A 576,716-nucleotide genomic window follows, 5' to 3' on the forward strand; every position below is an offset into this window, starting at 1 on the left:
GGAGGTTTTGGTATGTATATCATGATGGATATTCTGCACAGTAGTCCATGTTTTGGCACTCCGGTATATGGCATGGGAAGTGAATAGGAAACATGACAGAATATTGTGTAATAGATGCCCCCTAAAGCATGAAGGCAGAACAGGGAGTGATGGTTGAGATATTTTACGAGTCAGTGGCAGGATGAGAACAACACCGTCAGGCGACCTACAAATCCAACATATACATATACATATCTGAAATCTCTAATGATCATGCCTAACAATAAAATAATAAGAATCTAGTGATACATGAATTAGCGGTATTTATGCTTCCATCTGAATAAGAGGGATCATGTGTAAGGATCCTCGGTATGGTCATAGCCATCCGAATGGAAAGGATCATAAATATGAACCCACGGTATGGTCGCAGCCATCCATCTAGCAGAAACATATATGCAATCATGAATGACTCATAACTCCACGTAAACTTTGATTCTATCAAACAGATCCAGTGTCTTACACTCTGTCTTGACCAAATCAATGTACAAATTATAACATGTGAATAGATGTGTCAAAGTCAAACATGATAGAAAACCACCTGATTATCGGTCAATGATGTAAACCATTAATAGGCACGAAAGAAACCACCAATAATGACAATGGCTCTCAAGGTACAATCAACACAATCCACGAATGTGAATAATGGAACTGAGCAAAGTAGATAAGTAAGATTCGGGATGATAGCAGAAAGTCAAATAGTGTACAGGTGGTAAAGAACTGCAGATAGGAGTTCTCTTGAACATATCGATGACACAACTCTGGAGTTTGCCAGCATTTAACTTAGTATAGGATTAGAGGTCATGATGACGGAATGGTATGATCAAACGAGAGGAAAAATGGATTTCCCAAACCCAAGAAGGCAAGTGATGGAGCAATGATATCCCATACCCAACACGAATAACATATTAGTTTCATGTTCAAGTGCGACATGTTGCCTTTACAAGATACAAAATATGGACACTTCCACTATTTCCCCCACCATTTCTAACGAGTACCGCATATAATTTTTATCGCATTCTTGGAAGGGGTAACATATGCTTGCCATATAAGTTCACCCTTTGGATGAATCCATCATAGTAAGTTTTACGAGCCCTAGGAAGGAGAAACTTTGTCTGGTCCTGGTGACAAGTCTTTCATTGTTTAATTTTTTACAAGTCCAACAGAAGTGAAACTCGACATGTTTTTAATGTTTAGAGAGTTTGAAAGAGAGACAAAAAAGAAAACTCTGTCAAGTCCCTTTTCGTAATTTGTCTCTCAAACCCGAAAAGGTAGAAAGAAATATTCGTGAGAACCTCTTGACCAAGTCAATCAAGGTGTTCCTTTTTCATACAATAGTCTATCTCAGTCTGGAAAAGGGTTAAACTTATACTGAGTAGATGTCATTTCATTTACTTTTAGGAGTTCGAAACGACAAGCACTCGGCAATCTTTTCATTTTTTGAGAGTCAAAAAAGAGCTTAAAGATGACTCAAGGGGGTCACTTTTTCATTTATTTTTTACGAGTATCAAAAAGTGATAAAATAAAACTCATTGAATGAGTCAAAGTAAATCACTGTCATCTAGAATATATGACCTATCACTGCACAAGGAAACACACATTACCAATTTCGAGGAAAAATATCAAAAAATGAGTGAAATATGCCCTAATTTGGTAAAAATATTATTTAAAAACTATAAATAAGGCAAAAAGTAAATAATTTTTACCATTTTACCAAGTTGCACTTGTGGGAGCATTTTTATCTCGAATTTCATGAAAGAAGCACGAGCATTCAGGGACACCATTTGTCGAGTTTCTTGTTACTGTTAATAGATTTGTCCTTCCTCTTCATTTTGGAAGTCATTTTAAGCACTTTCATCCATAGAGTAGGTTGTGATGAGGATTTTTTGAAAATCCACATCGTGGGTGACCAACGTGGGTTTCACCCATCGGGTTTGTGCTTCTCATGTTGAGGCCAATTAGGCACTCGTGCTAGCAGTGCAAAAAAAAAATCTGAAACAAATGCACTAGCGTCGAGGTAAAAAACTTGAAATGAAATCCTTCATGAAAAAATAGTCAATCTTGATTTTTCTCTCCATGGATGCTCATAAAATGTTGTTTTATTGATGTTTTGCAGAAAACCAGTCCAAAATTGGTGATCAAGTGGAAAGATAGGGGTCATGAAGCTGAGGACCACCACACAATGTAGGATGATGATTGTATTGAACCCCTTCAAGCATGTGGATTGCTCAAATTCTTCATGATTCCCTGGATCAAAGCACAACCCAAATTATTGCAACATTTGATCAATTGGTGGGATGTAGATCACCAACTGTTTATGTTTGGGGAACAAGAGCTTGAAATAGAGGTCGCCAACATCTATTTCATTACTAGGTTATCTAGAAAGGGACAATAGGTACAACTATCTGGGTCACGATCTGGAGGAGAGCACACGGACATGCTCATTGTGAGACATTATCTAGGAGCCAAAAATGGGAATAACAGGAAGATTAACATAGCAGCCATCGATAATATTCCATTGCAAACCATCCTACACTCTATGGCCCGAATATTAGGGCGCAAGCATTGCATGAGGCATCAACTTCTCACTTACAGTACGCAATAAAATGCCTAAATCCCACGATATTCAACTGGTGTGAAGGTTTATTTGAATGCATGAAACGTTAATTAACCAAATGCAAGAGGGGAAATCTAAAACAATTTGGTTTCAGATCTATTTTGGTGGCTTTCATCCTGGAACGTGTGCAATTATTTCATTACCAATGGATGGAAGTAGATCTACCAACACCTAGAGATCCACGTTTTCTCAAATGGGGAGAGTTGATGCCACAACATGGGGGTGGTCAATAGATTTCTTTCCCTACAACATTCTTCGGATGGTTGTGTTAGCAACTAATCATTGTCGATGAATGAGCGTATGCTGGGACGGATTTTTGAGGAGATCCAGATCTTCACTTCCTCCAGGGGAATATGGGACCAGAGAGACCTCCAGGGGTTTCTCCAATAGCTAGGAAAGTGGCACACCAAATTGATGATGCTCCCCCATATGTAGAAGGAGCAGAGCCCATCGTTGAGGTTGAATGAAACCCAGAAAGCTTAACCAAGGGAATTCTAAAGTATGCCTCGATCAATGAGGTGTCATTGTGCTATTAGAGGCACACAGTAGGAGTATCCACCAAACTACGTCAATTGTTGTGCCGAGTGATTAGGGATGTCTCGTGCTATCATAAGAACAATAACCAACTTCTAGTTTATTTTCTGCACTATGTAGGCTTGTAAATCCATGTGTCTCGTAACACAAATTTTGTTATTTTGGCGTAGAAAAATCTTTTGCAAACACTTTCTATATATATATATATATATATATATATATAGACACACACACACACACACATATTTTCTTGTTTACCATATTCAATGAGTGATGTTCCATCATTTACAAGTTTCCCAAATGTCTATCTAACACATAGTTAGCCAATGCATCTGTTAATGTGTTCATGCGTCTTGGAATGTGATGATAATTGATAAAATCAAATTCTCGTTCCAATAAACAAACTCACAAATACATTCTCAAAATCAGGGTTTCTAATTGAATATTGTACATTAAGATGTAGTACAATGAGTTGTGAATCAAGTTTTATGATTAACTCCCTAATGCGAAGAGCGATGACTTTTGAAATGTTTTTGATGACCACACTATATTCGGCAATGTTATTAGTCATCCGACCTAAACATATATCTTGAAAATTCACTAACTCACCATTAGGGTCATAGATTTCCCATGCAGTGGAAGATATATTTTGTGTACTACAACAAGCACCATTAGCAAAACCGACATAATGGTTGTATGACATCTGTAAACCAAGTAGAACATGAGGTAAGTAGAGGAAAAGGTTTGCAAAAGCAAACTAACACACTAAAATCACACTTCACACTAATGAAAATACACACTAATGTACAAAAGTATCTTCACGAATGATCACACATAATACTTCTTCAAATAACGCCCGTTTCAGGGCTCAGCCAAAGAATTTACTTCATAATCCACTAACCCGTAGGTGCCTTTTTGTAAAACTTGTTTGACAATGTAAGGCCTATGCCACAATGGGTCGAATTTCCCAGCTCCCAATTTGTCATTGGCTTGATCATAAAGCAAGACTAACTCACCTTCAGCAAAAACATGAGGAGAAACAGTTTTATCGTACTAAGCCTTGACTCGTTTTTTCTGGGCTTTAATTAATAACGTTGCGAAGTGGCGGGTTCCATAGAGCCTTTCGAGGTAAAGTAAACATTCCTCTTCAGGTGAAGTATCTGGGATAATTCGACGATTAGTTTCAATGAAGGAATTTCACATGCAACTAGAAGAGTTTCCTCCAGACCATACACCAACTGAAAGGGTGTGAGTCGAGTGGCAGTCTTAGCCACAATTCAGTAAGCCCAAAGAGCTGAAAATAACATAAGATGCCAATTCAATTTATGCATCCAAATGGTGCATTGAAGCATAGAAACCGGGACTTTGTTGACTTCCTCAACTTGGCCATTGGCCTATGGATAATAAGGGGTTGAGTTGTCGTGATGCAAACCCATCTGAGCAGTAAGCTCCACCATCATGTGGTTTCAGAAATGAGATCCATGATCAGAAATGATGGCTTGAGGGACACCAAATCAAGCTATGACATGTTTTAAAAGAAATTGAGCAACAATTTTACTGTCAGCTTCACATGTGGGATTCACCTCGGCCCATTTAGTAAAGTAATCAACGGAGATGATGATATAACCATCCCCCCCCCTGACCGAGTGAGGGGTACATGTCATGAAATAAATTCCCCATTTAGCAAAGGGTTCAATGGTAATAATTGGGTAGAGTAGTGTGGGAGGGGTGCGTTGTTTACAATTGTAAATTTGGCAAGTGCGACATTTTGGGACTGCTAATATGAAATCTTCAAACATGGATAGCCATAAATAACCGACATGAAGGATTTTTTGAGCAGTAGCATACCTAGACATCTGACCACCACAAGCCCCAAAGTGGTAGTCATTGAGAACTCTCTCAGCTTCTTCAAGTGTCAAACATCGACGAAGGATAGAATCAACACCAAAACAATACAAAGTATCACCAATGATTCGATAGGGTTGGGACTGATGTCGAATGCGACGACGTTTAGAATTAGACAACTCTAATAGAAAAGTTTGGGTCTGGAGATAGACAATAATATCCTCATACCATGGGTCAAGAGTGTTGATGAGAAAGAGAGTCTCATCAGGAATGTACTCATCAAAAGCAGTAGATGTGGTTGCAGAGGGAAGGTCACAAATCAATTCAGCGAAAACCAACGATTTCTTTGATTTGGTTGTAGAAAACTCCAAATCAAACTCTTGAAGGATAACAATTTACTTAAAGTATTCCCCCCCAGAAACTGATGAATTAGAATGTAGGTCATGGGGTTGCAATCAGAAATGATAGTGGTTTTTCATAAAATAATATAGTGGCAAAATCATTGAACAACATGAACAACAGTTAAAGCAAGCTTCTCAACATGGGCATATCAAGTTTTGGTATCAATGAGATTATGGCTTAAGTAGTAGATTACGTGTTCATTTCCATCATCATCATCTTTCCCTAGTACCATGGCAATAGTATTATCGGCTATGGCCAAGTACAATAAGTAATCACGGTGATAGTCGAGGGGATGCAGCAAAGGAGCACTAATGAGAGTGTTCTTTAATGCATCAAAATATTGTTGATCGATTTCATCCCAAATAAGCGGGATCCTCTTTTTCAGCAAACGAGTAAATCCCTTGGCAAGCTCAACGTAGTTAGGTACAAAATGGCGAAGGAAATTAGGTTTTCCTTGCAAAATCTGCAACTGATGCAAATATGATGGAGAGGGTAAGTTTACAATGGCCTCAACTTTGATGGGATAGATCTAGATGCCTTCCTTTGACACTACAAACCATAGGAGATGACCAGATTCATCGCAAAATACACACTTATGCAGATTCAAACGTATATTGTAATGTATGCAACAGATAAAAATCGCTCGTAGGTGGTTAGGATGATCTTTACGCTTAGCAGAATGAGCTGGTAAGTCATCAAGATATGGTTGAACAATGTGTTTGATGTCATTAAAATCATAAGACATCGCTCGTTGGAAGGTAGCACCAACATTTTTCAAACTAAAAGAGAGTTTCTTATAGGCAAAGGCCCCCCATGGGCAAATAAAAGTGGTTTTATGTTGATTAGCGGGAAGAATGTTGATTTGGTTATAGCCAAAAGAACCATCCATAAAAGAAAAAGTCTCACTCCCAGCACATTCATCAATGATTTGATCGATAAAAGGAGTTGGATAATTATCTTTGGGATATGCCCAATTGATGTCATGGTAATCAACACAAACGTGGATAGTCCCTTGTTTTTTAGTCAGGAGGACAATGTTTGAAACCTAATTTGTCAATGGAATGGGGTATATGAAACCAACTTTTAGAAGTTTTCCAACCTATCCCTTAATAGTGGTTGCCTTTCTAGGGTGCACTGGATGAAGTTGTTGACAAACAGGCTGCACATCTAGATAAGTAGGAATTTCTTGCACTACTATACACAGATCAATGCCAGAAATTTATTCGTATGACCAAGAAAAGACATCACGAAATTCCTTAAAAAGGGAAGTGTAAATCTTGATCTCATCGGGAGAACAAGAAACCCTGACATGAATGTTCTCGACGATTCCTAGTTTAACAGAATTTTCGATAAGCATGGCAGCATTGATATTTCCCATGTTCCCTTCATACAAAACTTCATGCACCAAGATGGGAGTTTGAAGTGAATAAGCGTTTAGGAGACAAAGGTATTGAGACACAATGAAATCTCACCAAGACTGGGAAAAAACGAGGAACAATGATGAGCATCATTCCAAGGAGTTTTCTCAAGAGGCATAACCTTGGTGATACTCTCATCAATAGGAAATGTCTCGTTAGAATGATCTAGAGAATCCAAAGAATCAAGCCAAGGACATTGTGAATACACATCTAGATGCATACTAAGAGTAGTATGACTTTCAAAGGCATCCGTTGAAGACAAAACAATAGCTTGGTAAGCTTGTTCTACAGGGATGAGCGGCATAACATCGCTGAAAGAACTAACCTGATTGGCAGATGGAATGGTCCAAGGATCATAAATAGTAGATATCATGTTGACAGAAGTGGCATGACGAGGCAAGAGTGAAAAAAATTCCTATAAGGTAAAAATCTTTAAAAAGACCTCCCCCACACTCTCATAAGGAATGTCAGTATTTCCCACATGTGGCACATTGCCATTCGAAGAACCGGAAGAGAAAAAGGCCAATTGGTCAATGATAATTATCTTTCCTTCATGAGGAAAACGAAGTACGCGGAACAAAGAAGAAACTACTCAAAACATGGCATGAGTCCAACTTCATCCAAGCAGAAGGTTATAATTCAAATTTGCACCCACAACTTCTACTTCCAATTTGACAGTTTTCCCTTCCAGTGTAATTGGAAAACTTGTGAGAATACCATAAGGATGAGATCATCTACCATCAAAGGCTTCTAAGGTGTTTGGATATTGGTTGAGGGGCAGAGAGCCGACAGATTTCTAGGATGAAATAGACATGATGCACGTGGAGGCACCCTCATCGATCACAGTTTGATGAATCGTCTTCCCCTTAATAATAACTTGGATTAAAAAGGAAATTTTATGGGGAAGATGGGGAACATGATTTTCTAGGTCAAGAGTGATCAAATTCAAATCTGTAGGGTAATCCCTCCTATAACAAACAATAATTATTTCCACTGTGTTGTACAAGTTTCGAGAACTTCCAAGGAAAACATCGTCGCAAGTGCTTGAGCCAAGTCTTCAACAATATTTTAATGCTGGGCAACTCAAGCATTCGGACTATAAGATGATTTCCGAAGAACACCTTTGGAAGGTGGCCGGATAATAGGGTCATTAGTGGGTCTCTCAATGTGAAAAGGACCGAAACTGGGTGGAGTATAAGTAGAATATATATCAATGGCTTCTTTCTCCACCATCTGGTTTTGAGAAGTTTGATAACCTTTCGACCGAGTCGCAAAAAAAATAGGCACTGTCCCACTCATGTAAACCTGAGAACCCGAAGAGGTAGAGGATTGTGGTTGTTCTACCAATTAGGTCTGTTGTGATGTAAAAGTCTCTTTCAGCACAACCGGTGTCCCTTGAGTGCCTTTTAACAAGTGATTAACTTCTGCACGACCGGGACACTCCTTGGTATAGTGATCTTCCTCACAAATGAGGCAAGGATATTTAAGCTTAAGTTTGGAGGCATCATCAGCAGATGACTTTGGAGGATCTTGTTTTGGGGTATCAGATTTTGCTTTTCCTTTAACCTTATTTTTACCTTTTGTGTCTTTGTCTTCTGCAGTAGACTGAATTGCATTAACCTCGGAGGTTTTACCAGGATTGGAAGAGGGTTTAGAAGGAGGATTGGATGCAGTATTTGAAACGGATTTTTGCTTTGAAGAAGTTTTATTGGAGTTTGAGACACTGATTCAATAATACCATTGACAGGTTGTATGTCCGGATATTTAGAAGATGTTGGATCCATGGATGGCCTTAGAGCATCAAGAAAGAGATCATATAATGTGCCACATTGGGAATATACCAAATCTAAATATTGGGCACAGGAAATGGTTTGATATTCAATAACACAACCTCCCATTGCTATGTCTACAACAATTTTGTTGGCAAATGATTTGGTAAACCATTTAGTTAACAACTCATTAGGTATTTCAAACTTCATGAGGTGACACCGATGCCTCCATTCATGGATGTGATCAAAGATGTGGGTAGCAGTATCCTGTTTCAAAGATGTAAGAAAATGGGTACCAGTTTCATAACAAACTAGTAACTGGAAGTGAGTAAGGAATGCCATGACCAAATAATTGAAGTCTTGATAGGCACCTCAAAGTAACTCAATGTACCATTTCGCAACAGCACCTGTGAAGGTCCACTGAAAAGATGTAAACGAGCAGAGTTATCAACCTAAGAATTGGATGAACACCATGAGTGGTAAGTCATAACATGGGCTTGGGGGTCTTCTTTAGATTTTCCTTTGAATTTTGGGCAATCGCTAGGGATCTTAGTGTGAACCGGAGGCCAATAAGATGAATGAAGTATTGGATCATTAGTGAGCCTTGACACATCCAGCAGTTCCAACGTGGCTGGAAATGGTAATTGCGAGTTGAAAGGCATGGAAGGCCCTTGATAAGGCTTAGTTTGCATATTCCATCCTTGTTGGTATGGTTTTTTCCCCTAAAGTGGTGGATTTTGACCATAAGGAGCTTGATATTGCCCCCACTGAGGGGTACCTTGATCATACAGTGGATTCTGCCCCCACAAAGGTGGGTTTTGACTAGGGTAATGTTGATACTGACCTGCCATAGACCGTTGAGAACCATAAGGTGGATAAACAATTTGTGCCGCATATGGATTATAAGTTTTGTTGCAACTGTTGGCCATGTTAATAAAATTGTTGGCCCTGCTACTATAGGGGTTAACTCTGTGGCTACAAAGGTTGACCTTGTTGATATAAAGGTTGGTTTTGTTGTTGCAACAACTTTCCTTGCTGCTAAAATGGTTGTTGGTAAGACCCTTGTTGTACATAAGGTCCTTGTTGAATGAAAGGTCATTTTTGTACATAAGGCTGTTGTTGGTAAGTTCCTTGTAGAATCTGTCGAGTTCCGGTTTGGTACTAATAAGTTCCAGCTTGACCAGCTACCCCAAATGAGGGATTTGAACTAGGATTCATCTAAGGGCCCACCTGTTAAGTAAATGGTGGATTCTGAGGCTGTTGAGATCCATACAGAGGGTACAACTACCGGTAGGATATCTAAGCCAAAACGGGTTGTTGATACGGGATCTAGCACGATCCAGATGGAATTGATGATCCACTAGGATTAAGTATACTACCAACATTCTGACTAGCTTCCGTAGTGTGAGTTTGAGTTGCACTCACATAAGGTCCACCTGAAACAGGAGGTACATAAGGTGGAGGTGGTTGCTTCCCCCCGAGCAGTGGAATAGGTGGTGGCACGTATTGTCCACTTAAGGGAGGACCTTGGGAACTTATAGGGACATTGATTGCCCCAATCATTATTATCGGTTGAACAAGAACTAATGAAATTGCAGTTGGTATAGGAATTTGGGAGGCCACATTTGAAACGAAAGGACATGAAGTAGACATAGCGCTCGATGACAAAATGGGATTTTTATATAGTGAAGACACACTTAGAGTACTTGAAACCAATTGGTCCAATGACGTGTAACCAGGTGGAAATATAGACCCATTGCTTTCAAGAGGTGGTGGAGGTGCAACACGTACCACAAATGGATAACCTTCAGGTGGAAATTCATATTTAGAATCATTATCAAAACCAGAAGTATGAGTAGCTAAGACTTCTGGAGAACATTGAGAAGAGGTTGGAAACCCACCTTCTAAAGCCATAGGTGGAAACAGTTGGCAAGGAGGAATCCAAGATGGACGTGGAGATAAATATAAAGAAACACCAGGTTGGTCGTATGGAATATAAGGTTGTTGAGGAGATATCACTAGTGGATCAAAAAGTGGGTTCGGAGGGAATAAAACAAACCTCTATGGACTCTTAGGAGTTTCTAGATCATATTCCTAAGATGGTGATGAGTCTCGAGATGGAGGACAAGAAGCAAGGGGTTTGATGCTCGGGATAATTCCAAGTTCAAGACCTTGGGCTTCAAGTGACTATCAGAACTCATGATGAACTCCTCATGATGACCCTTCAGTATCAAATCATGAAGGGGAAATGTAAGGTGAACGCAGTGGTTCAGCCATGGTGACTTTTCTCAAAATAATAGGAGAAGAGATGATTTCACTGAGGACTTTAAATTTAAAATTTGCAAGGAATTACTCAATATGAGGTCAAGAAATAACTACATGGGTTCGACATTTTATTATGGGCAGTTAAATTTTAGAACTTAAAATAAGAAATAAATAAAATAGGGTGTACTAGGAAAGAGGGTTTACCAAGTATCCATGAACCGTTATATACACCTTAGCCGAAACCTAGGAGTTAACGTACAACAACCGATCTCCCCGAATGTTGTGTTTGGTGTATCACTTTTACAAGGCAACTAACTTGGTTATCTATGGCTAAAAGATAGAAACCTAGTGGGGTCTCCCAATATATACTCGGTGGTATGGGGAGCACAAGTCTGTGTTAGCGTTGTCTAATGCATAAGCTTTCGGTGAGAGTGTTGCCATATACTTGGCATACTAAAGTGCCTCTAATATACTCAAAAGGACTGGAGAACCTTCAATATACTTCATACTAAAATGAGATTTCACCCCCAAGACACAATGCAGGAAGTTAACGATAGTTGATAGGTTTATAGATGTCAGAACACATCTCTAGCCTAAACCTCTAATTGTTTGTGTTAAGTTCCAAATGATCCTTAGGTTAATTTAGTAAATTTTAAAGTTTTCCTTGAATTAGATTTCAATTTTAGGTTCAAACGATGTCACCTAAATCCTAGGATGCAACTATATGAGGAAAAGGAAACCTTTCATTTCAATGAATTCTATACTAATGAGGGAAGAGAGTACAAGCAATAAATGCATCAAACAATATGCCTCCACTAACTTTTCCAAATGCAAAAATGCAAGATAAAAAATAAACTTCACTTTCACTAATGAATATGCAATTTATTGAAAGCAAAAAATGATATCCATTTCACTAAAATTCACTTTTACTTATATGATGCTCTTTGATTTTCAAATGTCTATATGAAACTAAGCTTCAACTTAAAGCAACAATTAATAGTTTATTCCAAAATTCTCCTAAGTGCAACAAGACACTAATAAAAATAACACCAAATCAAAGCACTTCAATGAAATGTCTTTCATTTTCTCTTTCAAATAGACAATAAAAAATGTTCATTCTAGTTTGAAAACCAAACAATGTGATCTATTCTTGACAAACAACAAACATGGATTTCAAATGCTAGATGACCTAATACACATGAAAAAACACTTTGCACAAAACAAAATGAAATCGATGCAAGTCAATGTTTCAAGTGATTTTACCAAATGAACAGACCTAATCACCAACAAACTAGAGACTCAAAGACACTTACAAGTGACAAGAGGCAACCAATTGACCTACAAACCCTAAAATCAATCAAATTGCACTCATATACTTGAAATTTCAAAGAAGCAAAGATTCGCTAAGAAAACAAGGTAATCAACCAAAACATCAACTAAAAGAAGTCATACAGGACAGAACAAGACCTCAAGGGCTCAGGCACACTAGAATTTGATAGAAAAACCCTAATTTTTTCCAATCTCAGGGATCAGCGTGGTTGTTAAGGCCAAACAGGTGCTAAATAGGGGATAAGCATGATTGTTTTAAGAAAAAGCACGTTGGTAGTGCGACTATCATATCAAAAAATGCGCCCATCGAGGAAACAAGAAAAAAAGAAAAAGAATTTCACAAACTTGGCTAGACTGAGAACTCCAAGATAGTAACCAGCGATTGTGAAAACCTAAATCAACCCAAACTAACTGAGAACACGATGGTCGGTCAAATTGATCAAGGGATCAATTGAGAAATGAGGATGAACAGGCTATTTCTTCCCCAACAAAGTTGCCATTTTGTTGTGAAGGAAAATCCTCTCTGCAAACAAAGATGATCCCTCTAGACCAATGAATGGGTCTAGCAACAAACAAGACAATCTACAAGACACTTTCCTAGACTACAATCGAAATTAAAGAAGAGGAAGGAGACTACCTCTTTCTGATGCTATGATGTATTCCTTTGTTGACGATCTTAATCGCTTGCTCCCTTAGGCTCAATCATCATTGTTCATGGTGTTTGAATACATGCACAAGAGATCAAAAACGCAACAAAGCATAAAATGAAACCAACATAATTCAAATTTAATCCACTTAACAGATCAAGGAGAATTAAGATAAATGAAGCATCAATACAAACATTTATGGAAAGTGAACCAATAGTTGTATATATTAAGAAATTAAAAAGGGGAGCATACAATCTATGCCTTGATGTTGAGGCCTTCCTTTGGGTGGATGCCCATGTCCAAGCAAAGACTCTTCAAACACTCCTTCTCCAAGCTAGAAATGGAAAGTATGTAAACATAATCTTAGCATAGGGATGCAGTAATCAATGACCAACCATTTTGGAATGGAAGGGGGTGAATTTATAGGAGGGAGAGGGAGTTAGGACCTCACCAAAGATAGAGGAAGATCCACATCTCAAGGAGGAATCTCATATGGATAAGATCAAAGGGTAATATTGGGAGAATTCGAACACATCCACAATGAACGACATCCAACTTGTCATTCTGGAAGCCTCTAGATCATGAAGCTTCTCCTCCAGTGTGGAAAAATCTGCTAGAAAGAGGCCAGCAAAAGTTTTCCTATGAAAACCTGCACTGGAAGCATGAGTTTCTAACTGAGAAACCTGCCATCAGCATGGGCATGCAGTGGAGCAAAACGCATTGATGCCAGAAATTAGGTTTTAGGGCATTTTTCTCCAAAATGATTTCAGGCTAGCTTTCTTTTGATTCTTCAGAGAGGTTTTGGTCTGTATATCATGATGGATATTCTTCATAGTAGTCGATGTTTTGGCCCTCCAAGATATGGCATGGGAAGTGAACAGGAGACATGACAAAATACTGTGTAACAATAACTACCCCGTGTTGTCTATGGAGCAGATATTACAAACAGTATCAAGATCAGAAATGTTTTCTCTCTTGGATGGATATTCAAGATATAACTAGGTTCTTGTCTCACGGCCTAACAAACTTAAAACAACTTTCTACACAAAATGGCGCACATTCATATTCAAGCAAATGCCAATTTGGGTTGATTAATGCTGGTGCTACATTCCAACGTGTCACGAACATCACATTCTGGGGATTTATTGGACAAAGCCTAGAGGTATATCTTGATGATGTTACATTGTTTTCCAAAAAAAAATCCGATTACATATGCCAATTGAAGAAAATTTTCGAGCGATGTCACAAGTATGGGATATCTCTTAATCCGAAGAAAATTATCTTTGCAGTCTTTGAGGGTAACCTATTGGGACAAATCACCGCTAAGAGTGGGATTAAAGAAGACCTAGAGAGGCTCAAAGAAATTACGCAAATTCCCTTCCCAATGAACAAAAAAGCTATGCAGTCCATTATGGGGAAAATCAATTTCCTTCACGAGTTCATTTCAAATTACATTGAGATTGTTAAAAAAACACAAGAGATGATAAAGAAGGATGTAGTATACATATGGGACAAAAAGGAAAATGACGCATTTTCCCGTATCAAACAAGATATCGCAAAAGCACCTGCATTATACATCCCATATTTCATCAGAGATTTTTTTCTCTACACCTTTGCCTCTAACACTTCTCTTGCCACTATGATCATGTAAAAGGATGAGCAAAATAATGAGCGGCCCATATCTTTTATGAGTGCTAGTCTTCAAGGACCTTAACTTAATTACTTCGCCATTGACAAGAAGGCTTACGCAGTATACAAGGCGTGAAGCACTTTCGGTCCTATCTTTTGAAAAATCATAGTATTATCTTTCTTCACCACCCAATATTCAGATCATTGTTTTTCCAACAAGAGCTCGGTGAGAGCAGAGTGAACTGGATGACTGGTCTATAGGAATATGACTTAGAATTCAAACCAGTCCACAAAATCAAGGGTCATGGTCTATTTCGACTAGCAGTAGAAGTAGCGGACATAAAGGAAGAAGAAGATCTTTCAGGTTAAGATCAAGAAATCAAAATGTACAATGTCAAGTGAGCTTCCCCCACTACTATCATGAAATCTTGGTACACAGATTTGTGCCAATACCTTGAGCATGACACCGTTCCCTCCCATCTATCCACATGACAAAAGTGGGCACTCAGAATCAAAGAATTATCTTACCAACCGGTGGATGGGGTGCTTTTCAGAAAGCAACATAATGGAGTATTTCTCAAGTATTTGGAAGCACATGATTCATAGAATGTACTACATGATCTGCGCGACGGACCAGCCAGGGGACATTTTGCGGGTAACACAACAATGCATAAATTCATGTGTGTCGAATTTTACTAGCCTACATTATCCAGGGATGCTCATGCTTATGGTCGCAAGTGTCTGGTCTGTCAGAGGTGTGTCGGAAGAAACAAGAATCCCACCGCCGCATAATAGCCTATTGCGGTGGAAGAACCTTTTCAACAATGGGGCTTGGATATTATTGGAGAAATCTTTCCGGATTCATCGAAGCAATACCAATATATTTTTACTGCGACAAATCATTTCTTGTGGTGGACAGAAGAAATTCTGCTCAAATAGGGGAATGATCAGGAAGTCATAAATTTCCTTCAACAGAACATCATTTCCAAGTTTGGCATCCCTAATTCACTTGTTTTCGACAATGCAACATACTTTTCATCGCTATACTTTACGATTTTTCATTGGAAAATGGTATTGTATTGAAGAATTCAACTGATTATTATACACAGGGGAATGATCTTGTTGAATCACAAATAAGAACCTAATCTATATCATCAAAAATACCATATTTTCTATGCAGTGAAACTTGCACTTTGCTTTGGTAAATTCTTTATGGGTTGAACGAGTCATGCCAAATCCCTCTCTGAACACCTCCCCTTACTTCCTATTATATGGAAAAGAAGCCATCCTCTTTCCCAACATCTAATTTCCCGCACTCCAACTTTTGCAAGAATCTCAAGGCAAGCCATGCTTATTAGTGCAACGTAGGATGGATACCCTTAATAAATTACAGGAAGAAAGATTGAAAGAAAAATAAATATTTTCACTTGATCATAATCATATCAAGAGGCGGTTTGACAAGAAGTCTATAGGGAATAACAACTTCAGTGTGGGTGAATTAGTCTTGAAGTGGGACAAAGCACACGAGGACAAAGGAAAACACACTAAGTTTCAATCCGCGTGGATTTCGACATTCACTGTCCACAAAAAGCTTGGACAACACACATATCATCTCCAATCACTTGATGGGAAGATTGACTCTCTCCCTTTCAATGGCCAAGACTTAAAACATTACTTTCAATGATGATTTGGGGTTGTGCCCTACACTGTGTACATAGTCTTTTCTTTCTTGATTGTTTAAATTAAGTTTTGTTTTTGTCATGTGAATAAGTGTCGTGCATGAACATGTTTTGGCTTCTTAGTATGTGTGTGGCTGAACTCTAAAGAGTCTTGTGACACTTCAACAGTTGGCTAACCTTCTTTCCATCTTCCTTATGTTGCTTATATATTTTTGCTGAAGAAGTTCCGACGGGAAATATGATCCATCCGTAAGGAGAATTTTGGTCCAACCTTAAACCTATGTCTATTCAAGCAACCTTATGCCCACATTCAGTTTTGTGTTCAGTGTTTGCATGCTTATCCAATCAATAGAAGAGGAGAAAGGGAATAATCTAAATGAGCAAACCTAAATCATAGGTCTCTATATTCTTCTATGAAGGAACAATCTCTTATGCTCTCAATAAGTCGGGATCCCTCTTCTACCTCAAAAATGAATAAATGTCAATGCACAATCCTCTTTAAAATGAATAAATAAAGGCAAAATAAGAGAAAGTCTTTCTGCACACAGAGGTGAAGCAAGCAACTTTGTCGGGGTATTGTTCAGACTTGTTGGGAACAGAGCAATTTTTGTGTTCCTACGTGACTCTTTTGGGGTACTGTCTAGGCCTGTTGGCAGTGGAGCAACACCAGAAATGAAAAATTATACTCTAAAAATCATAATCTCAGAAGCTACAAAACCCTTCCCAACTCGAAACATTGCGATATCACTGAATCTTATGTTGTGTTCAACCAAGAAGGCACAAAGGGGATCATGTCGATTCATGGGGTAAGTGGGAAGACCAAAGTAATTTCCACGATGAATCAATACTCCCTTAAGTACCAAGGCCCTGCATAGAAGAATTCAGTCGAGGCAGAGAAGATGGAATTCTACTAGTGTGTCACCAAGTGTTGTAGTTGCTACAACACCCTCCAAAATTTTGGCTTACACTCAATTTCAGAGCCTTTCTTAGTCTTGCTTATTGTTGTTGCAAACACCGAAAACCATTTCATGAGATTTCTTGAAGTATTTTGCTCCCATTTGTAATTTGGGTTAAATGTCATCTTTCGGCATGATTAGTTGCCGCACAATGTGTAGAAGTGTGTCCTGATGGTTTCAAGGGTCTATATTTGTGTATATAAGTTTTTTTAACTATGTAAACATTTGTCGCACTCATTCACAAGGTTTTGAGAACTGTTGCATAAGTGTCGTCTCCCAAAGTCTATCTTAAGTGTCGTGCTTATCGTAACTGGTCTTACACTGGTCACACGGAGGGAAATGTATTGTTCATGTGTCCTAGGTGATCTATGTTATTGTGTCATCCAGTATTCTAAGTGTGAGATCACAGTCAAAGTCTTATCAGTGTTCACATTAGTTTAATCGGTCTTACACTTAGCCATTTATGAGAAGGATTTCCGATTGAGAAACTTGGCTTCACTCGGCCTCCTTGAACTGCGCACTATGCAGTTTCAGTCCTCTAGCTGTGACCTTCCCCCTGGCACTGCGCGATGCACAGTTCTTTCCTCCCAGGACTCTTGCACTCCACAATTTCTGTGCTCAAGCTCCGACCTTGACCTTCAAAATTGTGCAATCCTTCCTCCCAACCTGACCTTTACTGCACACTACGCAATCACAAGCCTCAAGCTCATTCCCTGAGCCTCTAAACTATTTAATTTCATGGTAGCCATGCCTCCCTTGTCTCCCAGAACTACGCAATGTGTCCTCTCAGTGCTCATCCCCTCAGCCTGCCCCACTAGCTCTTAGAATTGCGTAGTTTTTTCCCTCAGTCTTGCTTGAACTGTGGACTGTGCAGTATAAGAGCTATAGCATCACCCATGGTTGCTTGAATTGTGCAACTGCACAGTCACTGAGCCCTCTCTCCCAACCTGTCACTTGGTTTCGGCTCAGTTAATGGATCAAAATGCACTATCTTAGACTAGGGGGTTTTCAGACTGATGTCGTCTCGTCATGAGTGAATTGCAGATGTAGGTACTCTATCACACCATGGAAAGATGATGAAGAAGGAGATGAAGGAGGGAAGCTTGTTGAAAGACACACTTGTAGCTGAACACACAAGCTAATCAATCGAGAAAAGAAAAAGGGACATTTGTTGGAAATAATACTGAGAGGGGGGGGTTGAATCAGTATTAGCAAGTCAATAATATTTCATTTCTCAATCAGATTCATATATGCTACTTCAGTTAATGAAAATTGCGTGTATATGCAATTGTATTTTAGGCAACTAGCATATACCTTGCAAACTTATAATTTAGCTAATTCATCATATGTTGATATTTAATCTGTGCATTAGAACCATATAAATAGTAACCAGGTGTAGTAACAATAGAGAAGACAATCACACATATGAATTGTTATGAAATCAACTCACAAAAAGATAGAAAAAATAGATGAACGCCTTAGAATTTAGCCTCTTCGAGGGGGCAACCTCCTTTACATTACATAAATGAACAATTCTTTGATGATTCAAATGACAAAACCTCCTTTCTATATATAGGAGTCTAAGGAGTCACAATATAACCCAGCTGACCTAACAATAATAATATAAAGCCACAAAAATAATAATAGAGGGATTCTATGGGGCACAGTAATAACAATATGGGGACAATAGGGGCACAACAATATTAATAAGGGATACAACTACAATAGTAATGGGGTAATCACTAGTATTATAGGGACCTCAACACTTGAGTAGTTTTGGATGCTTTTGTATAAAATTCTCATCCTCCCATGTGGAATCTTCAGCGGATAAGTTCTTCCACTTGATGAGATACTCCGAAATTGATTGATTTCGTAGCTATCGAGTTCTTGTTTCTGTGACTGCTTCTGGTTCCAATATAATTTTTCCTTCCTCGTTAAGTTCTGGCAATATTGTTTGAACTAGGAGCTTGTCGCCTATAACCTTCTTTAAACATGAAACATGGAAAACTGGGTGCACTCGAGAAGATGCAGAAAGCTCCAATTTGTATGCCATAGTACCAATCGTTTGCAATACCTTGTACAAACCATAATACTTTGGTGATAATTTATTATCCTTCTTAGCTTGCTTGAGGGACATTTGTTTATATGGTTGTAGCCGTATGAATACCCAATCACCTGCATCAAAACTGCTGGAAATAATACTGAGAGGGGGGGGGTGAATCAGTATTATTAGATCAGATAAAACTTCTCAATTTCATACTCAGAAACATATACGCCACTTCAGTTAAGTGAACCCGCGTGTACACGCTACTGTGTCTAAAGCAACTAGCGTATATCCAGAAATCTTATGATTCAGTTAGCTTATCTTCAGTAAATGCATCAGAACATTATTAACCATATTAACAGTAAACAGGTGCAGTATAATAGAACAGATCATCACACAAAAGCCACACACATGAACACCATGATATACGGTGGAAACCCAATGTGGCTGAAAACCACCTACTGCAATTTGTCTCTTTCTTCTTTAATAAGAAACTTCTTTTACAATGTACTGGTGCAGTCCTTTACCAGCACGCAGGCTACAACCTGCAGAGGGCTACAACCCTCATAGCTCTTGTACTAGCCGATCCATTTACTAGTACGTAGGTGCCAACCCTACAGAAGGCTACAACCTTTACTCATTTTCCAGCTGCTCCTGGAAGGGAGCTACAACCCCCTGGCTCTTGTACTGGCTGATATGTTTACCAGTACGTAGGTGCCGGCCTACGATCTTCCCGGGACCACATTTCATACATTTTCATACTGGATCCATGAAACTATCACCATTGTAGTACAACCTGCATCATCAATCTCTGAATCACCTAATACTGAATCACTGAAACCCTGTCAACAACAACCAGACAACATAACAACAACCAGATCCAACTCCATATTCAAATATCATACTTCATATTGTACACGCTACTTGGATGAACCCAACCTGCGTGTATACGCTCTTTTACCAAAACCAACCTGCGTACAGATCTGCAAATTCAAGCTTAAAACTCCGCAGCTATATCAGACATCAAAACATACCCAGATCATAATAATAAACATGCGTCAGTAGATCTAGTCTATCCACAGTCAAACCATATGAAGATAATCATTCCAAGCCTTGAGATCTCGTTCCATCATTCATCATCCTCCACATGAGTGAAACCTTGGTTCAGATCACCAACCCATAACCAACACTTGGATCTCACACTTCCTCAGATCTTCATCACTCACACACTCTACATTTGGCCTAATGATCTTTCTCCTTATATAGCTTTAGGCCCTTCACAATACCACGGTCCAAAACCATAGTAACCCAATACCATCAGCTTCAAAACTAGGGATCAACACGTTCGTCGAGACATCAAGGTCCAAAACCATAGGCACAACTTCCAAGGAATAACCGCCGTGGACCAAAGATAAGTTTTCCACATACACGCGCTTTTACTGAAGCCAACCAGCGTGTACACGCGACTTGATATATAGAGAACCTGCGTATACGCGACTTGGTATATAGTGAACCTGCTTGTATACGCGACTTGGGCTTGACGAACCTGCGTGTATGAACTTTCTTGGCATGTTGTACTAAGATCTGTCCTCTGATTAAGTTGCCATCACCTGTACCAACCTCTGAGCACCTGTACCAACCTCTGAGTGAGTTGCCATCAAGGACAACACTTGTATCATAATGCCAACAATCTCCCCCTTTGGACTTGATGGCAACCACCACACCAAGTCACTCTCCCCCTTTGACATCAAGGGCAAAGGGCGGACCAAGATATTCTCTTCTTTGGTATACCTTCTGTTGTCCATACTCCCCCTGAGTACCTGCTGAAATCTCCAAATGTGCTCCCCCTTTGTGTATGCCAAAGTGTACCAATCTATCCCTCCTGCTCTTGCTGAGTTGTGCTGTTCATGCTCCCCTTGACTGTAGGCAAGATCTGCAAAAGATGTTCTTCAAGAAGAACAAAGACTTATACATCATAGAAGACCTTCCTATCACAAAAAGACTCAATACATACATTCATCACCCAACCTAGTGGGGATATACCAATATTGACTCATCCACCTAACCATGTGGAGATACATTAAGAGTTTACTCATGATAAGACATGAACATTACATCATTCATCCCAGGTATAGTGGGGAAACCAACATAGGCCGTTACATGACCTTGACATCATAAAAGAGATACATGGCATAGTGATGAAATATCTAGACCAAGACTTATGAAAACCACCAGTAGCATCATGATCTGTACCATAAGCATCAGCCTGCAATACAGCAAGATGTATCATTTAGCTTCAACAACTTCTAACCATAATGCCAACAATGCATTATTTGAAGTATATGCTCCCCCTGAGCCTGTGCCATAAGTATCAAGACATTTCCAGACATCCTCAGCAGACTGTAACTGTTAACCAATAGAGCATATACTGGACTGGATCACATCAGACCCCTTTTCTGAGTCTGTCCCCACTGCTTTTTCACAAACTGACATATACGCGACTTTGCAGTGTGAAACTCGCGTATATACGCGGCTTTCCTTCATGAAACTTGCGTATGAGAATTAGAACACTGAATTTTTACACCTTCAGCTCCCCCTGAGTCTGTTATGTTTGTGCTGTGCTGAGTACCCTGTGATGTGCCACATCTTTCTGACTGAACTTCCTTCTTCTTCCATATCTTCAGGCATGTTGATGATTTCTTCTTATCATGAGCTTTGTTCCTGCAATCCTTTGCTCTATGTCCAAACTTGTTACATGCATAACATCTTACTTGTTTCATATTCCTCCTATAGCAATCAGCAGCTTTGTGGCCAAACATATTGCAAGAAAAGCAATATCCATTAAAGTACCTTGAATGTGATGATCTTTTTGCATGATGGTCTTGAAACCTTCTTCTTCTACATATGGCTGCAACATGTCCAAGATTATGACATACATAACATTCAACATTATTCATGGGAGGAGTAAAAGATTTTCTTTGAGGAGTCTCTTTCCTTGATTGTTGATGGGGTTGTCCTTTCATCTCCTTGTAGAGCCTTTCAGATTTTGCATTAGAGATTCTTGTCTTACTTTGTGAACCAGATTCACCTTCAATAGACTCATGAAAACCAAGACCGGTTTTGATAGCAGGGGACCTTTGACTACTAAGAATATCATCCAGGATCTTAGTACTATCTTGAAATCGTAATAGTTTATCTTTTTCTTCTAATTTACTTTTCAATATTTTTACCTCAACTTGATGTTGTTCTTCTTTTTCCAGACATTGCTTCTTCAAGGTCTCTTCAGCTTTCCTTCCTTCATCTAGCTGATGCCTTAGTTTGAGGATCTCGTTTTCTTGCTCTTTATTCAGTGCTAGCAGCATTTGTCGAATTCTGGAGGCACATTCCAACTGATCTTCTAATCTGATGATTTCTTCTTTGAGGGCATTCTCCCTTTTGCTAGGTAGATCTTGCTGATCTATGGTTTGATCTGATGCTTCATTTGCTTGTCCATCTTCATTCTGAGGTGATTCAGGATCTGAATTCTTGCTTCCACTCAACGGCAGGTTGTCATTGTTCCTTTGAGATGTTTTCTTCTTCTGACGCGCTTTCTTCCCCATTGTTCTACGAATCTCCTTCAAGCGATCAAGCTTCTCCGAAGGACCTGCTCTGATACCAATTGCTGGAAATAATACTGAGAGGGGGGGGTGAATCAGTATTATCAGATCAGATAAAACTTCTCAATTTCATACTCAGAAACATATACGCCACTTCAGTTAAGTGAACCCGCGTGTACACGCTACTGTGTCTAAAGCAACTAGCGTATATCCAGAAATCTTATGATTCAGTTAGCTTATCTTCAGTAAATGCATCAGAACATTATTAACCATATTAACAGTAAACAGGTGCAGTATAATAGAACAGATCATCACACAAAAGCCACACACATGAACACCATGATATAAGGTGGAAACCCAATGTGGGTGAAAACCACCTGCTGCAATTTGTCTCTTTCTTCTTTAATAAGAAACTTCTTTTACAATGTACTGGTGCAGTCCTTTACCAGCACGCAGGCTACAACCTGCAGAGGGCTACAACCCTCATAGCTCTTGTACTAGCCGATCCATTTACTAGTACGTAGGTGCCAACCCTACAGAAGGCTACAACCTTTACTCGTTTTCCAGCTGCTCCTGGAAGGGAGCTACAACCCCCTGGCTCTTGTACTGGCTGATATGTTTACCAGTACGTAGGTGCCGGCCTACGATCTTCCTGGGACCACGTTTCATACATTTTCATACTGGATCCATGAAACTATCACCATTGTAGTACAACCTGCATCATCAATCTCTGAATCACCCAATACTGAATCACCGAAACCCTGTCAACAACAACCAGATCCAACTCCATCTTCAAATATCATACTTCACATTGTACACGCTACTTGGATGAACCCAACCTGCGTGTATACGCTCTTTTACCAAAACCAACCTGCGTACAGATCTGCAAATTCAAGCTTAAAACTCCGCAGCTATATCAGACATCAAAACATACCCAGATCATAATAATAAACATGCGTCAGTAGATCTAGTCTATCCACAGTCAAACCATATGAAGATAATCATTCCAAGCCTTGAGATCTCATTCCATCATTCATCATCTTCCACATGAGTGAAACCTTGGTTCAGATCACCAACCCATAACCAGCACTTGGATCTCACACTTCCTCAGATCTTCATCACTCACACACTCTACATTTGGCCTAATGATCTTTCTCCTTATATAGCTTTAGGCCCTTCACAATACCACAGTCCAAAACCATAGTAACCCAATACCATCAGCTTCAAAACTAGGGATCAACACGTTCGTCGAGACATCAAGGTCCAAAACCATAGGCACAACTTCCAAGGAATAACCGCCGTGGACCAAAGATAAGTTTTCCACATACACGCGCTTTTACTGAAGCCAACCAGCGTGTACACGTGACTTGATATATAGAGAACCTGCGTATACGCGACTTGGTATATAGTGAACCTGCTTGTATACGCGACTTGGGCTTGACGAACCTGCGTGTATGAACTTTCTTGGCATGCTGTACTAAGATTTGTCCTCTGATTAAGTTGCCATCACCTGTACCAACCTCTGAGCACCTGTACCAACCTCTGAGTGAGTTGCCATCAAGGACAACACTTGTATCATAATGCCAACAAACTTCTTTCACTGCGATGTTGATCTGCCTGTTGTTTCATTCTATTATGTGCCAACACGAGGTTATCCTTTAAGAGTTGGAGGACTTGTTGTTGATGTTCAATGTGATGTTCCACTGCTTGAACCTTAGAATTTTCTCTTAAATATGATGTGATGGATGGTGGCTGATATCCATAAAGTGCCATAAATGGGGTCATTTTTGTTGTTGTATGGAAGGAAGTGTTATACCACCATTCAGCCAGAGGCAGTCGTTTGACCTATTGTGTCTTTTTATTAGATACAAAGCAACGAAGATATCATTCCAAACATTTGTTTACTATCTCAGTTTTCCCATCAGATTGAGGATGATAAGATGAGCTATGATCTAACTGAGTATCAAGACAAGAAAATAATTATGTCCAAAAATTTTCCAGTGAAAATGAGATCTCTAGCACTTACAATAATCTTTGGGTTTCCATGTAGCTTTTGAATTGTTTCCATAAATGCAGTAGAAACTGTAATGGCTTTAAATGGATGTGATAATGCACAAAAGTGTGCATACTTGGTAAGTCTATCAACTACCACCATGATGACACTATTTCCCTCAGACTTGGGTAAACCTGTGATAAAATCCATTGAGACCTCCTCCCAATGTTGGCTTGGAATGGATAAAGGTTGTAATAGACTCGGGGTCTTAATTGTTTCAACTTTATTTTGTTGGCAAACCAAACATTTTGCCACAAACTTTTGAATATCTGATTTAAGGCCATCCCAAAAAAATTCCTTCTTAACCCTGTGGTAAGTTTTTAAAAATCCTAAGTTCCCTCCTAAGGGAGAAGTGTGCAATTCCATAAGAATCTTTTGTTTGAGTTGGCAATTCTTATAGAGGTATAAGCAATCTTTGTACCATAACGAATCATTTTGCCAGCTAAATGTATCAGATGTACATGAATATTTTTGTAACTTTCGAATAAGTGCCCACACTTCTTCATCATTCTTCCATTCCTCCTTTGCTTCATTTATCCAATCTGGTTGGATAATAGAAATGGCGCACAACAATGCTTCCACATCCTCATCCTTTCTTGAGAGTGCATCTACCACCACATTTTGCTTCCCTTTTTTGTAGATGATTTCAAAGTCATAACCCAACATCTTTGTGACCCACTTTTGTTGCTCTTCAGAGGATAATCTTTGTTCTAAAAAGTATTTAAGGCTATCATGATCCGTTTTTACCTTGAAGTGTCTTCCCTTTAGGTAGGGTCGCCATTTCTTAAGTGCATGTAGTATTTCCAACATTTCCTTCTCATAAATAGATTTGTGTAAAAACTTTCCCTTGATTGGACGACTTTCAAAAGCAATGGGTCTCTCATCTTGCATTAAAATAGCACCAATTCCATTTCCTGAAGCATCACATTCTACAATAAAAGTTTTTGTGAAGTCCGATGTAGCTAAGACTAGTGCTTGGCACATTGCCTCTTTAAGATGTTCAAAGGCCTTTGTTGCTTCTGGAGTCCATGAAAATGCATCTTTCTTCGATAATGTTGTTAGAGGTGTTGCTATTCTCCCATAATTCTTAACAAACTTGCGATAATACCCTGTCAACCCGAGAAATCCTTACAGATGCTTTATGGATGTGGGGATTTTCCATTCCTTAATGGCTTTAATTTTGCTAGGGACTACCTTAACTCCTTCATGAGATACAATATGACCTAGATATTCAACCTCTTGTACTCCAAAGAAACATTTGGATCTTTTTGCATATAATTATTTCTCCTCCAATAGTTGTAGCACCCTATCAACATGTTCAACATGATCCTTCCAAGACTTGTTGTACATTAGTATATCGTCAAAAAATACCAACACAAATTTTCTAAGGAAGGGTTTGAAAATGGAATTCATCAAACCTTGAAATGTAGAAGGTGCATTGGTAAGGCCAAAAGGCAAGACCAAAAATTCATAATGACCCTCATGAGTTCTAAATGTTGTTTTCAGAATGTCCTCAATCTTCATTCTGATTTGATGATATCCTGAATGAAGATCCAACTTGGTGAAGTAAATTGATCCATGAAATTCATCCATTAATTCATCAATGACAGGATGGGAAACTTATCTTTAATAGTGATCTTGTTGAGCTCCCTATAATCCGGACACATGCACCATGATCCATCCTTCTTGTGCACCAATACTACTGGAGCAGAGAAAGAACTTTGACTAGGTTGAATTATAACAGCCTCTAGCATTTCTGCAACCATACATTCAATTTCACTCTTTTGGGCATAGGGATATCTGTATGGCCTGATGTGTGGAGGAACACTTCCTGGAATCATATGAATAGCATGATCATGATCACGAATAGGTGGGAGACCTTTGGGACTCTCAAATACCTTGGAATGATTGTCCAAGGCTTTTTGGAGATCTAGAGAAATAGATGATTCCGATGTAGAAACATCTAGCAAACATAATTGCGCAATTACACCTCTTTATTCCTTTTTTAGAAGCTTTGTCATACCGTTAGAGCTGATTATATTTCCCAGTTTCCCTGCAATACCCCTTAATTCAACTTCCTTTCCTTCCGCAAAAAATTTCATGAAAAGTTCTTGAAAATTAAAAGCTATTGTACCCAAGGATTGTAGCCATTGGACTTCTAGTACAACATCAGCACCTCCCATTGGAATGGAAAGCATTGGGCTAGTTAATACATATTCTCCCATGGATAGCTTGATATTATGGCACTTTCCAGAGCAATTTATCATTCCTCCATTTGCAACCATCACTTGACACTCTGGTGCTGGATATAGGAAGCAATTCAATTCTTTTGCTATCTTACAATGAATAAAATTGTGGGTACTTCCTGAATCAATCAACACTATTACCTTTTTCTTCTTGATTTGTCCTTCTATCTTGATGGTTTGAGGAGTGGTAATTCCATCCAATGCATTGCAAGATATGCTCGGATTCATTTCTTCTTTATCTAGGCTTTGTTCTTGGAGTATATCCTCTTCTTTTGACCTTTCTTGCTCCTTTTCTTCTTCCTCTTCACAATCTATGTAGAATAATTTCTTTTCAGCACACTTATGACCTTTAGTGTATTTACTATCACAACTGTAACAAAGCCCTTTTGCTCTTTTTTCTTCCAATTTTTGTGGTGTCAACCTTATAGGTTTTGGAAGACTAGGGGCAAAAACAATTCCATCTTTATAGTTGTGAGTGGTGTGCTTCCTGGTTGCCATAATTTTGCTTTCCATTTTTCTTGCTAACCTGAATGCCTTCTCTAATGAATCAGGTTCCCAAAGGCGAACATCATGTTGGATATTATCCTTTAAAGTCCCTATGAACACATCAATACTATGCTCCTCTGGAATATTTTTTACCCTTATGTTCAATTTTTGGAACTCCTCAATGTGCTCCATTATTGAACCCTTTTGTTTGAGACTTATCAATTGGTTAAAAAAGTGTTGCTTTTTGTATCCTCATAATGTGATGTCAATTCTTCCGTAAAAATTGCCCAAGTGATAATTTGTTTACGAGAGCAAAACCATTGATACCAAAAAAACTGATTTGGTTCCAAATATAAAGTTTCAATACGTACCTTTTGTGTGTTTTGCACATTATTGAGATCGAAAAATTGCTCCATCTGTAATATCCATGTTGCGGGATCCTTGCCATCAAACTTCCTCATATCGATTTTTGGAATATGGTGGTTCTTTGATCCAACGTTAGAGTCTATGAAATCATGATTAACATTTCTTTTGTTCTCATCATGAGTTTCCTTTACTACCCTTTCACCATTAGTGACCATTTCTTGTAGCATCTTATTCAAATTTATCTTCAATTCTTCCATATTATCGTCCATGCCTATCTTCAAATCTTCCATGCTTGTCTTCAAATCTATCTTCAAATAATCCATCTTAGCTCCCACTTCATTCATCTTAGCTTCTACGCCTATCTTTAAACAATCCATCCTTGCTTCTACGCCTTTCTTTAAACCATCCATCTTAGCTTCTACATCTTTCTTTAAACCATCCATCTTAGATTCTTTTACTTTTTGTGCAAGTGACACTTGTTGCACTTGGTCTCGTAATTTTGATATATTATGTTGCATTTATTCCTCTTCTTCATGAGTCATGCTAGAGCTTTCAGGTTGCTTGCTAGGTGTTTTCATTTTCTTTCCTCGGGGCATCAATTACCGATAATAATGATTTACTATGCCCTTCGAATTCTTCAAACTAATTTTTCAAACCAAGCTTATGCAAAAATTTAAAAAAAACTACACACCTTTTTTCACTTTGTAGGAGCTTGATATTGAATCTGATGTATCTATGTAATTTCGGATCATCTAGTTCTGAAATTGTGACCTGCGGTAGCTCTCTGCATCCTATTTTCAATGCCACCAGTCTGATCCAAATAGGATTCTCCAGGGAAGAGTTATGCCAAATCTCCCACAGTGACCTGATTATAGACTAGTTAAGTAGAGCGAACTTGTACGATGTGCCATGAGTCATTGTTTTGACTTTTGGCTTTGAAAAATATACACAAGAAACTAAAATCAGTCCTCTTTCTATACCTTCTTACGAAATTTCAATCCAATGCTCAAAGAGGAAGTTATTACGATTTTCCCCAGTCACCTGTTTGGAATGTAATTCAGGAGTCTGCAAAAAGACCAACTTCCTCAGATCATATCTCCGCAAATGTAGTGTGAAAAGATCTGAAATTTGGACCCGAGGTTCAGTGGGATTTCGTCTCAAATGGGTTTTTTTTTAGCTCCTGAAACATCGCAGAACGAAAGTTATAGCAAAAATGCTACGATGACCTATTTGGAGCAGCGAAACCCTAGAATCCAAAGCTCTCATACCAAATGTTATGAAATCGGCTCACAAAAAGATAGAAAAGATAGATGAACGCCTTAGAATTTAGCCTCTTCGAGGGGGAAACCTCCTTTACATTACATAAATGAACAATTCTTTGATGATTCAAATGACAAAACCTCCTTTCTATATATAGGAGTCTAAGGAGTCACAATATAACCCAGCCGACCTAACAATAATAATATAAAGCCACAAAAATAACAATAAAGGGATTCTATGGGGCACAGTAATAACAATATGGGGACAATAGGGGCACAACAATATTAATAAGGGATACAACTACAATAGTAATGGGGTAATCACTAGTATTATAGGGACCTAACATGAACACAAGATATAAGGTGGAAACCCAATGTGGGTGACAACCACCTGCTGTAATCGTTTTTATCTTCTTTTAATAAGAAACTTCTTTTTACAATTTTTCTATACTGGTGCAGTCTTATACCAGTACGCAGGCTTCTACATGCAAAAAGCTACAACCTTCTCTCGTTCTCCAGCTTCTCCTGGAAGGGAGCTTCAACCCCCTTAGCTCTTGTACTAGCTGATGTGTTTACTAGTACGTAGGTACTAACCTACAAAAGGCTACAACCTTCTCTTTTCTTCCAAGGACCATGTTTCATAAATTTTTAGACTGGATCCATCAATCAAATATCAAATATATCTACATCAACCAATCTCCTTTGCACCAACCAAAACCGAATCACTTCTCAGAATTCTGTAACCAGAATACAGTAACAGTAACCAAACCCAAGCTAGAACCCAGAACACTGCAACAGCCAACAGAAGTAGCTAAAGAATATTTTATTAGGTATACGCTACTTTAATGTGTCGAACCTGCCTACATATGCTATTTTCCCGAAGCAAACCTGCGTATATGCCATTTGGATATGCAGAACTAGCGTGTCTATGCGCTTTTGCTAAAGTGAACCTGCATACAGATCTGTAAATGATGATGTAAACTTTACAACAATTATAGACATCATTTATACCCAAATCATCATATTTACAGATTTACAACATGCGCCAATTATTTAGATAAAAGATCAAAACCACATAAAGATATTTCTCTTCAAGCCTTAAGATCTTGACCCATCAATAGAACTTATCCTTCATCAAGCACTCAGGTTCATCCTTGATTCAGATCCAGCTGTGCACCATAACCCAATAACCTGTATTCTAGATCTTGCTCTTCATTAGATATTCAATTCATGAGTGCCTTTTCCTAATGATCTTCTCCTCCTTTTATAGTCTTAGGCTTACTCAATACCATTACCCAAAACCACTTAGAATCAATACCTTGGACCAAATACCTAGGGTCAACACTTCGGACAAGATAACTTGGACCAATACCATGGATCAAAATACCATGGACCAAATACCACAGACCAAAACTAAGTTTTCAAACATGTATGCACCTTTCACTCCATGAAAGTGCGTGTGTATGCTATATGCACCTTTTGGTCTGCGAACCCGCATGTACACGCGGCTTGGTCAATAGGGAACCTGCGTATACCTCTCTTTCTTCATTCTATGATCTTGAGCTCTGATCTGTCATCTGTGTGAGTTACCATCAAGGACAACACCTGTGTCATAGTGCCAAATTTGTATCATAATGCCAACAATTTCCCCCTTTGGACTTGATGGCAACCCCAAGTCACTCTCCCCCTTTGTCATCAAGGGCAAAGGGTTATGATCCCCCTAAGTACATACTGAATTCTGATATGTTGAAGTGTGTTTTCCATGCTCCCCCTGAATATGAGCAAGGTCTAGAGAAAGATGACTCTATACATACATAAGAAATGACCTTCCTATCACTAAAGACTCATACATACATCCATCTCCCAACCAAGTGGGGATATACCAAGTTTGACTCATCCACCCAACCAAGTGGGTATATACCAATTGTTTATACATGTCAGAACAAGAACATTACATTATCCATCCCATGCATAGTGGAGAAACAAAATAGGTCGTTTCATTACCTTGACAATAAAAGATATACATGACATAGAGACCAAATATCTAAAGACAAGACTATGATAGTTATCAGCAGCATCTGTCAATCACCATCCATACTAGCAACCATGATCTCCCCCTGAACCTGTTCCACCTGAATCAAAAACAACTATGAATTTGTACCAATATCTTCTAAGATAATGCCAACAAGTATTACTATAAGTATATGCTGCCCCTGAACCTGTTCCACCTGAATCAAAAACAACTGTGAATTTGTACCAAGATCTTCTAAGATAATGCCAACAATGCATTACTATAAGTATATGCTCCCCCTGAACCTATGCCATATGATCACTGTCAGACCCATATCAGACTCCTTTCATACACTGTTTTTCTTCAAACCAACATATACGCAACTGTATCCACAACAACCTGCATATGTACACGGATACACTTCATGAAACTCGTGTACAACCATTTTTCTCTGAAATAGATAAATTTTAACAACAAGATGATGCATCAACTACTCCTAGCTTCTATCTGAGATATTCAAATGTCTCTCTGGGCAGTGGTTTGGTGAATATATCAGAAACCTATTCTTTGGAGGGAACATACTCCAATTTGACCTTTTGTTCAAGCACTTGTTCACGTAGAAAATGATATTTGATGGGTATGTGCTTGGTCTTGGAATGCATGACTGGATTCTTTGAAATACTGATTGCACTTGTATTATCACATAGAATGGAGATGGGTGGAATACATGTGATCTGAATGTCTTGCAATGTTTGCATCATCCAAAGGAGTTGTGTGCAGCAAGATGCAGTAGCCACATATTCTGCTTCAGCTGTAGATAATGTAATTGAACTTTGTTTCTTGCTTAACCAAGACATTAATCTAGAACCTGTTAGTGTCGGTCTTGAAAGCCCTCCATCAGTGATCAAAGCTCTTTGCATTTGCATTAGTAGGTGTCCCATCAGTGTCAAAATTTGCATCCCGTTAGGCATGCCATAACCCTGATGGAGGAGCTGGTCTATTCGTATCCCTTTTGGCTTTGCTGGATCAGGTCATATCAGGTCATTGAGTTTGTCAAAATGCTCTTGTTTGGTCTTAATGTCGAAATTCCAGGTCTATGGTTTTGGTCAGTTGTCTTAGCAAGGTTAGCAAGGTCATGTTTATGAGAGTCCTTGACTGACCAGCAAGCTAGAGGGAGGATGGTAAACATGTTCCTTTGAAATTTCCATCATGTATAGCTCTTTTATAACCTTGGATTTAAAAACTCTGTTTTTAAAGCCAAGGTCATGATAATTTTTGTAAAAAGATTAAGTGTCCAAGAAATCTTCAGAAAGGCAGCAACAACCCTGGTCCCCTTGCCACAGTTCTTCAGATGATCTCCCTGCAAAAAGAATCAGGTGAAAACACTCAAAAGGTCAACTTCAGGATAAAGGAAATCAAGAAAATCAGTGTTTTTAAAAAGTGACAAAATAGACTTTATAAAGTGGGTTTTGGATGAAATTTTTTCAAAAGTGAGATTATAAAAGGTAATTCTCCCTCCTTTAACTTTCATTGTGCATTTCGAGCTTCTAAGAGTGATTGTGAGAGAGTGCAAGTCGAAGAAGGCGAAGATACAGTGTTTCGGGCAGTTTCCAGGTGCGCGACCTCTTGGGTGGTGCGCGACCCCTCCAGCAGCTTCCGGCAGTGCAAAATCACAACGGGCGCGACCCGTCGAGCTGTGCGCGACCCCTCCAGGGCTGTGCGCTACCCGTTTAGCTGTTTGCCACCAAACTGCAAACAAATTCCCTCATTCCTCTTCAAACTTGCTAAATCGGTCGAGGTAGGCACTCAATTCATGAATGATGATATGGATGGTGAAAATAATGATGTGTGTCATGGTTTTATCATTTAAATTTGCAAGTGAATGGATTAATATGGCTGTTGCTAATGTTGGTGAAATGCTAGGGTTTATGACTGTTTCAAGTGTTTATTGTCCCATTGATCCCTTCCTTTTTTCCCCTCTTTCATAATAATCATGCTTGCATCTCTGTCCTATTTCATTTGCACATAAAATGTTGCTCTACCCCCATCCCTAAGTTATAAACCCTACCCCTCTCACAAGCACTCAAACCCTAATTTCTTCTACCATACACATGCAAAACTAAAACAAAAAGAAAGATTCATTGTAAAGACATAAGAGAGTCATGTAAATTTAATGTGTTGTGTATTTAAAAGCATGTACAAACCCCTATATATCCTTGACATCCCCTTGTACATGAAATACTTTCCCTTGATGTGAAAATGATGAGTATGTACTCCTTAATGTGCATGTAACCCTTAAAGAATAAAAGAGCAGAATCTGCCTTATAACACACATGAACTCCTCAGTGAATTTGGTGTATGGTGTCCTTATGCCCCTATTGATATCTGTATCCCCTCACATGTTCATTATTATACATGTTTTTTCCCATATGAGATGTTCTTTGCAAATGATTTCCCATGTTTTATGCACATGATTTCCCGATGTTAAACTGTTCCTATATGCATGATAATGTGTAAAGTTTCCCTTGAAAATTCCCTGTTATTATCATATATTTCCATTCCTTGTTCAGAAATTCCCTCCCCTAACATTCCCCTCATGTTTCTCCCCTTGAAACAGCATAGAGTTCAGTATTTTTGCAGGCAGAGGCAGCAGTTCAATTTGTCCTTTAGTTTGCCCACCTTGCTCCAAAACCATGTCAGATACCGGGACTTATGAGCAAGGTGATGACCATTCATCATCAGCAGAGAGTGAGGAACAGAGGAGGCCTCGGAGAGGGGGTAAGGGAGGTCATCATAAGAGGGAGGAGCCTATTTCTTTGGCAGCATTGCAGGCTTGTCCATTGGCACTGAATTGTTTCCGGTACATGTCATGCTATCAGTTTTGTGAGAGGCTTTCACAGATTCAGCACCATAGAGAGTTAGCCCGCTTGTTTGTCCTACACCTCCATAATGGACATGTCACTCTTGCAGGGGTGAATTTCATATTGACACCCGAGGTGATCTAAGAGGCTACAGGTATACCGAATGTGGGTGAGGTGTGGTCGAAGTGCAGACTTCTTGATTTTGTTCACTTTGAGCCCTATGTCCGGTCATCATATGTGGAACAGTTGGCGGGTATTTTCCCATTCAGATTTCTTCGGAGTGAGTATGCCCCTCTCATGAGACTTATCATGCAGTATTTCACCTGTGAGGGCAGATTTTCACGGGTGTATTCATATCACGTTCGCCTATTGATGCATTTCACCCGGGTGAGGATGATGAACCTCTTGACCTTCCTATTTCAGAACATTCAGAGGATGGTACCCATGTTGCAGAGGAAGACCCCGGCCCAGCAGTACAGGAGCCTTTGTCACTATGGTTTGATCCAGCTTATAGTTTCTCATCAGTTGACTCAGCAGGGCATCTCATGGGAGGAGTTCATCTCCCGTGAGTTTTTCACAGTGCCACCTCAGCCACATCAGGAGGTTATTCATGAGGAGGGAGGACCATCTCAGCAGCCTGATGCTCCCATCACTCGACATGTCAGCTCCACTCCCATGGTCACTTACCAGAAAGGCCCAAGGGCCTTATTTGCAGCAGCTAGGCGAGTACTATCTCCACAGCAGGTGGAAGGGGTCTCGCCTTCATCTTCAGAGCAGCGAGTGCTTTCTCCACATCAGGTGGAAGGGGCCTTGTTATCTTCATCAGCACAGATACAGCAGAGGGGCAAAGAGCCCCTGGTTCATGAGGATCCAGTGATCGATCTTGAGGTCAGTTCTCCTAGCCAGGAGGCAAAGGAGATCATTCAGCAGCTCAGGGCCGAGAATGAGACTTTGCAGCGGAGACTTGAGGGTGCTCAGTGGACCATCACATATTTAGAGTAGCGGAACACCCAGCTGGAGGAGGAAAAGGCACTTGATGAGCTATGGAGGATTCATAGTGACCGAGTCCTCAACCGTAGGAGACCCGGTGATCCATTGCCTGCTGATCGGGAGTCCAGGCTTATTCAGGTGAATGCCCATTTGGAGAGGCTGTTGGCGAAGGCCAACCAAGACAAGAGGCTGCTGAGGAACATGAAAAACCACTATTGGGCTAGGATGCATGTTTGTAAAGCAAAGTTGAAAATAGTCCAAAGAAGGTTGACCGAGGCTCTTGGGAGGAAGAAGAAGGCCAACCCACTCCGCATCTTGGCTGAGGCTTCTCTCACCCATCATGACACTCATTAGCCTCATCACAGCACCAAGCACAAAAAATTTTGGAAGTTTTGGCTCATTTTTGGCATTTTTGGGAAATTTACAGGTTTTGGCTTCTCAAGGGGTCTCACCCCCGGTGAGACCCTTTGTCCTCGTAGCTCCGTTTTGCGAAAACTCAGCATTGATGGATTTTTCATGCAAAGTTACACATGCCTATGGATTAGCTTGAGTTTTCATGGTGTTTTGGGTCTCCAAAAGGTCAAAATACAGCCAAATTTTGACTTTCTGCCCCTTTTTTGAGCTGCAGAAGTAGTCTTGGGAGAATTGACTTTTGACTGGGCAAATGACCTCCAAATCCAAAAATTCCGGTTGGGTTGGAAAGTAGACTCAGAGACCTTTCCAACGAGCTATCCTGCACCTCATTCTGACACCGGAAAGGCCTCCAAACAGGGCTTCAAAGTGCGCGACCCCTTGGGAAATTTTTGCCAGATTTGACCAGTTCAGCCCAGAATTTACAGTTCAGCTCCAGTTTGACTTGCTGAGGTCGATGGTGGTCCTTTTGATTGTACTTGTGGCACTTTTTAGATAATTTTACTATTTTTTTACTCTTCTAGAAGTTTTACTCATGTAAAAGAGTAAAATTGACTGTATGAACTGGTTTCCAAGTTTTTAGAGGCAAGTGGTTTTGACTGCCTATTTTGTAGTGCTTAGTTTAGGAGTTGTTCAAACAGCTCCTAGGATGGTGAGCTCGACCCCTAGAGATGGGGAAGAGGTTAGATCATCTATATTATGTACTTTCATGCTCATTTTCATGGTTGGACTCTTGAGGGAGAAACTCCTATTGTATATTTTACTTGTATCTCTGCAATTTGAGGAAAAGGAAGACCAGGGTTTTGCAGACATCATTGGGATTCTTGTGGACTCTTGTGTTGATGGTGTGTTCTCTTATTGTAATTGTAAGTGTGTTTATGTGTTCCATCTCTTTCTTTACTGCAGCTTATTAAACAAATGAAGTGATAAAGTTTGAATTCATGCTTGCCATGCTCAGCTTTCAAATTTGTTTAATGTTTATGTTTTCCACTGTCTAGAGAGGATTCAAAGTCATTGTTTGCCCTCTTTAGCTTCTCTTTTTTCTTCCTTGATCATCCATCTCAGCTAAAGGCATCAGCACAAACTCCTACCTCGCCCCAAAGACCCACCTGCAAAACCTGAGCTCAATCCCCGCACCCTGAATTGCACTCCCTCCAATTGCCACCAAAAACCCCAAAAACTTTAAATCAACCTTTTAATCAGTTTACTAGCCTAATATCAGTGTTACCTTTGATTGGTCATCTCATCCCATTGAAAATTTGCCGAGATAGACCGGAGAGAGCCTTCTCATACCCCGTAGGGCTAGCTACGAGGTGAAATGGTTTGTTGTAGCTTTGAGATTTTCCTTCTCAGCCTGAGGTGAGATTTCAAAAGCTAACATACTGGCGACCATACTGGGGAGAACAAATTGATCTTTTGCTCATTGACGTGTTATTTCATAAGTCTTAGACGGAGCCTGAAGTTACGCCAGGTAGCCTTCGAAAATGCTCTTGTTTTACATCAGCGTTAGTAGATAAACGCTGCTTCAGTCAATCTCCGTGAGCTTGTGAACATAGCGCTTCATTGACATTTTACCCCAGTACATGTATCAAGTTCAGATCTAATTGTTGATAGTGGACAACGATCAGACACTTGAAAGGCTGAAATCATTCACTTGGCGACTCCTTTCACTGAAGAAATCCAACAACCTATGCTTCATGGTGAGTTGACTGCAGGAAGATCAGTAGCTGTGAGATTTTCATGATGGACCTAATTGCAAGAAGATATGCTCCCATGAGCCGAGATCACATTCCAGGTTTTCCGAATAAGATTCCCAAGGTAGATTGGTCAAGGAATCTGCCTATATTTAATGATGATGGTAAGAAGGATGCTGCTCTACATTTGGTTAGATTTCACGTGCATATTCACAAGTTGCAGATTTATTTTCCTGAAGATTGATTGATGAAGATATTCTTGGCCACCCTGGAAGGTGAAGCTCAATCATGGTATGAAAGTTTGCCACCTGCTTGTATTTACTGTTTAAAGGATTTTCATGCTATGTTCATTGAAAGATATAAGGACTCTTATCCATCATTGAATTTAGTTCAAGACTGTTGCAAGCATGCCTATAGTTTTATTGAAAGCCTTGAGAAGTTTTATGAAGATGATAATTTCATGGATGAAGAGATCATGGAAGCCCTGTATGAAAAGCCGTTTCAGCAGCACATAGAAATCTATGAAAGAGAAGAGCTTGTTTCAGATCTGCCCACGGAAGAGGACAGCATGCAGGGAAATCAGGTTTCAATCTTAGAATGTGATGCAGTCAAGTCAGCCATTTCAGATCATGATGACCAAGAATACCTTGTGCCGAATCCTGAAAAGGAGAGTTTTGTTGTTGAGATCATGGACAAAGTTCTTGATCCAAATGTCCTTATGCCATCAGAACAGAGCCTGCATGAGGAGGTAATTCAGCCAGCTCATGAACATCAAGATGAGATCTTTGTTCAAGTAAGTGAAAACTCTTCTTTCAATCATAATTTGGATAGTTTGATTGCCATGTCATATGAAGATGATCAACAATGTTTCCAAGTTTCAGAAGATCAGGACTGTCATTCAGATTTTTCATGTTTTGAAATGTTATTTCAAGAAGACAAGACTTGTTTGAGCAAAGGGAAACAGAAAGTCTTATCTCCTTTGTCTGAAGAGGAGATAGATCAGCTTTTGAAAGGTCATGCTACAACCCAAGCTAAAGCAAATTGGCAGTGTGCACATGGTCACGAAAGTGTTGGTGAAACTTCTTCCTCTTTTGAAAATTATGACAGTCTTGTAATTAATTTTATAGATCAGCAAACAGATAATATTTTCTTTCATGAAGATAATGAGGCTGTCATGCTTGATGATCTTGAGGATTGTTTTCTGTTTGAGAATGACCTAGACCATGAAATTGAGGAATATAAGCTTGAGAGAGACAAGATGTCAATATTTCTCACGGTCAAAGAATTTACAGCCAACACTCATATGGCAGAAGCTTATACTTCTCTGTGCCTTCCTATCAATCAGCAACCCACTGTTCTTTCAGATCAGAATGAAGCGAGTACTTATATTTTTGCAGCTGGACCTCCAAACAAGGTAGTGCTTCAGGATTATCAAGATCCCTTTGGCATTATTCTGCAAGCATTAGAAAAGATAAATGTTGCCTGGTTCATTATCATAAGCTTTGGTTTCAGTGGTTATTTTGAGTTGCCTACAGGTTCATCGTTTCGCCTGCTCGAGATAAGCGAGAGCAGAAATTTGGTATGTAGCCATCTGCTGGATTGGTTACATTGGAAAGCTCATTATACATGATTGTACATATTTCATTAGTATGCAGGTGGTTGTCATCATGATTCCAAATCTTGATGGATTGCTGCCGTTTTTCCAAAAGCTTTGTAAAGTTTTGTTTTAAGTCGGTCATGAGTCATTTGTGTTTGGTCTGTTGAGTGAGTTTTTCAAGTTATTTCAGTGTGCTATCGAGTCGGTTTGAGTCAAGCTTCAGTTAAGTTTCAGTCAGTTTTCAGTCAAGTTTTCATTCAATAAATGTGTCAAAGTTTTGTGTCAAAGGTGTAAATAATGACTCCATTGCCCAATGATAAAGCACTGATCTGCTCTCCCAGAGGTCTGAGGTTCTTGGTACCTCCAAGGAGATACCATCCCCATTGGAGCCAATGTTAGTGTCGGTCTTGAAAGCCCTCCATCAGTGATCAAAGCTCTTTTCATTTGCATTAGTAGGTGTCCCATCAGTGTCAAAATTTGCATCCCGTTAGGCATGCCATAACCCTGATGGAGGAGCTGGTCTATTTGTATCCCTTTTGGCTTTGCTGGATCAGGTCATATCAGGTCATTGAGTTTGTCAAAATGCTCTTGTTTGGTCTTAATGTCGAAATTCCAGGTCTATGGTTTTGGTCAGTTGTCTTAGCAAGGTTATCAAGGTCATGTTTATGAGAGTCCTTGACTGACCAGCAAGCCAGAGGGAGGATGGTAGACATGTTCCTTTGAAATTTCCATCATGTAGAGCTCTTTTATAACCTTGGATTTAAAAACTCTGTTTTTAAAGCCAAGGTCATGATAATTTTTGTAAAAAAGATTAAGTGTCCAAGAAATCTTCAGAAAGGCAGCAACAACCCTGGTCCCCTTGCCACAGTTCTTTAGATGATCTCCCTACAAAAAGAATCAGGTGAAAACACTCAAAAGTTCAACTTCAGGATAAAGGAAATCAAGAAAATCAATGTTTTTAAAAAGTGACAAAATAGACTTTATAAAGTGGGTTTTGGATGAAATTTTTTCAAAAGTGAGATTATAAAAGGTAATTCTCCCTCCTTTAACTTTCATTGTGCATTTCGAGCTTCTAAGAGTGATTGTGAGAGAGTGCAAGTCGAAGAAGGCGAAGATACAGTGTTTCGGGCAGTTTCCAGGTGCGCGACCCGTCCAGGCTCGTGCGCGACCTCTTGGGTGGTGCGCGACCCCTCCAGCAGCTTCCGGCAGTGCAAAATCACAACGGGCGCGACCCGTCGAGCTGTGCGCGACCCCTCCAGGGCTGTGCGCTACCCGTTTAGCTGTTTGCCACCAAACTGCAAACAAATTCCCTCATTCCTCTTCAAACTTGCTAAATCGGTCGAGGTAGGCACTCAATTCATGAATGATGATATGGATGGTGAAAATAATGATGTGTGTCATGGTTTTATCATTAAAATTTGCAAGTGAATGGATTAATATGGCTGTTGCTAATGTTGGTGAAATGCTAGGGTTTATGACTGTTTCAAGTGTTTATTGTCCCATTGATCCCTTCCTTTTTTCCCCTCTTTCATAATAATCATGCTTGCATCTCTGTCCTATTTCATTTGCACATAAAATGTTGCTCTACCCCCATCCCTAAGTTATAAACCCTACCCCTCTCACAAGCACTCAAACCCTAATTTCTTCTACCATACACATGCAAAACTAAAACAAAAAGAAAGATTCATTGTAAAGACATAAGAGAGTCATGTAAATTTAATGTGCTGTGTATTTAAAAGCATGTACAAACCCCTATATATCCTTGACATTCCCTTGTACATGAAATAATTTCCCTTGATGTGAAATTGATGAGTATGTACTCCTTAATGTGCATGTAACCCTTAAAGAATAAAAGAGCAGAATCTGCCTTATAACACACATGAACTCCTCAGTGAATTTGGTGTATGGTGTCCTTATGCCCCTATTGATATCTGTATCCCCTCACATGTTCATTATTATACATGTTTTTTCCCATATGAGATGTTCTTTGCAAATGATTTCCCATGTTTTATGCACATGATTTCCCGATGTTAAACTGTTCCTATATGCATGATAATGTGTAAAGTTTCCCTTGAAAATTCCCTGTTATTATCATATATTTCCATTCCTTGTTCATAAATTCCCTCCCCTAACATTCCCCTCATGTTTCTCCCCTTGAAACAGCATAGAGTTCAGTATTTTTGCAGGCAGAGGCAGCAGTTCAATTTGTCCTTCAGTTTGCCCACCTTGCTCCAAAACCATGTCAGATACCGGGACTTATGAGCAAGGTGATGACCATTCATCATCAGCAGAGAGTGAGGAACAGAGGAGGCCTCGGAGAGGGGGTAAGGGAGGTCATCATAAGAGGGAGGAGCCTATTTCTTTGGCAGCATTGCAGGCTTGTCCATTGGCACTGAATTGTTTCCGGTACATGTCATGCTGTCAGTTTTGTGAGAGGCTTTCACAGATTCAGCACCATAGAGAGTTAGCCCGCTTGTTTGTCCTACACCTCCATAATGGACATGTCACTCTTGCAGGGGTGAATTTCATATTGACACCCGAGGTGATCTCAGAGGCTACAGGTATACCGAATGTGGGTGAGGTGTGGTCGAAGCGCAGACTTCTTGATTTTGTTCACTTTGAGCCCTATGTCCGGTCATCATATGTGGAACAGTTGGCGGGTATTTTCCCATTCAGATTTCTTCGGAGTGAGTATGCCCCTCTCATGAGACTTATCATGCAGTATTTCACCTGTGAGGGCAGATTTTCACGGGTGTATTCATATCACGTTCGCCTATTGATGCATTTCACCCGGGTGAGGATGATGAACCTCCCGACCTTCCTATTTCAGAACATTCAGAGGATGGTACCCATGTTGCAGAGGAAGACCCCGACCCAGCAGTACAGGAGCCTTTGTCACTATGGTTTGATCCAGCTTATAGTTTCTCATCAGTTGACTCAGCAGGGCATCTCATGGGAGGAGTTCATCTCCCGTGAGTTTTTCACAGTGCCACCTCAGCCACATCAGGAGGTTATTCATGAGGAGGGAGGACCATCTCAGCAGCTTGATGCTCCCATCACTCGACATGTCAGCTCCACTCCCATGGTCACTTACCAAAAAGGCCCAAGGGCCTTATTTGCAGCAGCTAGGCAAGTACTATCTCCACAGTAGGTGGAAGGGGTCTCGCCTTCATCTTCAGAGCAGCGAGTGCTTTCTCCACATCAGGTGGAAGGGGCCTTGTTATCTTCATCAGCACAGATACAGCAGAGGGGCAAAGAGACCCTGGTTCATGAGGATCCAGTGATCGATCTTGAGGTCAGTTCTCCTAGCCAGGAGGCAAAGGAGATCATTCAGCAGCTCAGGGCCGAGAATGAGACTTTGCAGCGGAGACTTGAGGGTGCTCAGTGGACCATCACATATTTAGAGCAGCGGAACACCCAGCTGGAGGAGGAAAAGGCACTTGATGAGCTATGGAGGATTCGTAGTGACCGAGTCCTCAACCGTAGGAGACCCGGTGATCCATTGCCTGCTGATCGGGAGTCCAGGCTTATTCAGGTGAATGCCCATTTGGAGAGGCTGTTGGCGAAGTCCAACCAAGACAAGAGGCTGCTAAGGAACATGAAAAACCACTATTGGGCTAGGATGCATGTTTGTAAAGCAAAGTTGACAATAGTCCAAAGAAGGTTGACCGAGGCTCTTGGGAGGAAGAAGAAGGCCAACCCACTCCGCATTTTGGCTGAGGCTTCTCTCACCCATCATGACACTCGTTAGCCTCATCACAGCACCAAGCACAAAAAATTTTGGAAGTTTTGGCTCATTTTTGGCATTTTTGGGAAATTTACAGGTTTTGGCTCCTCAAGGGGTCTCACCCCCGGTGAGACCCTTTGTCCTCGTAGCTCCGTTTTGCGAAAACTCAGCATTGATGGATTTTTCATGCAAAGTTACACATGCCTATGGATTAGCTTGAGTTTTCATGGTGTTTTGGGTCTCCAAAAGGTCAAAATACAGCCAAATTTTGACTTTCTGCCCCTTTTTTGAGCTGCAGAAGTAGTCTTGGGAGAATTGACTTTTGACTGGGCAAATGACCTCCAAATCCAAAAATTTCGGTTGCGTTGGAAAGTAGACTCAGAGACCTTTCCAACAAGCTATCCTAAACCTCATTCTGACACCGGAAAGGCCTCCAAACAGGGCTTCAAAGTGCGCGACCCCTTCAGCTGGATGTGCGCGACCCCTTGGGAAATTTTTGCCAGATTTGACCAGTTCAGCCCAGAATTTACAGTTCAGCTCCAGTTTGACTTGCTGAGGTCGATGGTGGTCCTTTTGATTGTACTTGTGGCACTTTTTAGATACTTTTACTATTGTTTTACTCTTCTAGAAGTTTTCCTCATGTAAAAGAGTAAAATTGACTGTATGAACTGGTTTCCAAGTTTTTAGAGGCAAGTGGTTTTGACTGCCTATTTTGTAGTGCTTAGTTTAGGAGTTGTTCAAACAGCTCCTAGGATGGTGAGCTCGACCCCTAGAGGTGGGGAAGAGGTTAGATCATTTATATTATGTACTTTCATGCTCATTTTCATCGTTGGACTCTTGAGGGAGAAACTCCTATTGTATATTTTACTTGTATCTCTGCAATTTGAGGAAAAGGAAGACCAGGGTTTTGCAGACATCATTGGGATTCTTGTGGACTCTTGTGTTGATGGTGTGTTCTCTTATTGTAATTGTAAGTGTGTTTATGTGTTCCATCTCTTTCTTTACTGCAGCTTATTAAACAAATGAAGTGATAAAGTTTGAATTCATGCTTGCCATGCTCAGCTTTCAAATTTGTTTAATGTTTATGTTTTCCACTGTCTAGAGAGGATTCAAAGTCATTGTTTGCCCTCTTTAGCTTCTCTTTTTTCTTCCTTGATCATCCATCTCAGCTAAAGGCATCAGCACAAACTCCTACCTCGCCCCAAAGACCCACCTGCAAAACCTGAGCTCAATCCCCGCACCCTGAATTGCACTCCCTCCAATTGCCACCAAAAACCCCAAAAACTTTAAATCAACCTTTTAATCAGTTTACTAGCCTAATATCAGTGTTACCTTTGATTGGTCATCTCATCCCATTGAAAATTTGCCGAGATAGACCAGAGAGAGCCTTCTCATACCCCGTAGGGCTAGCTACGAGGTGAAATGGTTTGATGTAGCTTTTAGATTTGCCTTCTCAGCCTGAGGTGAGATTTCAAACGCTAACAGAACCCATATAGAATGCACCACCACTAGTTCTTTTTTTGTCATCCACGCTTCCTGCCCAATCTGCATCTGTATATGCACGAAGTGTTACAATATCTGTATCCCTAGGATACCATAAACCAAATTCTGAGTTCCTTGAAGATATTTGAAGATCCTTTTGACTTCCTGAAGGTGTGATTCCTTTGGATTTGCTTTGAATCTTCCAACTATTCCTACTACATGCATGATGTCTGGTCGGGTACCTGTTAGATAAAGCAAACTGCCAATCATGGATCTTTAGGTTGGTTGATGTACTGTTGTTGATTCATCATTTGAGTTGAGACTGCATCCTGTTACCATGGGGGTACATACTGGTTTAGATTCTTCCATGCCGTATTTCTTCAAGATCTTCTTGAGATAATTGGTTTGTGATAGAAAGATACCATCTTTATTTTTTTGAACTTGTAGGCCAAGAAAATATGTGAGCTCACCAAGCAGGAACATTTCAAATTCTTGTTGCATTAACAAAGCAAAGTTTTGACTCATGGCTTCTTCATTGCTACCGAAAATGATATCATCAACATACACTACAAGTATTAGCAATTTATCATTATCAATCTTTTTATATAGATTGCTATCAGCTGATCCTTTTGAAAAACCTTGTTGATGGAGGTATTTGTCAAGACAATAATACTAAGCCCTTGGAGCTTGTTTTAAACCATAGAGAAATTTTCTGAGTCTGCATACAAGTTTTGGATCATTTCCAAGGATGAATCCGTCTGGTTTCTCAATATATACTTCTTCTTCTAAGTCACCATCAAGAAAGGTAGATTTTACATCCATTTGGTATACTTTGAATTTCTGAAAACTAGAAAGAGAAAGGAACATTCTTATGGCTTCAAGTCTAGCAACAGGTGCAAAAGTCTCTTCAAAATCTATACCTTCTTGTTGAGCATATCCTTTACAAACAAGTCTAGCATTGTTTCTAATAACTTCACCATTTTCATTCAGCTTGTTTTTGAATATCCATTTGGTTCCTATGATATTCTTATCATGAGGTCTAGGAACTAATTCCCAAGTGTTATTCTTTTCAATTTGCTCAAGTTCTTCATTCATGGCCTTGACCCAACATTCATATTTGCATGCTTCATTTACATTTTGAGGTTCAATGGATGAAAGCAATGCTAGATAGCTTGAAGCTTCTGTAAAAGTTCTTCTTGTTTGCACACCTGCCTCTTTCTGTCCCAAAATTTGAGTCTCTAGATGATTTTTCTAAACATATCTAGATGGAGTCGTTTCTTCGGTTGTCATATGTTGTTCTGGTGCTTCATTGGTTTCTTCTTCTTCAGAATTAGTCTGATTTGATGTGGAAGGATAATCCTCATCTTCTCCACAATCTTCAGTTTTTACCTGCTTTGGATTTTTGCCTACTCCATCAACCACAACATCAATACTTTCAATAATTTTCCCATATTTTATTATAACACTTATATCCTTTACTTCGGGAAGAGTAACCAAGGATAATTCCTTCATCTGCTCTGGGTTCAAACTTGCCAAGTTTTTCATCAGTCCTTTTGATGTAACATTTACTTCCAAAAACTTTGAAGTATTTTACAGTAGGAGTCTTACCATACCAATGTTCATGTGGAGTTTAATTGTTATTTACCTGAACATTTGCTTTGTTGAGGATAGTGACGACAGCAAAAGCAGCTTCAACCCAGAAGGTTGCAGGAGTTCCAGACTCATCTTGCATGGCACGAACCATTTGTTGGATAGTTTTGTTCATCCTTTCTACCACTCCATTTTTCTGAGGAGTCCTTACGGTGGAGAATTCTCTTTTTATTCCATGTTCTTCACAAAAGTCGAAGAATTCATCCGAGGTAAATTCCCCTCCTCGATCAGATCTGAGACATTTGATTTTGCGATATGATTCATTTTCAATCAAAGCTTTGAAGGCTTTGAACTTTTCAAATGCTTCATCTTTATGCTTTAGGAGTCCTATCCCACACATTCTGCAAACATCATCAATGAACAATATAAAGTATTCTTCTCCACGAGGTGACTTTTTCCTTGATGGACCACATAAATCAGTATGAACAAGTTCAAGAGGCTTACTCGCTAATCCTTCCTTCTTTGGGAAATGTGCTCTGGCTTTCTTACCAAATTGACATGACTTGCATATTGTATTTTCTAGAATGTTGATATCTGGAAGATCATGAACAACTTGGAATTTGCATGCTTTCCTTATCTGTGGGAAGCTTAGATGCCCCAATATTTTGTGCCATATCCAGTGTTCATCATTTTTGCTTAGATAGCACTGTCGTTGTCCTCCATTGAGTATGTATAAGTTATTTGGAGTTCTTATGCCTTTTATCACGGTTTCTCCTGTATCAAGCTCACAAACAACACATCCATTTGATCGAAATACTACTTCATTTCCTTGATCACACATTTGACTAACACTCAACAGGTTATGCTTTAGACCATCAACATACATAACATTCCCAGCTTTAACCTTTTCTTTTAAGAGAACAGAACCTTTACCTTTTATGACAGCAGGGGTGTCATTTCCAAATGAGACCTTCTTTTCTTTTTCTAAGGCATTGTATGACTAAAGTTTATCTTTATCACCTGTCATGTGTTTCAAGCATCCATTGTCGATATACCACTGATTTTATTGTCCTTTTACATACAAGGCTATACCACATCTTTCTGTTTGTGGTTCTTTCTTTCTCCATATTTTGGGACTCAATTAAGTTTGCTCCTTCTGAGATGTTTCTCGAAATTTACTCCTACATTCAGAATCTTCATGACCGAAGTTGTTACAGATAGAGCATTCTATTTCATTTTCAAGAATCGAAAAGTTAATGTAGGTCATTTTCATGATCCCTGTCACATTCCTTTGATTTCATGCTTCTCTAGTCATGATGGTTTTGTAGGCAACACATTGAGCAGCTTTGTGTCCAAAGTTATGACATGAAAAACATTGGCCATTAAAGAAGTTTATGCGATTATCGAATCTACTGACCTAGTGATTGTAGTTTCCATTGACATTCATTCTTGAATCAAATTGAGTATGATTTACCTGAGGTTGGTTGTAACTTTTGTTCATCCTTGAAGTAGATTGAACCCGATTTACTTGGTGAACTACTTTATGCCTTTGCTAACAATTGTCAAATTGTTCATTGCTCTTTGCTGCATCAAGATAGCTTTTAGTGGAGGTTGATGGCTTCTGTGCTTGAGATGCTTCTTCAATATATCCAAGACCTATCTTTATGAACACTGCACTTTGTTAATTTCATCTAAAGTTTCTGATCCTTTAGCAAATCTGAGATTGAGAGCTTTTGTTTTCTCAATATCTTTCCTTAGACCCACAATTTCACATTCTATTTTTTCATTGTGTTTTTATCTTTCAGCAAGTTGGAATGTCAGAGTATCTATAATCATATTCTTTTCTTCTAAACAGATTTTGAGTTTACAAATTTCTTCATAAAGATTGTCTTCATCTAAAGCATCCAAGAAATCATCATCTTCAAAAGCCATCAGTGTAGGTTTTAACCCCGTACAGAAATTACATGCATACAAATTCTAAAAAACGAAGAAAAATAAACAATGTGAGAGCGTAACACATATACACAGAGATTTCCCACTGGATCCTAAAACTGGGACTACCAGCTTGATTTTTCATTATATTCCTTTCAATGTTACAATACATATTTATACATGCCGAAGCATCCAATACCATGGACCGAAAAATATCGCGTCCAAAACCATGGACCGAAAACCACAGGTAGGTTCGCCCAACCTAATATAGGGTCCAAAAAAAATTTCCCGGGGGGCTGCCCCAGACCCCGTAGAGGGCGGCTACCCATCCCCCTCAAACCCCCCTGTGACCTTCCTGCTACACAATCGATGCAATGAAGGGGGGGCTCTGTCTCCCCTCTAACCTCCTAGTTCACTACGTAGGTTAGTTGTGGAAATAATATAACACAACCCAACATTCTCCCACTTCTTGTTTTCTTTCCACAGGGGGCCACAGGAGAGCTTAGTCATTTTTCTAGCCCTGAAACACCCATTGTTTCTCTACACCATGAGAACTTCTCAGATCTCACAGATTTTGTCAATGCATATGCAATATTCTTCAAAGTGTCCATCTTTACCAACAACACCTTTTTGTCTTCTATCATATCCCTCACAAAGTGATACTGAACATCAATGTGCTTTGTCTTTGAATGATAAGCAGGGTTCTTTGCCAAGAAAATTGCACTTTGGCTATCACAGTCTATCCTTATAGCTCCCTGTACTAACCCCATACTTGAACACAATCTCTGCAACCAAACTGCTTCCTTGCTTGCATGAGTGGTTTCCATGTCTTCTGCCTCTGTAGTTGATAGTGCCACTATAGATTGTTTCTTACTCATCCAACTGACTGCACCTCCAAAGAGGTTAAACACATACCCACTTGTAGATCTTCTCTAATCCAGATCTCCAGCATAGTCTGCATCAACAAAGCCATGAATATCCAACACTCTGTCCAATCCTGGTCTTCCTTGGTAGCACAAACCATAATCACTAGTGCCACGCAAATACCTCAAAACCCACTTCACTGCTATCCAATGCTCCTTCCCTGGTTTTGACATAAACCTGCTCAATACTCCCACTGCATGTATAATGTTTGGTCTAGTATAGACCATTGCATACATCAGGCTACCAACTGCACTTGCATATGAAACACAAGACAAATCCTCTTCCACTTCTTGTCTTGGGACATTGTTCAATAGATAGCTTTACACCTATAGGAATAGGAACCTTCACCGGTTTACTATCATGCATGTTAAACCTCTGCAGTATTGTCTCAACATACTTCCTTTGATTTAACCAAAGCTTCCTCTTCACCCGATCTCTTTTAATTTCCATGCCTAACATATATTTTGCAGCACCAAGATCTTTCATGTCAAATTTGGAGGACAATTGGGTCTTCAAATCCTGGATAATTTATTTGTCATTTCCAACCAACAACATATCATCCACATACAAGACCAAATAAATAACACGGTCACCAATTAATTTAAAATACACACAGTGATTTGCTTTGTTTCTGGTGAAGCCAAGTCCCTATATAAATGTATCAAATTTATGATACCACATCCTTGCTAACTGTTTTAACCCATACAGAGACTTCTTTAACTTGCATACCAGTTCTTTCTTACCCTTCACCGTAAAGCCTTCAGTTGCTTCATGTAGATATCCTCTTCCAGATCCCTGTGAAGAAATGTTGTCTTCACATCCATCTGTTCTACCTCAAAATCAAAAGCAGCAGCAACATATAAAAGTAACCTAATAGAAGTTACCTTGGCAACAGGAGAAAAAATATCACCAAAATCAATTCCTGGCACCTGGGAATAACCTTTTGCTACCAACTGAGCTTTGTATTTATCCACATTTCCTTCTGCATTTGTCTTCTTCTTGAACACCCATTTGCTGCCAATGGGTTTCCTTCTAGCCGGAAACTCCACCAGATCCCAAGCCTCATTTTTGTGCAAAGATGTCGTTTCATCAACCATGGCCTCTTTCCAGAGTTTTCCATCCTCTGAATCTACTACTTCCTTCACAGTTCTGGGATCATCATCAGTAATAGATAAAGCAAAATTTGAACAGAAAGTAGATGGACTATACCTTTCTGGTTGCCTTCTTTCTTGAACTGATCTTCTTACACCTGGAGTTTGTGGCTCTTCATCTTCTGATTCCTCCTCTGCTATAGAGTCTAATTCTTCCTCCTTTAGCTCAAACTCTATCTTCTCAGGTTCCTTTCATTGGACTTCATGTTTAATAACATCTTTCACCTCTCTGAACACCACATCTCGGTTGTACACAACCTTCCTCGTTGTTGGGTTCCAAATCTTATAACCCTTTAAACCATCCTTATACCCAATAAAGATGCACTTTTCAGATTTACTATCCAACTTGGTTCGTTTCTCCTTTAAAACATGTACATATGCATCACATCCAAATAACCTCAGATGTGAAAGAGAGGGTTTCTTACGAGTCCATACTTCTTGTGGAGTCTTATCCTCCAACATTGATGAAGGTGATCTATTGACCAGGTAACATGTTGTCTCCACCACCTTGCCCAGAATTCTTGTCCTAACTCGGCACCACTGAGCATGCTTCTTTCCCTTTCCATCAATGTCTTGTTCATTCTTTCTGCAACTCCATTTTGCTGAGGTGTATATGGAGTAGTCTTCTGTCGTGGTATACCATAGTTCTTACAGAATTCTTCAAATTCCTTACTGCAAAATTCTCCATCGTTATCTGTCTTCAGCAACTTTATCTTCTTCTGTGTCTGGTTTTCCACCAGATCTCTAAATTATTTAAACCTATCAAAGACTTCAAATTTCTTCTTAAGGAAATATATCCATGTATTCCTTGAGAAGTCATCTATAAATGATACATAGTACACAGACTTACCCAGTGATGGAACCTTCACAGGTCCAAACACATCACTATGCACAAGCTCTAATATATGTTTCGCCCTCTTACCACCAGAGGGGAAACTCACCCGATTCTGCTTCCCATATACACAATTTTCACAGAAATCAAAATCCAGAGAGCTATTACTCATACCTTCTACCATACCTTTACCATGAAGTATTCGAAGGCCTTTCTCTCCAATATGTCCAAGCCTTTGATGCCACAACATGGTCTTCTCTCCATAGACCACAAGATTTTCTGCTCCACCTTCAAGAACCACAGAACTATTGCACCCATCAACAACAATGCTACCTTGCAGCTTGTACAGAGTTCCAGTCTGAACTCCCCGCATCAATACGGTGCTCCCTAAACCATCTTGTAGGTATCCTTCTCGAACATTGTTTTTACACCTGCATCATCCATCTTGCTTACAGAAATCAGATTTCTGGCTAATGTGGGAATATGCAGAACACCCGGAAGTGTTCTAACACTTCCACCTTGCAACTTCAACTTTACTTTTCCACGACCAACGATTCTAGCCTTCCTATCATCCCCTAAGAAGACATCACCACCATCGTATTTATCATACTCGTAGAACGACTCTCTATGGGTAGTGAAGTGAAAGGATGCACCTGAGTCAATCAACCATGCCTCATGATCTACATGTGTACTTGAAGAAACCAAGTACACATCCCCACCTTTATCTGAGGTGCTTTTCGCCTCTGCAGAAGGAGCATCATCAGATCCCTTTCCTTTGGATTTAGATTTACAATCCCTTTTGTAGTGCCCTTCCTTTCCGCATTTCCAGCACACCACCTTTACAAGTTTTCCTGGAGATTTAGATCTCCCTCTAGATTTAGGTCTCCCACTCAATGACTTATTTTTGTTTCTATTCTGGGACCATCCTCGTACAGACAAGGCATCACCATTCTATCTCTCCATATTTTTCCATCTCATCTCCTCCGTCAGCAAGGATGAGACTATTTCATCAAACTACAAGGCAGTTGCATTGTTACCTATTACAATAACCAGACTATCCCACGAATCTGGTAGAGAACACAACAAACTAATGCACTTATCCTTATCTGAAATTTTGATATCAACAAATGATAACTGACTTACCATAGTATTAAACGCATTTAGATGCTCTGTCACCGAGTCTCCATCTTTCATCCTCAGGTTATACAGCTTTTTCCGCAGGAATAGTTTATTCACCAGAGACTTAGATTGGTACAAAGTCCCTAACTTGTCCCACAAAGCCTTTGTCGTAGCTTCCCCTAATACATTCAGAAATACTGAATCTGAGACACACAATCGTATTGTGCTCTTTGCCTTCCAATTCAACTTCTTCCATTCTTCATCAGACACTCCCGTTGGTTTAGTACCCGGATTTACCACGATCCACTGATCTTTATCCACCAATAGATCCTCCATCTTGAGTTTCCACAACTCAAAACTCTGACCATTAAATTTCTCGATCTCTATCTTTCCACTGCTTGCCATCTTCTTTCACCACCAAAATCGATCTCGTAGATCTCCCACTAAACAGGGTCTACCACAGGCCCGAGCGAAACCCATCAGTGACAAAGGCGTCCCCTTGAAGCCAAAACAACTCTTATACCAAATGTAGGTTTTAACCCCATACAAAAATCACCTGCATACGAATTAAAAAAACACAAAAAAACAATGCGAGAGCATAACACATAAAACACATATACACAGAGATTTCCCACTGGATCCCAAAACCGAGACTACCAGCTTGATTTTTCATTATATTCCTTTCAATGTTATAATACATATTTATACATGCGGAAGCATCCAATACCATGGACCGAAAACCATCGCATCCAAAACCATGGACCGAATATAACACAACCCAACAATAACACCACCCAACAATCAGAAGTCTATAGTTATTATTATCTTCATCACTATTTGATAAACCATCGCTATCTTCATGCTTATAGTAGCTCTTCTTACTTAAAATTTGTTTCCTATTCCATTTTGCTGATTCCTTACCTTTATCAAGCTTATCTTTATGAGGACATTTGGCAGCAGAGTGACCGACTCTTCCACAAGCAAAAAATTTGAAAGGTAGTTTACCTCTGAATCTTCCAGAACCCCGTTGAAGGTTCTTGACAAAGTTTGCTTATTCCTCTTCTTCTGAAACATGTCCTGATTCATTGAGTTCTTCTCTTCCTAAAGGTTTGAATGCGGCTTCTCTCATGTCTGATGGACCTCCTTTTCTCATTTCGAAAGTAGTTAAGATTCTATGCAGCTGTGTCATAGTGATACTTTGAAGATCCTGCTTTTCTTCTATGGCAAAAACTTTTGATTCAGACTTAATAGACAAGGATCTTAAAACATTTTCAACTAAAGTAACTTCTTTTATCTCTTCACCCAAGTTCTTCATGCAATTAACAATCACATCTATACGTAAGAAGTAATTAGCTATACTTTCATCATTGTGCATTTTGAGAGTTTCATATTGAATTCTCAGAGATTGCAGTTTTGCACGTTTTACCTGATTATCTCCTTCATAGCTTAGAACGATATTGTCCCATATTTCTTTGGCGGTATTGAGCTGTATAACTTTGACAAATTCTGATTGTGACAGACTCCCCAATAATGTATAGACAGCCTTGGCATTGGTTTCATATTTCCTTTTACCTACCGTATCTGTAGGAATTGTTGATGGAAATGTATATCCTCCTTCCACGGTTTCCTAGACATCTATTCCAAGAGATTGAAGATAGTCTGTGGTTCTTACCTTCCAATAGATGAAGTTTCTCCCATCAAAGATTGGTGGTCTAATGGATCCCTCTCTTTCATAGTTACTCATGATGATAGATCTTCCTTCAAGCGATCAAGCTTCTTCTAAAGGACTTGCTTTGATACCAATTGTTGGAAATAATACTAAGAGGTGGGGGGGGTGGGTGAATCAGTATTAGCAAGTCAATAATATTTCATTTCTCAATCAAATTCATGTATGCTACTTTAGTTAATGAAACTTGCATGTATACGCAATTGTATTTAAGGCAACTAGTGTATACCCTACAAACTTATAATTTAGTTCATTCATCATATGTTGATCTTTAATCTGTGCATCAGAACCATATAAACAGTAACAAGGTGCAGTAACAATAGAGCAAACAATCACACATATGAACACAAGATATAAGGTTGAAACCCAATGTGGGTGAAAACCACCTGCTGCAATCGTCTCTATCTTCTTTTAATAAGAAACTTCTTTTTGCAATTTTTCTGTACTGGTGCAGTCTTATACCAGTACGCAGGCTTCTACCTGCAGAAGGCTACAACCTTCTCTCGTTCTCCAGCTTCTCCTGGAAGGGAGCTTCAACCCCCTTAGCTCTTGTACTAGCTGATGTGTTTACTAGTACATAGGTGCTGACCTACAGAAGGCTACAAACTTCTCTTTTATTCCAGGGACCACATTTCATAAAATTTTAGACTAGATCCATCAACAACATCAATCAAACATCAAATATATCTACATCAACCAATCTCCTTTGCACCAACCAAAACTGAATCACTTCTCAAAATGATATAACCAAAATACAGTAACAATAACCAGAACCCAAGCTAGAACCCAGAACACTGCAACAACAAACAGAAGTAGCTAAAGAATATTTTATTATGTATACGCTACTTCAATGTGTCGAACCTGTGTACATACATTGTTTTCCCAAGGCGAGCCTGTGTATACGCCATTTGGATATGCAGAACTAGCGTGTATACACGCCTTTGCTAAAGTGAACCTACGTACAAATCTATAAATGATGATTTAAACTTTACAACAATTCTAGACATCAATTATACCCAGATCATCATATTTACATATTTACAACATGTGCCAGCTATTTAGATAAAATATCAAAACCACACAAAGATACTTCTCTTCAAGCCTTAAGATCTTGACCCGCCAATATAATTTATCCTTCATCAAGCACTTAGGTTCATCCTTGATTCAGATCCAACTATGCACCATAACCCAATAACCTGTATTCTAGATCTTTCTCTTCATTAGATATTCAATTCATGAGTGCCTTTGCCTAATGATCTTCTCCTCCTTTTATAGTCTTAGGCTTACTCAATACCATGGTCCAAAACCACTTAGAATCAATACCTTGGACCAAATACCTAGGGTCAACACTTTGGACAAGATACCTTCGACCAATACCGTGGATCAAAATACCATGGACCAAATACCACTGACCAAAACTAAGTTTTCAAACATGTACGCGCCTTTCATTCCATGAAAGTGCGTGTGTACACTATATGCGCCTTTTGGTCTACGAACCCGTGTTTACACGTGGCTTGGTCAATAGGAACTTGCATATACCTCTCTTTATTCATTCTATGATCCTGAGTTGTGATCTGTCATCTGTGTGAGTTGTCATCAAGGACAACACCTGTGTCATAGTGCCAAATTTGTATCATAATGCCAACTACATTAGTTTGTGATTGCAACTCAAGACTTAAGATCATTAAAGATTCCTTATCACCAAGTCATACTGAGGTGAAAAGAAGCATACACTCATCATTCAGTAGCAGCAGTGGCTTGACATTGCCACATCATCATGTAGTCCATGTCAATAGTGTCATGTTATGTCATGAGTAATCACATGCCACATCTTGTGGATAATTATGTAACATATGTTTCGAAAATGTATTGTAAAGTGAAAGTCCAAAGGACATGTGTGGAATAGAAGAGACATGTAAATTTGAAAAGTCATAGGAAGTCAAACAGTCATGAGGGTACTCAAAGAGCCACAAGGAAGGGGAAGCATTACCCCTTGGTTATATATACCCCCTCATTGTATGAGCAAAATACTTTTCACCTTGGATCCTCCCACAAAGAATTAGAGAGATAAGTTATTTCTTTTGGGGAGCAAGGAGTGGCTCCAATGCTCCACTACTGGAGCTAGTGATATTCATTATAAACATGTGTCTTTGAACTTCTACTTAATAACATAAGCTTTCAACACCAAAATGTTCTTCATGCATGGATTATAAATGTTTGTAAGACTATTTTGTGGATGTTTGTACTTCATGTTTTCTTTCACATGTGCTAAGATAATTGAACTATTTTGGTTGTTTTAGTACTTATCTTATTGAGAATGCATTGTAATGGTTTTTATTGTTGTCCCATATTTGTGGACTATTCCATGGGATATTAGACAAACCTTTCTTCATTTTTCGGTTGTAACGGTTGTCACATCCTCTATGGACTATTATGCTAGATGTTAAATAGATCCTTTCAGTTCATGTGTGTCTCTTCTTGGGTGGTACTACTACCTCTCTCTTAGAGGCTCACTTTTCTCCCCTCTCCACAGTAGAAGAACCTTGACACATTTAAAATTGAACACTCACTAGGCACACCTTCTTGCTTTTCGAAGGCACCATTGCATTCCTATCTCTTGCTGACAGTTAGGGCCAAGGAAAATCTTTAAGGATTTGGCAATCAGACCTTTATACCAAATGTGACTCTTACACCAAACAATGTGAGGTCTAATTGGGACTTCATATCGGGGAGATCCCCTAAATGTTGGCGGGTCCAATGCCGTCAACAGAACCATAGAGAAGATTGGTTGCATTATTAAAAAGTATAATGTTCGTGCCACCTTTAAACTGCTTAACATTATTTGTAGCTTGCTTTGATCGGTCAAAGACCCCGTGGATCCTAAAAACATGAAAGGCGTTTACTTGATCCCATGCTTCTACGAGACACCCTATATTGGAGAAATTGGTTGCTCCATCAATCAACAAATTCAAGAGCACACAACCGAAATCAAACATAATAGGTCATGCTCATATGCTCTAACTGAGCATGCAAAGAAAACTAAACACCACAAATGTATTGAAGAGTCCTAGGTCATTGCCAAGATCGATCACTTCCATCATAAAAAGTTCAAGAAAGCTATCGAAATTGAAAAGCGAGTTAGCAATCTCAATAGGGATAAAGGGTCGAAAATAAGTAGTAGTTGGATTCTTACCTTTCTTCTGTAGTAGTTTAGGTTATCCCCTCCCTTTTCTTCCCTTTCCTTATTTTTTATGACTAACATGAAATTTTTATACATATATAAAATTTATTAAAATCATTAATTAAATTTAACTAACATAGAATTATTAAATTTATTATAAGTAACTCACATATAATTATAAAAATTATTAATTTACATTTTAAATTTACTTTAATAACATATAACATTAGTTAGTAATTTTATTTTATTTTATTTTTTATTTTTTATTTATTTATTTATTTATTTTATTTTATTTATTTATTTATTTATTTATTTTATTTTATTTTATTTTATTATTATTATTTATTTATTTATTTATTATTATTATTATTATTATTATTTTTATTTTTATTTTTTTTCCTGCAGCCTGCTACGTGCACTCACAGGCTCCATTGGCTGCGTTAGGGCTGCGCCTCCTCTACCATGGATGATCTGGGCTCGTCCCAGGCTCCCCCCATCTTCCTTTCGTCCTCCCCTACTACTGAAGATGTCGCCTTCAAGACCCTTCTGGCTTCGATACCAGCCAAGAAAAATCGAATGCTTTGAAGTTTGTAAAAAAACTGGAAAATATATCGGAGGTCTCCCTTCCTCTGGAGGGGCCGATCAAGGTAGCTTTTTCACTGGTGGAGAGGGCCCTGGTAGGATAGTTCACTGGCCTTTGGCCTTCTCCCAAAGCCACGGAAGCCTGGATCTGCAAGAACTGGAGTCCGTTAATCAAGCAAAGGGTTACCTCGTATTTTCTAAGGTGAGGCTATTTTTTGTTCGAGTTTATTTCAAAAGAAGACAAGGATCTAATCTTCAGGAATGGGCCCTATTTTATGGGCCCTCAAGGTCTCTATTTGAACAGATGGACTCCCAATTTTGATCCAGCTGAAGATGTTCCGTCGGCAGTTCCAGTGTGGGTAAGACTTTCGAATCTTCCTGTACATTTCTGGAACTAGGATTCCCTCCAACATATAGGCAATGCGCTAGGCAAATTCATAGATCATGCAAGTACTAAGGATCAATATGACTATGCTAGGATCTGTGTCGAAGTGGATCTAGAAGTGGGGCTGCCGGAGGCTATAAAGATAAATGTAGGGAGTTGGACTCATGTGCAAAAACTTGACTACGAGCAGCTTCCTTTCAAGTGCCGCAAGTGTCAGGAATACAGACACTTTGCCAAGAACTGTACCAAAAATGAAGAGGCGGTGCAAGGTAAGGAAGAAGGATGGAAGTAGGTCAAAATATCAAGGGCTAACTCCAAACCCTGAAACCCTCCCGAAGCTACAAAGGGAAAAGGGCAACAACCTTCTTCTAGTAGTCAAGGAAAACATCCAAAGGCTCAAGAGAATGCGTTCACCCCCTTTCCTCGGCCTCAATTGAAGTGCAAGAAACAAAACAGCAGTAGAAGGAGGAAAATGAGAAAGAGATCCTTGAAAACTCCAGGCAAGGCGAGAGTGCAACAGTAAGCCCTAAGGGAAAGGCTACAGAGATGGAAGAGGAAGAACAAGATTCAGAAGAATCTAAGGGGGAAGAAGAAATAGGTGACTCCCAAACGTTGTCCCGCAGATCGACAAGAGGAAGGAAGTCTGAAAGGGAAAAAAGAGAGCGAGAAACATATAAAGACAAGCTCCAAGGCAGTCAACCAATGTTGGAGAAGCTTCTAGCAAAAACACCAAATATTACAAGAAGTCAGGAACAAGGTCCCAAAGGGGCCACCCAATCTCAGAAAGGTAAATAATGAATATTGTCTCCTGGAATTGCAGGGGGTTGGGGAGCAAGCAAAAAGAAGAAGCTATGTGAAGCTTGATTAGGATAGAAACCCTAGATATCCTACTGATCCAGGAGACTAAATTGGAGGAGAATATTTTCCTCCAAGTAAGCAGGAGTCTTTGGAGAAAATGTGGAGGGCAGGCTGTCTCAGCCCGAGTAACATCGGGAGGGTTGGGAGCTCTCTGGAATGAAGCCAAGCTGGAATTGGTCAATGGAAAGCAAAATACTCACTGGCAGCTTATGCAATTCATAAGCCGAGAAACAAGGGAGACCTTTAGCCTTTTTAATGTTTATGTGCAGGTAAATGCAGGGGAAAAGAAGCAGTGTTGGGACTCAATCAAACTCATGGCTGAGGAAGAAACTCTGGGAAATATTATCATCGCAAGGGATCTGAATATAACTTTAATCTCTTCCCAGAAGATAGGTGGCAACATAGTAAGGGATCCAGCGAGGGAATGGGTGGAGGACATCATGCAAGATTTGGATCTACTCGACATCAAGCCCTTGAAAGGTAAGTATAATTGGTCAAATAAAAGAATGGGTCGTGGCCATATTGCTGCGTGATTAGATAGATTACTTGTTCAAAGTTCCTTTATTCTCCTTGTTTTAGATGCTAGGATGCTCATTCTACCATGCAGAATTTCGGATCACAAACCCATAAGGTTAGAGCTCTCAGCACACAGAAATTTTGGGCCCATACCTTTTCGATTCAGTCCTTTATGGATTAAGAACTCAAACTTTATGGATAAGGTTAAAGAAACCCGGAATCGGCCCATCACTGGGTCTCCTTTCTTTGTATGGGAGGAAAAATTAAGAAGAGTAAAGGTTGTTCTAAAGAGATGGGCTAAAACTCTTCCCAATCTGGCTGATGAAAGGAATATGGCCCAGGACTCCCTCGAGAAGCATCAACTGCAGATGGAAGAGGAGGACCCCTCAGAGGATTCTATAACTAAAGAAGGAAACGTACAGCAAAACTTCCACAAAGGTTGCTTGCAAGAGGAAGAATATTGGAGACAGAAATCCCGTAGTTTGTGGTTGAAAGCGGGAGATAGAAAACCTCCTTCTTCCACAAGCAAGCCCAAGCTAGAAGGTCATTTAACACAATATCTGAAATAAAGGAAGATCTCGTTACCCACAAGGATTTCACAAGTATTAAAGGGGCTGCCTTCTCCCATTTTGAGAATCTTTATAGTGAAGTCGAGGTTATGAGTCAGGACACAAGGTTCTTGGATGTTATCCCCTCCAAGATCTCTTTAAGTATGAATCATCAGTTGGAAGCTAAAGTTTACAAGAAAAGAAATAAAGGCTGCGCTCAATGAAATGGAGCTGGAAAAAGCTCCGGGTTCGGATGGCTTTACAGCCAAATTCATCCAAGTTTGTTGGCAAATAGTGAGGAAGGACCTGCATAGAATGGTTTTAAAATCTCAAAACTTCCAGAAAATTGGAGGCAGCATGAATTCTGCCTTTCTCGCCCTCATCCCAAAGGAGAAGGGAGCCAACACTTTTAACAGGTTTCGTCTGATTTCACTATGCAACATTGGTTACAAGCTCATAACAAAGGTGATTTCCAACAGATTGAAGGCCCTCTTGCCCTCCATTATACCTGAAAATCAAGGGGGGTTCGTTCAGGGTAGGCAGATCGTGGACAACATAATCCTCATGCAAGAGGCTATTCATTCTAGTTTGCAGCGGAAAGAAAAAGGTATGGTGGTCAAGCTGGACCTAGCTAATGCATTTGATCGAGTTCGTCACAATTTCCTCTTTGATGTGATGCACAAGTTTGGGTTTGGTTAGGAGTTTATTAGATGGATCCGAGTTTGCATCTCTGAGCCTTAGATTGCCCCTCTGGTGAATGGAAGAGCAACAGAGTTATTTAAAGCCTCTAGAGGGTTGCGCCATGGCTACCCTCTTTCTCCTCTTCTTTTTGTTTTGCAAGCTTCAGTTCCGAGCTTTTATTTAGAGAAGTGTTAGGTGGATCAAGAGATTATGGGTCTTAGGATTGCTAGAGGTGTCAAGAATATCAATCATGCATTGTTCGCTAAAGATTATCTTCTATTGGGCGTTGCCTCTATATACTCTGCCTCTAGATTTAGGAAAGTGTTGGATGACTTCTATGGTACTTCGGGCAGTAAACTAAATGAAGGGAAATGACATTTCTATGGCTAGAATATCTCCAACAACAATCTCTCCTCAATATCCAAATGTTTGGGCTTCGCTAGCTCTGCTAGTTGGAATTCTTTCATCTATTTGGGCCTTCCTATCTTCCAAAGGAGTCACTCTAGCAAAGATTGGCTCCCAATGGTTGAGAAATTCAAGAATAAAATTCAGTCTTGGGGTTTCTCGCGGTTGAATCTTTCTTGGAAGACAATTCTTATTAAGTCTATTCTGACCAACCTGCCTATCTTCCAATTCTTGGCCATGTTGGCTCCCACTAGCATTCTCAAGAAGATGGAGGAGTGGATTCGAAGGTTTTTTTGGAAGGGCGGCAAGAAAAATGACAGGAAGATCCCCCTAGTCAGTTGGGACAAAGTTTCTAAGCCCCTGCTAGAAGGAGGTCTGAACTTCAAGGACCTAAGGACACAAAATATCACTATGGGGGCTAAGATTCTGTGGAGACAAATAGCCCCGAAACAGGGTTGGGCTCAAAAGGCGCTATGGAAGAAATATTTCGGGGGTTAAAGGTTACGAAGCTTGGATGATCTCACCCCCACCATTAAAGGTTCTCAAATTCACAGGCTTTGCATGCCGGCCTTACCTCTGATACAAAAACATTCCTTTTGGATCCCGGGTAATGGCAAGCGCATAAATATCTGGAACGACAAAATTATGAATGAAGAACCTTTAGGTGGTGTCCAAGAGCTCGTTGAGCTTTGAAGCTGGACATTGAACAGCAACGTCAAAACTTTGTGGGATATTTCTAGTTGGAAGGACAATGCATGGGCAAACTAGAAGAAACCTCAAATGTCGATTGCTCTAGATTAGGCATGGTCATTCCTACTGACTAAGCTGAAAGGAATGAGCCCGATTAATATCAGAAATCAAGATAAAAGAGGTTGGGTCTCTAAAATTGGTTCTTACACAGTTGTGCAAGGCTATGCACAGCTCAAAAAAATTCCCCATGTTCCTTGCTGCCCTGCGACTTGGAGAGGTCTTTGGAGGCAAAAGTGTGTGCCAAAAATCGATTTCTTCAACTGGTTATTGTGTCACAACAACATTCTAATAGATGACAGGCTTAAGAAGAAAGGCTTCCTGGGCCCTTCCAGATGCGCCCTTTGCCTGGAAAACGAGGAAAATGCCTCTCATTTATTGATAGAATGCAAGTTCACCAAAAGTATTTGGGTAGAAGTGATTTCCCCATGGGGATCCACTGTTTCTCTGCCCAACACTATTACCGGCTTCTTTGCCAATTGGACTCACCTCTATCCCAGGAAGTTCCCCAAGAACAATTGGTTCAAGGCAACCTAGCTAGCCTATCCGAAATTCATTTTCTGGCACATTTGGATTGAGCGCAATCACAGAGTTTTTCAAGAGAAAGCATAGAAGGGTAGGCTTGTTTTTCAAAATCCAACGGCCTGCTCAAGGAATCTCTCAGTGAGAAGTTTTCCAAGCTGGAGAATAAAAATCTAAGTCCTCAAGATCTGGCGTGGGGGAGCAAGCTTGGTCTCCAATATTCTGATGATGAGAGATAGCACAACATTAGGAAAGACTGGCAGATCAAGCTTGCTGAGGTCGAATTCCACATGTGGCTCCAAAAGAGCGCAAGCTCCTCCTTGTTTTTTGATGGGGCTGCCAAACGCAATCCGAGGATTGCTAGGGCTGGAGGTGTCATCAGGAATGCAAATGGCAGCATAGAGAATAGGTATGCATGGGGTTTGGGTCACAGTACCAACATGCAAGCAGAGGCCATGGCCCTGTTGCAGGGCCTAAAGCATTTACAGGATCTTGGTATCGAGAAAGCCATTATTTTTGGTGACTCCCAATCCTTTATTTGAATTCTCGTGGATAACACGTCCCCTTGTGACTTTCGGCTAGCAAGAGTGGTTACCAAAATAAGAAAGCTAGTTGGCTCCTTTCTTCAGGTGGACTTTTTCCACGTTCTTTGGAAAAAAATCAAGGAAGCGGATGTGGAAGCTAACAAAGTTGTCCTCCTTCCTGTTGGCATTCGGATAAGAGACAGGGTTGAAGATTGGGATCCAATCCATTAATTCTGTTTCTCATGTTCTATTGTCTTTTACTTCAGCAGTTTTTTTGTATCCATAAGCTTGGGGAAATCCAGGAAATCGACTCGTCTAACGGAGTTAAGAAGATCTAGAACATTAGGGCTAGGGTATTAATTTATCTATGTGTTGAGGATAGCCAGTTCTTGGGCTATCTAAATGTAACCAGCTAGCGAGCTTTGACTTTCTTTTAATACAAAGTATAATCGTTTTCGTTGAAAAAAAAAAAACATTAGTTAGTAATCTAATTTAACTAACATAACCTATGTTAACTAATTATATTTAACTAACATATAATTATTATATTTATTATTTAACTAAAAATAAAATAAAATAAAAATATTTATACATTGTATTTTATTAATATATTATTAATGTCTTAACAATGTATTAGTATTTGGTTATAATATGGATATTAAAATATTTTTTATTAATTTTAATATTTAGCTATTAATATTAATATATTTGGTTAGTATTAATATCTTGAAGATGAACCATCGTTGCTGGTTCGAAACATCGATGGAAAAGAATCCTTATGCGATGGATCCGGAAGAGAATCTAAACAATGATGTAACTCGCAGAAACCTCAAAGACAAGATAGTATTAATATATTAATATTAACATATATTCGTATATTATTAATAATATTATTATTAGATTTTAATAAATTAATAATTATTTGTTTATTTTTTATAATCTTAATTGTTTATTATTTTATTTTTATTATTTATTTATTTATTAATAAATTTTTATTAATTGTTATGATTGACTTTGTATATATTATTATTGATGATGATGATGATGATGATGGTTAACGTCCACTGAGACCAAACTCTGGTCTATTGGACCTAAAGAAACAAATTATTTAGTTTGATTTAAGATTTTATTTCGATGCTCAAAAAGCTTGGAGAGAAGCCTCCCAAGCTCACTATAATTTTGACATCGTAAAAGGCTAGGAAGGTCAGTATTGTGACAAAGATTATGAAACTGAGATCTAATGTTGTTGTACGTGGGGCACTCGAAGAGGAAGTGGTTTTCATCCTCAATGTTCCTATTACCACAGAGATGGCAGGTTCTTTCCGTCCATGGTGTTTTAGGAACTGTCCAACAACCTGTTTCACTATGGAGCTCATGAGAGTTCGTTCTAAACTTTGCTAAATTAATTTTCTTCTTTGAGCTAGCTAAAACAGAGAGATACTTTTGATCTTCTAGGGTGGCATTGATGACTTTCTTATAATAACTCAATTTTCTTTTAGCCGCTAAATCTTTCTCACACCACATTTTTTCTTTGAACTTAGAAGTAACAATATTTTTAATGTTATTAATGTTTTGCAGTGCATCATTCTTGTTGATCTCCCAATGGTTTATCCAGGCCCTCATGTCTTTATACCACCCCCGTTTGAGCCTTAGATGGTTTTGGCTGGAATGTAAAGCTAGCTTGGGAAGTCTATGATCTCCTATGTTACTGAGCTTGTGCTTGTACAACAGAAGCCTAGTCATAGCTAGGCTTTCGATAGGGGAAAGACCTACTTCTATAAGGAGAATAGGTAGGGTGTATTGCTTTTAATTTTCAGGTTATACGTTATAAAGCGCTTTTGGATTTGCTCAATATTTCTCCAGGATTCTCTAGAGATGCTGCAACCCTAAACCTCACATCCATATAAGATAACAGGAGTGACTAAAGTTTCAAAGAGGAACTTCTTTTTATCCCACATTACGAGGTTTGTCGTTTTACAATTATTTTCAAGACCAAAGTAAGCTTTCCACTCCCCACTAATCCTTTTCTCAATGCTATAGTTCCAGTTGAGCTTGTGATGAATATCAATTCCTAGGTACTTGTAAGAATATACTTCCTCCAAGTTATTATTGTCATACATAAAATTAGCGTAGGTGTCCTTCTTGGATTTGATAATCATAACTTTTGTTTTGTCAGTGTTAACAGTCATACCCATGGTAGAGAAGAAATCCTTAAGAAGCCTAAGTTGCTTATCAAGATCAGATGGATACCTTGCGAGGAGAACAATATCGTCGGCATAAAGAAGAAGGATAACGACTAGCCCAGCTAAGATCGTGCCAGCACATCCTGCTTCCTCTAAATAACCTTCAAGCTTGTCAATGTAAATGCCAAATAGGGTAGGGGAGAGAGGGCAACCTTGTTTAACTCCGATATTACACTTAATATCTTTCGACCACCCCTCATTGCTTTCTAGCTTGGCAATTACATTCTCGTATAATCTAATAGCGGCATCTCTCAACTCGAAAGGAACCTTTAGCTCTTCTAATCTATTCCAAAGGTTGTTTCTAAGAACCATATCGAAAGCCTTTCTAAAGTCCACAAAGCAACAAAAGAGATTGGATTTATCATTACGACATTCTTCCACAATGATTCTAAGTGTAACAAGGTGGTCTATTGTTGAGTGATGCCTTCTAAAACCCGCTTGGCCTTTAGCCCGCTTATCTCCACTTTCAAACCATATGCTCAACTTCTTTTCCAAAATACTATCATATAACTTAGCTAAGAGAGGGTTGATCATAATTGTCCGATAATTAGAGGGGTTATTTGTATCTCCACTTTTAAAAATAGGGATAATGAGGCTCTCAGTCCATAACTTAGGGAACCCTTGCTTGACTGCTTGATTGAAAAGCTTGTGGATGTGGGGGATGAGGACTGGGCCTCCAATTTTTAAGATTTTTGCCTGGTAACCTTCATTGTCCTTAGCTTTCCCATTAGCCAGGCGCTTAACCCCAAAATCAATGTCTTCTAGAGAGAATAATTCTTTTGTTGTGGGCAGGGTTTCAACGTTATTCATGATATTTGGAGATTCATAGAGCTTTTTAAGATAGGAATTCCAATCATGTAAAGCAATTTTATTATTATCTTTAGATTTCCTAGTCAGGATTTGCCTCCAAAATTTCTTAGGAGCTACCTTAGAGAGGTGTAAGAGATTCTCTTTTCTTTTACGAATGTACTGCCTCTTTTTTTTTTAGTTAGGGCTTTGTATATTTTTATCTGATCCATTTTAAGAGATTCATCAACAACTTCCTTAATAGCTCTCCTTGCATTTTTACAGTCTTTGTCATACCATGGGTTGGTTTTGCTATTTCTTTTATTATTTGAAACTTCAATTGAGAACTTATTAATAGAATATGAGAGGGTTGTAGTAAAATTATGGTAGAGGTCTTCGATGTTGCCTATGCTAGATAAAGGAAGCAAATTAGTTTTTAATTCTTTTAGAAAGAGATCGTTTTTATTTCTGTCAAATATTAAATTCTTTTGGCTATAAGTATTATTTTCTATGGAATCCCTATGCATGACAAAGTTGAGAGTTATAAGTAAAGGCCTATGATTAGAGTCAGGCTCGTGGTCATTTAAGATGTCAAGATTTATTATTTCGTTGTATAAAGGGAGATCAGAAATAACATAGTCTACCACGCTGCTACCAAGCCCATGGATGCAGGTCATCTGGCTAGAATTGGGCCACTTTTTTAGACCGTTGCAAATTATGAGATCCTGAGCACTACAAAGCTTGACTAGCTCTGACCCAAACAGATTCTCCCCAAGGTCTTCAGAGCTTCTTTTGTACCTACTAGCCAGAGTAGGGTCTTCGTCCAACCAAAGAGGATTAGGGTTTGAATGATTGCTTAGAATAATAGCTTGCTTGTTTGAAGTTCGAGCATTAAAGTCACCTATTAAAAGGATATTACCTTCATTCCTTAGGCTAGAAATATCATTCTCCAAACCAATGTAAGGACTATTTTTATCTAGATTCTTCTTCTTATAGAAGTTAGAATTAATGGGGGGAAAATAACATATTGCTATGTAGGTCTTTTTATTATTAATGTCAGTGATCTATATCCAACTATTGGTTGTAAGGGTCGTTTTTATAAATCCTAGCATTGGGGGAGATGTTCTTTTTAATGTAACAAGCTATTCCCCCAATGCCTCTACGGGAGGATCGCTTGTTCCAGGTAGACCATAGCGTAAAGCCATTTATGTTAGGGACCTTAGATTCTTCGTGCTCCCAAGTTTCAACAAGAAAAATAATATCAACATCATTTGAGATCCAGCTTAGCTTGGGGCCTTTGTTCCATGGAAAGCCCTGGCAGTTCCAAGAAAGAATCCGGAGCATGTTGAATTGCTATTTAGTACTATCTTCTTGGTTTCTATCTTGAATAAAGGCTTTTCTATTTCTGATTATTGTCCATTTTCCTTCCTTTCTAGCTTCTTTTACCTTTTGAACCTCCTTTCTTAATTCCGCTTGATCTTCTGGGATGAGATCTTCATTTATAAATATTCCTGTTCCTTTTAGACTTGAGGTTTTTCTAAGTATGTCATACTTATGATCAGTAGAGCTCACCTTTATTCAGATTATTCTTCCTTTATTTTCAGTGAATTTCCCCAACCTTGTTGCTTCTGTGAGACATGTTGTTTCAATTTGTAATTTATTATGTAGTTCTGTCTTGGCTATGGCTAAAGTATCCTCATTTACCTCCTCTTTTAAACCGAAGATTATAAGGTTCATGGCCCTTTTGTTACGTTCATGGTCTAATTCTATTAATTTGTTCATTTCATCTTTAATTGGTTTAATATCTAATTTATCTACCACATTATTTAGGGTGAGGCGGTTATTAACTTTTTCTACTAGATCTTTAATCATGTCCTTCATTTTAAGGCTCTCTAGAGCATCTCCTTGCTGGGATGTTTAGTTAGTATCTTGGTTTTGTTTTTCTATAACCTGCAACCTAGTCTCTATTACCACCATTTTATTCTCCAATAGTTCTATTTTATTTTCTATTTGTTTTCGGATTGTGTCTTCAAGAGATGCAAATTTATTTGCCAACATGGCTTCTAACTTTGTTTGTAGTTTGACTTCTCTTTCTTCCCTACATTTCTCTACAGATTTTATATACTCATAGAGGCCTTGTAAAGTAATTGTGCTAGGTCTGCCTTTGGTAATCTTTGGTAGCTGTGGTGAAATATTCATACTTGAAAATATATGACCAAATATATATTAGAAAAAGATAAGGAAGGGAAAGTGTGCACCTGATATCAACCCTATCTGTAGATCGCACGTGCCCACAGCAGCCCGCAGACCTGATTGGATCGAAAGATGTCGTCGACGGACCCAAGATCACCAAAGAGACCCTTATTATTTGAATGCAAGCCCCATAACCAAAATCACCGAAGGGCGAGCGAGCCTCAGAACCAAGATCACCGAATGCGTTTATATAAGCGAGCCTCACAACCAAGATTGAATGCGAGGATTTATATATGCGGTTTACGCAATACCAGAGCCTCAGAACCGGAGCGAGGATTATGCGAGCCTTAGGATAGCCGAATGTGTTTAAATATGGGAGATCAAAGCCTCAGAACTAGAGCGAGGGAAGATCATCGATCTTTGGATTTATGGGAGCCTCAAGATCGCCCGAATGCGTTTGAATATGCGAGACCAGAGCCTTCGAACCGAAGGAGGATATAGATCACCGAGGATATTGATCACTGAATGCTTTTAAATATGCGAGACCGAATGAGTTTAAGTATGTGAGACCGGAGCCAGATGATCTGTGTTTAAATATGCGAGCTAGATGACCTGTGTTTATATATGCGAGACTGAATTTTTATTATTTTCTTATAATAAAAATTCCCTTTAGATTATTTAATCTTATAGTTATTAATCATTAATATTATTATATAATAAAAAATTTATGTTGAATTTTTTATCTTATTATATTATTTATTTTGATTATTTATTATTTTATTTTGTTTTTATTTTTATTATTTTATTATTTTTCCTCTAATGATTATTTCATTTGACTTTTCATCGACTCCTTCCTATTCATACAACTTCTTGTATTACATTCTCTTATCAATTTGTCCTGACAAGGAACCACGTGTTAACCTCATAATATGCATGTGATTGATCTGAAAGAGTTATTCTCTAATAATAAAACCCTCAAATCTAAAGAACGGGTTTTCCATTCGGGGTTTTTCCGAGGGTGTTTTGCCCAAAAATATTGTTGTCCATTTTGTGATTGGTTTTCTCAAGTTTCCGCCATTTACTTTTGGTGAAGATTGTAATTGTGTTTTTATTTAGTATTTGTAGTAAAATGTTTTTTCTCAAAATTAAATACATTGGATAATTACTGGTTGATTGTAATAATATATATATATATATATTATATATATATATATATATATATATATATATATATATATATATATATATATATATATATATATATATATATATATATATCGATTTCCACATTGTTGTTGAAGTTGAGGTTGCCTTTTACTGAATGTCAAGTTGTTAAAGTCTGCCAGAGGTGATTTTAGTGTATTCTTTTGTACTTTTTTTATTTTTTTATCCTTGTTTATTTCTAGAGAATGCCAATCCCTAGTCCATCTAGGCCACAGGTCTATATGACAACTTAAAGAGAAGTGACAGCAAAATTATGAGGATTGTAAAGGCTAAGTAAGTGCTAGAACAAGTGTGGTGTCAGGCACAAACTACTAGGTGGGAAGATCTATTTTTGAACATAATAAAGGCATAAATATTTCCAATTGAATAATGAACAACAAAGTGCTAAATTGAATTGAATTGAAGAAGAGAAGCGTTATCATCTATAAAACATGTTGGAGCCTAAGCAGTTGTAAATTGGTGTTTACAGAGGATATGTGACCTCATTTTAAACAAGCATTACAAGTTCTCTCAATTTGGGATTACACATTAATGTTTATGTTCATGCATTGTGTTATTGATGTGGTGAAGTGACTTTTGTTTTAAGTGAAAAGAATGGTCAACTTTAGGTGATATTGATTCCCCAACACCCCCCCATTTCTCACTTCTTAGTATCACTATGCATTTCAACATCACTATCTACCACCTACAAGACCAAAAGACTAATGAAGCAAGCATAATAGACCCAATGAAATACCGAAATCACAAAGCATTAAGGAGGACAATGGCCATCTCACCTAGAGGACCATGCCCAAAATGGCATGGAAATGATTGCCTTCAAAGTGACATTGAAAACGCAATCTTTTGTTTCCCCAACAGAGAGCTTCATCTTGGGAACTCTTACAAATTCCATCTCTGACACTTTTGTCGAGTTTAGCAAATACATTTCCAACATTTCTATTGAATTTAAGAGTTTCCATATATAGGAAGAACTCCTTAATTACAACATACCTTTTCACACTATATTCGGTGCATATATTGACATCATAGCACCTATTCTTGCAGCATGGCTTCAATGGTGTAACAAAGATATAAAATAACATTCAACTAGATCCAATCTAGAATGAACATACCTAATAAACCATAACATTTCAATATAAATGCTTTATGCATTAATTTTCTATGTTTTTCCAAAGGAAATTTGAGAGAGAGAGACATAGAGAGATGACCAAGCTATTAAACGATAAAAAAAAAAAAAAAGGTGCAACAATCTTTTCATTCCCCTTCAAGGCCGCAACATACGATTTATCCCTTTCTTTATGCTCCAATCTTTTAACCTTTATTTTCTCTTATGCATAAATTTAATTAAAGGAAATTGATAGTATTAGATATTTCCTTACATGCCAATATGTTCCACTATTGAAAAGACTCTCTCCTCCCCATCTCTATCATCTAATCAAATTAAATCTTTGTGAGGGGGTTAATAATACACTTTCTTTCTTCAACATGAGTATATCATATCCAATGCCATCAATTACATTTGGATTCTTAGAAAGTTCTCCCTCAAGAAATGGTTACAATGTAAACATTGAAACAAAAACTGTATGGAGTACCCGTTTTTTAAGGTAAAAAAAATCATCGAATTTTGAAAAGTGTTGATTCAGAATACACATTTTTTTCTTGGAGCATATTTTTGACACTTTAAATTTTCTAATGTATTAAGTATGGATAATTTTTTTTAAATGTTGGTGATTTTCATGTAAATTTTGAAAAACATCAACAATTTTTTTTTGTAAGGCATAATTTTAACACTTTAAATTTTCTTATGTCCTAAGGATTTTAATTGTTGATTATTTAACCATTTTTAAGTTGTCTTATTCATCTTCTTATTTTCATCCTAACATGTTTGTTTATTAAAGGTTTTCCAAATATGTGATTTTTGTTTTTCCTTACAAAGTTTTTTTATAATGAATATTTTTCTTTTTATTTTTGTGCAAAATTAAAAAAAAAATAACATTAATATTTTGAAGTTAATATTTTTTATATATTTATAAATCGTTAATTAATATTTCAATACACATAAAATAATTATCACTGAAAGAGAAGATATATATATATATATATATATATATATATGATATATATATATATATATATATGCGTATTCCAAGACATTTTTACTAAAAATGACATGTTAAATAAAAAGAAATTATGAAAAAATTAAATAAAAATATTGGGAAAATAGGAAATTTTATAAAATTTATATAAAATATGATAATATTTGAAGTTTTTTTTTTTTCCAAAAAAAAATATTTCAAATAACTTTTTATGTAAAATAAACAAACAAACAAACAAAAAACCATACAATTTTAAAAAGGACAAAATGAAATTTAAAAAAATATATAAATAAATAAATAAATAATTCCTTTAACACAAAAATAAAAAACATAAAAAAATACCATTAAATAAAAATAAAAATAAAAACACATTAAAATTAAAAATAATAAAAGCATAAAAAACACAATAAAACTATTTATAATAATAATAATAATAAATTGGAAAAAAAAAAAAAACACAATTAAAAAAACACATAAAAATCAATAAAAAAAATTACTTGCAAAATAGTTTAAAAAATGAACTTAAAAAATTAAAAATTTAACAAAGAAACATTAAAATAAATATAAAATGATAAAAAAATCATTAAAAAAAATTTAAAAAAAATTAAAAACAATTAAGAAAATTTGAGAGTGGGTAAAGGAATCAGGGCTCACCCATCCCGAGCCTATTTGGCCACACCCCCGCCCACCTCCACAGCACAATGAGCCCTAGGTAGGGAGATCTAATTCCCAAAATCAGATTTCCCCTGCCCAAGGCCAGTGGAGCCATAATTTTTAATTTATTTATTTATTATTATTATTATTTAATTTTAATGTTTTTTTATATTTTTTAATTGTTTTGTTTTTTCAATGTTTTTTTATTTTTTTTCAATGTTTTTTAATTTTGTTTTAATGTGTTATTTGTTTATTTTAATGTTTTTTATTTTTTTTGTTAGCCTTTTAATTTCTTTTCTTAAATTAAGTTTTTTTGAGACATTTTTTTAAAGTCCATTTTTGTATTTTTTTTTAATACATTTTTTATGATTTTTTTTGTCATATATTTTTATGTTTTAATATATATTTTTATTTACTTATTATTGTTTTTTTTTTCCTTTATTATTTATTTATTATTTTGTTTTATTTTGTTTTTCCTAGGTCTGTGTCAATCCTTAGCAACCCGATCCTATTATGTGTCAATTTGAAAGTTGATTTTAAAATTTTCGTTATAATGGATAGAGTACGCCCCCAAAATTTGTCAATTTCAAGGTTGGTCTTTAAGTTTTCTTTACAATGGGTCAAGTTCGCCTACACTGGGTGTCAATTTGATGGTTGCTTTTTAAATTTTTATTGCAATATGTCAAGTTGTCTTAGACTAATTGTCATACCAGGAGGTAACTCCTCAAAACGAATTGCGTTTATTCATGAAGGTTGCTCATGGCTATATACAAACAAGGAAAGACTCCTAGGCTTCACCTCTGAGTGTCTCTTCATTTTCTTATTCTCCATTAATTACATTATTTACAAATCTTCACCCAATCCCAAAGATTAGGTGACAACATTCCCCACTTTAATCTGAAGGGATGTTGTTTAATCCAAGCATCATTCTGAATCTTTCGAACTTTTCTCTTCCAAACGCTTTGGTGAAGATGTCTGCAATCTGTTCATTAGTGGAACAATGGCATAGATGGATTGTCTTGACCTCAACATGATGTCGAATCAAATGGTATTTTGTATTGATGTGCTTCATTCGATCATGGAACTTTGAGTTCTTGGCCAACTTTATTGCAAAGGTGTTGTCAACCATGAGTGGAGTAGAATGTACATGTTTTACCTGCAAATCTACCATAATTTTCCTGAGCGACACAATTTCTTTTGTTGCCTCAACTGCTACCACATTGTCTGCCTCTATTGTGGAATTCGCTGGAATTGATTGTTTGCGTGATCTCTAGGAGACAGCTCCTGATCCAAGACTCATAGCATAACCTGAAGTAGATACCCCAGTTTCTTTGTCTCCATCGAAGTCTGAATCAGAGTATCCAATCAAGTTGAAGTCACCCACCTGTGTATACTTGAGTCCAAAGTATCGGGTTCCCTTTAAGTACTTTAGAAATCTTTTTGTAGCAGACCAATGTCCCTCACAGGGCTTTTTCATAAACCTGGAGAGGATTCCAACAACAAATGAAATATTCGGTCTGGTAGTAGTTAGGCAGTTGAGACTTCCTACAAGCTATCTATAACTTGTTGCATCCTCAAATTCTTTTCCTTCACTGGATGTGAGCTTTAAGTTTTGTTCCATTGGAGTAGTCAAAGGATTGCACTTGGCCATACCAAACCAGTTTAACAGATCTCCAATATACTTCTTTTGAGAGAGGAATACATACTTCAAATGTTGAGTTACTTCAATACCAAGATAATAGTGAACATAGCCAAAGTCAGTTATTTCAAAACTCAATTCCTTCTTTATGGATGCAATGTAGCTCTTATTGTTCCCTGTCATCAAAATATCATCTACATATACTACAAGATATACAACTATTTTGCTAACTTTATTGACAAACAAAGTTGCATCATCAAGATCATAATGTTTGAAATTGAGTTTCAGAAGATGCTCAGTTAACTTTTCATACCATACTTATGGTGATTTCTTGAGGCCATACAAGGATTTCACAAGTTTGCATACTTTATGTTCATGTCCCTTCACAACAAATCCTTCTGGATGGGACATAAAAACATTTTCTCTTAGATCTCCACTCAAGAAAAAAGTTTTTACATCCATTTGATGGACTTTCCAATCATTCTGAGCTGCAAAGGCAAAGAGTGTCCGGATGGTAGCCCATTTTGTTGTGGGCGAAGAAGTATCCTCATAATCGACCCCTTCCTTCTGTGCAAAACCTTTTGCCACAAGCCTAATTTTGTGCTTGTCAAGTGAGCCACCAGCTTTATACTTGTTCTTGTAGACCCACTTGCAGCCAATTGGTTTGGTTCCCAATGGAGGATCAACCAGCTTCCAATTGTCATTCTTTATCAAGGCTTCATACTCCTTTTGCATCGCTTCTTTCCATTCATCATGAGAAATGGCTTCTTTGAAGGAAGGTGGTTCAAAATCTATAGACAAATTCAGTTCACAATCATAAGAAACATTCATATCAAAAGGTGAGTCAGAATCATCTATATCACTTCCATTTAGCCTGGTTGAATTTCTTGTTCCTCTCTTTCCAACCTCATTAGGATGAACACTTTCAAGTATCTTTGTCAGCCATTTTGGGGGACCTTTCTAAGATGGTCTAGGCTACTCAGTTGAGTAAGTTGGGACTGAATCAAGATTGAGTCTCCCAATTCTGTTAATCACATCACTCAAAGTACCATCAGTGGTTGGAGCTTCATGTGGGGGAGAGTGTTTCAGAAGAAGATTCCACAAATTGATCCAGTATAGGAATCCCCCCTTCAAGATGTGGATCTAATTATCAAATTCTTGAAAGATTTTGCATGTCTGAATCTATCCAAGTGATCAAGTTACTGCTCAACAACATTATTAGCGTTGGAAGAGTTATGAAATATTACACCTCTAGATAAAGCAAACTTCTTATTAACTTCAACATAGATACAATATGCTTTGGAGGCATTTGAATACTCAAAGAAGTTACACTTACGACTCATTGCACCAAGTTTGTTTCTTTGTACTTTTGGTATCAAGGCATAACATGTGGAACCAGAGACTCTGAGATGCTTTACCAAAGGAATGTGGCCATACCACATTTCATAAAGTGTATTGTTTCTAATAGCATTAGATGGAAATCTATTCTTTACATATACAACACATTGAACTGCACCAGCCCAAAACATCAATTTCACATTCTTGAAAAACATCATGGAATGTACCATATTTAAGATTTTCATATTCATTATTTGAAAAGCATCAAATTTCTTCTTCAATCCCAACACATTCTGGTGTTGTCATCAATAAATGTCATCATATATTTATTTCCATTTGCAGAAGGAACATGCATTGGACCGCATAAATCTGAATGAATGAGTTCAAGTTTTCTATGTGCTCTGGAATATGAATCATGAAAACAATGTTTGATATGCTTTCCTAGAATACAAGCATCACATTGGTTAAGTTTCCTAGGAATTGTAGGCAAACTAGTAACACCATTTTTCTTCAACAAGTGAAGGATGCCATAGTTCAAGTATCCAAATATAGCATGTCATAAAATACTTGATGGAAATGTACCTTCATCATAATGAGAACTATATGAGAAATTTTGTGCACGAAAAAGACTACCTTGCAACTTCAGAAGTCTTTCTTCTTCTATCCCCATCATGAAAAGTGAGTAATTTGATGCTTTCGTAACCTCAACCTTGCCATCAAACATATGTGGACCAAGGACAACAATTTTCTCCTCAACCGTGGGAGATATAAAGCATCATGCAGAAGAAAGTCTGGAAGAATAGGTAATTTAAGCATGGTTGTGCCAAACCCTGATGTCTTGAGTTTTGATTTGTCTACAAAGTATACTGCTCCATCAACATTGTCAGTAAATTCTTCAACATTGTCAGTAAATTATTCAAAAAAATATCTTCTAAAAGTCCTGTGGCAAGTTTCTCTTGAATCAAGCAACCAATCATTTTTCCAAGAAGCAAGTGAAGCATTAAACAAGTCTTCTGTTACTCCAATAATACAATGTGCCACAACATAGTGAGCAGATTCAAATGCTTTACATTTCTCTTTGTTATTGGTTTTACCTTTGGCTTGATTTCTTTCCTGCTCAATTTTGCCCCAAGGCAACTTGCATGTGGATGCATCATGTGATCCATCTCTATTGCAACGTATGTAATGAAGATTATATTTTTCTCCTTGAGAGTGTCTGTGTCCCTTGCCTCTAAAATTTCTTCTTCCTCTTCCTCTTAGACCACCTCTTCCTCTGGAAAAAGCTTGACTGTGATTCTTCTCTCTATGTGCAAGACACACAACTTCTTCAGAATACTGAGGAGTTGACTTTTTTCCAAAAGCATTCTCTCTCTCAGTTTCTTCACAAGGGAGTCAAAGGTAATCTCTTTGGGGTTTCCATTTGCTTGGAATGATTCAAGATAATTTGAAAAAGTGGGATAAAGTGCCTTGACAAATGCTAGCAGAGGAATGTTTAGTTTAACATTAGTGACTTTCATATCGTGCATAATAGTTCTTACTTCTGATGCTAGAGCAAGAGGATCATCATTTTGTAATTCAAGACTAAACAAAATCATCAATTGGACAACTTCAAGCTCAAAGTGAGTCATAGAGTTCCTTCAACTTCTGTAAGGCTTCAAAAGCATTTGAAAATGGTGAAATATGGCGACTCGCCTCTTCATTTACAGATGTTGCAATCAAGGCATAGGCTTTGTTGTTCTTGTTTTCCCAGATGGTGAATTCCTTGTCTGAAGTAGGCTTTGTAGGTTCATTATCTCCTTCTCCTACACAAACTCATTGAAAATTTGAGTGTGTTTAATCTTTTGAAACCACTCAGGATAGTTCCCCTTGCTAGTGTGAACCACTCCCACGATAGATATCAATGAATGTATTTTAAAATCTATGTACAGTAAAAAAAAAATATACTCTACTGGAAATATAGTGTGAAATATTTTACTTCTGGTGATAAAAAAAAATTGGTGGTATATGGAGGGTGTAACAAGGATATAAAATAACATTCAACAAGATCCAATCTAGAAAGAACATACCTAATAAACCATAACATTTCAATATAAATGCTTTATGCATTAATTTTCTATGTTTTTCCAAAGGAAATTTGAGAGAGACACACACAGAGAGATGACCAAGCTATTAGACAATTAAAAAAAGGATAGGTGCAACAATTTCTTCATTGCCCTTCAAGGCCGCACCATACGATTTATCCCTTTCTTTATTCTCCAACCTTTTAACCTTTATTTTCTCTTATGCATAAATTTAATTAAAGGAAATTGAGAGTATTAGAGATTTCCTTACATGCCAATATGTTGCACTATTCAATTTGAAAAGACTCTCTCCTCCCCATCTCTAACATCTAATCAAATTAAATCTTCATGAGGGGGTTAATAATACACTTTCTTTCTTCAACATGAGTATATCATATCTAATGCCATCAATTACATTTGGATCCTTAGAAAATTCTCCCTCAAGAAATGGTAACAATGTAAATGTTGAAACGAAAACTGTACGGAGTACTCGTTTTTAAGGTAGAAAAAAATCATTTGATTTTGAAAAGTGTTGATTCAGAATACACATTTTTTTCTTGGAGCATATTTTTGACACTTTAAATTTTCTAATGTATTAAGTGTGGATAATTTTTTTTTTAAATGTTGGTGATTTTCATGTGGATTTTGAAAAACATCAACAATTTTTTTTTGTAAGGCATAATTTTAACACTTTAAATTTTCTTATGTCCTAAGGATTTTACTTGTTGATTATTTAACTATTTTCAAGTTGTCTTATTCATCTTCGTGTTTTCATCCTAACATGTTTGTTTTTTAAAAGTTTTACAAACATATCATTTTTGTTTTACTTTGCAAGGTTTTTTTTTTTTTTTTCAAAGAAAAAATCAGTAACTTTCTATTAATTAAAACGGAGAGTTACATTGTAGTATGTGCAATGAATCCTTCTAGAGGTGTCCCAAAGGACTCGTGTGCTTGAAGCACATAGAGTAGTTGGGCTTGTGTGCATGATACACACAGAGTAGCAGCGCTACCTTGGAGAAATAGAAAAATAAAAAATAAAATAAAAATAAAAATTGATATTAATCTTTTCTCCCTTTCTTTTTTTCCACTTTGTGCCAACCTCCAATGTTGGGGGTGGTTACAATGGAAAGCTTATTTTCACTTGTAGCGGGAGAGTCTTTGTCAGATTCAGATCCTTCATGAGTTTGCTTGATTCCGGTTATTTCCATTCCTATTGGTTGAGTTTCTTGGTGCTGCAATGGGTTGCTGAGGTGTTTCTCCTCGTTAGGTGTGCTATTCTGAGTTTTTTGCTCCTCCATTTCTGCTTTGTATTCTACTGTTTTTGCTTGTTCTGCTTCTTCCTCCAGGGGGTTTGTGTATTGCCATCCTCTTGGCTATTTCTATTGCTTCTTGTTCCATTTGGGTGGTTGTTTGGCTTTTTGACATGCACTGTAGAGGTGTCATGTTTGTGAACACCCACGGCATTTGAAGGCTGTATTTTCATAGTCTAGTTGTTGTGTCCACTGTGTATTATTAAAGTTCAATGTTATGCTTGCTGGTAGTCCTTCACTGAGATCTACCTCGACGCATATCCTGGCAAAAGTAAATATTCCTCTTGTAAGTCTGTCCTTGTCGATTTTAAGGAATTTTCCCAATGTATTTCCTATGGTGATTAATATAGTGTGGTGCCAGAAATGTAGTGGGAGGTTGTGCAACCTGACCCAAACTGGCATCTTTGATACCACCATTGTGTTGGCATCAAAATCTGGAAACCACTGGGTCATAAATAGGCCTACATTTCCCTAGAACCATGGTCCCTTGTTTAGTATATTTTCCCTTTCTAGCATTGTTCTAAATTGGACTATAAAGAATCCTTTCGGGCATAAGTATATTTCACAGTCTCGTGACCAAGCATCATATATCCATTGATGCAGCATATCAAATTTAGGCCAAAACCCATTGAATCTACATATAACTGATTTGGAATAGAGATCTGCGTACAGGATTTTTACCTCATGCATTGCAATGGTAAGCGCAGGGTTCTCATATTTTTGTTCTATGATGTAAGGTCCTGGTAGCTCTAGCAGAGTTGCTGCTTTGGCTTGTGTTTTATCCTTGCCTTTGACTGCGTCCTTAAAATATCCAGTGCTTTTTGAACTTGTTCCAACGCATCCACCCCTTAGACGCAGATTGATCATGATGGTAGAGTCTGTGATGATGTTGTAGTCCTGGAGTGTGTGTTGGTCCTATAGACCGTAGCTTGAGTAGATCAAGTTTTGTCGGTGTGCTGGTATACCAAGGTGGTTCTGGATTTTTAACCTTAGCTCCTGAATCCTCGTCCCCTTCCAGATGCGCCAGCAGATAGTCTTGCCCTCCAGTGTTTTAATGAATATTTGTATCTGATCTTCCTCAGTTGTGGGTGGATTTGTTGGAGAAGGGGCTCGATCTGTTGCCCATGTGCCCTGAGATGGCAGTGGTGTGTATAGCGATGCTCTGTCTGGTTCTTCTTTGGTTGAGTCCTAAGGTCGGTGTAGTGGGAGATTTGTATTGTGCATGCCCATCCAGGTGCCCCATATTTTCATTTGCACTTCTCTGCTTGTCATAAAGGGTTTCCTTCCCTCTGTTATCGCAGGTTCTACTAGCCAATGGTAAATTGTGGAGCTTGGTCTGTGGGCAGCCAGATCTGGTCCACTTCTGAGCCGATCTGCTTTCTGGCTACCCTCTTCATCTTGCCCAAGGTCAGATCCATTAGGAGCATCGTGTTTCAGGTGAGGGGAGGTCCTCCGTGATAGCAGTGGAGGCTGTTCTTTCACAAGGGTTGCATGCTCTGTTATCTTTTTGTACACCACTGCTAAAAAACCGTTGTGGCCAGGACTTGTGACCTGAGAGTTATCCTCGGCCAGCTCTCCACCCTCCTTTTTCTGATATGTGAGTTCTGCGACCTCTTCCAGGTGTTTCTGGTGAGAAGCCCAGAGGGGCACGCCAATCCAATCTGCATCAACCCACCCAGACTGGACTGAGCCATGTCCAATGATGCATTGCATTTCGGGAAAGAAGACGCTCAGGGTGTCGGCGGCCTGGTTGGTTGATGTAGAAACCTTTGCGTGCGCCATCCTTTCGCCTCACTATGTTTGCAAAGTTTTTTATAATGAATATTTTTTTATTTTTTTACAAAAATTAAAAAAAAAGTAATAACATTGATATTTTGAAGTTAATAATTTTTATATATTTATATATTGTTAATTAATATTTCACTACACATAAAATAATTATCACTGAAAAAGAAAAAATAAATAATAAAAATAAATAAATCAATAAATAAATAAAATAAAATAATATATATATATATATATATATATATATATATATTAAAAATGTGTATTTCAAAACATTTTTACTAAAAATGACATGTTAAATAAAAAGAAACTATGAAAAAATTAAATAAAAAATAGGTAAAATAGGAAATTTTATGAAATTTATATAAAAATGATAACATGTGAAATTTTTTTTTTTTCCCAAAAAAAAATGTTCCAAATAATTTTTTATGTAAAAATAAAATAAAACATACAATTTTAAAAAGGACAAAATGGAATTTAAAAAAATATTAAAATAAATAAATAATTCCTTAAACACAAAAATAAAAAACATAAAAAATATCATTAAATAAAAATAAAATTAAAAACACATTAAAATTAAAAATAATAAAAGCATAAAAAAAAACATTAAAACTATTAATAATAATAATAATAATAATAATAAATTGGAAAAAAAAAAAATTAAAAACACATAAAAATCAATAAAAAAAATTAATTAAAAATTAAACTAAAAACCGCATTTAAAAAAATAAAAGTAAAAAATAAATTTTTTAACAAAGAAACATTAAAATAAATATAAACCAAATTAAAAACAATTAAGAAAATTCGAGAGTGGGCAGAGGAATCATGCCTCACCCTCCCCGAGCCTATTTAGCCATGCCCCCACCCACCTCCACAGCACAATGAGACCTCGGTAGGGAGATCTAATTCCCAAAATCGGATTTCCCCCGCCCAAGGCCAGTGGAGCCATAGTTTTTAATTATTTTTTTAATTTTATTGTTTTTTATATTTTTTAATTGTTTTGTTTTTTCAACGTTTTTTTAATTTAATTTTAATGTGTTATTTGTTTATTTTAATGTTTTTTTGTTAGCCTTTTAATTTCTTTTCTTAAATTAAGTGTTTTTGAGACATTTTTTTTAAATCAATTTTTGTATTTTTTTTTACATTTTTTATGTTTTTTTTTTGTCATATATATTTTTTTCTTATTATTGTTTTTCCCCTTATTATTTATTTATTATTTTGTTTTATTTTATTTTTCCTAGGTCCCTGTCGATCCTTACCAACCCAATCCTATTATGTGTCAATTTGAAAGTTGATTTTAAAATTTTCGTTATAATGGATAGAGTACGCCCTCAAAATTTGTCAATTTCAAGGTTGGTCTTTAAGTTTTCATTACAATGGGTCGCATTTGCCTACACTGGGTGTCAATTTGATGGTTGATTTTTAAATTTTTATTGTAATATGTCAAGTTGTCTTAGGCTGAGTGTCAAACCAAAAGGTAACTCCTCAAAACGAATTGTGTTTATTCATAAAAAAAACTCTTGGGCTTCACCTCCCAGTGTATCTTCATTTTCTTATTCTCCATTATTTACTATTTACATTATTTACAAATCTTCACCCAAACCCAAAGATTTGGTTTCAACATTCCCCACTTTAATCTGAAGGGATGTTGCTGAATCCAAGCATCGTTCTGAATCTTTCGAACTTTTCTCTTCCAAATGCTTTGGTGGAGATGTCTGCAATCTATTCATTAATGGAACAATGGCGTAGATGGATTGTCTTGGCCTCAACATGATGTCGAATCAAATGGTATTTTGTATTGATGTGCTTCATTCGATCATGGAACTTTGAGTTCTTGGCCAACTTTATTGCAAAGGTGTTGTCAACCATGAGTGGAGTAGAATGTACATGTTTTACCTGCAAATCTACCATAATTTTCCTGAGCCACACAATTTCTTTTGTTGCCTCAACTACTGCCACATTTTCTGCTTCTGTTGTAGAATCTGCAGGAATTGATTGTTTGTGTGATCTCTAGGAGACAGCTCCTGATCCAAGACTCATAACATAAACTGAAGTAGATACCCCAGTTTCTTTGTCTCCATCGAAGTCCGAATCAGAGTATCCAATCAAGTTGAAGTCACCCACTTGTGTACACTTGAGTCCAAAGTATCGAGTTCCCTTTAAGTACTTTAGAATTCTTTTTGCAGCAGACATATGTCCCTCACAAGACTTTTGCATAACCCTGGAGAGGATTCCAACAGCAAATGAAATATTCGGTATGGTAGTAGTCACGTAGTTGAGACTTCCTACAAGCTGTCTATACATTGTTGCATCCTCAAATTCTTTTCCTTCAGTGGATGTGAGCTTTAAGTTCTGTTCCAATGGAGTAGTCAAAGGATTGCACTCGGCGATACCAAACATGTTTAATAGATCTCCAATGTATTTCTTTTGAGATAGGAATACATACTTCAGATGTTGAGTTACTTTAATACCAAGATAATAGTGAACATAGCACAAGTCAGTTATTTCAAAACCTTTCCTCAATTCCTTCTTTATGGATGCAATGTAGCTCTCATTGTTCCTTGTCATCAAAAGATCATCTACATGTACCATAAGATATACAACTGTTTTTCTAACTTTCTTGACAAACAAAGTTGCATCATCAAGATCATAATGTTTGAAGTTGAGTTTTAGAATATGCTTAGTTAACTTTTCATACCAGACTTGTGGTGCTTTCTTGAGGCCATACAAGGATTTCACAAGTTTGCATCCTTTATGTTCATGTTCCTTCACAACAAATCCTTCTAGATGGGACATAAAAACAATATTGTTTAGATCTCCACTCAAAAAAGAAGTTTTTACATCCATTTGATGGACTTTCCAATCGTTCTGAGCTGCCAAGGCAAAGAGTGTATGGATGGTAGCCCATTTTGCTGTGGGGGAAAAAGTCTCCTCATAATCGACCCCTTCCTTCTGTGCAAAACCTTTTGCCACAAGCCTAACTTTGTGCTTGTCAAGTCAGACACCATCTTTATACTTGTTCTTGTAGACCCACTTACAACCAATTGGTTTGGCTCGCAATGGAGGATCAACCAACTTCCAAGTGTTATTCTTTATCAAGGCATTTTTATTTTTTATGTTTTAATATATATTTTTATTTACTTATTATTGTTTTTTTCCTTTATTATTTATTTATTATTTTGTTTCATTTTATTTTTCCTAGGTCTGTGTCGATCCTTAGCAACCCAATCCTATTATGTGTCAATTTGAAAGTTGATTTTAAAATTTTAGTTATAATGGATAGAGTACGCCCCCAAAATTTGTCAATTTCAAGGCTGGTCTTTAATCTTTCATTATAATGGGTCGAGTTCGCCTACACTGGGTGTCAATTTGATGGTTTATTTTTAAATTTTTGTTGCAATATGTCAAGTTGTCTTAGGCTAAGTGTCAGAGCAAGAGGTAACTCCTCAAAATGAATTGTGTTTATTCATGAAGGTTGCTCATGGTTATATAGAAACAGGGAGACACTCTTTGGCTTTACCTCCTAGTGTCTCTTCATTTTCTTATTCTCCATTATTTACATTATTTACAAATCTTAACCCAATCCCCAAAATTAGGTGTCAACATTCCTCCCCTTTAATCTAAAGGGATGTTGTTTTATCCAAGCATCATTCTAAATCTTTTGAACTTTTCTCTTCCAAACTCTTTGATGAAGATGTCTGCAATCTGTATATTAGTGGAACAATGGCGTAGATGGATTGTCTTGGCCTCAACATGATGTCGAATCAAATGTTATTTTGTATTGATGTGCTTCGTTTGATCATGGAACTTTGAGTTCTTGGACAACTTTATTGCAGAGGTGTTGTCAACCATGAGTGGAGTAGAATGTACTTTTTTTACCTGCAACTCTTCAATAATTTTCCTGAGCCACACAATTTCTTTTGTTGCCTCAACTGCTGCAACATTTTCTGCCTCTGTTGTGGAATCCACTGAATTTGATTGTTTGCATGATCTCTAGGAGACAGCTCCTGATCCAATATTCATAGCATAACTTGAAGTAGATACCCCAATTTCTTTGTCTCCATCGAAGTCTGAATCAGAGTATCCAATCAAGTTCAAGTCACCCACCTATGTATACTTGAGTCCAAAGTATCGAGTTCCCTCTAAGTACTTTAGAACTCTTTTTGCAGCGGACCAATGTCCCTCACAAGGCTTTTGCATAACCCTGGAGAGGATTCCAACAACAAATGAAATATCAGGTCTGGTAGTAGTCATGTAGTTCAGACTTCCTACAAGCTGTCTATACCTTGTTACATCCTGAAATTCTTTTCCTTCAATGGATGTGAGCTTTAAGTTATGTTCCATTGGAGTAGTCAAATGATTGCACTCGGCCATACCAAACCTATCTAACAGATCTCCAATGTACTTCTTTTGAGAGAGGAATACATACTTCGGATGTTGAGTTACTTCAATACCAAGATAATTGTGAACATAGCCCAAGTCAGTTATTTCAAAACCTTTTCTCAATTCCTTCTTTATGGATGCAATGTAGCTCTCATTATTCCCTGTCATCAAAAGATCATCTACATATACTACAAGATATATAGTTGTTTTGCTAACTTTCTTGACAAACAAAGTTGCATCATCAAGATCATAATGTTTGAAGTTGAGTTTCAGAAGATGCTCAGTTAACTTTTCATACCAGACTTCTGGTGCTTTCTTGAGGCAATACAAGGATTTCACAAGTTTGCATACTTTATGTTCATGTCCCTTCACAACAAATCATTTTGGCTGGGACATAAAAACATTTTCTTTTAGATCTCCACTCAAGAAATAAGTTTTTACATCCATTTGATGGACTTTCCAATCGTTCTGAGCTGCCAAGGCAAAAAGTGTCTGGATGGTAGCCCATTTTGTTGTGGGGGAAAGAGTCTCCTCATAATCGACCCCTACCTTCTATGCAAATCCTTTTGCTACAAACCTAACTTTGTGCTTATCAAGTGAGCCACCAGCTTTATACTTGTTCTTGTAGACCCACTTATAGCCAATTGTGATGCAGGAGCACGAGACTTGGAGGGAAAAGACTTCAAACTTATTCCAAAAATACAAAAAAACTTACAAGCAAAAGAGTGGAATCCTTTAGCCATCAATTTCCATGTTTTTCTAGTTAAGCATAAAACTAGAATATAGGATTAAATCATGATGTAATAAGTGTTAAATTAGTTAGTTGTAGTGGAGGTTCTCGAGGAGAATACCTCACAGAACAGATAGGATTAGTTATCGTAGTGGAGATTCTCGAGGAGAATGCCTCGCAGAACAGATAGCAGTAATAAATTTTAGCCTTTGTTTTAGGATCTAGTTGTTAAAACGAACCAGTATATATGTAACTTTTATGCTATTGTAAAGGGATTTTGACCGAGTGGTTTTATCTCATATTGCTTAAGGAAAGAGGAGGATATCTCTGTGTATTGGTCGATTCCGAAGGAATTGTGACCTTCGAAACCCTTTCTATGCATCTGAACACCTGTTTGTTTGTTAAATGTAGTATTTATGCATATCTTTGGCTTTCACGCAATGCTTTCTTTCAAGTCTTTACAACAGTGGTTCGGCCTGGTTTTCCAGTTAATACTTTGATTGAAGTCTATTTGAGTGTGTTTCCTTCATATCGGCATGCTCTGTTTCCAATTTACGCGTCGTTTTAGTCCTGCAAGCTAAATTCTGGTTTACACTCCGAAACAACTAAAAACTTAGTTTGAATATGGAATCCGGACTTGAAATCTTGTTAAGTGTGGCTGATATCCATATCGGATCCGTAAGCATTATCGCATCACAACGCTTCAGTGGAGAGGAACTAGCCTTTTGAACCGCTGAAATCCGATGTTGCGACACATTTGGATCAAAAATATTATAGAGGACGACTTACAATCTATCAGGTCCGCGAAGCGTTATCACATCACAAGTCTTAAGAGGAAGGAGTCTGGCGAGGGAGTGTTGAAACTGCCAATTTCTATCGCTGATAATGCTACAGTGTTATCGCATCGGGAAAAGGCCGATAGCGGAGCGCCGATAGTGTTATTCCATTTCTTATGAAATAAACCCTGCCGATAATGTATTTGTGTGTTAACGCATTCCTTTGGGGGGAAACAGCGTCGATGGTGTTAAATCAAAGTGCTGACAATGTTGTTCCATGTCTCATGGAATAACCTACCGATAGTTTATTTTCATGTATAATTTCATTATGGGCAATTGAACCCGCCGAAGCGTATTATGTAATTCCTATGGAATTACAGCGCCGATAGTGAGAAAAAGGGGCTCTGTTATGAAATTTTTCCCGATAACAAGGGTTGGCCGATTAATTAAAAAGGATTGGTGATAGTGGCCGACAAAGGAAAATTTATAAAAAAGACAGTCTAGAAATAGATGACTGATACTCCAGTTGGGATTGAAGAAGGGATTCAGCGAGAATTAGAGGAAATTGTATCAGGGTTTGAACGTTTGTCCATATCGCCTGCTCCCAGGCCACCATTAGTGGTATCATAGCAACATGTTGACACTGAATTGAATCTCAGAAGTAAGAGAAGGAAATTTAATATGGCTTTCACACTTGGAAGAGGACAAGGACGTGGTAGAAGAGGTCGGCCAGTTGCAAATGCTGAAGTGATGGAAGCTATGCACCAGATGCAGGCTAGATTAGAGGCATTAACAACAGGGAGAAATATAGATGATCGGGATATTAGTGTGTTGAAAAGTGTGCAACAAGAAATGCTTGTTGAGATTGCAACAAGATGATGGAGCTTAGTGAAAAGAGTCGCCTTCACTAAGTGGGCCCGCAGGCTATTTTTGGCGCAAGTCTATTTTTAAACTATGTCTATTTTTAGACATATGGATCATGTCTATGTTTATGGATGATTGATCAAGTTGGGAAAAATAGATGGACTTCTATTTTTTGATGAAAGTGTGAGTGATCACAGTGTGAGTGATCAAAGTCTATTTTTAGACTGGCTGTCAAAAATAGAAAAGTCAAATATTATTATCTCACAATAATATTTGGACTATAAACTTGATCTTATTCTCTTGGAGCACTTCAGTTTGAGCTACAGAGGTGGCACATGCAGCTGTCAGAAGGAAATACGCTTTTCTTATGTGTCAGTTGAGTTGTTGCATGCATGACTTCAGTTAGAACTCAAGTGAGTTGAGTTTAGTGGACTGGAGGTACAGTTGATGGAGTTGTGTTCAGTTTGACTTAGTTAAACTAGTTGTAGTTAGTCTAACTGCAGATAGACTAATGATGAGTTGTTAAACTAATTATTAACTCATAATACAACTAAAGAATACATCAGTTAACTCAGTTGCATGTCAGTGCATGTTCAGTTCAACAGGGACAAGTGGTAGAGAATCAGATTGCTATCAGTTGTGACTATAGTTGTGCATCAGATCTTGCACAATCAAGGGATTGAGTATGCCAATGAGTTTGCTCACGTATTTGGCCCACATTTTAGCCTTTGCTCACGTCCACAAAGAGTGAGTGACTATTTTGCAGGTGAAAAACGAGTTTGGGAAGCTATTCTCATCAGTTCTTGAGCAGTGGAGGCAGGCAAGCAGTGGAATAGATTTGGAGATCAAATCTGAGCTGTATTGTGTGTAACAGGTGGAGATACTTGTGAGAAGTATTATGCTGTGTAATGTTACATGATTCAATCAATATAATATACAGATAGTGTGGGGTTTTTAGCGAGATGCTTTCCCCGGGATACATACTGTGTTTATGAGTTTGATTGATGTTTCTATGTGTGCCTGTGAATGTTTCTGTTTCTGTAAATTGATGATCAACGTAGAGGAGATTATGTATTATACATGTTCCGCTTATAATTGTATGATCAGGATAATCTCTGTGAATATGTGTTAAATTATTCAAAATTTCTACATAGTGAACCTGAGGTTGATGCTGAAGAAGAGGAGAAAACTGTAGCAGTTACTCCTGAGATGAGGTTCTTCCAATCAATGTTGAGATCCATAGCTAGGCCAAAGGCTGAGGTTTCAATATATGAAGGAGGATTAAATCCAGAAGAATTGATAGACTGGATTAATGGCATGGAGAAATTCTTTGATTATGAAGAAACAGAAGATGAGAAGAAAGTAAAGTTTGTTGTCACCAAGCTAAAAGGACATGCAACACTTTGGTGGGATGGAGTGCAGGCAGAAAGAAAGAGTCTTAACAAGCAACCAATCAGAAATTGGAATAGCATGGTAGCAAAGTTAAGAGGTAAGTTTCTACCAAGTAATTATCAGCAAACCTTGTTCAAACAGATGCAGAATCTTAGACAGAGGTCTATGACAATGAGAGAATATATAGAGGAATTCTATAAGGTAAGCATAAGAGCTTGACAAACTCAAGATACAGATGAGAAGGTGGCTAGATATGTGAATGGTTTTATGAGGGACCTTCAAGATGAGATAAGTATACTGTCTCCTAAAACAGTAGAAGAAGCTTATCAGATGGTATTGAAAGCTAAAGAAAAACTCATGAGGAAGCAGTCTGCCAGAGGAAGAGGTACTTTCCAAGGGAAAGGAAGCCAAGGTGGTAGAGGAAGACCTACAACACCTAAAGATGGATCTAGCAACATCTCAAACCAGCATGCATCCACAGGAGGTGATGCAAGTCGCAGAGAGAGGTTTTCTAGAGGAAGAGAAGTAAGATGTTACAAGTGTAACAAACTGGGACACAAAGATTTTGAGTGCCCAGAGAATGTAGGAACAAGTAAGAGGAATGCAATTGTTGCTCAAGTTGAGGAAGAAGCAGAAACAGTGACAGAAGAAGAAAATGTGCTGGAGAGAGGAGAATATTTGGTAGTCAATAAAGTTTTGCTCAAGCCAGCAAAGAAGATAGTTGAACCATCACAAAGAAAGACTTTGTTCAGAACAGTCTGTAAGGTTCAAGGGAAATGTTGTTAGATGATCATTGATAGTGGCAGCACTGATAATTTGGTCTCTACAGAAGTGGTGGAGAAATTGAATTTGAATACAATGAAACATCCAACACCTTACAAGGTGTCATGGTTACAAAAGGGACATTAGACATCAGTGGTTAGTGAATGAACAGTGTCAAGTAGAGTTGCAGTTGGGAAAATATAAGGATAAAATTGTATGTGATGTGATGGCCATGGATGTGTGTTACATATTGCTTGGAAGACCTTGGAAATATGACAGAGGAGCTACGCATGATGGGAAAAGAAACACCTACAAGTTTGGTAAAGATGAAATCAATCATACATTGCTGCCTATGGGAGAAGATGATGCATCAGAAAAGAAGATTGATCCAAAAACTCTATTGCTAGGAGGAAAGGAATACTTACAGCAGATTGAAGAGAATGAGGTAAATTTTGTTGTAATTTGCAAGCCCAAAATAATAATGACTTCTACTAAAGTTTCTGATTTACCCATCGAAATCCAAGAAATGTTGGACAACTATTGTGATATCATTGTTGATGATTTGCCTAATGAGTTACCACCCATTAGAAGAATTAGCCATCATATAGAATTGATTCCTGGAGCAAATCTATCAAACAAAGCAACTTACAGAATGACTCCCACAGTAAATGAAGAGGTTAGAAAGCAAGTTTAGGAACTGCTTGACAAAAGGCTGATCAGAGAGTTTGAGTCCTTGTGCAATACCAACAATGTTGAGTCCAAAGAAAGATGGAGGCTGGAGAATGTGTATTGATTCAAGAGCCATCAATAAAATCACAATCAGGTACAGATTTCCTTTACCTAGAATTGAATATTTGGTGGATTGTTTAAGTGGAGCAAAGTATTTTACAAAACTAGATCAAGAGTGGGTATCATCAGATAAGGATAAGAGAAGGGGATGAGTGGAAAATTGTCTTTAAGACAAATGAAGGATTGTATGAGTGGAGAGTAATGTCTTTTGGGTTGTCAAATGCACCAAGTACATTTATAAGACTCATGAATGAAGTTCTTAAAGATTTTATTGGTAAATTTTTAGTAGTATATCTCGACGATATATTAATTTACAGCAAGTCTAAGGAAGAGCACATGAGACATCTGAATTATGTCTTACAAAGGTTACAACAAGGGAAATTATTGCTGAATTTGAAGAAATTTTCATTCATGAAAGAGGAATTGGTGTATTTGGGTTTTGTTGTTTCTGCTGAAGGATTGAAGATGGATCCAGAAAAGATCAAGGCAATCATGGAGTGGCCTTCACCTAAAACTATCTTTGAGGTAAGAAGTTTTCATGGTCTTGCTAGTTTTTATAGGAAATTCATAAGGAATTTTAGTAAAATCAATGCTCCTATTATTGAGACCATAAAGAAGGATAAACAACCATTTAGATGGACTGCTGAAGCAGAAAAGAATTTTCAGTTGTTGAAGAAGATCACTGAAAAACCTATTTTGGTCTTACCTGATTTTAGTAAACCTTTCCAAGTGAAATGTGATGCTAGTGGAAAAGCTATTGGAAGTGTTTTAAGTCAGGAAGACAAACCTATAGCTTATTTTAGTGAAAAGCTGAATTATTCAAAGAAGAAGTATTCTTCTTATGATAAAGAGTTTTATGCAGTTGTGCAGTCATTGAAGAAGCAGAGACATTATCTAATGTCAAAAGAGTTCATACTTTATTCAGATAACCATGCACTACAATGTATTATGCAGTAGCCAAAGCTTAACCAGAAACATGCTAAATGGGTAGAGTATCTTCTGGGCTCCCATTTTGTCTTGAAGCATATAAATGGCCAATCAAACAAAGTTGCAGATGCTTTAAGTAGGAGAAATACAATACTTTTAGAGAGTCAAATTCAAGTGTTGGGTTTTTATTTTCTTAAAGAATTGTATGAGACAGATTTAGATTTTAGAGAAGCATTTGAAGCTTGTAAGAATCCTGTTTTGATGGATAGGAATAAATGGTTGGATTATTTCTTACAAGATGGACTGTTGTTTAAGAGAAATCAGTTGTGCATACCAAATTGTTCTATGAGGGAGAATTTAATCAACGAGAAACATGGTGGTGGACTTGCAGGACATTTTGGTATAGATAAGACTTATGAACAGTTGAATAGAATTTTATTTCTGGCTGAAAATGAAATCTGAAGTGGAAAAGTATGTGAAAACTTGCAAATTCTGTCAATATGCAAAGAGAAGAAGCCAAAACATAGGTTTGTATGTTCCATTACCAATTCCAGATAGGCCTTGGGATATGGTAAGTATGGATTTTGTTTTGGGTTTACCAAAGACTCAAAGAGGAAATGATTCAACTTTTGTTGTAGTGGACAGATTTTAAAAAAAGGCACATTTTATTCCATGTTATAGAACCAGTGATGCTACTCACATTGCTAATTTGTTTTTCAAGGAGATTGTAAGATTGCATGGGTTGCCTAAGAATATTGTCTCAGACAGGAATTCCAAATTTGTTGGATATTTCTGAAGGACACTATGGAAGAAGTTGGGAACTAAACTGAGTTTCAATTCTGCCTATCATCCACAGACTTATGGACACACTGAAGTTGTGAATAGGAGTTTGGTAATCTTTTAAGGAGTCTTACTGCAAAAAATCCAAAGCAGTGGGATCAAGTGTTGGCACAGGTTGAATATGCATATAATGACTCACCTAACAGGAGTACAGGGCAGAGTCCATTCCATATAGTTTATAAAATGCATCCAAGAGGAGTGTCTGAGTTAAGAAACTTGGGAAAAGATGAGATGAGTAGTGCAGAGGGTGAAGATTTTGCTTCAGAAATGCAAACAATACATGAACAAGTGAAACAACAGCTACAAGATAGCAACATCAAGTACAAAAACATAGTAGACATGAGAAGAAGAGAGGTGAACTTTGAAGTTGGAGATTTGGTTTTAGCACACTTAAGGAAGGAAAGATTTCCAAAGAGGGAGTAGAACAAATTGAAGTTCAAAAAAATTGGACCGTGTAGAGTATTAAGGAAATTTTCTGCAAATGCATATGAAATTGAATTACCCCCTGATGTTGGAATATCTCTAATTTTCAATGTCGCTGATCTGTACAAGTATGAAGGTGAAACAGCGGATGATATAGAAAACGATCAAGAGACACAAGAAATTGACTGGGTAAAACAGTTACCAACAACAAAGGAATTACAACCAGAAAGAGCTTTTGGACAAGAAAGTGTTCAAGAAAACTAGAGGACATGAGTACTTTTAGTATTTGGTCAAATGGAAGGATCAACGAATTGCTGAAGCTACTTGAGTAACAGAAAACACGCTACAAAGTTGGGCAGTTCTATAGAAGAGCTCATGGACAGGAGCCCATGAAGAATTTTGTCCTGAGGAGTCTGATGCAAGAGCATGATACTTTGAGCGAAAAGACTTCAAACTTATTCCAAAAATACAAAAAAATCTACAAGCAAAGGATTGGGATCCTTTAGCCATCAATTTCCATGTTTTTCTAGTTAAGCATAGAACTAGAATATAAGATTAAATCATGATGTAATAAGTGTTAAATTAGTTAGCTGTAGTGGAGATTCTCGAGGAGAATACCTTGCAAAACATATAGGATTAGTTAGCGTAGTGGAGATTCTCGAGGAGAATGCCTCGCAGAATAGATAGCAGTAATAAATTTTAGCCTCTGTTTTAGGATCTGGTTGTTAAAACGACCCAGTATATATGTAACTTTTATGTTATTGTAAGCGAATTTTGATCAAGTGGTTTTATCTCATATTGCTTAAGAAAAGAGGAGGATATCTCTGTGTATTGGTCGATCCTGGAGGCATTGTGACCTTCGAAACCCTTTCTATGCATCTGAACACCTGTTTGTCTGTTAAATCTGGTATTTATGCATATCTTTGGCTTTCATGTAGTGCTTTCTTTTAAGTCTTTACAAGAGTGGTTCGGCTTGGTTTTCCAATTAATACTTTGATTGAAGTTTATTTGAGTGTGTTTCCTTCATATCAACGTGCTCTATTTCCAATTTACGCATCGTTTTAGTCCCGCAAGCTAAATTCTGGTTTACACTAAGAAACGGCGAAAAACTTAGTCCGAATTTGGAATCCGGACTTGAAATCTTGTTAAGTGTGGCTGATATCCATATCGGGTCTGTAAGCACTATCGCATCACAGCGCTTCAGTGGAGAGGAACTGGCCTTTTGAACCACTGAAATCCGATGTTGCGACACATTCGGATCCGAAATATTATAGAGGAGGACTTATAATCTATCGGGACTGCGAAGCATTATCGCATCGCAAGTCTTAAACAGAAGGAGCCTGGCGAGGGAGCGTTGAAACTGCGGATTGCAATCACAGATAATGCTACAGTGTTATCGCATCGAGAAAAAGTCAATAGCGGAGCACCGATAGTATTATTCCATTTCTTATGGAATAAACCCCGCCAATAGTATATTTGCATGTTAACGCATTCAATTGGGGGGGAAACATCGCCAATAGTGTTAAATTGAAGTGTCGACAGTGTTGTTCCATGTCTCGTGGAATAACCTGCCGATATTTTATGCATAATTGCATTATAGGCAATTGAATACACCGATAGCGTATTTTACGCATAATTGCATTATTGCCATTCTAAACCCCGATGATAGTGTATTATGTAATTCCTATGGAACTACAACTCCGATGGTGAGAAAAAGGGGCTCTGTTATGAAATTGTTCTCGATAACAAGGGTTGGCCGATTAATGAAAAAGGATTGGTGATAGTGGTTGAAAAAGGAAAATCTATAAAACAATCAGTCTAAAAATAGATGGCTGATACTCCAGTTGAGATTAAAGAAGGGATTCAACCAAAATTAGAGGAAATTGTATCAGGGTTTGAATGTTTGTCCATATCGCCTGCACCCAGCCCACCAAATTGGTTTGGTTCCCAATGGAGGATCAACCAACTTCCATATGTCATTCTTTATCAAGGCATTTTTTATTTTTTTTATGTTTTAATATATATTTTTATTTACTTATTATTGTTTTTTTCCTTTATTATATTTTACTTTCCTATGTCTGTGTCGATCCTTAGCAACCCAATCCTATTATGTGTCAATTTGAAAGTTGATTTTAAAATTTTTGTTATAATGGATAGAGTACACCCCCAAAATTTGTCAATTTCAAAGTTGGTCTTTAAGCTTTCATTACAATGGCTCAAGTTCCCCTACACTGAGTGTCAATTTGATGGTTGATTTTTAAATTTTTATTGCAATATGTCAAGTTGTCTTAGGTTAAATGTCAAACTAGGAGGTAACTCCTCATAACGAATTGTGTTTGTTCATGAAGGTTGCTCATGGTTATATACAAACAGGGAGTGACTCTTGGGCTTCACCTCCCAATGTCTCTTCATTTTTTTATTCTCCATTATTTACATTATTTACAAATCTTCACCCGATCCCAAATATTAGGTGGCAACATTCCCCCCCTTTAATCTGAAGGGATGTTGTTGAATCCAAGCATCGTTATGAATCTTTCAAACTTTTCTCTTCCAAACGCTTTGGTAAAGATGTCTGAAATATGTTCATTAGTGGAACAATGGCATAGATAGATTGTCTTGGCCTCAACATGATGTCGAATCAGATAGTATTTGGTATTGATGTGCTTTGTTCGATCATGGAACTTTGAGTTCTTGGCCAACTTTATTGCAGAGGTGTTGTCAACCATGAGTGGAGTAGGATGTACTTGTTTTACCTGCAAATCTTCCATAATTTTCCTTAGCCACACAATTTCTTTTGTTGCCTCAACTGCTGCCACATTTTCTGCCTATGTTCTGGAATCTGCTGGAATTGATTGTTTGTGTGATCTCTAGGAGACAGCCTCTGATCCAAGACTCATAGCATAACTTGAAGTAGATACCCTAGTTTCTTTGTCTCCATCGAAGTCTGAATCAGAGTATCCAATCAAGTTGAAGTCACCCAGTTGTGTACACTTGAATCTAAAGTATCGGGTTCCCTAGAAAGTATTCCAACAACAAATGAAATATTCGGTCTAGTAATAGTCAGGTGGTTCAGACTTCCTACAAGTTGTCTATACCTTGTTGCATCCTCAAATTCTTTTCCTTCATGGATGTGAGCTTTAAGTTATGTTCCATTGGAGTAGTCAAAGATTGCACTCCACCATACCAAACCTGTTTAACAGATCTCAATGTACTTCTTTTGAGAGAGGTATACATACTTCGGATGTTGAGTTACTTCAATACCAAGATAATAGTGAACATAGCCCAAGTCAGTTATTTCAAAACCTTTCCTCAATTACTTCTTTATGGATACAATGTAGCTCTCATTGTTCCCTGTCATCAAAAAATCATCTACATATACCACAAGATATACAATTGTTTTGCTAACTTTCTTGACAAACAAAGTTGCATCATCAAGATCATAATGTTTGAAGTTGAGTTTCAGAAGATGCTCAGTTAACTTTTCATACCAGACTTGCGGTGCTTTCTTGAGGCCATACAAGGATTTCACAAGTTTGCATACTTTATGTTCATGTCCCTTCACAACAAATCCTTCTGGCTAGGACATAAAAACATTTTCTTTTAGATCTCCACTCAAGAAAAAAGTTTTTACATCCATTTGATGCACTTTCCAATCGTTTTGAGCTGCAAAGGCAAAGAGTGTCCGGATGGTAGCCCATTTTGCGTTGGGGGCAAACGTCTCCTCATAATCAACTTTTTACCACAAGCCTAACTTTGTGTTTATAAAGTGAGCCACCAGCTTTATATTTGTTCTTGTAGACCCACTTGCAGCCAATTGGTTTGGTTCCCAATGGAGGATCAACTAACTTCCAAGTGTCATTCTTTATCAAGGCATCATACTCCTTTTGCATCGCTTCTTTCCATTCATCGTGAGAAATGGCTTCTTTGAAGGAAGTTGGTTCAAAATTTATAGACAAATTCAATTCACAATCAAAAGAAACATTCATATCAACAAATGAGTCAGAATCATCCATATCATCTCCATTTAGCCTGGCTAAATTTCTTGTTCCTCTCTTTCCAACCTCATCAGGATGAACACTTTCACGTATCTTTGTCAGCGATTTTTGGGGACCTTTCTGAGATGGTCCAGGCTGCTCAGTTGACTAAATTGGGATTGAATCAAGATTGAGTCTCTGAATTTTGTCAATCACATCACTCAACGTACCATCAGTGGTTGGAGCTTCATGTGGGGGAGAGAGTGTTTCAGAAGAAGATTCCACAGATTGATCTAGTATAGGAATCCCCCCTTCAAGATGTAGATCTGATTATCAAATTCTTGAAATGATTTTGCATGTCTGAATCTATCCAAGCGATCACGTTGTTGTTCAACAACATTATCAGCGTTGGAAGATTCAAGAAATATTACATCTCTAGATAAAAAAACTTTTTATTAACTTCACCATAGAGACGATATGCTTTGGAGGCATTTGAATACCCCAAGAAGATACACTTACGACTCCTTGCAGCGAGTTTGTTTCTTTGTACCGTTGGTATCAAGGCATAACATGTGGAACCAAAGACCCTAAGATGCTTTACCAAAGGAATGTGGCCATACCACATTTCATAAAGAGTATTGTTTCTAGTAGCATTAGATGGACATCTATTCTTTACATATACAACACATAGAACTGCATCAGCCCAAAACATCAATTTCACATTCTTGAAAAACATCATGGAACATATCATATTTAAGATTGTCTTATTCATTCTTTCAACTACTTTGTTCAGTTGGGGATTATAAGGCACAATTGTTTGATGTTTGATCCCATGCTAACGAAGATAGTTTTCAAATTCATTTGAAGTGTATTATTTTCCATTATCAGTGTGAATAGAGCCAATATGAGATTGTGCATCATTTTCAATCCATGTATGAAAATTCTTGAATGTTTGAAAAGCATCAAATTTCTTCTTCAATCCCAACACATTCTGGTGTAATCATCAATAAATGTCATCATATATCTATTTCCATTTGTAGAAGGAATAAGCATTGGACCGCATAAATTTGAATGAATGAGTTCAAGTTTTCTATGTGCTCTAGAATGTGAATCATGAAAACACTATTTGATATGCTTTCCTAGAATACAAGCATCACGTTGCTTAAGTTTCCTAGGAATTGTAGGCAAACCAGTAAAACCATTTTTCTTCAACAAGTGAAGGATGTCATAGTTCAAGTGTCCAAATCTAGCATCTCATAAAAAACTTGATGGAAATCTACCTTCATCATAATGAGAACTATATGAGAAATTTTGTGCACGTACAAAGCTACCTTACAACTTCAAAAGTCTTTCTTCTTCTATCCCCATCATGACAAGTGAGTAATTTGATGCTTTCTTGACCTCAACCTTGCCATCAAACATATGTGGACCAAGAACAAGAAGTTTCTCCTCAATTGTGGGAGATATAAAACATCATGCATAAGAAATTCTGGAAGACCAGGTAATTTGAGCATGGTTTTGCCAAACCCTGATGGCTTGAGTTTTGATTTGTCTGCAAAGTATATTGCTCCATCAACATTGTCAGTAAATTCTTCAACATTGTTAGTGAATTCTTCAAAAAAATATCTTCTAAAAGTCATGTGGCAAGTTGCTCTTGAATCAAGCAACCAATCATTTTTCCAAGAAGCAAGTGAAGCATTAAACAAGTCTTCCGTTACTCCAATATTACAATGTGCCACAACATAGTGAGCGGATTCAAATGCTTTACATTTCTTTTTGTTATTGGTTTTACCTTTGGCCTGATTTCTTTCTTGCTCAATTTTGTCCCAAGGAAACTTGCATGTGGATGCATCATGTGATCCATCTCTATTGCGATGTATGTAATGAAGATCATATTTTTCTCTTTGAGAGTGTCTGCGCCCCCTGCCTCTGAAGTTTATTCTTCCTCTTCCTCTGGAAGAATCTTGAGCTTGATTCTTCACTTTATGTGCAAGACACAACTCTTAAGAAAACTGAGTTGTCTTTCTTCCAAAAGCTCTCTCTCTCAGTTTCTTCACAAGGGAGTCAAAGGTAATCTCTTTGAGGTTTCCATTTGCTTGGAATGATTCAAGATAATTTGAATAAGTAGGATAAAGTGCCTTGACAAATGCTATTAGAGGAATGTCTAGTTTAACATTAGTGACTTTGATATCGTGCATAATAGATCTTACTTCTGATGTTAGAGCAAAAGGATCATCATTTTGTAATTCAACACTAAACAAAATCATCAATTGGACAACTTCAAGCTCAGAGTGAACCATAGAATTCCTTCAACTTCTGTAAGGCTTCAGAAGCATTTGAAAATGGTGAAATATGGTGACTCGCCTCTTCATTTACAGATATTGCAATCAAGGCATAGGCCTTGTTGTTCTTGTTTTCCCAAATGGTAAATTTCTTATTTGAAATAGGCTTTGCAATTTCATTATCTCCTTCTCCTACCCAAACTCCTTTCCACAACTCATTGGAAATTTGAGTGTGTTTGAACTTTTGAGATGTTAAAATTAGCAACTATGGCAAAACTTCATGTGGGTCATCTTATTCATGGTTGATAATATTTTTGTTAGATTCCTCTCGTCAAGAGGTGTAGGATTGATATAAAGATCATCTGATTCCAATAAATATTCATGGAGATATGAATTTATTTTGATTATGCAATTATTATCAAGCCGACCTACAACTCATGTAGGCTCAGAAGCCCAACAATCGCATCTATTCAAACACCAACGTTGTGTATAAATATAAGAGGACTTTTCCTCATTTGGACACACTCATCTCATCACATCTCTCTCTCTACTGCGCAGAAATGAGTCTCTTATCTACTGCGCAGAAAAAAGTCTCTCTCTCACACATGTGAAGCCGGAAACTGCCGAAACTGAAGCTGCAACTACAGAAATAAAGATTCACCTGCGTGGACTAGAAGATCTCATCTGAACTGCGCTATAGGTTCATCTGAACCTCCTCTGGAAGCCGTAACTTTTGGTGGTGGAATGAAGTCAATCCGACGGACGATTTGCAAGATATCGACTACCATAGTTTGAAGCCAGAAACTGCCGAAACTGAAGCTGCAATTGCAAAAGTAAAGATTGACCTGCGTGGACTAGAAGATCTCCTCATCTGAACTACGTTGTAGGTTCATCTGAACCTCCTCTGAAAGCCGCAACTTTGGGTGGTGGAATCAAGCTGATCCAACAGTTAGTTTGTGAGATATCCTCTGCCCTAGTTTGATGATGAAGCTGCTAATGCTGATGCCGCTGATCTAAGGTTTGCTACTGTTGATATGAATCAGATTTATTGTACTATTTCTTTCTACTGAATTATTGAAGATAAAAGAAGATTTGATCAAAAGGTTTCCCCAAACATTGTGGGGTTTGTCCCTGGCTAGCCGCCACATCTTGTGTCTCTTGTCTTGGCTTGTTTTCTGTCGATCGTTTAATGTTATATCTGCACTTTACTTTATGTACATGTGATTGCTAATCTGTGGAATATAATAAGAAAAAGAAGTAAACTATTATAAGCATAGAACATACCATAACTTAACATGAGACCACTGTCATTTTTAAAAAATGTTGATCGAAGAATATAACAAAATAAAAAATTAATACCAAAAAAAAAAACTGTTATTACAACATCAACACTTTTCGTTTTCGAACTGTTTTTTATATTCTTTAGCTAGAGTTCTCATTTTCAGTTTACAATTCTAGTTTCAAAGTTTACATTGTTTGGTGTAATTGGTATTGGAAAATGTAATTAGTTTCAGTGTTCATAATTGTCATTGTACTCATGTCATTATGTATATCTTATGTTACAAGAAAAAGGCCAAAAAAAAAAATATTATTTTTTTAGCATGGATTTCATGCTCTATTTTAAAAAGTCATCTAGGTCAAGCATGCATTTCATGCTCCTAAGGTTTATCAAGTCAAAAGAATATTTTTTTCGAGTCAAGAGTCTTTATCATTTGTACAAGACCCTATTGGGCAAGTTGCAACATGTAAGAGAAATTATTTTTGAGTCTAGAAAGCTTAAAAGACCTCCAAGACCAAGTCGGCCATGCCAACAAGAAGTCAGCCTAGGAGAGGCCTAATCGACCACATGAGAAGACTATATCGAATCAATTGTACACACTTTTGCAATTCGATCTAAAGAAAGAATAAATGAAGAAAAGAAGCGAAGGTCTAGGAGAAGGAAGCATTTCAAGATTAATTTGAAAATCTGAATTTTGAAACCAAATTTCTTTCACACGTGCAAGCAATCTAGAGTTTCTACAATTTGTTAGGGGCCAAAATTGCAGGTCCAAATTTTAAACCTGAAGTAAAGGGCCAAAACTATGGTTCGAAGCAAACTGGAGGAAGTTTCACTTTTGTTGACATTGTTGACTAGTGCTTGCTTGAAGAAGGATTTATTAGAGGGCTGACTTGGTGCTTGGAGGAGGTCTTGGCTTTGGTCTTTTAGTCTTGGATTTCTCACTTGATCAGATTCTACAAGAGGAGATTATTTTGGGTTTTCCCCTTGGAGGGGTTTTGCTCTAATTTGGAGCCTATATTTTGTGTCCTCTGTATTTTATGATCTTTATTGTTTATGCTCTTGATAGTTATTTGATGAAGAGAATATAATAAAGAACACAAAGAATCTAACTAATGTTCACAAATAATTATCAAGGATAAGGAGAATTGTTTAAATAGCTGCCCTACTAGATTCTCCAACAATTAGAAGATTCTTAATGGACTTCGTCAATTTTAAATAAAAAAATTAAATGCTTTACTAATTATTATAAGCCAAAACAAAGAAATTATTTCCTTAAAAAGTCCACATGATTTTTAAAATGTAATAAACTTCTCATTTGTTTGCTGGTCAATCAGTTAGAAAAATAAAGTCCAACATAATATCAGCCCCAATCACTAAATTATTAGTTTTGGGCATGAGAGGAGATGGTATATCCCAATGAAAATCAACCCTTGATTTAGAGATGGATGTATGTTAACGATGCATTCTACCAAATCTTCACAAACGTTTTTGAAACATCAGATCGTCAACTTGTATTATAATGGTAGTTGATTATAATTTATCGGTCAGTAATTGCCTAGATAAAGACTTATCAGTCATGAAAAAATCATCTATAAAAGATATAAAAACTAAATAGAAAACAACTAAAGCATATCCCTTCAATGCAATATAAGAGACCTTTCGTACTGTAAAGAATAAAACGCAAACAACATTATAGATCTTGGAAACCTGCTCATCCGAGATAAATTTGGCCTTCAGGCAATAATGCCCTAGAATTCCATGATTTCGGACACGAAATATACAATACAAACATAATGTTTAAAATCAAAGAGTTCAGCACAAGATCAACAAAAAGCTAAAATCTCAACTAACAAATTAGGTATCGGGAGCAGCTGGCATTAGGATGGTCAAGTTGACCCTTCCATAACGATCAACCATTCTAATTTCTTACGTTGAAAACTTGACATCCCTAGGTATGTTTGCTTACATGGCAAAACTTAATCGCCATAACAAACTAACTGAAATACTTCGTATTCATGTAAGTCCAACATACTTGATATATACTCTATTATTTTTGTGTTCCTTAGGCATGTTTGGTTACATGGCAAACTTTACTTTCCATAACAGCTAGCTGAGAGATTTAGTATTCCTGTAAATTCACCATGCCTGTAAGTTCTTTTTGTGTTATCTGGAAACATCAACGACGATTCCATAATATATATTTAATTAAATTTGAACATTTGAACATGATGTTGCGTAAACCCTTTCATGCTATAAGAGTAAGTAATCAAGAGGTATGCAATTCATGCAGCTCTTGCGATGTATTCATCATGGATTGCCTCAGTTGGCTTTTGCGGTCCACTGAAAAGAAAGGGCAACAAAAAGAGTTAGCAATTGCTTTTCATAAAATTTGGTCGGTGCCAAAAATGACCGAACAATAATTCAGTAATCAAGAGATGCCCATTTATCTTCAAGTTGGCAGTTAAATTGAATAGGGTAAACAGAAGCAAATGTGCTGACTTCTATAACATGCAAGCACTTGAATCTCTGAAAATGACTGCAAAGAAACAAGTAACAAATAACGAAAAAGTCATACCTCTTTAAACATTGCAAGATGGATGTAATGCTAGCAAAATTGTGCGGTGGAATTAGGGAGATATATCTATAGTCAAAGGATTTTGAGTGCTTCTAGAATTTGCAACTGACTGCTTCACCCTATGAAGCAAGAGCCAGGCATCGCTTGTTTGACAACCCTCAGTCATTTGGAGAACAATAGGAACCACAGATTGATTGTTTATCTCTACAAGCATTTGCCCCTGTTGAAAACATACAAAGTGAAGATTTTTGAGTTTTAATATTATTCTTCCAGATGAAAATTGATCTCTAATTCTTATTTCACAAAGCCTAATAACTTTACCACAAGTATATTTACAATGATAGATGTCTTCCCTCAAGCTAAAATCATTCTAGGCACTGTTGTATCACTTTGTACAACCATCAACAAATTCTTAAATTATCTAAAACTATATGAACTTAGGGTGCAGAAGAGGATTCAATGGCCTATTCGCTTAGTACTTCAGTAAAGTTAGGTTCTGCCAAAATCCTATCACTCTGCCATCACTTTCCTAGAAGGGGGCGGAATATATGAGCAGGAAAATGAAAGCCAATTGGAAGTCCTAAATATCAACCGCAGAAGTTTTCATAGAAGTCATTCCAAATGCTAATAGACAATTTCATATATTTTAATTAGAAGTAGCAGATATGAACCCATCACATTTAATAAGCATCAGTATCTTCCCTTCAATACATGCTCAAAAATGTGCTAGAGTTGAATATCGAAACAGAGCATCACAATTTCTCTCCAGCTGTATGTTTTGTCATCGATTCCTGTGATGGGGCAACTCTATGAATCCTAAATTTAGTTGAAGCTTATATGCTTTAAACTCTTGTTAAATTACATAGTTATGGACGTTATATAATTTACTTTAATGAATAGGGTAACTGATTGGTGCTTGTGAATGTGTTTGTTTTATATGACCACATATTTGCTCATGTCTTTTTGTACATATTGGTTACGATTTATATTTTCTAACTCAACCATATGCATATTCACTGTTCTTTTGACGAAATGGGCACATGATGAAAGCCCGTAAAATTAAGTCTGAAATATATCATTTACCATTGCTCTATGTTGCATGAAACTTCTAGGAACCCAGCATTTCGGGCCATACCCGTACCTGAAACTCTGAAACTCGGCTGAAACTTGACCAAAACTCGACCATCATGTAATCATCTATGAGAGTTAATATAGACTTGCTTTTCCTTCTAAATAGTCATCATGCGTATTACTCCCTTTTTTCTTGAAAGATAATGTGTTATTCACTTATTTATAACTTTTTTTTTATATATCTATACATATATGACGTTTCAGCTGACATTTCGGCTGACATTTCCATTTTTAGGAGGTGACATTTCTAAACGTACCCATTTTGGAAACTCCAAAACGTTTCGCCTTTTCGTGCAACTTAGCCATTGCTAAATCTAAGATAAGATAATTTTATTACCATCTAAGAAATGACCACAAAAGTAGGTCAATGGTACTAAAACATATACCAAGTGCAGGAGTGTGAAAGCAACTCCTATATCAATACAAGAAAAATGAAACAAACAGAAGTGTCTAGTTAAGCTATAACATAACAGTCTAGTTAAAAGATAGGATAGTACCAGTGCAATGACACAATAGGAAGGCCAAACACTAGAGATCAGATCAGTGTGTGTGTGTGTGTGTGTGAGAGAGAGAGAGAGAGAGGATATCCAGCATTTCTTTATCCTGATGACCAAGGGTGATCAAGATACAGGTTTATTGCCAAAGTTGTCAATCGCTATGAAAGAGTTGATGCACTGGTAGATGATATCCTCCTAGTGACCAAGGGTGAGGGTGTTAGCGTTTAGGGTTACCTCAATGTGTTTACACTTGGGGTGCTTCATGTGATGTGGGGTGTATGGTGCATTGAAGATAGCTTACTCATTATTTGCTATGCCTTGACTTGATGCTTATGCAACACACTTCCTTGGAGCATTGAAAATCTATGTGGCATAGTGACTTTCGTCATGGACTGCACACATGGAAAGTTTGGTTGCTTGCTTGGGAGGACAACTCAGTTGGAGGAGGAGGGTTAGTCCTCTCAAAGGGGTGCATTGGCCCCTACGTAGCATGGGGGTGCTAAGTTACTTGCATGGAGGCTTCTACATGAACTAAGGTCAATTGGGTTGAGGAGTGATCATCTATGTGTGGTGCACCTAGAGTTACACTTGGCACAAGAGGGAACATTGGAGCATTCAAGGTCTTACAAAGAGAAGCTTTGGAAACACCCATCAAGCGTTAAACATGAGGACCTGGATTATTGGATGTGAATGCTTTGAAGTTTCACATGTCACCTAGAGTCTGAGCTCTTTGTTAAATCTCCTAATACCAACCAAAATTTATTTTTACAGGGCAATTATTCATTCTTAACAATTTATTTAATTAACAAAATAAATCCTGAATTACCAAAAAATAAAATCACTGGTATTTTAACATCTAGAAATATATGCAGCAGAAATAAATCAAAGAGATCAATCACACATTGCAATAGAAATAATTCACCCACAACAATTCTCTGTCATTTATTAATCTGGAAAATCAGGGTTTCAACCCACAAAGAATTTACAAAGAAAAATACAGTGACTAGAACCTGCAACTTGGCCCCACTGGAATAATTCAGCCCAAGGAAAATCGGCCAACTGGAAATCGACCTCTAAAGAAATTCGGCTTGAAGAAAATCAGTCCACTTCTCACCAGAAAATCGGCCTCTGAACCTAGCTCTCACTTGGCCTCTACGCACTCACAACTTAGCCCTAGCAAATCGGCCCCCCAGCAACTATGCCTCCTTCTCACTTCAACAATACGGCCTCTCCAATTCCCAGCAAATCAGCCTTTTCCAATTCCCAACAAATCAGCGTCCTCGAAACACCTCGAAATTATCCCTTTATTCTTCTTCCTTCTCCTCACTTGAACTGAGCCTCTCGCTCTAGAGGATTTGCTCTCTTCTCCTTGAGAAAATTGTCTTCCCAGAAATGTTGTAGTTGTCTCTCTCTCTTGTGTTCTTCTATTCTTCACCTCTTTGCTAGGCTTCTTTTATAATCTTCATTAAGCCAAAATCTCTAAAACCCAATTATTAAATCTTCTTTTATAATCTTTATAATTAAAATATTTGTCCTTAGGAAATGACTTAATAGTCCACAATAATTAATTGACTTTAATTATTGTACTTTTCCTAGCTTAGGTTTAGGATGAAGACATAAATCACTTACACCACCAAGAAAGCACCTAAAGAGGCAACAAATCATCTTCCACATGCTAAGACACCAAGCCTATGCAGAAGACCTTCCGGAGCTACCACAAGCTTCAACACTCCCTCCTACCCCTAGCTTATCTCGATACTTCACAAACTTCCCTTTCACTAGAGGTTTAGTGAGAATATCTGCCACCTACTCCTCTGTTGAAATGTATCGCAATTCACTACACCTCTGGACCTTGTCTCTGATGAAGTGATGTTTGATCTCGATGTGCTTGGACCAATCATGAAACACGAGATTCTCAGAGAGCTTAATGCAACTCTAATTAACACAAGGAGCATCGTTGACCCCATCTCCAGATCAAATAGTCTTGCAAGCATATTACGTCATGTACATTGCCTCTACTAAACTAAGTGCCACTGGCTATTGCTCCTTGCTATACGACGAGATCATGGTTGATCGCAAGTTGAAGCAACATCAAGACGTGGATTTCTGTCCACAACACTCCCTACCCAAATAGAATTTGTGTACCCCTGCAAATCCACTCCAACTCTAACATATCTCAGCGCAAAGTCTACCATACCTCAACACATGCTTCGCTACCACCCAATGAACCTGTCTCAACTCCACCATGAACTGGCTAAGTGCGTTCACAACAAAACATCTATGGTCTAGTGTTGACCAGATACATCAAGGAACCTATCAGCGACTTGGACAGTGTGGGATCCACCAACTCGCCTTCAAAAGCACTTGGCTTCTTCAAGATAGTGATCATTAGTGTAAACATAGGTTTGCAATCCTCCATCCTGAACCTCCTCAAGATCTCGACTGCATACTTTCCCTATCCAAGGAAAATCTCTCTTGGCTACTGCCACACCTCCAAACCCCAAAAGTAGTGCATCAAGCCAATGTCCTTCAGCTCGAACTCCGAAGCAAGATTCTCCTTGCACATCCCTTTGAGTTTCTATGATCCTGTCAAGAAGAGATCATCCACATAAAGTACCAAGACGAGTGGCTCGCCATCAACAAGTACATAGTACAAGTCGGAGTGTACCTCACTCTTGGTGAAGCCCAAACCAAGAAGATATCCATGATCCATCGATCCTGACATACAATGTGAATGGAGCATGCTTCAACTCATAAAGGGCCTTGTCCAATCTGCATACATGAGACTCTTTCCCATGCACCTCAAAGCCCTGAGGCTGCTCAATATACACCTCCTCCTCAATCACACTGTTTTGGAAAGAAGTCTTCACATCCATCTGATTTATCCTCCACTTGGTCTCCGAAGCAATGGACATAACTGCTCTAGTGTATGCATATCTAGCGATAGGTGCAAATGTCTCTTTGTGATCCATTCCCTCCTGTTGCGAGAACCGTCTCACCACAAACCTTGCTTTGTACTTCTCAACACTGCCATTAACTACACATTTGATCTTATAAACCCATTGAGAGGTGACCACAGAATTTCCCTTTAATCTTGGCAATATGTCCCACACATCATTCCTCGTGATGGAGCTATACTCCTCCACCAAGGCATCACTCCAAACCTGCTCATCTGCAACCTCCTCAAAAGTGGGAAGCTTGTGCTCATTGACGTTGCTTGATAATACCAAATAACTAGAAAATCTTGTCGATGGTCTGCTCTACCTGAAGGTGATGCTAGGAGCCTCAACATGCTTCTTAGCATCTCTCAAGGTCTATTCGGACCATCTCAACCTCCTCCTAGTAGATCTCGAAGAAATATCTAGCCCATCCTCCAGATCTACGCACCGTTTCCCTACTACTTGTCCTTGTTCAGCCTTAGGATTTTCTCGCTCTCGATCCTATACCCTTGCTGGCTCTTTCTCATGAGACCACCTAAGTGTCCTACCCTCATCAAATCTAACATCCCAACTTAAAATAACTTTCCTCTATCCTAGAATGTAGACTTGGTAGAACTTTGAGACCTCATTGTAGCCCAAAAATATGCCCCTTTCTAATAAGGGCTCTTGTTTAGTCCTCTCCTTTATGGGATTGTGGTCATACACTGGACTACCAAAGATGCGCAAATGGCTCACATCCAATTTCACCCCTATAAACATCTCCTTAGGATTCACGTCGTCCAATATCCTGTGAGGACCCCTATTCTGCACATATATTGTTGTAATGTAGACCTTTTCCCACAAAAACATATGTAATCCTTCATCACAGATCATTTCTCTTACTGCCTCCATTATGGGGTCTTGTTCTTCCTCTTGGAAACTCCATTCTATAGAGGACTGTAAGGTACCATGAGCTCCTTCTTAATCCCTACTACCCTACAAAATTCCTAGGACCCATTGGAGGTATACTCGCCCCCATTACCTTATCTCAACACCTTAATCTTCTTCCAGGTCTAGTTCACCACAAGAGCTTTGAACTCTTGAAACCGATCGAAGACCTCATCCTTGATCTTCAGGAAGTACATCCAAGTTTTTTGTGGAAGAGTCATCTATGAATGTCACAAAATACAAAGACCTTGTGATCAACATCACGAACATAGGACCACAAATGTCTGAGTGCACCAAGTCTAGCACTCCCTTGTCCCTGGTCTCGCTATGAGGATACACGACCTTGTCCTGCTTGGCAAGCGTGCAACCTTTGCACACTCCATCCAGCTCCACCCTGATCTCTGGAAAACCTATAACCATTCTCTACAACATAGTGAGAGCTCTATAGTGTAGGTGTCCCATCCTCCTATGCCATATCTCACTCTGGTTGTCACTCTCATGTATGAGTGTCTTCACTAGTTGTCCTCTCAACAAATAGAAATTCTTCTCCCTCATCCAAATTACTTGCTTCTTGTTGGGATCAGTTCCTTTTGGCCTAACAACCACTTCACATTTAGTAAAGTTGACTTCTACTCTTTTGTCTTCTATGGCCAAAACTAAAAGGAGATTCTTCTCCAAACCCAGTACACAAATACTTCGTTCACCTCCACGATACCACCTGAGTCCATCTGAAACTCAATACTGTTAGTACCTTCTACTGCATACTTGGCCTTATCACCAAGCTCTACATGTATATCCCTAGGCTCCCTAGTCATGTTAGTGAAGATGTCTCGAGATCTCGTCATGTGACGAGATGCTCCATTGTCCACAAACCAAACACCTCTCATGATGGTTCCAGAAAGTCATGACACCAAGGCAAAGCTTTTCTCGAACTTTTCGACCATCTCATCCATCTGTGCAGTGGTTGTCATAGTTATCTTTCCATTTCCATTCGTCTTGTTTAGATATTGACTGGAAAAATGCCTGAACTTGTGACATGCAAAGCACTTGACTTTGCTCATGCCCTCCTTTTAATTCTATGAAGGTCCCCCTCCACTCTAGTTCGGTTTGGCCTTCCACTTGCCCTCCTTTCCTTGTGTAGCAAGACCAAGCTCATCCTTCTCCTTAGTACACTTTCATTGTCCTTCGGTCAGTGAGTTCTGTCAAATCTCCTTCTAGATGAAGTCATACCACAATCGGCTCCAATCAGGAAGTTGTTTCCTAGAAGGGATCCCATCCACAAAGGTGGTCCAATGCTTAATGAAACCCTTCATAGAAACTTTCACCAGCTCTGAATTAATCACATTTTCCCCAACAACTTCAAGCTCACCAAAAGCCTACTAGATCCTTGAGAAGTAAGATGTCCGAGAGGGTAGCCAACACGAGCGAGACAGCGTTAGCAACATATACAAAACATTTTCATTAACATATATGTAGTACAACAAGTGAATGAGTTTAAGTGTTAAACACAAGTTAAAGCAAAATGCATTACAATTGTTCAAGATTAGTCTTACAACAGTTACAACACGTGTGAAAACGTGTTGGCCTGTTAACAGGGTTTTATATTAAGCGAAAGTTCCAAGACACATTGTTACAGCATACATCACCAACCCCATGTGCGGGGCATTGGAGCTTACTCCTCAAAGAAAAGATTACAGACTCTCAAGGCTATGTGGGAGGAGGTGAAAATTCCCTTGCATGTACAAATGAGGGGGTATTTATAGCCAAGGATGAAATTGACCCTTGTGGTTGTTCGATTACCCTCATGATTGTTCGACTTCCATGACTTTTCGACTTTACATGACTCTTTGTACAACAAGTGGGTCTCTTGGACTTCCATGTTACATTACATTGATTGACAGTATGGCCCATAGTAGAGATGTGGACAACATGACTCAACATGACAGTGTTGGTACATTTGTGCTACCGTTGGTGTGCATGTCGAGCTGCAATGTTGTTGGGTGATGGATGTACTCATGGTGTGTCACAGCTTCGCCTCCGTATGGCAAAGTGCGCGGAATCTTTGATGGTCGTTGGTTCACTTGATGTTGCATTTGCACATTGCTCCTTGCTTGTATGTTGGTAAGCTCGACAGGATCGTCCGTTCGTGAAAGGTGCATGTTCGTCTATCCGTCCGTCCATGAGCACATCTTGCATGTTTACTCGTCTGTCTGCCCGTCTGCGAACACATCTTGCATGTTTACTCGTTCCTCTGTCTGTGAACACTTCTTTGCATGATCATCTGTTCGTGAACATATCTCTTTGCATGCATCGTATGTTCATCCGTTGGTGAACCAGTCCTTCTGCATGTGCTCCCTTCATTCATCCCATTTGTCATCGCGCCATGTTAGTTTGTGTACCTGTACGTGCAGTCACTCATGACGAGATGACATCAAATCCAAAAACCTCATAATCTACCATGACACATGATCATTTCAGATGCAGGTGACTGGGAGAGGTAACAAGGTTGCGAGGCGGGATGGAGGCTCCGCGCACTGCTGATGAAAATTACGCAAGAGTCACTGGGTGATGAAGATGGGCAATCCAGATAGGCAGTGACTGTTTGTGAGGTTTGACTCAGCTGGAAGACAAAACTGTGCAGTTTTTTAGAGGAACAGTCCAAGCTGCGAGAAGGCTGGGCAGGCCAAATCTACGCAATTTCCGAAACGAGCGGATAGCGAGAGCTAAGCAACCAAAACTGCGCAATTCCTGGAGGGAACTAGTAGCTAGTTGTCGGGACACTGGCAGCAAAAACTGCGCAACTCCTGAAGGGAACTGGCAATCAGCTGTTGGGTCACTGGCAGCAAAAATTGCGCAATTCCTGAGGGGAACTGGTAGTCAGCTGCTGGAGCATGGTAGCAAAAACTACGCAATTCCTAGAGGTAACTAGCAGTCAACTACCAGAAGCTTCTAGCGGGAAAAACTGCACTGATGTTAGGAGGTTGGCCTGTTGATCACCTCTGCGCAGTTTTTGAGTTGAGCGGACTGCTGGGAAACAGATGACTTGCTCATGAAAACTGTGCAATTTTCTTGGTGAGCAGCCGACCGACTGTCAGGAGGGTTGGCTGGAAAAACTATGCAATTTTCTGAGGGAGACAAGGATGGGCACTGGATGTTTGTCCGACCTGTCTGCGCAATTTTCTCAAGTGAGCGGAGCGGGCAAGGTCTGGATTCTCTGTGAAAATTTTTAGGGGAGTCAGTCCCGGGGTGGCTATCGAGTCAAAGTCTCTTGTTGACCAGCATGAAGGTTGATTGATTTGCTTGCGGGCAGCGTAGCTTGAAATGGCTTGCTTGGTGCTTTTGCGCTGTTCTGGGTGACAATCGATCGAGTTGATGGCGGGGTGATGGTCGGCTGTCAGAGGGGAGTTCAGTTGTCAGAACTTCAACAAAATGACTAAGTGTGTGAATGAGTGAAAGATGCATATGTGATCTTGAAAACACACACTTACATGACTTGACGACGAGACGACTCAAACCATCCAAACACACATGCTCAACATGACTAACCGACGATGTGAGCAACAAGTGCGACACTCGTGATTGATCGTTGATCGATCGTGACGATGCTTGCACGACAATGTATGTCACTCCGTGTGTGAGTGCGATAGATGTTTTCATAGCAAACACAACATGCACACACGAAGCGAAGACCTTGAGCATGACCAGAACATGGTCGCAAGCATGGCTTTGACATCAACATGCAAAAACTTGGGTGAAATGAACAAGCAAGGTGGGTGCAAAGACTCACACGAACTCATAGAGTGAAGCCGAGTGTGTGCAGTCATCAAGTGAAACTACAACAGAAATTTAAAATCAAAACCTGATCTAAGCCATTTTACAAAATGGAATAAGCAATGAATTTGTAATGTTCCTAACTAGGATGACCAGTGATATACAAAGCAATAAACAAATCCAACACCAGAAAACGAGAAACTATCAGCAAACACCCATAAAAACACTACAAATAAGAACCATCTAAGCCATATTATTAATTATTCTAGAAGCAAGTACAATAGTGTTGGAATGGTGCACCTGGGCTTGTCTCAATGGACAAGTGTGACAAAAGCTAGGTGAGTAATCAGCAGCCCATTGGTTGCACAATTGTTGCTCCAAAGATGTTCTGCATTGCCCAAAAACTACGATACCTACTGGAAAGGATGTGCTGGAAACTCCACTTCCCGTGCTCAGAAAATGCTGCAACTTTAGCTCCCGCTTCCTCAACCAAAGCCCACCAAAACCTAGAAAGGGTTTGGCCTAGTTCTAACCCCCAATATTCGACTTCCAAGCACCACGTCCTCCTCCTCACGTTGGAAAGTACAGCCTACTTGCAGCCTAAGTCACCGTGTTCGTGTTCGTGTTCGAGTTCGGCAACCTTGAAATTTGAATAAAGTTTGGCACCTAAAATTTTGCTAATAAAATTTGGCATAAAATTCGACATATAAAATTTGAAATATTATATATGATTTAAATTTAAGCACGCTAAAAAACACATTTAGCCACAGTGCTTCATAAATAAATCATGTAGATTACCCCATAAAAAGAAAAAAATCACCATTAACTTTCACTAAATCCATACAGACAATTACAAATTATCCCACCAACAATACATCAAAATGGAATTATATGCTAATTAACAGAACGATAAATTGGCAAAAATATAATTCTTGTTTTAGTTAGTGAATTCTATTAACTGAACTAGACAAAAATCCATTATTCATCCCGATGATTCAACCCTCTCAATGGGTTGGTTGATAGAAACATTACTTGAAAAGTCTGTCAATTGGATCAAAAACCTTTCTTGCTTTTTCAATAATTCCAAATGCCCAGTGGCCCAAGGGCCTAGTTATCCAACTTCCTGGTGGCTAGTTATCCAACTCCCAAAGGCCCGATTATCTCACCGGTTGGTGGTAGAGTGAGCCAGTGTGGCTATGAGTGAGGTAGATTTTCGCATGTCGCCAAGTTTTAGCCTCAAGTTCACTAGGGTTACCAAACATACCATTTTAATTTTTTTCTAATTATAAATGATGAAAAAATGTCGAACCACAAAACCCTGAAATGAACTTCAACGAATTTTTAGCGAATTTCATCAAATTTGTTTGTTATCGTGTTCGTGTTCGGCATAAAGTTCGTGTTCATGTTCAGCATAAAATTCGTGTTCGTGTTTGGCATAAAGTTCGGTGAACATAAACAAATTTGTTCGAATTGTTTTGAGGTTCGGCAAATTTCGAATTCGAAGGATTAAATTGGCCGAACTCGGCGACTCCATGTTACTTGGGAGCGGGAGCGGGAGCGACCATTTTCAGAAGCTCCCGGTTTGGGAGCGAATCCGGGAGCGATTTTTTAAAAATACATATATTTTTTATATTTTTTAATTTTTGATACATATATGTCAACAAAAACATGTAGAATGATGAATTAGACATAAAAAACATAAAAAAACATAGATTGATCATTGAACCATATCACATCAATCATCTAGAAATTATAATCATCATCAACCATGTCCACAAGTTAGTAAAATACATATTACAACTGCAACATATTGAGTCTTATAAATCATGATTCATCAAATTCAATATTAAAGTTTCAACTTCAAGCTTTTAGAATTGAAAATTCAATAACATTTATCATCATTGATCACCAAAGTTGTACTTGTAAGCTAAGTTTAACCATTACAAGAAGTAATATCGAAGATATTTCTAAGTCCTAACTTCTAACTGTTAACATGATATGAAATGTTAAAAATTTATAAAATGAAACATGAATAATGAATGAAATGAAACAACTTTAGTGTTTCACAAAGCATCATATTCATAATTCACAATCATTACCAATGAGTTATAATTGCCAAGGCCCAACTTCAAACTTCAAATTTTCATTGTCATAGTGATATAATGTTTACAAAAAATATCATTATGATATGAAAGAGTCAAGAGTCAAGAGTCAAGGACTCAAAACTCAACAGTTATGAAAACTAAAGTCTAATAGAAACTAAAAAAGACAAGTAAACTGTAAATCTACATGTGGCCCTTGCCATGAGAGTCTCCAGGAGTATAAGCAGGTCGTGGTGGTCTTCTAGGAGTCTCCCGCACAGACCGACGACCAGAACTAGAACCTCCACGCGAGGGTGTAGATGGAGGTGGCGACAGCAAAGGAACAAGACTCGAACCTCGAGCACTGCTACTGGATGGTGGAGGTGGAGGTGGAGGTGGAGGTGGCATGGCTGCTGCTTCATTTTCATCCCTTACAAGTTCCTCTTCTGGTTCTTCAATATGTACAATGCCATCCTCGAAATTGTCATCCTCTGGGTGATTGTCCCAAATTTTATATGTGGGATCCTCATTAGCCCGATCACAGTAATGACTCAACAACCTCAAGTTGTAGTGCACATAAACCAAGCTTTCTGCTCTGTTTTCATTGAGTCTGTTTCTTTTCACATTATGTATATAGCTGTAGGTGCTCGAACACCTCTCTGCAGAAGAAGAATTTACAACCTGTGAAAGAACTTTTTTTGCCAATTTTGGCAAAAGTCTGTGGCCGCCATATGTTTCCCACCATGTGAGAGATTCAAATTTATCTTTGTCGTCCATTGCATGGAAGTTACCATACAAACCAGTGCCACTGAAGTATCTGCCTATTTCAAGGCGCACAGCTGCACATTCCTCCCTGTCAGGTACCAACTTTTCTAATGCTTCCAAATATCCTTTAGTTACCTCTTGATCTAAATGGGGTTTGGTCCTAACTCCACCCCCTGCTGCAGGTTGGCCCAACCAAGATGTAGAGTAGTATTTTGGCGTAAGGATATACGCCAAGCAATGTAGTGGAAGGTTAAGCCTATTCCACCGTTCACACACACAATCATGAATCAGTTTGTACAAGTTGGGATCTCTATTATGAACAATGTCTTTTATTTCCCCCAACATGGTATCCATTTGCTCATACACCTCGCCAATCACTGGTTTGTCTGTATCTGCAAACCCAATCATGTGATAAATTGGCTTGGTGAAATCCAATACCTGCCTCACACTTGTCCAAAACTGCCCATCAAGAGCGGCCTCCTCCACCATTTCAAAACCTGCCATGTCATCTACATTTGTAGCCCTTTCCTTTAACACCTGCCAATGTGGACTTGATACCATGCTAGCTAATGCCTCTCTTACCTTCAAAAGGCGCCTGAAGGTGAGGTAATAGCTACCAAATCTAGTCCTCGCAATCTTCAGCAACTCCAATCTCGAGTGACTGCGGAAAAGGCCATGGGTATTGCTATGATTTGTAATAAATTTTATCATTTGTTTGCCTTTCTTGTACAAATTACCAATCCATTGGTATTGTTCATTTTTTCTTTTGACAATATCATGCAACAGAAGGTTCAATGTGTGAACCAAACATCCAGACCAAAATATGTTCGGGTATTTATCCTCAATAATTGCTCCCGCTGCCTTACAATTAGGAGCATTATCAGTGATGACTTGGATGACATTGTATGGGCCAATACGCTCAATTGTTTCAAGTAATGCTTTTGCAATGTTGATGGCGGTCTTGAACTTGTCTGAGTAATCATGTGCAGCTAGAAAGATGGGACCACTAACAGACACAGCAAGAACACTTATCAATGGCTTGCCTTTTACATTTGTCCATCCATCAGATACAATGGACACCCCATGGTCAGTCCAAGAACTTGTCATTTTATTCAAAGAATGTGATATTTTTTCTTTTTTCATGATCAAGGCCAACGGTTCTTGCCTTGTCATACCCAGGGCTCTTGTATCCTTTAGGGGCATCATTTATGGCAGAAACCATTTCGTGCCAATAAGGTGAGCGTAGAACATTGAATGGTATCCCACATGCATAGAGAAACCTGTAAACTTTTGAATCCACATCATTCCTACACCCCTCATCAAGGAAATCTGATATGGTTCTACGCCTTAAAGATGATGACCCTGTGCCTCCATGTCCATATCCACTGCCTTGGGAGGATGCTGAAGGAGTTCTTTGTGATTGTGAGCTTGGTTCAAAGAAACCCCTTCATTTTTTTGTTATGTATTGGGCTTCCTCCTCTTCCCTTATGTATTTGGCTCTATCTGCTGTTGACACTGTTGTACAAGTTTTGATTCCTATTTGTTTCTCTCCATCCCATGGCCTTTTCCCACAGAGGTCTCTTCTAGCACGGGTGTATGAACCTGTGTAATCAGTGTTGCAATGGGGGCAATGAAATTTAGTGGTTCCACCCCTTCTCCCTGTTTCAGCCCTGTGAACATATTTCCACAATGGAGTTTGGTCTTGTTTAGTTTTTTGAGGGTCATGTTCACCCTCCTCCAGCTCCTCCTCACTGGGGTTTTCACCCATTTGACTTTCTCCGGCTTCTTCATCCCCCTCTTCAGTTTGGGGCCCCCTCCGTTTCCTACTATCCAGCACCATAATAACCATAAAAGGGACCAGGAAGAGGAAAATGCCAATAAATATAGCCAGGTCCATGGTGTTTGATGTTTGTAGGGTTTTGATTCTTGAATCTGCAAATTAATTTAATTTATTGGGATTAATTAATTTAATTTATTAATTTAATTTAAATACATGATCTTTAAACTCAAACAGCTAAATTAAATTAACTACCTAACCAGCTAAACTAACTAAATTACTAAGTTACTTACCTCTGCAGGCTTGCTCCTCGCTCCTTTGCTCTTGCTCCAGCTCCAAACTCAAGCTCAATGAAGTTAGAATGAATTTTTTTTGGCCCATTGGGCTTATAAAACCAAAAAAAAATTCTAATTTTTTTTTTATTTTCGGGTCCGGCGGATATTTTTTCCGCCGAACCGCTCCCGGCCCGGGTCGAATCGCTCCCGGAGCAATTTTTAATGTCCGGGAGCGATCAGGGAGCGATCGCTCCCTAACAGACCAAGGAGCGCAAATTTTTTTAAGGGAGCACGCTCCCGAAAATCGCTCCCGTCCGGGAGCACGCTCCCGAAAATCGCTCCCGTCCGGGAGCGATTTTGGGAGCGCGCTCCCGCCCGGAGCGCGATTCGGGAGCGGGTTCAAGTCGGGGGGGGGGCCGCTCCCCCGCAACATGGCGGCGACTTAACCTGCAGCTGGCTAGAAATGTCCCCCAAATCACCCCCAAGTGTTGAGATGCTCCCCATTATGGTTTCCCTTACCCGGCCAACTCCAGCTCTACAACTCCTTCCTCCAACTCCCACGTGTGTCCAGTGATGGTTCTCTGCGCAGGCCCAAGTGATTGTAAATCGAACTGCTCCAATGCAGCAATCTCCTGCTCCAAAACTCTCCCAAAAGGTTGATCCTCCATTGTAGCTCCAACGCCCAAACTCCCCCCAACAATTGCTGCCTGGATGAACCCACAAACAACACCTGCATGTTCCACTTCTGCGTCCTCCACATACACGCATTGGCTGAGACAAGGCTGAGTGATGTGACTATGAAACTCCACCGGCTCTCCTCCAAGGTAGTACGAATTGCCTTCCTAGGGTGGCACTCGAAGTCCCCTAAAGAAAAGTTTGAGTCTCCCACCCAGAAAACTCGATGCTAAATAGCTGGTAACCTGGCTAAGAAACTCGAGCAACACAAATGCGCTCGATAGACAAATGATGCCTTCAGTTGGGGAGTTCCACCTCCTTATAAATTTGTGAGCGTTCCTTCCCCAACTGGGCCCCTCTCCCTAGCCATTTGATTTCCCCTCCAAGGCAATTCGAATTGCCCAAGTGCCAAAGTGTGTTTTTCCCCGCGTGGGTGGCCCCCACCCTCCATTAGTGATATAATTCAACCTCTTTTCTCCTGAAGTCCCTAAGTCAAAAATGCAAGGGTTCCTCATTCACCCAAAAATTATGCAAAATTGTGGGAGACTAAACCCTGTTACAAATATATTTGGGAAGGGACATTACAAAATTAAAGGCTAGAGTAAAAAAGAAATCTAAACAAAGACAATATTTTCCTTAGATTTATTTATAAACAAGAAAGGAAAAGGGGATTTTAGGAATTTTGGGAGGTTGAAGGGAGAAGACAAGTGTGCTCTCTATGCATAATAACCTTTAAAAATACATGAGCAACATTTTTACATAAGGATCAAGTGAAAAAACCTTGAGGCTCCCTAGTATGTGTCCTAATAAATCCACTACAGGACCCCACACACTAACCTTAACAAGAAATGACCTCCATGAGATGATTAGTTTGATCTATATGAGAATGGACTCTCTTAAAAAGAGGACTAGGAGGACAAGCCATAACAAACCACAAAGGGTCTAAAGCAACCACCTAGATGAAAAAAGCACTTTAGGCAGATCACTAAGCATCTATGTTGCCAGGAAACGTGGGTGCGGGGACGGGGACGGGGACGGGGATGGCATTTTTGGAAACAGGGTGCGTGGGTTCGTCGGGTAATATAATAATATTAAATTTTAATAATTATATTTTATAAATTATAAATTTATAATTAATAATATATATGAAATTTGAATTTGTATATTTTTTCAACTTTAAACAAGAAAACTTTAATGATAATCATTTAAACATGCACATCATTGAACATTCAACATTGACATTGAAATTTCAAAATTTATCACCAAAAAACTGTTCTTTTGAATCTTTTCTGTGTAACCATGGCACTGTGACAGCTATGTGAGAGAGCTCAAGGCTACTACTAAAACTGAAAATTCAAAATACATACTAGGATAAATGCTAGACTCGGCGATTTTGGTGAAACTTGGGACAGATTTTGTCACACACAGGCTTTAAAATAACTATGCAGCTTAGGTTCATTTGCAAGGATGCCTATCAATGAATTAGGCTGTGGTTGTACAGACCCTTCCTCCTACACAGCCAAGGAGTGTTAGCATTTCTGCCTCCTGCGCTAATTTCAAGACAGCTTCTCTCCTTATTGAAATTGCTCATTCTGGTTGGAGCTTGAGCTTGTAACTTTGCTTTGAATGTTTAGTCTCTCCCATATAAAAACACAATTTTTTCATAGGAGATTCTTCTCAACCTAATAGTGGTCTAGAATTTTCTTGATGTCTAATCATCCACCTGCCCCATGCATGGTGTGCTCTGTGGTAAAGCAATCCCAAAAACAGTGGCGGCCTTACCCTTCCACAAAACACGCTTATCAATCTTTGTTTCCCAATAAAATGCACAGCAGCCATCTGATGGCTTGAGGGATAGTTTGTCTTTGAGTGCGAAGCTCTGCCTGAATATTAATTATCTAAACATAAAACATCTTCGCAGTTTTTAGAGATTACTTGGTGTACAAGTCTGTAGAGACCATATATGATTTAGGCATATTTTCCTAGTTTTAATCTTAACATGATGTTATCAGAATGCTGTGAGAAATTGGCAGATTTTGATACTTAATTTAGCCATTGTCCAAAATAGCCCTTCGCCATTTAACAGCATCAGCTGATTACAGCTTATGGCTGGTCTCAATCCTACTTTCTATTTGACCGAAAATGTCTGAACCTGTATGTGTGCATTTATAGTTTATAATTTGATGGTTATTTGGCTCGGGAATGAATGTTTCATTCCAAATTGATTTACAAGAATTCTTAAAAAACAAGACTTGTAAAAAACTTAAAAAACCAGGTGCGGGTACCCGTGCAACACAGGTTTTGATGGTAAGGACCGTGGAAGAATGTTTCATTCCAAATTGATTTACAAGAATTGATTTAGGGTTTTTTAGGTTTTGTTATAAGTTTTACCTTTGTTATAAGTTATTTTTTAAATTTCAATAATAAAAAAATTATTTGAAAATTAAATTTTTAATATAGTTTTTTTATGAAGAACCCAAAGAACCCGAAGAACCCAAAGAACCCAACCCAAAGAACCCGAAGAACCCAAGAACCCAAGCACCCGAAGAACCCAAGAACCCATTAAAGGAAAAGAACCCAAATTTTTTTTTTGAAGAACCCGGTTCTTCTGGGTTCGTCTGGGAAGAACCCGTACCCGAATCCGGTACTTGGGTGCGGGAACCCGGGACGGGTTCGAGAACCCCACCCACGGGTGCGGGTACCCATGCAACACAGCTAAGCATGGTCTAGTACAATACATAAGATACAATAGTAACACTTCTCTCTCACCATGTAACATAATATGAATGACTGTGATCGCACAGTTGAGCATGAAACGATGAACTCTAACATTATCTCAAGAAAGGCACGAGATTTACTCATATTTTGGAACATATCTAGCAAACAAAATGAGGTATTCCAAACTGAAACTAAGGGGTAACAGATCCCAAAGCTACCCATCTTTTTGTCAAATATGAATCTCATTATTGTGGTCCTAAATAGCAACAATACAAACCATATCCTTGTATGTTAGAATAGTTAACCTTTAGAGTTACTCTGAAAGTGATCACACCATGCTTTAGGGTGCTTAACGCAATGTGGGGTGCATTCTCTATGGATGACCTTGATTGTTCCGTGATGGGCATACACATGAGAGCATTTTTTTCTTATTAATTGTTAGACCTTGTGTGGATGCTTGTGTGTCTTTCTTCCTTGGACCATTGAAGACCTAGATAGCATAATGATATTTTTCATGAAGCACATATGAAGTGGGTGGCTTACTTGGAAGACAACTTGCCTTGCAGGAGGAGCATTGGGCATCTTGGTGCAAGGCATTGAGCCTTAGATGGCATGGGGATGCTTGGATGCTTGCAAGAAGGCTTGTCATTGACTTGAGGATGTCTGGGATGATAGAGTTATCATGTAGGTGGGTGGACCTAAAGGAGCAGATAGTGTAGGAGTGTTGGAGCTTTGAAGGCTTGTGGAGGTAGAGCTTTGTACCTTGCTTGAGCAATGTTCATGCCTTGGAGTCTTTGTTGTCACTCTGGTTGTCACTCTCATGTATGAGTGTCTTCACTAGTTGTTCTCTCAACAAATAGAAATTCTTCTCCCTCATCCAAATTACTTGCTTCTTGTTGGGATCAGTTCCTTTCGGCCTAACAACCACTTCACATTTAGTAAAGTTGACTTCTACTCTTTTGTCTTCTATGGCCAAAACTAAAAGGAGATTCTTCTCCAAACCCAGTACACACAATACTTTGTTCACCTCCATGATACCACCAGAGTCCATCTGAAACTCAATACTCTTAGTACCTTCTACTGCATACTTGGCCTTATCACCAAGCTCTACATGTATATCCCTAGACTCCCTAGTCATGTTAGAGAAGATGTCTCGAGATCTCGTCATGTGACGAGATGCTCCATTGTCCACAAACCAAACACCTCTCATGATGGTTCTAGAAAGTCATGACACCAAGGCAAAGCTTTTCTCGAACTTTTCGACCATCTCATCCATCTGTGCAGTGGTTGTCATAGTTATCTTTCCATTTCCCTTCGTCTTGTTTAGACATTGACTAGCAAAATGCCTGAACTTGTGACATGCAAAGCACTTGACTTTGCTCATGCCCTCCTTTTTATTCTATGAAGGTCCCCCTCCACTCTAGTTCGGTTTGGCCTTCCCCTTGCCCTCCTTTCCTTGTGTAGCAAGACCAAGTTCATCCTTCTCCTTAGTACACTTTCATTGTCCTTTGGTCAGTGAGTTATGTCAAATCTCCTTCTAGATGAAGTCATACCACAATCGGCTACAATCAAGAAGTTGTTTCCTAGAAGGGATCCCATCCACAAAGGTGGTCCAACGCTTAATGAAACCCTTCATAGAAACTTTCACCAGCTCTGAATTAATCACATTTTCCCCAACAACTTCAAGCTCACCACAAGCCTACTAGATCCTTGAGAAGTAAGATGTCCGGGAGGGTAGCCAACACGGGCGAGACAGCGTTAGCAACATATACAAAACATTTTCATTAACATATATGTATTACAACAAGTGAATGAGTTCAAGTGTTAAACACAAGTTAGAGCAACATGCATTACAACTGTTCAAGATCAGTCTTACAACAGTTACAACACGTGTGAAAACGTGTTGGCCTGTTAGCAGGGTTTTATATTAAGCGAAAGTTCCAAGACACATTGTTACAGCATACATCACCAACCCCATGTGCGGGGCATTGGAGCTTACTCCTCAAAGAAAAGATTACAGACTCTCAAGGCTATGTGGGAGGAGGTGAAAATTCCCTTGCATGTACAAACGAGGGGGTATTTATAGCCATGGATGAAACTGACCCTTGTGGTTGTTCGATTACCCTCATGATTGTTCGATTTCCATGACTTTTCGACTTTACATGACTCTTTGTACAACAAGTGGGTCTCTTGGACTTCCACGTTACATTACATTGATTGACAGTATCGCCCATAGTAGAGATGTGGACAACATGACTCAACATGACAGTGCTGGTACATTTGTGCTACCGTTGGTGTGCATGTCGAGCTGCAATGTTGTTGGGTGATGGATGTACTCATGGTGTGTCACAGCTTCGCCTCCGTATGGCAAAGTGCGCGGAATCTTTGATGGTCGTTGGTTCACTTGATGTTGCGTTTGCACGTTGCTCCTTGCTTGTATGTTGGTAAGCTCGACAGGATCGTCCGTTCGTGAAAGGTGCATGTTCATCTATCCGTCCGTCCATGAGCACATCTTGCATGTTTACTCGTCTGTCTGCCCGTCTGCGAACACATCTTGCATGTTTACTTGTTCCTCTGTCTGTGAACACTTCTTTGCATGATCATCTGTTCGTGAACATATCTCTTTGCATGCATCGTATGTTCATCCGTTGGTGAACCTGTCCTTCTGCATGTGCTCCCTTCATTCATCCCATTTGTCATCGCGCCATGTTAGTTTGTGTACCTGTACATGCAATCACTCATGACGAGATGACATCAAATCCAAAAACCTCATAATCTAACATGACACATGATCATTTCAGATGCAGGTGACTGGGAGAGGTAACAAGGTTGCGAGGCGGGATGGAGGCTCCGCGCACTGTTGATGAAAATTACGCAAGAGTCACTGGGTGATAAAGATGGGCAATCCAGATAGGCAGTGACTGTTTGCGAGGTTTGACTCAGCTGGAAGACAAAACTGTGCAGTTTTTTAGAGGAACAGTCCAAGCTACGAGAACGTTGGGCAGGCCAAATCTACGCAATTTCCGAAACGAGCGGATAGCGAGAGCTAAGCAACCAAAACTGCGCAATTCCTGGAGGGAACTAGTAGCTAGTTGTCGGGACACTGGCAGCAAAAACTGCACAACTCCTGAAGGGAACTGGCAATCAGCTGTTGGGTCACTGGCAGCAAAAATTGCGCAATTCCTGAGGGGAACTGGTAGTCAGCTGTCGAAGCTTGGTAACAAAAACTACGCAATTCCTAGAGGGAACTAGCAGTCAACTGCCAGAAGCTTCTAGCGAGAAAAACTGCACTGATGCTGGGAGGTTGGCCTGTTGATCACCTCTGCGCAGTTTTTGAGCTGAACGGACTGCTGGGAAGCAGATGACTTGCTCATGAAAACTGTGCAATTTTCTTAGTGAGCAGTCGACCGACTGTCGGGAGGGTTAGCTGGAAAAAATGCGCAATTTTCTGAGGGAGACAAGGATGGGCACTAGGTGTCTGTCCGACCTGTCTGCGCAATTTTCTCAAGTGAGCGGAGCGGGCAAGGTCTAGATTCTCTGTACAAATTTTTAGGGGAGTCAGTCCCGGGGTGGCTATCGAGTCAAACTCTCTTGTTGACCAGCATGAAGGTTGATTGATTTGCTTGCGGGCAGCGTAGCTTGAAATGGCTTGCTTGGTGCTTTTGCGCTGTTCTGGGTGACAGTCAATCTAGTCGATGGCGGGGCGATGGTTGGTTGTCAGAGGGGAGTTCAGTTGTCAGAACTTCAACAAAATGACTAAGTATGTGAATGAGTGAAAGATGCATATGTGATCTTGAAAACACACACTTACATGACTTGACGACGAGACGACTCAAACCATCCAAACACACATGCTCAACATGACTAACCGACGGTGTGAGCAACAAGTGCGACACTCGTGATTGATCGTTGATCGATCGTGACGATGCTTGCACGACAATGTATGTCACTCCATGTGTGAGTGCGACAGATGGTTTTCATAGCAAACACAACATGCACACACGAAGCGAAGACCTTGAGCATGACCAGAACATGGTCGCAAGCATGGCTTTGACATCAACATGCAAAAACTTGGGTGAAATGAACAAGCAAGGTGGGTGCAAAGACTCACACGAGCTCATAGAGTGAAGCCGAGTGTGTGCAGTCATCAAGTGAAACTACAACAGAAATTTAAGATCAAAACCTGATCCAAGCCATTTTACAAAATCGAATAAGCAATGAATTTGTAATGTTCCTAACTAGGATGACCAGTGATATAAAAAGCAATAAACAAATCCAACACCAGAAAATGAGAAACTATCAGCAAACACCCATAAAAACACTACAAATAAGAACCATCTAAGCCATATTATTAATTATTCTAGAAGCAAGTACAATAGTGTTGGAATGGTGCACCTGGGCTTGTCTCAATGGACAAGCATGACAAAACCTAGGTGAGTAATCAGCAGCCCATTGGTTGCACAATTGTTGCTCCAAAGATGTTCTGCATTGCCCAAAAACTACGATACCTGCTAGAAAGGATGTGCTGGAAACTCCACTTCCCGTGCTCAGAAAATGCTGCAACTTTAGCTCCCGCTTCCTCAACCAAAGCCCACCAAAACCCAGAAAGGGTTTGGCCTAGTTCTAAACCCCAATATTCGACTTCTAAGCACCATGTCCTCCTCCTCACGTTGGAAAGTACGGCCTACTTGCAGCCTAAGTCACCGTGTTCGTGTTCGTGTTCGAGTTCGGCAACCTTGAAATTTGAATAAAGTTTGGCACCTAAAATTTTGCTAATAAAATTTGGCAAAAATTCGACATATAAAATTTGAAATATTATATATGATTTAAATTTAAGCACGCTAAAAAACACATTTAGCCACAATGCTTCACAAATAAATCATTTAGATTACCCCATAAAAAGCAAAAAATCACCATTAACTTTCACTAAATCCATACAGACAATTACAAATTATCCCACCAACAATACATCAAAATGGAATTATATGCTAATTAACAGAACGATAAATTGGCAAAAATATAATTCTTGTTTTAGTTAGTGAATTCTATTAACTGAACTAGACAAAAATCCATTATTCATCCCGATGATTCAACCCTCTCAATGGGTTGGTTGATAGAAACATTACTTGAAAAGTCTGTCAATTGGATAAAAAACCTTTCTTGCTTTTTCAATAATTCCAAATGCCCCAGTGGCCCAGTGGCCTAGTTATCCAACTTCCTGGTGGCTAGTTATCCAACTCCCAAAGGCTCGATTATCTCACCGGTTGGTGGTAGAGTGAGCCAGTGTGACTATGAGTGAGGTAGATTTTTGCATGTCGCCAAGTTTTAGCCTCAAGTTCACTAGGGTTACCAAACATACCATTTTAATTTTTTTCTAATTATAAATGATGAAAAATGTCGAACCACAAAACCCTGAAATGAACTTCAACGAATTTTTGGCGAATCTCATCAAATTTGTTCATTATCGTGTTCGTGTTCGGCATAAAGTTCGTGTTCATGTTCAGCATAAAATTTGTGTTCGTGTTTGGCATAAAGTTCGGCGAACATAAACAAATTTGTTCGAATTGTTTTGAGGTTCGGCAAATTTCGAATTCGAAGGATTAAATTCGCCGAACTCGGCGACTTAACCTGCAGCTGGCTAGAAATGTCCCCCAAATCACCCCCAAGTGTTGAGATGCTCCCCATTATGGTTTCCCTTACCCGACCAACTCCAGCTCTACAACTCCTTCCTCCAACTCCCACGTGTGTCCAGTGATGGTTCTCTGTGCAGGCCCAAGTGATTGTAAATCGAACTGCTCCAATGCAGCAATCTCCTGCTCCAAAACTCTCCCAAAAGGTTGATCCTCCATTGTAGCTCCAACGCCCAAACTCCCCCCAGCAATTGCTGCCTGGATGAACCCACAAACAACACATGCATGTTCCACTTCTGCGTCCTCCACAAACACACATTAGCTGAGACAAGGCTGAGTGATGTGACTATGAAACTCCACCGGCTCTCCTCCAAGGTAGTACGAATTGCCTTCCTAGGGTGGCACTCGAAGTCCCCTAAAGAAAAGTTTGAGTCTCCCACCCGGAAAACTCGATGCTAAACAGCTGGTAACCTGGCTAAGAAACTCGAGCAACACAAATGCACTCGATAGACAAATGATGCCTTCAGTTGGGGAGTTCCACCTCCTTATAAATTTGTGAGCGTTCCTTCCCCAACTGGGCCCCTCTCCCTAGCCATTTGATTTCCCCTCCAAGGCAATTCAAATTGCCCAAGTGCCAAAGTGTGTTTTTCCCCGCGTTGGTGGCCCCCACCCTCCATTAGTGATATAATTCAACCTCTTTTCTCCTAAGTCCCTAAGTCAAAAATGCAAGGGTTCCTCATTCACCCCAAAGTTATACAAAATTGTGGGAGACTAAACCCTGTTACAAATATATTTGGGAAGGGACATTACAGAATTAAAGGTTAGAGTAAAAAAGAAATCTAAACAAAGACAATATTTTCCTTAGATTTATTTATAAACAAGAAAGGAAAAGGGGATTTTAGGAATTTTGGAGGTTGAAGGGAGAAGACAAGTGTGGTCTCTATGCATAATAACCTTTTAAAATACATGAGCAACATTTTTACATAAGGATCAAGTGAAAAAACCTAGAGGCTCCCTAGTATGTGTCCTAATAAATCCACTCCAGGACCCCACACACTAACCTTAACAAGAAATGACCTCCATGAGATGATTAGTTTGATCTATATGAGAATGGACTCTCTTAAAAAGAGGACTAAGAGGACAAGCCATAATAAACCACAAAGTGTCTAAAGTAACCACCTAGATGAAAAAATCACTTTACGCAGATCACTAAGCATGGTCTAGTACAATACATAAGATACAATAGTAACACTTCTCTCTCACCATGTAACATAATATGAATGACCATGATGGCATAGTTGAGCATGAAACGATGAACTCTAACATTATCTCAAGAAAGGCACGAGATTTACTCATATTTTCGAACATATCTAGCAAACAAAATGAGGTATTCTAAACTGAAACTAAGGGGTAACAAATCCCAAAGCTACCCATCTTTTTGTCAAATATGAATCTCATTATTGTGGTCCTAAATAGCAACAATACAAACCATATCCTTGTATGTTAGAATAGTTAACCTTTGGAGTTACTCTGAAAGTGATCACACCATGCTTTTGGGTGCTTAACGCAATGTGGGGTGCATTCTCTATGGATGACCTTGATTGTTCCGTGATGGGCATACACATGAGAGCATTTTTTGCTTATTAATTGTTAGACCTTGTGTGGATGCTTGTGTGTCTTTCTTCCTTGGACCATTGAAGACCTAGATAGCATAATGATATTTTTCATGAAGCACATATGAAGTGGGTGGCTTACTTGGAAGACAACTTGCCTTGCAGGAGGAGCATTGGGCATCTTGGTGCAAGGCATTGAGCCTTAGATGGCATGGGGATGCTTGGATGCTTGCAAGAAGGCTTGTCATTGACTTGAGGATGTCTGGGATAATAGAGTTATCATGTAGGTGGGTGGACCTAAAGGAGCAGATGGTGTAGGAGTGTTGGAGCTTTGAAGGCTTGTGGAGGTAGAGCTTTGTACCTTGCTTGAGCAATTTTCATGCCTTGGAGTCTTTGTTGTCAGCGATCTTCATCTTGGAGCTTGACACGTGTCACTTGGAGAGAGAACGCTTCACATATGTGCTTATCTGCTTGTGGATAGGTTGATTGAAGTGGACTAGGTTCAACATTGTATTATTGACCTCCCTCACCTCCTATATAAATAGAGGGAGGAAATAGTCATTGTGAACACTTGATCTTGTGGATCCAATCATCATTCACTTGTATTAGATATGTGAGCTCTCTCTCTCTCTCTCAGTGAATTATCACACTTTATCTTGTAGCACTACATTTCTTGGAGAAATTCAAATGTAATTATAGGGTTAGGGTTTCACCCTAAACAAACAAGGAAACTAGGGTTCTTGATATACCCTAGAGGGTAAAAGAAATATTGTTCTTGTAGCTCTTGTGAGAGAAGAATAGGGTTTTGGAAACCCTAGTGCCTCTTGTTATGATTTTTTGAAGAGAAGAAGAGGAGACATTTTGCACATTTATGCAATTCAAGTGTAGGAGCCATGGATGATCTTTGATAAACAAACAACTTTGGTTGGGAGTGATTCTTAGCTAGGAGGAGTTTGTGGTAGTGTTAAGGGGGAGCGCCACCCCCCTCGGTCCCACTCCCAAAGTGTGCTCTAGACGGAAGCACTCGGGGAGAAACTTCAGGAGCGCATTCTTGAATCACTTACATTTGGGAGTGACTTTCAAGAGTGAGCTCCCACCAAAAAAAATTCACTCCCTAGCTTTTCTTCTCAAAAAATTAAGACGTTCCAAACGCAAAAAAAATTCAAAGAAACAAAATCTTTTGAGTGGGGCGACCTAATATTCAAGCCTATGGCCCTAGTATTGATATGTAATTCATGGTAATGTTAAACTCTTATTGTTTACATTTTCATCCTTCTACTTAAATTTTTAGCATTACCATGAAATGACTCAGAATGTTTAAGAGTGGTTTCGACCTTATTGGATTTCATATGGAAAAAGTATAATTTTTTATGTCACTCAAAATCCAGCAGACGTATTTGTTTTTCAAGATTTCAGGATTGCAATGTTTCCATTGGATTTTGTGTACTAGGGTATTGAACTCATATTTAATCAAGAGAACCATCCCTCTATATACCTTGATGTTATTTTGAAATCATAATGCATGTAGATTAGGATAGATTTCTCTTGATAATTACTTGTAAATGATGTTGCCTTATTAAATTTTATGTTCTCTTTTTCATCAAGCAATTCCCAAAAATACAAAACATGAAGATCACAAGAGGCAAAGAACACAAATATATAGGCTCCAAGCCAGGGCAAAAACCCCACAAGGGGAAAAACCCAAGAAAATCCTCTTATAGAATCAGATCAAAGTGAGATATCCAAGACCCAAGACCAAGACTAATACTTCCACAAAGACACAAGTCAACCCTCCTTCAATCCTTCTTCCAACAAATCAAAGCCAACAAAGTCAACGCTAGTCAAACATCTAAAATCTGGTCACCCCCTGAAATTTCAGACCTATAATTTCGGACATGCAATACCACATAAGTTGCCTCATAAACTCGCATGTGTAAACAAGAACTAGGGAAGAAAACAAAAAATTCTTTCTCCTTAGACTCCTCTCACTCCTTTTTCTTTTTTGCTAAAATTCTTCCTTCTTGGCACAAAAATCAAAGTAGTGAGTCAGTGCTCCAACGAGGTTGAACTGCTCTCTATATATACACATCAAGCAAGTTGAATAGGTGCCTTTCTAGGCCGACTTGTCCAAGAGAGCCAACTTGTTTTGTGGATAAAAAAATGACTTGTTTTGACTCGAAATAAATATTTTTTCTTTTTCATACAAATAGTCCAAATGGGACTTTGACTCAATCATTTTTCTTTGACTCATGACAAATTTTCTTTTGACTCAAATAACCCTACAAGCATGAAGAACATGCTTTGACTAATGAAAAAAATAATAATAATAATAATAATTTATTTTTCTTCTTTCTGTTTTACATGAAATACAAGCACAATGATAATTATGAAGACCAAGCCTAGTTACATTTTAACCATATTTTAGTGACATTGGTTGTCGAACTCTTCTATCATGACCCTATTAAAAATGTACCCATCACTCAAACAAAATCTTGACTTGACATTCTACCTTTTTTCTATCTTATGTTAATGCTTCGAGTGTGATATTAATGACAAAGATCATGTTGTTGCACAAACTAGCAAACCTACAATATAGGCCAGAGCTAGAGGACACAACATTAATTTGGGACAAAGGCCCAGTGTTACAACATCCTAAGTCCCCTTCTCTTCTCGAATTTTCATCGACAGTGTTAGCACTCTGTAATTCCCTTAAGGGTTGAGGAAAAGGAATCCCAGAGGTAACCACAAACCACTTGTAGGTTAAGGTCCAGTCCCCCTAACCTTGGAGAGGGCTCTCTCACAAGATCAACTATCGATCTAAGAAGACTGATAGGACTTGCATTTTAGACTAGTTATTAAGCTCAAAGGTAGATGATATAGGATTTGATGGAAATGTTGGAAGTGAGGGCCACTGAAGTATAGGATTATAGCACATCAGGGCATGCATGAGCGATCAAGACAACAGAGGCCAAGTAGGCACATATCTCAAATCAATTGTCGATCGTAGTATAGCAAGGAATGAGGGGAATGCATAAATATTCAGTGAAATGTAACAGAGCATAAGGTTATGAATTATGCTACACAACTTATAACCAAATATTTAGAAGAAACATGACAAAGCAATAAAGAATTCTATCATGTATTGAATCCAAAATTATCTTGAGCATACAGGAATGAATTCAAGACAATAGCTTTAGAAATGGATATTAGATTAACACAGAGGAAACATAGACTTGAATCCACACACCACAGGAATCTCTGAAATAGATAACTAAGTATGGTCTAAGCTTTATTAAAATATTTACACACAGTGCCTCTCCTCTCAACAATTCTCCATCATCCACTATTACATTGTAGGTTTAGCCTTTTATATTATTTTCGCCAAGGGCCAGATACATTGCATTTTATCCAGCCAAGTGAATCAAAAGGTGTGATTTATCATTTCTAACAAAAACATCAAGATTCGGGTTAATTACAGGAACAACATCATTTTCATCCTCATCTGCATGTCTTCCTCTGGAAAGTCCCGAACTGCCTGCTATGATGCCAAAAAGCCTGACAAAAATCCCACTGATGCCTTATTGGGTCCTACTAAACAATCAAAACCATAAAACAAGGTAGAGTACAAAATCATGATTGTGGAAGGGATGTAAATGCCTTTGCCTTCGCGCCTTTATGTATTTCTTAGTTTTGTGACCAGAGGCAAAACCCAGACTTATTATATCGGGGCTTTAGTTGTGTGCCGCTTTGAACTGCACAGGGGTATGAAACTCTGTGATATGTCTAGCCCTCAGGGCTTATAGGTGGAAACTCAGGGTGAAAGCCTTTTGATATATTAAAACCTTTGGCTTGAAAGGGGGTCAATTCTTTATATTACTGCGCTGCATGGGACCGTAATATGCAGGCCTAAGTCCTTGTGTCGATAGCTCTCAACTCTTTGAACTCTTTATAACTATGGGCTAGCCCCCACATCGAAACTCCTCTCTCGGCAATTTCTAATCGGCAGTTTCAACTTGGTATGCAACACGCCTCCTCCGATCATCGAACACCGATCATCCTTTCTGCTTAGCACTCGGTCTTTGGTTCCTCACGCCAACCCACGTATCAGAGCCCCCTTTCCCGGTGATTTCCAATCGAAAGCCTCACTTTACACAACACACATCCGTCGATCATCGAATGTCGATACGTGACGTCATCAATGCAATGTCACTGCCACATGTCAGCGTGTGATTGTTGACATGTGTCACCCATTTTTCGCCCCTTCTGACCCTTGAAAATGCCAAATCCACCTACCACGTGCCCACCATACAGCCACGCTGTTGCTGACGTCATCCTCCGCGTGGCCCTCATCGGATCCAATCGCTCACAGTCACGCGTCCTTTATCAGATCCAATCTCTTGCTGACATACATCCACTTTGGGAGGAAAGAGAAAGGATTGGCCTTCTCTGTTTCGATGAACAATTCTTTCATAAGTTTGTTTTGGCCTTCCCCGGCATTTTAACACTGTAGAATTTTTCCCGCAATCCCGGTGATTTCAAAATGTGATCAACCTTCCTCCATTGTGAATCGTCGATTGCCGACCCCGCTAACTACCGACTAACCATAAACCTCTAGGATGTGGGATGCGTGGTACTTGGGACCTATACTTAGGCATTTTCCCTTTGTTTTCTGGTTCTGAAAGGGGAACTTCAAATTGCTATAGCTTTTGATTCTAGGGTCCTTTTGGGAAGTTCTATATACCATTGAAAAGCTAATTATGAGCTCCATCTGATGATTTCACCTCCAAGATCATCTGAGCCAAACATTACAGACAAAAATCCCTCCCAACTTCGGATTGGTTTTTTACCACAAGACTTCAAGGACTGAATGACATCTTTGACAAGTAAATATTTAGGCTATGACATCTAGTGATTCATAGTCTAAATTGACCAAAATGAATACTGAGAAACCAATACCACTGATCCTATTATAGGACTCTAACATCGGCTCCAATGGGAATGGCAGCCTCCCAGTGAGGTGCCAAGAACAAAAAGAAAACTAGTGGCCTAACCGTTGGGCAATGGAGTCAAAACCACAAACCGACTGACAAACTTACATAGTTATAAACTCTAAAAGAAATATGAAAATTTGACAGCACATCATTGAAGTCTTCAAGCCTTCTCCTCGAGCTTCAAACCTCAATGAGAATTGTTTGTTGTTGCCGAGAATATACATATTGTTGAAATTTCTAAGTCTAACCCATTAGAAATCCCTACTGCATCCTCTAGTTTAAATTCTTCTACTTGTTTATTACATTAACAAGTTATTTATAAATATAAATACTGAAAATAAACATAGATGCAGCCTTAACTCATATATAGATCAGCAACTGAAAAATATTGAGACAAACACACAAGGGACACCGTTATTTTTGGACAATTGTGCATAGAAAAACCCAAAGCGGGAAAACCGGTGCAGCAGTTCTGAGGGTTTTATTATTATGCAGATTTCTTGAGTACAACTAGGGTGTCAAAATGGCTCACCCAATAGAGATTGTTACACGGCAGTAATACCTCTTCTTGGAGACAGATATTCAGCTAGTCTGCCCCACGAAAATCTTTCCAACACTTCTCCAAGGCTCTACGTCAGGCCTGCTAGCTTCAGCGTAGCTCCTGAACCCTTCGCGTCAGCCTTCTGACTCTCTGCGTTAGCTCTCTGGCCCTCTGTGTCACCCACGCACGCCCCTCAGCCTCAACGCAATCTCTAGCTGTCTCTACGTGGTTCCTGCTACCTCTGCGTAGCTCTGGGTGCCTCTACGTCAGCCTCTCCAGTCACTGCGCCGAACCTCAGGAACTATCTGTGCCTCTCTGCTATGTACTCACTGCCCCTCGCTGCAACAGATCACTAACTTGATTTCTCAGCAAACCCTGCCCTAGAATATCGAATTGACTGATCAATTTGGTGTATCTCCAACTGACCCTCAAGCCTCCTCTTATACTTTTCCTATTGAGTCTTCAACGGCCGAGATTAAGTCTCCAATCAATGGCTAAGATTAGATTTGGCTTGATACATGTCATTTAGAACCTTCTCACCCAGTTTTATATTAATACCCATTAATATTTTAATTTTCCTAAGTTTAGACTTAGGAACTCCATTAAAAATATTAATTATTTTAATATCTCTCTAATCGGGTGGCATTTCCTCAAACCATTTCTGGGTCTTCAAGATCTCATGTGCTTTAGCCTCTCCACCAATTTTCATGGCTACAGCACATCCGATGCTACCACAAATCAACACTCCCTCTCAGCGAGGAATGTGCTCTAGTAATGCTCCACCACTGAACATCACATTGATCCTTCTGCAACGGTACCTGTGTTGATGTTTAGCCTGCTGCCCAACATCCATTGCACTATTGCTTCCTGTGCTACTACCCATGACACTGCCACTGCCACTGCTACATTTGTACTGCAGCTCCCTCTCAACATGCTGCCCATGTTGCCCATAGCACTGCCACCGCTAACTGCTACACTGCAATTCAGTTACCGAAAAGTAAGTAACTGATCTACCCAAATTCTGACATCCTTGTCAATCTGGAAGCCTCCTCATGTTGAAGCTACCTCTATTGCTATCCTGTGCTCCCTTTGCTGCCTCTGCGCGGCTACAATCACCTATGTGCCTCTCACACTACTGCAACCACCTATGTGCCTCTCGCACTGCTGCAACCCCCACTGCATTGCTACAGACCTCTGCACTCCACCACTACCTTGTCGCATCGCATCTTGCTTCTACTCGACATTTGTCATCCTGCTACTGTCGATAAGGGCTCCTGTAGCCATATATGATCCAAGAGTTTGGGCACCTCAAGGATCCTACCCCTCATCTTCTGTAGTCCTCCTGACTATAGCTCAATGTCACCTTACCTCTTCTCTAGAGGTGCATGAGCACTCATGGCACATTCGTCATCAGTCTCGACTTCTTTTTCCGCCTTAGCCAGAGCTACCTTGGAGTCGGAAGCCTCTCCTTTGTTCTTCTTCCTGGGACATTGAGATGCATAATGACCCAGCTCCCTACAATCGAAGCACTTTACCTTGGAGATGTCCTTCTTCTTCCTCTTCCCTTGTTGTCCAGCAAATGCCAGAGCAGCATCCTCCTCCTCCTCGTCTTTCTTGATTCGACTTCCCTTCCCACTACTTCCCGCCTTGGTCAACCGTCTGATCTCTTCTTGGCGAAGAGCTGCCCACATCTCTTCCCATCTTGGAAGAGTAGCTCTGCCCAAAATGCCTTGGACAAATGTCTCCCACTCCTCAGAGACTGCATTCAGAGCGGTCCTCACCATGAACTCCTGGTCCAGCGTGGACCCTATGGAAGTAAATTGGTCACGAATCTCCTGCAATCTAACGAAGTATAGATCTATCTGCTCCCCCTTCTTCATCTGATACAACGCAACTGATTTTCCAATAGCATCTTCCGTTGCACGGAAGTGCCCTGATACAATGTCATCAAAGTATCCCACATTTCCTTTGTTGTGTTCTTTTCAGCAATATGTGGTACGACATGATCCTTGACCCCATCAAGGATTATCCAGTTTGCCCTCGACATTGCATCCTCATACTTCTCATTATCAACTGGGTCGACCGAGATAGCCACGGTTCTCAAGGTGAAGCCCTTGATGCGATCTCTATCCAAGGCTGCCAGGATCCTGACCTTCCAAATGACAAAGTTGGTAGCCCCGTCCAACCTATCCAGATCCCTCAACCCATTCATTGCCATCTCCACTCCTCTTTTGGACTCCCTCTGAGATTCGACTTCCCTCCTGGAAATCTCCCTCTAAGTCCTAATTTCCCTGCTGGAAATCTTCCCGCCAAATGTCGAACCGCTCCTCTCCAATTCTCTTTGCAATGGCAACTCGGATCTGGATTTCTTGGCTAGAAATCCGTCAAGGTAGTGACTCTCTCTACCTAGGCTTTGTCCCATTAGGTACTATTCTGCTTCGACAGAAACAACACCCCACCAGCTTCCCAATCCACAATTTGCCCACATCTTCCTAGGCCCCAGCAATTGAAGAAACTGAGCCTTCCACCTCTGCGCAATCCCAACAAAGGCTGAATCACTCACCTAGCCAATTGCGTCAAGCCTACTTGGCTGAGTAGGATAACATGGCTCTTCGCGAAACTCTTCTACCTCTCTCTGCCTCTGCGTTGGCCCTCTCTCTGGCTCCAAATGATGACGCAGGCCCTCTGCGTCATTCCCTTGCTGCCTTCTGCTTAACAGCAGCTCTGTCTCTCGAGAGAGCGGCTACTGCTACAAATTTCCGATATCGTTGATGCCTTCAATCCTCCTGTGATCTGCAATGCTCTAATACCATGTTGAAATTTCTAAGTCTAACCCGTTAGAAATCCCTACTGCATCTTCTAGTTTAAATTCTCCTACTTGTTTATTACATTAACAAGTTATTTATAAATATAAATACTGAAAATAAACACAGATGCAGCCTTAACTCATATACAACTCAGCGACTGAAAAATACTGAGACAAACACACAAGGGACGTCGTTATTTTTGGACAATCGTCCCAAGAAAAAACCAATGCAGGAAAACCGATGCAACAATTATGAGGGTTTTATTATTATGCAGATTTCTTGAGTACAACTAGGCTGCCGAAATGGCTCACCCAATAGAGATTGTTACACGGCAGTAATACCTCTTCCCAGAGACAGATATTCAGCTAGTCTTCCCCACGAAAATCCTTCCAACGCTTCTCCAAGGCTCTGTGTCAGCCCTGCTAGCCTCAGCGTAGCTCCTGAATCCTCTGCGTCAGCCTTCTGACTCTCTATGTCAGCTCTTCGACCCTCTGTGTCACCCATGCACGCCCCTAAACCTCTGCGCAGTCTCTCGCTACCTCTGTGTGGCTCTTGCTACCTCTGCGTCAGCCTCTCCAATCACTATGCTAACCCTCAGGCACTATCTCTGCCTCTCTGCTATGTACTCACTGTCCCTCACTGAAACAGATCACTAACTCGATTTCTCAGCAAACCATGCCCTAGAAAATCAAATTGACTGATCAACTTGGTGTATCTCAACTAACCCTCAAGCCTCCTCTTATACTTTTCCTATTGAGTCTTCATTGGTCGCGATTAAGTCTCCAATCAACAGCTAAGATTAGATTTGGCTTGATCCATGTCATTTAGAACCTTCTCACCCAGTTTTATATTATATGCATTAATATTTTAATTTTCTTAAGTTTAGACTTAGGAACCCCATTAAAAATATTAATTATTTTAATATCTCTCTAACCGGGTGGAATTTCCTCAAACCATTTTTGAGTTTTAGAGATCTCATGTGCTTTAGCCTCTCCACCAATTTTCATGGCTAAAGCACATCCAATGCTACCACAAATCAACACATATTAGGTGATCGCCTCCTTCCAATGTAACCTGTCAAGTAAATGGCTACTTGACTGTGTTCTGCTCACAGTTCTCATGAGCAGACATAAGGAGAAAAAGAATGGCAACCCAAAATTCAACTGATCCTGAGAACCAACATTGATAAAGAGTACAAGCTCCCATAACTCCTGCAAGATACTGGCCATGGGATAATAAAACTCTTCTTTTGAGGGCTCCAAGAGACTAGCAAAATAATCCTTAAAAACATAACTAGTTACCTCCACTTGAGCATTTTGTTCATTAATTTTACTCTCTTCAACTGAGGCAACCAGATCCATAGCAATAATATGCACATCTATAGAATCTGGGATAACTTGCTCTTCTTCAACGGATTCTTCAATTTCTGAACCTAGAGGCAGATGTTCAAGTGCAAGAGGCTCTAAAACAACCCCTTCTCTTTCACAATTCTCCTCTTCTTAATCTGACTCGGTCTACTGAATTTCTTCATTAATCTCTATCTGATTAGTTTCATCTTCAACTGCAAAAACTGTTACCTGTTGGGAATCATCAAGAATATCTGGGTAATAAACCTCTTCTGTTTCTTCCTGAGGAAAATACTGTGGGAAATACTGAGAGTGGGGGGGTGAATCAGCATTTTTTTTCAATTGTTATTATTACCAATTTAATTCTTCACAATGGCTTCGACCCTATCTTGTTAAGGCACCAACCTTGGATTTAGGAGCACCATCTCCAAGGACACCAATCCTTCCAATTCTTAGGCACCTACCCCAAGGGCTCCAACCCTATCTTTCAAGATGAATCAGGTCAAAAGATTGTCCTCCCGCTTTGTCTTCAGCTTCCTTCTTCGCTCAGCCTTCGGCTTCTACTACACCTTCTGCATCTGCCAGACCTTCAGCTACTACTGCACCTTCTGCGTCTACCAGACCTTCGGCTACTACTACACCTTTTGCGTCTGCCAGACCTTCGGCTTCCTTTGTTTCTTCCAATTCACGAGTTGTGAACTTTCCTTGTTCTCTATGATAGATGCCTGATACACCTGACTTTTGGCTTCCTTTTTCGCTCGCTCGACCTTTCGACTTCTCGATTTTCAGCGTCCTCTGTCTCCTCAAGTTCACGAGTTGTGAACTATTACTTCTTCTCTCTATTAGATGCCCGAGATCGATTACCTGAAGTGAAGAGTTTCAAGTTGCATGTATGTGAGTTTTGCCAATAACCAAAAGACACGTTCATTGGGAGGAGAGGCCGACTTATGAGTTCGCATATTAAAATTATATCGAAGAGTCTTTCATCCATAGACTTGATTATTCACAAAAACCATATAAGAGATTCTATACCCACAAGGAGGTCCCACATGCCACGTCACTACCTCAATCGCAATCACAACTTTCGGAGGTCTTTTACAGGTCGTGCCCATAACATGGCTGATGGCCGATTGCCCCATCTGGATGCAATATTATATTAAACTGTTTTGATAAACCCGTTGGGTCCACCACTTTATCGTAATTGTAATTTCATAAGACTCCCGCAATTGCAACTTTATGAAAATCCACATTAATAGAGGTCCCCACACGTCATGGCTTTAATCCCTCAATCGCAAACAATTCTTATCGCAATCGGTGTTTCGGCGGTGACAACCCTTATGATTTGCATAACTTCCCCGATACTTGGACGTGATACTACATAAAGGTATATTCTAAGGAGTTATCGGATCCGTGTATTATATCGTAATCGGCATTTTGACATCCCTTTGAAACTTGCGATTATTGCAGATGTGATATTTCATTAAGTCATACTATAATGGTGCAGCGAGTCCGCAATGTTATCGCAATCAGAGGATTTGGATATACATCCCTTATGATTTGCGATATGAACATTCCGATAGGCAAACGCGGTATTTCATTAAGGTGAATTGTAATGGGACCATCGGCCCTGTAACTCATATCGCAATCGGGGGTTCATTACTTCCTCCAATATGGCTCTTACTCTTGGCATATGCGATAGATCTGCATTGTCTTCGCTTGTCGCTCATGTGGTTTCTCTTTACTCCTATCTGATACACTGCAACGATAGCTCTTCTTCCGATAGTTCTTCTATGCTTCGACAACTCTTCTCCGATAGCTCTTCTTTGATGGATTTTGATGAACTCTTCCTGCTTCTGTTGCTTCACGAGTTTGCTCTACTTAGCTTCACACCATTATTTACTATCCAAAATATTGCCATATTGACATCAATGACAACCTAGATCAACAAAGACAACTCAAGCAAGGCTTCTTCAATTTCATCTATCATTACATCTTGATCATAGATGTCAATTCCCATGAGAAGAAACAGATCATCGAATCTTCCACAAAATCTTTCTATCAGCACTATAGAAGGATAAGTTTGTTTAAAATTTGTACAAAACGCTGAATGGAAATCCATCAGAGAACATATACTTGCAACTAGCAAACCTTCATACCATGATCTGGCTTTATCCTCTAAGGTTTCCATAAATATTTTCATCAATGGACCCTCATGAAAATGAACTTCAAGTCTACGTACATGCATGTGGAATTTAATTAAATGCAGAGAAACATCTTCTCCCTTTCCATCTCTGAATATTGGGAGATAGGTTGACTAATTAACAGGAGGCATAGATTTGGAAAACCAGGAATACAAGATCTATCCATGGGAGCATACCTGGTATTCGTTCTTGCAAAACCCATTTTGAAAACAATCACCACTAATTCTACAAATTATTGACCTTTAACTAATGAAGACATTGTGAATGTTTAATCTTCTAGATCCTTTGAAAACAAAATCGCTAGGTGAATGATTCAGCCTTTCTGTGTTTCACTGTTGTCCACCATCAACAATCATATCTGCAACTTTGATAATCTTTCCTGGGGAAAATTAAGAATTTCGTTCGTTCCCTGGCAACGATGCCAAAATGTTACCACTCTATAAATTCCTTAAGGCTGAGGAAAAGGGATCCCAAAGGTAACCACAAACCACTTGTAGGTTAAGGTCTAGTCCCCCTTGTGAAAAATCCTTAACAGGGATCCCTATTGCAGCAACTCATGATATTACTCCTATTTGTTAAATTCTTTTAAACAAATTACTTGCAGTTTCCTACGGCAAATATCATAATACATACATTACAGCGTTCACTTAATTAAATTATATGTGGAAACAAGAGACTGAGCAAGAAAGAAAATACAACACAAATGACGTCGTTGTTTTTGGACAAATGTCCCTGGAAAAACCCAATCCGGCAAAACTGGTGCAGTAGTTCTGAGAGTTTATCATTATTAAGCAGTAGCAAATTTTGAATACCTCTCGGGTTATTCAGTTACAGAGAGAAATATTAGCAGAAAGATTTGTGAGATTACCTCACACAATCATTGAGAAAAACGTTGGTTGATCCGAACACAGGATGAGGCGCCTCTGACAGGCCCTACGCTGCCTCTGCGTAGACCTCACGCAGTCCCTGCGTCAACCCCTCTAGACACTGCACCACCCAGCCAGCTGATCGATTTGCTGCCCAGAGTCACTGCTCTCAGCCTCCCCGTCTCACACCTTGGCTCTCAGCTTCTAAAAATGACCTTGCCCAGCAAAATGTTGGACTCTCTCTCACCCTTTCTGCTACCTTTGCATGGCCCTTCGTGGCCTTGCATCAGCCTCTGCGTGAGAGGTACTAGATCACTCTTTGCTTCTCTCTACTAATCATTCTCTGGCTAAGAAAATCTCTCTCTTTCCGGATGCTATCCCTGCCCCTCAACTACAGGAAATCTACTCGATCAGAAATTCCTCCTGAGAACTTCTCACTTCAGAAATTTGACATCTTGATCTCTTAGTGTGTTTTCCAAATGACCCTTAAGCTCCTTAAATAATCTTCTCGTTGACATTGAACAACACAAATTAAAAGCTAATCAATGGCTAAGATCATTTTAGCATGATCCTTGTCTTCTTCTAGAAGTTACATGCACAATTAGATTAATACCCATTAATATTTTTAATTTCCTAAGTTTAGACTTAGGTCCCATTAAAAAATATTAATTATTTTAATAAAATTGCCTCTAGGTGGAATTTCCCAAAACACTTTATGGGTTCTTTGGAATACATGTGCCCAAACCTCCCTGCAAAATTTGAGGCCTAGAGCACATCAGATGCTACCCCAAATCAACACTCCCTCTTAGCGAGGAATGTGCTCTAGTAATATACGTTGTTGCATACTGCTTTGACTCTGAAGCATCATCCTTTGCGTTGCTAATGTTTGACATGCTGTCCAACAACTACTACGTTGCTACTGTAATTGTACTGTTGCTAACATTGCCACTGCCAACACTGCATCCGTAGTACAGCTCCCTCTCAAGTGCTGCATTTGTATTGTTGCTAGCACTACCACTGCACTGCAAATTGCTGCCGCTATTCCATCAGTAGCGAAAAAAACATCCCAAATTACTGAACTAACTGTGTTAATTATGATACCAAGAAAATGTTGAAGCCTAATTGTTGCTAGTCTATGCGCTGACCCTCTAAATCTACTGCGTTGTTGTTGACCTCTGCTCTGTGCCATTTGCACTACTACCAACTCTGTTCTGCAATGCTCAGACTCTGGTGCTCCTAGCCACTGCAACCGTCTCTCTGACACTCCTTGGCACCATCCGACACTAGTCCATCTTGCTACCACAAAACTGGGCTCCCGTAGCAAGGTATTGATCCAACAGGTGGACTCAAGGATCCTGCCATATATAGCTCTTTCGAACTGTAGCTCCAGATCATCCCACCTCCCTCTTGGAGGTATCTCGGTTGTCATGGCGAACTCCTCCTCCTCGATCTTCGCAGGCGCAACCTTCAGATCGTGTTTCTCATCCTTGTCCTTCTTCTTGAAAGGACATCGTGTAGCGTAGTGACCCATCTCAACACACCTGAAACACTTGATCTTCGAGATGTCCTTCTTACGTCTCCACTACTCCTATTGTGCCTTCAATGCAAGCAATGCATTATCCTCCTCGTCCTTGGGCTTCGACCCACTGTTGCTGCTTCTATCAAGTTTGACCTTGATTAAGTCTCCCCTCAGCGACTCTTGTTTTCAAGTTGCCCACATCTCATCCCAATTCGGCAATGATGCTCTGCCAAGGATACTTTGGACAAAGACTTGCCACTCATCTAAAGACAGAATTGAGGGCCAGTCTAACCAACTTTGAATCTTGAGGTGTTTGCCTCACAGCAGACAATTCATCACAGGTCTCCTTAAGCTTCGTGAGGAATGGATCGACACACTCTCCCTTTTGCATCTGAGTAGATCTCAGCTTTTGCTCCAATACATCTTCCACTGCTTGGAAGATCCCTAATATACCATAGCCAAGGCATCCCACATCTTCTTAGTAATCCCTCTACTAGCGACATGACACACCACCTGATCCTTTACTCCATCAAGGATCATCCTCTTGGCCTTCACCATTTATGATCTGTACTTCTTCAATGGATCTATATCTGTAGGGACAACCACCACGATGTCGGTGTATGCAATGATGGCATGCTCATCTAGAAGGAATGACATTCTAGCCTTCCAGATGACGTAGTTGGATGCTCCATCCAACCTATCCTGATCCCTCAAGCCACTAGTTCTCATTTTTGCCAAAAAAAATAGAAAATTGAATGACCTCCTCTCTCCTCTCTGTTGTTGCTAGGCTATCCTATGCACTCCTGGCTAGAGCTAGTAAAACTGCTACCCCTTGCTGCAGCGAAGCTCTAGAGAATTCGAATTCCTTCACTAGGAATTCTCTGAGGAAGAAATTGCCTCAGCCATGCTTCTCCTCTTTCTTCTGACGATTTTCGCCCAACAAACGGCCTGCAGAAAAATCTACGTACCACCAGCTCTCCTCACGCTGAGGCTTCAACACTGCTCCCTCTGCCCTGGCAAATATTCGATCTGGAAGCCCTTCTCTTCGTCGACTCTCTCAAAGAGAGGCTACCTCGAAATTTCAGCCCTCCTGCTAAGAACTGTGCAAACCCTTTAGAGTTTCGAACTGCTGCCTCTTGCAGGATTTCGATCTCCCTCTTTTGCTTAGCGTTGGGTTCTCTTGCACTAATCCTCTTCTTTCACCTGCAGCTCCAATACCATGAGAAAATTCCTCAACTGGAATCCCTATTGCAAAAACGATGATATTACTCCTATTTCTTAAATTCCTTTGAACAAATTACTTGCAGTTTCCTACGGCAAATATCGTAATACTTAAAGTGCAACCTTCACTTAATTAAATTATATGCGGAAACAAGAGACTGAGCAAGAAAAAAAATAAAACACAAATGACATCGTTGTTTTTGGACAGATGTCTCCGGAAAAACCCAATGCACGAAAAACCAATGCAGCAGTTCTAGGGGTTTATTATTATTAAGCAGTAGCAAATTCTAAATACATCTCTGAATACCTCTCGGGTTATTCAGTTACACAGAGAGAAATACTAGCAGAAAGATTTGTGAGATTACCTCGCATTGTCACTGAGAAAAATCCCAGTTTATTCAGACACTGGATGAGGTACCTCTAGCTGGCCCTACGCTACCTCTACGCAGTCCTCAACAAGTCCTTGCGTCAACACCTCTAGACACTGCATCACCCATCCAACTTATCGATTTGTTGCCCGGATTCACTACTCTCAGCCTCTCGGTCTCACACCCTGGCTCTCGGCTTCTTAAACTGACTTTGCCCAGCAAAATTTTACTCTCTCTCACCCTTTGCGTTGCCTCTATGTGGCCATGCGTCAGCCTCTGCACGAGAGTTGCTAGATCACTCTTTGCCTCTCTCTGCTGATGATTCTTTGGCTGAAAAAATCTCTCTCTCCAAATGCTATCCATGCCCCTCAACTGCAAAAAATCTACTCGATCAGAATTTCCTCCTGAAAACTTCTCACTTCAGAAATTCGATATCTTCATCTCTCAGTGTGTTTTCCAAATGACCCTCAAAATTCCTTAAATAATCTTCTCGATAAAATTCAACGGCCCAAATTAAAAGCTAATCAATGGCAAAGATCATTTTAACTTGATCCTTGTCTTCTTTTAGAAGTTACACCCACAATTAGATTAATACCCATTAACAATTTTAATTTCCTCAGTTTAGACTTAGGGTCCCATTAAAAAATATTAATTATTTTAATAAAATTGTATCTGGGTGGAATTTCCCAAAATGCTTCCTGGATTCTTTGGGATACATGTGCCCAAGCCTCCCTGCAAAATTTCAGGCCTAGAGCACATCCAATGCAACCCCAAACCAGCACCCCTAACCTTGGAGAGGACTCTCTCGCTAGATCAACTACCAATCAAAGAAGACAAATATGTCTTGCATTTTAGACTAGTTATTAATCTCAAAGGTAGATGATATAGGATTTGATGGAAATGTTAGAAGTGAGGGTCACTAAAGTATAGGATTATAGCACATCAGGGCACGCATGAGCCATCAAGACAACAAAAGTAAGGTAGGCACATATCTCAAATCATTTGTCGGTTGTAGTATAGCGAGGAATGAGGGAAACACATAAATATTCAGTTAAATGTAACAGAGCATAAGGTTATGAATTCTGCTACACGACTTATAACCAAATATTTAGAAGAAACATGACAAAGCAATAAAGAATTCTATCATGCATTATATCCACAGTTATCATGAGCATACGGGGATTGAATTAAGGACAACAGCTTCAGAAATGGATATTAGATTAACACAAAGGAAACACAGACTTGAAACCACACACCACAGAAGTCTTTGAAACAGATAACTAAGTATGCTTTGAGCTTTATTAAAATGTTTACATACAATGCCTCTCCTCTCAACAATTCTCCATCATCCAATATTACATTGTAGGTTTAGCCTTTTATATTATTTTGGCCAAGGACCAAATACATTGCATTCTATCTAGCTAAGTGGATCAAAAGGTGCATTTTATCGTTTCTAATAAAAACAGCAAGATTCGGGTTAATTGCAGGAACAACATCATTTTCATCCTCATCTGCCCATTGTCCTCTGGAAAGAACTGAACTGCCTGCTATGATTGCCAAAAATCCTCCTAATGCCTTATTGGGTCCTACCGACCAGTCAAAACCATAAAACAAGGAGTACAAAATCATGGCTATGGAAGGGATGTAAACGCCTTTGCCTTAGCGCCTTTATGTATTTCTTAGTTCTGTGACCAAAGGTGAAACCTAGAATTATTATATTAGAGCTTTAGTTGTGTGTCGCTTTGAATTGCGCGGGGGTATGAAACTCTGCGATATGTCTAGCCCGCAGGGCCTAGGTGGAAACTTGAGGCAAAAGCATTTTGATATATTAAACCCTTTGGCTTGAAAGAGGGTCGACTCTTTATAATATTGTGCTTCATAGGACCATAATATACGGGCCTGCGTCCCTGTGCCGATAGCTCCCGACTCTTTGAACTCTTTATAAACATGGGATAGCCCCCACATTAGAGCTCCTCTCTCGACGGTTTCAACTTGGTACGCAACACGCCTCCTACGATCGCCGAACATCGATCACCCTTTCTACTTAACGCTCGATCCTTTGGTTCTTCATGTGACCATAATCCAACCTTCGTATCGGAGCCCCCTTTCCTAGCGATTTGTAATCAAAGGTTTCACTTTAATACACAACACACATCCGTTGGTCGTCAAATGTCAATACATGACATGATCAATGACATGTCATTGCCACGTGTCAGCCTGTGAGTGGTGACATGTGTCACCCATTTTTGGCCCCTTCTGACCCTTGAAAATGTCGAATCCACTTGCCACGGGTCTATCGTACGACCACATCATTGTTGACATCATCCTCCACGTGGCCCTTATCGGATCCGATCATTGATTGCCATGTGTCCTTTACCGGATCCAATCTCTTGCTGACACGCGTCCACTTTGGGAGGAGAGAGAAAAGGCCCGGCCTTCTCTGTTTCGGTGAACAACTCCCTTGTAAATTTGTTTTGGCCTTTCCCGACATTTTAACACTATAGGATTTTTCCCACAATCCCGACGATTTCGAAATGTTATCGCCCTGCCTCCATTGCGAATCGTCGATTGTCGACCCCACCAATTGCCAACTGACCATAAACCTCCAGGATGCGGGATTTTGAACCTTCGGGATTTAGGATGCGGGGTACTTGGGACCTATACTTAGGCATTTTCCCTCTGTTTTCTGGTTCTAAAAGGGGAATTTCTTCTGGGGTCCTTTTGGGAAGTTCTATATACCATCGGAATGCTAATTCTGAGCTCCATCTGATGATTCCACCTGTAAGATCATTTGAGCCAAACATTACAGACAAAAATCTCTCCCACCTTTAGACTGGTTTTTGACCACAGGACTTCAAGGAATATTTAGGCTATGAAACCTATTGACTTATATGCTAAATGAATCAAAATGAATAGTGAGAAACCAATACCATTGATTCCTATTATAAGACTCTAACAGACAGAAGGAGTCCCAGTGTCCCTCACTTTTGATTGATGTATCTATAATAGATTTCAAAGTGAGGTAAGGATGGCTCATTCAATGGAAAGGTTCAATAAATATGCGAGCTTTGGGAGAAGCTAGGAAGACTTTCCAACAAAAACCCTTGAAAAGATCCTACACAAGACCTATGGTTGAAATATATGACTATATATAGGCACATCCAAGGTCAAGGTAGGAAAATGAAAAGGCTATGAAGGATATGCTACTAAAGTATTCTTGCACTCATTTTGTCAAAGTTCTGAGGAAGCAGAAGTGCCATATTTTCTCAAAAGATCGAGATCATCAGCGATCAGCACTATGTCTCATTGTAAACCCATTTTGCAAATTTTTAATGTAAATGATGCTAGTAAGACCATGAATATATGTAACAACCTAGGTAAGCCTATTATTTTGGTGAAACTTTCAGCCTAGGAGGTTTTTTGTCTCACTGACTTATCTGTGTTTCTAAACACGAATAATCGACAGAGTTTTTCCCTGTAACCTCACCCCAAAGCTAAAAGGTGGAATTTGTCGTCAAAGTCTTGTGTGAGTCCTAGTGTTCTAGTCGAGTCTTATGTAAAAAGTGGTTTGGGAATAATTTAGGCTAATTGGCTAGATTATTTTATTACAAATAGCTTAGTCTACTAAATCATATTGTATCGCAGAATTGGGTATGTATTTTGAGGGTCTAAATCGAGCTAGTGTTCCCCCTTTGAGGGTTGTAAATGTAATTATCTTATGTAAAATTATTTTAGTGCATGGTCCCTCACAATCAAAAACCATGGCTAAAGTATTTGAGGGTGAAAAAAATATCAATCCCCTCAAGTGTCAATTAATTATTTTTTCTGGCAAAAATAAAAATTATCCTAAGCCAAAAAATTAATTAATTTAAGGTCAAAATTAAATTGATGGGGAAATTAATTTCTCCATGTGGAAAAAATTGTGGGTCTTAAAGGAATTAATTTTTTTAGCTCCTCCACCAAGGGAATATTGGATATTTCAATAGAAATTGGACCCTTGGACATGTTGGTTAAGTCAAAGTCAATATTTTTAGGAAATTAGCTCAAAATAATTAATTTTGAGCTAATAAAAAATGGTTTAAACGAGAAATTCGAAAATTTCTCAAAAATAAAAATTCGACAGTGAAGATTTAAAAATTATCAAAGATTTATCAAAGGTTGAGATTAATTTTGTTAGAAAATCAGAAAGACAAATATTTTCTTATTCTTGATAATTATTTGTGATGTTTCTTGTTATTACAATTCTTTATATCTTCTTTCTTTTAGTTCATCAAGCAATTATCAAAGTTGCAGCACATGAAACAATAGACACCAGATGTAGGCACTATGCCAGGGAAAAACCCCCCTCGAGGGGAAAACCCGATCAAGAAATTATTCCTTTCAATAGTGTTCTTTGCGACTCTTCACCCTAGACCAAGACCAAACCTTCCCTCCACAACAAGTCAGTCTTCCAGATCTTCGACCCCTTTCCAACAACTTTGACTAGGCAACAGCTTCCAGCAACAAGCAACTTCTGGTAATAGTGAAACTTGGAAGACTTTGATCTCCCAATCTAGGGCACGGAACAGAGAGAGAGAGACACCAAAATTTCGATTTTCTTCTTCTCCTTAGACTCCACCCAACTCGCACTTCCTTTGGCTTCCCGACAACAGACTTCGCACTTTTCCCAGCTACAAGAGATATCGAACTTCTTGTGAGAGAGTGTGTTCCAAATGAATTCGATGTGCTTGTATTTATAGGCTCCATGTGAGGTCGAATTAGGGTCCTTAGGCCGACTTGATCTCTTCTAGGTCGACTTGGTGTGGAGGATACATAAATCATATTTGACTCAATACTTAACCTTTTTACATTATTCAAAAGCCCAAGGGTCTCTTTAAAAGTACAATGACTCTACTGACTCGGAATAAATCCTAGAAGTCTTCAATGGGGACTTTGACCTAAAACATGGTGACCCAAGCATAAAACCCATGCTTCAATAAGTCACAATAATAATAATAATAATAATTTTCTTTATTCTTTTGACAAGTACATTACAAGATGACTCAAATACATTAAATGAAGACTGAACATAATTACATTTTCCAACAAATTTAACAAGGATCAAGCCAACTAGCCGTTATTTTTCCACTTGGAAGATTTATCCATAAATTAGAGAGTCATTTGTGTCGAAAGCCATCTGATTTTTGACTAAAAAATTTCTGCAAAAAAAGATGATGTAACACTATTGTCTTGCTCGGAAGGTTTATTTGAATCATAATAAAGACTTTAGGGTGAAGTTCATGTTGTTTAGTGTTCATTGATTTATGGTATGTGTTAGGTACGGGCTTTCCTATATTGTGCTTAATTTTTAAGGTTTGTCTTTCATTAGATGGTGATAAAAGCATTCTATTAATAGATTTTGGGTCTATCTTAGGTAATTTGATTCGTCATAAGAATAACAAGCTTTCTTGAAAGAGATATATAGTGTTTGCAAGTTCCCCAGTCCTTAGGCTCCAAGTTCATAAACTATGGGCATGAACCAACCTTGTTTGGACTTCAGATATTTATTGTGGTTTATCTAACTTCACTTAAGGCTTTAGTGTGCATCTAATTTCAAAAGTATTCGTAATGACCTACCATTACAAATAAATGTGAATTATTACCATGCATATGAGGCATGCATATGATAGCTACATATGCATGCATCACCTGCACTGCACTAGTATTCATATTAAATTATAAAAAAATTCCAAGCATAGGATAAAAGACATAATTGTTAAAGATACTAAATATATACCTAACTCGCAAAAATATATTGAAATATGTATTTTATTGTGTGTCGTCATCATAATAGGTAACCATAGAATATTATTCAAAATAAAAGATTAATACTCTATACTATACAAAATTAAAATGGAATATAAATTATATGAATAAATAAAAGGGACAAGTATAAATAAAAGAAATGAACATTTAAAAAAGATATTATGCATGTTATACAAAATTAAAAGAAAGAATATTAGATAAAGCAAACAAAAGGGGAATATAATATGTTATTTTACCTAACCCAACCAAATCATAAAGGCACATTACAATATTAATATTATGGAGGGTGGTTGATATCATACGCACAGGTTCCAAAAGTAACGATAAACCTATCATCTTAAGGGAGACCACCGCCTCTAATTATAAATGCTTTACCCTCCTCACGAAGCCAGCACAAAAGAGAAGCGAACATGCAACCGACTGAAAGTTCGAGAAGAGCCCTCAGGGAAAAATATAAAGGGAACAAAGACGAAGTAAAAGGAGAGGAAAATTTTTGGGAGAAGGAAGAAAGAAATTTTTAACAAAAAGTTACAGACAGTAAAGACTAAGTCTTGGTTGTTCTTAAATTTCTTTGGCACGAGGGCTAGATTGCATCAATTGGGAAGCATTCTGGAATTGAGTACCTAGGTTGTACCCAATTTGGCAATGAGGTTTTCGACTTGTAGTAACCAATGTGAATTTGGAGACACAACATCTCAGGATCTACTTCATACACGAAAACCAGGTAAATGTTTATGCATTAAAATTGATAAATTTCTTGCTTAAATTGTAGTTGGTAAATTTTAGAAGAACTTCGGAATTTAATTTGGAATTATATTTTATTTTGCGCATTACATGAATTTAGGAATTCAATTTGTAAACTTAAATGGGAATATTTTGGTTTAAGCACTACAATATTATTCGTCATTTATCAAGGAAAAACTCCACAAAAGTTTACTTCTCAAAATTCCTTTTCTAAAGCATTGTATATTTGTAAATCTTGTAAATAATTTTGAGAATAAATTTTGTATATTATTTTTCTAATTAAGGTTTTTGGGGTTTTAATATTTTTGTATATATTGGGGTTCTGGGTGTTTCTTATCTCCATTTTTGCAGGTTAAATCAAGTGAAGGAGCTCAAATAGAGCTAAATCTAGGCCCTTTACGGTAAGATCTAGCCTCCAAAATTTTTGCAAGGCCATCCTTCTAAGAATTTGCAGCAAATTTCATATCCGAAGCAAATTTAATTTTTTGAAGCAAGGGTTTTGAGTTTCAGCCCTCCCGGGCCCGAATCCAGCCCCTCCAGAGCCAACGTCCTCCTCCTTCACACAAGCGTCATCCTTTCTTCCCTCTGCGTCTTCTTTTTAGCCCTTTCTAGGGTTGGTCGTGAGCCCTAGAGGCCTCAACCCTCCTTCCTGCCCTTGCTATGGTGACTTTCAGGCCTTTTCAGACTAGCCGTAAGGTTTAGGGCTTTCGACCCCCCTCCTCCTCGTTTTCCCTTGGCCGCAGCCCTAAAGGTCTTACGGTTGCCTCTTTGTGCCGCAAGCCTTAGGGCCTCAAAACCCTATGCCGCAACCACTAAGGGCCTCTTGGCACTCCCTTTAGCCAAGCAGCAGCCCTTCAAGGGTTGCCATAGGCCTCTTTAGGCCATTTAACCCTATTCGTTGGCCTATTTAGGCCTTTTCCCCTTCCTCTTTGTTGAGAAATCTAGGGTATTAATAATAAGGGAATTTATCTTCTTGATAATTGCTTGTAATATACTTTTACTTCTTTAGTTTTAATCTTCTCTTTGTTATATTATTAATGTGTTCCTTTCATCAAGACAATTACCAAATTATAGAAGACAAGAGACACAGTATGTAGGCTTGTCAGCCAGGGCCAAACCTCTCCTTCTTTGAGAGGAAAACCCAACCAAAAAATTATTCTTATAGATCTTCAATTGACGAATACCAAGACCATGACAAAGACCCTTAACACTAGTGTCCTCCCAAGACCCTTGTCACTAGCCTTGATGTTCTGCCTCTTCCCTTTCTCAGCTTCTTCTGCTTTTCTTGGCTTCCTTCTAGACAATCTCGGTCTCTACTTTCTCGGCTACCCTAGAGAATCTTGGTCTCTATTCTTCCTCTCGACTACCCTAGAGAATCTCGATCTCTACTACTCTTTTTTGGCTTCCTTCTGTGAGATCTTATACCCAAACAATGTCACCTTAATGCAACAACACTTTCGACTCTTTCTCTATGCCTTCGAACCTCCTTTCTTTGCATGTGGGAGAGAATATATGCCCAAATCAAATATTCTAGACATATCTATTTCCTTCGCTATCTTTCTCTTGATCTTCGCTCTTTTCTCTAGTCTTCTTCACACTTCTGCTTATCTTTTTCACCAAATTGCTTCTCTAAGTGAGGTCGGATGTCGCTATAGATATACACTGCCTCATGTCCTTTAGGCCGACATCATCTTCTAGGTAACTCCATTCATTGTAGGCCGACTTGAAGAGGGCTAGTGACAAGGTCTTGGAGGAATGCTTTATATAGACAAGTGTGGCTCTATCCAACGTGTAACATGACTTCAAGACATGACAATGACTCTTTTATTTTTTTATGACTAGATAACAAAATATTTTATTTTTCTTCTTTACATCTCTTTACATAAAATTACAATTACGTGCCATTATGAAGACCAAACCTAGTTACACTTTTCAACACTCTTTGACCTCTTCCTAGCCCTACCTTGCCCTAATTGACCCCTGAATTTTTGGGACTGAATAATTGGTGGGTTTTGCAAGAGAAAGTTGCTCAAAATTGGTGATTTCAAGTGCAAAATCATTGGAACTTTTTTTGGCAATTTGGGTAAGTTTATCTACAAGGCCTTGGGCCTAGGGTTTTCTCTCCAAACCAGTGTTGATAATATCGGTATCGGGAAAATATCGGCGAGGGTCCAAAAAATATCTTATCTGCAATATCGGCGAAAATATCGGCAAAATATCGGCAAGCATAAAAAATGCATAATATATTCATTTTTTTCAGATTTTTAAACATATAAAGCAATAACAACATGAAATAAACATATTGGCACATAAATATGAAGAAAACACGGATATATATGATGTCAAATAGAAATGATACATCAAAGGCGATACCAAATCCTGTTGATCCCTGATAATTGTCCATTCAAGGACTCAAATGTGGAGAACCAATACAAAATAACATTACATATATAACAGTATCTCATCATCATGAGTTATATGTAGCACAAAAAATAAAACTAGCAGCTATCTATCTGAAATCACTGCCCTCTCCCCCTTTTACGAGAAAACATGATGGGCTGTTTGCCAGGCCTGCACCTAGTAGTAGGAGGCCCTGACCCTGCCTCTGCACCTAATGTCAAATAATGAGTGCTAGGTATGGGGCTATGCTCTCCTATATCTATAGCAGATGGTGTTGATGCTGATGCTCCCGCAGTGTCCTCCTCCACCTCCTGCTGCTCCTCCTCTAAGTGTTGCTGCTCCTCTGACTCCGAGTCCTCCTCTTGCTGCCCCTTCTCTAATGGATCATCTGCCACTGGCTCTAACCATGAAGGTGACTCCTCCAAGAGGGGCTCCTCAGACTCCACCCTCCACGGAGACAATACATCAATATTGTCTAAGCTAAGTCACATGACACGAGGAGACGAGACACGGAGGGCACGTAAATACGAGTATTCAATACAAAACACAACGACCTGGAAACAAGACACAGGGGACACGTTATATATATATATATATATATATATATATATACCAAAATATAGTTTTTTATCCATATTAAATTGCAGGTTGCAGCTTATCTAATCAAATTAAAATATAATTACTTCTCAAAGTTCATAGTTCACTTTAAAAAAATAAATAGAATCAAAATTTACTATTTAGAAATTAGAATGTGATATGCTTGGTCTTGATTCTTGAATATTCAATGTTCATTGTTCATGTACAACTTACAAGCACATAAGAAAATAACTAAAGTCTAATCCTATTGATTTCCTCTGCCCCTCTTGCGAGAAAATGCCACAACTTTCCCTTTCCCTCTAGATGTAGATGCTGGTGCTGGTGGAGTTGGCAGTGGAGTTTGCTATGCTCTAGAAGCTGAAGAACTAGAAGTAGGAGCTATAGGAGGTAGACCACGTCCTCTACTGGTGGCAGGGGTAGCCCGGGCAGGTGGTGTCACCTGGAAACATTACAATCTCCCAATCCTGAAATCCTAAAAAACTGATAAGTCTGCTGCATTTTGAATGAAATCTAAAATTCTACTTTCTCCATATGAAATCCAATGAGGCTGGAACCACTCTCAAACATCCTGAGTCATTTCATGGTAATGTTAAAAATTTAAGTAAAAGGATGAAAATGAAGATTAAGGAGAATGTCACTTTTACTTTAAGAATTTAACATTACCATGAATAGCATATCAATACTAGGGCCTAGAACGCTCAAACCCTCCTTGGCAGCGACCACATAGCTCTCCCCTTCCTTCTCCAGCAATCAGAAATGAAAATGATATGAAAAAAAACCAAAATCGGATTTTTATAGGCCGTGCATAAATTTTTTACAGTCACCGGGCGATATTTTCGATTGTCGCGCGATATTTTCCAAAATATCGGCGATATTTCGGAAATCGCGCGATATTTTCAAAAGCCGAAAATATCGTGATATTTTGTCGGTGATATATCGGCTCGCCGAAAATATCGCGATATTTCCGAATATCGTCGATATCTCGGCGATATTATCAACACTGCTCCAAACCGCATTCTCTCATTGTTTTACCACAGCTGTAAATTCTGATTTATAACAGTGACTTAAAATCCCTAAAAACACATCTAATTGGTCAAAACATCTTTAAAATTTTATAATAAAATTTTCCTAGAATTTTGGCCACTTGGGCATTGAAGATCTAGCTTAGATCTACTAATTTGCTTTCTGGAAATTTCTGCATGATCACTGAATCAGATTTGATATTTTCTGAACTTTCCATCTTAAAGGGCTAAAAAATTAAATTTTTCACTTTGGCAATCTTATTCCAAGTTTTGGGCATAGTTTGGCACTTGTCGTAGCATCAATAGCTCACTGATTGTCCATTTACTTACTGCTGTAACAACTCATTTCAGATCTGATATTAACTGAATATTGCATCTTAAGTGGGCTAGAATTCACAAGTTTTCATTGGCAAGTCATTATATTACACTTTGGTCATCCTATGGTTCATATCTTTGGCAATTTCCTTGTTTAGAAGTGATATACATGCTGTTTTTTTAATTTCATCATAAGTAGTTCTTTCATGGTTTACTTGTGTCATATTTGTTTATGTTATTAAGCTCTAACAATTGTTTGTCTTGAGTTGAATTTGGGAATTTGTTAACTTGGCACTTAAAACACTCAAACATCTAAATTATAATCTTGTTGATGAATCAAGTTACTGTGGGCATCTGAAATCTAATTCGCATTGTAGCATTGGCATACATAAGATCATCATTGGAATATTTTGAGTAATCGTGATTGGTATCTTGTGTTGGTAATTATTGGTTGATTGATAAGTGGATAAGTATTATAATTTCCTTCAATTGTTATCTCTGATTAAGTATCTTGTGGATTGATCTTGGCACTAAATTAATTGGCACTCTCTTGGTTGTGAGATTTCATATAACTCATTGATAAGTACTCTTGTTGTTAAAGGATTTATCATAGCTTAAAGTACTTGAAAATTAAGTGAATCTCAAACTAAGAATCTCACTCATAATCGTTGCATAAGCGTTCTAGGCTTAACTTGCACTAATAATTTACCTCCAAGCCTAAGCTTGGTTGGTAGACATCTAGGGCAACCATTTCTTATTTAGCTTGAGGGAGTCAACCCTTTCTAGTAGTTAACACAGTGACCTCGCAGTCATCAGAGCCACAGTCTCTACAACACTGGAGGCACTGAGTGGTTGGAACACAGAGGGAGGTATCGTTAATCAAGCCTCTGCTTGCTTTCTATTGGCTTCCGTCCCACAACTTACTCCAAAGACTGATCTCAAAACAGTTAAGGGAAAGGTTCAACTTAGACTAGGCATACAACTTAAAAGTAACCAAGATCCTTGCATTTCACCTAAACCTTAGGACTTACATTTCATATAGGTTAGTTAATCATCTAAGCAACAATTGTCCATCCGGTTACTTGGCTTTGATTCGTAACAAGCAAGAAATTTTGACTCTATAAGGCATTGGTCTCAAATTTTAAATCTAATTGAATCCAAATTTTTACCAAACAGCTAGGCCACTCAATTGTGTCTCCCAAACAAGTTGGTTCCCAACTTATTTTCCATCACCTCATTTCCATAGGGACTAACCCCCATAGCATGTTGTTGGGAGACAGCAAGAACGAAGTGGACGAGGATCAGAGTGACAACCCTCGCCCTAAGGCGTTGTCGTGGTGCCTGTACAATCTGAGCGACAACATTTTTCAGCACCGTTGTCAAGCATATATTTTTCCGTTCTCAGGGTTTACGACAACTTTTCAATCTCCTCATCTTTCCTTTTATCATTTTTCTTCATTCATTGCCCTGCCAAAGCGACAACATTTTTTGGTGTCGTTGTCGGGGATCCATTTCTTGGTACTTGGCATTGACGACATTCTCATTATTGATCTCTCATCCTTTCATTAGCCTGTCAAGTGGCACATTTTTTGGTGTCTTTGTTCATCGTTCTTCATCTTTTCATCACTTTATCTCTCTTCCTATCACTAACCCTTTCATCTTGTTCATTCACACTTTTAGCACTTGGACATTTAGGTTGGTTTCTTGTTTGGGTGGCGACTCCACTTATTCAACCATTCACAAGGGCTCACTCTAGAAGGAATCTTGGTAGCTTGGTTAACCCCGCTCCCGATCCTGAAAAGGTTTTAAGGGATCGGTTAAACAAATTACACTCTAGAGAGCGGTTAATTTTCTCGAATAGGAAGCCCTCCCTGATCTCCATTTGCTCTTCGGCAATCCTCCAAATCAAGAATCCATGGTTGACTTTTACTAGCCTTGCAACTTTACCAACATCCAAGGGTATCCGCACGACCTTCGAAATGAGTCTAATATGAGCAAGCTGCCAATCTTCCAAGGAAATAATGCCATCAACGTTGAGGCTCATATAAAGAAGTTCAACAGCTTCATCCAAAGATTTGCTCATGCTACCACCTATAATCATGAAGATGTCAAAATGAAGTTGTTTGTTCTATCCTTAGAAGATGATGCTCTAGATTGGTTTCATGATAAAGCCGACAATGCCTTTGATTCTTTGAGAGCCCTCCTTGATGCATTCAGGGATAAATATGGGGATAAGAGAGAAGGAAAGTATTTGGTTAAAAAATTCAACACTATTAAGAAAAGAGACAATGAAACAATGGAAGAATTTAACCAAAGATTCAATAAACTTCTAAAGGATATGACTCGTGACTACAAGCCTCCTAACAAGACAGTTTTGGAACAATATTTTGAGGCTTACCACATTGAAACTCAGTATGAGATAAGATGAACGCATCCCAATACTCTAGCTTCTACCCAAAGCACAGCTGAAGAATTGGAAAAAGACAAGAAAGCTTCAGGAAAAAAGAAATCCCAAGTTTTGAAAGAGGTCCAGTCAAGTCTAAGGGGAAAGAAGTTAAAGAAGAAGAGTCAGAATCAGTGAAAGAATTGACCCAATTAATGAGGGAAATGAAGATTGAACATGCAAGACAAATAAGTGAGATGCAAAATCAGTTAATACAGATGGAGAGAATCTGAATGCAGAATATGTCGCCTAGAAATAACAACAATAACATGGGTAACAACAATAGTTCATGGCCAAGAAGGAATCCCCCGAATGATCAAAGGCCTCCTACACCACTTGAGTTTGCTAATATGATTGATGAGTCTGTCCATTTCTGTAGCCCCTGTGAAAGTTTTCATGAAGAGAGTACATGTGCCTTTGCTAAAAGAATCTTCGAGGAAAGTAGAAATCAATAGAATAATAAAAGTGAAGATAACTGCAAGGAAAGTCGATGTGCCGACATAATTTCTTCAACCTTTACCATCAATACCTTCAATGAAGAGAACGACCCCATTACTCAAGCATATGGTGAGAAGCCATCACAGGAACAAATTCTAGAACTTGCTAAAAGTAAGGGTTACACATATCAGAGGAAAGGTAAAGATCAGAATCAAAACAAACAAGTTCCTTCTAAAAGGTATAAGTCTAGATTAAAAGTGGATTGGGCAGCATGTATTAATAACATCAAGATGCAGTTCCATTCTTAGAACTTTTGAAAATCCCATCGTAAAAAGCATCATTCTTCAGGGCTTTAGGCATTGCTCAACAAGAAAAATTTCATACTCAACCTAAAGATGAAGAAATCAAGTTGAAAGATATAAATTGCTATATGACTAACGAAGACCATCAGCCCTTCTTTCTGACATTGGATATTAAAGATCGTCTCCTTCACAATTGCATGCTTGATACCGGTGCATCTACAAATGTTATGAACAAAAAGGTCATGGAACAATTGAACTTAAGAATTTCTAGACCTTACCATAACATTCGCTCAAATGATTCTAGAAAACTTGAAGTCCTTAGTGTAGTTAAAGATCTACAGGTCTCCTTCGCTGATTACCCAAACGACATCATCACCATGGATATAGCAGCAATTGATGCGCCAGACGTATGGGGAATGATCCTTTCTAGAAAGTTTGCAGTTGATTTGGGCGAGTTTATGTTAAAATTGGCAACTAGGGCCAAACTCCATGTGGGTCATCTTATTTATGGCAGCTGATATTTTTCCTTCATTCCTCTCGTCAAGAGGTGTAGGATTTATCTAACGATCGTCCGATTCCAAGAAGTATTTATGGAGATATGAATTTATTTGTATTTACTTGACAAATTGTCAAGGTCGACCAGCAGCTAAATGTGTTGCACACATGCCCAACACATCATACAAGTACACGTGAGGTTGAGTCATTATTCACTAATCTCATCTCAACTCATCTTCTCTCTCCTCATCTCATTGGGCCAACGAAGGAGCAACTTCTCTCACACGTGCAAGAAGAAGGACGCATTTTCTGTTTACGGCAGCGTTCACTGATTTTAGGGCAGCGTTGACTTTTCTAGGGCTACGTTGACCAAGTGCTAGGCAGTTTTGTGAAGCGTTGACCAAGGGCTGACCAGTGCATGTTGTTTGGGTCATTGTTGATAATATCGGTATCGGGAAAATATCGGCGAGGGTCTAGAAAATATCTTATCGGCAAAATATCGGCAAGCATAAAAAATGCATAATATATTCATTTTTTTTCAGATTTTTAAACATATAAAGCAATAACAACATGAAATAAACACATTGGCACATAAATATGAAGAAAACACTGATATATATGATGTCAAATAGAAATGATACATCAAAGGCAATACCAAATCCTGCTAATCCCTGATAATTGTCCATTCAAGCACTCAAATGTGGAGAACCAATACCAAATAACATCACATATATAAAAGTATCTCATCAGCATGAGTTATATGTAGCATAACAAATAAAACTAGCAGCTATCTATCTGAAATCACTGCCCTCTCCCCCTTTTACGGGAAAACATGATGGGCTGTTTGCCAGGCCTGCCCCTAGTAGTAGAAGGCCCTGACCCTGCCTCTGCACCTAATGTCAAATAATGAGTGCTAGGTATGGGGCTATGCTCTCCTATATCTATAGCAGATGGTGTTGATGTTGATGCTCCCGCAGTGTCCTCCTCCTCCTCATGCTCCTCCTCTGAGTCTTGCTGCTCCTCCGACTCCGAGTCCTACTCTTGTTGCCCCTGTTCTAATGGATCATCTGCCACTGGCTCTAACCATGAAGGTGACTCCTCCAAGATGGGCTCCTCAAACTCCACCCTCCACGGAAACAATACATCAATATTGTCTAAGGAAATGGCATCTAGATCCATTGGTGATTCTATTTGCCTCACTCGAAGTCGAATGTTGTAATGCACATACACCAAATCGCTAATGCGTGCGAACTTCAACCTGTAAGAGTGTCAAAAAAAGTAATGAGTCTTGACTCTTGACACTTGAAGGTCATAAATTAAAAATTATAATAAGTGTAATTGCTCAACTGAAGGCTTGAGCTCAAAGTTATACCTGTTGCGCTTTTTTGTGTGTCTTTTCTCAAATACACTCCAGTTGCGCTCACACCCTGAAGAGCTACATGTTTGACTCAAGATTCGTATGGCCAATTTCTGCAAATTTGGTGCCCTTGCACCATAGCTTCGCCACCAAATATCTACAACAAAATAATGAAATAAAAAATTCAAAAACTTAAAACATAATTAAACTTTCAAATAAAAGTTACATAATTGAATTTAAAAAAAATTGAATTATAATTAAGGAAATTCTAATTTGAAAATTCTAATTTCTAATGAGTGATGACTTGTCACTTATGTGGCATGAAGAAGGTCCTTTCCTTAATAGCATCATCAAAGCCAAATAGGCCAACACAATCCCGATAAGACTGTATCTCGCGATTGATTTTGCTACGGATCAAGTACATCCTCTGAATACAGGAATGGAGCCCTTCCATCACCTCGCCATCAAAATCAAAGTTGCATTTATATGAAAATGTGGGGTTGAGGAAGAGTGTTGCTGCATGAATGAGTCGATGAAGCATCCCTGTCCACCGACTATCAATCACATCCCATAACATCATCTGCCTATCAAGGCCAACAGAACCCTTGTCTGCATAATAAGAACGAATGGCCTCTTTGGCCCTATCCATGCCCTCATACAAATAAGCCATTGCAGGCTTCTCCCCATCCACCAATCTGAGAACCTTTACTATAGGTTCACTAACTACACATGCTTCTTCTACTCCATGCCAAAATGTCTCAGAGTACACCATTTTTGCAATGGCTTTCCCGTCCTGTCTCCTGTTGTATCTACAATTGCGCCAATCATCAAACACAAACATTTGCTTCAACTCGAACTGACATCGAAGCAAAGACTGAAGAGTAATAAAGTTTGTGGCAAAACGTGTGATGGCAGGACGTCGCAACTCCTTGTTTCTAGTGAACCTCCCCATGAAGCTAAGAACAAAAGCATGGTTATAAATAAACTTGGGGACGCTCTTAGCCATATCAACCGCCTCCTTGATGAAGGAGAGTTTCCCCATATCCTCAAGCAACAAATAGAGACAATGTGTTGCACACAGAGTCCAGAACAATGTGGGATGCCTCTCCATAAGCATCTTGCCAGTAGACACATAATTAGCTACACTGTCTGTTATGACTTGCACCACATTCTACACACCAATCTCTCGAATGAACCCATCTAACAACTCACATATCGTTGCTGCATCTTTGATATGTTCTGACGCATCCAACGATTTAATAAACATGGTACCTTTAGGACAATGTAACAAGAAATTTAGAAGGGTCCTACCCTTCCTATCTATCCAACCATCAGACATCACTATGCATCCAGTAACTTCCCATGCCTTTTTCAACTCCAACAATCTAGAGTTGATGTCCTGCTTTTCTGCTTGAAGAATTGGCCCCCGCAACTCCTCATATGTGGCACTTTTGTACCCTAGGCCCACAACAGCAATAGCATCACACATTGGCTGCCAAAATGGATTGGTTTTGGTGATGCTGAGAGGTAAGTCGCTCTAGAAAATACACCTCCCTATGACTCTATCTACTTCTTGCTTCTTTTTTTTAACAAGCGATTTTATGCCAGGTTGTGCTCCAGGTCCTGTTCGTGGAACAAAAAATGATGACCTCGCAGTCGCACTAGCAGTAGCAGGTGATGATGTGCCAGCTGTGGAGCCCCTCCCACTACCCCTCAACATCAAAATCAAGAGAAGATATCCCGCAAGATCTACCTGCACGTTCAGCGTTGTTTCTTTCTGCGTCTTCCTCCTTTCTGTCTTTTTCATCAATTGCCTCAAGAGTTTTTTGTATAAGCTCCAGACTAGAAATTGTACAAATCCCAACATCATGTCCACTGAGTCTAGCAAGATGATATTTCAGTCATGTAACCCCACCTGTCATCTTGGTCCCACACAATTTGCATGTAAGATATGCATGATTTGTCCCACCATCAAGGTTCCCATACTCCCAAAATGGGTCCAAGGCTTTTGCCATAGTTGTATTTTGTAGTGGGCTAACTCAAACCTAGGGCACCAAAAAAAAATGGAATTAGTAACTTAATAAGTAATACTAATAACCACATCATTTTACAAAACAGTTTTTTTGCTACATTATTTGCAATTTTGCAATGTGAATTGAAAATTGAAAATTCATTTCATTTGAAATTTCATAAATTCATACATAGAATTTACTTTTAGAAATAGGCAAACGGTAAACCTACCTCACTGTTCACAACTTCACATTGCACAATAAGAAACTAATTTCTAAGGTGAAGAAATTTTATAGAGATGAACCCCTAATATATAATAAAATTAATAAATAGCCTCTGCAACTATGAACTCGAAAAAAATGGAGTTTGCTCTCCAAATATGGAGAAAACTTGAAAACTTAAAAACTTAAAACCCTTGCATTTGCTCATGGAAATGAAAATCTTTTCAAATGGAAAAAAAAAACAAGCAAAATGATAGCAGGAAATAGGCAAGCAAGAACAATCCTAAAACTAACAAAAAATTCATTAAAATAGGGGTTTATTTGAACATACCTGTTAATGGAAGAAATCTTCGTTGTTGATGGCAATAATAGCTATGGAACGCTCAAACCCTCCTTGGCAGTAAGCACATAGCTCTCTCCTTCCTTCTCCAGCAATCAGAAATGAAAATGATTCATAAAAAACCAAAATCCGAATTTTATAACCCGCCCAGCGATTTTCTACTGTCTCCCGGCGATAAATTAAGTCGTTGCGCGATATTTTGTCGAAATATCGGCGATATTTCGTAAATATCGTGATATTTTCGGGAGCCAAAAATATCGCAATACTTTCTCGGCGATATTTCGGCTCATCGAAAATATCGCGATATTTACGAATATCGCCAATATTTCGGCGATATTATCAACACTAGTTTGAGTGTTGCGTTGACCAGCGTTGACTGGTTAGGGCTGACCACAGACTGCTGATCTTTGATTGTTGTTTTGACCGTTGACAAAGGGTTGTTTTGGGCTGCCGAAGTTTGTTGTTGAAGACCTAGTTCTTCAAAGTTGACTAGAAGTCAATCCAAGGTTGTTTGATTAAGTTTGACTTGGCTAATTTAGGGTCTGTTGTTGCTATCATAAAATTACAGATTTATGAATTGTATTTTTTCTCTCTGCTGAACTATTGAAGATTAAAGAAGAATTGATCAAAGGGTTTCCCCGCATTGGGATTTGTCCCTGGCTAGCCACCACATCTTGTGTCTCTTGTCTTGGCTTGTTTTCTGTCGATCTATTAATGTTATATCAGCATTTTACTTTATGTTTATGTGATTGCTAAACAGTGGCTAATAAGAAGAATTGAAGTAAACTACTCTAAGCATAGAACATACCATAAATTAACATGGCATCAAAGCTAAGGTGAAGACAAAGCCCAAGCAAGAGCCTGAGCAAGAGCAATCACCGAAGGTTTTTGAAGCTATCTCAAAAACTTCATGGGATCCCCATCACACTTCCTTGCTGAAGACAAGCTCTGTGAGAAGTCTAAATATCACGGATGGAAGATGTCTCTCGATCTGACATTAGAAGAGCAAGAAGTGTTGGACCGTGTGAGAGGCAGAATCGTTGAGCCTCCATCAAATGCATCTGTTGCTGCTAGGAACAAGTGGACCAGGGGAGAAGTCAAAGCAAAGAAGATCATCCGAGACTCTATCAACAAGCACCTGGTGGCCTATGTCTCCGAGCTGACCACCTCCAAGGAAATCTACAATAGGCTGGTAAGTTTATTTAAATTTAATGATGCAAATCAAGTTTTGTTCCTTAAGAATAAGCTGAAGGAAATTACGAAGGGCAAAGATGAGAGTATGCAAGCATACTTCTTAAGGATCACTAAGATCAAGAATGATCTCCTATCAATTGGGGAAGTCATTCCTGACAGGGAACTGACCATCACAACTCTCGGAGGGCTCCCATCTGAATGGTATATATTCAGAACCACTCTTCTCAACAATAATGTAATTCCTGGATTTGAGAAATTGATGGCAAGATGCATTCAAGAAGAAACAAGGATGGAAGAACAGGAAATGCTTGCACTTAGAGGCAATCTCGCTGCATTCTCCTCTCATGCTAAAAGGACAAACAATTTCAGGGTTAAATATAAAGGAAAGGTCAAATAGAGGGTGGAAGAAACGGAAGATGTTACAATTGCAACAAAATGGGCCACTATGCAAGGGAGTGCCTCGATAAAAAGGACTCACATCATGACGATGATCAAAATCACTCTCAAGGCAATCAAAGGAATGGCAGGTTCAATGGCAAAGGAAAGAGGAATGTCGGAAATCAAGGAAGTGGTCAACCCTCCATGAAGGCAAGAAACTCTAGGTATAAATTTAATGTTGTTAAGAATAAGCAAGGTGAATATTATCTACCAGCGGCCCTCTCTACTACTGCTCCCCCAAACTCGCTGGGAAATTGGCTTATTGATAGTGGTGCCTCAAGGCACTTCACTGGTACAAAGAAGCTCTCTCTAATCTGATAGAGAAGGAGACCAACCTGGAAATTGTTATTGGGGACAACTCAAAATATCCTGTAAAAGGCATAAGGAATGTCACTCTCCAATTGAATCAGCGTAATACAATTCATTTGCAAGAAGTCCTCTATGTACCTGATCTCAAAAAGAACCTAGTGTCCATTTCAGCAATGGAAGACAAACGCTACAAGGTGGCCTTCATCGATGGCAACGTACATGTATGGAAAAAGAATTTTAAAGATGCTTTCACTCTTGAGTTTTGAGTTGATTCATTATATTAGGTTGAAGGAAGTCCGCTGGGTGTCATGTCTTGTGACACATCTCTTCAGTCTAAACTATGGCATCAGAGGTTTGCTCACCTTCATTATAAAGCTCTACCCGATGTGAGACAAACGGTGATAGAGATGCCTGAATTCAAAGTAGAGCAAGAAGGTGTATGTCTGGGATGTGCCAAAGGAAAGCTCAAAAGGGGACCATTCCCCTCAAGCCATAGCAAGACCTCCGATATATCACAGTTGGTTCACTCAGACATATTTGGTATGATGCCTGTGAACTCCTTGGAAGGATATTTATATTACCTCACTTTTATAGATGCTTATTCTCGCAAGACTTGGATATACCTCTTGAAAAAGAAGGATGAAGTGTTCTCATGGTTTCGTCACTTTAAAGCCTTGATTGAGAATCAAACCGAAAAGAAGATCAAGATCTTAAGCGTTGATAATGGGACTAAGTATGAATCCAATGAGTTCCATGAATTTTGCAAAGAGGCTGGCATTAAGAGGGAGACTACAGCACCATATACTCCTGAACAAAATGGTGTGGCAGAAGGGAAGAATCATATGGTTGTGGAAGCTACCCGTGATATGCTCCATGATCAAAGGCTTCCGAAGTTTCTACGGGCCGAAGCTGCGAATACCGCCGTATATATGCAAACCGATGCCCTCATCAAGCATTGGGTTCCAAGACTCCCAAAGAGATGTTCACTGGTAAGAAACCTGACGTATCTCATTTTCGAATTTTTGGAAGTCCTGTATATTTTTGTGTGCCGAAAGAGAAAAGGAATCAATTGGGTGCATCCAGAAAGAAAGGAATCTTCGTGGGCTATAGCGAAAATACTAAGGGCTATAGAATCTATGTGGTTGGTCAAAGCGAAGTCGAGATTAGCCATGATGTCACCTTTGACGAAGATATGGCTCTTAGCAAAGTTGACAATCTTCCTACTCTAAGGGAATCTAAAGACGCTGACACTAGGAAACCGGAGGAAAAGGAAGATGAGACGATGCCCGATGTGGAAGAACCTATGGATCCTATTGATCCCCCTCCGCAAGAGCCTTCCTCTTCTAGGAAGAGGCCTTCATGGCTCAGGGGGACACTTGATGATGCTGAAAGACACATTGCACCCAGAGGGACTTTATGCGAAACTAAGAAGCCGACCAAGTATCAGGGATACTTGACCATCATGAGAACGATCATTCAAAATGAGCCTTCGTCGTTCGCAAAAGTTGTCAAGCATAAAGTATGGAAGGATGCTATGACTGAAGAATATGAGTCCATCATGAAGAACGATGTCTGGAATGTGGTACCCAGACCCCAGGACAAAGCAATTATCACTTTGAAATGGCTTTACAAGATAAAGCATGGCGCTAATGGAAGTGTTGAAACGTATAAGGCTCGTTTTGTCGCTCGTGGCTTCTCCCAGAAAGAAGGTATAGACTATGAGTAGATATTTGCACCTGTTGCCCGATATACCACCATCCGCTCGATCATAGCCCTTGCTGCTTCGCAAGGATGGAACCTATATCAGATGGATGTCAAGACCGCATTCTTGCATGGTTCGATCAAAGAGGAAGTCTGTGTGGAACAACCCAAAGGATTTGAGATTCATGATCGGGAATCTCACGTGTGCGGGTTGAAGAAAGCCCTCTATGGGCTGAAGCAAGCACCTCGAGCATGGTATGAGAGGATCGATAGCTACTTGATGAAGTTGGGATTCACTAGGAGTGAAGCCAAACCTAACCTTTACTTTAAGGTTGAAGATGACAAACCTCTCATACTGGTGTTGTACGTTGACGACCTCTTTCTAACAGGTGCAGAACCTCTCATTCACAAATGTAAGAGGGAATTGGCTTCTGAGTTTGAGATGAAGGACCTAGCACTGATGCACTATTTCCTAGGATTGAAAGTTTGGCAAAAGCCAAGGGAGATTTTCCTATCTCAAGGAAAATATGTGATGAAGATATTGGAGAGATTCGGTATGGTGGACTACAAGCCCGTGACTACCCCGATGGAGCTAGCCTTCAATAAGTTAAGCGGTAGTGCTGCTGGACCTATTTTACAAAATGCTACCGAGTATCGTCAACTCATCGGAGCATTGATGTTCTTGGTGAACTCCCATCCGGATATATGTTTTGCAGTCAACATGTTGAGTCAACGTATGGTTGAGCCTCACCACACACATTGGATTCATGCCAAGAATCTGTTGAGATACCTTTGTGGCACAATCACTCATGGGTTGAGATACACTTCCGGAAATGTGAGATTACATGGATATATCGATGCTAATTGGGCAGGCAGTGTGGTGGACCAAAAGAGCACTTCTAGGTGTTGTTTCTCTTTGGGATCTGCCTCGATATCCTAGATGAGCAAGAAGCAGAAGTCGGTGGCTTTGAGCACCGTTGAGGCAGAGTACATTGCTGCGAGTATGGCCTCTTGTGAGGCGGTCTGGTTACGGAAGCTCATCAGTGCGCTGTTTGGATTTACATTGGATACTACCGTGACCTTGTGTGACAACCAGAGCGGGATTTGTTTATTAAAGAATCCTATATTTCATGATCGCTCCAAGCATATCGATATCAGGTACCACTATATCCAAGATATGGCTCAGCGGGGAGCAATAAGGCTCCAACATATCGGTACAAATGAGCAGGTCACTGACATTTTGACGAAGCCCCTCGGAAAATTCAAATTCTTGACTTTCCGAGAACGACTTGGTGTCGTTGAAAGACCCTCTTATGAGGGTCGTGTATGAGGCATACATTGAGCTCTAGGAGCTCCGGGGGACTTGGGGTACTTCTTGGAGCGACATGCGACCACAGGGGGACTCACCCTCCCCTACTGGTGTGCTATGTACAGGGTGAAAGGTTCAACCTTCCCCTGTGATAACCCGTGGCGACTTTGGGACAAGATGATTAGTTCTCCTATCGAGGCATCCTACCGATGCAGTCTAGGACTCATGGGAAGTACCTCTCATCTAATCAATGAGTAGGGAAATGGGGTTAGGGACCATTAGTAGTACTATTGATGGACACATCATTGTATCCACTGTACTCCCTATGCTAGGATGACCTCCATTGATCTGGGTTCAATGATACTTATCTGGGATTAGTGATAGTGGTATGACACACTCTGAGACTGACTCCAAGTCAGTGGAGGATGGTATGATACATCCTCAATTACTTCTTCTTCTTCATAGTTCAGCAAAGCAAAGCCGAGCAGTGCAGGGCAGCGCATTTGATGGCAGAGATAGTATCCACGGTCAAACAAAGTAGCAAATGGAGTTCTCCCTAGTTGAGGGGAGTGTTAAAATTGGCAACTAGGGCCAAACTCCATGTGGGTCATCTTATTTTGGCAGTTGATATTTTTCCTTTATTCCTCTCGTCGAGAGGTGTAGGATTGATCTAATGATCATTCGATTCCGACAAGTATTTATGGAGATATGAATTTATTTGTATTTACTTGACAAATTATCAAGGTCAAACAACAGCTAAATGTGTGGCACACATGCCCAGCACATCATATAAGTACGAGTGAGGTTGAGTCATTATTCACTATGTTAGAGTCGGTCTAGTAGCCCTCCATCAGCGATAAAAGCTCTTTGCATTTGCATAAGTAGGTGTTTCATCAGTGTCTTGCATTCCATTAGGCATGCCATAACCCTGATGGAGGAGCTGGTGTTTTTGTCCCCCTCTTGGCATTGCTGGATCAAAGTTGTTTCAGTCCTTAGACTCTTTCAAGCTTACTTGTCTTGTCTTGAGGACAAAATTTCTAGGTCTAAGGTTTAGGTCAAATTTATCTTCAAGGTCATGTTTCTGAAGGTCAATAAGTGCCCAGCAAGCCAGAGGGATGATTTTCAAAGTGTTTCTTCGAAAGATTCTATCTTGTGCAGTTAATTTTCACCTAGGATTTAAAAACCCTGTTTTTAAAGCCAAGGTCATTTTTCAAAATTTTGTAAAAAATGGTAAAATTTCAAAAGGCTTCAAAGGACAGCATGTAACCCTGGTTCCCTTGCCAAGATCCCTCAGATGTTATCCCTGCCAAAAGTATCGAGCAAAAGCATCAAATTAGTCAATCTCAGGATAAAAGGAAACCAAAAACATCAAGTTTATAAAGTGTCAAGGAAAAACAGTGTAAAGTGGGTTTGGCATGAAATTAATTCAAATAATGTTATAAAAGTCCCAATCTCCCTCCATCGAGCCTCATTGTGCATCTAAATCATAGAGCAAGTGATTGCAAGAGAGATTGGGCGAAATTTGTGAGCTGGACAGGCGCGCGACCCGTTGAGCGCCCTCCGCCAGTGTAAAATTATAACTGGCGCGACCCCTCAGAGGCGCGCGACCTGTTGGGTGAGGCGCGTGACCCGTCAGCGCCCTCTTTGTAAAATCGCCTGCAAATTCACCAAGGAGCCACAAATCGCCAAACTTCGTAAGGTAGGCCCTTAATCTTAAACAATTCTTGCTTGCCATGGTTAAAGGAAATCATGATTGCATTCTCAAAGGCCTTCATTTGCAAATGAAAAGCTCCACTTTGCTTTGGTTTAAAGTTGTAAAAATGGCTAGGGTTTTATGCTGTTTTAAGGTATTCCCTTGCAAATCATTTTTCCCATTTCCCATGTCATTTTCCTTGACATTCCATGTAAATTTCCCTTGCAAAATTAGTGAAAGGCCGTAAACCCTACCCCTCTTCCCTAAAAAATAAAAAATCAAGCCCTAACCCTACCTCTCATAATACCCATGTAAACAAATTTATATAATGATGCATATGCAATGATTTTGCAATGATTTTTCCCAAAAATCCCAGTTTTATATATTTATTCCCATTTTCCCTTTAAAGTGTCCCTCCCCTAACATTCCCCTCGTGCTCCTTGTCCCCTTGAAACAGCATTTTAATCAGCAGTTTATAAAGCAGAAACAGCAGTACATTTCAGCCATTTTGCCCTGAAACCATGTCAGAAACCGAAACCGACTATGAGCAAAGTGATGACCGTGAGTTAACACCAGAAGTTGAGCCTGCTCCGGAACATGAAGAACCATTATTGGGCGAGAATGCACGTGTGCAAGGCAAAGATGAAGATGTTCCAAAGGCGGTTGGCTAAGGCACAAAAAAGGAGAAAGAGGCCCGATCCCCTCCATATCTTGGTCGAGGCTTCACTGAAGGACCAAGGCACTAAATAGCCTAGCCACAGCACAAATCCCAAGAAATTTTGAGCATTTTTGGTAAATTTTGGTTTTTTCAGGCAATTTACAGGTTTTCTCCATTAACGGGTCTCACCCCCCGCGCGACCCTTCATCCTGGCAACTCCATTTTGCAAAAACTCAGCATTTCCAGTTTTGTCATGAGAAGTTACATATGCTCATCAATGGACTTGAGATTTTATGAAGTTTTGGGCCTCCAGAAAGTCAAAAAGGGAGCAAAAAATGACTTTCTGCCACATTTTTGAGACACAGAAAGCAGTCTTGGGAGATTGCAATTTTGGAGGGGCAAATGACCACTAAATTCAGAAATTCCAATTGGGTTGGAAAGTAGACTCACAGACCTTTCCAACAAGCCTACTCTTGCTCAATTTGGACACCTGGAAGTGCCCCAAAAGTGGTTCCAAATGCACGCGACCTGTCACGCAAATTTCTCCAAATTTCAATGTACAGCTCAGAAAAACGCAGTTTGACCCTGTTTGACTTTTTGGGGTGGATTATTATCCTCTTTGATGTAATTAATGTACTTTTATGACACTTTTACTCTTATGTACCTCTTCTAGAAGATTCATTCATGAAAAAAGTGAAAATTAAATGAATGAATTGGTTTCCTAACTTATAGAGGCAAGTTGTTTTGACTGCCTAGTTTTCAGTGCTTAGTTTAGAATTGGTTGAAACAGCTCCTAGGATAGTGAGCTCGACCCCTAGAGGCAGGGAAAGATGTTAGATGATCTATATTATGTACTCTCTTGCTCATTTTCATGGTTGGACTCTTGAGGGAGAAGCTATCATTGTATTATTCACTGTATCTCTGCAATTTTTGGCTAAGGAAGACCAGGGTTTTGCAGTCCTTTTTGGGATTCTTGTGGTTACATGTATTGATGGTGTGTTTCTCTATGTACTTGTAAGTGTGTTATGTGAATCATTTCCTTTCTTTTCCTTCTGCACATTAAACAAATGAAGTGTTAAAGTAGAATTCATGACTGTCATGCTCTGCTTTTAAGTTTGTTTAATTTCAATGTTTTCTATTGTTTAAGGAGAATTCAAAGTTATTGTTTGCTCTCCTTCGCTCCTCACCTGTCTTTCTCATCCATTCACCTCAATCTAAGGCATCAATACTGTATCCTATCTCGCCCCAAAGAACCCCCTGCAGAAACTGTGTCCTATCCCCGCACCCAAAATTGCCATCCCCTCAATTTGCCCACCAAAAACCCTAAAAATCCCAAATCAACCCTTTTGATCAGTTTACTAGCCTAAAATCAGTGTTACCCTATTGGTTATCTCGCCCATTGAAGATTTTGACCGAGATAGACCGGAGAGAGCCCTCTCCTGCCCCGTAGGGCTAGCTACGAGGCTAAGTGGTTTGATGTTGCCTTGAGGTTTACCTTTCTCAGCCTGAGGTGAAATTTCAAGCGCTAACACACTAATCTCATCTCAACTCATCTTCTCTCTCCTCATCTCATTGGGCCAGCGAAGGAGCAGCTTCTCTCACACGTGCAAGAATGACTTATTTTCTGTTTAGGGCAACATTGACCTTTTCTAGCGCTGCGTTGACCAAGTGCTAGGCTATTTTGTGAAGCGTTGACCAAGGGCTGACCTGCGCACGTTGTTTGGGTTCTGCGTTGCCCAGTGTTGACTGGTTAGGGCTGACCGCAGACTGTTGATCTTTGACTACTGTTTTGACCATTGCCCAAGGGTTATTTTGGGCTACCGAAGTTTGTTGTTGAAGACTGAGTTCCTCAAGGTTGACTAGAGCTCAATCCGGGGTTGTTTGACTAAGTTTGACTTTGTTGATTTAGGGTTTGTTGTTGCTGTCATAAAATTACAGATTTTTGAATTGTACTATCTCTCTGTTGAACTATTGAAGATTAAAGAAGAAATGATCAAAGGGTTTCCTTGCATTGGGATTTGTCCCTGGCTAGCCACCACATCTTGTGTCTCTTGTCTTGGCTTCTTTTCTGTCGATCGATTAATGTTCTATCAACATTTTACTTTATGTTTATGTGATTGCTAAACAGTGGCTAATAAGAAGAATTGAAGTAAACTACTCTAAGCACAGAACATACCATAAATTAACAGTTTATTCAAATGGATCTATCTAACGCCACTATTCCCACAGCAGCAGGTGGTATAGTTAGATTATATAGAGATGTGGAAAGAAGGTATCATGTGGAAGTTCCGAAGAAATTGGAGAATGGTGAAGAAGTTGTACCACAAGGTCGTCCACCATATTTTGAATCGGAGTTTGTCTAGCCAGTATGTCACTTTTCTTCATTCCACCGCCCATCCCCTCCTCCAAGCAGAAAGAGAAGCAGGTTTCAGTTTGACAGAGATATGCAGCACAGTGATGAGCAGTTGCACCATGACCAAAGAGGGTCAAATTTCAGCAAGGGACGTCTGATAACCAGCTTATTGATCTACCAGTGAGCACGTAAATGTCCAAGATTGTGCCACATCGATGACATCTGATGCCATAGGGCATCGTTTGTATAATATCTCTAACCCTACTCCCTTTTATTTTATGTCATTAGATAGTTTTATTTCACACATTTGTGTTATGTCTTCTATATTTCAAATTATAGAGTAGATATTTCTATTCCAACGAGTTTACTATGTATGCATGATGATTTCAATTTTGAATGGATATATATTTGATGGACCACTGTTTCCTTGGATGCAGGATTTTGGGATTCTCACGTTACTTCATGGAAGCAATGTGTCCCCGTATGGAGCCAGATGTTGCACTCATTTTGTCGAAGCTTCGAGGAAGCAGATGTGCCATATTTTTTCAAAGGATCGAGATCATCAGCCATCAGCACTATGTCTCACTGTAAACCCATTTTGCAAATTTTTAATGTGACGCTAGTAAGACAATGAATGTATGTAACAACCTCGGTAAGCCTATTATTTTGGCGAAAGTTTCATCCTAGGAGGTTTCTCGTCTCACTGACTTATCTGTGTTTCTAAACACGGATAATCAACAAAGTTTTTCCCTCTAACCTTATACCCCAAAGCTAGGATAGAATTTGTCATCAAAGTCTTCAATGAGTCCTAGTGTTCTAATCAAGTCTTATGTAAAAGTGGTTTGGGAATAATTTAAGTTAATTGACTAGATTATTTTATTACAAATTACTTGGTCTACTAGATCATATTGTGTCGCAGAATTGGGTATGTATTTTGAGGGTCTAAACCGAGCAGGTGTTCCCCATTTGAGTGTTGTAAATGTAATTATCTTATGTAAAAATATTTTAGTGCATCCCTTACAATAAGAAATCATGGCTAAAGTAATTGAGGCTGAAAAAAATATTAAACCCCTCAAGTGTCAATTAATTATTTTTTCTGGCAAAAATAAAATTAATCCTAAGCCAAAAAATTAATTAATTTAGAGTCAAAATTAAATTGATAGGGAAATTAATTTCTGCAAGTGGAAAATTCGCGGGTCTTAAAGGAATAACCAAGGGAATATTGGATATTTTAAGAAAAATTGTACCCTTGGACCTTGGTGGTTAAGTCATTCAAATTTTTGAGGAAATTAGCTCAAATAATTAATTTGAGCTAATAAAAAATGGTTTAAATGAAAAATTCGAAATTCCTCAAAAGTAAAAATTCAACTATGGAGATTAAAAAATCATCAAGGATTTATCAATGGCCGAGATTAATTTGACAAAGATCAAGCCAAGTACACATTATTTTGCCAGTTGGAGGATTTATCTATAAATTAAAGAGTCATTTGTGTCAAAAGCCATCAGATTTTTAGCTAAAAAATTCTCCCAAAAAGCTAATGTAACATTATTGTCCCATTTATCAAGGAAAAACTCCACAAAATTTTATTTCTCAAATTCTTTTTCTAAAGTATTGTATATTTGTAAATCTTGTGTGAATAAATTTTGTAAATTATTTTTCTAATTAGGATATTTGGGGTTTTAAGATTTTTGGATATATTGGGGTTTTGAGTGTTTCTTATCTCAATTTTTGCAAATTAAATAAAGTGAAAGGAGCTGGAATAGAGCTAGATCTAGCCTCCAAAAAATTTTCATAGCCATCCATTGAAGAATCTGAAGCAAATTTCAAATCTGAAGCAAATTTAATTTTCTGAAGGAAGGGTTTCTAGTTTCATCCCTCCCGGGCCCAAATCCAACTCCCCCAGGGCCAACATTCCTCTTCCTTGACCCCGGCATCATCCTTTCTTCCATCGGCATCATAATTTTAGCCTTTTCTAGAGCTGGTCGTGAGCCCTAGGGGCCTCGAACCTCCTTCCTACTCTTGTGGTGATTTTTGGGCCTTTTAGGCCTAGCCGTAAGGCTTAGGGCCTTCAGCCCCCCTCCATCCCCCCGTTTTCCCTTGGACACAACCCTAAAGGACTTTGCAGCTGCCTCTTTGAGGCCTCCTTTACGGTTTCGGAGGTCTTAAGGCCTCAAAACCCTAGGCCACAACCCCTAAGGGCCTCTTGACCCTCCATTTATTCAAGCAGAAGCCCTTTAGGGCTTGACGCAGGACTATTTAGGCATTTTCCCCTTCCCCTTTGGCCTCTTCCTAGCCCTACCTTGCCCTAATTGACCTCTGAATTTTTGGGACTAAATACTTGGTGGGTTTTGCAGGAGAAAGTTGATCAAAATTGGTGTTTTCAGGTGCAAAATCATTGGAAACTTTTTTGGCATTTTGGGTAAGTTTATCTACAAGGCCTTGGACCTAGGATTTCCTCTTTAAACCCTATTCTATCACTATTTTACCACAATTGTAAATTATTATTTATAACAATAACTTAAAAGCCCCTAAAATACATCTAATTGGTCAAAACATCTTTAAAATTTTAAAATAAAATTCTTCTAGAATTTTGGCCACTTGGGCATTGAAGATCTAGCTTAGATTTGGTAATTTGCTTGTTGGAAATTCTCTGCATAATCACTAAATTGGATCTGATATTTTCCGAACTTTCCACCTTAAAGGGCTAAAAAAATAAATTTTTCAGATTGTCAATCTTATTCCAGGTTGTGGGCATAGTTTGGCACTTGTTGTAGCATCAATAACTCACTAATTGACTACTTTACTTGTTGTTGTAACAAGACATTTCAGACCTGATATTAACTGAATATTGCATCTTAAGTGGGCTAGATTTCACAAGTTTTCATTGGCAAGTCATTAGATTACACGTCGATCATCCTATGGTTCATATGTTTGGCAATTTCCTTGTTTAAAAGTGATATACTTATTGTTGTTTTAATTTCATCATAAGTAGTTCTTTCACAGTTTACTTGTTTCATATTTTTTTATATTGTTAAGCTCTAACAATTGCTTGTCTTAAGTTGAATTTGGGAATTTGTTAACTTGGCACTTAAAACACTCAAACATTTAAGTTCTAATCTTGTTCTTGAATAAGGTCACGGTGGGCATCTGAAATCTAATTGGCATAGGATCATAATTGGAATATCTTGAGTAATCTTGATTGGCATCTTCTGTTGGTAATTATTGCCTCATTGATAAGTGGATAATGTTAGTTTTTGTAGCATCAGATGTGTTCTAGCCAGGAAATTTGGTGGAGCAGCTAGAATGCATGAGATCTCCAAAACCCAAAAATCGTTTTTGGAAATTCCACATAGAAGTGTCTCAATTAGATTATTAACCATTTTTGAAATATTTCCCAAGTCTAAACTTAGGGAATATGGTTAATTAATCAGTATTAATTGAGATAAGACAAGAAAAAACTAAAAACTCACACAAATCGATCCAGAGATGATCCTTGGTTGATTGATAAGTGGATAATGTTAGTTTTTGTAGTATCAAATGTGTTCTAGCCACGAAATTTGGTGGAGCGGCTACAATACATGAGATCTCCAAAACCCAGAAATCGTTTCTAGAAATTCCACATAGAAGTGTCTCAATTAGATTATTAACCATTTTTTAAATATTTCCCAGATCTAAACTTAGGGAATATGGTTAATTAATCAATATTAATTGAGATAAGACGAGAAAAAACTAGAAACTCACACAAATTGATCTAGAGATGATCCTAGCCATCAATTATGTTTTAATCTTGGTCATTGGTGTTTCAACAATGTTGGAAATACTGAGAGGACGGGTGAATCAGTATTCCTTTTCAATTGTTACATTTACCAGTTAGATCACTTATGTATTAAGGGGTTTTCGCAGTGCATTATATTAGACTATCATTTTTTGGGATTTAACTGTGTTAAGTGAGTCATTCATGTATGACCATTTCCATGAACACAAAATGAACAAAAGGAATAAATGCTTTTATTAATGTCATCTTTACAATGAATCAAGTACAATATATATAGGGCTCCAACCCTAGATGAAAACACCGATCATCAATCTCCCAGGCTCCAACCTGTTGCCAAGCACCAACTCGGACTTTTATGAGGCTTCGACCTCTAAGGCACCAACCCTATCTTCTCAAGGCACAAAACTTGCATTTAGAGGCTCCAACCCCTGGGGCACCAACCCTTCTCTGGTACAGGCGCCGACCTGGCTTCTTGAGGACTTCGATCCTCTAAGGCTCCAACCCTATCTTATCCAAAGCACCAACCTTGAGTTTAGGAGCACCAACTCCAAGGACACCAATCCTATATTTTCCAAGCACCAACTTGGACTTTCCAAGGCACCAACCTTGTCAGTTGGAAGGTATCGCCACTGCACTTCATCGTCCCCAAACAAGTTCTTCAAGTCACCTCATGATGTCTCATGCATCATGGTCTCCAATAACGTCTTCTTCAAGATGTCTTCACAAGGTACTTCTAGGATGATACTCCAAGGTTAGTCAAGGTGTCTACAATAGGCAGTCCAAGTTTTGCCCCTGCTCTAAGCCTCTTCAAGGGCTTCTTCAAGAACTTCTCAAAGGAGTCTTCACAATGCTTTGCCCAACAAGAGATTTCTCCACAAGCTATTCAATAGGTACTCCAAGATGTTTTCAAGGTCTCTTCACTATGCTGCACCAAGTCTGCTCCAAAAACTGCACCATCTACACTTCTTCATCAATTCTGCACCAAAGTTTGCACCATGACTTCTGCACTACACCAATATTTCAACACCAGATTATCTCAAGACTACTGGACCAGTGTTGCACCAAGACTTCAACACTAGATTGTGACAATTCTTCTTTACAATTGTCCTTGCACCACACTACACCAGAACATTGTTCAAATTGTTCCAATACTTCTACACAAGGATTTATACACCATACTGCACCAATATTACTGCGCCAAATACTTTTGCGTCACGTTGATCCAATAAAAGGATTTTTCCACCATATCAATATTCCTGTGCCAAATTATCACACTGCTCCAATAGATGCTTCTAGTTTTTCTTCACAGGATGTCATTGTTGTCCAAAGAGATACTGCAGTCAATGAATAGTCCAAGCACTGCAATCACCAATGAATAGCACATTGTATACAGGGGTATGCACCAATGTTTGCAATCATCAAGGAATAGCACACTATATTAGTGAGCATTGGACAGTTCACAAAAGAAAGCTCCACACACCATACTGTCCACTCTGTCCACACTGTCACACTGTATTAATAAATGATGTACTGTAGCCAGGAGTATTACCTCGCTGGAAAGAACACTTCACAGCTTGAAGGTGCAGACCCACAGTCCAAAAATTTATATAAGAACACAGTCCAAATATGTCACTAAAACATAACCACCGTAAATTGTATCCGAGGCTTGTATAGCTAGATGCACACACACAGTTCAAGCCTGCTAAACAATGTTTTGTCCACCGTGTAGAACATATATTGGTATATTACTGCTACAGCAACCAATATAAAAAACAAAGTCCTAAAAAGTTATCCGCTATCATATTCCTTCACTTTACCCTTATCACATTGTTCTTTTGTGTTCTGAACTCTTTTTTTCGGTGCTAGAAAGGGAGGTCTGAGCTCCTATAGGCTATATATTCCCTTCTTCAAGAACTTGAACGGTCATGTCTAATAGAGGCAGGCCGACATGAATTGACATGTTCAGGTCCGCTTATTGACCATAATTATATCCTTAATTTGAAAAATCAACAACTTTCAAACCGCTTGGAGATTTGGCTGAGTAATAGCTCGTTGGAAAGCTAAAAATATGCTTTATAAGATGGTCTAGGAACTAAGTTACCGGATCCGGCAGAGGCAAGAGGAATGTTGCCGGATCCACGGATCTGAAACAGATCCGGATACAATACGCCAAAAATACGGCGAAAATACGTATTTTATAAATATACGGTTCTGGAAACGATGATATGGTTGCAGGATACGGATCCCGCTGGTGGCTGCCGGAAACGGTGATATGGTCGCCGAAAAGTCAGCAAAAAGCAGATATTTTTTAGGTTTCGATTGTCGGTTTAGGTTTAGATATTATTTTTTAACGTGTATATTATAATGTGGTCGCCGTCTATGTCATACCCTGCTCCGCTTTTGTCCGCATTCACCCTTTTTGTCTGCATTCGCAAGTCGGCCCCTCCTGCACAGTGCACACTTTCATTTGTTCTGGGCTCACCGCCGGCCCCTCCAGCACGCCTTTATTTGTCCCGGGCTCACCGCCGGTCCCTCCTGCACGCAGCACGCAGCACTTCTGGTCACGCTGCTGGCCCCTCTGCACGCAGCACCGCGACACTTCTGTTCGCTGGCCCCCCTGCATGCAGCACAGTGACCCTCAGCAGCACACAGCATTGTTCAGCCCTGCACACAGTCGCAGTCAATCAGCACACAGTCGTCGGGTCAATCAGCACACAGTCGCCGGGTTTGGGTTGTCTTCAGTCGCGGTTTCACAAGGTATTTAAATTTTTAATATTCATTAGACTGTGTATTTAATTTAAATTTATGCAGGGGATAATAATAAATATATATTTTGTACCAATGTTTAATATTCATTTTTTGTGATATATAATATATAATATGTACAAATATAAATTTAATTACAAATTTCAAATATGAATTATGTAATATATAATATATAATATATATTATATAGAAATGTCAAATATAAATTTAATTCATTATAATTTATAATATTTACAATATTTACTTTTAGTAATTTATATTAATATTTGCCTATTTAAATTTTAATGTATTTAAATTTAATTTTAATGTATTACTATTTAGGGTGCAATGCTATTTAAATTTAAAATTAATTTTTTTTAATGTATTTACAATTTAATTTTTAATTGTTTATTGATAATTTGATTTAAAATATATTATAATTTGACTTTTATATGCAGTTGCAACTTGCAAGTAACCAATAGTCATAATGGAACCATCACAAGATTCACAACATGAGCATAGTGAAGGGGAAATCATCAAAACAGACCCAAAATCTCCTCTATGGCAGTATGTGGAGATTATTGGAAAAAATCCCGAAGGTGGTTCATTTAAGTGGAAGTGCAATGAATGCCAAGATATAAAAAATGGCTCATATACTAGAGTGAAGGCCCATCTCACCGGTCAAACTAACACACGGGTGCAAGTATTCACCGGGCCAAAAGATGCAAATGGCAAACCTGGCCAAGGTTTGAGTCCTGGAAAAATGAAATTCTATGCATCTTTGCAAGAAGTTTCTGATAGGAAGCTTGCTAAGGGAAAACACCCTCTGCAAAGCTCTACAACTAGGCCTCCATTGCCATCTAAGCCTGTTGCCACATCTAATAAAAGGGCCACTTTAGGCCCTCTTGAAGCGTGTTTCAATAATCAAGGTAGAGACATAGCTGATGAACATGTAGCTCGTTGCATCTATGCAAATGGGCTAGCATTCAATTTGGTGCGTTCCCCTTACTGGCAATAAATGATTAAGGCAGTTAATGAAGCGCCAAAAGGGTACAAAAGCCCTGGATATGAAAAGGTCCGCACTACTTTGTTGGCATCAGAGAGAATCCGTGGATAGACAGCTACAGGCAATCCAGGATACATGGGCAGAAACAAGGGTGTCCATCATTTCTGATGGATGGAGAGACCAAAGAAACCGTCTATTAATTAACGTTGTCGCAGTATGCCCCCAAGCGGCAATGTTTTTGAAGGCTGTTGATTGCAGTGGAATAGAGAAAGATGCATCTCTCATATCCACAATTCTTATTGAGGCAATAGAAAATGTGGGGCCACATAATGTTGTCCAAGTCATTACGAACAACGCACAGGTTTGTAAAGCTGCAAGTTTGATTGTAGAGGGTCGATATGATCACATCTTTTGGACTCCATGTGCAGTACATTCATTGAACCTTATCCTTGCCAAGATTGGTGAGATTGAATGGATTAATGAAATATATGTAGCATCAAAATAAATCCAAATGTTCATAACAAATCATTCAATGTCCCAAGCCATTTATCGGGGTTTTGCAAAGTTGGAGCTACTGAAAGTACTTTTTTTAATCAATACTATTTGTATTAGAAATTCTTATTTTTAATTACAAATTTATATATGGTTTCTTATTTGAGATTTGACTATTTGAAACTTGTAGGTTGCTGAAACTCGTTTTGCCTCCTACACTCTTGTCATAAAGAGACTTGTGGAGGTGAGACAAGCACTACAAGCAATGGTCATTGACCCTCTTTTGGAATCATGGAGGACTTCCACTTCTGATAGAGGGCAAAAAATCAAGTCCATCATTCTTGATGATGCATGGTGGAACAAGGTTCAATATCTTCTACGGTTCACTGAACCAATCTTGACCTTGATCAGGGCATTTGATACAGATACACCTTGCTTGGGTGAAGTTTATGAAAACATTGACAGTATGTTGGAGAGGATAAGAGAAATTATCAGGGCAAGTGAAAATGACCCTTATGAAACATTCTATTATTTAGTGAAGGAAATAGTTACAGAAAGGTGGAACAAAATGACCACGCCATTACACCTTCTCGCATATGCATTGCACCCTAAATACTATCATTCTAAAATTTTGTCTTTACCTGGTAGAACAGCACCAAACAAAGATTCTGAAGTGGTACAAGGATACAAGACAGCCTTGAAGAAAATTTATAGAGATATGGGAGTTGCAATGGAAGTCCGCCAAGAATTTGGAGGGTTTGTTTGTACAGTCTACTGGTAACTTTTGAGATCCAGTAGCTATGGATGATCGAGGAAATCTTGATCCTATTACTTGGTGGGGCTTCCATGGTGGGGATAGCATTCATCTCTCTACTCCAGCCACCAGGTTGTTATCACAGGTTGCTAGTTCCTCATCAGCTGAGAAGAATTGGAGTACATATGGCTTCATCCATTCAGTGAAGCGAAACAGGTTGGGAGCGGCAAAGGCTGAGGACCTTGTTTATGTTCATTCCAACCTCCATCTTCTATCACATGTTGAACCAGAGATCTCTGACTTGAACCTGACACTGAATGCCATGACTTACCTCAACCTACTTGAGGATATTGTTCCACCACCAGTCCAGCCTAATGATGCAACTTCCTACATTCCAGGACCCCCATCATCTATTCATGATGTAGAGTTGCAATATGCAGAAGATATAGATCCATTTGATGATCTGTAAATGTATTTACTATTATCATTTATGATATTATGAATCATGATCCTTTTTGTTACTTTGTATGAGGGACGATGCACCATTTCAATGTTTCAATTTTCATATTTATCATTCAATGTTCTAAAAGTGTTTGATGGTTTCATGGAGTATTTGATTTTTTAGCTCTAAGGTGTTTTTTATTATGTACGTGACATATCCTTGCCGTATCCGGATCCTATATTTTCCTAGTGGATCCGGATCTGTAATCCGAATATTTAGTGTAGGAATCACATTGAGAAAGGAGTGAAAATTAATTTTATTTGTGACTATTCTTAAATTTCCGTGCATAAAATATTTGGAATAGTATGAGGAATGTTTTGGGACAGCGTCGCTTCTCCATTGTTTGCACCAATAATGCCATCATGATAGTATCCAGCGTCATGATGAAGATATAGCATCATGTATTCAATGATAGTGCAATAATATGTCATAGTGCAACCTTCATTAATTTGTCAAAGACACCAAAGTAGTCTTCCAATTATGTCAAAGTGTGGTCATTCTTTTAAAGAGTATGACATTCTCATGTGTATGATTTCATCAATTATAGTCCTCAACTTCAAAGGCTTGTATATTGGCACCTAAGGTCTAGATCACCAATCAAGGCACATGATTGGCACTTAGCAACATTATAGTTAGTTCAAGGACTTATTCGGGCAAGACTTCTTCATTAGTTTCTTGACATCTTCGTGGTTTCAAATCATCTTCAAACAAGAGTTATAACATTGTCATTTGGAACCAGGCATCTCAAGAATATTTGCCATCTCGGCTAGTGCCATATTGACATCAATGACAACCTAGATTAACAAACAGTGGATTATAAGAGAAGGTCGATCTGGTGATGGAGAAAACACTTCTGCAGTTCGATTTTCTTGGCAAATCAATTTCTAGTGAGCAGCAGTAATTGCCAGAGAGCCAAAGATCGAAGCAGGGTCAGTGAGAATCAGAGACCGTGATCCAAAGGAAGTTTTCTAGATACAGAGAGACAGCAACAAGCGATAGAAGTGATCCACGCAGAAGCAGCACAAACACTGCGCAAAAGCTAATGCAGAGCAGTTCGATTTAGCTGAGGAGGAGGTTGATTCAGTTTTTAGAGGCCGGGAATCTCTTCTAGAAGGCCAAAGAGACACTTCCAGCAGCAAAGACAGGTTAGATGGCTTGCTCAGAGGAAGAATCGAGACACAGGTCTGAGAGACATCACAGAGGCAGCAAGACGGGCTCACGCTGGAGTTTGGATGACCAAATTTCTGTAGAATCCAATGTCGGGATTGCTTGTGGGGTGAGAAAATTCTTCTCTCTAATTATTTCTGTCAGATACTTGCTGATTGGATCGCTAGTTGGGCATCCATAGATGTACTCAAATTTTCACTACTGCATAATAAAATAATACCCTCATCTACTGCACCAGTTTTCCCGCATTGGGTTTTTCTGAGGACTTTTGTCCAAAAATAACAATGTTATCTTTATGTGTGTTCTAGTATTTTTTCAGTTCCAGCGCTATTTATTTTCCGGAGTTTTATTTGTGAAGGTTGCAGTGTGATTTATTCAATATTTGTCGTAGCAAACTGCAAATAAATTGTTAAATAAATTAACAATTAGGAGAATAATTTCCAGCTGTTGCAATAGGATTCTAGTTAGTGGAATTTTCACATGGAATTAGAGTGCAGTTGATCAGCCGAAGAGCTCAGAAGTGAAAAGAAGAAATTTCACTCCCCAGTAAGAGAAGCCAGCCGAAATTCCCAAGGGCATGTCATGTCCCTTCTCAAATACATTTGTAACAGGGTGTTGCTACACAATTTTGCACAATTTTGGCTAAGGAAGAGAACCCATCATTTTCGACTTCGGGACTTAGCAGGAAGTTCAACTTTATTTGGCTGCTAGTGGAATGTGGGAGCCACCCACACAAGAATTCAAATTGGGCCATTCGAATGGCTTGGAGGGAAGTCGAATAGGTGAATGAAGGAGCCCACATGAGGCAAGGAAGACCCAAGGAGTCATAAGGAGGAAGAAGCTCTCAATTGGATTCATTCTTACACCTTGCAATCAAAATTACTTGATTGTTCATTATGTTGTTTAGCTGAGTCAATCGGCTGTTTAGCCACGAATCTCTCAAGCAGGAGATTCAACCTCTACTTTGGGGGACCTTCCGTGCCTGCCCTAGAGAGGCAGTTCCTAAGTATTTCAGGAGTCCTGGAGTGTATTACAACACTACCATTCAGCCAGAACAGGGAGTGTGTATTTCTGTCTAGCTGGAGAATACGCAAGGGGAGTTTCGAGCCATCAGTGATCAAGCATTTGTCAGGAGAGCCAGGGGATTGTGAGAGCAACAAAAATCCAGCATTTCTAGTGAGTTTTGGAGCCAGCATCCCAGAAGTTCGAATTATTGGGCTTGGGGACAACGCAGAGGACCAGTCTAGCACTTTCGTGGAGGTAAGGAGTAGGTGTAATAGGCTGAGAGGCCATCCGAGAAGTCAGGGGACTGATAGCAGAGGTCAGCCCAGCACTTTCGGACCATTTCCTGGAGGATTTACAGGCAGATTCCAGTAGGTTGAGTTTTGCAGTTGCAGCTGAAGTTGGGCTCCAAGGGGCTCGAATTTCAGAAGTCTAAACTAGCCAAATTCCTTCATGGGTTTTTTTGGGTTTAGGCCAAGCAGTCCAAGGGTAAAAGCTTATCATTTTTTGTGCACAGGAAGTGGACTTTTCAGCCATTTGAACCTAACAGAAAGGCAGTTTTCTAGCCAGTGAAGTGCAGATTGGTGCAGTAGATGGGCAGCCTTCAGTTCAGCCATTTTCCCACCTAGGTTTGGTCATGCTTGTCCATTGAGACAAGCCCAGGTGCACCATCTTATTTTCCATTGTATTTTGCCGTAAGAAAAATAATAAAATGGGTCGGTAGTTCCTTATTTGCAGCATTTCCATAGGTGGTTAATGTGTATTTCGCTTTTACATATTGTTACATAGTCTATTTGCTTTATATCACTTGTATTCCTATTTAGGATCTTTACAGTGGTATGAAAGCCTAGTCCTTAGCTCAGTTGTGGGTATTGTCTCCTATGAGAGAAGGGGACCAGCAAAACATCACCTATCGAAGGCAGAGGTACCGGAGCAGAGACTAGGGTTCTGGAGATTACTCCAGACAAGGAGGACAGAGGGAAAGTAGTAGTAGAAAGGGAGGACATGATGGAACCCAAGAGCAGGGAAGAGATGACTTTCGACAGCCTCTTGAGGGCCCTAAATGATTTAGCCAAGGGTCAAAAAGATATGCTAGAAGAGATCAAGTAATAGAACAGAGAGATGACCACTCCTAGAGGGTTTCTGTTTGGGGAAACTTTTGGGGCCTCTCAGCCATTCGATCATCCCCCACCAGCAGCGCAGCACCCATAAGCTAGTGGGCCAACTCGTGCCACGTTACCTTCTTTTGTACCAGTGGCACAAATCAAACTTGCAAGGGGTGAAGACCCCATTTACATGGGAGACTATTTCAGAGAGTAGCAGTCTATGGATTCAGACTTTAGGGAAGCCCTATCTTTCAGAGATTTTTGCAAGCTCAAGCAAAGTGAGAAGAACAAGGGTTATGGAGGACAGGGAACCCAAAACTACGAGTTGCAGAGGACCGTAGGGAGGATGTACTTCCCTATTTTCGATGGCACTGCCAAGTGCACAGCTAGGGCTTGGGTTGATAAGATGGAGACATACTTCCAACTCAACCGGATGACAAAATAGGAAGCCAGCGAGTTGGCCACGTTGCACATGGAGGAGGAAGCCCATGACTGGTGGTTTCATTGCTTGGCCACCCTAGGGCATGCCAATGTGGCTTCTTATGAGGACTTCAATAGGAGGATGGTGGAGCGTTTTGACCAAAGAGATCTAGAGGCCCATTTCAGAGAGCTGACCCAACTGCACCAAACAGGCAACCCAGAGCAGTACATCTCAGAGTTTATGCGAGTATCAGTGACGGTTCCGGATCTATCAAAGGCTAGGAGGGTGTACACCTTCAATGAGGGCTTACTTGAGCCCCTACGTGGACTGGTGAAGTCACGTGGACCCTCCACGTTACAGGAAGCAGTTTTGTGCACTAGAGATCTACAGGGGGGCATCCCTAAGACTAGAGCACCTTTTCCTGCACGGACCCCTCTTCTGCAAAAGGGGCATGAGACTAGACCTCCACCTCAGAGGACTACACAAGGGAGGGGCCAGCTAAATCATGAGGCATGAAAGGACCTCAGGAGGAGGAAGTTGTGCTTCACATGCAGGGAGCCTTGGGCACCAGGCCATCGATGCACTGCCAGTAGAGCACACTATATTGAGGTTTTTTCTGATAGTGACTAGGAGGACGAGGTGGAGCAGGATTGTGGTGTGGCAGATGGTGAGAGTCCGGCAGATAGAGGGCCGCCACCACCACCTCCACAAGGAGGGGGATCCCTTGCCCCATCCTGGGGAGTCCTTGCTTCCTTGCTTCGACAGATTGACCAAATATGCCCACTTTTTCATCGTCCGCATCAGATACACGACTGCACAAGTTGCAAAACTATTCTTTCGGGAGATTTGCAAGTTGCATAGGCTCCCCAAGAACATTGTGAGTGACAAGCACAGCAGGGTCATGGGAGGCTTTTGGCAGGAACTCTTCAAATTGGTAAGGACCGAGCTATCTCCTAGCACCAGCTACCATCCTCAAACAGATCGCCAGACCGAGAGGATTAATTAGTGGCTTGAGGGGTACCTCAGGAACTACGTGACCGGTCAGCAGAGGGCTTGGATTCGGTGGTTGCATCTGGGCGAGTACTGTTACAACACCACTCACCACATGTCCATTGGTATGACTCCTTTCTGCACTTTATATGGATATGATGCATTATCTTTTGCTGACATTGTTTCTGGAAATAGTTGGGCCCCAAAGGCCAAAGATTGGGTCCATGAGAGCCAAGACATGCTCAAGGCTCTCAAGGATAACTTGGTGACAACCCAAAATCAGCAGAAGGTGTACGCAGACCGACACAGGACGAAGAGGCATTTCAAGGAGGGGTACTTGGTATACCTCCGGCTGCAGCCTTACAAGCAGTCCACTCTGAAGCAAAAGGGGGGTCGAGAAGCTACAACCATGCTTTTATGGGACCTATCGGGTGATTAGACGAGTTGGGCAGGTGGCCTATGAGCTAGAGCTGCCTCAAGGGAGCAGGATTCACAATGTATTTCATGTCTCATGCCTTAAAAAGGTGATGGGACAACAAGTGACAACAGCAGTTGATTTACCCCCATTGGATGATGAGGGCCACTTGGTTTTGGAACCTGATACCATCTTGGAGTGCAGGGAAAGGAAATTGAGGATCCGGACCATCAGGAAGTTCTTGGTGCATTGGAAGAACTTTCCAGATGAGGATGCCACTTGGGAGGGTGAGCACATTTTGGAGCACCCAACTTTGAGGTTACTTGAGAGAAAGCAACATTTGGGAGGGGAGGATTGTCATGTCCCTTCTCAAATACATTTGTAATAGGATGTTGCTACACAATTTTGCACAATTTTGGCTAAGGAAGAGAACCCATCATTTTCGACTTCGGGACTTAGGAGGCAATTCAACTTTATTTAGCTGCTATTGGAATGTGGGGGCCACCCACATGAGAATTCGGACTGGGCCATTTGAATGGCTCGGAGGAAAGCCAAATAGGTGGATGGAGGGGCCCAAATGAGGCAAGGAAGACCCAAGGAGTTATAAGGAGGAAGAAGCTCTCATTTGGATTCATTCTTACACCTTGCAATCAAAATTACTTGATTGTTCGCTCTGTTATTTAGCTGAGTCAACCAGCTGTTTAGCCACAAATCTCTCAAGCAAGAGATTCAACCTCTACTTCGAGAAACCTTCCATGCCCACCCTAGAGAGGTAGTTCCATAAATATTTCAAGAGTCTCGAGAGTGTGTTACAGCACTACCATTCATCCAGAACGGGGAGTGCATATTTCTAGCTAACTGGAGAATATGCAAAGGGATTTTAGAGCCATTAGTGATCAAGCATTTTCCGGAAGAGTCAGGGGATTGGGAGAGCAGCAAAAAGCCAACATTTCTAGTGAATTTTGGAGCCAGCATCCCAGCAGTTCGAATTGTTGGGCTTGGGGACAACGTAGAGGGCCAGTCCAGAACTTTCGTGGAGCTAAGGAGCAGGTGCCATAGGCCGAGAACCCATCCGGGAAGTCAAGGGATTGATAGCAAAGGTCAGCCCAACACTTTAGGACCATTTCTGAGAGCATTTACAAGTAGATTCCAGTAGGCCGAGTTTTCCAGTTGCAGCTAAAGTTGGGCTCCAAGGGGGTCGAATTTCAGAAGTCTAAACTAGCCAAATTCCTTCGTGGGTTTTTTTGGTTTAGGCCAAGGAGTCTGAGGTTAAAAGATTATAATTTTCTAGGCACATGAAGTGGACCTTTCAACCATTCAAACCTAGCAGAAAGGCATTTTTCTGGGTAGTGCAATGCAAATTGGTGTTGTAGTTGGACAGTGTTCAGTGCAACGATTTTCCCACCTGGGTTTCATCAAGTTTGTCAATTGAGACACAAGCCCAAGTGCACCATCTTATTATCCATTGTATTTTGCCTTCAGAAAAGTAATAAAATGGCTCAGCAATTCCTTATTTGCAACATTTCCATGGGTGTTTAATGTGTATTTCGTTTTTATATTCTGTTGCACAGACTATCTTCTTTATATCACTTGTATTCCTATTTAGGATCATTACATGGCAATGCAATCTTTGACAGAAGCCCGAATTGCTTGATGATTTCTGAGGGGCAGAAAAATTCGATTCTTCCAAATCAAGTGATTCCAGAGGCAAAGGGAGCAGCTCATTTTTCGTTGGGAAGATCTCTAGCTGGAAGCAGAGGGTTACACAACAGTTCGCTAGTGTAAGACCAACGTCGGGGTGGAAGAGAGAATAGCACACACACAGAAAATTTCTCTCAGGAAACTTCTAGTCTCAAGAAGTTCGATTTTCCTTGCAGATTGGCAGTAGTTGTGAGTTGATCTTCTCACTCCAGAAGGGAGTGCAAATGCAAAGCAGCAGTCAAACACAGGGAAAGAGGAAGTTTTCGAAAATTTGTTGAGATGGCCACTGTTAGGCTTCATGGTCAAGATAGGTTGGATGGAGCTTCCAACTATGTCATCCGGAAGGCAAGGATGTACTTCATTCTAGATGAATATGGTCTAAAAGCCTACATTGATAATGTAGTGGTAGTTCCCCAGGGTGCAGATCAACAGAAAGGATACAAGAAGGAGATGGCGCTAGCAAAGCAGTTGATCTTGGATGGAGTCAGGGATCATACAATCTCACATATAGCTGGCAAAGATACTGCCAAACAGATGTGGGATGCTCTCTCCACGTTATACCAGGGAACTTTCGCGCAGCGGAAGATGTTTCTTAAAGAGAAGCGGAGATGCATCTAGAAGCAGAAGGGGCAAGGCATACATCCCTTCCTTACCAAGATTCAGGAGGTCTGGGACTAACTATGAGTTATTGGGGCAACGCGTCAACCCACGGAGCTAGTGCGAATGACACTCAATAGTGTCTCAGAGGAGTGGCAAGTCCTTGTCCAAAGCATATTGGGCAGAGATAAACTACCAGAGTGGGACAGGATGTGGACCGATTTGCAGCAAGAGAGGTTGAGACAAGCTTTGTTAAATAGTTCCACCAGTGGCAGCACTAGCAGCGGATCGAAGACAATGAAGGAAAATGTGGCCCTCGCATCTAAGGGTCCCAATCAGGGGCAGGGGAGCAAAGAAAGAAGAAGGATCTGTCAAATTTCAAGTGATTCAAGTTTGGTGAGCTCGGGCACTACAGTACCTAGTGTCCTCTCCGGAAGAAGGACAAGGACGAGAAGCAGGACCAACATGCAGCTTCAGCAAAGATTGATAGGTTGTCCTCTAGGATGGAGGAAGACTTCGCGATGTTTGCAGATATTTTTCTAGGAGTCAGGTGACAAGATTTGGTGCTATAGCCCCAAAGAGCTACAGAGACAGGAAAGGTCCTAGAGGAGTCCACCTCATGGATCATTACCTAGCTACGAGGGTCCACAGTATTCAGTAGCAGGATGGATCAGTAGCAGTTCATGTAGCCAGAGACTGAGTGACAGTTGCAGAGACTAGTACCAGCCAGATGTTGGGGAGCATAGTGCAGAGTTGGCAGCAGTGCAGTTGGCACAGTGCAGAGTCAGCAGCAGTGCAGATTCCTCAATGATAGTACAAATGCTACTAGCAATCAAAGACTCGGTAGACAGATACATCATACTGAACACAGTTGATCCAGTATTTTGGATGCTTTTCAGTTGCAGATGTTGGAGTTGCAGCAGCAATAAATGAGAGGGAGTTGCAGTGAAGATGCAGTGTTGGCAGCAGTATGGCAATCTCAGCAGCAGCACAGATGCAGCGTATATCAAAGTTGCGCAGTAGTTGGTGAGAAGCAGCATCCAGACATCAGCAACGTGACAGGAGATGATACAGAGACAAGGTGTTGTGGCACAGAGTGCATCACTAGAACAAATTCCTAGCTAAAAGGGAGTGTTACTTTGTGTAGCATCGAATGTGTTCCAGCCACGAAATTCAGTGGAGAGGCTAGAATACATGAGATCTCCAAAACCCATAAATCGTTTCTGGAAATTCCATCTAGAAGTATCTCAATTAGATTATTAACCGTTTTTTAAATATTTTTTAAGTCTAAACTTCGGGAATATGGTTAATTAATCAATATTAATTGAGATAAGGTGAGAATAGTCTAGAAACTCACAGAGAAAATACTGGACAAAAGACTGGTGACCTGATCTCACCCTGTCACTAGAGAATCAATGATTGATCCTTAAGCTCTGGAGGCTCTGCGCCAACTTATGCGTGGCTTTTGCGCATAACTACTTCCCCCTGGAAGCTTCTACGTCACCCCTCTTGGGTATTACGCTGCCTCTCTACTCTAGATCCTCTGCTCACTGAGAAATTGACTTTCTTGCCTCCCAAACTCACACCCTGGCTTCCGACAACTTAACTTCGAATTCCCTTAGCAGAAACTCGACTTCCCCTCTCTGACTGCGCTGTCTCTGCGTCAGCACTGCATAGGCCAGCATCAACCTTCTTCTAGACATCTTTTTCTCCTCTCTCTGCCTTGTACTCTCCGGAAATTCCTTCTCTCGGGTTCTCACTGCCCCAATGCTGCAAGATCTCCTCAATCGATTTTCCTCCTAAGAACTTCTCACCTCATAAAATCGATTTTCTCAATCTCTCTGTGTGTTTTCGAAATGGCCCTCAAGCCCCTTATATCTTCCTGTTGGACAACCAATCGCCTAGATTAAAACATAATCAAAGGCTCAAATCGTTTTGACTTGATCCATTGCTTTTTCTAAGTTTCACCCCTAATTAGATTAATACCCATTAATATTTTAATTTTTCTAAGTTTAGACTTAGGAACCCCATTAGAAAAAATAATTATTTTAATAAAATCACTTACGGGTGGAATTTCCCAAAACGCTTTCTGGGTTCTTTGGAATACCTGTGCCCAAGCCCTCCTGCAAAATTTGAGGCTTAGAGCACATCCGATGATACCTGAAATCAACAGATGTCCCTTACTTGCTCTTCCGCGTTTAGTTCGAACTGTTCTTCTTTTTGTTGTCCAAATTTCAAAGCTTGACTCACTCTCTAATGCGAAGAGCCTTTACATATATTTATAGTGGTTGCCCCCTATAAATAAGCCAACATGTATTTATGAATAGGTGTGTCTCCATAGCTTGAAGCCGACATGAGATCTTTACTTCATCTTGAAGTCGACATGAGGAAGAGAGCTAGTACTTGTTGTTGAGGGTTCTAGAGAATTATACACATTTGACACATGCCCAAGAAGGGCTTCTCCGTACATGACGTTGACTCTTTGACTCTAATGATAAATCCTAAGGCTCTCAATGGGAGCCATCTAGATAAAAACTCTTGCTCATGAAACCCATGAAGCAAGGCATTACAAGAATAAATTTATTCTCTTCTTCTCATCATTTACTAAGATCGTAATTACATGTCATTATGAAGACCGAACCTGGTTACACTTTTCAACAAGAAACAGGGATCTAGAGGAAGTTTTCCAGATCTAGAGAGGCAACAGCAAGTGACAGAAGTGATCCACGCAGAAGCAACGCAGAGACTGCGCAGAAGCTGACGCAGAGGAGTACGATGTAGCTAAGGAGGTCGGAAAAGTCTTTCGGAAGGTCAGAGAATCACTTCCAGCAGCAGAGACAGGCTAGACAGCTTGCTGAGAGGCAGAATCGAGCCACACGAGTGAGAGATAACACAGATCCAGCGCAGAAGAGCTCACGTTAAGGTTTGGACAGCCAAATTTCTGTAGATTCCAGTGTCGAGATTGCTTGTGGGATGAGAGAATTTTATTCTTAATTATTTCTGTCAGGTACTTGTTGATTGGATCGTTAATTAGGCATCTCCATATTTGTACTCAGATTTTCGCTGTTGCATAGTAAAATAAAGCCCTCATCTGTGGCACTGGTTTTCCCGCATTGGGTTTTCCTAGGAACTTTCGTTCAAAAACAATAGTGTTATTTTTATGTGTACTAGTATTTTCTCAGTTCCAACGCTATTTATTTTCGGCAATTTTATTTGTGAAAGTTGCAGTGTGATTTACTTAGTATTTGTTGTAGCAAACTACATATAAATTGTTAAATAAAATTGAAAATAAGGAGAATAATTTCCAGTTGCTAAAATAGGATTCCAGTTAGTGGAATTTTCACAGATAAGTGCTATAATTTCCTTCAATTATTATCTTTGATTAAGTATCTTGTCGATTGATCCATTGTTGGCAATAAGTTAATTGGCACTCTCTTGGTTATGAGATTTCATATAACTCATTGATAAGTACTCTTGTGGTTAAAGGATTTATCATACCTTAAATTAATTGAACATTAACCGAATCTCAAACTAAGAATTCACTCAATCATTGCACAAGCATTCTAAGCTTAACTTGCACTAGTAATTTACCTCCAAGCCTAAGATTGGTTGATAGACTTCTAGGACAACACTTTCTTATTTAGCTTGAGGGATTCAGCACTTTTTAGTAGTTAACACAATGACCTTGCAGTCGTCAGAGCCATAGTCTCTGTAGCGCCGAAGGCACTGGGTGGTTGGAACACAAGGGGAGGTATCGTTAATCAAGCCTTTGTTTGCTTCCCGTTGGCATCCATCCCACAAATTACTCCAAACACTGATCTCAAAACAGTTAAGGGAAAGGTTCAACTTAGACATGGCATATAGCTTAAAAGTAACCAAGATCCTTGCATTTCACCTACACCTTAGGACTCGTATTTCATATAGGTTAGTTAATCATCTAAGCAATAGTTGTCCATCTAGTTACTTGGCTTTAATTTATAACAAGCAAGAAATTTTGACTCCATAAGGCACTGGTGTCAAATTTTAAATCTAATCGAATCCCTAATCTTGCTAAATTTTTACCAAGTAGCTAGGCCACTCAATTGTGTCTCCCGAACAAGTTGGTTCCCATCTTGTTTTCCATCACCTCATTTCCATAGGGACTACCCCCCATACCCTGCTATAGGGAGACAGCTAGAATGAAGTGGGTTGGGATCAAAGTGATAGCCCCTGCCCTGACGTGTTGTCGTGATGTCTATACAATCTGAGCGACAAGTACAAACCTTCAAGAAATTCCTAAGTTGAAGGATAACCCCTAGGGTTCCCACTCGGTGTGATAGCTAGGGCATCAATTTAATCAAAATTCCACAGTCTAAATTCGTTCAAAACTTATCGATGCCTAAGGGAGACACAAAAGAAGAATTATGTCTGGATGAAATCCCAAAATTCCTCCTTGCTAAAATTTCTTACCAGACCTTAGAAAGCATCCTTATCCTGAAAGGGATGAAGAAAAGAGGTAAGAATAAGGTCAGAAGGATGATGTTTCACTGAGTTAATGTGATCACCAAGGATCTAGGATCAGTGCCTAGTAATAGGGAAGATTGTGCTGAGAAATCTAGGGGCAGCAAGTGCAGGGGATTTCTCTACTTTGACCACTGTTTGTTATATATTTTTACTTTGTTAGATTAGCCTTTTCTTTTTCTTGATTATTATTAGTGTTGTCTTCATCAAACAATAACAAACCATAAAGAACAATAAGACAAAGGACACAAGATATAGGTGATCAACCAAGGCCAAATACTCTCCAATCTGAGAGGAAAACCCACAAGAATTCTTCTTCTTATAGAATCTTCAACTGATCAATTCCAAGACCTAGACCTTTGACCAGAAAGTCCTCCAAGACCATGTCAAATCTTGCTTTCTTCTTGTCAAGTCAAACAAAGTCAACCTTGAGTTCTAACTATTGCAGCTTTTCCTTCTTCTTAACTTTCGGCCCTAAAACACCAGACTGCTTCTCTTCCTACAATTCTCAGCCTCCTGTAGCTTCCTGTAATTTTCACACATGTGAGGTAATTAGGGCAATTCTAGCCCTTTTTCTCCTTCGCTTGATTAGGTTTCTTCTCTTCAAAACTTTGGCCTGCAATTTAGACTGTTTTGGCACCAGAATTCGGCCCTTAGTATGACTGAAGTTCGATCTCTATTCTGCGATGGATTCCCTAGCTTCAGCCCGCACGTGTGAGAGTTTTTACCCAAAAACAATCCCCAAAATATACTTCTCCTTCTTCGCTTTGTCTTCTACTTTCTTCGATGCCTTTTGTGCTCTTGGTCGAGTTTCTTATATGTGATGACTACCTCCCAATGTGGTCGACTAGTCTTCCTTATATAGTCTTCTAGTCCTTTCAAAACGGGCTGACTTGTCCCAGCTTCTAGGCAGACTTGTTGCATGCATTTTGACTTGATCTTGGAGGGTCTCTTGACTCTATTTCAACTCAAATAATTTTCTTTTACATTATGTAACTTGCCCAAATGGGTCCTTCATACATCACAATGACCTAATGACTTGTAGACTCAATGACAAGCCCTAGGAACTCACAATGAGAGCTAGACCTAAAAATAAATTTCCTTGAGCATGAAATCCATGCCTCAAGAACAACAATAATAAATTTATTTTTCTCATTACATCAAATACATAAAAATCATGATTACATATGTCATTACAAAGACTGGACCTAGTTACATATTTCAACAGGTTGGAGTCAAAATGATCTTGTTTTGTGAACTTCGCTCTTCAAGGAGACCTAGAAGCAGTGTCCCATGCGCTATTGGAGGTAGCTTCATGGCTAATCTAGAATTTTATACTTCGTTGGGTAGAATTAATGGAGTTTCAAGGATGAAAATGCAATTAATCCCCTAGAAATATTCATTCATTCTTTGTCCAATGAGTAACACATGCACAAATTTCCAATAATTTTCAATGCTTTAAAAAAAATTCCTAATTAGGGCACATTTAATCACCATAAGAGAATTATTCCATGCATTAGACATTCATTACAACAGAAATATAGCATCATATGGCACTTACAAGACAAAGAAGAGTATATCCATCCATTAATTTTCCAAAAAGAAATTCCAAGAGAGATAGCAAAATTCTTCCAAACATCATAAGGTATTTAATCATCCAAAATCATTCCAAAAGTTGCAGGCCAAAAATCCTCTAATGAGGTAGTCGAAAATCCCAAGTGTGATGATACAATGCGAATGAGGCTCTCCTTTATTTATATGAGTCTCTACAAGTTCGAATTAGCCTAATGAGTCCCTAAATTTACTTTAATGTGCAAAATAACAATAACTTTGGTGACAAGCCCACCAAATAGCTCAAATGTGTAAAATAAGCCCTCATAATGAAGTTAAAATGATAAAATAATGGTGCAAAGGGCCATTGGAGGGCTTAATTGAGACCTCAAAGTGACAAAATGAAGAGGAGGGCTCCATGAATGACAATCAAGGGGTGGCCCCTTGATTTCCAAGAAAAACATTAGTGGTAATCCCAAGTGGCTATGGGGCACAAGCAATGGTCTCATGGGTCTCCAAATCGCTCAAGATCATGTCGTTGCTCCATCAATGAAGGTTGGAAGATAACACATGCCCTCCCATGTCTCTCCAGATGAGACAAATCCTCCTTTGGGCCCTGGATCAGCTGCCAAGTGTCAAGTGCAAAAGAGTGGCCGACTAGGCAACGTGATCAAGTGCAACATCATCTTTGTATGGTTGGGGCATGAACAAATAACGTGGTGGTGTCGAAGAAACCCATGGTGTGGCAATCAATGCTCTTCAAGGTTGGAGACCCATGGATCAGCTGCCAAGTGTCAAGTGCAAATGTGTGGCCGACTAGGCAACGTGGTCAAGTGCAACATCATCATTGTATGGTTGGGGCACGAACAAATAATGTGGTGGTGTCGAAAAAACCCATGGTGTGGCAATCAATGCTCTTCAAGGCTGGAGGCCCATGGCTCTCAATGCTCACCCTATAAGTGCCATTATGACCTTCTAGGGGCTTGGATCCTTTATAGGGAGACCAAGTCCAAGATGATGACCCACCTACAATCCTATATAAGATCCAATGTGTCTCCTCACCTTCTAGTACAATAATTCATTAGTATAATCGAGTAAATAAGCTTGCCAATCAAAGGCATAAGTGGGCACTTCATAATGGCATGCCCTTCCAAATGGGCTTCAAACATGTACTAATCCTGCCTTTCTCAACAAGGGAGTTAATGAAGGACCCTATTAGGTGGTTTCAACCTCTAAGGGATTAACAAGTCCATGGTACATCCATCAAAGGGTCGATGTCATGTGAAATAGTGATGGAATGAAGTGGGGAAAGCTCTAAGCCACATGCAATGGTATAAGGGTAGCTATAAGAAAGGAATTTGATACCTTGGGCGTCTAAATGCAGGAGGGAGAAATCATGGTACATGAGTTACCACGAGCTTTGTTTTTCCACCCTTCTTCATATGCCTTTTTATTTTATTGATTTTTCTTCCTTTTACTACTTGGGGCTCCAGGGGATGAGACTGAGAGCATGATGTGTATGATGTAGCAGTGATTACCCCCTTAAGGTTGGGCAGTTCATCACCCACCAGGGGTTGGGACAATCATGGGTTCTGTTAGCGCTTGAGATTTCACCCTAGGCTGAAAAGGTAAATCATCAAGGCTACATCAAACCATTTCACCTCGTAGCTAGCCCTACGAGGTATGAGAAGGCTCTCTCGGGTCAGATTTGATAGATCTTTCAATATGTTTAGGCTGACCAATTAAAAATAAAGATTTTAGGCTAGTAAATTGATAGGGGGTTTGATTTGATGATTTGTGGGGGTTTTGGTGGCAATTGGTGGAAGTGCAATTCAAGGTGCGGGGATTGAGCACAGTTTTCACAGGGGGATCTAAGGGGCAAGGTAGGAATGAGTGCTGATGTCTTAATCTGAGATGGATGATCAGAGATGATAGAGGAGAAGCTAAAGAGGGCAAACACACAATTCGAATCCTCTCTAGACAGTAGAAAACATTAAAATTGAACAAACTAAAAAGCTGAGCATGTCAAAACATGAGTTCAAACTTTACCACTTCATCTGTCCAATTTAGAAGCATAAGAGAGATGTGAAACACATAAACAAACTTACAAGAACATGTAGAGAACACACCATCAACAATCAGATCCACAAGAATCCTCAAAGATGTCTGTAAAACCCTGGCTTTCCTTGCCTTCAATTGCAGAAATAGATGCACAATATACAATAAAGCTTCCTTACACAAGAGTCCAACCTCCAACCTTGAAAAATGAGTAAGAGAAGGCATAATATAGACCATCTAACTCCTTTCCCCACCTCTAGGGGTCGAGCTCAGCTTCCTAGGAGCAGTTTGAACTAATTGTAAACTAAGAACTAGAAAATAGGCAGCCAAACAACTTGCCTCTATTACTTAGCTAACTTATCCATGCATTAATTTTTCACTTTTTACATCATGGAAGCTTCTAGAAGGGTAAAGAGAGATAAAATCTATCAAAGTGCCATGAAAATATTACATTTATCCTTCATCTACAAGTAAAAATAGTCAACCATAGTCAAAACAGCGTTTTTTGACCAAAAAGGTCAATTCTGGCAAATCTGGAAGTTCTGGTCGCGCCCCTTCACAGCTGTTTTTGAGTGGGTTTCACTGGTCCAAATCAGGTGCAAGATGGCTCATTGGAAAGCTTGGCCTGTCTACTTTCCATCCCAAGTGGAATTTCTGAATTTGGTGTTGATTTGACCCCTCAAAAACCATTTCTCCCAAGGTCACTTTCTGCAACTCAAAAAGTGGGCAGAAAGTCATTTTTTTTGATGTATTTTGAGCTTTTGGAGGCTCAAAACTCAAAACCAGGCTTCTCCCAAGCATTGGTAATTTTTCTTTTTGCATGCCCTTTCCAAAAATGCCAAGTTTTCAAAATTCCGAGCAGTCCTCCAAAATGGTCTCACCCGGGGTGAGACCAAACCGTGGGCAAAACCTGTAATTTTACCAAAAATTTCCAAAATGCTCCAAAATTCTCAAAATTTTCACATTTTGATGCTAGATCAAGGCTGATCAGTACCATGATGAGTGAGAGATGCCTCAGCCAAGATGCGGAGTGGATTTGTCCTTTTCTTCTTCTTCGGGGCCTCTGACAGCTTCCTTTGGAGAATTTTCATTTTTGCCTTGCAAACATGTAACCTCTATGATGAACACCTTTGCCACCCTTACGAGGCCTCTGCTGTGTCTCAACCTCTGTAGAAGAAGACCGGTCATCACCTTGCTCATTAGTCTCAGTGGTTGACATGGTGTTATTGAGCAAGGTGGAATAAACAAGTCAAATTGACCGCTGCCCTGCCTGCAAAATGCTGTGAAGTATGCTGTTTTCAAGGGGAAACATCATGAGGGAAATGTTAGGGGAGGGAATTTACATATAGGAAAGGGAAAAATATATACATAAACAGGGAATTCTGAAGAAAAACATCACATAATGCTAAACATGTCATTCCATCTCTCACCATTTGCAAATCAATACTTTATTTAGGGAAACTGTGATTTTTAATCACCAAGGGAAAGGACAATGAAAATCATCATGATGGAGGGGAGGATGTCATAAGCATAGGGGGATAAGGCAGCATCATCTATATACAAGTAACAGGCAGCTCATTTCAATTTGTTTTGAATGTCATTGAGGAGCATACTCTGTTTTTCATAATTTCAAAATGACCATTTGATGCTTTGGGAAACAGGGATTTAGGGTTTCTGATTGTAAGAGGAAGGGAAGGGGTTGTTGTGATCATTTTACAGTGGAAGGGAGAGGGGATTGTATCATAGGAATGAGGGAAAATAGAGGATATTAGGGATTAGGTTTAGGGGGGATAATGGAACCCATCAACAAAGTCTGCTGCCAATCAATTTTTGTAACAGCAATTCATTTAAAACAGAGGCAGCCTTATTTTTTCATTTGCCATGAGTAATTAGGGTTTCACTGTGTGATTTGATCATAGGGAGGGATATTCAATTGCCTAGGGAGTTTAACTGAAGGGACAAGCAATTGAATTAGGGTTTACATAGGGAATTAGGTAGGGGAAAAAACAGAGTTTTGAGGAGGGGAAAAAGATACCATGTTACTGCAAACCCTAACCACAGCAAGTCTGATTTCTTTGATGTCTATGCAAATGAAATTTTGTCATGACCTTATTGAGCTTTGAAGTCTTTGACATATACACGAGATGACCCTTTTCCTTTGTTTTTTCTGAGGCTATGCAAAATGGCAAATTTCACTGTTTTTACAATTTTTTGAGTGCATGCCTTGTCATCACTTTTTTATTTGTTTTTTATAATGTTTCTTTTCATTCTTTTGCTGTACATTTACGTAGGCATTTTGCTGTGTTACTAGTGCTTAGGGTTTGATCATTATACATGGGGAAAAGGTAGGGTTTATAGGGTTTGAAAGGACTAGGGTTTGCAAATGATTTAGGGGTAGGATTTGTATAATTGACTTGCAAATGAGATCAATAAGTTTGACATGTTAACATATGCAATTTGTATGGGGAAATAAAAGGAGGGACAAAGGGAAAAATTTCCTTGAAAAATAACAAATTGTCACACATATTGCTTGCAAAAACAACTATTCATTTAACCTATTTCTTTATGGATTTCTTGCACAAAATTTATGATCATTACCTTCCTTTCCAATCCCAACACCATCATCAAACATGTGAATGAGGCATACCTTAATAACTTGAGAGAATTTGAGGGTGATTTCAGCGTTTGAGTGAGTTTTTAGGGCAAACAGAAGTTCTGGTCGCGCACGGGCTCAGACTGGTCGCGCCCCTGTAACTGGTCGCGCCTGTGTTATTTAACACTGCGCTTTGGCCTCCGTTTGGTCGCGCGCACCCAGGTGGTCGCGCACCTGTCCAGAATGGTCGCGCACCACTTCTAACCTTGGAACTTGCAGAAACTTGCCCGAATTGCCTCCTTTTGCCTCTAACACAAATTTTTTGACTTTCAAATGCACAATAAGAGTGAATTGAGAGGGAAATTAGCTTTTATAGGGTCACTTTAAAAAAAAAATTAACTTTAGAACCCACTTTCTAATGTTTTCAACTTGCTTTTGCTTTTTAACACTGTTTAGAGTCTTTTTGTCCTGAAATGAGCTCTCTTGATGCGTTTGACTCCGTTCTTTTTGCAGGTTGACCGCCTGAGGGACTGTAGTGAAGGAACCAGGGTTATTGCCGGCACTTTTACAAATTTTTGAGAATTTCTTTATTTTTTTCAAATTCCACATGGCCTTGGACTTAAAAACAGGGTTTTTAAATCCAAGGCATAAAATGAACTGTAGCTGAAGAAAATGATAATGAAACATATGTACAAAACTCCTTCCGGCTTGCTGGGCACTTGCTGACCATGACTCATGACCTTGAAAAGATTTTGACTCAAAACCCTAGACCTAAGACCATGGGACCTCAAGACAAAAACAAAAACAAGTATGACTCAATTACATTGTTGTATGACCTGATCCAGCAAAGCCAAGAAGGGAACAAAGACCAGCTCCTCCATTCAGTGTTATGGCATGCCTAGCGGAATGCAAGACTGACACTGATGAGACACCTATAAATGCATATGCAAAGAGTTATTGATCACTGATGGAGGGCTCAAGACCGACACTAACAGGTTCCTTAATGATGCTGGGAGCACTCATAAGGGCCCTAGGAACCACGGTGATGACCATATTGACAAGGGGTAGAACTCATGTTTGGCTTTTGCCCACCTGCTAAATTCTTTTGTCCCGGCCATCTTTTGCATTTTGTGGTACATTTCTTGTTGTATGTGGCCAAATTATGCTTTTATCTTTCTTTTTTAGCTACATCAACCTCTAGGGCATCGTTCCAAGCTCGACCCAAGGTGTGGACAAGGGGAGAGGGATGCTAACACCTTGTGGACCCAGATGGGAAAATATGTGAAAGGGGTTGTAATGAGTGAAGGGAAGTTAGAAATGAAGTGTCTGGAAGTGGGACCACACAACCAAAATCAAGGTTTCCCATGTAGTGCCACTCCTAAAGCTAATAGCTCATAGAAGAGATCCCACAAGACTAGGATCTAGGATTAACTCTCAAGATGACGTAAGGGAGCAAGAGTACAAGTCAAAGTTTGTTCTTTCTGCCGAATCCCCCCACTAATCCATGCCCAAATGTGCCCAAGAAAAGCAAGCATAAACACCGAATTACATAATGAAAAGTGATACCTTCGGGGTTGGAAGGCCTACCTTCGAACATACGATCATAAAAGATGAGGGAGGACACAATGGTTGCCTCAAGTGGTGGAGAATAATGGCACATTGAGCTATTTGGTGGTTGCAAGGGCCTATTGGATGAAGACAAGTCTAGGAGAAAATTTCTCCTATAGTGGTCACCCACTGGTGGTGGGTAACAAATCCCAGGATAGGCAATGATTTTGATGATATATAGGTATTTGTTGTAGCATGATTTTTTTGGATGTTAGAGGCCATCTAGAGCCTATTTGTTGTTGTAATTTTGGTTCAGAGATGGATTGCATTCGATGTTATTTTGGTTATGTGCACCCTTACATGCTATATAAATGAGAACTTGTAATTCGTAGACCTGTGGTTGATGAAGATTATAACTACTAGATGATTGATGTTATATGGTGCAATCCATGTTTTTATACTTTTTATAACTAATTCATCATTCTACATGCTTTTGTTGACATATATGCATCAAAATATATAAAAGTATATATTATATAAAATTTGCTTTTGATTCGCTCCTGACTAGGAAGCTTCTGAAAATTGTCGCTCCCCGCTGCCACTTCCGCTTCGCTCCCCACTTCCACACCCACTTCCAAGCAGCCTTAGTTCGCAGCTAGGCTTTTCATGGTTTTTCTAACTAAGGTTTGGGGAGCTTGAGATTGCACCAACTTGCGATAAGATGTATGTATATGTACTTCATCCCTTATATATATTAATGAAGAGTTTCAACTGTCTGAATATTGTGTACTTGCAGATCTGATTTTCAGTTTGTATTGTCTTCTTGAATAGGGAAATTCCAACACTTGCTCATGCTAGTTTGACATAACGCAGGGCTGAAATGGTTAAGCAATTGAACATATATCTTAAAGATAAAGGGGGCAGATTTACGTCTAATAAAATTATTTCACATCTGTCATATGCATGAAACATTTGCCCCAAGGGCTGCATCATGTTGACATAGGACTACACTTGTTTGGTATCTTTTCTCTTCAGCTGCCTAGTGATTCCAATTGAAGTGAAGTGAATTATTTGCACCTCTTCACTACTATAATTAAATATTTCAAATCAGCCCTAAGGCTGCTAGCTCTCAGGAATTAGATCCAGGAAGCCTCCAACGAGAGGTGAAATTTCTGAATTTCCATTCAAGTCAACAAACAGAAAGTTCAACATGGTACCAGTGTATTTCAGATAGCTTTAGAAGAAGCATTGATAACATCAAAAATAAAATTACTAAACATATGGATAGACATATTACTTAATTAAAAAAATCATTGAACTTTCAAACCCTTAGAAAAATACTAGATACAAAATAACTTCATTGCAAAAGCTAAACTTTCTACATTAAAAACATTGAAGTAATAATATCTCAACCACCAAGCCATCATTAAAAAAATGTAGAATTGATGTAAGACCCTTTCAAACGGGATATTGTTGTTGCAACCCTGCATACCTAGCCACCATATAAAGGAGCATTACAGAAATAGAAACCACCTCAAAATTTTTCAAAAATAGTTGGAATCGCTTCATCTTCTCCTTTATAGTATGCACACTCTGTTGGTCACCACTCATTAGCAAAGCAGTCACCTGCCTAGGAGAGTGGCCAATGATGTTTTGGACTACCTAAATATATCAAGAGAGTCAAATATATATGCCGAATTAGATGTTTATCCATGACTCAATGTGTAACGAACATCCAACAGCAGAAATATTCTAAACATCTTAAACACACCTGATGGTCGATAAGAACCTCTGAAATGAGGCTTCCATCATCCACATAAACAAAAAGGTTGAATTTATCACGTTCCTTAAATTGAAACTCTTTTACTCCAGTCAAGATACACTGCAATACACATGCATATTCACATTAAAATGAGATAAGCATACCACTAGACAACAATAACTCAGCAATTGACTTGCTTTAAAAGAAATATGCAATGTACTGTTTGTTACTTGATTACCACCCCATTGTCAATTTTCAGTCAAATAACCAACAAAATATGCAAAATTGTAGAATTCATGGTCCTGGCCCTGGAACCTACAACTTGTTGTAGCTTTCCATCTTTTCATTCACAAGAATGAATCGTGGGGACACTGTCACTTGGATTTTCCCCCACAAGGTGATATGGTCAAGAATTTCAGCAACAACTTCTATTGACGCTTAACCACAATTTGCAAGATGCTAATATAAGAATGAATGTTACTGTCCAACATTTCTCTTCCAAAACATATGAGATGACTCTTAAGAGCAATGTTGCGAACATCGGCATTGGGGTAAAATCGGCAAGGGTCCAGAAAACCAAAATATCGGGAAATCAGGGAAATATCAGTAAAAAATCAGCAAACATCAGCAAAATTAAGCTACCATAAAAATATCTTTAAAAATCAGCAAACTTCGGCTCGGCCAAAAAATCATGATTTCGAGATAAAATCAAGATATTATCAGGATGTTCGCAACACTGCTTAAGATTCATAAGATTAGCCTCCCTATATTTTCTTATTACTTGTTTTTAATATTTACTTTTTAGCAAAAAATTCAAGCCCAGAAAAATAATTTGTCTTCAGCACATGGAAAACAATTTCCATGTTTGTACCACTGTACGACCAAATTCCTTCATCCCATAAAAAAATTTCCTCACCTTTGTATTCATGAACAAACATGGCCCAGTGATCCTATACAAACCTTGGCTATTACAATTCCGAGATATGTTTTCTTCAGAGAAACTAGCTTTGATACCATGTTAGTTTCTTAATCCAAAACCTGGCATTTAATTCCTAGCATAAAAGCTATTGAATAAACACACAGCTATGTTTCTAATAAAATCTTCAATGGAAGCACAATTACACAACCAATCTCAATCACATATGACACATAGAATCATGCCCAATCATGGTTCTTCATTAATATGTTAGCCTCTCTCACAAAACAATAATAAATCCAAAAATAAATAAATAAATTAAATATTCCAAGTTAGGAATTTGTGCCTAACTCTTGGGTTGTTCCTCTAAGATAGGAGTTAGTTTAGGTAATTCCTATATTGGTGTGTGTCTGGTGAGAAATTATCTCAACCAAAGGAGAAATTATCTCAACCAAAAGTGTCTAAGATAGCACACACTATCTTGAGAACACTAACTCTCATCTATTTATTTGTAACACTATATTCAATTATTTTTAAATGAATGAGAATGAGAGAGAATACGTGAGAAGCATGAGGCTGAAGTTTTTTTCGTCAATATTTTGTGTCTGATTTCTATGTGTGTTTTTCTGTAATCTATTTGAGTTAATTTCATTTTCATTATGTGGTATCAGAGCACACGGTTTTTTCACTTTGGGATTGAGAGACTGTGTATTGGCGCAGAGACAAACTGTGACAGCGTGTTGTGCAGAGCCAGATGCTGATGAATAAAGTTGGAGCTGGGTTATTGAAGCAATAATTGATAAAGTTGATTCTGCAATGTTCAGCAAGAACCGAATCAGCGTTGAAGTAGTGGACCGATTTCCTGAGGCTGAAAAGTACAATGACAGTCATCGATTCCAAGCTGCGTTAGTTCTGGACTGTACGCAGGAATAAACTGTGTGTTAACGATTCTTACCAGTGCGTGTCTCATAAGAAAACTGTAAGTGTTTTCCCTGCGTGGAATCGCTGATTGGTGTGAGTCTGTTCAGTGATTATACATTCGACATTTGGCGCGTTATCTGAAAATAACACGATAAGCTGAGCAGAATCGTTGTGCAAAAAGAAATCGATGTGAATGTTATGGCCATCGATTTTTTTCCTGTGATAATCGATTGAAGTTTGGGTTCTTTGCTGTGATAATCGATATGAATGTTAGGACATCGATTAATTGCCGTGATGGTTGATATGAATGTTGGGTGTTTGCTGTGATGGTCGATTGTTATAGCCATCGATTCTTAAATTCCAATGCAAGTATAAATTGCTGCGTATTTTTCATAATTCATTGCGTTTTCAGTTTTTTATCTGAACCAGCGTTCTCCTAAAGGTATTTGCATTTGATCCAAATCGAGTCTGGCATTTGAACCAGCATCCTCCAGCAATAAGAACTAGAGTTCAAACACCCCTTCAAACATTTTACATTCATTCCAGTGTGTTTGACAGTGTTTTAAAGGTGTTAAGAAGAGCGTTTTGAAATCTGCAAGATCGATTTTGAATAATCGATTATGAATACCCATACCCATACTTATGCGTTTGTTGAGTATGGAATGGACTTGGGTAGCTCAAAAGATGTGAAAGGAAACCCAACAGAGTTCTTTCGCCGAGTTGGTCATGGTGCTTCTTATGGTCTTGGTGTTAAATTGGTTTAATGAGAGCAGAGTATGCAGTAGACCATAATGCAGGGACTGGTTCAGTATTGGTTCGCTTCCGGGAAAGATTCTAAGAGTTAGCAAGCATCCTTGGCATCGAGGTCATGGAATTCATGGAATCTCTGCAGCAGGGGCATATATTACTCTCTCAATTACCATTTTAAGAAAGTTATTGATCTGATATTGCATTTGAACATATAGACCATGTCCATTTCTTTCCTCAAGAGGAACAAAACTAGCCCAAAATTTCCTTGTATTGTCTTTCTTTTCTCCTGAGAGGTATTGCGTGAGTCAGAAGTTGATAATCTCCCCCAACTCCATATTAATAGCGGCCAGAGATCTATTTTCCTAATACTCTGAGGTCTGAATGGAATTATTCCACGTGAATATTTCCAGATTTGAGTTGATTGACTTTGATGTCTTCCTAAGATCCAGTGATGAGGTATTTGCTTGAAGGAAAGCAGTTAGTTTGCACCTTGTTGAGTTTTTATCCCTTTGGAATAGTTAGCGCCAAATATTCATGATTGATGTCTACTAATAAGAGTCTGTTGTAGTTTGATACATTTACTACAACACAGTAGAAAATCCTATCATAAAACGCCTAATTTTAAAGGACAAACAAACGACGGTATGCTCTAGTCATTAATTAGAGATTGACGGTTTACTTCAATCCACCCGTTGTCATGCATTTTTGTTGGGTCCAATTTGGGTAACTAGTGCATAAATGAGAATTGCAACTTTGATTGTAATCTATTGATTCAGTTCGGAGCTTGATTTTCGATCTGGTTTTGGCATTATCATTGCTTTAGATGTACTCAGTGATTAATAAAGATATCATTTTTTTTGGTGTTGATGTGTCCTAGATCCGCCCGAAATTTAATAAGGGGACCTAAGGTACACTATGTGTGCTTGATGGCGCATGTGTTTTATGGATTCATGTTTTTGCTTTTTGATCTGTGTCTAGTTGTGACACATCAATAATTTCATCTAATATCGCATACATAAAGCAAGCACAACACATAGCTGCAAGATCAACACTACAACAAATAATCAAAGTTTTCAACATCGGCATTCTACCTCAACAAACAAAATCACTCAATACAATCAAGTTCATGAATCTGCAAACTCCAGCATTTCAAAGCAAAGTCTACATCACTACAATCAAGTTAATGAATCTGTAAATTTCAACGTTTCAGAGCACAGTCTACATCAACATTATTGAACTTGTAATCAAACTCAAATTACATTGAATTGTAAGGGTGCATTCTCGGTTGAAACCGACACCCAAGTCTTGAATTGAGTCAAATTGAATTCATTGTAATGAGTCATTGAAATCATTGTAAGCTTTTTTGGGTGCATTTTCGACAGTGTTCAACACCCTTCCTTTAAAGCACACTCAAGTGAGTCCACGAGTTTTAACTCTAAATGAAACAAACAACAAGTTCACATCTCCTACAAGCGAGCGTGAGTATTCATTCAAGCAATTTGCGTCAAAACAGTACAAAGTTCAAACCTTCAAGCGAGCCAGAGTGAAGTTCATTACAGCAACCATCAAAGCAACCAAACAAGTTCAACTCTAACACCAATCAAGCAATTTGAGATCGACATCAAGCGAGCGTGGCTATTCCTTCAAGTGAGCGTAAAATCATCAAGTAAGGCAAGTGAGCATTCATGCAAACACGATCGTCATCAAGCAATCGTGAATTCCAAAGTTTAAGCAAGAAATTTCTACAACTCTAGCAAGTGTTCCCAGCAAGTGCAATAAGCAACAAATCAAGTGAGCATGCCATTCAAGTCCCATAGCAAGCGAGTCGGTCATTCCAGTAACAAAATCAAGTGAAACAGTTCAAAGCACGACATCTACGACAAGAGAGCCTGATTTCAAGTGAGCAAGTTTAGATGGCGCAACATATTCAGTTGTTAAACATTCTTCACAATTTGATCATGTCCAGTGATGAAGATAGGGTGCACATCAGCAAAGAAACTCTTGCTGATCTTTCGCGGCATCTACGACAAACACATGAAACCATTGAGTTTCTTCAACTCGAGTCGCAACTTCAAAGGAATGAATTGCAAGAAAAGAGTGATACTTTCAAGTCTTTGAAGCATCCAGATGATAAGTCATTCATCCCAACAACTTCAAGTGTCGAAGTTGTTCCACTTCAAATTTCTTCCAAACCCATCATCAAGCCCTGGGAAGAAATTCAAAATAACAAGAATCGACGAGGCTTAGGATATGTCACTGATGACACCAACTTACATATCCCAAATTATTTCAAGCCAATTAAGTTCGTCAATGCAGGATTTCTTGCACAACACACCTCGGCAGGTTCCGAGAAAGTTGCAGACAAACAGAATTGCACGCAACCTAAAGTTGATGTCCAACTGAAATGTTCTCATTGTCAAAGAACCGGTCATATGGAAGATCAGTGTTTTGATCTCCATCCTTGTCGCCATTGTGGCAAGCCCAATCATTCCTCATAAAAATGTTGCAACCAACAAAAATCAACCAGAATGAAGATATTATGAATGGATCGATCCTTGGGAATGGTCATCCACAGTCAAACGGTTATCTCAGTTCTACAACCGACTACAATCACACATAGTGCAGCCAGCAGTGAACCAATGATGGTACTCTTATGTAGTTGAACGAGGGAGTACAACAGTGAAACTCTCCTACACGAGGGAGTACAACAGTGAAACTCTCCTACACCTGAAGGGGGGGAGTTCAAATATATTTTGGAGAAGATTGTCTCTCCTTTCAGCTGACAAAGGGGGGAAAATGTCAATGAAATTGACAAGTGGTTGTCAGACTGAAAGTCTCGACAACATCAGCGAAGCAGCCAGTGGGCATCTTCATCAGCCAGTGGGCATTTGTCATCAGCAGTGAGCATCAGCAAATTCGCCAGTGGGCGATCGACAGCCAAAGCAGTAGTGAGCAAGCTTTCATCATAGCAAAAGCAACATTGAGTTGTTTTTCGACATATTCAGCCAATGGGCAATCATCATCAGCAAATACGCCAGTGGGCGTTGTGTCAGTGGACACCAGATGCTGTTTTCAAGCACAGGACAGTTGGATCCTTTTGCGGCTTGGCACGTGATGGAGTTGTCAAGCGACATTCAGAGATGAATCAAGCATGCAGCTGATTCATGTTCTCTTCAGATTTGAGTTTTTTCCAGCATCTAGTTTTGGCGGTTTTTTCAGGCAATGTTTTTGAGGATCAACATGAGAACTTGGAAGATGGTTCCTCGTTCTTATTTTGGATTTATCATTGAAGGGGGGAATGTTAGCCTCTCTCACAAAACAATAATAAATCCAAAAATAAATAAATAAATTAAATATTCCAAGTTAGGAATTTGTGCCTAACTCTTGGGTTGTTCCTCTAAGATAGGAGTTAGTTTAGGTAATTCCTATATTGGTGTGTGTCTGGTGAGAAATTATCTCAACCAAAGGAGAAATTATCTCAACCAAAAGTGTCTAAGATAGCACACACTATCTTGAGAACACTATCTCTCATCTATTTATTTGTAACACTATATTCAATTATTTTTAAATGAATGAGAATGAGAGAGAATACGTGAGAAGCATGAGGCTGAAGTTTTTTTCATCAATATTTTGTGTCTGATTTTTATGTGTGTTTTTCTGTAATCTATTTGAGTTAATTTCATTTTCATTATAATAAATTAATCTGAACCTACGGACTCTCGTCCTAGGATAATGGACCTGTTGCCACAAAATTTAGCAAGCCTTGGAGACGAGTACCCTTTAAGGTTATAACTAGACCAAGAGACAACAATGGGGTAGTGGCCCACTATCACCATAACCAAAACCCACTGCTCTTTACGGATTTTCGCTAAAGGGAGGAGTCTCGATATGCGAACATTGAACAAGTAACCTAATATTCCAAGTTCACGGTATAAGGTAACATGGTGAGGGCTTCTACAAGAAAGACACAATATCGGCTCAAGACTCCAATAGGAGGCAATTCGCATTCTTTATAGAGACCTAACGAAGGCAATCTACGACCTAGGGTTTGATAGAATGGCTAAGAGTTGGGAAGGCCCAAGGTCAGGATGCTAAGGAAGGATTTCTAACAATGGTTTTCAACAAGAAGGTGCATGAAACCCTCAAATAAGCCCCTAACTTGAAGCAACACCAAGCTACGGTTTACCCCAGGGTAAACAACTAGGGAAAGAAAATTTATGGACAAAATTGAAGTGAATGTCTACCAAGAAGTTTGATTTTGTGGCAACTAGCTATGCCCTTGGCATTTAGACTCTCCAATCCCAAAAATATCCTTTGCCAAGCCATTCACGCCAAGCCCTAGTTTGGGAGCATGGACTTAAAGGGGCCGAATTGAGTAAAGAGAGAAAGGAGAATAGTTTATGGAGTAAAAGTGTGTTTGATCACCAACAATATATGTCAATGCCTGGCTCCTTGGGAGTATGGAGTCTATGATTTGATTGGATGGCTAATAAGTTGTTAAGGAGGAAGAATAGATGATGCCCTAGCACCAAAAACCCTAACAATTACCTCTACAGTGAATCAAGGAGTCTTATGGGAGAGCTAATCAAAGTTCACCACTACGATATCATTCACATGTTATTCATCAGTTATTTATGCAGTTATGACATCTAGATTCTATCAAATAACTTTTTTAACAATTTAGGGCGCAATAGAAAACCCTAGATGCAATGTATTCCATACATTAGACATAAAGAAAAGATTATTCCAATAAAATGCACACTTACAAGATAATCCATCCAGTGATCCAAGGCAATAGCTCCAAAAGCAAACAAATCAGCTCCAAATATCAAAATGCATTCATAGATCCAAGTTATCAACAAGAAAAGAAGGTTGAATTGCTCAAGTAGGTCGAAATACTCAAGTATGTGATGAAGATATACAAATGAATGATCTCCTCCATTTATATGAGGAGTTTGAATGTCTATTTTAGCCAAAAAGCCACCTAAACATTAAATTATGTCACAATGATTGGGATAGGTCACAGGTCGACCTACTAGCCAAGGCTAAAACATAAAAATCTACCCACACATGTGAGTTGTAAGGGAGAATATGTTGATGTCATCCATGCGTAGGCCCTCCTAGGGCATGCGTTGAGGCTTCTTGGTGCCAAGTTGAGTGTAGAAGCCTTCAAAAATCACCTCCTAAGGGTTGGCCCTTAGGTCTTGTTACCCACCACTAGTGGGTGACACCCCTTGGAGAATTTCTCTCGTAAATATGCCTTGTGCCGGCAGCCAGCAGCCCCTTGCAGCCACCAAATAACTCGATGTGCCACCATTCTCTGCCACCTGACCCAGCTATCATGTGCCCTCGCCCATCTATTATTATTATATGTTTGAAGGTGGGCCTTCCAACCCCGAAGGTATGGCTTTCATTAAGTTGTTTGGTATTTTTTCTTCCTTTTCTTAGACACATTTAGACATGGATTAATGGGGGGATTCAGAGGAAAGAATGGGCTTGGTTTGTACTCTTGTTCCCTAGTCCCAACTTGGTGGTTAATCTTGTATCCTAGTCCTATGGGTTCTCTTCTATTGGCTACTAGCTTTAGGAGTGGCGCTACATGAAAAACCCTGATTTTGGTTGAGTGATCCCATTTCCCAACACCGTATATTTCACTCCCCTGCACTCATTATAACCTTTTTTCACATTTTTCCCATCCAAGTCCACATTTGTCCATTAGGTCCATAAGGAGTTAGCCTCACCTTCCCTTGTTCACGCTTTGGGTCAGGCCTGGAATGATGCCCCAGAGATTGATGTAACTAAAAAGAAAATTATAGGCATAATTCGACCACTTACAATAGGAAATGTACCATAAAATGCAAAAAATGATCGGGACATAAGAATTTAGCACATGGGCAAAAGCTAAGCATGAGCTCTACCCCCTATTATTATGGCCATCATCCTAGTTCCTAAGGCCCCTATGTGTGCCCCCTGCATCATTAAGGAACCAATGATTGTCCCAACCCCTGGTGGACGATGAACTGCCCAACCTTAAGGGGGTAATCCACTGCTTTACCATACACATCATGCTCTCATTCCCTAGAGCCCTGAGCAGTTAAAAGAAAGAAATATCAATAAAACGCAAAAGGCATATGAAGAAGGGTAAAACAAAAATCCTGCGGTAACTCATGCACCACAATTCCTCCTTCCTACATCTATACACCATGTGTGGGCTTCCCTCAATATAGTTTCCCTTGTACCATGGCATGGGGCTTGGAGCCTTCCCTGCTACCCCACTTTGTTCCACTATTATTTCACATGACACCAGCCATTTGATGTATGTACCATGGACTTGTCATTCCCTTGGAGGTTGAAACCACCTAATAGGGTCCTTTATTAACCACCCTCTTGATCTTGGGCACACCTATACATTCTAAAGCCCACTTGGAAGGGCATGCCACTATGAAGTGTCCACTTGGACCCCTGATTTGCAAGCCCATTTACTCAATTGCTCTAATGAATTGTTGTACTAGAAGGTGAGGGGACGCATTGGATCTTATACAGGATTGCAGTTGGTTTTCATCATGGGCATGACACTATGAAGTGTCCACTTGGGCCCCTGATTTGCAAGCTCATTTACTCAATTGCTCTAATGAATTGTTGTATTGGAAGGTGAAGGACGCATTGGATCTTATACAGGATTGCAGTTGGGTTTCATCTTGGGCTTGGCCTCCCTATACAAGATTCAAGCCCTCCAGAGGGTCATGATGGCACTTGTAGGGTGAGTGTTGAGAGTCATGGCCTCCACCACAGCAAAGCATTGGTTTCCATGCCATCGGCTTCTTCAGCACCATGTATTTCTTTTTCATGCCCCAGTCATATAGAGATGATGATGCACTTGGATCATGTTGTCCAGTCGGCCACATATTTGCACCATACACTTGATAGCTAATCCAAAGCCTAGACAGGGTTTTGTCTCACCCGAGGAGACATGGGAGGCCTTGTATCATGATTCTAGCCCTTATTGATGGAGCATCGACTTGTCTGATCCAGTTGGAGACCCATGAGATTTGGGAGCACCACAGATGTTTTGCTTGGAAACCAAGGGGCCACCCCCTTGGTCATTATTATGAGAGCCCTCCTCCTCATCTTGGCACATGGAGGACTTACCTAAGCCTTCCAACGGCCCTTTTGCACCATTATTCTATCATTTCGGCCTCAATAAGAAGGCTTGTCGAGTACTCATGAGCTATTTGATGGGCGTGTCACCAATTGGATTGTTATTTTGCACATTAAAGTTGTTTTTAGGGGCTTATTAGGGTAATTAGACTAAATCGAATCCCTAAAGGCTCATATAAATACAAGTAGAGCCTCATTTGTAGACATCATCACTTGGATTTGGGATATTTCTCTCTAAAGAATTCGGACCTGCAATTCTGGAATGATTTTGGATGAATAAATGCATTTTGATGTGTGGAAAATTTGTGCTCTCTTAGAGATTCTTATTGGCAAGATTGTGGATGGATAAATTCTTCCTTGTCTTCTAAGTGCAATATAATGCTATATTTTTGTTTTAATAGATGTCTAATGCATGGAATTATTTTCTTAGGGTGAAATAGTGTGCCCTAATTAATGCAAATTAGTGGAATCATAGAAACTATTGGAGCTTTTTGCATGTGTTACTCACTGGACAAAGAATGAACAAATGTTCCTCGGTGATAATTTGCATTTGCATCCTTGAAACTCCATAATAATTCCCATCCAAGTGTAAAAGTCTAAAGTTGTTGTGTAGTTGCATCCATAGATCACAAAATTGCTCCTTTAGGCCTCCTTGAAGAGCAAAGTTCCCAAATCTTGATCATTTTCAATCCAATCTTTCCAATAGCTAGGCAATGGTCCTAGATCCTTGGTGATCACATTAGGTCAACGAAATATGATTCTTTCACCTATTTTCTTCCTCTCTTTTTTCGTCCCTCTAAGGATAAGGAGATTTTCTAGGGCTTGGTGCGAAATTTTAGGGAAGAGGAATTTTGGGATTTCGTCTGCACAAATTTCTTCATTTGTGTCTCCTCTAGGCATCCTCCAGTTTTGAACGAATTTTGACAGCGGAATTCAAATAAATTGATGCACTAGCTATCACACCAATTGGGAACCCTTGAAGTTGCTTTTGACTTAGGGACTTCCTAAAGGTTTACACTTTCTATTTCATCATTCAAAACCTTTTCTTTTAACTATAGTTGACCATTGGATGAACCTTTACCTCAGTATATCTCTCAACTCTAGGTCTCTTATAGTATTTCTCTCAAATGGGCTTTTCATGGAAAGTCAGCTTAGCTTCTCGCAAATCTCATACTTTAATTGAATCTTTCCATTCAATATGTCACCCTTGCCTCACTTTCAGTCGTAAAATAGACATATTAATCACAAGTGAGGAATATGGGAAATCTTGATCTTAAGCTCTCATCATTCTTGAACATTCTTGAGCCCAAGGCTTAGACATCCTTCATAGGCCTCTCTTGAAGAGCCTTTCGACTTCCCTTGAAGCATTTGAGCCATTATTTCAGCCTCTCCTCTGAATGGGCCTTAGAAATCACATCATACATTGCCATTGATCTTACTGTTCAAGTGATTTCCCTCATACCAAGACTCCTCCCATCGGTGAAAGTTCGTAAAGAGTAGGGGGCACTTACTAAGGTGATAGTGGGTCTTTGTCCCATTTTTGTCATTTGGCCTAGAAGTTGTCCCTTAAGTACCCCTCTCAGAACCCCTGCTAGATTGTGTGGCAACAGGTCTCTGTCAATACTCCTCTATGGAACCCAATTTTCAACTTGGGGCACAAAAGTGGTTTCATGGGTCTCCAAATGGCCAAAGTGCCAATCTCTGCTCCAACGTTGAGAGCTTCCAAGGTGGTGCTAGCACTCCCATGTCTCATAGGGTGAGACCATCCTCATCTCAGCCCTAAATCAACTGTCATCCCTCACGAAATGCTAAGCCGGCTAGGGGGGCATGTTGGGTCTATTCATTTTTCAAGTGCAATAGATACAAGCACTAATTTTTGAAAACTGATAATTACTTCTAATGATGTAGATATTCTTTTAGCATTTCCAGTTTATCATTAAGCCATTACACTTCAAAAAATCAACCATAAAAGCACAAGGACAGTAGAGATCATAATTCACAAAGAAAACGCAATTTACCATGGGAAAAACCACTTGCAAGAAAAACCTAACAACCTTTTCCCTTAGAAAAATTCTTCAATTCAACAAGAGATACACCTAATTCTGCTAGTAAATATGATGATCAAATTGACAGCAATACAATGGTCAAACTTGGTCAAACTACCCTCTTGTCAAGCCCAGCAAACTCGGCCCTACTTGACCTGCCTAGGTAGAAATTCGCCCTTCCAAAATCTGCCTATAAACTATGCCATTTTTCCCATAATTTCTGCCCTGCTGCCCGAAAACTACTACCCAAAATTTTAACTTGTCGCCCAAAATATGCCCAAAAGGTCGCACGTGCAAAGTCAAAGAGAGAGAAAAGATGCTAAAGATGATATCGTCCTTCTTCGTCCTACTACGTCCTTCTTCTTCTTCACATGGATGCCCAAAATATATCTTGTCATGTGTGAGATCGAGGTGTGTCTTGTAGAGGAGGTCAAATGCCTTAGTTATAGTGTTTTGCCTTGCTTGAATGTGTGAAAATTCTGAAACCCAGAATCCTAATGCGACAACTGATTAAATTTCTTCTATTTGTTAAATGAACTAAACAAATTAATTACTGCATACTACAGTAAATATCGAAACTAATACACTACAGCCTTCACAAATAAAATACTGCGAAAGAAAAATAATGCTCGAAGAATAGATGCACACACACAAATACACAATTAATTTTGGACTAAGTCCCCAGAAAAATCCAACTCAGGAAAATAGGTGCAGCAGCTAAGGGTTTTATTATTATGCAGTAGTAAATCCAAGTACAAAACTATGGGTACCCAAATCTACCAATCCATACAAAGAGATGACTGACAATAAGTCTAGTGAGAAAAATTTCACTCCCACTGCCGATCTGACACTGACCTTGGCTCAAGATGAGCTACTCTCTCTCGCCTCTATGCAGTCCCTATGTCAACATACGCAGTATTGTGTCCCACAACTCGGAATTGTGTCTCTCTCGCTATTTGATCAGCTGTTATCTGGAAGATGGACTCTCCTGGCCTTTGGGCTCCCACTTCGGCTTCTGGCACTGAATCACTGCTTCTCCACAAAAAATTACGGATTCCCCTCTGAAGCACTGCACTGCCTCTTTGTGGCACTCATTGTCTCTCTTCATGCACTTCACCGGACTGGAAAATCTCCCTCCGGCATTACTATCCCTTCCCCTCTCTCACTGCTTCGAGCTCACTAGCTCTCTCTCCGGCAACTCAGCGCTGCTACTCTAGAGTTCGATCTACCAGTAAATTCGAACTGCTAGTGGCTCAAGGTGTGTTCTCCAACCCCCATTGAATTTCTTCTTATAATCTCTCGTTGAGATATCAACGGCCAATATTAAAACATAATCGAAGACTAAGATTAACTAGAACGCAATCCATGTCTTCTTCTAGAGCTCTAGCCTTACTATCCCTTCCCCTCTCTAACTGCTTCGAGCTCACTAGCTCTCTCTCCGGCAACTCAGCGCTGCTACTGTGTAGTTCGATCTGCCAGTAAATTCGAACTGCTAGTGGCTCAAGGTGTGTTCTCCAACCCCCATTGAATTTCTTCTTATAGTCTCTCGTTGAGACATCAATGGCCAAGATTAAAACATAATCGAAGACTAAGATTAACTAGAACGCGATCCATGTCTTCTTCTAGAAGATTCTCACCATCACTTAATTAAAACCCTTTAATGAATCAGATTTCCCAAGTTTTAGACTTAAGAACCATTAAAAACGATTAATTATTTTAATTAAGTCGTCTCTATGTGGAATTTTCAAAAACGATTTATGGGTTTTCGAGAATACATGTATTCTAGCCTCTCCACCAAATTTCGTGGCTAGAACACATCTGACGCTACAAAAACCAACACTCCCTCTTAACGAGGAATGTGTTCTAGCGCTGCAACCCGCTGAAACAACACCTTGTCTCTGCACCATCTCCTGTCACGCCACTGATGTTTGGATGTTGTTGCCCATCCTCTACTGCACAACTCCGATATATGTTGCATCTGTGTTGCTGTTGGCCCTGCTAAATTGCTGCCAACACTCTATCTACCCATGTTGCGGGGGAGCGCCCCCCCCCCCCCTCGAACCTGCTCCTGAAACGCGCTCCGGGCGGGAGCGGCTCGGGAGCGCGCTCCCAAAATCGCTCTCGGACGGGAGCGATTTTCGGGAGCGCGCTCCCTTAAAAAAATTTGCGCTCCCTGGTCTGTTAGGGAGCGACACAGGGAGCGATCGCTCCGACACTCCCGGAGTGATTTTTAATGCCCGGGAGCGATCGGGGAGCGATCGCTCCCCGATCGCTACCGGACATTAAAAATCGCTCCGAGAGCTGTTCGGCGGAAAAAAAATCCGCCGGACCCGAAAAAATAAAAAAATTTAGAAAAAATTTTTGTTTTATAAGCCCAATGGGCCAAAAAAATTCATTATAACTTCATTGAGCAAGGTTTGGAGCTGGAGCAAGAGCAAAGGAGCGAAGAGCAAGTGTTGAGGAGCGAGGAGCAAGTGCCAAGGAGCGAGGAGCAAGCCTGCAGAGGTAAGTAACTTAGTAATCTAGTTAGTTTAGCTGGTTAGGTAGTTAATTTAGTTAATTTAATTTAGTTGTTTGAGTTTAACTGTTTAAAGATCATGTATTTAAATTAAATTAATAAATTAAATTGATTAATCCCAATAAATTAAATTAATTTGCAGATTCAAGAATCAAAACCCTACAAACATCAAACACCATGGACCTGGCGATATTTATTGGCATTTTCCTCTTCCTGGTCCCTTTTATGGTTATTATGGTGCTGGAGAGTAGGAAACAGAGGGGGCCCCAAACTGAAGAGGGGGATGAAGAAGCCGGAGAAAGTCAAATGGGTGAAAACCCCAGTGAGGAGGAGGTGGAGGAGGGTGAACATGACCCTCAAAAAACTAAACAAGACCAAACTCCATTGTGGAAATATGTTCACAGGGCTGAAACAGGGAGAGGGGGTGGAACCACTAAATTTCATTGCCCCCATTGCAACACTGATTACACAGGTTCATACACCCGTGCTAGAAGACACCTCTGCGGGAAAAGGCCATGGGATGGAGAGAAACAAATAGGAATCAAAACTTGTGCAGCGGTGTCAACAGCAGATAGAGCCAAATACATAAGGGAAGAGGAGGAAGCCCAATACAGAACAAAAAGATCAAGGGGTTTCTTTGAACCAAGCTCACAATCACAAAGAACTCCTTCAGCATCCTCCCAAGGCAGTGGATATGGACATGGAGGCACAGGGTCATCATCTTTAAGGCGTAGAACCATATCAGATTTCCTTGATGAGGGGTGTAGGAATGATGTGGATTCAAAAGTTTACAGGTTTCTCTATGCATGTGGGATACCATTCAATGTTCTACGCTCACCTTATTGGCACGAAATGGTTTCTGCCATAAATGATGCCCCTAAAGGATACAAGAGCCCTGGGTATGACAAGGCAAGAACTGTTGGCCTTGATCATGAAAAAGCAAAAATATCACATTCTTTGAATAAAATGACAAGTTCTTGGACTGACAATGGGGTGTCCATTGTATCTGATGGATGGACAAATGTAAAAGGCAAGCCATTGATAAGTGTTCTTGCTGTGTCTGTTAGTGGTCCCATCTTTCTAGCTGCACATGATTACTCAGACAAGTTCAAGACCGCCATCAACATTGCAGAAGCATTACTTGAAACAATTGAGCGTATTGGCCCATACAATGTCATCCAAGTCATCACTGATAATGCTCCTAATTGTAAGGCAGCGGGAGCAATTATTGAGGATAAATACCCGAACATATTTTGGTCTGGATGTTTGGTTCACACATTGAACCTTCTATTGCATGATACTGTCAAAAACAAAAATGAACAATACCAATGGATTGGTAATTTGTACAAGAAAGGAAAACAAATGATAAAATTTATTACAAATCATAGCAATACCCATGGGCTTTTCCGCAGTCACTCGAGATTGGAGTTGCTGAAGATTGCGAGGACTAGATTTGGTAGCTATTACCTCACCTTCAGGCGCCTTTTGAAGGTAAGAGAGGCATTAGCTAGCATGGTATCAAGTCCACATTGGCAGGTGTTAAAGGAAAGGGCTACAAATGTAGCTGACATGGCAGGTTTTGAAATGGTGGAGGAGGCCGCTCTTGATGGGCAGTTTTGGACAAGTGTGAGGCAGGTATTGGATTTCACCAAGCCAATTTATCACATGATTCGGTTTGCAGATACAGACAAACCAGTGATTGGCGAGGTGTATGAGCAAATGGATACCATGTTGGGGGAAATAAAAGACATTGTTCATAATAGAGATCCCAACTTGTACAAACTGATTCATGATTGTGTGTGTGAACGGTGGAATAGGCTTAACCTTCCACTACATTGCTTGGCGTATATCCTTACGCCAAAATACTACTCTACATCTTGGTTGGGCCAACCTGCAGCAGGGGGTGGGGTTAGGACCAAACCCCATTTAGATCAAGAGGTAACTAAAGGATATCTGGAAGCATTAGAAAAGTTGGTACCTGACAGGGAGGAATGTGCAGTTGTGCGCCTTGAAATAGGCAGATACATCAGTGGCATTGGTTTGTATGGTAACTTCCATGCAATGGACGACAAAGATAAATTTGATTCTCTCACATGGTGGGAAACATATGGCGGCCACGGACTTTTGCCAAAATTGGCAAAAAAAGTTCTTTCACAGGTTGTAAATTCTTCTTCTGCAGAGAGGTGTTGGAGCACCTACAGTTATATACATAATGTGAAAAGAAACAGACTCAATGAAAACCGAGCAGAAAGCTTGGTTTATGTGCACTACAGCTTGAGGTTGTTGAGTCATTACTGTGATCGGGCTAATGAGGATCCCACATATAAAATTTGGGACAATCACCCAGAGGATGACAATTTGGAGGATGGCATTGTACATATTGAAGAACTAGAGGAGGAACTTGTAAGGGATGAAAATGAAGCAGCAGCCATGCCACCTCCACCTCCACCTCCACCATCCAGTAGCAGTGCTCGAGGTCCGAGTCTTGTTCCTTTGCTGTCGCCACCTCCATCTACACCCTCGCGTGGAGGTTCTAGTTCTGGTCATCGGTCTGTGCGGGAGACTCCTAGAAGACCACCACGACCTGCTTATACTCCTGGAGACTCTCGTGGCAAGGGCCACATGTAGATTTACAGTTTACTTGTCTTTTTTAGTTTGTATTAGACTTTAGTTTTCATAACTGTTGAGTTTTGAGTCCTTGACTCTTGACTCTTGACTCTTTCATATCATTATGATATTTTTTGTAAACATTATATCACTGTGACAATGAAAATTTGAAGTTTGAAGTTGGGCCTTGGCAATTATAATTCATTGGTAATGATTGTGAATTATGAATATGATGCTTTGTGAAAGACTAAAGTTGTTTCATTTCATCTCATTATTCATGTTTCATTTTATAAATTTTTAACATTTCATATCATGTTAACAGTTAGAAGTTAGGACTTAGAAATATCTTCGATATTACTTCTTGTAATGGTTAAACTTAGCTTACAAGTACAACTTTGGTGATCAATGATCATAAATGTTATTGAATTTTCAATTCTGAAAGCTTGAAGTTGAAACTTTAATATTGAATTTGATGAATCATGATTTATAAGACTCAATATGTTGCAGTTGTAATATGTATTTTACTAACTTGTGGACATGGTTGATGACGATTATAATTTCTAGATGATTGATGTGATATGGTTCAATGATCAACTTATGTTTTTTTATGTTTTTTATGTCTATTTCATCATTCTACATGTTTTTGTTGACATATATGTATCAAAATTTAAAAAATATAAAAAATATATATATTTTTAAAAAATCGCTCCCGGATTCGCTCCCAAACCGGGAGCTTCTAAAAATGTTCGCTCCCGCTCCCACTCCCAAGTAACATTGGTATCTACACTACAACTCCCTCTCCATCTGTTGTTGTTGTTATTGCAACATCTGCAACTGAAAATCATCCAAAATATTGAATCAATTGTGATCAGTATGATGCATCTGTCACTCGAGTCTTGACTGTTGCTAGACTTTGCGTTGTCACTATAGCCTCTGCGCTACTACTGACTTTGCTCTATGCCATCTGCACTGCTGCCAACTCTGCACTGCGCTGCCCAATATCTGATCATTGCTAGCTACTGCATCTGTCACTCTAGTATCTGGCTGCAAAATCTCCACTGATCCATCCTGCTACTACATGTTATCGACTCCCGTAGCAAGGTATTGATTCATGAGGTGGACCTCCTCAAGAATCTTGCCCATCTTGTAGCTCTCTGGGGCTAAAAAATCAAATCACCCCACCTCACTCCTGGAGGTATATCGGTGATCATGGAAAACTCTTCCTCCAATCTGGAGAATAGTCTGTCGATCTCTGCGGATGCAACCTGCTAATCTTGCTTCTCCCCTTTGTCCTCCTTTTTGAAAGGACATTAAGTGTTGTAGTGGCCAAGCTCACCACATCTGAAGCATTTGATCTTGGAAAGGACCTTCTTCCTCCTGTGTTGCTCCTGCTACCCCTTTGATATGAGGGTCACATTCTCTTCTTCCTTCACTTGCTTTGTCCCACTGTTGATGTTGGTACCGCTGATGGTGCTCATCACCAAATCTCGCCTCATCTCCTCCTGCTGCAAATCAGCCCACATTCAATCCTAATTCAGCAACTTGTCTCTGCCCATAATACTCTGGATGAAGATTCGCCATTCTTCGGAAATATTGTTTAGAGCTAACCTCACCAATTTTGTAGGTTGGGGTGCTAACCCTAGTGCAGAAAGTTGGTCCCGAACATCTTAAAGCCTAGTGATGAAGGAGTCTACGTGCTCCCCTTTTTGCATCCTCGTACATCTCAGCTTCTCCTCAAGATACATCTTCCACTGCTCGGAAGATCCCCGGTATAGCGTAGCAAGAGCCTTCCACATCTGGCGGGCAATATCTTTTCTAGCTATGTGCGACATCACGTGATCTCGAACCCCATCGAGAATCAGCCTCTTTGCTTTTTCCATCTCATTTTTGTAGGTCTTTAGCGGATCTACACTTGTGGGTACAACTACCACGTTATCGATGTATGCTTTGAGTTCATATTCACCTAGAAGACAGGAAATTCTTGCCTTCCAGATCACATAGTTGGAGGCTCCCTCCAACCGATCTGGATCTCTCAACCCTGCTGATCCCATCTCTGCAAAAAGTCGAATTCCTCCTCTTCTCCTCTGCGCAGCTGCTCATTGGCTCTACACACTCCCTGCTGGAGTGGGCAAATCTTCTCACAACTACTACTGCTCTACTAGGAAAAATCGAACTTCTGGACTAGAAGTTCCTTGAGAAAAGAGTTCCCTCAATGTATGCTCTTCCTTCCTCCTGATGCTATTTTGCACTAGCAAACTACTGCAAAATAACTACATCCCAACTAAAGATCTGCTCTGCAAGGAAAACACTGCTAAAAATTTATTCTGAGTTGAATCTCTCAGAAAAATAACTTTCTCCTCAAAAATCGACCCTCCTGGCCAAAGGAACTGTGCTGCCTTTGAGGATTTCGAACTGCTGCCTATGCAGAGCTTCGAAAATCCTCTTGCCTTCTGCTACTAAGCTCTCCAGCTTACAATATGTGCTCTGATACCATGTGAAAATTCTGAAACCCAGAATCCTACTGCAGCAACTGATTAAGTTTCTTCTATTTGTTAATTGAATTGAACTAATTATTTACTGCATCCTACGATAAATATCGAAACTAATGCATTGCAACCTTCACAAATAAAATACTGCAGAAGAAAAATAATGTTGGAAGAATAGATGCACACACACAAATACAAAATTATTTTTGGACTAACTTGGGAAAATCGGTGCAGCAACTGAGAGATTTATTATTATGCAATAGTAAATCTAAGTACAAAACTATGGATGCTCAAATCTAGCAATCCATACAGAGAAATGACTGACAATAAGTCTAGTGAGAAAAATCTCACTCCCACTGCCGATCTGGCACTGACCTTGGCTCAACATAAGCTTCTCTCTCCAGACTCTGTGCAGTCCCTACGTCAACCTACGCAGTATTATGTCCCACAACTCGGAATTGTGTCTCTCTCGCTATTTGATCAGCTGTTATCTGGAAGATGGACTCTCCTGGCCTCCGGGCTCCCACTCCGGCTTCTGGCACTGAATCACTGCTTCTCCCCAACAAATTATGGATTCCCCTCTAAAGCACTGTGTTGCCTCGTTGTGGCACTCATTTCCTCTCTTCATGCACTTCACCGGACTGGAAAATCTCCCTCCGGCCTTACTATCCCTTCCCCTCTCTCATTGCTTCGAGCTCACTAGCTCTCTCTCCGACAACTCTGCGCTGCTACTCTGGAATTCAATCTGCCAGTAAATTCGAACTGCTAGTGGCTCAAGGTGTGTTCTCCAACCCCCATTGAATTTCTTCTTATAATCTCTCGTTGAGACATCAACAGCCAACATTAAAACATAATCGATGGCTAAGATTAACTAAAACTCGATCCATGTCTTCTTCTAGAAGATTCTCGCCATGACTTAACTAATACCCTTTAATTAATCAGATTTCTTAAGTTTCAGACTTAGGAACCATTAAAAAACAATTAATTATTTTAATTAAGTCATCTCTAGGTGGAATTTCCAGAAACGATTTATGGGTTTTGGAGAAGACATGTATTCTAGCCTCTCCACCAAATTTTGTAGCTAAAACACATCCGATGCTACAAAAACTAACAGAATGGGTGTCCCTTCACTGGGGCCAACTTGACTTGAAGGAGGGTTGACTTGATGACTTTGGGGCCAAAAATTCAAGATTCTCTTTTCAAATTGACATGAAGAACATGTCTCATATTAATCATTTCAAGGGCTAATCAATAAAATGGCATGAAAAGCATGTCTTACATTTTTCATTATATATTTCAAAAGCCAAAATACTAATAGTGAAGACTGACCATACCTACAAAATTCAACACTCTGTCTTAGCTATGGAGGTATTCATAATGACTATCCAGATGTTCTCTTGTTGACAAAATTCTCTAAGAAAAGGTTATAACAATTCGTTATCAACATCAACATCATTCATCTACTAAAATTCTGGTCAACAACTTGGACACATGGTAAATCAAGAGCATCAACAAGTTACCATAATTCAGGTCGTTACCTCTGACCTATGGTGTATCCTCACCATAATCCTAGTCAATCTTCCTAACACATGGTACATCATGAGCATCAACTAGACACCATAATTTCAGTCCATTTGACACACGGTACACTGACTAATCTTGGTTCACCATCATTCCGGTCAATACCTTTGACACATGGTGAATCTCCAAAGGCCACACTCTACCTAAGTAATTCCAAGCATGACACTAAATGAGCTCACTCACCCTATATGGAGAATTTTGAGCTTGATGTGGAAAGGCACTCACTCAACTAAGTGATCTTGGGCCTCTAGGACAATTCTTCCTAATTTTGGTCAACGAACTTGAACAAGAAGAATGACTATCCTCTACTAGACCATTCTCCCTAATTTCGGTCATACATGAAAAAGGGAGAATGTCTGTCCTTGATGCTATCTCATCATCACTCCCTCTCACTCAAGGAGGTATAAGAAATTTGCTATGGAGAGAGGCTTTGTAAGAATATCAACTATTTGCTCATTAGTAGAGATGTGCTGGAGCTTCACAACTCCCTTCTGCACCATGTCACGAAGAAGTGGTAGTTGATATCAATGTGCTTCGATATGTTATAGGAAACTGGATTCTTTGCAAGCATCACACAGCTTTGATTGTCACAATATATCACGGGCGGTTTCAGCACCTCATCAAATAGTCTTGCGACTAACTTCCAAAGCCACACTACTTCACAACTCACTATATTCACTGCAATATACTCAAACTCGACAATGTTGAGTGCAACAAATGTTTGTTTCTTGCTCATCCAAGAAATCATAACAGAGCCCAATCTAAAGCAAATTCAAGATGTACTATTTTTGTCTTTCACATTCCTTGCCCAATCTAAATTTGTATATCCCTGCAACTATATATCACCATTTGAGACATATCTAAAACCATAATCAATTGTACCACGTAAATACCTCAATACATGCTTTGTTGCAATCCAATATTCATGTCTCAGTTCCACCTGGAACTGGGTTAGGTTGTTCATTGAAAAGCAAATGTCCAAACTAGTATTAACCAAATACATCAACGAGCCAATCAACTTCCAATACATGGATGGATCTACCAAATCTGACTATGAGTCTCTCAACTTCCTCAGATTAGTCACCATGGGAGTTGCCATCAATTTATAGTCCATCATTCCAAACTTCTACAGGATCTTGATAATATACTTTCTTTGACCAAGGAAGATTTCACCAGGTTTTTGCCATACTTCTAACCCCAAATAGTAGTGCATCAACCCAAGATCCTTCATAACAAATTCAGCGACCAACTCCCTCTTACAATGAATAATGACATGCTCTATACCTATTAGAAATAAGTCATCAATATACAACAATAAAACCACAGGTTCATTTTTCACAACCTTGATATACATGGTTGGATTAGCATCACTTTTGGAGAAACCAAGTCTTGTCAGGTAGCCATCAATTCAAGAATATCAGGCTCTAGGTGTCTGGTTAAGTCCTTACAAGCATTTTCTCAATCTGCAAACGTGAGACTCTCTCATGAACCTCAAAACCTTGAGGTTGTTCTATGTATACTTCTTCCTCAATCACACCATTGAGCAAAACAGTGTTGACATCCATTTGATGTAAATTCCATCCCATAGAAGCAGCAATAGAAATAATACATCTAATAGTAGTGTACCGGGTAACTGGAGCAAAAGTCTCATCGTAATCGTCTCACTCTTTCTGAGACAATCCTCTAGCGACAAATCTTACCTTGTACTTGTCAATACTACCATCCACTGCATGCTTAATCTTGTATATCCATTTGGAGTTTACTACTGACTTACCTCCAGGTCTAGGCACAATCTCCCATACATCATTCTTCATAAGAGACTGGTATTCTTCCATCATTGTATCCTTCCAATCTTGTTGGTTAGTTGCCTCCTCATAGTTGGAAGATTCAGAATCAATAAGATTAGTCATCAATGCTACATATCTAGAAAACCTCTTTGGTCTGTTGCTTTCCCTAAAGATGCCACATGGAGTTGCATGTCCTTCTGCTCCTTGCAAGGTAGATCTAAGCCAAGCTAGTCTTTTCTTAATTTCTAGAACAACGACTAGATCCACAGTTCACTAGGCCCTTCTGGCTCTTCTTGATGATATACGGGATATTTTGAAGTATTGGATGGAACTTAAACATCTTCTTTGGGATCTTCACATTCTTCATCATCATCAGAGTCCATGGGAACTTCTTTAGACTTCCAATAGGCAACATCTTCATCAAAGGTAATGTCCCCACTGACTTCAACCTATCAATGTCAAGGAACATAGAATCTATATGCCTTTGATGACTTGTTGTATCCAACAAATATTCCTTTATTTTTGTTGAAATTGTAACTAAGTTCGATCTTCATAATGTATAGTATTGTTGTCACCCAAACTGTACATGCAAGATGCGACAACACTAGGGGCGGGAGTTGTCACTCTAATCCCTGCCCTCTCCATTCTAATTATCTCCCTACAACAAGCTATGGGGGATAGTCCCTATGAAATGTGAAGATGAGAGACTTGTTGGCGACCAAAAAGTCCAAGAGACGTCAAATGGACTAGCAACCTGGTTGAATTTGCAATTTAAATGATTGGATTATATTGTCGTGAAAGACCAGTGCCTTAAATGGAGTGGATTACTTGCTTAGATTATTTACCAAGTTACCGAATGAACAATTGTTGCTTGAGGATGCTCCACTATCCTATATGAAATGCAAATCCTATAATCTAGGTGAGATGCAAAATCTTGGTTAATTTTAGATTATATGCTTATTATAAGTTTTTCCTTTCCCACGACTCTTTTGAAGCTAGTCTCTAGAGTAGGTTGTGAGAGAGAAACCTGGGGGAACCAAGTTGAGGCTTCATTAACGATACCTCCCCTAGAATTCTAACCATCCGATGCCTCTGGCACTACAGAGACTGTGGCACCAATGACTGCAAGGTCACCGTGTTAACCACTAAAGAGTTTCTAGACTCCTCAAGCTGGATGAGAAAGGTGAGCCTATCTTTCTATCGACCAAGCTTATGCTTGGAAGTAAATTTTAGTAATGTAAGAAGCTAATCCTAGAATGTCAGTGCAAGAAATGAGTGCTCTTAAGGTGAGATTATTTAATTATTTAAGTACTTGATTACAATGATCTTCAGTTACCAACAATGAAGTACTTGCACAATAGATGAATTACAATCTCAACCACAAAAGAAAAGTGCTCAAGACTTAACGGTGCCAGAAAATGTGACAAGTAATACCAAAAGATAATTGCTTAAAAGACAAGATCAATGCTACTTGATACAATTAGCAACTTTCAAGATTATAATCAATGAACAACCAATATGCCAATTAAATACAACTAGATTCTCCTATCACACTTGTGATTAAACTTCATTGTGAGATCCACAAGAGATATCCAATTCACCAATGAGCAATGTATCTACTTATCCATAATGATAATAGCAATGAGATCACAATCTCACTTACAGCAATTAGCCAAACTTAGAAAACACTTCATCAACTTGATCAGAGCACTTGTGTGTCAATGCAAGAGTGTAAAAGATGTCAATGGTGCAGAAAGAAATATGGTTCAGCAATAGGAAAATCACCCAAATCTTCACAATCAAATACTTATCCAAGTTCCACAAGATGCAAGGAACAATAGCCAAGTGAAATTAGATGAGCATCAGCAGTTTTAACACCACTGCAAACTTTATATCAAACCCTCAATTAATATGCAAGCTCAATAAATACAAGTGACAGTACAATGATGGAATATGATTGCCAATGAGCTATTATGCCACAGTTATGAAGTTTAATTACCACTATAGGCTAAATGTAGATGGTTGTAGCATAAGAATCAGAGCTGAAATTAATCAAATAGTTCACAAAATCCACTTGTATGCAAATCAATATGACCTCAAAACTGATATTTAGTGTCTTGAGGTTATTTTTCAATGTCTCATGTGATTGATTAATTGATGTAGCCTTAAATTCATAGTGTTTTAGCACTGAATACCACTGCTGTAACAAAATGATTAAGAACTGAAGAACAAAAAGCAAAGAAAATGTGAGGGAAGCTAGCAAACCCTTAGGCCTAATGGTCCAGTTTGGTGACTACTTGTCTTTCAAACGACTTGGGACTTGGGCCAATGACCTGCAACACAAATTGTCAGCTGAAAATAAATGCATCAGCCCTCTTATGACTTGAAACAAGGGCACTAATGGCTGGTTGAGGCCTTGCTTGGCAACTTTGGCTCTTGAAACCTTAGCCCAAGAGGCTAGTTAATCTGCAAAACTAAGTGTTAGCCAAATATTCAAATTTTTTTATTCAAATTACCATAAACCAATGCCAAATAATTTTCAATGATGCCCCAGGCCTGCAACCACAGAAAATTAGTTCAAGAACAGCTGCAAAACCCCACAACTTGGCTGAGATTAAAGTAAAAGCCCACAAAAACCCCAATGAAGGAGAGAAAATGCTAAATAGGGCTAGCAGCTAGGGCTAAATGCCCTCTTAGGCCTGCAGCCTAGGGCATCAAGACCTCCAAACATGTGGCTGCCTGGAAAAACGCCTAAAAGGCCTGCAGCTTAAGCGAGGAGCCCCCTAAAGCCCAGTCACAAGCCCTCCAAGTGTTGCGGCTCAGGGGAAATTGTTAAAATTGGCAACTAGGGCCAAACTCCATGTGGGTCATCTTATTCATGGCTGATAATATTTTTATTAGATTCCTCTCGTCGAGAGGTGCAGGATTAATCTAAAGATCATCCGATTCCGATAAGTATTTGTGGAGATATGAATTTATTTTGATTATGGAATAATTATCAAGCCGACTAGCAACTCATGTAGGCTCAAAAACCCAATAGTCACATCTACTCATCCTCAACACTTGTGTATAAATACAGGAGGCCTTTTCCTCATTTGGACACACTCATCTCATCACATCTCTCTCTCTCTTGCAGAAAACAGGCTCTTCTCCTACTACGCAGAAAGAGACTCTTCTCTCACACGTGTGGAAGGAAGGACGCAGATTTAGGGCTGCAACTGCAGATCGGAAGTTTAACCAGCGTTGACCATCAGTGTCCCTCTCAGAACTGCGTTGTAGGTGAACCTGACTCTCTATGGAAGGCTGCATTTTTTGGTGAAGGAATCACGCCGACCCGATGGTCAGTTTGCAAGATATTGTCTGCCCTAGTTTAGCGTTGATGTAGGGTTTGCTGCTGCTGATGTAAATCAGATTTATGTACTATTTATCTCTGCTGAATTATTGAAGATAAAGGAAGATTTGATCAAAGGGTTTCCCCATATTGGGGTTTGTCCCTGGCTAGCCGCCACATCTTGTGTCTCTTGTCTTGGCTTGTTTTCTATCAATCGTTTAATGTTCTATCTGCACTTTACTTATTGCACATGTGATTGCTAATCTATGGATAATAATAATAATAAAAAAGTAAATTGCTCTAAGCATAGAACATACCATAAATTAACATGGTATCATAGCTGAGGTGAAGACAAAGCCCGAGCAAGGGCAAGAGCAATCACTGAAGAGAAGATTGGCAAGGCTATCCTAAAAGAACTATAAGGTCCTCAACACTCTTCCCTGTCGAAGACAAGCTCCGTGAGAAGTCTGACTATCATGGATGGAATATGTCTCTCAATCTAACCTTAGAAGATCAAGGAGTGTTGTACCATGTGAGAGGCAATATTGTTGAGCCTCCATCAAATGCACCCACTGCTGCCAAGAACAAATGGAAAACCGGTGAAGTCAAAACAAAGAAGATCATCCGGGACTCTATCGACAAGCACTTGGTCGCCTACATCTCCGACCTGAACACCTCCAAGGAAATCTACAATAAATTGGTGAGTTTATCTAAAGTTAATGATGCAAATCAAGTTTTGTTTCTTAGAAATAAGCTAAAGGAAATTAAGAAGGGCAAAGATGAGAGCATGCAAGCATATTTCTTAAGAATCACCAAGATCAAGAACGATCTCCTATATATTGGAGAAATTATTACTGATAGGGAAATGGCACTCTCAACCCTTGGAGGATTACCATCCGAATGGTATGTGTTCAGAACTATTCTTCTCAACAATAACGTAATTCCTGGTTTCAAGGAATTAATGGCAAGATGCATTCAAGAAGAAACAAGGATAGAAGAGCAAGAAATGCCCATGAATAAAGGGCCTCTTGTTGCCTTTTCTTCTCATGCTAAGAAAAGAAATAATTTCGGGATTAAATCAAAAGGAAAGGCTAGACCTAAGGGTGGTAGAAAAAGAAGATGTTACATTTGCGATAAAGCAGATCATAATGCAAGGGAATGCCCTAATAAAAGGAACTCTCACCAGGACGATGATCAAAATCCCTCTCATGGCAATCAAAGGAATGGCAAATCTAATAGCAGAGATAAAAGGAGTGTTGGAAGTCAAGGAAGAGGACAACCATTCAAGAAGGCTAGAAATTCCAGGTATGAATCTAACATTGTTGACAATGAACAGGATGAATATTATCTACCAGCTGCTCTATCTACCTCTGCTCCTCCAGACTCGCTAGGAAATTGGCTTATTGATAGTGGTGCCTCAAGGCACTTCACTGGTTACAAAGAAGTTCCCCATAATCTGATAGAGAAAGAAACTAACCTGGAAATTGACCTTGGAGATAATATGAAATATCTCGTGAAAGGTGTAGGGAATGTCTCTCTTAAATTGAATCAAGGTAATACGATCCACTTACAGGATGTATTATATGTACCTAACCTCAAAAAGAACCTAGTGTCCATCTCGGCAATGGAAGACAAAGGCTACAAGATGACCTTCAGCAATGGCAAGGTATGTGTATGGAAAAACAATGCTAAAGATGCCTTTACTCTTGGGTTTCGTGTTGATTCATTATCTCAGGTCAGTGGAAGTCCGCTAGGTGTCATGTCTTGTGACACATCTCTTCAGTCTGAACTTTGGTATCGGAGGTTTTCCCACCTTCATTATAAAGCTCTACCCAATGTAAGACAAATGGTGACAGGGATGCCCGAATTCCGAGTAGAGAAAGAAGGTGTATGTCCAAGATGTGCCAAAGGAAAGCTCAAAAGGGGAGCATTCCCCTCAAGCCAAAGCAAGACCTCCAATACATTACAAATGATTCACTCAAACATATCTAGTATGATGCCTGTGAACTCCTTGGGAGGATATTCATATTACCTTACTTTTATAGATGACTATTCTTGAAAGACTTCGATATACTTCTTGAAAAAGAAGGATGAAGTGTTCTCTTGGTTTTGACACTTCAAAGCCTTGATCGAGAATCAAACCGAAAAGAAGATCAAGATCTTAAGGACTGAAAATGGGACTAAATATGAATCTAATGAGTTTCATGACTTTTGTAAAGAGGCTGGCATTAAGAGGAAGACTATTACACCATATACTCCTGAACATAATGGTGTGGCAGAAAGGAAGAACCGTACGATTGTGGAAGCTATCCGTGCCATGCTCCATGATCAAAGACTTCCGAAGTTTCTATGGGCCGAAGCTGCAAACAGCGTCGTATATGTACAAAACCGATGCCCTCATCAAGCATTGGGTTCCAAGAGACCTGAACAAATGTTCACTGGTAAGAAACCTAACAGGTATCAGGGATACCTGACCATCATAAGCACGATCATACAAAATAAGCCTTCATCATTCTTAGATGCCGTCAAGCATCAAGTATGGAAGGATGCTATGACTGAAGAATATGAGTCTATTATGCAGAATGATGTCTGGGAAGTAGTTCCCAAACCCCAGGACAAGACAATTGTCACTTCTAAATGGCTTTACAAGATAAAGCATGCAGCAGATGGAAGTTCGGAAAAGTATAAGGCTCGTTTTGTCGCGCGTGGCTTCTCCCATAAAGAATGTATAGACTATGACGAGATATTTGCCACTGTTGCCAGATATACCACCATCCACTCGATCATAGCCCTTGCGGCTTCACAAGGATGGAACCCACATCAGATGGATGTCAAGACTGCGTTCTTGCATGGTTCGATCAAAGAAGAGGTCTACGTGGAGCAACCCGAAGGATTTCAGATTTATGATCGAAAATCTCATGTATGCAAGTTGAAGAAGGCTCTCTATGGGCTGAAGCAAGCACCTCGAGCATGGTATGAGAGGATCGATAGCTACTTGATGAAGCTGGGATTCACTAGGAGTGATGCTGATCTTAACCTTTACTTTAAGGTTGAAGATGACAAACCTCTCATATTGGTGTTGTATGTGGACGACCTCTTCCTAACAGGTGCAAACCCTCTCATTCACAAATGTAAGAGGGAGTTAGCTTTTGAATTTGAAATGAGGGACCTAGGACTAATGCATTATTTCCTAGGACTTGAAGTTTGGCAGAAGCCAAGGGAAACTTTCCTATCTCAAGGAAAATATGTGGTGAAGATTCTGGAAAGATTCGGAATGGTGGACTGCAAGCCCGTAACTACCCCGATGGAGCTTGACTTCAAAAAGTTAAGCAGTAGTGTTCCTGGACCTATTTTACGAAATGCCACAGAGTATCGACAACTCGTCGGAGCATTAATGTTCTTAGTGAACTCCCATCCAGATATATGCTTCGCAATCAACACATTAAGTCAACATATGGTTGAACCTCACCACATACATTGGATTGGTGCCAAGAATCTGTTAAGATATCTTCGTGGCACAATTGCTTATGGGTTGAGATACATTGTCGAAGATGTGAGACTTCTTGGATACATTGATGTTGATTGTGGTGGACCATAAGAGCACTTCCAGGTACTGTTTCTCCTTGGGATCTGCTTCGATATCCTGGATGAACAGGAAGCAGAAGTCGGTGGCTTTGAGCCCCACTGAAGCAGAGTATATTGCTGCTAGCATGGCCTCCTGTGAGGCAATCTGGTTGCGAAAGCTTTTCAGTGAGCTGTTTGGATTTACATTGGATACCACTGTGATCCTATGTGACAACCAGAGTGGGATTCGTTTGTCAGAGAATCTCGTATTTCATGATTGCTCCAAGCATATCGATATCAGGTACCACCATATTCGAGATATGGTGCAGCAAGGAGCAATAACGCTCCAACATATCGGTACAGATGGACAGGTCGCCGACATTCTGAAAAAGCCCCTAGGGAAGGACAAATTCCTGACTTTCCGAGAATGACTTGGTGTTGTTCAAAGACCCTCTGATGAGGGTCCTGTATGATGTATTGAGCTGTGGGAGCTCTGGGGCGCGTGGGGTACTTCTTAGAGCGACATATGACCACAGGGTGACTCACCATCCCCTGGTGGAGTACGTGTACAGTGTAAAAGAATCAAAACTTTCCCTATGACACCCCGTGGCGACTATGTAGCAGGATGATTAGTTCTCCTGTGAGGTCTGGATGATGTGTTCTTCATGACGACTATGCAGCAGGGTGATTAGTTCTCGTATGAGGTCTGGACGATGTGTTCTCCATGACGACTATGTAGCAAGATGATTAGTACTCCTGTGAGGTCTGGATGATGTATTCTCCATGACGATTGTGTAGCAGGATGATTAGTTCTCCTGTGAAGCCTGGATGATGTGTTCTCCATGGCGATTGTGGAACAGGATGATTTGCTCTCCTGTGGGCTAGGATGATTAGTTCTCCGTGGCATCCATTGGACAAGATGATTCGCTCTCTTGTGAACAGGATTGATTAATTCTCCTGTCGATACATCCTACCCATGCAGTCTGGGACTCATGGGAAGTACCTCCCATCTGATCAATGAGCAGGGAAATGAGGATAGGGACCATAGTAGTACCAATGGACGCATCGTGGTATCTACCGTACTCCCTATGCTAGGATGACCTTCATTGATCTGGGATCAATGATAGTGGTCTAGGACCAGTGGTAGGAGTTGTACCCATTATGACACTGACTTCGGGTCGGTTGAGGACTAGTTTGGGACCAGTGGTACACACTCTGAGACTAACTTTGAGTCAGTGGAGGATGGTATGATACATCCTCTATCATTGATCTGGGATCAATGATACTAGTCTGGGACCAGTGGTAGGAGTTTTACCCACTATGACACTGACTTCAGGTCGGTTGAGGTCTGGTCTAGGACCAGTGGTACACACTCTAAGACTAACTTTGAGTCAGTGGAGGATGGTATGATACATCCTCGATCATTTCTTCCTCTTCATAATTCGGACAAAGCAGAACAGAGCAGAGCAGAGCAGGAATCAAGCTGTACAGGGAAGTGCATTTGAAGGAATATGTAGCGACCGACATATGAATTGCAGATGGAGTTCTCCCTAGTTGAGAGGGAGTGTTAAAATTGACAACTAGGGCCAAACTCCATGTGGGTCATCTTATTCATGGCTAATAATATTTTTATTAGATTCCTCTCGTCGAGAGGTGTAGGATTGATCGAAAGATCATCCGATTCCGATAAGTATTTATGGAGATATGAATTTATTTTGATTATGGAATAATTATCAAGCCCACCAGCGACTCATGTAGGCTCATAAACCCAACAGTGGCATCTATTCATCATCAACACTTGTGTATAAATACCGGAGGTCTTTTCCTCATTTGGACACACTCATCTCATCACATCTCTCTCTCTCGCCTATGCAGAAAAGACGCTCTTCTCCTATTGCGCAGAAAGAGACTCTTCTCTCACACGCGTGGAAGGAAGGATGCAGATTTAGGGCTGCAACTGTAGATTAGAAGTTTGACTAGAGTTGACCATCAGTCTCCCTCCCAGAACTGCGTTGTAGGTGAACCTGACTCTCTGTGGAAGGCCGCATTTTTTGGTGAAGGAATCAAGCCGATCCGACGGTCAGTTTGCAAGATATTGTCTGCCCTAGTTTAGGGTTGATCTAGGGTTTATTGCTGCTGATGTAAATCAGATTTATGTACTATTTCTCTCTGCTGAATTATTGAAGATAAAGGAAGATTTGATCAAAGGGTTTCCCCATGTTGGGGTTTGTCCCTAGCTAGCCGCCACATCTTGTGTCTCTTGTCTTAGCTTGTTTTCTGTCAATCATTTAATGTTCTATCTGCACTTTACTTATTGTACATGTGATTGCTAATCTGTGGATAATAATAATAAAAAGAAGTAAACTGCTCTAAGCATAGAACATACCATAAATTAACAGAAATGGCCCTTACAGCCTGCAGCCTAGCCCTAAAGGGCTACCACTAAGGGAAAATCCCCTAAAAGGGTTGCATCAAGGGGAAAAGAGGGGTATTGAGGCCTCCAAGAGGCTGGGCAACTCCCTTAAGGAGAGGTCGAGCCTTCAAAAAGCTTGTGGCTAGGGTAAACAAGGCGGTCGAGGGTCTAAGAAGCCCTCTTGGGTTCACGGCCAAGAGAAAAAAGGTTGGACAGCTAGAACTTAAGGCCAAAAAAAATTTCAAATCCCTGCAAATAAAAAATTCTTCACAAAATCACAACAAAATTGTTCGATGGCTTCCTCTTCAAGCTAGACATTTAGGTTGGAGGTTGGATCTTACCTTCCTAGGCCTAGATCTACCTCAAAACCGCACCAAAACTTTTCTTGATCACTTGAAGTTTACCTGCACAAATGAATCAAAAACGACAAACCCCAAATATATATACCAAAATCCAAAAATAATAAAACCCCAATTGTTGTAAAACAAATAGTTTAGAAATTATTTACAAATATACAATATTTACAAAATTTAAAATTTTTGGAGAAAATAATTTTTTTGGATAAATACCAATAGATGAGTATATTTTCATAAAATAAATATTGGCTAAAAACTCTCCTGCAAAATCAAATACCATATAGAAATCTCAAAGCCTAAACATAGCCATCCTTTCCCCACAGTCTGTGAACTTGGAGCCCAAGGCCTAGCGTACCTGTAAATCTCTATTATATTCTCAAAAAAATTGTTAGATCATATAGTGAATCAGATCACCTAAGATAGGATATATCAATAGAATGTTCTTATTACCGACAAATGAAATGACAATTATTAATCAATTTTTAACTCAAAATAGGATCACACATAGCTAACACATACCACATACCAGTAGAAGAAAAACACCATGAACTGAACCCCAAAATCTTTCTATTATGATACAAAATGTTCCCAGCAGAACAGCAGCTCAATACCAGCGTTACAAAATTTTTACATCATCCAAATATATCACGTAGAAGCAAATGACCTTTATTTATAGACAAATCCCACAAAGTGGGAAATAACGACTAGTTGGATTGATCCCCGTCAAAATAATCTCGACTGTTGAAAATAGCTTGATGATCTTTTAATCTGTACCGTCGAATTTTTACTTTTGAAGAAAAATTCTTTTTCTTCTTCAAACTCACTTTAATTAATCCAAAAATTAATGTTTTAGATTTGACTTTCCTCAAAAATTTGACTTTGACTTAACCACCAAGGTCCAAGAGCTAAATTTTTCTTAAAAGATCTATTTTTGCCTTGGTGGAGGACCTCAAAAAATTGACCTTTACCCACTAATTTTTTTATTATCTTCCACTTGGAGAGATTAATTTCTCTAAAATTATTTTTTTGACTCAAAATTAATTAATTTTCTAGTTTAGAATTTTATTTTATTTTTGCTAGAAAAATAATTAATTGACACTAGAGAGGATTAATAATTTTTTCACCCTCAAATACTTTAGCCATGGTGTCTAAGTATGAGGGACCATGCATTAAAATATTTTTTTTACATCAAGATATTACAATAATTCAACCCTCAAAGGGGTAATACACATTTACACAGACCCTTACGACATTACCCAATTCTGTGACACAATTCGATCTAGTATAGACCAAGTGGTTTGTAATAAAATAATTTAGCCAAATGTGCTTAAATTATTCGCGAACAACCCTTTTACAAAGACTTGATATAACACTAGAACTTACCTAGGACCTTATCAAGAGATTCCACCGTAGAGATTCGATTACCTGTGTTTAGAAACACACATAATTCAGTGAGGCTAAAAGAATTCCTAGGACGAAATCTGTTGCCAAAACCAGAGGCTTACCTAGGTGTTGTTACATAAATAGACTGTCTTACTAGCAGCATTTACAATCTAACTCGCAAAAATTGGGTTTACAATGACAAAATGTGTTGGCCGATGACTTTGAACTTTTGAAAACATATCGTCATGTCTTCGCATTTTTCCTCCTTAGACTTATTGACAAAGTGTGGTCAACAAGTATCATTATGATTTTCAAAAAGAGTCAAAAAGAATTTGTTTAAATCAAAACAAAATTTGTTTTTTATGTCCAATTTGGCCATTGAAAAAGAAAAAAAAAAGTCGTGGAGCATTGGTGCTCCTTCTTGGTGGCATTGAGATCCAGATCGATCTACTAGTAGCAGGTTGAGTCAGAGATGGACATGGCATCCAGGTATTGGAGGATCCAGCCATGTTTCAATAGCTTGGAGGCGTGACGTGGACCAGTGGTTTACATGGGATCCGAGCATTGGGTCTCAGTTGTGTGGGGCCACCAGATTGGTCCATAGATTTGGATTGCATGAGGGCAAGCAATCTTGGGGCGAGAGGACTGTCATGTCCCCATTTTTATTCTTCTTCATAGTACAGCCAGGGTGGATTTCCAGGGCATGAGATGGTCAAGTCAGTGGAGCAATTTTATGTCATCAAGGGTCCCGATGGAGTTTTGAGAAGTTTTTAAGGGATTTTATGGCATTCGCTTGGCATATTCCATCATCCGCACAGTTTTCCTTCCATTCCATTGCATTATAACAACTATCAGAAATCAGCGTTATTATTGGGCATAACTTAATTAATTATGCTCGAGGTGGCATTCCAAGGAGATTAATTGATGGAACACCTCAGTGTAATATCTCGTTGGAACTGGAACGAGAAGATCTAAAGGATAGGATGGTTAGATATGAGTTTCAGTGACTTGAGGAGACATCGTGAGCAATTTACCCATTTCCGCATTAAAAAGAATATTTTAATTGAAATAAAAAAGGGAAAAGTGCTCCATGATTAAAATAATAATAAAATAGAGGGTTCTAGAGGAGTCCATCAAATCTATTAAAGAGGAGGAGGAGACCATTGGAGAACATCTTGGTTTGACATTGTTTCTTATATGTGAGGTTGAGAATCCAATTCTCTACTCCAACGGTAGCCCCAGGACGGAAACCCTCGGGTGATTCAGTGAGAGTGGGAGAGCACCGATCTCTTCCCTTGGTGAATCCATTCAGGGTTCATAGGTTGCAGTGTATTGTTTTTTAGTTGTTGGGAGGGCCATTTGTGGCATTATTGTAGATCAGTTTGAGGCCAAATTATCTCCATTGTATGGGTTGTATGTGCATCTAAAACCCCAATCATCTAATATAATAAAGTTGAGAGTTTTCTTATTTGTTGTGTTGTGAAATTGCAATGCTCTATTTGTTTATTTTTATATGGCAATCCTTTGTTTATGAATCAAATTTGTATCTAGAGATTTTCTATGTTAAAAATTCGAGCTTGTTCCAAATTTTTCTCATGTGGGACATTACAAACGTGGTATGTCTATTGATTAGAGTGGCAGGGTGAGTGTTCAATGGTTTTTAACCCGTAGGGGGTTTTCCACCTAAAAATCTTTGTGTCTATTGTCTCTATCTTTCTCATGTGGAACATTACAAACATGGTATGTCTATCGCTTAGAGTGGCAGGATGGTGCAAGGCAAGTGACTAGAGTCACCTTCAGGTTGGAGCCTGAGAACACTTCAGGGGGGCAGGGTGGTGCTAGGGCAGGTCATAGCCTATAGCAGGGTGTTAGAGCGTCCTTTCAGTGGGAGTTGATAAAGCACAGGGTATTAGAGCGTCCATCCGATTGCAACTAGTGTATAGGGTGTTGAAGCATCCATCAAGTTGGAGCCTGAGATCTAGGGCCTTGGAGCATCCTCCTAGTTGTAGTTGGTAAAATAGGGTGTTGGAGCATCCTACAAGTTGGAGCCTATAAATCAGGGGGTTGGAGCTTCCCTTAGTTGGAAATGAAAAATTGATGTAATTATTTCTTTTAAAGAGAAGAAGACAATTACTAAAAAGCGTTCGACGGTTTTTAACCCGTAGGGGGTTTTCCACCTAAAAATATTTGTGTCTATTGTCTCTGTCTTTCTACATTGTTGTATGGTGTTGTTTACTAGTTTTTATATCTCATACTGAATAATAATAATATTGTTGAAGATTAACTAATGCTCTAAAAAAGAATAATAAGGTGCTAATTGCTAAGAAATATTGATTCACCCCCTTCTCAATATTTCCAACACGAATAATGGAGGTGCTACAAAGGGGCTTGTAATGTGGCATGGAAAGTGTCAAGTATGGTGTATGGGATAATGAACAAGCTATCTCAATCCGAGTTTTCCAAGTATTTCCCCTCCTAAAACCCTAAGGCCTCAATGGAGGTCCAACTAGACAAACGCTAAAGATTAACTCCCCCTAGTAAAGTGGGAGAACAGATATATAGTCAAGATCGGACAATCTTTCAGATCACTACTTTATCCATACTAAATGCCAAAGACAATCAAGTATAAGCACCTGATTGCAAAATGATCAAAAGTACCTTTTGAGTACCAACCCACCTTCATCCAAGAAGAAATGCCAAATGGCAAGCTAAGTCACAGGACACGTCCTCCAAGGTCCCGTGTCCCATATTTTACGTGTCGGACACGAAAACGGCCCTAAAACATGTCAAAAACGTTTTTCATTGTGTCCTGTAAAATGTAAAACGTATTCGTCGGTTTTCATCGTGTCCTGCATATGGAAAACGCGTATTCCGTTGATAGAAAATGTTGCCTGCATCAGCTGCAATTTTTTTTTAAAGAAACAAATAATTTTTGAGTGGGGCAGCTTAATGATTAAGTCTAGGACCTAGTATTGATATGCTATTCATGGTAATGTTAAATTCTTAAAGTAAAAGTGACATTCTCCTTAATCTTCATTTTCATCATTTTACTTAAATTTTTAACATTACCATGAAATGACTCAAGATGTTTGAGAGTGGTTCCGGCCTCATTGGATTTCATATGGAGAAAGTAGAATTTTAGATTTCATTCAAAATGCAACAGACTTATCAGTTTTTCAGGATTTCAGGATTGGGAGATTGTAATGTTTCCAGGTGACACCACCTGCCCGAGCTACCCCTGCCACCAATAGAGGACGTGGTCTACCTCCTATAGCTCCTACTTCTAGTTCTTCAGCTTCTAGAGCATAGCAAACTCCACTACCAACTCCACCAGCACCAGCATCTACATCTAGAGGGAAAGGGAAAGTTTTGGCATTTTCTCGCAAGAGGGGCAGAGGAAATCAATAGGATTAGACTTTAGCTATTTTCTTATGTGCTTGTAAGTTCTACATGAACAATGAACATTGAATATTCAAGAATCAAGACCAAGCATATCACATTCTAATTTCTAAATAGTAAATTTTGATTCTATTTATTTTTTTAAAGTGAACTATAAACTTTGAGAAGTAATTATATTTTAATTTGATTAGATAAGCTGCAACCTGCAATTTAATATGGATAAAAAACTATATTTCGGTATATATATATATATAAAACATGTCCCCCGTGTCCTGTTTCCAGGTCGCTGCGTTTCGTATTGAATACTCGTATTTACGTGTCCAACATGTCTCGTGTCCTCGTGTCATGTGACTTAGATGGCAAGAGATGTGTGGTTGCTGCAGATGGTGGAAGTACATGGCATATCATCATCAAGAAGTGAATGTCAGGGGCTCTTGGCTGGCTAGCTGTCAACTCTAGGAGAAAAATTTTGTCCTATGGGGTTACCCAATTTGGTGGGTAACATAGCCTATTAATTGTCAACTAATATTCATTTATACCTCAATTTATAACACAAGAGGAAAAATGAGAAACAAATTTTGGCATGCTTATAAATGAAATTTATCGAAATTGTTTTTATTAAACATCAAGGCTGTTATGCTGATATGGAAGTGACTAATGAAGATAAGGTCGTTACAAAAGTGTTTGAACAGTTTAATTAAAAACACTGATGTTATATTAAACATGTGGAGCTAAAGATGTCAGAAATTAAATTCACAGGTAAAAAAGATGAATAACACTGAAAGGTCAAACAACGAAAAAGGACGAGAAAGACAACTGAAATTTAAATTTCACTATAAGCATAACAGATAAATGATTGCTGACTGGTATCATTTATATCTGAATCAATATCATAAGGAGAAAATCGGAAAGGAATGTTGGCATGCTTTAAATGGAAATTATCAAAATTGGTTTTGTCGAATATATTGAGGTTGTTTCACTGATATTAAAGGAACTAATGGAGTAAAGGCTCTTACAAGAGATATTTACTAATATAATCCAAATTAAAGACATGGAGCTAATAAGAATTAAAATAATAAAAAATAGTTATAGTTAGCATGTTAAACAGAAGCTGTCAAGCTCTAAACCTAGAGATAATGTAGATAAAGCAATACTGAAAGGTCAAACATTAGGAAAAAGGTCAAGCGAGACAACTGGGACTGAAGTCTCACTATAGGAGAAACAAACACATGATTGCTGGCTAACAAAAATAAAGATGTAGACACGTTCAATTCAAGAAACAATATACAAACCTGAATCCTTCCCTGAACAACGGGTTCCAATTCCTTTCTTGCCTTTAAACATGCCAGATATGTGAAAGGGATTTCACTTTCTTCACTTTGTAGCAGTGGATGGTCTATTTCATCTTCTTCTAAATCAAGCCTATCCAAATTCACAGACATGTCTACAGGTTCATCAGGTTGTCCATTAAATCTGCTGCTTGAAGTAGGTATGTGTTCAATAGGGTGCACTTCATGAGTATCTCCACTTGTGGGAATGACAGTAGCTTCTGCAAAATTTCACGATAGCATGAAGTCACATGCAAATCAATCTTGTGTACGAAACTGTAATTTGATATTGCAAAGTGATATAACCCCACTCTTCATGGACTGGTTATATTCAGACACGCAATGTAATCCAAAATAATAATTGTTAACGAGGGCATTTTGAAATGACAAAAAATAAAAATTTTACAATAGCAGAAATTTAGCAATAACACAAAACAATATGGACATAAATTTGCAGTTAATGTTAGATAATGTTTCTCTGACATTGCACAATGTGCACACTGCATGCTAATAAGAGATAAAAAAGAAGCTAACAAAAAATCCATAGTACACAATTACAGGTTATACCAACCTTTTTGTTTAGATAACAATCAGGCTCTGCTTTGGAGTTCTAACAACTAGAACTTTGAACAATCAAAATGATTATATAAAATTCACAATGGAGGTGGAGACAAACAAATGCACACCATTTCTGGATGTCCTTATCACAGAAAATGATATTGGCTCTCTGTCTCACAAAACCAGTGTTGCGAACATCTCGATAACATCCCGATTTTTATCTCGAAATCACAATTTTTGGCCTAGCCGATGTTTGCCAATTTTTAAAGATACTTTTATGGTATCTTAATTTTGCCGATGTTTGCCGATTTTTTACTGATATTTTCCCGATTTTCCCAATTTTTTGGTTTTCTGAACCCTTAACGATTTTATCCCGATGCCGATGTTTGCAACATTGCACAAAACTCGAGTGACAGATACCTAATGCTAATTCACATCACTATCCTGCAGAAAATGTAGGTGTCACTCTTGTGATTCATGCCATCAGAATCTCTGACAGATCTCATGTGAAGCAAGAACTGGGACACCTCGCCAAAGTCTTCAAAAATAATGGGTTTCATACAGAAAAATTTCAAACAAGTGGTTAGAAAAGCAAAAAGGCCCTACCCTAAACAATGTAATCAGGAGGACAGGACAAAAACCACCCTCCCATACAAAAAAGAAATCACAGATAAACTGGCTAGGGTTGTTATAAAAGGAAATATTCAAGTCACCTTTTGTCCCCGTTACCCACCAAAATAGGTAACCCCTAGGAGAAAGAAATTATCCTATTTTGCACATCCGGCCAGCGAGCAGCCCTCTAAATTAGCTTGATGATGATATGCCAGCTTCTCCACCATTTGCACCAATCATTACCCCCCTCACCATCTAGCATGCCTCTTGATTGAAGGTGGGCTACCAATCAACAAGTACAATGATCATTTTACAATCGGGTGCTTTTACTTAATATTTTGGGCATTTAACAGGGATAAAGCAGTGATCTAGATAATTGACCAATCTTAATTGTAAAATCTATTTTTTCACTTTACCAGGGGGGTTAATCTTTAGCCCTAGTCCAGAGGGACCTCCCTTAAGGCCTTAGGGTTACAGGGGGCACTACTTGGAAAACCTAGATTGAAGTAGCGTGTTCATACTTCCTTTCACCATACTTAGCACTTTCCATGTCATATTACAAGCCCTTTATACCATCTCCATTCTTCAGATCTAACTTGTCATTGGCTCATTGGAATTTGGAACTCTCTTATCCACATCCTTGACTAGGGCCAAAAATCATTGCCTTGAGGTTGATGCAACTAAAAGAATGGAAAAGCATAATATGGCCACAATCAAAGAAAAGTTAAGTCAAAATGCAAAAGATGGTCGCACTAAGTCACAAGACATGGCCCTTAGGGGTCCTGTATCCCATATCCCGCATGTCAGACACGACATGACCCATAAAATGTGTCCAACAAGTTTTTCAATGTGTCCTAAAATCAAGACATGTTTTTCGGCCATGTAAGACATGTGCCCTAATGTGTCCCGACTTTAGGACACGTGTCCCACTAAAATCCCAAAGTAAAGAGCATCATGTCTTGATTTTTTTTTCATTTTTTTGTCAATTTCGTCTCTGTTCGTGAGAGGAATATCGTTGAGCATGCAGTAGGGGGATCAAAGATGCCTATGCTTGGTGGACAACTAATGGGGCATCATGCCCTATTCTACAATAGCTAGCCTTGAGGGTCCTCTCTCAAGTTACTTCATCCTCTTCTTGTGAGAGGAATTGGAGTACATATGGGAATCTATATAGTTTGAAAAAGAGTAGGCATGAGCAATCCAAGACAGAGACAATGGTGTATGTGCACACCAACCTTTGTCTTATTTACAAGCAGAGGTAAGAGTGGTTGAAGAGAAAGATGATGTGGGATTTGTTTCCTGATGATATGGGTTTGGACGACAATATTGGGTTGGCATTTGCCAACATGGATCTTAATGACCCAGTGCTATAGCCAGTCACTTTTGATGATGAACCTCTTGAGAGGTCTACCTCCACTCAAACAAATGCAACAACAGATCTTGCATTGGGCATAGAGGACGAGGATGGCGCAGAGTCAGATGGCAGTGGCAGTGATGGTGATTATGACATCGAGGAGGACCTGGACTATTGATAGAGTCATGACTAGTGAGTCACGAACACTACCACTAGAGAGATATAATATTCCTACCTGTTTTGTATCTACTCTATTTTGTATTTTCCAGTAGCATTCCCTTGGTGTCCATGTAATACATTTTGCTTTTGATGACTTAACGAAAAATCTGCAATTTACGGTTTTAATATCTAAGTTCTACATCTAAATTTCTAGTTTTATTTTATCAATCATGATATTTCTAAATTTCTAGTTTTTTTGTGCTTGAACAATTGTTAATAACATGAACAATGAACATTGAACTGTGAACATCATTGATGTAATAAAATAAAAACCTTACTAGTTATAAAATTGTAAATACTAAATTACTAAATAGATATCATCATGATTCATATATATAAATGTTCTAATTTCTAAAAAATATGGATAAGGCACTATATTTCAGTACTTTTAATATATATATATATATATATAGCGTGTCCCATATGTCCTGTTTCTGGGGTCGTTGCGTCTCGTGTCGAATACTCATATTTGCATGTCCTTCGTGTCTTGTGTCCTCTTGTCATGTGACTTAGTGGTCGAGGCATAAGTTAGCACATGGGCAAAAGCCTAGCATGAGTTCTAACCTCCTCATTAGCCATCACCCAATTCCTGAGCATATGATGCTCATCCTCATTAAAAGGAACCCTTGCATGTCCCAACCCAGTGTTTTTAAAACCGTTTTTAAAAACCGGTTACCGGTCAAACCGGCCGGTTAGCAAGGCTGTCGGTCCGAACCGGCCAAAAAACCCGGTTTGATAGGGCATTTCGCCATTTTTTAGCCCTAACCGGTGAAAACCGGCCGGTTCTGTCCTAAACCGGCCGGTTTTAGGCACGCCCACTGAAACATGCAAAAAAAGGGATTTTGACTGTGGTTTAGGGGTTTTGGGGGGGAAGTAAAGGTGGGATATATTGTTATGAAAGATCCTATAACTGGAATTCAAAGTGATTTGCTACGTATGGAAGGGGCAGAGGTCATTGGAGTCTACCATGGTCTTGTGAATGAAAAGCTTGTTAATTTGGCACACAGGTATCTGAAAGTCCATCCAAAGTGTTCTTGAATGAAGCAGTAGTATTTTTTTTATGTGTAGTTTAGTTTGATAAAGATCCTTAATATTTGTTCTTGCATAACCATTTTACTTTTTTGTATTCGAATGCCTGTATTGGTATTAAGTTATTAACTACTGCACATCTGAGATTTTCTGTCAAAAGTACAACAATTTTCATGCCCCTTTAAATGAATTCTTTCACAGAAGTTGCAAAAAAAAATTCTTCAAAGGGATAGTTGCCAAAGTTATTGAGAGCCTAGCCTTCCTGTAACCTGCATGGAACCCGTTTGGTAAGTGCCTCACATATGTTGGCTGCTTCAGAATATCTTTTAAAGCCTGCTTCTGCCACATCTCTCTGATTATCTCCCAGTGTCAAGGAAGCTGATTGTGCCCCCATTGCACTAAGAAGCTCAAATTTAACCTTGACCTAGGCCATAAATAGCAAGAAAGGATTATGAAATGTGCTCAGGTAGCAGATGACATCGTATGTCTGGTCTGTTGGGCTGTGGTCAATGGTTAAAATGGGGTGTTAAGTTGTTAACACAAATGATCCCGGTTCATACCTTGATGGGCATAGAGCCATAGAACAGAGCATGCTTTGGCTGAATTTGACAGCTCCCCACATTGAACTCGGACTGAGATAATGTGGACATGGGGTTCATAACTCTCCACCGATAATTTTTTCTTTCTTTATCCTTACCAGAAAAATGACAATTTTTTGTTGTTGTTTACATCCAATTTATCACCCCACCCTCCAGCCCATAAGCGAGAGGTATTCCTCATAGCTTATGAAGAGCCTCAATGTCGATTGCCTCACAAATAGTGAACATGTCATCTGCAGGATTTGAACTCTGGTGGGGAAGATAACAGTTTCTTCTCTCAACCACCTGAGTTAGACCTATTTGACAAAAACATGATGTTCTATCTCTGTTGTTTATCCATTTAGACACATTTCCAAAGCTTCAAGTTTCAACAGCTTGGACTTTATAGGCCATTTAGAGCCTCATTTCTTATGTATTTTGCTATTTTGTCGATGATATGTATTGTACTCGGTGCCATTTTGATATATTCACCTTTACATGGTATATAAATGAGCAAACTTTGCATATTTTGTCTCTATTGGCTTGGAATCATGGTTTTACATCTTAAAAATAGTTTTGTTTCATTAAAAATTAATTATTTAATGTATTTTTTTAAAACCGGTTCGTTTAGACCAAACCAGTCCTGGTTAGACCGGTTCCGGTCGGTAAACCGGTTCATTAGGTGGACCGGTCCGGTCACCGGTTCCGGTTTTAAAAACATTGTCCCAACCCTGCTAAGCAATAGACCACCTCATCTTAAGGGGTAAATTAAATGCTATATCATAAACAGCAAGCTTTGATCCTTGAACTATGTATTGTAATATAAAGAATTATCAGAAAGAAGTAAAAGGTGCAACTATTGGAGCTATTTTCTTTCCATTGGAGAAGTTATCTTGGATCTGTTAGTTTTTGTAGAATCGAACAAGTGTTCTAGTCTCGACTTTGGTCAGAGAGGCTTAGAAACACAAGATCTCAAAAACCCAGAAAACGATTCGGGTGAAAATACCCAAAGACAGCTCAATTAAATTAATTTATTGATAATTAAAAAATGCCTAAGTTAAACTTAGGGAAATCGATTAATGAAACGGAACTAATTGAGAAAATTAAGACTGCTCTAGAATCTCACAAGGAATGAGTCTGAGATTATTTTAGCCATTGATGGGGATCTAATCATGGTTGTTGGTTCACCAACCGGAGATTATAAGGGCAAGAGGATGGGGATGGAGAAGACACATCGAGCTAGTGGGTGATCTATGAAGAGCGAAATTCCCAGAGAGCAGAGATTCAGCCGGAAAGAGAATTCGAGCCAGAGATCAGTAGCAAAGGCGTTGGAGCGGCAGCAAAGATTCAGGTGGAGGTTTCCAATGCCAGAAGAGCCAACAGAAAGACATTGAGTTAGTCCACAAGATGTTGCGCAGGGGCTTGTGCAGAGCCTCAAAGGGGAAGTTCGATTCAGCAGAGGAGAAGTCGATTCAGTGGACGTAAACTAGGATAATTTTCCAGAGGGCCGGAGAATCATTTCTAGAGGCAGTAACAGGCAGGATGTCAGCTTCAGAGGCAAATTTGAGGAGTGTGTGTGGCGGACAGCGCAACATCTGCACAGAGGCTTGCGCAAGGGTCTTAGAGAGCCAGTTTTTGTGACCAATTTGTTATAGGATTGCTTGCGGAGAAGCAAAAAATTCCCTTAATAATTTTTCCAGTGATTTCTCAATAGAGGATTATCAATTTGGCATCCATTTATTGTACTCAAATTTTGTTGCTAAAAAATAAGAACAAAACCCTCATCTGTTGCACCAATTTTCCCACAATGAATTTTTCCGGGGACTTTTGTCCAAAAATAAATAGATTCCAGTTGTTGCATTTCATTTTCACAGGATCAATAGTGAATTATACATGCATTTTGTCTTGTAAGTGAACCATGTTCTTGATCCATTTTTTTATCTTATGTCTAATGTATGGAATGCATTGATTGTCTAGGATTTTTCTATTGCGCCATTTATTGTTGATCAATTGTATGGAACCTAGATATCGTCATTTTCTGCATTACTCATGTATGAAATGTGAATGATAATACCCTTGGTGAACCTTTGTAATAGCTCTCCCAAGTAATATTGATCCCTCACAAAGATAATAGTTAGGGTTTTGTGCTACAGCATCAAAATATCCTTAGTCCTTTGCAAAATTTAGCCTATCTATCACACACGTAGACTCCATTATCTCAAGGACTATGCACCAGACTTGTCAATTTGGTGATAAAGCATCATTTTTCATCCATAAATCTGATTTTCGCTCACTTTCTTAATTTGGCCCTCTTTAAGATAAGCGGCCAAGCTAGGGCATGGTGCGAATTAGCCCAAAATGTGACTTTGATGTTGTGGAAGGATTCAACATTAAGGGAAGAATAGGTTGCCTCAAAGTCAACCCTGCTTAGCAACCATTCATTCCATGTTAAACCCTAATTCTCTTGCCCTAGGTAGATTTGCCCTAGGAAAACCCTAGTTTTGTTAAGCTTCAACTTGAGTACTTTTTAAAGGTTTCTTGTACCATTTATTTGTTGTTATTCATTGTTAAAAACCTTTTCTTGGCTTAACAATCCTAGGATATCCCTTTAAGCTTGCTATACCTCAAGCTCTAGGTCAATTGTCTCTTTCCTTGGTCTTACTAGAGGATGTGAGTTCCCTCTCTTAGCTTGATTGAGCTTTGTCCCCTAGAAGAGTCATCCTCTATAAGCTAGTTATCACCTTGTTCCTTGAACCTAGCATATCATCCGTAGGTGACCTTTTAACGAGAAGCCTCCCATTGGTGAAAGTCCATAAAGAGTAGGGGTAGTTGTTGTAGTGATACTAGGCCACGCCTCATTGTTGTCATCTAGTCTAATGCTTGTTTTGTAGCATACCCCTCTACAAGACCTGCTAGATTTTGAGGCAACAAACCCTATTAGGTGTTTCCAACCCCTAAGCACAGGTGGCATTTCCAACGTTAACCCATCAGTCAATAAGTGTTAATGTAGGTAAGTGGCAAAGGAATGGAAGAGCTTCATGGCAAAGTGCCATGGTAAGGGTACCAACTAATGGGAGTCCACATCCTAAGTGTATAGATATAATGGTGGGAGAAATCATGGATGCATGAGTCACCCTACTCAACCAGCTTTTTCCACCCCTTTGGCGTGCCTTTTACTTCTTTTTGCTAATGCTTTATATTCTGATGCACAACTCAAGGATCAAAGCTTGCTCTTTATGATATAGCATTCAATCTACCCCTTAAGATGAATGTTCCAACAAGGCTCTAGGTCGGGGAGATGTGGGTGCGAGGAGACGCACAAGGGGGACGTGTGGGAGTACCTTCAAATTTTAGGGAAATTTCGGGGGGACGCGGAGACGCACAAGGGGGACGTGTGGGAGTACCTTCAAATTTTAGGGAAATTTAGGGGGGACGGGGAGATGTCAGGGTACATAATATTTTTGTTGATTTTTAATGTACCTTAGACAACTAGTTTCCCATGGGTTAGTCTCTACCTAGGGAAAAGTGTCCAAAATAATTATTTTTCTAAGTGTGACTTTATAAAGTGAAAAGTGACTTTAGACATAAAGTACAATGTGGGTATTTTATTTAATGGGTGAGTTAAAAAATAGAAAGTGAGAATTAAATGCACATTTATTCTCATCCCTTGATCTAAATGAATATGAGCCATTAGACCTTAAGATTGCCCAAAAGTCATTTAGGGAAACGAAAGGGGGAAAGAAAAGAGAGACTACATTCATTCTTCATCAACAAATTGGAGAAAGGAGGCTGAGAGCTGGAGAAAAGTTCTAAAGGAGAAATTTGTTGCAGCACGCTGAAGGAGTGATTTTTGGGCAAAGCTAGCCACAGAAATCAAGGCATAGAACACAGAAAAAGGTATAGTACGAACAACATTTAATGTTGTGAGTTGCACGCCATTCAAGAAAAGTTTTTGAAAAAAATGTCCGTACAGTACAGTGTGTATCCGTACAGTACATATTTCAAGGAGTTTTCAAGGAGTTTTGGGCTGAAGAGATAAATTGTATTTTGTTGTTTTGTTTTGTCTACAAATGTATTTTTCCTGAACTTAAAAGATAAATAAATATGAAGAGCTCTCCAATAGGTTTTCCCCAGAGAAGATTGAAGGGGTTTTGCCTGGGTCTAAGTTGACCAAAAATCTGTGTATTTTTATGTGTGTTGTTGGTTTGTTTATGTCCATATTTATTTTCAGCATGTGTTGACAGTCCCATGTGTTTTAATTTGAAAATTTCATTTCCAGAAATCTATATGTTGAATGTATGTTTATGAGAAAGGGCACTTAACTAAATGGGAGTTGTAAAATGAAATTAAAACCGGGTTGGGATAGCAGGAAACTTTTTAGTCATCAATTCCAACATTTTTTTAATATATATATAGAGATAATGAAAGCATAATATATTGATCCACACATAATTGAATTAAATAATGAAATACACTTATCCATATTCATCGTTCATACTAGTAGATGCATCATTCATCCATACACCACGAGCTTCAATAATGAAATACATTGATCCATATTCATCATTCATCATTCTAGAATTTACATTGACACAAAAATTAAATTTATCACACATTATTCTAGAATCTAATTAGTACTAAGCACAATAGACTATAGTAGATACCAATGTTATTGGATCTAAACCAGTGATCAAATCAGAAAACCCTCTGAACCGATAATTGATTGGATTTGGACCGGAACAGTGAAAAAACTAGACCAAAAAAACAGTCGACCAAAAACACCTAAAATATTCAAATTTTAAAGAAAAACATATATATTCATGTGCATTCATATGAATCCAAACCATTTATACACAAATAAGCAAAAGTTCTCATTTATATAGCAAGGGTGCACATAACCAAAATAGTACCGACTACAATCCATCTCTAAAATGAAAATACATAAAAAAAACAGGCTCTAGATGGCCTCTAGCATAAGAAAAAATCATGCTACAACAAATACCTACATATCATCAAAATCATTACCTATATTGGGATCTTTGTTATCAATATCACCCTCTAAGAATTAAAATAAGATAGAAAAAATGTAGCATGTCAAGTCAAGATTTTGTTTGAGTGATGGGTACATTTTTAGTAGGGTCATGATAGAGGAGTTCGACGACTAATGCCACTAACATTAAGGTACATAAAGGGCTTAGTGCTCTTGATTAAATACTATTTCCATACCCTTGTACATGACAAAATCTAATGGAAATGCTACAATCCCCTCGATCCTGAAATCCTAAAAAAACATATATATTCATGTGCATCCATATGAATCCAAACCATTTATACACAAATAAGCAAAAGTTCTCATTTATATAGCAAGGGTGCACATATCCAAAATAGTACCAACTACAATCCATCTCTAAAATGAAAATACATCAAAAAACAGGCTCTAGATGGCCTCTAGCATAAGAAAAAATCATGCTACAACAAATACCTGTGTATCATCAAAATAATTACCTATATTGGGATCATTGTTACCAATATCACCCTCTAAGCATTAAAATAAGATAGAAAAAATGTAGCATGTCAAGTCAAGATTTTGTTTGAGTGATGGGTACATTTTTAGTAGGGTCGTGATAGAAGAGTTCGACAACCAATGCCACTAACATTAAGGTACATAAAGGGCTTAGTTCTCTTGATTAAATACTATTTCCATACCCTTGTACATGACAAAATCTAATGGAAATGCTACAATCCCCTCAATCCTGAAATCCTTAAAAAACGGTTAAGTCTGTTGGATTTTGAGTTAGATCTAAAATTTTACTTTCTCCATATGAAATCCAATGAGGTCAAAACCACTCTCAAACATCCTGAGTTATTTCATGGTAATGTTAAAAATTTAAGTAAAAGGATGAAAATGAAAGATAAAGGAGAATGTCACTTTTACTTCAAGAATTTAACATTACCATGAATTGCATAGCAATAATAGGGCCATAAGCTTGAATATTAGTCTTCCCCACACACAAGTTCTTGAAACTCAAAAAGGGTGCCTCTAGGCATCCCTCCCTCAAAAGGGATGCTTCTGGGCATTCCCCTTTTGAGGGGGTGCACCCAGAAGCACCCCTTTTGGGGAGACACGTCCCCCACACTAGGGAAATGTTTCCCCCTACGTATCCTCATGTATCCCAAAAAGGGGGACATGGGGAAATGTTTCCCTAGGTGTCCCCCCATCCCGGGTACATGGAATGCAAGGGGTGTGTGCACCCCACCTGGGGGATGCGTCCCGTGGAACACTGCAGTTAAGATGATGCAATTTATCACTCATCAGGGTTAGGATATGCAAGGTTTCCTTTTGATGAGAAGAAGCATCAAGTGCTCAAGAACTGGGTGAGGCTAATGAGGGAAGTAGGGCCCATACTACGCTTTTGCCCACATGTTAACTTATGTCTTAGCGATCTTTTCATTCATTGTGGGCATATTATGCATTTCTATTCTTTTAGCCGCTTCAACCTATAAAGTAATATTTTCCAGCCCTATTCAAGGATGTGGATAGAAGAGTGCCAAATCCCAATGAACCAATGACAGTTAAACCCGAAGAATGGACATGGTATCAAGGGCTTGTACTATGATATGGAAAGTGTTAGATGGTATCAAGGGCTTGTACTATGATATGGAAAGTGTTAAGTATGGTAAGAGAGAGAATCAACATGTTATTTCAATCCAAATATTCTAAGTAGTGCCCCTCCTATAACCTTAAGGCCTTAGCGGAAGTCCCAGTGGACTAGAGCTAAAAATTTATCCCCCCAGTAAGGTGAGAGAACAAATTTATACGCAAGATTAGTCAATCATCCAAATCACCCCTTTATCCATACTAAATACCTAAAACATTAAGTAAAAGCACTTGATTGCAAAATGATCAAAGTACCTACTAAGTGGTTTCCCACCTTCATTCAAGAGGAATGTCAAATGGTGAGAGGTGTAGTGACTTGTGTAGGCAGTGGAGGAGTTGGCATACCATCGTCATCAAGGCAATGTGTAAGGTTGTTGGCTATCCAATTTAGGAGAAAACTTTTCTCCTAGGGGGTTACCCATTTTAGTCGATTACAGAATGATTTCAACCAAAAGGAGATTTGGGAGGAATCCAGAACAGGTGGATAACGCAAAGGTGGAGATGAGAAGAACCTTGCTCTTGCTCGATAAACAAAGAAGCGAAAGGGTAAATCCAAGCAAAAGTAGAGTGGAGGGAGAATCCATCAAAGGAGAAGAGAGCCATGAGCAAAGCCAAGTGCTTTGCATGTCACAAGTTCGGTCATTACGTTGTACAATTTCCAAACAAGAAGAAAAGGCAAGGGGAAGACAAAAATAGTTGCATCTGCACAGATGGATGAGTTGGTTGACCAATTCGAGAAGGATTTTGCTTAAATATCTTGTCTTTTTGGCACCATTACAAGATAGTGTTGTTTGTGGACAGTGGAGGATTTCATCACTTGGCGGGATCTCATGATATATTCACCATTATGGCCAAGGAGAATAGAGATCTCCATGTAGAGCTTGGTGACAACACCAGGTATGCAGTTGAGGGCATTAGCAACATACAGTTTCAGCTAGAATCAAGTAGTCTTATAGAGGTGAAAGAGGTAATGTATGTACCTTGACTAGAGAAAAATTTACTCTCAGTTTTGGCCATGTAGGACAAAGCACTTGAGGTCAATTTCACGGGAGGTGAGGTAGTTGTCACGCTAAAAGGGGTTGATCCTAGCATGAGGTGAGTCATAGGCCGCAAGGAGAATACTTTGTATCCGTTGAGAAGAAATTAAATGAAAGCCCTAACACACAGTAGTGACAGCTAGAGTGAGAATTAGCATAGGAGGAAGGGACATTTACACTATAGGGATCTATCATTGTTGTAGGAGATAGTCATTGTTTTTCCGGAGTTCAGTGTAGAGCATGAAAGGATGTGTGCTAGGAAAACAAATCCAGGCAGCATTTCCTAGTAGTGAGATTGGGTCCAAAAGTGTGTTGCATTTGGGGCATTCCAACATCCGTGGTCATATGTCAGTGGAGTCTATCTTGTGGAGTAATTCATTTGTAACATTCATAAATGACTATTCCATGAGGACATGGATTTACTTACTAAAGACCAAGGATGAGGTCTTTAGCTGGTTTCAAGAGTTTGAAGCTCTTGTGGAGAACCAAACCGAGATAAAGATCATGGTACTAAGATCAGACAATGGGGGCACGTATACTTCCAAAGAGTTTAAGGATTTCCGCGAGGTAAGAATCAAGAAAGAGCTATCAGAGACCTACAATCCGCAACAGAATCAAGTGGCAAAGACGAATAGTAGAGGTATAGTCGGAGTAGCCAAGGCCATGACCCATGATTAGGTTATGCCTATGTTCTTCTGGCTGAGGCATGTAATACGGCTGTATACTTGTAGAACAAGAGTCCTCATAGTGTAGTGGAGGACATGACTTCTAAGGAGGCTTTTACAAGAGTGAAATCACAGGTGATTCATCTACACATCTTCGATAATTCAGTATATGAACACATAATGTAAAATAATGAAGAACTTGAAAGATTTGTCGATTTGTTGCAAGATTTGAGTAACAAAAATGGTTAAATTAGAGAGAAATTTACAAAATCAGCAAGATGTTCCCACAAATCAGTGATTATTTCAGCCTAGACATCCCACTCCAAGAAAACCTTTTTCAGCCTAAAAACAAGCCTGAGGCACCTAGAGTTCATGTCCACAAGTCTGGGAATAATTTTGTGGAATACACTTCTTCTACAAACTATTTTAGACCATGCGAATTGCCACATAGTGAAGAGAGTTGTGCAGTTTTTGCACAAATAGTGCACTTATTTTCCCCAAATCAGCTAGAAGAATTCACCAAACAGCCAAAAGATTCATTGAATATATTATCCATGACTCAGCCCAATTGCATCCCACAAATATTCCAAGTTTCCAAACATAACAGGGTGAGTCAACAAAAAAAAATCTTTAAATACTGAACATTGTGATGCATGCAAGAGTAATGTCACCGACCTGTATGGCTCTCCCAAAAAGCCAAATGGTTGTGTCAAATGTTGATAAAGTACAATCTAAAGTTGTAGCCATGGTTGTTGATATCACCAAAACCTATGCCAAGAAAGACAAGGCACAGAACAATCAACAAACGAAGCCTAATGTACCAAAGGGTACTCAACAAGTCACTTCCCCAATCCACAAAGATCCTGTGATCCTCCATAATTCAAATTTTTGCCTCAAAAGTGAATAAGCAAAGATGTTGATTCCTATATCAGTTACTGAATTCATCCACACAGCTAGACAAAAGGCAGTGATCAACATATTTTTGGGTTTATGTGGTTCGATCGATCCATCAAATGATAACCCACAAGGATATCTTGGTATGAATTAAACTGATGAACCCCCACCTTTTTACATTTCCTTACTTGTCATTGGCTTGTTACTTCGTAATTGCATGTTAGATTTGGGTACCTCCATGAATGCCATGACTCTCGAGGTCATGAAAGAATTAAGACTAACAATTTCTAAGCCATATAGGAATGTCCAAGATGTGGACTCACATGAAATGCAAGTATGTGTGGTCATTAAAGACCTTGAATTTTGGATACTAGAATATTCAGATTGGATCTTAACCATGAACATGGTTGTGAATTTGTGATTAATTGTCCTTCAAAATGGAGCATCATATTATCCAAGAAGTGGACAACAATGCAAGAGGTAGCATTCCAATGGACTAGTCATATGCGTTGACATCCCTGTTGCCCCAAACTACATGGTAAGATTGTATAGTGAAAAGAAGATGTTGCAAAATGTTGAAAGCCCGTAGCAACAAGAATGTACTCATGTTGCATAATGTATAAAAATTAGTTATTTGTAATTATTAGTTTGAGGCAAAGGGCATGATCAAAGATCATGACCATTCACCAAGAGGCACCAAAGGTTGTATTTAAGCCAGGGCCTCCTGTTGATTTTTGGTAGCATCGGATGTGCTATAGCCTTGAAGATTGGAGGAAAGGCTAAGGCACATGAGATCTCTAAGACCAAGAAATCGTTTGGGGAAATTCCTCCCAGATGAAGAGATATTAAAATAATTAATATTTTTAATGGGGTTCCTGAGTCTAAACTTAGGAAAACAAAAATATTAATGGGTATTAATAAAGATAAGGGTGAGAAGCTTCTAAAAGATGAGGGTCAAGTCTGTTTTAATCTTAGTCTTTGATTAGAGACTTAATCTTGGCCATTGAATCGTCAACAGGAAAAGTATAAGAGCACGCTTGAGGGTCAGTGGGAAATCCACCAAATTGATCAGTCAATTTGATTATCTGGGGCAGGGTTTGCTGAGAAAACGAGTTAGTGATCTGTTACAACGAGCGACAGTTCGGCAGAAGGCTGTGAATACATAGCAGAGAGGCAAAGATAGTGTCAAAGAGACAGCGAAAGGGCAACTAGAGTTAACGCAGGCAGACGCAGAGCCTAGTAGAACTGACGCTGGGCAGAAAGAGTTGCGCTATGGTGTTTTCGATGAGTAGATTGAGAGCTGAGAAGGATACGTAGAGCCGTGGAGGGTGACGCTATCCTTGGAGGGTGACACAATTCCAGAAGATAGCTTGGAGCAGCGTTCGTTGTCCAGCTAAGGAACAGTCGAAGTTGTTGTGGGACCAATCATCGGTTGCTGATTAGCTGGAATATCTGTCTCTGGAGAAAAGGTACTTCTGCCAAGGAAAATCTCTGAAGGGTGAGCCATTTCTGCCACCCTAGTTGTATTCAGAAAACTGCATAATAATAAAACCCTCATATCTGTTGCACCGATTTTCCTGTATTGGATTTTTTCGAGGATGATTGTCCAAAAATAACGGTGTCCCTTGTGTTGTCTCAGTTTATTTCAATTGTTGATCTGTATATTTGTAAAGGTTGTTAATGTGTTTATTTCGATGTTTATATGATTAAATAACTTGTTAATGTAAAGAACAAGTAGGAGATAATAAACTAGAAATAGCAGTGGGGATTTCTAATGTGTTAAATTCAGAAATTTTCACATGGTATGAAAGCGATTGTAGATCACAGGAGCACTGAAGACGCCAGCAGAAGAAATCTGAAAAATTTCCAACAGAAGCAGTTGTCCCGAGAGACAACGTTGTTCCAGAGCTGAAGCGGCAAGAGAAGAGGTAATGCAATACTTAGAGGGTGACGCAGAAGCTCACGCAAAGCCTACGTCAGCATTTCGAGCCAAGGGAAGGGCCAACGCAGAGGCAGAGTCAGGCAAAAGAGGCTCACTGAGAGCCACATCATCCTGCTTAGTCAGGTAGGATTAATGCAGTTGGCCGGAGGAGCAGATTCAAACTTTGATGGGATTGCGTAGAACCTCAAAGGCTCAGTTTCTTCGGTTGCCGGGGCTTGGGGAGCTGTGGGCAAATTGTGATTTCAGGAGCTGGTGGGATGATGTTTCTATCGATACAAAACAGTGTTTAAGGAGATGGAACCAAGGTAGAGGGAATCACTACCTCGACAGATTTCTAGCCAAGGAATCCAGGTCCGAGTCGCAGATACAAGGACGATTGGAGAGGAGTAGTTCGACAGCTGGCCAGAGGATTTCCAGGAGGGAAATCAAGACTCGGAGGGAGATTTCCAAGGGGGGAGTCAAGACTCAGAGGGAGTTTAGTAGAGGAGTTGAAATGGCAGTGAACAGATTGAGGGATCAGGACAGGTTGGACAAGACTTCCAACATTGTCATCTGGAAGGTCAGGTTCTTCGCAATCTTAGATCGACATGGCATCAAAGAATTTGCCTTGAAAGTCGTGCCTATCCCAATTGACCCAGTTGAGAATAAGAAGTATGCGGAGGCGATGGCGAGGGCAAAGTGCAATTGCAATTGCATATAGATAAAAAGAAAATTTTGAATTATACTCGCCAAATAATAAGTGCATTGCACACTGTTGTGAGAATATATGAACACATAGATCATTAAGTACATGAGACGTTGAATATGTGAGGCAAGTATTTGAGTATCAACATGTAACTCCATAACCCTGTATCTAATAGGCAATAAATCTGCAAGAATGAACACTGCTCCAATGTACATAAACGAATGGAGATGCTGCTTAAACCACTTCCAACGCTGCTTCATCTCAAGTCAATGTTGTTGAAGATATTGTTCAATGCTTGAAGATTCCAATTGATAATAACTTCAATGCAAAACTCAAGGTAACTTATTAAGAAGTAGCCAAAATAATTTTAAAAAAGGTTTTCAAGTTCTGAACAAGAAACATGATATGTCTCTCACTTGAACTATTACAACAACCTCGAACATCAATTTCATCTGCATCATGCATTTTGAAGCCTCCATAGGGGCTCTTTCATCAATAGCATATAAATTTTTTATTTCTTCAACCCAGAGCAGTTTATCCTTCAATGGTTACAAGAGCATTAACATTTTTCTCCAATTCAGAAGGAAGCAATATAGACTACAGTTCATCACATCTCGCATGTTCTAATTATTGATACCATAATATAGGATTGATTGGTTTTTAAATTCAATATTTGACATTTGTTTAAGAAAAATATGCGGTGCTTCATTGATTCTAAGAAACCATTGTGCCCTAGCATTGATATCAACAGAAAATCTAATTGTTGCTCAGTTGAATCTGTAGTCCTCCATTGAGGAGTATCCGAGCAACAAAGCCTAGCAAAGTCGCGTTGTTCCTATCGAAATATGCGAAGAAAGCACGATACATATATATGAACCGTTGTAATTCACATTGATTTGTTTCCCATATTCAACAAAATTATCCAAACACATGGCATCCATGCACTTCACCCTATTCTTGACATTATGGTATACAACACTGGTATTATGAATCTCTGCTAAGCTGAACTCCTTTGGATATTGCATTCAATTGGATATTATGAATCTTAAGATTTTAGATGTGATCGACATTGATAAAGCGCACCATATTATATAATCAATACCATTTACACCATCATCCAAAGAGATAATTGTTACTTTAATCCTTTATCATTAAAATAATACTCCATCTTATATTGAAGATACACTCCATATTTTTGTGATCCAAATTGCTCCAAATTGTTGAGGTTTACGATGACCGCCAAAGCTTTGGACAACACCAACCAAACTCCACGCCATTCTCTGATGTTGTAACATACCCGAGTCTCAGCAAATTTCCTCCACACTTCTACATATCCATATGGGAAGCATGCATTACTGTTATAGAAAGTCTATACAGGATGGTAGTTCCCCTCCTGGACTTCTTGCGAGCTCGCAGCCACACCAGGCAAATTCATTCAAAAAATACCATATAACTAATGATCCAAGGGAATTTAACCAAAAATATATCCATCTTCGACAAAAAATACCTTCACACCAACGATGTCCTTTTTAAGAGTCTATGTACATCATTGTCTCACTTGAAGAGAGCATGATTGAAAACAATTTGTAGGTGTTGAGATGGAGTATACACATCGTTGAGGATATAGATGCAACAACAACGACTGGGGAACTTCATGGTAAAGTCCACATGAAAAATGCTTAGCAACATAACGATGCCTATCAACAATATCCAACCAGAAGGAAACAACCACGCTGGGGTGTTTTGGCACCGTTCTTATGTCATTATAGCAGCATCAAGACCCAACATCAAAATACACATTTCCTTCTTGTCAAACAAACCTTCAAAAGGCATTGAAAAAACTTGGTGAACGTGAGCTCCATCTTGCACAATTGGAGGGAAAGCCAGAGGTTTTGCAAAATTGCAGACCCGAAGGTGTTCTTTTCTACAAAGGCTTGAAATGAATGAATATTGGTTGTACATTATAACAACAACATACATTGTAACGTATAACTCTCGGTCCACGTCCAATCAATGTTTTTAAAACCGGAACCGGTGACCAGACCGGTCCACCTAATGAACCGGTTTACCGACCGGAACCGGTCTAACCAGCACTGGTTTGGTCTAAACGAACCGGTTTTAAAAAATACATTAAATAATTAATTTTTAATGAAACAAAACTATTTTTAAGATGCAAAACCATGATTCCAAACCAATAGAGACAAAATATGCAAAGTTTGCTCATTTATATACCATGTAAAGGTGAATATATCAAAATGGCACCGAGTACAATACATATCATCGACAAAATAGCAAAATACATAAGAAATGAGGCTCTAAATGGCCTATAAAGTCCAAAAACAATGTTGCAAGCTATGAGGCCATTGGCCTACTACAAGTTTACAGTGTACACATGATCAATCATCAAGCTCATCACCACTACTGGCCACAGGATCATCATCAGGAGCTACATATATTACAAACAGAAACTGAAAGCAATTTCAGACAAGGAAAGCTAGGGTTATTTTTATTTTTGGGTTTACATGACAGGTTGATGTTTTTGAAAAATATAAAAATAATAGGCTAGTCTTTCTTGTTTTAAAAGATGGGCTAGGTTATTTATTCCTGATTTAAAGTTAGATTATTATTTTTCTAAGAATTTAAAGAGGGACTATTTTCAAAAAACATAAGAAGAAAAGGAAAAAAGAGAATTCAGTCTTTTTCTCAAGAGAAATTCAATTTCTTTTAGATGAGTACAGACTGTCGTACTATCAGTGGGTGTGCAACTATTAGCAGCTTACCCTGTGGGTGTACAACATACAAAATTTACATGGACCAGCTTCCAGAATCCAGACACTTTACAACTTGGTCTGATGGATATGTTCTGAGAAGAATGGTTGATCCAGTTGGGTACTTATGCCACGAACTTCAAAGAATATTTCATGGAATTTAAGTGGCAAGAAAAGATATGTAAGCTAAATGGATCAGGAACCTTATATCAGAAGATGTGTCCATTGCAACCAGCAAAAAAGGAACATTTCAAAGAAAAGTCAATATATATCAAGACATTGCACTAAGAGACAAAATAGAAGACCTTATAAATATTATAACCACATTAGAAACAAACCTTGCAAATATTCAAACTCAAAATCAGAGGGGGTGACCTTCTACAACCTAAACTGAAAGTACCATGTAGAACAAATCAAGAAGAGGGAATCTCCCAATATTCCCTATTTGAAAGGGAGGCAATTAACATACATAATAGGTAATGATAATAACAAATTCTGATAATATTAAGACTTAATTTACGAAGGGTCGTATCCCTTCGTACTTGTGAATAGCCAATGTCTATATATATTCTGTCACGATTGATTGTAAACAACCATTCAGTCATTATTCAATATATACATTCATAATTAGACACTTCTCATGTTATTTCATAATAGCACACATGTTACTTGTTACAGCTGTTACCTGTTGATGTTATTTCATAGTGAACAAGTTGTCAACAGTCAAAACACCTTTAGTTCGCCCCCAAAACCCCTAAACCACAGTCAAAAAACCGCTTTTTGCATGTTTCAGTGGGCGTGCCTAAAACCGGCCGGTTTAGGACGGAACCGGCCGGTTTGATACAAACCGGCCGGTTCCGTCCTAAACCGGCCGGTTTTCACCGGTTAGGGCTAAAAAATGGCGAAATGCCCAACCCAACCGGGTTTTTTGGCCGGTTCAGACCGGCAGCCTTGCTAACCGACCGGTTTGACCGGTAACAGGTTTTTAAAAACGGTTTTGAAAACACTGCGTCCAATATAATACCACCATTGCATTAACAATAAACTTATTAAACAAGTATGCGGCATTTGGTCATAACGTTTATTCATCGATGATGATGGTCAAGTGGAAAAGTTATATGTGATGTCGTCCAAAATAATGCTTTCTAATAGATCAAACGAACCATACCAAACACGTGGACACACCAGATATTAATACATCAATACGTCGACAAGATTTAGGTTTCCAGTGAGATTAGCATACTTCCTGACTCAGTGTCTCAAGACATCATATTTTGCTCTTACAATAGAGGGATGTGCATCCCTAGTGAAAACTTCAGCATCCAACTTCTCTATATTGTTGAACTTTATAAGTCTATCCGTTAGAAAATTATTCTGTATTCTACTGGTTTATTTCTTCTACATGTTTTAAAAATCGAACAAGTTATTTAATACATTAAAGGCCGAAATAAACACAATACAGTCACAACATCTACAAATCATCAACTGAAAGAAAACAAGCACACAAGTGACACTATTATTTTTGGACAAATGTCCCCAGAAAAACCCAATGCGGGAAAACCGGTGGAGTTATTCTGAGGGTTATATTATTATGCAGTCTATCTGAGTACAACAGGGTGCCTATTCCGGCTCACCCAACAAAGAAAAATACATGGCAGCAATACCTCTATATCCGGAAACAGGTATTCAGAAAACATGTCCCACGAAACCCTCCCCGCACAACTAAAGCTCAACGCTGGCCTTTCTGGCCTCTGCGTCAACCCCAGGACCCTCCGCGTCAGCCCTCTGAGGCACTCTGCAGCCTCTAGGAACCTCTGTGTCACTCCCTCTGCCCTCTGCGTGGATGACGCAGTCTCTCTAGGCTCTACACTGCCTCTGCTGGGCTCTGCATAGCCTGGACTGATTGTTGCTCTCGCTCTCTCTGCTTTTGTGCTGGTCTCCCAATATTGTCCTTGCCTCTTTGCCTCGTACTCACTGCCCCTCGCTGTTGATCACTGATTCAACTTTGCTTAGCAACCCCGCTCTAGCAAAATGAATGACCAATCACTCTGGTGTCTTCTCCAACTAACCTTCAAGCCTCTTCTTATACTTTTCTCGTTGGTCCATCAACAGCCGAGATTAAATCTCTAATCAACGGCTAAGATTAGATTTGGCTTGATCCATGACTTTTGGAACCTTCTAACCCAATTTTATATTAATACCCATTAATATTTTATTTTTCATCAGTTTAGACTTGGGAACTCCATTAAATATATTAATTATTTTAATATCTCCCAAACCGGTTAGAATCTGCCAAAACCATTTCTAGGTCTTGGAGATCTCATGTGCTTTAGCCTCTCTACCAATTTTCATGGCTAGAGCGCATCTGATGCTACCCAAAATCAACATATATGACACCAAATCTTTGTTGCATGCTGCCTTGTCAATACCGAACCTGGCCCAGAGTGACCCGACACCATTCCTGTTCTTCTTCTGCATGCAATCCATTACTCTTGGCAAACCTTTTATGCCTGCGTTCATCATCATCGTCAGCATCCATTGTTGAAGGCTCTTTTATCTACAGCCATGGAATCTCCTTGATCAAGTCCAAGACCATCAATTGGTTTCTCAATAAGATCATCCAAGAGATGTTTCATGAGCACATCTGTAAAGTTTTTATAGAGAACAAAGAGCAATGCCTCATTTTCCTGTAATGCCCTCCTTCTGTGCAGAGATTGCAGTTACCAGCATCATGACCATGATAATTCCAATAGCCAACTTGCTCATCTGAGTTTTGGTTCTAGTTTATGGCACCACTGAATATTGATCTCCATAGTATGAAAGATGTGTAATGTCTGCACGGATAACTTCTTAAACATGGCATTGGTTGAAATAGTACGTTATCTCGTCGCTAATACACACGTTGTCGCCATCTACCGAATGCATCATCAACTTACGCAGGAGCACAACCTGTCGCACAATGATAGTCGCGATATATAATGCTCTATGTAGGTTTGTCCACTAATGATTGTATCTTGGCTTTTATATTCTTGAAAATTTTCATGCTATTTGAATAGAAATGTCAAGGTTTCATTCATCACGCTTTTGTCGATGTAATTGTAAGTTGATGTTCCATTCGAATAAGACCATCCCACTCCAGTACGTGAATCCAAGAAAAATAATATTTTCCATTTTATTCAAGAAATGTGGATTTCTCCTGAATCCAATTCAGCCCCCACCGCCGAGATAAAATGAACCCAACTTCCTAGCATTATTCCCGGTTGGTGCACCATTATATAACGTTGAGTTGTGTGGCATCAACGCATAAATAAATCAATGGTGCTCATGCTGTTTTGCACAATAATTGAATTGGGAAGAAAAATCACGCGGTTTCCATAACAAATGTGAAGAGATTATCAAAATTTACAATGCAAGTAAAATGAGACTGCAAGAAGCCATTCGCTACTTGTTCACAGATAATTTTGATTTTATATTGTATGCATGGAGTGAAATGAGATTGAATTTTCTGTTTCAATCTTTCTTTCGTTGGTTGATGTCCCAGTCTTATCCATACCAATATGTCCATAATACAATGTCATTTTTATCTATCCTCTTTCCATAGCAACAAGCTATATTGCCTATTAATGTAATCAACGCTAATCTCATATTACCTTATGTATTAATGTTGAGAAGTGATAACCATTTTAATGTGACTGCCAATGTGTTAATTTATGTTCGAAACTTGACTATATATTAACCTTTATAGATTACGACAATGCAATTTTTTTATTAACTTTCCACCAGGCGTTATGAAAATGACTTTATGCAAACTGATTTCATTGTAACCTTAATTTAACCATGTCTTTTTGAGTCCAGGTCATTAGGGTTTCATCGATAACTTCATCGATGCAATTTTCTTGCCATCAATAACTAAACGCATGCCCTAATTTTTCATTGTTTTCAATTCTGAAACGTCATATACCAAGATCTGGTCGAAGGCGACAAAATTTAGGGTGTATACTAAGGCTTTGTTAAAGATTTGCAGGGACATAATGATAGTGAACATAACATGACCAAGGAGAAGAGCAGCAGCACAATAACAGTAGAGATGGGGCTAATGGCACCATATATACAACAATCATTAATATATATACGCACATTAAATAAGGTTGCTAGTATATTTGTTGTCAATGTAACGCCAAGCACCATATTCTCGTAACCTCTACTATAAAATAATGCACCTTTATCATCTCTATCTCTCTGGTTCAAGGCTGAACGATGCCACCACACAATACTCTTCTAATAATTCCATAGTGTTGTCATTAGGGTTTCATCGATAACTTCACCAGTTCAATTTTCTTGCCATTAATAACTGAACGCATGCCCTGATTTTTCATTGTTTTCAATTCTGAAACATCATATACCAAGATCTGGTCGAAGGCGACAAAATTTAGGGTGTGTACTAAGGCTTTGTTAAAGATTTGCAGGGACATAATAATAGTGAACATAACATGACCAAGGAGAAGAGCAGCAGCACAATAACAGTAGAGATGGGGCTAATGGCACCATATATACAACAATCATTAATATATACGCACATTAAATAAGGTTACTAGTATATTTGTTGTCAATGTAACACCAAGCACCATATTCTCATAACCTCTAGTATAAAATAATGCACCTTTATCATCTCTATCTCACTGGTTCAAGGCTAAGCGATGCCACCACGCCATACAGTTCTAATAATTCCATAGTGTTGTCCCAATAGTATTATAACTTTCACTGTTATGATAATTCCACTAATTCCATAGTGTTGTCACAATAGTATCATAAAGTTCATTGTTCTGATAATTTCAGTTCTCTGTTTGATCTAGTGCAACAATTTAATGTAGGTAATAACTCCAGCCATTCAACCAATAGACTCCATTCAACGAACCGCAAGTAGAATTCATTCAATGCATATCTGGAAAAAACGTCTCTGCATCCCTGAAACCTCCACTCTGTCCCTATCAACTCTGTCACTAGTGAATCTTGTTGTCAAGTCTGACATTCCTGCTTTACCTGTCACCTCTATTCATAATTATTTCTCTTTAGCGTTACCTTCATGGTTGTTCAATGTATTTTGTTTCTTGATTGGTAATTGTCCATTTTCTCAAAAGAAAACGAGCAGTCATTTTTTATTCCCATTTCAACATCAGCCCGATGCCTATTACCTAGTTCACACTACAGCTTCAGTCTATTGCCTCCAAAAGAAATGGTGAAGACTTATAAGATTTCTTTGTTGCAGCAATTTGGGCATTCACGAGAGTATCAATAGTGGCGGCATCCCTGCACTACTACCTTGCGTGTTTGCAAATTTCTATTGCTCGATGCATATGATTCTCCAATAAACAAGAGAAAAATGTCTAACCAGTTACAACATGAAGTGGTGGACCGCCTAGCCCTGACCAAATAATTATAGTACCCTCTTTCTTCCTGACAGCCATTTGACCTAGTATTGGTGCTAGGAGAGCTTGAGAAAGAAGTGTAACAAATTTACCCCAGCCAAATTTTTAGTTCATACTCATAAACAGTGACCCCTTGCATTTCATCCTTCACTTCGACTCTCATCACAAAAAATCGACTCTTATTATTTTTTTCTCAACTGAAATAGGTTCACCATCAATTCCAAAATGTCGGCATCAGCATCCACAACAAGACTACTGTCCTTGTAATTTATTTCTTTCTAGATGCAGTATTAATATCTCACAAATATATTTGTGATTCAGTGGAAACACTTACTAGTAACCTTTGAATAATTCTTACATCTAAGCTCACTGTGTTTACTACAATGGAAATGAATTATGTGGTATGTATCAAGGTGCAAACTCAAAGCTTATTTCTTCACACATATTGGTCTTAGAATTTGAATGTTCAATGTTCAATTTTTTTGTCTTTTCTATTTTTTCTTTCAAGCCATTTTGAGACTATTCTCCCCCTCAGATGGTGTTGCTCAAGCATTGTCATTAACCATATTATTCATTGCTTTTATGAGCAACTCACCCTATCATTATGACTTCATTATGTCACTGCAGAAATGGGATCCTCCTTTTTCTTCCTCTTCCACACTTTATTGGGTTGCCTTCTACTTTCTGCATTTCTTTTTGATTCAATGTTCGACCTTTGATTGGCTTCCATCATCTGCCTAGAGTTCTTTAGGGTATATAGCAGTTTGCATTCTTTTGCTTTGTGGCCAAGATTTCTACATACATAACATTTTTTGTTGCCAAGAAATGCAAGAAATGGTTTTCTCCTTCTTGAGTTCATGCTTTTCTTTGCGTACAATTTGCATTCAAACACTTTATGTCCAAATTCATGACACATATAACAATAACCATAGAAAGAGTTTATGTACCTGGTTGTTGGTCTTCATATGCCCAAAGGACAAGGCACTAGTCCAAGCCTCTGGTGATCAAACTCGTTTTCTCTCCATAAATTTCCTCTCTTAACTTTTTGTCCCTTAAAGTAGGACAGTTAGGCTACGGCATAGAATGAATTGCATTAGAGAGTGATTTGGTGGATTCCATGATCATAATCACCAAGACTAAGGTCTTATCTCCTAGACCACAAAGTTTGGTGGTCACCTAATTAGCTTTCATCCATAAAATCTCTTGCCCTAGGTGTGCCCTAAGGGGGGAAACCCTAGCTTGTTATTGTCTCAACTTTGGGGACTTCTTTGAGGGTGTACAAAGCTAGTACTTGGTGAAGCAAATCATGAGAAGCCCTTTCTCCTCCTTGCCTTGATCTTGGAAGTGCCTCTATCCATGATTACTTATGAAATCCTAGGTCTTGCACAAGTCTTTACTAGGTCTCTTAAAGGAAGTGAAATACCTTTAGAAGCATCATTCCATCACCTTAAGCTCCCCTTAAGAGGCCCTACATCACCACCTACCACCATGAACCCTAGAATACCTATCCAAGGTGATCATCTATCTTACGGGGACTCCCCCCATCAATGAAAGTCCATTTAGAATAGGGGACAATGGTTGTGGTGACAGTGGGCCATTGTCTCATTGTTAGCACTCAGACTAGCTCTTTGTCTTGTAGGGTTTTCCTCTTCAAGGCCTCCTAGATTTTTTGGGAAAATTTTTGGCATCATTGTTGGGGAAGAACCGAATCTACCTTCCTGGTTTAAATATTTGAAGAGGTGATTCCATTGACAAAAATATAGATCCTCTTATGGCGACTCCTAAATTGCTTGGCTACGAAGAACAAGAAGAAATCAGAGCTCTCATAACTAGAACTGTTGCTAGAAGAGTTGTTAGACTTGACAAGTCTCCTCCAAGGAATTCAATACCCGTTGCAAGGCACCTTTTCCCTGACATCATGAATACCAAAACCAAAACAAAAACCAAAATCAAAGTAATCCCCAACTTAGGAGATGGAATGTGGTATCTTCCAAACCCTTGAATTTTGCTTACTTCCCTAATGCTCCCCACACATTACTTGAAAGACATCATGAATGGCTATGCAAGTTCGAAGGAAAGGGTGATTTGACTATTGATAGACATGTAAATAATTTTCTTTGGGCCATCTACCCTTGAATGCTAAGTCACCTGACACGGGGATTCGGAATTCGTAGGATACAGGGATTCGAGTGTCGGATTCAGACACGTTGATCCCCGAGAACAGGACACGTAGGATTCGTTATATATATATATATATATATATATATATATATATATATATATTTTAAATATATATATATATATATATAATATATATATATATATATATATATTATATATATATATATATATATATATATATATATATATATATATATATATATATATATATATATATATATATATATATATATATATATATATATATATATATATATATATATATATATATATATATATATATATATATATATATATATATATATATATATATATAGATATTTCTTACACAAATTCTCATTAATGATACAAATTCACTGATTTCAAACACAGATCTTCATCTAGATGTTAGTTTTACTGTTTACAAAGTAAGTTAGTAACATTATAGCATGCATAGTACATACAAAATTCAAATATCTTCTTAAACCCTCACAAACCTCATAAACCCTCCCAAACCTCATAAACCCTTATAAACCCTCACAAACCTCATAAACCCTCACAAACCTCATAAGCCTCATAAACCCTCACTCATAAACCCTCACAAACCTCATAAACCCTCATAAACCTCATAAACCCTCACTTTTTTGGGATTCGAATCCCAAAATCAGAACACAATCGGGGATTCGATGGTGTCCTGTTAGGACACGTGGTGTCCCATTTTAGCATTCGAATTCCCATCGAATCGTGTTGGATTCGTTGGATTCGGACACGTGGCCTGTTTTGGACGAATCCGGTTTCATAGCTCGAATGATTAATCATTAAGATGTGATGATGATGTTATTCACCTTACAATTCGAGGAAGATGTTAGAGATTGTTATGCTAGTTTGCCTCAAGGTAGTGTCACCAATTTTGATCAATTTGAAAACCTCTTTAGGAAGAGATAGGCCACTGATGCTAATGGAGGCATAGCCCTTCAAAAATTTTACAATATACACAAGGGAGAGAAAGAAGATGTTAGGAGTTTCATCCAAAGATTCAATAGAGTTATTGTGGAGATCCTTGATCATCTTAAGCCTATTGATGACCAAATCCTAGACAAGTTCATTAAGGGAATCCAAGGCCATCTAACATACTAGCTTGGGGATTAGAAACCTAACACTCTTACTGAAGCAAAAGAAATGGCCCTTGAAATTGAACTAAAGATTAATGTTGCCCATATTGAAATGTTCAATTTCCCTAGGGCTAAAGTTGAAAATAAGAAGACCAAGTCGAAAAAACAAGTTGAAGTAGTAGTAGTTACCATGTGCAAGAAGGTGGAAAAATTGTCTAATGACTAGGCTGCTAGGGATAGAATGTATGTGAACAAGTCCATTACTCTCAAAAAGGAACAAAGAGCCACTTTTCCCTCCAAGAATGAAAACAAGGTCTTTGTTAAAAAGAACAGTGAGGAAGATAAGAAAACTCATCAAAGTGTCCCTAATACCTTGGCTCTAACCAATGTGGTGGAACAAGAGGACTCATCTTCCGAAGAAAATCAAGATGATAGTTCCAATGACGAAAGTGAAGATGAGGAAGGCAGTGAACAAATGAATGTGGTCAATGAATCTCACGCTTTTAACATCCTATTGGGTGGTACATATAGCGAAGTGAAACTTAAAGAAAAACAAATTGAACTTGTGTTGAATGGGGAAAATAATGGGAGATTCTAAGGATTGCAATATTCTAGGAAGAATGACAAAGAATCTTCATCAAGTTCCAAGACATCAAAGCAAAAGGAACCCCCAAAGAAGGATCCTCCCAAAAAGGATCATAAGAAAAAGGATCCTCCTAAAGGTGAACCCAAGCACGAGAATAAGAACAAATAAGTTGAATTAGACATTGATATTGGCCCTGCCATAGGTAAAATGTGTATGCAAGTTCCTATCAAGGAGATTGTGAAAATCCCATCCCAGAGAAGACAAGTGAAGAAATCCTTTGGACTTGATAATGAAGATCCTCCTATTATGTTGCAAAATATTCATTTCCCTAAGACTAATCCCATCCATGATCCATTCTTAGTAACTCTAGCCATCAATACGCTTCTTCTTCATAATAGCATGCAAGAATCAGGGGTTTTCGCTAATATTATGCCACTAAAGGTTATGAATCAACTTGAATTGGACATTACTCGACCTTGTAGGAATGTGTGTGGTTTTGATTCTAAATCCATTCCAATCCATGCCCTTATCAAAGAACTTAAAGTAACATTGGCTGTTAATAAAGATATATTTGTGCTTATGGATGTTGTTGTTATAGACGTACCTGATATGTGGGGGTTGTTGTTGTCTAAAAAGTGGGGTGCTTCTATGGGTGGACAGGGTGAAATTTCCACAATTGCAATATATAGGAATTTAATCTTCTACCTACTAGAGATTTTTTGTCTTCTAAATTATTAATTCGCAATAATGATTATATCACTATTGCAATATTCACAAACGAAATATGTTTTCCGAAGATAAAATAAAAAACTGAGAAAATATGTACACACAATAAATATGACATTGTTATTTTTGGACAAATGTCCCCAGAAAAATCTCAAACAGAAAACCAATGTAGAAAATGAGGGTTTTATTATTATTCAGCAATTTGAGAAATTACAACTGGTTTCCTTTCACAAGCAAACCTCCGGCAACTGATAATCTCCACTGACAAGAATAACTGGAGACTCTTTGTCTCCCTCTGCAACTGATCTGGCCTCCTCTAGCCAATTTGCACTCCTTCTCGACACTCGCACTCCTGCCCAGAAATATGCATTATTGGCTCTAGAAATTTGCTCAGCCACTGGAATCACTTCCGAGCAAGTCGCACTACCTTCGTTTCCCTCCTAGATGCACTCACTCTACCTCCGGGAAATAGATTAGGCCACTAGCAACTGAAACGTGGTCTCCACAGCAACTTGCACTAGGAAAACTAGCTACTCGCACTAGCTGATGCGGCCTCCTCCTCTACAAATAAATCAATCCCCTTTCTACCTCTCGAAACAAGAAATCACTGTGGAAATTTCTCCGAAAAATTTCCTCCCAAAACTTTGTTGAACACCTCGCTAGTGGCCGTTCCCTAGCTTCAATTGCACCCTTCTTAAATCACTGCAACTTGGTAGTCGAATTGCTTTTCAAAAAACTATCTCTCAACTATTTTTTGCATCATCCCCAAACCCTATCTCATGTTGGACTTTCAACAGCCACGATCATATCTCAACCGATGGCTAAGAACATCTTGACTCCATCAATTAACTTTTTCGGAAGTCTCTAGAGCAAAATCGACCTCCCTCAATTAATCTGATTTAATTAACCACTTTTCCTAAATTAGACTTAGGAAATATTTAATTACAAGGTAATTAATCTAATTGAGGTAGTTCTGAGGCCTCCATAACAAAACCTTTTCTGGGTTTTGTAGATCTCGTGTTCCTTAGCCTCTTGACACCATAGAGACTAGAAAACATTGTATATTGCTACCCCTAAAACTAACGCTCCCTCTTAGCGAGGAAGGTGTTCTCCACTACTCCCATTTGCTCCCTAAAGTAGACAAACCTTTCCCTACCCAAGGCCTTTGTGAGTATATCTGCTATTTGTTGATTTGTGGGAACATGCTATAGCTGAACTTATCCACACTACACACAATCTTTGTTTCTCCCGCTACATGTTGTAGCTAAACTATCTTGTGCTTCTACTACACTACTCTGATCTCACATTGTTGATTCCCCTGTGATGGAGTCTCTCTGGCTGGAACTACACCTTGCTCTTTGCAATTGGCCAATTCGCACTACCTCCCTCTTGCCTGCTACTATCACTGCAACTGTGTGTATTGCTTTCACTAATCTGCTGAGTCACTACAACTAGCTCCGCAACTGTCTCCCAAGTGTCTAATTGTGCCTAGCTAACCCTGCATTGTATCACAAGCATCTGATCGCACCTTGCTAACTTTTTGGGCTTCCTGCTACTTTAACTCTTGGGCTCTTGTAGCAAAGGTAAAGATCCAACTGACAAATCACAGCGACATGATCTGATCTACTAGTCAAACCCTCCTTGTTGCTCCTCCTGCAAACCCTGCCTGATCTGGCATACTAGAGTGTCATACTCCTCATGAGGATAATGTTGCAAACATAGTGAATTCATCCTCCAACCTGGCAGACAAATCCTCAATCTCTGTCGAACTTGTTGTTTGCTTCCCCTTCTTGTCCTTCTTCCTCTTTGTACACTATCTGACATAGTGACCAAGCTCACCACATACGAAGCACTTGACCTTTGCCATATCTTTCTTCTTCTTTTCTCCCTTTGAGTCTTGTCCCTAGCTGGGACCCTTCTTCACTTTTCCTTTTCATGCAAGAGTGATGTTCTCCTCTTCCTTCTCTACCTTCAGTCCCTTGCCAGTGTTTCTACTAGTACCATCAATGAGGCTGACACTCAGCTCCTCCTGAGTGAAATCACTCCAAAGGCATTCCCATTCTAGAAGTTTGTCACCCCCGGAGATCACCTGGACGAATGTTTGCCATTCCTTGGTAAACCCATTGAGAGATATCACCACAAGTTCGTCATCTGCTAGCTTCTCTCCAAGTATTGCAAGTTCATCTCTAACCGACTAAATCCTGGTGAGATAGGACGTTAACTTCTCACCCTTGCACATCTTGACTGTCCTCAGCTTCTCCTTGAGAATCATCTTTTTTTTCTTAGAAGGATCCTGCTACAACTTGGCTATGGCGTCACACATCTCCTTCACTATAGTCTTCTCTCTGATATGCGGAATGATATGATTTCATACATCCTTGAAGATCATCGTCTTTGCCTTGGCGTTATCCCTCCTGTAATCATGAAACTAGATGGGATCTGTTGGTATAGCTATTACGGATGTAGAAAACTCCTTCAAACCATGTGCATCCAATAGAAATAGCATCTTGGCCTTCCAAATGCTAAAGTTGGAGGCTCAATCCAACTTAACCTGATCTCTCAATCTTGTTGCGGCCATCTCTAAAAAACTCTACGAAATCCAAATAAGCTAGAGAAGTTTATCTCACTCCTCATACTAGGAACTCAATCTAGAAGCACTAAGTTTCCTCTGCAAACAACTCGGCCTTCTTCAGGAAACTTGCACCCTCTACCTGCAATTCGTGCTAGATCCTACAACTCGCACAGGCAACTAAGTAATGCTTTCGGAAATTCTTTCGAGCGAATAGACTTCCTCCCTCTTTCCTCTCAAGCTACTCGTACCTGCTCCGACAAATCTTTCGACTACTAGAAATAGAACTACTCCTCTTGATCTGCGAACTGGGAAAATTTGGCTATTCGATTTGCGTGCTTCGACCCTCTCTTTGCAGAATGAATTTGGCCTTCTTTCATTCTGAGAATACTGGGGAAATGAAAGTAATATGGGTCAAAACCCTAGTGTCAATTCTCTTCCTTGCCCTGTTTTGATATGTTACTGCAAAACCCTTATGCTACAAACCCTCTGTGCTAGATCTGATTTGTGAAATCTTATCTACCTCCAGAAGCCCTTTTCCGGCAACCTCACAGCCTGTTATTACTCACTGAGACAACTCGCGTTTCCTTTGGATGACTTCCCTTGATTGGAAATCAACTTGTTGCCTCTGCAATTTGTATTCTCTGGCTGGCCCACGCAGATCTGGTTTTCCATGCTTCAAAGCTCCCTCTGAACTGCACAACCCTCGCTCAAGAGCCTCTCTGATCTGATCTGCTCTGATACCAAGTGAAATTTCTAGGATTGCAATAAACTGGAATTTAATCTTCTATCTATTGGAGATTAGTTTCCCTCTAAATTATTAATTCGACAAATAATGATTAAATCACTATTGCAATCTTCACAAACAAAATACGTTGCAAAAGAAAAAATATGGATCTAAAAAAATATGCACACACACACAAAATATGACACCGTTATTTTTGGACAAATGTCCCTAGAAAAATCCCTAAGGGAAAACCAGTGCAGCAGATAAAGGTTTTATTATTATTCAGCAATTTCAAAAATTACAACTGGTTTCCTTTCACTGGCAAACCTTCGGTCACTGATAATCTCGACTAACAAGAAAAAACGGAGACTCTTTGCCTCCCTCTACAACTAATCTGGCCTCCTCCATCCAATTCAAACTCTTGCCCAGAAATGCGCAGTACTTGTTGGAAAATGCAATGTGGCAGCTATTAATTCATATTTTCCTTTACCCTAATAATTGCTTGTGAGCTTTATTTATCTTCTTGTGCTTTCTTTATTCACTCTTCTTCATCAAACAATTATCAAGAACAAAATAGTAAAGACAATGGACACAGAAATTAGGCTCCAAACCAAAGCAAAAACCCTCCAAGGGAAAACCCAGAAAATATCTTCTCTTCTCATAGAATTTGCTTCAAATTAGACAACAATGACCCAAACCCTAGACCAAGTCCTCCTCCAAGTACCAAGCCAGCTCTGCAAAGAGACCTTCCAATTAGGTAAAAGACACCTGAGGAGGCATGGTGTCCAATTTACCATTTTCCCACGTTAAAAAGAATATTTTAATTGAAATAAAACGAGAGAAATGTGTTCAATGATTAAAAGAATAATAAAATAGGAGGTTCTAGAGTGGTCCATCAGACTTATAAAAGAGGAGGGGGCGCCATTAGGGAACATCTTGAATTTTATCTTCTTGTATGAGAGGTTTGAGAACCTAGTTCTCTACTTCCTTTGTAGCCCCAAGATGGAAACCCTCGGGTGATTCGATAAGATTGGGCGAGTACCCATCTCCCCTTGGTGAATTCATCCAGAATTCACAGGAGTGCTTAACAATGGTAATTCAGTTCAATTTTGGTGGGGGGCCAGTGCGACATTAGAGCAGATTATTGAGGCTAGTTCTATCTCAGCTATAGCAGTTGCTTCAGCATGTAAAACCCCTAGTTTATATATATTATAAATAATGTTGAGATTATTCCTACTCACTATGTTGTTATTTGTTGTTCTATGTTGTTGAAATTTACATGGCAATGTTCTGTTAATGAATGGAAATTTTATATGGCCATTTGTTAAGTTAAATTTCGAGAAAGTTGCAAAAATTCAAGTTTCGGATATTACAAGAGATCAGTCGCATTGAGTTTAGTTGACGCCAAGTACATGGCTACCAGTTTGGCAAGGTGCAAAGTTATTTGGTTAAGGTAGCTTCTCATGGGTTTGTCCAGAGCTATTGTTCAAAGAGGGATAGCCTCACTCCAGAATGTACCAACAAAGGAGAAAGCATTAGACATTCTGACCAAGGCTTTACCAAGAACCAAATTCACATACCTTAAACAGAAGTTGGGTGTAGTGCAGAACACCTTCCTCTATAAGGAGTGTTGATTGGAGAAGAGAACTTAGGGCTTTGTTTGTCTAAGTGCTAAGGCTAGCAAAAGAACCTAGAACACTGCCCCTTTAGCAGAATATTAATTTATTTAACTAATTCTCTAAATTTAGACTAAGCAAAAATTAAAAGATTCTATGATAACTTATGATTTAATCTCAACCATAGATCACGATATAATCTTTAATCGTTGAGAAGGAGATTAGGTTTTCGACTTAGTCACCGGAGAATCCACAGTAAGAACCATTTTCTGCCAACGTTTCAAATCCCAACCGGGATCCATCATCAGGACAACTTGAATGCTTGATAGAAGAAGAGCTTTTCTGAGGGTTAAATAGTAATGAGGAGAGAAAAGATGAATGCCGGCTCTCAATTTTTTGAAAAATAATTTTTGATGAGAAGTCGGCTGTCTCTGATTAATTTAATTAATTAATTAAAAAAAAAATTAAATTAATAATAATAAATAGTATTATAATAATTAGAGATAATTAGAATTAATGATATTAAATTGATCAAAGTTAATGTTAAAAAGAATTAATTCTTAGAAAATTGAATTAATATTTAATATTTGATCAATAATATTTATTAATATTGATATTAATTGAAATAATTATTATTATTATCATTAATTAATATAATAATAAGTAGTAATAATTATAATCATCATAATTAATGTTAAAAAATTATTAATCTAGGAAATTGTATTAATTTTTAATATTTATTATAATATATGTTGGTACAATTTTTATTTATTTATTTATTAATTTTAAGAATAGGTTTTAGCTTAGTAAGGAAATTAATAAATAATTGCTAAATGAAAATATTATTGTTATTAATAATTATTATTTATTAATCTAATAGTTAATAATAATAATTAGAATTAATAATATTAATAATGAACATAATTAGAATTGATTAAATTAATCCAAGAATATTGTATTAAGAATAAAATTGAAAATATTAATCCTAGCAAATTGCATTCAGAATTTAATATTTATTATTTATTTAATTATATATAATAAATATGTTAGTACTGTTATTTATATTTTAATTAGAATAATTATCAAAATAATTTTGATAATTTGGGAGAAGGGATAATGTTAAAATTGGTTAAACTTATTATTTAAAAGTGTAAATATTAATAATAATTATTATTATTATGTTAAAATAGATATTTTAATATTAAGAAACAAAGTAATTAATATGGGTAATTAATAAATAGATTAATTAATTAATGATAATTAATATTGTAAATGCTTAATAGTGAATTAATTATTATTATTTTTATTATTATTATACCGGTAGCGGGTTAATTTTTCTGATTAGGGGAAGCCAGCTTCCACTAATCTCCATACCACTGTCTCTGTTGAGATTATGCGGGTGTTTGATAATTTCAAGAGCTTCTCTGATCTTTCGCCTATGGTGTTGCTCTTCCTTAGCGATAATAGAGGCGCTTTCCAAGCAGACATGGTGCTTAGTTTTTAACGAGTGTTCTGCCAGGGCGGAAGTACGAGACCTTTCATTCTTAATATCAGCTCCATGTTCCTTGAGTCTTGTCTGCAGGGAGCGACCTGTTTCACCAATGTAGCTTTTCCCACATGAGCAATCAATTTTATAGACCCCTTTAAGTTGATGTCTATCAATATTATCCTTGACAGATCTCATACCTTGCCTAATCGTTCCAGGGGCTGAGAATTGCGTGCTTATGTTTTTCCTTCTTAGGATTTTCGCAATCTTATCTGTAACTCCATGAATGAAAGGTAGAAAAACCCTACCACCCTCAGGTTGATCTCGGGCCTTAGGTTCATGAGATAGCATCCTTTTCTCGGCTTTCTGAATTGCTCTTTTAATCTCATTTTCTTTGTAGCCTATGCCTTTAAAGGTTGAGACTAAATGCTTCTTTTCTTCATCCAGATGATCAGCGTCAGAAATTCGAAGGGCCCTGATAGCAAGAGTGTTTAGAACACCAAGTTTCTGGGCTGGATGATGGTGGGAATCAGCGTGAAGGTAGTTTTCTGTATGGGTTGACTTCCTGAAGACTTTGTGCCCTATGGAGACTGAAATTATAAGAGGAGATAGAGTGACTTAGTGGCAAGTCAGTTGAGCATAAGAGGTGTGAGAGCAGCAAAGGAAAAACAAGGGTTTCACCAAATCAAAGCATGCAATATCCGAGCAAAAGAAATCAAGTGAGCGTCGACCCTTTGCAACCCAACGCAAAGTTCCATTCGCACATGTGCGTAAGAGAGAGGAAGTGTGCTCGCACGTGTGGGTTGAATTGTTGATTTGTGCAGAGGTTTCGCAGATCTAGTGCGCAAAAAAAGGAATTGATTTAGTTGGAGGGTGGACGAGTATTTTTCTTGAGATAAACAGGGAAGTTCCTCCCTTGTTGTAATTTTCAAAAGAAAATCCTTTGTTACATGTTGACCACTGGGGTGGCACCTGATGATTATATGAAGACTCCATGCCCAAGGATGATCCAGAGGACACTTGCACCATCAGATATCATCAGTCAACAGAGTTCTTTAACTCTACTTCTATCTCTTCATCATCTTTCTTGTACCCAAAATCCACACCCTACTGGGAATTGTAATAAGTGATACTAGTAATGATGAGTTTTTGAGTCGGTAACAGGCCTAGGATGTTGGGACTCGATCAGCAAACAAGTACACCTTGGAGTGTTTTTTTTATCCGGTTAATTATCCCTTCTTTCTCAGAGGCAGATAATTTTCTGAATTTTTTCACTCATTTTTTACCCCAAAGTCGGGGTGACGGTTTGAAGGTTGAGCCCCTAACACATCATAGTGTCTAGAGTTGATGTATATTACCATACTAGATGACACAAAAAATTTCGAGGGATTTGGCTAGGTTTAAGTAGGATTTTTAATAATTAAAAAATTCCCGCAAAACGGGATTTTTTAATTATTTTCCAAGTAACGCTGTAAATAAGTGGCCTTAGGAAATGTCTGGGGTGTGTGACTACTCGAAATTCATCCTCAAAGGCCTATCATTATCCTAGGACCCACTTTGAGGGTCAAAAGGTGACTTATATTCTCTCAAAAGACGATTTTCCTAGTGACATTGGCAAAAAAATGAGGAAAAAAACAAAAAAATTCAATAATTGGAATTTCTAAATTTTTCCAAAGTCAAAGAAAGTCAACCAAATGACATGGCAGTTCCAAATGAAATTCAAAGATGATTTGGTAATTATGTGGGGCCCACCATATGAAGCCACAACTTAAGTCAAAAGTTTCAAGTCAAAGTCAAAGGGGCCCACATTGAGCTCATGAGAAGTACGTACAAGCAAATGAAGTGACTTTGATTTAATTTAAATCAAATGTTAATTAAAGTCTAAGGTGAAAAAGTTAAAAGAAGTTGGAGGGACCCCACATGACTCCTTGTCTACGCATAAGTTGGGAAATATGCACATGTTAATTAAAGCATCCATGCTGGCCCAGTCAAGGTGTCAACACTCCAGCTCCACGCAAATCAGCCAACAACAGTTCAGTTCAGCTTGTACGCAGCAACATGATATTACACAGCAGATTTTTTAAGAGATATTTATGCTGCCAATCAAGGAGACAACTCCATGTATGGGTAGATTGGCTACACGTTGGCAGTCAAAGATCAATGCTACAGCAAGGAAATCAACACAGGTGTCAAAGAAATCACCGTATGGAATGAAGGAATAAGTTCAGATTTGATTGTGAATATTGTGGAATTTGTCTCCACATTTTACACATGTTACGTTGCCTAGCTACTTCATGATCCACACACAGCAGATCAACCTCTACGCCGGCAGCTATACATAGATTTGAATGGCAGGATTGGTATTTGGTTGCAGATGTGTCAAATCACAAGGTTTAGTTGAAGATTTGTGAGGGGGTTTGTCTCCCATTTGCTTCAGTTATATGTGCACTTGGCAAGTAGCTCTCGCACTAATCAACAGTTAGGAAATTTGGCACATGAGGAAAGGATATACGTTGCCCAGCTAAGGAGATATGCACAGCAGTCATATCAGCCACTTGTTTGATCATTACTACACTCAAAGATTCATTGGCACTTGGTCAAATATCACAGCCACTAAGCAAATTCGAATTTCCATTGGGATCTCAGTCATGTGGCCACTTGGAAACTCAGTTTATCATTGGGATTATCTCCATTGCTACACTTGTCATTTCATCTCACATTGGGATTGGCTCCCATTTGCCTATTTAAATGAGCTTTGGCTCTCATCTTTGTATCTTTAGAACGAGCTGTTGGGCTTGCGGAGACTCTGCTGGATTTTGTATTCATCTTTCATATAATAAAAGAGACTTTGGGGTACTATTGTGTTGGTGTTCTCCTTCCATTTCTTGAGGTGATGTTATTTCAATTTTTGTGCTTTACATTCTACATGTATGTTGGATTATGCTAGTTATCATTTTGCCACTTGTTTGGATTAACATATGCAAGCTATCTTGTATGGTTTTTGGGTTAGAGAAATACTCTAGGAAGAGGAGCACTAGAAGATTTTTGGTGAAATCTCTAGCCTTCTCCTCCATTGTATAATCTAATCCCTTATGATTGCTGACATCTTTTTCCAAGTGTGTAGAGATCTTTAGATTTGATTGAAGGATTTACTTGGGCGTGGGGTAGCTCTCCAATAGACGAACTAACTCCCAAGATCAAGAATAGAAGGACCCAATCGGTTTGCCTCAAGGATCTCATCAAACGATTTTGAAAGAGGAAGTTTCCTTTCCTCTAGCTTATTAAGATCATATAAATTTAAATTAATTATTAAATATTTTTCTTGATCAATATCTTGTGCTTTCAAGGATTTTATTTCCTACCTAGAGCATTGTTTTAACTACACAAGTATGGAGTTCTACTTGCATGTCTTGATCTAGTTCTTGTACACTAATTGTAGATTATCATTTTGACTATTTCATGTCATCTTTGTATCCATTACAGAATTGCTTTGCTTTCAATTTTTGAAGCATTCTACTTTTGTTTTTAGTAAAATACAATTTCATTTCTTAAAGAGCAAATACTTGGAAGACACTGGTTGTTTACGTATTTCATGCTTATCTTATGATGGTTATTGCTCATATCAGTTTTTTCTTATAAATCTTCAAGAAATAATCTATTTAACTCTACCAATTCTCCTAGATACTCACATCTCTTTTTAACTTAACTTTTTATTAGGGACCATCCCCCTTAGCTAACCTAGGAGATAGCTTAAACAGAGAGAGAAGGGATTCAGTGTGACAACCCCTTCTCTGAGTTCCCTACCACCAACCACACCTTGTGAGGTTGAAGGCTTTTCTCACTGACTTGTAGGTAGGTCTAGGCAGCAGGGTCAACAACTTTGCCGCCGTTGTTGGGGACAAGCTTTCTTGTACCTGAGAAATCGACTAACTTTTGATTTTAGCATTTTTGGACTTTAGATTTAGATTCTTGCTCAAGTGGCGACTCCACTCAATCCAAATTTTGCAAAAGTCTCTACTAGGAGAAATTCAAGTGGCCTAGTTAGCCCATCTCCTGATCCTGAAAGGGTTTTTAGAGAGAGATTGAATAGACTTTCTCGTAGTAGAGCTCCTGCTAGTCTTGGGCAAGAGGCTATTTCTGATATTCATTTGCTTTTTCAAGAACAAGTAGAGCCTAGCATCATGAATGATCTTTTTGCTCCTTGTGACTTCACTAACATAATTGGCTTTCCTCACAATATCTCGGACAAGGCTATTGAAAAGTTGCCTTCCTTCAAGGTAACAATGCCATTAGTGCTACATCACATGTGAAAAACTTTAATGTTTGTATCTTTAAATGGTGTAACACTGCTAATTATGAGGATGTGAAGATGAGACTTTTTGTTTTATCTTTAGAAGAGGACGCTCTTGATTGGCTCACTGAGCAACCTGCTAACTCATATAACTCTTTACAAGCCATTCTAACTGCATTTTTAGATAAGTTTGGAGAGAAGAAGGAAAATAGGCATTTGATCAATGCCATTAGCAACATGAAGAAAAATGAGAATGAAAACATGGAGGAGTTTGACAAGAGATTCAATGAATAAGTAAAAAGCATGCCTACAACTGTTAAACCTCCTTATGAGTTTCTTTTATGCTCATATCAAGATGCTTTTGAGGTTGACACTGCCTATGAGTTGAGGAGAAAGGAGCCTTGAAGATAGAAAGGGCTAGAAAGGAATCAGGAAAATCTGAAATTCTTGGTATCAATAGAGGGCCATCGAAACCAAATGATTCCAAAGGCAAGGCCAAAGAAGAGACTACACATGATCCTATTAAGGAGTTAAGCCAACTCATCAACAATATGGAGGCAAATCACACCAGTCAAATGAATGCTATCCAAAATTGATTAGAGGCCATGGAAAGAAATCAAGGTGAGAGATTCCCAAATAGAGGAAATGATAGATGGCAAAAGAGAGGAACTCCCAATGACCATAGGCCACCTAATCCACTCAAGTCTACAAACTTAGTTGATGATTCCATGCCTTATTGTAGACCTTGTGATGACATATGATGAACTCACTTGCACTTATGCAAGAAGGATCCTAGAAGGAGATATGATGGGAAAAGTGAACAAATCAATGTAATTGGAAAAGAGCATCATTTGTCCTTGGAAAATTGGATGGGGGTTATGGAGAGTACTCAGAAGGTAAATAAAAAGTCTCCATCCTCCTATAGTATAAATAATTCTAAAGATTTGGATAGGATCACTAAATTATATGGAGAGAAGCCTTCATTAACTCAAATTTTAGAGATAGCCAAGGATAAAGGAAGGGGAAAGAATAAACAAAGAAACCATAGTAAAACTTTCACTCCACCCACATTGAAATCGAATATTGACTTGGAAGGATGGATTAATAATGCTAAGATTTTAGTTCCTGTCACTAAAATCATGAAGATTCCATCCCAAAGATATAAATTGTTGAAAGCCATTGATGCTCCCAATGGAAAAGAAATGTCTAATTTTTCTAAGGATAGATATGAGGATGCCCCTATCACTCTGTTGTTGGAATTTCAAAGTTTAACTGTTAGAAACCCTTCATGTACTTTTCTGATTATTTCTACCTACTTGTTCTGATTAATTAACAAGTTATTTACCATGTAAACACTGAAAATAAATACAAGTACACGCTCAACACATTACAGATCATCAACTGAAGGAAACAAAACAAGCACACAAGTGACACCGTTGTTTTTGGACCTATGTCCCTGGAAAAACCCAATGCGCAAAAACCAATGCAGCTATCTGAGGGTTTTATTATTATGCAGTTTCTGAATACAATCTAGGTACCAAAACCAGCTCACCCAAAAGAGAATAATCTCGGCAGTAGTACCTCTCAGTCGGAGACAGATGTTCCGGCTGAAACCCCGAATAAACACTCTGATAACTCCCTGCTCCAATCTGCCCCACAAAAACCCCAGCGTCTGCGTCTAGGGACTGCGTCAGCCCTTCCTGACCCTGCGTCAGCCCAATAACCCTTGCGTTAACCTCTGGAGGCACTGCGTTAGCCTCTAGAGCCTCTGCGTCACCCACCCTGGCTCTTTAAGGCACTGCGGAGCTCCTGGCTACCTATGTGTAGGTCCTAGCTGGCTCTGTGTGGCCTCTGGCTGGCTCTGCGTCCCTCTCTCCCAGCTTCTGCGTTGATTCTCCCAGTACCCTCTCTACCTCTCTTCTTTTGTATTCACTGCCCCTCAACTGCAACTCTGATCACTATTTCGACTTCCTCAGCAAACCTTGCCTCAAAAAATCGAAATCTTGATCAACTCGGTGTGTTCTCCAAGTGACTCTCAAGCCTCCTCTTATACTTTTCTCGTTGACAAATCAACGGCCAAGATTAAGTACCTAATCAACTGCTAAGATTAACTCTGGCTTGATCCATGACTTTTGGACCCTTCTAACACAGTTTTATATTAATTCACATTAATATATTATTTTCCCTAAATTTAGACTTAGGGACTCCATTAAAAATATTAATTATTTTAATATCTCCCAAACTGTTTAGAATCTGCCCAAACCATTTCCTGGTTTTGGAGATCTCATGTGCTTTAGCCTCTCCACCAATTTTCATGGCTAGAGCACATTCTATGCTACCCCAAATCAACACTCCCTCTTAGAGAGGATTGTGCTCTAGTCATACTCCTCACTGAGCATCACCCTGATCATCTGGCATCGATCCCTGTGCTAATGCTAGGCCTACTGCCCAACATCCTCTGCATTGTTGCATCATGCACTGCTACCCATGGCCCTGCCACTGCGACTGTTGCATCTGTACGATAACCCCTCTCATCATGCTGCATCGTGCTGCCCATAGCACTGCCACTCTACTAACTGCTACACTGCAACTCAGTTACTGAGAAGTAAGTAACTGATCTCCCAACTCTAACATCTTCGTTAGGATAGAGACACCCACGAAGCTGAAACTCCCTCTGTCGCTGACAAGTGCTCCTTCTCTAACCTATGTGTTGCTGCAACAACTTCCTGCATCTCGCACCGTTGCACACCTCTCTATGCCATCCTGAACTTGTGTAACACTCCCGTGCCTCTCACACTGTTGCAGCATGCTAGCCTCATGCTGTCTCGGAAATCCTGCACTGTACCCCTCTGTGGCTCCATCCTCATCCATCTCTACTGACATCTGCCAGCACTACTTCTCCTCTCTGCGGCCCTTGTAGCCCAGGTATAATCCAAGAGATTGGGTACCTCAAGGATCCTACCACTCATCGCCTGTAATCCGTCTGACTACAACTCGATGTGTCCCCACTTCTGCTCAAGTGGCGTGTGAGCACTCATGGCACAACTATCATCTGTCTCCAATTCCTTCTCCGCCCTTGTTGGCACAACCTTGGTCTCGAAAGCCTCTCCCTTGCTCTTCTTCCTCAGACACTGGCTCGCATAGTGACCCAATTCCCCACAGTTGAAGCATTTGACCTTGGAGAGGTCCTTCTTCTTTCGTTGCTCCTGCTTTCCCTCAGATGCTAGGGTAGCTTCCTCCTCTTCCTCCTTCTTGATTCTGATCCCCTTGCCACTACTTCCCGCCTTGATTAGCCCTTTGATCTCTTCTTGGCGAAGAGTCACCCACATTTCCTACCAATCTGGAAGGGTCGGCCTACCCAGTATGCTTTAGACAAACACCTCCCAGTCTTCTGAGACTGTATTCAGGGTTGTTCTCACCATCAATTCTTGATCCGACGTGGCTCCTATGGAAGTCAGCTAATCCCGAATCTTCTTCAATCGACCAAGGAAGGGGTCTATCTGTTCTCCCTTCTGCATCTGGTATGACCGCAGTTAATTTTCTAGTAGCATCTTCCTCTGCACGAAAGTATGTTGATACAACTTCTTTAGGGCCTCCCACATCTCATTTGTCGTATTCTTCTCGGCAATGTGTGGTACTACATGGTCCTTGACCCCATCAAAGATGATGCTCTTGGCCCTCGCCATTGCATCCTCGTACTTATCGTTATCAACCAAGTCAACTAGGACCGCTATTGTCCTTAAGGCGAATTGCTTGAGACGGTTCCTGTCTAGAACGGATAAGATTTTGGCCTTCCAGACTACGAATTTTGAGGCTCCGTCCAGTTTGTCTGGCCTTTTGCTTTTGGTCAACGGCGGATATGTATCTTTGATCAAATTCCTTCCTTTCAATTTTTGCTTCCTGCATTTATTGTGTGATCCTGCTAATCTCTACAAAAGTTGTGTCGAGTTCTTGTTGCTTCTCTTGGACTTCTCTCTTGAGGTCTCGTGTCGCTATATTTTGATTTCTTCCAACTTCTTTTGAAGTGACTCTTCAATACATTTGTGTTCTTCAACTTCAATTTTGAGACCTTCAAATTCTTGTTCAAGAGTATTGGAATGGATCTTCTCAGCCTTGAGCTCTTTATAAGCTTGATTGCCTCCTTACAAAATTCTTCTATGGTCAACCCTTCTTCATCATACTCAGAAGGATCTGAGTTTTCAATAACATCTTGACCTAATTTCTTTATTGAATAGAGATTATTTCCCAAAGAGCTTTAGCTGTTGAACATTGACCAACTTTTGTTTTCACAGAATTTGGCAAAACATTCGAAATTACATTCATGGCCTTTGAATTGTACCTTTTAGCTTCGTCGATAGATGTGTCTCCAGAGACAATTGATTTCCATACTCCATGTGCCTGCAAAGATACTTCCTTCTTGGATTCCCATATCCAATAATTATCTGCATCAAAATCAGGGTTTGGTACACAATACTCACATTCTTGAGATTTTGTTGTACCTGTACCTTTCTTTGAAATCCTTGTAACCCGCTTCCTTGACTTTCCCATCTCTATGCTCTGAAACCTGACTTCCAGTGATTAAGCTATTACTGAAGGAACCAAGCTCTGATACCAATTGTCGGAAAATACTGGGGGGGGGTGAATCAGTATTCCTTAGCAATTAGCACTTTTAAATATTTTCAAAGCATTAGTTAATCTTCAATTATTATTAACGTTTATGCAGTAATAACAATAAATAAAAGAACCCAGGAGGCACAAATATTTTAAGTGGAAAACCCCCTCTAGGTCAAAAACCATCGAACGCTTTTCTAATAAATTCTTTAATCTTCAACCCCAACCGAAATGAAAGCAACAACTTCCTAGAATTCTAGAAAAGCATTCTTCTCCAACTCCCACTGGATGGACGCTCCAATGCCCTAGATTCTTCAGTAGTCAACTGAACGGATGCCCCAACATCCAATGAGCTACAACTCACCCTGGCACCACCCTACCACTCTGAAGTTTTCACAGGATTAAACCTATTGGTGACTTCATGCACCAGCCTAGCACCACCCTACCACCCTATAGAAGAATAAAAGAAGAATAGACTCCCGTGCCAAGGAAAATGGTCCACTTTACAATGATATAGAATGATGTAGAAGAAGAAGACACACTAGACCATAACCCCAACTATGACACAACCACCTAATGATGATCCTAGACCTCCCAACACTGCCTCTTCAACTCTTGGCATATAGACACTTGTACAACTTTTACAATGATGCTTTTACAATGACTCTGTACAATGATACTTTTACAATGACCGTATGTAGTGCTTCCCACTTGAAGACTTCATATGGTGAACTTCTTGTTGTTGTTCTGCACCTTGATTGTCGTTTTTGTCATGCTACCCTTTCTCACTCTTTAGAACATTAGATTATGCATTGAGTCTTCTCTTGATGAATATATAATACCTGCAAAAAGTCTTCAAAGAAATACCCATGACATGATAATAGCAAAACTTACCTTGTCCTGCAGAGCATATGTCAGTGCTAAACAAAACCAACAAATTAGAATACAAAGAACCTAATGATATTAACAAATGAACATGCATATACAGAAGACACTTACCTGTAGCTTAACTATGCTGCATCATTTTCTTGCACCTTGCTCTTTGCTGCCCTAAAAAATCTCATCCTTTGCACCCCTTGACAACACTTGATCTAGTTTTTCTTGCCTTCTAGGAGCACGATATTTAATCTGATGTGTCCCTGCGATTTCAGATTCCCAACATGTGATCTTCGGTCCTATAGAAGCCCTCTAAGTCATCTTTCCAATGCCACAGGTCTGACCCGATTTGGACTCTTCCAGACAAAGTTATGCCCAAACTCTCACAATGACCTAATTATGGACTAGTTCAGTAGAGCGAACTTGTACGGCGTACCACGTGTCACTATTTCCTCCTTGGCTTTGAAATTGATACACAGAAAACTACAGTCCGTGCACTATCCGCCACTTTTTACAAAATTCCAATCCTCTTCTCAGAGAGAGAGTTATGACGATTTTCCCAAGGTCACTTCTTTGAGATGAAATTCGGCAACCTGCAAAAACCCTAACTTCCACAAATCATATCTCCGAAAATATAGCGAACCAAGATCTGAAATTCGGTCACGACGTTCATCAGGATTGCGAATCAAATGGGTTTTAATTTCAGAATCTAAGACTTCGCAGAAATGAAGTTATAGCGAAAATGCCACGATCACTACATTTGGAGGATATATGAGATTTCTTTTTATAGAGTTGAGAGGGGCTTCTATAGAGAATGTTGGAGGGATTTTAGGAGCTTAAAAAATTATTAATTAATGACTATTCAATGACCAAAACCAATTATGAGTGCCATGCCACAACCCCATATGGTTTTAGCCCACTAACTAGGGTTACTAACTTCAAACATGAATATCTCTCAAACCGTGAAGAATTACTTGGCGTGCCATATATCAACGGAAACATCTCGATGAGTAGAATCTATCTAAAAGATCCTTGACTCAAAATAGGGTAAGTTGTCAAGTCAAAATTCTCTTGCAAGATCAGGGTAGCCCCTGGTACTGCTTGGGTTGACATCAATGACAACCTTAGATCATCTTTAGACCAACAGATATTGAGGGTAGTTTGCAAATGGATTTAAGTTATGCTATCATCCCTAATAGTGAGGGCATCATGGTTAGATTGGATAGGGAATTAGAGAGAAAGTTTCATATAGAAAATCCCAAGGAGCCTCATAATCAAATTGTGTATGAATCTGATAACTTGGGAAACTATGCTATCTTGGCTAATCCTTTTCCTCCTTTGGAGAAGGAGGTGGATTGTAAGAAAGATGGAGTTTGGCACATGAATTTTGATGGTGCCCATTCTAGGTATGGTAAGGATGCTGGAAGTGTCCTTACCTCCCCTCTTGGTCACATATTCAAGTTTGCCTATAGATTGGAATTTGATGCAACCATCAACGTAGCAGAGTATGAGGCTCTGTTGTTGGGTCTTGATTTGGCAAAAGACTTGAGGATAAAGTTGCTTAGTATCAAGGGGGATTCTGATCTAGTCATTCTTCAAACTAAGAATCAATTTGCATGCAAGAATGATAGATTAAAGAAGTATCGAAATGTTGTTTGGGATAATACGGAATATTTTGATGCATTAGACCTTCAAGCAATTCCTAGGGAAGGAAATAAACAAGCTGATGAGCTGGCTATTGCAGCTTGGAGAGAACTTGGTGGATGATAAAATTAAGATGGAGATTATCTTTAGGCCATCAGTTCCTGATAATCTAGAGCATTGGCAAATCTTTAATGATGAAAGCCAAGTGGTTCATTTTTTAAATAACATGGAGGAATTTTCTGAATTCAAGGCTGGATACAAAGAGGAAGGATGTGATTATGAGGAGTGTAATGTGGTGACAAATCCCACTCCTAGGGAACGTGTAGCCTTGGAGCAAGTGTTTGACAGACATGATGCATCAAAGAGAAAAGATGATAAGAAAATTGACATAGGGGAATTCATTGAAGTGAATGTTGGTACCCCTCATGACCCAAAGATTATTAAAATAGGCAAGGGTACCAATGAGCAAGAAAGGAAGAATCTGATAAATTTACTTCATGAATATAGAGATGTTTTGGCTTTTTCATATGATGAGTTCTATGAACAAACCTGTGGGGCTGCCATGGGTTCCCCCCTATCCCCTATCGTTGCTAACCTGTTAATGGAAGATTTTGAATCCAAGGCTTTATCCTCAACTTTATTTAAACCCAAGCTTTGGAAAAGATTTGTTGATGACACTTATACAGTATGGCAGCACGAACCTAAGAAATTAGACCTCTTTTTCCAACATCTCAATAATCAGTCTAACTCCATCCAGTTCACAATGGAGCATGAGGTTAATGGTTGCCTTCCTTTTCTTGATGTCCTCATTTCTAGGAAAGTTGATGGATCTTTTTCTCATGAGGTATATCGAAAAAAGACTCATACTAAGCAGTATCTTCATGCTAATTCTCACCATTTTCCAGCTCAAAAGATAGGTGTTCTCAGCACGTTAGCCACTCGGGCTCTTAGAATTTCTAATGAAGACCACTTTTCTAAGGAAAAATTCCATCTCCTCGATGTTTTTGTCCAAAATGGCTATAGTAGGCAGCGGGGTATCAAAGCTTTCCTCAAAGCGAGGAAGGTCCTAAGGTCAAGAAAGAACCCATTGATCGTAGTTCAAGGGTCCACCTCTCCTTCATCCAAGGGACGATAGATAAAATTACTAGGATCCTGAAGAAGCACAATATTCCTTCGACCTTTAGACCCCTCAGCACCATTAGAAGTTCCCTTAAGTCTGTTAAAGACCGCGTAAACCCTATGGATATGAAAGGCGTTTATATCATCCCTTGTTCTTGTGGAACCTAATATATCGGTGAAACTAGTCGTTCTATTAACTAGAGGATTAAGGAACACGCTGTCGATATCAAGCACGGGAGGACCAAATCTTCCGCTTTAGCCGAACATGTGGAGAATACCAAGCATCATATATGCATTGAGGAGGTTAGGGTTATCGCTAAGATTCCTCATTTCCACCACTGCAAGTTTAGAAAAGCCATTGAAATTGAGAGGTCTTCCAGTAATATTAACAGGGACAACGGCTGGAAAATTAGTAGCTGTTGGATTTCTGCCCTCTCTTCTTAGTCTTTGTATAGGCCCCTTCATTTTTTTTTCTTAATATAGATATATTAAACATTTAATTCTTCATTGGTAGTTTAATCTTTGATATATACCATTATATATTTAAATAAATTAAAATGGATTAAATAGTTCTAAAACCCTAATCTTTAGTTTCTTTGTATATTTAGATTGTTATAAATAATTAATTTTGATTATTTATATTAACCTATTATTATATAAATAACCATATTGCATATATTTATATATATAGATATTAGTTACTATATTATATCTATATATTTAACATATATAATATAAATATTTTTTATTAATATATTATAATTGAATATAACATAATAAAAAAGAGATTAGTTGTTATTTTTAATCTTTGATTATCATATAAATTAGTCAAATATCAACAAATAAGAATAAATATATTTATTTGATTGTTATAAATAATTAATTTTGATTCTTTATATTAATCTATTATTAGATAAATAATTGTATTACATATATATATAGATATCAGTTACTATAGTATATGTATACATTTAAATATATATAATAAAAATATGAATTATTAATATATTATTATTGAATATAGCATATTAATTGAATATAACATAAGGTTTAGTTATTATTTTTAATCTTTAATTAACATTTAAACGAGTCAAATATCAACAAATAAGAATAAATTTATTTATATTAAAATAAACAATTAATAAATTAATAATAATATAAATATATTTTATTATTAAAAAAAAAATTAACATTCCCCCTCTTTCCCTCCCCCAATCAAATATAGTTGTTATATCCCCCAGTCATATATAAATGTTATCTTCTAGCTATTAGGTTGACCTATCTCTCAATTTGACCCTCTTCCTAGATCTGTTTCTTCATCGGGACCTGAAGATGAACCACACTCGTTGGTTCGAAACGCGTCGACCAAAATCTTCAATGTGATTTCTTCCGAAAAATTCTTATACATTATAGGAAAGATGTTATGGAACATACTATCCCTCTTAAGGATGAAAATGCAAAACACTTTAGGTAGAAACTTAGGCAAATCAATCCTAAGTTAGCCCCCTTGGTGCAAAAGGAATTGCAAAAGATGCTTCAGCTAGTATTATTGCTCACACTAGGCATTCCACATGGTGTTCAAACTTGGTTATTGTGAGGAAAAAGAATGGATCAATCAGACTATGTGTAGACTTTCGAAATCTTAATTTAGCCTGTAAAAAGGATAAATACCCTTTACCTAATATGGAAACATTATTGCAAAGGGTAACAGGATCTGGAATGGTGTCTTTGTTAGATGGATTTTTAGTACACAACTAAGTCTTGGTGAAGAAGGAGGATAGACATAAGACAACATTCACCACACCATCGGGTACTTTTGAATATTTGAGGATGCCTTTTGGATTAACGAATGTTGGAGCAACTTTTCAAAGGGCTATGGACTATGCCTTTAAGGATCTGTTGACCACTACGTATCAACGACCCATTGCAGTACACCCCCCTTTTTTGGCAAAAGGGATAGCGCCTGATCGACGTGCCCGTGCCGTTCAGCTATCATCATCAGCCTGATCATCATGTTATAATGTAAACTCATTCTGCATGTGTATAATGTAAATAATCTCAGCAAATCTGTGTCGTGTATGTAATTGCCTAGGTAAACCAACTTTTTTGGTGATGATCTACATTCCAGGAGGCTTTTTGTCTCACTGATCTATTCTCGAATGGTCGGCAGAGTTTTCCTTCAGCCTTACCCCAAAGCCGGAATGGATTTTGTCACTGGGATCTTAGGCGAGTCCTATTGTTCTAGATCGAGTCTATGTAAAAGTGATTTGGGAATAATCCTAACTATTTGGTTAGGTTATTTTATTATAGATTGTTTGGTCTGCTGGATTATATTTGTGTCGCAGAATTGGGTAATCTATGAGGGTCTTTTCCAAATGAGTTTTCTCTCTTGAGATGTAAAAAATGTAAAAATCATGATGTAAAGTGTCTAGAGGGTTGGAAAAATAATTTTCCCCCCATAGGTTAATTAATTAAATTTTCTAGCCAAAATTAATTAAAATCCTAAGCCAAAAATTTAATTAATTCTAGGTCCTAGGTAAATTTAAATTCTCCAAAGGCAAAAAATTTTGGTCCTTAAATATCAAAATTTGAAAGGACCCAGGACTAAAGTAAATTGATTATTTTGCTATATTTTAAGCCTTTGGTCCCTGGGGTTAAGACAAAGTCAAAATTTTGAGGAAATTAATTCAAAAATTTAATTTTTGAATTAATTAAAATGCATTTAATTGAAAAATTCGAATTTCCTCAAGAATTTAAAATTTCGACGGATGAGATTAAAAGAAATTTTGATTCTCATCAACAGTCGAGATTGCTTTGACGATAATCACTCGAACTAGCCGTTGGAGGATTTATCATTAAATAGGAAGTCATTTTTCAGTCAATTCATCCGACCTCTGAGTCGTGTGTTAAGCGAAAAGCTCTCTTGTAATTTTTATTTGGATAATAAAGAAAGACTTTGAGGTTAATTTTCGCCAGTGTTACTCTTCATGGAAATACTGTAAGATCTATGATACCGAATTCGTCCAAAACCCTTAACGAATCGCGAATCGCTCGAATCCGACACGATTCTCTACGGATTCGTGTCCAGATTTCAGAACACGTCGTGTCCTTTTATGACACGTCGTGCCTGGTAACGTGTCATGAATTTCCAAGCGTGTCTCGATTTTTATGACGTGCCCTGGTTTTCGGACTCGTTTCCAGGACTCGGAACTGCTACTAGGTTAAAAGGGGCGTGCTGCTCGGTAGACGGCTCATTCTGCAAGTCAGTTGGCAAAGGATTGTGCTGTTGCAGCGAGGAGCGACCACCCGACGTCCACAGTCCACCAGTTCTAACTTCAAGTTCTGAGGTAAGTAGTCCACGGTCCACCAGATAACGCAGTTCTTTGTATCAGCGGTTCCGGTTATAAAATTATGATGAAATTCGAGTACTTTGAACCACATCTATGTTACATACAATGATCTAAGGTTATGATAACAATCCAAATATCAAATATGAAGTTCCTCCAGCATAAAGCATATGAATTCCATCCGAGAAGCACAAGTATCGCAGTGAATCGTGATACACTGATATATATATATATATTAGTGGTCATCTCTGAGTTTACTTGAGAAGCAAAATGCAAGTTTAATATCCATGTTATTTACTGAATATAAACCTTGCATCCACACAATCTTACCTTTGAAGGTTCAGAGCTGGACTTGTATAATTTTTCTGCCATTATTCAACTACCTACTTTGTTCCTGTACAAATCTGTCAACCCATTCTCTGTGGTTTTCAGTACTCCACACAGTCACATTTGATCTTGTTCACCTGGATGTTATAGATGAAAGTTGAAACTGTCCGACTTGATTCCATCTACGGAGATGTAATACGTGAAACTCAATTAAGACAGCATGCAACATTACTCAATAATGTCAAATAGGTTGTTGTATGTGGGAGGCCAAATAACTGATTCATTAGAAGCATGGGTGCACAGTTTGTTCCCGTTACTCCTCTTTGTGGTCTCTTGATGTTTCACATACAAGTAAAATATATAATCCTACTTCTAATTTTCCTTCACTGCCTTCAACTACTTGCCTGTAGGTTGTAATGTATGAAAAGGAGCTGGCAATCCCTGCTCAACTTCTCAAACTATGCACACACTTTTCCTTATGTAATATGCTGGTCTTAGACAAGTAAATCAATTAGATCCTGTGATATATGATGATATTATCTGCCTTTTCCTTCTCTGGCCTGTCTTATAGAACTTTAGAAGTAAATCACTTAGATCAGATGCTGTGATACATGATGACACTGTACACTGTACATAGAATCGATTACATAAACATTGTGTAACCCTGGGGCCTGTATCATTATAGTGATAACTGCACATTGCACAAAAATAAAAATGCTGAGCAGCCTGCTAGAAGGCAAGTTCGAGAAAGGCTTGACCACTATGACGAAAAAGTAGCCGTGCAGGAACAGCACCAACTACAAAATTCCAATGAGATTGCAATTTTATTGAATGACAGATGTTTGTACAAGCCATAAGTTCACCTGCTTGAAAATTATAAAATCTATTAAAATAACTTATAAACACACTGCTGTAGCCTGTAGGTGCTCTTTCCTCAGTTGCACATCATCTATGCAATAAATTGGTAATGGTAACAAATTACAATTCAAATTAGTGTTGATTCTTGTTCATTTCTTTTGCATTTTTAAATCTTTACAGCAGTTTGTTCATTTTTTTTACAGGTTGAGGTAACAGTGTTCATGGCTCAATCAAAGGCAGCAAATAAGGGCAAGAAAGTCATGGGTAGAGATGCCCTTCCTCCCCCAATATCATCAGAGTCTGCTGCAAGTTATGTTGAGGGAAGAGGACTTAAAGACAATGATAAATATCCATTGTGGAAATATGTCACAAGAGAGGATGGGCCAAACAGCAAGGGAAAGGGAGGAGGCAATGTGCAATGGAAATGCAACTTTTGTAACATTTCTTTCAAAAGCACATATTACCGTGTGAAATCACATTTGTTGGCTATACCTGGTTGTGGGATTGGATCTTGTAAGGCTATTACTTCACAAAAGAGAAAAGAAGTGGAAAAGGAGGCCAATGTTGGTATGGAACATGTGGCACTGGCTTCAAAATCAAAAACACCCAAGGGCAAGAATGAAGACCCCCTTCCATTTTTGAGGAAAGCCACCACCAAATTTCCATTTGAGAGTTCTACTTCTATTGGGGGACAAGAATTAAAAAGAAGATCACTTGGTCCAATGGACAGGATTTTCCAAAAAAAGAGACGGGAAGAGCTTGATCTCACCATTGCCTTCTTCTTCTATCAAAACTTCATATCATTTAATGTTGCCCGTTCACCTTTATTTGTTGAGATGTGCCGAGCTCTAACTCAAGGGGCTCCAGCAGGGTATGTGCCTCCTGGGTCAGAGAAGCTGAGAACCACATTGTTGACGAAGCCAAAAAAAGAGGTGCAAAAAATGATTGAGCCTATTATGGCATCATGGCCAACATTTGGGGTTAGCATTGTTTCTGATGGATGGACAGATCCAGCACGACACCCAATCATCAACTTCATGGTGTCTTCCTTGAATGGTCCAGTTTTCCTGAAAGCAGTGGATACACTTGGCGAATACAAGGATGCACAATTTATGGGTGAGTTATTTATTAGAGTTGTTGAAGAGGTAGGTGTTGAATCTTGTGTGCAAATCATTACAGATAATGCACCTGTTTGCAAGGCGGCTGGCATGATTGTGGAAGCTAAATATCCACAAGTGTTTTGGACACCTTGCATTGTCCATTCATTGAACTTAGCACTGAAATCCATTGCTTCTGATGTGCTTTGGATTGGAAGCATTATTGAGGATGCAAGACATATCCGTAACTTTGTGCAAAATCATACAAATGCCCTCACTATCTACAAGGAGTACAGCAATCTATCATTGTTGAAGATTGCTGATGCACGGTTTGCATCTTCATTCATGATGTTGAAGAGGTTGAGGGAGGTCAAGACTGCTCTTGGGTCCATGGTTATTTCTGAGTTTTGGTCTTTTTGGAGAAAGACAGATCAGGCAACCTCTAAAAGAGTGAAGGACACGGTACTGGATGATGCTTGGTGGGAGAGGGTAGATCTAATTATTCGGATCATGGACCCTATCATCTCTTTGCTTCGAGTTGCAGATACAGACAAACCCATCCTAGGAGAGGTTTATGAGGGATGGGATTCCATGATTGAGTCTGTGAGGACTCAGGAGCATTATTCTACAGAGTGAGTGCCCCCAGTATGAGACATCACCAGAGGCCTTCTGCGATACCATACATGATATTCTTGTCCGCAGATGGGGCAAGAATTGTACACCTTTACATTGTTTGGCTCACTCGTTGAACCCCAAATACTACAGCCATGAGTGGCTGAATGGTGGACCTTCCCGCAGATTCCCTCCTCACATGGATGGTGAAATCTCACAGGGGAGGAAAGAGGCATTGAGGCGGATTTATCAGGATAGTGCATTGCTTGCTGAGGTGGAGGATGCCTTTGCAGAGTTTTCCACTGGCACTGGTCGATTTGGAGGTTATGATGTGATTAGAGACAGGGGGCTTAAGAAGCCCTATTCTTGGTGGGCAAATCATGGGGCAACAAGCCCTCCTCTTCAGCAATTAGCCATGAGGCTCCTCTCTCAGGTGACTTCATCCTCTTGTTGCGAGAGGAATTGGAGCACATATGGGAATTTGCATACTGTGAAGAAGAGCAGGCTTGAGCAGTCCAGGGTAGAGACAATGGTGTATGTGCACACCAACCTTCGTCTTATTTATAGGCAGAGGGAAGAGTGGTTGAGGGGAAAGACAAAGATGCGGGATGTCTTTCCTGATGATATGGGTCTGGACACCACTGTTGAGTTGGCATTGGCCAACATGGATCTCAGCGATCCAGTGCTTGAGCATGTTAGATTTGATGACTTAGAGGGGTCAACCTCCATACCAGCAGATGCAGAGGCGACTATGGATACAGGGGAGGAGGAGGATGCAGAGGAGAGCAATGGGGACCATGATGATGGGGACAGTGATGCTGATTCTGATGTTGATTGATGCCTTGAGGCTTGTATACCTATAGTTGTTTTATATTTTCTATTTCTATTTGCCATTGGCATTGCACCAACACTACCTATGTAACAGATTTTGATTTGATGACTTAATGAGAAAACTACAGTTGTCAGTGTGTTTATCTTACTATCTTGTAGTTGTAAGTTGTCTTTCAATTATGAATTATGAATCATGATTTAAATTTTTAATAAATTTATCATTTATGTGACCAGTACCATTGACATTTATTTGAATTTTGTATGTACTATGCATGCTAATTAGTAATAGGCATAGCTATAGATGAAGAATCAAGATCTATGTTTGAAATCAATAAATTTGTATCATTAATTAAAATTTGTGTAAGAAATATGATAATATCTAATTTTTAATATATATATATATATATATATATATATATATATATATATATATATATATATATATATATATATATATATATATATATATATATAAATAATATATATACGTGTCATGTTCCGGGGGGTCAGCGTGTCCCAAATCCGACACCACGAATCCCGAATCCTACGTGTCCCGAATCCCCGTGTCAGGTGACTTAGTGTAAGATGTATTGTTTTCAAGTGTAATTTACTTTTAGCCATTGATAATAGCTTCTGAAGAGTGATTTGAGTACAATTATCTTCCTCAGTCACTGGGATTTAAATAATAATCTAAATCCTGAACATAATAGCAAGTATCTCTATTTGTCTGAGTTTTATTACTGTTTTCTCGCTATATGTTGATGGTTGAATTGAATTTTACAGGAAAGTCTTGATTTTTAAATCATCAGGCGTTCGGGGAAGTTTTCAATTGCACCCGCCAACACCCAATCCGTGTTTTATGAAGAGCCCAGCGTAAATTTTATCCCGAGATTATCATAAGATATTTTTTATGGGTGATGCATGAAGGGTTTTGAGCTCAGCACCTCCTTTAAACCTTAAAAAAAAAAAAATTTATGTGCTAAATCAATAGATCTAGCTATTGAGAGCCTCAGATTATCAGATCGAGGAGTGGAGTTGGACTCACACTCCCTAAATCTTATAGATCTGCCATTCATGTACATAGATCTATAATTATTTTTGGTTTTCTGACTTGGATTTTTTTGGCATTTTGTATATATCGTTTGGGTGTTTTATTATTGTCTTGCAGCTATAGATCTAAGGAAGAAATCTACATAGAGTCCAGATCTAGGCCCTGGAGGGTAAGATCTGGATCTCTGGGGTTCATTAAAATCGCTTTGCAGGGATTTTATTCAAAGGATTTTGCAGTCAAGTGTTTTAAATTTTTTAAATCTGAAGAAAAGAAAAATTAAGGGTTTTCATTGATAAATCTGAAGCAAATGGATTCGACATTTTAAATCAAGATTTCCAGAATAAAATCAAAAAAAAAAAAAAAATCTTGTCCACCAGCATGCTGATTGGTTTCTTTGATTTGCAGTCTAATTTGTGGAGTTCACAGTGCAATTTCGAAAAATTTTTACAAGGCTAACATTCATTTTGATGCTGCTGCATTCTGTACAAATCTGCAAACCGCAGTCTTGCTGCCATCTCTCTCGTCAGCGAAATCCGTCAGAGCAACTCTTCCACCGCTGCCTACTCCATCACTGGCTTTACGTTAAATCCTAAGTCACATGACACGAGGACACGAGACACGAAGGACACGTAAATACGAGTATTCAATACGAAACGCAGCGACTTGGAAACAGGACACGGGGGACACATTTTATATATATTTAATAAATATATATATATATATATATATATATATATATATATACCGAAATATAGTTTTTTATCCATATTAAATTGCAGGTTGCAGCTTATCTAATCAAATTAAAATATAATTACTTCTCAAAGTTCATAGTTCACTTTAAAAAAATAAATAGAATCAAAATTTACTATTTAGAAATTAGAATGTGATATGCTTGGTCTTGATTCTTGAATATTCAATGTTCATAGTTCATGTACAACTTACAAGCACATAAGAAAATAACTAAAGTCTAATCCTATTGATTTCCTCTGTCCCTCTCGTGAGAAAATGCCACAGCTTTCCCTTTCCCTCTAGATGTAGATGCTGGTGCTGGTGGAGTTGGCAGTGGAGTTTGCTATGCTCTAGAAGCTGAAGAACTAGAAGTAGGAGCTATAGGAGGTAGACCACGTCCTCTACTGGTGGCAGGGGTAGCCCGGGCAGGTGGTGTCACCTGGAAACATTACAATCTCCCAATCCTGAAATCCTGAAAATTGATAAGTCTGCTGCATTTTGAATGAAATCTAAAATTCTACTTTCTCCATATGAAATCCAATGAGGCCGGAACCACTCTCAAACATCCTGATTCATTTCATGGTAATGTTAAAAATTTTAAGTAAAAGGATGAAAATGAAGATCAAGGAGAATGTCACTTTTACTTTGAGAATTTAACATTACCATGAATAGCATATCAATACTAGGGCCTAGATTTGATCATTAAGCTGCCCCACTCAAAAATTATTTGTTTCTTTCAAAAAAAAATTGCAGCTTATGCAAGCAATGTTTTCTACCAACGAAATACGTGTTTTCCAAATTCAGGACACGACGAAAACCGGCGAATACGTATTCCATTTTACATGACAAGATAAAAACCGTATTCGACACGTATTAGGGCTGTTTTCGTGTCCAGTACGTAAAATACGGGACACTGGACCCTGGAGAACATGTCCTGTGACTTAGCTTAAATCAAATCTTTCTGAGTGGAAGCTCTCTACGCAGCCCTTTTCCACCATCAAATCCTGCCATCTCCTTACGCAAACCGCCTCTTTATCGTTGCTCTGTCCCTCGTTATCACCTAAACCCTCGTTGCACCTTCTTCATGCTTCCCGCTCCATCTCATCCGCTACCCACGTCACTACTTCACTCCTTGCGGCTATCTCTTCCCTTCTTCTGTCGTCGAACTGCCACGTCCAAACCCTCTCCACGCAGCTTCATTCCCCTGTGGCTCCCTTCTGCTATCTCCCTCCTGCGTCCCTGTCCTTTGCATCCGTTGCTCTCCCTTCCGTCGTCCAACCTGCACGCAGCAAAAAAACCTTGCACAACTGCTCCTCTACGCTGCTATCTGCCTGCTATCAGTCCATCTCCATTCCATTGCCAACCTACCCTCAGCCTTCATGTAGCTTTCTTCCTCCACGCTCAAGCAACTCATGTTGCTTCTTCTCCCGCAACTAAAAGCCTGAGCCTCCTCAAAGCTTCGTCCCACGCTGCCTGCAGCCTTCTCCTGCGTATCTCCTTTCCGCTACTTCAATCCTTGTATTGGAGCAGAGTCGACCTCACTCACCCTTCGCGCGGTTCCCATTCGTCTTTGCCCAGCTCTCTTCCATGTTCAAGTTATCTGTCATAACCTGCACTGCAAACACAAGCAGCAACATACACATTCGATTTTTATTTTTCATTGTTATGTATGCTTTAGTTAGGTAGGTAGGGTTAGATTTAATGTTTTATTTTTCATTTTTATTTTTTGAAATTCGATTTTGGTTTTTTTTTTTTTTTTATTTGCCTCATCTAGCTTTGTTTCATTAGATCCCATTTCGTTTTGTTTTTATTTGTATTTTGGGTATAGACTTTAGTTAGATTCATAAATCATAAACAAACAAAATTCAAAAAATCGATTATGTTCTGTTTTATTTTTTATTTTTTATTTTATTTCACTTTTATTCTTATTTTTATTTTATTTTTTTTTATTTTGAAAATCATTAAAAAAAAATTAGAATTTCTAAACATTTAAAAATCCTAAAAATTTTAAAATTCTCAAAATTAAAAATCATAAAAATTATAAAGAACAAACAAACAAACAAACAAACAAAACTAATTCTGGTGACTAAAGAAATAAATTAAAGGACTTGCGCTTTTACATTAAAAATTTTAATGTGGCCTATGGCCCATTAAAATTTCGATTTATTGATCCTTTCGATTTACTTTATCATTGAAAAAAATTGATTTTTTCATTTGCCACATTTAATTAATTTCCTAAGGAACGATTGAATTGCTAACTTAAAATTTCTTGGTGTTTCTGGTATTAAGAGCAAAATCTAAAATTTTCATGATTTTTCTATGTCAAGTGCGATAAACGTTTTAAATCATATTGGCTGTTGGAGAAAGTTAATTGAATCTAGATCTGTGCAGTTACTGAAAATTATTTTAAATCTACAATTTCTTGCATAATACAATTTTGGGTGTTTATATAGATCATCCCTGATTGTCACTATTCGTGACATGTTGGAAAATTGTTCTGGATAGTTTGTTTTATTTAGTCTATGATTAATTCCAATATTAAAGGCACTAGTCTATAGTCATTCTTGAAATTGTGTCTTATTTTGATTTATTTATCTTAATTGACCTAGACTCGCTTTAGATTCATCAAGTTGTCCATCATTAAAATCTCCTAGAGTCTGTGTTTCACAGGCTATCTTCATCCATTTACCTTAGGGACTACTTAACAGATCTTAGTTAACTTCGCGTAAACAGATATTCTATCTTGCATTCACTTAATCAATACAATTATACACATTCGCGCATCATATAAGTATTAGAAGTGAATTTCATACCCAAGATAATAGATGCATAAAACAATAAATAAACACACAGAAATGATAGGAAACTTCTCTTTATCAATACTTCCAACTGCTACAGACTCGACTCGCCCTGCGCACTCAGCTGCAGGGGTCCGCACACTCAGCTACAGAGCTTTCTCCTACTCTACGACCGAAAACTAGACTTTACACTTCAAATCTATCTCGCACACATCATATGTTCTTCATTTTCATTATGCTATATAACTACTTGGAGCCTCGCTCTATTTATACAATCCCATAGTCCACGGACCGTGGGTAGATCTCTACAGTCGACATTACAATAACAAAATTAAGGGCGGACAACCCTATGACTCTTTAACAAACTACGCGCTCCGCGCCCACAAAATGCAGAGCATTTACATTGGAATTACAATTTTTTACCAAAATCTGGACTTTAAGCCCCAAAACTTCCCTTGGGGGATCCCGCGCCCAACAGGGAATAAATACACAGAACGGATAGGAAATTTCTCATTATTAATACTTCCAACTGTTACAGACTTGACTCGCCCTGCACACTCAGCTGCAGGGGTCCGCACACTCAGCGGCAAACTACTAGGCCTTTGCGCACTCAGCTGCAGAGCCTTCTCTTACTCTACGACCCAAAACTAGACTTTACACTTCAGATCCATCTCGCACACATCATATGTTCTTCATTTGATGTATGTTATATAACTACTTAGAGCCTCGCTCTATTTATACAATCCCATGGTCCACGTAGATCTCTACAGCCGACATTACAATAACAAAATTAAGGGCGGGAAACTCTATAAGTCTTCAATAAACTACGTGCTAGTCTTTATATTGGAATTACAACTTTTTACCAAAATCTGGGCTCTAAGCCCCAAAACTTCCCAACAGGCCCCCAACACAAACATCGTGACTAGCCCTCGAGTCACTCTATTGGTGCGGAGATCTCTGCGCGAAGACCTCCCAACTCTAACTAGATCGCTGCAAGTTCGACAGTGCATTGAGCGGCTGCCTGTTGTACTTCCTCTACGCGTTGTTCAGTGACAATTGTGGCTGAACTACTGCCCTAAATCCTCTCCCGTATTGCTTGCAGCTGCGTGAGCTTTGCTTCAATGGAGGCTGTAATGGGATACACCTCATCAATCCACGGTTGTAGGCGCGCCTTCAAAACTGCTTCCTTATGCCGAGCAGCATCCACCTGCGCCTTGAGTACCTTTTCCTGTTGCATTCTTGTTAGCCTCTGCGTAAGGGCAACCATCTGCGCGGTCCTTTTACTTTGTCGTATCTCTGCTGCAGCTCGCACGCCTGTCTCCAGGCGCTCTATGTTCGGGTCCTCCTGCAAGGTGGTGAGTACCTCGAACCACTGCTGGAACAACTTTGTGCAGTCTGTCACTACACTGTTATCCGCCACCATTGTTGTTGTGATCGCGGTGGCGCGTTGTTCCTTAACCTTCGACGGAGTAGAAGGTTGCGCCTTCAACTACAATTCTGCTATCTGAAGGTTCAGCTCCAACTAAACCCTGGCCATTTCCTCTCTTACGTCGCGCACCCCTGCTACTAACTTACGTACGCGTGCCTACACCAATTCCTCTGTTTGGATGGCCAACTCTAGGACCATCGGCAGGCTTCCTCCACCACCTGCACTATTTGTCTATTCTGCACCACTACCTCGTCGCATTGCAGGCTCAACTGCTCAATGTTGATACGTTGCTTGCTCATTACTTGTATCGCGCGGCTCTCCGTGCCCCGCAGCTCTGCAGTGACTCCATCCTATAAAGTATAGCACTTCTCCCGAGAGAGCCCAGCCATGTTTAACCCGATCCCTTTCAATCCGCTAACCATAGACCTGTCGACCTCATTTTTTGTAACAAGTGCTCCATCTGGCAGCACTATTGTGTTAGTCATCTGGGCGCGTAGCATTTCCTCAGCCGCAGACGTGGCCTACTACGAGGTTGGTTGACACAGTGTCAACCTGTGGAGTGCGCACCTGCAACTCCTGTATCTGTGTCCGGAGAGACCCCAACACCATCTCGTGTTGCTCCTAAAACTGTTGGAGGGCCTCCGCGGTGACGTCCCTCACCGTTTCGCCAATATCATGTAGATACCCCTCAGTTAGGATGATCGAGTCGAACGAAGTCTTTGAGGCCTTCGTCTTCTTCGCGACCCTACTTGCTCTCTTGGGTGCGAACGTTTTAGCTAGGTGGTCATTGTCTGTGGGTCCACGCCACCTTGTTCTGTATCGGTCTCCGACATCGGCCAAGGCGACTTCCGCCCTTCGTGCTCTTCTTCTGCTGCTTTTTGCTGCTCCTCTGCCAACTTTGCAGCGTCGCGCGCAGTTGGGCCTTAGCCGCAACTTCCTCCTTCTTGCGTTTTTCCGCCAACTGTGCCATCCGCAATTTCACCTCTTCCTTCTTCCACTGCGCGATAGACTTCTCTGCTTCCACCGCAGAGCCAGCTAGAGCACGCCACTCCGGCGGCCAAGACTCAAGGACCACAAAAATTACATCATCGGTCGCCAAATATGGTAGCTCACGCCACGTCTTCGTAGGGTCCTTCCGCACCCTGATGAAGACATGGTGGAAGTCTACTTTGAACTCCACGAAGATCTGCAGACTGTTGTAGACCATGGGCGATAACCGTGGCTTGCAATTAATCCCCATTCTGATATTCATCTCCATGAGCACCCAGAATATTTTGCTTTCCCTTATCCTTTGTGCATCCCAAGTTGCCCACAACGAAGCATACTTCGCTGCCTCTAGAAGGTCTTGCACGATCATCAGGAACTGGCTATCTTCAGGCAATTCCCATGCCACCAGTACTATTGACAATAGAAGCCATGCATAGTGAAAGGTTTTTCCCTGCTCCTGTGCCTCGCGACAGTTCTCAAGGAACTCACCGCATAGATAGTTTGCCCAGTTAAACTGGACCCCTTCTGCACATTGCGCTGCTAGTGCAATCACCGGCATGTGCACCTCATCCGCGCGACGTTTCCTCATCACCTTCCCTGGCAATATCTGTGTCGCGACCTTGACCGCAGGGTTGCTGATGTTGAAAATGGCGCACCCTCGCTTCTTCTTCTCCAATTTAAATTTATTTTTCATGGCCTCCGCGATGGCCAAATCATCACTCTTCCCTTTGAAATGTTCGTTGGGTCCTCCCCTGCACAAGGGAGCCGTGTAATCCTGTGAATCAGATGGTACGTGATGAGGATGGGTTCCTCCAACCACAAGCACCCATCATGCACCAAGTAGAGCAACTACCTGATGACAAAAATGGTCACTAGGCAGACAAAAATGGTCACTGGGGCGCAATGGTAATGCGGCACCCAGAGCAGGTTTAGTAACCGTGCTTTCTCTACACCTCTTAACAATTTGCGCGGCTCCAACTCTATTATCCCGGTCAACGCGTCTTTCTTCTGGCGCATTCGCTGCGCGGTCGTGTGATGCAGGAACTTCTCGTGATCCGTGAGGTCCCAATCCTCAAATTTCAGGACAGGCACTCGTCCCAAGTGCGCTCCTTCAAAAATAATGTCGTTTGGGAGCAGCGGAGTTTGCAGAGAACTCTTGCTCTCATCTATATCTTTGGGCACCTTTGCTTTACCCTTCCGCGGAGGAACATATGCAGGCAGTTTGGTGAGAGGGTCCGCACCCTGGGTTTCAACCTCCATCTCTACATCCTCCTCCTCAACCAGGATTTCTTCGAACTCTTCTTCCTCATCGACCTCCAAATTGATAGCCTTCCCCTTTTCTTCCATGGTGAGCTTGGTCCTCAGCGGATTTCTAGGTGATACGCGCACCGATACCATGGCTTGCTTGTCTTTCTTGGGTCTCGGCGTGCGCGGTGATTTAGGGATCTCAGTGACTATCCCAGCGCTCTCTGGGGCTTCCACTTCCGTAATTGCCTGCACGGCTTCCTCAGCGGTCATTGCTCTGGTATCCATGGCTTCTTCGGGTGCTGCCATAGTGCGATTCCACAATTCTCTCAACGTCTCGGGTAATTGCTCAAGTAACGAATTCGCCTTCAGAAGATCGAACAAGTCTCGATTCATGAATATCTGTGCGCGCAACAACTCAGTCCTCAAATTGCCAAGTGTTGTTTGCTAGACAGCCCTTTGTAATTTATAGCGCCTTTTGAATTTGAATTCGACCGTTCCCCCCACATTCAGTCCATTAATGCTCGATTGATGGCAGATTTTCAAGAATCTACCCTTTAAAGTTCGCCTTAAATGCCTGTCGCCCGCTCCATTTGGTCTCAAACCAAGCATCACATCGTGAATAGTGACTGCAACAGTCACTGTCCAGCCGACCCACGCAGTAGCGCATCTACCCTCGCACTGTCGCGGACCCTGTGACACTTCACTACTACGCACAGTCCTGACATCATGTAGTCCCCAGGCAGAGTAGTTTATAGTCCCGCGCCTCCTTTCAGTTACCTGGAGTGCTAAGACTGTGCTTCCGTCGACTAGTCAAATGGCTAAGCCACCTGTGTATGGCTTTAGACGACTACCATTTACTTTTCCTGGGAAAGGTTTTCCATTTAGCTTTACCAACTGCAACGCGCCTCCATCTGTGATCTCCTTAATAACATACAGTCCCAACTAATGCATTCTGAGCTTTCAGGGGAATTTATCAAACTTACAACAGCACCAAATCATTTACCTTAAATGTGCACAACTTAATATGTCGATCGTGCCATGCCTTTTCGCACTGCTTTTAAACTTGCTTGTGGAATCCAACCAAAAATCGTTCTTCTTCGAGCTCTTCCAAAAGCGCAAGCCTCTCCTCCAGGGCTTCGCAATCCGTCATACCTGTGAGCGCTGCTATGCGTAAACTACGCACGATGTATTCCATAGGCATTATAGCTTCCACTCCATAGACAAGCCTAAAAAGCGTCTGTCCCGTCAGCTTCTTGCATGTCGTCCGATAAGCCCATAACACTGCAGGTATGCGTAGGTCCCAATCACTTCGTTGCGCGTTGCATACCTTGGTCAGCGCGTTTTCCAATACTTTGTTGAATGCTTCTACTATCCCGTTAGCCTGTGGGTGATACAGTGTGCTCTTCTGATGATACACCTGAAACACTTTCGTCAGTGCGTTGATCATTTCGTTCAGGAAGTGTGTACCGCGATTACTCATCAAGATCTTTGGACATCCAAATTGCGTCAGTACATGTTCAAATAAAAACTTCACGGTAGTCGCGCCCGTAAAATCCTCACCGACTGCGCTTCTGCCCAACGAGTCAGATACTCCGTCGCAGTGATAATATACCTCGTGCTTGTCTTCCCTTGAGGTTTAATAGGTCCTACAAAATATATTGCCCACTTTTCGAAAGGTTGCAATGTCATTTGTGGATTCAAAGGCATTTCATCCCTCCGCGATGGCCTTCCTGTCCGCTGACATACATCACATGCCTTGCAATATGCTTTTGAATCCTAATGAAGGGTTGGCCACCACAACCCGGCACGTAGAATCTTCTGCATGGTTGCTCTTCCCGCATAATGTCCTCCCGCGACGCCCCATGAGCGTTCGCGAGGATGCTGCTTTGTTCAAATTCAAGTACATACCTTCGCAGTATTTCATCATTCCCCATCTTGTATAGATGCCCAGCAATGACAGAGAAATCTGCCACATGCACCACTAATTCCTTCTTCTGCTGGACAAAGTATTCTTTCAGCACAGTTCCAGTTGTTAGAAAGTGAATTATATCTTCAAAATGTCTATTCCCTATGCGCACAACAAAGAGTTGCAGGTCGGGTAATTCATCCTCCAAATTAGTAGGTTCCTCCCCAGTCTCAATGCGCGATAGGTGATCTAGTCCCGCGTTCAATCGTCCAGGCTTCACAACAACTTCGAAATCATATTCTTGGAATAATAAAAGCCATCGGCAAATGCGTCCCCCCAACACAGACTTATCGACCAAAAGTGCGCGAAGAAGTATGATGTGTAAAATGCAAGAGTTAGGATCATGACAAAGACCACTGCCCGTTTTTTACAAATTACCTCGTAGGAGGAGGACTGATGCCTTTAAGGTCGGAAGCTCAAGCAAGACCTAGCGTGGCGCTTGCTTTGTGGTGCGCAATTTGTCAAATAGCTGGAAAACATGCCATGGACAATTGTCACTTGTTATAGAAGTATATGCAAAATTCACAACAATTGTAAAATTAATGTTGCGCGAAAGACAATTGTAACAGATCGCGAAGAACAGATGGAAAAATTCACAACGATTGTAAATGTAACAAACTTTGCAACTCAATGGACAGATTCTTAAGCTACCCGTGGATCTACTGAACTCTCAAATTAGGATCCTACATCGGGGTCTCATGTAGCCTCATAGCAATCTCTAAGGCCTCTGCCTGAGTTGTTATCTTTTGCTGCGATAGCGCACTTCTTAAATGTGGTAGTAGCGAAGCTACAAACCACTTGCGATGTTGTCCATTTGTCAGATTCATATTTGCTTCGCGAATTGTACATTTCAGCCTCTGATCCAGCTCCCAAGGAGTCTCACCTGGTAGCATCGTAATCTCTTTAAATCCAATGATCGACTACGCTTCAGATTTAGGCCTGCTAAATTCTCTATTTAGCGCTGCTTGGATATCTGCGACTCTCGCATTCGGGTTATCATTGGAGTACTTAATATACCAGGTCAGCGCGCGATCCTGCAGGGCACTAACTAGCGTCACCTTCTTTATATGCTCATCTGTAACACCTTGTGCTTCCCATACAACACTTACAACGAACCAGAATTGGTCCAGATCCTCATTTCCCAAACCTTTGAACACAGGCAACTTCACTGTGCTTGCCATACTGAATCGCGGTGGTAGTGGAGTTGGTACCGGTGAAGATAAAGGTGATGGTAGTGAAGCCGATGGTGGTGTGGGTGGAGGTGGTATTCACAGAATTCTTTGCCTTATTAGATGAATGGCACTTCGTGAAGAGACCTTCGCAAGCTCTTCCTCGTCTCCTCGCGGAGGTGAAATCAAGGGGCTATTTTTTGAACCCTTATTTCCTTCGTTCCTGTAAACCTTTCCACTTCGCGTAGCTCCGAACATCAAAGTAACTGCATAAACCTCTTTTCGCACAATAGCATTTTAATCCAAGTATTCAAAGAATGTACGTACTTACCTCGTGGTCCTTTGAGAAAGCGTCGCTCTGCCTCGCTATAGCCGACTGAGGTATCAACTGCGAACTTAGTAATGAATCCTCCTATAATCCAATCGAGCCAATGCTCAACAGCGCGCACGATCTTATCCTCCGATGCTTCCAATCTTCGCACTAGCTCTGGGGTCCACACAATAGGACCGTCATGTTTCCACCTTCCTTGGTTGTCTGCTAGTTTCGCGATCCACTCGTATAGCTCAGTAGGGCAGGACAAGAAAAAGATTTCGTGGATCTCTGTATACTGGTAGTTGTCTAGCCACTCTTCTTTTGACAAACACGGGTTTATGTTCTCCTGCGCTGTGAATTCGTGAATCTTCTGTCCAACCAGCTTTCAATTTCTTTCTTAGTTAGATTCCAATGATACGACATCAGACATCTCTATGCAAATTCCGGTCCCGACAACAGAACCATTTGTTGGTTGATGGGAGCCTGATCTAGGTTCAGAGTTATTTAGCCAAACAAATCCCTACACTACTAGCCCTTTCGGCATCAGCCCGTGGAGCACGCACTGAAGTCTCACCCGAAGCAGTATGGGGGGATGCTGGAACAAAGTTTCCGCACCCTTGAGATGTTTGTAGTATCGGTTTAGTCCAACTATGCCTGTCTCCTCCATTGTACAATCTAATCCCTTATGATTGTTGACATCTTTTTCCAAGTGTGTAGAGATCTTTAGATTTGATTGAAGGATTTACTTGGATGTGGGGTAGCTCTCCAATAGACGAACTAGCTCCCAAGATCAAGAATAGAAGGACCCAATCGGTTTGCCTCAAGGATCTCATCAAACGATTTTGAAAGAGGGAGTTTCCTTTCCTCTAGCTTATTAAGATCAGATAAATTTAAATTAAATATTTTTCTTGATCAATATCTTGTGCTTTCAAAGATTTTATTTGCCCTAGAGCATTGTTTTAACTACACAAGTATGGAGTTCTACTTGCATGTCTTGATCTAGTTCTTGTACACTAATTGTAGATTATCATTTTGACTATTTCATGTCATCATTGTCTCCATTTCAGGATTGCTTTGCTTTCAATTTTTGAAGCATTCTAATTTTGTTTTTAGCAAAATACAATTTCATTTCTTAAAGAGAAAATACTTGGAAGACACTAGTTGTTTATGTATTTCATGGTTATCTTATGATGGTTATTGCTCATATCAGTTTTTGCTTATAAATCTTAAAGAAATAATCTATTTAACTCTAACAATTCTCCTAGAAACTCACATCTCTTTTTAACTTAACTTTTCATTAGGGACCACCCCCCTTAGCTAACCTAGGAGATAGCTTAAACAGAGAGAGAAGGGATTCAGTGTGACAACCCCTTCTCTGAGTTCCCTGCCACCAACCACACCTTGTGGGGTTGAAGGCTTTTCTCACTAACTTGTAGGTAGGTGCAAGCGGCAAGGTCAACACTACAGAAGAATAATAAAATACACACAGTGTTCCAAGTTTTCCCCAGAGTTGGGGTTCCTAGGTATATCTTATGTTCAATGTGTTATTATGTTTGTCTTATGATTTATTTTCTGCTATACATGTTAAGTTACAGTGTATTTGAGATTTAAGTTTCCAGAATATTAGTTCTTTGTATTTCTGGGTTGCCTTTAATATCTCATGTGGGCACCATAACCACACATTCAGGGCTCCAACTTTGACAAGGCATATCTCCTCAACCTTAAGGAGTAATGAGGCGACCCACCTACAGTTAGAAATAGCATGACAGGTACTATCAATTGATGATGGGCTTGCTTTTAATTTCAATGATCTTCCCACTCAAATTACCTTATCAAATGTGGGGCATCTTGACCACACCACAGGGGCTAGGCTTCCTTCTCTTCCTTCTAAGGCTTCTTATCCATTGGAACTTCCAATTAATGCAATCTATTGACGTATATTAAGACTCAAGAGCATTAATAGTCTAACGTTGGCATCAATGACAACACCATTCATCACAAACTCGCAAAACTTCAACATAAATACAAAGTATCAAAAATGAAACATCAAGATCTCGAAGATATATTTTAGGAGTCAAAAGAAAAGGAAGAGGAAAGTTTTCCGTCTAAGGGATCATAACCAAAAATTACTTGCGACAATTAAGAATTCCAAGGCTACAAAGCAAAAATTAGAACAATAAAATGAATGTCTCGAGCATAAATTCAACGAGAATATCGAAGAAGGAAGGAGAAATTGTGCTTAAAAAAACCTTAATCAAAGGTTATTAGAACAAATCAAAACTTTAAAAGATGAGAAACTTAAACATCAAAACACTGAAAATAAGGTTGATGAATCAGAAACTGAAGAACTCTTACGTCTCAGAAATCATAATCGAAGTCTACTCATTCAAATTAAGAAACTCAAAAATAATAAGATATCATAGAAAATCAAATTAGAAGAACTTATCACAAAAGAATCATCGAAGTCTCTAGACGTAACAGTCAAAGTTGAAGAAAAATGAACAAACATTGATCCAAATAATATCACGTTTCAGAAAGATTCCAATCGAGTTGAAGTCAAGACATTCTCATATTTTGCAGTTCAAATGATGGAGATTTCAAGTGAAGATTGAGTGATTAACCAAGCACCATCTGTGCATGAATGAAATCAGATACCTCATGTAAATTTAAAAATCGCCATAAACAAGATGAAGGGAAATCAGGTCACAAGAACTCCTTATCGACACGCAATTCATAAAAGCATACATCTCAACGAGTCTGCATATCCATATCACTCAGACTAGAAACAACTAACTTATGTTCCAAAGAATATCGATGTCAGCATAATCCAATCATATGATAACAATGCATCTTGGGTATCCAACAATTGAAAGATTCAACAAAAGATTGATTTGGGATGGTTAGATCATTGTACAATGCGACAATTAGGTACCACACAGAGAAGTCCATAACGTCTTGTATCATCGAAGATGTCAGCTCCGAGAATTGACAAAGATGAGAAGACATTACGAAACAGAAAAAGATATCAAGCATTGCCATCAATAAGCTTTGAGGACAAAGCTTTTCTAAAGGGGAAGGCAGTGTTATGAACATAATATATAATTAATAATTAGCATATTGAAGAGACATGTCCTAAAGGACATGACTATTCGTAACGGGGCACCTTGCCCGGTATATAAGCAGGGCCCTCATTTGTAACCAATCATATCTCTAGCACATTCAACATTCTTATATATAAATATTACTTTTCCTATAATGGATGTTTCCATATTTCAAATATTTTCAATATTCGTGTGTATGAACATGTTCGTTACACATACCAACAATAAAGGGATATAACGCTCTAGAATTAACAACGAGTCAGACACTCCTGTATCATCAGACACGCACATATCAACAAGGAAAAAACGTTTACCTTATGTCACCATTACCCAGCATTGAGTTATGCATTCAAGTAAAAACCAGCAATCTAATGTCACTAATAACGTGTAAGCAGTCCATGTAGTATCATGCAGTTGATTCCCCACAGTTATGGATGCAATTTTGTAACTCAAAAACGATTTTTTCTCACATATAAAACAACAATCAGCTAGAAATGGTTTATAACATCATGATGATGCAAAGACACGAAATAGAGCAGACAGACTAAGGAAATGACACCACTGAAAACTCAGAACTGTATTAAACCAGGTCATAAACAGGTCTGGGTCATGATGGTCCTCGTTTGATTAAGAAGGGATTGGAATGAGTAGAAAAAAGCGCTTGTGCCTCATACAACAGCACTCGACTTATCCAATGTAGTGTCACCCACTGTTGCAGGAACCATTCCCCCCCCCCCCCCTTTTTGGAACCATTCACAATTCCGCAGGCTGGAACCATGGATTTGTGCACGGTTCTGCCATGGTTCTCAAGCAGTTACAAAGGAATACGCATGGTTCCGTGGAACCATCATTTTTTAATATTTTCTTTTTTATGTCAACCAAGGTTTGGGTGGGCCTAAGGAGAGTTAAGGGTAAGTTAACGAGAGGGAGGATGAGCTTAAAAGGCATCTTCCCCCCTCTCTTGTCCTCATTCTTGCATCATTGGCTTCAGCTTGGAGAAGAGAGAACTCGTAAGCATCTTGTTCCCGAGTTAAAAACTATAAAAGTCCGTGACTATTAAACCAAAAATTTTAAACCTTTTAGGGGCACTTTTTCTAAACATCAGAAAGTCAACAGGACATCTTGATTTTTAAATCAGCTTAGACTTCTATACTATTGAATGGATGGAGTGTTATCCCAACATAAACCTCAATTGATTTTGAGTTTGAATGCAAAGGAAATATTTGGCTATTCTCTCCAACTTTCAGAATATTGTGACTAAAATCATGCTTCACCTTCAGGAATTTGATCATTTGCACCTTACTTTTAAAATTAATTGAGTATTCTAGCATCATTTATTTCATGGCTTAGCATATCTCCTCTTAATCCGTTTGCAATATTCTTCCAAAGTTTATTTAGAAGGTGAAGAAAACATACAGAAAAATAAAGCATCCTACAAGCAGTGTTTTATATATTTTTTGAAACTTACAGACTACAGAAATCCAAATGATAAGAAGATTCTGGGATAAAATATTGACGATATCATACAGATCAACCAAACCTGGAGTAGACAACTGTATTGGTGGAGGTTCTCCAGACACTGCACCATTAGCCGCTGATGTGTTACTTGATGACGCAGATGGCCAAGCAGCAGCAAGTGCTCTGGAAGCCAAACTTAAAACCTCTTCCCCCCTCCTATTTCTGCATGAAACAAAAGGGAATGCATTATCCTCCATATAATTCAATCAGAACAGTGAAGAACAATAATTCTATTCCCTCGACTTCTGTAAATTACAAACAAAGGAAGTAGTTAGTGGCCATCAAAAATGAATCTATGAACAAGAAGGAATGCATCAATAATCCATTTGGGTGCTAATTTAATTCTTTAACATGTTTTTGTGTGCTGATAATCTCTTACAGAAACATAAGATAACTAACTACCAGAGCCTCTGCTTTAAGAGTTAGAAATGGATCTCCAACATTTTACATAGGCTTAAAATATATCATATATGCCATCTGAGGCTAGCTATTTCAGATCAAATCACTTTATGCTTACAAAAAATGAAGCAATAGTCTAATGCATCTTAATACATATAAGTTACACAGCCATAAACCACCCACCATCTTCTACCTTTACACATTATTCCACAGCCATGTCATGTTCCGGATCTCCCATAAACCGGCATGTTGAAAACAACATAAAAAACTTTATATATTTAAAACTTTCCCAAGGAGATATCGATTAAGATGAGCACCCCTTTTTTCTTTAGCCCAAGGTCACATTAAAGTATTTAAAAACCTAAAACATAATGTCAGAAGGTTTTGAAAAATTATTAAGCAATTTATGTGTCGGACTGAATAGTATCTACTCTAATACACATCTCTCCATGCTAGAAACAAATTTAGGGGAATCTCAAAGAACTAGTCTTCCATTACAAGATTGCATTATGCTTTGACGTCAACAATTCCTAAAATTAAAGAAACTAAAGAAAGTGAACAACAGGAAGAAGACAGTGATGAAAAACCCAGCCACAATCCCACAAACTAAAAACAAGTACAAAATCTTGCCAACACTTTAAAATGACAACACCTATGAAAGTACATTATGACTCCCCATCAAAAGAAATATGACCCAATGAAGATGACCAAGCCCAAGTATCAGCAAACAATGAACACTGAAATTCAATGTTGCAAATATTGTTTAAAGGAATATATCAGTAAGGGTCCTGCAAATAAAATCACAAATATTGGAGAAATTTTGGCAAAAAGCATAACCTTGGACCTGAAAAACTCTGAAAAACCAGCAATATTAAAAACTCATAAAATCAGAAATATCAGGAGAATCAGAGATACTTCAAACATTATTATGGAACACAAGTCCCGAATTTATTTAAATGTTTAAATTTCTATAGACAGAAGATAACATTTACAAACTTGATATCCCTATTGCACATGGTTTCACATAAATTATACAAACACAAAAATCTCTAGTATTTCCAGAGTTACAAACTTTAATGCCATGGAAGAAACGCAGAAGAACAAAAAACATATGTCCTGCCTTGCATTCACATGAGATGCAATCATACATAGCAAAGACAAAACTGAAGTATGCATCTTATAAATATAGCAAATATGTATAAAGGAACATGTCAAGTACACCTTATAGGTGATTGCAAGAGTCAACTATAACAAAAATGTATTAGAGAATCATCTCAAGGTAGACTGTATGGAAACTCATGGAGAGTGACCTGGAATGGTCCAACTCTCGTCATATTCTACATATCTCCATAGAGTATCCTAACGACCATTCAAAATTTTTGGTTGTTTCTATTGTCACACAAACCTACCTAATACTTCTCTTACAATACATAAAGACATTAAAACATAAATTTATATATTTGCATTGTTACCATATAAGTATCTAACCTCACTCTATTCCAATAATAGGCAAATAAAAAATTTAGGACAGGGGTTATCCCTCCTTTTCAAGAATTCAGCATCATGCTAGATCACAAAGATACATGTACATCTTCAGCCACCCAAAGAATAGATGTTGTGATATTCCTACTTAGTGTTTCACTAAGTGAATATCGAATTTTTCTCAATTTTGGTGTATTGCATTGTTTCACTTAGGAGAAGTGGGCCCAGGGGACCCACATTTGATTTTTGGCATGAGAAGCACCCCAACATTAGAGTTCGATGGAAAGATTGCGGCTTTGGTGGAGTGTGGGCCACCACAAAGGATTTTCGGCCCACATGGAGAATACGCTCTCATTGGTGCAAAATAGGTGAGGGAAATTCGATGTGGGCCCACATGGGCAGCCTTGGAGGCAAATCGACAAAAGGAAAGAGGGGCTCTCATTTTCGGACATCATCTATCATTTTCAGAATTTGTCTTTTGACAAGAGCAACCTTGAGCAGTGAGCCAAGTCTGCATGTGTTCTTCACCACACTGGGGTCGCGTGTTTCCAAGCGGAAATCTCAGCCCTTGCTTCGGTGGACTTTGAGTGCCAGCTCAAGAAGGGAGTTCTACTTCATCTCAGCGCATAACAGCAGCGGAGAGTCAAGTTATAGAAGCAAAAAGTCGAGTTCCAGCAGCAGGGAGAGTAACGCAACGCAGGGATTGTGCAGTGATAGCTTGAGGCATTCCGGGAAGTTGTGTAGATAAGGGAGTTTGCAGAGGAAATCAGGAGGGAAGGCTTGGGAAGCCTTCTAACAGAGATTGTTGTCATTTTGGGAGCATTCAGCAGAAGAATTCTCAGGAGGGTCGAATTACCCAGCAAGAGAGCCAGCCAAGCCCTAGAGGGTCGAAATTATGGGGTCAAGCTTTGGCCAAACCCTTTGTGGGTTATTTTGGGTTTCTTGTTTAGAGACCGAGACTAATTTCCCGGAATTTTCTGAGCAGCGGGGAAGGCTCTAACAGCGGATCATTTCAGGCAGCAGCACCTTTCTAGGCATTTACAATGTGGCTCTTGGGCCGAATTAGCAGCAAATTGGAGGGTGTTCCATTTTTCATTTTGGGCTTTCCTAACTTGCCTAGAGCAAGCCCAGGTGCACACATTCCAACACCTTACTATACACCTCTTTCCATTTAATAAAATGAGTAGATAGCGCAATTTGGATGCCAATTTCGTGGTCTAATGGTTTGTTTTAACTTCATGGTGTGTTTGTCTATTTTGCTTTGCATATTTACTGTTAATTTTCTTTAGGGATATTACAGTGGTATCAGAGCTCATAGACTTGGCACAGCCTGTGGGAGCAGCGCAGCCTATGACACTGGGGATAAGTAGAACGTGACATACCGAAGGCAGAGTTATAGAAGCAAGGAACGACAATTAGAGATCACCCCATCCCTTAACTACAAAACCGGAGGTAGAAGAAACCAACATGGGGGACAATGAAGGAGACAAAACGGAGGAGGAGGAGTTTGCCCAACTCCTACTGAAGGCAGTGCTAGATTTGTCTCAAAACATTGAAGGAATGGGGCCAGCAAAGTGGCAATGGAAACAAGGGTAAGGGAGTCCAAGGGGATTTCCACTGTGGATAAGGATCTGGCACCTCACATCACCATGCATCTCTCCATGCCAACATGCCATTGATTCAAAATACACCCCCTAGATCCACCATTCCTACATTCCTATAGTCTGGAGCAGGTGGGCAACCAGAGTAGGAGGAGCCACATTATGGGGACTATTTCTTGGAGTACCAATCTTATGTGCCTGATTTTTGGAGGGCCATCACTTTCAAAGTTTTATGTTAGTTGAACAGCAACAACAAGCCCAAGGGGCAAAGTGGAGGTCACATGCAAGGGACAGATTTGCAACGCACTGTGGGGAGGTTATTTCTCCCAACCTTTGATGGGTCCTCCAAGAGCTCGGCCAAGGCATGGGACGAAAAGTTGGATGTTTATTTCCAGCTGAACCAAATGACAGAAGGAGAGGCACTCAAGATTGCCACGTTGCGTCTGGAAGGGGAAACCCACAACTGGTGGTTCCACGGATTGACCACGGGACATGCGGCAGTGATTGCCTATGATGATTTCACCAGAAGGGTGTTGGAGCGGTTTGAGAGGAAGGATTTGAAGAAGTATTTCAGGAAGTTGACAAGGCTCAAGTAGACCGGGAATGCAGAAACCTACATCTCAGAGTTTCTGCGATTGTCTGTGATGGTGTCTGACTTGTCAAAGTCTAGGAGGATTCTCATGTTTGTGGATGGGCTAGCAAAGCCATTGTGCGGGTTAGTGAGGTCCAACAAGCCCACTACATCACAAAAAGAAGTTGGGAGAGCCTGAGATTTACATGATGCCCTACCCACGGCATGGACACCATTACCCCGTAGACAGGGTTTCCAGTGGCAGGGCAAGGACAACAAGGCCCCACCACCGAGAGCCAATCAAGGGCGTGAGCAGTTGGATAATGAGATTCAGAGAGACCGCAGGAGAAGGAAATTGTGCTTCACTTGTCAGCAACCATGGGCACCAAGCCATAGGTGTGTGGCAAGAAAGGCCCACTATATCGAGGTCTTCTCTAATAGCAATGCAGAGGATGAGACCTACTTTAGGATGGGTGGAGAAGCCAGCACACCACCACAGGGAGGAGGACCACCACCACTAGTAGGGGGAGTTTCCTTCGCTCCTACTGGAGGGGTCCTTGCATCACTGCGTAGGGTACCCAAATTCTTGACTATGAGGATTACAGGTAATGTTCTGGGGCAGCGTGCCTCAATTCTGGTGAGTAGTGGGACTACCCACAATTTCATTGATGCTCAGTTGGTTCAAAAGAGGGCATCACAACTGAGGAGTTTGAGGGATTCTCAGTTCTTGTGCCTGGGGCCAGGATCATGCAGTGCACTCGTTATGTACTATCCTTGACAGTGACCACGGGGAACTACTCCATGACAAATCATTTCTTGGTGGTGGATGTACTAGACACCAACGTAGTCTTGGGATTCATGTGGCTCTACATTCTTGGCAGAGTCACAACAGACTAGAGGAAGTTGGAGATGGAATTTGTAGGGCCGGATGGCAAGACTGTGTTGCTTCGGGGGATGCACTCCTACCCACCATGGACTGTTTTGGCCCACAGGATGGAGGTTGGCTTGAGACATGGAGACATTGAGTGGGTTGTGGAGTTGAGGATCTCAAAGGCTGGGGGAAAGCCCAAGCCACCACATCTGGAGATACAGGCTATTCTTGACAGGTATCCAGTAGTGTTTGGGGACATACCACCGGGACAACCACCTGACCGAGGGTTTGAGCACACCAACGAGTTGGAGCCAGGGGTGTAGGCCATCATCACCACCCCTTATCGACATCCCAAGGCTTATCGGGATAAGATCGAGAGGGCCATCCACGAGCTGTTGGCACTCGAGCATATCAAGCCCAGCGCTAGTCATTTTGCTTCATCAGTTGTGTTGGTGAAGAAGAAGGACAGGTCCTTACGGGTGTGCATCGATTACAGTGCCCTCAACAAGAAGACGATGAAGAACCGTTATCCCATTCCCCCTATAGATGAGTTGATAGACGAGTTGAGGGGAGATAAGTTCTTCTCGAAGATTGATCTACGGTCAGGGAGCTAAGTTCTTCCCGAAGACAGCAATTCGATGCCATTATGGCCACTTCGAGTTCCTAGTTATGCCCTTCGGGCTGACCAACGCACCCGCAACATTCCAATCATGCATGAACCACGTGTTTCGTGGGCAGTTGAGGAAATTCGTGCTAGTATTCTTTGATGACATACAGATTTATAGCCGAACTTGGGAAGAGCACTTGCAGCACCTTGAGACAGTACCGCGCATTCTGGAGGAGCAGCAGTTCTATATCAAACTATCCAAGTGCGAGTTTGGGTTGACCAAGATGCTCTACATAGTGCACATCACTGGGGAGGATGGTGTCAAAGTATGTGAGGAGAAGACTAGAGCTATCTAGGATTGGCCAGAGCCCCGAAATGTGACCGAGCTGAGGGGGTTCGTGGGCATTTGCACTTATTACAGGAAGTTCGTGATGGGCTTCTCCAATTGGTTGCACCCCTCACAGACTTGACAAAGAAGGGGGCTTTTGAGTGGACCACTATAGCGCAGGAGGCAATTGATCGCCTCAAGGAGGTCATGAGTTGCTGTCCGGTGTTGGCACTTCCTGACTTCACTCGACCTTTTGTGTTGGAGTGTGATTCATCAGGAGTGGGTGTGGGGCGTATTGATGCAGGGAGGGCACCCCATAGCGTTTGAGAGAAAGAAGCTACTGCCCCATGAGCTACTTTACTCCAGTGTTCCACGGGGACGCGTCCCCCAGGGTTGGGTGCGCGCACCCCTCGCACCCCATGCACCCGGGACGGCGGGACGATTGGGAAAACGTTTCCCCACGTTCCCCTTTTGGGGAGACGCAAGGAGACGCAAGGGGGGACGTTTCCCCAGTGTGGGGGACGCGACTCCCCAAAAGGGGGACGCCTGGGCGCCCCCCCTCAAAATGGGTTATGCGTCCCCCTTAAATTTGCTTGTAAACAATGATTTATGACAGCGAAAACGTAGTATTTGACCATATTTCCCTACTAATGATATGCTATTCATGGTAATGTTAAATTCTTAAAGTAAAAGTGACATTCTCCTTTATCTTTCATTTTCATCCTTTTACTTAAATTTTTAACATTACCATGAAATGACTCAGGATGTTTGAGAGTGGTTCTGACCTCATTGGATTTCATATGGAGAAAGTAGAATTTTAGATCTCACTCAAAATCCAGCAGACTTAACAGTTTTCAGGAATTCAGGATTCGATGGAGTGCAATGTTTCCATTACATTTTGTCATGTACAAGGGTATGGAATTGGTATTTAATCAAGAGCACCAAGCCCTCTGTGTACTTTAGAGTGACTTTTAGACTCATCACTCCATTTTTTTGAGTTTTAATTATATCAATTTACTATTCCAGTCTTTAGATCAATTTTTCAGGAATTCAGTATTCGATGGAGTGCAATGTTTCCATTGCATTTTGTCATGTACAAGGGTATGGAATTAGTATTTAATCAAGAGCACCAAGCCCTCTGTGTACTTTAGAGTGACTTTTAGACTCATCACTCCATTGTTTTTGAGTTTTAGTTATATCAATTTCCTATTCGAGTCTTTAGATTTCAGTGTCTATTATAGTCTATTTTGCTTAGTACTAATTAGATTCTAGAATGATAAATGATGAATTTTAATTTTAAATCAATTTAGAATCTAGAATAATGAATGATGAATTTAATTTTTAAATCAATGTCGATTCAAGAATGGTGAATAATGAATACTGAATATGGATCAGAGTATTTCATTATTGAATCTCATGGTTTATGGATGAATCATGTATGTATTAGTAAGGATGATGAGTATGGAATACTGAATATGGATCAGAGTATTTCATTATTGAATCTCATGGTTTATGGATGAATCATGTATGTATTAGTAAGGATGATGAGTATGGATCAATGTATTTCATTATTTAATTCAATTATGTATGTATCACTCTATTTATGCTTTCATTATTGAATATGAATTTGATATATATATATATATATATATATATATATATATATATATATATATATATTAAAAAGGAAAAAAATATATATATATCACGACATCCCCCCCCCCCCCCTAAATTTCCCTAAAATTTGAGGGTACTCCCACACGTCCCCCTTGTGCGTCTCCTCGCACCCGCATCCCCCGTCCCGGAGACTTGGTGGAACATTGCTTTACTCCATCTATGATAAGGAGATGTTGGCCATAATGCATGCGTTGGCCAAGTTCAAGTAGTATTTGGTGGGGAACAGGTTCAAGGTCAAGATCGACCACAACAACCTTAGGTTCTTTTTGGAGCAAAAACAGCTATAGGAGAGGCAGCAGAAGTGGGTGAGCAAACTACAGGCGTATGACTTAGACATTGAGTATGTCAAATGGAAGCACAACGTAGTGGCTGATTCGTTGTCTAGGAGACCAGCCACTCTGTCCTTGATGAGCATCGCCCCAAAATGGAGGGCGCAGTTACTAGTTGAGTACTCCAAGGACAAGTTTGCATGTGAGGTCCTTGATGCGTTGGTGAAGGATGATCGGTATCGGGTGATGAACGAGGTGATCAACTACCGAGACCGAATTTACTTGGTACCCAACTCCCTGCTGAGGGAGAAGATCCTACAAGTTGCTCATGATTCAACATTAGCAGGGCATCAAGGGTTCACAAAGACGTATCAGACCATCAGGAAGCGCTTTGCATGGAAGGGCCTCAAGGATGATGTTCTGAGGCATATCCGAGAGTGTGACACATGACAGCGGAACAAAGGAGAGCAGACACACCCCGTGGGTCTACTGCAGCCGATTCCCATTCCGGAGGGGAAATGGGAGAGCATATCGATGGATTTTATTACTGGGTTGCCCACAGTACAGGGCAAAGACAGCATCTATGTAGTGGTGGACCGCTTGACTTCTTTGCTCACTTCTTCGCCATTCTAGCCCGGTACTCAGCCTCACAGGTGGCCGAATTATTTTTCCGAGAGGTGTTTCGACTACATGGTCTTCCGAAAACCATCGTCAGTGACCGAGACAGTAAGTTCTTGGGTGGATTTTGGCAGGAGCTATTCCAGTTGGTGGGTATTGAGCTCACCCCGAGTACCAGTTACCACCCTCAGACAGACGGGCAAACGGAGATAGTTAACAAGTGGCTAGAGGGCTACTTGTGTAACTATGTGACAGGGCAGCAGAGAGTGTGGATACGGTGGCTGCACTTGGGTGAATACTGCTACAACACTATGCATCACATGTCTATAGGTATGTCACCATTTCGAGCTTTGTATGGTTATGAAGCGTTATCTTTTGTTGGCGTTATGTTTGGAGACAACAAGGCCCAAGGGCTAAGGACTGGATACAGGAGAGCCAAGATATCTTGAGGGCTCTGAAGGATAACCTGCAAATGGCCCAAAATCAGCAGAAGCTTTATGCAGACAAGGGTAGAGTTGAGAGGCCAAAGTTGGGAACTTGGTATTCTTAAGGCTCCAGTCGTACAGACAGTATACGCTCAAGCAGAAGGGGCCGAGAAGCCCAAACTCTGCTTCTATGGGCTTTATCGTGGTGTCTTGCCTAAAGAAGGCACTGGGACAACAGGCTACAGCTGCTACGGAGTTACCCCCTATGGACGATGAGGTGCATTAAATGCTGGAACCAAAGGCTATTTTGGACACCAAGGAGAGACATCTGCATAACAGGGTCATCAGGGAGTTTTTGATCCGATGGAGGAATCTACCCGATGAGGATGCCACCTGGGAGGGGGAACAAATACTACAGCGTCCTTCTTTGTAGTTGCTTGAGGACAAGCAACATTTTGGCAGGGAGTACTGTCATATTCCTACTTAGTGTTTCACTAAGTGAATATTGAATTTTGCTCAATTTTGGCGTATTGCATTGTTTCACTTAGGAGAAGTGAGCCTAGGGGACCCACATTTGATTTTTGGCATGAGAAGCACCCCAACATTAGATTTCGATGGAAAGATTGCGACTTTGGTGGAGTGTGGGGGCCACCACAAAGGATTTTCGGCCCACATGGAGAGTATGCTCCCATTGGTGCAAAATAGGCGAGGGAAATTCAATGTGGGCCCACATGGGCAGCGTTGGAGGCAAATCGACAAAAGGAAGGAGGGGCTCTGATTTTTGGACATCATCTATCATTTTTAGAATTTGTCTTTTGACAAGAGCACACTTGAGCAGTGAGCCAAGTCTGCTTGTGTTATTCAACACACTGGGTGTTTCCGAGTGGAAATCCTAGCCCTTACTTTGGTGGACTTTGAGTGCTAGCCCAAGGAGTGTAGGGCATAAAATTTCACCAACATGCCAATCAAATTTAAACTTAATTTACCAAATTTAATTGTATATACATACCTGTATATCTCGTTTGAAACTGATTTTAGGATGTCATTGCTCCGCTTCTGCTACCAAACCAACCGTTTCCTCCCAACCTATCTGGGATCAACCTATTTGGTTCCCAGATCCAGAAGACTTCAAAATTGAGGTCTTCTGGCCCTCGTTCCCAAAACCCCAAGAAAAATGCTCAAATCTCAATATCTCAATCAATTACACCCTCAGAATTCCCTTTAACTTTGGCTCTTTGTTTACACCAGAAGATTTCCTTCCCTTGTGTTCTCGCCAGAAAATTTCCTGCTCCCCTATTCAAGATTTTCCTTGATCTTTCTTCCCCCCTTTTTATTGTTGTGAATGGCCTTTAAAGTGTTCTCAGGCAGTCACCGATTCGCTTGCCTCTCATATTAGTGGACCTGGATTTAAAAACGACAACGAGGTATGCAAAGGTATTTACACATATTCAAGAGGTTTTTTACACACACTAGCTTGAACTATTATAATTCTATTGTTCGTTAACATTTTGGTGATTGTTTACATCAACACTCTTTTACCCTTTTTGCTTGTATAGTATATATATTATCATTTCCCATTTTGTTTGCTTAATATTATTATATATTATAATTCTTTTATTAATATATATTTATAATTCTTTTATTTTGTATATTGTATTTGTATTTCCCTTGTTATTTGTATAACACATTTCCTTTATCATTTATGTGTCATATATATATATATATATATATTGAGTTAGTTATTCATTTAGAATTTTTAATAATTAATTTTTTTGTCGTTTACTTGGGATATTTAAAATAAGTTAGTATGTATACTATTGCAGTGCATGCGATGCATGCCTCGTACGCATGCTAATATTTACATTTGTTTGTAATTGTCGGCGGGTCATTACAAGGAGGATGTTCTACTTCATCTCATCTCGTAACAGCAACAGGGAGTCAAGTTACAGTACTAGTAAGTCGAGTTCCAGCAGCAGGGAGAGTAACAACAGCGTAGGGATTTCGCAGTCATAGCTTGAGGCATTCTGGGAAGTTGTGGAGATAGGGGAGTTTGTGGATGAAATTCGAAGGGAAGGCCTGCGAAGCCTTCTAATAGGGATTGCAGGCATTTTTGGAGCATTCAGCAGTAGAATTCTCTAGAGAATCGAATTACCCACCAAGAGAGCCAGTCAAGCCCTAGAGGGTCGAAATTCTAGGGTCAAACTTTGGCCAAACCCTTCGTGGGTTATTCTAGGTTTCTTGTGTAGAGGCTGTGATTAATTTCCCAGAATTTTCTGAGCAGCGGGAAACGCTCTAACAACAGATCATTTCATTTTGGGCTTTGCTAGCTTGCCTAGAGCAAGCCCAGGTGCACACATTCCAGCACCTTGTTGCACACCTCTTTCCATTTAATAAAATGAGTAGACAATGCAGTTTGGATGCCAATTTCGTGGTCTGATAGTTTGTTTTAATTTCATGGTGTGTTTATCTATTTTTCTTTGCATATTTACTGTTCATTTTCCTTAGGGATATTACAGATGTGGACAATTAAACAAGGAAATCAGCGACTGGACCTAACACAAGAGGAAAAACACCAGCACAATCTCGAATCGAGAAAAGCTCTCCATGTAATGTGGTTCAGTGAGTACACAAGGCAAAACAAATAGGAGTAAAGATTATTGTAAGACTAAACAAAACTGCAAGTCAATTGTGATGAACCTCTTAGCAATTTTGCTAAGTAATTATCAATTTTGCCAATTTTGCAATTTTTCCATTGTAGACTTAGGAAGAGTGGGTTAGGATGACCCCACTTGGCCATTTTGACTTGAGGAGGCTCCAACATAGGAAAAGGAAGGCAAATTGATTTCTTGGTAGGAAGTGGGGGCCACCCCAAGAGGAATACGCACGCCTTGGAGAAAAGCGTATCTATGGAGAGAGAGAGGGGAAAAGGGGGTCGATGTATGGGGCCCACTTGGAGAGGGAAAGCTCAATGATAAATAGGAGGATAAGACTTCATTTGGGGGCTTTTGATCCTTTGACAAACAAACTCATCTTGTACGCTTGAGCTGTTGAGCCAAGTCTACAAGTGTTGTTCAGCACACGAGATTTCTGAGGGGAAATCTCAACTCCTTCGGTGGACTTCGAGTGCCACCCTAGGGGAGCCTTTGCTACATTGTGGAGTTGTTCCGGAGGAGATTCTACAGGGAGATTCGAGTCATTCTGGAGCATATTGAGCGCAGAAAGGGACCACGCACTCTTGTGGGGAGTGAGCTTCAAGGAAGAGTTGATTCTGAGAATTTAGGGGCACATTCTCTTGGTGTTTAGCAGCATTTTTGAAATGGATTAACAAGTGGATTGGGTGGCTATTCTTCAGGCCGAGTTTATCATTCCTGGGCATGCACAGACGTGGCTTGACTGGGGCCTACACAGTCACTTCTGGAGGCCATTCGTTGTGGGGGCTTCACTGGGAGTTTGGGGCTATGTTTCGATAGGGGATATAAGGAGAATTATTGGGGAGTTTGCTAAGCATTTTGGAGGGCTTTGGCAGCAAAATTTCCTAGTGGTATGAATTACCCCAACTAGAGGAGGAGCTTGCTATAATTGGTGGTAATTTCGGAGGTTGGAACTAGGCCCAACCCTTTCTAGGTCTTTGTCGGTTTGTTGGGGAGAGCACAAGGCTGATTTTGCAAAATTTTCTGAGCACTCTATAGGGGTCAAATAGTAGTCTCTTTCCAGTCAACAGCTGCAAATTTCCAGGGCCAGCGCAAAGCTTGAAGAGTAATCACTACTTAGCATCCGAGCAGCTCAATTTCTCACCTGGGATTTGTCTAGATTGCTTTAGCAAGCCCATGTGCACATATTCCACACATATATTGTACATTCCTCCTTGATAATAAAATGGCTAAGCTTGGCACAATTTTTGGCTAAATTTGTGGATGTCTAATTGCATGATGAATTGTATCCGTTGCATGCAGAGTTTTGTTCTGATTATCATTGTTAATTCCTAGTAGGAATATTACAGTAGTATCAGAGCACCAGTCTTGGCTCAGCCATGGGAGAAATCTTCTATGACCACAGGAGAGGAGCAAAAAATCACTTACAGGAGGCATAGGTACAGGAGCCGAGAAAGGGAATTGGAGATCACCCCTGATACTATCGCCCTGTTATAGCGGCTACAATCATCATCCAAAATTTTGCCTTAGCTTCATTTTGGAGCCTCCCTATCAACCATCCATAGAAGCATGTCTTGCACTACCCAGGTACTTATGCTTTCAGTTGAGTTTCTTTGGCTTATCAACTTAAGCTGACCTCCCGTGACTTGGTCTTCAATCGGTTCTTGTGCTGACTTGGAGAATTGCGCAGAACTAGAAGGCAACCAGCCTTTCTCTCTTGCGCAGTGCATCCTGGCAGCCAACTACTCTCCAAAATTGCGCAGAGCATGCAGGCTGCCTTCCCTAGAAAATTGCACAGAGAAGCCCATCATCGAGCTTGCTCTCAGAATTTGCGCAGTTCAAGCTAGTAGCCTTGGCTTCAGTCCAGAAATTGCGCAGAGCTTGAGGGTCAGCAAGAGCTGCTAAGCCCAAAAACTGCACAAAAGTCATCCCAAGGCTTGATGTCTGTTACATGTGCTCACAAGTTGACCGGTTTCCTCCAAGACTGTGCAATCTTGCCTTGCATGCATGGGCATCTTTTTCCCGAAAAGCAAAAAGCAAAATCATCCCTAGATTTTAGGGATCTATTTTTAGCAATTGGGAGTTGCATGCAAAAGTCGTTTTAGAAACCTCCCGACAAGTGACGTTTTTTCCTAGATTTGTGGCATGCGCGTCATAAACCACGATCTTGTCAAAACTATTTATTAAATGCTTCAGAGCTCATTCTTCACTTCGATCTTGGAGCTTTGGCATTCCCAACACATCTAGGAACATTCGACACACTTATTGCAACTTTTCCGGGTAAGTCCACTTTTCATGTCTTTTGCTGCTTATGTCGCTTTTTGCATTTCGATTTGTGTGAATGTTGTTTGCTTGGTTTTGTTGAACGCTTGTTACTGTTTTAATGCATGCTAGCTTGTAGAAGCATTGTTTCAACTCTTCCATCGCATTTCCTGGTTGTCGCATGCATAACATTGTTTTTGCACTAATGGTTGCCGTTGCGACGACTCGCTTCACACACTGCATTGTTTTCCCTCTTACTGAATTCTGCACCAACTGATTGCATGCATGTTCATTCACTCATGTCTGCACACAATTTCGCACATGCATTCGGTCCTTATTATTTTGAGTCACCTGTCAACGAGTCTGCCTAACTTGGCCTAAACCTTGCTTTGTCCGACTTGCACTGCGCATTTATGGGATGGAAGGCCTTTCCTTGCTCCTAGAAATTGCGCAAAGCCTGCCTCACACTAGCCTCCCAAGATGTGCTCTGCACAATTCTGAGAGACAGTGCCTCAGTTGGCCCCCGAGATTGCGCATTGCAATTTTCCCAGGTTGCAGTCATGATGACTGAAACTGCGCATTGCGCAGTTCTAATCCTCAACAGACCAAGCTGGATTGTGCTCTGCGAAGTTTCAGCAATCAGTCAGTTCACCGGCAGTCTGGACTGTGCTTTGCACAGTTCTGGCAGTCAGTCTCCCAGCCTCTCCCAGAGAAAATTGTGCAAATTTTCCAATCAGTCACCCAGGTGTGTTGCATGTTAGTCCTCAAGTTGGTTTTGGTTTTCAACTGACAGTTTGCTTGCCATGAGTCTTGCACTGTCTCTAGGTACCACAGGTGTTCATCAGTCTCTCAGTAGAACAAGTACAATGGCTTCCAAGAGAGCAGGGTCAAAGGACATCATTGAGAGCGCAACTAGAGATGTGGTCAAGCAAGTGTCTATGAGCTTGCCCATCTATCAAGACACAAATTTATTCATAGACAAGCAGATCAAGATCAAATGGCAGGACATCAATGATATCTTTTCAGGCACCTTTGAGGAGAATCTGGAGGACCGCAAAGTCTATTTCAACATACACAAGTTTGGCTTGTACCGGGTTGCATGCAGGTATCCTGCGTTTCCATGCGAAGACATGATCCACTGGATTGTCTCGCATATTGATCCAGAGACAATGGTGTTGAGCAGTGTCAGTGGAAAAGAACTTGCTACCTTCAGGGCAAAGAACTTTCATGAGATGTGTCACTTGCCACAATCAGTGAACACGATGGATGCACCCTTCACCAACCCCAGTAGCAGTGCAAACTCGAGAGACATCTTGAAGAGTTGGGTAAGAGAGTCGTCCAAGTTCCGAATGAAACCCAACCAAGTATACAAGACAAATTTACTACGGAAGGCTTATCAGGTCTTGGTCATCTTCGCATGTCGCTTATATGGCCAAGAGAGTACAGAAACCTTCCATCAGAGTTGGGTGATTGTGTTGGATCAGCTGGCGAATGAAGGAAGATCTTTCACTTGGTCCGACATGTTGGCTCTCCAGTTGAAGGGGCAAGTAACAGATACTCGACATCCGCCCAATGGTCAGCAAGCAAAGATATTCATGTTTGCCTTCATTCTTGATGCAATCTGTGCCCGTCAGCAGTTCCCTAGCTTGGGTTGGGCATGGACACCTTCAGAAACCTCTGTGCACACCTATTGCAGGTTGTTCTCCGAGTGCAATTTCTGCGGAGTTATACTACAGTTATCCGACCACTTAGTCACCCCGGTGTACAGGATAATCTTTGAGCAGAATCTGCCTTGCATGTCACAGGCAGCAACGGAGGCATTCATTAACATAGCAGATTTGTAAGCCTCACCCCTTGGCACCTTCATCTGGATCTACAGCGCGGAGAACGCTCTGCATGTGTTACCGAAGTTTGCCATGGACAAGTTGGTCACTCAAGAGGTTGCATACCACATCTCGACAGGGTTATCAACGAGACTGCACAGGAAGAAGAAGGCACCTTGGCCCACTCTTCCTTTGTGGATCGAGTTGTATGAGATCCAGAATCTCAAGCATGTTGAGGCCGAGACAGAGGAATTCAAGAGGTTCACCTTCGGCACCAAAAGTTTCAATCCATATGACCTACATTGCTTAGTGGAAGACCACTGTGCGAGAGTGTATCATCCTTGGATCCACAAGGCATGTCATTGGCCTGAGGAAAACCCATGGAGATATTGCTATAACTCCTCAAGGCTCAACTAACAAGTCAGAGTGGTTGTAGAATGGTTAGCAGTGCACAAGGCAACAGCATCTCAGAGAGCAACAACATCAGCAGCAGCAGAGGGCAGCAGATCTGCGCATGACAAAGGCAAGAGAAAGGTTACTGACAGTGCAGAGGCATAGCAAAGTTGCAAGTTCAAAGAAGATCCACTTGTATTGAGATCAGCTTTGGAGATTGAGGCAAATAAGCGATAGCGCAACAAAAGGACTGCGCAAAGACAGAGGGAGAAGCAGAAGCTGCAGGAGGCAGAGAAGAAGTTGCAGGAGGTAAAGCAACAACTAAGGGAAGAACAACAGTTGCACAGAAGAGAGAAGGAAGTGCAACAGGAACAGCAGGAGGCGCACCACGCACACATTGATGAAACTGCGCCAACACAGGTTGTTGACTCATCACAGCTAGCAGATAGCAAACAGGGTGAGCAGTCGCAGGAGCAACACTTTTCTCACGAGACTAAACAGATATTGGAACAGATGGACACGAATGTGGTTCAGCCAAAGCAAGATCAAGATACAAACCTCATGCCCAAGGACCAAGAGGTCACTCCACCAGCTTCACCAGATCCGAGAGCAGAGCAAGGCCCAATTCATCAAGGGGACACTCAAATCCTTGAGGACAACCTGGAAGCACATGTGCACAACATATCCTTTGACAAGTCACAACAAAGAGTTGTGCAGTCGCGCAGAGTGTCCACTCTGAATGTCCATGCATCTCCTGCACATTTTCAAGAATGAGTGGTCGTGTCTGATGTGCACAAACATCCAATTGCATTGGACAATGCTACAAAGGCATATGCCGAAGCCACCAACGCAAGTGTCAGATTCTTGATAGCTGAGAACAAGCGCAAGTCTAAGGAGTTACAAACGGCCAAGCAGAGAGAAGACCAAGCTACAACATCAGCCAGAGCAAAGTTGAAGAAAGCGATACTTGATGAAGTATTGTCTCTCGAGACAATCATGCGGAAGTTGTACTTCAAGTTTGTCACCATGCATAAGTTGGTTGTCCATCTTAGTGGTTGGCAGCAGCGTTGTGCTAGGAGAGCACGCATTTTGACAAACATACACATTGTTGTCAATCACATGCAAATATGGACAATGAGGTACAAGGGAGCCTCGTTGTACTTGCCAAAGATGATGAACCCAAAGGCAGTGGAGTTGAAGGCACGCATTCGGAGTCAAATTCAGAACTATGAGGAACTTCCACAACTCATCACCAGCTTACAGGCTTCACATGCACGAGTGTTCAAGAGCATGGATGTAATTATGCGCACGCATGCGATCCCATCCATTGGCACACTCACCAAGGCGAAAGCAAAGAACCAAGTCCGACTGGAGCTAGACATTTACTTCGAGCAATTGATGTGCATACCCACCAGCGCAGATTTGCAAATGAACCATTATGTCGCTGGTCCGGCTGCACTCAATACCATGATGCGCATTCTATATGACGAGTTGGGCAGAGGTGCCAAATCAGTGTACCTGGATGCAACAGAGGTAAGAGTTCGCTTTTAGAAGGATGTCACCATGTAGTACGTGCACACCATAATAGACTACCAAGCCTAGCATCAGTTCGCCACCATTGATCACCAAGAGGATGTCGACAAGTTAGTCTTCCCACAGCTGCCCAAGTCTCAGTGACGTCTTGTATGGCTTACTCAAGCCCATTCTTGTCTCGCATGGGTACATGTGCAAATTGTATTGTAAACATGTAGTAAAGTGAAAGACCAAGTGTCAATAGTAGAATGTAAACGGTCATGTGTAAGTTGAAGAGTCATGAGGGTAGGCTAAGAGTCACAAATGGGAATGTCAAGGGTCACCCCACCCTTTGCTATATATAGAACCTCATAACTCATTGTAGAGGCTTTTGGGAGCCAAGCTTCTGATAGGCATAACTTAGAGAAAAGCTTGGAATGTATTGTAACGAGCCTTGGCTTCTCCACAGTGCAGAGCAAGTACATCTCTTTGGAAGAGCAGGCAGCAGTGACTATAACATTCCACTATTAGGGATAATGGTTGTCATGGTTGTATGTATGATTGGATCTTTCACTCTTTTAATACAACAGGTCCAGCACGTTTCATGCATATATTGTTATTGCAGTTCGGCTATCCTGGTTACTCTAACGATGTATGTAGTTGTAATTTACACATGTATGTATGAACTATTCCGTATGTATTTGTATGAATCTTCTCAAAGCATGTTGTTGGTAAAACTCATCACTTTGGATTATCGGCTATCCTGCTTTCCATCTCGTGATGTCTTTCAACTCTTGTGTTCCCTTTCAAGCTGCGTGTTATCACAAGCTTCTAAGGGGCGCACTTCTCTCCCCTTTAGTGTGTTAAAGCCTTTCATGCACTTTCCCTGACTTACTACAAGGTCACACCCTTGTATCCAACAAGGACATCTTACTTATCTTTGCGCGCAATAGCAGTCAAGGCAATACCGTACTACCCACTGCTAGGACTCCTACTCCAAACAATCTGAGGTCTAGTTGGGACTTGTTGACCACTATGTGTCAACTCCTCATTAGCAGTACACCCCCTTTTTCGCAAAAGGGATAGCGCTTGAGCAGCGTGTCCATGCCTATCATCATCAGCCCGATCATATTGTTTTGTAAACCCAGTCTGCATGTGTGAATTGTAAATAATCTTAGCAGAGTTGTGTCATGTATGTAAATTGCCTAGGTGGACCTAAATTTCTAGTGATAATCTATGTTCCGGAAGGTTTTTGTCTCACCGACCCATGATCGACAAAGTTTTCCTTCAGCCTAACCCCAAAGCTGGAATGAATTTGTCATTAGAATCTTAGGGAAATCCTAGTGTGTTGATCTACTAGATTATATTCGGTCGCAGAACTGGGTGGTCCATGAGGGTTTATGTCAAATGGGTTTTCTCCCTTTGGATGTAAAATTGTAAAAGTCATGATGTAAAGTGTCTTGAGGGTTAGGAAATGTTTTAATCCCCTCATAGGTCCTAAGTCCTAAGTCCTAGGTCCTAGGTGATTTTTCCAAAGGCTCAGTTCGATGATCCATTTATAAAACAAAAATAAATAAATAAATAAATTTGGAAAAATAAAAAAAATAATTAATTAAAAAATTAAAAATATGTATAAAATATATAAAATTAAAAATAAATAAATAAAAATAATAATAAAAATTTAAAAATAATTAAAAAATAAAAAATAAAATAAAATAAAAAATTTAAAAATAATAAAATGATAATAAGTCAAATTTTTTGAGTAAATAAATGCAGAATTTCAATTTTTAAAATATTAAAATGCATTTAAAAATTCGACAGATGAGATTAAAAGATATCTTGATCCTCATCGACGGTCGAGATCACTTTGACATGGATCACTCGAACTAGCTGTTGGGATTTTTTCCTTTAAATAGGGTGCTAGGGGTCATCTGAGATCAGATTAGATCTGAGAGTCTGGTGCTAAAGAAAGCTTTCTTGTAGTAAATTTTCTTTTTGTGCAATAAAGAAAGACTTTGGGATTAAAAATCTTGCTGGTGTTACTCTTCTGAAAGTGCTATAAGATGATTTATTTTTCTGCATAATTTTATTTTCAGCCATTGATTTTAGCTTGATGAAGATTGGTTTAGGCACATGGATCTTGTCTGATCTTTGGGGATTGAATGATAGTTTAGATTCTGAAATATAATGGCAGGTATCTCCATTTGATCTGGATTTCACTATTGTTTTCTCCCTCTATGTTGATCGCTGATTTTAAGCTGTGCAGGAAATCTTAGTTTTGAGTTTACCGGGCGTTAGGGGAAATCCTCGGCTGAACCAACCAACTCCCGGATTGTGTTTTCTGCAAGAGCCCAGCTAGTTTTTGATCCCGGGCTTATCATCTGAATTTTTTTTATGAATGCATGCAGGGTTTTCTGAAGCATCTCACATTAAATTGAAATTTTGAAAATATTACTGTGGATCATTGACAAATCTGGTTGCTTAAGAGTCGAAATCTGTAAATATTGTAAATTTTTAGCTGGTTTTAGGGTTTTTAGTTTTGTTTCCGGCACATTTTACTTCTCGGTGTTCTGCTTTTGCCATTGCAAGTTGCAGGTATAGATTTTAAAAGTTTTCAGTGTTTCCAGCAAGGATAATCTTCAGCAGATTTTCTAATTTTTTTTTATGGTTTATCAAAATTGTTTTGCTGCTCGGGGTTTATTTTTATTTGCAGAGAAATTTCGAAATTTTTTTTTTTACGAGGCTGCGGTCTTGCCTTGCATCCTCTGCTCCAGCGTGCTGCCAAAACCATCCAAATCTCTCCACGCAGCTCTTTCTCTCACGTTGTTCCCTCCACCTGCGTGTTATCCCCCTTCTATCCACGTCCTCTCTCCTTTCTGTCCGTAGATCTCCCTCCAAACTTGCAGCTTCTCCCTCAGCATCTTCCACGCAGCCCATTGCTACCTCAGCTATTTCTTCCGCAAGCTTGCAGCTTCCTTTCGCTGCCATACGAGGACCAGATCCGCGTCCAATCAACCTCCAAAACGCAGCTTCAGCTCCCAAGTCTCTGCTCTTTGCGTTGTTTCAAAGAATCAATTAAAATTGAGGGTTTTCTTAATGAATCTGCTTTGCAAGTGGATTGGGCATCATAGAACAAAATCAATATCATTTTATGAAGTGAAACCCCTACTTGTTGCACTTAAATCCCTCAAACCCCCATCGATCTGCAGCGTCTACGTTATTTATCAGTTCCTCGTCCATCACTCCAAATCCACAGCAGCCCTCCATTTAGCATATCCAAGCTGCTAGTCGTTGTTCGCTCTTACGCTGCCCATTCTGCAGTCATCCCTATGCCGCTCAGTTTCTCCCTCATCCGTTTCACTTGTACACTGCCTCCATCAACGCTGACCTGCTGTCCCCTCTTGGCTGCTTGCTACCATTGCTCGTTTGCTAGCTCGAAACCCACGCTAACCTGCAAACTAGTCACTGTTGTCCATCCGCTGCCCTTCTCGAAGCCTCTCCATGCTGCCCTCTGCTAAATCTGCAAAAATGCAGAAAAAATTTCGATTTTTTTTATGTGCACATGGGTAAGTTGCGTAGGTACTTTCTTTTTTTTTATTTCATTTTATTTGGCTATTACGTTAGAACCTTGTTTATAAAATGATTCATCGGTTTTTTTTTTTGGGTATATACTTTATTTGTTTAGTTTAATTAGCATCATTTTATTTTTGGTCTAATTTATTTTTAGTTTACGTTAGATAGATTTTAGTTTTAGTTTTAGATTTATTAAATCTTTCTTATATGGTTTTAGATTTAGACCATTTCACTTTTGATTTGTTTTAAGCTTAGAGTTAGTTTACTTTAGTTTTAAAGATTCTAAAGCTTTAAAATATATATATATATATATTCTTAAAAAAAAAGATATTAAAAAAAAGCATAAAAAAGTTTTTATTAGGTTATTTTTTTTTAATTAGGTTAGATTAAATTAGATTTTGATTTTATTAATCTATATCTTTGTGGAGGGGTTGGTTGAACCCTTGTGTGGGCTAGTGAGGGCATGCAGACCCGCTACTTTACAGGAGGCAGTGAACTGCACACAAAATTTGCAAGACGCAATTCCCAAGACTAGGGCACTAGTCCCAACACAAGCTCCTTTCCCACAAAGGGGTCGTGATATTAGAACCCCACCATAGAGAGATGTTCAGGGGCGTGAGTAGCTGGATGATGGGACTAGGAGAGACCTCCGCGGGAGGAATTTGTGCTTCATTTGATAGGAGCCATTGGCACCTGGGCATAGGTGCACTAAGGGAAAGGCCCATTATATAGAGGCATTTTTTGACATTGAGTCGGAGGATGGTTCAGAGTCAGAGGATGATGTAGGAGGTGGTGAGTTGCAGAGCATCGGAAGTAGTGGAGGAGGAGAAGCACCACCCCGACTTGATGGAGACCTCTTCAAGCCCACTTGAGGGGTCATTGCCTCATAGAGGGGAGTTCCCAAGTATCACAAGTTGAGGATTAGGGGCACGGTGCAAGGACAGCGTGTACCAATCTTGGTTTACAATTGGGCAACCCACAAATTTATTGACGCATAGATGGTGCAGCGAAGGTATACAAACTGAGAGCTTTGAGGGGTTTTCAATCCTGGTGCCGAAAGACAAGACTATGCAGTGCACCCAATATGTCCTTAGTCTGACAGTGACTATGGGGGATTATTCTATGACCGATTACTTCATTGTGGTCGATGTTCTAAACACCAACATTGTCATGGGTGTCCAATGGCTCTACTCTTTGGGGCAAGTCACTACAAATTGGAAGAAGTTGGAGATGGAGTTCATGGGGCTAGATGGGAAGCTGGTGTTGCTGAGAGAGATGCATTCGTACCCACCACAGACGGTGTCAATGCATGGGACAGGGGTTAACTTACGACATGGAGATGTAGAGTGGGCAGTGGAGCTCAAGATTACAAAGGCAAGGACTCATCCATGGTTGGTACACCCGGACATCCAAGAGATTTTGGATAGATACCCAACAAGTTTTGGAGACATTCCTCCAGGCAGCCCATCTGACAGGGGATTTGAGCACACAATTGAGTTGGAGGAGGCCGTGCATTGCGGTGATCACCACATCATACTAACATCCCAAGTCTTGCTGGGATGAGATCAAGTGTGCTATACACGAGTTATTGGCCTTGGGGCACATCAAGACCTATTCGAGTCCCTTCGCTTCTTCAGTTGTGCAGGATGAAGAAGAAAGATGGGACCCTCTGCATGTGCATCGACTACCGGCCTTGAACAAGAGGATGCAGAAGAACCGGTACTCGATCAAGCGCATAGATGAGTTGATGGGCGAGCTTAGAGGAGCTAAATACTTCTCTAAGATTGATTTACTCTCGGGCTACCACCAGATCAAAGTTCAGGAGCAGGACATCTCGAAGACAAACTTTCGATGCCATTATGGGCATTTCAAGTTTTGGGTGATACACTTCGGGTTAACCAATGCCCTTACTTCCTGCCAGTGTTGCATGAACCACGTGTTCCGCAAGCAGCTTCATGGGTTCGTGTTGGTGTTCTTCGATGACATCTTGATCTATAGCAAGACTAGGGAGGAGCACTTGAAGCATTTGGAGGAGGTGCTTCGTATTCTTGAGGAGCAACAGTTATACGCCAAAGTGTCCAAACGTAAATTTGGACAAACAGAGATGCTATACCTTGGCCATGTTGTCACTCAAATTGTACAAGCACTGCAACAACGACTCAGGTCAGGGGTTATCACTCTGATCCCCGGCCTCTCCATTCTAGTTATCTCCCAACAGCAGGCTATGGGGGGTAGTCCCTATGAAAATGTGAAGATGAAAACGTGTTGGCAACCGACAAGTCTGGGAAACATGATTGAGTGAACTAGCTACTTGGTTAATTTTATCAAGATTTAAGGATTAGTTTAAATTTGAATGTGAGACCAGTGCCTTATGGAGTCAACTTCTTGCTTATTACCAATTAAATGCCAAGTAACTGGATGAACAATCATTGCTTGAATGCTTAACTATCCTATATGCTATGAAAATCTTAGGACCTAGGTGTGATGCAGAATCTTGGTTACTTTTAATTAAATGTCTATTCTAAATGTAACCTTCCTCTTAACTGTTTTGGAATTAGTCTCTAGAGTAGGTTGTGGGATGGAAGCCAACGAGAAGCAAGCAAATGCTTGATTAATGATACCTCCCCATGTGTTTCAACCACCCGATGCCTCCGTCGCTACAGAGACTATGGCTTTGACAATTGCAAGGTCACCGTGTTAACCACTAAAGAGGTGCTAAGTTCCTCAATCTAAATTGAGAAAGGGTAGCCCTAAATGTCTATCAACCAACATTATGCTTGGAGGTAAATAATTAAATGCAAAACTATCTTAGAATGATATGTAAGGATTATGAGTGCTTTTTGAGTTAAGATTGCTTATGTTAAGTACTTAATTGATTATCTTGTTACAAATAGTACTTGTTAATAAATTTAAAGAAAATCTTAGACACAAAATAAAAGTGCTTAAGTTCAACAAAGCCAACAAGAGATGATAGATACCCACAATATTAAACAATTACGAGATGTGCCCAAATCCCGTAATAACTTATTCAATGATAATTGAAGCGCTTAGGATAATTTAACCAATGCTTAACAAGATACCAACGATTGTTACCACAAGATTATCAATGCTCTTGCTTCAATTAAATGCTTCCAAGATATTTCAATGCGATAAACGCCAATATTATTACAGATATGCTCAATGTAAATTAACAACAATTCAAATGGATTAAAGGCCTTTAAACAAATAACGCTTTGATATCAAGATATTGCTATCCAATTAAGCTCTTAGAACCTCAAGATCACAAAAATAAGATTGCAAGTATTCTTAGCCAATATTCTTCAATGATTAGTCCAATTCACTTAAGAGACACGAGATGATATTCAATTATGAACTAAGTGCTTATATCAGTGAATTTAGTGCAAAGTTAATGATCTTATGAGAAAGAGCTTACAAGAGTCAAGCAAACGTTAAATTCCAAATAGCCAATGCTTAGTAACCTTCTCCACAATAGCACTTAAAATTACTTAGACAAGTACCAATTAGAATGTGAAACAATAAGAGCATTTATGCAACTTGTATTCCAACGTTAAGATAGATTTATGACAGCAGTAAATTAATTATGTTTAGAGTACTCTTAGATGCAAAATAAGATACCCAATGCAAGAAATAGAAATCCCAATGCCAAATTATTTTTCCAAACGCAATATCTTGAATACTTTGGCCTTCTTATGATGCAATTTGTCACTGTTATATCAGACCTCAGTATGCAGAGATGACAGTCACCAAAACTGGAAATTTCATTCAAACAAAAATTGCAAAAATTACCCAATTAACTTATCAATGTATTTAGCAATGTGTGAGTAATTTTTATGCTAATTAGATGAATTATATGTCACTGTTTAGGAAATAATATGACTGTTGTAACAAAACAGTGAATAAGAGAGGGTCTACAGCTCAAACCCTTGGGCCTTGGGGCTTTGAAGGAACTAGCCTACTTGCCAAAAAAATTCCCAATGTCTATGGCACCTGAAAACACAAATATGTGGCCCAATTCCTCTGCAAAACGACCAAGAATTAGCTCAGAAAATCAAATCGTCACCAACAGCGACGAAATGAGGGAAAATGAGGGCAACGGAAGGCAAGACGCAAGGCCTAATTAGGCCTGCGGCTCACAACGGAAGGCCTGAAAGGCCTAGCAGCTAAGCTCAAGAGGCCTTAAAGGCCTCACGGCAAGCCTTGGAAGGCTGTCGCTGAGATAAGGGAGGGGCTGAAAGGCCCTAGAGGGTAGTCAAGGAGCAAACAAGGACTCCAAACTTCAAAGAGGCTGTGGCTAGGAGAAGGCAGTCCCATAGGGCCTGCGGCTAGGAAAGAAGGGAAGTCGAGAGCTAGAGGAGGGTAATGAAGGCCAGCGGAGGGATAAGGAGGATGAAGAAGGGAAGGAGGAGGGAGGAGAAGGCTGGACGAAGGGCAGGGAAGGAGAGTTGAGGGGAAGGGAAGGCCTAAACAATCCTGCGGCAAGGGAGAAGAGAAGACAGAGGGCAGGCCGAGCCCTAATAAGGCCTACGGCAAGCCTAGGAGGGAAAGTCGAGGGCCTTAGGCCTTATGACCAGGCCTAAAAGGCCTTAAAGAGCCCACGACCAAGGGGAAAATGGGAAGACAACAAAGGAAAGAGGGCTAGACAGTTGGGGTTGATGGCCACGATAGGCCTAGAGGCCTCAGAAAATTTCAAAACCCTCACAAAATTGAATTTTTTCTTCAGATCTTCAATATTCGCCCAAAATCCTTGATGTTGGCCCTGCAAAATTTCTAGACACTAGATCTTACCTTCAAGGGCCTAGATCTGGCTCTAATCCAACAAAGCTTCTTGATAAATCACCTACACAAATAAATTTACAAATCCCCAATATATACAAAATTAAAAGTAAATCCCAAAACCCCAACTGCAAAACAAGGGTTAGAAAATAAAATCAAATTTATTTATAAAAATAATTTACAAATTGTACAAATATACAATGCTTGACATGACGTGTTTTACTTCGGGATTTTAGTGGAATACGTGTCCTAAAATCAAGACACGTTAGGGCACGTGTCCGACACAGCCCAAACACGTGCCCTGATTTTGCGACACGTTGAAAAATGTGTCAAACACGTTTTATGTGTTGTGTTGTGTCCAACACGTGAAATACGGGACATGGGACCCTTAAGGACGTGTCTTGTGACTTAGGTTTCAGAGCTTTGGTGAAGGAAAGGACATTGAGATCACTCTTGACAAACCTTGGTTAAGGAAAAAGGGGCTTTGAAGATCGTTTCTAATTGTTTGTCTATATCCATGGGTTCCTCTATGAAGTTAGAGAACAAACTAGAAGGAGCCTCAAATTTTAGGGCTTGGAAGACAAGCATTGACCTCATTCTTGCAAAGAACGACCTATTGGGTATTGTGAAGGGCAAGGTCATTGAACCTTCAGATAATGAAGGAAAAACAAAATATGAGAAAGATGACATCATTTCCAGAAGTATCATTATGGATTCTATCAGAGATAATTTGATTCCATATGTTGCAAATCTTGACACTTCAAAAAAGATGTATGATGCCCTAATTGGATTATACACCATCAACAACATTGGTCAAGCAATGAGTTTGAAGAATGAGCTTCGTGATGTTAAAATGTCAAGGAATGATACTATAGCCTCATATTTCATGAGGATTTCTCAATCAAGAGAAATCATTTCTGATAAATAACTTGTGACTACAACAATCAATGGTTTTCCCAACTCATGGGATTCGTTTGCATCTGGTATTTGTAGCAAAAAGGAGATTCCAAGTTTTGAAGAACTATGGATCTCATGAACTCAAGAAGAATCTAGACTCATATCAAAAGGAAAGATTTAAAGATCCAAAGAAGGTTATTCTCAAGCATTTGCATCACATTCCAAGAAAGTCGAAGGAAGAAATAAGTTTGGTTTCCAAAGAAGACATGAAGGTAGAAAACCTGCTCCTCAAGGAAAGAAAGGTATGTCAAAGGTTCAATGTTATCATTGTCAAAAACTTGGTTATTTTAAAAACCAATGTCCTAAAAGATCAAATGATAAAAAGAGAAAGGGAAAGTAGCATGCTACCACAGTAGACATTGATGAACATCCAAAGAAACCCAAGAATGAAGATTCAGGTGACAGAGATTTCTTCTATTTTTCTATTCTTACAGGTTCTATTACAGATAGCGATGATTTGTGGTTAGTAGATAGTGGTGCCTCAAGACACATGACAGGAAATTGTGACAATCTTACAAGTTTAATGGAAAGGACATTATCTCAAAAGGTAGAACTTGGAAACAAAAATAGTTATGCACCCAAAGGCATTTGGAAAACATCCATTGACCTGGAATCAAGTGAAAACATTCATCTTAGTAACTTACAATATGAACCAGATTTGAAAAAGAATTTGGTTTCTATTTCATGTTTGGAAGATAAAGGAGATAGAGTAGCATTTGTTGATTGTAAGGTCCTTGTATGGCCTAAAGACTCTAGTATAGATTCTACTAGAGTAATTGGAATTCGTGAAGGATGGATGTACAAACTCTTGAAACAACCAGCTCAAGCATTAGTGCATAACCATATCAATCCATGTGAATTATGCAATCGAAGATATGCTCACCTTCACTATAGAGCTTTGCCAGCTTAAAATCAAATCATTTCAAGTGTTCTAGAAATACAGATGGAACATGAAGGAATATGTAAAGGTTGTGTGCCTAGGAAGAACATCAAGAATCCTTTTCCAAACAATGAAAGTAGGCCCAAGGAAATCTTGGATCTGGTTCATTCTGATGTATGTGGTCCAATACTAGTGAAATCTCTTGGATGCTCTCTATACTATGAAACCTTTAGTAATCACTTCTCTCGCAAGACGTGGATTTACTTCATGAAGACCAAGGATGAAGTCTTCAACAAATTTTAAGAGTTTTAAGGCTGAAGTAAAGAATAAGACAGGAAATAAAAATCAAGACTCTGAGATCAGATAATTGAAAAGAATACACCTCCAAGGAACTTGTTTCCTTTTGTAAAGAAGTTGGGATTTAGAGGGAGTTGACAATCCTTTACAATCCACAACAAACTAGAGTCATTGTAAGAAATAACAAGTCCATTGAAGAATCTATTAAGGCAATGAGGCATCATCAAGACTTGCCTATAATCTTATGCAATGAAGCATTGATGACATTAGTCTATATTCAAAATAGAAGTCCTCATCGAATCTTGCAAGATAAGACTATTGAAGAAGCGTTCTCTGAACAAAAACCAAACGTTGGACATCTGAGAATCTTTGAGTGTTTAGTTTACATACATGTACCCACAGATAAAAGGAAGAAACTAGAGCCTTCGGAAAAGAAAGGAATATTTGTTGGAAATAGTGAATCATGGAAGTCATATAGAATCTATATTCCAGGACAGTGACAAGTTGAAGTTAGCAAAGACACTACCTTTGATGAGAATGTTGCCTACTAGAAGCCTAAAGAAGTTCCCATATATTCTAATGATGATGAAGAACATGAAGCTCCCAAGGAAGAAGGCTCAGGTCCATCCAATCTTCAGAATATCCTGTAGAACATCAAGAAGAGCAAGAAGGGTCTAGTGAACCGTTGGATACAGTTGTTGTTCCAAAAATCAAGAAGACACCATCTTGGCTTAGATCTACCTTGCAGGAAGCAATAGGACATGCAGCAACACATGGCACCTTCTTGTAAAGCAAGAGACAGAAGAGGTTAGATATGCAACATTGATTGACTAATCTCATTGAATTTAAACCTTCCACCTATGAAGAGTCAGCTAGCCAGCAAGTTTGGAAGGATGTGATGATGGAAGAATACCAATCTATTATGAAGAATGATGTATGGGAAATTTTTCCTAGACCTGGAGGGAAATCAGTGGTGACCTCCAAATGGATATACAAGATTAAGCATGCATCGGATGGCAGTATTGACAAATACAACGGAGATTTGTGGCTAGAGGATTCTCCCAAAAAGAGGGTGAGGATTGCGATGAGACTTTTGCTCCAATTGCCAAGTATACTACTATTAGATATATTATTCTAGTGTTGCTTCTATGGGTTGGAATTTACATCAAATGGATGTAAAGAATGTTTTCCTCAATGGTGTGAACGAGGGAGAAGTGTATATAGAACAACCTCAAGGTTTTAAGGTTCATGGGACAAACTCTCACATTTGTAGATTAAAGAAAGTTGTGTATAGACTTAAGTAGGCACCTAAGTCACCGGGTTCGGTGAATAAAATCCTTTGGATTCGAAATTTGCCGAACCCCAACACAATCTCAACAAATTCATTTGTGTTCGCCGGATTTCAAGTCGAACTCGAACCTATGACAAACCCAAACCCGAACCCGTACACAAACCCGAACAAAATCAAAAATAATGATTAAATTCACATTAGGGTTTTGTAGTTCAACATTTTTTCAATGTTTATAATTTAAAAAACAAAAAATCATAACCCTAAGTTCTAACAAGGTTAAAGCTTGGCCCACGCAAAAATGTCACTTTCACACTCCGTCACTCCAACATCGAATCTTGAATCTTATCACACTGTGCCAATTGACCCTCCTACAGCATCATGCACACTTGTTAAATTATGATACGTTCTATACTTAGAGCAGTTTATTTCAAATCTTCTTATTAGCCACTATTTAGCAATCACAAAGCCAAGTGCAGATAGAACATTAAAAGATCGACAGAAAACAAGCCAAGACAAGAGACACCAGATGTGTCGGCTAGTCAGGGACAAACCCCAATGCGGGGAAACCGTTTGATCAATTCTTCTTTAATCTTCAATAGTTCAGCAAAGAGAGAAATGGTTCAATATATCAGATCTGTAATTTTTATGACAGCAGTAAAAGATGCCCTAACCAGCGCTTGCAAAATGGATCAAATGATTCACAAATAATCTAGGATCAACCTTCGTCAAACCAGCCTTCAACGGAAATGAAGGACAGCGTGAAACAGCTCAAGAAACATGGTCAAATCTGGTCAACATTCAGGCAGCCCTGCGGTCAGCCCTAACCAGATTTACGCTGGTCACTTCGTGGTTAGTTCAGCCCTCCAAACAGCGGATCTAAATTGCGGCTTGCTTGAGGAAGACTTCCCACACAAGGCCGCAGTCAAAGGAGGCTTCACGCTAGTCTACGTTGCCCTGACTGCACCCTAAACAGACTTGCGTCCCTTCCTTTTGTTTCGTCCTCTCTTGCTGCGTCCTCCTCTTATGGTTGTGTCCTTCTTCTTTCCCTCGCTGCTCCTTTGTTAACCCAAACAAGAAAGAAGAGTGAGAGAGAAGAAGAGATGGTGATATGAGATGAGATAATGACTCAACCTCTCCTCTATTTATAAGCAACTCAGGGCATGTGTGCCACACACTTAACTGTTGGCCGACCTTGACAATTTGTCAAGTAATTAGAAATAAATTAATATCTCCATAAATACTCATCGGAATCGGATGATCTTTAGATCAATCCTACACCTCTCGATAAGAGGAATCTAGGAAAAGTATCAACTGCCATAAATAAGGTGACCCACATGGAGTTTGGCCCTAGTTCCCAATTTTAACACTCCCTCTCAACTAGGGAGAACTCCATCCGCTGATCTGTCAAACCGTCAGTACTATCTCTGCCATCAAATGCACTGCCCTACACTACTCAACTCTGCTTTGCTAAACTATGAAGAAGAAGAAATGATCGAGGATGTATCAGACCATCCTCCACTGACCCGAAGTCAGTCTCAGAGTGTGTCATACCACTCCTACTGATCCCATATTAGTATCATTGATCCCAGATCAATGGAGGTCATCCTAGCATAGGGAGTATGGTAGATACAACGATGCATCCATCGATAGTACCACTAATGGTCCCTAACCCCATTTCCCTACGCATTGATCAGATGAAAGGTACTTCCCATGAGTCCCAAACTGCATGGGTAGGATGCCTCGACGGGAGAACTAATCATCGTGTCCCACAGGAGAACTAATCATCCTGTCCCAAAGTCGCCACAGGGTATCACAAGGGAAGGTTGAACCTTTCACCCGGTACATAGCGCACCACCAAGGGAGGGTGAGTCGCCCTGTAGTCGTATGTCGCTCCAAGAAGTACCTTACGCCCCCCTGAAGCTCCCAGAGCTTAATTTATGCATCATAACGACCTTCATAAGAGAATCTCTTAACGACACCAAGTCGTTCTCGAAAAGTCAAGAATTTGACCTTTCCCAGGGGCTTCGTCAAAATGTCAGCGACCTGCTCATCTGTACCGATATGTTGGAACCTTATTGCTCCCTACTGCACCATATCCTGGATACAGTGGTACCTGATATCGATATGCTTGGAGCGATCATGAAATACGAGATTCTCTGATAAACGAATCTCGCTCAGGTTGTTACACAAGATCATGGTAATATCCAATGCAAATCCAAACAGCTCGCTGAAGAGCTTCCGCAACCAGACTGCCTCACAAGAGGCCATACTAGCAGCAATGTACTTTGCCTCGGCGGTGCTCAAAGCCACCGACTTCTGCTTCCTGCTCATCCAGGATATCAAGGCAGATCCCAAAGAGAAACAACACCCAAAAGTGCTCTTTCGGTCCACCACACTGCCTGTCCAATCAGCATCGGTATATCCATGTAGTCTCACATCTCCGGCAGTGTATCTCAACCCATGAGTGATTGTGCCTCGAAGATATCTCAACAGATTCATGGCATCAATCCAATGTGTGTGGTGAGGCTCAACCATATGTTAACTCAATGTGTTCAGTGCAAAACATATATCCCGATGGGAGTTCACCAAGAACATCAATGCTTCGATGAGTTGATGATACTCAGTAGCATTTTGTAAAACAGGCTCGGCAGCACTACCACTTAACTTCCTGAAGTCAAGTTCCATTGGGATAGTCAGGGCTTGCAGTCCACCATACCGAATCTCTCCAATATCTTCACCACATATTTTCCTTGACATAGGAAAATCACACCTGGTTTTTGCCAGACTTCCAGTCCTAGGAAATAGTGCACCAGTCCTAGGTCCTTCATCTCAAACTCAGAAGCCAACTCCCTCTTACATTTGTGAATGAGAGGGTCTGCACTTTTCAGTAAGAGGTCGTCAACGTACAGCACCAGTATGAGAGGTTTGTCATCTTCAACCTTAAAGTAAAGATTAGGGTCGGCTTCACTCCTAGTGAATCCCAGCTTCATCAAGTAGCTATCGATCCTCTCATACCACGCTCGAGGTGCTTGCTTTAGCCCATAGACGGCTTTCTTCAACCTGGACACGTGAGACTCCCGGTCATGAATCTCAAATCCTTCGGGTTGTTCCACGTAGACTTCCTCTTTGATCGAACCATGCAAGAATGTGGTCTTGACATCCATCTAATGTAGCTTCCATCCTTGCAAAGCAACAAGATCTATGATCCAACGAATGATGGTGTATCGGGCAATAGGTGCAAATATCTCGTCATAGTCTATGCCTTCCTTTTGAGAGAAGCCACGAGCGACAAAACGAGCCATATACTTTTCAGCGCTTCCATCAGCTCCATGCTTTATCTTGTAAAGCCATTTCGAAGTGACAACTGCTTTGTCCTAGGGTTTGGGGACCACATCCCAGACATCGTTTTTCTTGATGGACTCATATTCCTCGATCATAGCATCCTTCCATACTTGATGCTTGACAGCTTCTACAAATGATGAAGGTTCATTTTAGATGATCGTGCTCATGATGGTCAAGTATCCCTAATACCTGGCCAGCTTCTTACTTTCACGGAAAGTCCCTCTGGGTGCAATGTGTCTTTCGACATCATCAAGGGTCCCCCTGAGCCATGAAGGCCTCTTCCTACAAGAGGAAGGCTCTTGCAGAGGGGGATCAATAGGATCCATAGGTTCTTCCACATCTGGCATCATCTCGTCTTCCTTTTCCTTCGGTTTCTTGGTGTCGGCTTCTTTAGATTCCCTTAGAGTAGGAAGATTGTCAACTTTGCTAAGAGCCATATCTTCGTCCAAAGTGACATCATGGCTAATCTCAACTTCCCTTTGACCAACCACATAGGTTCTATACCCCTTAGTGTTTTCGCTATAGCCCACGAAGATTCCTTTCTTTCCAGATGCACCCAATTTATTCCTTTTCTCTTTCGGCACATGAAATATACAGGACTTCCAAAAATTCTAAAATGAGATACGTCAAGTTTCTTACCAGTGAACATCTCTTTGGGAGTCTTGGAACCCAATGCTTGATGAGGGCATCGGTTTTGCACGTATACAGCGGTATTCGCAGCTTCGGCCCATAGAAACTTCGGAAGTCTTTGATCATGGACCATAGCACAGACAGCGTCCACAATCGTATGATTCTTCCTTTCCGCCACACCATTTTGCTCAAAAGTATATGGTGTTGTAGTCTCCCTCTTAATGCCAGCTTCTTTGCAAAAGTCATGGAACTCATTGGATTCATATTCAGTCCCATTATCAGTCCTTGAGATCGTGATCTTCTTTTCGGTTTGATTCTCGATCAAGGCTTTGAAGTGACGAAACCAGGAGAACACTTCATCCTTCTTTTTCAAGAAGTATATCAAAGTCTTGTGAGAATAATCATCTGTAAAAGTGAGGAAATATAAATATCCTCCCAAGGGGTTCACAGGCATCATACCAGATATGTCTGCGTGAACCAACTGCAATATATCAAAGGTCTTGCTTTGGCTTGAGGGGAATGGTCCCCTTTTGAGCTTTCCTTCGGCACATCCTGGACATACAGCTTCTTGCTCTAATTTGAACTCGGACATCTCGGTCACCATTTTTCCCACATCGGGTAGAGCTTTATAATGAACGTGAGCAAACCTCTGATGCCATAGTTCGGACTAAAGAGATGTGTCACAAGACATGAAACCCAACGGACTTCCTCCAACCTGATATAATGAATCAACTTGAAACCTAAGAGTGAAAGCATCTTTAAAATTCTTTTTCCATACACGTACCTTGCCATTGATGAAGGCCACCTTGTAGCCTTTGTCTTTCATTGCCGAAATGGACACCAAGTTCTTTTTTAGATCAAGTACTTATAGCACTTCTTGCAAATCAATTGTATTACCCTAATTCAATTGAAGAGTGACATTCCCTATGCCTTTCACGGGATATTTGGATTTGTCCCCAAAAACAATTTCCAGGTTGGTCTCCTTCTCTATCAGATTAGAAAGAGCTTCTTTGTAACCAGTGAAGTGTCTTGAGGTACCACTATCAATAAGCCAATTTCCCAGTGAGTCCAAGGGAGCAGTAGTAGATAGGGTTGCATGTAGATAATATTCAGCGTGCTTATTGTTAACAACATTAGATTCATACCTGGAGTTTCTTGCCTTCTTGGAGGGTTGACCTCTTCTTTGATTTCCGGCATTCCTTTTGCCATTGAATCTGCCATTCCTTTGATTGCCACAGGAGTGATTTTGATCATCGTCATGATGTGAGTCCCTTTTATCAGGGCACTCCCTCGCATAGTGGCCCATTTTGTTGCATTTGTAACATCGTCCTTTTCTTCCACCCTTGAGTCTGGCAATTCCTTTGGATTTAGCCCCGAAATAGTTTCTCCGTTTAGACGAGAGGAGAAAGCAGAGGGATTGCCTCTAAGTGCAAGCATTTCCTTCTCTTCCATCCTTGTTTCTTCTTGAATGCATCTCGCGATCAATTCCTCAAATCCAGGAATTACATTATTGTTGAGAAGAGTGGTTCTGAATATATACCATTCAAATGGGAGCCCTCCGAGTGTTGTGATAGTTATTTCCCTATCAGGAACTACTTCCCCAATTGATAAGAGATCATTCTTGATCTCGATGATCTTTAAGAAATATGCTTTCATACTCTCATCTTTGCCCTTCTTAATTTCCTTCAGCTTATTTCTGAGGAACAAAACTTGATTTGCATCATTAACTTTAAATAAACTCACCAGTCTATCGTAGATTTCAGTAGAGGTTGTCAGCTCGGAAACATAGGCCACCAGGCGCTTGTCGATAGAGTTCCGAATAATCTTCTTTGCTTTGACTTCTTCCCTGGTCCACTTGTTCCTAGCAGCAGCGGATGCATTTGATGGAGGCTCAACAATTCTGCCTCTCACATGGTCCAACACTTCCTGCTCTTCTAATGTCAAATCGAGAGACATCTTCCATCCGTGATAGTCAAACTTCTCATAGAGCTTGTCTTCAGCGGGGAAGTGTGATGAGGACCCCATGAAGTCTTAGGATTGCTTCAACAGCCTTCGGTGATTGCTCGTGCTCTTGCTCTTGCTTGGGCTTTGTCTTCACCTCAGCTGTGATACCATTTTGAATTATGGTATGTTCTATGCTTAGAGTAGTTTACTTCAAATCTTCTTATTAGCCAATGTTTAGCAATCACATAAACATAAAGTAAAGTGTAGATAGAACATTAAAAGATCAACAGAAGACAAGCCAAGACAAGAGACACCAGATGTGGCGGCTAGTCAGGGACAAACCCCAATGCGGGGAAACCCTTTGATCAATTTTTCTTTAATCTTCAATAGTTCAGCAAAGAGAGAAATAGTACAAAATATCAGATCTGTAATTTTTATGACAGCAGTAAAAGATGCCCTAACCAGCACTTGCAAAGTGGATCAAATGATTCACAAATAATCTAGGATCAACCTTAGTCAACCCAGCCTTCAACGGAGATGAAGGACAGCCCGAAACAGCTCAAGAAACATGGTCAAATCTGGTCAACGTTCAGGCAGCCCTGCAGTCAGCCCTAACAAGATTTACGCTGGTCACTTCATGGTTAGTTCAGCCCTCCAAACAGTTGATCTAAATTGTGGCTTGCTTGAGGGAGACTCCCCACACAAGGCCACAGTCAAAGGAGGCTTCACGCTGGTCTACGCTGCCCTGGCTGCACCCTAAACAGACCTGCGTCCCTTCCTTTTGCTGCATCCTCCTCTTGTTGTGTCCTCCTCTTATGGATATGTCCTTCTTCTTTCCCTAGTTGCTCCTTTGTTAACCCAAACAAGAAAGGAGAGTGAGAAAGATGAAGAGATGGTGATATGAGATGAGATAATGACTCAACCTCTCCTCTATTTATATGCAACGCCGGGCATGTGTGCCACACACTTAACTGCTGGCCGACCTTGACAATTTGTTAAGTAATTGGAAATAAATTCATATCTCCATAAATACTCGTCAGAATCAGATGATTTTTAGATCAATCCTACACCTCTCGATGAAAGGAATCTAGGAAAAATATCAGTTGCCATAAATAAGGTGACCCACATGGAGTTTGGCCCTAGTTGCCAATTTTAACAACACTCAGTCCCTGTCCCTCCCTGCTCATTTAATTTTATTATGGAATTTCAAGCCGACCAAAAGCCAAAGATAACTCATATTTCAAAATTAAATAATTGCAAGCTTCTTAAGTATTTAAATTAGGAAAACAAAATAATTTTGAGGGAAATAGGAAGAACTGTAGCTATAATTCGGATGCATTACAGGTGTAGTAGTTCAGTATATTTCTTGGGGCACTACAAACCATTATAGAACCATTTTGGGGCACTGTAACAAATAAAGAAACAGAGGCCTTGATTATCTACAGAAGCAGAAAAAGAGGTGTTGTAACAGCGTCTTGTAGAAGCACAATTGTGTAGGAGCACCAATGAAGAAACTTTGATATATATATATATATATATATATATATATATATATATATGATAGATAGATAGATATCGAATTTTATGCCGGATTTTATCGGCAAAACTCTAAGTGTCAAACTTTATTCGAATTGCAGGGTCGTCGAACTCAAACACGAACGCAGTGACTTAGGTAGGCATCTAGAGCCTAGTATTCTCAAATTGATGGCCATTGTCTACCTGACAAGACTTTGTTTCTCCAAAAGTGATGTAGATCCAAACTTATATGTTAAGGTTGTGAAGAATGAACCTGTGATTTTATTATTGTATGTTGATGAATTATTTCTAATAGGTATAGAAAATCTCATTATTCAGTGTGAGGAGGAGTTGGTCGTTGAATTTGATATGAAGGATCTTGGCTTCATGCACTACTATTTGGGGCTAGAAGTATGGCAAAACCCTGGTGAAATTTTCCTTGGTCAAGGAAAGTATATTATCAAGTTCATGCAGAAGATCGGAATGGTGGACTGTAAATCGATGGAAACTCTTATGGTGCCTAAGCTGAGGAAATTGAGAGACTCTATGCCAGATCTGGTAGATCCATCCATGTACAGGAAGTTGATTGCCTCTTTGACATATTTGGTTAGTACCAAGCCGGACATTTGCTTTGCAATGAACACTCTTAGCTAGTTCCTGGTGGAATCGAGACATGATCATTGGATTGCAGCAAAGCATGCATTGAGGTATTTACGTGGTATGGTTGATTATGGTTTGAGATATGTCTCAAGCAATGATATACAATTGCAGGGATATACAGATTAAGATTGGGCAGGGAGTGCAAAAGACAGAAAGATTACATTTGGAGGTTGCTTCAGTTTGGGCTCCGCTATGATTTCGTGGAGGAGCAGGGAGCAGACATTTGTTGCACTCAACACCGTCGAAGCAGAGCATATCGCAACCATTTTAGCGAGTTTTGAAGCAGTGTGGCTTCAGAAGTCACTCGCACTACTATTTGATCAAGTGTTGGAACTAACTGTAATATATTGTGACAACCAAAGTTGTGTGAAGCTCACAGAAAATCTAGTTTTCCATGACAGGTTGAAGCACATCAATATCAAGTACCATTTCATTTGTGACATGGTGCAGAAGGGAGCATTGAGGCTCTAGTAAATCTCTATTCATGAGTAGATAGTTGATGTTCTTACAAAGCCTTTGTCCATAGTGTAGTTTGTATACTTTAGGTAAATGCTTGGACTTGTTGAGAATGCCTACCTCAGTGACAAGGAGTGGTGATGAGATAGCATTAGGGACAAGCATTCTCCCTGTGTCAACTATGTTGACTAGATTAGGGAGACTGGTCCAACAAAGGACAGTCATTCTTCATGTGTCGAGTATATTGCCCAGATTAGGAAGAATGGTCGTAGAGGCCCAGGATCACTGAGTTGAGTGGGTGCCTTTCAGCATCAAGCTCAAACTACTCTCCAGATAGGTAGAGTGAGCTCATTTAGCATTATGGCCTCGAGTGAGGCGTTTGGATTTGGGACCAAATTACTCAAATGGATTGAGTATGTCCCTAGGGTTTCACCATGAGTTAAAGAGATTGACCAAGATGTTGGTGAACCTAGACTAGTTTGTATACCATGGATCAGAGGCACCGACCAAAGTCATGTTGACTAGTTGATGGTAATGATGATTTACCATGTGTCATAGTTGTTGACCAGATTATGGAAATTGAATGATGATGATGTTGATTATTTAACATGTGTCACAAATGTTGACCAAATTATGGTAAATTGGATTAACCTTTTCTTAGAGAAATTTGTCAACATGAGAACATCTAGATAGTGATTATGAATACCTCCCTAGCTAAGAGGGAGTGTTGAATTTGTAGCTATGGTCGGTCCTCATAATTTACATTTTAGCCCTTGAAATATATAAGGAAAATGTAAGACATGTTCTTCATGTCATTCTATTTTATTACCCCTTGAAAAGATTAATGTAAGACAGTTATTCATGTCGGTTTCAAAAGAGAAAATTTTGAACTTTGAATTTTGAATTTTTGGCTCCAAAGTTGTTAAGACGGCCCTCCTTCAAGTCAAGTCGGCCTCAGCAAAGAGACATCCATTTGGATAGGTAGAACACTATATATAAGGCACTCGACCTCCTCCACAAAGCACCATTCGATCTCTAACACAACAAGATATATTCTAAGCATCCAAGCAAAGAAGAAGGGCGAAGTAGGATGAAGGACGAATTCATCTCTAGCATTTCTCTCTCTCTCTCCTTGACTTTGCACGTGTGACTTTTTAAGCATATTCTAGGTAGCAGATTTTGGGCAACATGGCCGAAATTTTGAGGAGCATGGTCGTGTTTCTATGAAGATTTTGGGAGGCTGAATTTTTCCCTAGGTGGATCAAAGAGGGTCGAGGTTGTTGGGCAGAGGATTGACTTAGAGGGTTGATTGACCAGGTTTGAACACAACATTGTAGGTCAGTTTGACCATTGCATTGACGAGCAAGATTAGGTGTATCTCTCTTGTTGAATTAAAGAATTTCTCTAAAGAAAAGGTGGCTGGGTTTTCCCCCAAATGGGTTTCCCCCCCCAAGTGGGTTTTCCCAAGGTAAATCTTGTGTTCTCTTTGTGCATTGTGATCTCTATTTTTCTTGTACATTTATGGTTGAATTTCTGAAGTATAATTGCTTAATGACAAATTGAAAGTGTTAAAAGAAGATCTACATCATTAGAAATAAATATCAGTATTTCAGAAATTAGTACTTGTATCTATTGCACTTGAGAAATCAACACAAGCATATGCAGAGTAGAAATGTGGTAAGTTGAAAATATAAATAGAAAATCCAAAATATTAACATGTTATATAAAACAATAAAACTGTAATAAAGCTTTATACCTCCCAATTTCAAAAAAATAATCATTACCTAAACAAACAAAATCCTTTTTCGAGTGAAAGGGAAAGTGTTTCCAACTAAAAATAGTGTTCCAAACGTAATGGAATAGCTCCTTTGGGCCAAAAATACTCAAAAACTAGTAGAGACCAAAAGTCCTTCAATGCATGCAACGACACAAGTTCAAAAGCTCTATCAAAAAAAGTAGTGAATCTTCATATGGGCTCCAATACCATGTTCAATAAATAGGGTATTTCCACATAGGTCAAATAACTTAGACATGGCCCACACAAATGAATCAAAGATCAATACAACAATATATTACATGGTTAAACTATCAAAGAGGGAAACAATCCACAACCCCAGCCAACAAGGTCACATGAGGCAATATATTAACGTCATACGAGTTTCACGACCACCAATAAATGACACTCCATCCTCTTTAAATAAAGATCACGGACCAATTGAGTGTTAAGTCACAAATCAATATAGATGTTATTATCAAGAAGAATATGAACCATTGAATAATTTTAGGCTATAACATATCACGATCATCGAATTAGATAACTTCAAATGCATGTTAAGGAAACTCACTAAAGAAACACACTTTACCTAAAGACACATCAAAACAAATTCATCTTAAGTAACTCCTAACCACCTAAATATCCTAAGATTGAGACTATTACAAGATGGCATGTGACCACCACTGAACAATTACACCAACGCAATTGTTATATAGGCTACAAAAAAACAATGGAGAGAGGTAAGGCTTCTAATGTAAATAACAATATCAATCATCATCTTGGTCATCATCATGGAATGGTTGTTCTCTTGAACAACAACAAAAAGACACTCATGCCATCATTCTTTACACATGCTTCTAGGTTGAGGCATTTCAAGAGATGATGACTTGTAATAAACACCTAAAGTCACCCATCAAGTTGGGACTAATGATGTTAATGGTTCCCTCCCTGGTTCGAATCCTCGCTAATCTGCTTGATATGGTTTGCGGGCTATTACATAGGGCCAAAGGGTTATAGTGGTAGTATGCGATACGATTCATGGTGATGTGAATGATTGTATGTTCTAATGACGAATTCTCCCTTGAAAAAAAAAACACCTAAAGTCCCATCAAGGTCAAGTTGAGTCATAATTAGGATGGGCACAATGTCTATAATAATAGAAAGTCAATTTAATAATATAAAGATATTAAAATTATGATAAAGCAACATAGTGTTATAAATAAAGTACCAAACAATTCATGACTCAATATCAGCCCTTATGTTAAGTCAAGTCCATTTAATTAAACTTCACATCCATATACAATTCCCACAAAGTGACATGTTGGCCTGTTGTGATAATGCTAGAGCCTCGAAGGGTAGGTGCCTCCAGGGACAGAGATCCACTTCAATGTGCCTTGAGATGCATCAACCCTTGTTAAGTCACAAGTGTTTGGTACATTAGCTTGCAGACTGTTGGATATACCCCTGGGTTATAGCAGCAATCAGTAGGTTCGATCCAAGAGCTAGCGCAAATCACTCTAATGAGTTGCTGATTCCCATGGTTAAAAAAAAATTGCATCCATATAAGAAACATGTATAAATAATGGGGCCACACCGATTGTGATATCATCACTGAACATTTAAAATAAATATTATTCCATACCTTTAGGTATATACCTACATTTATTACCTTTCACTAAATCTTGTAATTCAGGAATCCACTTGAAGATCATTGTGTTTATTTGAGTTCTTTAAGTACATTGCTAATAGAAGTGTAAGATCACCGAATCAGATGTCTTGCATTGAAAAACAATACATTTTACCACTAAATGACTAGATACAGCACCATTATTAGCAGCAAAAAGGAATATAATAACAGATTCCTACTTCTAACTGCATCAAGTTAAGCACTAGCTAATGAGTGCTTTGTTTCTATGATCAACATGGTGATGATGAAATCAATTCTTATGCAAGCGAAGAAGTAACATTTGCGAACAAAGAAAACATAAGATCAAATGACTTACAACATGCCAAAACAAATACCAACCGTCTTCCTCGTGGTGGCTTGTTCACTTCCTGGACAAGCCTTTGATGAGCCGCTTCCAGGTGCTCCACAACACCCCCGAGAATATCAACAACTTCTGGAACCAGCAACAGAAGGCCGCGCCGTATATGTACATTCCGGAGAGCAATCTAGGAAGTCCAAGAACATGCACCTCTCAACCTTATGCTGCATCATAACTCAAGGTTCAGGAGTAAAATGAAAACAAATCAAACTCTACTGTCCATATCAAACAAAATGAAGCTACACCAGAGCTAACATATTTCCACGCTTCCTAGAACAATTCAGAACTGGCTTAAAGAATCATCTTGCATAATTGTACCCAACTATTACTGTATTCCACCTGTGCTCTTGGAGAAATAATACTGTAATATTGTTTATGAAGTTTTTCATTAATTCATGAAACTGAGTATTAACTAAATAAAATAATTAAAAATATATATAAAATATGGAGATCCAATGTTTCATTTTTAATTATTAAAGGGTAAATATAATGTATGAAATCCAAATACACCTGTGAATTAGCAAACCCTACCCTCAGCGTAGTATTCCCTTTCATGGTCCTTCCCTTTCGTGGTCCAATGCAACTGTTTTTAATATATCAAATTGATATTTGGTCCTGTTGTCACCCAAAGTGTACACCAAGGGCACCAACACTCAAGGAAAGGGCTGCCACTCTAATCCTTGCCCACTCTGTTATTGTTTATGAAGTTTTTCATTACTTCATGAAACTGAGTATTAACTAAATAAAATAATTAAAAATATATATAGAATATGGAGATCCAATGTTTCATTTTTAATTATTAAAGGGTAAATATAATGTATGAAATCTAAACCCACCTGTGAATTAGCAAACCCTACCCTCAGCATAATATTCCCTTCTGTGGTCCAATGCAATTGTTTTTAATATATCAAATTGATATTTGGTCCTGTTGTTGCCCAAAGTGTACACCAAGGGCAGCAACGCTCAGGGCAAGGGCTGTCACTCTAATCCTTGCCCACTCCGTTTAGACTCTCTCCTAGAAAAGTCAAGGGGGGTAGTCCCTAAAGATGATGATGAAGGGAAAAACAAGTCCTAGGAGACTAAGGGCAAGATCACTACCTCTCTAGACAACTTGAATTAAGATTAATTAGCAAGTATGTTTTAACAAAATGGATTCAATTGAGAATGATGGACCAGTGCCCAAGTAAAATATCACTTGCACAATATGGAAGTCTTCAAGTTGCTAGTTAAGCAGTGCTGCAAGAAGAAATGTTAGTACTTCACCAAGGCAACCGCCTTTCACAATGAGCAATTGTTATTCCTAGAGTATGGCACAGTGAAATTTCTTTATGCTGCACTCAATACATCAGCCTTTAGGACAGCAGAAAACGAATTATGACACCAGTAAGTTCACCAATGATAATTGTGCCCAGAATAGTCCTAATTGTAGCTTTTTATATGAGAAAATGAATGCAAACATGTAAGAGGGAGGGAACCAAGGGATGCCTAACACAATCTTTCACCAATGATGTTGAGTATCACATTTATATTTCAGATTTCAAGATATTAACAATGATTACTCAAAGGGACAGCAAATTTATGTTGATTTGGGGTAGCATCGGATGTCCCTAGCCACGAAATTTGGTGGAGAGGTTGGAGAACATGAGATCTCCAATACTCAGAAAGAGTTTGGGCAAACTCTAAACAGATCAAGAGATATTAAAATAATTAATATTTTTAATGGAGTCCCTAAGTCTAAACTTAGGGAAAATAAAATATTAATGTGTATTAATATGAATCTGTGTTAGAGTGGTCCAAAAGACATGGATTGAGCCAGATCTAATCTTAGCCGTTCATTAGGGACTTAATCTCGGCCATTGAATCGTCAACAAGAAAAGTATAAGAGGAGGCTTGAGGGTCACTTGGAGATTACACCAAATGATCAGTCATTCTCTTCTCTAGAGCGGAGTTTGCTAAGAGAGATAGAATCAGTGATCGAGAGAGCAGCTGAGAGGCATTGAGTACAGAGAAACAGAGAAGGGAGAGATTGTGCCGGGAGAGCAGCGCAGCAGCCAAGGAGGGTGACGCAGAGCCAGTAAGGGCCACGCAAAGGCAGCCAAGTGCTGTGCAGAACACCAGAGGGGCCAGCGCAGCTGACGCATGGCCAGCGTGAGACAGAGAGAGGCTAACGCAGTCCATTTTGGGCAGACGTTGGGGTTGCAGAGCAGTTTTGTGCTGAGGAACTATTGGAATGATTTTCCAGGGTTTCAGCCAGGAGATTTCTCTCAAACTGTGAGGTAGAGCCGCTAAGGAAATTCTCTGTTGGGTAGCCCAGTTTCGGCACCCAGATTCTACTCTGATATTGCTTAATAAGAAAACCCTCAGATAGCTGCACCAGTTTTCCCGCATTGGGTTTTTCCGGGGACATTGGTCCAAAAATAATGGTGTCATGTGGTGTGTTTGTTCTTATTTCTTTTAGTTGTTGATCTGTAATATGTTGAGCATGCACTGGGGTTTATTTTCAGTATTTACTTTGTAAATAACTTGTGAAAGGAAAAATAACAAGTAGGTAGGAATAAATCAGAAAAAGGGCATAAGGGTTTCTAAACTAAGTAAACTTATAAACTTCAACATGGTATCAGAGGCTAATTGCAGATCACGGGAGGACTAAAAGACATTAGTCAAGCGGAGCAATAGCAGCAGAAAACAGTTGTCCCGAGGTAACAAAAGTTGTTTCTAACAACGCAGAAGCCAAGGAAGTGTGACGCAGAGGGCCACAAAGCTGACGCAGGGCATCCTAGGGCTGACGTAGACCCATCCGGGGTGACGCGGAGCCAGTGCGGGGCAGATAGGGGCTAACGCAGTTCACAGAGAGGCAGTTGTTGGGGTCTAGAAGGCTGTAGGAATATTGCAAAGTGGAGCTGGTGAGGTACTGTAGTCAGAAAAGTGCCTGACAAAGCAGGGCCAGAGGAGTTGTTACCAAGGGTTTCTAGCTGAGGAACCTGGATCAGCAGTGCAGTTGCACAAGACGATCAGAGTAGGGGGCATCTCGACAAGCGGCAGGAGGATTTCTAGGAGGGAAATCAGGACTTAGAGGGAGTCCAGAAGAGAACTTTCAAACGGAAAGTAGAGACTTAGAGGAGTCGAACAAAGAACTTCCAGGAGGGAAGTAGAGGAGCATCATGGCACTACACGGGGTAAGAGACCATGATAGACTGGTCGAAGCATCAAACTTCGCAGTCTGGAAGGCCAGAATCTTATCAGTGCTTCACAATAATCTTGTCAAGAACTTCGCCTTGAAGACAATAGCTATCCCAGTCAACCCAAATGATAATGACAAGTACGAAGAGGCAATGGCGAGGGCCAAGTGCATTATCCTTGACGGGGTCAAGGATCATGTGGTACCACATATAGCCAAGAAGGAAACGACAGTTGAGATGTGGGAGGCTCTCAAGAACCTGTACCAGCATACTTCTGTGCAGAGAAGAATGTTGCTCGAGAACCAGATGAGGTTGTATCAGATGAAGAAGGGTCAATCGATTGACACCTTCCTCAAAGGACTGAATGAGATCCGAGACCAGTTGACTGTTATAGGAGCAACACCGAATCAAGAGCTTATGCTGAGGACAACCCTGAATGTTGTCCCAAAAGATTGGGAAGTGCTTGTCCAGAATATCCTGAGCAGAGGGACTCTCCTACCTTGGGGCGAGATGTGGACAGCTCTTCGCCAAGAAGAGATCAAACGGCAGTCAAAGATAGGTAACAGCAGCAAAGGGGATCAAAGTCAAGCAGGAGGGGGAAGATACGGCCCTAGCATCTGAGGGAAAGCAGGAAAAGCGGAAGAAGAAAGATCTCTCCAAATTTCCAAAATCAAGTGCTTCCACTGTAGGGAGCTGGGTCATTATGCGACCCAGTGTCCAAGGAAGAAGAGTAAGGGAGAGTCTTCCAAGACTAAGGCAGCGCCAGCACAGGCAGAGAAGGAATTTTTGACAGACGATCACTGTGCCATGAGTGCACACACGCCACTTGAGCGGAAGTGGGGAGACATCGAGCTGTAGTCAAATGGACTACAGGCGATGAAGGGCAGGATCCTCAAGGTACCTAGCCTCTTGGATTAGACCTTGCTACAAGAGCCCCGAAGAGGAGTAGCAGGACTGGCTGATGTGGGTAGAGACGGATGTGGATGGAACGGTAGAGAGAGCTACAGTGCAGGAGTCCCGAGATAGCGCGAGGCTAGCAAGCTGCAACAATTCGAGAGGCACGGGAGTGTTGCACCAATGCAGGATGGCATAGAGAGGTGTGCAACGGTGGGAGATGCAGGGAGTTGTTGCAGCAGCGCAGAGGTCAGAGAGGGAGCACTTGTCAGCGGCAAAGGGAGCTTCAGCGTCAGTGGGTGTCTCTAACCCAATAGGGAGGTCAATTGGGAGATCAATTACTTACTTCTCAGTAACTGAGTTGCAGTGCAGCAGTGGGCAGCACAATGCAGCATGATGAGAGGAGGTGTAGTGCAGATGCAGTGCTGGGAGAAAGGACCAGCAGCAACACAGATGCAGAGGGAGTTGTCGTATAGAAGCAGCAGTGGCAGTTGTAGAACCATGGGCAGCAGTACAAGATGCAATAGTGCAGAGGATGTTGGGCAGGAAGGCCTAGCATCAGCACAAGTACCGATGCCAGATGATCAAAGTAATACTCAGTGAGGAGTATTGCTAGAGCACAGTCCTCGCTAAAAGGGAGTGTTGATTTGGGGTAGCATCGGATGTGCTCTAACCACGAAATTTGGTGGAGAGGGTGGGGCACATGAGATCTCCAATACCCAAAAAGAGTTTGGGCAGATTATAAACAGATAAGGAGATATTAAAATAATAAATCTTTTTAATGGAGTCCCGAAGTCTAAACTTAGGGAAAATAAAATATTAAAGTGTATTAATATGAATCTGTGTAAGAGTGGTCCAAAAGACATGGATTAAGCCAGATCTAATCTTATCCATTGATTAGGGACTTAATCTCGGCCATTGAATCGTCAACAAGAAAAGTATAAGAGGAGGCTTGAGGGTCACTTGGAGATTACACCAAATGATCAGTCATTCTATTCTCTAGAGCGGAGTTTGCTAAGAGAGATAGAATCAGTGATCGAGAGAGCAGCTGAGGGGCATTGAGTCCAGAGAAACAGAGAAGGGAGAGACTGTGCCGGGAGCGCAGCATAGCAGCCAAGGAGGGTGACGCAGAGGCAGTAAAGGCTCACGCAAGGCCACGAAGAGGCAACCAAGTGCTGCACAGAGCACCAGAGGGGCCAGCGCAGCTGATGCAGAGGCTCCGAGAGCTGGCACAGGGCCTCCTGGGGCTGACGCAGGCCTAGAAAGGCTGACGCGGGGCCAGCGTGAGACAGAGAGGGACTGTCGCAGTCCAGTTTGGGCAGACATTGGGGTTGCAGAGCAGTTTTGTGCTGAGGAGCTGCTGAAAGGATCTTCCGGGGTTTCATCCAGGAGATTTCTCTCAAACTATGAGATATAGCTGCTAAGGAAATTCTCTATTGGGTAGGCCAGTTTTGGCGCCCAGATTGTACTTTGATATTGCTTAATAAGAAAACCCTCAGATAGCTGCACTGGTTTTCCCGCATTGGATTTTTCCGGGGACATTGGTCCAAAAATAATGGTGTCAAGTGGCATGTTTGTTTTTGTTTCTTTTAATTGTTGATTTGTATATGTTGAGCATGCACTGGTGTTTATTTTCAGTATTTACTTTGTAAATAACTTGTTAAAGGAAGAAAAACAAGTAGGTAGGAATAAATCAGAAAAAGTGCATGAAGGGTTTCTAAACTAAGTAAACTTAGAAACTTCAACAATTTATTAGTACTCTTACAAAACTGGAAACCCTCAAGATATATCAATGAAATTGATGCCAAGTAAAAGATATTCATTCAAATCAAGAGAGCTTTGAATGTTATCATTCACAAATAGATATTCAAGCTGAACCATAAACTGTAACTAATTAGATTGCTTGCTTAGGACAGCAGTAAGCCACTTATTTTCCAATGACAAAGGAGCAACAAAATGAGTTTATGACACAGTGAGCAATTTAGATTTATTTCTTAATCAAGCTTATTAGAACATGAAAATGATATTCAGTGATTACCAAGTAAACTTATGACAGCAACAAATAAGATAACAGAGAGAAATAGCTACTTATGAATTTTCCTTATGCCAAGTGTGTCAAATAGTCATAAAACTTTCACTTCTTCTTGACCTAGACTAAAGCACTTGAGATAGAGAACAAACAGTGACAAAATATGCTATTACCACTGATATATCAGACTTGATTATGCTTATCATGCAGATGTGATAGTCATCACTAGATGTGATAGTCATCACTAGATCTTTACCAGATGAACAATGCTAAATTTACCTAAGTGACTTGCCAATGTATTTAGCAATGTATGAGCAATTTCTGTGTTAACTAGATGAAGTGGATGTCACTGTTTCTATCAGACTTTAGTAAGCACTCAAAACAGAAATGGATTTTGCAGTTCTATGCCAAACATACAAATGCAATTAATTCCTTGGATTATTAAACAATTTGTGATTTATTTTTAGGGCACTTTCATCACTGTCAGGAGATAATTTCTTAGCTGTAGGTGAACAATGAAGAAACAAAGGGTTTGAGGGTGCAAACCAGTGAGCCCTTTGGGCTTGGAGACACTTGCATAAATTGTCAACAAAACCCTCCAATAGATGGTCCACCTGCAAACAAATTATTCTTGAATTTTCTGCATATAATAATAATCCAAACTCAGAAAAAATGTTAATTTATGCCACAGTAGAGGCAACACTGTGAGCTTTTAAGGCAGAGATGAAGCTTTTTAAAGCAGCGTTAAGGGCTTAGTAGCCACAGGAATGAGGATGGCAGATCTGAGTAAGGCCTCAAAGGCTTGCGTTAAGGAGGTGAGGGGGATTTGAGGGCAACGCAGCCCGAAGAGGGACTGCGCTAAGCCAAACAGAGGCTGCTACAGGCAACAGAAAGGGGAAATAGGGCAGCGGATGAGGAAGACAGGGTTAGGAGAGGAGATGCAGAGGAAAGATGAGGAGCGGAGGAGAAGGAGCTGCGGCAGGGTTAAGGGATGTAAGGTAAGGCTTTGGAGGGGCTGCCGCAAAGGAAAAATGGAGCAGCCTGAGGGTTTGGAGCTGCAGGAATGCCACGGGTAAATAAGGCCACGGCAGGGGCTTTGAAAAACAGCGTTAGGCCCCAAAGGCTCAGAAATTTGCCCAATGTCACAAAAAAATGGCTAACTTCAAATCTTTCTCTTTCACTGAATAATCTCGAATTTTTGGCCTTGCAAACAATATTTGGGACAAGATCTTGCCCTCCAAAGCCTAGATCTGTCTCAAAACCCTCAGATCTCCTTGAAAAAATCTCAGATTTGAAGATTTCCTTGGCTAATTTCTCAGATCTATTCCTGCAAACAATCTTTGAGCTCAGATCTTTCCCTCCAGGATCTAGATCTGGCTCAAATCTGAAGATTTCCTTGGCTGATTTTCAAATCTATACCTGCACAGGCAAAAATTGAAATGCCCAAGACCCAATATATACAAAAATAGAGAAAATCCCAAAAACCCAAATGTTAGAATTCAAAATTATGTTACACAAATTTCAGATCTACGCAAATAAATTTCAGATCTATACAAATAATTTATAGATATGTACAAATAATCTACAGATCTATCAAATCTGAGAAGTATGAGTCCAACTCCGCTCCCAGATCTGATAATCTAAGGCTCTTAATAGCCATATCTATCAATTTTTCCACAAAATATTTAACAGATTTTGAAATTTTAGAGAGGTACTAGCCCAAAAACATCTTGCAGAACAAAACAAAACAAAAAATAATAATAATAATAATAATAATAATCGTTAAATAAATCCTGGAGCTTATGTGAGGTAGGCTCTTCAGAAAATATATGTCAAAAGTTGGTTGGTCCAACCGACGACTATCCCCAAACGCTCAACGAAAACCTTAGAGATCTTCTACAAACACTAGATCAACAATCAAACCAAGTAAAGAAACGAAATAACAATAAAATTTTGAAGAAATAGAGATACTTGCTAATTCAATCAAAATTAAAAATGTTACCTCAGATCCAACAAACTGAATAAGATACCTGTATTCATATTATTCTAAGAGAGCTATTGATTGATAAAGGGAGAAAAACCATTTGTCTCAGACCCTCACATACTACCCATTTCTGCGACAAAATTATAGTTCAACAAACCAAGCAATTTGTAATAAAATAATCTAACCAGATATTTAGGATTATTCCCAAATTACTTTTACATAAACTCGATCTAGAACACTAGGACTTGTCTAAGATCCTAGCGACAAAATCCATTCCAGCTTTGGGGTAAGACTGGAGGGAAAAACTCTGTCGATTATTCGAAAATGAATCAGTGAGACGAAAAACCTCCTAGAATGGAGATCGTCATTAGAAAGGTAAGTTTACCCAGGTCATTACATACATGACACGGGTCTGTTGAGATTATTTACATTATACACATGCAGAACGGGTTTACATAACATCTTGGAAGTCAGGCTGATGATGATAGCTAGACAGCACGGACACATCGATCAGGCATTGTCCCTTTTGCAAAAAAAGGGTTGTACTGCTATGGGTCAATGACACGTAGTGGTCAACAGGTCCATTCCAAAATCCGATAGGCTTATGAGTTTAGAAAATCATAATCCATCTATAGGTATATCAAACTACAACAAGGAACGGCTTTGAGGGAGTAGTTGTCGATACAAATCAAAAAAAGGCACAACTCGAGATGTCTTAGGCTTCACGCAAACCACAATTTGACAACGTATAAGCTAGCCCGGATCTATACATCAATAAACAACATTATTTTTGCTACTCGGTTGGAATTTGCACTACTGAAATATTATTATACAAAATATTGACCAAGCTTTGTTTTATCTAGCCAACATGCTAAGATTTATCGCCAAGAACTAGAGAGATGAAGCATTAGGGCCACCAACATTCTAGAACAAAATTTATTTCATATGCAAGTAAAGTTCATAGATTTCATTAATGTTTGAGACACAACACATATCGTAGTAGCTAGAACTTGCTAATGATGGTTTTTAAGTGTTATCGTCGAATGTGATAAATTTTCACTACCTACAACCTACCGCTCTCCTCGAAGATGCACAATGATCCTCCTTCCAATCAAGGCATTCTACAAGTTGGTCTCTACATGTGGCCATCATGAAGGTCATCCACCTAATTGTTAAAATAACTCCAACACCCAAGTAAAGAATGTCAAGCCAACACCCAAGAGGTCAAGCAATCACTCAGCAAGTTGTCTCCACCATGCAAGTCCATCAAAAACCATCCCCAATGCACCAATCCATTTTGGACAATCCAAGGACTGAACGTACACCATGTACCCCAAATCTCATGAAGCAACACAAACAGTGGTGTAAACACTTTCGAAGTAACTTGAAAAGTTAACACTCCCTCTTAATGAGGAAAGTGTTTACACCAACACCTATTAGCTCCCTCTGTAACTCCAATAATCACGCCACTTGAAAATTAGTATTGGTTGCATTTAAATTTTCTAGCATTGGGAGGTAAGGGTCGAGGTCTAGTTAGGGCATGTGCTAGAATCCGCATGCAAGGAAAAAGAGGGCCAACCCATGTGGAATGTCCGGACCTGTGGCTAGGAACAAGATGCAGCAAGGAGCGGTGGGCCGAAGACTGTACAACGGCAGAGAAGGCCTATTTTGGTCAAGCTGCAATAGAAGAAAACAAGCCAGAGTTCTGAAAGGTCTATAGGACTTGGCTGAAGGAAGATATTTGTGGGTCACAAGCTATTAAGGGTTAGAACTACCTGCAAGAAGGTAATAAGTGCAGACCGAGGGGCCTATGTGAGGGTCATGGGCTACGAGAGGTAGTCACAACAGGACAAACCTGTAAAGAGGGAAGATTGCAGGTGGACCGAGTGTTTAAGGAGGGCTAGGAAGCCCTACGGTGCTACAGCAATGTGGTTGTGTGGACAGTCCATTAAAGGAGAAGCTAGAATGAGTGATTTTGGGCAGTGAGGGCTTGAATGATTTAGCCTCAACCCAAGGATTTTGTACTTGTGTTTTTGGTATTATACAAGAATTGGAAAGGGTCACTTTTCCTAGCATGGGGCCCTTGTATTCATTCTTAAAGGAATAATAAGAAATCATTTTTGGGCAGTAATTTTGTATATTGAGCATGATCGAATTATTAGTGTTTTCCACTGTGTGCAAGTTGATTTTAAAGTTAGACATTTCAGTGTGTTTATATTTTCTATTTTGTGAAACTACCAAAACATAGACCAAACCTAGGGTGCATGAAATTCAAATAGGTTGCAGTCTTGAAATCAACCACTATCATTTGCAAAGAAACTGTCAACCAAGATATCTCAACATCTCAATCCTCCATTGAATAATGAGCACCTGTGAATATGAAGAAATATTTCCCTATAACAAAAGAAATATACCGAAATCCATCATCTTCCCAGTCAACATCACAAACCAACATCAACAAACACCACAACATGAGTTGTCCAGAACATCCTACAAGGATAATCACATCTCTATGCAAGATCAAGACGAGTGGATCACATCTATCAAAGTCACTAAAATAGATATCCACAAGTAAACGCCTTGATCTAAGGCTACAAAGCTTATGGTATAGGCATTAACCTAAGCAAGGTCATCATCAACCTATCAGTATGAGAATTCGTCTAATACACCTCAAATCCTCATGCAACCTAATCAACCAAAACTAGGTCCCTCATCCTAAAACAATCTTGGAGCAAAAGTAACTTCATCAAAAGCTACCTCTATCTGAGATAATCCATAAGCAAAGCCCTAGATTTAAGAGAAATTAGAACTCGTTAATCGTATGCCTATAAATTAGGAACCGCCACATGCCAAATAGTGCTCCTATGTGTCGAGCCATGCTCCCTTCATGCTTCTTGGACGCTCCCTAGATGCTCCCTAACGGTAATGTTAAATTCCTAAAGTATGAAAATGAATTACATAAATTTTTAGCATTAACATTTATTGTTTTAGGTTATTTGAGAGTGGTGAAAACTATTATTTTGGAATAAACATCCTCTTTCATAAATTACAGCACTCTTACATACTCAGAAACTTAGGAGGATATCTTTTGTCCTACTTCGAAGGAACATGTAAAAGGATTTACCATCATGGTTTGTTTAGGAAAGTTGGTAAGACTAGCTCATTTTAGTTTTGCTAACTCGAAGTATCTATGTTGTTGTGACTTACATCTTGTTCGGAGTTTGATTCATCATGATAGGTTAGGGTGCAATGCATTGGAAGTCGTTCACACTATCTAGAAGATACATGACAATAGGGGCACCACATCATCAAGGTGTCCACATCATCTCATGAATTACATGAAGTTTGCACCAATTGATTTCTAGCATATGGGAGGGATTTTTCCCCCTTTGTTATTTATCCCATCTCACATTTGAGGGTTTGTTATCTATATCTTATTAAGTGAGTGTGTCAGGCATGTGCGAACACAACTAGTCTAATGTGAATATTATCACATAATTCTAGAGATTTCTAGAAAGTTTTCCATTTTCTATACTCTTCTAGAAAAAAGAGTTCCATTTGTACTTCATTTCTCACACATGTGAATGATTATCATCATATTTGTGAGAATCTAAGTAGTTTGACCCACTTTAGACTCTAATTTTGGGATTTCCATTAGCCATTTGTTGGAGCACTTCACTCAATTTGACTAGATAAAACCACTAAAGTGCTCTCACTTGTGTGGATAAGGAGAAGATAGGAGATAGATAGAAAACCACTTGTTATAGCACATTATTTGATAAAAACAAATGATATCTTGATGGTTGTATTGAGACATATCCTCTCCTATAAAAGGCCGATGCCTAGTTCATTTTCACACATGGGAGAAAATAAAGAAGACCTTTTTACTATTTGCCTAGAGTGATCTATTTTCATACCTTTCGAAACACTCCATGGATTTAAAAAGAAATAGAATTAAATCCTAGATTTCTCAAGCAATCAAGGTCGCGATGAAGAATCCAATGATGTATAGATTTTTTATTTGCTTTCTTAAACATCTAATATTTGTTAGATGAAATTTTTTAAATACTCGAGGAGAATACCATCGCATTTTTCTTTAATGTTTCATTATTCCTTTAAGCAACTGTTGATTTGGGGTAGCATCGGATGTGCTCTAGCCACGAAATTTGGTGGAGAGGCTAAGACACATGAGATCTCCAATACCCTTAGGCAAATTCTAAACAGATTGGGAGATATTAAAATAATTAATATTTTTAATGGAGTCCCTAAGTTAAACTTAGAGAAATTAAAATATTAATGTGAATTAATATAAAACTGTGTTAGAATGGTCCAAAAGTCATGGATCAAGCCAGATCTAATCTTAACCATTGATTAGGGACTTAATCTCGATCGTTGATTTGTCAACGAGAAAATTATAAGAGGAGGTTTGAGGGTCACTTGGAGAACACACCAAGAGATCAAGATTTCGACTTTCTGGGGTTGGGTTTGCTAAAAAAGTTGTGAGAGTGATCTGGAGTTGCAGCTGAGAGGCAGTGAATACAGAAGCAAAGAGGCAAAGATAGTGTCGAGAGGATCAGCGCAGCAGCCGCGAACGCTGACACAGAGGGCAGAAGCCGGAACTGCCAGGAACAGCGGAAACTGTCAGGAACTACCGGAACAGCCGAGAAAGCTAACGCAAAGGGCAAAAGTCAGAACTGCCGAGAAAGCTGACGCAGAGGGCAGAAGCGAAAACTGCCAGAACTACCAGGAACTGTCGGAACTGCCGGGAAAGTTGACGCAAAGGGCAAAAGTCGGAACTACCGGAAACAATTGGAACTGTCGGAACTGCCGGGAAAGCTAACGCAAAGGGCAGAAGACGCTAACGCTGGGGTTTTTCGTGGGGCAGATTGGAGCTAAGGAGTTGTCGGAGTGTTTGTCCGGGGTTTCAGCCGAAGCATCTGTCTCCGAAGGAGCGGTACTACTGCCAAGATTTTTCTTTGTTGGGTGAGCCGGATTGGGCACCCAGATTGTATTCTAAAACTGCTTAATAAATCAAACCCTCGGATAGTTGCACTGGTTTTCCCACATTGGGTTTTTTTGGGGACATTAGTCCAAAAATGAAAGTGTCATTTGTGTGCTTGTTTTTGTTTCCTTCAATTGATGATCTGTAATGTGTTGAGCATGTATTTGTGTTTATTTTCAGTATTTACATAGTAAATAACTTGTTAATTAATCAGAACAAGTACGAAGGAATAAATCAAAAAGTATATGGAGGGTTTCTAACTGTTAGACTTAGAAACTTCAACATGGTATCAGAGCGTGCTTGCGGATCACAAGAGCACTGAGGACATTAGCCGAGCAGAGTATCAGCAACAAAAAACAGTTGTCCCAAGTGACAAAAGCTATTCCTAGCATCAAAACAGCAAGGAAGGGGTGACGCAGTGCCTGCGTCATCAACTTCGAGCCAAGGAAAGGTTGCGTAGAGGTGAGGGAGGCAAAGATAGGCTCACGCAGAGGCCAGGAGGGCTGACGTAGTTGGCTTAGGGAGCTAGTTTGTCGGTGTTGGGATTGTGCAGAGCCTAGGATCTCTCACCTTCAGGTTGTTGGGGTTTAGGAGGCTATGGATAAGTTGCAGAGTGGAGCCGACGGGGTACTGTTGTCAGAACAGTACGTAACAGGGCAAGGCCAAAGAGGAGGGAGTTGTTACCGAGGGCTTCTAGCCAAGAAAACCGGAGAATACCAACGCATTTTTCTTTAATGTTTCATTATTCATTTAAGCAACTATTGATTTGGGGTAGCATCAGATGTGCTCTAGCCACGAAATTTGGTGGAGAGGCTAAGGCGCATGAGATCTCCAATACCTAGAAAGGGTTTGGGCAGATTCTAAACAGTTTGGGAGATATTAAAATATTTAATAATTTTAATGGAGTCTCTAAGTCTAAACTTAGGGAAATTAAAATATTAATGTGAATTAATATAAAACTATGTTAGAATGGTCCGAAAGTCATGGATCAAGCCAAATCTAATCTTCGCCACTGATTAGGGACTTAATCTCGACCGTTGATTTGTCAACAAGAAAAGTATAAGAGGAAGCTTGAGGGTCACTTGGAGAACACACCAAGAGATCAAGATTTAGACTTTCTAGGGCTGGGTTTGTTGAAAAAGTTGAGAGAGTGATCTAGGGTTGCAACTGAGGGGCAGTGAATACAGACGCAGAGAGGCAAAGATATTGTCAGGAAGGTCAGCGCAGCAACTGAGAAAGTTGACACACAAGGCAGAAGACAGAATTGTCGGGAACTGCCAGAACAGCGAAGAAAGCTTACGCAAAGGGCAGAAGTTGAAGTTGTCGGGAACAGCCGGAACTGCTGGAACAGCCGAGACGCTGACGCAGAGGGTAGAATTCAAAACTGTCAGGGATAGCCGGAATTGCCAAGAACTACCGGAACTGCCGAGAAAGCTAACGCATAGGGCAAAACCGGGAACTATTGGGAACAGCCAGAACTGTCAAAACTATCGGGAAAGTTGACGCAAAGGGTAGAAGCTGGAACTGTTGGAAACAGCAGGAACTGTCGGGAACTACCAGAACTGCAAGGAACGCTGACGTAGAGGGCTGAAGAGGCTGACGTTGGGGTTTTTCATGGGGCAGATTGGAGCTGAGGAGTTGCCGAAGTGTTTATCCAGGGTTTCAGCCGAAGCATCTGTCTCCAAAGGAGAGGTACTACTGCCGAGATTTTTCTTTATTCAGTGAGCCGGATTTTGTACCCAAATTGTATTCTGAAATTGCTTAATAAATCAAACCCTCAAATAGCTGCACCAGTTTTCCTGCATTGGGTTTTTCCGGGGACATTAGTCCAAAAATAACGGTGTCATTTGTGTGCTTGTTTCTGTTTCCTTCAGTTGATGATCTGTAATGCATTGAGCATGTACTCGTGTTTATTTTCAGTATTTACATGGTAAATAATTTGTTAATTAATCAGAACAAGCAGGAAGGAATAAATCAGAAAGTACATGGAGGCTTTCTAATTGTTAGACTTAGAAACTTCAATAGCAACCCTTTAATCTAACTTGGTTATTCTACTAGATTTAAATTTAACTTCCTTAGGGAAATAAGGTTTATGATTTTAGGTTGTTGCTCATCATGTGACCTTAAGTGCAAGGAGACTTCATCACACTCATTGAAGGTCTTTCAAGTGAATGGAAAGTGAGTCCAATGCCCAATGGTAAGCAGTATCATCTTACATCTTTGATCATGTGTGTCATTTTCCTTCATTTAAATTTAAGCACTAGATCAATTTAATTTTTCTTCTTTTTTTGCAAGAATTCTTACTTTCCATTTTATATTTTAGAATTTAATATTATTTAAAGGGATTAATAAGCCACAGTTAGAGTTAGCTATAAATTTAATCACCTTAAACTAAGTATTTTTTGTAATTAATTAATGTTAAGGAGTATTAACTAAATAAAATAATTAAACTATGTATAAAATTTGGAGATCCAATGTTTCATTTTTAATTATTAAAGAGTAAATATAATGTATGAAATCCAAATCCACCTGTGAATTAGCAACCCCTACACTCAGTATAGTATTCCCTTTCTTGGTCAAGTGCAATTGTTTTTAATATATCAAATTGATATTTGGTCCAATTCCAAAATCTAATAGGCTTATGTGTTTAGAAAATTATAATCCATCTATAAGTATATCATACTACAACAAGGAACGGCTTTGAGGGAGTGGTTGTTGATACAAAGCAAAAAAAGGCACAACTTGAGATGTCTTTGGCTTCACCCAAACAACAGTTTGACGACATATAAGCTAGCCTAGATATATATATATCAATAAACAACATTATCTCTGATACTCGGTTGGAATTCGCACTCTTAAAATATTATTATACAAAATATTGACCAAGATTTGTTTTATCTAGCCAGCATGCTAAGATTTATCGCCAATAACTAGAGAGATGAAGCATTGGGGCCACCAGCATTCTAGAACACAATGTATTTCATATGCAAGTAGAGTTCAAAAGCTAAATGCATAGCCCTATCACAACTGTTCCTCTTTGGTGGATCGACTCCATGCTTGAGGGAGCTCCTTTTGCTACACAAAGGAATAAAAACAAACCCATGCTTTGACACACCTATATTATGGTTATTTGTTAGCAGGAACAAAATGGGCTTGATTTAGCACAAAAAATCAAAATGTCTTGAACATATATTGTTTACTACTAATTGTATACTTGTTCTTGCTTGTTTTACTTCATAAATTTCATTAACGTTTGAGAGACATAACACATATCATAGCTAGAACTTGCTAATGATGGCTTTTGAGTGTTATCATGGAATGTGATAAATTTTCACTATCTACAACCTAACGCTCTCCTCCAAGATGCACAATGCTCCTCCTTCCAATTAAGGCATTCTCCGAACAAGTTGGTCTCTACATGTGGCCATCATGAAGGGCATCCACGAAATTGTTAAAAGAACTCCAACACCCAAGGAAAGAATGTCGAGCCAACACCCAACTAAGGTCAAGCAATCACTCAGCAAGTTGTCTCCACCATGCAAATCCATCACAGACCATCTCCAATGCACCAATCCATTTTGGACAATCCAAGGACTGAATAATCACCATGTACCCCAAATCTCGTGAAGCAACACAACAGTGGTGTAAACACTTTCGAAGTAACTTGAAAAATTAACACTCCCTCTTAATGAGGAAAGTGTTTACACCAACACCTATCAGCTCACTCTGCAACTCCAATAATCACGCCACTTGCGAATTATTATTGGTTGCATTTAAATTTGCTAGCATCAGGAGGTAAGGGTCGAGGTCTAGATAGGGCCTGTGCTAGAATCCGCAGGAAAAGGAGGGCCAGCCAATGTGGAATGTCTGATCCTATGGATAGGAACAAGATGCAGCAAGGAGAAGCGGGTCGAGGCCTGTGCAATGGCAGAGAAGGCTTATTTTGGTCAAGCCGCAATAGAAGAAAACAAGCAAGAGTTGTTAAAGGTCTATAGGACTTGGCTGAAGGAAGATATTTATGGGTCGCAAGCTATTAAGGGTTACAACCAAGGTTACTAGGGAGCGGGAGCAAAAACGGGGAGCGACAGTGAGAGCGACATTTTCAGAAGCTCTCGGTTTGGGAGCGTTTTTTATATAATATAATTTATTTTTATTTTTTATATTTTGATGCATATATGTCAACAAAAGCATGTAGAATGATGAATTAGATATAAGAAAAAACAAAAAACAAAAAACAAAAACAAAAAAAAAACAAAACACATTGATTGAACCATATAACAACAATCATCTAGAAGTTATAATCTTCATCAACCACATCCATAAGATAGTAACATAGTAACATACAACATATTGAGTCTCATGATTCATCAATCTTAAAGTTTCAAGCTTCCAAAATTAATTATATACCATTTATCATCATTGATCACCAAAGTTGTACTTGTAAGCTAAGTGTAACCATTACAACAAATAATATCTAAAATGAAATGAAATGAAACAACTTTCAACTTTCATGAAGCATCATATTCATAATTCATTACTAATGAGTTATAATTGACAACTTCAAACTTCAAACTTAAATTGTCATATATTGTTTACAAAAAATATCATAATAAATATGAAAGAGTCAATAGTTAGAAAAACTACTAGAAACTAGAAAAGACAAGTAAAGCTATTATCTATTGCTAATGCTTGGACCTCTTGCCACCATGAGAAATGTCTAATTTTTTAGTCTTGTTGGAAAATCAGGATCTTTGTCATTGATATCACCCTCTAAGCATTAATATCCAGAGGTATCTTTGTCATTGCCTTTAGATCTGTATAGGGATCTTTGTCATTAATATCACCCTCTAAGCATTAACATAAGGTAGAAAAAGCATAGCATGTCAAGTGAAGATTTTGTTTCAGTGATGCTTACATTTTTAGTAGGGTCATGATAGAGGAGTTGGACAACCAATGTCACCAACATCAAGGTAGATAGAGGGATTGGAGCTCTTGATTAAATACGAGTTCCATACCCTAATACATGGAAAAATCCAATGGAAACATTACAATTCCCCCAATCCTGAAATCCTGAAAAACTGATAAATTTGCTAGATTTTGAATGAAATCTAAAATTCTACTTTCTCCATATGAAATCCAATGAGGTCGGAACCACTCTCAAACATCCTGAGTCATTTCATGGTAATGTTAAAAATTTAAGTAAGATGATGAAAATGAAGATCAAGGAGAATGTCACTTTTACTTTAAGAATTTAACACTACCATGAATTGCATATCAATACTAGGGCCATAGGCTTGATCATTAGGCTTCCCCACTCAAAACTTATTTGTTTCTTTGAAAAAAAATTGCATTTGGAATATTACTCCAAAAAAAAATTGCAAAAAAGACTAAACGCTCCTGAAAGGGCTCCCGAAAAAATAGAGTGTTTTTTTAGGTAGCACGCTCTGGCTCGGAGCACAAATTGGGAGCAAGAGCGTGAGGGGGGGCGCTCCCCTACAACCCTAGTTACAACTACCTGCAAGAAGGTAATAAGTGTAGACCGAAGGGGCTATGTGAGGGTCATGGGCTACGAGAGGCAGTCACAGCAGACCAAACCTATAAAGAGGGAAGATTGCAGGTGGACCGAGTGTTTAATGAGGGCTAGGAAGCCCTACGATGCTACAGCAAGGTGGTTATGTGGACAATCCATTAAAGGAGAAGCTAGATTGAGTGATTTTGGGCAGTGAGGGCTTGAATGATTTAGCCTCAACCCAAGGATTTTGTACTTGTGTTTTTGGTATTATACAGGAATTGTAAAGGGTCACTTTCCCTAGCATGGAGCCCTTGTATTCCTTGTTAAAGGAATAATAAGAAATCATTTTTGGACATTAAATTTTGTATATTGTGCATGACCGAATTATTGGTGTGTTTTCCATTGTGTGCAAGTTGTTTTTAAAGTTAGACATTTCAGTGTATTTATATTTTCTATTTTGTGAAACTACCAAAACATAGACCAAACCTAGGGTGCATGGAATTCAAATAGGTCACAGTCTTGAAATCAACCACTATCATTTGCAAAGAAACTGTCAACCAAGCTATCTCAACATCTCAATCCTCCATTGAATAATGAGAACCTGTGAATACGAAGAAATATTTCCCTAGAACAAAAGAAACATACCGAAATCCATCATCTTCCCAGTCAATATCACAAACCAACATCAACAAACACCACAACATGAGTTGTCCAAAACATCCTACAAGGATAATCACATCTCTATTAAAAATCAAGAAGAGTGGATCACATCTATCAAAGTCACTAAAATAGATATCCAAGTAAACTTCCCAATCCAAGGCTACAAAGCTTATGGTATAGGCCTTAACCTAAGCAAGGTCATCATCAACCTATCAGTATGAGAATCCCTCTAATGCACCCCAAATCCTCATGCAACCCAAACAACCAAAACTAGGTCCCTCATCCTAAGACAATCTTGAAGCAAAAGTAACTTCATCAAAAGCTACCTCTATCTGAGATAATCCATAAGCAAATCCCTCCATCTAAGAGAAATTAGAACTCGTTAATTGTATGCCTATATTCTACAATTCTCCCATCAACTGCAAACCTAGAAACAACCTCAACATCATTCTTTTGTTGATAAGCAGCCACTTGTTTTGGAATAGTAAATTCTAGGATATCCTTCTAAACATGCTCCCCAAGATCGGCCTCCTCTAGAGAATCGTAAAATTTGAATCTACATCCAACCTATCACACTCTCTAAGATGACAATCACCTTACACATTGTAAACAAGTCTCAAGCGCATAAAAATCAACAATATATGTAGATAAAACCTTTTATATGGTACAAATCAATGTTGCAAGAACCATCCCCCCCCCCAAACACCGAACCCTGGAACTGTGGCCAAAGCTTCCTCAAAATTCTGCGTCCAAAAAACGAAATCGTGCTTCAAGCTCAATTTGTGCAGTTCCAGGAAATTAGGAATCGCCACATGCCAAATTGTGCTCCTAAGTGTCGATCCATGCTCCCTTGATGCTTCTTAGACACTCCCTAGATGCTCCTTAACGGTAATGTTAAATTCCTAAAGCATGAAAATGAATTACTTAAATTTTTAGCACTAACATTTACTGTTTCAAGATATTTGGGAGTGGTTTGAGAGTGGCTCCAACCGCATTGGACTTCATATGGAGAAAACAAAATTTTCATATCCCATTCAAAATTTAGCAAACTTAATAATTTTCAAGATTTTAAGATCAATGGGATTGCAGCATTTAATTGGATTATCACATATGAGGGAATGTGATTGGAATTTAACCAAAAGCACCAAGCACTATATGTACCCCAATGTTGGTGGTGTTGATTGTTGAACTCCTTTGTCATGGACTTGTTGTCGCCCAAATTGTACAGGTGATTGCGACAAGGACTCAAGGCGGAGGTTGTCACTCTAATCCCTGCCCTCTCCGTTCTAGATGTCTCCCTACAACAGGCTATGGGGGGTAGTCCCCATGAATTGTGAGGATGAAAGATCTAATAGCAACCGATAAGTCATGGAGACACAACTGAATGGCCTAGCAACTTGATTAATTATAATTAGCAAGTTTAGTTATTAGCACAATTCGATTAAATTATTCTAAAGACCAGTGCTTAATGGAGTCAAAATTACTTGCTTAATATAAATTGGTTACCAATTCATCGGATGAATAGTTGTTGCTTAGGATGCTCACTATCCCATATGAAATGTGACACATAAAACTAAGTGAAATGCGGGATCTTGATAAATTTTAAGTTAGATGCCTATCTAAGTGAATCCTTCCTCTTAGCTGTTTTGAAATTAGTCTCTCATGTAGGTTTTAGAGAGAAGCCTAAGGAAAGATAGGAAAGGCTATATTAATGATACCTCCCCTAAAATTTTAACCACCTGATGCCTCTGGTGCTGCAAAGACTGTGGCTCTGCCAACGGCAAAGTCAACGTGTTAACCACAAGAGAGGGTCTGGAATTCGCAAGCTAGATGAAAAAAGTCGTCCTAGAGTCTTTCAACCAAGCTTATGCTTGAGGTAACTTAATTAATGCAAGGCTAATCTTAGAATGTGGATCTAAAATATGAGTGATTATCCTTAAGGTGAAGTTGTTAAATGTTAGACTAAATTCAAAGCAATGAAGAGAAATGCTTAACAATTTACAATGACAATCTTCACCCAAAGAAAGTGCTCAATGAACCAAATAGATGGTGCCAAAAAATGTTATCAAGATTACCAATATCACAATGGACAATTGCTCATGAAATGACAACAAACACACAAGTCCAATGCTTCTTTCAACAATGCTAAAATGCCAATTAGACAATGACAATCTTACAATTAGCAATTTCTTAAGATTACTTAGATGCCAAAATTTCTCTTATCACAATATGATGAATTGATTAGGTGCTTTAAGAGTGACTTGATTAGCAAGATTATAAACTTAGATGTGAAGCCACTTGCAAGATGCAATGTTAGTATGCTTGTTACAAAAGTAATTCCACAAGAAAAGCGTATTACGCTTATGACAATAAAGAGCAGTATAACCACTTGATGATAGCAATGACAAATTAGAAGTACTCCTTTAGAAACAATGTCACAACAATCTTAGCTATATTTTAGGCAACCAATGTATCAATGCTTTTCAACATTCATCAATTTGGAGATAAGAGAGAAAAGAGGGCAGCAAGCTTTATCTTATCCAACATTTGCCAATGTGTCCAATAATGCAAGTTATCCCTTAGAGCACTTATGTTATTATCTTAAGATAAATTGCTAACAGTGAATGTTTGAGTGCAAATGCATGCAAGAGATGGCAGTCAAGGGATGATCTCAACACACCGCTTCTAAACACAAGATACACCAAGAAAATGAAATAGCCCAACAATGCAAATGCCTTATCAATGAGATGGGATCATGGTTGATTAATTTTTTTTTACCACTGTTATGCTTATGATCAGATCTTAAGATGCATATGACAGTCCTTCAAAAATGCAAAAGAAACCAAGAAATGCAAGCCCAACCAATGCCAATGATTTACCAATGATGAAATATGATTGCAAGTTAATTCTTATGCCACTGTCACGAATTTTTTCCACTGCTGTAGGTGACTTTTGGTGGCTGTAGATGTTATATCAGACCTTGAATTTGAACCACAGTCCTCAAAAAAATTTACTTATATGCCACCAATGCAAACACAAGATCAATATTTGCTTCTTTAGGTGAAAAATTGATGAGCTAGGATTAATTTATGTGTGCTTAAGCCCTGAACATACCACTGCAAAAATGAGCTTCAAAATTCAAATGAAACAGTGAAGAGAGAGGAGGGATACGGATCCGGATCTGGATTCGCTAGATTTTTGAAAATCCACGATCCAGATACAGCGAGGATACGTCAAGTACAAAAAATATAATAATATTTTTTAAATTTTAAAAAACACTTTTAGAGTTCAAAAATCAAATCCATTTATAAATCACAACATTTAGAACTGAAACCATTAGATATATTATAGATATGAAAACTGAAACATTAAATAATAAATCCTTATTCCTCCCTTGTACAAAAAGGATAATAGTAAGTACAAAAATGAGTGTTTCATCCATGATCACTCTACTATTATCGTAATGTGCAGTAGGTTTAACTACATATCCTCCAATGGATCAACATTCTCTTCTACATATCGCAACTCTACATCATGAATATATGATGGGGATCCAGGGATGTGGGAAGTTGCAACAGTAGGCTGGACTGGTGGTGGAACAATATCTTTAAGTAGGTTGAGGTGAGTCATGGCATTTAGTGTCAGATTCAAGTCAGAGATCTCAAGCTCCACATCCCACATCTTGCTCGGAACTTTTTTATACTCTAGTTCGGCATATGATAAAAGACGGAGGTTGGAATGAACACACACAAGATCCTCAGCGTTTGTTGCTCCCAACCTGTTTCTCTTCACTAAATGGATGAAGCCATATGTACTCCAATTGCTCTCAGTTGATGAGGAACTGGATAATAACCTGGTGATAGAGTCGAGAAATGAATGTTATCCCCACCATGGAAGCCCCACCAAGTAATAAGATCAAGATGCCCATGATCATCCATAACTATTGGATCTGAAAAGCTACCAGTAGATTCTACAAATCCTTCAAATTCTTAGCGTACTTCCATTGCAACTCCCACATCTCTATACATTTTCCTCAAAGTTGTATTGTATCCTTGTACCACTTCAGAATCCTTGTTTGACGTTGTTCTACCAAGTAAAGACAAAATTTTAAAATGATAATATTTGGGGTGCAATGCATAAGACAAAAGGTGTAATGGTGTGGTCATTTTGTTTCACCTTTCAATAACTATGTCCTTCACTTCATAATAAAATGTTTCATAAGGGTCATTTTCACTTGCCTTGATAATTTCCCTTATCCTCTCTAGCATACTATCAATGTTTTCATAAACTTCCCCCAAGCAAGGTGTATCTTGGTCAAATATCCTGATCAAGGTCAGAATTGGTTCAGTAAACTGCAAAAGGTCTTGGACCTTGTCCCACCATGCATCATCAAGAATGATGGACTTATTTTTTTCCCCTTATCAAAAGTGGAATTCCTCCATTATTCCCAAAGAGGGTCAATGACCATTGCTTGTAATGTTTGTCTCACCTCCACAAGCCTCTTTATGACAAGAGTGTGGGAGGCAAAACGGGTTTCGGCAACCTACAAGTTTCAAAAGGTTAAATCTCAAATGAGAAATCATATATAAATTTGTAATTAAAATTAAGAATTTTCAATATAAATAATATTGATTAAAAAAAGAGTACCTTCAATAACTCTATCTTTGAGAAACCTTGATATATGGCCTGAGACATTGAATGATTGGTTATGAACATTTGGATTTCTTTTGCTGCTACATATATCATTAATCCATTCAATCTCACCAATCTTGGCAAGCATAAGGTTCAATGAATGTACTGCACATGGAGTCCAAAAGATGTGATCATATCGACCCTCCACAATCAAACATGCAACTTTACAAACTTGTGCATTGTCCATAATGACCTGGACAACATTATGTAGCCCCAAACTTTTTATTGCATCAATAAGAATTGTGGATATGTAAAATGCATATTTCTCTATTCCACTACAATCAACAACATTCAAAAACATTGTCCCTTGGGGGCATATTGCAATAACATTAATTAATGGGCGGTTTCTTTGGTCTCTCCGTCCATCAAAAATGATGGACACCCCTGTTTGTTGAAGAATGTAACTAGGTTCTGTCTTCATTATTGTATAATGTAATTTATTTGTCAAAAGAAATTTTATTATTAATAAAAATGACTTATTAAAGCATGGGTTTCATGCTTGGATCATCATGTTTATAAGTTAAAGCCTCCATTGTAGGCTTCTAGGTTTTATATTGAGTCAATAGAGTCGTTCTCAATTTTATTAGACCCTTCTTGGGTGTTTTTATCATGTAAAAATAATTTTTTTTAGTCAAATAGGTCACTTGACACCTCCACAACAAGTCGGCCTTATCTTGATGAAGTCGGCCTACATGAGGGCAATTCGACCCACAGAAGAGGCTATATATAGAGAGGTAGTTCGATCCATTTGCACCACTCACTCAACAAGTTCGATACACAAGAAGGAGGCAGAAAAAGTGCAAAATTCCTAGAGAAGGAAGAAAATTGCAGGAGACAAAATCGAAGTTTTGGGTTATCTTTCTCTCACACATGCGAATTTATTGGGCTATTGTTGGGGCTGTAATTTTGAATTCTACTGCAGGCCGAAATTTTGCTATTGGGGTCGGAGTGTTGCTATTGGGGAGGCTGAAATTTTGCTACTGGGTTCGGAGTGTTGTTGTTGGGGAGGCCGAAATTCTGTTGTTGCAAGGTTGAAATTCAAGGTCGAAGATGTCGCTGGAAGATCATCACTTGGAGAAGAAGGAAGGGTGGACTTAGTGATTGGGGGAAGTTTGTGTCTAGGTCAAAGAGTCTTGGACTATCCCATCTTGTCTTTAAATCTACTGAAGGAAGAGGTCTAACTAGGTTTTCCCCTTATGGGGGTTTTGCCCTGGTTGTCCTCCTACATCTTGTCTCTTGTTCTTGTGATCTTCATATACACATAAATTGATAATTGCTTGATGAAACATAATATAGTAAAGAAGTAAAAGAAGCCAACATAATTCACAAGTAATTATCAAGAAGAGGAATCAAACCCTAATTACTACTAGCATTGATTTCTCAACATATTATCAAAGCTAAAGTCAAAGAAGGTTAAAGATCACTTTGTTGGCTTGAAAGAAAAGGTTACTCCCTCTATGACAAGTTACTTGAAGATGGGGCTCAATATCATAAGAATTGCAAGACACTGGATTGGAAGGTCATCTACAACTTATCTAAGAAAGTCAAAAGCGAAAGGGTTCTTGGTTGCACTTACAGGTTATTGATGATGACAATGCATGGATCATTAATAGTGGAGCATCAAGGCATATGACAAGAGAAAGCAGACAACTTCATACTTTATCAAAGGAACAATCATCTCATGCAATGGAGCTAGGAGACAACAACAGTTATGCAGTCAAGGGCCTTGGATCTACATCTTTGAAGCTAGAAAATGGAGAAAAGTTGCTCCTCAACAATATAGCTCAAAGAAGTTTTCACTGGTAAGAACCCTGATGTTTCTCATTTTAGAATATTTGGTTGTCCCGTGTATTTTCATGTGCCTAAAGAGAAAAGAAAAAAGCTAGACACATTTGGGAAGAAAGATATATTCGTGGACTACAGTGAAAATTCAAAGGCATATCGAATTTATGTGTCTGTACAAAGAGATGTGGAAGTTAGCCATGATGTCACCTTCAATGAAGACACTTCACTTGGGAAGGTCAGAGATCTCCCCATTCCAAGGAAGGATAATGATGATGCTGCAGAAAACCAAGATGAACTTCCAGGTTTGAAAAAAAGAATTTACTTTCAATTTTTGGTTTAGAAGATAAAGGAGATTGGATTTCCTTTGTAGATGGTAAAGTTTTGGTTTGGGGAAAAGATTCAAGCATTGAAAAAGCAAGGGTTATTAGAGTCTGTGAAGGAAGACTATATAGAGTTATAACACCATCTCCTCAAGCCCTAGTTCGCATGGAAATCAATCCTATCAAGCTATGGCATAGAAGATATGGGCATATACATTACAAGATCATTCCCTCTCTCAATCAAATGGTGAATGGTGTCCCCAACATCAATGAGGATCGTGTAGGAGTATGTAAGGGATGTGCTTTGGGAAAGAATGCAAGGAAGCCTTTTACAACCAGTGATACAAGGTCTAAGGAAATATTAGACCTCATTCATTCCAATGTGTGTGGGCCTATGTCTAACAAATCACTTGGAGGTCATCTTTATTATGTGACCTTCATTCATGATCACTCTAGGAAGAAATGGCTCTACCTTCTCAAAACGAAGGATGAAGTATTCGAAAAATTCAAGGAGTTTAGATCTAAAGTGGAAACCTTAACCGAAAGAAAGATAAAGACCTTGACATCTGACAATGGTGGGGAATACACTTCAAAAGAACTGATTGCATATTGTAAAGAATTAGGTTTTAAGAGGGAGCTCATTGTTCCCTACAATCCCGAACAAAACGAAGTTGCAAAAAGGAAAAATAAAACAATTGAAGAATATATACGAACTATGATATTTGATCAAGATCTACCAAAGTTTCTATGGGGTGAAGAAGCCATGACAGCAGTATATATACAATATAGAAGTCCTCATAGAATCCTTGAGAATATGACACCTGAAGAAGCATTCTTAAGGAAGAAGCCATGTGTAGAACATCTTCGAATCTTTGGGTGTCCTGCATACATCCATGTCCCAAAGGACAAGCGAAAGAAACTAGATTCTACAAGTATTAAAGGGATCTAAGTTGGCTACAGTGTTTCTTCAAAAGCATATAAAATCTACATCAAGGAAGGAAGACAGATTGAAGTAAGCATGGATGTTATATTCGATTAGAATCATGCCTACAAAAGATCCAAGCATATTCGAATTGATTCTAATGTCGAAGATACACAATTATTTGAAGAAGAAGAGCATCATGATAAGAAAATTACAAACCAAGAAGAAGAAGATGAAGGACCAAGTGAACCTATTCAATCCGTGATCATACCTGAAACAAGGAAGAGGCCAAATTGGTTAAAAGCTACTCTTGAAGATGTCGAAGGACATGGAGCTGCTAAAGGAACTTTTAGAGAAACCAAAAGACCAAAAATATATTCAGGATATGCAGCATATATAACAAAATTAATAGGAGTTGAACCAACTACATTTGAAGAAGTTGTTCATCAAGAAGAATGGAAGAAGGCGATGCAAGAAGAATACCAATCCATCATGAAGAATGGAGCCTAAGAAATCGTTCCCAGGCCTAGTGACAAATCAATTGTCACCTCAAAATGGATTTACAAAATCAAACATGTTGTTGATGGTAGTATAGATAAATACCGAGCTAAATTTGTTGTAAGGGGATTCTCTCAAAATGAAGGTAGGCTATGAAGAAACCTTTGCACTTATTGCTAGGTATACTACTACAAGATCTTTGGTTTCGCTAGTTGCTGCAACGGGATGGAATATTCATCAAATAGTCGTAAAAACAGCATTTCTAAATGGGACCATTGATGAAGAAGTATACATTGAACAACCGGAAGACTTCGAAATAAATAGCAAGGACACACATAATTTGCATACTTAAGAAAGCCCTATATGGCTTGACGCAAGCTCCTCGGGCATGGTATGCAAGGATGGATGCATATCTCTTAAGAATTGGGTTCGTCAAAAGTTCTGCAAATCCAAATCTATACATCAAGGTAATAAACAATGAACCAGTCATTATACTACTATATGTAGATGATTTTTTCATTACAAGTGTGGAGCAAAGAATACAAGAATGCAAGAAGATGCTGGCAACTAAATTTGAAATGAAAGATCTGGGACTTATGCACTATTACTTGGGTTTGGAAGTCTGGGAGAAACCTAGAGAGATATATCTGGGGCAAGGTAAATACAAATCGAGATATTACAGAAATTTGGTATGATGGATTCTAAACCTATCAATACTTCCATTATCACTAATCTCAATAAGTTGAGAAGCTCTGACTCCAGTCTCATCGATCCTACTAGCTATCGTAACTTGGTGGGTTCTTTGATGTACCTGGTAAATACAAGACCATATATATGTTTTGTTGTAAATATTCTTAGTCAATTTCAGTTGGAGCCTCATCACGACCATTAGATAGTTGCTAAGCATTTTTTAAATATCTACGTGGCACTATACATCGCTGCCTAAAGTATGATGGAAAGGAAGTTAAGTTGACAGGTTTCACAGATTCAGATTGGTGTGGCAGTGAGACTGATGGCAGAAGCACTACAGGTGGATGTTTTAGTTTGGGCGTTGCAACGATTTCATGGATGAGTAGAAAACAAGATCATGTTGCGTTAAGTAGTGTCGAAGCAGAACACGTTGCTCCATGTGAGGTAGGAAAGGAAGTTGTTTGGTAGAGAAAACTCTTGTCAAATTTGTTTGAAAAGCCTCTGGATCCTACTATAATAAATTGTGATAATCAAAGCAGTATCAAAATGTTCGAAAACCCTGTATTCCATGCGAGGACAGAGCATATCAACAAGAAGTACCACTATAATAGAAGTTTGGTACAAGATGGGGTCGTACAGTTACTGTATATTCCAACAGATCAACAAGTAGTTGATGTGCTAACAAAGTCCCTTCCAAATAAAAAGTTTGAGCATTTTAGAAGCACGCTTGGTTTGATTGACATTGTAGATTTAGTTGATAAAGAGAGATGAAGCATCTAATGGCAGATGCTTGGGAGGACATTTGGTCGGCCTATGTGTGTTTGATGTCCTGATCCCGAAGAGGGAGGGTGACGTTGGTCATGGAGCTCTGACCTTGGATATGCACTTAGATCCTTGGGTTGATGGTTAGTTGGTAAGCCTAATGGTACCTAGACTAGCTGAAAGCTTTAGACCATCTTAGTCCCACCCAGATAGATAACCCTGGTCTATCTAGTCCATGGCACTGAGTGTGTTTGAACTCTTCATAGCTCATGTCTTTCTGAGATCTTCCCTATACTTGTATATATATATGAATACCTTCCTAGTTAAGAGGGAGTGTTGAAGAATGTAACTAGATTCAGTCTTCATTATTGTATAATGTAATTTATTTGTCAAAAGAAATTTTATTATTAAGGATTGGGGGTTTTCGCAGTACATTAATAGATATCAATTTTTGGGATTCAACTGCGTTAAGTAAGTCATTCATCTATGACCATTTCCATGAGAGGTAGTCATAGCTGACTAATTTCTCATGATATTTGAATAGTCCACTTAGCACTCATTGCATCAGGTGATGCTCACAGGGGTGAAGAAGAGGGATTGAAACTAGTGAAATAAATCACATAGCGTCGTCAATCATCACTTTCGGGGCTTGCACCCAGTAACTAGGACTTCCCGAGAGGTCACCCATCCCAAATCACCTCTGCCTCAAGCGCACTTAATGCTATTATTAATAAAAATGACTTATTAAAGATTGGGTTTCATGACTGGGTCATTATGTTTATAGGTCAAAGCCCCCATTGTAGGCTTCTAGGTTTTATATTGAATCAATAAAGTCATTGTCAATTTTATTAGACCCTTCTTGGGCTTTTGTATCATGTAAAAATAATTACTTTTGAGTCAAATAGGTCATTTGACACCTCCACACCAAGTCGGCCTTATCATGATGAAGTCGGCCTACATGAGGGCAATTCGACCCATAGAAGAGGCTATATATAGAGACGCAGTTAGATCCATTTGCAGCACTCACTCAACAAGTTCGATGCACAAGAAGGAGAGGCAAAAAAAGTATGAAATTCCTAGAGAAGGAAGAAAATTGCAGGAGAAGACAAAATTGAAGTTTTGGGCTTTCTTTCTCTCACATGTGCGAAGTTACTGGGCTATTATTGGGGCTGAAATTTTGCATTCTACAGCAAGACGAAATTTTGTTGTTGGGGTCAGAGTGCTCCTGCTGGGGAGACCGAAATTTTACTACTGCAAGGTCGAAATTCTAGGTCAAAGTTGTTGTTGGAAGATCATCACTTGGAGAAGAATGAAGGGTTGACTTTGTAGTTGGGGTAAGTCTGTGTCTAGGTCAAAGAGTCTTAGATGTCTTTGAATCTACTGAAGGAAGACTTCTTACTAGGTTTTCCCTTATAGGGGGTTTGCCTTGGTTGTCCGCCTATATCTTGTGTCTCTTGTTCTTATGATCTTCATATACACAAATTGGTAATTGCTTGATGAAACATAATAAAATAAAGAAGTAAAAAAAGCCAACATAATTCACAAGTAATTATCAAGAAGATGAATCAAACCCTAATTACTACTAGAATTGATTTCTCAACACTGTTTTTTCCCATGTATCCCGGATTGACTGTAGTTGTCTATCCACAGATTGACTCTCTAATGCCAACAAAGTAGTGCGTACCTTTTCATATCCAAGGCTTTTGTACCCTTTTGGCACTTCATTAACTGCCTTAATCATTTGTTCACAATAAGGGGAACGCACCAAATTGAATGTTAGCCCATTTGCATAGATGCAACGAGCTACATGTTCATCGGCTATGTCTCTACCTTGATTATTGAAAGTTGTTTCAAGAGGGCCTAGGGTGCGCCTTTTATTAGTTGTGGCAATAGGCCTAGATGGAAATGGAGGCCTAGTTGTAAAGCTTTGCACATGGTGTTTTCCCTTAACGAGCTTCCTATCAGCAGCATCTTGCAAACATGCATAGAATTTAATTTTTGCAAGACTCAAGCATTGACCAAGCTTGCCATTTGCATCTTTTGGCTCGGTGCATACTTGCACCCTGTCATGTCCCTTCCCAAATACATTTGTAACAGGTTTATCTATACACAATTTTGCACATTTTTGGCCAAGGAAAAGGACCGAGCAGTTTCGACTTAGGGACTTAGGATAAATTGTGGCTAAATTAGATTGATGGTGGAAGGTGGGGGCCACCCACGTGGGAATTCGAACTAGGCCATTCGAATGGCTTGGAGGGACTTCGAATGGCTAATTAAAGGCGCTCACATGAGGCAAGGAAGGCCCACGAAGTCATAAGGAGGAGGAGGCTCTCATTTGGTTCATTCATTCATCCTTGTATATCGAATTTACTTAACTGTTTGCTCGAGCTGCTTAGCCGAGTCAACTGGTTGTTCAGCCACGAATCTCTCAAGCGAGAGATTCAACCTTACCTTCAGGGGACTTCGAGTGCCACCCTAGGAAGGCAGTTCCACAAGCATTTTCAGGAGTTTCGGGGAGTATCCATAGCACAGTCACTCAGCTACATTTAGGAAGTGCATATTTCTGGGCCACAATGAGAACAACACAGAGGGAGATAGAGCCACCTTGGATCAGCCAATTGCCAGAGGAGCCAAGGAACCTGAAGGACAGTATTGGGCCAGCATTCAGTGTGAGTTTTGGAGCCAGAGAATTCAGCAACCCAGCAGTTCGAATTTCAAGCCTGGGAGACAGCGCAGAGGGCCAATTCAATGATTTCATGGGTCTTGAGGGCAAGACCTACAGCCCGGAAACTCATCCGGGAAGTCAGGAGATTTTTAGGGGGGACCATCTCAAAGTTTTGGGGCACTTTCGAAGAGGTTTTACAGCCTCAATCCAGCAAGCCGAGTTTTGCAGTTGCAGCTGAGGTTGGGCTCCTTGGGGGTTGAATTTCAGAACTCTGAACCAGCTCAATTCCTTCATGGGTTTTTCTGGGTTTCGGCCAAGGAGTAGGGAGCTGAAATATCATAATTTTCTGAGCACGAGAAGCAATGATTCCAGCCCTTTGAAGTCAGTAGACATAGCAATTTTCTAGGCAGCACAATTCAGTTTGGTTCAGCGGTTGGAGCGGCCTTCAGTTCATCATTTGCTCACCTGGGTTTTACCATGCTTGTCCATTGAGACAAGCCCAAGTGCACCATTCTATTTACTATTGTATTTTGCTCCTGAAGAAGTAATAAAATGGCTCAGCAGTTCTCTATTTCCATTGTTTCCATGGGTGCTTAATGTCTATTTCGCTTTTCTGGGTTCTGGATTGTTTGTATGCTTTGTATATCACTTATATTCATATTTAGGAACATTACACACCCTTGTGTTAGCTTGTCCAGTCAGATGGTCCTTCACTCTCGTATATGAGCCATTTTTTATTGCACTTCCATTTATACGAACCACCTCCGGGGTTTTTTCCAATAATCTCCATATACTGCCATAAAGGAAATTTTGGGTCTGTTTTGATGATTTCCCTTTCACTCTGTTGTGATGGTTCCATTTGTATAGGTTGTAGACTATAGTGTGTGACTGCATATATGATAAAATCCAAAATTCAAACTATCGAGAATACACAAAATAAAAAATTAAAATACATAAAAATTAAAAATTAAAGTACATAAAAAATAATTTAATTTGGTTGTTGGATTCACTAATAATGCAAATGAATTCGAACAGGTAAATTTAAAATTTTATGAAGGCTCTCAAGAGAGCTAGAAAGGCTAGCTTTGGGACTTTGACTGCATGTGTTGTACTAACTAAACGTGTGGAACAAAACCTCTGAATGTTTGCATGTACACTGATCCATGCAAAAGAAATATATTTCAACATTTTTGTAATTTATAAAAGTTTTCTTGAGACTCTGGATGCTTAGTTAATCGAAAAGGGGACTTGTGATTCAATTGTGGAGCCAAGGTTCTTGAAAGCTTATTCCTGTAGTGTTGACAGTTCTTCTTCTCTGCTTCAGGAATCGATCATAGTCGGAGACCACAAAAATGGTTGCATATGTTTACTTGCGTAATCTTTATTTGAAATGACACATAAACGAACATTCGAAGCAACGATTTGTAAGAGTGAGAAATTATTGCAACTCCAGGCAAGCTAATATGGTCATCACTTTGGTAGTATTTCGAATTTATGTAAATATTTGTTGTTTTCAATCTACTTCAATTTATACATTATTTCCTCTAAAATTGGAAATTAGAAGGCCAATGAGGCAGATCATCAAGTCTTGGCCAGAGCCAAGGCCTCGAATTGAGAGTTCCACGAGCCACCTGTCGAAGTCATGCACTGAAGGGGTTCTAGGGAGCTCGCAAGTCGAGTACAAAGGTAGAAGCTAGAATCACAGCCATGGGTTGCAGGCTTCGCAAGCCAATAATATGGGTCACGACCATGGGTTGCAAGCTCCATGAGCCAATAATCTGGTCACAAGCTTGATTGGTCACAGAGTCACGAGTCACTATGTTGAAAAGACTAAACTGGCAGCAAATTGATTGGTCATAGGTAGTTAGCCCGTAATGCATGCGGCATTCCCTCGGTCGAACCACAGGCATAGGGAAATGGCCACCCCACAAAAATTCGAAATAATAAACGAATTCCAAACTCGTGCATCGTCCTCAGACCTTTGCGCTGTCTAAGGGAACCTATGAAGAAATGTCGTTATCCTCAATGTTATCCAATGGACCAAACATGTGGGGTCGTTGTCTAGTTAATCACCCTCGGACCTCTGCGTTGTCTGAAGAAATCTCAATCTGTCACTATATGCATTATCTGAAGAAATCTCACTGTCTCAGTCTGTCGCTATTCTATGGACGACAAACTCATAAAAAAGAACAATGAGGGACCGCACATGAAATCAAGACCAAAAAAAAAAAAAAACCAAAAACTAAAGTCAAAAAACTCGAAACCGCATTGAATAAGAATTTGAAATCCGAAATTCTACACAGGATACATTTCCGATTTGTGGGATCCGTTTCTAAATTGAAGGATTTGTTTCCAAGGCGAGGGATTTGTTTCCATCGATTAGGGATTCGCCACGCTGCTAGTTCTGACGGATCTAGGCAGATCCAAATCTAGATCAAATCCGTGGATCCTTAGAGGGTCAAATTCGGTAACTTAGGTATTATGTCAAGAAAAATTATTTGAGTCGTAAATTGCGTCAAAGTCACCCTTCGAGACAAGTCGGCCTACATAAGAGAATTCAGCCTACAAGCAGTGATAAGTCGGCCTCATGAACAATTATTTGACCACCATGACGAAGCCTATAAATATAAAGCTCGACCTCATTTGTAGAAAGCATCATTGAAGCAAGTTTGACTAGCGTTGACTTTGAGAAAGAGAGATTCATCAAGAAGAGGTTTGACTTGGTCTTGGAGGGGTCTTTGTCAAGGGTCATAAGTCTTGGAATTCGTCGTCTAAACATTCTATAAGAAGAGAATAATTCTTATGCGTTTTCCTCTCAAGACGAGAGGTTTTGGCCCTGGCTAGCAGCCTACATTTTGTGTCCTCTTGTCTCATTGATTTTCAATGTTTGGTAGTTGTTTGATGATAGAAAACACAATAATAATCAAGTGAAAGGAAAATTTAATGACAAGTACGTCAAGTTAAGTAAAAGAACATCACAAGCAGTTATCAAAGTAGGAGAAATCACCTCATCTAGCTGCCCCTAGATTTCTCAACAATATATATATTGTCATTATGGATTATACAGACCCTTGTCCCTCTTTTCTATGGAAGGCTGCTTAATGAAAAATTTGGTTTATTGTGTGGAGTTATCTCAAACAAAGTACAACATAAAATAAAGGCTGGGAGTCTGGGACTGCAACAGATCAAATTGAAACTATGCAATCAGAATGCAGAAACTGTCAACGCACATCTTGTAATGACATTAGACTCTTCATGGAAATTTGAGCCATTTGTTTCAGATCATAAATATGTCAGAATCTTAACCTATTTGGAATGGCATATACTCATCCAAAAGCCCAACAGTTATTTAGATGTTTGCAAAACATAAAAAAGAGATTTAATTGCAAAACTAAAAAAATCAGGAACCAAAAAGCACATGATCCAGAGGAGAGAGCTTTTAATCCAAAACAAAGAATGGAGGAGAAAGAATGCACAATGGCTGTACATATATCATATCATCCCAACTTGCAATCCATCAATATATCTACAGATAAAAAAGTTCTATTAAAGTCAATTGCAATTTCCATCTTTTGAAGTTCCATTAATGAAATATGTGAACACTCAGCTTATCCTCTTTTGATAGCATTTCAAACTGAATGATTACAAACATCAGTAAGTAATATTTTAGAAGTCATTTGCCTTTCTGACAGTACCAAAGGAAATTCTTCATCATCTTTCCTTATGGAAACAACATAGTGTATTGATTACTTACCTTCAGGCCTGCTGGTGAAAGAACCATAAGATCTTTTATTGGCCTGTATTCAATACCAAAAATTCGCTGAACCCCATCTGTCATGGATAACTTGAGGCACCTTCTACATCCAGCAGGTGTTTCCTTGTACCTCTCCCGAAGAGGGGAACTCAAATTAACAATTTCATCCACCTGCAACTCTTGCAATTCAATATTTAGAGAAAGAAAAACAATCTAGCAAGCCTGAAGCAATAGCTTCCTTCCTATGAGCACTCAACAAAGGGATCGAAATGATGAAAACATTCTTGATGGAATTCAGAGTCTTGCAATGATATCCATGACATAACATGAATGAAAGAACTCCATTTGACTACCACTTTCAAATTCAAATAATAGCATTTCAATAAATAATCCTGACATATCGAGAACTTTGTTTACATTTGACTCGAGCCAAGAATTTATTTAAATTGGTTTAAAACAGTTGACCTTTACTGGCTAAAATTGGTAAAACTGTTTAAGAGGTGAGAGAAATGTTATGATCTAAACCATCCAAAACATCACAATATAAACTGAATACACCAAATATAAATTGGGAACACAGCTCCCAAGTGAAATGATGATTAGCGGTTGCACAGAAACTAAAAAAGCATTTACTAGTTTGTCCATCAATGGCTATAATAATCACCTATATATACTAACTCTAATTCGTTACTCATGTGGACCCAACTCTGATAACACTTGTTACGATCCAATTTACCAGGAATAACTAGAAAATATGAAATGTGCCAAATACAGAAGGTGGGCACAGCTCCAAAGTGCAATAATTATGATTAGTTGCATAGAAACTATAAATAATTTAATTCTAATAAACAGAGGAATGTCTCTCACTAACCCAAAAAGCAACAATATAAAATAATCATATACAATTGCATTTGTAAATGAACATAATAATATCCTATATGTTAATCCTCACTCATGACCGATGCACCTAGTTCTAGGCTGACCCACTATTTACTTATGCAAATGATCTTTTAAATTGGCTAGTGGGTTATGTTGTCCAGATATTTGCACACCCAAGAATGTGAGAGAAATCCTCAACCCCACAATGTGTGTTCTTTGTGGCAATGCTCAGAAAAGGGGCTGTCACCTGATCCCAACTCTCTCCGTTTAGACTCTCTCCTAGCAAGGGGGGAGGTCCCTAAGGAAAAATCTAAAGGAAAGCTTGTTAAGGATAACAAGGTTATAATTAGTGAATTAATTAGGCAGACTTGAGATATGACTTGAAATGAAAAGAAATTGATTAGCTAGTATAAATGTTTATTAGCAATTTAGCATATAAACATCAACAATGTAGATAAATCAATTATATTCAACAAGATATCCTGCAAGGCAAGTTATGATTAAACCAGTGCCAAATATACTTGCAAGAAATATATGCTCAAAATGAAATTACGATGCTTGAAGCAAGATGAGATTTGCAAGGTATAACAAGTTGCAAAAATGGAAGACTGCAAAACAGGGGTTAGTGAGTCAAAACCACAATAGATTGTATACAAATTTGAGATATGAGCACCAAGATGAAAATAGATCGTGCAATGGAATAAAGCGTGTACTTAAAGAGAGATGCTCAAGTATGATATAACACTTAAAGAACAATTAACATGAGCATGAAAATAAAATAGACAAGTACAAGAATATTAAATGAGATGCTTGCAAGTAAATAATAAACTCACTACCCAAAAAATTGTACGATAACCAATTGTGTGCAAAAAAAAAAATGAAACAAAGATTTATGTGAGTGTGTGGAACAAAGTGGTCTTCGTAGATTTTATTATATGCCTATTGTGGCTTCCCCTCAATTCCTTCAACTTGGTAAGGACTAGTAGGTGGTTGCAAGAAGGCTAGGATGAAGAACAACAGCTTCATTAACGATACCCACATAGGACTTCAAGACAACCTGCATGCCTTCATTCCTACAAGGGACCTAGCCACGCAAGAGTACTGCGAAGTCGCGCGTTTGAACCTTTCATCCAAACTCAAATTTTGGTAAATCAAATGACAGTTGAAGAAGTTTCCTAAATGTCTATCAACCAAGCTTATGCTTGGAGGTAAATTTTAGAGAGATAATAAATGCAAGTGAAATGAAGAAGTTAATGCATGTGTTAAAAGATTAATTTTATCAATTACAATGTCGCATTTGCTTGAAACCATTAGATGTGAAACATAAACTAATTAGACAATAAGACGAGTGATATACCAGCCAGTGTTGAAAATATTGGTATCGGCAAAATATCGGCGAGGGTCCAGAAAACATCTTATCGGCAATATCGGCAAAATATCAGCAAATATCGGCAAGCATAAAAAATGCATAATATATTCATTTTTTTCAGATTTCTAAACATATAAAGCAATAACAACATGAACTAAACACATTGGCACATAAATATGAAGAAAGCACTGATATATATGATGTCAAATAGAAATGATACATCAAACTTCAAAGGCGATACCAAATCCTGCTGATCCCTGATAATTGTCCAATGAAGGACTCAAACAAAATAACATCACATATCCTGTTGATCCCTGATAATTGTCCAATCAAGGACTCAAACAAAATAACATCACATATATAAAACTTTAAAAGTACTTCATCATCATGAGTTATAAACTTATATGTAGCAAAAGTTGCAAAACAAATAAAACTAGCAGCTATCTATCTGAGACCATTGGCCTCTCCCTAGCAGCTTTCTTTCTGTCTTGTTCAGCAATTGCTTCAAGAGCTTTTTGTATAAGCTCTGTACTAGAAACCATACAAGGAATTACATCTGCATCATCATGTAACCCCTCCTGACATCTTGGTCCCACACAATTTGCATGAGATATATGCTCGATTTGCCCCACCAACAGCCTCCCCATACTCCCAAAATGGGTCCAAGGCTTTTGGCATATTTGACATTTGTAGTGAACTAATTCAAACCTAGGGCACAAAAAAAAACAAAAAATTGGCATTAGACCCCCAACACAAAAAATAATAAGTAATCACCACCTCATTTAAAAAAATTACTACATTATTTGCATTTTGCAATGTGAATGAAAAATGGCAATAAGAGGGTGGATAAGAAAGTTGAAAAAAAAAATGAAGCTTGTTGTCCAAATATGGAGAAACCCTTGCATTGGCTCATGGGCATGAAAATCATAGCAAATGGAAAAAAACAAAGAAACAAAATGTTGGTGGGCAAGGAGGCAAGCAAGCATAACCCTAAATCTATGAAAAAATCATTAACATAGGGGTTTTTAAGAACATACCGGTCAATGGAAGAAATGAAGTTTGTCTCACTATTCTTCAATCTTTGATCCACAAAAAAATCTTACTTGGTGGTGATGATCGTTGTTTGATCCTCAAACCCTCCTTGACAACCACCACGAAACTCTTCCCCTTCCTTCTCCAACACTCAGAAACAAAAATGAAGAACAAAAAACGATTTTCCCTTTTTCTAGCCGCGGAAAAACACACCCGGCGATATTTTATGTCGTCTCGCGATATTTTGACGAGATATCGGCGATATCTCGGAAATATCGCAATATTTTCGAGAGCCAAAAATATCGTGATATTTCGGCTCGCCGAAAATACCGCGATATTTTCGATATTCGGCGATATATCGTCGATATTATCATCAGTGATACCAGCAATAGAGCAAGTTATACCAACAACAAATAAATCAGATCTAGGTTAGTAAATCAGCTATGAAAATCAATATACTTCAATGTGCTAACTAGCTAGAAGAAATAAATGCAAATTAGAGATTAGATCTAGTAATTAGATGAGTAATTACGCAAGAAGCTAAGCTAGCAAAAGAAAATAAGAAGCATTAGTCACTAGCTATCTAATATCCTCCTACCAAATGAGGAGATAGGGATACCAAGCAAAAAAATCCCAAGTTCCCTCAAAGAGAAATTTATTTTATTATTACTTGAAGGAAAACCCTCCTGTAGAGAAGAGAGGGTTTTAGATTTTGAGGGTTTACAATAAGGGCTTCAAACTTCAAAGAGAGAAGACCCTTCCTCAAAATACAAGAAAAATGAGAAAAATTATTTACAATGCTTTTTACAAATTTACAATGAGAAAATTCCTCAAAAAGGAATTTGATTTTCCTTCAAGAAATCTCGCTAAAAGGGGGAGACGTCCAAGCTACAGGAGAAATGCACAATAGAGGGAGAGAGACCCTCTTTCCATCAGCAGCCAAGGGAGAGAAAGGCCTCAAAAAATAAATGATTTTCACTTGATCTTCAAGCCTCTTTGCAAATCTCCTGCAAATCGATTTCTAAAACCCCCTTCAGGCCTTCAAAAGGCATATCTGCGCAAGAGATGGAGAGAAGGTTTATTATCCATAGATTTTAGTGGAAAAGGTCTCAAAAATTGTAGATTTGCTAATCCTTAGGCCTTCCACCAATAGATCTCTTCAGAACGTCTTCAGAAAACCCATCGAAAAGGTAGATTTGCGCATGCATAGAGAGAGAGAGACTCGGATCCGATGAAAGAGAAAATAGATTAGCAGAAGATGAGCATATACATATAAAAATACAAGAGCCAACCACAAGAGTATGAGGACACCTCCGCTCTTGGGCAAGTTGGAAAGGGAAAACCCTTTAAATAAGCTCTAAATATCTAGATCCAACAAGTAAAAGCACATAAAATAAATAGATTTGAATTAAATTTAATGATATTTGCAAGCTATGGCAGAGAAACTCCCTCTTCAAAAAATATCGTTTGATAAGCCCATAAGGAAAATTGATATGGGTTCTTCAACTTTTATCCACTTGAGAGTGGGTTCATTCAACCAAAAACTTACCCCACTCAAGATCTAATTCAGAAAAATAGAGATCTCTACACACTTATAAAGATAGTGTTAGATCCACAAGGGATTAGATTACACAATGAAACAGAAAACTAGGTGTTCAACCAAAAACCCACTAGCACTTCCAGATCTAGAGTGGTCCTCCAACCCAGAAATAAACATAAGATAACTTGCATAAATTAATCCAAAATGGCATATGAAGCTAACAAGTTAGAGATTAAATAGTGTACATTATTAAGCACAAAAAAATTAGAACAATATTACCATAAAGAGCTGAAGAATAACACCATAAAGAATATGCCCCCAAAGTCTTTCCTTATTATTTCAGAAAAATATTCAATACAACATAGCTTCGCTTAGCTAGTAGCTCAAAAATTACATGATGATCCAATGAGGAGCACTAAGGCTCAATTTATAGAAAATTTTCATAGAAGACTCCTCTCCAAGTGATCCAAAGGCAAAACGACTTGGTCCCAAGGAGAAACGTCTAGATCCAACCAAGCAAATCAAAACCCTTGATTGCCCCCATGCAGATCCTAAGGAGAGATAGTCATTTGCATTAGAGTGGTCGGGTGGAGTGGTAAATCAATATTGGAGTGGTTTGGACCACTTAAAAATTATTCTCTTTATTTTTCCTCAAAAGAACCTCATTCAAATCAACCAACTTGGACCATCTCCTCAAAAATTCGATTTTGCTGGGACATTAGTTTTTCTCTTGGACCATCTAATTATTTTTTGGGTCATCTTTCCTTCATAAATGGAATTCCCATCACTTTTTGATTTGACTATAATTTTAGGAATTTCCACTTCATTTTTTTATCATTTTCACTTGGAGAATTTTTTTTTGTCTCCCAATTTTATTTTCTGGCTAATTATTTGCCAGTTTTTTGCCAAAATTTATAAAAATTGGGTTTTGAAGGGTAAATAATAATTTTTCCACCCTAAAGTATGTCAAAATAGAAATTGAGTTCTAATTTTGAGTACTCATACCCCCTACAACTTCTCTCAACAACACTTATTACATCTCACATCAAATATTACATAGAAAATCTCGACCAGTGAGAAATTTTGACAATTAGAAATTGACACTTAGACTCAACCAAATTCCGCGAAACTTTAGATATGATCTAGTATGGCAATATACATTGACTCTAGACACTAGGACTCACCTAAGACTCTACCATCAAGCCGCACTCTAGCTTTGCGTTATCTCTGGGAGAAAAACTTAACTGATTATAAGTGTTGAAAAACACAAATAATGAGCTAAGGAAAAAAAAACTCCCTCGAGTGAACTCACTTGCTAGTATAGTCCTAAGCTACCTAAGCCTTTTACATGACTCTTTTTTATCATACTAGAATGTTGGGTTGTGTAATCTAAACTACACACTGATGAGAGGAAGAAGAGGAACGTTCTAAAATTCTGCTATTCTGATTGTTTTGATGATGCATGAATGCTCTGAGTGTGCTTTGACCATGGAGTCTTTGACAAGTCTTCAAATGCAATTTTAGCGGTCAACAGGTTACAATTCATAACAGAGGAACCTGTGATTTTAGATAAACAATAGATCAACTTAGTAGATAAGAATCATGTCCCCATGTTATATCAATTATTTGTAATCATCCATGAAACAATCTAAGCGCCCCTTTCACTGAAACATGTTCTCAACCATAATTAAGATAAGGCTTATGGTTAGGGGTGGCAGGAGGGGGAGGGATATTACTAAATCTCAATGGAAACATAGTGGATAAATTTTCGTGGAGTCTTGGCCAAAAATCTAATAATCAAGCAGAAATGTACAGACTATTCTTGGGGGTTATCTCTAGCCCAACAACGAGGCGTTAGAGACATTATCATTATAGGAGACTCTTTCATAACTATCTATTACTTGAGAACTACAACTCCTAAAGACAATACCTTAATTCTTTTGTATCGTCGTATTAAAAGAACACTTCTCTCTTTCATTAGCTCCTCATTCTTTCATATTCTCATAAACTTAAACTCAGAGGCAGATGAATAAGCTAATAAAGCTTGTGTTATGAACAAAGGCCAAACTAAAATCAATGGTTTGAGAGGCCATGTATTAATCCCCTAAGAAATCTATGTCTATTCCCTTTGTCCCTCCCCCGTGAGCCCTTGTGCCCCATCCCGCACCCTTCACTCTCATCTCTTCCCGAATCAATCTATATAAGAGATAGCACCAATCTCCCAAGATTTTTCATGATGGTTCGATGTCAGAAGGACATGGCAAATGCAGGTCTCACACTCCGTGCAAGCATGCTTGCCTTAATTCCCTCTATGCGGAAGAGACCTGCTCGCAATCTCAATCATTTTGGTAGTTGTAGTTTCATCACCTTGGATCGCCTCATGATGATTTCTCTGCCTCGGAGTACTAGAAGCAATTATGATGAAATAAAAGCCAGGTTGCAACTCCCATGGGGTGATGGGAATAAATTCGGCTGGGGAAGCCCAAATTCATCCATAATTTGTGCGCGGAGTTCGTCTAGCACGCGACGCTTCTTATGAATTTTGCAACGAGTCTCCCCTGTTTCAAGGGTGGCATCTGGGCAGTGGAAAAATTGGAATCTTAGTAATGAGACTCGAGTAATTCAAAGCACTTCCTCCTTTGGTGGGAACATTGTGTGGGTGAAGCATCATTGTAGTTGGGTGCTTTGGCACTTTGGCCTTTTGGGGTTTGAGGTAAGCTCTCCCATTCCTGCAATCTTTGGTTCTGGGAAAATTTACTTTCGAATAGGTAAGTTCTCTATTTTGGGTCCTTCATTTGCCCTCATTCTGTTTCCAATTTGGTGGTAGCTCGCTTCCTCTATCATAGTCCTGGTAATTTAAGCTTCCTTTCCAATTGCAACTGTGTAGCCCGGTGGTTGTGCTAGAATCTAACAGTGATTGAGCCCTCTCTTGGCTTCCCTTGGCTCTCCACCTTCAGTCACTCTAGATCATCTTACCTCTTCGCTCAGGCCCTTCAATGGAATCGAGCTCCTCGGCCTCCTCAGTGTTCAATGACTGCAAGAAAGAGCATGAGGCAATTAATTTAGAAATATATGACTTGCATGTAATGATTTATCAACAATAGGCTTCTGAATGCAATTCATTGGATATAATTGTGGCTCTATAGCAACGAGTCTCTCATTTGGAAGACGAGGTGGATACGCTGAGAGGCATCATCATAGGTCTCCAGCTACAGGTTGTCCATCTAGTCAATGACCCTACCAAGCCCTCTCGCGACATTGACCTTAATGGGCAAGAAGAGCCTTCAGATGATCCATAATTGTAATGTTTAGCTTCAAATGCTCATGTTTCTTGTTCCAATTTTGTTGCATCTTCTCTTCTCAGCAAATAAGAGTACAGTTAAAATTGGGGTTTTTTGTTGTAATTTGGGCATAGGTAATTAGCTGCAATTTGCCATCCCAGATGTCTCTGAGCAAACTGGTTATGTAATTTTCCCGGGTATTTGTGGCGACCGGGCGCGAATTTAATACAAATCAATACTCATTTACGTTAAAAGAAAAAGATAAGGCTTATGGTCGAGATATTTTGACTAATCTTCACTTGTGAGTAGTTGCGGGTTGTTGCAGCGATTATTAATTTTCGTGTATTTTCTTGTATTTTAGGGTAAGTACTAATGTCAGACTAGTCTCCTACTTTGGGCAAGTATATTAACCCTAGTGGAAGGGTATAAATAAACCACCTCCCTCATTTGTAAGATCATCTCATTCCATTGAGTTTATTTATTTGTTTTCCTAATGTCGATTGGAGTAGAGAAGTTGGGGTTATGTTGGCCTAAGTGCTAAGGCTTGTAGAGGTACCCACAAGACAACCACTTTAGTAGAATATTAATTTATTAACTATTTCCTAAAGTTGGACTTAAGAAACATTAAAAAATCCTAAGTTGGCTATGATTTAATCTCAACCCTTCATCACAATCTAATCTAAGCCATTGAAAACTTGAAAGTGACTTTAGGCTTTGGGTCAAAATTATAAGAAGAGATAGAGTGAGTAAGTGGCAAATCAATTGAGCACAAGCAATGTGTCATATTAGCGAGAGGAAGAGACCAGAGTTCAACAAATCGTCGTGTTTCAACATCCGAGTAGCAGAGATCGAGTAAGGATTGAATTTCCAAATCTCAGACAGCCTTAGCTCAGCCTCCAGTTCACACGTGTGCGTAGCAAAGGAAAGCATGCGCATTTGTACTATTCGCACAAGGCGCAAATAGCTAGATCTACACGACCGTACAACAAATCCAGTTCATGAGAAGGGGGATCGATTTATCTCAAAGCTGATCAGTTATTTGTCTATGGAGAAAGGAAAGTTTTCCCTTGTAATTTTCTGAAGAAAATCCTCTTGCTGAAGATAATAAAAGACACACAGAGTTGTAGGTTTTCCCCAGAGTTGGGGTTTCTTGGGTATATCTTGTCTTCTATGTGTGAGATGTGTTTGTCATGTAATTTATTTATTTATTTTTCGTTCTGCATGCTTGTGAAAATTCTTAGAACTGCAACAATTGAGTATTATTCTCCTAACTTAACAGTTTATTTGTCTTCTGTAATTATCATTATAGCAAATAGCAAATAAACCACATTGCAATTCTTTGTCAATTAAAATATGTTGCGGAAATAAAAACAAGAACAGAGAAATAGATGCACACACACACTAAAATTGACACTGTTGTTTTGGACTAAACATCCCTGGAAAAAACCTCGAAGAGAAAACCGCTGCAGCAGATGAGGGTTTATTTTATTATGCAACAATTTGAGAAAATTATTACCACTGGTTGTCGACTGGCAAACCTCCATAAATACATTGGCAAAACATATTGAAGATCCAAGATCACCTTTGCAAATCAACTTGGCCTCCTCACACCCCACAATGGCAACTCCCACAGCTGCCTCAAATGTGCACTGTTGGCTCTGAGTAATTCACACAACCCCGAAACTGACTCTGAATGAGCTGCCTTGCCTCCCTCTGCCTCTAGAATGAATTTGCTCCACCTTTTGGAACTAGATCTGGACTCCAGCAACTCGCACTAGGGTTTTTGGCTATTCGCACTAGCTATAGTGGCCTACTCTGTAGATAATTCAGCCTCCCTTCTCTTATCTCTCCAACACTAGAAAATCACTAGGAAATCTCTGAAATACTGCTCTTTCCAAATCTCTGATGCCTCCTCTCTCCAATGCTCTTTCACTAGCTCGAACTGCACCCTCACTGAAAATTGCGAACCAAGTAGCAAGATTTGCCTTTGCTCACAATAATCACATTGATGTTATCTCCAAGCGCTTCGACCTACTCTTATAATGTCTTGTTGGAGTCTCAATCGCCACGATTTAATCTTCATTGACAGTTAAGATCAAATTGACTTCACCAATAGAAGTCTCTAGAGCAATCTCAAACATCCTTAATTAATTAACTTTAATTTAACACTTTTCCTAAGTTCGACTTAGGAAATATTTTTATTATGGCAAATTAATTTAATTAAGGTGTTGCACAAGCTTATCTCGCGAAACCTTTTCTGGGTTTTGGAGATCTAGTGTTGCTTAGCCTCTTAGCATCATCTAGGACTAGAACACGTCTGATGCTATCATATCCATCAAAAACCAACAAAGCTAAGTTAGAAAACTCAATGTATTTGCAATTTAAGTTTCCATTGCAGCAGTTGTTTGTATTTCTGGTTTTAATACTTGGAAAATTGCAAATCAGTTACTAGGTTTTAAGGAAATCTAACATGGTATCAGACCAAGCCTCTGATTGAAGACCAAACACAATTTTATCTTTAGGAGCATGTACTACAATCAAAGAGAGTGAGTTTATCAGATCAATTTGGCCACTAGGGTCTTGGAAGTGCGCATTGCGCGCATTGCTTCTGGGCATTACAATTTGTTTTGTGAAGTGCAATTTGGCAATATGGCGTATCGAGGGTCTCAGATTTGAAAACAGATTAGACAATGCATCCAACTTTTGTTTATGGCGTGAAAGGAGCAAGGGGCATGGGATTTTGTTGATAATGTCCCAGCGAAACCCTCTGACCCTTAGCAGTTGGCTCAGCATATCAATATGGATGTCAGGGCTAGGAGAATCATCTTGGAGGGAGTCAAAGACCACATTATTCCTCACCTGACTAGGAAGAAAACAACCAAAGCCATGTGGACAACCATCATTGGTCTCTATCAGGGTTCGAGCGAGGCTAGAAAGTTGGTATTGAAGGACAAGCTCAGGAATATTACAATGTCCAAGTCAAATTCTATGGTATCTTACCTCACCAAGTTTTCCAAAGTAAAGGAAGAGTTGGCTAGTGTGGGTGAAACAGTTCCAAATAGGGATCTGGTAAATTTTTCTATATTGGGTTTCCCCAAATCGTGGCAAGCCTTCACAGATGGGATATGTGCCCTAGAAAACCTTCTAGATTGGGAGCGATTATGGGGAGACTATGTCCAAAAGGAGATTCGCAGACAAGCTGGGTCACATGTAAAGTGTTGAGATTTGTAGTTTGGGAGGTAACTCCAAACCCTAGGCTAGTGGGTTTTGGAGGAATTGGCATCACAAGGACACTTGTGGGCCAAAAGAGTTTGGTCAAAATGAAGTTAACTTTGGATGGTTTGACTAATGGAGATGATAGAGGACCTCTAGAGGATCTAGGGGCAGCGAAAATCATCGAGATCGAAGGTCTACAAGTGAAGATATTAATTTTTGAAGGTTTTTTATGGGTGAATTAGTCCCAAGATCAAGTCGGCCTTAGCATAAGAAGCCCTTCTTAATAGGTTGGACATCACCCTAGGGAGAGATATAAATAGGGATGAGGAGGAGCATCATTCCTCATCCAACATGGCATATTTTCCTCATGTGAAGTCTGAAACAAGAAGGTTGAGTTCCCTGAGGTAGCCGCATCCTAGAAGGAGAGAAGAACAATTCTATTTTGGAATGTTTTTGGGTTTGCTTTGAGGCTATGGTTTGCAGGCAAAGGTAGCGAAAAGGAGGAGACTAGGCCAAGTGGTTGAAGGGTTGTTCTGGGCACAAAAATCAACATTAGTCTCTTTGATTGCAGGTCGTGTATTTTTGTGTGAACGCAGGTGGGAAGGAGGCTTGTTTAGGGAGGCCGAGTAGCCCACTAGGCTCCCCAAACAGGGTCGCATTATCTCCGGCTAAAGCACTGCAAGAGGAGGCTTGTAGGAGGAAGACAGAATGCCCTAACCAAGGTTGAGTTCCACAGTGAGGCTAACTCATATTCCAAGAGGTTTTAAAGGGCAGACTTGCTCAGATCCAAGGGTATTGGAAAAGTAGAAGGTGGATGTCTTCAATGAGGAGAGGTGCAGGTTGGATGGTCCTAAAAGAGGACATATTTGGGTCATCCTAAGAAGCAGTTTACATCAACAGTTGCACATGTGTCATGTCAAGAATAGCAAGAGGAGGTTGTAGGTCAAGGTATGTCATCTTCTTGAGTTGATGTGATTTGCTAGTGGGTGGTGTCCTAGTGTAGGACGTTGTTGGAGCAACCAAAAAGAACAGTTGTTTGGAAGGGTTATAGACTATAGTGGCATGCTCCAAGCCCTAAGTACAGACTTGAGAAGAACTTTGGCTCTACTAGAAGAGGCAGAAGTTGGTAAGCTCATGACTGATTCTTGAAGGACGAAGAAAGGAGGTCAAGGGAGCAGATCACATTAACCCAATTTCATTGTTCGAGAAGGAAATTTGACAGTGATAGGTGGCAACCTTCCGTGCCCTAAGTGTGTCTTCATCGAGAAGCACAGGAAGACACTAATGGGAAGAAAGTCCCTAAGAGTTGTGTCCTTGAAGGACTAAGGAGCAACTAGTTGAGCAAGAAGTCCCAAAGGAGCTGAGGAGCAACAATGGGTAGTTGAGAGTTATTCACAAATCAAGTTGTGAACAACTTGACAGGAGTCTCGATGTGTGAAGTGTGGAAGGACTAACGATCAACTAGAGAGCAGTTAGAGTCGTGTTCAGGGACTTAATGGCATTGGTTCATTGATAGAGACAGAGTTGTGTTGCTGCAAATCGGGAGCTGAAGGACCAGGCAGGTGTGTTCAGGGTACAACTGAGGGGAGCTGAGAGAACGCACTACATCAATGAGATGGTCAGTGTAGCTTGTCTAGGGTAGATCAGTTGTTGAAGTCGCCGACACCAAACCCTAGTTGTAGTCTTGTATCAGTGGATGTATGAGGACCATTATCCCTGGTACAAGAGCCCTAGACTGTTGTATTATCAGTTTGTTAATATAACAGAGTTGGGTTGTAAAATTTGTAAAAAGTTGTCTATATTTGTGCACGCGTTGATTTACTGTTGTTTATTATTCCGCTATGTAAAGTAGTTTGTTGTGATACTTGTATTGGTAGCTTCAGTGATCATAAGATTCTAACCCAGATTCCAGTGTCATGGAAAAACTACATAAAGGCCGAGGAATATGAAGAAAATTTAGCTCTAGCCAACAACGGGAGCAGATCCAAGGGTAAGAAGAACAGTGGTGGTGGAGAGTTGAGCTCCAAGGACAAGAAGAAGAAAAAGGATCTCAATAAAATCAAGTGTTTTTTGGACTACCAATTTGGGCATTATGCTACTAAATGCCATAACAGGAAGAAAAGGCCCAAGAAGGACCATGTGGCAGCCTCTATAGAGATAGATGAGTTCTCTTCTCATTTTGGGAAGGAGTTTTCACTCATCACTTGCATGGCAAGCTCAGTTCCTACCAATTTATGCCATATGGTATGTGGACAGCAATGTGTCATGTCATATGATGCGAAACAAGAAGTATTTTAGAAAACTGTCAGAAAGGGACACACAGTTTGACATTAAGATGGGAGATTATGGCAAAAAACGAGTTGAGGGTACTAGTACAGTTTGATTTGAGAGGGAGTCTGGAAACCCTCTTTATCTCAGAGATGTCCTTTACATACCTAGGCTCAAGAAGAATCTTGTTTCAGTTTCAGCATTGGAGGATAAGGGGATGACCTTCAGACAGGGTAGGGTTTTCATAAAACCCTCAGACTCCAAGGTGGCTAAGCAGATCAGAGTTAGACATAAGCACCTATACAGATTGCAGTTTGAGACAACTCCAACATTAACCAATAGAGGGGGCCATGACTCTGGCAGCGATCTTGGGGAGTTATGGCATAGGCGCATGGGGCATCTGCACCATGGAGTGCTAAATATTCTCAAGGAGATACTGACAGGATTGCAACAGTGTAATGTGGATCAACATGAGGTGTGCAAGAGTTGTACACTTGTCAAGTATACTAAATCATCTTTTCCTAGCAAAAATAACAAGGTCAAGGGTATCTTGGACCTTGTTCATTCAGATGTTTGTGATCCTTTTCCTACAACATCCCTTAGTGGGTACAAGTATTATGTCACCTTTATAAATGATCACTCGAGGAAGACATGGATATTCTTCATGAAAAGGAAGGATGGAGTCTTCTCGAAGTTTCTGGAGTTTAAGGCCTTGGTTAAGCACCAAACTAGCAAGAAAATCAAAGTGTTGAGATCTGATAACGGTGGGGAGTACACCTCAAACACCTTCAAGGATTTGTGTGCCAAAGAGGGCATCAAGAAGGAGTTGAATACACCGTATAACCATCAGCATAATGAGGTGGAAGAACACAAGAACAGGGTCATAGTTAGAGCAACCAAAGCCACGTTGCATGACCAAGGGCTGCCCAGGTTTCTTTGGGTTGAGGCATGCAATACAACAGTTTTCTTGCAAAATTGAAGCCCACATAGAGTGTTGGGGTGAGTTGTCTTTTCCTCGGTAGTCTCATTCCATCTCTCAATCCATTTGGATCTATCCTATCTCTCAATCCATGTTAGTAGTTGTCCCATCTCTGATTGGTAGTCAATGTCCTTTCTCTGGTTGTATCCGTCTCCCATTTCCTCGGATGGATTCCCTCCCGCAGGAAGTCATTCCATCCCCAGAGGAAACGTTTACAAGGAAGAAATCGGATGTGTAACATTTCTAGATATTTGGGAGCCTTGTGTACTGCCATGTTCCAGAGGACAAGGGGAAGAAGTTGGAGCCCACAATAGAGAAGGGCATCTTCGTGGGCTACAGCGAGACATCCAACAGGTATAGGGTGTATATTTCAGCACATCGGAAAACAGTGATCAGAAGAGATGTGATGTTTGAGGAGGAAAGGGCTTTGAGTAAGTCCTTAAAGCGTGGGCAGGCTACTGTATAGGAGGAGGAGGGGCAAGCTCCCAAGCAAGAGGCTCAGGCAGCACCTCAGACTACAACTCAACATGTTGATAGTCAGGCCAAACAACATGAGGACGAAGAGGATACGTAGTTGGAGGAAAGAGTAGATCCCACTCAGGCAGTGACTCCCAGCACAGGGAGAAGGAGAGTGATATGGGCAAATTAGTTGATCCAGGAGGCACAAGAGCGAGTTGGTGCTCCTAGCACATCAATCAAACAACCACAGAGGTGTTAGCACTCTGTAATTCCTCCAGGCTGAGGAGAGGAATCCAAAGGTAACCACAAACCACTTGGAAGCTATAATCTAGCCCTTCCAGCTTCAAAGAGGGCTCTCTCTGTCTAAAATTGTAGGCTAGGTCTGGTGCTCAGAAAAGGAATAGGTTTTAAAGGTTTGCTGGCAAGGGAGAAGATGGATCCATTGGGACATGACACCATGACCTTACTCATGATTTTTTGGTGAAACGTGACCCTAGACTCATTTAACTCGACCTCTTAGGATATTAATGACTATGTCATGATCCTTCACACTTTTTTGACATATTTACATTCAATAATGAATTTTTTATTCTATACTAAGACTAATAGCTTGATCTCTACAAGATCATAGCAAGACCTATGTACATTTATCAAAACACTTTGAAAGACAAAAGGTGAAGCCTCCTCTTTAACTCCTCTTTTCTCAGCTTTCATTTTGGCCTTTTTGTTCAGTAAATTTGCTTCCACTGCAACAAACATTTTTTTGCAAATCCTCTAGAGTGGCTAGGTTCCTTTCTCTAAGCTGATAGGCAAGCTCTACATCAAAACCATCCAGGTAATGAAGCAAGGCCAATCCAAGAGGGGGTTTGGTTTCAACTGGTATTGAATTATAAACTTTATTAAATCTTGCTGAAAAATTCTGCACTGATTCTCCTAGAGCTTTCTTCAAACTATCATACTCAGCCAAAATCTGCAGAGGGTTCTTCTTGACTTCCCATTTGGCAAGGAAAATTTGTTCAAATTGTAGGAAATTGGCAATACTAGCAGTTGGCAAACTTCCGAACCATGTCTTAACCTCTCCCGGAAAACTCCAAAAAGCCTCAACTTAGCATCCTCGTGGTCCCAAGTCTATGAAATCATTCAACTTATCAAGGTGTTGTTGTGTTGAAATAACCCCTATGCCATCGAACTGAGGCAATCTTTGACCATAGTTTTGTGGCAAATCATGCAATGGGCCTTGTAAATTCAATGGAGCATAAAGAGTAGCAATGGTTGTATGAGATGAAATTGTACTGACCTTTGGAATCTAAAACAAGGATGAAGGGGGTAAAGACGCTATAGTTTGAACAACTGATGAAGAAGGAGGGGTGAAAACAATAGGGACAGCGATAGCAGAACACCATGTAATATTTAATGCAACAAAGGATGATGGGGCAGAAACAGTTGGAATGGAGTGCTGAAATTTGGAAGACTTAGAAGAAGTTTCCTGCAACTGATAAACAAGATTTTCTAACTTTTGAAACTGTATCCAAATGTCTTTATTTGTTTCTAATATACCTTCTTTCTGAAATGGAACAGATGGTTGCAACTTAGATTGATCAAAAATTGTTTCTATCAAACTGTTTTCCAATTTAGATATGAATAGGCTTTGTTCAAACTTCAAATCAAACAGAGTGTGGTCCACTGGTTCAACACCTTCAGGTAGAGACAAGGATCTTTTTAGAACACTGGTATCTATTTCTTTTGCGGGCTTCTTTTTCCTAAACAACTTCTCCGGATTGTTCAAAACCTCAGGCGAATTAGGGTCTAGATAATGCCTAGTGTGTACTCTTATTGAAGCCAGATTTTCTACAGGAATTGATTGCAACTGATTCTAAAATCACTAACAGTCGAGCAAATATTCAGGCTATCAGTCTCTAGTTCATTGTCACCCTCAGGAACCAGATTTGTCTCTAATTAGCAGATTTTCCCAGGGAAGCCTTCAAGCTTTTCGATCCCCGGCAACGGCGCCACTATGTTAGCACTCTATAATTCCTCCAGGCTAAGGAGAGGAATACAAAGGTAACCACAAACCACTTGGAAGTTGGAATCTAGCCCTTCCAACTTTAGAGAGGGCTCTCCCTGTCTAAAATTTTAATCGCTTAAGTTTTAGGATAGGTATGGTGCTCAAAAAGGAATAGATTTTAAAGGTTCGCTGGTAGGGGAGAAGATAGATCCATTGGGCAATACAATCGTAAAAATTGATCATTTTCCAGTGAAAGGATGAAGAGAAAGAGGGATCTTCTACGGGGGCAAGGTAGGCAATCTTTTGCAGTTTCAGTGAAATTCATGTAGGAGGGTGAGTAGAAGATAGGTGGAAATGACATATAAAGCATCAAACAACAAGATGAATTCTAAATGTTATTCAAGTAGAAAACATAAATTGTTTAGCAAACTGAAACAGAGCACTTTTTAAAGTGAATTATGAGACAAATCTTTGTTTAGCTAAATAGTAAGACACATTTCAAAGCATGATTGATAACAGAAGATAACTTAAAAAACAAAGAAACACATCTCCAAAGCAACTAACGCAAGAATCCCTGTAAAATTAGACCATTGTCTTTTCATTCATTGAAAATATATATCAAAAAAGTGCAGTACACAATGTCTCTTGTTTTGAACCTAACCAACCCTTTGCTTCATTACAATTACAAGATAAATAGAACAAAACAAATTAGTTCCCACCTCTAGGAATCGAATTCCCTAATAGGATTTATGTTTCTACCTGATGTAGTGAAAATAGAACTGTTTTTCAAAAAACTAGGAATTGTTTGACCAAGGCTTTCTAAAATAAATTTATATTAATTTCAAAGCCTAAATCGAGCTCCAATGCCCTTAGATGCCTCGTAATATTAACTAAGATCATAAAAAACAAATTACAAAGCTTTTAAACATAAAATTCTCAGTCAAAAGGCTAACTGTGTGAAAGCGTAGTGCAACCTCGTAGTTCAGCAAAAACACAGCATAAAAGGCCAACGAAACGGTGGTTGATGTAGCTCCGGTCACTCCCTAAGTTACTTGATGATTGGTACACGTGTGAAATGGTTTGGTCAACGTCATCTTCCCCTCTAGAAACCTTCTTCCATGATGCAAAGCTCCAACTTTCAAAATTTCCTCCTACAGCAAAAAAACAGCACTTGTGAAAGCGCAGCGTAACCTGTCCACCATGGGTCTTGACTAACACTGAGATCTCTAAACCAGATGAACTACTTGTTGATGATGTCAACATTCCTGATACCCCTTTTCAAACCTCCACTCACCAAAAAGATGACAGATTCTTGATTTCCATCAAAATCCTAACCCTAATGCTTGGCCAAAATACAAAAACTATTGTTTAAGCTGCTCTTTAAACAAAGTTTCATGGTTTCTTGAGCCCGATTGATTGTATTCTCAAGAAAGCTTCAAACAATACATGGCCTCCTTATACAACCTCTTTCAACCATCACCCTTGGACAAAGAAAACAAGAAGGCCAAAATTTCTTTAATTTTCCTGTTCCAACATTCAAACTTTGGTTGCTTCAGCCAACAAATCCAAGTTACCTTTGTCCTTCTCCTATATCTCCTTCAACTACTGCTTGGTAGCTCTCAACTCCTTCCTCATGGAAAGGTTTTGCCTGCATATGTCTTTTAGTTGCCTAAGTAATGGGAGAGACCTCTTCAGCATATATTTGGCATTTTCCATTGCTGGCTCATACATGTTCAAAAGATCATAGGTCTTCTTCCTAGTCATTTCATCTTGCTCATTGAGTTCACCAATCTCACTATGGGCTTTCTTCAATTGCATCCTCAACCTATTAAAAGTATGTTGGCGCTCATCTATCTATGTCTTCTTTTCTTCTTGTATTGACTTTTCTTCCTATATTTGCAATTTTCTAGCTGAAGACCTAGTGACTCTAGCTGATGGGGCTTGTACCTCTTAAATGTCCTCTCCCACTATCTTCTCCTTGCCTTTAGACTTAGTGGCAGATGGTGTGGCCTTTGTCACTGGTTCTTCTTCACTAGCCTTAGCTGTCCTTTTCAAAGCAGCATTCTTCAATTCCCTGTTATCATGCTGCAATTGGGCGATCACCATGTGTGCTTTTTTCAGTTGCTCTTGTAGTTCTGCAATCTCCTTATCTTTATCATCAGGAACATCATCTTCTAGTATGGTTTCTAAAGGTTCAAATGGTTGCTCAAATGTTTGTTCCAAGGGCAGTCTCTTTGCAGTAGATCTGTGAGAGGCCTTTTGGGAACCTTCACAACTTCAGGAGGAAAATGCAAATTTTTCCCTTCTTCTCTGATGAATGAACTGAAACTGAGGGCCTTTTCACAGAACTTCCAGATGGTGATTGCATGTCTTTTTCCACTGATGATGGTGTATGCTTCTTGCTCAAAGAACCGGTTGGTAAGTCTGCCAATTTTGGCGAATCTATAAATGACTGTCGTGATTGATTTCTACTATTTAATTTCTCCAACACCAACAATTTAGTCAAAGAAAAGTGGAAAAGACTAGGTTCCATTTAGCTTTGTTTTCCTTGCACTTTGTCTGCCATCTTGCTAGAGCTTCTAAACAAATAGAAGGCCAAGTTTAAAGGACTCTTTCCTGTGAAGTGCATCAAAAGCCTGAAATGATATTGATAGATCCTCCCAAATCTACCCTCACAGGTAAAGTATCTCTGGATGACCTTCAAAAGCTTACTATAGGGCTCAAGCAAGTATTCTCTAGGTACAATAGCTCCATACTCATCATTTATGTATTTGGGTTTCAAGAAATCTTTATAATTGGCTATGTCAAGAGACATGCCCTTGAACCGCTTCTCTCCCTGTAGAGGAATCTCTGTGGCAGATGAGATAGTGACATCATACACTAGAAAAGTGAGCCCTCCAACCTTAACATCTCATCCATTGAAACTCATGGCAAATTCTTTGGTGAGTTGTACATTAAACCCCTGGATCTTCTCACAAAATCTCATGCAACCAACTTGTTCAAAGGCAACTCTAATTGATGGGTCTGAATTTATCAAAGTGAGGCCTTGAGGTTCAAATCTCACAATGTCACCTCACTTGTGTTTTTTCGTATCTGGGGTTGACATGGTTTTTGCAGCAAAGATGAATTCTAAAGTTTCTTGAATGCAACTTGATGTATATCAAACAAGCGCAGCAAATGAGGTAGCAGTGATGAAATGGGGCTTAGATTAAAATTTTATGACAATTCAAAATGAAAACTAACTCTGCATGGCAAACTCAAACAACACAATTCATCTCCCAAACCCAAAACAGCGACTAGTGTTTGCTTGGTCACAGTGGCAGAATTAAAAACACAAACACAGCGCCAAAAGCGCAGCGCACGGGGGAAAAAAGCTTTCTTGACCTCTGAGGAAAACAACAACCAGGTATGGAGCTTTAAATCACTTGAATGATAAGCAAGCTTCAATTTCAAGGTGCCAAACAAGTTGTGGATGTTTAGTGAGGGTAAGAACAAGAAAACGCATCGCAAAGACAAAGCGAGCATATTTTCCAGGTAAAGCAGCAAGCTCACAATTCGGAAGTTTGTGGTGGTTTCAACGCATTTCCTCAACACATGGGAGTAATTTCAATGACATGCAAAACAAAGGGCTTAACGAAAACAAAGAATTGGCACCTGGATAAGCAATTTGACCACTGACTTGAAAAAACACAACACCTGTCTGCAAGCGCAGCACCTCCTTTGCGCAGCAAAGCTTAAGGGATGCTCATCGACCTCTCGATGGAAAAATGAATGGCTTTGTGGTGTAATTGGAAGTTAACCTAGCATTTGAACTCCCAAGGTGGCTGAATTCGAATTTCAAGAATGATGATGATAATCTTTGAACCTCAATCATAAAACACAACAGCTATCAAAAGCACAGCGCTATCCTCCTAACTGTTGTACCAGTTCAATGTCATGGCATGTTGTGATTTGAGTCTTGACCTTCTAACTGACCCAAGTGACCCTACAAATCTACGCCAATGATGATGGGACATGACACCATGACATTACTCATGATTTTTTCGTGAAACATGACCCTAGACTCATTTAACTCGACCTCTTAGGATATCAATGACTATTTCATGATCCTTCACACTTTTTTTACATATTTACATTCAATAATGAAATTTGTATTCTATACTAAGACTAATAGCTTGATCTCTACAAGATCATAGCAAGACCTATGTGCATTTACCAAAACACTTGAAAGACAAAACTTGTTTTCTGACTACTATAATTATAGGATACTAACAAGAGGTACACAGGATATATGGCACTTATGACCGAGTTGTTGGATGTCAAGCCTTCCAGGTACCATACCAGGAGGCAACCATTCAGCAGGTATGGAACGATGCCATAGTGGAGGAGTATGCCTCCATCATGAAGAAAAATGTTTGGGAGGTGGTGTCAAGGCCAAAGGGAAAATCAATGGTGGGCTCTCGATGGGTCTATAAGATCAAGCATGGGGCTAATGAGAGCATCGAGAAATATAAGGCAATATTTGTGGCAAAAGGGTTCTCGCAAGTAGAGGAGATCGACTATGACAAAACTCTTTCCCCAATTGCCAAATATTCATCTGTCAGAGCTATTGCAAGTTGCGGCTATTGCAGCTCAAACGGGGTGGAAGATCCACCAAATGGACGTTAAAATGGCATTCCTCAAAGGGGTTGTTGGGGAGGAGATTTATATTGAGTAGCCGAAGGGATTTGAGACATGCAGCATGGAAACTCATGTTTGTAGACCCAAGAGAGCCCTATATGGGCTCAAACAAGGTCCACAGGCATGGTATGCTTGGATAGACAATTACTTTAAAGGATTGGGCTTCACCAAGAGTGAAGCGGACCCCAACCTCCACTACAATGTTTTTGGAGGTGAGTTGCTTATTCTAGTGCTATATGTGGACGATCTGATTTTGATGGGTGCAGATATGCTCATCCAGGAGTGCAAGAGATATCTTTCAAGCAAGTTTGAGATGAAGGATATGAGGTTGATGCATTAGTTCCTTGGGCTTGAGGTTGTTCTTGTCATTGATGTCAAAGGGTGAATGAGTTAGCAATTGTTTAATGATTTGCGTGCACAAATCAAGTGAATTTGGGTACAAGAACCCTCTAGATTGGTAGCCCTTGTCACGCCATTTTGTTTGATAAGTGGCACACCTTATGGGTCCTCTTGGTTGGAGAGACATTAATTTTTTCAAGTATGATACCCCAAAGATGGTTTTAGCACCAACACATTTGCCCCAAAGGGTTATGGCCTTAACATTCATTGCTACCTTAGAAGAAGCTCAGAATTATATTTTACATAGGCCTAAACTCATGTGCCCTAATCATCCTTGAAAGGAGACTCATTGAAAGACAAAAGTTGATTTTTTTTAGTATCCTAAGCCTCATCTAAGAAGGTTGGTTCACCTACTTTAGGTCGGCTCCAAAATAGTCATGGCTCTTCAAATTAAAAATCTTTATTTTGCTTAGGTCGGCCCCAGTTGTCTGCATGGCATAGTTAGTTATGTAATGAGATATGTCTAAATTGATAAAGTACAATTACAGGAATATATAAATCAGGTAGAGAGTGCAAAAGACAGGAAGAGCACATCAGGATGTTGTTTCAGGATGAGCAGGAAGTAGACATCTGTCACACTCAACATTGCAGAGACCAAATATATTGCAGCTAGTTTGGCGAGTAGTGAAGCAGTGTGGCTTCGAAAGCTACTCGCGGGATTGTTTGATCAGGTGCAGAAGACAATCGTGATGATAGGTTAAAGCACATCGAGATCATGGTACCACCACATCTGGAACATGGTACAGAAAGATGTAGTGAGGCTCCAATGCATTTCTACAAATGAGTGGAGCTTGTATACTTCAGGGACAAGCTTTAAGTAGTTGAGAATTCTTCCCTCAAAAGCAATGTTGATGTTGTAGCATCAACGACATACATTCTCCCTAGGTCAAAGGTATTGGCTAGGTTGCCATGTAATGTGGTTAGGGAGAATGGTCCCGAGATGATCAAGGCCCAGAATGCTACATATTGGAGTGAGTACCTAAATGGTCCAAAGAGCATCAAGGCCTAGAGTGCTCCCCCAGATTGCCAAGATGTACTTGGCTAGTGGGTAGAGTGATTGCCTTTACCATCGGGAAAGTGTATTACCATTCAATTGGCATGCAGGAATGGTAATTTCATAGGGTTTCACCATAGGTCATAGGTGTTGACCATGTTCCAGGTGATGACTTGGATAATTGGTGACCCAGGACTAGTCTTATTAACCCCAGAAGGCTTTAAGGCCAGTGGGACCCTAGAAGGCCTTTGGCCAATGGGTGACTAGATCCATTTGCAAAGGGGGGTGGGTGTCTAGTGGGTGACTAGATCCCTTTGCATGATGTTGATGCAGGATGCTTTCCATGTGGTTCTAGTATAGAACATGAAGTGGATGGATACATCAACATAGCTAGCTCATTCAACCTTTTCTTGGGGTAGAGAAATTTTTCAATAAAGAGAACATATGAAGAAGTCAAGGCGAATACCTCCCTATCTAAGAGGGAGTGTTGAATTTTTGGTAGTTGCGGTCAGTAATTCTTAAATTACATTAGCCCAAAATTCAAAAGAAGCAAAATTCAAATTTAAGTTCAAGTCTGTTCCAAAATAAAAGAGGGAAATTTGAATTTTGAATTTTGAAATTGCCTCCAAATGTTAAGTCAACCCAGCTTAAGGACAAACCTTTTGGGGCACCTCAAACTACTATATTTCCATTTTACCTCGTCACTTGTGCAATTTGGATCACCCAAGATCATTTGATTTATGTTCAAACGTGCGAAGGAGAAAGAGAGTCAAGAAGACCGAAATCTGACCTACATTGACCAAGCCTCTTTCTAATATGTTTGATCAAGTTCTAGGCAATGTTGACCAAGGCTTTCTGGGCAATTTGACCGCAGTTGACTAGGGTTTCTGAGGAAATTGCAAGAGGTCAAAATTCAGCCCTGTTGACCAAAGTCGACTGAATTTCAGAAGTGCAAATCACCAAAAATATGGTCTACTTGACCAAGTTTGACTCATTGGATTTTGTGGTCAGTTTGACTTTATTTGACTGGAAAAATTAGATTGTATGTCTTGTTGAATTGGACAATTTCTCTAAGAAAAGGTTGTTGGGTTTTTCCCTAGTTAGGGTTTTCCAAGAGTAAAAAAAATTGTGTCTCTTGTGTTTGGTTATCCCTTCATGGTCTTACTGTCATTAGTAATTGCTTAATGATGTATATGACATAAGATGAATTAATGAAGAAATAATTGGAAGTAATTATTAGATTAAAAAATCATAGAAATCTAACACAACTTGCATATTCTACAGTGTTATCATTCCTTCTAGATCTAGTATCAACACTTCACAAATATATGGATGATCTTTTTAAGGATTCTATTTATTTAAATCCCAATGCCACTGGTGGGCATTTGGAGTATTTTAATTGGCCAATCATTAAGCTTACAAGTCAACAGTTGGGCACCAACTTTAGCACTCATACATGGGACCAAGGTTTAAGGTGGAGCTTATTTGACTACTTCAACATGGTGGCTAACACTTGTACATGGGACCTTGGTTCTCTAGCTTACTTCGGAATTACAGTCAACACTCATCCATGGGAGCCCAGTTTATGGTCGTGCCTCATCACAATAAGTATTGAGCGAAACACTTTTCTAAGGGGAGTAGAATGTTGGGATCCTCTCTAGAGTTATAATGGGGGGGTGAATGGCCCATGGTGTAGTAATAATAGTGGAGACCATTTAATTTAAGGTGGACTAGATCCATTATGCTTAAATTTCCAAAATAAGGCCCACTAAAGTAATGTTTTAAAATTGTAATAGGGCCTCATTAAAGAATGTCCACTAGGTAGTTAGGTGTTTGTTATGATTAGGTTTCCCTTGATTGATTATAAAAATGGGTGGAGTCCTCCTTATGAGAGGTGTGGAAGAGTATTGCAATTGAAGCTTGGCTCATTAGGAGGTTGCCCCCTCAAACCAACAAGTGAATAGGAGTGGATTCCTTTCATAAAAAGGATCAACTGTAAGATGTTTCCCTACCATAAGGCTTTTGATATTAATAAAGTGTTAAGTGTTCATGATATCATGTATGTGATAGTCACCGTATCTAGTGTATGGGAGGGAATAGGTGGGGGAGCCATGGCCACTGCCCCACCAAGTATAAATGAGGAGGTGTGGCCAACCCTCCCCCCATTGTCTTTAATTAAGGGATCGTATGCAAGCCCTGGCGCGAGCTCACAAAATACTCCATGCAAATGATAAATGTTATGTGTCGTCGAGTTTTAATGCTTGAGGATTCAACAGTCATTTCAAAGCACGGATATAAGCAGACCTGGCTCAAGTTACTATTATCATTATGGTGCACCATGTAGATTCATCATACCACGAGGTGGAGAGCATTCAGCCTGTGTACTAGCCAATTCTGTCACGAGCCAAGTTCTAAGCTCTTATTTGAGTTCAAGTACAGCAGTCAACCAATGGTACTCATTAGTTCAAGTTCTAGCATGTTCATTGCAGGGCGGCAAGAAATTATGGTTTAAATCATTTCCAAGAGATGTAATTTGTCGTTAATTTGTTGTTTCTATTTGGAGCCAAGCTCCACTCTAGCTTTACAGTCTGTCTTTCAATCTTTCCACCTAGGGTAGGGAGTCTAGCTCCTTGTTTGCTTCCTTTCACTATTTGAATCCTGCCACTTCCTTCATGTTACTTGCCTTCCTCCTGGGCTCAGCATATGTTGGGCAATGAAGGCAAGGCCTGGGTTTTCTCCATTTCATTCACTTATGGGTCGGCTCCATATTAATCTAACCTCTTACACCTTCCCAGCCTCGCCCTACATTCACTCCCTGTCTCTCTGAGTCACTCCTTTAGCCCACCCCTCTCCCTGACTCCCACCTGGCTTAACCCTTCACCTCTTGAGTTTCGACCTCAGTATCTATTTGCAGGTAATCATGCCTCAACAATGAGCTAGGTCCTAAAGAGGAGTGGCCTACTACCGCAAGATGGGCTCTTCAACTCAACTGCATGTAGAGGCCCCTGCAAGGCATTACAGAGATCATACCCCACCTCAAATTCAAGAGGAAATTGACGAGGCAGAACAGGGAATAACAAATGTGAATGTTTATTGGATGTGGAAATTGCAGGTGACTTTGTTAAATGGATTTTGAATGTTAGGAACACAAGGGAAAGACTCAATCAGGATATGTATACCATAGATATCTACTAGCACATGAAAATGTTGCTCAGGAGAGTCCTTTTGGATAGAAACAAAGCTCGGGAAGAAATCTAGCTGATGTTAGACGAGCTACAACTCACAACTAAAGGATTGGATCAGTGTCTACAAAGGATTGAAGGCCACTTGGGCCTCCTTCTAAATCCAAGTTGCTTACCAAGGAGCAACAAAGAGCCCATTGTTGTCAACGAATTGGACTCTCCCAAGCGGGTTGATGAATTTTGTTCACTATATTACTATTTACTTTTATCTTTGGTTTTTTAGTGTTTCGGGTATGTTAGCTCAAGCAGGCCACAAGCCTCATAGTTTCTATGTTGTAATTTTGAAATCTCTAAACAATGTCAATTTTCAGATGCTCAAAAAGCTCTAGTTCTACCATTGGTCTGGTTTCCTTATTGGCAGACCAGGGCAAACCAACTTGTATGTTTGTTTCTAATAAAATGAACCACTTTTACTTACAATATCATGTATGTGATAGCAATTTTGGATCTAAACTACATAACATTTAATATCAGAGGTAATTCTTGGGCTAAAAAAAACAATCCCCTTTTTTCAGGTTTTCAAAGAAACAAATAAAAGAGGGCCACAACACTCCGATCAATTCTTATAGTTTTCAGCGTAGAATTCAACAAAACCAATGGTAGAATTGAATTCCTCTTTAGATAATAAAATAACTAAATAAATTGATTTAACAAAAAAAAGTCTAATATAGAGTTCAAGAAGTGAAGATATCGTCAATATAAAATCAATTATTCTAGGGTTTTTCCATGACAATTGTGTGGACTACAAATCTGATATCTTTTCATGGAGTGTTCAAATTGCGGTCAGACCAATGTTATTGGATGGAGGATTCTCAAGGGTTTTAATTGGTATAATATATCTTGTTCTTCCAATCAATATCTAAGGAGTTACATCCCTTGCAAATTTCCACTCTCAAACGCTAATGAACATGATGAATGGCAAGGGACAAGGTTGTTGGAAAAAGTCTGCAAGATTGGTGTAAGGAAATCAAAGATATAAAAGAGATGATTGCTAAATCTAAGGAGACCTATATTATTGAGACCACATACCCTTGCATTAAGAGTATAACCAAGAAAGATATGCCTAGTATGATTCAGAGGATTATTGTGATGATTGGTATATGGATAGTTCTCATTTTGGGGATGACAACAACTTTCATCTTCTATATGATGACTCTACTCCACCTTATATTGAGAACATCATTGACGAAAATCAGGAGCCCATTGTGACTACTAGTGTTCAGCGTGCATATTCTATAGGTGGTATTATTCCTTCCAAATCTAGCCCTGACACCTTCACAATTATGTGGATGATCTTTTTGAGGATTCTATTCATTTGGATCTGTGAAAATTTCATCTATCACAACAATTGGAAATTATTTTTCTAATTGTTATTTTATTTAACAATTTATCTACTGTCTCCTATGGCAAATATCAAATAACTCACACTATGATTTTCACAAATAAATACTGCAAAAGATAAATAGCGTTGGAATCTGAGAAAATTTAGCACACACACAATAAAAATGACACCATTATTTTTTGACAAATGTCCCGGAAAAAACCCAATTTCGGAAAATCGGTGCAGCAGCTGAGGTTTTTATTATTATGTCGCAGTGAAATCTAAGTACAATAATTTGGATGCCGAAATTGGCTATCCTGTAGAGAAAAATACTGGCAAAAATCTAGTGAGGAATTTTCCTCACCCCATAGGCAAATCTGGCACTAAAGACTGGCCTCTGAAACCCTCTACGTCTTGCCCTGCATCACACTCTGCATGGGCTTTGTGCAGGCACAAATCCGTACAGTCTAGATCTCACACTGAGCTGCCTCTTCTGCTTGTCACTAACTCTAGAAACGTTTATCCCGACCTCTGCGAAATTCTTCTACCACCAGAACTCTAAAACGACTTCCCGAATCTGCAATTGAACTACCTCTAGAGGTTACTGCACAATCCCTGCGTCAGCCTCACTGTGGCTCTTTTGCCTATCTGCAAATGGCACTTCACCGAATCTGGAAGACTCTTCCTCCGGCCTCACTGTCTCTGCCCCTCACTGTCTCTGCTTCGATCTCTGACTCTCCGATAACTGTTGCTGCTCTCTAGAAATCGATCTTCCAAGGAAATTAAACTTCTCAAGTGTGTTCACAAAGTGTCCATCGGCTTCTTATAATCCTTTGTTGGGACTCCAACGACCAAGATTAAATCTTAATCAAGGGCTAGGATCATCTTGAAGTCGATCTGTGTGAGTTTCTAGACTCTTCTCACCTTGACTCAATTAATCGTGATTAATTAACCAAATTCCCTAAGTTTAGACTTAGGAAATAATTAAAAATCGACTAATAATCTAATTAATTCATTTCTAAGTGGAATTTCCATAAGTGATTTTTGGGTATTGGAGATCTCATGTAATCTAGCCTCTCCACGAAATTTCGTGGCTAGAACACATCTGATCCTACAAAAACTAACACTCCCTCTTAGCGAGGACTGTGTTCTCTCTAGTGCTGCATATCCTACCACAACACCCTGTCTCTATATCACCTCCTGTCACGCTGTTGATGTCTGGCTATTGTTGCCCATCAACTACTGCGCAACTCTTGTGTTGCATCTGTGTTGTTGTTGACACTACCATACTACTGCCAACTTCGCATCTGCACTACAACTCCCTCTCTTTTGTTGTTGTTGCAACTGCAAATAAGAAGCATCTGAAATACTGAATCAAATGTGCTCAATATGATGCATCTATCACCCGAGTCTTGGCTGCTACTAGCATCTGCACTGTCACTGAAGAATTTGCATTGTTGCCAACTCTGCACTGAGCCACCTGCTTTGTTGTCAACACTGCACTGCACTCCTCAGCCTTTGACTGCTACTAGTCTGCCACTGTCACTCTAGCACTGACTACATCAATTGTCACTGATCCATCCTGCTACTAAATACTATGGGCCCCCGTAGCCTGGTAATGATCCATGAGGTGGACTCCTCAAGGACCCTACCCAATCTCTGTAGCTCTCTAAGGCTACAGCACCAAATCACCCCACCTCACAACTAGAGGTATATCTGCAAACATAGCAAACTCTTCCTCTAACCTAGAGGAAAGCTTGTTTATTTTCACAGATGTTGTTTGTTGGTCTTGCTTCTCCTTCTTGTCCTTCTTCCTAAGAGTACACCAAGTACTGTAGTGGCCAAACTCGCCACACTTGAAGCACTTGACCTTTGACAAGTCCTTCTTCTTCTTCTTTTGCTGCTCCCCCTGCCCCTGACTGGGAACCTTCTATGCAAGGGCCACATTCTCCTTTTCCTTCACACCCGTCGATCCACTACTACTGCTGCCACCGATGGAGCTCTTAAGCAAAGCTTGCCTCATTTCCTCCTGTTGTAGATCGGCCCACATCCTGTCCCATCTAGGTAGCATGTCTCTGCCAATTATACATTGGACGAAGACTTGGCAATCCTCCTAGACATTGTTTAGTGCAAATCGTACTAGCTCTGATGGTTAAGGCGCTACCCCAACAGCTGCAAGCTGATCTCGGACCTCATGAATCCTGGTGAGGAAGGGATCTATGCCTTCTCCCTTCTGCATACTAATGCATCTAAGCTTCTCTTCCAAGAACATCTTCTGCGGCTTGGAAGTACTTAGATATAGCATGGAGAGAGCTACCCACATCTCTCTAGTTGTGCCTTTAGATGTGAGACTATATGATCTCAGACTCCATCCAAGATCAATTGCTTTGCCCTTGCCATCTCCTTCTTGTATTCCTTGAGTTGATCTCATCCTGGGGAACTGTCACCACATTATCTGTGTAGGCTTTCAGGCCATATTCATCTAGAAGGAAGGACATCCTAGCCTTCTGGATGACATAGTTGGAGGCTCCCTCCAACCTATCCTGATCTCTAAGCCCAGTTGTGGCCATCTCTAAAACTGTCGAAAACTCCCTCTTTCCCTCTGCTCAGTTGCTGCTTTGCTATTCCCACTCCTTTTGGGAATGCGTGAAAATCTGCACTCAGCTACTACCAATCTGCTACTAGAAAATTAGGATTTCTTGGCTAGAAACCCTCTGAGAGAAATTTTCCCTCTATGTTTGCAATTTCTCTTCCACCCGACAATGATTCTACAAAACCCTCTATGTCCAACCAATGAATCTGCTCAATGAAAAATCTGAGTTGTTGTTGCTCCCTCTAACTGTTGGAATCACAATCCTGGGCAATTCGAGTTTTCTACAACCCTACAACTGAAAATCAAATTTTTTGCCGTAGTAATTCAACCTGCCTCTCAATGAACTGTGTAGCATCTAGGAATTTTGGCTTGTTGCTCCCTATGGGCAGCAAAATTCTCTCCTCCGCTTCTGAGCTTCCCGGCTGATCAAACACGCTCTGATACCATGTGAAAATTTCATCTATCATAGCAATTGGAAATTATTTTTCTAATTGTTACTTTATTTAGAAATTTATCTATTGTCTCCTACGGCAAATATCAAATAACTCACACTATGATTTTCACAAATAAATACTGTAGAAGAAAAATAGCACTGGAATCTAAGAAAATCTAGCACACAGACCAATAAAAATGACACTATTATTTTTGGACAAACGTCCCTGGAAAAATCCAACTTGGAAAATTCAGTGCAGCAACTGAGGGTTTTATTATTATGCAGCAGTGAAATTTGAGTACAACAATCTGGACGCCGAAACTGGCTATCCTGCAAAGAAAAATATTGGCAAAAATCTAGTGAGGAATTTTCCTCACCCCACAGGGAAATCCGGCACTGAAGACTGGCCTCTGAAACCCTCTACATCTTGCCCTGCGTCACCCTCTACATGTGTTCTGCGCAGGCACATCGTACGACCTGGATCTCACATTGAGCTGCCTCTTCTGCTTGCAACTGACTCTGGAAATGTTTCTCATGCCCTCTGCAAAATTCTTTTGCCACCTGTACTCTAAAATGACTTCTCGAATCTGCAAATTGAACAACCTCTAGAAGCTACTACGTCTACTGCGCAGTCCCTGTGGCTCTTCCGCCTCTCTGCAAATGCACTTCACCGGATCTAGAAGACTCTTCCTCCGACCTCACTGTCTCTGCATCTCACTCTCTTTGCTTCGATCTCTAGCTCTCTGGCAATTGTTGTTGCTCTCTGGAAATCGATCTGCCAAGAAAATCAAACTTCTCAAGTGTGTTCTCCAAGTGCCCTTCGACTTCTTCTTATAATCCTCTGTTGAGACACCAACGGCCAAGATTAAATCTTAATCAAGGACTAGGATCATCTTGAAATCGATCTGTGTGGGTTTCTAGATTATTCTCACCGTGACTCAATTGATTTTGATTAATTAACCATATTCCCTAAGTTCAGGGAAATAATTAAAAATAGGCTAATAATCTAATTAAGTCATTTCTAGGTGGAATTTCCAAAAACGATTTCTGGGTATTGGAGATCTCATGTATTCTAGCCTCTCTACCAAATTTCATGGCTACAACACATCTGATGCTACAAAAACTAACAAGATCCCCATGCCATTGGTGGGTATTTGGAGCATATTACTTGGCCATTCATGGAACGCAGGAGCTATCAATTGGGTGTCATCCTCGTCACTCATACATGGGACCCAGGTTTAAGGTGGAGCTTATTGGACTACTTCAACATGGAGGCTAGAACTTGTAAGGCCTTGGTTCTCTAGCTTACTTTGGCATCACAATCAACACTCATTCATGGGACCCTAGTTGTGCCTCCTTTCAATAAGCATTAAGGTAAGTGCTTCTCTAAGGGAAGTGGAATGTTGGGATCCTCCCTAAGAGTGTAATCGGGGGTTGAAGGGCCCGTAGCGGAGTCATAATAGTGGAGGCCATTCAATTTATATAAGGTGGACTAAGTCCACTATAACTGTATTTACTAAAATATTGCTCATTATATTAGTATTGAATAAATGTAATAAGGCCTCATTAAAGAAGTTCCACTGAATAGTTAGGAGGTTGCTATGGTTACGGTTCTCTTTATTAATTATAAGGATGGAGTACTTCTTGTGAGATGTGTGAAAGCGTAATGTAATTGGAGCTTATCTCCTCAAGACATTGCCCCCACGAAGAGGCAAGTGAACAAGGGTGGATTCTTTCCATAAAAGGATCAATTGTAAAGTGTTGTCCTACCTTAAAGGTTTTCATATTAATAAATTGTTAATTGTTAATGATATTTTGTATGTGACAGCAATTTCAAATCTAAGGTACATAATAGTTCCTTCTACCTAATAGGGAAATTGAATAATTTTGTCTCAACATTTCCTAGTACATCAGATGGTTATTTCCCCCTTAAGTAAATCTCCAAGAAACTTTGGACCACTTCCCCATGTCAAGGATGGTACCCACTATAAAGCGAGTGGTGTAGACTTAATGCGCCTAAACCCATGGGAATTGAATTGAGAATCTGCACAAAGTGTCAGGTTACCAGCAGTGTCTTAGAAATAATGACCACCAACCAATTGAGCTAACCTTCGAGACTCACATGCTGCAAATATGTGAGATGCCTCCAAATAATCTTATGTGGCTTTAAATTTTCAATATGCAAAAGAAAAAAGTAAAAGAGAAATGAAAGCATGCATGAATTTCAGATTTAACAAAGTAAACACAAAAACCCAACAAAAGGTACTAATTTAAAACAACAACGACGAATCTATCTTATTGTTTCAAATTGCAATGGAGGGGCAGTTCATGTAGAAGTGCGCATACCAAAGGCAAAGTACACTATAGGTTATGTTTGACAAACAGAAAACAGAGATGACTTGTCTTGCGATCGTGGCATAACACAGGCGTACAAAATTAAATTCCAACAACATTAGATGGGGAGGGGAATACACATGTGGAATGAGATCCTAACATAGGATATGCTACTGTAAACTTGAAAGTATCGTACATCATGTAGATAACAACCACAGGCCAAAGAGCAATCATAAAGCATAACATCAAAGCTACTGGCAATGTTGGTATGGCAATGTTGGTATTGAACTGAAGGAGGATGTTATCACATCAACCTCGAGACTTGCGTTCCAGTGCAACCTTCTGGATTGGAAAAGGCTATGGTACAGGCAAAGCATACAATCATTGCTGTGATTCAGTTCTTGCATTTTTTGGCAATGTAACGGTAAGAGTGAAGGACGCAGATTCTATTAATACTCGTGGAATTTTACACCAGGTCTGTAATGGAAATTATGCTTGAAAATAGGAAGGCTCCATGAGTGAACCCGTGCAAAAGCGTTGGACGGTAATCTGACAAACCTGTGTGCATGGAACCCGCAACCCTCCGCCCTGCCACTTACTTGCACTGTCTTTATCATTTTGGTAGGTTTTGCAATGTTTTCATTCCAAGATGTCAAAAATTTCAGAAATATTTCGAATATTCATTCGAGTAGGGATTTCAAGTTTGTCTGTCAGCTCCCTGGCTTTTACATCAGATGAACCAAGCATAACGATGGTGGTGTTTGAAACTTTTTGATAGCTGTTCCATGCCCCAACCCTCTAAAACAAATTTGATCTGATCTCGTGGTTTTATCCATATTTTTCATTTTAAAACTTGAATTAAACATCTAAAGGGAACTTTGCTTGGGCTACAAGTATTAAAGTTGTATAAAACAGTAGAATGTACAGGGTAGCAAGGAGGGAGGGAAAATGCATACTTGCACAACATATGGCCCGGGAATCTCCTGTGCGTGCAACCTGTGAATATTGGGTGGAAGCACAGCATCTCCAGCAGTATTCATGTCTGCAAACAAGAACTCAGAAAGGCAGAGCTTCGCCTGCTGGGCGACGGTCATATTAGCAAATCCCGCCTCTGAATTCCTTAGCATTTCAATGCACGACTCCAACCACTCTCTCCGAGGCCTCACTCCCAGATTACCCAGGAATTCTTCCACGTGCCCAAGGCCGTTGTTGTCCATATCCATGGGAGCGCCCTGCTGAATTCTCCTCAACGTTCTTTGGTTTCCTCCTCCTCTTTCTTCTTGTTGGGGAGGAGAATGATATTCCTCTGCATCCAAAAACTCGTCGTCATCTGAGATATCAATCTCTACAGTTTCTACATTCAATGGCTCTGCTGCTGCTGCTTCTTCTGTTTCCTCGTCTTCGGAAGATTCCGGTAGTATGACAGATCTTCTTCGCATGTTGTTGTCCTGATGAACTCCTCTCACTCTGTTCTCTCGCAAATGCAATAAATTCAATCGTATCGTCGATACACCGCCATGTTCCCTCCAAAACCACGCTTCTGGCTCCCCTCCAAGACCATGGTCACGTGAGCTAAGCCTGTGCCAATGCCAAGGTTAAATTTTTTGAGAGGTCATGAGATTTTTTGGTTAAAGTTTCTGAGAGGTGATGAGATTTTTTTTAGATCATAGAGGTTGTGAGATTAGGAAAAAGATTAAAGTGTTTTTTGGATTTTTAGTTTGTCTATTGACATTATATGTGTGTAAATTGTGGGCTAGTAGTATCTTTGTTTCAAAATGAAAATAAATTGAGAAAATCCAAAAACGCTTAATTATGAGCAAGTTCAAAATAAAAAGTTTGGTTCCTTATGAGATAATGTTAAAAGAAACAAGAGCACCTCCCATGGAAGCAATTGCTATGGTGCCGTTGGGTTGTGTTATATTCTTTCCACGACTAGCCTACGTAGTTAACCAGGGGGTTAAAGGGGGGGTTGGAGCCCCCCCTTCGTTGCACTATTTATGCAGCGAGGGGTCACAGAAGGGGCGGCAGCCCCCCCTGTCCAAGGGGTTTGAAGGGGCTGGGTAGCCCCCCTCTACAAGGTCTGGGGCAGCGCCCCAAAGAAATTTTTTTTGGACCCTATATTAGGTTGGGCGGACCTACCCATGGTTTTGTGCATGGTTTTCGCACATGGTTTTTTGGACGCGATGGTTTTCAGTCCATGGTTTTGGACACTATGGTTTTTCGGTCCATAGTATTGGATGCTTCGGCATGTTTAAATATGTATTGTAACATTGAAAATAACAAAATGAAAAATCAATCTAGTAGTCTCGGTTTTGGGATCAAGGGAAAATCTCTGTGTATATGTGTTTTATGTGTTATGCTCTCGCATCGTTTATTTTCTGTGTTTTATAATTCGTATGTAGGTAATTTATGTACGGGGTTAAAACCTACAAGTGCGTCTTATAAAGTATCTAAAAAGAATTTAGCAAATGGGAATAGGTAGATGGTGGAAAGTTATCTTCAATGAAGGTATGAGTGAAAGAAAGAAATCATGGATGAAACAAAACAACAAATGGATACAAAATGGAATATTTGTCTCAATGCATTTCCCACAAATAGCAAGGAGTTAAAGAATTTTATTATGGAGAAGTTTCATAAGCGCATATGGGGAAAAGAGTTGGGTAGAAAGAAGAAGTACTATGTTCAAGAATTCAACCCCACTTGTGATCTCCAACAAAAAGGGTACATTGGATCTAGCATTTTGTGGAGAGCAAAGATTATGATTCCTCAATTAAGAACTAACTCACATCAAATTCGGTGTGAAACGGGACGGTGGAATAGACCTAAAGAAGCTTGGGGAGAACGGGTGTGTACTTTTTGTAATTATGGGGCAGTGGAATCGAAAAAACATTTCATTTTAGAATGTGATGCTTTGAGAGACATCAGAGACAGTTATGGCAATATGTTAGCCTTAATTCCTTGGCATTGTCTTTTTAGTGAGGGGATTGTTAGAAGGTTGGGTCAACTCAGCATCAATTTGAGTAAGTAACGGATTGATTTGCAAAAAGCATATATATATATATATATATTGGTAGTCTGATAGACTATTTTTAGTCTCGTGGACGTTAAAATATCATTCATTCATTATGCTCATGTCGTTTTGAGTTCTTAACGACTAAACTTTGGACTCATGTGAGCCATTTTTAAAAATTTAGAATTAAAATAATGAGATAGTTATTGTACATAGATATTGTAATGTAATGATTTAGGTGTGCAATTTTTAAAAGCTAGAATTAAAATAATGAGATAGTTATTCTACATGGATATTATAATGTAAAGATTTAGGTGTGGTTGATCTTTTATTTTAACCTAAATTTATTTTTAAAAAAACTATAATAAAATAAATTGATAAAGTCTTGAGGGTTAGTTTAATCGGTCGAGTCTTGTTGCTAAAGCACCTTTATTATTGAGAGATCATAGGTTCAATTCTCTTGACACTCTTAGGGTCAAGCTTTGCAGTTGAACCGACATGAAGCGATCCCTTTAGGTGGATTTGTTTGTGTTATGAGATTTTTTTTCAATCATAAAGATTGTGAGATTATGCTCTAGCTGTTTTGAGTTCGTAGTGACTAAACTTTGGACTCATGTGAGCAATTTTTAGAAGTTGGAATTAAAATAATGAGATGGTTATTGTACATGGACATTATAGTGTAATGAGTTAAGTGTTGTTGAACTTTCATTTTAACCTATTTTTCTTTTAAACTATAATAAATTAAATTGACAAAGTCTTGAGGGCTATTTTAATCGGTCAAGTCTCGTTGCTAAAGCACCTTTATTATTGAAAGGTCACAGGTTCAATTCTCTCGACACTCTTGTGGTAAGGTTCCGCCATTGAGCCGACAATAAGTGATCCCTGCGAGTGGATTTGTTTGTGTTATATATATATATATATATATATATATATATATATATATATATATATGATTAATTAATTAGTGATTATATATATGAATGGACTCGCTCTAGAATAGCCTCGGCTCGACTGTCTCTGTCGTGAAAGGAAGATTTGGTGTATTTTCCCAAAGTACACCCCTTGCATATATCAACTTGCTCAAGCATACCTTCGGGAAGGTCGGTAGAGATCTGCAATATCTTCAAAGCCCCATGATGCAAGTGGCCTAATTGCGTGTGTCACAACTCTCCAATGTCTCGGCTTTGCACCCTTTCTGCTTTTGTGCTCAAAGCAACACACTCCTCTACCTCTAGGTTATATAGATTCTTCACCTGAATCCCTATCTTCTTTACCTGACCCATGGCTATGTGTCAAAGGAATGCATTTCCTTTCAAGAAGATCACATCATAGGCTCTATCCTCAAGCATGGCAACATATACCAAGTTCTTCTTCGGCCCAGGCACATACATAACATTCTTCAAGGTGAGTAGAGCCCCATGCTCCCTCTGAAAATTAATTGTGCCCAATCCAATAACATTATACTTACCATCGTCACCCATCTCAATATGCATCTAGAGATCTTTCTCCTCGAGGTCACTAAATAACTCTTTGTCACCAGTCATGTGGAATGAAGCTCCACTGTCTAAGTACCATACACTTCCCATCATTGATGACACCATGCATGCAATGAGGGAAAAGTCGAATTCAAATTAAGAGGCCAAAGCCTCACCCGCCGCTCCTCCTGAGGACTTCTTCTTGGATTTCTTGAGTGGACAATTTGTAGCAAAATGGCCCAACTCATGACAATTAAAGCACTTAACTTTCGTCATGTCTTTCTTCTTACCTCCACGAAAAGAATATGATTTGGAATGGGAAGCTTTCCATTTCCCCTTCTTTGCCTTAATCGTTAAGGCACATTTATCTTGATCATCAGTCTTTGATGAAGAGCCATCCTTGGTGTTCCTCTTAATCTCCTCCTGCATCAAATCCGACCACAGTCGTTCTCAATCTGGCAGCTTCTCCTGACCATTGACAGAGTCCTGGTAACTATGCCAACTCTTTGGGAGTCCTAGAAGAGCAAGACTTACGATATCATCCTCAGCAACCGTGATTCCAACACTTCCAAGTTCATCACGACACTGAGTGAACTTGGTCAAGTATTTTGGAATTGTCTCTCCTTTTTCATTTTTCGAAGTTTGTCCTTAAGTACCAATTTCCTTTGGTCACTGTTGTTCTGATACAAGTTCTTAATGTTTTCCACATAGCATATGAAGTTTCCTTGCCATAGATACTCAAGACAATGTGGTCTCGAACTCCCTCAAGGATTATTTGCCTCACCTTTGCCACACACTTCTTCCATTCAGCGAAATTCTATGTAGTCGATGTTGTTGACCTAGGAATTTCTTGATCAATGAATTCCTTCAAGCCATTATCCTCTAGCACAGCCTCCATCTGTCCCTCCGGGTTATAAAATTCAAGCTGCCTTCCAAGGCATACTCGAGCCGTAAACCGTAGAACTCCATCTGTCGATTTTGGAGTATGTATTACAAATTCGAATTTCACCTGTAACCCAAAACTTTGAAATCTCCTCTAGTATATTGTTTTCAAATCCGATACCATGTATAATTTATTGTTGATTCACAAGCTCATGCAATGTACTAATTCAAAAGACAAGAATCTACTTCTAATTTCAACCAGCGGAAGCCAATAGATCGATGAAAACAATATGAACAAGAAGAAGACAAATCAATGGCACATAACACAAGATGTATCTGGGGAAATCCACTGCTCAAAACCCCGCTATCTGTATTGCATATATCAGAAATATGAGCGAAGATACAAAGCGTGTTCTCACTAGAACAATTCCGCACAAGTATGCTCAACTCTCTGAGTTCACAAGCTAGCTCAAGACAAATCCTTAGCCTATTCAACAACTCTCCAAGATCCTAATCTCTTGCATAATTCCTAGGATGACTAACCCATATTTAAAGGGAATTCATGCTTCCAAAACTACGCAATCCAAAGATAGGATCAATCTCTGATGCATGCATAATATTTACACTCCAATAAATAATACAATTGATAGTACATTGTCCCTACACTCTATTCTCAACTGGGTCTTTCTCAAGATCGGCATGCACGAGTTTCTGATGAGGGAATATCTAGTTAACGAGAGTAACACTTGTGGATGCACTAGTGCACCAATTGATTGTTAACTTTCTATTAGTTCCTCAAATAGTTTGGAACTAATTTAACTGAACTTAACTTAGTAAACTGAGTGATCTAATTTCCAACTCAATTTAAACTCATACTAGACCCCTAAAACTTAAGGAGAACATATACATTACTTCAGAAAGACTTCTAGCTCGAAATTCCTAAGCTAATTAACTTAATTAACTATTTAGAAATTGCTACGAGAATAAAATTCGATTTTAATTCTCAATGTAATTCAAAGACAAATTACACTGGAATTTCTTGTTGCCATTTCTCAACAAGTGATTATTGATGCAGTTCATGTCATTGTCATCCATAGCAATCACCGTACCTGCCACTATTTTTGTGTAATGCGTTAATTACTCCTTGTCAATTCTTTGTTATCATCCCCGAACTATCAAGTCGTTCAATTCATAGTTTCATATGTGTATAATTCTCACTTTAATCTACAAGTCACATCCCAATTTGAGTCAACACATCTCAATCATTAAGCTAATGTCGTTTGAAATTCATTTCAATTTTAAATTTGAAGAAAGTAACAAATTTCTCAATGTTATTAAAGTACTTTTTATAAGGGAGTTTTTTTATAACAAACCTTGAAGTAAGAAAAAAGAAAAGGGTTTTTTTTTTTCAAGGGTTACTCGTAGTTAAAGGAAGATTTTTTTTAGGAAAAAAAGGTGTATATATATAAAACAAAAGAAAAAGGTATTTTAATTTAAAATATTGTGGGATTTCAGATTTGAGATTTCTGGGCATATTCATTAGTTCTAATTGATTTTTCCCTATTTAAGAAGATATTTAAATCGACGTTTCGAACCTATGACTCAGGTTCATTATTAAGAGATAAAAGTGTGTGGATAACTTATTCGGCCTTCATATGATAAATAGGGAAATGTATTTTAGGGTTTAATGGAAAAAATTGGCCGATAGTGAAATAAATAAAGGTTTTATTAATAACATTATAAAATATGTGTGATATGTTAAAATTAATAATGCAATGCGAATCAAAGGATATTAAATATGTTTTTATAAAATATTTATTAATTAGAGAAACCATTTTTATTATTGAATTGTAAATATTAATTTTATTAAATAAATTAAAATATTTATGAAGGATTAGAATAAATATGAGAGATCTGTTGTGGTTTAATAAAATGATGTGAGTAAATAATTAGAGTGTTTATATATACAGTTAATATATGTTTAATATTTTCTAAAAATTAATAATTTGAATTTCATGAATAGTTAAAGAATTTGAAATATAATAAGATTAATTAATGAATTAAACTAAATGAATGAGGGATTAGAGACAAATAGAGCACGTAAAAATTAACCAAAGAAACGATGATGTAGGGATTAAAAAGTTTTGGATTTGGATGTCAATGTAGGGATCCAATTTTTTCTTATGCTCCATCCCTCATCCCTGTTTAGGTTTTTAGGATGTTTATTGATTTCGATGGCTTCTTTGAATTTTTTGTGGAAATAGTGGTCAATTTTGGCAAGGATGTGGGCTTCTTCAATGCATATATGATGTTTAGTATTATTGGAATGTTCAACAAGAGCAAAGTTTTTTAATCTATTATGTTTTATGTTTGCAACATGTTCAAGGATACGAGTTTTGATTGATCGGCCCATCTCCTCAACTTATAAAATACCACGTGAACAAGGAATCAGATAAACTCCTTTTGGGCATTTGGGGTCAATGGGATCTTTTATAGAATTGAGGCGAATGCGGATAATATTTATAGGTTTAAAGGTGGTCATTATTCTATGTTTTTTAGAATATGAGCGATTTTATCAATGATCCCAAGAATATATGGAAGATTTACCTTGCCATTAAAGTCATCCAAATTATTTTTATTTTTAGGACAAGTTTTTATGCTAGCTTTATTTAGTGCTTTGATGATTTGATGTTTTTATATCCATTTTTTAAAAATACATCTATTAGGTGGCCTTTTTCTTTATCTAGGTGGTTTTTGTGAGAGATTCTAATTTCTCTTGTTGCAAGAGTGTTTAGAATCCCTAACTTTTGGTTAGGATGGTGGTGGGAAGAGGCATGGGATTTTAAAAGTTATAAAAAAAACCAAGTTGAAGGATTATTAAATTAATTAATTTTTGTTGAAATAAACTATTACAAAAAAGGGTGAAAATGTGCAATATAAAAATAATACCCTGTATAATAAAGTATTGAAATTGAAATATTATAATGTTTGACCAAATGCAAAATGGAGTCAACCATTGGAGAGAAAAAAATGGATTATAATTCGAAGATGAATAAAAGAGTTGTAAATGCCCCCTCCCACATTTACCCACTATTACAAGCTATCGAGAGTAAACATGAGATGAGTGTCACTATGATATGACTTGACCTCCAAGTTCTAGTTATGGAAGTGGGGCCTACAAACTGACATCCCATAAGGACTACAGACCACTCAGAAGCTTGCAAACCACCCTAGGTGATCAATCCCTGAGCTGGAACTCTTTTACACTAGGCTTACCCTCCAACTGCACCCATAAGACTGCATGCATGCAGTTATGAGGCTCCAACTGCACCCATAAGTTTGTTTACATGCAGTTATGACCAGATTTTCTTAGTTAAGTGCATGCAGTCACAAGATCTATGCCACTTTTTAGGCAAGCCTCCAAACCGCTGCCCATAATTGCCTGTAACTTCCCATAATCATGATTAAGATGACAATAATGTCAAACATTCAAAATTGAAGAAGATCTTGACCAAGACATGCCTAGTACACAACAAACATTTTGTCAAACATATGGTAAACATGAAAGCTACAGGTCATGAATGCATATATGATCATAAACTTTTGTATTTCATCTGAGAATCACCAAGAAGGCTCCAGGCCCTCTCTAAGTAGCTGCAACAACACTTGTTGGTCCATGCATTCATCAACCATCAAGTAACTTAACACATCATGATCATGAGCTATAGCTTGAGCACATCATACAACTAGGTATATAGCTAGCATATAACCAAAGTAGAGACGACGACAAAACAACCATAATGTCAACATGATAACTAGTGCAAATGATCATAGATCACAATAAGAAAATATATCTTATTAACATATGAAAATGTCAACCAAGTCCAGGACTTTCACGTACCACTCGACCATAGATTGGGCTAAACCAAATCTCTCTTTTAGCCAATCATCCTCACGCCATATTCCAAGCATGAATGTAGGATCATATGGGTTAAACCAAAATAGAACCAACTAGGGCTTCTAGAGGCCACCCCACCTCAACCCTCAACCAGAGTGATTTCACCTAACCGGTCCAGAAATCACAAATACCAAACCAGATTGGCCTCTATCCAATATGTTTAGGGCTCAATGATCCAGGTGGATATTGGTGGCCAGCCGACAAGTCCACTTGGACCCCCACCCCTGTTTCTTTCAGCTTTTCAGTTTCCTTAATTGTAACACAGTTTACTATTTTTAGCAGTTTTTCGGGTCCTGAACTTTTGGAGCCGTTTTTAGGCCCTAAATGACGTTTTTTGGGAAAAATGGGAGCAACCTGTGTCCATGGACCAATGTTGCTCTTCCTAGAGTTGTAATTCTTGGATAGATCTTTCTAACAAGATGCGTCAAAGAGAGATCATATGCCAAAGTTACGACCCCAAGAAGTTGATGTACCAATTTACCCAAACGGGGCCCAAAGTTTGGTGTTTCATCTTCTGGGGTTAGGTTTTTGGATGTTTAGGGTTTTCCATTGTTTCTCAACAATAATCGAGCCTCATTGTAACACAATTCAGAGGTATGTACCCACCACATCTCTTCTCAGAGATAAACTACCATCGCCCTAGCTGGTTTATTTCCATTTGTAAGCATATTTCAGTATTTTTCATTAATGAAATGAAGTATTATTTCCGCTGCATCTCTGTGTTTATTGTTATCTCTGTAATTTGTTGTGTTCCCGTTTAAATCTGGATCAGTGGTATTAGAGCGGTCTGCTTTTTCTCTGTTTTTCTTTGCATGTCCCCAACGAGGTCGGGATATAAGGAGTTAGGGGTTGAACTGGTTGAACCTTTGCAAGACCAGCCTCGCAAATCCCAACGGCCTCCCATGGTGGATGAAAAGAAAGACGAGGGGGCAGGAGATCCTATCAGAATCTTGCTCGAAGAAACCCTCGAGCGACAAAGGAACTTGATGATGGATAGCTTTGCCCAGATCCTTTAGCGGCTACCCAGGGGCGGCACATCGGCTTCCAACAACTACTCTAGAAATGCCACACCATTTAAGGTACAAGTTAATTTTGAAATCCCATTATTCGAGGGTCAGATAGATGTAGATGTTGTCGATAGATGGTTAAATCTGCTAGAGGGTTATTTTTCTGTTCATGATTTTTCCAGTTAGGAAAAGATTATTTTCGCTTTTCTCAAACCAGCCCCCCACGTCAAGGACTGGTGGGAAACCTACTGCGAGCAGAAGGATGAAAGTACAGGCTCACTATTTTTAGCCGCACCCACTTGGGATTCATTCCGGGATGCCATCAAGGAGCAGTACTACCCTGTCGAAAGCTATGAAGATCAATGCATAAAGTGGACCACGTTGCGGCAGGGAAGGGACCAAGATGTGCTGGAGTTTACCAATATTTTCCATACCCTTCGCACAGAGTTGGGTATCAAGGATTCGAAGCAGCATTTGATACTCAAATACCGCGGTTGCCTGCACAAGTACATCTAGGAAGAAATAGAATTCCTGAACATCTCCTCGCTCGGCACGACATACTAATATGTCATTAAGGTCGAGCAAAAGTTTAAACAGAAGAAGCGAGACTTTGGATCTACGAATCCGAAGCAAGGAAAAGGTTCCCCCAAACTGCAGAACAAAGGACAAAGCTAAGGCAGGGTGGCCCAAGACAACCTGCCAAAGCTGCAAGCAAAGAACAGTGCCGCGAAGCCGAAAAAGGACATGGGAAAGTGGTGTGAGTTCCATAAGAGCTCCAATCATAACACAAGTGAGTGTCGGGCCAAGCAGTCATTGGTGGCCAAGCTAAAGGTTTCAGAATCAGATGCATGTTTCGACTCTGAGTCCGAACCCGACAAGGGGAATGACAAAGGGAAGAAGATTATTGATGCGTAGCCCAACGCCACTGTTGCCACCACGAAGATCCAGAGGAGGAGGAGTGTCTCTTCCACTTGCAGATGTGGGTAAAGGGCTCCCTGCTACAGTTCATTATCGAGAACAGGAGCCAAAAGAACCTCATTTTAGCAAAGGTCGTGAAGCGGCTAGGCATACCGACCACAGCACATCCACAACCGTACACCATCAGGTGGCTTCACCAAGGACGGGATCTTCGCATGAGCCAGCAATGTCGCCTTCCATACAATATCAAGCCCTTCACGGATGAGGTATTGTGTGACATTGCTCCCCTTGAAGTTTGAGATGTATTATTAGGACAACCATACTTGTGGAAGCGACATGATGTGTATGAATCAAGGCCCTGTGTTGTTATTGTTACTTTTGGAAATAAGTTGTACAGGATACCGGAGGTAGCACCGCCTACCACCATCTCTTTGGTTACTGCAAAATAATGCAGTAAGCTCATTTCCAAAACCAGGAAATTTGTTTTCCCGATGATACACCCTCAAGGAAAGAAGCAGACGGTGGCAACGAGCTCCAGACAGGGCCCCTCCGCACGACAACTACAGATGGACAAGGTCCTGGAGGAGTATGAGGACATCTTCACCTCACCCGTAGGGGTTCCTCTACACTGTCAGGTCAAGCAATCCATCGATCTGACCCCAAGTGCGTCGCTACCCAATGGACCAATCTATTGGCACTCTGTTTTGGAGAATGATGAAATCAAGAGGCAGATTGAGGAGCTGCTACAAAAAGGTCACATCCTTCTGAGTTCATCGCCATGTGGGAGCCCGATTGTGTTAGTACAAAAGAAAAATGGGACTTGGAGACTCTGTATTGACTATCGGGCGCTGAATAAGATCATTGTCTGTAATAGGTACCCAATCCCACGGATTGATGACCTCCTGGACCAACTGAAGGGGGCAAAATATTTCAACAATATCAATTTGAAGTCGGGATATCACCAGGTACCAATCGAACCCTCCGATGTGTGGAAGACTGCCTTCAAAGCCAAGGAGGGCCTTTTCGAATAGTTGGTTATGCCTTTCGGATTGACGAATACTCCTGCAACCTTCATGAGGCTAATGGATGACATCTTGCGGTCATTCACCAACTCATTTGTAGTGGTATACTTGGATGACATCCTTATCTTTAGCCAGAGTTGGGAAGAGCACCTCCACCACATTTGACAAGTTCTCCAAACACTACGGCAACACAAGTTATGTGTCAATTTGGAGAAATGAAATTTTGGCATGACCCAGTTTCAGTATTTGGGATACATTATTGATGAACAGGCGGTGCATGTGGATCCAGCCAAGATCCAAGTCATTCGGGATTGGCCATCTCCAACTACTCTGACAGAGCTCCGCAGCTTTCTAGGTCTTGCAAACTTCTACCGCAGGTTCGTGTTGGGATTTTCTCATATCACTTGGCCCTTGAGTCAAGTCACCAAGGGAAGAGTGAAAGCAAAATTCTTTTGGTCTAAATCTCAACAGAAGGCATTCACAAAGTTGAAAGATCACCTCTGCTCGACACCAGTGCTCGCATTACCAGACTTGCAACAACCATTTGAGGTCGAGACAGATGCCTCTAACTATGCTGTTGGGGCAGTCCTTACTCAACACGGGCATCTAGTGGCATATCACAGTGAAACACTTTCAGACATAGTCCGGAGGTATCCCACTTATGACAAAGAGATGTATTCCATTGTGCAGGCCTACCGACAATGGAAGCATTACATTTTTGGGAAGGAAACGGTCATCCACAAAGGCCATCGACCCCTGTAGTTCATACAGACCCAAGGGAAATTGTAGAATGATCGCCATCAGAAGTGGTCCACATACCTGCAACAGTTCCATTTGAATATCAAGTATAAGAAGGGCAACACCAATAATGTTGCATATTGCCTCAGTCGACCACCGATCATGGCGTTAACCACCATGCTCAACTCTTGTGGGCACGAGACTTGTGATTGGCCACTTCTCTACAAAAGCGACCAAGAATTCAGCCACGCATACCAGACACTCTTGGAGGGTAAGCATGTTCCATATTTTCACCTCCAGGATGCCTTGTTATGCCACCTGGGTCACCTTTGTGTTCCTTCAAGCGAGCGTGTCAGATGATTTAGGAACCACACTACAGTCGGGCTGCTGGGCATTTTGGGGTCGAGAAAATGATGGCAGTATTGCAGAAGTATTTCTATTAGCCGAATCTTCGACAAGATGTTGGGAAGTACATCAGATCATGCATTGCTTGCGCCATTGCCAAACTGACCATCAAGAAGCAAGGCCTCTATACCCCACTGCCTACCCCTAGTCGACCTTGGGAATCCATCTCCATGGATTACATGTCAGGCCTTCCTTCCACTAAGCATGGAAACAACTGTGTTTTTGTGGTCGTCGACAGGTTCTCGAAGATGGCCATTATGGCGGCCTGCAAGAAGAACATGACAACTAAAATCTTCTTTGAATAAGTGTGGGTACACTTTGGGATCCCACAGTCTATCATCTCAGATTGGGACAACAGGTTCCTCAGTGCATTTTGGTCCAGTCTCTGGTCGATGCTGGACACCAAACTCACTAAGTCCACAGCCTTCCATCCTCAAACTGATGTCCAGACACAGGTTGTCAACAGGATGATCGTACACATTTTACACATGTACAACTCAAAGCATCCACGCACATGATATGAGAGCCTCCCCTATGTTCAGCACAACTACAACCGGGCTCTCCACAACTCGACTGGCCACAGCCCTTTTCAGGTGGGCTTGGGATTACAGCCACTATGTCCCATTGATGTGGCCATGCCATTTGCAGCTACTCACGCAGATTCGACTTATGTCCAGTCCAAAACAAATAAGGCAAACAAATTCATTAGGCACATCCAATATATTTGCCAGCAGGTCCGTGACATTCTGGAGAAATCGAATGCCAAGTACAAGCAACGACATGATCAACATCGGGTGCCACACAAGTTTCAGGTGTGCGACAAAGTTTGGTTGCATTTGCAAAAGGAACGCCTTACCGGAGCCTATCGGAAACTTAGACCACTCTGATATGGTCCTTACACCATTACCAAGGCTATGGGAGATAATGCATTTGAGCTCAGCATTCCCCCATTCCTTGGCCTGCACCCAGTGTTCAATGTGGACCGCCTTCGGCCATACTTTCCACCATTACTAGACACATCTGGCATTACACCCGTAGAGTTAAATCCAGATTGCATGGAACAAGCTGCAACTGATTGGATCATGGACACACAGATCAAGCACACTCACCAGCATAATATCCAACTGTATCGAGTTGTCAAAGCAGGCCAACTCCTTCACCAGGGCAAGTGGCTCAGTAGGGACCAAGTTCAGCAGAAGTTTCCTCATCTCATGGAGGAACTCAACGCAATGGGGACCATTTCTTCCTAAGGGGGGAGGAATGATCCAGGTGGATATTGGTGGCCACCCGCCAAGTCCACTTGGACCCCCACCCTTGTTTCTTTTAGCTTTTTAGTTTCCTTAATTGTAGCACAATTTACTATTTTTAGCAATTTTTTGGGTCCTGAACTTACGGAGCCATTTTGAGGCCCTAAACAACGTTTTTTGGGAAAAATGAGAGCAACATGTGTCCATGGACCGATGTTGTTCTTCCCAAAGTTGTAATTCTCGTATAGATCTTTATAATGAGATATTGTGCGTGTCAAACAGGGATCATATGCCAAAGTTACGACCCCGGGAAGTTGATGTACCAATTTACCCTAACAGGGCCCAAAGTTTGACGTTCATCTTCTGGGGTTAGGTTTTTGGATGTTTAGGGTTTTCCATTGTTTCTCAACAATAAATAGCCCTTCGAGCCTCATTGCAACACAGTTCAGAGGCATGTAGCCACCACATCTCTTCTAAGAGATAAGCTACCATTGCCTTAGTTGGTTTATTTCCATTTCTGTTTGTAAGCATATTTCAGTATTTTACATTAATGAAATGAAGCATTGTTTTTGTTGCATCTCTGTGTTTATGGTTATCTCTGTAATTTGTTGCATTCCCGTTTAAATCCAAATCACTCGAGGAATTAGTAACTCAACCCACAGGCTCTGGAGCGTTTGTCCCAACCTGCAGGCTCCAAGGACCAGTAACTCAACCCACATCCTCTAGGGAACCCAAGATGTTTTAAGGCTCTAGAGTGTTTGTTCCAACCCAAAAACTAGCAAGGAAATCACACCTGCAACCTATTACTTGCAAAGTATCCCTACTGTAGTTGTTGATCCAACTATACCCTTGTGCTCCCTTACTTTCATTTGCTTTCTTTCTCCAATCCAAGTGAATGTTAGAGTGCTCCGAGAATGCTCTAAGTATGCAAGAGTATGAGAGGAAATGAATAAGAATTAAGCTCAACGTTGTGTAAAGATGTAATGACCAAAAGTTGTGAATTGTTTCTCTGATGCCTTTTTATCATTGAGGTCTTTTTTTCTTCAATTTCCCTCTAATTTTCCTTGCACACAAATTTGTGTCTCTTCACCTTCTTTTTCTCTTATTTTCCTTTATTTTCATAACTAAACATCATTTATTGTCTCTTACCCTTTTCCAACGGCTTCACCAATTTCCATAACCATTATTATTCCACAAGTGATATCCATTATAATGTTTGCCCATCATTAAACTTGGAATATGTGTCCCATGACCTTGGTCTTATTTTATTTACATGGAAAATCAACTAGAGGTTGTTACAAACCCCTCTCCCTTAGGGGAACACTGTCCTCGATGTTCTATGATGTTTATAACCAAAAAAACATGCTTCCCATGGAGTTTTATAACACAACTCGATGCAGCATTTACATCACACCAATCTGTTGAAACCATGAACACCATACTGCTTATTGGAGCTTTATAACACAAATCGATGCAATATTTACAACATACTGCGTATTGGAGCTTTATAACACAACTCATTACAAGATTTACATTACACATATGCATATATAAATATATACCAAAACACATGTACCAAACACATCTACTCAACCAACAAATAAAGAAGGATACAAAGCCCGCATCTAATCAACCATCTCTAATGTAGCTTCATCGGGCCCAAAGTGCTTCCACTGCACTTTAACTTGTTCGATTGCTTGGTTATGGAGAATGAGTTGTTTCTGCTGCAAAATTCACTAAGGTTCTGGCTAGAATTCTCCCTCTGGTTCCACCTACAATACATACCAATCAATCACATGACCATCATCATACACATATTTATTAAGCAATGAAACATGGAAAACATCATAGATGTTCATTGTTGGTGGTAGTGCAAGTCGATAAACCACTGGTCCAATCCTCTCAAGGATCTTGAAAGGCACACAATATCGAGGTTCCAACTTGGCACATGACCCAATACTCAAGGATCTCCTCTTGGGCTTAATGCGCAAGTACACATGCTCTCCAACCTAAAAATCCTTGAATGCTCTATTCTTATCTGCATAAATATTCTGCCTATCATGCACTACCTTTAAATTCTTCTTAATAACCTACATCTCATGCTCCATCTCAACCAACATATCCGATCCAATCAACACTATGTTTACTGTATCACTCCAGCTGATAGGAGTATTACAATTCCGCCCATAAAGAACCTCAAATGGACTCATCCTAAAGGATTCCTGATACCCATTATTATATGCAAAATCCACTAGTGGAATATACTCCTCCCACTTTCATTATTGATGCATGACATACATCCTCAACATATCCTCAATAATCCTATTAACCCTCGCGGTCTGTCCATCTGTTTGTGGATGATAAGTTGTGTTAACTTCGTCCCCAATCTTGCAAACAACTCCTTCCAAAACCTAGAAGTGAAATTTGCATATTTTCTTGATATGATCTTCTTAGGAACACCATGCAACCTCACTATATCCCCGATGAAGATATGAGCTACCTCACTAGCTGAATTCGTAGACTTCACTGCAATGAAGTGAGCTACCATACTCAATCTATTAACCACAACCATGATGGAATCATGCTACTTTGATGTCCTCAACAAATTTGAAATGAAGTCCATGGAGATGACCTCCCATTTCCATTCTAGAATTATAACATGCTGCAACAAACCAGCTCGATGCTTACACTCTACTTTCACCTGCTAACAGTCCAAACATTTCACAACAAACACAACCACCTCTTTCTTCAAATTCGACCAATGATAGAACTTCTCAATTGTTGTCAGAGTCTTATGATATTTTGAGTGACCTGAATACAGCTTGACACGAAACTCCCTCATGATAAGCTTCTTGAGCTCATTTATATCTCACACATAAATATTGTTCTTGAATGTGACCAAGCCATATCTTGTGAGGTGATACTCTTCATCCCTATAACCTTCACACTGTTTTTGCAATCTATACTTTAGCTATTGATACGTCTCATCATGTTTCCCTGCATGCAAGATCTGTTCCTATAAATCTTTCCCATATGAACTCATAGTTGAAATGTGATTCACCTGCACCCTTCTATTGAGATCATATGCAACCTTGTTCTCCTAGCACTTGATGTACCTAATCTCGAAGTCAAACTCACTAAGGGTAGCCAACCATCTAACTTTCCTGGTATTCATATTGGGTGGTCAAACAAGTACCTCAACCTACTATGATCACTCATCAAGATGAACCTCCTGCCAATAATTAATGTCTCCATGTCTTCAATGCATGAATGATAACTACCAACTCAAGATCAAGAGTCAAATACTTATTCCCTTGCTCATTCAACTTCCTTGAATCATAGCATGCCACCTGTCCTTCCTGCATCAGGACTCCACCAAGTCCTTCCTTGCAAGCATTTGTACATACCACGAACTCCTTATCAGGATTTGCAATATTCAAGACTGAAGCATTTGTAAGTAAATGCTTCAATTGATCAAAACTAGTTGCACACTCCTCAGTCCATTAAAATTTCTTCCCTTTTATCTGCAAATATGTAATAAGATAGTCAATCTGTGATAATTTCCTAGAGAACCTCTTGTCATAACCTACTAGTCCCATGAATGATCTAACCTCGACCACATTCCTAGGAATATTTTCTGTGTCCATTGTTATCCCCTCCTTGGAAACAACATGTCCCAAGTAGTTAATCTGAGACTGAAAGAAATTTCACTTGTTGAGCTTGGCATATAACTAATGTTCCCTCAACACTTTTAACATTCCTGCCAAATTATCTACATGCTCTTCCTCATTCTTAGAATATATCAATATATCATCAATGAACATTGTCACAAACTTGTCCAAGTAAAGACACAACATGTTGGTCATCAAGCACATGAATGTGGTTGGAGCATTAGTAAGACCAAAAGGAACCACCACAAACTCGTAATCTCCACACCTAATACGAAATATAGTCTTGTAGATATGGTCTTATTCGATGCACACCTAATGTTATTTTGATCTCAAATCAATTTTTGAAAACACTGCAACTCCCTTCAACTGATCAAACAAGTCATCAATATGTGACAATGGATACATGTTCTTGACAGTCACCTTGTTCAACTACCTATAATCAATGCACAACGTGAGAGTACCATCCTTCTTTCTTTAAAAAAACACCTGTGCACCCCAAGGTGATACACTTGCCCTTATGTATCCCTTATCAACCAGTTCCTTAAGCTGCAACTTCAATTCCACCAACTCTGGAGTGCTCATCTTGTAAGGTGCCTTAGATGTTGGTGTTGTTCCCATTATCAACTCGATAGACAAGTCCACTTCCTTATGAGGAGCAAACTCTGAAATCTATGTTAGAAACACATCTTGAAACTGCTACAAAACAAGATACCTCTTCAAGACTTCATCATCCTCAACATCCTTCCCTTTGTCATTAGAAATATGAACTACAAACAATACACATCATTTCCGACAACTGCTCTTTGCTTGCATAGCTGTAATCGTTCTCACTGATATAAACTTCTTCTTTCCCTAAAAGATTCTCCTTTCCCCATCATCATCTAGACACTCAATAGCCTTATCATAACAATCCACTTTATTCTTGTGAATGAACAACCAATCCATGCTCACAAGCATATTATATAAACCCAAAGGAATCACATTTAGATTTGTTGATGTAGGCATACCATTCAACTTAAATGCACGAGATCTCACCCAATGATGAACTCTTCTCTCGCTCTCTATATTCAATTGCACTAAACAATATTTTACATGCACTTCTTTATTCAAGCAACACTTATCCATTAGATCAGGATTAATATAACTATTATTAGATCCAAGATCAATCAAAATGGAAACAAATTGATCATAAAGCTTACCTTCCATCTCAATAATGGATGCCTTATGGTCAACCTGCATGTTATCCATTGTTGCATAAATATGTGGAATACTCTGACCAACATCCCCAACTATCTGTACCTCCTAAGCATTGTAGGTCTAAGGTATGCCACCCTAGTGCAATGGACAATCTCTCCTGCGATGCTCTCCACCACAAGTCCAACACTATAAAGGCTTGCTACCATCACCTTTGTTATGCTCCACCTACTGAGATCTGTGTCCTCTGTCAACTGCATTGAACTTCTTATAAGGTGGTACATTATTCTGATCACCTGAATCTTGAGGCCTTCATTGGTTCTTAGCCAACTTTCCTTTAGTCTTCTCAATACTTTTCCAATCCCGCTTAGGCTCAGACTTACGCTTAGATTGTTCATAACAATGCGTCAGCGTCTCAATGACTTTCTCCAAAGACTAAGGCTCCTCACAATCAATCTAATCTATAAATGCTAAAGGAAATCCATTAATGAACCTTTGGACCTTTGTATTCTCATCCTTGAGGTAGGGCACATACCTCAATAACTCCAAAAACTTAGTCGTGTACTTCGCATCTATCATAGAACTCCTTGGCCTTTCTGTGATAATATCTCTTTGACAAATACTTCTTCTTGAAGAGTCTCTTAAACTCATGCCAACTAAGATCCTCTACCCTGATTCCTCTAAAACGCTTCACATCTTCCCACCAGATATCTGTTTTTCCCTTGAGATTGAAGTAACTATCTTGGATTTCATATTCTCTGAATAATCACGTAATCTAAATATCTTCTTCATCCCAAGCAATCATGCTTCTACATCCTCTGGTTTCTTCACGTCCCCATCATAAGTAGGAGGCTTAGCTTTCTTGAACTCTTATAGAAAATAATGCTTCTCACTTCTCTTATAAGGATGTTGGCGGTAATGACAATGATGTCTCTCAGAAAATCCACGAGTGTTAGCCCACTTGCCAGTTTATTCAAAGATCTGCCACCTTTGATTGTGTCATCCTTGTCCAACTTGTATCCTAATCGAGACCTACTGCTATATGCCCCATTAGTCCTTTCCTCTTGTCCATGACTAATTCTTAACTATCCCTACTTCTGCAAATTTGAAAGACTCTAAAGGATGATTGCATTAACACATATTTGCTTTTCACGAGCTCTTGCAAGCCTTTCATATGCCTCACCTGTGATTATCTGCCTTGCAACTTTTGATTTTTGTCTTCAAACTTCTCAGTGTACCTACTATATCAAGGGAGTACTCTTATCCTTGTTTCTCAACTGACCTATCCCATTCTGTTGAATTCATATCAGACCTGTAAGGGGAGTTATGTGAATTGTAGTCCACCATTATGCTCTTCATATACGATATTCTATCTCCTGAAAACCTTTCATGTTAGATAAACCAAATAGAGACATAATCAAAATCATACCTTAGTGTATTTAAGGGGAGGCTATTTCGTCGACACAATCAATCCATATTAACATGATATAGATACATAACAACATCAACGTATCAATATCGGAAACATATCAACACATCAACATATCAACATATCAACATCATGCATGATAACACAAAACTACAATAATGACCACATGCTTGATAACCATAACCATCACAATGCATGCACAACAAACACATTGATAACTAACATGCATGCATAACAATATACATTTTCCCATCTAGTCCAAGTGTTTGAACTTGGAAGCTCTGATACCAACCCGTAAACACCTCCTCCCACATTTACCCATTATTACAAGCTCTCTAGGGTAAACATGATATGATTGTCATTATGATATGACCCAACCTCCAAGTTCTAGTTATGTAAGTGGGGCCTACAAAACAACAAAAAAATTAACATCCCACAGTGACTACAGACCACTCAAGAGCCTGCAAACCACCCCAGGTGATCAATACCTGAGTTGGAACTTTCTTTCACTAGGCTTATCCTCCAACGGCATGCATAAGACTGCATGCATGCTGTTATGAGGCTCCAACCACAACCATAAGCCTATTTGCATGCGGTTATGACCTATTTTCAGTTAAGTGCATGCGATCATGAGATGCATGCAACTTTTTTAGGCAAGCCTCTAGTCTGCTACCCAGAACTGCATGTAACTTCCCATAATCATGATTAAGATGAAAACAATGCTAAACATTCAAACTTAAACAAGATCTTGACCAAGACATGTCTAATACACAACAGACATTTTGTCAAACATATGGTAAACATGAAAGCTACAAGTCATGAATGCATATCTGATCATGACCTTGGTCTTATTTCATTTACATGGAAAATCAATCAGGGGTTGTTACAGGAGCTATGGATTCCATACACTATTCTACATTTTGGACTAGATGTCATTTTTATCAAATAGAATATGAGTGTTCATCAATTTTTAAAAATCGCACAATATATTGTCCAACATGTAGGAAATTGTTTAATTTGGAATAATATCAAGGTAATCTACATACACAAATTAAAATATTAAAAGAAAAGCTTGTAGAACTTCAACAGACAAATGAGGCATCATAAAAGGAATATAAAGATCTCAAAGATCAAAGTTACGAAGCATCAATGGAAAATAAAGGAGAACTTTTGCATCTAAAGGACCATAGTAAAAAACTACTCACAAAGGTGAAAAAGACCAAAGATGCAAAGAAAAAAGTATAAGAAGAAAAAGAATGCCTTGAGAAGAAATTCGATGAGAATTTATCAAAAATGGAAGAAGAAAAATTTCTTAAAAACCCTTAATCAAAGGTTAATAGAACAAATCAAAGATTGAAAAGATGAAAAGCTTGAACATCAAAAAACTGAGAATAAGGATTATGAATAAAAAACTAAAAAAATCTCGCGTCTCATAAATCATAATCAAAGTCTACTCACTCAAATTAAGAAACTTGAAAATGATACGAAATCACTAAAGAACAAATTTGAAGAACTTGTCACGAAAGAAGCATCAAAATCTTCAGATGTAACAATCCAAGTTGAAGAAAAAGGAACGAACACTGATCTTGTCAATATCTCAACTCAAGAAGAAGACAAGTCAGTTGAATAAAAAACACACTCAGATGTTGCAGTTCAAACGATGGAAATTCCAAGTGAAGATTTTGTAACCAACTCAACAACCTCAGTACCCAAAGTAAATCAGAAAATTGTCGCACACTTGATAAGGGAAAGTCAACCAAAAGAATTCCTTATCAACATCTAAATCACAAGAGTAGACAACTCAATCAATCTATGTATCTGTATCACTCATAACATAAATTACAAACTTATGTTCCGAAGAATACTAAAATGTGCATAATTCAATATGGTAATAACAATTCATTACAAATTTCTCGTAATCGAAAGATTCCAAAAAAGATTGATTTAGGATGGTCAGATCCCTGCTTAGTTTGACTATTTTGTTTATCACTAAGAGTACCATATCATCTTTTTTTCCCCTTGGAAAAATCGTAATTTTCATTATATTAAGGAAAATTACATGTTGTAGATGTTGTTCACATATGCAGTATATGAGGCTAAGTGCCTCTCAAGTAGAGGTGATACAAAAAATATAATCAGCACTCCACGCAGGGAGGCTCTGCCATCAGTGGAGTTCATATAATGTTATCAAAAAAATAACTCTGTAGAGAGAGTATGTCTGTCTGTAAATACAACTGGTGAAATATAAACATGATAATATTAACATATAACAAAAAAAAGCAGAGGCTCCTGTTGAGCCTATACTATAAGGTCCATGCAAGGGTAAATGATAGTACTGGTAGTGTGCTTCATCCCTATGCTCCTGTATCATCCATGTGTCACGTGGCCTGATCACTGCCTCCTTGGGTAGCATATCGGCAAGTGTGTTGAGTTCCTTGTATATATGATGACAAGCAAAGTTGTCAAATAAAGAGATAAGTCTACGGGCCTCATCGAGGATAGTCCTCAAAGTGTATGCATGACAGTTTGATGTTCTATTAATCCAATTGCACACTATTTTTGAGTCCCCAAATAGTTGTAGCTTCCTGCATTATTTTTCTAATGCAAATTGTATGAGATATTTTGCAGTGATGAGATCTGCATAATTGTTTGTGCCCCCTCCAAGCCCCATTTGAATTTGAAAATGATGGGAGTCTGACAGATGTAGGATGGCACCACCCCCACACCCTTCTTCTTAAGTGTGATCAATGGTTTCAGGTACAATAAGCCTGGGAGGACGGTTATCATCATAATCAGGGATGTTTTTAAAGTCTGCCCAAAGTCTAGTAGAGATGGTGGGCCAATGAGGAGTTATATCCTTAAATATGATACAGTTATGAGTGATCCATATTTCCCAGTAGATGTAGAATGGCACCACCCCCACACCCTTCTTCTTGAGCAGATCCATCAAAGAAAGCCCATAGCTGGGAGTGGTCAACGGTTTCAGGGACAATAAGCTTGGGAGGAGGGTTATCATTGTAATCAGGGATGTTTTTAAAGTCTGCCCAAAGTCTAGCAGAGATGATGGGCCAATGAGGAGTTATATCTGTTAGAGCCTAAATCTACCTCGGGCTAAAGGAAGGCAGGTCTAGGATAACATCAAACCACGCTTAACCTAGTAGCTAGCCCTACTAGGTCAGCAGAGGGCTCTCTCCTTGTCAATCTCAATTAGAATATGACAAATAGGGCTTGAGATGACTAAAAATAAATGTTGATTTTAGGCTAGGTATATTAGGTCAGAGGATTTTGTTTGATTTTGATGGTTGGTTGCTGGATCAAATGTAGAAGGCAGTTTTGGGTCCGGGAAATCAACTCAGATTTGCAGGAATTTCTGTGGGGCGAGGTAGGCAAGTGTTTTGGCACTTTGAATTGGATTTGATGGTAAGTCTAAGACCAGTGAGGAGTTGGAGAGGGCATGCAAGGTTCATGAGTCCTCTTCAAACAACATAAAACATTAAAAACTAAATGTATCCTCAAAGCAGAGCACTGAATATCAATGGATTCCACTTATTTATCTTGATTCATTTAGTTATGAAGAAAGAAGTAGATGCTGGCACATATACACATAAGAGAAACTAAATAACAAAGGAAGAAATAATGCCAAGACACATTACCACAAGAATCCCACAAAATGCTGCAAAACCCTGGTTCATTTCCTTGCCAAACTGCAGGAGTGATTTATAATGAAGCTCAATGCATCCACAAGAGTCCAACCTTTACAAATGACTAAGAAAGTACATGACATAGGCATCAAACCACCTATGCTAGCCATCAGGGGTTGAATCCATGAGTCAAGGGATTGTTTTAACAACATCTAAACTAGGCAGTGGAACATCTTGCCTCTAAAACTATGGAAACTTATTCATTCAAGCTCAAATCACCTATAACTGATGTATCTACCCCCTCAAGTCATTTTTCATCATATTTACATCATCTTACATGATTTATCATTACAAGTTTACCAAGGAGAAGAGAAAAATTCAATTGGTAATCAGACTGGGTGAAATTCTGGAAAATCAGGCAAAACTGGCAAAATTCCTCCTATGCGCAGCGCCACTGATCCTATGCGCAACACTTTTTCTAGGCCACTTTTGGAAGGCCTCCCGAAGTCCAAATCAGGTGCAGAATAACTCATTGGAAAGCTTGGTGAGTCTACTTTTTTGGACAACTTGAATTTTTGGATTTGGAGTCCATTTGCCACTCCAAAAATGGAATCTCCCAAGATTGTTTCCAGTGTGGCAAAAAAGTGGTAGAGAGGGTACTTTTTGGGTGTTTTTTGTCCTTTTGGAGACCCAAAACTTGTTCAAAATTCTCAGCCATTTCTGAGCATGCATATTTTTTCATGCCGATTCAAAGAATTCAAACCTTTTTGCAAATGGATGCCCCTAACAAAAATGCAGTGCCACCGGCTGAAAAAACCTGTTTTTTACTTCAAAATTTTCAAAAATGACAAAAAATGCTCCAAATTTCTTGAAATTTGGCATGAGTGATCCTTTTTAGGTGCTTTGCTAGGCCAATGATGCTTTAGCCAAGATCTTGAGCTTATCTTGCTCTTTTTTACTCCTCAAATCTCTTTTTAGCTTAGCCTTTAACCTCTTCACCCTTGTTTTGCAAATTCTGTTCCGGGTTAGATAATGATAGGCCATATGGCGCAACATTTTCTTCTCTTTTTTGGCTTTCTCAAGCAATTTCTCCAGGTGAATGTTTACCCTCTCTAACCATGATTCCCGGTCAGCCTCAATTTCTTGCTCAAGGGATGTCATTTTAATTTTTCTTCTCTTTGCCACTTGCCTATTTTCTCTAATTGTTTGTAGCTCCATAATAGCTTGCTTGTCTTCCAGTTGCTTGTTTTCCTGCTCAAGATCATTTATGATCCATTTTTCCCTCTCAAGGTTAAGTGATAAGGCTTGGATTTCAACATCCTTCTCTTTGAAAATCATATACTTGAGTCTTAAGCTTTGAGAGCCCAAATCAATGTCATCCTCCTCAATCAACACAAAATCCCTGTCTTGCCCTTTAATAGGGCCCTCCTCATGCATATGTTGCTTTCCTTTGTCTCTGTTATGTACCTGATTAGCTAGAGAAGAAGGCAAAGCCCCTTTCACCCCCAGTGAAGATAGCATTTGCCTATGGTCTGGTGAAGAAAATGAGACCCCTTCCACCTCTGGTGGAGATAGTACTCGCCTAGCAGCAACAAAAAGCCTCCTGGTGCCTCTCTCATAGGTGGAAAACACTATCACACCTGAAGTTTCAATCTCAGGAACTTTTGGTTGTCTTGAAGGCCCTCCTTCCTCTTGAGGGACTGATGGAATCACCTGAGGACCTTTGAAAATCTCATGTGTAATGAAGGTATGCCATGGTATGTTCAACAAGCTTAGTTGATGCAAGACAACAATTTTAATCAATGAGAAGTGGTAAATGTTGTTGAACTGTTGAGGAAAAGGTTTCCTTTGCATATAGAGAGCCATCTTCTCAATATTCCTGCATATAAAGTATGGGAGGTTCATCATCCTCACTCTTGTGAAATGCATCAACATTCTGACATGAAATGTATATAGGCGGGAAAACCTCCCTTCACAGGTAAAATACTTGATGATGAGTTTCATGAGAGGAGAATAGATGTTCCGAAAGTATTTGAAAGGGAAAACCCTGTTGATTTTCTTGTGATATCCAGCCCTAATGTAAGGCTCATAATGTTCTTTGCCCACATGCGGCCCCTTATTCCACTGTTCACCTACATTAGGAATCCCTATTGTTGCTGCAATGGTTTCAAGTGTCAAGGTGAAAGAGACACCAGCAAGGTTCACCTGGCCATTGTGAAGATTAAGAACAAACAACCTAGCAAGCTCATGATGATATTTCACCCTCTCTACCATTTCACAAAACGGATAACAAGACTGGTGTTTAAAGCAAGTTACAACAAGAGGGCAAGCAAGTAATTATGTGAGAGTGGTGGGCTCCTCCCGGATGATCTTCCCTCCTTTATGTGGCTTTCTTGGTACGTGAGCTTCTCGGGAAGAATCACTGAAAGTTTCCTCTTCCCTCTCATAATCTGAAGCTGTCTCCATGCTTATGAATTTGAAGTGAAAGCTAATAAGTATGAAGAGATTTTAAAATACGAAGGTGAATAATGTGTATAGGAAGTGAATGCTGGTTTCTTTTGGGGAATGAGGGAAATGACTGGAATTATGAATGTAGATAAGGGTTTTGATAATGAAATGGATGTAGTGAAGGAATAGGAAGTGGGAGTTAGGGTTTGGGAATAGGGTATAGGGTTAGGGTTTGGTAAATGGGAGGGTTTGGGGAGTGAGTGTTGATGATTTTGGGAAAGGGCAAGAGATTTAGGGAAAAGAGTTTAAGGGAATAGGGTGTAGGAAAATAATCTAAGGGAATAGAAACAACAGAAAATAATACCCTTTGCAAATCTATGAGACAATTTTGAGGATAGCTAGGGTTTAATTTTTTGAAACATGAAAATCACCACAATTGATAAAAAACCCCTTGCTAAACAAGATGAGAAGCTTTACTTACTTGTTCAGAGGTCAATCAAGGAATTTTAAGCAAAGTAAGGTGATTGGAGTCGTTTTGATGTTCAATAGACAGGTGCACAGCGCTGCCTCTCAAGTGCACAGCGCCAAACCAATTTACAGTGGAAAACCTACGCCAGGTGCGTAGCGCCGGCAAAATTTTGGGATTTTTCCTCTGTTTTTGCTTTTTTCTTCAAAAACACGACTTTTATGCCTTTAGCTCATTCACTTGCAACAATGAAGACTCAAACACATGGATTGGCTTTTATATTCCCTTGCTTTTAATTTTTCATTAACCAAACCCACTTTTCTAATGTTTTGCTAGCATTTTCAAAGAAGCCCTTTTTCACTTTATTTCTGACTTTTGCCTTTTGTGCAGGTGGACTTTTGCATTGATTTTTGTAATAGCAAGAGTGGAACTTGTCACCAGGTCACCAAGAATATCTTTGAATACATATTACATATAGAAACATTGAAATTACATGAAATTTTTACAATAATGGAAAAACCCCTATTTTCACCTCAAAACAAAGTTTTGAGGTAAAACAAATTTATTGAGCATAACAGAAGTAAAATTTATGATTTTGATAAGTTTATTTATCCTCCTCATGTGCCTGCTAACCCTTTATTCAATTTTGGATGACCATGATGACAAACCATAGACCTAGTGAGACTAAAACCTAGACCTAGTGAGACAAACCCTAAACCATCAGTTGATCCATGACCTAATGGAATGAAGCTGATTGGATGGGACACCTAATATGCATGAAAAAAGAGCAATTTTATCACTGATGGAAGTATGAAGATACTGACACTAACAATATCCTTAAATATGACATGGTTATGAGCGATCCAAATTTCCCAACAGATGAGGAGGGGAAGGTTCCTGGCCTTTGTCGGGGCTGCAGATGACCACCATGCGGTCCAAGCTTCTCTGGCACTCTGTCCCCGCCATGTGCATTGTGTAGGGATGTTCGAGAGGACAGATACCTAGAGATCTATAGTGATAGGGCAGGTGAGGAAGAGGTGGTCCATATATTATGTGTTGTCCTTGCATAAGTTGCACCAAAAAGGTCTGTGCATTCCTCTCTTGATCAGATTGTCACCAGTAGGAGTCTTGTTTTTCAAAATTGACCACATGAATACTCTGGTTCTAGGGGGAGCTTTGAGTTTCCACATGCCTTTCCACCATATTTCTATAGGCTGAGGTTTATGGTTGCTAGCTAAATAGAGGTATCCCTCTTTGCGAGAGTATCGCCTGATTTTTACATGTACCCAAATGATCTCATCCTCCCCTTCTATTATTCTGATGTGAGATTCTGTTAAGGCCACTGTGTAGTCTGACCACTGTTGATGCCATTGTTGTGGAATATGAAATCTGCGAGCAGATTTCCAGGCCTGATGGAGAAAGGTGGATCGTTCCATGTCAGCAATGTGGTGGATGTGAGTAATGCTCGATTTGGCAAGGTGGAGCTTAAGTTCATCAGGGAACATGTGGGCATTACCACAACCAATCCATGGGTCCAGTCCGATGCAAACAAATGTACCATCATGAATTCTCCAAGTGAGTCCATCTCAGATGAGAGGCAATGAATTTAGAACTGCTTTCCAGATGATTGAGATACCTGTTTTATTCCAGCTTGTCTGTCTAAGCCAGTTCATCAAGTTTAGGGGTGCAATGTACTTGGAGGTAGCCACCATAGTCCAAAGGCTATTGGTCGTGATCAACTGCCAACCTAGCTTGGCCGCTAGAGCTGATGAGAAGTCATCCAGTATTTTTATTTCCCACAATCCCCATTTCTTTGGGAGAGTAAGTAGATCCCATTTTTCCCATGCAAATATCCTCCCAGATTGATTTCCTTTCTAAAGGAACCTGCAGCAGAGATTTTGTATTCTAGTAAGGATTCCTCTAGGTATCTAGGCTAGGGACATCCAGTACACCGGGGTTGCTTCAAGAACTGCTTTGATAAGGACTAGTCTTCCAGCCCTGGAAAGATACTTATGGTACCAGATATTGAGTCTTCTTTCTAACTTTGATATCAACCATGTCCAGTCTGCTATTTTGTAGCCATGTGGCTTTAGCCTGTAACCTAGATACCTTAGTCCATCCTCCAATTGAAGTAGGGTGAAAGGGAAATGGTGGAGAGAAAATTGGACCTCATGAGGGGTGCAATCAGAAGCAGTGATGGTGGATTTAGAGTTGTTTATGACCATACCAGTTGCAGATTGGAAGAGGGAGATGGTGTTTTGTAGGGTAGTCAGATCCCCAATGCCACCATTTAGGAAAATCAACACATCATCCACAAAGAGTAAATGAGTTATTATGCAGCTGTCAGTGATCTTGATACCCATGAGTTTGCCTCTAAGATGCATATCTTTAATAAGTCTACTAAGTCCCTCCATGACCAGCAGAAAAAGCAAGGGGGACAGGGGGCACCCTTGCCTGAGGCCTCTTTCAGAGTGAAAAAAAGGTGAAGCTGCTCCATTAACCAAGACACTAAAGGATATGTTTGTGATGCAACACATGATCCATTTTATAAACTCATATGGGAAACCAAGATGAGTTAGGAGCATTCAGAGGTATAACCAACTTACCCGATCAAACGCCTTTGAGAGGTCAGCCTTGATGATCATACCTTTGATCTTCTTTGTCTGGATAGAGTGCATCACTTCCTGAGCAGTACCAACTGCTTCATGAATCTGACAGTCCTGGAGGAAAGCAAATTGTTCTGAGGAGATGTGGGTGGAGAGAATGGGTCGGAGTCGGTTTGCTATGATTTTTGCAATGATTTTATAAATGCAATTGCACAGGGAGATGGGGCAGAAGTGGTCGAAAGAGGTCGGATTGTCTGATTTGGGAATGAGGGCAATAAAAGTGGTATTGATGGCCCCATGCATACGACCCGTGGTCCTGCATTCTTCAATGACCTTGAGTAGGTCATCTCCAAGAATTTCAAAAAAGGCTGTATAGAACTCCACCGACCATCCATCAGGTCCAGGACTCTTGTCTCGCTTAAACCATTTCAGAGTGGCCTCTAGTTCCCCTAGAGTGACTTCCCTGTTCAGCTCCATAACATTCTCTTGATCTACGAACCTAGGGAAGAGTTGTGCTACTTTGATGACCTCAGCAAGAGTGGCGTTGGGGGGAGCTTGATAGATCTGCTTGAAGTGAGATGTAGCCAGTGAGGCCAGTTGATGGAAAGTATGCACTTCATCCCCCTACTCGTTTGTCAGTTTCCAAATGGTATTGATTGCCTTGCGACCATTGGCAAATTTGTGGAAAAATTTTGTGTTGTCATCTCCCTCCATCAGCCATATTTCTTTGCTTCTTAGTCTCCAGGTTTCTTCTCTATCTTTAAGTATTTTTCCCCTTTTCAATATTAACTCAGTGAGCTTATCCTTTTGATCTCTGGATATAAAAACCCCTCCTTGCTCGTCCTCCAAAGCAACAATTTGTGATTCAATTTCGCTAAGGGTTTGCACTTCCTGTTCTCTCTTGTTGTGAGCCCAGATTTTAGATAGCCTTTTCAGCTCTTTCAAGTTGCTGACAAAACCTTCTGTAATGTTCCCTCTAGCAGTAGAATTCTATAACCATTTGAGTATAGGAGGCATCCTTCAACCAGGTGGTATTGAATTTAAAAGGAGCTCTAGGTTTGCATGATCCTCCCCTTATGTCAAGGAAAATCGGCAGGTGGTCAGATATACCACCTGATCCAACCCACTGTCTGAAGATGAGGCCTAACTCCAGTAATCGTTCCTTCTCACAAGGCTATCCTCTCCAATCCTTCTATTTCTCCATGTGGGTAGAATCTTAGCAGAGGGGATATCAATAAAGCTATGGTTCTCTAGGATATTTTCAAAGAAATTAGAGAGGGGATCGACCTAGGAGTATCCTATCATCTTGTATCATGGCTATTCCAAAAATTCGTAGAAGATGCAAACAAATTACATGTCAAGAATAGATGACATGCCTTGTCAACAATAAGCTTTGAGGATAAATATTTTTGAAGAGGAAGGCAATGTTATGAATAAATATATATAAAAATAATATAAATATAAATAACAATGATAAATGAAATAATGATTAATTAATTAGTGATTAGTATAGAAGAGGCATGTCTCTAAGAACATGATCGTTTGTGAAGAGGTACTTGCTTAGGTGTATAAGCAGGTCCTCACCCTCATTTGTAATCATATCATGTCTTGAGTACATTCTTATATAAATAAATTTGTCCTATCGTGGATATTTACATATACCAGATCTTTTGAGTATTCTACTACGTAAATGAACTTTGTTCGTTACATCGATATTATAGCATTTACAAACTTTGTTCATTATAGCCTGGTACAAATATTTCGTGGACATAACAGTCACCAATCTCGAGTGTTTGTGAACCACTTAGTAAAGAAAATAAATCAATTGATAAATATAATTATTTTAAATATTATTAATGATTTGAAATTTTTTTGTAGGTCCTTTTTTCAATATTTATTATAAATATTTTGGTTGGATCAATGTTAAAGGTTTTTGAAGAAGTTTGTAACAATGCGTTATTTGCAATCTCCTCACTTTTCTATGCTTCATACAATTATACTCTACACTGTACAAATGCCATCATCATTTTCATGTCAACAATTATGGTTACACTATTTCACATTCGCTAAATGGAAAGACAATGATGGTGGCATTAGTGGTTGTTGCTCGCTTCACTAGACATTCAAGGCATTTATAATGCTAGTGTTCATTTTATCTTTTTGTTTTTACGGTTTGTGGTGGACTGTTCTTTCCAAGGTCGTGGTGGATTATGTTCTCCCTCAGACGAGCATATTAATTTTTCTTTAGCAAGTGCTTTGTAGTAATGACTTCAGTCTAGATTTGAGTGAGTCAATCAAGCTCATGGCATGTCTCAATGACTTGAGTGAGTGTTGGACTACATTATATTTGTGTTATTGTGCACTCTCATAAAACATTGTACAATAAAACATAAAACATAGTCAAATGACAATATTATTTGAGTATTCAAGCTATTTTATTGTTTTTGTGGATTCAGTATCAACTATACACGAAAAAATGTTACAATACATAATATCATTGCAAGGATGGGAGATATTCAAGATGTCACATCAAAAGGAGCATGTAGCCTATGTTAGTGAAGATCAAGGAATTGTTATATGACCAATGAATAATGTCAATCAAATCCATGAAACATCATTGACTTCTAATCTTTAACGTACATATGTTCATACACCTTTTCCATATGAGATATTAAATGAAGTTGTTGGTAGCTCACAATTTCAAGACGTTATTGACAAATTCTACCAACCAAAATGATTAATGGTCCTTCTAATTCTAATGTTGTTGCTTACAATTCCAGTTATGACATGTGGTGGAAAGAAAGTAAGAATTATAAGGAAAATATACTTGGGAGGAGCTTGATGTTTATGCCAAAGGCCTTCATTTATGGGTGTAGAACTACTCATACCACTTCTCATCTTATGCAATTTAAGAGACTATACCTATGCAACTTTTTACCAACCCATAAATGTTGCATCTAAACAAAATTATTTTTAAGTAAAATTTGTTTTCTCTCTTTGGCTACTGCATGCATGAGAAAATTTATTTCCACACTTAACTACCATGTTCTTTAATAATTTTGTGAGCTAGTAGAGTTAGGTCCCTACCCCACACTTTATGAGCCATTTTAGATCTAAATGGTACTACAAATTTTCGATGCTTTTAATCTACTATAGAGTTAATAATTAATGAGTAGCTCTGCAACCTTCAATGCTTTGAATCAACTCATACACGTTTGTACATTGTTCCATTGGTTGAAAAAACAACAACTGTGCTTTATAAAAGAGTCCATTACTATCCTACATTGGGTGCATATATTATGATTATACATGTGTGACTTAGCCCACTATTGCGAAGATGGTGCTCAATATTTGATATTCATATAGTTTTTGTTTGGTAAGTTACCTTGTCCTTTAATAGTTTAAATAAGAGGCTTACCTACCTTTAAAGAAAAGTCATCTACAATATAGAAGTGGGGCTCTATCCTTAATAATGAACACTTTACATGAGATATCCTCAATACGAAACTCAGAAAGTTAAAACAAAATAGAATAAATGTAACTTCAAATGGAGATACAATTTATAAGATTTTATTAAAATATACAAAACAAAGGATTGTAAATAACAACACCTTCCAATTTCAATAGAGATACAATTTATAAGATTTTATTAAAATATACAAAACAAAGGATTGTAAATAACAACACCTTCCAATTTCAATATATAGCTATAAATTAGGAAAAATATTTAATGACATAAAAAGCTAAAGAAGAAAAGTAAAAAATTGAAATACATGGTTGAAACTAACTTCCCTTGAGGATTCTATTAGTATGCTCAATCTATTTCACAACCAACCATTTTTTTCCCCTTCTAAATTCATGTCTCATCATCCCTCTCACCTTTTTTTCTCCAATCAACTCATTTCTCCATGAATTCAATCATCAAAACCTAATCTTCTATTAGATCCATCACTAAGTTAAAACTTGTTTAATTTTTCTAATCCAAAAATGGTTTATACATTTATATGTCATATCCAATGCTCCTTCATGTGATTTATACATTGCTCTATCATGGGCCTATAATGATGAGAATGGTTCAATGAACATTACTTTCATATCTATGGTGGCCACAACCACCACCCTATTAGAACTTGCTCTGGTGGCAATTTTAATGGGTCCCCTAGAAGTTTGATATATCATTTCTCCGGATGATAACTCTCCAATGATCTGTTTTTATCCCAGGGATTTCAACTCTGTGTCGAGTCATTTCTTAATGGTTAAGACCCCCTGAATAAATCTCTGCGACATGATTCATTTATAACCCAGTCTAGCCCTTCATTCATGTTCTGTCATCGGGACTTTTCTCAATCCTCATAAACATTCATGGTACTCTATGCCTGCACATATAATCACCCCCACTCTTTACTATGGGTGTTATGGACTCAACCCTCAAAAACCTTCTATCCTGTCCTTATCTCCATACCAATGCTTTGATAATAGAAATACTCTACGAGCATCCTTAACTTACCTTTTCCGTGCTTTTTTCGGTCTTTATACATTTCCCTACGCCTGCCTTTATCGTTATCACAATATCGCAATTTCCGCGGTCACGCTATGCATTCCCCTCTTGCATCCGATATGCGATGATCTTCCGAACCCCAAATTCAATTAATCGCATCTATATCCTATCGGGTCCGCCGTTACATAGCTTATCGCATTCGCTTGCCCACCCCCCATCGCATATCGCAATCGGTAGAACCTGAGGTTCATACATAAGGCATTCCGCGATATGGCGGACCCGTCGGGATCATTAACCGTAGCACATATATTTTCTGGTCCGCTTCCCCAATTGCAAATCACAATCGGCAGAACTCGAGGCTCATACATAAGGCATTTCTCGATATGGCGGACCTGCTGGGATCATTAACCGCAACACATATATTTTCGGGTCTGCTTCCCAGTCACAAGTCACAATCGGCAGAGCTCAGAGTTTATATATAAAGCGTGATGCGATATGGTGAACCCGCCGGACTATTAAGCACAACACATATATTTTCAGGTCCGGCCTATCGCAAATCGTAATCGGCAGTCGGCGAAAGTAAAGCGACGTGCGATATGCGAAGGGGTGATGAGAAAACCCGACGATAACTATAGACCTAGGTGCATAGTATTTGAAGTCCGGCCTTATGGTTTGGCTGGGGGTTTTCCCGTGTATTCCCAAGTGTCCCGATATAGTGTTGCGGTCTAGGATTTTAAAGGAAAATCTGATAAAATGAATGGTCCAAGTTCAACGGCTTAATAATTACGATTGCTCAGCATTGTGAGATTAAGTAGAAACTGTGACTGAAGACGAGGTTTATTTGTGGGCATGTCTATCATATTTTCTCATAATCATAGCTAATATGAACTGTTTCTGTAGGTGAGCACCAAGAGAAGAAAGGCGAGTTTGAGTGGACCCGATAACGAATAAATGCGATTTATATTAAGAAGACGCCTGTCTGCCACTGATGTCAATATTGCAAAGACATACTCTACAAGAAAGGGATACGAACCACCATAGTGCATAATGGAGGCACGCTCTATCTTCAGTGGAAGAACTCATGACAACGCTGATCCATCAAGATGTCATTACCTCCAGATACACCTTAAAGCATGCCAAATGTGGGATGATGAGCGCAATGTCTTCAGTTTCCTTCAGGAAATGATAGGGAATAACGTCCGCTCCATACAAGTGTAGAGAGATGACATGCAGTCACGCTCTCTTAATCGACATCCTTTCATTTCCCCCACAAAATAAAAACGCCCCAACAAATGTAGCCTCAAGGTGTCAGCAGTTTGACGGACCGTTCTACATCCGTATATTTAATTTGTATATTGAATAAGCCGGGAAGATGGAGGGTCAGGGGGATACAGAGAGTCAATTTCTTCTTGCATAAGTATTACCTTTGGAGAGGGAGGGAGGACCTTTTTTTTTGGGCAGAAAAACTTTTGATTTAAGGGGCCTTTTTCAGATTTATTTTCCTCTTCTTTCATGTGTTTAGAATCAGGGTGTTGTTGCTGGCATAAATATAAATGTGCTTTGTTTTTTTGCACATTGATAACAGACAGTTCGTGACTAGTCTTAGTTATTCAAATATAATTTGTTACCACAGTTAATTCATGAGTGGTTGCTGATTCGAAACCTTATTAAACATCAGTTGCAAGTTTTATTTGTATGGAAATGAATGTTGTTCCTGTTAAGTAATTAGATTGCAATTAATATTTAATACAACCTTATTCATCTGTGAACCAGTAATTGATTCATTTGGACTTGGAATCTTTATATGATGTTTAATCTCTTTTGTTATGCTCCTACGGGATAGATTAGAATAGTTAGGACTAACATAAGTAGTTAGAATCAGTATAGATAGTATCTGATACATATAGGTTAGTTGTTTCTTTTGTTGATTTAATGGAAGTCTTCCTCTGGGGAGCAATCTTTCAACATCTATAACAGTTTACGAGGTCCTTTAAAACCTGTCAGAACTAGCCATTCCAAATGAAAGTAGATCTAATCGGGGTCTACGATCAGGTTAGTTCCCCTTGTTGGCATAGCGAAAATTCGCCGCATCAAAAAATTGGCGCTAGAAGGAGGGCCTGAGCCACCGTCCACAACTTTTCATGATTTCATTTATAAATGTCACACATGGATTCGAAAAGATTGATGTATGGATCGTAAAGGTCGAAAAGATCATTTCTCCCTTTTGGAAGAGGCTCATTTCGAAGAAGCAAAGATCCCTCTAAGTCCCATGTTTGGGTCACCCAAGGAAGATAAACTGTGGGAGTATCCTATCACTCAGGAACAACCAGTAAGAGTACTTACTCGGGCTTCGGTTTTTTCCCTCTCTCAGCTCCCCATCTTTCACTCTTTACCTCTGACAACTGAAAGAAAGCCAATGATTTGTCTAATAAACAAAGAGACATATGCAGCCCCTTCTCTTGAAGATATTGTGCTAGAGACCTTGCAAAGTATCGACACTCCAAGGGAAGAAATTCCTGAGGATTCACTCTTTGATGGTAATTCTTGGCCCGATTTGGGAATTCCTAACAAAGAACACCTGGGGGAAACCTTCAACCAGAACCTCCCTATCCATAATATGGCTAACGTTCCCCCTCTAGGTGGGAATCCGCCTCTACCACCTTCTCCAAGTGGGAATCCGCCTCTACCACCTCCTCCAGGTGGGAATCAACCCCCACCTCCCCCGGGAGCACTCCCTCCCCAGCTCGCTCAGGATGCCGTAGAGGTACTTGGGCAGCAACATGCCTTACCCAAGAATGCAGAAAGAGTATTGCCTAAATTTGACCTTGAGTGGGGAGACATTGTTGATAATCATATTCACTCTTTCTTCCTAGTCGTGCGCATGTTGGGGGTAGCCGATGAAGATGTATTATTTCGCTTATTCCATTTTAGTCTAATTAGTACGACTTCCACAAGGTACTTTAGCTTGAGAATAGGATCAATCACCTTATGGGGTGCCTTTCATCAGGCCTTCTTAGACAAGTTTGGCGATGACAAAACACCTACGGCCTTAGTTTTGGAACTAACCCGTTTAAAAATGGAAACCAAAGAAAAGGTCAAGGATTTTAACATCCGGTTCAACACTTTGTTCAACAGAATCCCAGCTAACGCTAGACCTACTGATGAGGTGCTCATGGAATTCTACATCACCGCTCTCCCTGTCCCTACCGATGTGGGTTAAAAGGAGTAACGCACAAACCTTACAAGGTGCTCTCGATGAAGCAATAAAATTTGAGAATGAAATGATCAGTCTCACAACATGTCATCATACAACCGAAGGAAAGAAAGCCTCTCAATCATCCAAGAAGAATAATGGGAGTGATAACAAAGTGGCTGAGGTCAAAGAAAGGGACACCACAGATGTGGAAGGTTTGCATAGGATCATTAAGAAATTGACAAACGTAGTCATCGATATGAAAAGGAATTCTAGAGAGAGTACAAGTGGGAATGGAGGAGACTATAACAATAGAAAATATTTAAAACCTTTCTATTGTAAGAAGGTAGAAGGTGGTCATGGTCAAATTGCGTTGCCTGCTCCACCAAATGAAGGGAATTTAAATATGGAAGAGTTGGCTCTTATCAGATAACTCCTTAACAATGAAGAACCTATAGTGGAGCTGGAGCCAGAACAGGAAAATGACGAAGAATACCAAGTAGAAGATCCCTTGGACGAAGAATCTCAAATCAATGTACTATGGGATTTCTATACAAATGAGAACGATGACGACGAAGGAGATAGTACGACAGAAATCCACACTAATGAAATCCACACACGAAGTAAAGGGCCACTTGCGGGCGTGATGAAGCCTGTAGACCAGACAAAGAAAGATGTTCACCCTTTGAAGGCATCTGCTCCTAAAGTTCTTGTTGAGAAGGGTAGACCTAGTGGTGATTCCAAGAGTACTCTAGTTGTGAACTATCCACAGAAAGATAATACATCTCCGACTGCAACGAAGGCGACTCAAAATGGTAAACTCCCACCTAAGAATGGAAAAACATGTATGTTTACTCTGCCCTACCCTGTTTATAACATTGATTACAACATTGTGGATGATCTTAAGAAATCTCGAGCTAATATCACATACTTCGATTTGTTAAAGTTAACGTAGTAAAGGGATCTGCTTTTGAAAGCTATGAATGAACGGAATTGCAAATCTCCCACCAATCCAAGTAGTCAGACCAAAACACCGGTGTCCAGACCCGTTAGTACCTCCAGTACATCCCAAGAACCACTAGCCATGGAAGCCACTCTGTCAAAAATAAATCGAACACGCCAAGATGTCAGTGCAGCCATGATAGGAAGGAAATCAAAATCCATGACTCCACCTTCCCTTATCACATTTGAAATCTTCAACATGAACGTATACAATTGCCTAGTAGATTCCATTGCCTAGTCCACTGTTATGCCTTACGCTATTGCTAAAAGACTTCATGCAATGCCCGAGAAAACTGGAACTCAAATTATGCAACTAGACAGAACGAATGTAAAAGTAATTGGAGAATTGAAAGATGTATTGATTCAGATGGCTGCTAAGCCACAATACACACAAGTCATTGACATAATGGTAGTTGACATACCCGAGGCTTATGGAATGTTGCTTAGTAGGGACTGGTCAGCAAAATTGAATGGATATTTCTCAATTGATTGGTCCCATCTCTTGCTACCTTAGAAGGGAAAAGGTGATACGCTGAGAGTTGATCAAGAAAGATACATAAAGTATGTGGTGATGGAACTAAACGACGCCAATGAACTAGTGATGTTTACCAACTCTATCCTTGGGGATTATAGTTTCGATGTTTGTGCCATGGAAACCTGTTTTGGAGAATTCCATGCAGAGACAATTGAAGAAACTGCAATAAACACACAGTTGGAAGCTCTCCCCTGCAATCCAACTGATGAATTATCCTGTATTATAGTAGATGATAGGACTAATTTCGTAGAAAGCAGTTCAATTGATGTAACATTAGATTCTATATTTTGGACACTCTATTTTGATGGCTCTAACTACCTTGAAGGTGCAGGTGCTGGGAGCATTCTCATTGACCCGCAAGGGAACCAACATCTGATGGCCAGCCGGTTGGAGTTCGTGTGCACCAACAACACGGTAGAATACGAAGGCTTGCTATAGGGCTTGAAGAAAGCCATTGATATGAAGGTAAAAAATCTTAAAGTTTTTGGTGACTCATAGATAATTGTGGACCAGGTAAGGAAAAGGATACACTGCAATTCGCCACACCTGGTAAGATACCAACATGAGGTATGGAGCTTAATTGACAATTTTGATTCTTTTAATATCACATACATACCTCGAGTGTAAAACCGAGATGCCTATCTGATGGCTAGTATGGATTCAAAGCTTTTGCCTGACCTTAGATTAAACAAGAATAAATATTATGTTGAATTAATTTTGAGACCATTCGTACTTGATAACATCTCAAATTGGCAAGTATTCGAAGGTGACGAGCAAATCCTTGAGTTCCTGCATTGCAAGAAGACATTCAAAAGTGCACTCATTGATGAAAAAGAGCATGAGAGGCTTATGAATGAAGTGAAGATGAGGAAAAAGATCAGCCCAATATAATTCCCAAGTCAGTTGTCAAGATGGAGCACTTGTATGACCTGCATGATAAATTTAAGAAGCCGACTAATTGAAAAATGCATAGCTCTTCCATGAAGTATGAATCGGTCAACCTTGGAACCAAAGAAGACCCAAAAATTGTTAATTTGGGCTTGGGATGCTCTCCATGAGAAAAGGATGCATTTGCTAAGTTGTTTCAAGAGTACAAGGACATCTTTGCATGGACATACGACGAATTAAAAATGTTCGATACTAGCGTTGTGCAACATGTGATTCCATTGGAGAAGGATGTTAGGCCATACCAAAAAAAGCTTCACACGATGCATCCAAGCCTGGAACCGTTGGTGAAGAAAGAATTAAACAAAATGCTGGATGCCAAAATCATTTTTCCTGTCAAGCACACCCGCTAGGTAGCCAATCTCGTGCCAGTAAGAAAGAAAAATGGAGACATCAGATTATGTATCGATTTCAGAAACCTGAACAAAGCATTGTAGAAAGATAACTATCTAGTCCCTTCTATGGAACACATTCTTCAGTGCATTTGTAGGTTTGAAATTTTGTCCCTATTGGATAGTTTTTCGGGATATAATCAAGTGCTGGTATCAAATGAAGATCAGCTTAAGACAACCTCCAACACTAAATGGGGCACTTACGCATACCGCAAAATGTCGTTTGGACTTATTAATGCGGGCGCCACATTTCAGAGAGCTATGGACATAACTTTCCGAGGATTGATTAACAGATCAGTAGTAGTGTACATGGATGACATTACTGTGTATTCGTATCGTAAAAGGGATCATATTTATCACCTGAAACAGATTTTCGAAAGATGCCGGAGATACTGAATATCGTTGAATCCCAAGAAGAAATTCTTCGCAGTTACAAAAGGGAAACTACTAGGTCATATCCTCTCTAAAGAAGGGATTGTGATTGATCCTGAAAGAATAGATACCATCATGAGAATACAACCCCCTGCAAATAAAAAGCCAATGCAATCTTTCTTCGGGAAAATTAATTTCGTTAGGAAATTCATTTCAGGTTTTGCATAAATAGTGCATCCCATGTAGCTAATGATGAAGAAAGACGTTGTGTATAGGTGGAGCGATGAAGCTAAGAATTCGTTTCAGTGAATTAAGGAGGTCATCGCAGAAGCTCCTGCGTTGGTCAGCCCCGATTTCGACAAGGAATTCCTCTTGTATACTTTTGCTTCTGATGTTTCATATGCCACAATCCTTACCCAAAAAAATGATGATGGCAACGAAGTCCCTATTTCTTATATGAGCTCTAATCTCCAAGGAGCAGAACTGAACTACCCAGACGTGGAGAAACAAGGTTTTGTGGTTTTTAAAGCCATAAAACATTTCCACCTTTCTTTATTAAAGGCCAGGACTAAAGTAATCATTCCCCATGCTGCTAAGATATCCCTCTTCATGCAAAAAGGAATGGGTGAACGAAGAGGGAATTAGATAACCACCCTTTAAGAATACGACGTCAAGAATAAGTCGACGAAGATAGTTTGAGGGCAAGGATTGTGTGAGCTCGCGGCATAAGCCTTGGCGGATAAAGAAGGGGCGTCTGAAGAACCAGAAGCGCAGAGCATACAGAATGCACAAGTAGAATTCAGGGAGGAGCCCCTATGTATTCATGAGATGTTGATATGTGAGCGCGAAACGTCGGAAGTCCCTTTGGACCATGAGTCATGGTATTACGACACACGCTTTTATTTAACATGGGGATCATGTCCTAAGCACATGGATGCATCACGAAGGAGAGCGCTCATATTGAAATCTAATCAGTATCACTTGGCCAACGACATATTATACAGAAAAAATTATGATGGAGTCTGGATGAGTTGTTTAGAAAAGGATGATGTTGATCATGTCTTGAAAGAAATGCACGATGGACCAGCGAGTGGTCACTATGGAGGAGAGACCACTGCTCACAAAATATTAAGAGCTGGATATTATTGGCCCATAGTGTTCAGAGACTCGCATGCCTACGCTCGGAAATGCAAGGTATGTCAAATTACTGCAGGATGAGAAATAAAGCCAGTCGTTCCCCTCAGGCCCGTTATGATTTATTGCCCGTTCTAGCAATGGGGCCTCGATGTCATAGGTGAGATCACTCCGAACTCTTCACAGCAGCATAAATATATACTCACAGCAACCGACTGCTTCACCAAATGGACCGAAGCCATCCCGCTTCGGAAGGTTAACGAAGACGAGGTAATATCTTTCATTGAGAAATTTATTATCAACAGGTTTTGCATCCCTTATGCTCTCATATTTGATAATGCTTCTTACTTTTCATCACTAAAATTGACTGAATTTGCTATCGATAAATCAATTCGCATAAGGTATGCATCAAACTATTACCCCTAGGGAAATGGAGTTGCAGAGTCCTCAAATAAAAACCTCATTCACATAATCTGTAAATCTGTCATTGACAACCAGAGGAACTAGCACAAAGCTCTAACAATCGCCCTTTAGGCCGATAGGGTCACCCCAAAAGTTGCATTAGGGAACTCCCCATACTTCCTCGTTTACGGACAGGAAGCCATCTTGTCTCCTCATGTTACCCTTCCCTCTTTACAACTCTCCCAAGCTTCGAGAGGGACCCCTTCAGCCTTACTTCAAAAAAGGATCAACCAACTAGTGAGGTTGGAGGAATTGAGAGATAAAGCTAGAAATAAATTTAGAAATCACCAAATAATTGTGAAGAGATGGTTTGATCGTCATCTGGCAGGAGATTAAGATTACTAAGTAGGAGAACTAGTCTTGAAATGGGACAAGCTGAGTGAGACAAAAGGTAAGCACATGAAATTCCAACACTTATGGCTGGGCCCGTTCCAAGTTGAGAAAAAAAATTGGTCAGGGAACTTACAGATTGAAAACTTTACAGGGAGAAACTGAGAAACTCCTTGTTAATGGAAAACATCTTAAGAGATACTTCCAATAGCCACCACATGGTGGTTACCTCCTGAGTAGGTTAGGATTCATTTATTTTTGTTGTTAGCTTAAGTTATATTTTCATCTCATCCGTCTTCTTCCTTTTTTTTTTTTTTTTTTCGCAAAGTTTATTTTCCTGCTGTTTTGAATTTTAGTCCTTTTCAACCAATTGATTTCGGTCCTTCAGTCTCGTTTTCACCTTTATAACTCTCTTTAGATTGCCCTCATTCCCCACCTTCAGCTTTTTGCCTCCCTCAGTAACCTGCTGATGAGTCTGCCAATCTTAAATTCATTGTTACCTTGCAAATCAAGCAAACTTTCAATGAGCCTATGAGAATTGGAAAATCAGCGGTGAAATTCAAATCAGAGCCACTCATTGGCATCTGTTAGGAACTAGGTAGGATCTGTTGATAACTTGGATACCTGGAGCATGTAGGGGCATCTTTATAAAATGAAAAATGTGTAACCACCGCTGGACTGGCATGGCAGAACGCTACATTTTTAAAATCCCATCCAGACATAGCCTATATTTGTCTATAAGGTTTACAGTCTTTCTCCATTGGTTTCGTCCACCACACTAAAATTTCCAATATCTATCATCCACAAGTAAACCTCCTCTCATGGGCTAAGCTCACTGTCATATATCCTGTGGAAAATTTAATTGTGCTCTAGTCCTTCTGCCTGAAACTGGAAGTACTTATGTAAAAGAAAATGAAATGTTGAGTCCCTGTGCCAATCTGGAAGGACATGTTGTTTGGGAAGTCGGTTGGAGTAGGGACTGTTGCTGGGCTCAGAGTATCGGTTGACACAGCAAGCCCAACCTTGCTTAAGCGGGTTAAAAATTTGGCATGATCCTTGACTGTGCCCCATTCCATCATACAAAAGTATAGCACTAAAAAAAAAAATCTTACATAAAGTGTAGATAGACATATCTACATCAAGTTTGATGAGCGATAAAGAGCTGAGGTACACACCTAAATAGGTATTGATAGACTGGTGATGGCCCCAAAAGGATTTTGAAAGTAGAAAACAAGTAAAGGAAGGTCAATAAATCCGATAATACTACCATTGGAGAATGCCTGTCAAAACCATATCAGTAAGTAGAAGCTATTTGTCTTTAGCCCGCCTAAAGCTATTAATGCTGAAGTGGAACCCATGCCTGTCCATCTATACAGTTCGAATTTCAAGTTTATCTTAACACCCTAATGCTCTACGGATCGAATTTTATTTGGTAACAGAGATAACTGGTTCGCTCAGTAGTTCGCCATTTGTTGTGGCCACAACCACCACCCTACTAAAACCTGCTATGGTGGCAAATTTGAATGGGTCCCCTAGAAGTTTGATCTTTCATTTCTCCGAATGATCTGTTTTTATCCCAGGTGTTAGTGTCAGTCTTTGAAGCCTTCCTCCAGTGATCAAACATGCTCTTACAAAATGATTTTAAAGTGTCAAAGTCAAATTTTGTCATTTCAGTGAGTCTTCAAGTAAAATTTGGTCACTATGTATTAGGTCTAGGGTTTGTTTTCACTCCTTCCAAAGTTTTCCAAGTGTCGGTCCATGTCACCATTTAGACGAGCGTACCATCATACAGAGAGTTTTCATCATCATTTCAGGTTCAAATGGGTCATTTTACACCTTGTTCGTGCTTCAGTTGTACTTAGGTAAGGCTCACTTCCCTCTCCTAGGGTTTTGAAGGCAATTTCTCTTGTATGGTCAAATCATCAACAAAACTTGTATCCTGGTGTTCATACACCTTCCCCTATCCTTAATGTACCTTATTAAGCACTTCCCATCACTGATATCCCTCAAATTCCTCATTTTCCCACAAACCCTAGTTTCTTGCTACAATTTGACAATTTTCTAGGCTAGGCCTGTGTTTAGCCCTTTTGGACCCCTTCCTCCCACTCAATCTTTGAAATTCCACTTTCTCCTATTTCCTAGCATCCCTCCCTACTTCCAAAAATTTTCTCAAGAATTTAGAAGCCCCTTATCCCCTTCATTTCACTTCATTTCGACAAAACCCCTGTTCCACACATCGGGATAGGTTTTACTCAAATGTTGTTTCTGAGCAAGGAAAAATGAATTTGGAGAAAGTGAGAGAGTTTTTTGTCCATAACAGGCCAAGGAAGAAAAACCTCCTTCACTTTTTACACAGGTGTCATGGTTTTAGAGAAATGTAAAAAATAAAGTTGCCTCAAGAGGGTTGTTGCACCTCTGAAGTGACCTTGGGAAAATCAAGATTTATCCTAGCCTGGTTGACCAAATGACTTTCTTGATGATTTAAATGATATCTAGATAGAGAGAGCTTTCCAATGAGCTTTCATGAGCTCAATTTAGAGTTGAGGAAGACCTTTAGAAGTTGGCTACAACAGCACTCTGCATTAGGCAGCCTCATTTTGCACATTTTGACCATTCTTGGGAGATTGGACTTTTGACAGGGAAAATAACCTCCAAATTGGAAAATTCAGGATGTTCTAAAAAGTAGACTCGATAATATTTCCAACGAGCTATCGCACGCCAAATTTGGACACTGGGAAGGCCTTCAAAAGTGTCATGCAAAAAGGCGCTACGCACTTGGGAGGCGCTACGCACCTGGCAAGGTTTTCCTTTGTTAATTTGTACTGGCGCTACGCACCTGGCAGCGAAGCCCCAAAACGCTCCAAAATCACTCAATTTGCTTCAAATCTCTCAAGTTACCTCTTGTCAAGTAAGTAAATCAATCCTTCTTGTTGAAAAGGGTTTTGAATCAATTGTTGGTGACTCTTTTACTTATGAAATCAAACCCTAGTTTTCCCTCATATTTTCTCCCTAAATCCCACTTTCACATACAAATTTCCCAAACCCTACACACTCTCCCTAAAACCCTACACACTTTATCCTACTCACTCCCTAAACCCTACTCACATCCCTAAACCTTGTTCACACATACATTTCCACACTCCCTCCCCCATACACTCTGCCCATTCCATTCCTCCATCCTATTCTATACTATTATCCACAAACCATTCATATATAATCACATTTTTCAAAACCAAGGGAAAACAATGGAAAGAGACAATGAATATGACTATGAGGAAGAGACACTCAGTGATAGTTACATGGAGAGACATAATAAGAAAACTCAAAAAGAAGGTGCACGAGGGTAAAATAGATGATGAACAAGAAAGAGAACAAACAATTGGAGGATAAGCAAAGCCTAATGGAGCTAGAAATGTTGAAACTGAAGAGGCAAAATGACAAAGAGGACCATGTCACTTTGACTTTCATTGAACAAAAGATAGAGAATGACAAGGAATCATGGCTAGAGAGGGTGAATATTCACTTGGAGAAGCTGCTTGAGAAAGCCAATAAAGGAGAAAAAGATGTTGCGCCACATGGCTTATCACTATTTGGCATGAAAGAAAATTTGTAAAACAAGGATAAAAAGCCTAAAATCCAAATTAAGGAGAACTTTGAGAAGCAAGAAAGAGCAAGATAAGCTCAAGATCTTGGCTGAAGCTTCATTGACCTAGCATAGCACCTAATATAGATCGCTCATGCCAAATTTCAAGAAATTTGGTAAACTTTTTGACATTTTCGAATTTTTCATGGAAAAAACAGGTTTTTTCGGTAGGTGCGTAGCACCACCTAGCGCTCGCTTTTGATGGGGACCTCCATTTGAAGAAAACTTGGCATTTTTTGATTCCTTATGAAAAATTATGTATGCTCAGAAATTACTAGGAAATTTTGACAAGTTTTGGACGTCCAAAAGGACCAAAAACACCTAAAAATGCCTTTTCTGCCACTTTTTGGTCACACAGGAAGCAGTCTTGAGAGATTGCAATTTTGGAGGGGAAAATGGACTCCAAATCAAAAAATTCAAGTTGTTCAAGAAATTAGACTCATAGGGCTTTCCAACGAGCTATCCTGCACCTGATTTGGACCTCAGGAAGCCTTCCAAAAACAACTTGGAAAAAGCGCTACGCATAGGATGAAAAAGTGCCAATTTTGCTTAAAAACTCTGTTTTTCGTCTAGTTTTCTTCTAGTTTGACTTCTTTCTCTTATGGTCAAATTCATGATGTGACATGATGTAAATTAATGTACTATGATGTAAAAATGATAAAAATTAACTTGAGGAGATAGATACATCAGTTGTAGGTGGTTTTGAGTTGAATGAATCAGTTTCCTAGGTTTTAGAGGCAAGGTGTTCCACTCCCTATTTCTATGTTCCTAGTTTAAATATGGTTGAAACCACCCATCTTCTGATGGATTCGACCCCTGATGGATAGCTCAGGTGGTTTGGAGGTTTATATGATGTATTTTCTTAGTCATTTGTAAAGGTTGGACTCTTGTGAATGCTTTGAGCACTATTGTACATCATCTTTGCAGTTTGGCAAGGAAATAGACCAGGGTTTGCAGCATTTTATGGGATTCTTGTGGCAAGGTGATTTAGTATTGTTTTCTCCTATGTGAATCAAGTTATCATATGTTTATGTGTGCCATTATCTCTCTCTTTTCTACTTAACTAAATGAATCAAGTATAAATGTGGAAATCATTGATGTTTCAGTGCTCTACCTTAGGGTTTATTTAGCTTTACATGTTTTCTACTATTTGAAGAGGACTCATGACACTTCCATGCCCTTTCCAACTCCTCACCAGTCTCAAGGCTCATCATTACACCTAATCTAAAGTACTAAAGCACTTGCCTACCTCGCCCCATAGAAACCTCTGCAAAACTGAGTTCATTCCCTGGACCCAAAACTGCTTTTCACATTTGATCCAACTAACCACCATAAAACTCAATCAAACTTCTCTGAGCACATACCTAGCCTAAAATTAGTCTTTATATCTGTCATCTCAAGCTTTATTGGCCATATTTTCCTGAGATTGACAAGGAGAGAGCCCTCTCCCCACCTGGTAGGGCTAGCTACCAGGTTAAGCGTGGTTTGATGTTACCCTAGACCTACCTTTCTCAGTCTGAGGCAGATCTAGGCCCTAACACCAGGGATTTCAACTCTATGCCGAGTCAAATATTCAATTCTTAATGGTTAAGACCCCCTGAATAAATCTCTGCGATATGATTCATTTATAACCCAATCTAGCCCTTCATTCATGTTCTGTCATTGGGACTTTTCACAATCCTCATAAACATTCATAGTACTCTATGCCCGCACATATAATCACCCCCACTCTTTACTGTGGGCGTTATGGACTCAACCCTCAAAAACTTTCTATCCCATCCTTATCTCCATATCAATGCTTTGATAATAGAAATAGTCTGCGAGCATCCTTAACTTACCTTTTCCGTGCTTTTTCGGTCTTTATACATTTCCCTATGCCTGCCTTTATCGCTATCGCAATATCACAATTTATGCGGTCACGCTACACATTCCCCTCTTGCATCCGATATGCGATGACCTTCCGGACCCAGAATGCAATTAATCGCATCTATATCCTATCGGGTCTGCCGTTACATCGCTTATTGCAATCGCTTGCCCACCCCCATCGCATATCGCAATCGGCAGAACCTGAGACTCATACATAAGGCGTTCCGCGATATTACTTCCATTAGATATTACAATTTATTTTTTGGGTGTTTTTTTTCCAATATTTAGTAAATTTCATTATAAATACACCAAACATTTAAAAAACATAAGAGTATCAAAATTACAATGGTTTGACCCCAAAAAAAAATACTTTTACCACAAAGCTTAAAAATCTTTAAATCAATGTATATAAATTAACAACAATCAAATCATTAAAAAATCCATAAAGATTACTTGTTTCTACCTAACCTTGCATTGGTGCGTTCATGGAAAAGCATATCAAGGAAAGAGCACATAACAATAAGTTCTTGCTATATCCTCTTCCACTAATACACATTTAAAAAAAAACATTTTAAAATGCATGACGACATGCGAAGTGCATATTGTCACTTCAAACTTATTAATAAAAATAAATCTCGTGAAGATTATATTTATGCGCACGGGATAATTATTTTAAAACATTTTAGTTACAATATTTATGTATTTCATAAATGTGCACGTGAAAACAATTTAGTTACAAATTGAGTAGAAATTAAGGTTTCCGATTGATGGAGACATTGATACATACTCATTTATTTTATCTAGATTTTAGGGTTTTGATATTTATTTTTGTTTCAAAAATATTTATTATTATTATTTAATGATATTTATGTTTATGTAAATATTAAAATAAGTGGTTATTATTTTCACAATTTGAATGGGTTTAATGGTTAAGATCATGTGTTATTTTTTAAGAGGTCGTAGATTTAGTAGTCAAGTCGATGTGTGGAGGTGGGTCCCTTGTCCCACAAACAAGGGGGTCTCATAGACCAATTTGGTGTTTGGCTTGGTCGTGACCTTAAAATTGGATAATAATAATAATAATAAAATTGTTGTTTTCATTAAGCAATCTAGATCTATCTTAACTTCAGATTTATCAAGTGTTGAGAGAGATCAAATCTCTTGAGGTGTAAACCTTTGTTAAAATGAAAAGAGATTTTAACCCTCTCGACACTTGGTAGATTCAGAGTTAAGATGAACCTATGTTAATCTAATTGTTAGTTTTTATTAAAACTATTATGATATGTATGCTTAAATTGCTCTCTATTTATATTTAAAAGTATTTTATAATTTTTTCTTCAAAATATATATTAATATATTCAAAAATGTTTTGAATCTTTTTTATTGATTTAAAATGTGGAACATATTCTCATATGTAATTGTGTAGTAATTAACTTTGGAGTGGTAATTTAACTCTTCTACATTTTAAAACTTTTTTGAGTACATTTTTAACTAATTTTACTTTTATGTCTTTAAATAGGTTACATTAAAGAAGAATATCACGGGTTAAGAAATGTTCTACTCATTTGAGAGGCATAAACAACAAAAATTAGGGCCTTGAGATACCCTTTTTTTACAGGTTTTCCCATGTCAAACTTTATTTTTCAAGACCATCCATAAGATGATTTTGAGCTTAGTGGGGAGAGCTTAGTGGGGAGATTCCATTTATAGATTTTAGCAGACCACCAATGAGATGTCGTTGAGCATAAATATGTGGATATGGCCATGTAAGATGATTTGGCTTCCACACTGCCAGACGCATTATTCCAAGACCAAACTAAATTATCATCCTCATTTGAGAGATAAACTCCATTTTAAGACAAGGTAATGATGAAACTTCCCCATTCTAAAGCGAGGTTACCTTGTAATTGAAGAACAAAAGAGGTAAACCATCGATCCCTAGAACAATCAAAAGGAAGGATTTAAAGGCTTGGGCAAGTAGATAAAGACCTTTCAAATTAAGAAAATTAATCAGAAGATTTGAAAGCAAACAACGTGAAGAACCACCCAGAAAAAGGGTCTTTGCCCAGGCGAATTTACAAGCATTCCAAACCTTCCAAATCAACCATTTGAAAAGCCAAGGGAAAGAAGACATAAGACCCCTCCAAACAAGAGAAATATAAAAAGAACCATAAACAAAGGCAACATTATGAATCTAGTCAATCAAGCAAGATATTTTTCCTTGATCACCTGGCTCCAAATCCCATTTATGAACAAATCCACCCAAAGGTTCTTTAAGGTTAAAGCTTTTCCAAACCAGGAGAGTATTTTTAATCCCCAATCCCCATGATTTTAGGCCTAGAAAGAGATTCCCAGCTGGCTAGATGGAACTTATCCTCTTCAACCATGGCTGACCATAAGAAGTGAAACATAATTTGTCTAATTTTGTTGAGAATAAAGGATGGGACTCTTACTAGGCTCAACTAGAAGAGTGGGATGCTTTCGAGGATAGATTTAACAAGCACTAAACGTCGTCCGAGGGATAACCACCTATAGCACCAACACCCGATTTTTAGTTCCACCTCCCTGACCAGCTAGGCCCATTCCTCTTTCTTATAATTATTTCACTTTAACCAAATTCCTAAATATTTGAATCCCTTGTCCAACTCTTCCAATTTTCAAGGCCAAAATTCCTTAATCGTAGAGAGGACTGGGGCCTCAATATTATGTTGAAGGAAGTTGGATTTGTTTAGACTAACTTCCGTTCATTTGGCCATATAGAAAGAGGAAGTAATTTTTTTGTGTGCTATCCATTCCTCCACCAAGCCTTCTCCCAAAACAAGCACATAGCAAACGAAAAAGTAAATGTGTAATAATTTGAGCAACAAAAATATGTATACCTTTGATTCTTCCATCGCATTTTTCATGGAGGATCAGAGGTCTTAGGCCTTCAATAACCATAGGGGGCATCCCTGCGGAAGACCTCTTAAATTGTGAAAGAACTCCGTCGGGGAACCATTAATCAGGGTTGCAAAATTTCTCAAGGAAATACATGCCATAACCCAACTGGTAACAAAAGGCCCCAAACTAATGTGGATTAAAAGCATCCCAAGGAAATCCCAATTAATCTTATCATAGACTTTCACCAAATCCAATTTCAAAATTAGAGCCGTGATATTTTTCACCTTTATAGAATGTAAGCACTCCCGAGCTATGCTAGTAGCCTCATGTATCTACCTTTAGGGAGGAAGCCAAATAATTCCTTCGAGATTGTCGCAACTAACTTCTCCTTCAACCTATTAGCAATTGTTTTGGAAATGATTTTGTATACTAGATTGCAAAGGGAAATGGGTCGAAACAGATCAAAAGACAATGCTTTGGATGACTTAGGAATCAAAGCAATGTAAGTGGCATTAGCAACTTTACTGACTCTGCCTTTGACCCTTGATTCCTCTATAGCCTTTAGGAGGTATTCACTAAGAAGGTCAAAGAAGTGAATAAAAAATTTAGTTGACCAACCATCCGGCCTGAACTTTTAACTTTGGCATAACTTTTTAAAGAGTTTTTAACTTCCCCTAGAGTGACCTGTCTACCAATATAAGCGACCTCCTCTTGAGAGAAAAAATGAGGGAATTGTTGACTGACCTCCAATTGTTATAATAAATTATTGACAAAAGGTTGCTTGGAAAGAGATGAAAAATGAGAAACCATAGCCCTTTTTAGATCTTCTTGTGGTGATATCACATTCACATCAGACCCCTTGAAATCACAAATGGCATTGGTCACTTTCCTATAGGTGGTGTACTTGTCAAAAAAAATGTGTTACTATCCCCCTGAGATATCCAATTGGCCCTACCTTTGATCCCCCGAGATTCTTTGTTTAGCTTTGAAACATGTAGTTTTCTTGATTGGAGGTTGCACAAATAACTTTTGACTTCTGTCGGGAATGAATATTTATAGAAGGAGCAACTGAAAAAAGTTGTATTCTTGTATGATAGAAACAAGTTCAACATTCAATGATTTATTCCTTTACTTCTCCAATCTAATCACTACCTTCTTCAACATATTTAAATATTAGGAGAGGGAGTCCATATCAGAAGAAAAATTTGGCACTTCCAACTTAGGCTAGCAACCTCTAATAAGATTATTAAAAGCCAAGTCCTTGAGCTAGATATGATTGAATATGAAGGGAAATGAGGGTTTTAGATTCTGAAAGTCTAAATCTAGCAAAATAGGCATATAATTAGAAATACTATTAGAAATTGTCCAGGATCTGTATTTGCTAATGGAAGACGCCAAATTTTCAGGTATAAGGAAGTGATCCAATCTTTTTTCAATACCATCACCACCTACCCGACCACTTATCTGAGTGGGGGAAATAGGGGAAGGACAAATGTCAATAAAATTCACACTTTGGAACAAATTTATGAAATAAGGGGCTAAAGGATCCATCCTAGCTCTACTACCCCAAACCTCATTGGCCAACATAATTAGGTTAAGGTCTCGAGCCAAAATTAACTTGTTGTAGCCGAGGAGGCCACTGAGCTGGAATGTGTCCCAAAATATTTATTCATATGGACCATAACAATTAACAATAGTCACAGGACTTCAAAAATCCCTCAAGTTCCCTTCCAGAATAATGCCCACATTTGACTGAAATGCATTGAGAGATACCTGAGAAGGATCATAGGCAACTGCTAACCCCCCCCATATTAACCATCTACATATGATGCACATACACCCCTCCTAGGACAAATTTTTGAATATGAATACATAACTTTAGCTCCAGACACCATAGTTTCATTAACAACGTCACAAAGGGATGATACGACTGTACTAATCTCTTGACATAAAGGAATTTAGAGCTTTCCTTGACCCCTCTAATATTCAGAGAGAGCAGAATCATTTCCCACCCCCAATTAAGGGCTCATGCCCTCTAACGTCCCAAGAAGAGGAAGCAACAAAGGAGGTATTCATGGATAGGTAGGATCTCGAGCAGAGCCATCCCTCACAATGGACTTTTTATTGGTCTTTTTTTTCCTGATAGTTATAATAGCGTCAGAAAAGACTGGGATGTTTGCTAAGGATGAGGCCAGGGAGGTGGAGTTGAGAATTGACAAAGGGGAGGGCTTTAGAATGTCACGATAAGACGAGAGGGAAGACAAGGGGAATCCAAAGGAGGGCTCCAAGATATGAAGATCTAGCGAAGTAGGCGAGTGGATCAGGGGGGAAAGGATTGGTGTCCAGAGTACCCCATAGACTGAGACTAACCCCAAGAGCATGAGATGAATGAGGGAGAGGGAGCTAGAAGGAAAAGGGAAGAAGATGACTAAAGGGATAAGGGAGGTAAAAGAGGGGACTAGGGGTCTAGAGGGTAATTAACCTTATAAGGGATGGGAGCAATGAAGTCATGATTGGCCAGATCAAGCCCTAATAATGATAGGGATTTTTTTAACAAACATACATCCAAAGAAAAAGAGTGATCATTGTTAACTAAAGAGAAATTTAGATCATCCAACATAACCAAAACTTCAGTAGATAAAACCAAAATTAAGGAGTCTTGGAAAGGGGAAACCTAAAGAGCAAAAGCATACGGGGAAATCATCTCCTGTTGTGAACTGAAAAGAGGAGCACTCAAGTTCGAAAACACCTCAGTGGGCTCAATTTGTTGTGAGGAATGAACCAGAACACTCGAATTATAGCCAACATACTTGGACAAAATCGAATGATAAGGAGTCAAAGTTACTTTTTCTAAGGACCCAAGCAAAGCCCCATCATGCAATTTCGATCTAAAAAGACTAACATAGGTTGATAAAAAATATTCCATATCAGGGGAATTTTTTTACCTTAGATTCAAGAACCGTACCCCAATGCGACTTCCAATAGTCCTTCCTCAAATGACCAGTCTGGTAACAACCAAGGCAGTGAAAGGGGACTTTCCAGTAGTCCAAGGGTTGGACATAAAGATAATCCTGATAAGAGATAACCATCTCATCATGGAGCCACTCCTCAGAGTCCATCTCAACAAGAATCGAAGCAACCCTTTTTTCAAAATCCACTAGGTATTTATCGTTGAAAAAGATAAATTTGCCTAGAGCATTAGCGACACTAGTAAAAATGTTCCTTGTCCATAATTATAGTGAAAAATCATGCAATTTAACCGAGAAGCATTTGAGCTGAGGTTTCTCATTGGAGGGGTTAAATCTGGTGTGCCATCTTTGGGTCCAAAGGAAACCTTTACCGAACACCAACGACTTTGCCAAAACCTTGACCAAATCTTCCTCCCGTAGAAAGTGAAATGCAAGTCAGTCATTTGCAAGAAGACTAATCTTTAAGAGATACCCAAGGAAGGGTTTCCATGTCAACTCAACCCATTTATGGATATCGTCCTTGGAGAAAGAAATGTAGAACATCCTGCCTACCAATGTCCATTTTAAAATACTCGAAACCCTATTCAAATTGACATTTACCGCGAGATTCGGTGAGGGTTCGTTCTCACCTACTTTGAGGGATTTTTGATGACGTTGGTCCCTTGCCACCTCGCTGCTCAAACCGAAACGATCCAACCTAGGAGAAGAAATTGTGTGATCCTCATGCAGGGGGGAATGCTCCATGTGAGAAACCATAGGACCAAAAATAGTGGGGAGGACACAAAATTTTTACTACCCTCTAGAGGAGAGGGATCCTTCAGATGCGGATGAGAACCCTGATTAGCCTTTTTGGCGACTGGAACATTCAAATCCTCGAAACCCTAACCACCAACCACAACCCCTGTCCCTATAGTAACATTTCGACCCAAATTCTCCTGGCTTGCGAGCTAGGAAACAACATTCTAAAAACTCAGAGAGTTGAAACCATAACCTTGAAAAGCGTTTAGCGATGACATGTCAAGCTGAGGCAGAGAAGAGACCTTCAACGATGATCTAAAACCATGGGAAATCCTATCTAAGACATGGATGCTAATATCCCCAACCACTAGACCCAAAGACATACGAGGATGAAACTAAGGAGCTAGAAGGGAAGGGAAGGACCAAAATACCAGGAGGACAATATCACTAAAATAGCGACCGGGAGTGGATGAAAATTGAAAAAGTTCGCTTCGAACAGAACTTAGAGGACAACTGGAAAAATAGTGGTGCCTCATCTGGCTCTCCCCAGACGCCGAAATCAAGAGTGTCAAGGTTACTTGACATCTCAAAGAGAAAAAAAATAAGAGGATACCAACAAATTGTTGATGCACCACTGAACGTCACCAAAAAAGATGGGAGTTGTAGGAGAGGGCGAGTTAGAAGGACTAGAAAAAGAGGAGAAAACACCCTAAGACACCCACATGGAAAAACCTTTGAACAATACACTGAAAGTTGGAAAAAACACCCCATGAAATATGACCTGAAAACCCTCAAGAGTCAAACCAGAGAGAAAAAAGAAAGCCAAATACCTGACGCAGCCCACCCGAATATAGGAAAAATACAACCATACAACACCACGAAACCTCGGCTGAGAGATGACAAATCCTTACAGATCACATGATTTCCAGCCACACACAGGGGAGCTGAGAGCTCAACCACTGTCCCGAGTGACCTCTCGAGCCTTAGCTCCTTATGGTTCCCTATTCTTCTTCATACCTTATTTATATGCACAACAATAATTTTTTCCAAATAAAATGCTTCATTGTGACAAAAAGACTTTTATGTGTAGCATGCACATCGCTGGGTTGGTAATGTGCATTGGAACTTCCCTATTTTGTAAAATTTTATAAAAGAATTTGAAAAACCAAAAGAGTAAATGATGAACAAATGCTTTGCCTTCAACCATTTCAAATAAGGCCACGTGCAATGGATGCTTAAAATGGGAGTTGATTTCATTTTGACTTGTATAGATTTTTTTCTTAGGGGCTTCTACTTGGTACATATTTCCTCGCTCTTTACATTTATTACATGTTATTTCTAACATTGATGAGTACTGTGTGAGTTATGAAACCTTGTTAACTATAATATTAACTTCAATTTACATTATTATTATTATTATCATCATTTTATATGACAAATAGATATTAGTTAAAGGAAAAGGTGTTTTGTGTCAAATTAATATATATTTTTATAATTACTTTCGTTGAATTTGCTCATGAAAATAGAAGACCATGATTTAGATAAATGTGAGATACTTTATTATTCAAATGGTACATATATGATTACATTGTGTGACCCTTGGTTTTCATCTTCCAAGAGATCCTCTTGGACTTCTATGATTGTTGGTCTTCACTTGAGGCTTTTCACCTTCCACGCAAGTGAATGTGCCAAATTCACATAACTCTAAAGGATTATGTTTCCAACATTCCCCCACTTAATCAGAAAGTGTATATGTGAGTTCAAGAAGAAATCTAAAATACAAAGGTGTGTAGTAACCAATTACTAGATGTTCTCTCTCGAATGGTTGTTTAAGGAAGACCACAAACCAAATAAGGTAGCATGCATTGAAGTCTTCTACCAGTGGTGGTTTAAGGAAACTCACCAACTATGGGACTTAGCTTGAAGTAGTTCGTGGAACAATTTTGAATTTGGCTATAAGCTAAAGTTCTCTGCAAAGTGGAAGTACTCCTTGATGTTGGTTTGAATATAACCACAAACTGATGAGATGGGTAGTAGAAACTAGAGTCTTTTACCAACAATGGTTTAAGATTAGCGACCAACCAAATCATGCTCCTGGAACTTGAGTTTGTCTATTTCCATAACTCTTACTATGGCATTGAATGACTCTAGCTCTAAGCTTTATCTATAGGCTCTAACTCAAGCTCGCTTCATATATCTTTGGAGTTATTGGTTGACCATCAATTCCCCCCTTGTTAGATACAAGGTGAGAAGATGAAGATATCTCTACTGCAAGATATGTCAATACTCGAGAATGAACTATGAGGTATGACCTATAAATATTCTTATTTATTGAAGACCATTGCTAAGAAGCGATCCATCCAAGCTAAATATGTTATATTGCAGCAACCTTGTGTTTGGAACATCTATATAAATGATGAGTATGTTTTCCACAATGCTCACAAGGGTGAAGATCAAAACATTGATATTTCACATGGCCAAGCTAATCAAAATGTTGGCATTTGAATTTCTTAAGTGGATGTTGTTGTGGATGATAATACGAAGCAAGTGAAGATGAGCTTTCCTGAAGCAACCCAACACTCTGAAACTGGATTGGTTTGGAGTAGTTCAGAATGTGAAAAGACACCTCCTTCTCATATCCAAGACCGATTCTATGCTTTTTGTTAATGACCTCTTACTAAGGTTTGATGATGGGCTTGGAAAGTGAAAGAAATACCTCTGCATCTTCATGTAAATCTGCTCCTGGAATGACTATTCTAATTACATTTTGATTGTTGTGAAGATTCAATCTCAAATTGAGAATTGTTTTGAACAAAAACCAATTCAGAATGTTGACTCTTTTGTTGTAATCCGTCATGTTGCAGTTGAGATTCAAGCTGCAAATACTCAATCTTGGCTTGTATATTTTGTAAATAGTTCAAATATCAGTGGGAGTGGCTTTGTTCATTTTAATTATGTGGTCAACAACAGACAATATTAAAGTGCACAATAAATCTAATAAATTGAGAATTATGGCCATTATTTTAACATCCCATTCTCAACAATTGGAGGGTGGTAGGATAAATTATGTGCATGAATAAGTTATGCACATGGATTTCTTATGAACATAAATAATTATTTGAACCTCCCATGCTTCAACCGAAAATAAACTTGTTCATAATGTAATTCAATGAGTACACTAGAAAAATGACTATTTGCAATATCATTTTCATTAAAGATATTGTACCATTCTCCATTTTATGATTTGCATAGATGGTGGCATTAAATTCCCACATCCATTTGTGGCAATGGAGACTACAACCCCTATAGATCATTCATTAAAGCTTTACCTAAAACTATATCCAAAAGAGGGCTATTAATGGAACCACCCTTTTCTAAAGCAAAAATAGTTATTCGGGAATGTAAATTGAATTTTTGGTTGTTTTCTTCCTCCAGAATTGCTACACCACAATAATGAATGCATATATGAAATATATCGACAAGAAGCCCAGTTCTCCCAATAGATTGATCTTACCAACAATCAAAATAACACATAATGAAGCCAAAGTGATGAGAAAGAAACCAACATCTTTGACAAAGAAACCATGATCCAAAGAAACCTTGGAACTAGAAATAAAGAGACTGATGGATCTGACCATAATACAAGTGACAAAAATATCACACAAATTTGTGCAATTAAAGGAATTATTGTATGACTTTTGAAGGAGGGGAAATACTGAATCAGGTTAAAAGATTTATGCAATCCATGTTACAAATGTTTTTTGAAGCTCATAATCTGCATGGGACTACTCAAGGTGGTCCTTTGGGAGATCGTTCATCAAGTTTAGATGAAAAGTTAAAATCTATGTCATAACTTATTATTAATCCCAATCCTTGAAAATGATGTTATCACAGGGAACAAAACCTTCACTAGAAACATTGTAGATAATTAACAAACCTAGTAAGTAAATGATATTTCACCATCTACCATAATTGACCAACTACGCATACTCACAAAATAATGCACTAGAAAATGGCGTTGTCTACCAAGGCGACAAATTTTCTCAGGGAATCAAAACTTGCCAAAATCCGGTCATTTTTTTCCTAAAATGTATGATGATAGGAGTGCTTGAATCTTATTTTTTTTAATGGTGGAAATGGATTCAAAACCATGAAAAACACCAGGGGAGCCCAAAATCTTGAAGCTTGACAACTGTAACCAGAATTTCCAAAAAAAATTGTTGGATTTTACCAAAATTATGTCAGAATTTCCATTTTTTTCTCAATAAATTTGCAGCCATCTTCATGTTAATAAAAATATGTAGATAAACATCTATACGAAATGTTTATACCTTCATAGAGCGGTAATATATGACCACCAAGGTCACAAATTACATGACATCAAACGTAGCATGAAGTTACCATTAATGCGTTCTTGGAAGCAATTCATGGAGGGAATCTCCAACTCTATTTTGGATACACAAAGTTGTGTGATAATTCTCGTGGATTAAGAACCTTCAGGGGAAGAGGAGTGGCACTTGGACTTGATTAAAATAACATCATGACTCAACTTAGAGAGTGTATCAAGTATGCAGGTAGCATTGTCAATGAAACCGACAAGTTTGAGGGTTTTTTTAGGGAATCAATTATGCCACCAATACTTTACAAGAAAGAAAGGCACCAAAGACATAGTGAAACATTGGATATGCTAGTTGATAGAGAAATCCCAGTGGCACCAAACTCATGTAGCGTAAGGTCTGCGTCAAAGTTACTATTAGTGAAATGGACAATACCACAATGAAATGGTTGGGACTTAGGGAATCCGCGAGGGAAACAATTGAGGGTAGCCAAGAAAAGGAGTTTTGACAAGCAAATAGAGTGAAGTTTGAGACACAGAGAACATGACTGCAAGGGTTTATGATTGCAGAGAAGCGACGATGTAAGAAACATTGTACCCAAGTGTGTTGAGATTCATAATGCCATTTCCTGATATTCAGAATGACCAAAAACTTATCAGCCAAATTTTGTAGAAGAAACGGTGTGATATGACTAAGGGATGGAAAAATTGATAAAGCAATGGACCAAAATGCCATAAAGGAGTTACACTGCACTCCCTCGTGGTTTTTTAAATTCGTTCGTTAAAGAGTCCTTGCAGTAAAGTGAAAAAAGGGTTTTCTTCAGCGTAATGATATTTATTTATTTAGTGTGTGGCCTCATCTTAAAATGGAAAGCAAATCAATAGTAAATGTTAAAAATGGAAAGGAAATCTCAGGTTTTGTGGAAACAAATCATTTGGGTCAAGTCAAAATTGCTTCAATAGACAAAACAAGAAAGTGGATTTGGGTAAATGTAAAGCAATATCGGGGCATTTTAAGGCGTAGGCTTGCTCGCCTTAAATGGGAACAAAGAAGAAGAAAATAGTTCCAGAGAAAGAAAATAAATAAGAGCAGAAAAAATAAAGAAGAGTCAACCATTTACAGTCCCACATCTACACCTCTTACTTGGTCATCGAATCTCTATGTATAAGAACTGATGAAGGCCAGGACAAGGCTGGAGATTTTGGAAGCCAAAGAACAGGAAAGGGACCACAAAATTTCAGAGATCACATTTGCAAATCGATGTTTAATGGAAGGTAATAGAATTTTAAAATAACAAGTAACAATGTTACAAGAGGCTCTAGAGATGGGAAAACAAGAATGGAAAAGCATGAAGACAACATCGCAAACCAAGAAAGAATCAATAATAGAAAACAAGGGTGTGATAATTTCTAAAGAAACTCAGATAGATACGGAAGTATCTAAGGAAACAACCCTTTTGAAAGAGAAGGAGAAATGGAACCATAGGAAAGATGGTCCAAAATAAATCAAAGCTAGAGCTAAAGACGCTAATGGTTACATAAGGACAAAGGAAGAAGAAGATGCAAGTGCTCGTAGGGCACAAGAAAGAGAACACAAAGAAAGAAAAGACAAGGAAACAAAATTTATTATAAGGGGACTAAGAGATTATGGGAGGAATGAAAGTACTCTCAATTAAAACAAGGGACTTTCTAAAAGAGAAACTAAATTGGAAAGGGAAAATTTTCGAAGGAAGGAGGGTGGGGAAGATATGTGAAGAGAGGCCTCGACCCATAAAAGTCATCATGGCAAACGTTCAAGACAAACACCATCTTTTGAGAAAAAATAAACTCTTACAAGGCTCACACTTCTTCCTAGATGAACATTTAACCAGCAAACAACAAAAGGAGAGAAAGGAAGAAGTGGAGAAAATTATAACAACAAGAAATGAAGGGAAAAGGGCATGGTTGTACAATGGTAAAGCAATTATTGCAGTGTTTTGGACTCAGGGAAAAACAGGGCGGTAAGCTAGAAGTGATGAAAAAACAAAGAATTTGATAATAGGGAGGAAAACAACAAGCTCAACATGGATTAAAAGGGGCGTAATAGTCAAATCCTACCCAGGTCTACCTAAGTTTAGTTTGTTGGAATTGTAGAGGTTACCCTTGGAGGAGGGGACCTGGGTTAGGGCCTATTGTGGAAGGTAGAGACATAATTTGTCTCACAGAAACTCATGAACATGATGTTTGCAAAACTCCTATGTTAGATGGTTATTTGAAGTTAGCAGTTCGAAACAAGGTAGCAGAAAATGACAAAGGGTATGGGGGAATACTAATTTTTGTGAAATAAAAAATGACTATCACATTCAATTAATTAAAGAAGATGCAAATAAAAAATATTTATAGTTCAAAATATCAATAATGATAATCACATAAGAATTGTGGCATGCTATTTTGCCCCTCAAGTCTCAAAAGCTTACAAAAATAAGGGGTTAGACAACAAGGATCCATATGCAGCTTTAAAGCAAGATATTGTTGCCTACTCTCAGCAGGGAGAAGTTATTTTAGTGGGAGATTTTAATGTTAGAACAAAAAATCAACAAGCTAGTATTCTTTGTTGCAAAGAGGTTCACAATCCTATTTGACTGACTGAAGAGGAGAATCCCTAATGGGTGAGATGTTAAGAAGATGAAAAATTTAGCAATCATTTTGGAGAGGAGTTGCTTACACTGTGTGGTGCTTTCAACTTAATTATTTGCAATGGTCTAGATAGATGGAAAAGGTTTGAGAACTTCACTTACAACACATACAATGGGGAAAGTGTAGTTGATTATGTGATTTGTTCATAAAGGTTGATAGAAAAGATAGGCAAAGTTAAGATTGGAGAGAATATTTGGGACTTAAAATCGTACCATGTCCCAATTTATATAAAGTTATCATGGTTAGAAGAAAGGAAATACAAGAGGAAAACCCAATGCTCTTGGCAATTACTATAAAGGGGCAAAATTCTTCTGACACAAGAAAATTGTACTATCTTCAAGGCAATGCTAGAGAGGTTAATTCAGAAGGAGAAAACTAGTTTCCAAATTTTCAACAATCTTGATTTAACAAATATAATTCAAAGTGCACTTGAGAAGTGCAAAAGAGAAAAAAATAGGAAATCATAATCAAAGTGTTTTCTTGGAAATGCTTGCTTTGATGAGTAACACAAAATGGTAAGGAGAACCTTGAAATAAATATTCAAGGAGAAGATTAATGTAAAGTTATATAAGCAAATACTAAAAAGCAGAAAAGATGAGTTCATGCAAATAAGGCAAGAAGAGTTAATATATTTAGGAAAGAATAACCCAAAGCTTTTTCCGCAGGAACTTCAACCAAGGAAGTAGCAAATAAAAAATAATATTACAACCAATCAATGGTTTGAATATGTAAGACAACTCTATGAGAAAGAATCAAAGGCTGAGCCTCCCCCCAGGATCAAGACAACTACAAAGCTCTTCACGTTACAAGAGGTGGAGATTGGAATTAAGAAGCCAAAAATAGGAAAGGCAAAGGACTTGGTTGAACTTCAAGCAAAGTATATAAAATGGGGAATGAACGCTCTTGCACCGGACATCATGGAAATATTCAACAACATCATTCAACAAGGATTCCCAAGAGTCTGTACAACTAGCCTATCAATACCCCTTTTTAAAAGTGGAGACATTAATAATACTTCCAATTATAGAACCATTATGATCAATCCTTTGTTTGTAAATCTTTTCAGCAGCATGGTAGAAAATAGAATTAGTAAGTGGGAAGAAGTAAAAGAAAAGAGGGAAAAAGGACAAGCGGGTTTTAGGCCGAAGCATTATACAGTGGACCATGGTACCACGTTGAGACATGTTATTGAAAAGGTTTGGGGGGACAAAGAAGAAGTATTTTGCTAATTTGTTGACTTCAAAAAGGCAAATGACACAGTCCCCAAAGATAAGTTGTGGCGTAGAATGGAAGTACTTGAAATTCCTTTGCATTATAAAGCCATTGTCCATAGAATTTATGAAGAGGTGAAAGTCAAAATTAGAACCTCAGCGGGTATTTCAGAATGATTTAGAAGTGACATTGGAGTCAAGCAAGGTTGCTCTCTATCCCCTACTCTTTTTGGTTTATATATTGACAAACTGGAACAGTGGCTAAATCTGCAAGGTGGAGATGGTGTTCGGTTGGGGTAGATTGTGAAAAAGCTTCTTTTATATGTTGATGATCTTGTATTTATTTCTAAATCGACCCATAGATTGCAGATGCACCTATATCACCTTGAGCATTTTTATAGAGCAGTGGGGATGCAAGACAATGCTAGCAAGACCAAAATAATGATTTTCTCTAATAAAAGGAAGCAGAGCCAACACATGTTCTTCTTTTAAGGAAACATCCTTGAAGAAGTAAACGAGTACAAGTACCTCGTGATTGATTTAAAAAACAAACATAATTGGGAGGACTGCAGAAATAAGAGAATTTTAGGAGGGTGGAAAGCATTATATACTCTTCAAAACATATGTAGAGAGGCTGAGTTATGGGATTGGATAATGATTAAAGTGATTTTTGGACCCCTAGTTTGTCCAGTGATGTTATATGGGTGTGAATTGTGGGCTAGCAACACCCTCGTCTCAAAATGGAAACAAATTGAGAAAATCCAAAAACGCTTGATCATGAGGAAGTTCAAAATAAAAAGTTTAGTACCTTATGAGATAATGTTGAGTGAAATAGGAGCAACTCCCATCAAAGAAATTGCTATGGTGCAACTCATAAGATATCTAAAAAGAATTGAGCAAATGGGGAGTAGGTAGATGGCCTAATGTTATCTTTAATGAAGGCATGAGTGAAAGAAAGAAAAACAAGGATGAGACAAAACTACGCATGGATACAAAAATGGAATATATACCTCAATGTCTATCCCGCAAATAACAAGGAGATAAATAATTCTATTGTGGAGAAGTTTCGTAAACGGGTATGGGGACAAGAGTTGGGTAGAAAGAAGAAGTACTACATTGAGGAATTCAACCCTACCTGTAATCTCCAACAAAAAGAGTGCATTAGAGCTAACATTATTTGGAGGGAAAAGGTTCTTATTGCTAAATTAAGAACCAACTCGCATCAACTTCATTGTGAAACATGACGGTGGAAAAGGCCTAAAGAAGCTTGGGAAGAATGGGTGTGTATATTCTTCACATCTGGGGCAGTGGAGTTGGAAAATCATTTCATTTTGGAATGTGATGCATTCAAAGACATTAGAGAAAGTTATGGGAATATGTTAGCATCGGTTTCTTGACATTGTCTTTTTAGTGAGGGGATTGTTGGAAGGTTGGGACAACTCATCATCAATTTGAATAAGAAAATGATTGAATTACAAAAGGCGAAAAACAGGGAACTGATGGTCCCATAGACTATTTTTAGTCTTGTGGACGTTAAAATATCATCATTTTATTTCATTATGTTTTTGCATATATGGCCACACAAAGTCATGGATGTATGTTTTTACTTTTCATTTGCTTATTTTTAGCCATACTTTTGAAAAAATATTTCTTATGGTTTCTCCAATTTGAAATGCATAAATTCATATATGCTTTAGGCCATAAGTGATTAGACATGTAGAAGAATTAAATGGGTGGTTTGTAGATTTCTAATAGTAGCATAAATCGACCAACACAAAATAAATGAATGACATGGACTTGTTTTTCCTCTCAAAATCATTTTTTACTATTAACTATGACTTGAAGCCAATATGATCTTAGAGGCTAGCTCTAAACATTATTTTATTATACTTAGTGGGTGCTCCTTAAGAGGTCCTCAGAACACTCCTTTTTATTTTAAAATACGTTGTCCACCCATGCATACTTCAAAGTATGGATAAAGGATTAGTGGATTTCTTTTATGGAGATTAGAGGATCCTAGATGTTTGTCCCAAAACATACACTAAAGAAGATTACAATTAAGCTATGCGAATGAAGGAGACTAAATTTGGAAGTATTTTCTAGCACAAAAGGGACTTCAAGATGACAATGAAAAAAATGTAGGAAAGGATCATGAACATTGGTATAATAGATGATCCATTTCCACAAAGTTGAACTCATGGAACATTTGGACACATAGCCATGGCAAGAGGAAATCTGCTAGAGACAAAATTTGAGAATAAGGTGGCTTCAATAGGTGGATATAATCACAAAATATTTGCAATCACTCAAACCAAGCATGCAATAAACACAATATAATTCTAATTTGTAGCACCACAACAAAGGACTAGTTAGAGGATCAAAAGGAGATTAACAAGGATCAAGTGACTTTCTATAAATATTTTCTTGGTAAACCTAGTGTTGGTATGTTTACAGGTAAAACGATTCCTCCCCAACTGGGTATTAACTCAATCAACGTCCTAATTAGACCTATACTCGTTTGGTGTGGTGATGTCCACTGTTATGTGGGCAAAGTTGCCACGAAATGAATTACTCCTCAAAATGAGACTTTCGATATTGCTTTTATAAAACATAAATGCAGTCCAATCTATTAAGAAAAAATACAACTAATTTATCTATATAGATCTATTTTATATCCTAAATCTAACTATCTCAATTGGGATCATAAACACTTTAAATGTAAGATGTCGAAAGGAATATAATTTATTTTAGACAATAAATGGTTCATTGTTTCAATAATTGTTCAATACAATGTATAACATAGCTTGTAGAATATTACATTAACATTTCAACATCTAAGTATAATCAACAAAAAGAAATATGACAATTCAATTAAAAAATTGAATATCATTTAGAATCCTGTGAATGAGTATTATAACACATTCACAACATTTTGCTAGAATAGTCCACACACCATTACAGAGAATGTCTTTCACTAATTATCAGCTTTTGAATCTTTTGTTAAATTCAGATAATAATGTACATAATCCAAAATAGATTCTCCAGCTAGAGAAAAAACTAGCATTTGAAATAAATCATATAATGATACATGAGCTTAAAGCCATATGCCATTCCCTCCTTGTAAGGTCTCTAATATTTTAACAGTTGTCTTGACAATAGTGCACAAGGCTTTGTTCTCTAGATGGTTCGACCCCTTCTCTATAGAGAAGACTTATATTTATCCAAAAATTTCAATAACGGAAACAAATTGTTGGCTTATATGGGCCTCACCCAGGTTCGGAAGAATTATTTAGCCAAGCAAATCCCGCAGCTACCGGCCCTTTCGGCAACAACCCGTGGAGCGCGGACTGAGGTCTCACCCGAGGTAGCAGGGGAGGGTGCTGGAAACAGGTTTCTGCACCCTTGGGATGTCTAGATGTGGTTTGGAGGTTTCGCGCTTTGTTCTGCAACTTCGCGTTACGCTGTATTCGCGCAGATCTTGAATACCTCGCGCAGTCTACAGATCTAATCTAGTGGATGAAGTATTGCAACTCAGATCTACTTTAAGGTGGTCTTTAAGCAAACATTTATCACTTTCATTTAGTTCGCGTATTAAGATTAAAACCCGATTCACAAGTATTAAATAATCAATGCGCATAGACAAAAATAGCCTTATTAACCATACAAAATGTCAGATTCGCGATAAGTCAGAGATCAAAAATAATTTTCAGAATGAACTTATCTTTATTTCCACTCAACACCAGCACATCTAGATTTGCCCTGCGCACTCAACTGCAGGGGTCCGCGCACATAGCTGCGGACTCTTCTAGGCCTCTGCACACACAACTGCGGACTCTTCTAGGCCTCTGCACACACAGCTGCAGAGCCTCTATCCTCTACCCAAACCCTCAACTCGGACTTATAGACGCTTTCAGACTGCTTCTCTTAGAAACCCATTACAATTTAGATCCAAGATCATACCCAAAAAGAACTGCCTTTCCCTTATAGAGCTGTGCTCTATTTATACCTATCTATGGTCCACGGACCGACTTACTTCCTATTATCTTATGTTTTTTTTCGAGCGGACAACCATTTGACTCAGTCTTTTACATTTTGCGCTCCACATATTTCAGAGGTTTACAATATTTTTATCCTAATTTCTAGGCTATCAGACCCAAAACTGTTACACGGGACCTCTGCTACCCAACAGTCCCCCAACACAATCATCGTGACTCGTCCTGAGTCACTCGTTGGTGCGGCGAGACGCGCTACCGTGGCTTCGCGGTTCACCTCCCATTGAGTGACGCTCGTTGTCTGGCTCCTACTTCAGTGTTTGTGCCACTTCTTGTGACCGATGTTGCTCATTCTGCTTTGCTCAGTTAACATAGAACACCCCCTCATCAGATTTTAGCTTGAGCGGGGGAGCCGCGTACGAAACCTCCTTGTACCACTACAGCCACTTCCAACCTTCGTATCCGTTCTTCGCCCTGTCTGTCGCAGCTTGTGTTGCAATTTTGCAATACTATTGCTGTTGTCCATGAGATCCCACTCCTTAAGGTCTTTCAGAGACGCCTTAGTAACTTTGGTTCCTCCAGTGGTCTCCGTTTTTCCTTTCTTTTGCTGAGTCAGTGTGGGTCGCTAACCTGCCCGCGGTCGGGGCGATGGCATCTGGACCAATTTTGGTTTTGTCTCCCCTTTCTGGTACATCCCTTACTATTGAGGCAGCAAGCTGTGGAATGCCCACAGTTGTCAACACCATGCTCCTTAGATAGTCCTGCTGCTCTATCGGCCATATCACCACCATCGGGCTTATTCCTTGTGCAGAGATACTAACCAGCTCCATATCACTATGTGGCATATGATTTGCGTAAGTGTAGTTTGCTCGGTGGATGCCCCTCAGTGATTTATAAGCGATTCGAATTTCAAATTCCGTGATTCCCGCCTGTTCCGTGGAAGGTCTGTGGCAGCTCGTGCCATGTTTGGCTCGTACTCCTCTTCTTAATTGCCCGTCGCCTGCTCCTTTTTGCCATAATGCAGACATCTTGTCGTGAATAGTGACACGAACGATCACCTTTGCTCGGAGCAACACAGCAGCGTACTTCTGACCGTGCGACCGCGATCTTGATGATGAGCCAGATTGACGTGTATCCTGGCACTCACGCCTCTTTCTCCCAGACTGCTTTACCGTCCCGTGCTCTCTTTCAACTAGCTGGAGCGGTGAGATTGTCCCTCGAATGGTTAGTCAAGCGGCCAACCCGCCCATATAGAGCTTCAGGCGACTACCATTCACTCGGCCCGGGAAAGGGTCCCCATTGAGTTTGGAAAGCTGAACCGCGCCCTCATTGGTAACTTCTTTGACGACATAGAGTCCCAACCAATGAATTCGGAGTTTGCCAAGGAATTTCTTGAATTTACTGTCGTATAGCAATACTAGATCATTGTCCTTGAAAGTGCGCACCTTTATATGACGATCATGCCACACTTTTTCGCGCTGTTTCTGTACTTGCTGATGGAATCCAGCCAAAAACCGTTCCTCTTCCAGTTCTTTGAGCTGCGCGAGCCTTTCCTCGAACGCCCTGCAGTCTGCCATACCGGTGATTGCAGCTATCCGCAGACTAGGCACAATATATTCCATAGGCATAACAGCCTCCTGGCCATAGACTAACCGAAAAGGTGTCTGGCTTGTCAACTTCTTGCATGTGGTGCGATATGCCCATAGCACAGTAGGGATGTGCAAGTCCCAGTCATTTTGTCACACATTATAGACCTTGGTCAACGCAGTCTCCAAGATTTTGTTGAATGCTTCAACGGTCCCATTCGCTTGTGGGTGGTATGGCGTACTCTGCTGGTGGTATATCTGGAATTCTTCAGTGAGCGTGCTGATTATTTCATTCAAAAAATGCATCCCCCGATCACTCATTAGAATTTCGGGACATCCAAACCTTGTCAGTACATTGTCGAACAAAAACTTCGCAGATGTTGCAGCCATGCAATCTTAAATCGGCTGTGCCTCGGCCCATTGGGTCAAATAATCTATCGCGATGATGATATAACGTGCGCCTGTTTTCCCTCGTGGCTCGATAGGTCCTACGAAGTCGATTGCTCACTTCTTAAAGGGCTATAACATCATCTGTGGCTGGAGCGGCATTTCATCTCTCCGTGATGGTTTCCCCATCCGTTGACATACGTTGCAGGCTCGGCAATGTGATTTCGAATCCTGATGTAGAGTAAGCCACCATAATCCTACGCGAAGGATCTTCTGAGCTATGGCGCGACCTGCATAATGTCTACCAACAACCCCCCCATGTGCTTCGGCTAGGATCTATCCTTGTTCGAACTCCAGGACATATCAGCGCAATATCTTGTCGTTGCCCATTTTGTAGAGGTGGCCTGCAAGCACTGTAAATTCTGTCGCTCGTATCGCCAATTCCTTCTTCTGCTGAACGGAGTATCCCTGTGGCGCGGTTCCTGTAGTTAAGAAATGGATTATATCTTCAAAGTGACCATCTGCAACGTGCACCACATATAGTTGAGCATCCGGAAGTCCGTCCCCTAGATTTGTGGGTTCTTCGCCGATCTTAATTTGGGACAGATGATCTGGGCATGCATTTAGACGTCTCGGTTTGACGACGACCTCAATGTCATACTCCTGGAACAACAACAACCATCTACATATATGCCCCCCCAACACAGGTTTATTCACTATGTATTTCGCGCCGAGTGATCGGTATACATCTTAAAGTGACCTCCAAGCAGATAGTGGCGGAATTTTTGAAGCGCATATACCATCGTTAATCCATCGTGCTTAGTAGTGGAATAATTCTTCTCAGCTTTTGACAACTGGAAACTTGCGAACACAATCGGGTGGTCGATTCCCTCTGCTCCTGGTTGAGTAAGTACCGCCCCCAATGCGATACATGACGCGTCGACATGCACATGAAATTCGACGTCCCATTTCGGAAAGACCAATATAGGGGCTGAGGCCATCTTTTCCTTAAGCATCTCCAGAATTTTGTTACATTCCTCATTCCAACAATAAGTAGCGTCCTTCTTCAGCAACTATTCCATCAGAGCTGTGATTTGGGCGTAGCTTTTGATGAACTTTCGATAGTAGCCCGTGTGTCCTAGTGTGGCGCGTAATTGCTTGACACTTCGCGGCACTTGCAGATTGAGTATGACGGTGATCTTTGCCGAGTCCACCATCAGGCCTTGCTTACAGACCACATGGCCCAGCAGGTTCCCGAATGGGACAAGGAAAGTACACTTCTTCAAGTTTAACGCAATCTGATGTCAGCGGCAAGTATCCAACATCAACCGTAAGCTCGCTACGTGCTTCTTGACCAATCCAAACATGGTCCAGTCATCAAGATAGACTTCTAAGAACTTGTGGATAAATTCTTTGAATGCCGCAACTACTATTCGTGAAAATATTGCCAATGCATTCTTCAGTCCGAAGGGCATCACTATGTACTGAAAGCAACCCCATTCAGTAGCGAACATTGTCTTACTCCTGTCCTTTGGCGTGATCTTGATCTGGTGATATCCTGAGAACCCATCCGTGAAGGAGTAGGCTTCTTGTCCCCCCACATTTTCCAGCACTTCATCTGTAAATGGTGTTGGAAAGGGATCGTTGATGCAGGCATCATTGAGCTTCCTGAGATCCACGCAGATGTGAATCTCACCCTTCTGTTTCTTCTCCTGCACAACCATTGGACTCACCCAGTCGGACTCCTCGACTGGTTCAATGATTCCTGCTGCCAACATCTTGTCTAGTTCTTCGCGGACCTTTGCTTTATATTTTGGATTCAATCGGTAGGGCCGCTGCTTCACCGGTTTCGCGTCTAGCTTCAATGTTATCTTCATCATTCCTAAGTCTCCTAGAATCCCTTTTAGCTCTGTAATCTTTGTTGGGAACAAATCTCGATATTCCCGCAGCAACTCAACGACCTTCTCTACTGTGGTGTCATCCCAGTAGTCCCCAAGCATTGCATACTTCGGCTCTTCTTCGGTTCCAATATTCACTTGTTTTGTTTTTAATGGCACCGTGATATCTGGGTCTTCGATTTCGGGTCTGCGCACCTCCCGGCTCCCCTCTGATTCCGGAATATTGACGTTTCGCGGATCATCCTCATCATCTTCTATCTGGAGATTATAACATTCGAGGGCTTGTCTCAGCTGCCGCGACCAGTCGGGCTGCACAGTTTCCTCTGGCTCCAATGGTGTCTTGAATATGGCGGCCTTTACCAGTTGTAACGCTTCGTCCACGGGATCCATCCATTGATCTTCAAACAGGAATGTTGACAAAAACCCTGCACGCAAGATATCCCACTCGCCTGTGTCGTGCCAGAGCTCTGCTTCCGTGTACCAATTTCTAGGAATGACATCTAGGGTGTGATAAAACAAGTGCACCCATTCTGGCTGAGGTTCCTCTCTGTAGGATTTGATCCACCTGGTAAGGTGCATGTGCGGATCGTCACATCCATTGTATTCTCCACTACGCGGAGTTCTGGCTTCTCGAATTTGATCTTCATCATGCGCCTGCAGGCGCGCCAATCTTCGAACGTCCCTTCATGTGTGCCCCACCATCACGCAGGCGTCGCATGCAGCGTCTATCTCGTCGCATTGAACCATTGGTGCTCTGGTACTGTGATTTCAAATTTGGTCAAGAATTCATCTACCATCGTCAACCCATCATACTTCGACAATTCATGATCCTGGGCCTGTATGCGGTACAACGATTTCGTCACCACGTTGCAGTGTAGCGTGGTTACTTTCTTCAACCTGTTACGCCACCACTCGTCTTCCTCATCTAAATCAGAAGTGCAGAGTTCTTCATCACCCCATGATATTCTTCTATCCCCCAATGTCTTGACCCATCCTCGCTCTTGGGCAGACATTCTGTAGCTACAATTTACGTCGTCATCGCATTCTCCGTCGTGAATCGGTTCAATGTAGCGCGGCCCTTCAGCCGGATCTAGCGGAATGACGACGCAAGTGCATTTGTTTCAAATATCATTGTCTGTTTTTTAAGATTAATACCTCCGTTCATATCGGTGGCCCAATCTATTCCTAACAACGCAGGATAGGGCGTACTTTCATCCATGAGCTCAATAACTTCAAAGTCCGTGTGGGTACTTGCACCGTCAAGGTCTATCGTAACCCCTTGCAGCGTTCACATGGGCAGCACCTTCTGTTGATTTGCCATCTATAATTGGATAGGCGACCATTGTAGTGTAGGATTACCCATGTGTTCCCATGTCTGTTTTGGCAATACGTTGGCATCTGAGCCCAGATCCAAAATGACCTGCAACATCTCATAATCGCCAATTTGCACTGTTAACTGCATTTCCCTTCCGGTCCGTGATGCATGTCTTCCCAACTTTCGAATGATGCGCGGTTCACTCCATCCTGTGCATCTATTTATCACCTCTTGTAAGCCTTTAACCACCTTGTTGTTGGGAAGCAATTTTATACATGTCTCTAAAAAGGTAGTTATCATCGAGGGATCCTTGTTTGATTTGGGTTGATCTCTATTACCTGGGGTAGAGACCTTTGTGAAGCTCTCCCAAGCTTCCCGATATGTCTCCTTATCGCCCCTTGAGTTCCGTCCATCCGCTCCTGTGGCCGTGCCACTCCTCAGCACCATGTTAACCTTGGGATCTTCCTCACGGGGTTCGAACCTCATCATCTGCATATTCTGGGTCGTTGTTGGTTGCGCTGCTCTTCTTTCACGAATTTGCGCTATCAGTGTAGGACAATCTATTAGCTCATGATCGAACTATTCACAATAACTGCATGAAATTCTTGTTGGGTTGGTACAATCCCGCGCGTAATGTCCGGGTCCTCCGCAGTTGTAGCAGATTAGCTGCCCGCGACCCCTTCCTGGCCCCATTCCGCCCCGTCCTCGTCCACGGCCCTAGAACCCACCATGCGCGATCGCCACGGCTGGATCTTGACCTCGCACCTCAGTCTGCATTCTGTAAGCAGGTGACTGGTCCATTAACAATTGGTAGCTATAACAGTCTCTTTCCTCATGGCCCATTGACCTGCAAAAGTTGCAAAATAGTTGCTGGGGGGTCTGGTTGTATTTTGGTAATAGGTGACAGTTATCAGTGTTGTGCTTTCCTCCCACCTGACAGATTGCGCACCAGAGTGGGGTTGCGGTGCTCGGTCCTGTCTGTGCCTCTGGTCGCAATAGCGTTGGTCCCCCCGTTGCCACAAAATTTACTACGACCAGGCAGTGATCTTTATCGTGTCCCTGGCTTCTGCACTTTATACACCATACTTCCTCCCGAACTTCTACTCGCGGTATCTGTTCTTGTTTTATCTTCTTCATTTCAACACACAAATCTTGGATCTGCGCTTGGATTTGTTGAACTCCCAACCCCGGGTCTTGCAATGGAGTTTCATGTAACCTCATTGCTATCTCTAGTGCTTCGGCCTGGGTTGAGATCTTCTGTTGTGATAGAGCCGCCCTTAGATGTGGTGTTAAGGATGCCATAAACCAAGCGCAGTGTTGTGCGTCTGTCAAGGTCATGTTAGCCTCGCAAATAGTACTTTTCAGTCTTTGGTCCAAATCCCATGGGGTTTCTCCAGGCATCATCGCGATTTCTTTGAACCCTATAATTGACTGTGTTTCTGACCTCGGCCGGCTAAACTCCTTCTTCAATTCGGTCTGAATTTCTGCGGTCCCCGCCGTTGGGTGCTTGCTTGAATATTTTATGTACCATGTCAGTGCTCGGTCTTACAACGCGTTGACTAAGGTAGCTTTTCTAATATTATCATCCGCGATTTGCTGCGTGTTCCATACTAATGTTAGCACAAACCAGAATTGTTCCGGGTCTTCGCCTCCTGCTCCTTTGAATACTGGCAACTGAATCATGCTTGCCATAGTTACCCTTGATCTACTACCATTCCTGATCCCTTCAATCCTTCAACATTCTTCTCTATAAAGTCCCCGTGTTTCACACCAGACACCCCTTAGGCAGATCTTGGTCTCGACAATGGAACCATTTGTTGGCTTATATGGGCCTGACCCAGGTTCGAAAGAATTATTTAGCCAAGCAAATCCCGCAGCTATCGGCCCTTTCGACAACAGCCTGCGGAGCGCGGACTGAGGTCTCACCCGAGGTAGCAGGGGAGGGTGCTGGAACCAGGTTTTCGCACCCTTGGGATGTGTGGATGTGGTTTGGAGGTTTCATGCTCTGTTCTGAAGCTTCGCACTGCGCTGTATTCCCGTGGATCCTGAATACCCCGTGTAGTCTACAGATCTAATCTAGTGGATGAAGTATTGCAACTAAGATCTACTTTAAGGGGGTATTTAAGCAAACATTTATCACTTTTATTTAGTTCGTGTATTAATATTAAAACCCAATTCACAAGTATTCAATAATCAATGCGCATAGACAAAACCAACCTTATTAACCATACAAAATGCCAGATTCGCGATAAGTCAAAGATCATAAATAATTTTCAGAATTAACTTATCTTTATTTCCACTCAACACCAATACATCTAGATACGCCCTGCGCACTCAGTTGCAGGGGTCCACGCACACAGCTGTGGACTCTTCGATGCCTCTGTGCACATAGCTGCGGACTCTTCGATGCCTCTACGCACACAGCTGCAGAGCCTCTATCCTCTACCCAAACCCTTGACTCGGACTTACAGACGCTTTCAGACCGCTTCTCTCAAAAACAATTTAGATCCAAGATCATACCCAAAAAGAACTGCCTTTCCCTTATAGAGCCGTGCTCTATTTATACCTATCTATGGTCCGCGGACCGACTTACTTCCTATTATCTTATATTATTTTTCGGGCGGGCAACCCTTTGAATTAGTCTTTTGCATTTCGCGCTCCGCATATTTCGGAGGTTTACAATATTTTTATCCTAATTTCTAGGCTATCAGACCCAAAACTATTACATGGGACCTCCGCTACCCAACAAAAATAATTTCTCTATCCTTTTCTTAATTAAGCGTGTAAGTAGACAATTCATCATTACATTGATTTTTTTTATAGAATTTAGAGGGTTTGTTTGATGTGATCCGATATCTTTGTATTGTTGTCTGTCAATTTGATGCTCTGTTTGCGCAAATAATTTTGAATAAGGATCATATTTGCCTCAAAATATCAGATTACAAAAAATCATCCATCACTGATAAGCACAATACAATAAACTAAATTTACTACATTCCTGAAGTTAGATCCCAAGATTGATCATGGATTTTTCTTATTCTTTGTCCTTTTCTTTTGTATACGTCTATCCATCCCGCATAATTATTAGGAACAATTGTTGGGGGAACATTGACATCATTTCTTTGAGATAATTCCATTGTTGAAGGTTTTGTCATATTTGTTGTTTCCTTGTCACTATCTGATTGATTTGACTCAGGGGTATGTTTTTCCCCACTCATTGTAGAAGCCACATTTATGGCTGGATCTCTTTCCTTTTCATTTAAAGGATGGGTCTCCTCTGCAGAGGGATGAGATGGTGCCTCATGTGGCTTAGTTGAATCTAGAGGATTTTATTTGGCGGAAGATGTCTTACGTTTTTGAGGATTATCGTGATTTTGACCTAAAGTATGCTTGGACTCTTTTTCTTCCTTCGGATCTTGCCATCCACGACACATTTCCTTCTAATCCTTGGGGGAAAGGCCCCTTGCGGAAAGGGGAATACATTTTGAAGATGACTAGGTTGTTGACAATTACTGCAACGGAAAGTTGTATTTCCATAATCCAGTGGTTGCATAAAAACCTTACCTCTCCACTTGAGTAGGATTTTATTTGGAAACCCTTTACTAAGGTCCACTTCAATATAAATGTAAACAAATGTGAGAATTTATTTTCAAATCCTTTTATTGTCTATTTTAATGAAGCAACCTATTAAATTTCCCACTTCTTCTAAGATATTTGGATATGTCAGATGGATGGGAAAGTTAGGAATCCTTTCCCAAATTGGAGTTGCCACAGAAGTCATGGAAAGAGGTTTAAAGTCAGGAAACCATGGTTGCATTGAAAGACAAAAACAACCCCAAAACCATGGTCCTTGGTAAAAAAACCTTTTGCCAATCCACTCAATTTTTGAAGAACCCCATAAAGAATCCTTTTGAGCATAAAAACAACTTTATGTTTTGTCATAAGTTTTGATGTACCCATTCTTGGAGAGTAGTTTCCAAGGATCAAAATCCATAAAAACGACAGATAATCACCAATCACTCATAATTTGTAGCCATGAAGTTGGTTAAAATATTTTTCACTTCAAGAGATGGGGTGTTTGTTTTCTGATCCATAGTGAATGTTGGCCCTGAAATGTCTTTGGGGTTCGAAGATGAATGTAATTGATTTAGGGCTTCCTTGAAAGTCTTGGGTTGGGAGTAAGAAGATGCCCCTCATCCTTTGGCTCCACCTATCAATATGACGATTAAAGAAATATAGGCATCCTTGACTATGCCATATTCTTTGAGGAATTTCAAGTTATGAAGCTATCGTCCACCATAAACGAGTCAGAAACTGCTAAAGGAGATTTACAGTTGATCTTGGATTTGGGTTGTGAGTGAAAGGACATGATTTGAGGCTTGGACATGTTGAGAAATCTATAGGGAAATGATTAGAGTGGTTTCTCTTTTCTTGATAATTTTTTATGATGTATTTTTGTTTTTTCTTACTTATTAGTTTCTTTATTTGTTAATTTGTTTGTATATCATCAAAAAACTACAAAAACAAGAAGAATAAGAACACATAATATAGGTTGCAAGCCAGGGCCAAAACCTCTCCACTTGAGAGGAAAACCTCCCAAATCTCTTCTCTTCTTATAAATTTTTCAATTGACGAATTCCAAGACTTGTAGACCAAGATTAGTACCCTCCAAGACCAAGTCTAACCTTTCCAGATGATGTTCTTCCTTTGTCCAAGTGAAACCTAGTCAAATCTCTTCTAGTAGCACAAGTTTAACCCTTAGCTGCAAAATTTCGGCCTTTATTGCAAGTCTGAAATTCTTTGCCCTCCCAGCTGTAGCCACTGCCACATGTGTGAGCTTATTCTGGCCTCCCAAGGCTTCCTCAGACCTTCCCTTGGCTTTCTTTTCCTTTTGGAGCTTGAGGATGGCTTATTGTGACCTTCACTAACCTTCTTCAAGATCGATCCTATAAAAGGAAAACCCTAAACCACCAGTAGAAACTGTAGCCTTCCTTCACAAGTGTGAGAGATAAATAGCCCTAATACAAGTTTTTCTTATTCCTCTTCCTTCTTTGTTGCCTTCTTCTTCCTCCTCCTTCACTTTAATGAGTGAGTGATGAATGTGTTCCAAGGATGTCGAGTTTCGTCCATTATATGGGCTTGTTAAGGTGGATGTGGCTCCTCAAATTAGGCCGACTTCCCAGCTGCTTGGCCGACTTGGTCTTGAAGGGTATTTTGACAATTTTAAGGACAAAAATAATTTTCTTTAGAAGTTACAATGTCCTCGATGGGGTCTTCAACTTATGACAATGACTCTTTTGACTTCCTAACCCAGGACAAACCGTATAAGCACTCAATGGGTGCTTGACCTATAAAATAAAAGACCTTTAGCATGAAACCCATGCTCTAATAATAATAATAATAATAATAATTTTTCTTTCATTTTACAATATACAAGAATCAAAAGTACATTTCATATTTATGAAGACCGAACCTAGTTACACATTTTTCAACACTCCCTCTTAACTAGGAAGGTATTCATAAATAGTACATGGTCATTCTCAATATGAAGAGATCTCATAAGAAGAGTCAGATTGGCTGTTATGAAACCAACTCACAAAAAGATAGAAAAGATAGATCAATGCCTTAGAATTCAGCCTCTTCGAGGGGGCAACCTCCTTTACATTACACAAATGAATGATTCTTTGATGATTCAAATGACAAAACCTCCTTTCTATATATAGGAGTTTAAGGAGTCACAATATAACCCAGCCGACCTAACAATAATAATATAAAGGCACAAAAATAACAATAGAGGGATTCTATGGGGCATAGTAATAACAATATGGGGACAATAGGGGCACAATAATATTAATAAGGGATATAACTACAATAGTAATGGGGTAATCACTAGTATTATAGGGACCTAACATGCCCCTCTCCTTCATAAAAGTGTTGTCCTCAACGCTTGAGTAGTTCTGGATGCTTCTGTATAAAATTCTCATCCTCCCATGTGGAATCTTCAGCGGATAAGTTCTTCCACTTGATGAGATACTCCGAAATTGATCGATTTTGTAGCTATCGAGTTCTTGTTTCTGTGACTGCTTCCGGTTCCGATATAATTTTTCCTTCCTCGTCAAGTTCTGGCAATATTGTTTGAACTAGGAGCTTGTCGCCTATAACCTTCTTTAAACATGAAACATGGAAAACTGGGTGGACTCGAGAAGCTGCAGGAAGCTCCAATTTGTATGCCATAGTACCAATCTTTTGCAACACCTTGTACGAACCATAATACATTGGTGATAATTTATTATCCTTCTTAGCTTGCTTGAGGGACATTTGTTTATATGGTTGTAGCCGTAGGAATACCCAATCACCTACATCAAAACTTCTTTCACTGTGATGTTGATCTGCTTGTTGTTTCATTCTATTTTGCGCCAACACGAGGTTATCCTTTAAGAGTTGGAGGACTTGTTGTTGATGCTCGATGTGATGTTCCACTACTTGAACCTTAGAATTTTCTCTTAAATATGATGTGATGGATGGTGGCTGATATCCATAAAGTGCCATAAATGGGGTCATTTTTGTTGCTGTATGGAAGGAAGTGTTATACCACCATTCAGCCAGAGGCAACCATTTGAACCATTGTGTCTGTTTATCAGATACAAAGCAACGAAGATATCCTTCCAAACATTTGCTTACTATCTCAGTTTGCCCATCAGATTGAGGATGATAAGATGAGATATGAGCTAACTGAGTACCGAGACAAGAAAATAATTCTGTCCAAAAATTTCCAGTGAAAATGGGATCTCTGTCACTTACAATAATCTTTGGGTTTCCATGTAGCTTTTGAATTGTTTCCATAAATGCAGCAGAAACTGTATTGGCTTTAAATGGATGTGATAATGCACAAAAGTGTGCATACTTGGTAAGTCTGTCAACTACCACCATGATGACACTCTTTCCCTCAGACTTGGGTAAATTTGTGATAAAATCCATTGAAACCTCCTCCCAACGTTGGCTTGGAATGGATAAAGGTTGTAATAGACCCTGGGTCTTGATTGTTTCAACTTTATTTGTTGGCAAACCAAACATTTTGCCACAAACTTTTGAATATCCGATTTAAGGCCATCCCAAAAAAATTCTTTCTTAACCCTGTGGTATGTTTTTCAAAATCTCGAGTGCCCTCCTAAGGGAGAAGTGTGCAATTCCATAAGAATCTTTTGTTTGAGTTGGGAATTCTTACAGAGGTATAAGCGATCTTTGTACCATAACGAATCATTTTGCCAGCTAAATCTATCAGATGTATTGGAACCTTGTTGTAACTTTTGAATAAGTGCCCACACTTCTTCATCATTCTTCCATTCCTCCCTTGCTTCGTTTATCCAATCTGGTTGGATAATAGAAATGGCGCACAACAATGCTTCCACATCCTCGTCCTTTCTTGAGAGTGCATCTGCCACCACATTTTGCTTCCCTTTTTGTAGATGATTTCAAAGTCATAACCCAACATCTTTGTGACCCACTTTTGTTGCTCTTCAGAGGATAATCTTTGTTCTAAAAACTATTTAAGGCTATCATGGTCCGTTTTTACCTTGAAGTGTCTTCCCATTAGGTAGGGTCGCCATTTCTTAAGTGCATGTAGTATTGTCAACATTTCCTTCTCATAAATGGCTTTGTGTAAAACCTTTCCCTTGATTGGACGACTTTCAAAAGCAATGGGTCTTTCATATTGCATTAAAACAGCACCAATTCCATTTCCTAAAGCATCACATTCCACAATAAAGGTTTTTGTGAAGTCCGGTGTAGCTAAGATCAGTGCTTGGCACATTGCCTCTTTAAGATGTTCAAAGGCTTTTGTTGCTTCTGGAGTCCATGAGAATGCATCTTTCTTCAATAATGTTGTTAGAGGTGCTGCTATTCTCCCATCATTTTTAACAAACTTGCGATAATACCCTGTCAACCCGAAAAATCCTTGCAGATGCTTTATGGATGTGGGGATTTTCCATTCCTTAATGGTTTTAATTTTGCTAGGGTCGACCTTAACTCCTTCATGAGATACAATATCACCCAGATATTCCACCTCTTGTACTCCAAAGAAACATTTGGATCTTTTTGCATATAATTGTTTCTCCTCCAATAGTTGTAGCACCCTGTCAACATGTTCAACCTGAGCCTTCCAAGACTTGTTGTAGATTAGTATATCATCAAAAAATACTAACACAAATTTTCTAAGGAAGGGTTTAAAAATGGAATTCATAAAACCTTGAAATGTAGAAGGTGCATTGGTAAGGCCAAAAGGCATGACCAAAAATTCATAATGACCCTCATGAGTTCTAAATGCTGTTTTTGGAATGTCTTCAGTCTTCATTATGATTTGATGATATCCTGAACGAAGATCCAACGTGGTGAAGTAAATTGATCCATGCAATTCATCCAGTAATTCATCAATGACAGGAATGGGAAGCTTATCTTAATAGTGAGCTTGTTGAGCTCCCCATAATTCGGACACATGCGCCATGATCCATCCTTCTTGTGCACCAATACTACTAGAGCAGAGAAAGAACTTTGACTAGGTTGAATTATACCAGCCTCTAGCATTTTTGCAACCATACGTTCAATTTCACTCTTTTGGGCATAGGGATATCTCTACCGCGTGATGTTTGGAGGAACACTTCCTGGAATCAGATGAATAGCATGATCATGATCACGAATAGGTGGGAGACCTTTGGGAGTTTCAAATACTTTGGAATGACTGTCCAATACTTTTTGGAGATTTGGAGAAATAGATGATTTCAATGTGGAAAAATCTAGCGAACATAATTGTGCAATTACACCTCTTTGTTCCTTTTTTAGAAGCTTTGTAATACCGTTAGAGTTGATTATCTTTCCTAGTTTCCCTGCAATACCCCTTAATTCAACTTCCTTTCCTTCCACAGAAAATTTCATGAAAAGCTATTGAAAATTAAAAGCTATTGTACCGAAGGATTGTAGCCATTGGACTCCTAGTACAACATCAACACCTCCCATTGGAATGAAAAGCATTGGGCTAGTCAATACATATTCTCCCATGGATAGCTTGATATTATGGCACTTTCCAGAGCAATTTATTGTTCCTCCATTTGCAACCATCACTTGATAGTCTGGTGCTGGATATAGGAAGCAATTCAATTCTTTTGCTACCTTACAATGAATAAAATTGTGGGTACTTCCTGAATCAATCAACACTATTAACTTTTTCTTCTTGATTTGTCCTTCTATCTTGATGGTTTGAGGAGTGGTAATTCCTGCCAATGCATTACAAGATATGGTCGGATTCATTTCTTCTTTATCTAGGCTTCATTCCTGGAGTATATCCTCTTCTTTTGACCTTTCTTGCTCCTTTTCTTCTTCCTCTTCACAATCTATGTAGAATAATTTCTTCTCAACACACTTATGACCTTTAGTGTATTTGCTATCACAACTGTAACAAAGCCCTTTTCCTCCTTTTTCTTCCAATTTTTGTCGTGTCCTTATAGGTTGTGGAAGGCTAGGGGAAACAACACTTCCATCTTTATAGTTGTGAGTGGTATGCTTCCTAGTTGCCATAATTTTGCTTTCCATTTTTCTTGCTAACCTGAATGCCTTCTCTAATGAATCAGGTTCCCAAAGGAAAACATCATGTTGGATATTATCCTTTAAAGTCCCTATGAAAACATCAATCCTATGCTCCTCTGGAATATTTTTTACCCTTATGTTCAATTTTTGGAACTCTTCAATGTGCTCCATTATTGAACCCTTTTGTTTGAGACTTATCAATTGGCTAAAAAAAGTGTTGCTTTTTGTATCCTGATAATGTGTTGTCATTTCTTCCATAAAAATTGCCCAAGTGATAATTTGTTTATGAGAGCAAAGCCATTGATACCATACAAACTAATTTGGTTCCAAATATAAAGTTGCAATACATATCTTTTGTGTGTTTTGCACATTATTGAGATCGAAAAATTGCTCCATCTGTAATATCCATGTTGTGGGATCCTTGCCATCAAACTTCCTCATATCGATTTTTGGAATATGGTAGGCCTTTGATCCAACATTAGGGTCTATGAAATCATGATTAACATTTCTTTTGTTCGCATCATGAGTTTCCTTTACTAGCCTTTCACCATTTGTAAGTATTTCTTGTAGAAAATCTGTCAAATCTGTCTTCAAATCTGCCATGTCTGTCTTCAAATATGCCATGTCTCTCTTCAAATCTGTCTTCAAATCGTCTATGTTAGCTTCCATGCCATTCATATTAGCTTCCACGCCCTTTATCTTAGATTCCACACCATTTATCTTAGATCCTGTTAGCTTTTGTGAGAGTGACATTTGTTGCACTTGGTCTTGTAATTTGATATATCATGTAGCATTTCTTCCTCTTCTTCATGAGTCATGCTAGAGATTTCACGTTGCTTAGTATGTGTTTGAATTTTCTTTCCTCGGGGCATTAGTTACCGATAATAATGCTCTACTATGCCCTTTGAATTCCTTCAAAATAAATTTTCAAACCAAGCTTAAGAAAAAATTTAAAAAGATCTACACACCTTTTTTCACTTTGTAGGAGCTCGATATTGCCTCTGATGTATCTCTGTAGTTTCAGATCATCCAGTTCTTAAATTGTGACATGTAGTAGCCATCTGTGTCCTCTTTCCAATGCCCCCAGTTTGATCCAAATTGGATTCTCCAAGGAAGAGTTATGCCAAATCTCCCACAGTGACCTAATTATAGACTAATTCAGTAGAGCGAAATTGTACGACATGCCACGTGTCCCTGTTTTGACCTTTGGCTCTAAAAAATATATACAAGGAACTACAGTCCATCCTCTTTTTGTACCTTCTTACGAAACTTCAATCCGAAGTTCAGAGAGAAAGTTATGATGATTTTCCCTAGGTCACCTGTTTGGAATGTAATTCAGGAGTCTGCAAAAAGACCAACTTCCTCAGATCATATCTCCGCAAATATAGCGCAAAAAGCTCTGAAATTCAGACCCAAGGTTCAGTGTTAATTTCGTCTCGAATGGGTTTTTTTTTTTTCGCTTCTGAAACGTCGCATAAAAAAGTTATAGCAAAAATTCCACGATGACCTATTTGGAGCAGCGAAACCCTAGAATCCAAAGCTCTGATACCAAATGTTATGAAACCAACTGACAAAAAGATAGAAAAGATAGATCAACAACTTAGAATTTAGCCTCTTCGAGGGGGAAATATCCTTTACATTACACAAATGAATGATTCTTTGATGATTCAAATGAAAAACCCTCTTTTCTATATATAGGAGTCTAAGGAGTCACAATATAACCCAGCCGACCTAACAATAATAATATAAAGGCACAAAAATAACAATAGAGGGATTCTATGGGTCATAGTAATAACAATATGGGGACAATAGGGGCACACCAATATTAATAAGGGATATAACTACAATAGTAATGGGGTAATCACTAGTATTATAGGGACCTAACATTGGCAACCCATCTGTTTAGAATCATATCAACCAACATTGTTATATAGCAAGGCTTTCACTAACAACTCTACCTCTCCGCAAGATCAGAGCACAAGGCTAGTGATGCCAATGATTTATAGACACCATCATCATTGTATCTCAAGGTACATACCCCACACGGGTGTTCACAGAGTATGTCCCTCCTTGGACTATTCTTATTTTAGGTAGCTAGTCCTAAAATAATATCGGTCCTTGACTACTCTTATCTTGGATTCCCTACCTCATCCTTAAATAGTATTTGATGTCAAATTCTTACCCAATCCTCCATTATGTCTTCCCAAGTGAAGACAAGAATGACGTGCTTATCTTTACCTCTCAATTAGGGAGGATATATCAACCAAACCAAGCTTATCTCTTAAATACACAAGCTTCTTATTAGGAATATATTTTGTTAATATGTTAGCTACTTGTTCATCAACAGAAATATATTATAGCTGCAACACACCATATTGTAATAGCTCCCGAATGCACTAATTCTTATTATTGATATGCTTTGTCTTTCCATGAAACACTGGGTCTTTAGAATATCGTATACAACTGGTGTTATCACAATGTATCACTGTAAGGTTCATTGTCCTTCAAACAGGTTAGATAACAACTTCCTTAACTAGACAACTTCTTTGCTTACTTCACAGGCTACAATATACTTAGCCTCAACACTAATCAAAGAAATTGTATCTTTCTTTATGCTCATCTATGACATGATGGAGGATCCCAAACTAAAACATACTCCTATAGTGCTCCTTCCATCCTGCTCACTGCCTCTCCAGTCAGAATCTGTATATCCAATCAAGTGGACATCATTCCTCCTACCATATTTTAGGCAGTAGTGGATTGTTCCTTGAATATATCTCAGTATATGTTTTTCTGCTATCCAATGATCATGCTTCGGCTCCACCTGGGATTGACTGGGAATATTTATTGTAAAAAATATGTTTGGTCGAGTATTCACCACGTACATGAGTGATCCAATCAGTTGTCTATACTTGGTAGGATCCATATGGCTTGATTCAAAGCTCCTTAGTCTTTTCAAGTTTATGATCACCAGAGTGATCATTGTTTTGCAATCCATCATGTCAAATTTCTTCAACATCTTGATTACATTCTTTCCTTGACCTAGATAGATCTCCTCAGGTCCTTGCTAGACTTCCAGTCCCAAATAGTAGTGCATCAACCCTAAATCCTTCATGTCAAATTCTGCTTCTAGTTGCTTCTTACATTTTTCAATTCGACCTTCCACACATGTCAAGAGAAGATCATCCACATATATAAGAATGATTACCGACTCTCCCTTCATAACCTTAATATAAAGATTCAGATCAACAAAACTCTTTATGAAGCCTAACCTTTGTAGGTATGCATCCATCCTTGCATACCATGGCCTTGGTGCTTGATTCAGACCATATAATGTCTTCTGAAATCTGCAAACATATGCCTTTCTATCTTTAACTTCAAATCCCGAGGGTTTCTCTATATAGACTTCCTCATCAATTGTTTCATTCAGGAATGCAATCTTGACATCCATTTGGTGGATGTTCCATCCCATCGATGCTGCCAAAGAGACCAATGAATGAATAGTCATATACCTTGTTGTTGGAGCAAATGTCTCTTCATAGTCGATGCCTTTCTATTGAGAGAAGCCCCTAGCCACAAATATTTCCTTATATTTATCAATACTTCCATCTGTTGCATGTTTGATCTTGTAGAGCCACTTGGAAGTTACCACATATTTTTCTTCAGGCCTAGGTATGATTTTCCAAACTCCATTCTTCAATATTGATTGATATTGTTCATTCATGGCATCCTTCCATTCTTGGTTATTGGCAACTTCTTGAAAAGTGGGTGGTTCTGCTTCTATTAGTTTTGTCATGTAGGCTGCATACGTAGAATATTGTTTTGGCTTCTTGCTTACCCTGAATGTTCCTTGAGTTTATCCATGACCTTCTGCATCAATTAAGCCTCTTTCTAGTTTCAGGGATAACCACAAGTTGTATTGGTTCACAGGGGTCTTCATCTTCTTGATTTGATTCTTCTTCTTTGAATACAAGAATTTCTTCATCATGAGAGTCCATAGGGAGATCCTTTAATTTCGTGAATGCAATACTTTCATCAAATATCACATATTGACTAAATTCTATTCGATGTCATTCCTTTATGTATATCCTATAAGCCTTATAAGAGTTACTGTACCCAAAATTGTTCCCTTCATGCATGATGGATCCAACTTCTTTCTCTTGTCCTTAGGTATATGAATATATACACAAAAACCAAAAATCCATAGATGATCCATGGTTTGTTTCTTCCTAGTGAACACTTCTTCGAGAGTATTTTTATCTAGTGACCCATGCGGACTTCAATTTTGTATGTATACAATTGCTTCATAGCTTCACCCCATAGAAATTTTGTTAAATCGTGATCATGTAGCATAGTTTTTACACTTTCTTCAATGGATCAATTCTTCTGTTATGTAACTCCATTTTGTTCAAGATTATATGGGACTATCAGCTCCCTCTTAATCCCAGACTCCTTACAGAAGGCTATGATTTCCTTGGATGTGTATTCTCCTCCATTATCATATCTTAATATCTTGATTCTTCTTTTTGTAAGGTTCTCTACTTCAGCTTTGAATTCTTGAAATTTGGTAAATACTTCATCCTTGGATTTCATTAAGTAAACCCAAGTTTTCCTTGAATGGTCATCTATAAATGTGACATAATATAGATGACCTCCAAGTGATTTAGGAGCCATAGGGTCATAGACATCAAAATGAATGATATCTAACATTTATTTTGATCTTGAAGCACTGCTTCCAAATGGTCTCTTGGTGTTATTACCCAATGCACACCTTTTGCATACTCCTTCGTGATTTTCTTTCAATTTTGGGATTCCATCTAATATTGAATTTAGGGTTGAAATGATTTGTAAATGGAGATAACCAAATCTTCTATGCCAAATTTCACAAGGGCTGATTTCAATGTGAACTAAATCTTGAGCAAGGGGAATTAGCAACCTGTAGAGTCTTCCTTCACGAATCCCAATCATTCTAATATTTTCTATGCTTGAGGTTTTACCCCATACTACAAATTTTCCATCAATAAAATCCACTATATCACATTTATCTTCTAGACTCTAAATGGAAAGTAAATTCTTATGCAAACTTGGAACAAATAGGATGTTGTTGAGATGAATATTACCTCCATTCTCCAGCTCTAGTGAGGTTGATCAAATTCATCTCACAGGATAACTCTTTTTATCACCAAGCTCTACGAAGTAAGAAGACTTTCCTTTTGAAAATGTTTTTAGTTGCTTGTGATGACTGATCATGTGTCTTGATGATCCACTATCGATCACCCAAATTCTCTCATCTTGAAATGTGCTAGTGAGTGCTTGAGAAGAGTCCTTCATCCTTTGTCTTGATCACTTCCTTCTTTGGAGTAAATACGAGATTCCATACTTCTTTAATTCCCTTCTTGAGATGACTTTATACCTTTTAACACTTCACTAGAAGCTTATTCAATGTAGTAGAGATATTTATAATGCCCTCAACCAACCTTAGCTCTGATTCCATGTTGAGAAATCTATAAGGCAATGATTAGAGTGATTTATCTTTTATTGATAACTGCTTGTGCTGTCTTTTTAATTTTTCTTACTTATTAGCTTATTTATGTATTATTATGTTTATATATCATCAAACAACTACTAAAACAAGAATAACAAGAACATGGAATATTGGTTGAAAGCCATGGCCAAAACCTCTCCACTTGAGAGGAAAACCCACAAATCTCTTCTCTTCTTATATATTCTTCAATTGACGAATTCCAAGACCTATATACCAAGATCAATACCCTCCAAGAGCAATTCCAACCCTTCCGGATGATGTGCTTCCTTAGTGCAATTCAAACACAATCAAATCTCTTCCAGTAGCACAAATTTGATCCCTAGTTGTAGATTTTTGGCCTCTACTGTAGGTCTAAGATTTTTGACCCTCCTTGGAACAATTTTTGCCACATGTGTGAGCTTATTCTAGCCTCCCATGACTTCCTAAAACCTTCTCTGACCTTCTTTCCCTTCCTCCTTCAAGATCGAACTTGCAGAATAAAATCCCTAGACCAACAATGAAAATCCTAGCCTTCCTTCACACGTGTGAGAGAGAAATGGCCCAAAGGCAAGTTTGTCTTCATCCTCTTCCTTCTCCATTGCCTTCTTCTCCCTCCTCCTTCACTTGAATGAGTGAGTGATGAATATTTTCCAAGGAGTTTGAGTTTCCTCCTTTATATAAGCTTCTTAAGGTGATTGTGGCTCCTCAAGTTAGACCCACTTCCAAACTGTCAGGATGACTTGGCCTTGAAGGGTATTTTCACACTTTTAAGGACAAAAATAAATTTCTTTACAAGTTACAATGTGCCCAATGGGGTCTTCAACTTATGACATTGACTCTTTTGACTTCTTGACATAGGACAAACCCTAGAATCACTCAATTGGTCCTTGACCTATAAAATAAAAGACCTTGAGCATGAAACCCATGCTAAAAAAAAAAAGAAAATTCTTCCATTTTACAATATAGAAGAGTCAAAAGTACATTTCATATTTATGAAGACCGAACCTACTTACACTTTTTCAACACGACAAACATGCAAAATCAACCCCTTGAGAATGGTCATACAAAGATATAAAAGTTAACCATACCTAGGATAAAACCTTCATCTAAGCTGCAAAAAAGATTCTAAAGAGAATAAGAACTCCTCTTTTTGGCGAGATCTTGAAGCTGGAAAAATTTCTTCAGGGCTTCATAAGAAGGCAAATTAATGCCCAATAAAGGTGTTGATCCATCAAACTAAATCCCATAGTGGGTGTCTCCTTTAGACCCTTTGTCATTCAGGCATGAAAACCTTTCTCCTCCACCATGGCTGAGAGCTTGCCAAGCTGCAGAGAGTCACCACTAATGATTTCACTGCTGATTCTAATTCTAATATCCATCTCCTAGTTTGTGGTAAGGATTGGTGGATCCAGGGAAGATATGAAAGAACCTAAACCCCACGCATATTTGCAAGCAACTCTGAGCAATCACCACTACAATAGTCTCCGCTTTATGACAATAAAAATCGTATTAACAACCATATCTATCTATCTATGTGTGTGAGTGTGTGTGTAGTGATGTAAATGATTTGTATTACCTTGAAACCAAGGATTACATGCTAATTCCTTGAATTATGACATGGTTGGTCGCTATGAAAATATGACCATACCCATAATTTCAATATTTTAAAAAGAGCATAAGACACGAGTTTGCATAGAGAATCAAAACCCAAAATATATAAGACAAACACGAGAATTACTAGGCCTTGAAAAGACTGAGAAGTAGATGGACGAAACATATAAACTAAGAACAAGAGACTAAGAGTCAAACTAAGAGGAATGATATGAATTTATGGCTTCAAAAGGCATGAACTCCTTGTTTCCACTCAGAGAGCAACTAAAATCAGGGTGAATGTGCATATCTTTCTCGATGAGCCCCGACCGATGATCAAACACTATCATTTGTCACTAATGAGATCTAAAGAGTGTAGGATATCATCCCTTATTTCATTTATATCCGTTTAGACCCTACCAAGAAGAAACTTGAGGTGTCAATAAATGTAAATTATGTATTAATTACACCTCCCCCGTGTCTGCCTAGCATCAAGAACCTAATCCACAATTTTCACGTGAAATTTCGTGTCTGAGAGGGTACATCTCTGATTAGCTAATTCTCATTCCACCTGAATAATCTCCTATTGATAAGTTAAGTACTAAGCTCCTGAAACCATACAATATAACTATATTGAAACCACCCCTCCCAACATTTACCCGCTTTTATATGCTTCTAGGGTAATTGTGAGGCTGAGTGCTATGACATGACTTGACCTCCAAGTTCTAATTATGGAAGTGGGACTTGCAATCCGACCACAAACTGACATCCCTCAGAGACCACAGATCACTGAGGAGGCTGCAAACCACCCCAGGTGGTAAATCCTTGAGCTGAAACCCTTTTTCACTGACCTATCACCATAACCGCACCCTTGACACATCCTACCTTTGGTTATGAGGCTATAACCATAATCATAAACCTTTCCATGCGATTATGACCTAAATTCCCCAATTTTGTGCTAGTGGTTTCGAGATCTGAGCCACTTTTCCATGCTAGCCTTCATACCACTGCCCATAATTGCCTGTAACTTTTGAGAATCATAATTAAGATGATAATAATGCCAAACATTCAAACTTGAAGCCAAAACTCGACTTAGACTGTCTATACGCATTAAACATTTTGTCAAACATATGGTAAACTTGTAAGTTACATGTCATGAATGCATATCTGATCTTAAATCTCTAAACTTCATATGAGAATCACCAAGAATGTCTAATTGCCTCTCATGTAGTTGCAATAACACTTGTTAGCCCATGCATTCATCAACCATTCAAATACTTATCAAATCATGAATAATATCCATAGTTAGAGCACATTATAGAATCATGGTTATAACCAAAATATAACACAAATATTAACCATGACAAATCAACCATAAAATCCACATAATAACAAGTACAAGTGTTCATAGGTCACACTTGGAAAATAACTCTTATTAGCTTATGCAAAATCTAACCAAGTCAGGGACTTCCACGTACCTCCTAACCATAAATTGAGTTGAACCAAATATTTCTTCCAGCCGATTGCCCCTGTGCCATATTCCAAGCATGAATGTGTGATCTCATGGGATAAACCAAGACATAACTAAATAGGAACTTTAGAGGTTAAAACACCTCCACCCTCAAGCTACCTTGATCTCACCTAAACCGGTCCTGAGATCACAAAACCAAACCAAGCTTGGATGCCTCAAAATTTCCTCACCATACCTTGAGGAATTTTCCTCTCTCCAACCACCTGTCGAGGTCTTCCCGAGAAAAGCATCTCCGCCCCTAACCCTTGGGATTTTCCTAGGACCACGTCACCCGATTCCAAAACCTTTCGGCAATCCAATCTCAACCAAGAATGAATCCCATCACACCATGACTATCCAGGAAATGGAAAGGCAAGGATGAAACCACTGTCAAACTAGGAAAAACCCATGCTAATGGCAATCAACATAACCAATAGGAAAATTCATGTACCATGCATTCGAATCCATACATGCTAAATCTCACATGCACACTGTTACCTACAATCCACAACTAATTTCTTTCCTTACTTGCCACTATCCAACTTCCTCTTGCACTCCCTTGTTTTACTTGCTTATTTGTCCAAGTGCTTATTTTCTCTCCTTTGCTACACCTGCTCAAAAGCTAGCCAAAAGCTGTCAACTATTTCTCAGGTGCCTTTTTATCATTGATGTCTCTTTTTTCTTCATTTTCCCTCTAGTTTCCCTTGCATGCAAATTTGTGTCTCTTCTTCTTCCTTTCCTCCTATTTCCTTTATTTCCATAATTAAATGCCAATTATTTCCTCTTTGCCTTTACCAATTTCCATAACCATTAATAAACCACAAGTGATTCCCACCATTCAACTTGGAATATGTGTCCCATAATCTTGGTCTTATTTTTATTTACATGGAAACTAAAGCTGGGGTTGTTACAAACCCCTCCCCCTTGGGGGAACATTGTCCTTGGTATTCTATGGCGCTTATGACCAACAAAACATGTTGCCCATGGAGCTTTATAACATAGCTTGATGCAACATTTAAAACATACCAAACTGCTAAAACCATGAACACCATATTGCTTATGGAGCTTTATAAACCCATCTCAATGTAATATTTACGATGACAACACATATACTTATACACATTGGATTCAAACAACAAATAATCATACTTTCTATGGAGCTTTATAAACACAACTCGATACAATATTTACCATGATACACATATATATACATACATATGAACTTTTTCTCTAACCAACAAATAAAAGTATACAATGCCTGCATCAGCAACAAGGGAGTCTAGAGGCTCACATCTCCACCCTCAAGGTAGTACCAGAATTCATATCCTTCCCAAGAAGTCAAGAATCAACTACCATAATCAAAGTCCACATCCAATGTCCAACACTATAATCCTTGTGCTACTTGTTCTCAAAGGTGAAAAATTACTGACTCATTGTTCTAGGGCACACTCCCACAATGTTTTTTATTCCATTTGGCAATGCTAGTGACCTAAACAAATTTATTCCCCGGTATTCCCTTCTTTTCCTACTTGTCCTTTGGGTTATCCAATCACCCCCTTCTGTGCAGTCACTCACATTCCAAGTTCCCAGACATCCCCTTCTCAGGCGATCCATCCCTTGGCAAGGTTTCCTTGCATTGAAAGGTCGAAAAACCAAGGATATCCCTGCCTCAAAACCATCATACCGATCATATCATGCACATGGAAATCAATGGACACTATTGCGTACCAATGTCCCACAATGGCCCTGCTCCTGAAGTGCTTTATCAACATAATGTTGCAGGTCCCAATTCCTTTTAATGTTTTTTCTATTTCTCTTGCATTCCATTCCAACCACCCAAATCAAGGCATTTCCATGCTTTCTTGTACTAAGCACATAATTTCCACTAGAATCAAAAGGAATTGAAATAAATTCAAATCATTCCTCATTGATTGCTCACTAATAAGGTACACTTAACATTGGTCTCATCCCAAGTTAGCTAGGGCTCTAGAGAGCTACCATCTGACCCATAGCCTCCATGGATCCTGAGAACCTATCTGGTCACAACACGTACACATACACACAGTGTACAACACAACACATACACCTACATCTCGTATATAATACAACACATACCTGCACCCGATGTACAAGACAACACATACACCTACACTCGATGTATAACACAACACATAGACATACACCTGATGTACAATACAACACATACAACTACACCCTGTGTACAACACCATACATACACCTACACCTGGTGTACAACACCACACATACACATATACATAGTGTAGAACACAACATATACACAATGCACAATACAACGAATACACGGTACACATGGCACAATACAACATGTACACCACAACACGTAAACCATGTACAAAATAGTAGTACTGCACATATAGAGACCACACCGTCTCTGCCAGAAAAACTTGCATCTAGTGTATTTCCCATGCCTTACTGCGTGCATCCACAACACAAGTCTCGAGTTTGTGGCTCTTTTTACAACCCAGGCTTATCCCAGCATGCCACAAATCACACTGCTTTAAATACTCTAATGTATCCTTCAACATTGCTTGTCCATAACATAAACATAGGCATACTTATAAGCACATAATATCAAATCATATCCACATGATACTAACATCATAGATCTGTTAGGGCTACTCTGCCCACTTGATTCCTCATAAACCATTAACCTTTTCATGCCATTCACCTGCATAAGCAATCATTCTTCCACAATAATGATTCATGACGACTCATACATACATACAAAGACACACACACACATGCGCACGCGCACACACACACATATAACCATGATCACAACATAATTACCAGTGTTCATAAGGTCAAGGTTAAGAGAACTCCCATTATCTGTGCACAACATGCACAACATTGAGAACAAAAGTTCACAACATAGTCAAGGCATATGATGCCTCAAATCCATTTACTTTACCTTCCTTGTTTACCTTTCTCATGACTGTCCTTCAATTAAATTAGGAATAAAAAATTAATTCCACATCATAATACAACTTGTACGAGTTAACTAAGTTAAATTGACTTATTTTTCTTAGTTAATTAAAGTTGAGGGTCTAACTCGAGTCATGTAGAGTGTCTCCTATAATATAGGAGACATGGTTGAGTTTATTTTGAGTTATAATTAATTAATTCAGTTTAATTGAGTTAAAGTCAGTTAAACTAGTTCCAACTAATGGAGGAACTAGTAGGAGGTCATATAATGGGGTGCTGCTTCATGTGTTCAACCAATTGATTGATTATTCAATCATAAATAATTGATGATTCACTCATAAATAACCAGTTAATTGATGTTTTGTTAACTCAAATAGTTAACAGAATGGGGTGGCTTGAAAGGAAGAACAAAAGTATTGTGGGAGCTGCATGGGCAATGTTACATGATCATGGCCTACCATTGCACTTGTGGGCTGAAGCATGCAACACAACTGTATATGTGAAAAATAGGAGTCCTCATCAGATTCTCAGGATGAGTACACCAAAAGAAGCTTTTTCAGGTAAGAAACTAGATGTGTCACACTTCAGGATCTTTCGTTCATCAGTTTACTGTCATGTTAGCAAGGATGCAAGGAAAAATCTAGAGCCAACAACTTAGTTGGACATATTTGTGGGGTACACTGATACACCCCATAACTATTAGGCGTGCCTTCCATCTCACAAAATGAAATTGGTTTCTAGAGATGTGAAGTTCAATGAAGAAAAGGCCATGAGAGGTTCCCTTGAGAGGGAGCTTCAGTTGCATGGATATTATGAGCTTTTAGCTCCAAAGGAAGAACCTCAGGATGATGTGGAGTAGCCACATGTAGAGGGTCACCAGAGAGAAAGGAAGCGCACAAGAGAGGCTGACAGATTGATGCGTGATACTAGAGAGAATGTGGGAGCACCCACATCATAGCGCATGTAGAGGAGGTCACCAGATCGGTACACTAGCTACATGGCTCTGATGAGAGAAAGTGTAGAGATTGAGCCATCCTCATTTGAGGAAGTAATGCAACAACCAATATGGGTTGATGCCATGGTAGAGGAGTATGAATCCATTATCATAAACAATGTTTGGGAAGTGGTCCCAAGACCAACAGACAAGTGAGTGGTGAGTTCTAGATAAATTTACAAGGTAAAGCAAGCGAAAGATGGGAGTGTGGAGAAACACAAGGCTAGATTTGTGGTGAGAGGGTTCTTTCAGGTGGAGGGAATTGATTACGAGGAGACCTTTTCTCTAGTAACAAAGTACTCTTCAATCAAATATATTCTAGCACTTTCAACACAGATGGGATGGAAGATACATCAGATGGATGTGAAGACAACATTCCTCAATGAAGTGAATGAGTAATAGGTGTACATTGAGCAAGTAGAAGGATTTGAGACCTTCAACAAAGAGCCGCATGTGTGTAGAATCAAGTGAGTGTCGTATGGATTGAAATAAGCACCTCGTGCTTGGTACACCAGGGTTGATAACTATTTCACTAGCTTGGGCTTCACCAAAAGTGAAGCAGATGCAAACCTTTACCATATTGTAAAATATTGCAAAGAGGATCTTGAAAGATAATTTGAGATGAAGGACATGAGGCTCATGCATTACTTCCTTGGTATGGAAGCATGGCACGGAGATGAGGAACTGTTTGTCTCGCAGGGAAAGCATGCTAACAAGATACTGAAGAAGTTCCACATGGAGAGCAACAAACCCATGGAGAATCCTCTAGCAGGAAATTGGAGGAAGGAAGATGCTACTTCAGGAGAAGTATTTGAGGCTACTATTTACAGGCAGCTTGTGGGTTCACTTATGTACTTGGTGATCAAACGACTAGACATATGTTTTGCAATTAACTAGCTTAGTCAAGCAATGGTTAAGCCAACCAAAATTTATTGGAAGGCAACAAAACATGTGTTGAGATACCTCATAGGCACCACTCAGTTTGGTATTTGGTACAAAAAACATAGGGAGTGAAGCTTCAAGGCTTCATAGATGCAGAATGGCCAAGGAGTCCATCTGACAGGAAGAGTGTATCAAGGGGAATCTTCAGTATTGGGTTCGTAACAGTTTCTTGGTACAACAGGAAGTAGATATCAGTTGCACTAAGTTCAGCAAATTCATAGTACATGATTGTTAGTCAAAAGAATTGTAAAGCCATATGGATGAGGAATATCCTTGTTGGTTTATTTGGTCAGCAGATGGATCCTACAGTGATTTACTATGACAAGCAAAGTTGTATAAAATTCTCTAAGGATCCATTTTTTCGTGATTAGTCCAAGTAAGTCAACATCCAATATCACCATCTATGGGATTGTGTGCAGAGGATAATCATGTTGTTAGAGTACATTCCTACAAAGGAACATGATGCAGACATATTGACTAAGTTAATGTCAAGAGGAAAATTTGAGTTCCATAGAAGAGGGATTGGGGTATGTGATAATCCCTTTCTTGTTGAGAGGGAGTGTTGAAAATGCAACAAGAAAATCCTAATTTAGGTTTGTCCTTGAATTAAATTAGGAATAAAATTGTAATTCCACATCACAAGACAACTTGTACGAGTTAACTAAGTTAAATTGACTTAGTTGGCTCAGTTAATTTGAGTTGAGGGTCTAACTAGAGTCATGTAGAGTTCCTCCTACATTATAGGAGCCCTGATTGAGTTTATTTTGAGTTGTAATTAACTAATCCAATTTAACTGAGTTAAAGTTAGTTAAACTAGTTCCAACAGATGGAGGAAGTAGTAGGAGGTCAAATAGTGGGGTGTTGCTTCATGTGTTCAACCAGTGAACTGATGATTCACTCATAAATAACTCATTCATGTCATATATGAGAGTTACCCAGTTGATATTGGAGTTCAGGGACAATGTAATATTAGTTGTATAATCATCTGAATTGTACAGGTGGTGCATGCAATCAGAGGAAGGCCTACGAGGATTGCGCAATCCATATTGAGGAATTTCCCTAATTAATAGGGGGTTAATTCCCATGGAAATAACACAAGAAAATAGGGACTTGGGAAAGCCAAAATTTGGTTTAAGTATTGGCTTGGGATTGTCTAGGAAGTAGTGAGGTATATAGAGATAGTGCAAAGGTTGCTCAGGCTTGAGCAAAGCATTGTAATCTTCTCATATTTCCTTACTAATGCGATATACATATAGAAAGGGTTTTTAGTTGTGGCTTTCCCCAAGAAATCATTATGTAATGTGTTGTTTGAATTCTTTCTCTTGTATTCTTTGTGATTTCTCAATCGTTTAATTGTTTCTGTAGATGAGTAAAGTAGATTCAAGTCTAATGTTTTAGTAAATTGCATCAGTTTGAATCTACAAGGAATTTCCACATTGGGTGTCATATTCTTGCCTTCAACGACCCTTTACTCATGCATAGGGCTCATCCGGGTCTTATATTGCTTGTTAGGTTTCATTCATCTCTCCCTGAGCTCCATTAAATTTCCTCTTTCCCAACCTATTCCCCAAGCCCTAAAAACATAATAGGAAAGAACAAAAATAAAACACTAAGAAAACCAACAACAATACAACACTGCAAATAAAGTGGCATATACATGAACAAATCACAGCCAAAACAAAAAATCAAGCACAGACAAATCAGAAAGCACCGAAAGCATAAAAATTTAAATAAACACCATGAATCAACCCCCACGGTCTTCTAATGATTCCAAGGTAAAGTTCAACCCGAACTGTGTTCAATATTTCATGGCAGTCCCTTTGACATGCAATTCACGGAATCATATTGCCATAAACACACAACTGTCAGTGCAAAAGTAAATATAACAATATTCTAGTTACCTTGCCCGACTATACCTGACACATTTCCCTGTAATTGAACACCTATACATATCATCTCTCAAGGTATTCTAATTCCCTTGATGAATTCAACTATAACCAGAGACCAACTGTTATGCCTGCATATGATCAACCATCTTCCAAGTTGCTTCCTCGACCCCAAAGTGCTTCCACGCACTTTAACTTTCTCTATTACTCAGTCCTGAAGCATGAACTTATTATGTTACAATATGCATTAAGGCTTTGTCTAGAACTCTCGCTCTAGTTCCACCTTCCATCTCGGTGATGGATGCCTGATGATCTACCTGCCTATTATCCACTGTTGCATAGATCTAGGGAATGCTCTCACCTACATCCAAACTATTTGCGCCTCTTGAGTGTTATAGATCTAAGGCTTGTCACGATCTTGGTGCGCCACTTTGATACAAAGGGAAATCCTTCCTACGATGATCTCTACCATAGGTTCAACACGTTAATGGTTCCCTGTCATTGCTTTATTTTGCTGCTCCTCAGGTTGAGACTCATGTCTTCTCTCAACTACACTGAATCTCTTATACGAAGCTTATGGCTTCCTCCAGTAATCGAGGCTTATCAAAATCAATCCTATCTTTGAATGCTAATGGAAGCCCACTCATGAACATTTGAGTCTTCACTTTCTCATCCTTGAGATAAGGCAGATACCTCAACAACTCCATAAACTTTGCTGGAACTTACCGCTTCTAAATACTCTAATACAAATGATGGCAGTGATGGTGATGATGTCTCCCAGAATTGGAGTTAGAATAGAATCCATAAGTAATACCCCTCCTGTCATGTGTATCAAGGGATCTTCCACCTCTGATTGTATCATCTCTGTCCACCCATTTTCCTCCATTGATGCAAAATGGATCTTGTATAAAAACCTCTAAGTCTAAAGTCTTCATTTGATTAAACAATGAAACGAAATAATGGTGGAAAAACCGAAAATCAAAAGGGAATTGGAGAAGCGCAGCATGAATGCCCTAGAGCCGTTGGATCCACGGGATCAACGGATGAGATTAAATCGCATCGGAGGAAGCCAGTGACGTATCAACTTCAGCCTTAAGCGGTTTGCGATTAATGATGACATATGAACCGTGGATCAAGCGCGCAGATCAACGGTGGGGATAAATGATCAATATCGCATCGCAATAAACTAAAGGGAGGACTTAACACAGGCGGAAGGCTTTCAGCGGACCCAAAGGAGTTATGAATTAAACAACGAAGGATTTGAGTTCCGTGGTAAACGGTAATTCAGGTAGGCTATAGGCGGTAAGTGGTATTGGAAGGGCTTTACCCGATTCCATACACTGGCCAACATGTAGCATGGCATAGGAGAGATAAAACCACTCAGTTCGGGTGGGTTTTCCCTATGCAAGTGGGCTGCCTGAAATGGTCCACAGCCGTTGGATTAGCGATCACGGATTAGATGGTGAAGAAGGCACGAGCTGGTTGGATGTGAACCATCGGATTGAAGGTAGATCAATGGTGTGGAATACGAAGGCGTAATGACCCATAACCAATGCGACTTGCGATTTCGATCAAGGTGGACTCGAGAGGATTATAGGGGAGACTTTATATCGTTTGAAGTCCGGCTTTGGCGTTTCGGTCGGATTTTCCATTGTTTCAGTGTATTTCCGTGTATTCCTTGTGTAAATGGAAAAGTGTGTTCTCAGGGATTTTCACCTACGCCTGGTCCTTCCGTTTGTAAACAGGTGGCCTCAATGCCTTAAGTGTTTTTGCAATGATTGTTTAAACGCTCAATAGGGAGATGAAGGGACAACGCCGGGAGCCAGAGAGCCCAAGAAGGGGATTGAACCGACAACGCCGATAGGCTTAAAAGCCATTCAATGGCAGCATAGAGGAGTAGGAGGTCAAAGACAGAGGGGAGACAGAGAGTCAGAGAAAACGCACAGCTACGAACAGTTGATCAGAGGCACTAAGAGGGAGAGTCTGTGCACTCTTTAGACTCGAGGTTTTCAAGTGAAATCCATGTGTAATATCACTGTTTGTTGTGTTATGGATCTGATTGAGCTCACACTTGTAAACTTTGTTCTTGAAGACATAATATAGAGGTCGACACTAAAAGCTGGACCAGGAGACGTAGCCAGGAAGTTTGGTGAACTCCTTGATTATTTGTTGTGTTGAATTGTTATGTTTTCCAATTGTTAAATATCTGTATTATTCACAATCTTTTCAATTCATTGCACTAAATAATATAGGCATTCCTGCACATGAGTCTATAATACCTTTTCTTCTTGATTTAGTATCCATTTCAGATCAAGTGGTATCAGAGAATTTGGTTTTGGTTTTCTTAAGGTTAGATAAGCTTGTGCTGGATTTTGAATGCTAACTAGATTAAAGTTCAGACTTGGAGAAGGAGAACTTGTTGAGGCTAATCCAGAGATTGGAAGAGTCTATTCTCAAAGGAGAATGGTATAATAAGCTCCATTGGGATTAGAATCTCAATTTATAGAAATTTTTAAGACACTCCGAGCTATGGTGGAAGAGATGTATCTGGAGTTTAAGAAGGGTCGAGGTGAAAGCACTGCAACACCCAAACCAGAGAAAGGAGCAGAGGAACATTTTCTAGTTGCCCCTCCAGAAGGCAAAGGGAAAGGGGAAATTCCTCCTCCACCATCTCCTCCATCATCACCTTCATCATCCTCATCATCTTCTTCGCATAACACTAGCTCTTCTAAGAAGAAGAAGAAAACTTCCTTAATCAAATTAGATGTGAAGTTTGATTTGCCAATTTATGATGGAGAAATCAATGTAGAAAAACTAGATAATTGGATAAGAAAAATTGATATATATTGTAGGGTACATAATGTTGATTCAGAAAGGAAGAAGATTCAGCTGGCTAGCCTTCGACTTGGAGGAACTGCACTAGTATGGTGGGAAGGCAAGACACAAGCTGATCTGTAAAAACATGGTAAAATCATTTCTACCTGGAATGAATTTGTTTTTGCTATCAAAAAGAAATTATATCATTTAGCTTACATGCAGCTGGAAATGATGAGTTGGAAAACTCTTCGCCAGTTGAAGGGTCAAAGTGTACAAAGTTATACTCAGGAATTCAGAAAGAGAGCTTTAACTCTAGGTATATCATTAGATTCACCTGAGACTTTATTGAAGTATATAGGTGGTCTTCGTAGCTATTTAAAGCATACTATTCTCATGTTTAATCCCACTAGCTTAGATGATGTATCAGTTCAAGCCACACATCTAGAAGCTAGAGGTAAGAATGTAAACCCAGAGGTTGGGAAGTCATCTAAATATTTTGTAAACAAGAATAAGGAAAAGAAGAAACTGAAATGGAAGGAGAGGAAAGCAAACACTATAAAGAAGGATAAACCTTCATGCACTCATTGCAATAAAGAAGGACACGATGAGGCACACTGCTGGTTTTTGCATCCAGAACTGAAACCTAAGAAGTTCGGTGGAAAGGAGAAGAAGAATGTTGCTGCTATTCAGCAGTACTTGGGATCAGATTCAAGCGATGAAACAATAGTTACAGCCATAGGTATTAAAGAGTATGATGTTCTATTTCAAGAACCAAAAGGTATGCCACCCAAGCGGGAAATAGTACATGATATTTATTTGCAGCAAGATGCTCCATTACCTAACATTGGAATGTACAGGATGTCAGCTTTAGAGAATGCAGAGATAAAGAAGCAGGTACAAGAGTTGCTCGATAAAGGGTTTCTACGACCAAGCACATCACCATGTGGATCTCCAATTGTGCCGGTGAGAAAGAAAGATGGTTCGTGGAGAATGTGCATTGATTATAGAGCACTAAATAAAATAATGATCAAGAATCATTATCCTCTTCCTCATATTAATGATTTATTAGATCAATTAAAAGAAGCAGTTTACTTTTCTAAGTTAGACTTGTGAAGTGGTTATCATCAAGTCAGAGTTGCAGAACAAGATGCATGGAAGACTTCTTTCAAGACAAAGCAAGGACTGTATGAATGGTTGGTTATGCCTTTTGGCTTAACTAATGCTCCTACTACATTTATGAGAGTCATGAATGATGTACTCAGACCATTTATTGATGATTTTGTAATTGTTTATTTAGATGACATTCTCATTTTTAGTAAGACATGGGAAGACCATGTAAAGCATGTGAAGCAAACTTTAGATGTTTTAAAAAGAGAAAATATTTATGTAAAATTGTCAAAATGTGAATTTGGCAGAACATCTTTAAATTATTTGGGTTATATTGTAGGGGGTGGTGAATTGAAGATAGATCCCTCTAAGGTTGAAGTAATTGTGAACTGGCCTAAACCCAAATCTGCTACAGAGGTTAGGAGTTTCCTAGGGGCCGCACAATACTGGAGAAAGTTTATTGCTAACTTTTCTTTGATTGCAGCTCCATTACATGCTTTAACAAGATTGAAACAGGTGTTTAAGTGGGGAGGCAAACAACAGAAATCCTTCGACACCTTAAAAGAGAAAATTAGTACAACACCAGTACTAGTACATTATCCCACACATGATAAAGAATTGTATGCATTAGTACAAAGTGTGAAAAAGTGGAAACATTACATAATGGGTAAAGAACAATCATGCATATAGATCATCAACCACTCCAGTATTTGCACTCACAAACTAAATTGCAGCAATCAAGACATTATAGGTGGATGGGTTTTCTACAACAATTTCATCTTGTCATCAGATATAAGAAGGGCATACATAATAAGATTGCAGAAATGTTATCAAGACCAATCATAAATGCATCTACTATACTTAAGCATAACTCAGTAATGCATGAAAGTTACATTGAACAATATGCTCAAGATGTAGATTTTAAAGATGTATATGCAACTTTAAGTCATGGCAAGCAAGTAGAAGAATTGGATTATTATGTAAAGGACCAACTCTTATATCATTTGGGAAAGTTATGCATTCCACAAACTAAAAGAGTTAACATAATTCGAGAAGCACATACTTCTCTCATATCAGGTCATTTTGGTGTAAGTAAAACAGTTGCACAATTGCAAAGGTTCTGTTATTGGCCAAGAATGCATGAGACAGTTTCTAGATATATCAAAGGGTGTACTATGTGTGCTACAAGCAAGCCCAATAATAGGAAATTAGGCTTGTACACTCCACTTCCAATTCCTTGTCGTCCTTGGGAAAGTGTTTCCATGGATTTCGTTGGGGGATTGCCAAAATCTAGGAAGGTTCATGATTATTTGTATGTTGTTGTGGATAGGTTTAGTAAAATGTGTATTTTGATACCATGTAACAAGCAGGTTACAGTTGAACAAACAACAAAGTTGTTCTTTCAGAATGTATGGGTTCATTTTGGGTTACCCACTTCTATTGTATCCGATCAAGATTATTGATTTGTTGGGAAGTTTTCGTCAAATCTATGGGAGTTAATGGACACCAGGTTGAAGAAGAGCACAACATTTCATCCACAAACAGATGGTTAAACAGAAGTGGTCAACATGACAGTGATCCAATTGCTCAGAGGCTATTGCAACATGCATCCCAAGCTTTGGGATGAGCATTTGTGTTATGTGCAGCATGCTTACAACTGTGCCAAGCACTCTTCTACTAAGAGATCTCCCTTTGAGACTTGTTTTGGTTTTATACGAAAGTCTCCCTTGGATTTTGTCTTTGGTAAAGACATAGCAGTTGATGGACACAATGATGTGGACAAAGCAACCAAGTTCATTGAACAAATCCGGGAAATTCACCAGGAAGTACAGGAACAACTGAAAAGAAGTCAAGCCAAGTACAAGGCAAGACATGACAAGCATCGAATTGAGCATAGTTTTCAAGTTGGTGATCAAGTCTGGCTGTACATCAGTAAAGACAAAATGCAGGGTGAAGGTAAGAAGCTAAAACCAATAAGGTATGGACCTTTCAAGATACTTGATAAAATTGGTGAAAATGATTTTCGCCTTGATTTGCCAGCTTATATGCAGATCTATTCAGTGTTTAATGCAAAAAACTTGAGATTGCATGAACCTTCATTGATTAAAGATCCTAAAGAGCAAAGTCAATTGCCTTCTACTGGGGATTTGTTGCCTGAGTATCTCAATAAGTTACAGGAGGACACAATTCTGGACAGGAAGGTAAAAACTACACGTCAAGGGGATGTTGAGTACTTGAGAGTGGGACTCAAAGGTTCAAATCCAAGCAAATCACGATGGATAGGAGTTAGACAGGTGAAGGAGCAGTTTCCTCACTTGCTTGAATGCTAAAAACAAACTTTTGGTGGTCCAAAAGATTTTCAGTGGGAAGGCGTGATCCAAAATGGATCTTGTATAAAAAACTCTAAGTCTAAAGTCTTCATTTGATTAAACAGTGCAAATGAAAGAATGGTAGAAAAACCCAAAATCCAAAGGGAAGCAGAGAAGCGCAGCATGAATGCCCCAGAGCCATTGGATCCATGGGATCAACGAATGAGATTAAATCGCATCGGAGGAAGCCAACGACGTATCAACCTCAGCCTCAAGCGATTTGTGATTAGCGATGACATATGAACTGTGGATCGAGTGCGCAGATCAACGGTGGGGATAAATGATCAATATCACATCGCAATAAACTAAACGGAGGACTTAACACATACATAAGGCTTTCAACGGACCCTAAGGAGTTATGAATTAAACAACGAAGGATTTGAGTTTCGTGGTAAATAGTAATTCGGGCAGGCCACAAGTGGTAAGTGGCATTGGAAGGGCTTTACCCGATTCCATACACTCGCTGACACATAGCATGGCGCAAGAGAGAGAAAACCACTCATTTAGAGTAGGTTTTCCCCGTGCAAGTGGGCCGCCCAAAATGGCCGTCAGCTGTTGGATTAGCGATCACAGATCAGACGGTGAAGAAGGCACGAACTGGTTGGATGATCGGGTTGGATGCGAACCATTGGATTGAAGGCAGATCAACGGTGTGGAATACAAGGGGATTATGACCCATAGTCAATGCGACTTGTGATTGCGATCAAGGCGGACCCGAGAGGATTATAGGGCAGACTTTATATTGTTTGAAGTCTAGTTTTGGCATTTCAGTCAGATTTTCCATTGTTTCAGTGTATTTTCGTGTATTCCCTGTGTAAACGGAAAAGTGTGTTCTCAGGGATTTTCACCTGCACCCGGTCCTTCCATTTGTAAACAGGTTGCCTCAATGCCTTAAGCGTTTTTGCAATGACTGTTTAAATTCTCAGCAGGGAGATGAAGGGACAGCATTGGGAGACAGAGAGCCCAAGAAGGGGATTGAATCAACAACGCTAATAGGCTTAAAATCCATTCAATGGAAGCACAGAGGAGTAGGAGGTCAGAGATAGAGGGGAGACAGAGAGTCAGAGAAAACACACAGCTACGAATAGTTGATCAGAGGCACTAAGAGGGAGAGTCTGTGCACTCTTTAGACTCGAGGTTTTCAAGTGAAATCCCCGTGTAATATCACTGTTTGTTGTGTTATGGCTTTGATTGAGCTCACACCTGTAAACTCTGTTCTTGAAGACATAACTGAAAGCTGGACTAGGGGACGTAGCCAGGAAGTCTGATGAACTCCTTGATTATTTGCTGTGTTGATGTGTTGAATTGTTATGTTTTCCAATTGTTAAATGTTTGTATTATTCACAATCTTTTCGATCCATTGCACTAAATAATATAGGAATTCCTGCACATGAGTCTGTAATACCTTTTCTTCTTGATTTAGTATCCATTTCGGATCATCCATATGCCCCATTAGTCTTTTCTTCATGCCTATCTTCATGATTGATTCCCAACTATCCATGCTTCTGAAAAAATGAAAGACTTCTGAAGGATGACTGCATTAACCTCTGCTTGCTTTTCCTGAGCTTTGGCAAGGCTTTCCTATGTCTCAACAACCTGTAATGGGAGTCTTGTGAATTTTAGTCCACCATTCTACTCTTCATATTTGATCTTCTAATATCCTATAACATACCATATTAGATAAACCAAATAGAAGACAAAAGACATAATCAAAATCATACCTCAATGTGTCTCTTGGGAGGCTATCACATCTGCACAACGTAGTCCAGTTTAACATGATACATAATAACATCAAGAACTTAACCACAATGACAATAATCAACATGCATATTACCGCAATGCATATAACATTAAGTTACTATCATGCATGACTAACTGATGCACGTGCATATGACCGCACTAATAACCTAGCATCTATCATGCATGTAACCACAACAACAATAAAATGACAGGAATACATATAACCACAATGCATATGAAAACGGTTAACCATCATGCCTGCATGTCAAGCATCTAAACATGTATGACAGTCTACTTTTTATCCTGAGGTCCAGTGCTGCAACCTTGCTCTGATACCACTCTCAAGCCACCCCTCCAAAAATTTACCCTCTTTTATAAGCTCCCAAGGTAAATGTGAGGTCTAGTGTTACTATGACATGACCCTACCTCCACGTTTCAGTTATGGAAGTGGGGCTTTCAATTCGACCACAAATTGACATGCTTTAGAGACCACAGACCACTCAAGAGGCTACAAACCACCCAAGGTGGTCAATCCATGAGCTAGAACCCTTTTTCACTGACCCAACTCCATAACCGAACACTTGACACACCTTGAATGCGGTTAGGAGGCTATAACTGCACTCATAAACCTTCTTCCATGTGGTTATGACCTAAATTCCCCAATTCTGTGCCGGTGGTTCCAAGATCTAAACCACTTTTCCAGGCTAGCCTCTAGACCACTTACCAGAACTGCTTGTAACTTTCCAGAATCATAATTAAGATGATAACAATGCCAAATATTCAAGATTGAAGCTAGAAATTGACCTAGACTGCCTAATACACATTAGAAATTTGGTCAAACATATGGTAAATTTGTAAGTTGTAGGTCACAAATTCATATTTGATCTTAAATATTTGAACTTCATTTGAGAATCAATAAGAAGGTCTAATGCCCTCTCAAGTATTTGAAATAACATTTGTTCCTGGTAGTAAGCTACCCCAGGACGAATGTGAGCTCATTGATGTTGCATGCTATATGCGTTAGGTCGTAGGAAGTCAAAGGTACCCTAAGGTTTGAGATAGAAACAAGAGAAATATATAAGCTTGTGACATATACAACTATCGTGAAGAGCCCTCTCAGATAAAAGAATCCAAGGGTTCTTTTCTTAATAACCCAAACTGGTAGACTTGAGATGGGAAATATATTTGTAACTGCCAAATCCCTCAGGAGCTCTTGTAGAACCATCTAACACTAGACCAATTATTATGAGAAAACTAAGAACATGAATAACAATATTAAACTTGAACATGAGCCATTGGGTGTCGAGACTATTTATAGTCTAAATGCCACACTTGACTCTACAAGTCTACCAACATGGTGTCTCACTCAACGATACTTCTCCAAGATACGACTAGGGATCGAAAGTTACCTACAATCATTTTCCAAATATGATATGTGTTATGCGGACATAAGAAACGACCAGATCTTGCTGGATTTTCTAGCGAGACTCCCCAAGACTAGTGCTTGAATAGATGAGAACCTATGATAGAAATATTTCAAATTGCTTTAGGAGTATACATATGTCCTCCATGAAAGGGATAATTAATGTGGATCTTACACAAGCGAATTTCCATATTATTGACCCCATACACATGGTATGAAGTAAAAAATTGTACGAAAAATTGTAGGGCTAGTAGTGTTGACTTGCGAGCTACTGTAATTATCCTCCATTTGATAGTCATTAAATGGTGCCATTATGAGTTGCAATAGAGATCCAGTCGCATTGGGAGGGAGGATAACCTTAGAGAGTGTGAATATCCATATGTATTTGTTAGAGTCCATTGAATAACAAGAGTCAGAAGTTAAGTGGTGTTTGCACTGAATGTGGGACAATGTAGTGGAAAACTCCCTCGTGCCTTTCACATGTAAACATTCTAAACCATTATGGGGGTGTGTTGTCATGTCCACTGGGCATGTGGCTTGGGGGGATGGTGACAAGCTACCCCCCACCCTCTCTCAATCCAAGCACCCCATCTGAGGAACAATAAAATTTATAGTTAATAGGCCTACAAATTACAGAAAAAAAAACCACAATTGTTGATCTCCATCAAACCAAAATTGAAACTGTTCATTTTATTTTAAATCTAATTCATTTGTAAACTATCGTGGATATTTTATTAGATAATTTTATACAACAAATCTACCAAAATATATAATAAAATCCGAAATCTACATTATCAAGGTTCTTTTCTCCTTAGATTTATGGATCTCTTAATCACTATTTATTGCACATGCATGCAAATTCAAATTATGTATATAGTAGATAATAGTGAAATAAAACTCACAAACCAAAAATTAACACAAGATATTACTTGGAAAATCCTTTTGGAGAAAACACAGATGGAAGGTTAGGCTGCTCTACTCTCTTCCTCTATATGGACAATGGACGCAAATACAAAGAAGTGAGCCTGTCACCCGCGGGATACTACAGTGCAAAAATCCTCTTTGTTTGCTCTCTCCCTATCAAATATTAGCCAATATACTCATCTATGTAACAAAATTCAATCAAATAGAATGGAACCCCTTTTCCTCCTATTGTCTTGGTCATAACACAACTTGGTAGCCTACAAGTGGTTAAGTTTGACTCCAACTCTTTTTTTTTTTTTTTGTTAACGAGATCGATTGTGTTATATTGATTCTAAAAAAGAAGGCATAATCCTTGACACACAGAGTTTTTTCCAGATATCTGATTTGATCTCCAGGAATGTTGTTTTCCTTCTTTTACATACAACTGATGGTTGCTTGATTTGCCCACCTCATTGGCCTTATAGACCCTTACAAATTGATTCAGGAGAAACAAAAATTTACATTTCATTGCTAATGATTGAAGTCTAGAGATTTAAGTTAGAAATTGGTGGAGGGAAATGCCTTGATGTTGAATTTTGTTGCTTGCTGAAGCTTCTTTCTGATTAATTGCCATGTTTTCCTTCTATTGTGAAATACTTTTTTGCTCATTTGAAATTGCTCCCTGTTTGATATTTTCTCATTCGACAATTTGAGCTAATCTTTGGAGATTTTTGTTTTCATAGATTGAAGTGAACCAGACCTGAGCGTAGACAACGTCATAGCAAAGAAAATACCTAAGAAAAGACAACGCTAGTGCCTGTGTTTCTGTGGCAATGAGAAAAGGTGAGAATAGAGGAAGGTGCAGAGAAATAAATGAAAGGGTGCAGAGAGATCGTATTTATAAAGGGAGGCTTGGCAACATATAATTGGATCAAAGAGATATTGTATATGTAGAGAAAACAGAGGAAGGGAAGGGAGAAGCATTAAGGGACGCACAGGGGATTGAAAGGACAGAAAGGCACTGCCAAAGAAGGAGGTCGGGGGAGAGTCACAAGAGTCTAGTTATACTGGATGTCAACATTTTTTTATGAAATAGATAAAAGGAAAGGGGAGGACAAGGGAAGAGGCATAACACTTTGGAAGAAAATGATTTGGAAAAAGGAGAGGGTCGTGATTCAAGGGATGTGTCTAACGGATAAATTTTTGTTGATTCTTGATTCTCCTCGTTGTCTAAGACAAGCATTATTTTCCATCTCATCAACTCGACCATTATTCACCCTTAAAACATGATAATAAGAGATATCACCCATATTCCTTGTATCATTTTGAATTTTGGAGGTAATGTGTCTGAGGCCTGCATTGGAGGGGATCATCTTTTTAATCATTTGCTGAATAAGGATTGTTGAATATCCAATTATTATTGGATTTGTGATTTTGGATTCCCTTACAATTTGAACTCCTAGTAGAAGGCCATAAGCCTTAGCACAATTGTTTGATGCTTGGCCCAAACCCTAATCGAATGAAGAAATTTCAATTTCATTGCAATCAATGATGATACCTTGGACCCTTGCATGACCAAGATTGAATTTTGAGGCCCCATCAAAGAAAAACATGTCCTCGATTGCGAATAAAACCAGTCTTTGAATTCCTAATTTTTGAAGTGGATCTTCCATCTAACATGTTGGTATTTGTTTTTTGTATAGGGGGATATAGAGGAATTTTGTCCATTGTAAAACCCATCACTGTTTCTCTTCAATTTGCAGCGAGTTTAGATCTAATTTTTTATTACCTTTTGAAAGGATAGATTCAGTCATCAAACTCCAAGTTTTAGACATGGACTTCCTGCTGTCATGCTTTTTATTTTGAAAGACTAGTTTGTTCCTTGCCAGCCATAATGGCTAGAATAAAAGTGCTGGAAGGTTTGTCAATAAGCGCTTCAAAAAGCCTTTTTTTAAAGTATGAGGATAATGGGATTTCCAATTGATGATAAATTCTAAAATGTTGGGGTTGGGATGTATGTGAGTGAGAAGGGGACTAGTCATCTCACTCCAACAATTTCTTGAGAAAGAGCAAAATAGGAAGATATGACTGATTATTTCTTTAGCCTGAGAGAAAAAAGGGAAGATAGAGGGTCCCTGAATGCCTCTTCTTTTGAGGTTGTTCACGGAGAGGATCTTACCTTTTAGAATTGTTCACATGAATATTTATTTTTTGGAAGAGATTCAGCTTTCCAAACCAATCTTTAGAGGGGCCAGGTGGGAGATTGTTGATTATCTTCTTGCATCTTTGCGTATCTAGTTTGACTATGTATTCTCTTCTTGATGGATTCCATTTGAAGCCATATTTCTATTAAAAAATGATAGGAGCTAATCCTTTAAGTAAACATAGTAGAAGATCTTTTTGATGAAGAAGGTCAAGGGGGACAATAAGGATCTTCCAACTTTCCAAATATTTGTCTTGTCGATTCCATGAAGAGATTTGATCCAAAGTTATGATGCTCGAGTTTTGAAGCCACTGAGTAATGTTGTTGATTTATGGGAAGGTAGAGAGAGATAGATTGCCCATTATACTGTCTTTCCATATATTAATATACTGACATCCTCCATGGACTCTAGATGTATTATCTCTGATTATGGAGAGAGATTTTTTGCAGAGTTTCCAAATATGAGACCAAGGTCTGTTGGGGATTTGAAAAGTGAGGAGATGGTGATGAGGAGCATTAATGTATTTATATTCCAGAACCTACTTCCACCAAGAGGCTTTGCCAGAGAGAAGCTTCCATATGATTTTAGCTACTAAATCAAGATTCATAAGGCTGGGATGCCTTATTTCTATTCCTCCCTTTTCGTAGGCTAATGTGACTTGTTTCCAGTTTATGAGACTAACCTTTTTTGTCTCGTTTTTCCCTCTCTGTGAAAGAATTTTTTTGGTTATTATCTCAATTTGTTTTTGAATCCCTACTGGAGCTTGGAGAATAGAAAATTGATATAATGGGAGAGCAGAAAGAACATACTTGATCAAGATGGATCTCCCGGCTAAGTTAAGCCATTGCATGCCCCATTGCTTTATTTTTCTCTTCATTTTGACTAATGCATCTTCCAAAATCTCAGATTTCAATGAACCATTTAAGATTGGCATTCCCAAATATTTAAAGTGTTTCCAATTCAGCTTGAGAGGAATACCAAAAATCTGTGAGAAACTTTGAAGGACCCCAATGGAGGCATTTTAGCGATAGATATAACTCTTGAGCTTGTTGATGGAGCCTCCTGACAACTCCATAAATTGATCCATTTTTTAAAAATATTCTAGCTAGAATGCAGGATGTTCCTCCCATGAGAAGTGTATCGTTAGAAAACTGTGAATGGTTCATATTTTTTGTTCCTCTACTCAAATCCCTGTTATAATACCCTTTTTTTTGGCAATTTTCAAAATTTATACCAAAAGACTCTGCCAACAGAATGAATAGAAAATGAGAGATTGGGTAGCCTTGCTTGAGCCCTCTGGTGCTTTGAAAAAAAATCCTAGGTCTCCCATTGATTAAAGGCACAATCCAAGGTTTGCGGATGCAACTTTTATAAGATTGATGAATTCTTTTGTGAATTAAAATTTTTGGAGGAAAACCAGAAAGAAAGAGTGTCTGACCCTATCAAAGGCGTTGGCCATGCCTAATTTCAGAATAAATCCTTGCTCTTTTCTGGTTTGGCTTGAATGGATGGCCTCTTGGACAAGGAGGATGTTGTCAACAATTTGTCTATTGGGAACAAAACCACCTTGATTTATGGAAATCAGTTGGGGAAGAAGGAGTTTGAGGTGGTTGGCCATTATTTTGGTGATTATTTTGTAAGATGAGTTGCATAGAGATACAGGTCTAAAACGGTCAAAGTAGGTAGGTCTTGAGTCTTTGGGAATAAGAGCAAGATAAGTTGAATTGGTGTTTCCTCCCACCTTTTTTTTTTCGCTTTAAACCCAATGAATAATTTTTAGAAGGCCTTTCTTAATGAGATCCCAAAAATATTGTAGAAAGAGATGGAGAATCCATTCGACCCAGGTGCTTTGTTTGGATGCAGGCTCTAGATTTCTTGCATTAGTTCATCTTCCTCAACTGATTTTGTAAGGGTTGTGTTTGCACTTTTAGTCACAAGTTTTGGAATGTGCCTTAGAAATCTCTCGTAACTATTTGGTTCTTACTCCGTTGATAGGAGTCTTTTGAAGTGTTGAAAGGCCTCTTCCTTGATCTTTAACTTCTGTATTTCCATCCACTTTTATTGTGTCAATATGGTTCCTTGTTCTTCTTGCTTTTGGTTGATTGTGGAAGAAGGCTGTATTCTTATCACCTGCCTTAATCCAAAGGGTTCTTGACTTTATCCTCTAGCTTTCCTCTTCTCTCTGATTGGATTGGTAAATTTCCCAATAGAGATCTTTTTCCTTGGCTTGCGTTTCTCTTGTTTCTTCTCCATTCTCCATGATTTTTTGAATTTTCTCCATCTCAGATTGCAATTCGTTTTTCTTTTCCGTGGGCTCTGTATAATGGTTTATATCCCATGTTTTTAGAGTTGATCTCGTTAATTTCAACTTGGATTCCCAAACATACAAGGGAGATCCACTGATGCAAGTTTTCCAAGCAAATTCCACTGATTTCCTGGATTCTTCAAAAGTGTGCCACAGGGGATTATATCGGAAAGGGAGAGACCCCATGATCGAGGGAGTGCCAAAGGAAAGGGAAATGGAATTGTGATGTTATGCAATGGATGAGAGAAGTTTTTAGAAGACAGGGACAAATTTTGGGATGAGGTTGAGATTGATAAGAAATCTGTCCAACTGTTCCTTGATATTTCTGGGCCCAATTATGCGACTGCTCCAAGTGAAAAATCTATTTTTAGGCACAAAATCCATCAAGTTTTGGTTCTCAATTATATTTTCAAGCCTTTCTCTGCTTGGTTTGGTGGTGAAGGAAACCCCTCATTTTTCCTTTGCATTTAGGATCACATTGAGATCCCCTGCGACTATTATATTTCGATTCTCTTCTGTTGCGAGATGTTATTCCAAAGATTGCCAACAAGCCTCCTTATATTTATAATGAGTGGGAGAATAGATGTTGTAGATTACTATTAACTTCTTAGTGGTTTTGTTACTCATTTCTATTCTAGTCCATCGTTATTCCTTTTTTGAGTTGCATAAATCCCAATGGATTTGATTCCACATAGTGTTTATTCCACCTGACGAACCTCTGGAGCTTATTGCTATTCCTTCAAAGTTTTTAATTTTTTGAATGATTAAATTCATTTCTTCTTTATGTAGTTTATTCTCCTGGAGTAGTAAAAAGTCAGGGTATTCAGTCTTCATTATGTCCTTCATTGCATTGATTTTGGAAAAGTGACCTAGCCCTCTATTATTCCAAGAGACCAACTTCATTATTTGTTTTGCAATGGGTAGGATGGTCCCTTACCTCTCATTGTCTGTTCCTGGTTGTCTTTTATTCCCCATACTCTGTCTATATATGTTTCCATATGCTATTGTGTTCCTAATGCCATGTCCTTTTGGGAAAATTCATCCCAAATTTCTGTGTTTGTTTTTCTTCCTGGTTTTTTGGGGTTCTCGAGGAGTGTTGAGTTTATTTTTCTTTGTTTCTGGTGAGGATCCTGCCAATGGAAGAAGCAAGGGCACTTAGAGGAGAGCAAGGGGAAGAAGTAGAGGGGAGAGGGATGGAGTGGTGTTCCAGGTGGCTCTAGAGACACACACAGGACAAAGAGGGCTTATGAATGCTTGAAAATCAAAGTGCTGAGAATGATTTCAACCTAGGACCAAAGCGTAGATCTCTTCATCCTGATCGCGGAGGTGCGAATGGTTCGTCACTCTGAGCTCGTATGAGGGAGAACAAGTTAGTCAAAGTTGGGCTGTGGGCTAGGTTTAAGTGTCCTACAATTTGACCAACCCTGAAGCATGAAACCTAGCTCCCGAAATCGGTTGAAATTGCGGCCTCATTAATTTTCCCAAAATCCCTTATGTGCTATAGAATTGAAAAAAATCCCTGATTTTTAAATAAAAATTAATAAAAAAATATTATGGTGGAGGGCCACCACCCCCAAAATCTCCACATAACAAAAATAATTTTTTTTGGACTGACGCGCCATCACCCCTACCGGCCCTCCCGCAACCACACCCCAAATATATTACGTTAAACATTATTATGGCACGCCTTGAAATACCACATATACAAACAAACGCCGAGGGTGGCGGGGCTCGAACCCGCCCGGCCAGCCTCTTGGGCACCCTCATACCCACGTAACCTTCCATGTAATACGACACCATTAATACAACAAACCAACAAATAAAACGCACATGCTTTAAAAAGAAATGCTTTGTTATATATGGTGGGGGCGGGATTTGATTCCCCGAACTCTGCGCTCCAAATATATCCGCTGACCATTGGGCCACAAGGTTTTCTTGGGAAAATCTGCCCATGTTTTTTTATATAAACGCTTAAAATTACTTGCACGGAGGGAGAAAGGACCGAACGACGGATTTGAGAACAGAGGTGTGGAATGGGAATGGAGCCACGTGATGCTGAACAAAACGAAGTCCAGAGATTGGCACGTTTTTTGAGGCAACCGTTTTTTTAAATAATTTATTGCAGGTGGAACCATGAACCCAGAGAAAAGGCAGGTGGAACCATGATCCTTGTGATTTTCCTGAGGAGGTGATTTTTCTCCATGTCAGAATATAGTCAAGTTCATAGTTGTTTTTCACGGTTTTCCGTAGGGATCCCAATGGCGAGGTCAGAATTGCCTTTGGAGTTTCAAATTTCCAGTCCACCCATGGAGCAGAATCTTTGAGGAATCTAGGGCGAATCTAAGAGATTCCTTGAGCCCCAGATTCTCAACTTCTCAGAATTCAGAAATTGGACAGTCGATTTTGCATAATTCGACGCCACAAATTTGATGGTGCATTTAGATTTCTCATTGTCTCATTATATTCTTCAGCCACTCTTCTAAGTGGGATGCTGGTGTCATCATTCATGTGCGAGCAACCATTTACATGTGATTCGATGCCATGAGATCGATGGCACGAACAACTTCAACAATTTGACATCCGCTTCTTCAGATGGCCCTTGGTTGTGAGGTATATGCAGTGTGTTCATGTACTTCTTTTTCTACGCATTGTGCTGCACAGATCCTTGATGATGCTTGATGTGGGATCTTGTTTCTTACTCATTTTCATGATTCCTGCTTGATGTGATGCGGAATCATATGCGTGATGTACTTGTTGTCATGATTCGTTATGTTGTGTTTTGAGATCCTTTGTTGTATGTTGATGGGATACTCATGTTGTTGTCATGCATGTTTGAATTGAGATCCCTTTATGCCATGTTGGTGGGATAATCATCATGCATGGGTTTTGTGTCATACTGATAGGAGTCTTTTGACTGAGAGTTCCTGTAGTGGAACATCTCGTGGCGTCACTCCTATGTGAGGGAATTTTCCTAGTATGATAACGACATCAACTCTTATGTACAACATCACTATCGACAATGCTTAATGCAACGACCTACATGTTATAGGCCAATTTGGGCACATCGACCCCGACTTCCAGATCCGTATTATTAGGGTCCATCAATCCCTAATTCAATTGTTTTCATTCCCTAATGAAGTCAACCTACATCATGCTTGCCTCCCAAGAGTTTCCATGACACCATTCATCCAAAAAATGCCCCTAAGGAGATTAGCGCAGGTAGCCTTCTATCAGGCTACATTGCAATGCAGAAACTGCACTGACTAGGTGTGCTGCAGCGCACTTAGCCTTTGTTTCACCTGCGTTGAGTGAGATTCATCGAATTTTTTAAATGAATCCATTAGATTCCTCATTCAATGGATACTTTTGGAAGTTTCCAGGTTGGTTGATCTTGCATTTGGATGAGGAAGAGGATGAATGAGCCTTAATCCATTATCCCTTCCTCCATGGAACCACCTCCCAATTTTGGCAGAGCATTCATGAGGGCCATTAATGGCTTAACCTCTTCCATTCAGCGATAAATTGACCAAGCATTCAAAGGCTGTTCTAGGTTGGAATTTCTTGAGCTAAGGAAATGCTGTTTGAATGAGATTAGTAAGAGTATTGTAATGATGTCGAATTGTTGCTTCATGAGGAGAGAAGGGATTGAAACTGGAAGGAAGACACTGAATCAAGCATGAACATTCATGGGTTGTAATCTTTCATTTTATCAATAAAGAATTCAAATCTTTTTCCATTCATGTTCTTATATGATGTACATCGTATTCTGGATTCTATGATATGTTTAATTAACAAATCTTTATTGTATGCTTTGATGGGTTTCTGTCTCGGCTTGTGTGCAGGTACTTTCCAAGCGAGTTAAGTACAAAAAGGAGCGGCGAAATCGGTCAAAGGAGAGAGAGGGAGCAAGCGAAAGTTACAGGTTAGTTTCTTTTCCTCCTTCTCTTATCTATTGATTATAGGAAAAACAACAAATTACTTTCTCTGTTGTTTCTAGACTAGCTACTAGGTCTAGAGGGTTAGGCGTTTGTAGAAACACTAAATTTGCCCAAAACAAATTGGCAACTCCACTGGGGATCATTTTAAACCTCTTAGTAGCTTATCAGCCCCCTAAGACATTTCTACATACTATAGTTGTGGTCATTGATTGATTTCAACCTTTTGCATTGAATTTTGGTCAAAATTTGAGGTTAGATGAATTTAGAGTGGCCGCACAGGAATCAGTGCAAGCTAGCCTTAGAGACAGTGCGTTGCAGTGCAGTTAGGCCTTATTTGACCCGCGCTGATTAAGCTTGGAATATTTTGATCAGCACAGTTTGGCCCTCTTTGACCTGCGCTGATCAGTTTTGAAATCAATGTAGTCTTTATTGAGAAAAAGTGCTCTACAACACAATTATCCCCTCTTTGACCTGGGCTGATCAACCTTAGGTTAAATTCCCACCTTTGGTTTGAGTTTTTGCCAATATTATTTTAATTGCTTGCTTGCTGAAAATCAATGATGTCTTATCTCCGAAAACAGTCTTTTCATGTCCTTAGTCAGCCAACCCTACTTTGATTGGATTGATTAATGTTTCTTTAATGTTTTCTTTGTCATTATCAGTCTATAGTCAAAGTTAGTTTTTGGTCGATTGATATTTGTCAAAAGAAAGTGTTGTAAAGTCGTCTTTTCCTTCGAAAATTGAATTGTCGTAAAGTCTTCATTTATGAAAGATCGATTGATTGATTTATGCATTTGATTTGTATTTTCATTTAAAGTGTCGAAAATATTCATTTCTTTAAAATCGAAAGTGTCGTACAATCTTCCTTTCCCTTTAAAAAAATTTATCGCAAATTGTCATTTTTTATGAAAAGAGTTCTGAATCGTTTGTGCATTAGTTTTTCTTATTGCATCATTCACATTAAGAAAAACTAAAAAGAAATACATGCAATTTGCATTTTAGAGTTTGAGTTTGTGAATGCTTGAAAGGAATGGTTTAGGGAATTGCATTAGTTTGTGCTCTTTTCTTGCTTATTCAAAAAGTACTTGTATGCTCTATCCCTCATAGCTAGGATTTTCATTGCTGAAATCAAATGGAAAGAGTGCTTCTCATTCTAGTTGCATTCTTAGGAATTTCGGAAAACATCTCGTGGTGAACCCTCAAAGGCAAATTTTAAGCAATATCAACCTAAAATTTACATCAATTAATCTAATAACACATTGGAACTTAACGAAAAACATCTAGAGATCTAGGCTAGAGACGTGTTCCAATGCCTTTAAACCTAGTGGATGTCGTTTTCATTGAGGTTGGGTGATTCCTCCTCTCTGATTCGATAAGTACTAGCACAAACTTTTGCTCCCTGTACCGTCAAGTATATAGTGGGAGACCCCAATAGGTTGAAATCATTTATCCCTCGGAAGCTGAGTCTTCCGCCTTACCGATCGCAACGCACCGAACACAACATTCGGGAAGATTGACTGCCGTATGTAAAATCCTTGGTAATTTCTCCTTCATTTATCACCAAGGTGTATATTGCAGTTTTGCGGTTTGTTTGGTAAATCCTCTTGTCTAGAATCTCTAGAGCAGTCACTTTCGTTCCTTTTTTACTCTTTAAAAGAAAAGGATCAGCTGAGCACTTGTCCTTTCAGGCTCATTAAACATCGAAAGCGACTAGAGTCATCTTTTGTTTTTTCTCGACTTTTTAAAAATGAAAAAGCAAAGTTGTGTTCTAGTGTTGTAAAAATTAGTTGACCGCAGATAACATCCTCCACGCTCTCTCCTTAGTTTATCTTAGGTTGAAACATATGGCGACAAATCCAGAGTCCACCGATCAAGGAATTCCTTTTGATGGGAATCCTAGTCCTTTTCCTCATTTCGGAAATATTGGTGCTCCTTATATCGCTACATTGTCCCTTCCGAGATTTACCATTGGCTTGCCAATATGGTTGTTTTCAACCTCCTTGGTTCAAAATGTCGTGATTTCTCCGCAATCGAGTACACCTCCAACTGGACAAAATCAACCACCAGTTGATCCTAAAGTTGACCCTTTGCCTTCTTCCTCGATTGTTTCTTCCTCCCCTTCTTCCTCTTTGCCTGGTGAAAGTATTAGTACTAGTAACTAGGTGGCTAAGAAGAAGAAGAAAGGGAAGAAGAAGAAGAAGAAGAAGCAAATTTAGCAGAGGGGAAACCAAGCAACCATTGCTTTGAATTCAACATCTGATGAGAAACCGCTCGTCAAGCCTCACAAAGTTTGATATCCATGCAAACTTTGTGCGGGATACCATCTTCTTCGAAATTGTCTTGATATTCCTTAGATCTTAGAAGAATGGTCTTCTCGTTCACATCATACTATGTCATCAGCTTCTGGAGATCATGTTGGCGACACACCATCAACTAGTGGCAGTAAAGATCATGGAAAGAAGGGAAAAGTTAAGTTTCCATGTAGGTTATGTGAAGGGAATCATCCCATTCACCTTTGTCCCTATCTGGATGAAGCCAAAAAAGTGTTGGATAATTGTCCTGCTTCACCGCAACGACTTCCATTTGGTTACAGGAAACTTTCCCTTAATCCTTCATTAGTTGATGAATTGATTGAAAAAGATCAACTGTCGGTCAAACCCACTCTCTCTAAAAGTGAATCCTATGAGTCTATACTTGACCCAAATCAACAGGTTGAGGTAACAGTTGACCCGATTTCACCTTTATCTAATCGTACCTTTCCCGAAGAGAGTAAAAATGATACCACTCAAGTTCTTTTCGTTTCTTCAGATTCAAATGAGCTTGGGGGAAATCCTCCTGTTCCATCAAGGCAGGAGGAAAATCCTTCAGTTCTCGTAACTCAAGGGGTTAATACTCCCGTTTCTATGGTACCCCCTCTAAGTAGTCTAGTCACTTCCTTTGATTGGAATTGACTGGCAGGATTCCGTCTTCCTTCTTATGTGCCTTTCTAGATCATAGTACAAGTTTGTAATATGATTGTATCTGGCACTATTATAGATGAAGGTGCATCAGTGAGTATCCTTTCCTCAACTGCTTGGCAAGCGCTCAGTTCGCTGCCACTTGTGCTAGTTACCCGGAATATGTTGACTTTTAACAGAGGAACGAGTTGACCATTAGGGATCCTCCCTCGGTTACCCATTACTTTGTGAGGAAAAATAGTTTATTTGAATGTGATGGCAGTCCCAGGCCCTTTAGATTATAATTTACTTCTTGGGCGTGACTATGTTTATGACATGGGAGCTATTGTTTCAACACTCTTTCGAGTGATTTGTTTCCCGCATGAAGGCAGGATTGTCACCGTTGACCAGCTTTCATTTCTCGGTCCAAATATAGCTCCTAGTCAACCATCATCCCTAAATGGTCCTTTTATACCAATGGTATCATCCCTGCCACAGGTTAATTATGTGGCAACCTGTTCCATACCTACATCAACTGACGATCAATTCAGTGATGTTGTACATCATGTATTGGGGGCATTGAAACCAAATCTCTCCTTCGTGGTCTCTTATGAGTTGTGATTGAATATGATGACAGTTCCTTGTCTTGTGTCAACCTCATTAAAAAATGAAACCAAGGAATATGAGGACAGTTCCTTGTCTTGTGTCAACCTCGTTAAAAAATGAAATCAAGGAATATGAGGATAGTCCCTTGTCTTGTGTCAACCTCATTAAAAAATGAAACAAGGAATATTGAGGATAGTTCATTGTCTTGTGTCAACCTCATTAAAAAAATGAAACAAGGGTATCCAAGCATAGTTCCTTGTCTTGTGTCAGGCTCGTTAAAAAATGAAATAAGGTCCCCTGGAGCAAAGTTCCAAATCGAGTCCTTGATTAGATCTCGTAAAATCCCACTCGAGTCTTTCACTTGATCTTGTAAAAGAACCTTCATTCCATCCACTTGATAGCCATGAGTAGTCTACTTAGGTGAATGTAATGAAGCTTGGGGGGCATGCACCTAATTGTAAAGTTAAGTTTCCTTGTAGGTTATGTGAAGGGAATCACCCCATTCACCTTTGTCCCTATCTGGACGAAGCCAAAAAGGTGTTGGATAACCGTCCCGCTTCACTGCAACGGCTTCCATCTAGTTACAGGAGACTCTCCTTTTCATCATGCTGGGGGCATGTAAACCATTTCTCAAGCATAGTTTTTCGTTTCTAGCTTGTGTAAAAATGAAACTGAATCCAAGCATAGATTTTTCATTTCAAGCTTGTGTAAACATGAAATTGAATCCAAGCATAGTTCCCTATGGTTCAAGCTTGTGTGAAAGGAACCCATTTCCATTTTTAACCCTCGTGAATGCAACTCTATCAACCTCTTTCATCAAATGAACCTTGGTTGTTTTCATTCCATCACCACCATCTCTTTGGCCGATCATACGCTTTCACTTGGTTGTTTTACCCTTTTTGAGGGACAGTTGCAATGAGTGGTTTTATCAGCCAGCCTCTTCACATAAATCAACATGTTTTGAGAAGTTCCAACATCGCCGGAACCAGTTGCTACCCTAGACACCATTCGTTCCTCAAAATGGAGTCCTCTTTAAACTCTTTTCAGACTCTTTAAATATGAAAATATTGTCGAGTGCTTGTCTATTCCAGCTCGTTAAAGGATTGGAAACGACATCTCTCTTGTATTGTTTTACGCTTTTTCAGACTTGAGAGATTATTTTACGGAAAAGAACTTATGGAGTTTCCTTTTTGTCCCTTTTCAAACTCTCTAAACATGAAAATGACCGAGTTGTATTTGTCTTTAAACTCGTTAAAAACATCAAATAGTGACAAACTTGTCCATCTAGACAAGGCCGAGTTTCACCTTCGATAGACTTGTTAAAACATAAAATAGCGATGGATTCACCCGAAGGGTGGAATTACACAACAAGCATATGTTATCCTCCTCAAGCTTGATAAAAATAAAGAGGTACTGGTCAGAAATGACTGGGGAAAATGGGAAAAAGCCGAGAAAACTTTATGGTAGCAGGTCGCTCTTGAACATGACACTTTCACCTCATCACCGTGACTATGTGGGTTGGGTCATTCAGCTTGATGGTTATCACACCATTGGTCTATCATACCATCCATCACTTTGTTTTGGATCAATGCTACCGATTCACTTCAGTGTCGCCAATATGTTCAAAAAAAGTCATTCAGTTCAAAACTTCATCCTTTACAATGCAGTAAACCTTCATTTTCATGTCTGCCATTCCTAAACCTTGTGTCGTCAGTCGATGTTTCATCTCCAAAATCATTTACCTCATTTCGTGTCATTGATGTGGGATACATCAAGGCCCTCATGCGACGAGTCGCTTCTTGTCGACATCAGCACATCATCCAAGAAGTTGACTTGGAAACACCCCTTCAATACCTTGAGGCTTGCATACATCAATGGAAGGTTTCTCGCTTCTGGCGATAGGTTAACATCAATGGCCTTTGACCGAAAGACTTTGTATGGTGTTCAACATCAAATCATTTATTCACACCTTGCGAAATGTACTGCAGTACCTTGAGGGTCATTATCATTATCGATGATTCCTCTTGCGTCTGTTAACGGCTTACGTCATTGGCTAGTAATCAGACGATGTCTTTCCATGTTCGACTTCAGATCATCTATTCACATGGTTAGACTTGTACATTGAGTGAAAGATTGGATGAGATTGAAGACCCCAGATCTAGTTTCATCCATCCGGGCTGCGATATATTTTTCAGGAGTACTATATCAAATGTACAATGGCCTTACATTCATGGTCATCCATTCATGGGTCTATATCTGTAGACGACTATATTTGTACATGTAATGAAAGTTTATAAGCTGAGCATGGGTATGCCTTCCCTCAGCTAGTTTGTGAGAAAAAATCAAATTATCATGATATTTGTATTGTAACTGATGCATATCTCCTTCCGCTTCGAAACCTTCTCTCCGAATGGTAAAGCATTTCACTCAACATGTTTATTTTCGACTTCATGCTTTAGGGGGAAACTGTTACAGGTCAATTTGGGCACATCAACCCCGACTTCCAGATCCGTATTATTAGGGTCCATCAATCCCTAATTCAGTTGTTTTCATTCCCTAATGAAGTCAACCTACATCATGCTTTCCTCCCAAGAGTTTCCATGACACCATTCATCCAAAAAATGCCCCTAAGGAGATCAGTGCAGGTAGCCTTCTATCAGGCTGCATTGCAATGCAGAAACTGCATTGACTGGGTGCGCTGCAGTGCACTTAGCCTTTGTTTCACCTGCGCTGAGCGAGATTCATCGAATTTTTTAAATGAATCCATTGGATTCCTCATCCAATGGATACTTCTGGAAGTTTCCAGGTTGGTTGAACTTGCATTTGGATGAGGAAGAGGATGAATGAACCTCAATCCATTATCCCTTCCTCCATAGAACCACCTCCCAATTTTGGCGGAGCATTCATGAGGTCCATTAATGGCTTAACCTCCTCCATTCAGCTATAAATTGACCAAGCATTCAAAGGCTGGTCTAGGTTGGAATTTCTTGAGCTAAGGAAATGCTGTTTGAATGAGATTAGTAAGAGTATTGTAATGATGTCAAATTTTTGCTTCATGAGGAGAGAAGGGATTGAAACTGGAAGGAAGACATTGAATCAAGCATGAACATTCATGGGTTGTAATCTTTCCTTTTATCAATAAATAATTCAAAGCTTTTTCCATTCATGTTCTTATATGATGCATTTCATATTTTGGGTTCTATGATATGTTTAATTAACAGATCTTTATTGTATGCTTTGATGGGTTTCTGTCTCGGCTTGTGTGCAGGTACTTTCCAAGCGAGTTAAGTACGGAAAGGAGTGACAAAATTGGTCAAAGGAGAGAGGGAGGAAGCGAAAGTTACAGGTTAGTTTATTTTCCTCCTTCTCTTATCTGTTGATTATAGGAAAATCAACGAATTACTTTGTCTATTGTTTCTAGACTAGCTACTAGGTCTAGAGGGTTAGGCGTTTGTAGAAACACTAAATTTGCCCAAAAAACTACACCATCTTGACACTGGGGTCCGGAGACGTAGTCCCTCCTGGACGAACTCCATTATCAACGGCTTATGTTTTTTTATGTTGCTGATGATTGTCATGTTCCTCTTCTTTACAACATGCATATGTATTCATTGATGTTCTTTTAAAAATGCAATTTAACACATCACGAAAGTAAAAGGTCTTAGAAGGGTCCTTCATCACACCTAGATTTGGATCAAGTGGTATCAGAGTGGTCTTTGCATTAATCTGAATTACAGTGTGAACAATGGAACGTGTAGCGACAAAGGATGAAAAAGCAATGTACGAGACCATGCTCAACATTTCCAAAAGAAATAATGTATAAAACTCTACAAAAAGAGACAGAGGAAAAGGAGCGATTGCAACTTCAGTTGCAAGCCACGGAAGAGGCCTTGAAAGAACTGAAGCACAATAAATATAATCTTCAAATAGAGAACAATGAATTGAATATGCTTCTAGATGAAGAGAAGGAGGAGAAACATAGTTTGCTACAACAGTTGCAAGCAAAGGATGAGGCCTTGGAAAAGCTGTAGCATGACCCATGTGAGGTAAAAATTAGTTCTCCATCTTCATGTATGTTTCCTGATGATGATTTCACTGTTTTTGAAAATCATACCACATGAATTGGCTCCAAACTGCTGAAGAGAATGGGGTATGAAGGAAAAGGCTTGGGTGCTAATGGCCAGGGCATTGTCAACCCCATCAAAGTAGAAGAATTACCCTGTCGAACAGGACTTGGGTATGTCAGAAAGGAAGTTGGGGAATGCACCGAGACAACTAGTGAACCACCAACAACAAATGATGAAGAACCCTCATCAGTTCTTCCTAAATCGACAGAGGAGGTAAAAGATGTTGATTTACTTTCAGTTTCGTCGTCACATAGTATGATTTCTGTTGGAGATTTGGAGATCCCAATTACAGGGAAAAACATGAGGCTCCTTACAAGGACGAAGCACAAGGAGGAAGAAAAACTTGGTGGTAATAACCAAGGCATAACACAACCATTGGAGGTTATGCAGAGACCTCAATTTGCAGGCTCGAGATACGCCAAAGGAGAATTCTTGAAGGTGTGAGATTCTTTCGAGGCATCGTCGAAATCGTCGAGGAAAGAGAATGATGGGAACACATCCCCATCATCCCATGGAAGTTTCCATGGCAAGGAAAGAGCCGAGGCAAGCTTTCATCACCATACTTACACCAGGGACATCAAGGAAAGGTATGACCACTCTCGACATTTGAATATTCATTTCGATTATAATAATGTTGTTAATGATGAACGTAAAACATGGCATCGAAAGACATGTACCTTTTGTGGATTACATAACCATACATTTTCTAAGTGTTGGAAAAGAATGGCAACACACAAAAGGATGAGGTATGAAATACCCTCTCAACAAAATGTAAATAAACATGTTAAATAGATCTGGAGGAAGAAGATGTATTGCAGTCATTGCGACAAAAATGGCCATCAAAGAGACACTTGTTGGAGGCTCCATCCAGAGCAGCACCTTAAAGACAGAGTGTCGGTGCATGAACCAGGTGAAGCAGTTGTTCGACAAGCAAATGCGCCACAAGGAGCGACCCATTCACCTTGATAAGTGAAAAATGGTTTCTAGATATGTTAGCAGCTCATGGTCATGCTTTTGTAAATCATTTGTTGCATTTTAAGATGTAAAAGTGATGATGTGTTTTCCATCACTTGTTCAGCAACAATGATGTCTGGTCTTGTTTTGAGTTGCGTGATAAACTGTGAAAGTGATGTTGTGTTTCCATCACTTGTCAAAACAATAATGTTTGGCCTTATATTTGTAAATCATGTGTTGCAGTGATGATGTGTTTTCCATCACTTATTGAAGCAACAATGATGTGTTGGCCTTGTTTTCGTAGCTGGGGTATTGTGTCCATCTTGATGTAAACTTGACCACCGAGTATGTGTTATGAATTCGTGGCAAGTGTGGGATGCTTTGGTCATTAGTTGGTCATGAAAGTCAAGAATGTAATTTGCAAAAGAAATGTACTACAGGTTGCAGAAGTTGCAGATGTTGGCTCATTGCTTAAAGCTCTGAAGAAAAAAGGTGAAGGAGATGGAAGCGAGACTTTTCAGGACGCTTGTGATGCAGACAAGGTACATAAAAGTTTCTGATTATTTTTCATGCTTTTGGGGGACCAAAAGCTCCTCAGTGGGGAGGATTGATCCAGGTGGCTTGAGAGACACACATAAGACAAAGAGGGCTTATGAACGCTCGAAAATCAAAGTGCTCAAAATGATTTTGACCCAAAAACAGAGCGTAGATCTCGTCATCCTGATCACAGAGGTGCGAATGGTTTGTCAATCTGAGCTCGTATGAGGGAGAACGAGCCAGTCAAGTTTTGGTCAAAGTTGGGCTGTGGGCTAGGTTTAAGTGTCCTACAATTTGACCGACCCCGAGGCATGAAACCTAGCTCCCAAAATCGGTCGAAATTGTGGCCTCGTTAATTTGCCCAATATCCCTTATGTGCTAAAGAATTGAAAAAATACCTTATTTTTAAATAAAAATTAATAAAAAAAATATTATGGTGGCGGGCCACCACCCCGCCACCCCGAAAATCCCCACATAACAAAAATCAAATTTTTTTGGACCGACGGGCCATCACCCCCGTCGGCCCTCTCGCAACCACTCCCCATATATATTACATTAAACATTATTATGGGGTGGGCACTGGCCACCTCTGGTGGACCCGACCCACACCCCGAAATACCACATATACAAACAAAAGACGAGGGTAGCGGGGCTTGAACCCGCTCAGCCCACCTCCCGTGCACCCTCATACCCATGCAACCTTCCATGTAATTCGACACCATTAATACAATGAACCAACAAACAAAACGAACATGCTTTAAAAAGAAATGTTTTGTTATATATGGCGGGGGCGGGATTTGATCCCCCGACCTTCGCGCTCCAAATATATCCGCCAACCGTTGGGCCACGGGGTTTCCTTGGTAAACTCCGCCCATATTTTTCTATATAAACCCTTAAAATTACTTGCATGGGGAGGAGAAAGGACCGAACGATGGATTTGAGAACTGAGGTATGGAATGGGAACGGAGCCACGTGATGCAGAACAAAACGGAGTCCAGAGACTGGCGCATTTTTCGAGGCAACCATTTTTTAAATAATTTATTGCAGGTGGAACCATGAGCCCAGAGAAAAGTTTATAGTAGTTTTCACGGTTTTCTGCAGGGATCACAATGGCGAGTTTAGATTCACCTTTGGAGTTGCAGATTTCTAGTCCACCCATGGCGCAGAATCTTTGAGGAATCTAGGGGAGTCTAAGAGATTCCTTGAGCCCCAGATTCTCAACTTCTCAGAATTCAGAAATTGGACAATTGATTTTTCGCTATTCGACGCCACAAATCTGATGGTGCATTCAGATTTCTCATTCTCTCATTCTATTCTTCAGCCACTCTTCTAAGTGGGGTGCAGGTGTCATCATTCATGTGTGAGCAACCATTTCCATGTGATTTGATGTCATGAGATCGATGGCATGAACAACTTCAACAATTTGGCATCCGCTTCTTCAGATGGCCCTTGGTTGTGAGGTATATGTAGTGTGTTCAGGTACTTTTTCTATGCATTGTGCTGCACAAATCCCTATTGATGCTTGATGTGGGATCTTGTTTCTTACTCGTTTTCATGATTCCTGCTTGATGTGACGCGAAATCATATGTGTGATGTACGTGTTATCATGATTCATCATGTTGTGTTTTGAGATCCTTTGTTGTATGTTGATGGGATACTCATGTTGTCGTCATGCATGTTTGCATTGAGATCCCTTTATGCCATGTTGGCGGGATAATCATCATGCATGAGTTTTGTGTCATACTGATAGGAGTCTTTTGACTAAGAGTTCCTATAGTGGAACATCTCGTGGTTCCACTCCTGCGTGAGGGAATTTTCCTAGTATGATAACGACATCACCTCTTATGTACAACATCATTATTGACAACACTTAATGTAGCGACCTACACCATCTTGACATCGGGGCCTGGAGACGTAGTCCCTCCTGGACGAACTCTGTTATCAACGACTTATGTTTTTTTATGTTGCTGATGATTGACATGTTCCTCTTCTTTACAACATGCATATGTATTCATTGATGTTCTTTTAAAAATGCAATTTAACACATCACGAAAGTAAAAGGTCTTGGAAGGGTCCTTCATCACACCCAGACCTGGATCAACTGGAGAGGGGGTTCGAGGGGAGGAGGAAGGGGAGGGGAGGGGGATGATGGAGATGGAATCTCCCCATCCTCAAGAGAGTCTAAAGCAAAGAAAGGGTTGGAGGAGGAGGGGAAAGAGGATCAAAGGAAAGAGAGCGAGGGGGGAAGAAGAGGGAAGTTCAGGATGAGAAGGGCGAGGAATAGAAGATGATATATTCTTTGATAATTTGTTTTGTTTGTTTGTTTTTTTAGATTCTTCAACCACTTTTTTTAGGCATCTATTTTCAAAGTGATCGTATTCATGACATACCTTGCATTTGAAGGGGAGTTGTTCATATTCCAGTTGTTGAATGTGTGTCCAGCTGTCAACTTTAACTTCACTGCTTTCGATAATCCATTGCCCAAGTCGACTTCAACACAGATTCTTTCATTGGCATGTAGGTTTTCCTTTGGCTTGCTTCTATTTATGTATTTCCCGAAGGCATTGCCTATAGCCTTTACTAATTTGTCTCCCTAGCAATGAAGAGGAAGATGGGGAAGGTGAACCCAGACTGGAATCAAATTAGGTACATCGAGCTCAAGATCGAAGTCAGGGGTCCATTTGTTCAGGTATAGACCCCTTGTATTCATGAAGTATGACTCATTTCTGAAAATCAGATCTCGGTCTTCTTTAGATTCAAAGTAAAACGTGAAGAATCCCCTGCCACAAAAACGAATGGAGATTTGCCCTTAGGTCTTATCCACCCAATTTCTATCAACCCATTTTTTGAAAGTCTTTGGGGATAGCCATAGGCCAGTAAAATGAGTAACCAATCCGCACTCAGCTAAGGAGAGAGCAACTTTGCGAGGAAGGGTAGGAGGTATCTCTATTTCATGGATTTCATCAAGTTTCTTCACAAACTTTGAAATAGAAGGGCAGAAATGAGGAGACCCCAACGCAGATATGAGGGAGGATAAAGTAGAAGTCGAAGGATCAATTGACATGGTAAAGCCAAGAGGATATGAGAGAGGGAGGCAGAACCCGTCCATAGCAAATTTCGGAGGTCCATTAGGCCAAACAACAGAAGGAGCTGCACTCAGCGAAGGTGCGGGAGAAAAAAATTAAAAAACGAGAGCACACAACGAGGCATTTGACTCCATTAACTCTTGAATAGAGCTATGTCATGGAATTTTCTAGAGTATTCTTCATCATGGTCATGTGGCTAATCCATTTTCCCTGAGTAATGGGGGATGATGCAATATTCTCTTGAATTATGGTGGTCAAAACAAGAAGGTCAACTTTTGAGTGGCATAACTATTGCATCTGGACTCCACTTGAGGCGATTATTGCGTCGTTGGAAAGATATCTGCGTGTAGAATAGTGATAAAAGGTGCATGTTTAAGCGTTAGAACTTTACCCCCAAAAAATGCCATTTAATACCTCAAACTATTTTCAGAAAGTTTCATACCCCAATTCGCCAAACTAGGACCTGCCGGTAAAAATGGTCTTGTGAGATGATTCCTCCACTTTTTCCACTTGGAAAGCATCAAGATGGATACAAAGTAATATAATGATCCAATGTGGATTACTGATTAAAGTTTAAAGTAAACTACGACCTTAAACCTTGGATTAACCTTAAGTGATCAAGGGTAATCATATCGAATGTTGAGATACCAGAGATTTTACATAGCAAACACTCGAGATTTTTTTTAGTATCGTTGTCACATGTCATTAAAATGTCCATCAATTATCATTAAAAACTTTGCTTATCAAGACATCTAGATTTTCATGAAATTTAAAATTGACCATTTATCTGATTTTATGTTGACCAAAACCATTGATTGATTTCATCATGTTTAAATTTGATAACTTGATTAATTAAGGCATAAATCATTGTTTATTATTAATCTAATTATACCAAATTCAAAGTACCAAGACATTATGCAAAAAATGCTTTTAAAATTTTCCGATATAACCATTAGTTGCAGTCAATATTGCACTTATTTTTGGTGAAAAGTTTTGTCTACCGTGGTAATAGGATTTCACGAGGAAAAATGTCAATCATTAATTTCCACCTTGAAGTTAATCACAACCCCTGATTGATTTTTCAATGTTTTATTATGATCACTTAAAGACCACTGATTGATTTTTCAATGTTAATCACAACCACTGTTTGATTTGTCAAGTAAACACTGGTATATTTTACAAAGTAAAGACCTGTAATTTTCTCTTGTATTACCATTTGTTGCTATTTAAAATCAATTTATCAATAGACACAGTAATTTCCGTCATAATGGTGTATCGAGATAGTGGAAGCTTTGAAAAAACTCGTTGTAATGTTTTTTGAAGGCGGATACTATAAGTAATTGCTTTATGAAACAAAGAATGAGCAAGATACCGAAAGCCAAGAACCTTAGAACGTTTATAGTATTGTCATGGTGGTGACTTCCCACTAATAAACATTGAGATATCAGAAGTTTTATAAGTAATAAACTTAAAATAAATCTTCGATATAACATTTATTTATTGCTTAAAACTAGAACACGAGGTCCATGGTTTCTCGTGCAAAAGCAAAAAAAAAAAAAATATGAGAGAAAAAGGAGAATCTTTCAAAATTAAATGGGGATTTATTTTCACTGAAAATTAAGGGGAGTTGTTGATAGCTCAACATGGTGGAAGCAAGAAAATCGAAATGATAGTGCAAAAGATCCCCAAGTGAGCAACCTATGTCTAAACTAAGAAAAAATCAAATAAATTTCCCTAAGTGAAGTTATATATGCTTTCATGGAAATAATGGCAAGAAAATCCCAAACAATATGGTTTCCCATTTGATTTTTTTTTTTTTAATCAAAATGCTTAGACAAATTTGGTTTTAAAGATTTGGCTTTTTGTTGAATATCCATGTTGTATGTGAGGAATTCATCTTTCTACACTAGATTTATAACCCTCATACCCAATGAAGAAAATGTTAAGACATTGAATAAATTTAGACCTATCACTCTATATAATTTTTCCTACAAATAATATATAAGAGATGGTAATATAATGAAGCTCATTGTGGAACAACGGAGGTAGGTGCAATGGGGGGAGGGGGGTGTCGGGGGCAATGTTTCACCGCGGAGGAAAAATTGAAGGAAATTCAATTGAAAGCTAGGAATCATGGCGAATAACCTCACCAATGCCTATGCTCTTCTTTAAGATATTAAATCATCTCGCTTTCTTCATCCCAAATATCTCATTATCTTCAAAGACGCAATGATTATTAGACACTTGCAGCAAAGAAGTCAAGCTAAGGATCTCATATTGGAATCTACTCTTAATAGAATCAGGGTTCTAGTTGACAATATGAATGTCAAATTGAATGGTTCCATGTTTAGCAAAGCAATAACCAATTTGTCAAATCCCAAGCCAATTTGGAAATCCAACTAGATAAAAAGGGTGTTTAGTTTTTAAGGAGCATCATGTTATACAACCTATCCCATAACATCATATCTTCTCGAAGTGTCACATCAATCAAATGCTTCAAGTGTGTGAAGGCCAAGTTAAGTCTGCATGGAAACAATGGCCCACTACACATGTTCACACTCCTCGCAATCATGGTATTCGCCTGCTCCATGTTGAGAAATATTACCTACAACCTTGTCACACATAGTAAGGGTGGGATAGTTCATGTAAACATAATGCAACTGAGTATGATGATAAGACATGTTGGTGGCTCCTCTTTTTATTATTTCACGTAGGAATAGGAAGAGCTAGTTACAATTGAAACTACCCTAAATTTGGCAGAGAATTCGTCCTTGATTCTTGCTTTGGCTAAAATGAATTGGTTCTCTATGGACATGGACTATGATGATTTGTGGGATACTTGCTCCACTCTTCAACAAAATGGGGGTATCCTGAATGAAATTCTTGCAGATCTTGAAGGAATTATCAAGAAGCTTGAAGCAATGGAAGCATCAATAGGAGCAAACGATGAGATCTGGTTATCTTATCACCTACACCTTAAGAGAAGGGTTGATGTATTTGAAACAGTGGTCCTAAATTTGATGAAATCCAGCTTTAAGAATCCTCAACATTGTTTCTTTCATCCTGAGAGACTTAAGTCTAGTCTTCCTTCCTCCTATGCTTAAACTAAACAACCACCCATGGAGAGGATCATGGAATCTTAACTGTCCTCAACAACTTTGTCTATGGCACCCAAGTAAAAAGTCTCTAGTTGGTGTGCAATTTTGATATCTTTTGTTATAACTCTTGGTTATGCATAGTCTCTTTATTATTATCTTTGGATTTATTCTAGGCAAGTTAGGATTTTTACAAGAAAGAATGTTTTTCCCATCTAAACTCAAAAGCAATCTTATCCAAATTTGTCTCCATATTTATGTAATTATGATATTGAAGTTTCACCTCTATACTACTTATGTGCTTCAAGCATGGCTTTTTATAACTAAATAAAATTTCCTAGTTCGTGTAAAAAATAAATAAAGCCCATTGTGGAAAAATTGGTCTTTAAAGAAAATTGGGGTTATACTAGTACATCAAATCATCGATGGAATCATTTTGGGCCACAAGATCAATAAAATCCATGAAGAATAAAAAAAAAACAAGAAAGATATTGAAATGATGTAGGCCTAAAGCTCATGATAGAATAAACTAACACTTCATTACCAAAACATTAGATGCCTTTGTTTTCTTTCCGAAGTGGATAAGGTGGATAAGGTGAGGTTGACTTTCTTTTCTATCACAATTAATGGAGCTCCCTCCTAGCCTTTTTTCCTCGTGGGGGGACTTTTCCAGCTTCATGTTTTATCCCCCTTTCTTTCACTACGAACATAATCCTTGTTTCTTACTCATAGTAGTCAACAAAAATAACTATTTTATGCCTTGACCACAACTCAAAACTACTTTTTTATTTTATTTTCTTTTTTCCATGAGAAATATCTTTACAATCCATATGAGGAATATACATGTTTTGATCCTCTTTGGATTGCTCAGACTCAACAACGAGGATCAAATCCATTACAACAATGCTCATCATGTCACTTGATGGAATTGAACCTACCTGGGGAGTATAAAAAACATTCCTTCTAACCACTCAACATAAACCCAATGGACACAACTCAAAACTACTTATGAAAACGTTTTTCAACATTTATTTTTAATCAAAATTTTCAAAGTTTTTGTGCTTTGGTTTTTGGCCCATATTTTTAGTAGGGACCAAATATTAGATTGAAATGTATTAATATAAAAAAGGTTACTCTGGTACAAGATGAAATACCTATTGAAATCTATATTGAAACTATTGATAACAACATAGTTTTAGGTTTAGGTGGTAAGTGTGTGAGGGGTGCTCTTCAACATATGATGAAACATTGGGCTAACCTTCTCATGGAGCCTAGGCATGGCCTCTATGACCTGGATTGGATCATTTAATTATTTTTCATCCATCTCGATGCTTCAAAGTACAAAATTGAAGGAATCAACTTACAAGAGCCGTTTTTTGTTTTGTTTGTTTTTTTTTAATGGGAACAAGTTTGGATAATTGAGGTCTAAAATCTTCTAGGGCCAATTTCAGGCATTAAATGACATTTTTTGGGGGTAAAACTTTCTCTCTTAAGTAGTGGACCTTGTGGCACTATTCTACAATCAAATTCCTTTCAAATGGTGCAAGAATCATGCAATTAGAGTTTACATGCAAAAGCTATACCTCTTGGAAGTTGACATGTCATGATTGACCACTATAATTTGAGAGGATGCAAATCAAGACCCATCACTCATGGAAATGAGGTTAGACACGTGGGGACTACAAAGAAAACTCTGGAAGGGTCAAGTTACAACTCATGTTGAGGGTTGAATGGGTCAAATCTAGCCCTTCCTTGGCTATCAAGCTATGTTATAACTAGGTCACTTGGAGGATATGGTTTTAATTATGTTTGCTTACATGCTATGCCATCGTAGAGCAGATTAGATAAGTGTCTATAAAGAGAGAGGGAGGGTATGTGTTATGTAACATCCCACATCCCATAGGTCTTAGATAACTCCACATTGAGTGCCATCTCCTTTGTACTTATATAATTTCCATTCTAGAAAAATGAGAGTATAACATCCTCACCTTTCAACTAGGTTTTCTCACATAATGATTTCCAAGAGAATATCTTATTGTTCATTGTAGTTTGTGAGTGATTGTATTTACTTATTCTCTCTCTATTTTCCACGTGTTATATATTACATGCATAAACAACAAAATAATATAACAATTATGGAATCTAAAAGGAATTGACCCTTCATAATATAGATTTTGATTTATTTTTTACACAATACCATAACAATTTTGCATTCTTAAGTAATGTATATCAAAACATCAATAAGCATACCCTCGTGATCATAGATAACAAAGTTACTAAATTGATATTTTATCTCAATATTATCATCTACATCACACATTTTCCTCTTGGATAATTACATAACTAGGTCATGAGTCGACAATCATGAGACTCAATCTCCTTATTTTATAACATCGTGGTCAAACTAAAAAAACATTCAACTTAGTAGTCATAGAATGAATTAGCAGTGCAAAAGTATTGACTATCATGTGAAGTTTTGATCCAATGGTCTCAAGGATTCACAATTTTCAAATTGCATTTGAGTGTCCAAATGCACAAGCTCATACAAAACTCTTAATCTTTTAGCATTTAACATTGACACCATGACTACATAAATTTTCATCTCATCACAACGTATGGTTCTTAAAGTGTGAGATCTACATTAAAGCTTTATATTAGCTTTAAAATTTCAAAATATATCCTTATAATATCAATGGATTCAATCTCATGGATTGAGCAATACTCCATCTAGACTTTTCGTGAAGCCATGTGAATGATCTCAAAAGAGTGGGTGGGTCACTATGGTGCTTACTGCTAGAGGGTAGTTCATAAACCACCTAGATAGTGGACACCATCTCCGGTTGGAATATGTTATTCAAAGATTTAGTTCATGGATGGGATATGAACCTATATAATTATACGTAATAAGATTGGCCTGTGCCACTCAACACGATGTTTCATCATAGCTCACATGCATGTTCTCAGTTAGAATATACCATGTTGTGTACCATTATGTTTATGCTTGAGTTATAAATTGTTAAATTTTGTGTTTCGTTATGTATAAATCACATGCATGTGCAAGGTCGAAAAAATGGGAGTGATTGGTGTAATTACCCTTGTGCATCATAGTAATCCTAAGTGAATCTAGAATTTGGACCATGCCCATTTCCTTATTTGTGAAACAAGTGTGTTATTTGGGCCTCTACTTAGATAATCAATCATCACACAAAAATGGAACTGGAGGCATTCGCCCATTTGATATATATATATATATGCACCAAAATTTGTGTTCTTGGGACGTCAAGGTAACCGTGAGCCTCAATGCCCAAAAAATTGAGGTTGAAGACATCATGACCTTGGGAAACAACACTCAGGAAATTGGCACGGGAAGTCACCCTCCTTGTTTTATGAACAATCACCCAACTTGGTGTTAATATCAAAAGTCAAGACAGACATAAATAAAGGATTTAATATACTTATTTATGGGAGGAGCTCGATACTGAGGTGTTGATGGAAAAAACTTTCCCCATTGGAATTATGATTGGTGGATCCCATTGGATCATCAGAACCCCGAGGTAGTTGTAAGAAGAAATCTATGAAGAGGGCCGATGTTGAAGATTCGATATCGTCCATCAGCCACAAAACATACACGTGTGAGGAGACTTATGGACCTCGATGTCGAGGTGACATATGTGACACAAAGTGACGTATATATGGATGGTCCCTATCGAGATCTTGAACCTTCAAGCTAGTTGGATATGGAAGAGTCATGGAGACGAATTGAGTGGCAATAGGCCTGGTGCTAAAGGACCAATCTCGACCTTTAGACATCGGCCCCTGGCCAGTTACCTCAAACTTTTAATGCACTGAGTAACTTAACGTCAAGGGGGAGAGTACCTTGTGGTCCCCCACCTCGCGGTGGAGTGGCACCATGTGGGCTAGGTGGGGCACGCCAGTGCATATGGGCCTCCCAAATTGATATAACTTAAGGCCCATAAAACCATACTTAGGCATATTTAACCTTTACTCCTACACTCAATAATGTATTTTCAACTATAATATGTTCTTAGGAGGGTTAAGAGATAATTGACACATCTTGTGTGCCTAATGCATTAATTGTGTACGATATTGAGGATATCTTATGCAGATCAGAGAATATTATGGGGATAATCCACTGCTAAAGGATAAACATAACTCTATTGGATCAAGGAAATTTATCACCTCCTTGTAGTTGCGAGGCCATCAGGGAACCAGATCCAGCTTTCTATGGAATTTTGAGGGAAGCAATCCTATCTTGAAGGAGGTTTCCCCTCAAGCACTTTTAAGTAAGGGGCCTTGTTAGCCTAGTAGGGATTCAAAAATTTGGAAAAGATAGTCAACAATAGAGAAATCATTTTTGTGTGCTATTTCAATTTTGTCATGTTTCATGCACGATCACATTTGTTGATTAATGAAAAACACTCTTTTGTTTCCAGCCTAATTTTTCTTTTAGGGACCTAAGTCTCCTTGGGTTAGGGCCCAATCTAGGTGCTCAATACCCCTTCTTGTTTGTTTACTTTCCATGCATTTAGTTTAGACATGTTTTTTCTACAAATCTCATCTCTGAAAAAGTATTTTCTTGGCAGGGTTAACGAATAAGGTTCTCTTTATGTTTGTTTATGTATCTTACTCTGATGAACTCAAAAAATAGTTTCTTTCATGTAGTGATGTTCTTCATTTAAAATTCAACTCATCCTTTCCGTCCTTTTACTTTTATGCATTTAGTACTTTATTAATTATTTATGTGCTTTACTTTTACCATTCAACCATGAATTTTGCTTACAATTAGATAGTATTTCTTAATCGATGTAGTTAGTATTGTTTTGATGCATTTGGTTCACTCATGACATCACCTTTCCACCCACTCTTACTCATTTCTTCTATATGCGAGCAAGCTAATTTATGCCTAGATGATCTACATGAAACTCCAATTTTGCTCATTCCTTGCATGAATCGATCCAGTAGAGGTATCCAAGCTTGGAAAGGATCTATTTACCATTCTACAACCTTCCCTAACCTTATTCACCCTTCATACTACATTTATACCTCATAAAATTTCCCTTGGTGGTTTCTTGCACCAAACAGGGACATCCTGTAGTAGTACATAAACTTCCTTGAACGTCTCAAGATTTTCACGCCAATGTTGTTTATCATTCCCTAGAAAATTACAATGCTCATTATACCTTGGAGGTAGAGTTTAGAGGTTTAAAGACCCCTTAGAAACTTTACCCTAGTATTTGTAGCGAAGCTTCCTTTCTTTCTACAATTAGGGTTTATTGTGTGAATGTCCTTTTTCAAATGCAAATTGATTTATCATGCACCATAGAACATGATTGATTTGTCTCCAACATTCTTGTAATGATTTTCTTTGCTTTATTTCAATTAGCACAGGTTTAGTTCTTGTCATTTATTTTCCTACAATTAGCATAGATTTATATCTTGAAAAACATAGTAGGTTTACTTCTTGTCATCTACATTTATGCAATTAGATTAGGGTTACCTTTTGTCATTTGATTTTTGCATATAAGAATATGATTTCTTCTTGATGTTTCCTTTCCTACAAGCTAGATTAGGTCTATTTACTATTCATCGGTTTTTTGAGCATTTCTTGTAGCCTAGATAACGAACGTGATCTCTGTGCATTTTAGCTTCTCTTCAATTGCATTAGATCAACCAAAGTAGAATATATTTCCTGCTACACATATAGTGTCAATACCTCTTAAGTTTGTACAAACCACATGTTGATAATTAAAGTTGAGACCCTTAGGAGTTTCAACATTCTTGTTGTAATACTAAGGGGCATCAAGTGTCACATGGAAATTCTCAATGACATGGCCTTGTGTAATGGGGGCTAAAATTTTAACATACACAACTTTCTATCTAGGACTCAAATTGAGGTAAAAAATATATCACCAAAAAACTTCCAACGAGTTGATTTTGATGATGGCATTGGTTTTAGGAATTAGAATACTTTAAGAAGAAGATGTTACAAAGTGGCATCAAAGCTAAGGTTCAACACTAGACTTGTGGAGGCTAATACATAAAGGTTACAATTAATCTGATAGTGTAGTTGTTATATATGTTTATTTTATACTTACGGTTGATGCGATTGCTAGCCTTGGCAGTTTGCTGATAAGCTACTTTATTTTCTAACATGTATAAGTGACAAGGGATTTGATTTTGTGAACAACTTTTATATCAACATGCTTATTGCTGACATGCCAAAGTGACGATTTAGTATATTTATGCTTGATTGAGCTAACAATTTATGTGTGTGACAACACATAAGAAGACACAAATCACAATATAAATAAGAGGAATGAGCAGTAGAATAGTATAGTACAACATGGATAGAACCCATCTTGATCAAGAAGAGGACTAAGTTGAAAAGAGACTAGAAGAAAATTCTCCTGATTGGATGGATACTGTTAGAAGCTTTAGAGCTAAATTCAGAAGCTGAAAGGCATACAATGAAAATATTGTCAGAGCACAATGTTAGCGCTTGAAATTTCACCTCAGGCTGAGAAAGGTAAACCTCAAGGCAACATCAAACCACTTAGCCTCGTAGCTAGTCCTACGGGGCGGGAGAGGGCTCTCTCCGGTCTATCTCGGTAAAGATTTTCAATGGGTGAGATGACCAATAGGGTAACACTGATTTTAGGCTAGTAAACTGATCAAAAAGGTTGATTTAGGGTTTTTAGGGTTTTTGGTGGCAAATTGAGGGGATGGCAATTTTGGGTGCGGGGATTGGACACAGTTTCTGCAGGGGGTTCTTTGGGGTGAGGTAGGAGACAATATTGATGCCTTTGATTGAGGTGGATGGTCAGGAATGACAGGTGAGGAGCTAAGGAGAGAAAACAATAACTTTGAATTCTCCTTAAACAGTAGAAAACATTGAAATTAAACAAACTTAAAAGCAGAGCATGACAGTCATGAATTCTTACTTTAACACTTCGTTTGCTTAATGTGCAAAAGGAAAAGAAAGGAAATGATTCACATAACACACTTACAGGTACATAGAGAAACACACCATCAATACATGTAACCACAAGAATCCCAAAAAAGACTGCAAAACCCTGGTCTTCCTTAGCCAAAAATTGCAGAGATACAGTGAATAATACAATGATAGCTTCTCCCTCAAGAGTCCAACCTTCCAACCCCTGAAAATGACTAAGAAAATACATAATATAGGCAAGCTAACAACTTTCCTTGCCTCTAGGGGTCGAGCTCACTATCCTAGGAGCTGTTTCAACCACTTCTAAACTAAGCACTACAAACTAGGCAGTCAAAACAACTTGCCTCTATAAGCTAGGAAACCAATTCATTCATTTAATTTTCACCTTTTTCATGAATGAATCTTCTAGAGGAGGTACATAAGAGTAAAAGTATCAATAAAGTACATTAATTACATCAAATAGGATAATAATCTACCCCAAAAAGTCAAACAGGGTCAAACTGCGTTTTTCTGAGCTGTACACTGAAATCTGGAGAAGTTTGCCTGACGGGTCGCGCGCCTCTGCCTGACGGGTCGCACGCCTTTGGGACCACATTTGGGGCACTTCCAGGTGGCCAAATTGAGCAAGCGTAGGCTTGTTGGAAAGGTATGTGAGTCTACTTTCCAACCCAACTAGAATTTCTGAATTTGGTGGTCATTTGCCCCTCCAAAATTGCAATCTCCCAAGACTACTTTCTGCAACTCAAAAATGTTGCAGAAAGTCAATTTTTGCTTGTTTTTTGACTTTCTGGAGGCCCAAAACTTCATAAAATCTCAAGTCCATTGATGAGCATATGTAACTTCTCATGACAAATCTGGAAATGCTGAGTTTTTGCAAAATGGAGTTGCCAGGATGAAGGGTCGCGCGGGGGGTGAGACCCGTTAATGGAGAAAACCTGTAAATTGCCTGAAAAAACCAAAATTTACCAAAAATGCTCAAAATTTCTTGGGATTTGTGCTGTGGCTAGGCTATTTAGTGCGTTGGTCCTTCAATGAGGCCTCAGCCAAGATATGGAGGGGATCGGGCCTCTTTCTCCTTTTTTGTGCCTTGGCCAACCGCCTTTGGAACATTTTCATCTTTGCCTTGCACACATGCATTCTTGCCCAATAATGGTTCTTCATGTTCCGGAGCAGGCTCAACTTCTGGTGTTGACTCACGGTCATCACTTTGCTCATAGTCGGTTTCGGTTTCTGTCATGGTTTCAGGGGCAAAGTGGCTGAAATGTACTGCTGCGTCTGCTTTGAAATCTGCTGTTTTAACTGTTTTGAAATGTTGTTTCAAGGGGACAAGTAGCACAAGGGAAATGTTAGGGAAGGGAGACTTGGAAGGGAAATTGGGAAAAATATATGAAACAGGGGTTAAAGAGAGGAATCATGACATCAACATCATCATACAATTTCATTTGCAAGGATGTTATGGAAGGTAGGGTTTACGGTGTAATTTTTTGATTTCTTGGGAAGAGGGGTAGGGTTTAGGGCTTTTCACTAATTTTGCAAGGGAAATTTACATAGAATGACAAGGAATAAGAAATGGGAAATGGGGAGAAAATGATAACAAGGGGATACCTTAAAACAGCCTAAAACCCTAGCCACTTTTACAATTTCAAACTACAACAACATGGAGCTTTTCTCTTGCACATGGAGATCTTTGAAAATGTACTCATGATTTCTTTTAACCATAACAAGCAACAAATTTTTAAGCTTGAGGGCCTACCTCACACAATCCGGCGATTTTGTGGCTCCTTGGTGAATTTGCAGGCAGTTTTACAAAGAGGGCGCTGACGGGTCGCGCGCCTCACCCAACGGGTCGCGCGCCTCTGACGGGTCGCGCCCGTTATAATTTTACATTGGCGGAGGGCGCTCAACGGGTCGCCCGCCTGTCCAGCTCACAAATTTCACTCAAACTCTCTTGCAATCAGTTGCTCTATCGCTTGGATGCATAATGAGGCTTGATAGAGGGAGATTAGGGCTTTATAGCTTTGATTTGAAATAATTTCATGCTCAAACCCACTTTATAATGTTTCTCTTTGACACTTTATAAAATTGACTTTTCTTGGTTTCCTTTGTCCTGAAATTGACTGATTTAATGTTTTTGCTTGACACTTTTTGCAGGGATATCATCTGAGGTATCTTGGCAAGGGTGCCAGGGTTTCATACTGTCCTTGGAAGCTTTTTGAAATTTCATCACTTTTTACAAAAATTTGAAAAATGACCTTGGCTTTAAAAACAGAGTTTTTAAATCCAAGGTGAACATTAACTGTACAAAATTGAAATTTGCAAAGAAACATCTTTAAAATCATCCCTTTGGCTTGCTGAGCACTTACTGACCTTCAGAGACATGACCTTGTAAACCATTTTGACCAAAACCCTAGACCTAGGAATTTGACCTCAAGACAAGACAAGATAAGCTTGAAAGTGACTAAGGACTGAAATGACCTGATCCAACAATGCCAAGAGGGGGACAAAGACAACAACTCCTCCATCAGGGTTATGGCATGCCTAATGGGATGCAAAAATTGACACTGATGGGACACCTACTTATGCAAATGCAAAGAGCTTTGATCGCTGATGGAGGGCTACAAGACCGACTCTAACACACAAGAAAGGCAAGTTGAGGTGAATGCGGTAATTTACAAAGCTTATCTGATTCACAAAGGAAAAAGAAACACAAGGTTGGTAATGCAGATAAAGTTCATATGAAATATAGAAGCTTGGGTTGGAAATGAATAAGGTAAAAGGTATCAAGTCAAATAAAGGACATAGGAAAACAAGTGAAGACATAGTGAGAGGAGAGACTCCATTCAACACTCGGGAAACAAATACAAATAGCCATGACCAATGGTCTAATGCTACAACCAAAAGACACCGTCAACAAAGGAGAACTGAGAAGAGAATAATTTCGAAGGAGTTTAGGAAAGAAAAGCTTCCTACCCTTGATCAAGAAACTAAGAAGGATGAGGAGGCATAATCTTGGCTGTCAAGCTTAAAGAAATATTTCGAAGTCCATGAATATGCTCAAAACATGAAGGGAAGGGTATCCATTTTCAACATTAAGGGAAAAGGTGGTATATGGTGGGAATATTTGTGGAATGTCAAAGGCATAAGAGAGAAGGAACTGGCATGGATAAAGTTTGAGAATTATATATGAGAAAAACACCTTTCTAAGAAGTACTATGCCAACAAGATTGAAGAGTTCCATGAGCATAAATTAGGACAACTTACCTTGGATGCTTACACCAACATATTTTTGGAGTTGTTGAGGTATGTTCCATATATCAAGGATGAGAAGGTAGAGATTCAAAGGTACCTAGGTGGATTACCGTAATCCTAGAAGATAAAATTTAGTTTGACGATCCAAGGACATTGGAGGACATCGCCTAAAAGGCTAGGTATTGCTATGATTAGTCCAAGCATAGCATTGAATTTCAAGAAAATTGGAAGAAGATGGACAAGAATACTCTTAAAGGAAAATGACCAAAATTCCAAGAACATAAGAAAATGGGGACAAGTGTCAAGTTCACCACACCTACTAAAGGTGAATTCCAACAGAACTCCATTACTGGCAAAAGAGATTGGCCTGATAAAACAATGAGAAGAGAGGATGAAGAACCCAATAAATGATCATTACGATGTTTGAGATGTGGATGGAACCACATGACGAAGGACTGTCCCCACCAATAGTAGAATAGGAAGAGATTGTATGATGGCCAAGTGGTAGCAATGGTGAACAATGTGGCTCAAAGTTTGGCACACATTTTTGTGGAATTTGACAATAGGCAAACAAATCACTAGGTCTCAGTGTTTGAAATTGAATGGATGTTCACCAACTAACCTATTTCAATTTTAATTGATTTAGGTTCGAATTTCAGCTATATTAGTCCAAAATTTGCATAGACATGTGGTTTGCAAAGAAATCCTCATGTAAAGTCGTGGTAGACCAACTTGGCACGAGGGTCAAAAAGAAAGTGGCATATTGGGTGGAATCATATCTATTGGAGATGGGTGGCATGCCCACTACCGTTTCCCTCAATGTGTTACCAATAGGATTGTATGACATATTAGTGAGCATAAAAAAATTGGCAGCCCACTGATCTAAGTTGGACTGTTATAATAAGCCATTAGAGTGTCTTAGTGATGGCAGAGAGAAAAGGATATTGGTTAGACAGATATCAACACTGCAAGTGAAGAAATGCAGTCAGAAGGGTTGTACCCTTTATGTGGTCTAAGTGACTAGCATGTTATAGAGTACTGAGCTTGAAATGGAAGCCCATCCCATTCAAAAGTAATTTAGTGATGTGATTCCAAAATAAATGCCAAGATTTCCACGTAGGAGGGAAACAATTTCTCCATTGAGTTGATTCTCTATTTGATACTAATTTCAAAAGCCCCATATCGCATGGGAATGAAATGAATAATATAATTAAAATTACAACTAAAATAAATGTTGGATAAGGGATATATTAGACCCAATGTGTCGCCCTGGGGAGCCCCAAATATATTTGTGATAAAAAGGATGGAACATTGCAGTTGTGCTTTGACTACCAACAGTTAAATATAGCCACAATGAAAAATAAATACCCGTTGGGCATAATTGATGATTTATTTGATTAGCTAAGATGTGCTACGATATTTTCAAAAATAGATCTAAGATATGGTTATCATAGGTCACAATTAAATATGAGTATGCCCCCAAGACAACATTTAGGATGAGATATGAGAACTATGAGTTCACGTTTATGCAATTTGGGCTCACAAATGCCCTAGATACATTTATGTGCCTTATGAACAATGTCCTTGGCAAGTATTTGGACAAATTTGTGCTATCATTTGTGGATGATATCCTAGTTTACTAAAAAACTAGAGAAGAACATGAGGACCACTCAAAGGAAGTATTACAACTGTAAAGGGAACATAAGTTGTATGCCAAACTCAAAAATTGTGATTTATTTCAATCACAAGTTCAATATTTGGGACACAACATCTCAAAAGAAGGGGTTGTTGTGGATCCCAAAAAGATCAAGGCCACAATGGAGTGGCCTAATCCCTAGAATGTCACAAAGGTTAAATACTTGATGGGATTGGCTAGATATTACTAACAATCCATTCATGAATTTTCCAAGATTGGACATGAAATCACTACTTTGCAAAGGAACGAAATCAAATTCCTATGGACATCAAAGTGCACAACTAGTTTTGAGTAGCTCAAGTAATTTCTCACACATGAACCCATTTTGAGAATAACAGAACCAAAGAAGGATTTCCTAGTTTGAATGAAAGCCTACAAGGAAGGACTAGGTGGAGTCCTTATGCAAGAAGGACATGTGCTTTGCTACAAATTTAGGAAATTAAATGAGAATGAAAAGAACTACGTCACTCATAATTTGGAGCAAGCAATTATATTACATGCACTAAAAATATAGAGGCACTATCTCCTTGGAAGGAGATTTGTGTTGATGCCATATCATGGAGGGTTGATATATTTATTTGATCGACCCAAATTAAATGATAGACAAGCCATTTTGTTAGATTTGATTTGTGAACTAGATTTCAATATAAAACACATTCAATCCAAAGAAAACAAGGTTATCGATGCACCAAGTAGAAGTCTACAAGTAACTCATTTGGTAGCCTTGAGCACTTGTGAAGTTGACACAACACAAAAGGATCGAAGAAGCTTGGAAACATTATGAGAATTTTCAACATATGAATGGATGCTTAGAGCATGAACCAAAAGGAACACTGAGCGAGAATTACAAGCTCACTGATGATGGTATGTTGATGTTTAAGGACATATAGTATGTTCCTTGTGTAACTGACTTGAGAAAGCTTATAATGGACAAGATACATAAAATACCTTATTGATGTCATGTTGGTTATTAGAAGATGATAACAAATATAAAGAAGATGTATTATTTGTCATGAATAAAAAATGAAATTGTTGAAAACAATGTTAGGTGCCTCGAATGTCAACAAGTCAAAATAGAATGCAAGCACCCAAAGAGATTGCTATAGCCAATCCCAGTTCTTGTGTGAAAATGAGAATTCATATTTATGTATTCATTACAGGATTTCCAAAGACACTTAGAAAACATGATGCCATTATAGTGGTAGTGGACAAGTTGTGCAAGGAAACTCACTTTATAACTGCCAAGTACACCCCCAAAACTATTGACATAGCTCAAATTTTCATGAAGGAAATATTTAGATTGCATGGAATACCCATGAAGGTCATTTCATATTAGGATGCCAACTTCACATCATGTATTTGGAAAACATTGTTTACTACCTTTGGGATTCAACTAGCTTTTAATACAACATATCATCGTAAGATAGTTGGCCAAACTGAAAGTTTGAACAAAATATTAGAGGACATGTTGAGGATGTATGCCATGCATAATCCAAAGAGGTGTGAAGAGTTCCTACAATTAGTTAGATTTGTGTACAACAATGGGTATCAAGAGTCACTAAAGATGAGCCCTTTTGAGGTATTGTATTCCAAAAAATGCAACAGTGCCATTAGCTAGACTTAAGCAATGAACAAAGTGGTTCTTGGGCCTAACATGCTGAGGGAAATGGAATAAGAAGTGATAAATATCACGAAAAAATTGAAGGTGGACCATGATAGGCAAAAGATATATGCATACCGACAAAGGATGCATGGGGAATTCCAAGTGGGGATCATGTGTATCTCTGCATCACATTGAGGAAGATCTCACTAAAAGTGGGATCTTATGCTAAACTAACACCCATATTTTGTGGAAAGGGTGGCACCAATGGATTATAGACTATCCTTACCACACAAAATGAAAGGATGTGATGTATTTCGCAATTATTTTCTTAAAAAGTATGTACGCGACACTAATTGTGTGGTTGATCAGTTTATGATACAGGTGGACTCCAAGGGAGAATTCCAACTGGAAAAACTGTGCATCCTAGACTAGAGATAGATTGTGCTCCAAAATCGAGTAATAGAGCAGGTCAAGGTGCAATGGAAACAATTTGGACCCGATGAAGCAACCTACGATATTGCAGATAAAATGAGGATACTTGAGCCATTTTTGGTTAATGTGTAAACATGATGTAGGAAAAATAAATATAAGCTCGGAGTTTAATTGTTGCATTTTGTTCATAAAACACCGAGGAAGGTGTTATATTAAGGTAGTGAGGTGTGTAACAACCATTTTATTCACCCCCTCATGTATTTAAATGTAACTATGTACTACCAGCGTGACAGGCACGTTTGGCTTAAGCACAATTTTGTGAACACTTAAAAACTTAACTAGAAATTTTTAATTATGGATTGATGGGAGGGGCAATATGGATCCATTGTTTGAGGGAAGAAAATTGCATTGCTTGAGGAACTAAGAACCAACCCGCATAAAATGTCTGAAGCCAATGGTCAGCCAAGTTAAATTGTCTGAGGTTAGTTACTAACCAATGGAACAACTCTCCCTAACAAGTATCTATGAGATGGGATTGGGAGGTGTGGGTGCATGAAAATACACAACCTCGTTCTCTTTGTCGATTGAGGAGGGTCATGGCCTAAGGGGAATGTGCAAGGCCGAGAGGTAAAAAAGAAAAAAAGATATAAAGGAAAAAGTCAAGGGTGGAAAAGGAGCACAGTGAAAAAAATTACGCAGCAAAAAAGGAAAGCAAACAACAACAAAGAATATTGCACAAGGGGGCTCTATTGCTCTCTGTTTTTCTCTCGCTTTTTTTTGGTTGGCTATTCTATGAATGTGGAGAGTTTATTGGTTGTTAATAATGGAGTGAGTGGAGTCGAGGGAGTCATGGAAAACATGGTCGAGTGGTGTTGGAACTTATTGTTGAGCCCCGTGCTCTATAACTTTAAGTGTTATTCCTTGTGATATTATGCTTGAGGACACTAAACTGTGTGTCTATTATTGAGTGATGAGTAGGAGGCTCGACGGATGACCAAATCACTATATTGCTTGTTATAAAACTGATAAACCACCTAGACAAGGAAATACATGTCACAATGGTGCTTACTGGAGAGTTGATAAACCACCTGGATAGTGAACTATAGACCCCTGTGGTGCTTGCTATGAAAATACATATGATAAACCACATGGACAATGGATTCAATCTCATGTACTGAGCAATAATCCATCTGGACCTTTAGTGAAGTCATGCGAATGATATCAATGGAGTGAGTGGCTCATTATGATGTTTACTGATAGAGGGCAGTTGATAAACTACTTGTATAATGGACTCCATCTCTTTAGTGTTTACCAAGAATTGGTGTGAATGTTGTAATTTTCAGAGATTTTCAAATCTGTAAAGGAAAAAGTAACCATATCCTCACACTGAGTAACTCGTCCGCAAGGGCACGGGTTCCCTTTAGGCCTCCACCTAGTGGTGGCGTGGCACTGTTGGTTGCAGTATATGACCCAACATCATTATGTCAAATCTAGGGTCTATAGACTTCACGATGTAGCATTGGAAACGCTAGAGAAAAAACATTATGGACCTACAAAATCAAACCTTAAGCTACTCTATAAGTTTTCCCTTAACATTCTCCAATTCCTGGAAACACTAATCTTATAGTCTTCCAGCAATTGAAAGAAAACACTAGCTACAGGGAATCTGAACTTTAGCTCCATGTCAACCTTCACACCAATAAAAAGACTATAAACATAATCAACCCTCTTCTCCACACATAATGTAGAATACCAATCCAAGATAAACAACCAAATCGGTTGTGAATCTACACTGGCCAACTACTTCTACGTGATATCAAATAAGAAATAAAAGCCAAACTTTAAATCTTCCTAAAGCACTCAACAATCCAATCCACTATATAAATCAGAAATAATAACAATGTTTTCGCTCAAATATGACATTCAATATTATCCTAAAACTCTGTACACTAGTTTCAAATCTCCTCAAACAAACTAATCTTGCTTTCTTCGATTAAATTAAGACTATGGAGACAGATCAATTAACAAAACTTAATGAAACATATGAGAAAGGTTGTTGAATCAATACTCTGCAACCTCATAAAGACAAGAGCATTACTTTGTGTTTAACACTTAGAAAAGCTACAAGTTGTTTACTCAACAATCATATGCTTTTCACATAACAAACCAAAAATTAGGTCATTGTCAAATGAATATTCATCAAATATTATGGTACAAAAAATGCATATACTGAAATACCATTATTAAATCCACATATTTCCAAGCAACAAGCAATGCATATATGCTTGAACTCTTGTTTCAATATGTAAATATAGGCAGATCTCAAGATACCAGTATAACGCATTCAATGTTGCACACTTCAATAGAATACCTTAGATCACGATACATCCAATGTATAATGTGAATGAATGTTCTAGATCACAATAAGCTCGATGCATCTATTAATAAAACTTTCTAGAACTCCTTCCTAGATCAAAACCATATGTAACAATTTAACAAACATAGCATATAATCATTTCTTTATCGTAATGTGCACAAATAGAACTCACAATAGTCTCATATGCGTTCCCAACAAAAGTTTGTCACTCTTATATTTGATATGTCTCCATATCTATATGCATACAAGCAAGCACAAAATGAAAGGGGTTTCAAAGTCACAATAAGTTTAATGCAACCCGTGTTACAATTCGACTAAAAACTCCAATTCACAATATACCTATTACAACTTGTTTGACCGTTCCATATTTCAATGGTTTGAATGTTATTAATGTTACAAATCAAAAAGGGGATTGATATCATGATGGATTGAATGCAATTCATGTTACAAATCAACAAAGGCTCCAAATCACGAGATATCTAACAATTTTTTTATTACCATTTCATTACAATGCGCATAAGGGAAAGTCGTTGTGGTTTAAAAGTAGCATTCATGATCAGTAATAACATTCACCACTGAGACTTATCATTCTTGCAAGCACTATATATATATATATATATATATATATATATATACCAAGTATAACAAACATAAAGCCAGAGTATGCAATCTCTAACGTTGTTGAAAATAAATAAACAACCAAATCTTGTTAAAAAATTAAGGGAAATTCTATGTAATGTGATTCTTCTTGACTTGATAAAAATTTGTGGAGTCTTTTTACATTTCTTATTAGCTTAATATTCTTCTTCTTATTAATGCATGTGTGTGTACTTCATCAAACTGCTACCAAAAACAGAAGAACAAGAACACAAGATGTTGGTTCTCTGCTAGGGCCAAAAACTCTCTTCTCTTGAGAGGAAAACCCTTTAGTAATTTTTTCTTATTGAAGCTTCTTATTGATCAATGCCAAACCATATACCCATGAATATAATATCCTCCAAGCACAAGTCAAGTCCTTCCTCCTTCTTGCACTTCGTTTTCCTGACACTTTGTCCCTTTTCCTTTCGGCACTTTGTTCCCCGACACTTCGTCCTCCTACTTCAGGCACTTCATTCTTCTTTCAACTTGTTGATAGTCCTTAGTATACTAGCTCTAAAATAGACTCCAAACTTTGGTCCTTAGTGAGATCCTTCACCAAGAGGATACCTTCTTTCTCTTGACCCAATTGAGCTTCTTCTTGATGTATAGTGTAGACTTGATATAATGGTACTACAACCTCTATATATAGAGGATTGTCCCTCCTTTAGGCCGACTTGAGGCCGAATTTACATATATACTTCAGATTGATTCTTTTGAGATGACGCTGCATGGAGGAGACTTGTTGACTTTGCTTTGAGATATTCTCTTGACTCTAATACATAAATATACATGGTGTGACATGCCCTTAAGTTCTTCAACATTTTTCTTTTGACTCTTTGACTCACCTATATCACTCTAAATGTGCTAGACCTATTTCAATGAGCAAGAAACTCATTGAAATATATTATAAAAATAATATTTCTTTTCTTGAATAAATACAAATATTAAAATTACATTTATGAAGACCAAACCTAGTTACATTTCCTTCAAAACTCCCTCTTAACTAGGGAGGTATTCATACAACATTACAAGGTGTTTGGCTATGTTTCAATCTTGAGGAATTCACATAAGCGAAACCGGATATGCAATCCATCTATTATAGCATCATAATAACCAACATTGTTTCCACAACAAGGCCTTGACTGATAGCTCTATCTCTTAATAGATCAAAGCACAATGTTGGTGAGACCAATGACTTATAGACACCTTATTCATTGTCTCTCAAGGTACATACACACCCAAGTGTTCACTGAGTATGACCTTCTAGGACTATTCTTGTCTTGGGTTCCCAACCCTCAAAGAATATTGATCCTCTTGCCTACTCTTGTCTTGGATGCCCTACACATCCTCAAAGAGTATCATATGCCAGATGATTACTTAATCCTCTAATTCTTTCTTCCCAAGTGAAGACAAGAATGTTGTGTCAATCTTCTGTCTACATTTCCATTCATGGCCTTCATTTAGACTTACGACTGTTAGTCCTGGTCTAATGCATGATACATGAGATGGAAAAACACAATTGTCACTCCTTTGTAATCAAGGGTGATAAAATAATCCCTCTTGATCAGGGACTAGTCAGAGCTCCCTCTTAATTAGGGACTCTTTTATTCATCAACAACTTCTTCTTCGTGGGTCCTTCAACTTCTTGATCTCCTTCCTTTCTTTGATGTCATTAAATCTTTGTTCGAACTTCTTCTAGGTAGGGAACCATCCATCGATCACTTTCCTTCCTGGTTTGTCATGTCATTGCTTCCTTCGTGGAAAGTGGCTTTCTTGTCATACATCATATTTTCTTGTCATTTGGCTACTCCTTTGTCATCTATCCATGCTTCAGAATACTCTTCTCATGGATGCTTTGTCATACTTGCTTGTTTACATGCTTAAACCTAGTAGCCCATCATGAATTCATCCTAATATTGCTTCAACATTGATTTTTCTTTTGTTGGATGGCTTCTTCATCATGGCATCTTTGTAGAGTAGAATCAATTATCTGAATCTTTCATATCTCCAAGGCCTTCATAGTTGTCAAGGGTCCTTCCTTCCTTTGTCAGAGTTGTCCTACCTTCTTTAGGGAGATATCTTCAAAGTATCTTGTCACATAGTGATTCTTGGTGATCATGGTGTTCTTTACATACTTTATCTCTTTCTTCATTTGCTTCTTTTTGGATAAATTGGTAACCATCTTATGATCCTTGAGAGCACTTCTTCATTGCTTGCTTCCTGGACTAGTCAACCTTTCTTCTTGCTTCTTAGTCAGCAATCTTATACTCCTTATGTGATCATATCCTTTTGTTGACCTTTATTGAATTGTAGTAGATGCCTTCGAGCATGTCATTGGTGAAAGAGATTCTTTCCTACTTGATCATGTTATAGAACTATTCCCATGACTCAATAATACACATGATAACATGACTAAACTTTGATGCACATATACCTCATCTTGATTCTCCTTTGATTGTCTTAGCTTCATTAGGTTGTCCTTGGTGTGCCCTTTCTTGCTTCATCTTAGCTTGCCTGCATATCATCGTTTTCTTGAACCCCATGAATGGGATTCCCAATGAGACATATGATTTGGTTCATGAACCTTCTTTTGAATATTCCATCATAGGATCTTAAAGACCCTTGCCTTGCAAATGTTTCTTTCCTTTTGATTATGGAGGTATTCTAATATTCTTAATCATGATCATTTTTTTTTCATTGTGGACAAGTTCCTATTCTAGGTATTCTCCTTCTACATGAATATCTCGAGCTATGTCCATCACGCTCCTATATGTAGAAGATATTTCTAACCATGCATTTTGTTCTGATTTATAAATTCTCTTTCTACATGAGTATCTAGAACTCTATGTACTTCATGCTTCTAGATTCTAGAATATGTTTCTAGCCATGCAATTTTATTTTATTCCTACATGCTCCTATCCTACTCAAAACTCTGAAAGAAGACTTTGAGTAAAGAGATTGACTTAGTCATAGTAGAGATATGGAGGATCTTCCTTCTTTTACTTCTTTTCTTCTTGTTTCACCTCTTGAGTCATGTGAGCTTCTTCCCTCTTTCTTTTGTTGTTGTTGTCCATCTTAAGCTTAGGATAATTCCTTTTGTAGTGTCCGTATTCTAGGCATCCATATCATTGGATTTTGGACATATCTTTGTTGTTTGTTCTTCATGGACCAAATTTGCCAAATTTGCCCTTTCTCTTGGCCATGGTAGCAAATTCTTGCTATTTTGATCCCACATATTCCTTGGCTTTGAGTCTGGTTTCCTCTATTTTTCATAGAGACCACATTTCACTTAGTGTGGTAGCTTCATTCTTGGCATATATGTTAGATGTGAAGTTGCCCCAATCCTCAGGTAGAGAATTGAGTACTACAGTTTTCATTTCTTTGTTGGACATTACTTCCCCTAGCTCTTGAAGTTGATATCTCATCTCAAATATCTTCATGAAGTAGGGAGCTATTCCTTCCTTTGATATTTTCATCTTATACAATTCATTTCTTAGAGATATCACTTCTCCAGCTATGGTTACCAAGAATAACTCTACTAGTTTATCATAGATTTCTTTTGATGTTTCAAATTTGGAGACATAAGGAATGAGTGAGTCCATGATAGATTATATTAGAATCCTTTGAGCTCTTGTCTCATCCTTATTGTACTTGGATAGGGGTTGGGTTTGTTCCTTAGTGGGGATAGTGATATTCCCTCTGACATGTTCTAGGAGTTCATTCTCCTTTAGAAGTAAATCAGTCCTCTTCTTCCATGTAAGAAAGTTATTGGTACCTACCAATTTGTTGCTTTCCTTGCAAAAAGACATTGATGTATATTCAGAAGGGGACATATAATTACTTGATAGATTTTGTGATGTAGTGGATTTTCTTTCTCCTTGAAGACTTGATGGCTTGCCTTTCTAGGATCTTGATGTTATTCAAGTTGCCTTCTCCAAGTGGACTTGCTTCAAGTAGACTTGATTGATGGCTTGGCTTGTGGTGTAGGTCCCTTCTTGATCTACGCTTGTTTGTAGGTGACTTTATGTAAGGCTCTTCTTATTGCTTTGTAGTCTTCCTTGATGAATGATAGATGGTAGGCCTTCTTTTCCTTGCGTAGATTTGGCTTGATGCTTCAACCTTGTAGATGTCTTTCCTTGATGAGTGTTCTTGAGTTTCCCTTTTCCTTGATGTGTCACCTTAGCTCTGATACCATGTTGAAGAATCAAGGGAAATTCTATGTAATGTGATTCTTCTTGACTTGATAACAATTTGTGGAGTCTTTTTACATTTCTTGTTAGCTTAATTTTCTTCTTCTTATTAATGCATGTGTGTGTAATTCATCAAACTCCTACCAAAAACATAACAACAAGAACACAAGATGTTGGCTCTATGCCAGGGCCAAAACCTATCTTCTCTTGAGAGGAAAACCCTTTAGTAAGTTTATCTTATTGAAGCTTATTATTAATCAATTCCAAACCCTAGACCTCTGACTATAATATCCTCCAAGCACAAGTCAAGTCCTTCCTCCTTCCTGCACTTCATTTCCCCGACACTTTGTCATTTTTCCTTCTGACACTTTGTTCCCCGGCACTTCGTCCTCCTTCTTCAGGTACTTCATTCTTCTTTCAAATTGTTGATAGTACTTAGTATACTAGCTCTAGAAGAGACTCAAAACTCTAATCCTTAGTGAGATCCTTCACCAAGAGGATACCTTCTTTCTCTTGACCCAATCGAGCTTCTTCTTGATGTATAGTGCAGACTTGATGTAGTGGTACAATAGCCCTAGTTTCTCGCATGTGTGGGAGGTTTCCCTTATGCTTTTAGCTCCTTTCTTCTTCGCTTGAGAGACCCTCTTCTTTGCTTGAGTATGAGGCCTTATAGGCAGAAGTTACTAGCCCAAATGAGGAGGAATATATAACTGTGATCTTGTTGTTGTTATATTCATAGACTTCCCTTCTTTTCTCACACGTGTAACTGCGTTTCTTCCTTAGAACAACCCTAAAAACTTTGGTTTGTGTCTCTCCTTATTTTCTGCACTAGAGGCTCCTTTTACTTCGACTTTCTTCACCCTTTTTCGGTCTTTCTTCTTCGCTAATTTCAGAGGTAGATTGCATTGTACTTAGAAGAGTGGAAAGCCTCTATATATAGAGGACTGTCCCTCCTTTAGGCCGACTTGACATATATAATTCAGATTGCTTCTTTTGAGGTTTCATTGCATGGAGGAGATTTGTTGACTTCACTTGGAGGTATTCTATTGACTCTAATACATAAATATAGATGGTGTAACATGCCCTTAAGGTATTCAAAATTTTTCTTTTGACTCTTTGACTCACCTATAACACTCTAATATGTGCTAGACCTATTTCAATGAGCAAGAAACTAATTGACATATATTATAAAAATAATATTTCTTTTCTTAAATAAATACAAATATCAAAAGTACATTTATGAAGACCAAACCTAGTTACATTTCCTTCAACAAATATGAAAGTAAAGGTACCCATTAGCACACCAAACCAGACAATGAGAGTTGATCTAAAACCTATGCTACCAAATAAGCACAAAAGAAGGGAAACAAAATAGGACAACAAGCTGGGTTGGTGGGCCCAACCAACCAACTCGTTGCCTCTTGGAATAAATCACGTCATAGAGTCAACAAGCTGCACAAAAGTTGAAATGTAAAACTTGGCATGTAGTCTTTTCATTAAGAAAATTGTTAAGCCTTACATCAGGAGATAAGAGCTCAAAATACCATAGCCAAAAGGAGTGACCTCGAGAACCTAAATCAATAACATAAAAAAGTGAATAGAATCATTGACCAAGCGAAGAATCATGGTTGCTCTTTTATAAATTTTAAATTGCAAAAATAAACATAGATATCAACAACTTCCATGGAGAAAATAAATCTGGTTATGCACACAAGCTAATCTGGGAAGATCACAAGTATCTCACGAACAAACTCAAATGCCAATTTTCCCTGAATCATGCTCATAGTGCAGTTGAAACCTTGATAAGACGCATAAATATTAGACCTAATCTGTTGTTGAATTTGATAGGGTGTAAAAGTTTACCAAATATATCGGGCCCATGCGGTGAACTTTCCATGACGACAACCATGCATATTTCTTCCTTGGTTGTAGGTTCATATACGAGGTGTAAGATCAAGGCCAAAATATTATCATGCTACAATATGATATTGTCTCATCCACTCTCAAGCTATTGGTGCATTAGAAACCATCTGTTGATGTTCCCTGTCATAGGCTTAACCATTATTGATGACAATCTTTAATTAAATCCTATTAAATTATTTAAAAATGAGGGAAATATGTCAAATAATAAACATGTTACATTGTCATGCTCAAATTTGAGATAACAACCCAAAGATATGCAAACTGATGATAATATTAATGATAAAAATGAGACAAAAACATAAGGATTCATAAGGAAAAAAGGTGTATAAAATTCGTCAAAACTGAGTCCAAACATCCCCCCATGCCAATCATCTTGCATGTCCTCATGCAAGAGAAACCTATGAATATAGATCGAATATTGATCAAAACTATAAAGTTATGGTTTATCTATTAGAGTTCTACTTCATTGGTGAGAATATTCTTATCTTTTAATATTCATCACCTCAACGATCTAGGGCATGGACTATAATTCCTATGACGAGAGATTCAGAAGCCTGCTATCAATTATGAGTACTATCTTTTAAAAAAAAACCCTGCTTAGTCTAACTATTGAGAAAACGAATATACGTTGGTATTGGTTTTGCGTTGGGTACATCACTGTCAAAACTAATCTTCACTATTTACCAAAAGAGTAACTAATGTCAGGGCTATCATGGGAATGCTAACAATGATGTTATTGCAAGAACAATGTTATTATTGGATACTAAAGGTGAAGAAGGAATCAGATAAATGAAATAGTCTGCCATCAAAATTTCCACAAATCATCTCATGGGCATTCTTAACCAACAAGTCTTCACCTCAATATCCTCATTACAAACAAAAGTGACATAATCATGTTTTGAATGCCATGGTGATGGATAGAAATAGGGGAAAAGAGGGACAAACAAATTATACATTCCCAGGATGACCTAATTATCCCCGTCTCTCAATATCTTACCATTATCCAAGCTTATAACTGAAGTTCCTCTTGTTCGAGCAATGTGAATCACTTGCACTAAAGGTATAACTTCCATAAAATCCTTCTTATTTCTAAAATATAGAACTCCAAGAAGCAATACTGGAAGGATCTTAAAGCCATTCTCCGA

At 39.2% G+C, this 576,716-nt stretch overlaps 2 protein-coding genes across 3 annotated transcripts; both read right to left on the reverse strand.

Annotated features, from left to right (window-relative positions):
- Positions 1–100,612: 100,612 nt before the first annotated feature.
- Positions 100,613–422,479, reverse strand: RMI1 (recQ-mediated instability protein (DUF1767)). Of its 2 annotated transcripts, XR_016264378.1 has the most exons (9): positions 421,833–422,477; positions 387,853–388,023; positions 352,486–352,631; positions 310,880–311,019; positions 239,493–239,749; positions 200,995–201,105; positions 200,757–200,885; positions 101,497–101,716; positions 100,613–101,261 (listed from the first exon to the last, which is right to left on the reverse strand). XR_016264378.1 is itself a non-coding variant. In XM_089447983.1 (8 exons), exons 1-8 carry the CDS (start codon positions 422,313–422,315, stop codon positions 101,701–101,703), a joined length of 1,494 nt encoding a protein of 497 aa, XP_089304109.1. In that variant the 5' UTR covers positions 422,316–422,479; the 3' UTR covers positions 101,567–101,700. The 2 variants fall into 2 exon arrangements, 1 of the variants encoding a protein (XP_089304109.1); XM_089447983.1 differs by lacking the exon at positions 100,613–101,261 and having other exon boundaries at positions 101,567–101,716; positions 200,716–200,885; positions 421,833–422,479.
- A 66,917-nt stretch (positions 422,480–489,396) lies between these two features.
- LOC149141936 (uncharacterized) lies at positions 489,397–489,795 on the reverse strand. The gene has a single exon (XM_089451364.1). The coding sequence runs from the start codon at positions 489,793–489,795 to the stop codon at positions 489,397–489,399; it is 399 nt and encodes a 132-aa protein (XP_089307490.1).
- Between the last annotated feature and the right edge of the window lie 86,921 nt (positions 489,796–576,716).

This window comes from Pinus tabuliformis, chromosome X, assembly GCF_031772625.1.
Source record: "Pinus tabuliformis cultivar Carrire ecotype Pingquan chromosome X, CPIR1, whole genome shotgun sequence".
NCBI classification, from domain to species: domain Eukaryota; kingdom Viridiplantae; phylum Streptophyta; class Pinopsida; order Pinales; family Pinaceae; genus Pinus; species Pinus tabuliformis.

Coding starts and splice junctions, on each gene's coding strand:
- RMI1 (XM_089447983.1), bottom strand. CDS start 422,315: ATGCGAAGAAGATCTGTCATACTACCGGAATCTTCCGAAGACGAGGAA. Junction 311,020..352,485: donor AAGCCACCACGAGGAAGACG/GTTGGTATTTGT, acceptor TGTTTCATGCAG/AAATAGGAGGGGGGAAGAGG. Junction 239,750..310,879: donor AATACAGTTGTCTACTCCAG/GTTTGGTTGATC, acceptor GAAATTTTGCAG/AAGCTACTGTCATTCCCACA.
- LOC149141936 (XM_089451364.1), bottom strand. CDS start 489,795: ATGCCTATGGAATATATTGTGCCTAGTCTGCGGATAGCTGCAATCACC.